The following is a 576,716-nucleotide window of genomic DNA, read 5'->3' on the forward strand; positions in this document are numbered from 1 at the left end:
GATTATTATTTAGAATATGAAAAGGACTTCTTTGATTATAAGGAGAAAAATGAGCCGCTTTGTATTAAAATGGACAAAAGATACAGAAAAAAGCAATTCTAAAAGAGGAAAAAAAAATGAATGCCCAATAAACAGAAGAAAAGCTACTTAACTACATTGCATTAAGAAAAAGCAAATGAAAAGTTGCCATTTCACAGCTGTCAAAATAATTAGAATTAAACTCTGACAGTACCAAGTGTTGGCGAGCACTGAGGAACAAAGGCAGATCATAAACACTCTCATGCATGTATTGACAGAAACAGTTTGAAGAGCACCTTAGTAAATAAAAATTTAAAGATGTGCCTACACTAAGACCCAGAACTTCCATTTCTAGGTATACATTGTGGGGAAATTTTCACATATGTACCCTGAGACTTATTTAAGAAAGTTAAACACTCTTTGCATTGTTTATACTTGCAAATTGGAGTCAACCTGCTGTGCCATCAACAGTGGATGGATTATAAACTGTTAGCAAGTTTAGACAATAGAATTATCATTCAGCAGTGATAAGAATTTAATTTATATCTGTCAACCTGAATCTATCTCACAAACTCCAATGATGGGTTTTAAAAGAGAAAAGTAAGGAAAAAAATGTGTATCTTTGGTAGCATTTCCATAAAGTTTTAAAACTTGCAAAAATTGTTTAGATTTTAGAGATCCATGCATACATAGAGAAAGCAAATTCATATAGCTGTAAATGCAAAACTGAAGAAAATGTTTATCTGTGTGGAGAGAGGTGGGGAGAACGAGTGAAGAAGAGCTTCACTTATATTTGTTACATTTTATTTTTTCAGTATGTGAAGGAAACATAGCTTTTTTGAGTATTTTTATTCATCATTGTATATCTAAATCCTTTGTAGTGATAATTCACTAGAAATAAAAATATTTTTTTGCCTTTATGTGGAAATTCTGCTTAAACACCCATTTACGAAAGTCATAAGAAGTCTTATCTACTGAAATAAAAGTAATATTGGCAATATACCAACTTGTTTTCAGGGATGAGTATGATGAAATAAAAGTGTAAAGAGGTAGTTTGGATATAAATACTTGTGAAAAAATCCGAGCCCCCTTTATGAAAACCACATCCCCCTTTCATATTCGTTTTTGTTTCCCTTAAACATATTTTATTTAGCTATCTTTCCATAAAATACAAGACAGTCTTTGAGAGAAAAAAAAATAAGCTTTTCTCCATTATCATATAATTTATCCATTATTATAGGACTTGAAATGTTGAAAACATTGTAGAAATAGTTAAAGGTTAGAGAATATATTCAGGTTGCTGTATATATTTTTTTCTTACTAGATTTTAACACATAAAAGTGTCAGCCTTTCCTTTAAAAAGTTAAAGAGAAAGTAATTAGGAGATACTTAATTGTCTGTTTCTTTAAGGACTGTATTGCTTGACTGAAACCTATTCTTGCTGCCAACACTTACTAAGATTGCTAGAAGGACATCTTGCTTCACAGTGTTGGCTCTTATTTGAGATAAAATAATGCGTCTAACTATGCTGACATCTGTAATTCATGGCTACTCATAAGTGTAGTTCATTGAAATCTCGCCAGTGCTCCAACCTTCGTCATTCCAGCAAACAAGATACATGCACTTTTATTTCTTTTTTAATCTAAATTATTTTGTTAACCATGTAGAGGTTTTGAGCAGTAGATTGTTCTCAATAAGCAGATAAAGATTCTGACTTGACATTATTCCTTTAAAGAGAAAATGCACATTTACTTTTCTTTTTTGAAACATGAGTATAAAAATAACAAAATGTTTCTGATAGTTTTTTTTTACTAAGTCCTCCTTAGTAAATGTCACATATTTGGTTGGACTGTTGTTTAAAAAAAAAAAAAAAAGTGACTAGCTCGTCTCTCCCGACCTACTAATGCAACTCCATCAGCCTCACTAAGTGAGTTTATAACCTGCTAACAAGGTGGAGAGCTTGAGCCCCGTTTTCTTGTCTTTTTTTTTTTTTTTTAAGATTTTATTTATTTATTTGACAGGCAGAGATCACAAATAGGCAGAGAGGCAGGCAGAGAGAGAGAGAGAGAGAGAGAGAGAGGAGGAAGCAGGCTCCCTACAGAGCAGAGAGCCCGGCGTGGGGCTGGATCCCAGGACCCTGGGATCATGACCTGAGCCGAAGGCAGAGGCTTTAACCCACTGAGCCGCCCAGGCTTCCCGAGCCCTGTTTTTTAAATCCTGGCTGTTCTTGTGTTACACTGACAAATTGCATGAGCAGTCGGTCAAGTCTGAATTAATTTGTCCTAGTATCCCTGAGTTTTTATTTGATTTAGATAGATACTTGAGAGGGGGAAAAAAATTCTGTTTGGAAAGTTTGAAACATTCCACACTTCAGGCTTGATTGCAAGGGCTTTGTGGTGTAGACTCTATAACATAATAATAGTTTTGTCATTTTTGTAATCTTACAAAAAAATCTTTTTTTTTTTTTGTAATTTCGTCTTTTCTATGCTGAAGGGGGGGATAAAAAGCCCTCTCAGCTTCTATTTCTTTGTTTTACATTTCACCTTCCTTCAAGACCAGTAAGTTCTGCCTTTAAAATACTTACCCTGTTGGGTGCCTGGGTGACTCAGTGGGTTAAGCCGCTGCCTTCGGCTCAGGTCATGATCTCAGGGTCCTGGGATCGAGTCCCACATCGGGCTCTCTGCTCAGCAGGGAGCCTGCTTCCTTCTCTCACTCTCTCTCTGCCTGCCTCTCTGCCTACTTGTGATCTCTGTCTGTCAAATAAATAAAATCTTTAAAAAAAAAAAAATACTTACCCTGTTTCTCTAAGACATGATCTTCCAGTTATTTTCTGAGGTTTAAAAGAGAACTCAGGGGGATAATTTTGGGATTATAGAGTGAGGAATTAACTTAAAAAAAAAAATCTCATGATAAATTATTAGAAATATTTTTTTTAACTCTCCAGAGATTATCTTAAAGACAATTCTCTATCTTGAAAGGTTCACTTTCGAGATGCAAATTAACACAATTATCTTAGTTGAAAACATATTTAAGAGGTATGTAATCAAAATAATAAATCAGTTAAATAAAGCTGGCATGTGCAATCACATTTGGTAAGTAAATAATATCTAATGAGAAACTTTAAGGAGTACGTTTAGCATACTTTTAAGAGTGGAGCATATTTTCGGTAGTTATTACTGCTCCTCAGTTCATGCTAAATCTTACTTTTCTAATCCAGGAATTAATAAAGTAATAAGTAAATGTGTAGGAAACTCAAATAAAAACAAAAGCATGAATAGATTAGAATTATCAAAGCCAATTTATGTTAATTCTGCATTAATAGTATAAAAATTGAATCTCTACTTTCATGGATTGGTTATTGAATTAATCAACTCCAGCTTAATTTTTAAATATAATCACTTTTTCTGGGCCTAATACAAGTTTTTTTTTTTCTATTGTATTTGTCATTGTTCCAACTCATTTATATATTTATAAATGAAATTAATCTTTATAAATCAATTCCCAGAAAAATATTTTGTATATGAAAAATAAAATTTATGGTTTGCTGAGGTTGCAGTTCCTTACTGCAAAAATAAACAACGGAAACAACAAAAAATCCAAAAAAGAGAAATAAAAACCCAAAGGCCAAATGAGTTCAGTCCATTGAGGAAGTAAAATTAGTTGTCTTAATTAGTAAATACTATGAAAGCATTTTTAACAATGGTATAATTTTTAATAGTTCACTTAGGCAGTTTTGCTCTGAGGTTCATTAAAATATTTTCAAGGAGAATTCCTGGGTGGCTCAGTCAGTCAAGCATCTGCCTTCATCTCAGGTCATGATCCCAAAATCCTGGGATTGAGCACTGAGTTGGGCACCCTGCTCAGCGGGAGTCTTTTTCTCCCTCTTCCTCTGCTCCTCTGTGCTCGTTCTCTCTCTCACACTCTCTCTTTTTCAAATAAATAAAATCTTAAAAAAATATATTTTCAAGGATGATACCTCCCTCTTTTGGTTCCAGTATTTCTAGTAAGATGATACTGCAAACTCTAAGGCAGAGGTTATGGTTCTAGAATTTGAGCTAAGCCTAGACTATCTTGAATGAATTTTTTATAGAAATAGGTGCAATACTTGCAAAAGAATTACTGGGAAATTACTAAGAGTGAAATGAAAAATCAAAAGAACGTCTAATAGCATTTAAGTTTCTAATTACTGAATTTAGGTTAAAAGCAAAATACTGCATTTTAGAAGAGAGGCGTCTTTGGCAGCAGGCCAGAGAATAGTATGCTGGGCTCTAGCAACCTGTCCCCAAGTAGAAAACATGCTAAGACAACTGTCCAGGGAATCAGAAAGGCTTTTATTTATTTACTTTTTAAGATTTATTTATTTATTTATTTGACAGGGATCACAAGTAGGCGGGGGAGGTGGGGAAGCAGGCTCCCTGCTGAGCAGAGAGCCAGATGCAGAGCTCAATCCCAGGACCCTGAGACCATGACCTGAGCGGAAGGCAGAGGCTTAACCCACTGAGCCGCACAGGCGCCCCCAGAAATGCTTTTAAAGGGAGGCAGCTGGGTGTGTGGACGACTCAGTTGGTTAAATAGCCAACTCTTAACTTTGGGTCAGGTCATGGTCTCGAGATGGAGGCCACATTGGGCTCTGTGCTCTCTGGAGAATTTGCTTGAGATTCTTTCCCTCTCCCTTAGTTCCTCCCCTTGCTTGTGCTCTCTCTCAAGTAAATAAAGCTTAAAAAAAAAAAGAGGTGGAGTAAGAATTCTCTATCCTTATCCATGGCCCACAGGAGGAAGAATAGCCATAGTGTCAGCAAATGAATCCAACTCTTATAATAAATAGTTTGCTATAATTAGCTTTTCTTTATTTAATGATATTTGTTCAAAGGGCCAAATATCTAGTACTATTAAAATAAATAGAAAATAATTGTTGGTATGGGGGATTAATTTTTTTAATTGTATAATTTCTAAATTTATATGCTAATGTATATAATTAGAAAATTAGGCATCAAGTTCCACTTGAAATGTTTGATGGCTGGGGAACAATGATGATTCCTGTTGATCTTTACATTGATATTATTCTAAACCATAATCTATTAGAGTACCCATTTGCCCTATATTTCTATAAAAGAAAGATATTAGTATAATACATATAAAAATTCAGCAACTCTACATGATTGCTGGGAGCTCAGTACGTATTTCCAGAGATAGCTTTCATAAGTAAACTAAGTTGCTTTCTGTCATTGTTTATAATAGGAAAATTAACTATTATTTGCCAAGATAAATTTTCAAGTTGGTAAAATCAACTAATTTCACTTTTCTTTTGCATGTGGGAAAAATGTAAGCTAGAAGAGTGTATGGACATGAGCAAATAGACCACTGAAGATAATATGACATTGAATATGATGTTGAAAGCTTTGTCAGGGCATTATTTATTAATGCCATTGATTCTTGTTATAGAAATAATCAGTAACACTTACTGAAAGTTTATTTTTTTATTTACTTGCCACAATACTTTATGTGTATTTACTCAAAACCGCCCTGTTGGATCGGTACAACCCCATTTTTTTCAAACATTGGAATGTGCTTAGACATTGGAATGTTCTTGATATCAGATACTGACCACATGGGGAACAGAGTCTGATCTCAGATTTCTGTGACTTCACTTAGCCCTCTGCATATGGCCCATTTATCTTGAACTTTGTTTATGCTCAAATCACATAAAACTCAGAGATTTTCTTTATTTTATTTTGATGAATCAATATATGGTTAGTCATGATTATAGTTTTTCTTCGTGGTACAAATAAAGAGCAAAAAAGCAAATGAGAGTAGTGCTTATTTCTCAAGAAATAAGAAGAGATACTTTAAGTTAGGTAGAGGATAAAAGAGTCACAAATCTAAATCAAGAGATAGCTTGAATAAACTAGGTGTTAATATTAGGCAAAAAAGCAATAATAACATAAAGCTAGAGAAGGAAGCTTTTCTGATGTGATAGTTTTATAGACTGGAAAGGACATAATTTTCTGAATTTGAGGGGAGGTGGGGCAAAGAGGGCACATTAGCAGGGTGGGAGCATGGAACAGGCAAAAGAAGCCTGGAATGGAAAAACTATGGCATAAATGTTCAACATTCACTCAACCATTGGCAAACGTTTCCCACTTAATGATGGTTTGATTTAGGGATTTTTGACTTTATGTGGAAGTGATATACATTCAGTAGAAATTGTGCTTTGAATTTTGAATTTTGGTATAGGCTAGAAATAGTTATACAATATTTTTATATGCTAGGCAGTGGCAGCGAGCTGCAGTTCCCAATCAGCCAGGTGATCATGAGGGTAAACAGCTGATAAATGTTCATCCATTCTGTACTTACACCAAAAAAAAAAAATCTCTTTTTCACTTTCAATATGGTATTCAGCAAACAACATATTAAATACTTTATTATAAAATTGGCCTTGTATTAGATAATTTTGCCCAACTTTTTACAAAAGTTTTACTTATTTATTTGAGAGAGACTGAGAGCACACACAATGTGTCCACATGTTGGGGGAGGGGAGAGGGAGAAGAAGAAGAAACGCCCTGCTGAGCAGGAGGCCGGATGATGAGGGGACCCTGGGAACATGACCTAAGCCCAAGACACATGCTTAACCGATTGATTGAGCAACACAGGCACCCTGAGTTTGTCCAACTTCATTTTATTTTTTTTAAAAGATTTTATTTATTTATTTGAGAGAGAGCAAGACAGCATGAGTGGATATAGGGGCAGAGAGAAAGGGAGAGGCAGACTCCCAGCTGAGCAGGAAACCCGATGTGGGACTCAATCCCAGAACCCTGGAATCATGACCTAAGCTGAAGGCAGACGCTTAACTGACTGAACCACCCAGGTGACCCAATGCCCAACTTTAATGTAAGTATTCTGAACACCTTTAAGGTAGATTAAACTAAGCTATGATGTTTATGAGGTTAGGTGTATTAAATATATTTTCGACTTAAAACATTTTTAAGTAAAATGGGTTTATCTGGATATCATCCCATAGTAAGTCATGGAAAGTCTGTTACCAAATACATTTTAGTCAAGTGATTTATGTCATGTGCTCACTGCTGTCCCAGTCTTGGTCCCTTCCTTTCCACATGGTTGAGGCCTTTTTGTCCCTGCACACAAAGCTATAGCTGGTCTACTTGTCATGAACCTTTCCATGAATCACGAAGGGGTATTTATTTTATTTTGCTGCTGTAACAAATCACCTCAAACCTAATAGCTTAACACAACACACAAAAAGTATTAAAGGTGTTGTCTTACAGTTCTTTGGGTCAGAAGCTTGACACACTGGGTTAAAAACAAGGGCTGCATTCTTCCCTAGAGGCTCTGGAAATGTGGGCTCTACTGGGCTCTACTGCAGTATCCATTTCTAGGTCTTTTGCAATATATAGCCTTTTTTTCTCTGTCTGCAAAGCCAGCGATGACAGGCTGAGTTCTTCTCACATTACATCACTCTAATCTCTTCTGTAGTCCTGTGTCCCTCTGATTCTCTTCTGCCTTCTACTTTTAAGGACTTCTATGATCACTTTAGCTTCATCCAGATATCCAGAAAATCCCCATTTCAAAGTCCAAGATTTAATCAAACTTGCAAAGCCCCCTTTACTCTATAGAGTAAATTCATGGGTTCTGGAAGGGTAGATAAAAAAAATTGTAAGATATCTTTGGAAAAGGTAGATATTATTCTGCCTAGTACAAAGCTTTTAAGACTTGCAGTTTAAATAATGATAACTCAGCAATGTCAAATGGTATGCTTGTTTAGTTTTAATGCTTGTTTTTGGTTCAATAAATTAAGTGGGGATCATTTTGACTATGTCTAGATTATATAATATTCTATAAACAGGGTAATTAGATCTTTTTAGTTAACTATTTGTGTGTAATTACCTTCTCATTTTTCTCAATCTTCTAAAGGTTAAAAAGTGAAAAATAAAATTTATTGAGTATCTATTCTGCAAAATGAAGTATTTTATATGTATTATTTTCAAGTGAGATGTTTTTGAATATCTAGCTAATTTTTGTAGTTGGATTATTGATTATATAAAATTACACCGATAGTTTAATAGATAAATAAATAAATAAATATCCTTTGTGGTGCTGAATAATTATTATATAATATGGAATGACTGTTCAAACTAGAAGACTACGTATTTATATATACAATATTTACCTGGTCATTTAATCTCAGTTCTGTTATTTTTAAACCCTGCATACACAATTAAATATTTAATTTTTCACTGACGTAACTTTTTTAGAGAATCATGTTGCACAACTTCAGTGAAGTCATTCTCCTAAAACACAGTATTGTTGCCTTCCAGCACATTTTTTGCTGACGGATGCTGAAGAGACTAAGGAATTCAGGGTTACACAGCAAGTTAAAGTGATCGGTTTCAAACTCTAATCTGTCTGACACGAAAGCTTATTTTTTTCACATGAAGTTCCCTGGGAAAAACAATTTGAGGTGGAGATTTGCATGTAGGAAGTTTTTGGGAATCAGCATCAGAGAGGTACCACAGGAAATTAGATTGAGAAGATATGAATTTTAATAAAAATCTCAAAAAAGGCTTCACCTGATCCCTTGGGAAGCTCTGGAACTATAACAGCCAAAAGGCGAAGTCTTTTATCCTCAGTTGTAGATTTAGTGGAGATGAGCTACTCCTTGTGAGAAGTTGTGACCTCAGAGAAGCACTCCACTGCCCAATTGTTGTCAACTGTCCGTATTTCCAGCAGCTAGAGGAATGAATACAGCAATTTCCAGGGAGAGGTCTGGGAAGATCACCGAAGTGTCCACTATACATCTGCTCTTTCCATGTGGGCTTATTAGAATTCCTTCCATTCATTGCCCTTGATTTTCTTCCCTCAGATGTGGTTTCTGGGCTTCAGAGTTATTCCTCCCAGGTGACACATGTGGAACATGTCATTTAAGAAAAAAACAATGGCTCTACAGTAGCTTGAAGGGAGGAGGAGGGTTAGAGAAGGGCACATCAAGTGAAGGGAATGGAGGAAATAAAATCAGGGCTGGGGGACAAGATTAAAGAAGTCAGAACTCAGGCAGAGCTAGAGACATACATAAGAACCACTCCTCAAATGTCCTTCTTGGGATTATGGTTTTGTGGAGTTTTTTTGTCTTCTTTTTTTTTTTCCCCCATAACCCCACCACCCTATCTTTGTCAAACTTTTTATTTTGCTCATGCATTGTTCCCCTATTGTCATTTGGTTTCTGTGTGTTCTTGTGTGTTCACCAAAGTTTGAGTATTATTCTCAATTCTTCGACAGATCATAGATCCCTGTTTTCTTTACGGTCAGTTATTAGAGTTTATTAGTTTTCTTTGGCAGGTCATGTTGACCGGAGATTTGTGATCTTCATTCCTGACATTGGTATCTATGCATATGAGTAAGTAGTCTCCTTTTTTGGGCCTTACATGTTCACTTAAGCAGGGACCATTCACCAGACAGCTCACTTTAGGTTTCTGAATGTGTTTGCTGGCAAAGTCCAGCTGTAGGGCCTAATACGTGGGTCATATTTTGGGTAACGCCATTGGTTAGTAACTAGTAACTAGTTATAGTTAATCTTGGGTTAGATTATCCCAAGTTAATCTTGGGATTGGTTGTGAGAGGTCAATTTCTTTGTATAAATATTAAAAAGTAGCGGCAAGCTGAAGAATCCAGTGGGTAAAATTCAAGCCAGGGGCCATGAAGGGAAATTGAAAGTTACTATATAGAGAAATAAGAGCCACAGACCAAACCTGGGGAAGTGAAAGTACAATCATGAATAAGGGACAGAAGAATGGGAAATAGTTCGGGGCAGAGTCAGTTTATCAGTATGTCTTGAAAGAGCAAAGATACTGGAAAAGACAGCTATAGACATTGCTAGTGTTTGCAGCCCTTTTTTTTTTTTTTTTTCACACCGAGAGGATGGTAGTGGTAGTACATGAGTGCATGGCTGGAGGAGGTTGTGATGTCCACTTATCATTTTTTTTTTTTTTTTGCAAATTGGGTCAGTTCTTAGTCAAAGTAACAAAGAGGATGATAGGACAAAAGCAGGACTAAGTTAGAAAAGGCTATATTTTTTTTTATTTGATGGTAGCAATTTCCATATTTACCAATGGGAAACCAATAATATTGAGAGAGTTTGTAAGTCACATTTTTTGCATGTATAGATGGTAGCATAGTGAGCTCTATTTTTATCAACAGAAATAAAAAAGCGGTAAATATTGGAAGAAGAGACATCATCACTTTCATATTTCTCAGCAAGTAACTTTCATTTTGCCCTGAAGCATATCTGGCATAACCTTTCACAGCTAACCAATGTCAAGACATTGTAAAAGGTACATTTAGATATAATCATATAAATATGCAAGTGGAGATTATAATAAGCACACAATCTCTTATGCCATAGCTACACAGTGTGTTAGTGTGGCTTTCCCCTGATTACATGCAAGTATTTTATTATGCTTTAATATACCTTTTATGAGAAATTTTGCATAAATCAATGTGTACATCTTTTTTCTCAAGCATTTATCAATTCTTTAGTAACATAGATACAACTTAAGTATTGAACCAAATGCAAAACTATTTAAATATTGTCAGAAAATTCTTGCTTAATATTTAATTACATATAAAGTTTAACAATTAAAGCCCCTGGAGCATTGTCTTAAAGAAAGAAAGCACTTAATGTTATTTGATAAGTTAAAAGTCTGATATGTAAGAGATACCAAATTGTTCTTTGGCTCATGAAATAGTGTCAGAGCTTGAGAGTTTTAATTTCCAAATATTTTCAGCAACAAAATTTATGCCTACCCTTAAGATTAGGTTGATCCAATTAAATTGCTATTATTCAACCACTTTTTCACTTAAATAAGCAGATAACATTACTGTTGCAAGTGAGTATTACAAACTATAATATTAAACTTCCAGGGGTGCCCAGATGGCTCCGTTATTCAAGCATCCAACTCTTGATTTAAGCTCAGGTCATGACCCTGGGGTCCTAAGATCAAGTCCCAAGTCAGGCTTTGCCCTCAGTGCCAAGTCTACTCAAGATTCTCTCTCCCTTTCCCGCCCCTCTGCCCCTCCCCCTCACTCTTCTGTGTGCTCTCTCTCTCAAAGAAGTAAATAAATAAAATCTGAAAAAAAAAAAAGCTTAAAGGCATCACACTAGAGGCAGATAAAAATATGAGGTTTGAGGAATCCCAAAATGTGGTAAAGGTGATATTATAGAACAGATAATAATGGTCAGGTGCCAGGTAATAATACAGGAAGACAGACACCTGACTCAGATGAGCCAGGAAAGAAATTCAATGAGTCAAGAAAGGAAAATTCAGAGGACACATAAAGATGACATAGAAAACCAGGAGGTGGTACAAGGGAGAAGGAGCTTTTTACACTGTGAGATGATGAGAGATCCAGGAATTCAACTACAGTTAGGAAAGTTATGTCAGCTAATAAATTAAAAAAAAAAAAAAAAAAAAAAAAAGCAAGAGGTATCTCCAAGGAAATGATTCTTCAGAAGAAATTCTGAGGGTAAGCAAGTGTGGGTAGATATTTCTAGGTAGAACTGAAAACAAATCTAGAAGTAAAATTGTCTACAGGGAGGTTATTACAGAAAATAAATGCAGATTTTTATGTATGGCTATGCATGGTATGAATAAAATTAGATAATTTATAAAGATCTTCTTTGAAGCGTGGAAATGTGCCAATAAATCACTCAGAAATGTTGAGAGATTGATGTATGTAAGATTTGTCTGTCTTAGTAGAGTTACCTGAACATTTTAATCCTCTATGCAATAAATATTGAATCACTAATTCAATTTATATTACACCCATTTAAAGCCTAACAGTAACTTAGTATTGGAAATAACTTCAGTAAACGTTTGCAGATTCAGTGTATTAAATATTTGTCTTGGAGTGCTTTAGAAATTAGAGAACTATGAAATTTTAGGGACACCTGGTTGGCTCAGTCGGTTAAGCATCCGACTCTCGATTTCAGCTCAGATGATGATTTCAGGGTCATGAGATCAAGCCCAGAGTTGGGTTCAGCTCTCAAGGGAGAAGTCTTCTTGAGATTAAATCTCTCCTTCTGCTCCTCCCCTCCATGCCCTCTTTCACTCCCTCTCTCTCTCTCTCTCTCTCTCAAAAGAAATATTTTTTTTTTAACGAGAACTGTGAAATTTTATATTTAAAACTAAGGATATGCCTTCTGATAATTTATTCTGAATAAGGTAAATGGAACCACAGCAAATGGGAAGCATTCATGGATTTTGATTTTGCATGTTTTTGAAAGAATGATAAATTGACAGATTAAGTTATATTTGATATCTAATTATACAGTGATTTATTTTAATGATTCAAAAACATAGATGCAAGTCACATGAATCTCAAACTTAATGACAATTTTATACAAATTATTAGCCATTTAAGACAGAATTATAATTTGAAATAATATTTTAGAAGATTAAGTTATAGTTGGATAAATTTTGTATGTATTTTGCATGTATACATGCATGTATAGTTCGTGTATTTTGGTCTAAGTCTTACTTTATTTTGCTTAGAAAGGTGCCATTTATCTGTAGAAGTGCAAACCAACCATCATCTTGCCAGGACCCAAAATGAGCCAAAAAGGCACTTTTCCTATATTCATTAACAACAAAAGACAGCTTCATCCAACTTAACATAGTTCCCGTGGACGAATCAAAGTAAGAAATCTAGAAAAAGAGGGGCGCCTGGGTGGCTCAGTGGGTTAAGCCGCTGCCTTCGGCTCAGGTCATGATCTCAGGGTCCTGGGATCGAGTCCCGCATCGGGCTCTCTGCTCAGCAGGGAGCCTGCTTCCTCCTCTCTCTCTCTCTGCCTGCCTCTCTGCCTACTTGTGATCTCTCTCTGTCAAATAAATAAATAAATCTTTAAAAAAAAAAAAAAGAAATCTAGAAAAAGAAAAAAAAATTTACTAAGAAACAATGTTACCAAGTGAAGTCAGACCAATATGTGTTCCCAGGCTTGTAGGGATTTCTCCCAGATAGATTTTTGTACACATTCAGGAAGTCCAGAAGACAGTAGAAAGGGCCCAGGGCTAAGTGGAGATCAGACACTTTAGGATATATCCTTGAGACTTCAAGGACTAGAAACATTCAAAAGCATTCATAAATGAGTATTGTCAATAATACAGAAATTCCTGTTTTCCCCCTCAAAATATAATTTTCCCTTCCCAAAATAACTGCCTTGATTAGTAAAGGCAGTTTTATTTTATAAAGGCCTCTGGCTACAGGGCTTAGTTTATTTTGCTCTTAGGTCTATTGTTAAACTAAATCAGTAACGTCAAGGTTAAAGGAGGAGGGGCTTTACAGTGTAACATACAAACACATGTGCACACACTTACATAAACATCTGTTTCTTCCTAACATTTAGCTTTCTCTAAGTTGGAAATTCTTTCTGCTATCTTACACTAGCACTCCCAGCTTATCCCCAGGGTCCGAAAAATACATACTTCATTTAAGAGTAATAATAAGGAAAATAAATCAGTACAGACTCTATACCATGATACAGGGAAACGAAAGGAAGAAAAGAAAGAAGGAAAAAAATGATAGGTAAGAAAACCCTCTAGAAAAATATTGATATGAGCAGAAAATAATCACAACTATCTTACTGTCATGAACCATTCACTCCCGCAGGCCTGCCAAAATCCTCGGAACAACAGATCAGATAAAATTTCAATACCTCAGAATGTTCAATGAGACAAAGCTAACACCTGAACCAGAAGAGAGATTAAGAATGATGTGGATATGAAACAGTTCCAAGAATGAAACCCAAAATGGGAACAAGCAAAAAGGCACTGGTAGAAGTAAGGAATGCAGAGAACCCAGTTAATAAAGTAGGCAAAGCAAACTGGAAGAAAAGTGGAACTGATAACATTATAGAGAATATATATATAGAGAGAGATATATATTATCAGAAAAAGTTATAAAGCATACAGCCTAGAACAGTGCCTAGTACTTAATAGCATCAAATATTTGCCTATCATTGCTGATGGCCAGTTGAACAAAGGAATAAACCTATACAAGATTGACGTTCTGGAAGAAAACATCTTCACAAATAGAAAAAAATAATAACATACAAAGATATACTTCAGGAGAAGTCCCCCAAATGAATGCAGACTTGAATTTACACTTTTATAGAGCCACTGTGTTCAAAAATTAAAATGAAAGGACCAGTACTAAAACTTACTGTATTACATTAAATGGATTTGAAATACTGAGAAAATAAAGGGTCTGGGCCAAAATTTTCAAATTGATTCTAAAGAAAATATTTCTGTTTGGTCTCAGATTTCTCACAAACAGTTCTAGAAAGTAGTAGGAAAATTTACCTACAAAATTATTATATATATATAAAGGGTGAACCCCCAAATGTATAACCAGCCAAATGTCATTTGGACACAAATCTATCAATATCAAACAAATTTTTTTTGAATATGCAAAGAACATTACTGGGGATGCTACAATGAAAGAATTGCAAGTTGCATACAAATAATTTAACCTTAGATTAAGAATAAAAATTTTGTATGAAATTCTGTATACCTCATTTAACAAAATAAGGCATAAATAAGGACAAGTCCAGACTGAGGAGTTAATAGATTTATTTTAAAATAATGAAGAAATCAAGGTCAAATATACTTAATGATTTATAAAGTGAATTTATTACAATAAATGTGTTTATTTTCAGCTTACCTATTTACCTATTTTAGTTTACCTTAGTTAAAAGTTTAGTTGAAGTCATGAGCAAGTCAGAAAAACAGAGAGATTTCAAGAACTTATTGTTCAAATAAGTGCTTTTGATAAACCAGAGCACTAAGCCCCCTTGTCTGTCTTACCTAGCTGCATTTACTCCATCTTTCACAGAGAGGAATTAGACATAGGACATCAAGATTCACATAAATATGGTTAATAAAATAAATTAGGATGGCAACTTTCTCATTAGAAACAGCAAAGTGGTTATCTGTTTATATTGCCATTGTTTTAGCACTTATATGAGCATTATGGTCAGTTCTGATTTTCATATCAAAGAAATGTCAGTTATTCAGACCAAACAGTCAAGTAGAAATAAAATATTATAAACCTGAATTGAGGAAGAAACAAATGCAACTTAATTGAAACTTGAACATATTTTTAAGAATTTTAAATAAAGTAAAATTAAATAGAATAAGGGAATGGTTTAAATACATTGAAAAAACTCGTGAGTGATACTTTTTATTGAGTGATATTTTTTATTGTTGTAAGAAGTATTTATTATTTAGATTTGAATCCTTACATTTTTCCTGCAGATAGACTTGTTTCAAATCACTTAAAAAAAAGTTACTTACATTTTCACTTGTTGATCAGTGTACTAATAATGAAACAAATGGAATTAGAGATATGACAGTCCTTTTAATTTAAAAAAAAAAGGAAAAAAAAGTTATCATAGTAGTATTGCTTAATATAGAGTTAGTGGAACTAAATATGCTAGAGTCAACAAACTTCAAATTCAAGGCTCAGTGATAGCCTTCATGAGGATCTGTAACCTGTTTAAGAGTTTGTTTTTCCTCTACTCATAAGTTCAGTAGAGATGATTGGAATACTTCATTATCAAGAGATCACCAAGGGTGCCTGGGTGGCTCAAGTCGATTAAGCATCCGCCTTTTGCTCAGGTCATGATCCCAGGGTCCTGAGATCGAGTCCCATATCGAGCTTACTTCATAAGAGCTTGTTATTTCTCTTATTGCCCTTTAGCTTTTGTGATGCATGGCTTTCATGTGCAGTGAGACCATTCCATCCATTCATACATGGATTCAACAAATATTTATTGACCTCCCATTGTGTGCTAGGCACACATGAATGTTACTTCCTTGGCAATTTTACATTACAGCAAAACATCAGGTTTTGATTTCATATCTCTCAGATGCAGACTGCATGACTTAAAATACTTAGCCTAGTTAGTTTACAGATTTGTAATTCCAGTCTTACCCTTTAATGCACAGAGAGCACATTTCTCCTGCTTTGAGTTCATATTGCCACTAGTAGACTGAACCACTTTTCCCATGCCGACAGATCATCTGGATTAGGAAATTCTTGAAACTGTGTTGACTACACATAAAACTAGCCTGTGGAATATTTCTCTTCAAGTATATATCCCCTTTTCTATGAACTCGTAAATAGGAGCTGTGGTTACAATAGTAGCTTAAATCTGGATTTTTAAAAAAAGTACAGGAGGTTGAGTTTAATTAGCTGAAAGTCAAATCTCAGTAATACTAAATACATGTGGTATTTCCTCTCAAACTGTTGCATAAAAATGTTCATGAAAATGATTTGTTGTTATTTAATTTGAAATGACTTTGAGGGGGATGAAATGAACTGTTATTGCTAACACTGACTTAAAATTATCTAAAATATTCCTTTTTGTATACGCTGACATTGGACTAGGCTGATTAGACCCCAAAGACACTCCTGATCTTCTTTAATGGAAGTCTGATTATGAAATAATGTCAGTGATACTGCAGAATGTTGTCAAAGGATAACTTGATCTTTTTCCTGTTAAAAGCTGAGACAAACTGAAATATTTATACTCAGAGCAAGAGGCATTAAGTTTGTAACCAAGTTCTCTTTCAATGACTATATCTAATACTGACTGTCAGATTATTGCTTGTGGTTGATTGGTTTATGTGTTATATCAGAAGCAGCTCAGTATACCTTTATATAAATTTAAGTTTATGCCCTTTGTGTTAGATTATATTTGATTCCAACATGTAAAGGGTATTTTCATCCATGACACTTATTCAGTGCAGTTAAATATGTAAAGGCTCATTTACATGTACAAATGAATATTTGGCAGTTGATCTTTATCTTTCACTAAATACACAAACAATAAAAGGGAATTTTTATGATGGCCTTACTGCAATGGTTCATTACAAAGACTCTTAAGAACTATGCTCTATATCATCGTTAAAAGTATATTTAAAGGAGGGGCGCCTGGGTGGCTCATTGGGTTAAGCCTCTGCCTTCGGTTCAGGTTATGATCTCAGGGTCCTGGGATTGAGCCCTGCATCGGGCTCTCTGCTCAGCAGGGGGTCTGATTCCGTTCCTCATTCTGGCTACCTCTCTGCCTCCTTGTGATCTCTGTCTGTCAAATAAGTAAACAAAATCTTTAAAAAAAAAAAAGTATGTGTAAAGGATATTCAAGTTATTATTTAACAGGGATTTTAATAATATAGTAGGAACATTGAAAAATGGGAAGTTCAGCAGTTACATTGTTAAGAGGATAAGTTATTAGCAAATAAAAGAAAGGAAAATCGATGGGAACCATAAATCTCAATGTAAATAATTTCTGGATTAAAGTCAATATTGGTAATATTGACTTAGGTCATGTGTATACTTATAATTCTACACCAGTCAAGTTATAGGTGTGAAATAAACTTTTGTTCACATGAGAGCTTGGGTGAATGAGTAAAAACAAAGCCCAGAATACATGCGTGGTGAACAGGTGCTTTATCTTTGGCACTTGATTGGTAACAGTGACATCATGTCTTCCTTAAGAAGAGAGTGGTGTGCTGGGGCACCTGGGTGGCTTAGTGGGTTAAAGCCTCTGCCTTCGGCTCAGGTCATGATCCCAGGATTCTGGGATGGAGCCCCGCATTGGGCTCTCTGCTTGGCGGAGAGCCTGCTTCCCCCTCTCTCTGCCTGCCTCTCTGCCTATTTGTGATCTCTGTCTGTCAAATAAATAAATTAAAAAAAAAAAAAAAAGACAGTGATACAGGGGAGTAATCACCAGATTTGCCTGACCTGCTTTTATTCTGCTATTTACTGGCTGTGTGATCTTGGATGATTATCTTAAACTCTTAAACCTCATACCCCTGTTTGTAAAATTGGGAGCATCCTAAAGAGTAAATGGGATTAGGTAGCTGATAAAGAATGAAGGCTGAAGAATCTGGAGAACCACTTTGAATCTTAGCCATGTATCTAGGTGTGTTGTGTAAATTTTAGTAAGTTATTTAAGTTCTCTAGCCTACGGTATAAATGAGAAAAAACATAAAGCCTACTTCTTAGAATTATTTTGAAGATTATAAGATAGCATATATCATGCATATAGCAGAGAGTCTAGAATATTAGTATAATAAAGCTTTCAGATAGAAAGTAAGGTAGCTAACTCTCTTTTGTATAAGGGAGGTCAGAGAAAGCTTTTTGCTAAATGACATTTGAACAGAGATTTAGAAAAATGGAGGGAGCAGAAATCTGTAGGAAGAGTGTTTTGAGCATCAAGGGGAATTGGCATGAAGGTCCAGGAACAGATCCAGGCTTAGTGTATTCAAAGTGAGGAGACAATGGGGTAGGTAGGAGCAGAGCGAGCAAATGGAAACGTGGGGGCAGGGAGAATGAGGACAGTAAAGGAGAGGTCCAGGCAACATGTGGACTCATAGATAGTGATGAAGATTACATTTCCTGAATGGTCAGGTTTGACAAGTTTTACAGGCACGACTGATTTCTGCATGAAAGACTGAGTGGGGGTAAGGAGTTAAGTGGTAAGACCTGTTAGGAGACTACTGCCCAAGTACACGCAGAGACTGACTTTGGCTGGACTGCAACAGTGGTGGTGAGTGAAGTTGGTGAGATGTGGCCAGTTTCTGGAACATTTTGAAGGTGATATTAATGATTTGCTGATTGATTTAAATGGGGTGCAAAAGAGAAATAAAGAATAAGTTTAAACATTGGTGCCTGCACTACTAGGAGAGTAAAGTTAACACTTATTAAGAGGAGAATGTTGTAGGTCAGATTGATAAGTAGGACATCAAGACTTTAATTTTCAATATATTTCCATTACCAAGTTCAAAGAATGGAGCAGTTATAAATGTTAAATGTATGTCAGTGGTTTAATGTAATCATCATTGTGTGAAATATCAATGATTTCAGTTAATTTTTTTTCAGAAATTCTCTTTTATGAATTTTAGTTCAACTTTATATGGAATCACAGTCTCAGTAGTTAAGATGTAAAGCTATTTCTAAATTTTTTAAAATATTTCCAAGCCAATTTTATGAACTGCTAAGGAGTAATTACACAGTTACGTTAAAAAAGAAAAAATTATGCGTAACTAGATTCATTGGCTTTTATATACTAATTATGGACCAGATGATATTTGAGTACCTATTTGGTAAAGACTAAAAGTGTGAGAGTTATGAAGCAATTTACAACTTCTTAAATGTCAGATAATTTTATTAGTTTTCATGTAATTAATATTCCATTGCTGATTTCAAAAGATAAATAGCATTATTCTTTTTGACGGTTATTTTAAAGATAGGCCTTTTTTTCATCTTACATTTCAGACTGGAATAACAAGGTTTGTAGTAAGTTTAAAGACTAATTACCAGGGTGGCAAAAATGTATTCTAAATTTGAAAAAAAAAAAAAAAAGGGTATTCTATAGTTTTCTTTACTGTCAAGCCAACAGTGATTAGCTGCAAGGCGACTGGGTGGCTCAGTCATTGGACGTCTGCCTTTGGCTTAGGTCATGATCCCAGGGTCCTGGGACTGAGCCCTGCATTGGGCTCCCTGCTCAGTGGGAGGCCTGCTGCTCCCCTTACTTGTGCATGTGCTCTCTCTCTTTCTCACTATCAAATAAATAAAAATTTTAAAAAATAAAAACAGTGATTAGCCATATCATATTGTATCAGTCATTTTGTTCTTTAGAGAGTAGTTTTCCCATCCAACTAAGCACTGATCTCATGGAGCAATTTGGGGGATTTAATGACATAATGCATACAAAGAACCTAATACCCTCCAGGATATAGAGAAAATAATCAGTAAAGAGCTTGCTTTTAGTGTTACTTATAATATTACTACTACTATTACTGTTGCTATGGCTGCTGCTGCTGCTGCTTCTTCTCCTCCTTCTTCTTCTTATATTATACTTTGAATACTGTTATATTTACAGCATTTTTAGTGACACAGACTCCTGCATGAACATCACAGTTTTAAGCACATTAACATGCCTTAATGGGGAGTACTTTTCAGCAGTTAAGATTAAAAAGATCCTGGGAGAGAAATAGAATCTTAGGACTATACTATCAAATAAAATACAATAAAGGCATTTTATTTTCAGGAGGGTCCTTTCATATTAAATAAAGCCTAAGAAGTTTGTGTTTCCTTGGGGCTGTATGTGATTAACGGTGGAAAAATTAAATGGTCTTTTACCTGAAAAAACTATTCATGGTCTTCAGGCCTTCTCAATTCTAAAGAAATCATCCAAAGACAATGTATGTACTTTTTAACTCTCTAAATTCTTTAATATAATAGTGTTTTTGATTGCACACAATTTTTGCAATAGCAGTTCTGAACAATAATAATGTAAAGTAAACTTAAAGAAAATAAATATTAGTATATTACCATTGAAGGGGATTGGCTCTTTTCTTGATTTTTTTTTTTTTTTAGAGGCCAGCAAGCAAATTCTGAATTACAGTAATACTTTGTTGACAAGCGATTAATCGTATTTAGAAACAATTGAAAGGACACTGAATTTAATTGTATTTTTCCTTTTAGGTTAATGGAACTGAAGAAGGTAATATGATTCAGCAAATTGATAAAGGAGATTAGTTGTCACAAGTGCATTTTTAAAAATAGGTAAACACAATATATCAATATTTATATATATACACATATATTCTATAAATATGCTTATTATTTTCTCAGGAGGCTGTAATAGCTTTTTTGGATGCTAAGAAGTGCCCGAAGTGAATTTTAACAGCCCAGTTATAAACTCCTAAAAGAACAGTTTATAATGGAAACATTGTGAGACGTTTAATATCAGTACTGAGATAGGTATTTTTGAGTCTGTATTTTTTTGAAAATAGTAACAGCAGTTCGAGTTTCTCCCAGAGGTATATTTTCTTTAGCTACATGTCTAAGTGTGTCTAATTACAGAAGTGCTCTTTGTGCCTATTCAATGTTGATACTAAACAATGTTTTCCATTACCACCATATTCTTATTTTAGAGCTTTTAAAAAGTACTCTACCCGATAAAATATCTGTGGAAATCGTATTTTGAGATTGAGAGTGAAATGTTTTCCATTGATAAAGGTTGAAAGGCAAAATATTTCTTCTTTTTAAATTAAAAATTCAAGAGGCAATTGACCTGTCACTTGAATAACTTTACAACAGATACCTACCTTCCACTTTATCTGACCAGAGAAAAATAATAACTGATACAGTATGTAATAGCTTACAGTTTACTAAGTACTTTTTAAATAAATTATTTAAGCCTGAGCAAAACCTTGTGAGATATTATTATCACTATTATTATTTATCAGTTGATGGATTGATGAAGGTTATTTGTTGCTAGTCAAACAGCTAGTAAATTACAGATACAAGACTTGGCTGAAACCCTTTGAGCATCAGAGTTCCGGTTCTTCAGAGTTGCATTAACATTTCCAAAATACTATGGGACTTTTCATTGACTGAGCAAGTGAATTCCATAAAATTATTTTAAAAATTAAAATGAGTATATATATGAATAAAGTATGAGCAATTTGTTTCTTTTTTTTAATCTTCATATTTTTATTTAAATTCCAGTTAGTTAAAGTACAGTATAATGTTAGTTTCAGGTATATATATAATTTAGTGATTCATCATTTACACCCAGAGCCCAGGGCCTATCACTACAGGTACTGTCCTTAATCCCATCACCCATTTAACCCATCCCCTCCACCCATCTTCCCTCCAGCAACCCTCAGTTTGTTTTCTGTAGTTAATCTGTTTCTTGGTTTTCCAATCTCCAAAACCTGCTGCCTGCCCCTTGTTCATTTGTTTCTTTCTCATCTGCTAGATAATGACTTAATTACCTAGTATTTGAGTTGAAATAAATCAGCACCTCAATCATATATAATTGAAACTTAAATTTTAAGTTTCAGGTAAATAAAAGCTGAATGTAGTAGTTGAGGCCTTTAAGGATTTGCAAGTGAACCAAGTCTTCTGAGTTTGTATCATGGGTCAGGTAGAAGATTAAGGACCTTGCAGACCCTTTTACATGCAAATCTACCATGATGATTCATTTTTCTTTTCAGAAGTGTAGAGGGGGAAAAAAAAAAGATTCTGGAAGCTATATTGATATAAATAGGCAGAGACCCAAAAAGTCTGCTCACTGAATTTTTAGTAAGCAGAGAGACATTTTACCCGGATTTTCTCTAAAGTGATTTTCTAGAAGTTATATTGGCAAATGAATTGAAACTGAAATCTGAAAATCCTCCTGCAGATTATTTTTAAAAGACTGAAGATCATTGAGAAAAGGATTTCCTCACAAGACTCAAAATATTGTTCAGTCTTATCACAAGGAAAATATTGTCACCTAAATTCATCTTAATATAATATACACTGGATAATAATTGATTTCCCCCAACACTTCTTTTTCTCATGAGATCATTTTTAGGGGCTTTTATTCTCATTTAGCGAGTCTGAAATATGGAATATTTTAAACACTAGTTTTCCATCTCAATGACTGCATTTTAGTTTGAATTTTTTAAATATATAAAATAAGTAAAAATATTTATGTTTTTCCCTTGACTTTTCAGGTTGGACATATTTAAAGTTTCAAAAAATCTGCTAAGTGAAAGTCAACACTACAAGTTGACATTATTTAAGAACTTGGATAGTCTCCTCACTAACCCCTTCTCTCCCAAGTCCCAAATACCAGACACAATACCCATTTTGCTCTTTGGTCTGGCCGTGCATATTTCATTTTGGCAACCCTTGGACCAAAGTGTGAAATGCAGGACCTTTGAGACTATTATTTTGTATTTAACATTAATTTTTTAAATACTTTGTTTTGATGAGGGAGGGGGCTTTTTTTTTTTTTTTTTACAGCTAATTAGGAGTCTGTAAATCTAATTTGATTACTAGTGAACAATTTTTTTGTTCATAGTTTCATTCCACTTCACTGGAATGTGGTCAATGTCCCATGATCTTTTTATTTTTTTAATTAAGTGACTTTATTTTGCATAATCTCAAAGAGAACATTGAGTTTAGCAATAATCACCAAGACCTGGCAGAATGACTTTTTTTTACATTGCCTTTGGCCACATAGCCAGTAGCAACAAACAGATGATCACAATTTTTTTCATATAACTAAAAGCCAAAAAGGAATGTGATTTGAGCTTTTGCAAAACCGTTTGTGTCTAAGAAACTCAGTAGTTTCATAATTTATGAGAATTGGATAAAAAATATTTTGGAATATCTTTCCATATGTATCCCTAGTAAAGTTTTGATCATAGCATAACTTTATTCATATTTTTAGCAGGTTTTGAACTAAGAAGTGTGTTATATATCATATTAACCATAGAATTTATTCAAAAACTACTTTGTCACTCTGTATTTTTTTCCTTTTCCCATAGAAGAGAGAATTTTTGTAGAGGTTTATTTTTTGTATACTTTATTAACTATAATGAATTTATTTTTTCAAATGCAATAATTTATTATAATTGTGTGAAGAATTTTTTTAATGGTTCAGGACACTCTCCTGCCCTAGAGTAAAAATTATAGTATACTCTTCTGCTTTCTCAATTACAATAAACAAATTCAGTGATGGACCTCTTAGTGGAAATGGGTCCTCTGTCTGTAATGAGCTATATAGAACATACGGCCTGGAACATCCCAAATGTTTACAGATGTTTGTGTTTCAAGAAACCACCTTATATTTCTTTATTTCAGGTTTGCCTAGCTCTTACTGAATGTTTTCTATATGATAGGCCAATTCACATATTTTTATCAACTTGATTTTTTTTCATTTTTTCTTCATCATGATAAGCATACTCTTTCATCTCCATTCCCTCCTTTCCCCATCCTTCTACTTGCCCCACGCCCCCCGCCCCCCGCCGTAACCATCAATTCTTTTCTCTAATTGTTTTAATTGTTCTCAAATTGATTTTATTTTACTTCTTATAACAAATGTTTGGGGTAAATATTATTATTCCTACTTGATATGTAAGACATTTGATTTGAAGGATAACAAGGCTAATGAAATTAACAAAGCAATTAATACTATTTTAAACCCAAGGTTTTTTTTTTTTTTTTACTTCAAACCAGTTCACTTTTCAACATAGTTCAAGATTATTTCCTTATTTGCTTTTTAAAACAGAAAAATAGTATATTAAAAACAAATAAATGGATTGATATAAACTGTCTAGCTTTCTGTAGTTACTTAATAGTAGTAAGGATAACATTTATGGAGTAGTTGCTATGTGCCGGACACTTTCATTTTGCCTTGTAAGGTTTTTTATTTTAATTAGAGGGAATTGATATTATACACTGTGCTATAAAGGAAGGGTATATATCTGTATAGATCTGTATAGTGTTATAATATAGAATGTAGATATATTTCAGGGAAAAATCTAGAAGCATTATAATCTGAGGCTACTTAATGCAGAGGCACGGAGTTCTACAGAGTCCTACAAACTCCTCTATGAGGCAGAAAGCTTGCCATTGTCATTGTCATTGATAAATAATTTCACATAAGCAAGGCCAAGTTTACTTATATTTGTGATTCCCTGATTTTTCTAAAAATACCAAAAAAATACATAATATATTCAAGGTTTCCATTCAAACTAAGTGAAACATTTTTATTTTCTCTCCTTTGTTGTTGAATGTTACATACCTTCAAATATCTAGAAGATGTAGCTATTCAAACATCCTACTCATCTGAAATTCTGTGGAAGATGGCTTTAATGAAATTTATTTTTAATTCCTTCCTAGCATTTTTAGTAGGATAAATGTATAGTTTGCAAATAAAAGGGTAAAATAATGACCAGGAATAATTTATAATACTTTCTAGTTTTAACATGTCAATATACAAATTTAAGCACAGTTGAATTTTAGATCGTTATTTATAGAGTTCCTTAAATTGGATGAATGGTTTTTAATTATTTTAAATATTATTTATCAAGAGTCTCTGTTGAAGTTAGAGAATGATTTTCCCAGGAGAAGTGAAAGAAACTATCCAGAAAGTATATTGTATATTTTATCTTGTGAATTAGTAGATGCCTCATAATTTAAACAACTCTTGCTACTCAAAAATTTTATAGCTTAACTCACTGAACCAGGATAATCTCACCTTTTTTATGTTGCTCGAAGTGTTTTATGTGAACATAGAAGTTGCTGATTATTTCAGTTTTTGTTTTATTCTAATATAGTATCTGTATTTAACAGTATCAAAATAAGTGTAAACACTGAAATATTTGGTATCATGGAATTATCATGGTGACAATATACTAAAAAGTGTAGAACCCTGGAACTTGAGAGGGAAGAGGATTTTTAGAAAACATTTAATCTGTACTAAAACCAGTAGAGGAGCAGAGAATTTAACTGTTTTTCCCAAGGTTAAAGAGTGAGTTAATGGAAAAACTAAAATATAATATTTCTTCCTATAATCCTAGTTCTTCACATTACAAATGTGTATCCTTAAAATCAGTGATACTTATGGTAACTTAGAATATGATATTATAGGAATATTTACACAAAGGAAGGAAATTTTCCAGGGAGTGATGCCTGGTGAAGAGTCCAGTCTTGTTAACTAAAGTCATGCATTAGAACTTTGAAAAGTTTTGAGTGGGTTGATAGGCTAAGGAAATGTTGAAAATTTACTTGGAATTATAGGTAGAAACTAAAACAAAACAAAACAAGAAAACAAAAAACAGTAGAACAGACCAATGAAACCAGGAGCTGGTTCTTTGAAAAAAGCAACAAAATTGATAAACTGTCCATACTCATCAAAACAAAACAAAACAAAGGAGAGAGAAAGAAAGGGAGAAAGAGAACTCAAATAAATAAAGTCCAGTGACAAAAGTCCAGGACCAAACAGCTTCACAGGTGAATTCTAACAAACATTTCAAAAGTTAATACCTGGGTGTGGTGAAAAAATAATGAATACTGTTTTTCTGAAAATAAATAAATTGAAAAAAAAAAAAAAAAGAGTTAATACCTGGGGCACCTGGGTGGCTCAGTGGGTTAAGCCTCTGCCTTCAGCTCAGGTCATGATCTCAGGGTCGTGGGATCGAGCCCTGCATCAGGTTCTCTGCTCAGTAGGGAGACTGCTTCCCCCCCTCACTCCCCCTACCCTCTGCTGCCTACCTCTCTGCCTACTTGTGATCTCTCTCTGTGTCAAATAAATAAAATCTTTTTAAAAAAAGTAGTTAATACCTTTATTTCTCAAACTATTCAAAAAAAATAGAAAAAGAAGAAAAACTTACAAACACATTCTCTGAGACCAGCATTACCCTGATTCAAAATCAGAAAAAGGCACCACAAAAATAGAACTGCAAGCCAATTATCTCTGATGAACATAGATGCAAAAATCCTCAAAAAATATTAGCAAACCACATCCAACCATCCATTAAAAAATCACTCACCTTTATAAAATGGGATTTACTCATGAGATGCAAGGTGGTTCCATATTTGGAAATCAATCACATCAATCAGAGAAAGGGTAATTACCATATGATTAGTTCAGTAAGTCAGAAAAAATACGTGACAAAGTACAACATCCATTCATGATAAAAACCCTCAACAAAGTAGAGTTAGCAGGAATATACTTCAACATAATAATGGCCATATATGAAAAACCCTCAGCTACCATCATGTTCAGTGGAGAAAAACTGAGAGCTTTTTCCCTGAGGTCAGGAACAAGACAAGGATGTTACTCTCAGCAACTTTTTCAACATAGATTTAGAAGTCCTAGCCACAGCAATCAGGCAGCAAAAGAAATAAAAGACATCTAAATTGGTAAGGAAGAAGTAAAATTTTCCTTATTTGTAGGTAACATATTAAATATAAAAAACCTAAAGACTCCACCCAAAACAAAAAAAGTACTAAAATGGATAAATGAATTCAGTAATGGCCCAGAATGGAAAAACAATATACTAAAATCGGTTGCATTTCTGTACATGAATAATGAAGCAGCAGAAAGAGAAATTTTTAAGAAATCTTATTTACAGTTGCACCAAAAATACTATAATACCTAGGAATAAACCTAACCAAAGAGATGAAAGACCCAGTACTCTGAAAAGTATAAAACTGATGAAAGAAAGTGAAAATGACACAAATAAATGGACATTCCAGGCTCATGGATTGGAAGAACAAATATTGTCAAAATATCTCTACTACCAAAGCAATCTACAGATATAATGCAATCCCTCTGAAAATACCAACAGCATTTTTCACAAAACTAGTACAAAGAATCCTAAAATTTGTGAAACTGCAAAGGAACCCTGAATATCCAACCCAGTCTTGAAGGAGAAAAAGCTACCTGAAGGTATCACATTTCTAGGTTTGAGTTATATTAAAAACCTGTAGCCATCAAAACAGTATGGTACTGGCAAAAAAAAAAAAAAAAAAAAAAAAAAAAATAGACACACAAATCAATGAAACAGAATAGCAAGCCCAGAAATAAACACAGTGTTATGGACAAAGGAGACAAAAATGGGCAATGAGGAAAAAGTCTCTTCAAGAAATGGTGTTAGGAAAACTGGACCTCTACATGCAAAAGAATGAAACTGGACCCTCTCTTACACATATGCAAAAATAAACTCAAAGCAAATTAGGACCTAAATGTGAGATCTGAAAGTATACAAATCCTAGGAGAGAGCACAGGCAATGATTTCTCTGACATCAGCTATAACAGTGGTTTTCTAGATATGATTCCTGAGGAGGGGAAACAAAAGCAAAAATAAAGTGTTGAGACTATATCAGACTTAAAAGCTTCTGCATAGCAAAGCAGCCAACCAACAAATCTAAAAGCCTACTGAATGGGGTTTCATATGACATATCTGATAAAGGGTAAGTATTCAAAAAATATAAAGAGCTTATAGAACTCAATACCAATAAAGGAAACAATCCAATTAAAAAATGAGCAGAAGAAGTGAACAGACATTTCCCAGAGACACCGTACAGATGGCCAACAGACACATGAAAACGTGCTCAGCATCATTTATCGTCAGGGAAATGCAAATCAAAACTACAATGAGATATCACTCCACACCTGACAGAATGACTAAAATAAAAAACTCAAGAAACAAGTGGTAGCAAGAGTGTGGAGAAAAAGGAACTTTCATGCACTGTCGGTGGGAAGGTAAACTGGTGTAGCCACTGTGCAAGACAGTGTAGAGGATGCACGGAAAGTTAAAAATAGAACTACCATATGTTCCAGTAGTCACACTACTGGTTATTTACCCCCAAAATGCAAAACCCTAATTCAAAGGGATACACACACACACACACACACACACACACACTGGAGTATTATTCAGCTATAAAAAAGAATGGAATCTTGCTCTTTGCAACAACAGGATAGATCTTGAGTGTATAATGGTCATTGAACTAAGTCAGAGAAAGACAAATACCCTGTGCTTTCACTTATATGTAGAATTTGAGAAAGAAAACAAATGAACAAAGAAGAGATAAAACCTGAAAACAGACTCCTAACTGTAGAGAATAAACTAATGTTTATCAGAGGGTAGGTGGGCAGAGGGGTTAAGAGTACGTTTATCTTGGGGCGCCTAGGTGGCTGAGCCTGTTAAGCGGCTGCCCTTGGCTCAGGTCATGATTCCAGGGTCCTGGGACTGAGCCCCGCATCTGGCTCTGTGCTTGGCAGAGAGTCTGCTTCTCCCCCTCCTTCTGCCTGCTGCTGTGCCTACTTGTGCTCTCTCTCTGTCAAATAAATAAATAAAACCTTTAAAAAAAGAGTACACTTGTCTTGATGAGTACTGAGTAATAGAGTTGTTGAATCACTATAATGTACACCTGGAAGTAGCATAATACTGTTTTTGTTACACATAAACATAAATACACTGGAATTAAAATTTTAAAAAAATTTCTTGGACTTTAGAAATGAACTAATTTAAACTCTTCAAGAAAGAATTTGAAACCAAGAGTAAGATTGTGGTCCTGATTCATAATGTAAGGAAATTTAAAATACATATTTTTAAACAGCAAATATTTCTACAAAGATAAGAGGCCCTGACTGAGAATGGAATTAAGTTCCTCTTATTTTCCAGAATTTCAGAACTTAACTAGATTTTATAAAACATAGCTGAGAAGAGACACCCTAGAATTTTTTTCTCTTAGATATAATGATATCGGAGCAAAATCCTATTTAAAAAATACATGACTATCATTTGACTCAATGTTAGTCATTAGTTTGATGCATTAAACTAAGCCTATTTTAATATTCACTGGAAAATACAAATTCTGAAAGGCATGCATTTACATGTAATCACTGTATGTATCATAAATTCATTATTTTATGTGCTTCTTTAATATCTTTACCTATTTAATATGCTTCTAGAAATCTGTTTTTACTTTTAAATTTATTCTTTTCTGATACTCTCCTGTAGTTTTTTGTTTTGTTTCAATATAGATCACATTAAAAAAATCTCAAAAATATGTTTTATTCATAATATTTACATTTTATGTAGTTAAAAATCATGTACACAGAGATAGGATTTTAATGAATAAGTTGCATAGGGAATAATGTCAAATGATTCAGCTTGTCAGTAATGTGAATTATCCTCACACATCCCTGAGGCTGGAGAATGTCATTTCACACCACGGCCAACCTATTAGAATTAAGTCGGAGAATATGTAGAGCTTTTATCTTCATTTACATGGGGCTTTATAAAAGTTCTGATAATATCATCCTACACAGATGTGTTTTTTTTTTCTTTTAGCATATCTTTCCTCTTTTACTAACAGAAGTAAAGAACTTTCATGTTGTAAGAGACATACAGGTAACAGAGGGAAATTCATTAATTACAGTTGTTAAGAAACTAGGGTTTGGATTAATTAAACTGCTTAACCAAAGTACCTCTCCTTATTATTGGCAGAGACAAGAGCAAACCCTTGTATCTTGAATCAAGGGAAGGGCTTTTTTTCCTGCACTATACCTCTACAGAAAATTAGTATGCCAAGTAACAGTGAAATGGCCTCCTTAACAACATGGGATTCTTTTCATGTTTCTTTATTTTTAATTGTTCAAGTAAGTTTTTACATCTTTCCAATATTACATGTTCCTTTCTGCTTTCAGAGGTTAAACTTTTCTTAACTCCCTTTCAGATTCCTTGTATTCGCTTATTTTTGGTCTGTTGTGGCCCAGTCGCTTACAGTGAGGGTTCACTTTCCAAGTTCTAGACATCTGGAAAGAATCCACAGTGGAACCAAGTTCATCTCCTTCATCTTTTTATGGTTAAATATTGACACTTCTCACTTTTTACTAGAATCTCTTTACTCATTCTTTATTTATAATTATCTATGAAATGTTATAACCCTATAATCATAAAATACATCATCTGTTAAAAACAGTGTAACTATTCTTGAAAATAAATAGGTATTTTTGAATATTGAATATTAGTATATATTTAGACTTTAAGTCCTAAGAGCAGATCTTTATTCTAAATGTTCTCAAATCTCTCCCATTAAAAACAAATTCCACTTTCATTTGCCTTGTTCATACCATTCTAGCTAATACCCTTTATTTTCACTACTCAAGTCTGATCCAGTCTTGTCCACATGTTGTGTCTCTTGCTGGGAGCACCCGTGACTTCCATCTCACTTTTTTCAGTGAGACATCTTGCATGAGCTGTCTGCAGGATTCATGATGGTTGGATACATCTTTAAACACTTTTTTCCACTTGGCTTCTATAATACCATATTTCTGGCCTCTCCTGCTTTGTCTCCTATCAGGATAATTTTCCTTTATTTGGAATAGCCTCAGATTTTTTACTAGACCCTTTTACCATTAGCTTTATTGACTCCTTCATATACCTCTTAAATTTGGTATACAATTCAGAGCTCTCTTCAGATCCAGGCTAATTTTTCCAATTAACTCATTGGCATTTTCTCTTGTATATTTTGAAGGTAATTCAAGGTCAGGACATGTAAAACTGAATTTAAGATTTTCCTCCTCAATTTAGTGCTCTGCTAGCGTGTTTCATCTCGTGAATGGCAATGCTATCCATCTCATTGTACCAGTTAGGAGCCTCTAAACCCACCTTCTCATTTAATAACCATCAGAAGGTGCCTGGGACCTATCCTGACTGCTTAAGTGACATAATTTTTTTTTTTTTAATTCTTTTAAGCATGTGAGGAAGATACTAATTTTGTCTGCGCACTATCCTCTCTATATCCAATTTGTTATTACGTCATTTTAGTTTTGTTTTGTAAGTAGCTCCTAGATCCATCTCTTCCTTTTATTCTTACTGACTTTTTTTTTTTTTTTTCCAAATCCAAACTACTGGCTTTTCACTTGCTTTATCCCCATAATTTCCCAGTACTCTTCATTGATTTTTACCTGTCTTCAGTCTATAGCCAGAGTGATGTTTTTCAAACAGGTGTCTCATTATTTCACCTGTATGACCACCTCTTTAAATCCTCTTAAGAGTGCCCTCTAAACCCTGGGAGATCTGTCACCCACCTGACTCTTCAGCCTCACTGGGTACCATGTTCATCTATTAAAACCATACCAAATTCCTTTGCTCCTTTCTCCTCAGGCATTCCTTGAGCTAGTTTTCCTCAGTATTTATTCCTCCTATTCCTTCAAAAATCAGTTTTTACTTGTGTCTTTCATAGGAAAGCCTGATCTGACTCCCTTTAGAAGTCAATGCCCCTATTGTAGTCTTCATTTTGTAGCATTATCCCACTTGCAATTTGAAATCTATTCCTGAGATTATTCTCACAGTATCTGTCTCCCCAATACATTGTTCACAAAACAGGCCTGTGTTTGTGTTTTGCATTTATCTTTTCTGATATTTTTATCACTAAAACTTAGTAATAGTGTCTGCTTTATAGCAGGAATTCAGTGTATATTTTTGAATAGATGAATGTTTATAGACTTCTGGTATTTCTTTATGCATATATATATATATATATATATCTCATTACACATGAATATACATCACATTATGCTCACATGTGATCTGCATATATAGATATCTTCCTTTGCACTTACCCCCATATATGAATGTAAACAAAATTGTGATAAAAAATACTACTTTTTGTTATATCAGAATGATTTATTTTTACTAAATTATTTCATTATTTTTTCTATAATAGTATTTAAATGGTCCCATATTGTTGCCCTATAGGAATGTGACAAGATGCATTAAATCAATGCCCTCTTACTTTACTGTTAGAGATGATAATTGGTTAATATCTTTGTATATTAAGGGGTGCCTGGGTGGCTCAGTAGATTGGGCCTCTGCTTTTGGCTCAGGTCATGAGCTCAGGGTCCTGGGATGGAGCCCTGCATCGGGCTCTCTGCTCAGCAGGGAGCCTGCTTCCCTGTCTCTCTCTGCCTGCCTCTCTGCCTACTTGTGATCTCTGTCTGTCAAATAAATAAATAAAATATTTTTAAAAATTATAAAAATATTTTTGCATATTAAGCTTTATTTATTTATTTATTTATTTTTAAAGATTTTGTTTATTCATTTGACAGAGATCACAAGTAGGCAGAGAGGCAGACAGAGAGAGAGGAGCAAGCAGGCCTCCCGTTGAGCGTAGAGCCCAATGCGGGGCTCGATCCCAGGACCCTGGGATCATTACCCTAGCCTAAGGCAGAGGCTTAACCCACTGAGCCACCCAGGTGCCCCTTAAGCTTTATTTATACTGTAATTATTTCCAGAGGAAAATAAGGTGGTAGAGTAGAATGATGAGATACTAGTATTTTCATCAGAAGAATAATTATCATTTGCCAAAAAATGTGCTAAGATCTACTTATGTATTATATTGTTTACTTTACAGTCACTCTGTAAGATGATTATTATGCTCCCCATTATACAGGAGCATAGTCTTAGACTCAGAGAATGAAGTCAGTTATGGAGATTATATAACAAGCAAGATTATATTCCAAACTGTTGGAAGACCAACAGCTTGAGCCCTAGACTATATGATTACACTAGACTTGATAATAGTAAACTGTACTCATTTATTTTGTTATTATTTTTTACTTTTGTGCAGTGAGTTGTTGTTTACAAAGTACTTGTATGCACATTTCATTTTTATAATTCCACCATCTAAATATAATCTGTTAACATTCATATATGTATTTCTTCCAGTATTTTTCATGTACTGGAATGTAATCTTTATATTTGGCCTAAACTGTGACCAGATTGTGTAGATCATTTTATTTTTTTGAGTTTTTATTTAAAAGTTTTTTTTAAGTTCATACTTCAATTCCAGTTACAAAACAGTGTAGTATTAGTTTCAGATGTACAATATAGTGATTCAACAGTTCCATACAACACCTGGTGCTCATCACAAGTGTACTCCTTAATCCCCATCACCTATTTAACCTAGGCCCCCACCACCCTCTTCCCCTCTGCCCTCTATAGTTAGGAATCTGTTTCTTGGTCTGCTTCCTTCTCTTTTTATTTTTCCTTTGCTTTTTGTTAGTATCCATTGAGTAATGAATGGATAAGGATGTGATATACACACACACATGCAAACACACACACTAGCATATTACTCAGCCATTTAAAAAAAGGAATGAAAACTTGCAATTTACAACAATGTGGTTGGAGGTAGATAGAGTACTAGCCCAGGCAAAATAAGAAAAAGACAAAATACCATATGATTTCACTCATGTGGAATTTTATGAACTGTACTTATTTAGACATCTTGATTTTATTGTCACATGCCCTCCAAAGAGTTTTATTAGCCTATACTACCATACATTGCTATCTGTGCCATCATTATTATTGCTTTGATTATTATTGTTACTAAGGGAAAATATTTTGGCATTTAAAAATATAGGAATTCATTTTTAATACCTTATCTTTTTGAATCCAAGTAAGGCTCAATGCATTTGTATTTATCTGTGCATTGTCTGATTTTACTTTTTATCATTTTTTATTGGTATACTTTTTTAAATATAATTGATTCATCAGAGCTCTTTCTATATTAAGGACATTAATTATGTACTTCATATATTGCAGATATTTTCCCATTTTGTTATTTAAATTTTAATTTTGTTTATGGGATATGTATGTGCATTTGTGCGTGTACTTTCAGTGATAGTCATTTTAACTCTTTTGTATAGCCAGATAATTCATAGCCATCATCTTTTACCATATTCAAGATTAGACTTTTGAAAACATCTTAATGATGGATAAAGGTTAAATAATTCTTGAAAGAAATGTGCTTAGAAATATAAATTATAAATATGGTTGGTTATATAACTGAATGTAGATGAAATCTATTTTAGCCGTGTCTTTCTGAATAAAAATGTCTTAGAGATAGGAATAGCAAAGGGTTTTAGAAATAGAATGAATGTACACATGAGACAAATTGGGAGCAAAATGATAAGAAAGTTACCCAGAACCAGACTTTATAAAAATATACAGCTCTATTATAAATTTTAAAATATGTTAAAAGCTTCTGCTGGAAGATGATTTTTTAAAAAGAGTATATATATTATTGGTGTAAACAGGCTTAGCATGATTAAAAGTTCATAAAAATTGATGAAAGAATATCTAAGAGATCTGAGTATGAATAGAGGTTTTATTAATTGTGGTACCACAGTTTTATTTATGGAAATCCAATGACTATTGCTATAATACACACACAAAAATGAAAACTTTAAAAAATAAAATGAAAAAAAAAATCAGTGAACTAAAAGAGAATTCTAAAATAAGTCAGAAATAACTTTCATTCCATGAAGCTGAAAGGATTTTCCAAATTTCCTACATATTCTCCCATAAGTATCAGCATCTTCTTGAACAAGATTTTCTGCTCAATACAGAACTTTTAGTTCCTCACTTGATCATATCCTCAACCTATCCATTATTCTTTCATTCACTGTAACTTCCCTGAAAACTCCAAGCATGGATCCACCCCATAATTTATGCTTTTCACTCCTTCATCCAGACTAGTAATAGTACTTGGAAAAATTGCATGTTACTTAAATAACTCCACAAAATGAGATGTGAAATGATTATTTCAAACAAATTAATCATTCAAGATGCCACTTAGCAGAAATAATAGCAGAAAGTTTACAATCTTCTAGAGGTTTCTCTCACTCTGTGCGTTTCCCAAGATCTCCAGGTTTAGACATTCCCAAAGTGGGTCAGTTCTCTTCAACCTAAGAGCTGTTTATTTTGTTTTGTTTGTTTGCTTGCTTGCTGGTTTTGTTTTGTTCTTAAGAAATGATGGTCACTGTCAAAATTTTCTTTCTGGTTTTACATATATAACCATCTTTCTCAACATCAACCAGATAGGACCAAGAAATGTGGTCTTGAGTAGACTCTAATCTTTTGGCTGAGTTCCTCATTTCCTTGTATCAGACCCAGGCAGTATTTTTCTTTATATCCCTAAAAATAAAACATTTTTGAGTTTTCCCAAAGTATTAAAAAAATACCTCTTTATAATCTGAACGATCTTCTAGTCCGGAGCCAACTTTGCTCTTAGGTCAATTCCTTGTCCTTTGCTTTTTCTCCTGGTGTAAAGGAGGCTGAATTCTTGGGTTGCATTTGCCAGACAAGGTGTGTCATCTAGCATCTGATTTGGTTCAACCATTGAATGTCATTGATAATACAGACTTTCACTGATAATGGGATAACACAGGAATGATGAAGGGGAATTTCAAAGCTATCTCTTTTTCTCCCTCCGGGCCAGCATCTCTAGCAGTGACTGTCTCCTCACAGGTTCCAACTTTCCTTGGCAGACCACCTAAAATTTCTTCTTCTACAGGTGACCCTTCTCCTGGGCTCTGGTCATACCACCTTCCTTTTTTGTCCCAGCAGATTGGAAGTAGTTGTGCCTTCCTGCTCTTGCTCATCTTGTGTTGCCCCCCAGCCCCCATTTAGAGTCACTTCTATTCCTAAAAGACACCAAGTTTTTTCTTGACATAGTTCCTTTGTCCTTTCTAGTGCCCATGGTGTAGAATGGCTTTTTTTTTTTTTCTTTTAACTTTTTGAATGGAGAGCTGCTTTTCCTTTAGTTCTTATCCCAAGTATCATGTCCTTGCTAAGTTGTACCAGGCTTCTGGTATTCTCTGTCACATGAAATCCTTTCATTCTTTGTCGCAGTCTGTATAACTTATATGATTATTGTTTGACTTGCATATTGACTTTCTTTTCCAACTAGATTATAACTCCATTATGGCTGAAACCTTGTCTGTCTTGATTATCTGTCTTTAACACCTAGAATGGCACATAGTAAACTTATAATACATATTTCTTGAATGGGTCAAAAGAACAAATGAATGAGTAAAATCTGATTATGGACATTAGGAAGCCCATTTTATTTCATTCTTATTGCAAGCCAATGTCATAATTACTATTATTATCCAGTTTAACAAGTGAGGACCCTGACATTTATAGAGATTAAGTAGCTTTGTCATGAGTTATTTCAGAAGTCATAAGATTATGTAACTTATTAAAAAGCTAATAAATGGTGGATTCTGTATTAAAGGACAGGTTTTTGTGATTCCCTAATCCATACTCTTCACCAGAATTAATTAATTTTTTTTAGAAAAATTATCTAAAATAAAGATACTGACAAGGCCATGTAAGAGAATTTTTCTTTTTTTCCCCATATTTAGTGTCTTAACTATCCACTTATCCCATAATGAGTACAATTACTAGTTTTGAGAAGCCAGAAATGGCATTGATTTAAAACGTGAAAATACATAATTTAGGCCTAGACACATTAGATATGAGATCTGAATGGTGATATCAAGTAACCTGTTGGAGCTTGGGACTTCAGATATGAATCTGGGAATGATCAAGTTCTCCCTAATGCTTTAGACTCAGAGCTGTATGAGATCATCCAGAGACCATCCAGGGAGAGAATGTGGGCTCAGAACACTCAACTGAAACTTCAGCGTTTAGTGGCTGAAGTGAGAAGGGGGAGTGAAAGGGAACTGAGAAGGAACAGCCAGCAAAGTAAAATGGAAAATAATGGAGGTGTTGATTCATGGACATGAATATGAAAGAGTGATTCAAGAAAATAGATTTTGATGAAGGCAAGATAAGATAAGAGCAGAGCATAGAACAACACTTTAGATGTACTGGAGTAGTTCTACTGAAGGGATGAGGTTGAGTGAGAATTGGGATAAGGTAATAGAAAAAGTCATCTGAGACCACTGCATTGGGAAGTTCTATTATACAACAAGGCTGTAGCTCTGTTTTCATCACTGGGATCATCAGTTTCTGGCACATAGTGCCTACCTACCAAATATAGATTTCACACAACATGACTGAATTGAATATTGAACTTAAATTGGATTTGAGGAATTATAGCAGAGTGAGCAGTTGAGTGTACATACTAATTTGCTCTTAGGGTGAATGAACAATGAAAAAAGTCCATTTGTGGATATGCCCTTTTAACATTTGGTTCCATCAGATTGGCAAATGTGTATGCCATAGCCTAGCAAACTTAGCATTCAGTAAAGAGAAGGCATGGACAGCGTTCTTGTTTCAGACATTTAAGGAGGAAGGAAGGTCATTGCATCTGAAATAAACAGTAGGTTAAAAGGAGATATCTGAGAATATGTATGATATATCTCTAAATGTCAGCATCCAACAGTTTCTAACCTACTCCCAGTCTTACGCTTGATCTACTATGTGTTTCCCTATAAGAGGAACGTAGATATTCAACTTTTCTAAACCAACTTTGCATAATTCACTAAATATGCCTTTGGTTAAAAAAAAAAAAAAAAAGAAATTCCTGTCGTTGAAAAGCCACCCACTTTTCTCTGACATAATAAAATATATGGATTTTCTGAATTACCTTCCTCAAAGGAATCTTTTACTTCTGTGGAAAAAAAAGAGGTTTCATTCTGCTAGCTGAAGAATTGTAATCATTAGGTAAGTTGGGCACAATTATAATGTAATCTTACTTTTACATAAGAGAAAACTGAAAAGCTTAATTGCTGGGCAAATTAACAAAGCTTAGATGAGTATCAGAGGTCCTGATTTTAGGTGTTTTATCCTTCCAGATACCATGACTCATATAGGGCTTAGTGGTTTCAATAACAATCCTTATCAAAGGATATTTGAAAAGAGCAAATCAGTGTAGTGGTTAGATAGATGGCAAAGCAGTCATATGTAAATAGTTTCCTGGGTCTTTACCTGGGAAGTTTACTTCTTTTTTGAAAACTAATGCATGCTATGGGAGGCTAATTAGTGTTCCTTAAGAGTTTTCCAAGAGGAGTCTTATTGGAGTTTATGTGAATTGGCAGAAAGCAGCATAAATTGATTTGATCACTAAAAGGCCTTGCATTTGAGGCTTCTTTTCAAGTGGAAAATGGTTCCCCAATGAAAACATATATCATAGGAGAATGAGAGGAAGAGAAGATAAAGAAAATTGAATGTTCGTCACTGATCAATTATTTAGAATCAATTATGGTTTGCTAGGGAAAGCATGCTGTGCCAAAGCCAAACCAAACTCAAGTAAGCATGAGAATTAATTACTTTCATGCTTGCATAAGGCTAGAGGAAGGAGGAGGTGGTATCTTTTGGCAGAAATGTACTGCTCTCTAGGAGCAGAAAATGATTATGACACAAGAGACCTTACTCTAGAGTACATGGCATTTTGTTATTTAAGGAAGATATTCTGAATTCAATTTATGAGAGAGGTATGTAAATACATGTAATTTCTTCTGAAAATAATGTATTAGAGTTCTTCAAAGAAACAGCACCAATGGGATAGATATGTGTGTGTATACATACACAAATATAGGTGTAAAATATATATTGTTATATATATATGAATATGCACATCCACAATCATAGAGAGAGGGAGGGGGATTTATTTTAAGGAATTGGCTTATGCAATTGAGTTATGGGCTCTGTCACATCTGATATCCAAAGGGCAAGCAGGTGGGCTTGAAATTTTGGCTGAAGTTGGTGTTACAGTCATGACTCCAAAGACTGAAAACTGAGGCAGAATTTCTCTGTTGTAAGCTGCTGAGCAGAATTCCTTCTTCTGTGTGGACCTCTATTTTTTCTTAAGGCCTTCAACTGATTGGATAAAGCCCACCCACAGTATGGAGGGTTATCTGCTTTATAAAGAGTGTATGATTTAAATGTTAGTCACATCTAAAAAAATACCTTCACAGCAGCACATAGACTAGTGTTTGGTCTAACTAGGCGTCATAGACTAACCATATTGACACAAAAAATTAACCATCACAGTTACTGTACCTATCACCCACCTCTATGCTATTGATAATAATCTCTCATATTTTGACAACTGTTTTTATGCACTGCCATGGTCATACATTTTATATTCTCATGATGGAATTTCAGGTTAAACAAGGCAGCAAATTTGACTCCAGTGACATAAATGAGAAAACAGAATCATTAAAAATACGTAATTTTTTAAAGTTTTATTCTTATCAAAGTGACATGTACTTATAAATAAAAATTTAAAGATCTTAAAGAATTAAATAATAGGCTTATTTAGAAAAAGTTAAATTTCCTGTTTTCCCTTCATTTGAATGCCTTCACTTCAGAGGCAGTCACTTCGACCTTCACTTCAGTTAATTCTTTGGTGTCTCTCCAGATCTCCAAATAACATGTTCATATTGTTACATCTTGGCTTTTCAATGTGAGACATTATCTCTTGACTTTCACTAGGGGAAGTGAGGACTTAATTCTTTCACCATACCTACACAGCACATATGCACACTGCCTGGCCCTCCGATCCTACCAATTATTCAGTGAATTTTTATGATCATGACCAAGTGAACCTATTTACATTAGCTATGTATTATATTATGAGTGCTTTTTTCTCCTTATACAACTTTTTATTTTCCCAAAAGTTAATTTTCTTTCTCTTTAATTTCTTTCTTCTTTTTGAAAAATATATAGTTCTTAAACTGTAGGTTGAAATCCATATCCAACGTCATGAAAATTTTTCTTAACAGCCAATAAAAGAAAAAATGAAAAACTATGTAAGAATATATATTCTTGGAATTAAAATTAGGCATTATTTGATGTGGGTGGGAGCATCATCTTTATCATTAAGTTAGAATATGATACTAATTTGAAATTGTAAGCAACTTACAGTTAGCTTGAAATATTTTCACCTACAGAAATAGGTAAATTGCAATAAAGCAATTTTAATGGTATGACTGATACCGTTTTATGTAAAATGATTAAAATCATATAAGAAATGAAATAGATGTACTTTTCTCGTATAATCTCTATATCTAGAGAGACGGGGTGGGTAAAATTAGTTCCTGCCGAAAAATATGAAGTATCTGTCTTATTGAAAATGATTCAAAAGTCTTTTACCCATATCTTAAAAAGGGGTGGGGCAGTGGTTCTTACTAGTTCAGTAGGATGTGTGTGCTGTGTATGTACATATTTGCTTTTTTTCTTGATGTAAATTCTTCTGCCTGTGGAATAACTCTTACTCACAGTTATCATATATAAGGGAATTAAAAATCCCCTCAGTATCTAAAAAGTCTCCCCCAGTGAGGCAGGATTTCCCTTTCACTGACATCGAGTGGAATCCTTTTGAGCTGAGAAAGATTGAAGAGTCTCTCTCATTTTTAGAGTGGGTTGGTTAACTAATAATGCTAGAAAGGGGCTATTATACCAGTTATTTGAAACATTTAAAATCTGGCCTAATGCAAGCGATTATGTTTGGAGTTAATGAAGCACTGATTCCCCTAACATAGTTGAGTAAAGGAAAGAAAGATCTTTTGCCAATAAAAATCTCATCAGGTGATGGCCTTGACAGAACATCCCACTATTCCTGTCAGCCAGAGCTGTCATAAACAAACCACTGATGAGACAATGACAATAATTAACACTGTGTTAATGGGATATGGAGCCTCACAGTTATTTTTTCAGCTACAGTGAACTGAATGAATGCCAAGCAGTGCACATGGCTTAACATCATAACATGTTTCTTTTTTATTTACTGTGGTGATGTTGGCTCTCTCGTGTTTTGGATATGCTTTCTTGGGCTCATGGGAGGGTGGCTGGGGAAACTGGATCCTAGAAACTCAACAACTGTGTTCACATTACCCTTAAAGGTTGAGAGTGAAGAAAGCGGCTTAATCTGGACTTTTTTTACATAAGACTGTGGCAGTTTGGCCCTGCACAATGGAAGATATTTTGATTCTGACTATAACTCAAGGGAAGAACACTCTTCTAAAAATCAGAAGTTTGAACCAAAAGATAAAATAATCAGAGGCAGTGGATTTTATTAGAAATGTTGTTCCTGGCAGAATCAGGTTACTAAGGTCGTGAGAAGTGCTGGCTGCTGCTGCTATAAGCAGTCATATTTAGTTCTAATTTTTGAAGTTGGAGGACATCATGGTTAGAACAGGGCAGCACAAGGAATTGGAAAATAGTCAAGGATAGCTTGACAAATCGTTCCCTGAAAAATCTCTCTTCACTATAAATTTCTAGACTAACCTGCTTACACTTTACTATATTTTCAAGTGTATATCTAAGAGTACTCTCCCTCTTGGAATTACTACTTTTCAATAAGATATTTATGGAACACATAAATACTTCCTTCAGCCACATTTCAGGCTTAATAAATTTCATCTTACACAAGGAACAAACATGGTATGTCTAGACAGAATTTTTTTTTTCCATTTTAGCTTCCCTGCTTGAACTCAAATCAAAGGAAAAAACTGTATTACATAAAATGCATTCACTTGTAGAAATGGAAATGTTTTGATCTCTATTAAATACTGGAAATTTTTTTTTAAAAAAAAGTTTGAATGTACTCTGAAAAGTGGGATTATTTTTATCATCCTGAATGACAAATCTTTCTTAACAGGCTTTCCAGCAATTAGTCTTGCTCTAATGCTATTTCTACACTGGCAAGATAAAATCTGTTACTTGCCAGATCTCTGGGGAATATGGTGCTTTCTCTATAGGCACCGGTATTTGTCCAAATGCCAGAATATATGCTTGTATTTGGCCAGTGCAGTGTTTCAGAAGAGGCCTGAAATACACAAAAATGTTATTGGATTGCTTAGACGATTTCTCTAAGGAATTGCTGTTTACCTTTTTCTGAGAGTCGCAAATTATTAAACATAGTGCAAGGATATCTGTGGGTTCTTCTGACTGTTTACTGAATATGCATTATATTTGAGATTACTGAGAGTCAGAAGGAAGTAAAATCATGGTCTTGACTCTAAGGCTAAGCTTAAGGATGTTTTTATCTTAGACTCCCTATTTAATAGAAGAGATTTACATGGTAATTCAAAGTGGATTTTTAGAAAAATATTTTTACACACACTTCAGTGTACAAATTTTTTTTTTTGAGTCTGTTAAATACTTGCGTAGGACTTCCCTTAAAATACTCTGAAAAGAAATTCTATTGTGTTTGCCAAAATTCATGGTGGCTTTTATAATAATCTAAAACTTTTGTTACTATTGTCTTTATATATCTCTTTTATCAAAGAGGAAAAACTGGCAGTCTGAGGATTGTTAATTTTTTTCATTTTATTATTTTCAAAGGGCTCAGAATAGTCTGTTCCCTATTCTGTCTCTTTTGAGAACTTGAAGAGAAATGGCTTTTTCAAAGAACACCCTGTTGAAGTAGATTTTCTTTGCCATTCTAGAAACACATAATTTGGATATCGTCCTGTAGTCTGTCTCAATTGGGGCGTGATCAACTTTAAGCTTTCTTTTTTCTTAAGCCAAGATCAAAGATCACTTTTTCATGGAAGCAAATATATAGGACAGTCACTGTACCTGATAATCAACTCACTTTCCCCCCCCTCAAACCTAATGCTTGACTGTAGAATTAGTTAAAGATTATAATGTGGTTCCATCTGGTTTCTAAAAGTTCATCTTTGTTTTTATCGTAGAAATACCTTTTTTTTCATAACTGAAGGTCCTATGACTAATCTTGTGTTAATAATAAATCATGATTCTGATTTTAACTAATGTCAGATAAATACTTCTAATTAATATTTATGTTGATAGCAATAAATAGAGCTTTGGCAATTCTTCGAGAACCGAATACTCAGGTGGAATGGTAATATTTTAAATAATTAGATCCATATCCAAAAACATTGTAGATATAGAATTATTCTTATTTATTTATTATAATAGATAATACTATATCATTTTGTATACTGAAGTGCTTTCAAGTATAATCTCTATATGTTCTCAGAAGTTTGAGACAAGTTTTTTTTTAGGAATGATAGTACTCCCATTTTGTCAGTGATACAATGAAGCTTAGAGAAGTTCAAATATTAATTCAGATTCTTATGTTTTACATGTTACAGAGCAAACTCATGGATTCATCTCTTGATTCCAAATTTTTTACTGATTTCACCAGACCCTTCTTCCATGTCCATCAGGTGTTACTGTGAGTAGGATTTCCAGATATGTAGAATTTGCAAGCATGTCTCATCTCAGATGACTTGCTGAAGGTTCGCTCAAGTAGATCTTCTTCCCAACCCTCAAATTGGGGCCACCATTGACAACCAACTTAAAACCTTAAATGGCTTTCACAATCATGACCTCCCATAGACAAATACCTTGCTTTATCTTTGTTCTTGCATTTTTGTCAGTCAAAGACTATGGGTTAGAATCAGAACTCACATTACGTTATAGCTGACTCCAGATAATAAACAACAACCACTGTTCACTTTTATTCCATTCCCATGGTGTGTTTTTAACCACCGTTCAGGCTACACCCTCATTCTGTCTTGTCAGAAATAAATTACTGCTAAGTCCCATACTTGTATAGATGATTTGCTTATTTGAGAACAACAAATATTACACACCGAGTCTAATATTTTACCTCCATACATGCCAGTTAGTTTTCCTTTTTATAAAAGTGGTTGTAGCTTCGCTGCACTGTTCATTTCCAAAATAATGTTCATTATAAAGTTGCTTTTCTATTTTCCTAATTATTCTTGTTGTGCTTGTGAGGACGTTTTCAAGGCCTCAGCTCATAGGAAGCAGAAGAGACTGTTTATGGTAAATGTGGTTTAGCATAATGTTTCACAGTGAGTACTATAAAACTTGGCATTTCTTCATTTTTACCATCTTTGATCTTTTCAGCCGGTCATTACCATTGATCAAAATCATTCAGGAGGATGAGATCAAAGTAGATATTTAGGTAGTTGCTGTAGGTGAGCATTTATGGTGGCTACGTCACATTTTCTCCAATGTGTAAAGCATTCTTTGAAGTGAATCCAATATTTATATCAATGTTAAGTGTTCATAGATTGCAGTAAAATTTGGCTATCTAAAATCAGACTTCTTGCACCTCCATTCATCTTGATCAAATATAAACACAAAAGAAGCCTCTCAGTTTTTTTTTTTTTTTTAAACAATGTCTAATTGTTGGGCCCTCTAGGAACAATTACTTTCCCTAGAAGAGATGGAAGATCCAAAGAGTACACTTGATGTAAGAAAGCACCCAAATAATGCTCTGCATAGCTGACAAGAATAAGTCAGTTTTTACATGAAAACTATAGAGCATAAGAGAGGCAACTTTAAGATGTAACCAAACAGATTTGAAAATGTGCAGTAAAAAGAGAGAATGCAGTCAGGGAAGTCCATTGGACCATGGTGGTAATGATGTAGGTCAACAGTAGTGATGGAAAGAGCGAATGAGCCTGTAATGCTGAAGAAAATGAAAATGAAGAAGCACAGTAGGAAAAGCAGCTCTGTTGATAGAAGGACACAGTGGTTCTGACTTACAAAACTTGTAGGAGCCATATATTAGACATGGTCATTGCCACCTTAAAAGGAGAAAAGAAGCAAACAGCCAAATAACCACAATGAAACCTGAAGATACACTGAGAATCTTTCCAGTGACTGGGTTATGCAAAGAGGAAAGAGGTGAATAAGCCCTGGTACTTCTTCATGCCCCAAATAACCCCCGTGTGGTTCAGCAGTCTGAGGCAGTGAACAGCTACAGCTCAGTGCAGGGATGGTTCTTGACCAATAACGTTGACATTTGTCACTTCAGCTTTTCCTGTAGTGTAGCCTAGGTACTAATGTTCATCTTCTGTCATCAAGAAAGCTTAAATCATGTCCCATGGCACTATGTGAACTCAAAAGGAAACCTGTAACTCTCCCTGAGATTTCCATGTCCCAGTCTGTGTCAGTAAAAGCAAAACAAAACACAAAACTCTCTCAGACATCTTGAAAAGTCCTTGCCCAGAATACTTTATTTCTTTAATATTTATATACAACAATTTTTAGAATAAGAAGCATGGGAATTAATAAGGCGGTTTCTCAGTCCAATTCAGAGTTAGGAATTCTCCCTTCTCTGAATCAGGCAGAAACAGGGCAACATATTCTTCTTCTGTCATTCAGTGAAAACCTGTATGTTTTCATTCTGATGTTGGGCTTTGGATTTTTATAACTCTATAAACTTGGGTGATATTTGCATAGCATAGCAGCCACTGCTATGGAAGGACTGTGTGTGGATTGAAACATATTGTTAACCAGAAACACTGTAAAACACAGTGCATGTAGCTGGTTCTGATTCTGTTTAAGTATGTTATCTGCTTGGACCTACATATCATCAGTATTGCTAAATACTATGCTATTTGAAGAAGCCCCATCAACAAACAAAAGCTCACAACAGCTTTTTTAATGCATGGTCACATAAAGCTGGGGTTCTTCCTGCTTTGACATGGGTGAGTTTGAGTATTGTTTTTGCTTTAAATCTCACTGCATAAGGTTATGCACTGCATAAGGTTAATGTCTATGAATCTGTAACTCATGGTAAACCAATATACTTTCTTTTTCTTGAAAATATATCTCCTAATAATTTAGATAAGTGGCCTGGAATATTTGTTCTATGTAAAGTTTTGATCATTTAATCACCATGCAAAGCTAGACCTCTGTGCCTTTTGTTTTCCTACAAGATACAAATTTGGATTTCTTTGCCACTAATTGCTTTTTTCAAATAAGTAAATCTTCAGTAACATTTAGAATAAACTTTGAGAGTTCTCAGGTAAGACTATGCCAGCAAAATAGGCTAGGAAGTTGAATGTACTTACATTTACTTATATTTAAAATGCATTATTTCCTAGTCAGTAAACTTTTTTGTGAAAAGAAGAAAATAGTATCATTATGTATAGGTAAGGTTAATATGCCCTACCATTCTCTGGTGATGTAGTCACATAATTACAGTCCAGGAAGGCAAACTTTAATTCACATATTCATGACTCACAATGGGAAAACTTATATTGAAGGCTGTTTTTCAAATGCATATTTTATAACAAAGAAATTGTATGTTATCGAAGTGATATATAGAGTAGCTTGTGTTGCTTATGTTGAAGTCATTTTCAGAGGAAGAACCATTTACCCTTCTTGCAGAAACCAGTAATTCTCAATAGGTTAAGCCTAGGTGTTCAAGGATTTTACTTAAATATTCACTGAGTTTGTTTTATTACCAGTTAAGTAATTCATATATTGGTTTCTTCTGGGTAACATAATGTGAAGAATAAATTAATTGAAAGTAGAATGATTTTAATAGGTCCAAGAATCTAAAATATTGCATTTTTGGTAGTGTACATATTTATACATATGGTAAAATACATATTTGCACATATGGGAAGATATTTACATGTGTTGCTCTCCAAATTCTTTTTGCTTATCTAGATTTTAGAATGCTAGAATTCTTAAATCTGATCACTATATGGAAGTATGGATGTCAACAATTGATAATAAGCTACTTAAAAAATTTGACCTAGATCTTTAATTATAAAATGGAACTTTTTTTCTTATATTTATTGCAGAAATCATTTCAAACTACTGAATAACAGATTTATCTTTTGAAAATAAGGCTAGTAACAAAATGAACCAAAATTCATTTTGAATTACAAAGATGAGATTTTTCTAATGTGCAAACAAGAAAAAGAGCAAAAAGTGGGATGGAAGTGAGTAAGAGATACTGGTGAAAATATTTCATCATTGTATTCATTACCATAAATCAAAGGCAATGTAAGATTTGCCTTTATGTTTGGAAGAACAAGCTTTTTATTGACTGTCTTTCATAATTAATAGCATTTACTCTTTAAATCAAATTAGTCCACTTTTCCTATTAAAGCCATACTGTAGGATCATTTTTTAAAGCACAAAATGACCTTGACAAAAATGAAGAATCGATAATATGTTGATTAGGAGTCTATTTGCTCTAATAGCAAATGTTTCCTTGTCGTTAGTTCCTGTTGCAACACTCTCAGAGGTTGTAGTTCATTACTATCTCCTGGCAGTGGTATTTTCTACATACAGAAAAAAGTTGACCCTACTGAGCAGAACACTGATGGATTGACTTAGTCGTATATATGGATTTTCTTAATACTTCTTTAATCAGCTCATTTTTGGATTCAGGATTGTGTTACAGGATATCCATCAATTGGGCAGGAAGAGAGAACAATATGCTGTTGAACCTAACATCCTTACAATTTCTTGAGTTAGTCTTAATCAATGAGGGGTAGGGGAACTATGCTTTATTGCAGAAAAAGAAAAGCTTAATGTGATTGAGGTTTCAGAAAATCAAAATATAAGCATTGATGGGGAAATGGATAGCAGGAAGAAAGTGCACATATATTAGGAAATTATATGGGTTTTCATGGTTTGATGTGTTGAAAAACAAAGCTAGATGGGGTTGTACATAAGCCACTGGGATCCTTGCTAAATTTAAGAAATTTTCCTATGAAATGTCATTTTTAATAAAAGACATCTCCTTTCTATACTAGTTTAAGCAAAGAACACAAATATTTAAAAACAACACATCCAGTAAATGGAAACCATTAATGATATATTCTTTATCAATAATATATGTGGACTAGCTGGTCTAAAATAAATCTAGTGTAAGAAAAAAAAAAAGTTTGCTTTGGGTAGCCAAGGGGAATAAAGGACAAATGAGATGCAATTAAGCAGAGAACAATTTAGTATAATTCTAATAGCAAAGTCTTTAATGATGCTTTGGTACAGATGAATTTGATTTAGAAATATCTCCCAAGTTAAGTTGTGGAAACCCATCTCTTCAGTCACTTAAATTTGGACAGGCCAAAGTTATTATGCTGAATGAGAAAATTGGAACCTAGGAAAGGAACTAAATGACCTAATTGATCTTCTTTTCTATCGCCGATTTTAGATACTAGTATGAATTAAATGAAAAAAGGTTAATTTTTTGCTGTTTAAGATAAAAAGAAATGAACTGAACTTATAAGTGCTTACTTTTTTTTTTTTTTTTAAATTCAGCATTAGACCGTGTCTGTAGTCTCCTTTCTCTTTTTGCCTGTATCATCAGACTGATTATTCTGACTTGTGAGGCCCTGAGGTGGTAGACACAATGTTTATGTTAAGTAAATCAGGTCAGAGAGCTGGCCTACAGTAGCTCTAGAATAAAATAGTAGACACAGGGTTTCTGGTCCTGATTTGGAAACAAGTAAGTAATTAGAAATTATGAAAACATTATCCTTGGCTGCTCCACAGCAAACGGTCGACCAGCAAGATGGGTAAATAAATGGTGAGGGGAAGGGAGAAAAGAGAAAGGCCCAAAGATGTTGTCTTAGCTGAATTAGCAACATAAATGTCTTGTGATCTTTAGATAGCAGTGCACAACCCTGCAGCAGGGGTTGACAGCCTTTTTTCTGTTATGGCCGAAGAGTGAATACTTAGTATTTGCAGGCCGAGATGCAAACTTAACAGTATTAAATAGATTATTATAGAACAGGAAAGAAAACAAATTTCCATATATTTTTATCAATAACATTAAAATAAAAGATTCATTGAATCCTTTTTTGGTAATACATGTTTACTAATGCAAAAAATGGATTTCTGTCCAAGGGCAATAACATTTTGCTTTATTGGGGTTCTAAGTTGGTGTTGTCATCAAATCAATTGCAAATGTAAAGGATATACAGAAACAAACCTATAGGCCGTGGTCTGCCAAGTCCTTTCTTAAAACACTTGACCTGGAGTCAAAAGGTTTTATCCTCCTGTCTGAGAGAATATCAGGGAAATTCTTATCCCAAGTACCCCCAAAGTATAGAATAAAGGTTTTCTGAGCAATCAAATTTAACTAATCACATATCCTCAAAGCCTATTTTTTAGTTGTAATTGTGATTCAGAACTACTTTTTGCCAGTGGAATTTGGAATTTCTGATAGGATTTGACCAAACTCATTTATTTTCAACCATTCTTCACTTTCTAAGTACAATAGCATCACCAAGTCAGCTTCCCTTGGTGAATTCACCCTGACAGGTGCCTCTTGATGCCCTGGTGAGATCTGAGGGATCTACTGATAAATGGTGTAAACTCAGTCTTTGGAAACAAAATGATAGTGTTAGCTTATATTCAAATATGTTCATTTCCTTACTGATTTAGTTCTATGTTTATTCAACAATTATGTGTTCAGTACATTCTATGTTCTACTCACCGGTAATTTTGAAGATACAGAAATATTGTATGAATATTTTTCATAGACATGCTACTTTTTTTAGCCATGTCCTCTAGTAGTGACAATTTCCAGATAAAGGCTGTAATCTTATAATCTTAATGAGTTTTAACTAGTAAATTCAACCTTATGGATGTAACAGTATTTTTTTTATATTAGTGTTTTTTAAGCACCAGAATAAAAATGAAGCAAATAAAAACAAATTTGTATGCATTAAAATTTCCAAATCAGTCAGTATCAAAAGTATAGATAAAAGTTTCTTGATAGACAGAAAATGGTCAGGTATTCTTCAGGGCTGTCAGACTATTGATACCCTATTCCTTGGGGAAGCACATTAATTTAGATTATAAATTTGCTGGGAGTTATTTCTCTTATGCTAATTTTCAGGCAATTTTACTTAAGATTCTTTTAATGGGGGGATTTTAAAATATAATCAAAGTTAAAAATCAACTCATTTTTCCAAATAAATTCAAGTATTTGCCTAATTCTCATTTCTATGATTAGTAGACTCTCTTGATATTATATATTTCTAATCCAATGATGCAATGAAAATATAGTTAGCATTCTTCAGTCATTTTATTTTTAACATGTACATTACTAAAGAATTAAAAGTATGAATGCCAAGTTTTCATGTATTTTGTCTGAAAGACACAAAATAGCCGTTTTACATTATCTCTCAGGTTACCTTCGCTCCTCCTTAGAACCTCATAAAGGTTGGAGTAGGATTGGAGAATACAGAGGTTGGGGAAAGAGAAAGTTGATTTGGCTTCTAAGTAGCAAGATATAATACAAATTCTCACCACAGAGTTATTCAAAGTACAGTGAAAAACAAAACAGATAAATCTGTGTAATTCCCCTACAAACTTAATTTTTTAAAAAGATTTTATTTATTTGAGAGAGAACACAAGCAGGAAGAGGGACACAAGGAGAGGGAAAAGCAGACTCTCCATTAAGCAGGGAGCAAGATGTGGGGCTTGATCCCAGAACCCTGAGATCCTGACCTGAGCTGAAAGTAGAGGCTTACCTGACTGAGCCACTAACGACGTGTCTTAAAAGGGAATTAATGTCCTATTGTTACTAAAGTTATTATTTTCATCACAAGAATACCTCTGATAGGTAATAAATGTATCAAGCTGAATATATACTAGTTTTATGTTGATTTTTCTTGAATTTAATTTTTCCCCAAACATAAATTTCCAAAGAATTAAGTATTTTCTCTAAATTAGGATCTAATTTATTCGAAGCTAAAACAAACTTCCTCTAAATTAAAGAGGTGAGTCCGAAAGAATGAAATGGCAAAAATCTCTCCATGGAACATCATTTTACCTAATGTAAATATTCATTCATTGGGGCACTTCCTTTCCTAAATGAATATACTTTGTAACATATTCAATCTTATAAATTCTATTGTGATATTTTACCTAAATAATAATATATCCCCCCTCTCAGTCTGTTGTAATAATTTTATGTAATGAAAATTGTGAAGATCTGTGAATGAAACCAGATCAAGGCATAGTGAGAGATACCTGTCACTCTTCGATGAATGAAAAGTAACCCCAAATTTCTTCTGTTTTGTTGTGGTGGTGGTGGTGGTTTTATGGAAGAAATGTCTTGTGACCTATAAATATGTATATTTGAAAGTCTCAGTTGTTCACAATTCATCTTCTTTGTGGTTCTTATCCAGAAATCCATAAAGTAACATCAGGATTAAGTGTATAAAATGGTTCAAAGACACATTGTTCCTTCATGATAACATTCTCGTATTAAGCCAGGAAAGCCAGGAAACGTGAATAACATTGAAAGAAAAAAGTTGAAAAAGCAAGTAAAAATTAATTCCTTTAAGCAATTATCTTTTTCCCAAGATTCTCTTTTTCCAAAATCCCCAAGAACTTTATTATCAAGTTATTACAACAGATTATTAATGTGAAAGTCATAAGAATGTGAGAGACTTCCATTTTCTGACATGGAGACAGGGAGGCATTTTGGTCTGCCACAATGGAAGAGAAGGAAGTTCTGACTAGCTTTTACTGTTTAGAATCACACTACTATTTCACCATAAATAGTGAAGTAGGCTTAGTAGGCAGAATGAGAAGTTCTGTTAGCCTATAGTTTTATGAATATATCATAGTTTACCCTGAAATGGGTGAGTAGTATTTCCTGTCTTGAAACAGCTGTGGTATATGCTTTGTCCCACTCAAATTACTGCCTGCGCCCCACCCTCCCCCTTAGGGTTTTTTGGTTATTTGTCAATCAGTACAACTTTGAGTTACAGTGCCCCCTCACTACATTGGAAGTGTTTCGCTCTTAAGGGCTTCGATGGGATGCCCTCATCTTTTCACTTTAACAAGGACCGCTGATGGATGCGGTCCATTTAAATGTACAACAGAGAGCTGAACTAGATAACGAACTTATTATTCCTCTCGGAGGATTATAGGTTAGTCCCAAAGGAGTGCAGTAAGCCAGAGCAAATCTATATCTACTGGCTAAACAATAGCCAGAAGGCTGACTAGAAATATTGATTTACTTTCTAGGCCATTTAGGCCTTAATGGCGGAGAAAAGCTGAAATGCTGTTTACTTTTCTGCCAGAATCGACCAAACAACCAGTCCATTTTTTACAGGTTTTTGATTGATTTCGCTTAGAGGAATTAGAGGTGATTTATTTTTAAGCTGAAAGCAACTCGTAAATATCTTCAACTGCACAGGTTCCCTGAGAGGAAATGTTAAGTGGAAATACTTACTGAGAGAGACTTTGTTGCAAATCAATGGGAACAGGTATCATGCCTCACTATGAGCAGTCAGATGTCAGACACCTTTCCAGAGCCCTGTCAGGACTATAATCTCATCCCTTCAGCTCCTCTCCTTTTGAAAGCTCTCAAGTTCACCAAGCTTGAATAAATTTAATCGCCTGCCTGAATTTCAGCCAGATGCACCCTGCTGACTTTCAAAGGGTCCTAGATGGGACAACATAATGGTGTACAAGGCTCGTATGGAGCATTTTCGATGTTTGATGGGTGAAAACAGTAATTTATCACACAAATGGCAATTTTCCATGATTCCTCAATCCCACACACAGAAAATGTGGAACTCCAACAAAGGAATGAAACAGACACACAAAAGAAGGCTCATCCCAAATGCTACCATGTTAGTCTGACTTTCAAAAACACATCAACTCTTAAATCAGTGATAATATGGAAAGATATACTTCAACAATTACAAGAAAAAATGATTTGTTATTTACTCTTCATGCTGGCAAGATGTGAAGAGGCTTTGATGAAAGGTCAGTTAGTGTTTTAAATGATCTTTCCAAGACTGTTTGCCTTCATGTTTAGAATGACTTAACAGAGGGGTGAAGGACAGCACTTGAAATTCTTTGTAAAAGCTGTTTATTCCATGTCGGCAAGTGAGGGAGAAGGGTGTTTGGCAAGCTTCTGATTTCATCTCTGCTCTTCTGTGTTGTCATCCCTGCAGCCACCATTTTGTAAATTTTAGGAAATGGTGCTGTTCAGGAACATTTTCCATGTTCTTTATTTTCTTCACCTTAAAGAAGAAAGAATTTTAAAAATCATATCATCAATAAAAATCACTTTGCAACTTTGCATTCATCAATCTACTTATTTTTATGTTTTGCAAAGATACACAATCATTTCTATTTCATATTATGTTTTCCTGGCAATAAAACTATAGTTGACTATTGTAGAAAATTTAGACAATACATAAAATCTTAAACATTGAAAAGAGCATCCATAATCCCATAAGCCTGCAGTAAACACTGTTGTCTTTTTGTTTTTCTTTTAATTTTTACTTTATTGTGTTATATTAGTCACCATATAGTACATCATTAATTTTTGATGTAGTGTTCCATGACTCACTGTTTGTGTGTAACACCCAGAGCTCCATGCAATGCATGCCCTTCTTAATACCCGTCACTGGGTATTTTTCCTTTCAGTCTTTTTCGTTCTCTCTCTCTCTCTCATTCTCACCTTTTTTTTTTTTTTTTTTTTTTTTTTTGCTTAGGTGTTTATGTATATTTGCTTAGTGTTAAACAACAATAACAAAAAATGGATCAACTGCATATTGTTTTACTTAACGCTATTTCAGAAACATTTTATGTAATCAGTAATAGAGTTTTCCTTCAAATCATGGTTCCACTGTTTCCTAACAATGGGAGCTTGAAAAGGACACTTCTCCAATCAACAATACTGACCTGTAAAATGGGAATACCAATAGAGCAACTCATTGTGATTTTTAAGAGGATAAAAATGTAAAAAAGAAGTAATAGGAATGGCGATCAATCATTTTAGTTTGTAATTCAGAAACTGTTTGCATGAGTCTTTCATATATTTTGCTCTCACAGTGCAATATCTAGCTCCCTATTTTCTGTCATGCCTATTAATTGTCATTAAAATGGCAAGCACTACTTATAGAAAGCATAAAATAGAAGATTCTTATGAGATAGACCTTTTAAATAAAATAAATGTAAAAATTAATTAATATTACTCTCTCTCTCTCTCTCTGTCTCTCTCCTTCCACTCCTCTTTGTCTTTTATTTCCCCCATCAAAATGTTTGATCACTTGGAAGAGGCCAGCCCTCCTAGGAGAGGAGCTGTACATGTATATGCTGATAAGCTTGAAAGACCATGTTTGCTGGAGTTCACCAGAGGGACAGTTAGCTACAGCTTTGCTGTAATTACTGTAGACTGAGGGCAGCAGTGATTTTGGGGCTGAGAATTTATACTTTCTTTCTCACTTATCTCTTACTTTTCACTAAAATCTGTGCAACTATTTCAGCAACTGGCAAATGGCTGTATCATGATTCCTGTGTCAAAAAATACCACATCCCAGGTGCCTGGGTGGCTCAGTGGGTTGGACCTCTGCCTTCAGCTCCAGTCATGATCTCAGGGTCATGGGATTGAGCCCCGCATCAGGGAGCCTGCTTCCCGCTTCCCTCAGCCTGCCTCTATACCTGCTTGTGATCTCTCGCTCTGTCAAATAAATAAATACAGTCTTAAAAAAATATACCACATCCCCACAGATCTTTCTTGACTAATGAGGTTACTTAATGAGAAGGGGATTATACTTGATAGAGAGTCACATGTTAGGGCAAAAGTTCACTATCAGCCTAGACCCCGTAAGCATAGAGGTGTGAGACAACTCATTTTTCCTTTCATGCTTGGAGTGTAAGTGGAGGTACTTGCTAGGAACAAGGATGAAGCTCAAAGGAAAAAAGTCACTTCTGAAAGTGAAATACATCAGTAAAGAAAACAATAGCATTATGGAGCTGAACTGGATTTGAAAATGCTAGCTTAAAACAATGGTTAAAAATGCAACACTGCATCATGATTAGAAGCTTCCAGGCCTAAAGCTCTAGTTCAGAGCAGAATCTCCCACATGCCATGTAGAACTGTATATTCAAAATAAATGGATAGTTCCCATCTTTAAGCACATTGAGAAGTCTCACAACTCTCACTCTTGGAAATTCACAGTCAATGTAACATTTTTAAAGGCTCTGTGATGTTTTACATCTTAGTTTTTCTAACCTCTCCCTGGCAATATTTCCAGTTTGATAAAAGATCAACAATCACACATTTTCATAAGAGATTACTGTCATAACTATTGTGAAACACTGTTTATACTCATTACTACTTCAAATTATGATAGTTGTTGACCCCACTACTAGATGTTTTTTAATGTCTTAAAAAAGAAATACTTGCATTAATATGCCAAAAATTTATTATTCTATTTTGATCATTGTACTTCCTTACAATTCATTTTCTTTAAAACCCTACACATTTTGTGTTATGTATTTAATAACATTATTCTGAGAAGGAACCTATGACTATCAAGAGGGTCTGTCACACACACAAAATGGTTAAAAGCCCTTGCTGTGAGTGAACTCATTAAACTCTGTCCAGCCTAGTAATCTTCCGAATTCTTTATTTAGGAATCCTTGTATTTTTTCCCACCAATAGCCATGTTTGAATGAGTCATCTGGGGAATACTATTTGGAAAATTTTGGCAGGACCTTTGCTCTGCTGACCTAATGCATTTGTCCTAGAACTTTGTCTATCACTGGCTACCTTAACAGGATCCATAAGCCCAAAGTTCACAGGTGTCCTCACCATCAGACCTTAATATCCTTGTTCACAGTGAATTTTCAAGATGATGATGATAAAGGCATCCTTCCCCAGTTTTTTTGTCCATGAGACCCTTTTCTCTTTCAGAACAGAGCTGGGTAGCTAGCCTTTTGTATGACACCCATGTGTGAAATACTGCGTCAGTACATTTTTAAGTGATTAATGGAAAACTTTGGATTGTTAAGTGTAGATAAAAAATGGTGTTTTTTGGTTAGAGAAAAAAGGTGAGGGAATGAGACAAAGATATTACCCCTGAGGTAGAAAACCATGAGACACTTTTCTTCCAAAGAAAACAGTTGGCTAATGGCAACTACTTGTTCATTCCTAGGGAGTTCTCCCTTGTCATGGGGTTTCTCATCATTGGCACTGTTGACATCTTGAGCTGGCTAGTTCTTTATGGGGGGAAGCTATGCCTTGTAGGATGGTTAGCAGCACTCCTGGCCTCTACTTGCTAGGCGCTAGTGGCAGCTGCTTATCCTCCTTGCCCACATTGTGACAACTAGAAGTGTCTCCAGATATTGCCAAATGTCCCCTTGCAGGACAAATGTCCCCATTTGAGAATCATTAGAATAAATGTTGAGCTTTTAAGAGGAAGGAATTTGCCAGTCTCTAGGAACAAGTCAGAGCCAAGATAAAAACTGGTTAATTTGCTGTATAATTTAAAAATATAGCTATGATGTTTTTAAAGAAAATTCTATGGGCCCTTTTAAATGCGAGGGAAATTTAATATGTCTCATATTTATGTTGTTATGACTTACTCTAGGCATCAGCAAACTTTTTTGGTATGAATCTAGATAGTAAATATTTTAGGTTTTATGGCTAGACTGACACAGCTACTTGAATCTACAATTATATGGTGAAAGCAGCCACTGAGGATCAGCCAGCCTTTAAGATTAACTGTGTTTTAATAAAACTTTATTTATGCAATAACATGGCAAGCCAAATTTGGCCAGCAACTGTCTTTGCCAACCTTTGCCTTAAATATTATTTATTAAATTTTGGTCTGGGATGAGGAAAGATGTTTTCTAAGAAAATGTGATTTTATGTATTTGATATGCATTTAATCAATTATTAATCCATACTAATTTTCAAAATTGGCATTGCCTTTTATCTGAGTTTGTTTACATAAATTAATGAATCAGCTTGGTCTCTTCCTCACAAATTTGTTAACATTTTGGTATCTTGTATCTGAAATTAACGTGGAAATGACTAAGTGGGTTTTTACAGAAATGCTAGGCAGTGCATACCTCATCTTTAAAAGCCTCTCAGTTCATGATTGATGATGACCAAAGACAGCCACAAAGTATAGTCAATCTTGGTTCTTATACACAAACTATATGGTTTATTAAAACATCAGTATGAATGCCAATTAACATGTCCTTTATAGATAGGCTATGTTAAATAATGCTGCTCAATAGCCATGCTCCACTTCTTTCTTAGAATTAGAACCCTGGCTTTAATTAAGGGTAATGGTATGTTAAACTGAAAGATTACGCTTCCCAGATTCTTCTGAGATTCCATGTGGCTATGTGACAAAGAGAGTGTATGTCCTATGAGACATATGCAAATATGTTGTGTGGGATATCCAGGAAGGATGCTTTTAAAAAATGTTGATTCAAGCCTGGGTGGCTCGGGGGTTAGAGCCTCTGCCTTCGCCTCAGGTCATGATCTTGGGGTCCTGGGATGGAGCCCTACATTGGGCTTTCTGCTCAGCAGGGAGCTGCTTCCTCCTCTCTCTCTGCCTGCTTCTCTGCCTACTTGTGATCTCTGTCTGTCAAATAAATAAATAAAGTCTTTTAAAAAAATGTTGATTCAAGAAGAGCCTCCTTGCTCCATCATTCTGCTAGCCTGGCACATTAATATATGAGGACTGAAGGAACAGGGACCACTTTGGACCATGAGCATAGAAATTACACACTGAGGATGGCAGAACAAAAGATAGGAATCTCAGTCCCTGACGGCAGCAGGAAGCCAACAGAGGACTCTGTACCTCCTGAGGCCATCTAAATGGAAAATGGGTAACCTCCCTTCGTCTTTAATGTGATTTTGGATTTGATATTATTCACTGTAAAATATGATCATAACTGATTAAATTAGTTACAAGATTCAAAATGATTCTAATACTTATTTGATGATCATATGGAACCCTGAGTTTCTACGTATTCTTCAGGAAGTGCTCTACCTCATACAGAAAATACCAAGGCATCGTTCCAAAGGAGAGGAGGTGAAGACACATGGAATGGTATTTAAAGACCCTTTGTTCTCAGACGATCTTTTCTGAAAGAGAGAGGAGCCATTATAAATAGGAACAGTTACTGAAAAAAGATGTTTCTATTGGATTGTATTTTTTATCACAGATCTTCATCTTTATTCTACTCCAAAACAAAAGGAAAAGGAAGTTATTCTTGCTTAGAACTATCAAAATATGACCAAATCGATGATCAGAAGAGGAATAACTTTTTTTTTTTGCCTGACCAGCATGTTGTTATCTTATTTTACATATTTTCAGTTTCCTAAAGGGTCCCCTCCTGGGTCTTCCTCACACTCCAATCTGCTGTCACTTTCCACTGTGCCCTCTTCCTGCTACACAGTCAGCCTCACTCAGACTCACCACCTTTGGCCTTCCAAGACTCAGTGTTGTCCCAACTAAGTCCTCATTTTAACCCCTAGGCATCTTCTGTATTCCTCTTTGATTTGCAGCTACAGGGAAAAACCCATAGCCATAAAACTCATATGGTTTATGGCATTTCATATTGTAAACTCTCCTCTTTTAAAATATATCTGTTGGGTCTTCTGAAATGCTTAATTTCCTAGGAGTTGCTATTCTGGCCTTTGATATTTCCTTAGTAAGTTTTTCTAACAGGTCATGCTTATCAGTAGGATGTATGGAAACACTCTTGTGAGCAGGATCAAACCTTTTCTTTCTATAAAGCCATGTATAATTTACGTTTTACAAACTTTGTGATGTGTGTGCATGAGTGCATGTGTGCACTTGTATGCAAGTACTAAAGCGATCATTGGGGGTGGATGAAGAAAAATGCAAAAGGAAAATATCTATGAGCAAATACATAGGCCTTTTCCTCTGTACTTTATATATGCCTCTTTGAATAACACTCTGTTAAAAATGCTACCTTTTGTGTATCTGTGCATAAGAACTCTTATTAATTGTGGATAAGAAATTTCTAGAAGGTATACTCTCACCCCACATTTCTAAGTTGCTGATTCATGCTGCATCCACATGCAGCCCCATGGTCCTTCTTGGCAGAAACATCCAGGCACTGCTACAACTTGTGAGCTGTGAAATCAGAGATCAAAACTCCTTGAGTCCTAAGAATAAATAGTCTTGTGAAATGAAGATGGAGAAGAAAGATGGCTGAATTTGAACCCACATGAAGCACAAACCTCAGGATCCAAAAAGGAATCACACTGACAGAATGAAAAGATTGCATTATTACCAGGAGTTTGCAAAATCAGTAATCAAAGCCATGGATCACTGAGTTTGGGTGCTTTTCTACTTTAAGCACAAATGGAAACTAAAACTGGCAAAAATTATCACCGTTCCTCTAAGACCTGTATAATTTAGGGAAAAGTTTGTGATTAGGACATGGCTAAAAACAGGAAGAAATTGTGTGGGTGCCCGCTTCCCGGGATGGCAGAGAGAGCATTCCTGAAAACTCTGTGTTGCTAAAAGGAGAATCTATTAGTTACACAGATCTAATAGAGTGATATACTAGATCACTCTACTTCTCTAATTCCCATTTTCTCATCTGGTGAATGTGCATATGAATTGTTCCTACATCAAGGGATAGTATATGAATTAAATAAAAATAGTACATGCAAAGTTTTTTATGTAATATCGGCCATATGAAAGCCATTCTGTGAATCATAATTACTAAAATGATTATCCTCAAGGCTGTATCTTGAGGTTTTCAGGACCTGGAACTAAAGTACAAATGGTGGCCCACACACTATATATCAAATATTTAAAAGCTTTAAATGCATCTAACGAGCTTGCTTATTGACATTAAATAAAATAGACTCTATCTGATTGCCTTGGTACCACAACAGAGAAAGCCAGGGTTTAACTCTTTGGAATTTCTCACCTGGAGGTGACAGCACAGAGGGAATGAGCCCCCTGCCTCAGCTCTCCCTAATGGCCTTTTCTCTTCTCTCTCCACCCCCAGCTCCCTCATGCACTTTAAAGAGCTTCACTTGCATCTACAGCACGGTCTGTGCTCATCTCCTGCACGTAGAGGCCCCTTGACCAACCTTAGACCTAAAGGTCCACGCCAGCATATTCTGTCATCAGAAGAGAGGATCGTCCGGGCTGTAGGAGTAGGCAGGGGCCTATTCGAGCAGAGAAGGAATTGTTACTTTAGAAGCAATTGCTTAAAGCCAACCGAGCTCACCAACTCCCGACATCAATCAGGACTCCTGCCACCCTCTTTCTTCTGTCCCTGAAAGTTTCTCAAGTACAGACTAGAAACAGAAAGTGGGGAAAAATAAATCTATCCTTTCTTTGAGGCACCTAGTGTTGGATTTCATTCTAGAATTTCTGGTGACAGTGGTGTGTGAACTGAATAGTTCGTTCAACAAAAATGACTTTGTACATAGTAAGGACTTTCAGATGATGAGAAGAAATGGAAGCTCTTTTTTATAAAGGGTTTCAATACAAATGCTCACTGAGTTCAGCATAATGAGATAAGAAAATGAAGCCAGAGGAATGAATTAGATATACAAATAACTTATTTAGAAAATGAAGAAATCCAGTGTAATGGGAAAAGTCTTAAAATGTGTATGTGACATAATTGTCTACAGTATTCTTTAAAAAGGATATTGGTAAAAACTATATATATATATATATATATATATACGTTAAAATTTTTTTCTTCAGATGACATTTTCCCCAGTCTCTATACCTTAGTTTATTTTTAATGAAAATTTCCTCCTATTCTTCCAAATTGGTTTTCCTAACAACTCACTTTTGTGCTTCACCAAAATGTGTAAATATTTATAATGGACAAGAACAAAAACATAGATTTTTCTCCCCCTTTTATTTCTATTTACATAATCACCTAGTAAAAGGAGGTCTAAATAAAAAACGTAGGCAAATGCTTTCCAGTGCATCATTTATTTAAAATAAGGGATCTTTATGGTCCCTTTGAGTTTTTAAGTTTTCAGTGCATATCTTACATATGCATTTCCCTAACTCTATGAGTGTTTTATACAGAAACTAGGTGGCTGAGGCATTTAATGTTAGTCTTTAATGAAAATAGTTAATGCTTTTAAAATAGATATCAGACATTTTTCCATCTTTTATAAAGATTGATTACATTATTCCCTAGGGTGTGTTTGACTTTTTGAATTACTGGAGCTCTCCTCTACCACTAATTTTTAAGTATAATTTTTATTTTGGAATAATTCTAAATTTACAGAAATTTTACAAAGATGGTATAGAGAATTTCTGTATACCTTTTATCTAGTTTCCCCTTAAGTTACTACCTTACATAGTTATAATACATTTATCAAACTAAGAAAGTGAATGTTCACAACTACAAAATTAACACCATTACATTTTTTAGTCTGTTTGTCTAAGCAGATGTATTAGAATGTTATCTTCTATTCCCCTAGAAATGACAGAACCTCCGAAGAGAATCAGTATTCGTAAAGAGGACAACTTTAATATTGGAGACTCATAAGCCAGAATTAAATTTATTTGTCTTTCATTATTTCCTGCTTTCAGTAGAAGTCTTTCTCCAGCAGTCACACAATTTACACAGTTTTTGCTGGACCAGCCTGGGTAAAGTCTGACTATCCCAAGAGTGACTGACTGAGTGACTCTAATATACTTCACCTGCATTGAAGAATCTTAGGGGATACTTAGTGGACCAGCAGATCCAAGTAATTTCCATTGAAGGGACACCTTCTGTGAATTCGAAAGATGGGAAGTTTTAGACCATCCTCAAAGAAGCACTCTGAGGGAGGAACTCTTCAGAGGGAAAATCCCAAGCCCCAGCTGTGAATTGAGCACACAGGCAAGAGAAGCACATCTCACCCTGGGAGTGGGGCTCTGGTTTTGGCAGATATCCCCAGGAGGGCACTAGGGATCGGGAGAAGGGCCCAGCCAAGGTAATGTGCGTGATTATCAATGGAGAATACAGTGCTTCATTGTTACCACAGGTAACTTGCAAGGGTCCTGGCTAGATATATTGTTTTGATATATGCCATTTTACTATGAATATCTTTTGCAGCTGTCTTTGTTAACCAAGTTTTAAGTACATATTATCAGTTTTATTAAAATCACTTAAGTGTTTTCATACCTGTCCTGGAAAGATAAGAATGTTCACTGAGGAGTCTTAGAATAGTAGACAAAAGCATGGGCCTCAAGAAAAGAAAGTCTATACTTTAAATCATAAAGCAAATCAAAAAAGTTTAACAAGACTACCATCAATGCAATTTTTCATTTTAAATTAAATCATGAGAATAAAACAATTTTCTTTTTTTCTTTCTCTCTTAAGAGCTTAGTACATTATAATAGATATGACATTGAATGATTGCTAAATTAATGAAACCATTGTTAGAGTTCTCTATGAGTTTAGAGATAGATTTATAGAAGGTACATTTGGCTGGCTGGCTGCTCAGCCCTATTTTTGTCCCTTTAGCCTTGAAACAGCCTAATCAGGAAACAATTTTGCACAATGGGTCAAAGGATAAAATCCCTAGAGACAGAACTCAGAACATCATGGCACAAAGTGTCTCAAATTTAGGGGTTCTCACGGTTCTGAACCCCCTATCCTATTATCTGGGTGCTGTAACATCACAACATGGACTGCACAACAGGGGTAGTCTGATGCTTAGACTTTGTCAGTATTGCCTCAAGTTTCAAAGGCCACATGCAGCTCTGTGCTATGTATGGATTTACTGGAAATTTTCTACATGGCTTTGCGAGTGACGAAGAAGCCCCGTACTCTCAAGCTATCTATAAAATGTCCAAGTTTGGCCATTTATAGAAAACCCACTTCTGCATCAAGGAACAAGATTACAATCTGGATGTTTGATCAGACTTGCCAATCTGCTTACATGGAAATATCTGGGTATTCCTTCATCACCTGAGAAAAATAGTGTTGGTAAAGTGGCTTTTCATAACCTAGCTTTACACAGGTTTAGTATTTAAATAAGCAACACACGTGCTGCTGAAGGGGCAGGGGAGGGGGGGCAGTCATGATTTTATAAGGCTTTTATAATTCTATTCCCTAAAGTTTAGAGCACTGTAACAGTGGTTTCATTAATTTGTGAATCATTCACTGTCATCTCTGCTATAAAGTACTGGACTTTTAATGGGTTTAGGGACAGAGGAAAATTATTCCTATGATTTAATTTAAAATGAAAAATTGCATAGTTAGTAACTTCGTTAATTTTTGGTAGGGGTAGGTGGTAAATTCTTCATCTGATATAAGGTTATTTTTGTGATAAGAGTAAGCATCTGTTTTCACTGTCTCTGTGACAAGAAGGATCGAAAATATATTTAAAATATTGCATGATAAATTAGGTCAGTTGTGAAATCGAAGAGAGTTTTGAGAAATGTAAAAGGTTACTGTGGTGGATTATCATAGCAGGGGACTTTGATGCCTTACGAAGAATCTTCTCAGGCTACTTCTGATTTCGGCCACAGCTGTCTTGGAAGTTCTGTGCCAGCTTGGGCTCACCTCATGCTGGCAGCTTCCTGTAAGTGCAGGCTGGGTGTCCCCCGGCTTCCTGCTTCTGGGCTTTGCTTTCTGAGCATACACTAGAGAGGCATGAGGGGGCCACTCCTACACTCCCATATCCTGGATGGTCTGTGTAACATTTCACTGCTGGTTTCCATATTTGTAGAAAACTAAAATTCTATCATGCTTGGAGCAAGTTTGAGCCAGCATTTCAACCCGGTCTCTGTGCTATCGGGTGTGACTCAAATCTGGTCACAAAGAAGTGAGGTACGGGATGCTTTATAATAAGATTGAGCTTTGATTATCCAGGGATAAAGAGAAGTAAGAATTTTCTAAGTGAGGAGTGAGAAAGAGAAACTTCTAGGGAGAGAGAGAGTATCATGTGAAGTTTCTGAGGCAATAGGTAGATGATTTGCCCTTTCCTCAGGGGACATTTGGCAGTGTCTGGAAACATTTTTGATTGTCACCAGGCAGGAGTACAACTGGCATATAGTAGGGAGAGGACCGAGATGCTGCTGAGCATCCTGCAAGGTACAACATAGTCCTCCACAGCAAAGAATTAGCTGACTGTGAAATAGCAGTAGTCCCAAGACCTGAGAAATCTTCCTCTAAGGCCACAAAAAGTGGTTTCATATAAGAATCAGAGAAGATTCCTATAACTAGCTCTTATTATCATAGTATTGTTAAAACATGCAGGCTTTATAGGATTTTATAGGCTAAATTTGATTATATACTAAATTCACATAAAGTCACTGAAGGAGTTTAATAAGGATGTGGGGTTGGCAAGACTTTATTTACATTTGGAAGAGATAATTATAATGTGAGTCTCAGTGGAGGCACATGCCAAAGGGAGTCACTAATACAGAACCAATTTTAAGAGACTTAAAGCACTCCACCGTACAGAGGTATAAAAGAGCCAATGGGTGGAGATTGGAAGAGTTTCCAAGAAGATTCTCTGAGGGAGATAGCCTGTCAGGTGCACCTCAGCTCTTCCAGTGAAGTTAATCACTGCTCACCCCAACTCACCCAAAAGTGGGAGAGGAAGTTTAAGAAATTCACTTAGAGATCTTTATATGTATCCGCTGCTTTGCAGCAAGCACATCATGTGTGAGTCCGGTCTGAGTGAGGTAGAGGGCAGGAAGCTGACTAACATGTCTGTTGGTAGTAGAGCAAAGACTGCCGTGTGTGGTCTCTGAGTTCATCAGACTAATATGTAGCCTGAAGGTTAGATGTGTGAGCTCTGCAGGGAGGAGAGGGATGACCATGAGCTGCTTTGGGATTGTTTGAGATCTTACAGAAAGAACAAAGTCATCTCAGCAGAAGGAAATGGAAGTTAGATGGGCAGCCATCCAGAGGATGTGGAGGTCAGAATGAGCTGTGGCAAAGCATTGACCATGCCAACGATTGCGGCAGAAGATTCCTCAGTGGTAGAGGTAAAAGGTGGAGGACTGTACAGGGAAGAATTTCTGAGAAAATGAAAGCAAGGGCTCAAGGGCAGTCAGTGTTAAAAATAGGACAAAACTAGAAAGTACTAGTTGGTTTTCTGCTGTGACACAAATCAAGTAAGATCTCTGTTTACCTCTTATCCTACTTGGTGTTCTAAATTGGAAGAGTCTGAGAACATGGATGATAAGATGGAGCAGGAAGAGAAGAAGTCCTAGATGAGAAATAAGGGAACAGCCTTCCCCTTTTCCTTATTATCCGCTTTCTTCTTTCATCAGGCCTGAGCTGGGACAGAAAGACATTTCAGTCTTAGGTTAGGAGTTTCGATAAAACTAACACTATAATTAATGAATTGAAACTTTATTTTAAGCAAAAAACTAATTCTGTAAGATAAATTTAAAGACAAATTTCAAGAATGATTTAGCGTGTAATAACAACACCTCAACCAGTTTAACTCAATATGACAGTAACTTTCACAAATTGAAACAATGAATGAAACAAGGCTCCTCTTTGGAGAACAGTTTGGGAGTGGAGCAACAGTGTTTGAAAAGGTATGTTTCAACATGATAGGTAGTGTTATGCCACAATAATAAACAACCCCAAAATAAGGGTGACTGAAAACCACAAAATATCTCTGTCATGTTCTGAGTTCTTTGCAGGGGCAGGGAAACATTGTTTACTGTGTTCAATCAAGAATCCGGTTTGAGGAGCACCTGGGCGACTCAGTCGGTTGAGTGTCCAACTTGTGATTTCGGCTCACATCATGATTTCAGGGTCCTCAGATCCAGGTCGACCTCCATGTGGGGTTCTGTGCTCAGAAGGGAGTCTGCTTGAGGTTCTCTCCCTCTGCCCCTCCCCTCTGCTCCCTTTTTCTCTTTCAAATAAGTAAGTCAGTCTTTAAAAAAAAAAAATTCCAAATTGATAGCAGAGCCATGTATTTGAACCTTGCTATTCAGTGTGAAAGAAGAGAATTGCAGAGGGGTTCACCTTGGCAATTAAATGTTCCACTCCTGAAATGACTCACATCATGTTTATTAACTAACATCTTGTTGGTCATAAGTAGCCGTGGTCAGGAGGCTCGTTGGTCAGAAGTTAACATAGGGTTTCATATTATTTTTTGGTGTGTAATATAGTGATTCGACGTGTGTAATATAGTGATTCGACACTTCCATACAACACCCTGTGCTCATCACAAGTGTGGTCTCTAACCCCTCGTCACCTGTTTCACCCATCCCTCCCTTTGGTAATCATCAGTTCTCTATAGCTAAGAGTCTGTTTCTTGGTTTCTCTCTCTCCCTTTTTCCCCTTTGCTCATTTTTTGGTCAAATGCCACATATGAGTGAAGTCATATGGTTTTTGTTTCCCTCTGACTTCATTTAGCAAATGGCAAGATTCCATTCTTTTTTATGGCTGAATAATATTCAGAGTTAGGACTATTCACCATTTGTGTGTTTTCTAAGAAAGTTAATGAGTACCTAAAACAATGTGAATATGTAAAGTGACAGATTAATACATATAAACATGATTTGTTTATATGATTATTTATATGCTTTGCTAATTGCTCTAGGAATTTCTCTAAGAAATCATCATCATCTGTAAATCCTCTCTTATAATGGTAAAAATATCACAAACCAAGTAAAAGCCAGTCCAAAGGATGCAGATATTTATTACTGCACTGCTTTGAGATGTGTTTGTTTAACTCATTTCTGCTTGCTACCACGAGTTATGATGTATCTGCATTACAGGCTATATAGTTAATTGTATGTTCCTTTACAATTTGTTTTTAAAGTATTTCTATTATTTTAACACAAGAAAGAATATAATTATGAAATTATATTCCTTTCTAGAGAATATCTTTGAGGAAAAACTTGAAGTTTAAATTTAATATTTAGATTTTAAATCTATCTTTAATAATAATTCATTATTTTAAAGTATGCCTAATAACACTATGAGATATCATGAAATCCCTTTTCAGTTTATATTATTTGTGGAATTGAGAGAAGGCTAGGATTTGGCTTTAGGTAAAATTCTTTGTATTATGATATAAAGGTTAGTCATTTTTTGCCTTGTATGAAGAAAAATGAGAGAGAAAAACAGTAGACATGGAAATAATACATTGCATTATATATATGAATGCTCCTCTTCCTAACAGCAAATTAGATTTCAATAAGTTATATGCCAATATATTTGGGATACAGCAATGTAAACTTGCTGGAGGCAGGAGTACGTACTGAAGGTTAAAATGCACTAAAGAAATGTAATCAACTCTAATTTTATGAATTCTTGTTAGAATAGTAAAATAAATATATGACTATAGCTCTAGATATTTTATTCTCAATCTATCATATCTATTAAATGATAAACTGTGCTTGTCTCTCAATTTAAATGAGAAAAATTATTTTATTTCCCATGGATTTCATGGAGATATATGAAAACACAAGTTGAAAATTGCTTTTGTTATCTAATGTGATACATGCTGATACCAAATAACTTTAAAAAAGAAATAAAAAATAATTTCCTTCAAGAGCTGTTATTTGTGATGCAGTCCACCTTAAGGATTTTTGTTAATCCTTGAGTTTGCAAATACATAGTCAGGAGTTGTAATCTGGGTTTATATAGATGTGGGCACTATCCGTAACTTTCAAGGAGACTGTAAAGCATCTGAATTTTTAGGCATGATCCTTTACATGTGAATCGTGTATATTTTAGGAAAGAAGGTTCATGATTCTTATCAAATTCTCAAAGTATCATGACCCCCTGAAAATTAAGAATTGCGGCTCTGTTTACCTCATGTAACTCATAAAGCTAATTAGAGACTAATTGTCTCAAGTGTCTAGATTTTGTGTGTGTGTATATGTGTGTGTGTTTTACAGGTTTATTTTTACAAAAGTGGGAGAAGAGACTTTTTAATGCTTCACTTGGATTTCTGCATACATGGTAAACAAGTGAGAACGTTGAAGCCATATTAAGTTGGAGATGATGGGAAATTCAAGTTGATTCCATTGTTAATAGAAATCTAATACACCATCTTTACCTGTGATTACAGGTCCTTGCTTTTGTATTATTTGCAGATGGTTAAAAATGTAATCATTAATGATCACGGGTATAGCTATGGTCCATGTTTTGCACTGGCATAGAGAAAAAGGTAAATATTTTGTCAAGTTCTCAGACTTCAATTCTCTTTCTGTGACACAGAATTTGAATTATACTTGTGGTTCTGGGCTGGCTCTTGCCACTCTGCTTCCATCCTAATTCATATTTTGGGTATCTCTCCAACAATGACTGAGTGAGGCGTGAAGCCGAGGATTGCAATGACAGAGACCATAGTCTTAGAAAACAGTCATACTGACCGATGCTCAGAACTCTTGAGTCCCATCTCATGTCTGGCATAACTTCCAGCAAATTAAGATTTGGCTTCCTCTTTCACTAGAAAAAAAATTCTGCAATACTTTTCTGTCCTAAAAATCAAAGCCCACAAGGGATCATTTTATTCCCATCATTTACTCTTCAAATATTGAGTGCTTAGGAGTCTAAAGCGCCATGAAAGAGATTACAGTGAAATTGGCAGGGAGAGCCCCTACCCTCAGGATGTTGACTGTCCAAGAGGAAACCCATCCATGTTCACAATATTTTAAAGTGGTAAGTTTCAAAAGAAAGATATAGATTTAATGTTTACAGCCAGTGTCATAAAGTGGTGTTAGGACTACCAAATATATTCATTTATGTGACACATTTGCAGATGGTGACCTTCTATATGATAATCTTGGTGCATTTCCTTAGAAAATTCTGTTTTTCTGAAGTCTGTTGCTCCACGACTTTTGGTTCTTGAGATTTATGCTCCCGTGCAGTCTGGTCCTGAGCTTCATTAGCACCTGATTTACCATGAGTGCAGATGGTTATTGGAAATAAAAAGTCAGCCATTTCCTATGATTAAATCTCTCCTGGGCTGCATCTCTCTCGTAGCTATTTCCTTACTATTGCGTATGATTCATTTGCAAGCAGAACAGTGATTATTATATGATTGTTAAATCTAAAGTGGAAAGGAAAGTAGATTATTAGAAAAAGTCTAGTAGCTTATTAATATATATTATGTGCTACAATGAAATGATTTTACTGAAGTATTAGCAAGATGATAGATTTATGGGTGATGAGAGAAAATTACTCTATTGTGACAATTGAATGTAAGGAAAAGAATTCAGAATTTTTCTTTTCTTTCTTTTTTTTTCTTTTTGTTTGCCTTTCTTTAAGGGGTTATTGCTTAAATCAATAATCCCTCAAAATGCGTCCTCATTGTCAACTTGCCTCTACTTTGGGCAATAATATTACTGTGAGTCTAGAAGGCAAAGAAGGGAACTATAGGGTTGTTAATGGCAAAATCTATATATTTTTTTGAACTGTGAGGAAAGCAAAAGTTTGTTTCCAATAGAAATATTTCACTAGTTTTATCTGATTGGAAATAATCATTACTTTTTCACATGAAACTTTTATGAAAGCAGTGAGTTTGGAAATTTCATCATACTTTAAGAATTTTGTATATTCTCCATATTATACTGAATTAGTAAAATTGATGACCACATATTAAAGAGCCAACAAATATAAGAGAAACGTGTTAATTTACTATTTCTATATTGATTTGCCGTACATATTCCTTTTCTGCAAAGTAAAAGACTGTTCAATTAAAAGACGAATACAAACCCCAATCACTAGAGCTTGTTTCTCTCTTACTCATTTCCATTATTATATTTATTTAGGTTACTTAGCTTCAACTCTGCAGGTTTGAATACAAGGATTGTGAAGAATGAAATTCAGCTATCCCTTTGGTGATATTTTTGTAACATGTTTTGCTTCCATTTCCTGAACATTCAAAAGAACATCCACAGACCAAAGAAATGTAAATTTTGCGTATGCACTGCAACTAACAGTATTTATCAACTAAATACCTGTCCCTGACATTCTAGGACAATCTTACAATGAGCTGACTTTCTGTCTCTTCTTGGCTCTTTGTCCTTCTATCATTTGGTTTTACGTATCTGCTTTCTACCACAGGGCCTTTGTGCTTGTAATCACCTGTGCCAGACATGTGCTTCCCTCCCCTTAATTATAACCTCTCATAAAGTAGCTTTACTTTTCATTCTGTCTCATATTACCATAGAAGCTTCACAATATTTGTTTAATTGAGAAATTCCTGTCTTTCCCACCACACTGTAGGGCAAGGACCATAAGCAGAGCTATGTGTTTTACTGCGTTTTGTCTATGTCACGCTTAGCATATTATAAGATATGTAATATCTTTTTGTGTCTTTTCTTCATTTCTACTTGGCAGCACACCAAACCTTGTGACTTAAAACAATAACAGTTTATAATTTCTTGTGTTTCTGTGGGTTGGCTAGGCAGCTCTTCAGCGGCAGGAAACCAGTGGATGAGCAGCGTTTAACTTGCATATTGGATCTTTCTCCTCACATCATTTTCCATCTTGGGCTTCTTCACAACCTGGAGTCCTTGGTACAGGGCTCCACAAGGGGGAAAGTGGCATTTACAAGCCCTTTAGGCCTAGCCTCTGGAACTTGACGCCGTCACTTCTGCTCCATTCTGTTGGTCACAGTAATTCCCTAAGGCCCAGGTTCAAGGGGATGGAGAAAGAGATTTACTTCTAGAGGGGAAAGTGGTACATTCCCACTGCATAGGGGCATACCTACGGGACTTGGAAGAATTTATGGCCATTAAATAATCTACCATTGTGTTCAGTAATATTTTAATTATTAATACAATTGTAATTTAATTTTGAAGTCCAGGAATCAGCTGATTAAATGTTTATATTTTGTTATCTTTGTTTTGAGTTTTTGTTTTATATATACTCTGCTCTAAGAATGAGAAGAGATGGAGAGAGTGGTTTGTTAATTCTAAGGGATAATAGGCAATCTCATCTCACGTTTAGACAAATAATGACTATAAGCAGTATGAGAATAGGAACTTTATTTTATTCACTCATGAACTTCCAGCAACTAAAACAGTGCTTGGCACATAAGAGATTTTCAACAAATATTTGTTGAATGAATGAGTAAACATAACTAATAGACATCCCTTTTTGGTTTTTTCTTTTGTGTTTGTAAGGAAGTTGCTTTTTGTTTTCATCTGTCTCAAATGATTAGGTTCTAAATTTTTAGGGAAATACTAAGTGGGGAGTAGAGTTCCTACTCACATATGTGATATCATGAATCCATAATAATGAACTCTGGCAAGATTTAGTGACACTAAAACATATTATATAATTATGAATAATCTTATGATTATTTTATGAATATTTGACCATTCACTAAAAAGTGCTTCCAAGAAATTTTCTTTTCATATCGATGGATACAAAATGACAATGAGATATTCTCTCTAATCTGTGTAATCTGTTCAGAATAGGAAACATCTCTAAATGAGTCATTAACCTAAATGGGTGACTATAAATATCCAATAATATTCAGAATGTAATGACTTCAACACTTAATATATATAGGTTCAGATTATAGTACTACTTTTGTGGACAAGGATATCATTTTGTTCTGCCTCAATTGAAAAATGCAGATGATTTTTATTTAAATTCTGGAAAACAATACAACATTTCCCCAAATATATTAATATAACAAAAAAAATGGTGATTTGTTGATTTGTTAATGGTAATATAAATTGAAAATAGTTTTATAAAATATTTCCAGCTGGATTTCATCTTTGTGTGTTTGTTATCTGTTTATATGCACATGATTTCAAAGAGGAGGAAAGAGTATATAGGCTAGGTATATTTTTAAAATAAAACAGTAGATAAGACTAGAGAAAAAAGAGAGGAAATGTTTCTGTCACATCTGTCTTAGAATTATCCAATGTGTACTTGAATATACCAGCACAATGATTAATGTCCAAATTACGTCTACTTCTGTCAATTAGTTTATGTACAAGTCAGCCTGAATATTTTATATGAATTATAGCATATTTACTATAAACAAAAGGAGATCATGAGATTTCAGGGAGTCATCTGTGTCCCTTAAGATATCAATCAGTGACAAAAAATGCAATCTAAATAAGAATGGATTTACTGACTCAGGTGTTAAGACTACATAATTCTTCAATTTGATTAAAAATACCAATATTTTCAATATAACTCAAATATCTGATTCCTATCCATTACATTTTTATACACAATAATTAATGTGTTTGTAACACCACTCCTCTGTAACACTGGAAAAAGAATTGTCCCATTTTTTTAAGTTGTAGTGTGAGAGAAGTTTCAAGGTGAACAGCATTTTCAAAATGCAGTTATACTTCTTGTCACAGAATTGGAAAAGGACTGCTGATGTGTGAAGAAAAACAAAAGGTAAAACACTTAATTAATTTTCAAAGAAGAGAAACAGGTTTTATTAGAAGTATTTTTTTAAAGTTGTGAAACCATGGTAGTCTTCACAGAATAAAGGTAAGGGAAATAATGTGTGAAGGAGCTAGAGAGGTGTAATTTTTTTCTTTATTTTTGCAAGTTTTACAAAATAAAGCACCTAAAATTTGGTGAAGAGAAACATTAAAATGCAGCAAGATATAATATGTTCTGATGAACATAATTACTAATTTAAAATTATAATACTGAGGACAGTAATAGAGAAGTATTAATTGGCCTTTTAGTGATGGAAAGTATATGTGTTTTCCAAAATATTTGTATAATATCTTTTTCTCATGTTGAACTACTTATGTTGTATTATGAAATTCTTTTATCTAGTGATTTGAGATGTCATTCACATTTTAATATGCCAAGCAAATGTCATTAAACAGAAGTATTTAATAATACAAACTTCTTATAGTTCTTAAGTGTACAAAATTACCAATCAATTTATATTCCAGCTGTAGAGTTTTCCATGAGTCAGGACAGAAAACAGGAACTGTCTTTACCAGAAGTCTGCTGAAATTTTTTGCATTTACTTAATTTCCCTGGAGCTAAGTAGGTACCTTTTACGTATCTGTTGAACTATATTAACACTATATTCCTATAACTAGTCCTTAAATAATTGATTGGTTTAGAACATTCAATAAAAGCAAATAGAACAGAGAAAAAAAGGAGGGTGACAGAGACAGAGAAAGAAGTGAAAGAGAAGGAAGGAAGGCACTTGGTAGATGATAGAAAGAGATGGGATGAGCAAGCAATTCTTTCACTGTCTGGCTCAACATACTCAATCCATATTATCCAGATAGTTGTCCCTGCTGCCTCTGAAGGCTCTTTGGACTTCTAGCAGTCCTGGCAGCGGGCAGTATTTTAAGCCCGTGATTATAGTCTCATCCTCTTTTTGGTAAATGCAAAAACATAATTGTATCATGGCACTCTGAAGTGATCAGGCTCTTACTCATTTGCTCACGTTTACCAAGAAATACTATATATATATGTAACTTAAAATACAGGGGAGGAGGTAATAACTCCTTTCAAGAGGTTAGAATATAGTTCTGTCATTCAAAACGTCATATTCGTAGACACCAAAATCCATGAAATCCAGATTAACTCCCAGATTGCTCAGTAATCATGGAATTAGAACAAAGCAAAAGGGATGGATTGACGAACTGTATTTAGGATCTTTGGAAAACCTGACCAATTTCCTTCTTTAAGGAAGTCGTGCTTTTCCCTTTTATTGAGTACATGCTTAAGGCAGCCTGTAAACTTTGTTTTAATGCTTACAACAATTAATATGAAATAATTTATTTTCCTGACTAGAAATTAAGAGTTGTGCAAGCAGAGGTTTATTTTATGTATAAATGTAATTCCAGTGCCTTTCATAGTACCATGCCTAGATTAGGCGCTCAAAATATTTAATAAATGAGTTCCTATCCCACCAGAGAGAAGAGCAGTCTAGCTTCCCTTGGTGTCCAGAGTTAGGCATGGAGACATGCTAATTATTAAATTTGTAGTTTTTTCCTATTTGTTTTTATTTATTTATTTAAAGATTTTATTTATTAAACAGAGCTAGAGAGAGAGAGAGAGAGAGAGAGAACACAAACAGGGAGGAGGGACAGAGAGAGAAGAAGCAGGCTCTCCCCTGAGCAGGGAGCCTGATGTGGGACTCGATCCCAGGACTCTGGGATCATGACCTGAGCAAAGGCAGAGACACTTAACTGACTGAGTCACCCAGGTGTCCCTCCTCTTTTTGTTTTTAAACATACTGAAGATAGTGTTCATGCAGTAGACACTTTCTGGTTATGAATAAAATAATCCACTTAAAGTATAGCTTTCTTTTATACTGAGGCATACAAAGCTTAATTACAGTTTCACTATCAGTTTTGGTTAGGCTCTACATATTCCTGTTTATTTTAGTGGGAAGTACTATAACATAAGTATTTCTGCAGTGATCTCAGAGATCCTGGTGTATTTCATCAATTCACATATCACCAGATGACTTCATTTCTAAGTTATTGGATGTATGGGAAGGGTGAAGGTAAGATTTGGGAACTTACTAGCTGCTTAATAGTTGTTCCAGGCTTCACTGACTGTAATAAAAGCATCAGATGCAAATGGAGACACTTCAAAAAGGGATGTTTCAGGATTTTTTTTCCAGGATTATTTCAAATATCTATACATGGAAATAATTCTTAGAAAATTCAGGGGAGGGAGCAGCAAGTCAGATGACAAAAGCAAATTCAGTTATAGTGGCCTGTCTAGGCAAAAGATAAGCACAAGTAATTATGCTGAATAGAAATTCTCCACCTTAACTCCTTTATTTGTTACCACAGAATTTCACATCTAGAAAAACAGTATTGTGTGACAAACAGATCTCCGCATTTAAATTTTCCAAATATTTCATTCATAATAACTTGAGTGACAATTCTCTTATAAACGAAAATGAGCTGTGCATCAACTGCAAGTAACAGAATACACAAAGTCAATCGAAGTTTATTTATAAATCTCACATGAGTAGAAATCCAGAGACGGACAGTTTCAGAGTTGGCTGATAAGGCAGTTAACTCTCTCAAGGATCTGGGTTAACATCTTGCTTTTTCCTTCATACTGGCAAGATGGCTGCTGCATCTCCAATGAGTATCTCCTTACTTGACAACATGCAAAAACAGGAAAGGAGGGGCAGAGCTTTCACTTTGTATGTGGCTCTTTACCAGAGTGGAAAATCTTTCATGGAAGCCCACAGTGTACTCCCCTCGGGTCCCTTCGGTCAGCTCTAGATTACATTGTTATCTTTATTTAGTTGGCTTATTTCAGGAGAGGGGAATAAAACTTCTTTTAAAATAGAAATATGAACAAAGGAGTCATCTAATGATGACCTATCTGACCTCTAACATGTCCCTTTTGGCTTAGAAAAAAAGTTTCAGGTGATGCTGCATTCATTATTAGATTTAATGAGAGACAGTATGGGGAAAAAGCTAGGATTTCTTGAGTTAGATTATGCTCCTTCCCATGTGATGTTGGGAGAATGAGTTCTTAGCCTCCCTGGGTTCATCTGTGACAGTGCCATGCTCAGTAACAGTAGCAATTATTGCTATCACAGATTTCGTTTACTCTTCCTAACAATTTTCTTAGGGAAACTTTTAATATTATGAAAGATTTAATAGTAAAGATCTAGTTATTACTGAAAGGTATTCTATTGTAAACATGCTTGGACATTGCTTAAACATTTTATAATTTTAGTTTTATATTTCATGTAATTATTATCACTGCTCTTTGGGAACTTACTGTGCATATATACTTCCTTAGTATGAACTTTGCAATGTGGCATCACTAGTGCTTTTCTACTTTTCCATCCTAAGTCTTCCGATTATTTCTAATAAAAAATAGAGAAAGCATTTGGGAAAGAAATAATTGATTTGCATTACTATAGAAAGTTCTTATGTACAAAACCACTTATATATAACCGCATATTCTTTCTTTTATAAAGGGAATTGAAAAATCATACTGAAATTTTTTGATCTTTCAGTGCATCCTTTTGTATGAGAAGTTTCTTATATAAGAGTAATTCTGGTTAAAAATTGTATTTTTAGAATATCCATCTTTTTTTTTTTTTTTTTACAAAGATGGAGTATGATATGATTCTTTCTGAAGTTTCTGTAGCTTGCTTCATTATCTCCTGGGGACTTACCAAGCATATCTTATGAAAGAGCATTAGATACAAGCATTTTTATATGTCATTTAAAAAAATTATATCTTTACCTGTTGTTTGGAGGGATGAAAAATGTTTGCTCTCTTTAGTATGAATATAAAATATCCCCACTGTAGTCATTACAGCTGTGTTTCTCCCTTATGAAGTAATATTATAAACATTATTCACTTGCTATGAAAGGCGTATCAATTGTTATTTAAACAACAACATGGGTTTCAAGGTATCAGTTAAATGTATAGTATCTGAGGATGTAGGATCTAGGGTCACTTCTGCCACTAGTATGTTCCTATGGATAGTAATTTCTGTAAAATTATAGCTTCAAGTTTCTATAAGCAAATGTAACTCTTTACATACTGAAATGTTTGATCCTGTGAGTTTTTTATAAACTGTAGTAAAAGTTGTCATTCATTCCAAAATCTCAAACTTTGAACCACCTTCTTCAGGACTGTTTATTAGTGTAGGTATAGTTGCCAATCAAACAAATAAATAAATTGCTCATTTCATTAGGTTGGGTATGGTGTTCATTCTTAACAAATGCCTATTACTGTAGTCCGTACAGATGACAGCTGACCGATTTCAGGAAGTGATAAACTGCAGGTGTCCCCAGACTTTAACCCTGTGTTAACCTAGCATTGTGGCCCTGATAAAGCCCTGCTGCCCTGACACCCTGCTGTACACCACCCTTACCCACCCCCCCATGAGAGTTTCTCCCTCCTGCCCGGGGGATCCACCCACACAATCCCCACTGGGACCCTACTACTCTGCTTGTGTTGTCTTCTTAAACATAATACCTCAGTACCCTTAGGAATAAATACCCTTATAACTAATGTTGTGTGTAATGCCTTCTGCTAATGAAACATAAATAAAAGTGAATTGATTCTATGACATAAATGACCCACTTTCAACACTGACCCTATTGCTATGAGCGAGGAATGCTGCATCTTTTATCATAGACATTGTTAGACAAGTTTACAATTCCTGTGCTATTTATTCCTAGCATGTTCCGTAGAATAGGGAGACGTGATTTAACCATTCAGGTGAGTGAGTTATTAGATACCTTGCTCTCCATGAGATAACAATTTTTGAACCAGATTTGAAGTAACTGTTGAAATACTTTCAGAGCAGGACAAAAGTGAAAGAAAGCTAATGAAAAAGATGAGATTTTTGAAACATCCTTAATGAGTAGAAGAGTGTATTGGTTTTAAATCCTTTTTAACTAAGCTACTTAAGACCTTGTGTGTTTACTTTCATTTGAAAAGCAGTGATCAAAAGGGTTTTATTTTCTAATCTGATGAGCATGTTATCCATATAATGTAGATGGAATAGCTTAATTCAAGGGTCTTGGAAAGGGGATTCAGGTGTCTAACAGGTGGCTTTTCAGTTTTATACATATTAAGATAAGTAGTAATATATTAGTAATTTTATATGTATTTATATATAATAAAAATAAAAGCAAGATATCTGCAAGAAAAAAGTTGACCTTTAAAAGTAATTTCACTGAATTATAACTTTCTGTGTGTTTGACTTTTGAGCTTTCTACAGCAAGATAAATGAGGCAGTTTGACCTCTCTCTGTATGTTGCATTGTCATTAGAAATGAGCTTAATATCTAATTAGGCTCTTTGTTACTTTTTTTGAGAAATGCACCATCAATTCATGTTCCGTTTGTTTGTTTTATGTTTGCTGCATTTACAGTACTTAGTGGACAAAAAACAAAAGACATATATACCAGGAAGAAAAATTCAAAGGAAAGTAGAAATTAAATTACCTATTTGAAAGTTCAGAACTTGGAGAACTAAATGTTACCTAAATTTTGTGATAACGAGAATGATTCTTTGCTTGAATAAATCTCTGATCGTTTACATTTCCCTGAGGATATGTAAAGGAGGCAAAGTTGCTATTAGTAAGAAAATCTTGATAAATGTGAGCTAATTTTTTTCTGAATTTTTACCCAAACATCTGGTAGCCAAGCACTTTAAATATTAAACTGAAACCTGTAGACTTACAATTAAATTCATTGAAATAGGGTTTAATGTATTAATGAATTAAAATTATAATAGTATGAATAACTTTTTGTGGGACGCTTGTCATCATACCTGCAATCACAAAAGCTAAGAATACAATAAATTTGACTTTGGCATGGCTATTCTGTAGTGTGTTAAATGTCCAGTTACCTTACTCTTAAAAAGTCCAAAGCTGTAGATAGGTTCTCTCTGACAAATTTGAGTTTGAATTATTTGGATCATTTTCTAATGTGAGCCATAAAAATAAATAGCATACATGTTTAAATGTGCTTTTTTGCATTTCTACAACCTAAAGACCAGTTGGGTTGAAAAAATAAAATTTAACAGCTCTTAATTTGTCATGTGGAATCTGATTCTATGTGTTTTTTATTACCTCCATATATTTATCTAAGTGAAACATAAAATGGTTGTAATAATGGAGAATTTAAAGCAGCTTTTGCACATGAGCAGTAATGCTAACTAATATGGTGAATAAAGGCTGAATGTAAATTCTCAGAATTTCTTTTTTTGTGATGTATTTACTAAAGCTGATATATTTTGGTTAGCTGATACAAGCTCCGCATCATCCTAATTAAGCTATGAAGAATTTTGACGGGTAGAGCGTTAAAAAATATAGGGAGTAATCACTTATGTGCACAAAGAAGTCTTGTGTATATATGTATTTGCGTGTGCAAATGTGTGTGTGTGTATTTAATTTTCAAACTGCAATACAGTATGCATTAGCTCCATGACAGAACATGTCATAATATAAATCCAAAGACCTTCTTTTGCTGGAGTAATGGTCTGGTATTCATTCCTACATGTACACTTAGAAATAACTTGGGGGCGCCTGGGTGGCTCAGTTGGATGGGTGACTGCCTTCAGCTCAGGTCATGATCCCGGAGTCCCCGGATCAAGTTCCCCATTGGGCTCCCAGCTCTATGGGGAGTCTGCTTCTCCCTCTAACCTTCTCCCCTCTCATGCTGTCTCTCTTTCTCTCAAATAAATAAATAAAATCTTAAAAAAAAAAAAAACAAACTTGGGTGTGGTAGAAATTAGTACAGTCTAATAATACAATTAGATTTCTATCAATGCTACCTCATTTATTCTCCTGGATTGAGCCTCTCTTCTCCATTTCCCTTACCACTTGGTTGAGGCCTTCAGTGATATTTCCTTTGTATTATTCCAATAGCCACATTCCTGTTCACACTCCTAGGAGTGTTCAACATTTTAGCTCTTTTACTCATTTCTGCTAAACTTATTGCTCATATAACAGAGCTGGCCATGTCACTTGACTGGTAATAAACTTCTGCCAACATCCTATTAATCTAGAATATCAAATCCAAACCCTTTTACTTGACATACACGTTCTAAAACAGACCTTTGTTAGCTCATACCCAACATTCTCTTAAGTCATTCTGCACTCCTGAAACTGCCTAGAACTTGTCTTCTTTGCCTCCTTTGACTTACAAATTCAAGTGTTGCCCGTCTCTTCTAAAACTCTTTGGACCCTCCCATGTAAAAGTAGTTGACGCAGGGGCATGGGTGGCTCAGTGGGTTGAAGCCTCTGCCTTTGGCTCAGGTCGTGGTTTCAGGGTCCTGGGATCGAGCCCCACATCAGGCTCTCTGCTCGGCAGGGAACCGCTTCCTCCTCTCTCCCTGCCTGCCTATCTGACTGCTTGTGATCTCTGCCTATCCAATAAATAAATAAAAATCTTAAAAAAAAAAAAAAGTAGTTGACTCACTAAAATGTTTTCCCTGTAACACTTGGCTCATATTTTTGTAGAGTGTTAACTTTTTAATGAACTTATATGCCCATCATCATATAATATTCTGAGCTCCTTGGAGACAAAGATAATTGTATCCATATTTATATTTTTAGAACTTATCACAGTAGGCATATGGAAGTTGATGACCTTGGTAAATATTTATTGAATGAATGAATGGATGAGTAAATGAATCCAGGAAAGTCTGGATAAAATGCTAGCACAAAAATGTTATTAGAAAACTTGCTGAATATAGAAAGACAATTCCAAACAACCATAAAACTTCTACTTATTGCTATTCTAATGTTGTCTCAAAACTACTGTATATCACTAATATTTCCCTCTCAGTATATAAATGACATATTTTCATCAGAGTGATGAGTCCATAGGAAAGTGTTTTTAATTTTTGTAACTTCAGCCAGCAAATAAATTTGTGAAATTACATATATTCTCTGAAGCAAATATTTGCATTAATTTAATATAAATTTGCATATAGGCTCAGGCCCACAGATCTTGATGTTAAATGTTTGCCCCTGTTCTATCTAATTAGCCATCATCTATTTTTAACTACTCAGATAAACAAACTCAGGTCATAACTCAAGGAAAATATTCTCTAGAAAAGAATGAGAGTTTAGGGTACTAATAACCTAGAAATAAGTTTTCAGATTACTGGCATGGGTATGGCAATTGATACAAGAAAGGTTAGTGAAACTTTTGTAAGGAAATAAGATCTTGTATGAGGCTGTATTGCTGAGTATATCTGGGTAGACGAGATTTCTTTTATGACCTGTAGTTTCGTATTACAGAACTCTATTCAACACAGTGTAATAACAAATACTATATTAGGTTCCATATTGTTTTCCATAACTAATAATAGGGCTGAATTAAGAAGTAAGGCCCTTGCCAAATGTGTTTTTAATTGTTGAGATGTTTTACATTGTAATGTGAAAAGCACATATCAGTATTTCTAAGTCAAGAAGAGTACTTTGAAAGGTATATTTGAATATGACAAAAATTTCTGTTTTACCTGTGTATGTGAAAACATGTATCTCCTTTTACCTGTATTTTTTTCTAATTGAGGGCATAAAACCTTGTTAAAATATGTATAATTAAAAACTGCATTTTTTCCATGAGAATGAATTTTTAAGTCCAGCATTGGTTAATATAAAAATCTGGTCAATCCTTGTAAAATTGCATTAAATGATCATAAATTTATTTATGTGGCACAAAGAAAGAGTTTTTGGGTCATGGGAGAAAATAAAGTTTGATACTGAAATATTTTAAACCATATTTTCTTTGTAACTCTTTTTATATTGATAAAATACTATTACTACTTCTTTAGTTTTTTTATCTTGTATCATAATTTCTCACTATGGTTCATAGAAAGGAGGACAGTATCTTAAATAATGAATAGTTATCCCAAATTTACTGAATTTGAGCTGTATGGAATAACCATGATTTTTCTTCTTTTTAATATGCTATTCAATCATACCAATTTCTAATGAATACATAACTACCTAGAAAAATTTAGCATAGTTATCTTAGTCTCATTTTTCTCATAAAAAGCCCCAATTGTTTTTTCTTTTTATGAGTACAGAGTGGCTGGTCTAAATCAAGTTGTCTAAGAACAAGCTAAGAATTATAAGCACGAAAATCATATTTTAAAATCTGAGCAACTGATATATAGAAAAGTCAAAAGTATACTTGAATCTGTCAGATCAACACATTCCTGGAACTCCCTCGGGGCAATCATACAATTTGACACCAACATTTAAGCTTTGAAAATTATGTGAACATCTATTACATTATGAATGTTATATGTCCTCAAACCTTCTTTATGACTTATAATACAAGATAGGACTACTCAATTAAAAAAAAATCCCTTCTGTTATTGATAATTGCCTAAGCTGCTTCTTCCTTTCCTTTTTCAGAATGAAGAACAAATTTTGGTATTTTGAGTTTGGCACATCTGAAACTTTCTCAGCCACCTGCAAGAAGCTGCATGAATCTGTAGAAATAGAAGTAAGAAACATGAATTATATTTTATAATACAATGAAATGGCTTGAGCTTGGTTATCAATATGTTTTTGACATCCCATGTAAGGAGCTATGCTTTAACAGCCTACATAGCTTTAACTCACAATTCTGAAATTTCATTTCTGTCACTTATTGGGGTTCTAGCACTCTCTGAATTATTAATATAAAGTTAAGTTTTGAGTATGAGTTATTTTAATACAGTGTTAAAAGATGAGATGTTGAAAATGGAGAAGTCTGGAAATCAGTGGAGAAGTTACTAGGCATAGTTTTGATAGAAAAATGTAAAATAAAGTATTTGAGGAGAAAGAAAAAAATTTGCAAGATACGTATTAAAAAATACTTACGTTCAGGTATCAATATTCTTATAACCTTTAAAACCCAGTTCACAGACATTGTGCTTACTTTCATGAATAAAAGTACTTTCCCATTTCATTCCCATTCATTAACTAGATTTTTCTCCGTTCCCGAGGTTGCCATTTCCCCATTACATGTATAGGAAGTGGAAAAGCCAAAAAAAGATAGCAAAGATAGCAAGGAAAGACACACTTTGAAAAGATTTGGAGCAAATAGGTCTACCAAAAAAATATAGATACAGTACAACTAAATTTTTTGGAGGTGGGTTATAATAGAAAATGACTTAGTTTTATTGAGAGACTTTAGGGGGTAAAGAAAAAGGAAACATTATATTGTGATGAGTGGCAAAGACAAACCAAAGGAAGAGAATTATGAAACCAGAACACCTAAATACTAGCTGATATGATTTGTGAAATACTGGCTTCAACTCTTTTTTAAAAAAAATAAATGCATAACTTGTCTACTGAGACCTTAATCATTAGTGGTATATATTCAGGTAATAAGTTTGCTAAACAAAAGTAGTTATGGACCCATGAGATCATAATGGTGTGGCAAAGTTTTTCATTATTCTAGCTTTCTAATTTATTGTTAAATGATGGCAAAAGTGGCACTATTTCAAAATATAATATTTTTGGACTCCTTTGGTGGATGAATTGAAGTATTAGAAGTAGAATTGATGATCATGGAATGGAAAACACCCTTCATCACTGTATCAGATCATAACCCCAAAAAGGAATATAATCACAAAAGATGAAGGATTTGGGCTCAACATGGACTTTCTGTGATTACTATTCATCAAGAGTTATATATATATATATATATATATATATGATTCTTGATTTTGGCTCAGGTCATGATTTAGGGTTGTGAAATCTAGCCCAAGGTCAGGCTTCATGGTGGGCGTGTATATACATTTTATATACATCTGTAGAGAATGATATATTTAGGTAGTTATATATGTGCATATATATTTATAAAAATAAAAATATTCCTTTATCTTAAAAATTACTTTAAAAATTTCTGAATATATAGTGGATTTTGATCCTTTCTTACCTTCAGAAACCTATGCTCAAAGACAATCCATAGCAGAAGGCAAAAAAATGAAAAAAAAACCAGTATGGCTTCTGATTGAATGTAGGGTAGATGTTCTGAAGCCTCCCATACCTCTCCTTACCTCATCCTACGGCTGAATACAGATTTAAAAAAAAAAAAAGTTGAACTAGGAAAAGTGGATGTTCCACGGTTAAGAAAACTTCGTATTGTCAAGATGTCAGTTATGTACTGTATGATACCAACATATGATGTTCTGGAAAAGGTAAAACTATAAGACAGTAAAAAGATCACTGGTGGCCAGGGGTTGTAGGGGGAGGGTGGGATGAATAAGCAGAGCAAAGAGGATTTTTTTTTTTAAAGATTTTATTTATTTATTTGACAGAGAGAGATCACAAGTAGGCAGAGAGGCAGGCAGAGAGAGAGGAGGAAGCAGGCTCCCTGTTGAGCAGAGAGCCCGATGCAGGACTCCATCCCAGGACCCTGAGATCATGACCTGAGCTGAAGGCAGAGGCTTAAACCACTGAGCCACCCAGGCGCCCAGCAAAGAGGATTTTAAGCTGTTACAATACTAGGTAAAACATGATGATGGTAGATAAATCTCATTATGCATTTGTTCAAACTCAGGGAATAAAAGGCAAGAGTGAACTCTAACATAAACCATGGACTTGAGGTGATTGTGATGTGTCAATGTCAGTTCATCCGTTGTAACAAAAGCACCATTCAGTTGGAGATGTTGATAAATGGGGAGGCTGTGCATGTCGGGGGGGAGGGGCAGGTGGTACGTGTGAAATCTCTGTGCCTTCCCTTCAATTCTGCAGGGAACCTTAAACTGCTCTAAAAAAATAAAGTCTAGATCTAGAGTGTAATATTATGCATGTCAAAAAATATTAAAAAATGGTTAAGGAAATATAACCAAGGACATTTAAATAAAAATAAAAGGACACTTTTTATGAAAATAAAAGTTATGGGGCACCTGGGTGGCTCAGTCCGTTAAGTGTATGATTCTTGATTTTGGCTCAGGTCATGATTTAGGGTTGTGAAATCTAGCCCAAGGTCAGGCTTCATGGTGGGCGTGGAGCCTGCTTAAGATTCTTTTTCTCCCTCTGCGCCTCCCCTTCTTCATGCACATATACATGCTGTCTCTCTCTTTAAAAAATAAAAAAAAAGTTATGATAAATTGAGTGGTTTTGTTTCACAGAGTTTTTTATATTTTATAGAAAAACTACTTAGAATGTTACTCCTAGAAATCTGGATAACTAGAATAAGTTATTCTTCTAGGGTCGTGCTTCTATAAGCCCTCAAAGTCTGGCTTTTCAGTTCTGCATATGCTGGCTTATTCTGGCGACCATTGCAATAGCATTTATACATCAGAACCAGCACTTTGCCTTCCCCACTTTACTCTTGTGTATCTCAAAAGTACTGTTATAATGCTGCATATTTATCTCAATTCTTAAACTTGAGAGGAGGTATGTGTGTTTGTGTATAGATGGTAATGTACAACCTGCTTCTCCACTCACTTCCCAATGAATCCAGTCTATCATATTAGCAAAATACGCCTTTTTACCCTCAAGGTTACTTTATAATTAAATATAACAAAAACAGCAATTTGGAAATTTGATTCTGTTTGTTCTTGCTGCTTACTTGGCCTAAAATTATACCAAATACGATTTGAAAATACAAAACAAAGGATAAAAGTACGAGAGTACCTCAAGTAGATACATGTTTTATTAGCAGCTTCTTCAAAACAGTCTGCTGTGTGACCCTTTATTTTACTTTCCTCTTCCACGTAGGAAACTTTTTCCAAAAGGAGTGAATATTTGGAATAAATCGAATATCATGGAATTATAGTTGATAATATTGCTAATGTTTTATCTATTATTAATTGTACCTAGTTTTTGGTGTAAGGAATGTGCATACATTATTTGATTTAATCCTTTTGCAAAATTCTATAATTAGAGAGATTCTAAAATATCTGCACTATAGAGATAAGCAGATGAGAATGTTATTTAATAATTTAGGAGTAACAAGAATTGTATTGCTGCTAAAATGCTTAAATCTAAGGAAACAAATAAATTGAAATTATATATACATATATAGTAATGTATATACATATATAATATGGTAAGATATATATGATATATATAAAAATAGACATAATATGCATACCTATATATGATGTGAAAGAGTGATTAACCAAGTTGAAGTTTTCAAAATTAAAAATTTTAGTTACCCTCTAACTTTTATAAAAGATAAAGAACTAAGAAAACAAAAAGTTTTAAAATTACAAGATAATATGTTAAAAGGAAAGTTTGTATTAAATTATTTGGCGCATTGATGTTCAGCTAAGAATCTCAGGTCAACATCTGAACTAAAGTTATAAAGTTTGTGGGCTTCTGATTTGTTCCATGTACCAGGCAAAATTCATGAGAGAATAAAATAGCCCATTCTCCAAAGTATTTTAGTTTTTTGGTTATCATTTAGACTGGGAGGGTGGGGGTGGTATATTTTAAGGTTTAGAATTTCCATTCTAAATTACTATGATTTTTTTTTAAGATTTTATTTATTTATTTGACAGCGAGAGAGCACAAGCAGGGAGAATAGTAGAGGGAGAGGGAGAAGCAGGCTCCCCACTGAGCAGGGAGCCCAAAGCAGGGCTCAATCCCAGGACTCCCGGATCATGACCTGAGTCTAAGGCAGATGCTTAACCATTTGGGTCACCCAGATGCCCCTAAAGTACTAGGATTTGTTCTAATGATTAATTCTATGAAACCAAAATGATCTCAGGAGTTAATAAATGGCAAAAAGCATCAGGGAAACAAAATAAATTAGGAGAATTCTACAGTTAGGATTGTTATTTCCCAGTAATCTGGAAAACACAAACCTTTTAAAGGCCATGGGAGCAGACTTTCATAGCTCAGTCTCTGCCCCACACACATATTTAGAGTACCTTCCTGGTCTTATCCATACCAAATCACTGTCTGGAGCTGAAGAAGTGAAACTGTGAATGGATGTTTTTTTAAACCACTTTATTGAGGCATGATTGACATACAAAGGGCTGTACATATTTAATGTATATAATTTGTTGAGTTTGAGGATAAGAACGTACCCATGAAACCATTACCGCAATCATTGCCATCCTTAGTTCTTCACATGCCCTGTGTGTGTGTGTGTGTGTGTGTGTTTGATAAAACCATTTAAGAGATCTATCCTCTCATCTAAAGCTTCCCAGATGATTTTTTTATTTTACTTTATTATTTTTTTTTTTTGGCCAGTGGAATTACAGAAACAATAATGAAAAGAGACGGTAAAAGTGTGGACCTCAACAAAGATGCTCAGTAAAAATAAAAGTTGAGCCCATTAAATCCAAAACATAAAAAATAACTTCTTATTGCAGAAAAGGATAAGAAACTTAGTAGGGATGGAGTACAGTGTTATTTTATTAATATTAAAACATCATAATTATTCTTAAGAGAGTGAGGAAGAAATGAAACTAGGAAAAAGGAGTGAATGTCCAAAAGGTGAATGTTCTCTTCTGTTTTTACGAGAAGTTATTTTTAGTAAGATAATTTCTGGTCAGAATTCTAATATCCTAGCAATAGTTTTTAGCTTTCACAGAATCTACTAAAAAAAGAAAGCATGTAAAAGTAAACTGGTTTTCTGCTAATACTTAAGACTAAAACTGGATGGCTTGAGCCAGCAATATTTTATTATTAACATGTTCAGCAATTGTGTGTGTGCATAAGTGGTACAGGCCTGAAATTTTTCTTTATTCTGGGTTTGCTTTCATCCTTCTCTTGCTCACCAATCAGCTTCTTTTCTGCTCTGAGAGCTATCTTGTGATTACCCAGAATCAACACTTCCATCACCACCACTGGACTACCAGCTAATAGTAAACTGACCTAGAAGGCATGTCCTGCACCCCTGTATCACACTATATTTTGTAGATACAACTTGTAAAATGCACAAAAAGCATCAAACTTACTCACGGGAAAATATAGGGTACCCCAGCCTTCAAATATCAGAAGAGACACTGTTAGACCATTTGTATGCACATGTGTATTTTAGTTTGTAGATTTGCTGCTGTTGTTTTCTGAAAACACATAATTTTGTCTTAGGAATTACATATGGATTTGCAGAAAGTCTAGAAAAGTGGGCTTATATAAGTTATTTTCTCCATGTTATTTTATATAGTGAATAAAGCAATGTTTTATGTTTGATTAAACAAAATTAGGTATAGTTTTTATCTGATCTGGGTATAGAATTAGACTCGCTATAGAAAAAATATTTATGGTAGATCATTAACTGTATCTCATCAAATTTATCCACACTTAGAGCTGTCCAAAGGTCTTCATAATTTTGAATTTTTCTGTCACATGGCTTGTTAACTGAATCTGAAACAATACACTCATTTTAAAAAGTTTGTCTTTAACACCTCTGTATAGTATGGTACAAAGTAGGCTTATAAACAAGGATTAAAATACCCTAGCAGAAGAAGTTAAACCACCTTCTTTCCTTTTAAGTAGATTTGTCTCTGGAATAAGATCTTCCATTTTAAAACTGAAAAGAATGGACAACAGCCTCACAGCATTACACTCTGCAAATAGCTCCCATAGTACTATATGTTAACGACCTTTTTTCTGCGTAATAAAAATATTCAGGATTTATTGACTAACCAAGGCTGTTAGCTTTTAGGCTTTTATATTCTTTTCCTCTGTAGCTACCTTTTTAAAAATCATAAATCTTCAAAGCGGATGAAAATACTATCTGACACAGTATTATAACTTGTTTATAGTTCATAGCCTTCACCCCAGCTTTTATTTCCATGCACTGGGTTGGTGCGCCAAAATTCCTGGTCTCCATCAGAGCTAGCTCCGAAATTTTCCAGACTAATGAACATAATGTTAAAGCAAACAGAGGAAGGTAACCTCGGGTCAAGAACTAGTGGAAACAAATCATTAATAAATAGCAATTTATGTAAGTACATTGTCCTGCTCGCCTAGGAACCTCAGGGTTCATCAGTCCTTCTTTGGGAACTTGAGAATTTTTTTTTTTTTTCATTTTCCCAAAAGCTGCTCACTCTGTTTCCTTGAAACTACACGTGATAAGACTCCGAAAAGTGAAAACATGAATAGTGTACACTGATGTCTTTCAGTTGTCACATGTAACTCCCCTAGTTCAATTAAAACAAAAAGCCTGTTTGCAACTGCTCTCCTTTGCTGCAGATGAACAAAGAAATACTCCTTCACTAATTCTGCAAGTAACTTGTCACAGTGGGGTTCTAAGGCCTAGTCAAATAATTGTCTTAGTGTACTACCTGCTGTGTTCAATATTGAGTGAAAATGGAAGCCAGGCCCTAACTCTAGCTTATTTCACAATTCTTCTGTTATTTAAATGATTTTAGTCAGTTTGGGGAAAGCCAGACCTTTATAAATTAACAGCAGGGAAATACCAAAGGTGTCAGATTGCATATTTATCATCTTTTTCGTGTAATACTTAAATATGTATTAAGAAGTGACTGACATAAATTAGGCAGATTTCAGAAGCCACAGGCCGTGGCTTGTAGAGGACCCCCTTCTGCTTGACATTTCATCCTTGTCAAAGATCAAATTATTTTAATTTAGGCTGCAAATTATAAGGAATGAAGACTTCTTTGTGGGAATTCCCTGTGGTAATCTGACTTTTGTTGTTACTGCTGCTTGTCAGTGTGCAAAAGATATAATATGCATGCAAATAAGGTTAAAAAATATGTACTATCTAATTATCCAGCCAGTACATTCCACTTGAAGACAGTGGGAGGCCTGACACACAGTATGTGTTTGATTCATTGAGGCCTGCAGGGTATTTACACAAGATTACTTTTAATTATGAAATTAATATCTGTTTATCTAGAATATATAGTGGTAAGTGAGTATACACATGAGCAGAATTCTTTAGTAAAAAGAAATCATCTTAATTTGATACATGAAAAGGAAGAAAAAAATCGCTTGTTTCTAGGGGGGAAGAAAAGGCATCATCCAGACCTCGGTTTCACCCCCTTTGAAACAAATTGAATGAAAACTTGGCACCTTCTCTAGAATTTGTTTCTAGCCCTGCCAAGTAGACTCAAGATGTGTTGCTTTATTTCACAGTTTTTATGTTTTAGTGAACAAGAGGCAGCATTCAATTCAGTACTAAGAGGCAAATGTGGAAAAAGAGCAGGGTTTTTTTTGTTGTTTTTTTATTTCATTTTGGTGGAGCGTTATCGCTTCTAGGTTCAGAAATCATCATTGCCATGAGAAAGAGAAAGATGAAGTCAGTATCAGTGCTTCGTTTTGTTTTGTTTCTGGAATAAGATATGGCAAATAAAACAGTCCCACTGCAAATATACTTCAGTCTAGGAAATGCATATCCCTACCAAAGTTCTCTGTAAAACAAAGTGTTATACATTCGCATCCCTTCTCCTATTAGCTTACGTACAACTGACAAAGAGAGAATGATATCTAGGTTACATTCATAATATCTAGGATACATTTATAATATAAGCACCACTTTGGAAACCTCAAAGCAAATGAATGAGTAATAATTCAAAAAACACAGTATGGCCTTGCACTCTTCACACATCTCCGTCAGTGGAAATGAGCAGAAAATTCAAAAAAATTAAAAAGTGGCCACTCAGAATATCAAAAAGCATTGTGTCTTAGCAAGTTTCATAGTCCTCATAATCAAAAGGGTGTTTTGTCACCAGGCAAACAAACAAACAAGAAGTCTGACTGATTAATTATTTTCATTTCTCAATCTATTGTTACAGCAGCTGTAGAGTAATGGTGGATTGGACATTGCCTCAGCTGTCCTTGGCATTTCTCTCACTCAGCCTCACTGGTCCTCCATATTGGTTTAGACAACAGTGCCTCTCATTGTCTGTAATGCTGTGCTTAGAACTTAATCTAGTACAAGAAACCATCCTTGGCCACTCAAGGATGGTTTCAAGTCTCTTGGAATGGTGTTTTTTACTTTACTTTTTTTTTCTCCAAAGTCTATTAAGCCACTTCTTCCTCTGCCCAAACAAGTAAAATCACGAATTATGAATTCTTTTTCCTCATTTTGCCCCAGTAGTGGCTTGCAGTGTATTCTAAGTAGGAGCCAGTCCTTAAAATTTCTGCTGGAACATTGACCAGACTTCCTAGACCCAACCTCTTTTGTAACACATAGGAGATTTGTAGTTGGTTATACAGACACTAATGCATGTCCTCCTAATGGTTTCCTATAAACAAAGATAGACTGATGATTTAATTTGATCATGTTTAAAGACATGTTTAAACAATAACTGATTAATGTTCGTGTTTACTTCATCTTTTATATTGACATTTAGAGTAATCATTTAAGTGTCCTCGAAAGGTTTACATAAATAATGACAAGATTTTGGACTTAATTCATTGAAAGATAGATAAATGCAAAATAGAAAATCATGGAAAAAGCCATCAAATATCTTACTGTTTCTGTTTGTTTGTTTGTTTGTTTCTTTTTCTTTTTACTAATCAGTGTGATGGAGTACAAATAGATTTAATAAACATCTCCCTGGAAGGAATTGCTATTTTGAATATACCAAGCATGCATGGTGGATCCAATCTTTGGGGAGAGTCTAAGAAAAGACGAAGCCATCGCCGCATAGAGAAAAAAGGGTCTGACAAAAGGACCACACTCACAGATGCGAAAGAATTGAAGTTTGCAAGTCAGGGTAAGTATTCTCACATTTAATTGTGTTAACTTGTTTCTTTATTTGCTTTCAAAGTCTACTTTAAAAGAGTTTTCCGTTGCACCATGGTCTATATATTTATGCAGTTATATTTTTCATAGTATCAGATATGTATGTGCGATTAAATTATATCATATTCTAAAATTGAATATAATGTGGCTATATTTTGGGGTTTTTTTCCCCCTTAATTCTCCCTTCTCAGATTTCATTCTGTTTATCCTCCTTCCCAAAGAAAACTGAATATGGGTGGGTATTTAGTGGATAACACTATATAATATATTGCACATTAGGTTCTGAAATGTGATCATCTTGGTCAGGGTGTTTGAGTTGTTGTAACAAGGGCCTTGTTAAGGCTTTTCTGATGTTGTGTTGCAAGATTTTTTATTCTTGGCTGGGACATCAAAGCTATCTTACATTAAGCTGTTGTTCTAAGTACTGTGTAGAATGACATGTTTAAATGCCCCATAAGATATTTTGGTTGTCTGCGGATATTCTTCCAGAAATTTTGTAACAGTAATGAGGAGACCTGGGAAACAGATCCAAAAATACTAGCAAAATGGGAGAGAATACCTATGGATCAGAATTTTTAATTGCATTGTAATGTAGGTCACACACTTGGGCATGACAATCAAGTATTATTGATAGATTTTTATAGATAAAGATATCAATGACTGTATTCTAACAGTCATGCCCCAATAATTTATGTATATTTCTTTTACTTTTCAGAATCTACCTAATTAATACTATTGATGACATTCAGATAGCCAAGAAAGCATCTTGGCCAGCTCAGTGTAGCCAAGAAAAAGTATGGAGAGGTTGACCCCCTTATGGGCCCAAGAAAATAAATAAATATACTTTAAAAAATAAATAAAATGTGAAGATGATTGATAGGCTTGATAGTGGTAGGAAACCGCTTTATCTTTCAGTATCTTCTGTGTCTTCAGGTATCTGATGCAAGTTCTCAAAGCTAACAGTTACTTCTGTCACATGGAATATAGTGATCATGAGGGTGACAAAGATAGACAGAAAAAGTATTAGTTATTATTCTCTTGAAAGAAGTGCTTATTACAACGTGTCAATGACAGGAGCTTTTGAAGCCCCTTAAATATATAGGTGATCTTAAAGAGGTAAATTCTAAAGAGTCATATAATTTAGTACAAGCAAATTTATACCAACTTAATTAAAATGCTTCATACTCAGAATGAATATAACTATAATGGAGAAAAATGGGTTTTTTAAAGGGGAAATATGTAGAAGAAAGAGTACGTTTGTGCCATATGGATTTTTAAATGAAGAGAATTACATATTATTATTTCCTAGGAGTTATTGACATTAATATTATATTTATGTTTAAATGTAAGGTTAATAGCTTTCTAAGAAGATTAGTAAAACATAGTAATATAGTCCATATAATTAAAAAAAGAGCTTTATACATATCTATAACAATTTCCAGTTTTTTATGTGGTAACTACTTGCTAATACCTGGCATGTCCTTTGCATGTTGATATTCTATATATAAATCTGACTTACTCTCCATGTTCAGCTGCCAGGTGTGTTCACCTGTTGAGGTATTGAAGTTGCTAGGACTTACAATTATGCTGAACAAGGAGGGTGTCTATACAACCCCTGTGGAGCTTTCTGCAGGCTTGCTTTTGCTAGCGTCACTCATGACTCTCTGTAGGCTTTTTTTCAGTAATAACACATTTTAAATAAAGCACAGACAGGTCAGCCAGAAGTGTCATACACTGTCATTGCCTATAACTGTATAAAAAGACCTCTCTTCCTGTTCTGTCTTCTTACTTAATGTTGTGGAACTAGTAGGACTAAGTCTCCAAAAATTTGGTAAAGGAGAAAGTGGGAACCTGTAGGGTTTGTGACAGGAATACACTTTTTCTCAATACAAAGTTAGGGAAAAAGAGTAGAAATCAGAGTTCGTGGAGGTCATTGTATGATCAGAAGTATGTTTATATCTGATTTGATTCAACTCTTTGTTCCCTCTTTTGAAGCGGATGGTGCTTGTAATTTGAGTGTAGTTTTATTTCAAGATAAGGACAATTTCATCACTAAAAATGACCTTATCAGCTGAATATTAAAAAATAGATTATAATATATTATGTACATAATATATATAATATATTAATATGTAATATAATATATTAACCAGTATTCCCTTTTTATTAATTTTATGTAGTTTTTTTTCATATTAAAGCATTTGGCCAAAGAATAACCAGAAGTATCTCAAAATGCTTCTAAGATTTGATTGCAAATTTATTCTCTTAACCCGTAAATGTTATACTTACTAGTCAAGAAGTGAAATTTACTACTTACAATACCTGCATAGATCCTCTTCCTAAATAGTACATATTTCTGTCATTTGATTCTGTCTTCAATATCTTGACATAAAAAGGATAGTATTAAATGTAAGAGTCAATCAGTACTTTAAATCTAAATATATTTTCAAATTTACATAAAATGATTATAGGTATTGACTTTAGAATGAATTATGAAAAATACAGTTCTTGTTCAACATGTTTCTTTAGCCCAGACTCATGTTAATATTTTTCACTCTTAGAAAATATGTAAATAAAGCAATAAAAGACTTTATAATACAATTTCCTTTTCAGGAGGTACTTTCTTAAAATATTAACAAACAACTTTTCTGATATGCCACTGCAAAAAATTTGAAGTTCAAACTAAATTTTTACCATAATAAAGTGGATGCTTATTTCCATAAACTTTAGAAAGCATTTGGTTGGGGACAGAGTCGGGGAAACATGCATAACTAGATTCTTATAATAAAGATAAATTATTTTATTTAGTAGAAGCATTTAAATTAAGAAATAAGTTTACAGGGTTTTTGTTTTTTTGTTTTTTGTAACTTAAATATATGTCATAGACCAAAGGTACGTGATCAGGTTTTAGAGCATTAAATCCTCATCTATATTACGCTGTACATAATCTGTGTTTGTATGTGTACTCTGGGTTTTTTTTTTTTTCAATTTATAATTTTAACCTCAATTTTATTTTTGAAATAAATCCATTTGAGCAAAAATAGGGTAAAAACCAAAACTGAATAATAATGCAGGAGGTATTTGAATAAGGCAAAGACTGTGAAGGGGGACAAGAAAGAGTAAAGTTTAGAAAGTAACACCAAGCTGATGTGACAGCTCTCAACACTTCCTCTCATACAGCCTTAACCTTGAACATTTATTGTGAACATGCCTTTTCTTCTTCATTCTCTTGCATACAATTTATTGTATATCAGCTCCCCAAGAACAAGCTTTTCTGTAGACTTTATGCTGCCCATGCTTCTCCCCATCCCAAATTGACGTTTGTGTCCTGTGCTAGGGAAGACTAAAACTTCTAAGGATTCTTCTTAGTAGCCAGAGAGATGATGCATCTGACTGACTATCAGGGAATCTCTCTACATCAAATGACTTTGTTATTATTTTGTCTTTTGAAAACTTGGAGGTAGTAAGAAGAGGAAAAGGCAGTCAAAGCCAGATTTATCAAAGAGAATAAATGAGCTGATATCTGCGAAAACTTGACAAAGCTTGAATTTCTTTTGCCTCTGAAGATAAATAACGTTATTGGCTCTTCTGTCTCTGTCTTTACAATGGGGATGGTAAATTCTGGAAGAGTTGAGATTCATCTCCCTGCTCTATACGTTGTATTACCTGGATAAGGATACAAATAGCACTTAAACAGTAAGACCCTGACTTTCTATGCCTTGTAGAAGTTGCACTTCTTTGAAAGTTGATTGTAAGAACATTTGTTATCCATTATTATCAATTTTTCTAGACATCTCTATGGGTTATTTGGGGTAATTTAGAAGGCAATGTTTTAAGTTCTCTAAATATAAACTGCAACATTCATTTTAGAACTGTAGATGATGTATTTGGCATTCAAACACCGGCAAGCAGAACAATTTCCAAGCATTTAAATTCAGTGATTAAATCAATTATATTTAGAAACAAGAAAATGATTTCATGCTGCATTATTATACCTGGATCTTAAAATTGTTGAAAAAAGATTATGGCACTTGAGATGTTACATTTCACAAAAATATATGTCATATACTAATACCATGATAGTTTTATTGGTTGAAAATAGATCCAAACATTTGCTATCCAGTAACCTTTAAGGAGATGTCTCGAATGAGTTCTTCAGTGTATGTTTTCAAGCTATCTCCTTTGAAAATTTCCAGCAGTGGCTAATGTAAATAATATCACATACTTAATAAAACTATCTAAATATCAAAGTTTCTGTTTGCAGTTAAATATTGAATCATACACCTGGATGTCTTAATGTGATAGTTCTCTATTTTTGCAAAAGGCATACTTTTTAAGTGTAAGACAGTTATAAAGAATTAAGGGATACAAAATGTATTTCTTTCTTTTTTTTTTTTTTAAAGATTTTTATTTATTTATTTGACAGAGAGAGATCACAAGTAGGCTTAGAGGCAGGCAGAGAGAGAGGAAGGGAAGCAGGCTCCCTGCTGAGCAGAGAGCCCGATGTGGGACTTGATCCCAGGACCCTGAGATCATGACCTGAGCCTAAGGCAGTGGCTTAACCCACTGAGCCACCCAGGTGCCCCAAAATGTATTTCTTATATGTAACAGTAGATAATGCATTTTTGAAATATAAGGCAATGTACTCTTGTCTTTGGCCTACCTGAAACAATCATGAAATTCATGGCATTATATTTGTCATGGCACTATAAGACTACAGAGAAACTGCTAGCCTCCTAAAAATTTGGAAATCGGAAACCATAACTATGCGTAAATTATTATTCATGGATGATTGAAACATCAGATGGCAGTCTTTAGAACTAGCATCACTGATCTTTTTCCCATGTTCAAAAGTCAGATTTTCAAAATCTGACAAGCAGGATTCTAGAAACAAAGTCTGACATGTAGTATAATTCTGGAACTTAGAGTAAAATTGGTAAGTCCACAAAATCATTTCGATATAAACAGACAAGTAATCATTTAAACAGTACAGTGGTATTTTCTAATACATAAATGAGATCATTGCCAATAAGGGTTTATTCTGGAAAATAGATTGAAATAGGAAAATGGAGAAAATACAAATAATAGGAGGTAGGAAAAGGCAGAACAAGGAGTAACTTGCTTCTACCTAATGAATCTGGAAAAACTTGAAACAAATTAGATTTTGTAGCAGTTGCATTTTGAAAAATATATGAGCTGGCAGTCAATCTAGTGAATGCAAAAGAAGGAAAGGGGATTTGTTTATTTGAGGTTTTAAATCAAAGCTCAGCTGTTACCTTCTCTGACTTCTGAGGCTGAATACCTTCTTTATTTTCAAATGCTAATGCTATTCTGATACCCGTCTACATTTCTAGCTATTGATTTTAATTGCAACTTCAGAGAAAGATGGAAAATATAAATGCTCTAATGGGTCATTTTCTCTACAATGTTGATGTCTAATATCAGTGATAAAAGGACCATCTTACTTGTTTCTGTGACATAGTATCCAATCCTGAGTCTTTTGAAAGTAATAGCAGGTCATCTACTCAGGCTAAGGTTGCATTATAATTCTAAGTAAATTTAACTTGTGCAGTGGTGGAAATAAAAAATATATTTCCAAGTTAAATAAATATTGACTGATTATATAAGCCTCAACTAATTAAATAATACTTGTAGAGTTTGCTTTCAGATTAGTGACATGAAGTTCCCATATGTGATGCCATTCTTAAAAGTTTCCCAAATATCAAGTTCTACAGTAACCTTGCCAGTTGACAATGGTAATTTAAAGCCCATGTAATAGATGTGCCCCAGGGAACTTAAAATAATTTTCTTATAATCAAGATATATGGCACTAAGGGTGAATTTTTAAAGAATAGTAAACATGAAAGTACTATCAAAAAGATATAAAACCTTCCACAAAAATTGTTAAACATGGGTCATGGTTCCTTTTTTTCCCCTGTTGGCATTAAAAATCATGTTTTCTTTTAAATCAAGATACAAAATAATAACCAAGAAAAACTAATCTCATTGAGAACGAAATTTCAATTGCACCATCTTATGGAATGACACCTTATGTAAGGACTTCAAGTCATACAGGAGAGATATTAGACCTGTATGTTGCGTTTCTTATAAGTATTTTTTTTTCTACTTCCTTTAATGGATATGAGGAAACCACAAAAATCTATCAACTGGTTCTCCTTGCATTCATTCCTTTAACTACCAAAGAGTGGCATGGGGTCCTGTTAGGGAGGAAAGAGACCTTTTTCTTGAAAAGAGCCAAATTCTACCACTTACTTAATTATCTTTGATCTGTATGAATTTGAGTTAACCAAAGCCAATCACCACTGGATTTCCATTGCCATGAATTTACATAGATCATCATTTTCTCCATTCTGGGTAATTATTCTTCTGGCTTAATAAAAATAGTTCTATTCTGCTTTTGGTGAACTGTGGATTTATAAACTTAAGGGTTTTTTTTTGGTGTCTATTTTAGGCAGTGTCTATTGGCTGCTGTACAATTAAAACTATTAATCAGAGTAAGGTAAAAATTGAGGCCTAAATGTTATAAGGTGACAGTCATTTGAAATAAGACTAATAATCTCCGTAGATAAACATGTCTAATTTAAATGAGCTCTAGGGAGTTTTTTTAGAAAGTTCAAATGCCTGATGAATGCTGCACTGTTATTCTAATTATATTGTAATATGGCATAAAATAACAATCTCATTTCATCCTTTTATTTACAAAGCTGCCCCCATTGTCATTATATTTTACCTGTTAAAGCTCTGAAAGATTGCTCCTCGTTGAGAGATTCATTAAAAGAGAATAATTATATTATATTTCACAGATTGGCTGAAAGAAAATGTATCTTTGAACAATTTCATTTCCCTGAACAGTTGTTCATTTCAAGGTGGAAGACAGGTCTATTAAGTACCTTCCCCCCCTTTTAAACATGTCAAAGCTAACCATTAATACTGAAATTAGTAATTTGGTTCTGATTTAATGAAAGAATCAGCTGCTATTTGTAGAACTCAGTTTCTATGGCTGAGAAAAACATAGTGTCTTCAAAATATTGAATAACAAAATATATTTAAGCATCTTTTTATGCACAATGACTTAAATTCATGTCTTTACTGTTAGTTAAGGCTCTTAGCCTTAGCATACTGACTTTTTTCCTTACTGATGATGCTTGAGAATATGTACTTCTCCATCCAAAAAACTACATAAGGCTTTTCTAAGTATGTGGCATTCAAATTTTCAGAGTATCTTGTTAGATGAATAGTAAGAGATAGAAAATCAACCAATATAATGAACATTCAGTTTTAAAATTTACTGCATGAAAGGCTCATGGGATTTGTGATTAAATGTCTTTTCAAAATGAAAAAGAGAGTCATGTACACAAAAATGTGACTTCAAAAAAAATTAGGTTTGACCCAGGTCACTTCGTATTTAAACATTTCGGTGTTGTGCGAAAAGCTGTTCATGGTCATATGCAAGTAAATACCTTAACTCTTAATCTTAACACTCTATAGTAAATAATTAAGCAGTAATGAAATAATATATTCATCATTGATGGTTTTGCCAAGCTTTGCATACTTGCTTATAAGCACTTTCTTCCCTGAGAGTCCTTACATGATAGTCTTCTTAACACTGCTCTGCCAGCCCACGAAAATAGAAGTACTGGGAGATCTAGTGCGCAGCGTGGGAAGCCAGGAAAGGAGTCAACCCATCTTTCACCCAGGATAAAAGTATAAAAAGTGTTATTTGATTTTTAAAAGACAGTAATTGTATCACATTTAAATGCCGATTTTAAACGTGTGTAGGATTTGAAGAGCTCTTAAGATACAAAATGCATTAACTGTATCATTTTAGAAGGGTGTAACTAAACTATGCTAATACATTAGCATTGCTGTTTTGAGTCAGAGGTTGAGGCTGAGGTTTTGCACATTTTGTAGTTAGCTGTTATTTCTAAATTCTTCATTAATGTGTTTTCTGGTGTTTTATTAATGAAACATTTCTTCTAAAGGAAGTCTATAAGGTCTTTATCTTGCCTTATTAAAATAGATCCGTTTAGATCTCTGTTGCATTTTTTGCTTTTCATTTTTGCTATTTGGCTTCCGAATATTTTACATGTTACCTTTGTAAACTTTTCATTCAGATATTCATATTCATACAGAAGTCAGCAATTAGAAAGGAACTGTAGTAGTTGATTTCATTCTTGAAGAAGGGAATGAGTATAGTATGGTAGATTTATGATAGAACCTAAAATTTAACTTTCTTTGCAAATCAAGAAACTATTCAGTTATTCAAGGTATTGCAAAATAAAATAAACACATTAGTTTAGGCAGAAAAGTTGAATTAAACTAAAAAGCAATCTGACACTTTAAATCTCTCATGAAGGTTTAATAAATCAAGGTATTTATTAGCGAGTACTCACAGAAAATGCCTTTATCAGGTGTTATGACACAGTCTGTGTGTGTAAGTGCACATGTGTCTGTGTGGTGTGTATATGTGTGCATATATACTGAATTCATTTATGGGGAAAGAATAATGGGCATGCAGATTACAAAATGATGCATGGTAGAAAAACATCAGTTGAACACAAATTATTTTGGAAGTTCTTGTCAGAAAACTAGGGAACCAAATAAAGCATCGTTTTAAGAGGAAAATAGGTTTTATTTTTGTTTTAATAGCAGAAGAGACAGTGATAGTATAAAATATTCTCTAAACATTTTCTGAGGGTAGTACAAAACATTATCTCAAGAGAAGAGGAGGATGAAAATAGGTAGAGGGGAATTTCCTTTTTTTTTTTTTTTTTTTTTTTTTTTTTGTTTTGGTCTTCCTTTCCTTTTCTTTTACTACATGTCATCCTTGGAGAATAATGCACTCTTCAGATTTCATCATTCCTGTTCCTCGGTATGAGAACTCCCACCCTAGAATGATCCTCCCCAGTAGCTAAACAACTTACTCCCTCGATTGGCCCCTATAGCAAATTTATACCTACTCATGGATCAGAAAACAGTAGCTTCTGAAGAAGTGTAAGACAATTTTCTGACACTGTAATTACTTTGCGTGTATGATAAATTTTTTTTGTGTTTTTAAAATTGAGATGACACTTGACATACAGTATTGTGTAAGTTAAAATTATACCACTTGTTGATTTGACACACTTATATAGTGCAGTATTATTACCACTGTTGAGTTAGCTAACACCTCTGTCACATTAAATAATTAAGATCCAATATTAGCAACTTTGATGGTTGTAGGACATACTATTTACTATGCTTTAGTGATTTTTCTTTCTCTGTCTTCCTATGATAAAAAAAAAAAGTTATATTCCATGAGAAGAAAAGAAACGAATTAATATCAGGGCAGTTGTTGGTCTTACACAGAATTCTCATCTTCATCTAGGCTGTCTTCTTTCTATTTTCTTTTCAAGTCAGCAGCCTCTGAAAGGAAAAACTTTTGACATAGACATTGAAAGCCAGTGATCTTCTGGAGGCTGGCCTTAGTTTCTAGCTTTCAATTCAATAAGTGCATGGCTATCACAAGTTCTTTGGTTAAAAAGGCAGGGGGGAGGATAAATTCATGAACTCAGACCAGTTAATAACTGGTCCAGTCTGTTTCCTAACCTTTATAAATGAAGATAATCATACCTGATTTTTTTTTTTTTTACCTTATAGAGTGACTTGCACATTTCAATATATTTCAAATAATTTACTATAGAAATGTAAGATGGCCTTATTATTACTTCATCAACTTAAAAATATGCACAAGACTATCCCTAGAATTAGTGTGAAGTACTTGTAACCTTTGGCCAGCATTTGTGAGAGAGGAAGCAAAGGTTAAGAGGTCATCCTCCACCTGTGGAACCAGTAACCTTTCTAAGAATGAATCATACCCCCACAAAATTATAAATAAATAGGATCTTTATTTCAGATCATGACCAGTGTTTCCTTTTCTGAAAAACTACATTACGAATAAGCAGTGGCATTTTCAATTCTTGAAATCTTTAAATGAGATCTGTTGAGAGATAAGATACTGACTGCATTCTGAGCCACCTTTGAGTTAAAAGTTATTTATCATACCTTCCCAAGAAAGACACAATTCCTCTTAGAATGTTTATACTAATAGAAGTTGATTAAAATACAGTTGACTCTTCACAGGTATTAGAATGAATGAAATATTTAACTGATGCTTTTCAGGTTAGTTTCTTCCTGTCTACTCATTTGTTACTTTTTCCTCCTGGTGAATCATGGAATACATTGTTTACTTTCTGCATTCCCTTTGCTTGTACATCTTTCATCTCTCTTTCTTACAAAGGTTGTAAAATTGTGGTGGCCCTAGTCCTGATTCTTGGGAGCTTCATAAGCCAATTGCCCCTGACCACTTCCCACTAATTTTGCATCAAAGACCAAGTCACCTTAGCAACCAGTCCAGATTGTGCTTGCCACTCTTAAATTTCTGTTTCCCTCTTGGCAGTATAGAGCATTACTTGTGATTCACCATGATGTTTATCAGAGCCCTTTCTAAAGTAGGCTGTCTTGGAAAGCACAAGCTGCCTAACAAATTAATGGCCTTGTGAGGTGCTGCCTGCTGGGGTGAAAATAAATTGTAGAGGAGCACAGGGGACAGGTAATGGGCCCTAGCGAGACTGCAAAACTCTATTCAAACTGGCACTGACTGTGTGCCAATAGACATGGCGTTAACTGTCAACAAGGTCTATGGCCCTTGAAGATAGACTCCATAAGAAGGGAAAGTTGAAGGAGTTTTATGATTTTGTTTCAAGTTGAGTGCATCCTGCTTTTGAACAACTCTTCTGAGGCGGCAAAGATGCAGACTTAATGGCAAGTAATTCACAATTCTCAGGGACGCCTTTGCATGGTTTCAAGACTGAATTTTTATTTTATTGTTCTTGCATGTGTTGTTTTATTGTTGATGGTAATGTTGATGCTACTACTTATAAATTAAAAAGGAAAAAATCTCACAGTTAAAGTATGGGATAACTAGCTTCTCATAAAATGTAGAAAATATAATCATTGTTCATATTCTTTTGCCATCAGAGAATAAGTTTCAGTTTCTCAAATGTCCTTGCCTGCCCCTCCTAGACAAGCTACAGTAGATTATGTGTTTGAGAATAATATGTCCCTTCAAGAAGTGATTCTCTATTGTTCTGTTTCTATTGTTGCCAGTGTCATATCTTAAATCTAGCACTATCTCTTTGTAAACTCTTTATATATATATATATATATATATATATATATATATATATATAAAATATGCATCTAATTCATAAATGATCAATGAATAAACACATCATGCTTTATTAACACTTTTTTTTTCCACTCAGCGATTTTTTTTATTTTAATTTAATTTTTTTTCAGTGTTCCAAAATTCATTTTTTATGTACCACACCCAGTGCTCCATGGAAAATGTGCCCAATTTTCTCGACTAACTGATGGTTTCTGTCTTCATTCAGAATTGTATGGGAAGGGCAAAACTTTAAAGATAGAACAAAATGTTGCCTAGCTCTTAAACTGAGTAAATTGATTACCCTCATTTTAAGAGTTTTTTTTTTTTTTTTTCCCTAAGGATAGTAGATAGGGGATTTTAAACCATTTCACAGTGTGCTATGTATATTTAATGGACAGATAACAAAGACCAATTATGTTAAGACTGAAATGTCAACATACACATCAGTCATTCATTCAGTAGCTTAGTATGTATGCAGCCAATCTGCCTGCGATTGCTTTCCTCACTCCCTCCACTCTAGTCCAATTGGCCTTTTTGTTGCTAATCAAATACACCAAGCATGATACAACCTCAGAGTCTTTCTGGTGATATTCCCTGTCTTTGGAATGTTTTTACCTCAAATCTTCACATAGTTTCACATGGCTTCTCCCTTGCTTCTTTCAGGTAACTGTAAAAAAAAATGCTTTCCTGGGAGAGACTTTCCCTGACCATTTTTCTAAAATACCATGAGTTCCCTCCCATCCCTTAATCCCTCTCACAAGCCCTACTTCTGAGTTCTATTGCTATGAATAAGTTCTGCTTTTTTTGAATTTTATATAAACAGAAAAATATAGCATATATTCATTTATATCTGGCTTCTTTAATTTCATATTCTCATTACTTCGTAGTATCCATTATATGAGTATACAGTTGTTGTGGTGGTGGTGGTGTTGTTGTTTTCTCCCTCATGGAGCTATTATAAATTCTACCACTGTGAACATTTTTGTACAGGTCCTTGGATGTGTATCTGTATTTCTTCTGGGTATAGACTGAGGAAGGAAAGTTTCTGGGTCATGGTATATATGTATGTCCAATTTCCTTAGATACTGCTTAAAAGTTGTACAGATTTACACTCCAACCAGTGGTATACCAGGCTTCTCCAGACATTCCATATCCTCAGCAACCTGTGGATGATGAGTCTTTTAAATTTAGCCATGCTAGTTTATTGTGTTTTAAATACACATGCTACTGAAGGCTAACATTGTGGCATACCATTTTATGTGACCAGGTTATTGGCTATCCTCTTTTTTGAAAAGTCAAAATACTTTGCCTTTTTATTTAAATTGGCTCTGCCCCTATCTATTCATCTAACTATCTGTATTTGAAAGAACTAGATTCTTTATTGGCTCTGGGGGTTGCAACTATATTTTCCTACTTTGGCTTGCCTATTTATTTTATTTACTGTTAATGGCATCTTTTGAAAATCACATCTTAATTTTATTCCAGTCCAGTGCATCAATTTATTTCTTTTTGATAATTTTTTTTAAATCTGTGTTTAGTTTTTCTTTTAAATTTAACATCTTTTTATTATTCGTAAGATGCTTTGTTTAACTTCAACTTTTGTTGTTCTTTTTTTAAAGATTTTATTTATTAGTTAGAGAGAGCGACAGAGTAGAAGCAGAGGGAATGGGAGATAGAGGAGAAGCAAACTCCCCACTGAGCAAGGAGCCTGGTGTGGGACTCCATTTCAGGACCCTGACCCTGAGATCATGACCTGAGCCAAAGGCAGACACTTAACTGCCTGAGCCACCCAGGCATCCTAACTTCAACTTTTAAATGAAATTGATTTCTGAGCGTGGTTTAAGATCCAGGCAAGGAATGTTATTTGTCAGATCATTCAATTAACACAGCACTGATTACTAAAAAAGTTCCTACCCCACTTATAACTGGTAACATAATCTCCATTCACATGTCCATTTGTGTGTTGATTTATTTCTGGATTCTCTATTCCACACAAAAGTTAGGTAAACTTTTTCTGTAATGTCAGGTAGTAAATATTTTAAGCTTTAGAGTCATAAGTTGTCTATTGTACCCATACTACTCTGTCACATTAGCACAAAAGTAATCAGAGACAATACCTAAATGGCTGTGTTCCAATAAAACTTTATTTACAAAAGCAGGCAGCAGGCCAGATTTGGCCCAAGGCTACAGTTTGCTGAAACAGTTCAACACTATTGGTCTATTTATCAATCCTTATTCTCATCCGCACTGTTCTAATTTATGTTTTATTCTTCAGAAACATATCCTTTACATTTTTCTGACACATTTTAGAATCAGCTTGTTCATTTCTTTCCTCTAAAAAAAAATAAATAAATAACTGCAGAGATTTTGATTGGAAATGAATCAGTGATTTAGGGAAAACTGACATCTTTATGGTTTGTGTTTTTCAGTTCAGAACATAGTATATCTTTGTATTTATTTAGGTCTTTCTTAATTTCTCATGATATTGGTTTAAAATTTTCTGTGAAGTGTCTTATGCCTAGATATTTGATATTTTTGCATGATATTCTAGATATTATATTTTCCAACATTTACTTTTTAATTGTCTTTTGTTGTCATACAGATACAAAACTTTCTAAAAACCAGTCATCAGTGGATTTTAAAAAGATGTAATCGTGTCATAGATAAGTGATGAAAGATTTATTTTTCTTTTCTATTCTTACACTGTGTCATCATTTTCCTTTTTCTTATTTCCCTAGTTAATATTTCCAATACAGTGCTGAATACAAGTGGTGATAGTGGACATTCGTAGGTAGGAGGGTAGATTTCAATATTTCAATATTTCACCGTTCATCTGATGTTTCCCATGTATTTCCATGTATTTTATAGATATACTTTAGCAGACTAAAGATTTCTTAAATTTACTTTCTTAAGTTTACCAAGTTTCTATTATAAATGAATGTTGAGTTTTACCAAATTCTCATTTTATATCTGTTGAGAGAACCATACAAATTTTCTTTTCCATTCTGTGAATGTGGTGAATTAGGTTGCTTAGTATTTATTTATTTATTTATTTATAAATTTTAAGGCAACTATGTGTTCCTTACATAAATCTAACTTGGCATTATATATTACCTTCCTTACACAGCACTGGATTGAATTTACTAATAGATTGAAATTAATAATAGATTTAGAATTTTTACATTGATGTTCATACGAAATGTCAGCAATTATTTTTCTTCCAGCATCATCAATAGGTTTGGTTAACAAGGTTAACTAAGGTTATTATGCTGGGTTCAAAATACTACAATCCTATGTTTTCTCTGAAGCCATTTACACTCAAGGTTTTCTTTTTGGGAAGGTTTAAAAAACCAGTTATTTAAAATATATGTTTAACACTGTGTGAAATGTCAGTTATTTAAAAAGTATATTTAACATGGTGTAAATTTCCATATTTTCTCTTGTTTCACTTTTGGGAAGCATTGTTTTTCTAGGAATGTATGTTATGCACATTTTCAAACCTCTTGCCATAAAATTCTTCCTGCTATCTTCTTATTCTCTCCTTAAAATCCATATTATATTTATTGTTACAGCTTTTTATTACTTCTCTCTGTACTGTTTTTCTTCCTCCTATTTTCTTTGGTTTTAGTTTGCTCTTTTTCTAACTTCTTGAGTTAGATACTTAGCTCATTGACTTTAGCTATTTTTTCTTTTTAAGTATGTGCATTGATGGTTTGCATTACCTTCTAAACTTGCCTTGCCTTTAGTGCAAGCCCTTGGGTACTGATACTGTTTTAGTAATGTTCTATTTTCTTATTGCAATTTGACTTATTTTTTGAACCATGAATTGCCAAGTACCACATTGCTTTATTTCTAATAGTTTGGATAACTTTTTGCTGTTTGTCATTGATTTCTAGCTAGAAATTTCTGTGGTCAGAAATGGCTGTAAGTAATTTCACTCTCTCAAAATGTGATAAGGCTTTCTTAATAGTCCAGCATGTGATCAATCAGTATTTATTGTCACTGTGCTCACCAAAGCCTTTTTAGCTATATTGATTTTGATCGGTTATGGATGAAGGTATTTTGTCATTATGATTGTGTCTTAACATATTTTTCTTTATACTTCTGTCGCTTTTTGTTATATAGCATTATGACAATGCTATGTTTTAGGTGCATATATGTTTCAGACATGCATACTTAGAATAGTTGTTTTTTGTTGGTATAATCCTTTTATCATTATGATATATCCCTCTTTATCTATAGTAAACTTTCTTGTTAAGACTACTTTATCTTATCTTAGTATAACAAGACTGCCTTTATTTGATTATCCTTGCATTATAAATCCTTTTCTATCCTTTATTATTATATCCTTTATTCTGTCCTTTATCTTTTATTATTGTTTTTTATATCATGTTAAGGTTTGTCTCTTAAAACCATTGTATGGGGCGCCTGGGTGGCTCAGTGGGTTAAGCCGCTGCCTTCTGCTCAGGTCATGATCTCAGGGTCCTGGGATCTAGCCCCGCATGGGGCTCTCTGCTCTGCAGCTCTGCAGGGAGCCTGCTTCCCTCTCTCTCTCTGCCTGCCTCTCCATCTACTTGTGATTTCTCTCTGTCAAATAAATAAATAAAATCTTTAAAAAAAAAATAAATTAAAAAAAAAAAACATTGTATGGTTAGGTTTGCTTTTCCATCAAGACTGACAGTATTCAAGACTGACTGAAGTATTTAGTCCATTCATATTTAATAAAATCATTGTTGTATCTACTGTCTTTTAATATTTTTAAAATTTTTTCTTATCTCTAAAAAATAAAAAATTAAAAAAAAAGAAATACTTAAAAAGTTTTTTTTTCTTATCTCTTGTTACTTTTCCTTTTATTTCATCTACTTTTGGATTAAAACACTATTTGAATTATTCCATTTTCCTCTTTCCTTAATTATACATTCTTTGGCAACATTGAGATCTTTGATTTATAGAAGTCTAAACTATATGAGTATTTTTTTTTACCATCACCGGACTTGTATTATAATTTTGTCACATTTAATTATTCTTATATAATAAAACATTTATTATCAATCTCTGTGTACTTTTATCAACGTATTTCCTGGAATTCAGTTTAGGTTGGATTCCTTGGACACTGTAAGAGAGAGTTTCATACAGTAAGTTTATTGGGGAAGAGTTTCAGAAGTGACACTGTCAAGGAATGAGGAAATCAAGTTTGGGAAAGTAGAGAAGCAGATCCACAAAGGCATTGCCGCTAAGGCCTCAAGGTGATCCTCCTGGACTTGGGACAACTCTAAAGAGTTGTCAAGATGAGTCAAGATGATTGGGTTTTTGCATATTTTCTTCTTATTTTCTCTTTCTTCCATCCCACTCCACCCCCTGCTGTGATGATGTACTCTTAAGAACACCTTTTTCTACTTACAAGTGTTTAATTTTGTATTAAAATTCAGTCACACCGATAGGACTTCCAGGCATTAAAATGATGAGTTGAGTGAAGGGAGGGGAGGAGAGGTCAGGTATATTTTTAGTATTTATTTAGTTTCAAACACTGTGCTAGGTGTTAGCTTTCCTATGAGATAGGCATATCCATCTTCATCATAAGGACTTCAGATTAAATTTAAGTTTAAAAGGAAATATATCAATTATGTAGGATATAAGATGCTAGAGCAATGAGGCCCCCAAATTATAGGATTCCTACAGATTAGAAGTTTATTTCTCTCTCACGTAACTATCCATAAATAGGCAGTTTAGGATTAGTAAGTGGCTCTGTCATCTTCAAGATGATGCTTCCATTTCTGAGTCCAAGATAGCTGCTCCCTCTGCTGCCACTGTGTTTGCATGCCAGACAGCAAAGTCAGGGAAAGGCAAGGTGACCTTTTCTTTTAATTGCATAATCCAGAAGAGATACCCATCATTTTGCTCATGTCCCTAAAATAGCAAAGATTTTAAATAGTATGGACGTTTATTTCTCTTTCATGCAATAGTCTGAAGTCATGCAACAGTCTGACACTCCACAGTGTCAGGAACCCCATTTCTTCTTGTTATTCCATTATCCTCCAGTGTTTGCCATCTTTTACATGGCAGAAGGTAGAAGAACCACCTGGGTTCACATGTCAGCCAACAGAACTAGAAGAAAGGAGGAGAGGGCACCTCTTTTCTTGTCGTGACTGTAATCCTAGAATGTTCTTAGTACTTCTGCTCTTATCCCATTGGCCAGAATTTGGTTACATGGTCAAAACTGGCTGCATAAGAAGCTAGAAACTGTGCCTAGCTAAAAGACTCTCTGTCCCAGGAAGCCATTGTAAGGATTTATGCAAGGCAGTGAAACAATCTAATTTTTCAGAAGTTAATGTGGATGCTAAAGAGAAGTAGATTCAGAAGAGTAGGCACAAGAGTAGAAGCAGAAAAACCTGAGAGATAAAGGCAGCTTGGTTTAGGGTGGTAGCAGCGGAGGTGGTGAGAAATAACTGATTCAAGATATATTTTGAAATCTGCTTTCACAAATCCTCAGCAGAATTTTCTGAGGTGTTTTTTGTGAACTGTGACAAAAAAGGAGGAATTGAGGATCTCTGGATGAATGGCTTCTTTAGGTCATTCAGGGTTCAGCTCGAATGCTGAAGTTGTCCTTGATCTACTGCTTTGTGGCAATCACACTCTCCCATCATTCTGGTTTTTCTTCCTAGAACATACTTCTAGCTGAACTTACCTTGTTTGGTCTTCTGTTTGCTTAATTATTTTCTGCTTCCTCCTACTAAAAGTTATGCTCCAGAGAGTAGAAATTTTGTCTGTCTTGTTCATTATTGTTGGCATATAGAACAATACTGGCACATAGTAGCCAATATTTATTTAATATTTTTTGAATGAATGAATAAGTTAAAATAGATAGTAGGTATTTCTGGAGATGAAAATAGAATTTAAAAAATTAAAGGGTATAATAAGAAAAATGATGGAAGTCAGAAATCCATACATTGAAAAAGAGTCTACAGTGTTATTTTAAAATAATTAAACATTGACCACTGTTGTTCTAATTTTGCACAATTGTTATTCTAAAGTTTACAGTCTATAATTGCCCTAGTAGGCAATTATAGTAGAAGGTCAGGTTACTTTAAAAGAAGAGACAATCAGGCTAATCTGAAACCTCCTGGTAGCCAGATAGATAGCAGCAACAATAAAAATAAAGTAAAATAAAAATAAAAATAAATAGAAAATTATAAATAATAAGCAGGCCCAGAGACTTAAAGGAGAAAGGGCTTGACTCAAGAATTTTAAAAATATACTGTCATTCAAATATGAAGAAATCTGGGAATATATCACCCATAGCTGTCTTATGGTATGAAAAGTTATTAGTGGAGTCACTGAGCATGATTAGAATGAAATACTTATGAAAAGAGTGATGTTCAGGCATTAAGGATAATTGGCAAGCACTAAAGTATATTAAACAAAATAAAGTGAACTTTTAATAGTTGTGGTTATGAAATCTAATGTGAGTATGAGAATTCTTGAAAGAAAAGCTACATGATGTAAAATAGTAATACTGTGGATCACCTAAATATCATACATATTATTTCCTGCCCCCATTGTGTATCATTACTGTCTGGCCTCCTCTGATGATCATACCAGTCATCTCTGCCAGCATGGTCTTAGCTTCTGGTCTCTCAGTTGACAAGAATTAACAGACCCTCCAGATACTGAAATGACTAAGTAGCAGCCAATGCTTAAGGTTCAAAGGGACTGTTACTGTATCTCTTGGTGGAAATATTTTTCTCCTTGGATCTCTAGTCCTGTAGAGCTTAAAGCTGCAGGGATGGGATGTATAAATTTCCCATATGGGTTGGTAGGAGTGATGGTAAATAAGAGAACTTGTACTTCCTTTCTTTGGTTTCCGGATCTGTGCATTCTCCTTACTGGGAACAAAGTAATGATTATTGATTTAGGTGTCTGAAGGGGGGCACCTCACCCTTGTTGTGCATCAGCTCCTGATTGGTACCTTGGCTGACTCCTTAAGAGGGATTTCACTCCTCTATCATTTCAGCATTTTCTTGGTGTTGTGGTAACTAACTGGACTAGAAAATTCTGTGATCATATACCTTCTCTACTTCCTTTGCTGAAAGAGTAATCTCTTGGCCAAAACAATATTGTGTAGTTTTCCCCTTATTAAATAATTGGATTATTCTATCTATCTGGTTATATTGTGGAGAAAGCTCTGGGGTAGGTGTTAATCTATGATACAGAGATCTTTAGATACTGTTCCCATTCCTTTAAATCCATGCACTAGGACTTTCTTTGAAACATGCTGTCCAGATATACGTAAGTCCTTGTATTTTTTCACCTTAGGCTACTCTTCTTTTCATATGAAGGAAGAGCAGACATGTTTTGCAGAGCTCTGCTCATTAGGAGAATTTTCTTTTGCTGCCATCCCTGAGAAGCCCTGTAATAGAATAGCACCCATTTTTGATGCACATAAACATAACAGGGCAAACCATTTATGAACTACGCTTAGATTTTTTTGCTTTTCCAATATCCAGTCATTAGAGTTGTAGGTGGGAGCTGAAGGAGAGTTGCCCATCCAACATTGGTGAGGATCAGGGCTGCCTTCTCATGCACATTTTGTGCTTCTCTCCCAACTCACATCTTACTTCCATCTTACAATGGATTTTTTAAGCGTACGGCTTGTCAGGTCCTTCTAAAAGCAATTAGGACAGGTTAGGAGAGTTAATAGACCCCCAACCTAAGACTCTACGTGTTGCTGACTCTATGTTCCACATGCATCTAAACTTATTTTGCTTCTCCTTTCTTAAAGGAATAGAAATGAATGCATCTTCATTTCAAAGGCTGTGCATCTCATACCATCTTATATGGCTCCAGAAAAAATACCACATCTAATATAGCAAATGCAGTTGGGGTTACTATTTGGCAAAGTTTACAGTTATCCAGTCATATGCCACAATCCATCCATTTTTTAGTAGCTGCTAGACTGGTGTTATAAATAGGATATACCATACACTATCCCCTCTGCCTTTTTTAAATCATTATGGGTGGCAAGTATGGATAGCTCTTAAACAGGACAAGAAGCCAATATGAAGAATCTGCCAATCACCAAGGATATACAATCTTGAGCGATCTTGAAAAAGTCCAGCTGGTCAATCTGTGAACTGCCATGAGCCAATTGCAGGCAAACCCTTTATTATCTGGCTCCCATATATCTTCATTTCACTGGGGGATTGTTGGAGCAATTTGTGTCTCAAGAGTCTCAGTTTTAGTTTTGACTCTGAATTCAAGAGTCCTTAAGAAGTTCTGGATGTTCTCCTTTATTTCATGCATAATCCACTTGAGTAAATGACCTAAGGTCCCTTTGGAAAGGGCTGGGAAATTGCTGCTTCATACTCTCATAGTATAACTGGGTCCTCTTCTTAGAGATCTGCTTTAGTCTTTAATCACGAGTCTTAAAAGTCTGAGAATCAGCTCAGGTCTAGAAACAGGGCAAAAGAAGGTGTCTTAGGATGGGAAGAGAGGGGAGAGATAAGGGAAACCTGCCCTTGAATTCCATTCTGAATTATTTTCATTATATAAGTTAAGCAACCTTCTTGGTGGATGCCCATCTATATTTCTATTTATTTGCTCTTTTTCTTAAAGTTTAGGTCCCATGTTTACTGCTTCTGTCTTCCTGTTCTTTGCAAGAATCACACTAATTTTTCTCCTGGACATTAAGTGCCACCTTTTGCTATTTGTTATTTAGAGATACTGTCATTCCCATTTTTATCACGGATCCCAGTTCTGTAATATCATCTCTTGTGCTGCCTACAGAAGTAGCTACTACTGAGCTTCTCACTAATACTGCTGTCCCTCCTCATAGAATACCCTTACTCTTTGGTAAGTGGAGTGTTCCATGGTCTGTCTTATAAATTATAGCTAGCTGGGTGTGTTTCTAGCCTTACATATATATTTTTTCTGAGGCATACTTAGTACACCGAGTCTTTTGATCCTTTTCTCCTTCATCTTCTATGGCAGTTCTGGAATTTCTGCCTCACTTAGCATGGGTAATAAATTTTCCAAGCTTCTTAGCAGTTATTAACACTATCTCTCGGGGTATATGGTGAAGTTTTAAATCCTATATCACAGAAGAGTGCTCCATATCAATTAACTACTGTATCAAAATGTATATTCTGTCATCTGTTGTTGAGGATCCTTAGCATCTACGCTAGGCATCATCTCCCGGCAGATCCTTTTTTTCTTTTTTAAGATTTTATTTATGTATTTATTTGAAAGAGAAAGAGAATGAGAGAGTGAGCATGAGAGGGGGAAGGTCAGAGGGAAAAGCAGACTCCCTGCTGATGAAGTCCCAGAACCTAAGTCAGGTTCGGTGGGGTGAGGTTCGGAGCTGATGACTAAAGAAAGAATTCTTAAGACATCTTTGGTGCAAAATGGTGGTTTATTAAAGCACGGGGACAGGACCCGTGGGCAGGAAGAGCTGTGGCTGCCCCGGGTTGTTAGGAGTGGTTGGTTATATACACAGGAGTTGGGTAGGTGAGGACAAAGGGGTGTTCAGAAGGGCTATTGGGGCAAAGAATACTATCAGGATATTGAAGGCTTAGTTGCTATCAAGTAAAGACAATTGGAAGTCTGGTGGAATGTTACATTCCTGCTATCAAGCATCCTTGTTAATGAGATTTAGGTTTAGAAGAAATTTAACTTTATTTACTTTTCCTTCTACTTCCACCTCCTTCGGTTTTTATGGAGGGGAGGGTAATATTAGGCTTGAGGAACTGAGTTCTGTGTCTTTGGAAATTGGGCTATTGATAAGGTAACTTCTTTGTTGTAATCTCAAGGACATTTGCAAACCAAGGGAGACTCCTGTTTTGCAGGATTGGGATCTCAGCAAGTTAACTATTTATCATTTTATGGCAGTCAAGGGTGCCTGAGGAATGCTACACCTATGGAGGGGAGCGGATGAAGGGGGGGGTGGTGCAAGGCGCCAGCTCTTGCTTTGTCCTCAGCCAGCCTCCTGCTCCCTCATCACTGCCAAGCAGGGAGCTGGATGCGGGACTCGATCCCAGGACTCTGCGATCATAACCTGAGCTCAAGGCAGAGGCTTATCCAACTGAACCCCCTCAGGAGCCCTCCCAGGAGATCCTTTAGCTACATCAGTGGTACCTCTTCTTACTTAATGGGCCCATAGCATCCCTGTCCTGGTTAACTGGTATTTGACTTTGAATATTTGTCTGATTGTTAGGGAAGCAATGGCAGTAAATACTGCCAAAAAGCAAAGATTATCTGTGAGAAATCTACCTCTTTTTAGGTTTCTCTAGGATCTTCAAGACTAGGTAGAGAGGGTACCATCTTATAAGTAGAGGGATTGGGTCATTTCTGCAGGCCCAGAGAAAATCTAGGAAATTTTACTTCTGAGTTGCATCTATCCAGATATCCACTTACCACTATTTTAACTCTCAGGGTTCTGATCTTAGAATAGGAGACCAGACTTCTCTGAAATCTGCTGCTTTTATCATTAAGTACCTGACCTGGTCTTTTGTTCTTCTTGTTCTCTAGCTGCAGAAGATTAGATTTCCTTAAATCTTACAAAAGAAGCCCTCTGGCTTCCACTTTTTGCGTAGAATTGGTGATTACTCAGTGTTGTATTTGCTTTCCAATAGAGCTATTTAAAAAAAAAGAACCTCAAATTGTATTGAAAATCTGTTATGTGGTAGCCCCTGAAAATACACAGTGACCAAAAGAGATAGTGCTCTGCTTCTACCTGATTATTTCCTTTAATCCTAACAACAATCCTCCAAGGGAAGTAATATTTTGCCAATTTTAAGCTGACAAAAACCCAGAGCATTTATCTCAAAGAGTAGAACATAACATCAAGACTGTTAGAGACCTACTTGTGGAACTGAGGGAAACATGTCCCATGTTTCTGCTGTTTTTGATAGACAAGACTTCATTCTACTCTAGCACAATCTTCCAACAGCTTTCGTACCTTAAGCTTCTGACCACATTTAATAGTCCCCAGGCCCTCTCTCATGACCCTAATGTAGCCCATACATTTCCCCTCCATGTAAGACTTATGGTTTCACATTTGTTTCTAGATGCACATGATACCTTTTTAACTGATGCTTGTTGCCTGCAGCTAATTCTGTACCATCACCTGGTCATACCACATGTTAAAGCAGATGCTTATGCCTCAATATTACTTCCCTTGTGGTTATAAGATTTGGCAAAGGTATTTGTTATTAAAAGAGAAATTATATTTAATTTGGCTATTCTTGTGAGCATATATTTTTGTACTTTAAATAGTATTTTAATATTAGATATAATTTAGAAGAAAGTATAGGTCATATAATTTAGTAAACATTAGTAAAGAAATCTAAGTTAATAATATGAAAGTTATTTTATCTAAATATCCTCATTGCATCAATATAAGTTGTGTTTGCTTAAATCTACCAACATTACTGTTACTCATATTAACTACTGATTTTGAGGTTTTTATCCACAGATTAGCTCACTTATAAGTTAGAATTCAATAAGATACATGGGAAAGATTTTTATTTTATTTGTACATATATTACCATTTCTTTATCCTAAGAAAGTTCTAGCTTTCTTTTCCTGTCTTTATATATAGCCGCCAACTGCTCATCTTTCATTTAAAACATCCTCCAGTCTTTAACCTTTACCGTTATTTGACTATTCAATTAATATTCCCAGTCATACATTAGAAATATGTTAAAACTAGAATTAAATGTCTTAAATGAAAGCTTATAACACCACATCATTTTCTATAGAAGACTTTAATTAATTGAAGTCTGAAAATATTAAATGACAAGTATTTTTTTATACTATCAAAAGTCTCCTATTTTAGAAATTAGAGGTATAGCTTGAGATAGTGATAATAGTTGTTGATATTAGATTCCTATTATACTTCAAACACAAAATTAAGCATATTACTCAATTATATATCTACTTTTCCACTAATATTACTGTAATAGTATAATGTACCAAGCAATGTGATAGATTCAAATAGAAAGAAGGTAGAAAAGAAAATTAAACTGCTAATATTGTAAGTATAGTCACTGCTATGATAGGGAAGTACCAGTGACAGAAATACATACTAGGAACACCAAGTCTTGTTGAGGACATTTTGCTTAACTTTTCATTTTTAACTTTAACATTTTTCTAACTTGCTTGTTAGAAAATACATGAGATCAAGTTGAGATTTGAAGAATGAGAATGAATTGGGTGTACAGAGAGAGCGGGGGGGGGGGGGGATATGCATATTTTTCCAGGTCTGGTAGGACAAGAGGACACACTGATATTCAGAGGCATCTTACTATGAAATCACAATGGGTTTAGCTAATCACTGACCTGAATACTTGGGTTTTGTTGCTTTCTTTCCTACCTAACAGTGAACACCATGAAGGCAAGGCATGTATCTGTTTTATTTCCTCTTGTATTCCCAGGTCTGAACTTGGTTTCTGGTACACCATGGTACCCTGATGCTTACTTGTGAAAAAAACAAATGGTCAACTAAAAAGCCTGAGGACAAACTGTGCATATCACAGGGAGATGCTAATGCTAATCATTACAAAACCAACCTATTTCAGTGGGGAAACTGACTCAACTTTTATAACTGTGCTCAAACTCACAAAGTGGGTATACAGTGAAGTAAAAGTAAGAACCAAAGCCAGTGTGGTTTCCAATATATATGATGACTCTTTTTTTTTTCTTTTCTTTTTCTTCACCCCACTCTGTTTCCCAGGAAATTTATGACAACTCTTGAAAGAAAAACCACAGGCCTAGTTCTGAAGGAGAGAAAGGATCAGGGAACATTTTATTCTGTTCTCTAATCTGTCAACTGAGCTATTCACACATTCTGAGATAAGACATCACTAATGAAGGCCCAGGTGTGAGCACAGAATAACCATTTAATGGCTAATATTCTACCAATGCCTATATTATTGTTACTAATATTGGCCAAAAACAAACAAAAAAAAAGTGTTCAAATCCCAGCTCAACTTTTGTAGCATTAATTAGCAACTCCTTCTTAGACATCAGCTGTTGAATCATTAATCCCTCCACTAACTTCTCTGCTTTTCCCCTAATATACTTTGTTTTATTACTGTCTTGCTTATTTCATTTTAGTTTTATACATTATTATTAAGCCTTTTGTCTATTCCAATCTATTTAACTTCATTATCTTGCTTTACTTACAATATCCATTTCCATCTGTCTATCTGTCTATCCATCTATCTATCTATCTATCTATCTATCATCTATTGAGACTCAGTGTCCCTGGGATGAAACTGAATGATTCCAAATAAGGTAACTGTTTATCAAGAATTTTAACTGTTTTAGAATTAATTTAAAAATCCTACTTAGAACTATCAATCAGCTGAAAGCAAGAGAGAGAGAGAAAGGGAAAGGGGGAGGAAGGAAAGAAGGAAGGAAGGGAGAAATTTATATTTCAGACCAACTAGATGAATAAATTTAATCTTCAAAATTAAGGTCTAAACTATGTCTCACCTATTTTTTAACCCTTGGAAGTTCATCTTTGCTAGTTTCGTGCAAACTGACATAAATCATTTAGGTAAAAGTTTTAACTATAGATCTTTGGAAAAACAGCCAAGCACCCTAGCAGTCTTAGTCATCTCATCTATTAAGAGTTGTTCAGACTGGGACAAATACTGTAGAATTTTCTGCTTCCTAATGTTTTTCTTATAAAACAAGAAACCTGAAAAGACCACAGTGATTACCATTGTAAGGTCCTTGGAAAATCAATCTGAAACCTAACTGCCATAGATTAGATCTCTATGAATATCATCAGAAATGAGGTAAGATGCGTACCTGGGTGGCCCAGTCAGTTGAACACCTGACTCTTGATTTTGGCTGAGGTTATCGTGTCAGTGTCATGGGATCAAGCCCTGTGTGGGGCTTTGTGCTGGGCGTGGAGCCTGTTTGAGATTCTCTCTCTCTCTCCTTTTATCTCTGCCTCTCTCTCCCACTCTCCCTTTTTCTAAATAAAACAAGACAAAAAAAGAAATGAGATTAAAAGATGACAATAACAATAAAAAACCTAACCCCCCCAAAAAAACAAATCAAAACTTCTCGAGTACATTAAGTTAACTAATAAATAATAATGTCTAACCAAAAAAGGAAAGAAGGAAGGAAGGGAGGAATGAAGGAAAGAAGGAAGGAAAAATCTCAAATGGTATTTTTATGAGTTATGTATGTAATTTCAATGGAAAGTCATAGATAAGATAGTAATAAACTGTAAACTTCAAAACTGGAGGCTGCCCCTATCATTGAAATAATTTTACATTACCCAAAATAGTCAGAATTAATAATATAAATCCCTTAATGGGTTTCATTAAGGTTAAAATAGGCCTACCATGTCATAAATGGACAATTTTTTTACTTTACTGAGAAGTTGAAAAATTTCACAAAATTTCAATTCAAATTCACAGAATATTGAAATAGACATTTTATTTTATTTTATTTTTTAAAGATTTTATTTATTTATTTGACAGACAGAAATCACAAGTAGGCAGAGAGAGAGAGAGGAAGAAGCAGGCTCCCCAATGAGCAGAGAGCCCAATTCAGGGCTCGATCCCAGGACCCTGAGACCATGACCTGAGCTGAAGGCAGAGGCTTTAACCCACTGAGCCACCCAAGTGCCCTGAAATATTATTACTCAGTTTAAAAATTGTAAATCAAGGGGCTCCTGGGTGGCTCAGTTGGTTAAGCAACTGCCTTCTGCTCAGGTCATGATCCTGGGGTCTGGGATCGAGTCCCACATGAGGCTCTCGGATCACCAGAGAGTCTATTTCTCCCACTGTCCTCTCTCTCTCTCATTCTCTCTCTCTTTCTCTCTCAAATAAAATCTTAAAAAAAATTGTCAATCAAATGACATTGATAAACTGTAAGCTCACTACTGGACACTAAACTGGCAGTGATTACTTACCAGGGGAAATAACTGTGATCTGAGCTTTGGCTAGCAATTGAAGACAAAGCAGTCTGCTTGGGCTCTAATGTAAAAAACTAAACTAGCAATTTCTTTTTCCAAAACTCATCTTATTACCTGGCCTTCTGAGGCAGAAAACCAAATATAAGTAAATGCTGTGAGGCTTAGCACAAAGTGGGACTGTAGAATGTTGTGTATTATGACAAGAAAATCTGGGAATGTTGCAGAAATCAAATTCTCTTAATGGTGCAATTAAAAAAATCTATAAAACACCACACTATAAAAATAAGCTGTCTTACATTAACTGGGTGTTATGATGCCAAATGTAGAATCTTGACAGCCTAGGTGGGTCTCAAAAAACAAACAAACAAACAAAAAACCAAAAACAAAAACCCTGAAATAAAAAGATAATGTATTTGAAAGGTAGCCATTTTAACTTGAACCAAATATATAAACCTTAACTTTCACACGAAGAATTAAAGATTGGTTTGTTATTTTTGAAAAAGAAGTTTGCAAACTACTCCTTTGCCCAAGCCTGTGTGTGTATGTGTGTGTGATGTTAGCTCTCCAAGAGGAAGTTGTGTAGACTAGCAGACAGGTCATATAAAAAACAAGACAAAATGAGAGTAAGAAACCTCTTTATCAAGCCAGGGCTTTATTAAAACATTAAATTATCTGTGTACCTGATAGATTTCCTCCTCTAATCCTTGATAGATTTTTTCAATCCTCAGATGGCTTTCATGTGGCAAAAGTAACGTTGTGAGCAAAGTGCATGAAATGTTTGCAGCAAGCCCTGAGCCACCACTATTGTAAAGGTTCCTGGGCCACGTCCCTCTTCATAACTACAGAAATGACTGAGTGTTTACCTGGAGCCAGTGCTCTAGCCTAAGTAACAATTGACCTTTGGAATTTCTATCCCTGTTCTGGATGACTTTCTCTGATGCTTGTAAGTTAACAGAAAGCGCTGCCATGATTCAGTGGATGTATTTGAACTGGAACACCAGCAGAGTGCAGCTGGTTCAAGACCAGGTTTGGGCGGAGCAAAGAAAAATCAAACAGCAAAGAAACAAATTAAGTGGGAAAGTAGACTATATTCTGTTAATAAATACAGTGGGTAGGTTATTCAATGAGATAGAAAGAGGCACAGTTTTTAAATGATCAATCATCAATAAGGAAAACTTAATTTCTCAGTTCAAGGCTAACTATCATTAGTATTGTGGAAGGGTGAATATGCTTTCATGGGAAACATTCTAAAATAAAGCTAAATATGGAGGGAGGAAATAATCATAACCACCAAGGCTAATTTCCTTAAAGGGCATATGGAATTTCTAAAATAAAAATGAAATACAATAATGTTTTCATTGTATTACATTATAAATAAACTTTGTCACTAAGAAAAACAATTGTCATTACTAACTAGAGTAAGGCATTTTTCTTTCTTGTTTTCATAATGTCTCTGAAAGAAATGATTCACTTGGTGTACCTCCCCTCCAAAAAAAAGGTGGGGATGAGGGGTATCTTGAAAATAAGAACTGGGATACATAAGAAAATTTATCTACAATTAATTTTAGATAGTTGGGTAAATAAGTATTTCCTTATTGCCTAGCAGCATAGCTACAATAACCAGGTTATCTAATTAGATCTTAGATTTCTCCTTCCATCCATAGTATAATAAGCTAATCTTTAGAATTTCCACAAAGTCCTTCTGCAAATAATTTTCATGGACACTGCTCCATTCAGTGCAGAGAACAAAGACCAAATATATAATTACCCTTATGGATCTTATATTATAATGAAGATTTTACATTAGGTATAAGATATATACAAAAATTTACAAATTCAGATCATCATATGGAGCTTCCCAATGTGAAGGAAATAAACAAGGTCATTAAGCATAACTGATGATTGACTTTCAGTTTAGAATGAGTGGTCAAGGACTGCATCCCAGAGAAAGCTACAACTATTTTGAGACTGAAGAATAAGGAAACACTTTTGTGACCACCCAATAAAAGTATATTTCAAGAAGAGAAGGAAGTTCAAACACAGACTCTCAAGTAGGCAAGCTTTATTTTTTTGTCTTTTTGAAAAAGAGCAAGAAACTTTGTGCGCCTACAACAAAATGAGCAGGGGGGAAGCAGGCTGTTTCCAGATGACAGTAGGAGACAATGGCAGGTTATTGGAAGGTTTTCAATATGATCTATTTAAACACTTTAATAGTTTAAGAATAAAATATAGTGCGGATGTACACAAATGTCAAAACAAGAAATACATCTAATGATTTATCGCAAAGTGATCACCTGTGTAAATATCAACCAAAAATTGAACATTGGCAGCACCCAAGAAAATTTACACCCTGTCTTCAATTGCAGTTCTCTGTCCACCATAGTAAACATTATCCTGGCTTGGACTGTAAATGTTTCTTGATTTTTCCATCTGATTTTAGCACCTAAGGATGCATTTCTAAGCAGTGTAATTTGTGTGTTAAAATAGAGCCATTTGCATTCCTTTTCTCAACCATTGGTGGAATTTGCATTCCTTTTCTCAACCATTGGTGGAATTTGCTCATTTTGTTGTTTTTGGCTTTAGTTTGCTTGTATTTATTGCTATATACAATCACAGAGACTGAGAGAATTAAACAGAATTGTAGTCCTTGTAAATCTGCTTAATTTTGGTTGACTCTCATTACTAGGATACTTCCATTTGAGGTCCCAACCCAAGACAAGGGATATTTCCCAGGTCATCTCCTTTGGTGGACCTAAACTCAGTCCTGTGAGTCTGACAACTGCACTCTTGACTTAATCAGCCATCCTTCATAGAATGAATGAAAGCCCACAGGGCAAAAGTAGTCCACATTCCTGGGGTAGCTCTATTCTTAGATAGTGGCACAGGTTTTTTTTACTATTATTAACTTTATATATCTTCAAATAGATGGATATATCCATTTACACACACACACACACACACACACACACACATACACACGTATCCTTTCCTGTGTATGTATGTGTTTATGTATATACATGTATATAGTGGCGGTTTTTTTGTAGGGTTGGCTCAGATTACCTAGTTCTTATTACAATACAGAGTGTCTCCCTAACTTATATTTTTAAAAGATTATTGACTGCCTGAAGAAGAATAGATTTAAGTGGTAAGACTTGAAGACAGGATGTGAATTAGGTCAGTGTTACTGTTGTCCTCACAATAGGTAAAGATATCTTTGGGTATAACTGTGAAGGGAGATTTTTTTTTTTTTTTTTCATCTTTTGGTAGAAATCTCAGGACTTGCTAATTGTTGGGATATGTAGGATTTGGGAAATAGGGGAGTTCAGGAGACTGATATTCAAAGGAAAATTATGCAGGAATCTCCAGGATCAGCTATTTCTATTTCATTGTTACTAGGTATCCTAGTCAAATGAGATTTTATTTTTTGTTTTTACTGTTTAATATTAGACTTTAAAATATATTCTCAGGGATGCCTGGGTGACTCAGTCGTTTAAGCAGTTAAACATCTGTCTTGGGCCTGGGTCACCATCCCAGATCCTGGAATCAAGTCCTGCATTGGCTTCTTGCTCAGCAGGGAGCCTGCTTCTCCCTCTGCCTGCCACTCCCCCTGCTTGGGCCCTCTTTCTATCTCTCTAGATCTAGCTCTCCCTCTCTCTCTGACAAATAAATAAATAAAATCTTTCAAAAAAAAAGAATTTTAAAAAATAAAATAAAATTCTCATTTTAGGTTTACAAAATACATTTATAAGATGATGCATGTGTTTAAACAACTAAAATGTCGAATACCACAGATAGATAGACTCAAGGAAAAGTGCAATCTTTTATTTTTAAAACCTTAGCTATTTAAATCCTGTCAACTGTATACAAATATATTGCAGGCTGTGTGTGCCATATGAGATTCTGATGCCTAATAGTGTAGGAAAGCTAAAATCCAATCAGATCTGCATCCCGTTAAAGGATTTCCTCAAGAAAACCCATCTGGCTCAAAACAAATGTCATCTTTGACTGATAAACCAATGTCTAATGAATTTCTCTGCTGAATGACTCATTGGGTTTAACAACCTTTTGCTCTAGTTGAAATGAGGTACCTTAAAGTTCGTTGTTAATGATAGAAATAAGACTGTTAAAAGCTAGGAAACTGAAAAAGAGTAGAGCCATAGGGGAGATGTTTTATGAATGATATGTTTGTTAAAACTGGATTCTGGATGTGTTTAATAAAGTCAGTATGCTTTAGATTATAATCCAGAATGACAACTCTTAAAAAAAAAAAAAATAAAAGAACAGTTTTCTAAAATAGGAAGAAAATAGGTAAGAGTCTGTTTCTTAGTTTGCCTGTCTTTCTTTTTTTCTCCTTTGCTTGATTGTTTTGTTTCTTTAATTCCACACGAGTGAAATCATATTATAATTGTCTTTTCTGATGGACTGATTATCACTTAGCATAATACTTTGTACCTCCATCTACTTCATTGCAAATAGCAAGATTTCATTGTTTTTTTTAAGACCGAGTAATATTCCATTATATCTAATATCTATCTCTCTCTCTCTCTATATATACATTTATACACACACACACACACACACCCCACATCTTTTTGTAGGTGGGTAAATGGTAAAATAGGTTATGGGGATTAAAGAGGGCACTTGTGCTAAGCACTAAGTGTTGTATGGAAGCACTGAATCACTATATTAAACACCTGAAACTAATACATTGTTAGTATGTTAAATAACTGGAATTTTAAAACTTTTAATAAAGAAATACAGAAATATAAGGTTAAGAGAATATTATAGACTTGACTGAACGTAGTCAGAGATGTATAGAATAATTAATTTCATCAGAAGGGTTTGTAATTATTAATTACTAATAAAAATAAGTGATCCTTTTCACACAGACATTTTAAATATAGAGTGATAGCCCGGTTGATTATAATAGTAACATTGTATATACTAACCCATGAATCATTAGCCTTTTAACTGATTAGTGGAGAAAGAAGTGAAATGGGAAGAAGGAAGTACACTTTACTGTTACATAGCAACATTTAAAACAATGGTGACATCTAAAATAGGAACAAACATTTGTTGAGTTAATTTTGCTAGGAAATATTTATATCACAGAGGATTTCAAATTATTGCTGGACTTTGGGAATTAGAGTTACTCTTTAGTTCTTGGTAGATTTCTTTCAGAAATCATAAAAGTACATTTCTACACTCTTCTACCAGTGTTTGAAAGTAGTTGTTATACTAATATAGTGACCATGTGTCCTGTATTATAGAAGACCATGCCATTTTCAAATGTGTTGTCCCTATAGTTCTAACTATAGGAACTTTTTCTTTTTTGGTATTTTATTTTCATTTTGTTTTCCTGTTGGCTCAGTAATCTTCACAAATATAATATAAATAATAGCTCGACAGACAGTACTTCTGGAATGAAGGAATGGAAGGCATGCCCCGTGGGAAAGTGTGACAAAATATAAAGGAGGTGACAGGCGTAAAAGCATGCCTAAAATGCCTGGTCAAAGAGCAGACAGTGAACAGACAATGATAGTGTCATATTTATAATTGAAGGCAAAACATGCTACCCAATAGTTCATTCACTATGATGTCTTCTTAATAAACAAAATGGCATATTTTATAAGCATATGATCATTCGTATATTCATTTACTAGATATGTGTACAGAACTCTGTGTACCAGGAGCTAGTCTACACACTGAGGAAATAGTGATGGTCAAGAGAAATAAGATTATTTCTTTCATGAAGCTCATAGAGGAAAATGACAACAAAGAAAGATACCTGATACCCTTGGAGAGATCCCCTCCCTCAAAGCTACTCATCTCCATTTGGAAAAATATCTAGAACCTCCCCAATCCAGAGGATAGGGGACTCTTCCTTATTAAACTCTTGAATTCCAGTAACAACCTTTGAAGCCTATGCTAGAGTTCTCACTTTGTGATTGCCTGATTTTCTCAATAGATGGATGAAAGCTAGTTCTGGGTCTTATTCAATGCTATATTCCCAAGGCCATTCCGTAATAGATTTTCAATAATCTTGGACTGATTGAATTAACAGACAGATGCCAAAGCATTTCCCAAGTGCCAATAAAACATATAACCTGTTTGTGAAGAAATTATGTAAAAAGAAAAATAAGCAGCATCAATTTGGTAAATTAAAATAAATGGATGTTGGTGCAATGAAGCAGTATTTTTATTAACACTTATAATCCTTAGATGAGGGTTCTTCTTACCTCTTAACTTTCTCATTTGCAATATTCCAACATTTCCAACTTCTCAATTTATTCATTAGGCATAGTAGGGCACTCTTCACATCACAGTGTCTATCACTGGGCCACCAGGGTCTGCATGCTTGATAATGTTGAGGATATCGATTAGCTATGTTCAACTCTCCATGGAATGTTTAGGAGTATAGTAAGCAGAATACCATACTCCACTCCGCTACTCAAGATTTCCACATCCTGATCTTCAGAATATACCCTTCTCTAGCAAGGAAGAATTAGGGTTATAGATGGAATTAAGGTTGCTAATCAGCTGATTTTAAAGAGATTATCTTGGGTTATCTGAGTGCCCAATATAATTCCAAATGTCCTTATAATTGGAGTTAGGAAGTAGAAGAAAGAAAATCAGAGATGATAGCCTGAGAAAGTTTGGCCCAACATTGCTGGCTTTGAAGGGGGCCCGAGCCAAGCAATGCAGATGGTGTCTAGAAACTGGAAAAGGCAGGGAATGGATTCTCCCTTAGGGCCTCCAGAAAGGAACTCAGCCTGCCAACACTTTGATTTTAGTTCAATGAGACCCATTTTGGACTTTTGCCCTCCAGAACTGAAAGATTTAAAAAAAAAAAAAATTGTGTTGTTTTAAGTCACCAAGTCTCAACTAAATTATTGCTGAAACAAATTGTTTTAGCAATAGAAACCTGATAAAGGGGAAGAGGGAAGACCAATCAGACTGTACAAAGTCATAGAGGAAGGTTGTAAAGACTCCACAAGAACAGCATAAGGACTTTGATATTTATTCAAAGTGCAGTAGGAAGCCATGGGAGGTTTTAAACTGAAGACTTTTTTAAAAGTAAACTCAGCCCGCTCTGTGGAGGATGGATTAGAAGCATGCCAGGAGGATATCACCTAGTAGAAGTATGCAGATAGAAAAAAGAAGGGAGCCCAGGAAGAGACACAGAAAAATTACTGGAAGGCCAAACCATATGTTACCATCAGCTATTTTGGGTGGTGACATGACAGATAATTAATGTGTTCTCTTTTTTTATTCTTTTTTTCTATTCTACAGTTTCTTTCTTGAGCATATTTTACGTAGTAATTTTTTTTTAAAAAATAACAATAAGTGGCCCTGTCACATGGAGAATAAATCAGCCACAGGTATAAAATAGTAGTTCCTATTCTGCGAATAAAGAAGACATTGGTTGACCGAAGATGGAATAAAACACAGAAACCATGGGAAGATTTCACAGTTTTACCTGTTTGCCTTCATCTTGGCAGGTACAAATAGAAGCTGGGAACTGAGATATTTTTATTCATGCACCTGCAAATTCAGGTAAACTGTTTTTCTTGACATGATTTCTGAGTTTTCTTACTTTTATGTGAGTGAATCTATACAAGAAGCCGTATTTCTATACTGTTCAATAGTTACTGTTTTGCTAAGCATAATGTATGTATTAAACTAATGTACATGTTCAACATATAGCAGTATCTTTAGTAAAATATAAAGAAAATTATTTTTTAACATATATTTAAGGGGCATGTCAATAGGTATCCAATGAAGGGTTTTTTTGTTCTTTTTCTTTTTCTCCCTCTCATCATAAGAATGATTTATACACAAGTATTTAAGTTTTCTCCATCTCTGCTTTGGCCATCCAGAAAGCCCAGAACACTGTGTGACTCATTTTTGATCAGGCGTTTTGTAGCTTGTAGAAATGGCCTAATGTGAAATGAGAAGTGGTCAAAACTGTGTGTATTTATCTTGTTTTTTCTTTAATGAAGTAGTAGCCAGTGTCAAAACCAGCACCTCTGTGAAACCTGATTTCAAAACCTGAAGCCTCTCATTTCAGAAAGGTTAGATGGCTTTCTTGGGATGGCAGCACTATTCATCCATAAGTAAGACCACTCAGGACCTGAATTAGAATGAGCCATTTAATAAAATGTACTCTCACCTGCTGGTTTTAGGATTGATATTCCCAAAGAGGGAATGGTATAGATCTGTCTAAAAATTGGTTTCCTATTTAGGGGTCCCAAAACACTGCTGAAATATGCTTTTTATTTTGTGACAATTTATATTAAAAAAAACAACAACAACAAATAACCAGGTTTGAATTGTAGTCAATCCAAGATATGAATATGAACAAATAGAGTTCAGCTGACACAGAATGGGAGTATTGCTGTGACACTTTTCACAGCTTGAATACACATGAATGCTGTGAGAAAGGCAGCCTGACCACATTCCTTTCTGAGTCAGTGCTGACGGTGCAGCGCCATTTTGAGAGGAAAGACCAGCAGGGGAGAGAAAAGAAAACGTAAATGAATCATGTCATATCCACCATAGATGAAAATGCAGTGAATGAGAACTTCTCAGAGACAGGCACTCTTGAATTTAAACACTGTAATTAATATCTTCCCAAAAGATATCACAATTATTTCTTTAAAACAAAAATACTAGACCAAAATAACTTTTCAAAAACAGAAAAAAGAAGTTGTCATAATTTCCACTGCCTTCTGTAGCACTGATAAGCATAACATTCAGACTTCAAAAGGGAGCACTTGTCCCTCAGAGATTATGCCTCTTTTGTGAAGAATTTGAAAAGGAGGTAAATAGTAGATGCTACTAACAATTTCCAGAAGTTACTCTATCTGAAACTCCTGAGATTAGCTCTTGCCTTTCTGTGCCAGTGTTTTCTTTGTTGTTTAAAATGACATTATGGTCTGCTGCTTAGAGAAGCAAAATGTTTAGGGCAACAAGATCTTTGTTGCCTACTTATAGGGTTTGTGATTTTTACTAGTAATGGCAGAATTTTCTGCTTACATTGAATAATTCACCTGGATATATTCCTGCTATTTAGTATTTCAAAATTTATAAAAATTTTCTGAGAATAAAATTTTTTAATTGGACCTTTTATCAGGGCCCCATAAAGTGATTACACTGAAATATTTTCTCTTTGAAATAAAAATATTAGAGAAAGAGCTTCAAGATTCCATTAGGCTTAGTTCTTTGAGTCTCCAAAACTATGGATTCCTTATAAAACTGATTGGATAATTCACTCTGAGGAACATTCAAGATTCCTGAACCAAACTAATACGGGATTACCAAGGAAAGGGCCAAAATCTAAGAATGTACACTTAAGGATGTACGTTTCACTTCTAGCTCATGGTTATTTGAGCTAAATAAATAAATTCTTTTCTATACCTGGGCCAGTAATAAGGAAATTTCTTGAATTTACAAGTTAGGAAATTGCTTAATGTTCCATTGCCCTATGTCTAACAATGAATGTTATTTGTCTACTTTTAGATAACATGTTATTTTGGCGCTTCCTCCCAGACTTTACAGTTTGTTTTTTTGTTTTTTGTGGTCATTTTACTTGGTCAGAATGTTACAGTCCATTCGAATGCCTATTAACCCCAAATTCTCTACTTTAGTCCATAGTACAAGGCTATTCCTATATGCTACCCCTGGGAATTATGTTCCTTCATCTTATCTGTGGTCAACTGGACTATTGTCCATAAAGATTTTCTCCTGAGGGGAGAAAATGTTATATTTCTTCATTTAACCTACTCTAGTGTGGCATGAAGACTGTCTTTGCCCAATAACATGTAAGCAGGAGTAGTTGGCATCTCTTTTGGGCAAAGGCTTTAAGATCTTGTGTGTAGTTGGCATGTCCCTTTTTCCCCTTGTGAAAAGAACTACCAGTGTTCCAGATAGATTGAAGAAATATGTAGCCAACTTTCAGCTCATCTCGGATAGGTGCATGAAGGAAAAATAAAACTATTTAATTGTAAGCCTCCAAGACTTTGGGTTGTTTGTCAAAAAGAAATAGCCCAACCTTCCTTGACTGAGCTCACCTTGTATAGGTATTCTGAGGCCAGAAGTAAAGTCTGAGGAATCATCTTCATACTAGATGTTTAAATTGCAGATTAAGTAAGTAATTAACTTTCAGTCAGTGTGTGGGATTCATTTTCATGTCTTTTACAAAAAAGAATAAGATACTTAATTTTCACTCTTATAGTTTCCAAAACACTTTCCTAGAATGCAGTGCACTGAAAATCTGAGGCTACTTGGAATAAGACAGACAACTTTTTACCCAGACTTGGGCTTGGAGATTGGACCAGGGCCTCCCTGTGTGTGTCTGTGAGCATGACCAAGGAGGTAGTTCCAGACCATCCACACTGGTAGTTCAGTGTTGGTTACGGTTTATGCCAAATTTATAAAAGTGCTGCATACATTTTGGACATGGATACAACATTTGGTTTTGTGCATTTCTTGAGTGTTACATACTGAGTTTATAGTTCACGTTAACCATCCTAGAGTAACAAACACAAAGGACAGAAAAATACAGCTGTGTTTTCCTTGACAGTAACCATATCAGGTAAGCAAATCTCATTGTCTCTCTGTAAGGCATTTGCTTAGAAGAAACTGAAAATCTGTTTTTCTAACCACACTACCCTTACAGAATTGCTTTCATTGGGTTTTCCTTAGCCATTTTCGTATTTATTTTTGCTTCATTTTATTTTCAAAGTATAATATTAGACATAGGAAGGGATTTTTTTAAAGTTAAAACTTAGACAGTGATTTCTTAATGGTTCTCTTTGTTATGGCATATTACTGTGACTTAGAATTTTGTAGGTGATTACTCTTTCAAATCACTTATAACAAAAATATTTACTGATTTGACATATTATTTGCCCATATTTATCATCACCAAAATGGCATGAAGTGTTTAACTTTTAAGAAGGATTTTAGTGTCACATGTAATATAAATGCATACTTATACAAAATACTTTTGTTCAAAAACTGCCCGTGTATGTGAAGTGTATTTAAGTATATTTGCATCCGTTTTTAAGCAACTTACTTTTATTGATAAATCTTGGCTGAATTTCCCTATTAAGAGTCAAGGGTTGTTGTATTTGTCCCATTATTAGTGTTCCTTTTGTTCCATTCTGAGAAAAAAAAAATGCTAAAAATTAAATGATGTTTCCAAGCATGAGTCTCTGTGGCAACATTTCAAAAAAATTTCCAAAATACCTACAATAAATATTGAGTTTAGTATTAAATTGATCAATTGCCTTCAAATCTATAGTCATTTTAAAAGTCTGATTCTATAATAAACAATGTGACTTGGGATAATTAGGAGAAATCTGTTCTTAGATTCTGAAGAACTATGCCAAAGAACAGCATGCGACAAACAGTATTCCAAAACTCTGTCGTCGTTACATCTTTTGGTATCACTGTATGTGCTAAAGGCTAAGGTTTGGCTGAGGCCCAGCCCATGTGGATGCTAACGCAGTCCTTACATTCAGGAGCAACAGTGCATATGGGTGTAGGCTGTTCTTTCTGGTAGCAGAACCAGACTGACCTACCATAACACATCAAGAAACCTCCTGTTTGGATGCGTCTGTCTGTGGGGAGGTTTCCAGCTGGTGTATTTGCTATACATTTGGATGCTCTCATGTAAACAATGAAAACATTGAGGGAATTGCCCATGGAGTCTGACTAACAACCAAAGGCTGACTTTGGCTGCTCTACAAGGACAAAATGATGAAGGTAGAGAGAGTAGTAAGAAGGGTGCGAATAAGGTGGATGCAGAAAAGGAAAACACAGAAAAGCAGGAAAAAAGTGGCAAAGAAGAAAATAGGAGAGGATAGTGGTTAAAAGTGCAGAGGACACTTTATTCCTGGGAATATAGGTTGGTCAAAGTAAGTAATAGCAATTATCAGTTAGGCCTAACTACTAAAATATATACTTCTAATCAATATCTGAATGAGCTCTTTTCAAATTAGGAATTTTAATTTGTATACAAACTCAATGTATAAAGTGTACCATAGGAGTGGCACTAAAATGTATAAGCCACACAATAGAAGCAGGTAAAAAAAACAACAATAGATAAATAAATATTAGTTCAACAACTTTTCACTGTGCATCTACTGAATGCCAACCATGGTGACAGACATTTAGAACAACTTAGAGGTTCCTATAGGTTTTCCTTTGAAAATTACCATTAAAAATGTCAGTAAAACCTCTTCGACCTCTGCCGCAGCAACATCTTCCTAGGAACAACGCCAAAGGCAAGGGAAGCAAGGGCAAAAATGAACTATTGGGATTTCATCAAGATCAAAAGCTTTTGCACAGCAAAGGAAACAGTTAACAAAATCAAAAGACAACTGACAGAATGGGAGAAGATATTTGCAAATGACATATCAGATAAAGGACTAGTGTCCAGAATCTATAAAGAACTTAGCAAACTCAACACCCAAAGAACAAATAATCCAACCAAGAAATGGGCAGAGGACATGAACAGACATTTCTGCAAAGAAGACATCCAGATGGCGAACAGACACATGAAAAAGTGCTCCATATCACTCGGCTTCAGGGAAATACAAATCAAAACCACAATGAGATATCACCTCACACCAGTCAGAATGGCTAAAATCAACAAGTCAGGAAATGACAGATGCTGGCGAGGATGCGGAGAAAGGGGAACCCTCCTACACTGTTGGTGGGAATGCAAGCTGGTGCAGCCACTCTGGAAAACAGCATGGAGGTTCCTCAAAATGTTGAAAATAGAACTGCCCTATGACCCAGCAATTGCACTATTGGGTATTTACCCTAAAGATACAAATGTAGTGATCCAAAGGGGCACATGCACCCGAATGTTTATAGCAGCAATGTCCACAATAGCCAAACTATGGAAAGAACCTAGATGTCCATCAACAGATGAATGGATCAAGAAGATGTGGTATATATACACAATGGAATACTATGCAGCCATCAAAAGAAATGAAATCTTGCCATTTGCAACAACATGGATGGAACTAGAGCGTATCATGCTTAGCTAAATAAGTCAAGCAGAGAAAGACAACTATCATATGATCTCCCTGATATGAGGAAGTGGTGATGCAACATGGAGGCTTAAGTGGGTAGGAGAAGAATAAATGAAACAAGATGGGATTGGGAGGGAGACAAACCATAAGTGACTCTTAATCTCACAAAACAAACTGAGGGTTGCTGGGGGGAGGGGGTTTGGGAGAAGGGGGTGGTATTATGGACATTGGGGAGGGTATGTGCTTTGGTGAGTGCTGTGAAGTGTGTAAACCTGGTGATTCACAGACCTGTACCCCTGGGGATAAAAATATATGTTTATAAAAAAATAAAAAATTTAAATAAAAAAAAAATGTCAGTAAAGGTGGCATCACAAACCCTACTTTGTTTGGTTCCATCTAACCTTGACAGATGAGAAATCCTGAAATGTGGAACTCAGGAAACAAAGCATCTAAAAAGAACAGGTGCCAGTATAGTCTTAACACCTATACTTTCCCTACTTTATTTTATTAGATATATTCAACATAACATACTCAAAACTTACCTTTTATTGTATGCCATATTTGAATTTTGGAGTCTGTAGATTGTGAGTAATACATTCTACTGTAATAAGTTAATAAAATCTGCTTTTATATACTCTTTTTCAAATAGCTTATTTCATTGACCATATTTTTTTTTTATTTCTATTCAAGTTAGTTAGCATTTAGTGTATTATTACTTCTGGGGAAAAATTTAGTGATTCATCATTGCATATAACACCCAGTACTCATTACATCAGGTGCCTGCCTTAATGCCCATCACCCAGTTATCCCATCCCGTTACCACTCCTCCAGCAGCCCTCAGTTTGTTTCCCATAATTAAGAGTCTCCTATAGTTTGCCTCCCTCTCTCTGTTTTTATCTTTTATTTTTCCTCCCCTTCCCCTATACTCATCTGTTTTGTTTCTTAAATTCCACATATAAATTGTAGGTCTTTCTTTGTCTCACTTTTTTTCACCTAGCATAATACTCTCTAGTTCCATCCATGTTGTTGCAAATGACAAGATTTCATTCTTTTTGAACGGCTGAGGAATATTCCTCTGTGTGTGTGTGTGTGTGTGTGTGTGTACGCACCACTTCTTCTTTATACATTCATCTGTTGGACATCTGGGCTCTTTCCATTTTTAGCTATTGTGGACATTGCTGCTGTAAACATTCGGGCGCATTTGCCCCTTCGAATCACTAGTTTTGCCTCCTCTGAATAAATACCTAGTACTGGAATTTTTGGGTCAAGGAGAAGTTCTATTTTTAACTTTTTGAGGAACTTCCATACTGTTTTCTGGAGTGGCTGCCCCAGTTTATATTCTCATCAACAGTGTAGGAGGGTACCCTTTCCTTTGCATTCTCACCAACATCTGTTATTTCTTTAGTTATTAATTTTAGTCACTCTGACCAGTGTGAGATGGTATCTTATTGTGGTTTTGATTTGTATTTCCCTGATGATGAGTGATGTTGAACATCTTTTTGTGTGTCTGATAACCATTTAAAGGTTTGCTTTGGAATAATGTCTTTTCATGTCTTCTGCCCATTTTTTGAATATTTTGTTTGTTTGTTTTTGGGGGTTGAGTAAATGTTTTATAGATTTTGGAAACTAGCCCCTTTAGCTGATACATCATTTGCAAATATCTTTTTCCATTCCATTAAGTTGCCTGTTAGTTTTGTTGGTTGTTTCCTTTGATGTGCAAAAGTTTTTAATCCTAATAAAGTCCCAATAGTTCAGTTCTGTTATTCACCATAATTACTTTGAGATTCATTGATATTGTAGCATGCATCAGTAGTATATTTTATTGGTGTATGCTAATTCTGCTGCATGGACATACGAAAGTTTATCCATTCACATGTTTACTTTTTAATTTTTTTTAAATTTGACTATGATTGACACACAGTGTCACATTAGTTTCAAGTACACAACTTAGCGATTTGACAAATTTATTATACTGTTCATAATAAGTGAAGCTTCTATCTCTATTACATCATTGCTATTACATCATTGACCGTACTCTATATTCTGTGCCTATTATTCTCATGACTTACTCACTCCATAAATGGAAGCCTGTATTTCCTGTCCCCCTTCACCTATTTTATTGACCACCACCCCCACCTCCTCCTTTCCGACAACCACCAGTTTGTTTTCTACATAGGTCTGAGTCAGCTTTTTTTGTTATTGTTTATTTATTTATTTATTTTTAGATTCACACATGACTGAAGTCATATAGTACTTGTCCTTCCCAGTCTGACTTATTTCACTTATTTCACTTAGCATGATGCCCTCTAAGTCTATCCATGTTGTCTCAGATGTTATGATTTCATCCACTCATATGAGGCTGCATAATATTCCTGTGTGTGTGCACGCACGTGCACCACATTTTCCTTATTCATTTGTCTACTGATGGACGTAAGTTTCTTTCATATCTTGACTATTGTAAACAGTGTTGCAGTAAATGTAAGGGTGCATATATCGTTTGAAATTAGTGTTTTCATTTTCTTTGGGTAAATACCCAGTAATGGAATTACAAAATCAAACAATATTTCTATTCTTTTTTTTTTTTTTTTTTTGAGGAACTTCCATACTGTTTTTTACAGTGGATATACCAATTTGCATTCCCACAAGCAGTGCCTGAGGGTTCCATTTCCTCCACATTCTCACCAACACTTATTTCTTATCATTTTGATTTTAGCTATTTTTACTGGTATAAGGTGATATCTCATTGTAGTTTTGATTAGCATTTCCCTGCTGATGAGTGATGTTGAGCATCAATTCAATGTGTCTTCTTTGTGAAAACATCTATTCATGTCTTCTGCTCATTTTTTAAAAAACTTTTTATTTCTTTTCAGCATAACAGTATTCATTGTTTTTGCACCACACCCAGTGCCCCATGCAATCCGTGCCCTAATACCCACCACCTGGTTCCCCCAACCGCTCTGCTCATTTTTGAATCTGATTGTTGGGGGCTTTTTTGGTGTTGAGTTTTATAGGTTCTTTATATATTTTGGATATTAGTCCTTTATCAGGTATATCAGTTGCAAATACCTTCTCCCATTCAATAGGTTGTCCTGTTGTTTTACTGGTGGTTTCCTTTGATGGTGCAAAAACTTTTTTATTTTAGTGTAGTCCCAATACTTTATTTTTGCTTTTGTTTCCCTTGCCTTAGGAGGCATATCTTTTTAAAATGTTGCTATAGCCAGTGTCAGAGAAATTACTGCTTGTGCTCTCTCCTGGGATTTTTTTTTAATGCTTTCAGGTCTCAATATTAGGTCCTTAATCCATTTTGAGCTTACTTATTTATTTGTTTATTTTGGTGTAGGGTTAGAAAGTGGTTAAATTTCGTTCCTTCATCCCAGCACCATTTACTGAAGAGACTGTCTTTTCCCCTTTTTGTATTCCTTCCTCCTTTGTCATAGATTAACTGACCATATAAATGTGGTGTATTTTTGCGGTATCTCTTCTGTTCCATTGATCTATATGTCTATTTTTATACCCCAAATTTATTTTTAATGGACAAAAATAACATATTTTAGACCATAGTCACAGAATTTTAATGCTAAAAGAGATAATAGAAATCACCTGATCCTAGTTTTCTCCCTCCCCTCACATGTCAAAAATAAACATGTTTTTAAATGTTCATATGTGTATATATCACTTTATATTAAAAGATGTGATGAATAGAAAAAATGTTCATATGTGTATATATCACTTTATATTAAAAGAAGATGAATATGGGCCTAAATGGCTAATGTGCTGATTGCAGGTGAAGGAAAATTTATGTTGTTGGTATCTTTTTGTCCATTAGCACATTTTTCTAACATTGTCCTAGGTTTTTGGCACATAATTTTATGATTCTAATAATAACTAAAATATGTTAAGTTATAGTATGCTTATGTATTTATAACTGCAATTATTGAAACATAGTCTGGAATCTCAGAAATTATCCAGACATTTGATGTTCACTGACCTTATGAACAGTTTTTACCAGAAAAATCTGAAAAAAAAGTGTCTTATTAAACTTATTTAAAGGACTGCAAACATGAGCATTTAGGGCAATGACTTTTTCATGTATAAACATTCACCCAATTCTCAATTCAGACATCTTTCCCTGTTTTGAAGATCAGTAGTTATCATAGGATATCCTGAAATCCAGTTCCAAATCCCAATTGCTCACATATACTTTAATGTAAGACATAAGTGCTCGAGTAATACTTTCCCATTATTCTTTCATCTTTTAAGAGCTAGATCCCAAGTCCGTATCATCACCATGCCAGCACGTGAAGGTATACTGCTTCCTAAATTTGCCCTTGTACTCTGCCTTTTCAAAGTATTATGCTTGGTACTTAGTAAAGTACGCTTTTTGGATAGATAGGAAGTAATACTGCAGAGCTCTGGGAAAAGCTGGCTCACAGGTGTTGTGTGTTATATAAGATAGATTTCATGAAGAGCTTCCCACAGTGGTTGTAGAGAATGCTTGGCTGTACACTGGCACTAATTATAAATAATGATTTCTGACATTGCAAACTTTGTGGGTCAGTAGACAAGGAGGTCTCCAACATCTAATTGCTGTCACCTTCTAAAGGGAATTTTTAAAAAGCAGCAAAAACCTATACTAGTCCATTGATGCGTACAATTACTAGTAATACAGAAAAGGAAGTTTCAAACATAACTCTCCTTTTTAAGTTTTTTTAAACACAAAGAAGATGTGATATTTAGGGACTTGAAGCTGCTCCAGAAATTCTGATAAAGATTAGGGCTGTTAAGGTCAAAGATTTCTCAAACATGCTAAATGTGAATTTATCTCATAAATGTGTTCTTTGTTTCTCTAAATTATTTATGTAACATCTTCCCACATATATAAATGTACCTTCCAAAAATATGTATCATAATTGATTTCCAAAATAAAAATTATTTAATATTTGTCCTTTGGCACATACTCATGTCTCCTTAATATACAATATGAATTTTAAGATGCAGTGTGGTACAACCATCAGTGAGCACAGCCAACTGATATGTCATCCACAAAGTGGTCTTGAGACTTTCTAGTCTGAAAATAACATTTCCCTGGTCCCTGCTAACCCATTGTATATTTAATTTTAGTCCTTGTTCTTTTTCAGTCTGTTGTACTTTGAATGCCTACAAGAAAGATGAATGGGATGAGCGACTTAAACACCCAGTAGAAAAGACTGAAATATTTGCTTACCACACCCCTCCCGCTAGTTTATTCTGTTAGCACTTTTTAGCCCCTCTGTTATAGCAGTAATTGTGGTCCACTCAACCAGTGACTGGCCTCCTGACAAGCAAGTGAGTTTCATGTCTTGTTCAATTTTGTAGCACCTGTCAACAGAAGGACATTTTAGACCTCATTTAGGGCAAGGTATACATATATGGGTGACTCAATGAAATACATATATTAGGAACCAGGATTAAATCAGGTTATTTTTGATTCAGTGTAAAACAATAATGGCCAATGTGTGTGCAGAATTAGAAAGTGTGGCTCAGTAATGTTTAGAGGCAGAACTTTCCACTTTATTTTTTCAAAATAATAAACATAAAAAATATACATATTCTGTTTCTTCATCTGTAAAATGGAGATTATAATAGTAATTGCTTCAACTGCTTTAGTTGTATCAAATGAGATAATCAAGAAAGAGCTGAGCAAAGTAGTCAGCATGTAATATTCTCCAAATGTTAATGATTACTATTTTTATAATATTGAAAAGCACCAAAGAAAAATTGTGAACAATTCATACTAAGATGATCTGGACATAGGGACGCCTGGGTGGCTCAGTTGGTTAAGCAGCTGCCTTCGGCTCAGGTCATGATCCCAGCATCCTGGGATCGAGTCCCACATCGGGCTCCTTGCCCTGCAGGGAGCCTGCCTCTCCCTCTGACTCTGCCTACCACTCTGCCTGTGCTCTCTCTCTCTCTATCTCTGACAAATAAATAAATAAAATCTTTAAAAAAAAATGCTCTGGACATAAACCTAATAATTTAGTGTGTATTTTCCAGTAAGGTCTCTAAATATGTTTGTGATGTATGTGTGTGTGTATGTATGTATGTGTATATATATAATTTTTTTTGGAAAGAAATACTTTCCAAAAAAAGTAGAATGTCAAGAAATGTTACCTATTGGGGCCACCTGGGGGGCTCGTCAGTTAAGCAGCTGCCCTCAGCTCAAAGTCATGATCCCAGAGTCCTGGGATGGAGCATGTGGAGCTCCCTGCTCCATGTGGAGCCTGCTTCTCCCTCTCCCTCTGCCTGCTGTTCCACCGCTTGTATTCTCTCTCTCTTTGTCAAATAAAAATAAAATCTTAAAAAAAAAGAAATATTACCTAGTAAAGATGTTCCTTTGATGGGAGTAGAAGGTATATAAGAAAACAGGTAGTTCTACAATTCAACAGAATGATGAATAGGTTTATTTGTCTTTTTTATGGGGAATGGGGTGCTCTGTGGTATCCTGGATCCAAAAAAAAAAAAAAAATTCTGTCACTAAATTGGCTATAATTCTTAGTAGGGATAGATTACATGTAACAGTGCTAAGTTAAAAAAATAAAGTTTCAACTATTCAGTTTGCAGCAATATGAATTTTATACCATCCGATTTTTGAATATTAAAATATTTAAAAAGAACAAAATTTCAAAACATCTTATATTTATATTCATAAAAAGTAAGTTACTTTTTATTAAATAGCCACATAGTATAGTATATAGTCACATAGTATAAAATATATGACTAAATGACAACTTATTTTGTTACTTAAAATTTACATTGTCTTAAAATTTAATTAACCTCATTATCATTATGAACTAGTTTTGGAGATGTGTCTCCAAACTTCTGGAATTTTCTAATCTGTTACCGACAGGACATCATTGACATTTTAGATTTGTTAAGTGCTATTAAGAATTGCTAGTTCATGGATTCCTTTCACACATTGAGGTCCTTCATCCATTTTGAGTCTATTTTTGTGTGTGGTGTAAGGAAATGGTCCAATTTCATTTTTCTGCATGTGGCTGTCCAATTTTCCCAGCACCATTTATTGAAGAGGCTGTCTTTTTTCCATTGGACATTCTTTCCTGCTTTGTCAAAGATTAGTTGACCATAGAGTTGAGGGTCTATTTCTGGGCTCTCTATTCTGTTCCATTGATCTATGTGTCTGTTTTTGTGCCAGTACCATGCTGTCTTGATGATGACAGCTTTGTAATAGAGCTTGAAGTCCGGAATTGTGATGCCACCAACGTTGGCTTTCTTTTTCAATATCCCTTTGGCTATTCGAGGTCTTTTCTGGTTCCATATAAATTTTAGAATTATTTGTTCCATTTCTTTGAAAAAGATGGATGGGACTTTGATAGGAATTGCATTAAATGTGTAGATTGCTTTAGGTAGCATAGACATTTTCACAATATTTATTCTTCCAATCCAGGAGCATGGAACATTTTTCCATTTCTTTGTGTCTTCCTCAGTTTCTTTCATGAATACTTTATAGTTTTCTGAGTATAGATTCTGTGTCTCTTTGGTTAGGTTTATTCCTAGGTATCTTATGGTTTTGGGTGCAATTGTAAATGGGATTGACTCCTTAATTTCTCTTTCTTCTGTCTTGCTGTTGGTGTAGAGAAATGCAACTGATTTCTGTGCATTGATTTTATATCCTGACACTTTACTGAATTCCTGTATAAGTTCTAGCAGTTTTGGAGTGGAGTCTTTTGGGTTTTCCACATATAGTATCATATCATCTGCGAAGAGTGATAATTTGACTTCTTCTTTGCTGATTTGGACGCCTTTAATTTCCTTTTGTTGTCTGATTGCTGAGGCTAGGACCTCTAGTACTATGTTGAATAGCAGTGGTGATAATGGGCATCCCTGCCGTGTTCCTGACCTTAGCGGAAAAACTTTCAAAATCCTTGAGGAGAACACAGGCAGCAACCTCTTCGACCTCAGCCGCAGCAACATCTTCCTAGGAACAACGCAAAAGGCAAGGGAAGCAAGGGCAAAAATGAACTATTGGGATTTCATCAAGATCAAAAGCTTTTGCACAGCAAAGGAAACAGTTAACAAAATCAAAAGACAACTGACAGAATGGGAGAAGATATTTGCAAACGACATATCAGATAAAGGACTAGTGTCCAGAATCTATAAAGAACTTAGCAAACTCAACACCCAAAGAACAAATAATCCAATCAAAAAATGGGCAGAGGACATGAACAGACATTTCTGCAAAGAAGACATGCAGATTGCCAACAGACACATGAAAAAGTGCTCCATATCACTCGGCTTCAGGGAAATACAATTCAAAACCACAACGAGATATCACCTCACACCAGTCAGAATGGCTAAAATCAACAAGTCAGGAAATGACAGATGCTGGCGAGGATGCGGAGAAAGGGGAACCCTCCTACACTGTTGGTGGGAATGCAAGCTGGTGCAGCCACTCTGGAAAACAGCATGGAGGTTCCTCAAAATGTTGAAAATAGAACTGCCCTATGACCCAGCAATTGCACTATTGGGTATTTACCCTAAAGATACAAACGTAGTGATCCAAAGGGGCACGTGCACCCGAATGTTTATAGCAGCAATGTCCACAATAGCCAAACTATGGAAAGAACCTAGATGTCCATCAACAGATGAATGGATCAAGAAGATGTGGTATATATACACAATGGAATACTATGCAGCCATCAAAAGAAATGAAATCTTGCCATTTGCAACAACATGGATGGAACTAGAGCGTATCATGCTTAGCTAAATAAGTCAAGCAGAGAAAGACAACTATCATATGATCTCCCTGATATGAGGAAGTGGTGATGCAACATGGGGGCTTAAGTGGGTAGGAGAAGAATAAATGAAAGAAGATGGGATTGGGAGGGAGACAAACCATAAGTGACTCTTAATCTCACAAAACAAACTGAGGGTTGCTGGGGGGAGGGGGTTTAGGAGAAGGGGGTGGGATTATGGACATTGGGGAGGGTATGTGCTTTGGTGAGTGCTGTGAAGTGTGTAAGCCTGGTGATTCACAGACCTGTACCCCTCTGGATAAAAATATATGTTTATAAAAAATTAAAAATTAAAAATTAAAAAAAAAGAAGAGCATATTAAAAAAAAAAAAAGAATTGCTAGTTCATTTTTGTTAAGAGACATTCATTTCAGCTGTTTCTTGTCTTCTGTCAAATGTCTAAAGCAGAGAAAGCCTGGCCATTGCAGCAGGCGGGACCCTGTGTAAAGTGAAAATATTAAAATTCCCACATGTGGATGCCATTTGACTCATTCTGTACAATTAATTGTTTGCTAAATGTTGCTTTCCTCTCTGAATAAAAAGCAATTTGAGGGGAAACTGTGGAAAGACTAAAGTGTAAGCCTTGGTTTAGCTGAAGAAATAGGTTCATTTTGAAATATGACCTAGGACCTTGTGTTCTACCCATCCCTGGCAAAAAAAAAAAAAAAAATGCTCATAATTAAATATTACTTAACTAAGTTTTCTTACAAAGACTTTTTATTGAGTGGCAGTACTACGTCAGGGCCTGTGGCAGGAGTGGACCACAAAGGTGTGTGAGATATGGTACCTGCCTCAAGATTTAAAAAGACAAACAGATTTAAAAACACCAGCAAAACTATAATCCAATATAGATAAACATAGAAGTTAAGTATAATCAAAGTAATGGTAACATAAAACGTGTTGATTACTTCTTTTTTTTTTTTTTAAAGATTTTATTTATTTATTTGAGAGAGAGAATGAGCATGAGAATTGGGAGGGTCAGAGGGAGAAGCAGACTCCCCACTGAGCAGGGAGCCCAGTATGGAACCTGATCCCGGGACTCCAGGATCATGACCTGAGCCGAAGGCAGTCGCTCAACCAGCTGAGCTACCCAGGCGTCCCCATGTTGATTACTTCTGCCCAGTGTTGATAGAGGGATGCTTCAGAGGGGTGATGTTTCATCTGAATTTTAAACAATGGAGAGGAATTTATCTAGGCCAGTGGAGAAAGCCATTTGAAGTAGAGGAAACTGCATTTGTCATACACAAACACACACACACACACACGGGTAGAAACAGTATCAAGGTAGAAACTATTAGTCTGAGGTCATGAGCAAAGGTATCAACTGATAAAGACAATGAAAGGCAGGTAGAAACAAGTCAGCTCATAGTCTTTTATGCCATGCCAACAAACTGAATTTTGGATAAGTAGGAATCACTGAAGATTTTTTGTAAGTGACTTGAGTTTTGCATTTTAGTAGGAAAATTCTGATCAGGTCTATAGATGTAGAATGAGCTGTTGTTAAGAGGAAACGTTAAGATAAAATTTGGAGGGTGTTTCCAAACAACTAATCATTGCATATCACCTACAGGGACTCTTCTGGACACAGTGACAAAGTCCAAAGGAAGAACTTGAAGATGGGACTGTAGCTCTTCTAGAGCAAGGAGGTAGTCACTAACCACATAGGCAGTCTAACCTCAAATCCTGGACTCGTACTGAAACCAAGCATGCAAGCCATGATAGTCTCATATTAGCCAAAGCCCCTCCCAAGTTCATTACTCAAGTTTATCCAGAATGGACATAACTGCTGAAGTCTAGCACAGTCTTACACAAACCAGTGTTATATAAGTATGCTTCCAATAATTTAAATCATACTGAAAAATAATTCTGAAAGTAAATATTTTAAAATAATTTATTCTAGGTATTATCATATTGATGCTCTGTGGGTGCATTGAGAAATCACTAACACTTTTTTTTAAAGATTTTATTTCCTTATTTAAGAGAGTAAAAGACTGAGTGAGAGAGAGAGAGCATAGGCAGTGGAAGAGGCAGAGGGAGGGGGAGAAGCAGACTCCCCACTGATCAGAGAGGCTGACATGGGGCTCCATCCCAGGACTCTGGGATCACAAGAAATTTCTAATATTTTTGAACACACACACACACACACTCACCTCAATATGAATAGAAGAAAGTGAGAGCAGGAAGGAAAGAAAAGATGAAATTAGAGCTACTTACTAGTCACAACTGAGGGATATCAAATCTATATAGTTTTTGAACATGCCTTTTCAAACCAAAAGAAATGAGCTTAGTCAGTGGATATATCCTTAGCATTTGTATATAGATTTGTCATTCAATTAAAGTCTATTCTCTGAACCATATCACATGAAGACCCGGCATTAAACTATGCTAACCGGACATAAGATCCTAAATCATCTTCAAACCTCGCACTCCAGCCTTACTGTCATTATAGCAATATGATAACCTGGAGAGCCCACAGTGCTCGATATAAATATATTGGCTATGAGTATTTAAAGCAATCTATCTGAATCCATAAACTACCTGTCATGTCAGCTTCGTGCCTTTACTGTATTGTTAAATCTGAAGTGATGCCAACACATCATTACATGTCCTGTTGAGGAAAATTGTGGCACTTCTTATGGATTTAGAACTCATAGTGGGACAAACATATTGGGTTATAATACCTTCATTTCCTGGTTGTGTTACTGATAGCCTGACTATTCTCAGAAATATCCTTTCATTCAACTATTCCAATTACCACCCCCCCACAAATAATTTCCCTCAATTATATAATCTACAAGCTTTCTATCCTTCTTTCCTTTTTAAATCTTTGAGTATTTAGAAGGGATTTGCATCTGGAATTTATCTTTCATGTAACAATGCTAGGGCAGCTTCTGCAAAATAAGTCAAGTTGTTAAATAGTTAAAAGTCAACAGTGTACATTATGAACATCTCCTGGTTCTTATGGGATTGATTTTGTTATATGAAGACAGTAATGGGTCAGCCAGCAAATGTTTTTAGTCATGGATGACATCTGGCTCAAACAACAAAAGCCTAGTGACAGTGACAAAAAGTGGAGTTAAAGAGGTTCTAATGGGACTGTATGATGTAATTGTCAAACAGTTGAGTGCATAACTTCTTAAATGACATATTTCAACAGAAAGATGATTAGAAAATATGTTTTTCTGATCTAAGTCTTCAAAGATTTTATTTATTCATTTGTGAGAAAAAGCAAGAGAGAGAAAGAACAGGGGCAGGGGCAGAGGGAGAGAGAGGAAATCTCAAGCAGACTGTGCCAAGTGCAGAGCCTAGCTAAGTGCAGAGCCCAACTCGGGACTCAGTCTCATGACCCTGAGATCATAACCTGAACTAAATTGAGTCAGACACTTAGGCAACTGAGCCACCCAGGCACCCCTCTGATCTAAATCTTTAAATGTTCTTTCGTAGTTTATACAGATTTAGAAAACACATTTTTGTATCATCCGAAATATTTCTTTCAACTTAAAGTTTTGCATGTACTGAAATGATAATGCCTAGCATATTATAGAATTTTTCACAATTAAACAACTTTAGTATTGAGAATCTGTGAACAAATAACGTTTCCAAACTGATCAGGTTACTGAAAGGTTACTTTCACATATATCTTTTCAATTTCTTTAAATTGACTATGAATTCAGCTAATTCTACAAATAAGCATATTATCATTTTATGTTGTTTATGAGAAATAGTACATAAATGACATATTTGACTATAAGTTATTTGGTATGTGGTCTTGTTGCTGCCCTTTAAATCAGATCAGATTCAATCACATGCACATATAGTACTGTATGCTTATTTACTTATTTTAAATCAAAGTATCAGGGAAAGTAGAGGGCAAAAAACAGATATCTATGTATATAGCTAACACACTGAACAAATAAGGTTGTAGGCATGATCTCTCAATAACCAAAATAGACAAGAGCACAAGAATACCTCTTCTGCTTTCTCTACCCTCATTAGCAAACTGTTGAGATTTTATTCCAAATAAGAAACATAATATTGTTAGATTTTAGAAAATCGTACTTTGCCTTTACCTCTGCCCCCTTGGCACCAGCACATACACAAAAGGATCCTGGTGAAACCAATTTATTAGGAGCTATTTTCTTTCACCCTTAAAAGTCCCAACCAAAAGCTTTTATGTTTGGGGCATTTAAGCCAAGAATACCTTTTTTGTAGTGCTCCCTTTCAAAGCACTCAGGCCATGTGCTTTGCCATTATTTTAGAATGGTAATGCTTTCTTTTAAAATGATGCTTCCTTTGCCCCTCAAAGGCACCATTGTCTGCCTGGTTTCCTCAGTTTGGTTGCTTTTAGTCTCTGATAAATTAGTAATGGAACAGAATAGGAGGCTTTGCGGTTCCTGTGCCCTGTTATTAAATTGCGGTTCTGTGCTAAAATGTATACACCGCAGCCTCTGTAATGACAGGTAACTGTTTGACTCATTGGACCAGACTCAGTAGGATCACAGAGCTACAAGGATCTTCACATTCTTTGGTCTGCTCAACTCATGTTTTCAGGGAAGACTGAGGCCTTGGCAATTAAAAGACTTACGAAAGAACATGAAACTGCAAGTAATATTGTTTGGATCACAGAACATTCTGTTTCCCATGTTATTTCTCTTTGAATAGAATTTCTGATATCTATATAGTAAAGAAAATGAATTTAAATTTGGCCACAAACATTTTTTGAAAAGGTCTGCAAGTCCTATTAAAATATTTTAAATGATTTGAATCAGTATTTAAAACATTTTTGGTCAGTTATCAATTTGTAAATGATTTCTTACATCCCTATAGGGCTCTATGCATTTCCAAACTTGTCCCTACAAGCTTTTACCTCCAAGTTTGTACCCATATTATATCAGATAGTGTACCATCAGTTCTCTAAAGCAGTGAAGGAAAATTTTATTTCTGATTTACCTAATCTGAACACCAGTAGCTATGAGTTTCAACTCTATTTTTAAAAATCACTTTCCACTTCATATTTTACTTGTTGACTTACTTGTGTTGTCCCTTCTATTAAGTACTAAAACCTTTTGAAGGTAAGGAACCTTCTTTTTGTTTGTTTGGTTGGTTGGTTTTAGAAAGAGAGAGAGGAAGAGGGCAGGGATGACCAGAGGAAGAATGAGAGAAAATCTTAAATAGGACCTATGCCCACTATGGAGCCCCACTTGGGGCTCAATCTCACAACCCTGAGAATATGACAAGCTGAAATCAAGAGTCGGATGCTTAACCAACTAAACCACCCAGAGAACCCCAAGCAAGGAAACTTCCCAAGCTTCTTTCAAGACCCCACAAGTTCTAGCACATGGCTTCACAGAAATAGGCCTTCAGTATATCTATTTAGCTAATAAATAAATGAATTTCTCTTTAACAAATAAAAGAGTTCACATACAAAATTTTTTTTCTCAAGGTCATATAGGACATTAGAAGAGTTAGGACTAAAATATTGTATTTATTTAATTGCCTGTTTATGTAACACCAGACTACTTGAGCAATGCCGTAGAATGCCTGTATTACCGACTAAGCCCTTCTGAGAGGAATAGCTTTGCCCTAACCCTTCCTGAAGAGGCAGTGTTTTGCAACTCCCATCCCCCTGTCTTTCCCAAACCAGAGCTGACAGGTTGAAAGGGTGGGCGGGGTGCCAACACAAATGACACGGGGCAGAACATAGGCTGACCAGTGACTTTGAAGCAGAAAAGCATGACCTATAAAGGGGTGGGAGAGACTACAATAGGTCCGCAGAATACCAGCTAATGCAGAGGAACCCGGTGAGGAAGGAGAAGGAGAGGAGAAAGTAGCATATGTGCAGGAAAAAGTGGAAATGCCACAAGAGACAGAGGATGAAGCCTGTAAGAGAGAGAAACAGGGAGAACAGCCAGAAGCTAGCGCTGCATCATTTTTGATAGCTTTACTTTTCTGTTTCCACTTCTAGCCACCTTGAAAATGAAACCCCCTTCTCATGAGGTAAATTGAGGAATATCCTTCTCTTCTAACAATAATAATAACAAAAATAAAAAACAAATAAAAATAAAATAAATAATAAAATAGGAACAGGCATAGGAATCCATGCCCTCTGACTCAGAAAGGTGAGTGTATTTTCACAACTCGACAGTACCTACTTATTAATTCTCTATTTTATGGAGGGTTACAGGACTTTTAGCACAGATCATTAAGTATTTGCCACCTATTTAAAGATGTATTATAGAATCTTCCCTGGCTAGTTGATTTTAAGATTTATTTTAGATTCAAATTGTGTTACAGTATTTCTCAGTACTGTAAACCAAATCACCCTAACAAATCAAATAAAGAAGACAAATGGATGCATCTCGATAGGAGGTTTCTAAACTCATGAACTGCATTTCAGCACTGGTTGTTTTCAACCATGCCTAGTTTTCCTCTGACCTAGCTAACACCTCGACCTGGATTGTTCCCATGCTGCCAGAATATGAAGTTGCATTTTGAGAAAATATATTTGATTTTTGTGAGACTCGGAGATGGAGTTGGAGAAATGGTGAATTCAGAAAAAGCTCCTAAAAGAATATAGTCTTCAGAAATATACATGAACTATTTATTGTCCACAGCCATGAGATGTACACTAGTTACACTGTCACTTCTAACTTGGGACCAAAGAAGTTGATTCTTATTGAGTCTTTGAACCAGCCAGGGTGGTTTTAAAATATGCCTGGAAATTCTTTGATATTGCTGCCCTTATGAGGTGGAGCCCAGTTCCCCTCCTCTTGAGAAGGGGTGGATTCAGTGGCTAACTTCTAATATGGTGCTAGTGGTGGTATGTGATTGTAGAAAACAGGTCATAAAAGCATTACAGCTACCTCCTTTCTCTCCTATCCCTCACTCTGCCACTCCACTCAGATAGCCCTGTAGAGGGATCCGCATGGCAAGGAACAAAGAAATCTCCCAAGTGGCCAGTGAGGGACCAAAGCCTCCAGCCAATAGCCACTGCAGAAGCAGGTCATCCCCTGGTTAAACCTTAAGATACTCGGTAATCTCATAAAGACTCTAAGCCACTAGCATCCTTTGAAGGGACTCCCAGAGTCCTGACCCACAGAAACTGGGAGCCAATACATATTTGCTATTTTAAGCCATTAAATTTAAAGGTCATTTGCTAGCCATAATACACTATCCTGACATCATACACAGACACCATCGAAGTGAAAGTTACTTAATGTTCTAATATTCAAATTGGTTTTTAATAACTCCTTGTTTATCATGTTAGACATAAAATAACTTATTCTTAAAATGTTCAGTGTGTATTCTAAATATGTTATGCTTTGTAGAGGCTAAATGGATTAAATTGTTCAATCAACAGAAGATTTACATGTTTTCTTAAAGGAAAAGCAAAATTAACTTTTTCCAAAACTGATTAGTAATGTTAGGAATCCCCAAAGATTCTACATTCTCTAACATATTTTTTATTCATTTCTTAAATTGCGCTCGTTTCAATTTTAAATTTTAAAAGAAACCAAATGGAAGAAGAATTTCTTACACGTTTCTACATTGTTATTCTAAGAATTCTTTGGGCACCTCTTCATGCTGAATTCTAAATCAATAACTTTGCATATGCTTGAAGTATCTCTCTGTATTTATGTACATATATATGAATACTAAAATGCATATGTTGTTTTTCATTCCATTTTTATTTTATTTATTTATTTATTGCTGTTGTAGATTAATTGCTCCCCAGAAGCAGCTGCCTGTGGGTGGTGGGTAAATTCACTGCTTATCTCACAGAATCTTTTTAAGATGACTTATAAAGCACTTTATAATCTGGTGATGTGAAAGAAATATTTGGAGTGTGTGTGTGTGAATGTGTAAGGTAGATGTTTAAAATCTCAAAGACAGATAATTCTGCTCAGTGCTTAGATCAGTGGGCTAGAAGCTATCAGACCTGACTTTTCTCTAAAGTTGGGTAATATGTGGCTGGCACCCCTGCTTTTCTTCTTTAGCCCTAGCATTACAGACTTAATGGTTTCAATATTACCATATACCCTCGTGAATCATTTTCTGATTATCTTATTGTAGCCTTAGTAGGAGAATGGTTCTGAAATACCTTGCTGAGAGGGAATCACAAAATGGAGCATCAGCCCAGAGCCTCCACCATTTATCCTATGTTATGGTTATTTATTATTGTATGACAAGTCACTTAAAACTTAGTGGCTCAAAACAGCGACCGTTTCTTACAAACATGGTTCTGTAGGTTTGTCATCTGACAGCTAATTCTTGGGCCCATGTGGTATGACTGGCGTTGCTTGGTGGTGGTCATCTTGGTACCTTATCATGGAGGGCTGAAAGCGTGGGCTGATCTGAATCCATCTCGTTCTCCATGTGGTTACAAGAAACAGGAGAAGAAAGCTGCCTGTCTCTTTTAAGGGCTAGCCCAGAAATTCCTAAGTATGACTTCTGCCATTGTCTTTTTGTTAAAACTGTGATAGAACAATTAAGTTCTAAGACTTAGTAGAAAAATCATCAGAAAAAGCGTGACATCTCTAATCTGCCACACCCTAAAAAGTACACAAAGATACACACTCATATACAAGTATGGCTCATATATCACAGATATCACTAGAGAGAAACTAAAATTATCCATCATCTATATTTCAAATGAAATACAAGGTAATGTTCACATGACAAAGAAATTAAAACAAAAACCTTCAGTTACACTGAAGCTTGTCAGTTTGCTTAAGTATAAATGTGTTTTAATGCCAATAGTGATCATTAATATCAAGGAAATTGATTAGACAAAACAGTCATTTTAAATTATGAAGCTGTATTAAAATGAACAGTCGTGTCCATTTAGTTAAGCCAATGTATATTCCTTTGTGTATTAAAAAGCAATTGAACCATTAAAATAATTGGAGAGTAAAAACATATAGGGATATAAATTGATACAGTGGAATGTTGTCATTTTATTTTGAGTCCTGTTGGATAAATAGGGGTGGATATATTTTGGTACATTGGTATTTAGAATCTCAATAGAAATACTTAAAAGGTCAAATACACAGAAGCCTCTTTACCTGTAGCAGCAAAATGACATCATCTGTAGCCTTTATAGCTACAAACATTTTTCAAAGACAGCAATTTATGGATGCTCTTCTAAGAATTAGTCGATGTATTAGCTCTCTTTAAGATATACAACTGCAGCAGCAAGCCACATATATTTTATTTGGCCTCGCTAATATTCTCTGGGTTCTAGGAGCTATGGATTTTTCAGATATTTGGCTGAAACTCAAAATGAAAAATTATTTTAAAAAATAGAAAAGCATTTCATTCTTCAAAAATGCTAAAAATATATGATGCAAAATGTCATAGTTTGGCTGTAATAGCAAAATTCTTAGAATCAATCAGTCAAAAATAACTGTGTTATTTAGGCGCAATTTGAAGGCATACAAACTAAAAACAGTATTTTAAAACCATCTATAAGAGCTTGATGGCTTCTTTATACACTGATAGCTATTTGCCTTGTAAAAATAACAATTGAATGAGCACAGAGAATAGACTACCATAGAAAAAGGTTGCCTTTTATGTAGCACATGCACTCAATAACATTTACCTATTTAGTCTGGGCCAAGGGCAAGAGGGTACTTCAATAACAACCCAGGCTCCCCTCTTTAACCACCATTTCCACTTTATAATCCCCTCGCAGTAAAAGCAAGAAGCAAACTAAAATTCACGTAAACACCTCAGATTGGGAGATGTTTTATGTATGCTTACCTTGCCAGAATAAAAATGAACTTGGGAAAAAGTACTTGGCCCAATCATTTTTTAATTTTTTATTCATTCATTATTCAGAATATATTTATTAAGAGCCTCCTGTATGTGAGATACTTTTTTCAATCCTGGGCATAGGGATTAATATACATATAGCTCTTGCCTTCAATATACTGATGGTCTAAAGGGAAAGATAGATACAAACAGGTAGTTACACTGGAGTTTGAGAAACACAATCACGGTGGTAAAGATGGCTTCCATAGGTGAAACAGCTAATTCAATCTTGGAAAAATGGGGAGATATTTCCCAAAAGAAGTCCCAGAAAGACATTTGGGAATTCGGTGGGCCAAGAAAAGATGTGGAAGGCAGAGTAGAAAGAAAAGAAAATGAAAATGTCAGGAGATTAGAAAAAAGAAGTGTTAGTTGGAGCAATTAGCACGGTGTGGGGAGGGTAGCAGAGGCGTATGGAGATTTAAGTGGTAAGATGAGTAACATCTGAACTGACACTACTAAGCAAAAAAAAAAAAAAAAGAAAAGAAAAATTTTTTTTTTAAAAGAGAATGCAAGAGAAAGGGAAGCATTCCAAACAGAGAAGTGTTTCTAAAGCCAGAAAGTATACGCTAACGAGGAGGACCAGAGGGGTAAACGTAAACCAGATCACGAAGCCCTTCGTGTGGAAATGAAAAACATTATGTAATGCTTAGTAGACTTCCTTTGAAGGTTTTTACTTTTTTTTTTTTTCTTCAAAGGTTTTTAAACTTGACATGATACTTGGTTGTAGAATGATCTCCGACTTGGAAAAAAAATGGATTGGAGACAGAAGGATTAAGAGAGTGCTGCATAAATTCAAGTAGGGGATGGGAAACTGAAAAAAGGAGACTTTCTAGCTCTTACTAGAAGTCTCCTCAGAGTTCTCCCAGGTTCTGCCCAGTCCTTATCACAAAGCCAATGCCAAATATGTTTCAGCAAAACCCTACTTCTGATTTTCCGTTTTAGTTACTTGCTACTACTGTATGATAAGCAATCCCAAATTTCAGTGGCTTAAAACAAGAACAGTCTTCCCCCCACCCCCTTTAAGATTCTGTGCATTTACTGAGCCACTTGACAATTCTGCTGCTGGTAGATACGTTGGCTAATGCTACAATATCTCCTTGTACAAAGGGGCCTAAAGGGCTGTGATTACCAAGATAAATCACCCACACAGTTCACCCATGCTGGCTTACTTGGACACCTTGGCGTCTCTTTGCATCTAGTTTCAGAGACTCCTGCTCTCCATGTGTGTCCTCTTTAATGGCCACTCTAGAAAACTAGCCAGTGTTCCAAAAAGAAACTCAGAGTTCCCAAAAGGGCAAAACAGTAACTACTCACCTTTTTAAAGATTTAGACCCTGTTAATTGATAATTCCTGTTGCTCACAAAAGTTGAGCCTATACTCTGATTGAGATCCTTAATTATGATTAGATTTCAAGAACATTTTTCTTAGGGTCCCTGCCTGGAGAAGGAAGCAACCGGAGGATCCTTAGATGCCTCACAACCAGACCATTGAGGTCCTTAGAATCAGTTTTTCATTTTGCTTCCGGAATTTATTTATTTATTTTTATTTATTTATTTTTTAAGATTTTATTTGTTTATTTGACAGACAGAGATCACAAGTAGGCAGCGAGGCAGGCAGAGAGAGAGAGAGGAGGAAGCAGGCTCCCCAATGAGCAGAGAGCCCGATGTGTGGCTCGATCCCAGGACCTTGAGACCATGACCTGAGGTGAAGGCAGAGGCTTTAACCCACAGAGCCACCCAGGTGCCCCTAGCTTCCGGTATTTAATGTAGAGACCAGTACCAACCTGAGAGCATGTGATATGGCTATTTCAGAGATATTTCTGATAAAATACATGAATACTAAAAAGTCAGTCTTTTCATGCTCCACTCCTTCACCTGGATATAGGATCTGACACCACACAATAAAGATTGTAAACCTGTAATAGTACTGTTTTGTAAGGTTGCCAGAAAACATTTATTTTATCAATAATTAATTGAGTCTAATTTATTGCCATCTGCTAAATAGCAGGAAAAAAAACACTATATAGTCCTATCTGTTTTAAAATAAGCTTTTATGTAATGCTCAGTCATTCTACGATAAAATGCGTAGCTTCTCAGAGTTTTTAGTCAGCTGGCCCCCTCCTCAGATTTGTGTCATCTTACTGTGTGATGGGGAGTATGGTCTAAGCCACCTCATTATGGGAGTGGAAAATTTAACTTGTTGAATAAGATATCCTCTGGGACCCTTGGTTCCTGGGACCATAACCCTTGTCTAGTTAATTGCTGCTTACCCAGTTTGTTCTGTGCTGTACCATGATTCAGTTTAATGTGACTTGACTGGCAAGAGCTAGTTTGTTCAGAATTCTGTGTCTGTCATTCCATATCCACTGAGTGTTTTATCTTAATCTGCTTGAACTGTTCTTTCCAATAGCTCCATGGCAGGTCCCTGACTCTGAGCCCTGGAGACTTCCAAGCCATTCCACCAGGCACAGTGAGAACATCTGAGTTCCACACATGCTAGGGGTCAAAGATACAGCTAAAAAATGTAAACTCTTTCTGCCCAATGCCATCGGACTATTGAGTTTCTTTAGCTAGGCTGAAAATTCCACTGCTCTATTATCTGGGGAGTTCTAGAGGGCTCCCTCTGCCTTCAATAGACTCTTCCCTAACCTAAGGCCAAAGATGATAAATCCATTTTATTAATTATTCACCACAGAATGCAGGACTTATTCAAGGTCTTCTGTATTGTATAAAGTACATTTCACTAAGCTTGATTTCATTCAAAGAGTTTGTTCTTAAGCTGTTTAATTAGGAAGCTTTACGTAGAGAATGTATTTCTGCTTTGTATTCCTTTTTTTTTTTTTAAGATTTTATTTATTTATTCGACAGAGAGAAATCACAAGTAGGCAGAGAAGCAGGCAGAGAGAGAGAGGGAAGCAGGCTCCCTGCTGAGCAGAGTGCCCGATGTGGGACTTGATCCCAGGACCCTGAGATCATGACCCGAGCCGAAGGCAGCGGCTTAACCCACTGAGCCACCCAGGTGCCCCATTCTGCTTTGTATTCTTAAGGGCATTTAATGTCTGTTGCTTTCAAAAAGGAATGTAGAATGTAAACTTTTGGAATATTACATGTTTGATTGAAAAAAAAATCATACTAACAGAAATATTAAATTCTGGTACATAAAATTTTAAATATACCACCATATTATTATATCCCTTTTAAAGTATCAAAATTATATTCTATATTTCATCCTAAGTATAAAATGTAACAATATAAAATATGTTTTGTTTTTTCCCTATACCCAGTTTAAGGAAGAAGATCTTACTTAATCTTATTTTACATTTGTATACTATATTTGCATGTGTATGCTGTGTATTAAATTATTATTGGATTAATTAAATCTAAATATAATATCTATTTTTAAATCCCTGGTGGAACAAATCAAATCAGTCACTGAAAAGGCAAAAACATCAGCTCAACTCTAGGTGTTTTTGAATGGATGTGTCCAAAACTTCTATCCCTCATCAATCACCATAGGGTATATGATATCTAAAGTGTATAAAGGAAAAGTATTATATTTGCTTGGAATGATTCATATCAGCACTTGGATACTTCTGCATAAAAACATGATAGGGGCTATCTATACATTATTAAAACTACTGCTTGAAAAGCAAAAAATCTAGCTTAAGCACCAATGACAAGAAAATATTTATATGTGATTTTATTTTTTATTTATTTTATTTTTAAAAAAATTTTCCCTGAAATGACAGATTTTTGCTAGTATCATAGTTGTGTTAATTATTTTGGCATTGTGCGTCCCAACATGTTGAAGAAGAGAATGAAAGTAATTGCATGCATAATTTAAAGCAGTTGAAACATGGGTAAGAGCATCTAGCAATTGTTCCGTTCTCTTAGTTAATTTTCGTATATTCTGCATGTGTAAATACAGCCATTCTGAAGAGGCTGTGTCATTTGTTTAGTTAATTTGATCAAGGAAGCCACTACCTATACTTAGTGAATAAAGTTTAGGTTTTCAGAAAAATTTTTAATGGTTTTCTTGATTTTTTAGTTAAATGTATAATTGTATAATTTCTTCTATGTTAGCAAGATCTTAATGAGCAACAAACAATCTTCTTTCATGGTCGTAAAGCAAGTTTTAATCATAACCTTACTCAAATGAAATGTTAACATTTTGGTTGGTAGCAAGTTCCACTAAAAATGAAACGTTACTATAACTTCTTGTATTAAGTGACCACACTTAAGCAAAAGAGTTCTAAAATTAACTGAAATTATCTACTTACCTGAACTTTAATGAGCCAAAGTTTCATACTTAATTACATTGGTCAAAAATTCCTAACTTAACTGATATAATAGAAATGGAATCTAGAGAGGCTGCCCTATTTTATTAGTTGTAGTAATGCCTATTGTTTTAATGATGAAAAATGTCTGAGTTCTTATAAGATCTTGAATATCATGAAAACAACAGCCTCATCTAACTCTGAGCCCATTGGCTTATGTTGCTGGATGATCACCAGCAGGGTTTAATTTTAAACTTGCTAACACAAAATAGTAACTGGAAAGCAATTTGTTTCACTTTTTTTTTTCTTAGTAAAATTATGATGGAAAACTGTTCACCTGGGAAAATCCAAATTCATATCATAAACATAATGCTGCTTATAAGGAGTACTAATGATATACTTTATGAATTTTAATTTCTGTTTGGAAGTCAGCAAGTGTGCATTCTATAAATGTAAACCATCTGTTGGCACCTTCTAAAAGACTAGATTTCAGTCCATCCCAACATGAATTATTTATTTTGATGGATTTCTTTCCTAAGCAGATTCAAGGTTGTGTATATATGAGTGTGAGTGTGTGTGTGTGTTAATCTGTTTTTAATCTGCAATAAAGTTTCAAAGTCAGGGCATGAATAATTGCAAACCTAGAAGATAAAAGTGCTCAACAATTTGAAATGTGTTCATTTTCCATAATAAGTTGCTTGTGAATTTAAGAAACACCACTTAACATTAGATGAAAGGTGAAAGAAGTGGCAAACAGCACAATGAGAAATTTTTATAATATTAATGTTTTAATGTTTCACTGACAGTATCAGAAATTCCCATTACTTACCAAAAAAGAGAAACCCATAGCTAATCCATTGGTGACTGCACCTGCTCCATAGTTATAAGGGAAATGCAATGGCAGAAATGAACATTTTAATATATTCACTTCACTAGAAGATCATTTACTGTTTTTTTGAACAAATGCAAAAAATCTCATTAGGGTTGACTTAACAGGCCTTATTACATTGCCAGTATTGGCATTTTTTGTTTTTAATTTAGCCTTTGTTTTTATTTTACATTATTTTTTCTTTTCAGTATAACAATATTTATTGTTTTTGCACCACACCCTGTGCTTCATGCAATACATGCCCTCCCTAAATAATTTTTGTTGATCAATATATAAAATGGTTCTCATGAGTCAGAAATTACTGCACATAGTTGCACTTTCCTCTTTTGAGTTTATATTTAACTTTTTGTCTTTCAACGAAGCATTTTTATTAGATAGGATGGGGACAGCCAATGCACATTAATGAATCTATACTTCAGGTAGGAAAGAAATTGGTGTCCGAGGGATTTTTTAAACCATGTTCAACAGGCAATGGTGTAGATTTTTTTAAAAAAAGAAGGAAGTTGTGTTGTAGGACAGTTGCTTCAAACTAACCTGAACAAATTTCATAGACAAATACCTCAGATGTTTACATTACAAATTAGGACAAGATTTGAACAAGGCTTTAAGAATCAAAATTTTTCTGATTGAAAATAAATGCCTCCCAGTAATAATTTAAAAGCCACTGATTTTCCTAGGGCTATCACATATTTCTAAAAGAGCGGGCCCTGGTTGAAGCAAGATACTCACCCTAGAGCTACAGATTCTCTTTTTGTTCCTTTATATGGTCATTATTCCATTTTGTAACATGAGCAAATTAAATCAACTGTGAAAAGTCTGTTCCTCTGCACCAAAGACCAAGTTCCTGCTGTACATAGACTTGATTGTGCTTATGTGTATTTCCATAACACTTGTTGCCATTGGAGAGCTACAGCTGCAGTCACCATCTCTGGGCTGTTCCCTCCCATCCCTTTCACCCTCCAGCAATTTTTGTTCTCTTCCATTCAGGCAAATTTGCACTGATTAAATGTTCTTGGATTATACAAGGAAGCCATAGGACAAAGTGGCAGTGAATGCCCCTTGCATTTCACTCTAATTTCAACTGCCTATAAATTTTATCTGGGGTCTTTGAAAATGTATTATTCCTCTAGGCAACAAATCCAAAGTACTATTTAATTCAGAAGAGTGATTGATTCTTGACTGTGGAAAAAAAAACTTAATGCTCCAACAAAAAGAACCTGTATTCCTCTTTTTATCCAAACTACCCTCCCCAAGGATAATCCTCCCTACCCCAACACACACACAAATTCTTCTTATTCTAGGCGCCCATTAAAAATCAAGTGCAACCAAATATATTGAGTAAATCATATCACAAAATCCTATTGGTTTATAAAAAAAAAAAGTAAATGTTTAACGGAATTTATATTAAGCCTTTCCACAATCAAAGGAAAGTTTTCTTACTGTTCTATCTCAACTTTTGCTCATCATATTCCTTTACGTCATGTGTTTATTCTGTTCAGAAACCCTTCCACATAAGGAATGTCATTATTTTGTATTGACATCTTTTAACGTCTGTTTACAGAGTTCATAATAAATATCATATCTCTTTTTTTGTTAACAGTGAAAATCATGAGTGCAGTTACTGCTCAGGTAACCTACAGCCTAGAGCCAGGGAGTTATTCCTCTTAATTAGAAGGGACACATGTAGACAAAGCAGAGAGAAGGTACTTACTTGCTCCTGGCCTTTGTTCATCCTTCACTTTTTTCTTAATGTTTTTCATTATGCTACTTTATCTTGTTCCATTCTACCTTCAATTTTGTATCAGTCCACTTCTTCTCTCTTCACTATGACTGTTTTAATAAGACCATCAATCTCTCTCAAACTACTGTAATAACCTCCAGTTTAGCCTGACAACACCCATTTCAGCCATATTCCATTTGCTGACAAAACAAAAGCCAGAGCAATCTTTTAAAACACATAAAGCAGATTATTTCATTCTCCAACTTAAAATATTTTTTATAAAATACAAAAATGTTGCACTTCACATATCTATACATATAAATTTCAAAATAACAAAATGAAATTTAGAAAGTACTAGAATGGAATTAAATATAAAATACCATAGACTGAATTTTAGACTACCAGCTTCAGTGGTGTGTAGAGAAAAAATTATCTAGCTCTAATATAAAAGTACTAGGGAAAAAGAAAGATTAAAAATTAATGAGCTAAAAAATCAACTCACAAAGCTAGGGAAATAAATAGGAGGCATCTGCATGGCTCAGTCGGTTAAACATCTGATTTGGGCTCAGATCATGGTCTCAGGGTCCTCGCTCAGCAGGGAGTCTGCTTGTCCTTTTCCCTCTTGCCCTCCCTTTGCTCATGCACTCTCTCTCTCTCAAATAAATAAATAAAATCTATAGAAGAAAACAAAGCTAGGGAAGTAGAGCAAATACAAAAACTATGAAAGGAGAAATAATAAGAAATGAAAGAGTAAAATAATAGCAAAGATTCAGTAGATGAGCATATAAAGCAACCTGCTTCTTTGGAAATCTAATAAAATGGACAAAATGTTAAAGATTTAAATAGAATGATTGAGGAATAAGAAGAATCATGAGAGACCATTATGATAAAGATACTGAAATAAGAGAATTTCTGGAATACACAGTTGTTCGACAGCCTCTGAAAGGTCAAGGGAAGAGGAACTGACTTATACGTGCATTATGTCTCACACTTCGGAGGCCCTCGGCAATCTCTGTCGACACAGTTCAACATGGTCAAAACTTGGATGCAGTTTACAGAAGAGTGAATGGCAGTTGAGAATGTGTAGCAAATAAAGGGCAAGTAACTGCTAAAAGCTTAGCTGTGAAGAGAAGAGCCCGGAAACAAAACAAAACAAAACAAACTGGGAAGATAGTACGATGAAGATGAAGGGCTTTTCACAAACTACAGTGAAAGAATCACAGGGAGAAAGAAGTTCATCAGCTAGGCGTAGGTCTTGTGCCTGAAAATCTTTGTCAAAGACATTATTATGTCTCTCTGTTTCTCACTCTACCGTTGTAACAGCATGGAGGTCTCCAAATAAGGTCTGGATATGCTTCCTGTTTTACTGTTCTGTGAAATTATTTCAAGAAGTCTTTATATTTTTTTCTTTTTTCTCACTTAATTAAGGGCCAAGGGAGATGCTTTGAGTAGAATGAAATGTCTTTAATTGAATTCTGCGTCTTGGTCTTTATCATCATGAGTATACACGTATTGACTGTGCTGATTGCATTATGTGTAGTAGCAATAGGAGGGTGATGAATATTAAAATATTTTAATCATTAAAACACCCCTAATTAAATTATTTTATTTTTTCCAAGGCTTAATATGAGAATGTTTTCATTTTTGTTGCAGCGTTTACATCTATCTTTTCCAAGTTTGTTGATTGCAAATAATTCTTAGCCAGCAATGCGGAGTAGTTTTAAGAGAAGGCTAACTTAATTGGTCTGCACCACACCTAAACTTCATCACATTGTCCTCCACATCTGTCTTTTCTGTTGTAACCTTCGTTCCTGGTGTAACTCATTCTTTACTTGAAAAAGTTTTGAATTTTTCATGTCAAGTTTATATAATGAATCAAATATGGGATTCCTTTGGCTCCCCTGTCAAGTAGAAAAGAAAAGCCCTGTTATTTACCCTTATAGATGCTAAGAAACATTTTTCATTCTGGGGAAATCATCAGTATTTCTAAATACCTACGGTAGATAGAATATTTTATGAGGTATTAGGGAAAAGTTTGGGATGGGGTAAAAAAGGAGACTCTGTTTTTCTGTATTCTCTATTTTATTCCATTATCCTATTCTTTTAGGTTCTATTTTTTATTTCTTATCTTTTAGAATAAACTTGCTAACACACCATTGTGTTTGCCTTGGAGGAAAAGGAAAACAAAGAAAAAACACGGTTTTGGATATTTAGAAAAGGTTTTAAAATATCTAAAAGTAGTTTTACCTAGTAATAAATATATTAAGTACTGTGTGTGAGTGTGCGCACGCACGTGCGGGGGGGGGGGCAGAAACCAAGAGAGAGGGGGAGAGAGAGGGAAAGAGATGAAAAAACATGGAGAACACAAGGTTATTTACCTTATAGATGCTAAGAAACATTTTTCATTCTGGGGAAATCATCAGTATTTCTAAATACACAAGGTTCTTTTTAAAATTTCTTTATAAGGGGTCACCTGGGTGGATCAGTTGGTTAAGCATCTAACTCATGGTTTTGGCTCAGGTCATGATCTCAGGGTCATGATCTCAGTGTGGTCAGACAGTGCCTTGGGTGGGCTCTGTGCTCATTGCTTAGTCTGCTTGAGATTTTCTGTGCCTCACCCCTCTACCCCTGCCCCATCCATGTGCTCATATGTGGTCTCTCTGTCTCAATAAATTTCTAAAAAAAAAAAAAAAAAAAGTTCTCAGAGAGCCTGGGTGGCTCACTTGGTTAAGCAACTAACTCTTGATTTCAGCCCACATCATGATCTCAGGGTCATGGGACTGAGCCCTTTGTGAGGCTCTGTGCTCAGCAGGGAGTCTGCTTCTCCCATTCTCCCTCTGTCCCTCCCCCACCCCCTGCCTCTTTCTGTCTTAAGGATAGCCATAAGTAACTCAAGAACTTTATACCCATAGCCCTCGCTAGCTACACTTTGTTGTCTAAGCATAAAATGTCTTTTTTTTTTCTTTATATAACCCTATTACATTGGTCAGAACTAATACTGAGCAAGCATTAATTCTTAAACCAAAGTCACATATCTGTACAGTATTTGAGAGAACAGTGGGCCATGGAAGCAACCTAACACAAGATGCTGGCTAACGGAAGTGTCCACTTCAGTAGGTGGCTGCAGACCCAATTGGATCTTTTCTTCTGTGGAATCTAAAAGGGAGGAGGAAGAGGAATGGCAGACAAAGGAGAGCAAGAGAAGTTGAGTCCTGAGTATGATAGCATCAGATTGCCTCCATTGAGTACACTCTGAGAGAAAACAGGAAGTGAGGGTTATTTTAAGTTATAACTCAAAACAAAAAAATATTTTATGGAAGGTGTTTAAAAATGTTGTCCTCGTCACAGTATGCAAAACTCTTGTCCTGACAAGGAAAAAAACATTGGTTTCCAGAAAGACCCAGACCTCAGAGCATTAAGGATAGAGACATAAAGAGCTATAGCTATTTTGGTAGCTAATAATCTGTTATTAAGAGTAGGTAATAGGAGCCCTCAAGGAAATGGTAGACAATTAGGTCTCAATAGCCTGGGGCCAGACCCAGAGAAGGGCACAGGGAACTGGGGCTAGAGAACCAGAGAAGGGCACAGACCCCAAAGTGAGGGAACTGATCTCTGTGCCATCCTTCTTAAAGTTGCTCCCTGTTCCTTAGCAAAACAAACAAACAAACAAACAAAAACATACTGCTGGATTTCAGAAGCAAAATTCTTTAGAATCTTTAGAATTCTTTAAAATTATAATTTGTTGTATAGCTTTATAATGAATTGTATGTCCTTTTTAGCACAGAAGATGGATTTAGGCATTTTCAGTACAATCCAACAGGCAGTTTGGCATGGTCTTTAAGAAAGTGGTCACAGTCTCAAAAACAGACACATAGACCAGTGGAACAGAGTGGATAGCACAGATATGGACCTGCAAATCTATGGTCAAATAATCTTCAACAAAGCAGGAAAAAATATCCAGTAGAAAAAAGACAGTCTCTTCAATAAATGGTGCTGGGAAAATTGGATAGCTATGTATAGAAGAATAAAATTTGACCATTCTCTTACACCATACACAAAGATAAACTCAAAATAGATAAAAGGCCTCAACATGAGGCAGAATCTATCAAAATCCTAGAGGAGAACATAGGCAGTAACCTCTTCAACATCAGCCACAGCATCTTTCAAGACATGTCTCCAAAGGCAAAGGAAACAAAAGCGAAAATGAACTTTTGGAACTTCATCAAGACCAAAAGCTTCTGCACAGCAAAGGAAACAGTCAACAAAACAAAAAGGCCACCCACGGAATAGGAGAAGATACTCGCAAATGACACTACAGACAAAGGGCTGATATCCAAGATCTATAAAGAACTCCTCAAACTCAACACACACAAAACAGATAATCATGTCAAAAAATGGGCAGAAGACATGAACAGACATCTCTCCAAAGAAGACATACAAATGGCTAACAGACACATGAAAAAATGTTCATCATCATTAGCCATCAGGGAGATTTAAATCAAAACCACATTGAGATACCACCTTTACACCAGTTAGAATGGCCAAAATCAACAAGACAGCAAACAGCAAGTGTTGGAGAGGATGTGGAGAAAGGGGAACCCTCTTGCACTGTTGGTGGGAATGCAAGTTGGTGCAGCCACTTTGGAAAATAGTGTGGAGATTCCTTAAGAAGTTAAAAATAGAGCTACCCTATGACCCTGCAATTACACTAGTGGATATTTACCCCAGAGATACAGATGTAGTGTCAAGAAGGGCAATCTGTACCCCAATGTTCATAGCATCAATGGCCACAGTCTCCCAACTGTGTAAAGAACCCAAATGCCTTTTAATGGAGAAATGGATAAAGAAGATATGGTCCATATATACACTGGAGTATTATGCCTCCATCAGAAAGGATGAATACCCAGCTTTTGCATCAACATGGAGGGGACTGGAAGAGATTATGCTGAATGAAATAAGTCAAGCAGAGAGAGCCAATTATCATATGGTTTCACTTACTTGTGGAGCATAAGGAATAACATGGAGGACATTGGGAGATGGAGAGGAGAAGTGAGTTGGGGGAAATCAGAGGGGGAGACAAACTGAGAGAGACTGTGGACTCTGGGAAAGAAACTGAGGGTTTTGCAGGGGAGGGTACTGGGGATTGGGTGAGCCTGGTGGTGGGTATTAAGGAGGGCACATATTTCATGGAGCACAATGAATGCTGGAACACCGAAAAGAAATAAAATAAAATGAAAAAAAAAATTAAAAACAGAGCTACCTTATGACCCTGCAATTGCACTATGACCCTGCAATTGCACTAAATATTTGGTATTTACCCCAAATATACAGATGCAGTGAAAAAAGGGGCCATCTGTACCCCAATGTTTATAGCAGCAATGGCCACGGTCACCAAACTATGGAAAGAGCCAAGGTGCCCTTCAATAGACGAATGGATAAAGAAGATATGGTCCATATATACAATGGAATATTATGCCTCCATCAGAAAGGATGAATACCCGGCTTTTGCATCAACATGGAGGGGACTGGAGGAGATTATGCTGAGTGAAATAAGTCAAGTAGAGAGAGTCAATTTTCATTGGTTTCACTTACTTGTGGAGCATAAGGAATAACATGGAGGACATTAGGAGAAGGAAAGGATAAGTGAATTGGGGGAAGTCAGAGGGGGAGATGAACCATGAGAGACTGTGGATGGTGAGAAACAAACAGGGTTTTGAAGGGAAGGGAGTTAGGGGGGTTAGGTGAGCCTGGTTCTGGGTATTAAGGAGAGCACGGATTGGACTATGGAGCAGTGGGTGTGGTGCATAAACAGTGAATCTTTGAACAGTGAAAAAATAAAATTTTTTGAAAAGTGGCAACAGAAACTACATTATCTGCTTTTGAATTTTGGCTCTTACACTTATGGGCTCTGTGATGCTGGGCAAAGTACTTCACATTTCTTTTCTTTCTTTCTTTTTTTCTTTTTTTTTAACAAATAATGTATTAGTTGTTTCAAGAGTACAGGTCTGTGAATCATTAGTCTTACACAATTCACAGCACTCATCATAGCACATACCCTCCCCAATGTCCATAACCCAGCCACCCTATCCCTCTCCCTACCACCCAGCCATCCTCAGTTTGTTTCCTGAGATTAAGAGTCCCTTATGTTTTGTCTCCCTCCCTGGTCCAGTCTTGTTTCATTTTTCCCTCCCTTCCCCCCACAACCTCCCACCCTGCCTCTCAAATTCCTCTTATCAGACAGGTCATATGATAATTCTCTTTCTTTGATTGATTTATTTCGCTTAGCATAACACCCTCTAGTTCTGTGCACATCATTGCAAATGGCAAGATTGCAGTTTTTGATAGCTGCATAATATTCCAGTGTGTGTGTGTGTGTGTGTGTGTGTGTGTGTGTGTGTGTGTGTATGACATCTTCTTTATCCATTCATCTGTTGATGGATATCTAGGTTCTTTCCATAGTTTGGCTTTTGTGAACATTGCTGCTATAAACATTTGGGTGCATGTGCCCCTTTGGATCACTACATTTGTATCTTTAGGGTAAATACCCTGTATTGCTGGGTCATAGGGTAGTTCTATTTTCAACTTTTTGAGGAACCTCCATACTGTCTTCCAGAGTGGCTGCACCAGCTTTCATTCCCACCAATAATGTAGGAGGTTTCCCCTTTCTCCACATCCTCGCCAGCATCTGTCATTTCCTGACTTGTTGATTTTAGCCATTCTGACTGGTGTGAGGTGATATCTCATTGTGGTTTTAATTTGTATTTCCCTGATGCCGAGTGATATGGAGCACTTTTTCATGTGTCTGTTGGCCATCTGGATGTCTTCTTTGCAGAAATGTCTGTTTATGTCTTCTGCCCATTTCTTGATTGGGCTATTTTGTTCTTTGGCTGTTGAGTTTGATAAATTCTTTATAGATTTGATACTAGCCCTTTATGTAATATGTTATTTGCAGATATGTTCTCCCATTCTGTTGGTTGTCTTTTGGTTTTGTTGACTGTTTCCTTTGCTGTGCAATAACTTTTGATTTTGATGAAGTCCCAATAGTTCATTTTTGCCCTTGCTTCTCTTGCCTTTGGCAATGTTTCTAGGAAGAAGTTGCTGCCGCTGAGGTTGAAAGAGTCACTTCCTGTGTTCTTCTTAAGGATTTTGATGGATTCCTGTCTCACATTGAGGTCTTTTATCCATTCTGAGTCTATTTTTGTTTGTGATGTAAGGAAATATTCCAGTTTCATTCTTCTGAATATGGCTGTCCAATGTTCTCAACACCATTTGTTGAAGAGACTTTCTTTTTCCCTCTGGACCTTCTTTCCTGCTTTGTCAAAGATTAGTTGACCATAGAGTTGAGGGTCCATTTCTGGGCTCTCTATTCTGTTCCATTGATCTATGTGTCTGTTTTTGTGCCAGTACCATACTGTCTTGATGATGACAGCTTTGTAATAGAGCTTGAAGTCTGGCATTGTGCTGCCACCAACTTTGGTTTTCTTTTCAACACTCCTCTGGCTATTCAGGGTCTTTTCTGGTTCCATATAAATTTTAGGATTATTTGTTAAATTTATTTGAAAAAAAAAGTTGTTGGTGTTTTGTTTTTTTTTTTTTTTTAAAGATTTTATTTATTTATTTGACAGAGAGAAATTACAAGTACACTGAGAGGCAGGCAGAGAGAGAGAGAGAGAAGGAAGCAGGCTCCCTGCTGAGCAGAGAGCCCGATGCGGGACTCGATCCCAGGACCCTGAGATCATGACCTGAGCCGAAGGCAGCGGCTCCACCCACTGAGCCACCCAGGCGCCCCAGTTGTTGGTGTTTTGATAGGGATTGCATTAATCCTGTAGATTGCTTTAGGAAGCAGACATTTTCCACAATATTTGTTCTTTTAATCCATGAGCATGGAACATTTTTCCATTTCTTTGTGTCTTCCTCACTTTTGTTCATGAGTACTTTAGTTTTCTGAGTACAGATTCTTTGCCTCTTTGGTTAGGTTTATTCCTAGGTATCTTATGGTTTGGGGTGCAATTGTAAATGGGATCTACTTCTTAATTTCTCTTTTTTCTGTCTTGTTTTTGGTGTATAGAAATGCAACTGATTTTTGTGCATTGATCTTATATCCTGACACTTTACTGAATTCCTGTATGAGTTCTAGCAGTTTTGGAGTGGATTTTATTGGGTTTTCCACATAAAGTATCATATCATTTGCAAAGAGTGAGAATTTGACTTCTTTCCTGATTTGGATGCCTTTAGTTTCTTTTTGTTGTCTGATTGCTGAGGGTAGGACTTCTAGTACTATGTTGAATAGCAGTGGTGATAGTGGACAGCCCTGCTGTGTTGGTACTTAACATTTCTGTCTCTCAGTCTCCTCATCTGTAAAATGGGACGACTTTTTAAATGCATAACATAAAGCTACCATCAAGGTTATATGTGACACACTTAGAGCAGCCTCTGGCAAATGATCACCATCTAATAAACATTAACCTTTACACTTAGATTTAATTTCTTTCTTATAAATGGATAGATGCATTTTAAAAAATCATGCAGTGTTACACATAGATCCCTGGGCTAATTGAAGCCTTCATGAGCATTGTAAATAAACCAGTTAAGAAATTTTTGTTAAATGTCTCTTTTTATGTAGAAAACCAATATATAACCATAATGCTTATTCTTATTTACAAGAAGATGTAATTGACAAATCAGTCTGTTTTCACTTTGATCTAGCCAACACAGTCTCTTCACTGAATACATGTTAAATGGAAGGTAAAATTATTATAATTTTTGTTGGTAAACTTGTCCCTTTGTTAAAAAAACTTTGGAGGCTCTTACTCATTATACCATTGGTCTTGCCAAGGGAACCACAATGTTTGGAAGTTGGAGGCCTCTAGGAAGGCTCCTCATATTTGGGGCAGCACCTACTTCTATGATTCCCATTTCCCCAACTTACCTAGCTTACCCAACTTCCTTCTTTTAGTTTATGAGGTCTTTTACCCAACAGGAATGTAATTAAACATGCATTTTTTTTTGTTTCAGCTTCATCAATTCCAGTCAAATTTCAATTTTCTTTACCTGACATTTCCCCTAAATAATCATATAATCATAATTAGAGGTCAGAGATTTACCAAACTCTTCACTAGGATCCTTATTATAGCAGATAGCCATTTCCTTTATTATGCCCAAAGGTTATCACAGTGTGTGTGAATGTGTGTACATGTGTGTGAGTGTCTGTGTGTGTGTTTATTTCTCTAATTTAAGTAAATTTGAGGTTTAATTCATTTCAAATTTGGGGAAGACTCTTCTATGACATCTCAGTCTTTTCCTCTTTTCTCTCAGAAATTACTTTCTACATGCTTCTCTCCTCAGATGAGATATAAAGAGTAAGGGCAATAAGAATCATGAGTATTAAGAGGGGCTGGTATTTTAGTGACATGGTGCTGGATTTTATGAAAAAATGAATTTTGAGAAAACTGTTAACAAGAACAATGGTGGAAGATAAATTCCTTCTTGTTCTTTCCTCTAGTTTTTTTATTTTTAACATCCTTCTCATTATTCAAAGCCTTAGCCATGTTCCTTCTCCTCTTTATGCCTTCTCCAATCATTCTCATTTTGCCAGAAATCACTTTATTCTCTTTATATGACAATAAGCACATGGAAAGTACCTCCTGCCTGTACACAGAATCACTCATAATACCTTATGCGTTTAGAAGAAAAATACCAATAACAGAAAATTAGGTTTAGCAGTCTTCAACTTCTTCATTTCACAATTAAAGAATAAAGAGAGAGGATAGCAAAAATGGGGCCAGAATTAGTCATTATGATCCATTTAGTTTCAAATTTTCACAGTACTTATAGAAATAAAAAGGACAAAATGAGGATCATTTTGAAGGAAGAATTGATAGGAATATCATGGAATAGTTGAGAAAGAGGCTTTAGTCAAAGGCAGTTGTAGTCTCAGCTTTATTGGGAAAATTGTGGTAATATTAAGAGGGGGGATTTTTATTTATCAGCTACAGTGTGTTAAGGAAATAATCCAACTTAAATATTTTATCTCTGAATGCAGTATTTGAATGGTAGTGTGCTTTGATATACTAATGCTTCAAAAAACATAACTGAATATATATGTTTTGGAAACTGAAATGCTATACCAGGGTCTAAAATGAGTTAGGAATTTAATATTAAAAGCTAATAATCAGCATCCGTATGGTCCTAGGAATTTAAAAATGTCCCCCTATTGCTTGTTTCTCACCACCAATTTCTGTCACTTATTCAGCTTCTTTGATTTGCCTGCCCCTTGAAGGAACTCAAAGTTCTTAGCAGTGGGCTTCAAGACTTTGGAATCGCATTTACATGATACTCCATTAAGTGCCAATTTCTGTTTCCCACATTTGGTTGGCACTGGGTATAGCTTTGGCAACACCAGAGCAATAAGCAAATGTCCCCATAAGTCTGTCCTTTTCCAGTTTAGTATTTTATTTCTTTCTTGTCTCTCTGGTCTAAAAAAAAAGGTAAGTTCCCCTAAAAATAGGCTTAATATATTTGCTTATGGGCTTTCTCATTTTTTTACACTTAATATCTGAAACCACTTTAAAAAAATTCTTCTATTATTACAATTCTCTCTCCCTCTCTCTCATCCCCTCTTCCCATCTCCACTTTTCATACTGTCACCTCCGTTAAGACATGTGCATAACTCCCTATTTACATAAAGTCCAAATTCTAAACACATGCAGTATTTCAGGTGCTCTCAGAAAGATTTAAACACTTAAAAAAAAAAAAAACTTTCATATATTTGGATGCGGTTCTTGTATATTACTGCTACTGACACGTCTATTGAATTTAGAAGCACTAACATCATCTTCACTTAATATTGACTTGGAAGTTATGAAGGGTATGGTTGAATTTAAGGACTGTGACCTTTCTCTGAGGTCACCAATTAAATTTTATGACTTATCTTATGAAAAGCTGGAGTCAAAAAAGGGACAGAATAACTTTTTCTCCCTTCAGGTTGTAATATAATTTATGAACAACCGTCAGGATTTGCTCAAAGTGTTTCCACAATGTAAGATATTGCTTTGAAGGGCCTGGGTGGCATTACTGGATAAATTCTGACCTAGATTCCTGAGAGAAGCAGGCCTCACGGCTCTCTGCTCCTTCTCAGACAAACAGTAATCTGATTCTCAAGCACAGAAAGCTGTCACGATTTGTGACCTTTACTGTGAGTGATATAAGCTAAGCCAAAGTAGAGACAGAATTATCTCTTACCTTGCAGAAAGTCACTCTTGAGGTCACCTTCAGGACAATATAAGGACAGTTGCCCTACTGGTTTTTTGCCCTGTTGGGCCTTTCTGTTTGGCTGATTTATCCATCCTAGCATACACCCTGCTCCAGTAATTCAAAAAGAACTCATCCCACAGTGGATGAGATCAAGACTGGTAACCATCGGAGACTGGTTTCTCTGAAGGAAAATTATGTCAGCCTGCAGGCAGGTCAGGGACTGATGGGATCAAATGAAATCTGCTTGGGTTTTCTCATTCATTGGGCATCATATGCCTAATAAATATGGACTAAAGAATGTCAGTCTGCTTCACATTGGCCTTTTTATATAGATGTGCTGAAATATATAAATTACTGCAGGTCAGTAACTTGATGCAATTTGTCCTGTTATATCAACTAGTTATTTTATAAATGTTATTTCTAAAAGTAATTTATTACAAGGAATTTTCTTTACACTTTATTATTTAATCACTAGTTGGCAGTCATTTTATCCTATTGGTAAAATTGTTCTTGTTTTTAATAATTTCCCCTGGACTCTGCATATATCATCTATCTAATGCTCACCTCCTTTCTGTTCTTGTATCCATGTAAGTATTCTTATGGTATAACGATAAGTTGCTTGGAGTTCAGGTAAATCAATTTTACTTGTTCTATTTCCTTTTCTTTCCTACCTTTGGGCAAAAGCCAACCATTTCAAACAAAATATTTTCAGATTCAATTACATTTTTAAAGGCCTTTAATTTGCACTATTTCTTGTTAAGTATGTATAAGCTGCTTAAAAGTGAGCTTATTTTTTAAGGACAATTTTAAGACACACATAAGTGCTATAGGATATTACTTATATGTCATTTTTCATAAGTTATATGAGTTGGGTTTAGGAACCTAACAGCCACACATTTAATTTAGTATGTTAGGGGCGCCTGGGTGGCTCGGTGGATTAAGCCGCTGCCTTCGGCTCGGGTCATGATCTCAGTGTCCTGGGATCGAGCCCCACATCGGGCTCTTTGCTCAGCGGGAGCCTGCTTCTCTCTCTCTCTCTCTCTCTCTCTGCCTGACTCTCCGCCCACTTGTGATCTCTCTCTCTGTCAAATAAATAAATAAAATCTTAAAAAAAATAATAATAATTTAGTATGTTAGGAATTATGTAACCCTTATTCATGTGGTCAGTGTAGTCAGAATTTTCATAACCTTTACAGAATTATGGATTGCCATGGAAGAAAATGCTAAGATGAAAATCTTAGGTAGGAGAAAATGTTTAATTTTAAACTACAAAATGAAATAAAGCTACTGATTATTTTTATGTCATGAAATCCTATCTGATATACAGTATGCATAGGTATTATTAGTGTTATGATTTATAACAATAATAATAATTATTTAAATGACCGAGCTAGGTTAGAAGATCCTCCATATATTTAATTAATGCTTTGAAAGACTAAGTCAGAACACAGTGAAATCACTTCCAGACCATTTCTTGATGGTGCTTCAGTTTCTACCACTAGTAGGCATTTATTAGTGGAATCAAAAAAGAGGATAAAGGTCACATCAACATTTAGGGCCATAATGATGACTATAGCTACTTGAAGGAGAGTTGGGGAGACTCTCTCAAAAAGGATGATGAAATGATTAACTCACAGATTCTGCAAATTCAGTAAGGGGCACAAGCAAAAATTTTCAGAGACCTTTGTGGCTTATTAAGTTGTTGTTTTTTAATTCCTCTTTCTGTGACTCTTTCTACACTGTGACCATTTACCAAAAATGTCAGCTAGCATTTTAAGAGTTAATTACTCGGTGACTGAAAGACAGCAATGGAGAGCAAGATGTCAGAGCAGAGAGGAAACCTCTTCTAGCCATGCGGTTTTTTTTTTTTTTTTCTCTCTTTGCTATAAGCAAATAGGAGACCCAAATGGCAGAAGCTAAGCTCTTTCACCAAGGAGTTTTCTTTTGGGGAGGGAACAAAAGGTAAGGGGGCACTTTCTGACATTTCTGCTTGAGGGGATAGAAAGAGGGAGGTAGTTTATTTTCCCTTACGAATCATGTTATGCCACAGTGACAGTTCTGACGATAAGGAAGCACAAAGGTTTCTTCGGAGAATCCTGAATGGCATGGGCCAAAATAACATCATTTTGTCATGTATCATTTAATGATGCCTTAATCACTCTAAAATAATAACTTTTAAAATAATTACATGGTTCTTTAAACATTGACACTTCTTACTATTTTGGGTGAAAATTCTGTGATTTTTTCGCAAGTACTAGATCGATAACAAAGAAAATTTCTTTTAAATGGAAGCGAGGCTTTGGAGGACTGCTTTGGTGTTCTTTTATACTGTGGGATCTAGGATGTTCAAATGAATTAATAAGGAGAGTTAATTATGAAATCTCTGTAGCAGAAACATGTTTTCTGGTTAATGGGCAATATATTGGCAATATGTACTTGCTGAAGGCAGGTTTAGGACCTATGTGTACCTGTCCTGTTGCCTCTTCACTTATGTACTATGTCCTCCCTCTTCTTTTGCTGTAAACAAAACTTATTATAAAGTAACCAGTAGGGTAACAGGATCAGATTATTTTTAAATTATAGCTACGTGTCCGCATTTAAACCAAAAATATGTTCTGCAGGGTCTCTACCTAGTAATATGGTAAAGGACACATATCTCTATAGATTTATCTTTAAACTCTAATCCCATATGAACCCCCTATGCCAACTAAAATCCAATCTCATAATAATCAGGGCCCCTGAAGGGATTGTCTTCTCACCAGAGACCCTAAATTAGCATTATTTTGGAAATCATAGCCTACATTAATAGGCTTCAGTGGAAGTCTTTGGCATTTAATGAAAGAATCATGTTGCTTTAAATCTGGAAAATCCCTTTAGGCTTCCCAAACCATGGAATATTTTGCATTGTTCAGATAAAAGTCCCTATCCTAAATAGAACCAATTCTGTGGGTCATTTTCAACATTTAAACTCAGCCAAGCCTAAGTAGTATATAAGAACTTTATCATGTTTCTCATTGTTTCTTTTATGGTGCTTATCACAATTGACAGGGTTTCTTATTTTTATGATTCACATGTCTTGCGTTTGAAGGAATGAGATTGTGGTTGCTTTTGATGGTTCTTTATGTTTTTTATAGTTATGAAAACTTACTGAATGAACTAACAATTGTCTGAATAAGGAAAAAGCAATATTCCCAAAGTCTACAAATCATCTTACGTGAAAATTTCACCAAGAAACAAATATAAGCATATTCTCAATGCATGGGGTAATGCAGATGTCTTGCTTTTGATTCTTTGAATTGGTTTCATATATGTTCATTTTTTTTTGTTCTGAAAATAACCTAAGAAGTATTTTCTCGGCCCAGCCTAGCATGTTGAATCAGATACTTAAGAAATAATGTAATTCTAGAAGACCAAATTAATCATACAGTTTTGAAGTTTTTATGCTAGGGTGTTTGGAAGGGACTCTCTCTTCAGAGAGTCCATGAACCCTCTGATACAGCAGACAAAACTTTTGTGTGTTGGGGTAGCGGAATTTCATGGGATTTGGGAACACAATAATAATTAAAAATCACATACAGAACTATGCTTGCATAATCTAAGATTCCCAATTTATATTTTACTCCCTTGAGCCCACAGAAAGTCTGGGGCAAATCTATATTGTGAAGATTCTCCTAGCCCACACCAGGCTGAATGGGTGTCAGGGAAATGTGGATTCCCGTGTAGATGCAGAGATTCACTGACCTTTTGACCCCTTAGCACATCATTTAACATAGTCACCCTCCTTTCTTCATTCTTAAAATGAAAATGCTAATTATCTACCTGGGAAGATCAGAAGACATAATGAATGAGTAAACACATAATAAAATTATGACATGCCATAGAAATGTAAGGAATTACTGTGACTGCATTGCTTGAGATTTTGGTATTAAAATGTACAGTCTTACAGAAAATTACACAAGGCAGTTTGCCATGTAAAGATACAACAGTAGTGAGCTATTTTAGAAAACACTTTTTAAATTCCATTTTCTTAAATTTTCAAATTTATCATACCTATGAGCTTTAAACTTTGCCGAATACACTTTCACATTTAAAAAAAAAAAAAAAAACTTTTTGAAATCAGCAATAATGTTCCTAGAGCTGTAAAAACATGATGTTCCAACTGCACTTTTTTTTTTTTTATAAGCTTTGTACCCTTTCCTTGGTTTTATTGCCAAAACAACCCATGGAAACAAAAGATGCAGAAAAGATATGAAAGGAAGTAGCGACTGCTGAGCAGTTATCCTGTAGATGAATAATAGACAAGTGCATAAACAGATGCAAGCCTAACACGGATGCAAAATGAATGAGAGGAAACAAACAGCAAAAGCAGTTAGAAAGTTCGGTTTGGGGAGTGGGCATTCATCTGTCTCCCTTGGAAGATGCTCTATTGCTGACAAAACAAAATCCTTCCTCACTGTAATATAATCATTGCTTTATACGTCTCTATCTCCTTTTGACAAGTTAGGGGAAAAAAGAAAGAAAAAAATTTTAAGACTTAAGACAAAGCATGCTAACTTTCTTAGGGCTGTATTCTTATGATACTTCAACAAACTTCTAAAAATTAAACTGGGTATATGTAGATATAATATATAGTATGTCAACTAATATTTTCTTTGCATAGTACTCATCTACTGCTTTGATATATGTTCTTACTAGTAATTATGTGTCTTGATTAACTGAATTCACCCATTTTATGTTTAATTTTTCATAAATGTAAATAATTCTGATTTTATTCAGACTAATAATAGCTACATTAATCATTTCTTGAATACCTACTATGTGCACTTCTCTAGGATTTTCTCCTTCTCATCTCCTGCAAGCTCTCTGAATAGCATAATAGTTCAGAAGTTATGAAGCTTATTATCAAACCTGAATTTAGATATGCCCATTTCCATGAGATTTTCAAGATTTACAAAAAAAGATACAGATGCAATACAATTGAAAATCTTTAAAGTAGGAATAGAGAGACCAAAATGAAAGATGAAATGATAGATTGCTGTGAAGGGGGGAAAGCTTTGTTAATTCCCACCATAATGTGATGAATCCAATTCCATAAACTGTGGTGTTGTATCATTGTAAAGTTACTTAAGTTACTTTGGGGACTTCTCTTCAGCTACTCATCTGGGCGGACCATGGGTGTGGCTACCACCTTTGCATCTTACTGTGTCTTGACTGAGTTTGGCACATGAAGAAACTTCTATCCTTTGGTTCAAATATCAGCATGTATGGTACAAGTCCTTTGGCTTACAAGGACTTCCTAGTCAGTAGTAGTAATGTTAAAAATGTTCCCACCCATGTCTAATCCAGGGAGATTGGACAAGGAAGCTTTGGAGGAATGAGGACCATCCCATCACTGTCCAGACACCCAACATAGAGAATGCTGCCTATAACTTTGCTGTCTGAATTCAAGTCCACCCCCTATTTCTCCAATCCCCCAGGAGAAAAAAACTTCAACCCTTTGTTCTGTATTATTTTGACAGGGCTTATTTGCAATAGCATTGCCAGTTTCATTTTTATTAAATCAGAAAATGCACTCCAAGAAAAGTTTTATAGGTAAGCCACAATTTAGCCCTGGGATTTCTGGAAAACAAGGCAAAAATAATACAGTTTTTATTATGCTTATTTCTGATAAAAGGAAGTTCATAGGTTTAAGAGAAACTTTTTTTTTTCTTTTACCAGACCTCTGAGAGACATTTATGATATGGTTGTACACAGAGGATACTAATCAATGTAATAGATACATTCAAAAGTGTTAACATCAAAATTATTTTGTTAGGTTTCAGTGACATATGTAGTAATAAAGATAGCCTTTAATATAAACTCTGTTAGAGACCACAGAATTCTTCATTATGTTTTGTGTTTTAATTGATTTTGAATGATTAAGATTCACTAAACTCTACAAAGAAAACTTTATCAAGATAAATGTGTATATGAACTTTAAAAACCTTATTTTTTATATCATCTTAACAAGGTGAACTTAAAATGGTGATCTTTGTTCCCAATTATAATATTTGTTGCCACATTAAAAAGGCATTTAATAATGGCTTATTTCATATCTCAGGTAACCACACGGAGGATTCCTCCCTACAAACAATCTTGTTGCTATCAGGCCTATTTATGACTTTCATTCAAAATATCTTAGGTAAAGTGCATGAACCCTATATGGATTAAAATTCCAGTGGATTTTTAGGATTTTATTTGTGTATTTATTTATTTACTTATTTGGAGAAAGAGAACACGAGTGGAGTGGGAGGGTCAAAGGGAGAGGAAGAGAGAGAAGCTAAAGCAGGCCCCATACTCAGTGCAGCACCCTTGGGGCTCGATCTCATGACCCTGACACCACGACTGAAGCCAAAATTAATAGTTCGATGCTTAACCAACTGAACCACCCAGGAACCCCTCAAATGGAATTTTTAAAAATTACCTTGAATAATTATAAAATAGGAGAAAAATTGAAGGATACATTTTTTATACTTACTCAAGACAACATTTTCTCATATTCATGGTTATTTGGTGGCTACACAAGCACATTAGTGGTTTAAACATACTATCTTAAAGAATAAGTGCCTCATTGGGACACCTGGGTCTCAGGGTCCTGAGATCAAGCCCCAGTCGGGCTCCATGCTCAGTGGGGAGTCCGCTTGTCCCTCTTCTTCTCCCTCTGCCTCTCCTCCTGCTCACTGGCTCACAAGCTCGCTCTCTCTGTATCTATCTAAAATAAATAAACCAATAAAATCTTAAGAACAACAAAAAGTAAGTGCTTTGTTTATTAGCACTTTCACAGGTACCCACTTGAAGGAAAACAACAAAAAGACAATACTCAAACCAGAAAATCAAAAATAGTGGGAAGGAAGGAAAGTAGGAAGGAAGAAAGAAGAAAAGCATGAATAAATTGAGCACACTGTTCATGTCCATGTTCTTTATTCCAGGGAAGTCAATTTCAAATTATTTTTGTTTATGTATGTTATATAAATAAATAAACATATGTATATTATATACATATATATATACATATATATATATATAACATTTACATATTTGAAACAGAGCAACAGGTTATTATGAGTGATTAATGTAAGAAAGTGTTAGGCAAGTATAATGCTAGACTGTAGGATGTGCCCTGTGGCTTTAAAAATGAACATTATTTACAAGAAGAAAATAAATGTAAGAAATCTCAGAAAGATGTTTCTCTGTACTTCTAGGGTTAGCACACCAGATTGATTTATTGTTTTTCTATCATATTGCCAAAAAATTAAGAAAATGGAAGAGAAATATTACACTAAGACTTAGGAAAAGAAAAGAGAAAAGAAACCAGTAGGGGGGAAAACCCACTTAATGTTAAATTCTGAAAATGTTTAATATTCTACATGCTTATTTTTACTAAAAATTTTTTCATTTAATTTTAATTTTTGAGATTTGGCCAAGCTAGTATTGCTGGTGCAAGAATTGAATTTAGGCTTGAGGTGCCTGGGTGGCTCAGTGGGTTAAAGCCTCTGCCTTCGGCTCAGGTCATGATCCCAGGGTCCTGGGATTGAGCCCTGCATCGGGCTTTCGCTGCTCTGCAGGGAGCCTGCTTCCTCCTCTCTTTCTGCCTGCCTCTCTGCCTACTTGTGATCTCTGTCTGTCAAATAAATAAATAAAATATTAAAAAAAAAAAAAAGAATTGAATTGGCTTAAGTGTTTCAAGTCGTTGGTTGACATGTCTTTTGGTAGCTATGTCAGGAAAGAGAAATTTGGAATTGTTTCTTTCTTATGTAATTAATAGTTGGGAAAAGTTTAATTACTTTGATTTTTAGTAAATTTTATTAACTTAATTTTGTTTTTGTCTGATGAACATTTTCTATCATTTCTGAATCACTTGGCTAAAATTATAGGACTATGTTTTATCTACCAGCTCTATAAAATTCGCTTCTTGATAATAATTAAACACCCAAAGTTGTCCTTTCATCTAAACATATGTGTTTTTCCTTTTTTCTTCTTTAATGTCATTATGATAAGTTATATGTTATGAAAGACACTGCTATTTAAAGAGTCTCTGTTTCCCCCTAGTTTTGCTACTATTTGCTCAGTTTGGGGGGGCAGAAATAATAATTTATTATTCCTGTTCTTTCATAATTGAGTACTTTCTTCATTTTTCTAAGAAAACTGCTCCATTTTCCTTACTTATTTGGGAAATGATCAGCTGCCTTTTCTGTTGGTAGTTACTTATTCTGATTCTTCATTAGGTAGTAACAGTTATAATTCACTTTAAATGGTGAATAGGAAGTATTAGTTGTTCTTTCAAATAATCTATAATTTGTGAAGTCTGAAGTCTATAACTGCAAAATAGGAATATTACTCTTTAAATTCTATGTTAAAAGGAGGATCAAGATGCATATTTTGCAGTAACAAAAAATATCAGGTAAGTAAATGAGGTTGTTTTTTATGTATTCCTTTTCAAATAGTCTGAATTAGTAGTATCGTAAAGTGTACATGTGCGCATGTGAGTGTGTATGTGTGTGTGTATGTGTGTGTGTGTTGGGTGCAGTATGTGGATCCACATACGTGTGCACATGCAAGAAGTAAACATGCCAGAAATGGGATTTTCTATTTATACCTCTCACTTATATTGCCACAAAACTATATAGCTTCATAAAACAGCCAAATTAGCTTAAGGAAGCTAAATATTAATACATTGTCTTTTCAGTATGCAAGGATAGATTGGGTTTTTAGAGGAGAAGTTGAAGCAGAGTTAGATAAAACAAATTAGTTGGCTTAACTGTTTCGTGGTGCTTTACTTCACATGTTTCCTTATTATGCTTTTAGCAACTAGCATATATAATATTCTGCCATGATTTTTAGTTATAAAATTTTACTTGGAAAAGTATGAGCCACTAATTTTCCAAAAGGAATAATCTGATAGTGGCATTGTTCTTCACCAGTGCTCATGAAACCTTTGATAAAATTGATATTCTCTCCTACATTCTGAAATAGGGTCTCATTTCTGAAGCTCTTCTCTGTTGTACAGCATGACAGTTTAGTTTCTTAATATCAAATTCTTTTGCCTGTTCCAAGCAAAACAGATGGTTAAGATAATTATAATGGAAATGGCATGCTGAGAAAACTGTGGAGAGACCATTCTTTTATATTCCTTTTTTCCTCTTTCTAAATGCAGTGGGACAGTGAACAAAATATTTAAGTCAAAAAACAGGGGCTCTAACCTTGACTCAGATGGCCTGTGTCTCTCAGATCAAGTCAGCTGACTTCTGTGGGACTCAGTTTCTTCTGCAAAATCAAGAGGAGGGGCTTGTTTCCCCTGGTGGTCCCTAAGTACTCAGCCAGAATGTCAGCATCCACCTGGCCAAGAACTCCTGGAAGAAGAGGAGGAGGAAAGGGCTTGAGCCCAAGAAGACATGGTTCCTTCCAAATCACACCCAAGCTACTTTTTTGTTGACCAAAAGAATTTTTATGCAAAAAGCATTTCAAATGAGTTTAAAACACAGAGCAGAAATGAATCTGAAATGCCTAACGTATGCTTTTTCAGCACTTTCTAGCAATTATGACAATTTAGGTGGTTATGTAAATTACACAATTCTTGTAAAATGACATAATTATGAAATGTTGGGGGCAGAAACAGAAATGGATTACATTGCTTTAAAGTGAATACTGCAGTGATATAAGATTGAGCATACACTCTCTCCATCACCTTTTCTGAGTCCCTTTGGATTTTACTGTTGCTGGTGGAAAACTGTTAATAGGAAGTAACTTTCCACAGTTATAAGTGTTGGTAAAAACTGAATAGAGTGGTATAATATAACGAGGATATTGGATTGATTTTTATTGTTTGGATCAGATTATTATATCTATGCTTGCATAGTAATCCATTCACATGAAGCTATTTTCAAAAATATCTTTATTCCTAGAAACTTATTTGGCATTTAGAACATTTATACCAGTGGAAAAAGATATTTACAATAAGCATTTCACTTAGCATTGTGTGGTTCATGTTTGTAAGAAAAGTCTAATTTAACGGGGGAAATATTGCTAAGATAGGCCCAAACAGTTTAAGAACAATAAAATACATACGTGTATTCGCAGATTTCAGAAATCACAGTTACTTTTGGAGAACAGTGTATGATATTTCTTTTCCTTTTATATCTGTAGCTAATACTTTACCTTCATTTCCTAGTTGGCCATGACAGGAGTATATATTCTATGCTTAAGGGGGGTGGCAGATAGAAGATTATTATTTTTTTTATTTGGGGTGCTGAATTTCTAAGTCCATCACAAGGTTTCCTAGTTATTCTCCACATTGGCTATTCTATCTCAAGGAGAAGTAGAGTGACAAACACAGAGGCAGAGATTCGTAGCTCACAAGGGCTGTTACTTGCCTGGCAAGGTGTACCATGACGGTACTAGGCATTTTGGGTTTCTCGAGCTTTAAATAGGCACAGCTGACACCCTGGACTTCACAGTTAAAAGTGCCCTTGCCAGGCCTTCCCTCCATTGTGATGTGGGGAATGACAAAGAGAAACTTTATTTCCAGCTTTCGTTCCCTTGCTGAGAGGTAGAAGTGGGGTGGCAGGCACTTTTCTCTCCATCAGCTTGCGGATGCGCCCTGCTCACCCTCCCCGTACTCTGGTTGCTGTCTCTTCGCCTTTAGTTCTTAATAATGTAGATAATGTAGATAATTTTCCTGCCCTCTTCCAACCTCACTGTAGCTTTTGCTTAGTATTCTTAGATAATGATCATCATCTTTAGGCAGTTTATAGAGTGGCATAGAACATTCATTTCAGTGAATACAAATGCATTCCTACTTTATTACCTTCATCTCGGGGATTCAGGAACTGTTCCTCTAAGAATAGTTAACTTTGAGCAGTGTGGACCTCTGCTGGGGGAAGGTAGTCCCACCCTCTCACACTTGCTAGGAAAACAAAAGAAGAAAGTGAGAGCATTTACCCTACTAAATTTGGAACTCAGAGTGCTAAAAAATGAGACTGGGGGCTCAAAGGGATATCAGAAAGAAAATTTTGCGACCCAATTTATGTGAAAGAGGAAACCACATTAGACTGAATTCCTGCTTTACAAAACAGCAAATGTGAACATCCTCCTTGGCTAAGATATAAAGTACGAAGAAAAAAGAAAGGCACAGAGAGACTTACACAGTTCTGTACTCAAGAGTCTCTTCAGATAGTTCCACTTGTCACTGGCTAACCAGTCGAGGGTGGAGAATTGTCTGAAAAAAATCATTTCCCTACTACTTCCTTTTTATGTCCTTTTTTCTTTTTTCTTTGCCAGCATATAGCTTAAGGCAAGTCTTTTTTCATACACAGGCTTGCACTGTCTTCAGTGTCCTTCATGTACACCCCCCCGTCTTCCTACTCTAGCCAAGACACCTCAAGAAATCACTCTTCCTTTTTGCAACCATTAAGGCACATTATAAAGCATGAATAATAAGCTTGAGTTGTCTTTGTGTAGCAAGGACAAAATGCTATTTTAAAGTGGCTAGCAGATTCTTCCTGGTGCTCTGGTTATAATCTAGATCTTAAAATTGTTGGAGTTTGGAAGCTGATCTCTTAGGGCTTCTAAAGAACTTTGATTCATAAGACAGAGTCTGGAATTTATCCTTGAAGCAGACACACTCATAATTCTGGGAGTTCCCACTTTAATTAAAGTGCTTTTTAGTCTTAGAAATACCTCTTTGTGGCTTTGAGATAAACTGTGAACTAGTAAAATAATCACACAATTTACAGTAAATACTAGTTTTCTTAATGTATTTTGGCTGCTTCCTTAGCAGAATTATGCCCTTAAAGAAGCTATTTTTGTTTTTTGGGGTTTTTTTGGTTGTTGTTGTTGTTTATTTATTTATTTTTTTTATTTTTAAGTTAGGAAGGTGAGTTGGTCCTGTCTTAGTGCATGCTCCATGCCAGCTAAGGTAAGATGGAATCACAGATACTAGGAAAGCATCTGGTCTACTTTAAAGATTATCTTTCCTTTGTGTCCAGGGTCCAGATTACCCTATATGGCAAGATGGGGACTTTCTCCTGTAACAAATGTATAGTCATACTGTCAATTATCCCAAGTCCACAAAATAATAAGAAGTTAGCCTTGGACTGCTGAGGGGAAGAACTCTTTTTTTTTCTCCCAAGCTTGTTCTGGACTTTGAAGGGAAGGAATTTTGAGCAGTCATTTGTCTGCTGAGGGCACATGACTAATAAAACTCCCAAGCACTGAAGCATTCAGCATAAAAGGAGGTCAACAGGTAGGGAGGTCCCTGGAAAGGCAAGACTGATAAGGAAATATATAATATCCACTTTAATCTTTTCCTTTTCTTTTCTTTTCTTTTTTTTTTTTTTTTAAGATTTTGTTTATTTGTTTGACAGAGATAACAAGTAGACAGAGAGAGGCAGGCAGGGAGAGAGGGAAGCATGCTCCTGCTGAGCAGAGGGCCCAATGCGGGGCTCTGGGCTTGATGCTGGGCTCCATCCAAGGACCCTGAAATCATGACCTGAGCTGAAGGCAGAGGCTTAACCTGCTGAGCCACGCAGGTGCCCCTAATCTTTTATTTTTCTTTAATTCCCTTCTCTTCCCTTTTCTTTAATTCCCTCCACATATTTTATCATATGTGGGAGGTAATCCAAGGAAAGGCAGAAGGGTGCAAAAAGAGTACTGCAGTCTGAGTAAGTGTTCCAGAGCTAGCTGGAGTGGACCAGCAGGAGAGCTGGGGTGGTCGTTTACAGGAAGTAAGCATCTGGCAGATTTCCATGGCATGAAAACAATCCTAGGACATCTTAGATTAGAAACATTAATAAAAAATTCAATAAAACTCCATCAACTTTTCTCAAATTCATAGGATTGAGCATAGGCTGAATTGAACATTATAAGACAGACTTGATAGATTTGGGATATTTGACTGATACTGATATGCTTCCAACACTCTATACTATTTTACTTAGAAATGTCCAAATTGCACATGAGCTAGGCTTTTCGGTTTCCTCTTTCAAAACCAGTACACGTGATTATCTTTAATCAGAACCACAATATTCTGAACCTTCAGGCATTGTCAGGGAATATAATGTAGTAATTAGTTTTAAGCAGATTCTTCCTGGATAGCAGAAAATTACCTTCCATTTCATACCAACATACTCTGTGTTTGTGTGTGTATGCAAACACACACACTTATATATACATGCATAGCAAAATTTAATTGATATGTATAGTATGCCAAACTATTCAGCAGAATTTATTTGGTGAATTTCTGATATAATCACTTTTTCAATATGCTAATTAAGTACTTTTTTATTGAATATGTTTTTTTTATAGGACATTATCAGGAAATAGAGCATTACCTGAATAGTCATTCAAAAGTAAATTCCTACTTAATTCAATTTGTCGACTAAAAATGAACAACAGACACTGTAGACGGTTGTCCTGAAGGAGGATTAAGGCATAGGATTGAAGATATAAATAATTATATAATTGCTGTAAAGACATTTGTAATAGACCTACATGTTGGGGATATATCTCATCTGGTAGGAGAGAAAGGGAAACTGCCCTGAGGTTTTTGGACTTAGCAGTAATTATGGAAAGGGTCATGTTACAGATAGAATAGTATGTGTGAGTTACACTGTATACAGGAGATTGGTTCTTTATAGGAACTGAAACAAAGAAAGTATACATCAAAGAGAATGAAAAGAGAGGATACTAGTGAGGATGATCTACTGATGTAACAAATTTATTCTGAAGTTTAAGTTAACATTTAAAAATACTTGTGAGTCTGTGTTGCTATAATAAAATGTGGCAAAGTTGTTAATGTTACAGCAATTCTCAGGTTATACCAATTTTTCACTTGAAATCATTTTGTTACTGCTCTGTCTTAACTTGATGTCATTCATTTCTACTCCTTTTTCTTAATTTATGGGGGACTTTTGACTTTACAGATTACATCACATAATAATTCTTCAATTAATGACTTTTTACCATAACAGCTTTTGAAAATATATACTTTTTTCAGACGAGAGTTCCGTTTTTCCTGGGGAAATGACCTTTTCCCAAAACATTGACCAAATAACTAGACCAGGAGAAGCATTATGCTGACATTAGCATTTTAGGCGAACATGCATTTATCAATTTATGGGAAGTCACATTTTTTAATAACTCATATGAAATAAATTTGAATTGTGTGAATTTGCCAAGTGGAGAATTGGAGAGGAAGTCTCTTTTTACCACACTTCAATCTGGTCTTCCAATTTCAAGGTAGTCTTATATTAGGTAATTTGTTTTGTCCTAGTAATGTTTTCTGGCTCTTGGATCTATGACTTTATTTATTTATTTATTAACATTTAGTGAAGTTTCAGTGCAGGTTTACAGTAAAATTGAGAGGCAGATCCAGAGACAAAAGGTTGGTTTATAAAATAAAACCTACACTCACATATCATGATTGTTCAAAGTCCATAGCTTACATTAAGGTTCATCTTTGTATTGTATATTCTGTGAGTTCAGACAAGTGTAGAATGGCATGTATTCACCATTATAATATTGTACAGATATTTTTATGGACATTTTTACTGTCCCCATAGTTTCTCCTCTTCTATAATATCATAGTAGTCAGAATCCTATGGTATGTAGCCATTCCAAATTGTCTTCTTTTACCTTGTAATATCCATTTAAGTTTCTCATGTCATTTCATGGCTTATATATTTTCAGCATAAATAATTATCAATTGTCTGGAGGTACGACAGTTTGTTTATCCATTCACACACTGAAGGACATCTTGGTGGTTTCCAAGTTTTGGCAGTTATGAATAAGGCTGCTGTAAGCATCCATGTGCAGACATAGCTTTTCAGCTCCTTTGGATAAATGCCAAGGAGCATTATTGATGCATTGTATGGTTGTAAGAGTATGTTCAATTTTATAGGAATCAGTCAAACTGTCTTTAAAGTGGCTGTACCATTTCGCCTTCCCACCAGCAATGAATTAGAGTTATTGTTCCACTTTCTTATCAGCAATTTATGTTGTCATTGTTTCAGATTTTGGCTATTTTAGTAAGTGTGTGGTGGTATCTCATTGTTTTAATTTTCATTTGCCTGATGACATAAGATGTGGAGCATCTTCTCATAGGCTTATTTATCATCTGTATATTATTTTGTTGAGGTGTTCATTACAGTCTTTAGCCAAGGGGCTCCTGGGTGGCTCAGTTGGTTGAGTGTCTGACTCTTGATTTTGGCTCAGGTCATGATCTTGGGGACCTGAGACTGAGCCCCACGTTGAGCTCCCCACTAAGCTGGGAGTTTGTTTAAGGATTCTGCCTCTCCCTCTGCCCCTCCCCCCAATAAATGAATAAATAAATCTTTAAAAGGAAAGATCTTTGGCCTATTTCTTAATCAGTTTTTTTTTTCTTATTATTGAGTTTTAAGAGTTTTTGATGCATTTTGGAAAATGGTCCTTTAACAGATGTGTCTTTTGCTAATATATTCTCCCGGTCTGTGGTTGTCTTCTAGTTCTCTTGGTATTGTCTTTTGCAGAGCAAAAGTTTTTTGTTTTATTTAAATCCAGCTTTTCAATACTTATTTTATGGATCATGTCTTTGTGGTTTTGTCTAAAAAGGCACCACCACTCACAGGTCATCTAGGCTTTCTCCTATGGTATCTTCTAGTTGTTTTATAGGTGTGCAGTTCACATTTAGGTTTATGATTCATTCTGAGTTAGTTTTTGTGAAGAGTATATGATCTCTATTTTTTGTTGTTGTAGATGTCCAGTTCTTCCAGCACTATTTATTAAAAAGACATCTGCTCCATTTTATTGTATTTCCTCCACTGTCGAGGATCAGTTGACTATATTTATGGGGGGGATTGTCTATCGTTGGGCTCTCTTTCTCTTCCACTGTTATGTTTATTTGTTTATTCCTTCACTAATATCACTGCCTTAATGTATATTTATAATAAGTCCCAGTTAACTAACTGCCTTAGTTAATGTATATTTATAATAAGTCCCAGATAACATCAGTTATCTAACTTTTTTCTTCTCCTTCAATGTCGTCTTAGCTATTCTGAGTCAATATCCATAAGATAACTTGTTGGGAATTTTATTGGAATTTCATTGTATCTATAAATCAATTCAGGAAGAATTAATACCTTGACAATACTGAATCTTCCTATCTGTGAACATAGAATATCTCTCATTTACTTAGTTGTTCTTTGGTTTTGTTCCTCAGAATTTTGTGGTTTTCCTCATATGGATTATGTAGCTGTTTTGGTAGATTTATACCTAAGTATTATAAATTCTGTTGTGTTTTAATTTCATATTCCACTTGTTAGTAAATAGGAAAGCAACTTACTCTTGTGTATTAACATTGTGTCCTGCACCTTTGGTATAATTGCTTATTGGTTCCAGGAGGTTTGGAGGGTTTGTTTGTTTGTTTTCATCAAGTCTTTCAGATTTTCTCCATAGAGAAAATTTCTACATTTCTTCATGTCATCTGAAAACAAAGACAGTTACATGTCTTCCTTTCCTTTCTGCATACCATTTATTTTCCTTTTCCTGTCTTATTGCATTAGTAAAGACTTTCAATATGATGTCGACAGGCCATGGTAAAAGTAGACATCCTTATCTTGTACCTGTTCTTAGAAAGTTTTGAGTTTCCTACCATTAAATTTGATGTTAGCTGTAGGTTTTGCGCAGGTAGTCTTTATCAAGTTGAAGAAGTTCCCTTCCATTCTTAGTGTACTGAGCATTCTTATCAAGAATGGGTGTTGGATTTTATCAAATGCTTTTTCTGCATCTATTGATATGATCATGTGATTTTCTTTTTTTTTTTTTTGTCTGTTGATATTACAGAATACATTAATTGATTTTCAAATGTTAAACCTGCCTTGCATAACTGGGATAAATCCTACTTGATCATAATGTATATTTTTTCATAATTTTTTTTTTTTTTTGTAATCTAAGTTCATGAGAGATCATGGTCTATAGTTTTCTTGCATTATCTTTGTCTAGTTTTGATAGTAGAGCAATGCTGGCCTCAGAATAGGTTAGGAAGTATTCTCTGCTTCTGTCTTCTGAAAGAAATTATAGAAAAATGGTATAATTTTTCTCTTAAATATTTGGTAAAATTCACTGCTGAACTAATCCAGACCTTTCTGTATTGGAAGATTATTAATTGTAGATTCAATATATATATTAGATATAGTCCTCATCAGATTTTATCTTGTGTGCATTTTGACAGATCGTGTCTGTAAAGGAAATGGTCCATTTCAGCTATGTTATCAAATCTGTTAGCACAGTGTTGTTTATAGTTTTTCTTTATTATACTTTTTAATTTCTATGGCATCTATAAGATACCACTTTTTCGTTTTCTGATATTAGTAATGTGCATTCTCCTTCTTTTCTTAGTTAGCCTGGCTAGAAGTTTATCTATTTTATTGATATTTTCAAAGAAATGGGTGATGATTTCACTAATTTTTCTCTGATGATTTGCTGTTTTCAATTTCACTGATTTTTTACTTCAACACTTATTAGTTGTTTCCTTCTGCTTACTTCTTTTTCTAGTTTCTTTTTTTTTTTTTTAAGATTTTATTTATTTATCAGAGAGAGAGGGGGAGAGAGCGAGCACAGGCAGACAGAATGGCAGGCAGAGGCAGAGGTTAGAAGCAGGCTCCCTGCCGAGCAAGGAGCCCGATGTGGGACTCGATCCCAGGATGCCAGGATCATGACCCGAGCCGAAGGCAGCTGCTCAACCAACTGAGCCACCCAGGCATCCTTTTTCTAGTTTCTTAAAGTAGAACATTTTACTACTGATTTTAGATTTTTCTTCTTTTGTAATATATGCATTCAGCGCTACAAATACCCTTCTAAAAACCATTTTTGCTGAATTCCACAAATTATATTTACATTTTACTTCAGTTCTTCTTTGACCTATGTGTTATTTAAAAATATGCATATTGTTTAATCTCCATGTGTTTTGGAATTTTCCAGTTATCATCCTGTGATTAATTTCTAGTTTAATTCTGTTATGATCTGAGAGCAGACATTGCATGATTAAGATTTTTTTTTTACTTTTTAAGGTATGTTTTTATTGCCCGGACTGTCATCTGTTTTAGTGAATGTGAGCTTGAGAAAAATATATATTCTGCCTTTGTTCAGTGAAGTACTCTATTGATGTCAAATATATCCAGTTGATTGATGGTATCATTGATTTCAATTATGTTGATTCTGATTTTCTGCCTGCTGTATCTGTCCATTTCTGAGAGAGTAGTGTTGAAGTCTCCAATCATGATAGTGGATTCATGTCTTTCCCCTTATTGTTTTATCAGTTGTTTCATGTAGTTTGATACTTTCTTAGGTACCTATGAGTTAAGGATTATTTTGCCTTAGAAAATTGTTCCTTTTATCATTATGTAGTATATTTTTATCCCTGAAAACTTCCCTTGCTTTTTGAAGTACGTTCTGTCTGATATTAATATAACTGCTCTTGGATTCTTTTATTTAGTTAGCATGACATATTTTTCTCCTCTACTTAATTTTAATTTATGTATCTTTATATTTGAAGTGGATTTTCTATAGACAATGCATAGCTGGGTTGTGGATTTTGAGCCTGACCATTTCTGTCCTTTAGTTAGTGCATGTAGACCTTTGACATTCAAAGTGATTAATGATTTAGTTGGATTAATATTTACCATATTCTTTGTTTTTTTATATTTTGTCCTTTTCCTTCAATCCTATTTTAGTCTTCCACTCTTTTTCCATCTTCAGTAGGTTTAAGTGAGCATTTTTTTAAATTGAGCCTTGTATATGATTCTTTTTTCTCTCCTTTCTTAACATATCAGATATTCTTCTTCTTTTACTTTTTTTAGTGGTTGCTGAAAGTCCACATTCAAATGACACCCTTCCACTTCATGGGAAGTGTGTGTACCTTATAATAGCAAGATCATTTTAATTCCTTCCCCCCATCCTTTGTATCATCGATGTCCATTAATTTCACTTATATAAGTGTGTGTGTTCAAATTGTTGCTAGCATTAATTTGAATAAACTTTTCTGTTAGATTAACTAAGAATAAGAATAAAAGTTTTTCTTTTATATTTACTTACTGCTTTTTTGATGGGGGCTTCCTTTCCTTATGTAGATCTGATTTTCTGACCTGTATTATTTTCCTTTTCTCTAAAGGACTTCTTTTAACATTTCTTACAAGGGAAATGTACTGGCAAGGAATTCCCTCAAATTTTGTTTGTTTAAGAAAATCTTTATTTCCCCTTTATTTCTGAAGAGTAATTTTTCAGGGTACAGGATCCTAGCTTGGTGTTTTCTTTGTTTTGTTGTTTTTTTCTGCGTATGTTAAGTATTTCATTCACTCTTTTTGCTGGCAGGTTTCTGAGGAAAAGTCAGTTATAATTCTTGTATTTATCCTCCACAGGTAAGATTTATTTTTCCCTCTGCCTTCGTTCAGGACTTTTTCTTTGTCTCTGATTTTCTATAATTTAAAAATTATATCCCTTGGTATAGGTTCGTTGATATTTATCCTGCTTCGTGTTCTCTGAGCTTCCTGGATCTTTGATATGGTGTCTGACATTAATTGGGAAAATTCTCAGTCTTCAAATATTTCTTATGTTCCTTTCTCCCTTTCTTCTCCTTCTGATATTACCCACTTAAGTTACATTGTCTGTAGTTGCCTTGTAGTTGCTCTGTAGTCCTTGTATATTGTTCTGTGTTTTTCAATCTTTGCTCAGAAAGTCTTTTCTCAACCATATTTGGTCTACTAATAAGCTCATAAAGGGCATTCTTCATACTGCTACAGTTTTTGATTTTTTTTAAATCTCTAGCATTTTTTTCTGTTCTTTATTGAGATTTTCATTTTTCTACTAACATTCGTGGTTCTTGCATACTGTCTTCATTAGAGTACTGACATATTAGTCATAGTTGTTTTAAGTTCCTGATATGATAATTTCAACATCTCTGATATTCAGATGTTTACTCTGTCTCTTCAAATTTTGTTTTCTGCTTTTTTCTGTGCTTTGTAATTTTTTTTTTTTCTTGATAGCAAGACATGGTATACCAAGTAAAAGAACTGGTACAAATAAGATTTTCGTATTATGGTGGTGAGGGGTAGGAGGAAGGGAGCATTCTATAGTCCTATAATTAGGTCTTAGAGTGAGCCTATGCCTTTAGACTGAACTTCAGTAGTATTTCTTAGTTTATTGTTTTGTTTTGTTTTTTCATTTCTCTTTAGGTGAATTAGAATGGCCAGAATGAGCTGAAATGGGGTATTTCCCTTCCTCAGCTCAGTTAGGCTCTGATAATACCATGGCAGGTTAAGCTGTGGTTAATTCTCTTCCCCTGAAGGCAGGCCTTGTTAGAAAGGACAGAATATCCTGGTATATTTTTAAATGGTTCCCTCACCCCATCCCCATGCAGGTAGCCTGAGGGGATTTTTTCCCCTCTGATTCTTACTGTGGTATTCTGGTCAAGCACCTAGAGGTAAATCTCACAGTACTGTGGTGGTCCCCTCTGACTGTCTCCTCTTGAAGCTCTGAGACTTGCCTGCACTGAGTGTCCAACAGTTCAGGAGTTATTTCAGTCTTTCCTATCCCAGCAGTGGTTACAACATTTTTTGCTCATAAATTGAAACTGCCTGGATAAGCCTGGACTCCCTGTGTTTGCCTGTGTTTCTTTCCAGTCTTAAAGGTCATTGTTTGACCTGTGTTTCCTCTTTCATGCATCCAAGAAGTGTTATTGATTTTTCAGTGTGTTCAGGTTTTTACTTCTTAGGACAGAGTGCTGACTTCCAAGCTCCTCACATTTGAAACCAAACATCTCCAACCACTATGACTATTTTAATTTCAGTTTTAGTATAGGAAACGTATGAGCCCATATGATTATAAATACACACACACACACACATACATACAGATATATATACACACATACATACACACACACACACATATGAAAAAAACTAATGCAGCAAGAGTGAACTTTTCAAGAATACACTCTCTTTTATACTTACTCCACCAACCATCTCTCTTTATAAAGTTGTTTTGTTTTTCTTGGCAAAGAAAATCTCAGTTCATTGCATTTTATATGCAAACTATATTTATTTACTTCTGAATTATCATTAATTACATATAAACTATTTTTCTATTACTTTATTTTTCCTAGTTAAGAAAATTATTTGGTTATCTTGGCTTGGGATAGAATACATCATAATTTATCACACTACAATTAATTCCTATTTTTTAAAACAACTTTTCATTTAGAGACCATTTTTACTGGAATGAATGACAATCATTGAACAAAAGATAGCATTTTGTAGTTCCTTATAAAGAAATATTCCCTAAAAGTTAACCTAAAGAATCATCTTACATGGCTTAATTTTCTTGCCTTTCAATTATGGTGTACATTCTGTAGAATAAAAGGAATGAATGAGATGTATATACATACATGCATATATGTATACGTATCTTTATATATGTATATATCAGTAATGATGAAAAATTTTATAACCAAGCAAAATAATATAGAATGATTAAAACTGGAGAATATCTTTAGTAAATAATCAAATTTGTTTTTTATAGAAGATAATTAAATGTATGGTGTAATATAAAATGTATTCTTTCCCTATATTCTAGATTATCTCTATGGCTTGTCTCAAATCTTAATTATTATACTAAAATGTTTATGTGCATCTATATACATATAAAATTGAATTATATATGTATTTACATATACATGACACATATATAGGTATATGTAATTTTAGTACCATTTTATCATATTCTTAATGAAATTTTAATTGTCAAATTTAATAAGGAATCCTAAATGCATTTATTTTTAATTCATTGTCATCATTCACAGGAAAATATTTTAAAACACACACACAAGCGCAAAAAAAGAAAAAAAGAAAGAAAAACTGATGCCAAGTAGTTTTAAACTTTAGTCTTGCATGTTGATGGTAAGAGTAATGACTTTTGAAACAGAAGAGAAGTTTTTAAAAAAATTTAACATATTTTGTACAGTGACACAAGTTGAGTGTTCATTTGTCTGTTATGATTTCTCTGATTGCTACAAAGGGCAAAAATCACCTGCCAGTTTCACATTTTCTCACATCCACTGTTATGGGCAGCACTCTCTGGATGGCCATCATCATGATGCACCCAGTGTAGGATTATTGTGTGTGTGTATGTGTGTATTTGTGCACATGCATGCTATCAACATAGCCCCAAAGATATTTTCAGACTATTCATACTAAACATAGTGTGTTTTCTTTTTTTTTTTTAATTTTTTTAAGATTTTATTTATTTGACAGAGGAAGACACAGTGAGAAAGGGAACACAAGCAGAGGGAGAGGGAGAAGCAGGCTTCCTGATGAGCAGGGAGCCTGATGTGGGGCTCTATCCTAGGAATCTGGGATCATGACCAGAGCCAAAGGCACATGCTTAACAGACTGAACCACCCAGGCATCCCCAGTATGGTGTGTTTTCAAATTAGGGTCTTTGGTTTTACAAAAACAAAAAAGAGGTGAAACTTCTGATTACAATACATGGGCCACCTTAGAAGGTTGTAGTATTAAAATAACAATAATATAAAATAGTTTTTGCACTAATTTAGAGCATGTTACAATAGGAATTGGTCTATGTGCCAGAGGATGTCCAGCAACAAGTTAGTCTTTGTCCTTCATTGTTATCAGCCTCTATCTTTCGTTCCTTCAAATCGAGGAAATACTCAGTAACATGTGCTGCAGTTGTTTTTATCCTGTGGTCTACAAGGCAGACAGGCATCATTTGTAAAATAAAATAAAAATAAATTACAAAAAACCATGTTGTCACAGAATTAGTGTGCCACAGAAGCTGATGACATAATAACCTTGTCTTCAAAGCCAGAAATTCTCTATTATGCTTAATTTGAGTTCTCTGAGCCTAAAGAATGAGAGTGATTAAATTACTCTGTACTGTAGCTAGTTCAACATAAAAAATGGCTTAATAAATTTTGTCTTAGTTGGTCATATTCTTGGGATATACATGTTAACAGCAGCAAATGAACTTTGTGAAACTATTTTATTTACTATTTCCTGATGGCACACATCGTCATCCATAATTATGAAAACCCATGTGATTTTGTATGTAAAAGGTGAGAGAGTAGATCAAACTTTAATAGGGCTTCAAGTTTTTAAGTGTCCCGTTATTTTTTCTGCTGCTTTGTTTTAATAAATGATGGACATATGTTACATAGTTATATGTGAAACATATATGTAATTTTATACCTTTGTTCCATGCTTTTAGTGTTTGCATATTTTTTCTTATATATTTTAACATAAAGGATTGGACTGATAAGCAAGTTTGCTACTCGCCCCCCATGCTGCTTCCTTCCTTCTCTCCTCCTTCTTGAGTAATTTTATCAAGGTAGAGCCCAACAAGCCTTAGTTATTCCATATTTGAAATGATGGAGTACAATTTTCTGCTTTCCCTACAATACAATGGCCTAACTTTATTCTCTAAAGTCAGTCTGGTTTATGTTTATGACGTTTATTTCCTGATGAACTGACCTTAGAAAATCCTTTTTGACGTTTATTTCCTGATGAACTGACCTTAGAAAATCCTTTTTGGTTACATTTATTGTGGTCTATTTTTATTTGAATTGGCTAGTTTTATTTGGCTATTTGCTCAAAGATTTCTCTAGTAGCTTGCACATTGGGAAATGTTTTGAAACTCAAACACTTAGTCACTATGATTGTTTGAATAAAAATTTAAGAAGAGAGAACTTTTGAAACTGTGACTTTAGTTTCAATTTCCAGTGTGGTATGCATGAGGATGGGGTAACTATATATATATACTTAAGACCTTACAAAGTGGCATTTTCTGGACAGCTATAGTTCATCGGATTTATAAAGGAAGAACAGTAGAGTCCAAAGTAGAATGGACCAAGAGTTTGGCAATTTATAATATAACCCTGGACTTCTCACTAAAGAACTGTGGGCCCTTAGACAAGTTACATAAACTTCCTAGACCTCAACTTTCTTATCTTTAACATTAAAGTTTTTAACCACAGGACCTATTAGTTACTAGCTTTAAAAATTCATGATTCCAGGTAAATGTTAAAAATGGTAGAAATGCCTCATCAAAAAAAGGAATCATAGACTGATTACAATGGCATATTATATTTTTCACATATGATTCCCTTCGTGTATTATAAGTAAAATGTTGGATATTGATAAATAGTTCCTAATTATCTGGAAAATTTAGCCAACATAGATTTGGTGAACTATGTGGTTCAATTTGATATGGGCTTGACATCATAAGGTAAGTATAAAAATGTTTTCCTTACCATTTGCCCTATGGAGTCCCTTTAAGATTTTTGTTCAAGAAAAATAATCATGAGGCCAAAAATTTAAGTGAAATTACAGAATGCTAATTAAAATAGTTAAATGTGTAATTGCTTTAATTTAAAAAATTGAAACTAAAAAACATCTTTTCTCTTTATCAGTTTTGTTGTAATTCACATTTCAAAGATAAATGATCTGCATGCCTTTAAAAAGTCTTATAGTCAGAAAGGGAGAAAATATCTATTTTGCTTACATATAATCCTCTTAACATGCACATGCCAGATGGTGTTTCATATCAGGTCAGAAATAATGAAGGAATCTGGCTTTAAATCTAAGAATCTGGGGGAAAATGAGTAACTAGGGATTATGTATTTGTAATAGCATTTTTCCCTGAAATTCAACCATTTGTAATAATTTTTGATACGCTTCTGTCTCTGTGTGTGGATTTATTTTTACTTATTTCATTTCTATTGTACCTTATTGGGATTCTGAAAGGTTATTTATGATGAAATTAGATATTTTCTCAATCTTTGGATCTCTGTAGTCAAGTAATAATATGACCTTCATATATTTCAGACTGCAAGTTAGTAACTAGTCTAGAAAATAGAAAGTCAACAACTCATGGGGTGAGAAAAATAAATAGATATTCTATTAAGTATGGAGGACAGTAATATTTTTCTAATTCACTTTAAAGAAACTAATTATAACATTAAATAGTCTGAATTCTTTGGCTGAAAAGAAATAAATTCACTTTATGTAAAAACAGCACATTTCATAAACATAAACCAGACTGACTTTAGAGAATAAAGTTAGGCCATTGTATTGTAGGGAAAGCAGAAAATTGTACTCTTATATAATTTATTCCTTGTTATTATTCTCTTGATTTCTCTTTCTCTTAATAGATCATGTGATAATCTATGTCATTTGCTTACTTGATCCAAACTAATTTATTACACTATTCTACTAGTCACTCTGTCTTGAATGTCTTTATATAATAATTATTTGGTTCTGTGGCCTTGACTGCTTCCATGCTTTAAAAAAGAGGACAAACACTTCAAGTAATACATGTGGCTGAGTTACGTAAATCCAGCACCCAACTCCCAGCCAAAAAAAAAGGAAAGAAAAATTGAAGTTTTACTTTCAGCATGACAACACAAGTTCTGTAGATCCACTCCCTAGTGAAACTGGACAAAATTGTCCAAAAAAAAAAAAAAAAAAAGTTTCTAGGAATGGTTCTAGGGAAACATTCAGAATCTCTGAAATAGTGCTAAGGAAGGCACACATTGGTTGTATAATGAAAAAATTAGGTAACTTTCCAGGAAACTTGCTGAAACTATCATGCCCTCCCTCATTGATTGAACATTCAACTCCTAGATTGGAGTTGTCATGTCACTCAGAGAAAAGTGTACCATTACTTGCACCCCTAACTCCAGAGCTGTATGTAACTCACATATTTTCCAATAGGAAAAAATAGACTGTAACATAGAGAGCTTCATATTTCTTTCCATATGAACTGATTACATTTGCAAAAGAATGTGGAGAAGTTCAAAATGAATGATGGCCTCAAAAAACAGTGTTGGTTATGCTTAATGGCAATTTGTAGGAGATAGGTAGATTCATTGAAGACATACTCAAAGCTGCAAATTGGCTACTTTGCTGGAGAGAACCAGGCATACGTGTAGCTGGGAAGTATATAGCTGGGGTGAGAACAAATCTCAGACATGGACTTCAGGAACTATACCTTCAAACGATCCCAAATTTGGTTGTCTCAGTCTGTCAAAAATCTATGCCCCAGAGCATTGTTGAAAATAAGTAGTGGACCTGACTGTAGTTAAGGGTAGGAGACAGAGAAAGCTCTGCAAAATTCACTGTCATCTCGGAGTGGTTATGGGCTTATCAAAGACTGTGTTGTCTGAGAAGCATCAGACGCTTCTTGCTACAGAGGGTGGGAGTGAGGGATTGATAACTAAGGTAAAAAAGACTTCACTAAAATAATGGAAAGCACACAAACAAATAAGAATAACCAGCCCTTACAGTGGGGGAGGTACACAGAGTATTTAAAAATATGTAATCTAAAAAAAAAAAAATATATATATATATATATATATATATATATATATATATATATGAAGTGTTAAGTTTCCAATTAAAAAAATACTAGAACTAGGAAAAAAAAAAACAGAATATGGTCTATACACAAGGAGTAAAAAGTGGACAATAGAATTTGCCTGTGATCACAGCCAGATGTGGGATTCAACAAAGTCTTAAAAGTAACCATTATAAATATGTTCAAAGAAGTAAAGAAACAATGACTAAAGAAGTAAAGGAAGACATGATGGCAGTGTTATATCATATATAGACAGTATCAACACAATATCAAAAAGGAAATCAAAATTATAAAAAAGAACCAAATTTAAGTCCTGATGTTGAAAAGTACAATGACCAAAGTAAAAAAGTCAGTAGATGTGAAATAAATCAGTGATTTGAAAATAAATTGATGAAGATTATACAATCTAAAGAATTAAGAGAAAGCCAAATAAAGAAAAATGAGAGAAATGCAGAGAAATATGAGACACTATCAAGTGCACCAAGATACGGTGCGTACCATAATGGGAGTACCATAAAGAGAGGAGAGAAAAGATTAGAAAAACCGTTTTAAAGATGATGTCTAAAAACTCCCCATATTCATTGAAAACATTAATCTGAACATCCAGGAAGCTCAACAAACTCCAAGTACAAGGAGATTCACAATCAGACATATCACAGAAGAAATGTTGACAGTCAAAGACAAGGAGAAAAATCATGCAAGCAGCAAGACAGAATAAACACTCTAATTTACAAGAGAATTCAAATAAGGTTAATGGGTGCCTCCCCTTCAGAAACATAGAAGGCTGGAATGAAGTGGGATAAATACTAAAAATGCTCAAAGAAAAAAATGTCAACCAAGAGCACCATACTGATCAAAACTATATTTCATGAGTAAAGACAAAATAAACATACTCCCAAATAAGGAAAACCATGAGAATTTGTGGCTTACAAACCCACTTTACATGAAATACTAAAGGAAAATATTCAGGCTAACAGCAGTTGACCCTAGGCAGTAACTAGAATCCATATGAAATTACAAGGAACAGTGGTAGAGATAATAATGTAGCTGTTCTGATTTCCTCTCCTTTCTTTTCTTGGCTTCTTTAAATATGTAAAATTATATAAAGTAATAATTATAAATGCAGTGTTAAAGTGTTTTTAACATTTATAGATATAATAATTATAAAAATATAACAAAGGTTAGAAAACAGAATAGTTGTAGTAATAACATTTCTATATCTTACTGGAATTAAGTTAGTGTAAATCCAAAGCTAATTCTGATAAATTAAGATGTATTTAATAGGCTTTAGACCAAACACTGACATAGCTCACAAAAATATAGTGAAAAGATCATTAGAGTAATTAAATCATTAAAGTAATTAAAATACTACATTAGGAAAATATTGAGTCACCCAAAAAAGCATCAAAGAAGTACCAAAACATTGAAGCACCTGGGTGGCTCAGTCAGTTAAAGTGTTAGATTCTTGATTTCGGCTCAGGTCATGACCTCAGGGTTGTGGGATCGAGTCCTTCCATTGGTTTCTGAACTGGGCATGGAGGCTGTTTTTTTCTTTCTCTCCTCTTCCTCTGCCCCTCCCCCACAAAAAAGTAGACTTACAGAAAATAGACATACAGAAAAGAAAAAACAAAATGATAAACATATATTCAACTGTATAAAAAAAAGTCATGAAATGTGAGTGAATAAAACAACCCAATCAAAAGGCAGAGATTGTAAGAATGGAACAAGCAAAACAAAGTAAGATCCAACTACATGTTCTCTATAGGAGACACACTTTATTTTATTTTATTTTTTATTTGTCAGAGAGAGAGAGAGAGCGCACAGAGTGGCAGGCAGAGTCAGAGGGAGAGGCAGGCTCCCTGCGGGGCAAGGAGCCCAATGTGGGACTCGATCCCAGGACGCTGGGATCATGACCTGAGCCGAAGGCAGCTGCTTAACCAACTGAGCCACCCAGGCGTCTCGGAGACACACTTTAGATTCAAAGATAAGAATAGATTGAAAGTAAGAGTCTGAGAAAGGTATTTTATACAAATAACAATCACAAGAAAGCTGAAGTGGCTGTACTAATGTCACACCAAAAATAGACTTTAAAACAAAAAAATGATACCAGAAGTAAAGAGGGACCCTTTATAATAAGGTGTTAACCCATCTATAACATGTAAGTATTACAAACATGTATGTGCTAACATATATACCAAAGTACATGAAGCAAAAACTAACAGAGATGAAGGGAGAAATTAGATAATTCACTAGTAGAGTCTTCTGTATCTCAATTTCAATAATAGTAGAACTAGATTGAAGATCAAAAAGGAAATAGAAAATCTGAACAGCACTATAAACCATTATATAACATCAGTACAAATACCTACTTAACAGACATCTATAGAACATCTATATAGTATCGTTATAGAACTACATCCAATAACAGTATATTATACATTCTTCTCAAAAACACATGGAACATTCTCCATTATAAACCACATACTAGACCATAAAATAAACCTTGGTAAGTTTTAAAAGATAGAAATAATACAAAGTTTTTAAAAAAAAAAAAAAAAAGCAAAATGAAAGAATACAAAATATATTCTATAACTACAATGGAACAAAATTAGAAATCAATAACAAAAGACATTTGAAATCTCACTAATATATAAATTAAACAACACACTTCAAAATAACCAATGGTTTAGAAGAAATCAAAAGGGAAATTTAGATGAATGAAATTTAGATAAATGAGAATAAAAATACAAAATTTATGGGATGTGATGTCTAGAAAGAAATTTATAGCATTGAATACATTTTTTTTTTTTTATAAAAGAAGAAGATGTCACATCAACAAGATAACCTTCCATCTTAAGATGATGGGAAAAAGAAGAGCATCCTAAACTTAAAGCAAGCAAAAGAAGGAAGAAAGTAGATAGAGCAGAAATTAGTGAAATAGAGTATAAACAATAGAGAATGAGAAAAAGAATAATTAAACAGAGGATAGAAAAACAAGAGCAAAAACAAAACTTGGTTCTTTTAAAAATCAACGAAATTAATCAACCTTTATCCAGATTGACCAAGAAAGAGAGAATACCCACATTACTAGAATCAGAAATGAAAGAGGGAATACTACTATTGATCTTACAGGGGAGCGGGGGAAAGCTTTAGGAGACTATTATGAAAGAGTGTATGCCAACAAATCAGATTAATTAGATAAAATAGATAAGTTCCCAAAAAGACATAAACTACTGAAATAATAAATAAATAAATAAATAAACAAATCTGAATTGATATGCAAAGGAATTAAAGCAGTAATCAAAATCTGCCTATAAAGAAAATTGAAGGCCCAGAAGGCTTCACTGGTGAATTCTTTCCAACAGCTGATAAAAAATTATTATCAGTTATTCACAAACTCCTCCAAAAGATAAGAGGGAATATTTTATAACTCCTTCTATGAGGGCAATATTACCATGACACCAGAATAATACAATAACAAGAAAAAAAAACTGCAAACTAATACCTTTTATGAATACAGATGCAAAAATCCTAACAAAATACTAGCAAACCAATTTGAGCAACATACAAAATAAACTATACACCATGACTAACTGGTATTTATCTCAAGAATGTGAGTTAGTTTAACATCTAAAAATCAATTAAAGTAATACATCTTATCAAGACTAAGAACCCAGAATTAGATCTTCTCAAGAGACATAAAAATGTATTCAGCAAACTCCATCATTTTTTCAAGATAAAAACATTCAACAAAGTAGGAAAAAAATCCTCAAGCTGATAAAGGATGTCTGTGAAAAACCCACAGGTAATATCATACTTAATGGTGAAAGACTGGGTGCTTTTCCCCTAAGTTCAGAAGGCAAGGATATCCATTCCTTGTACTGGAGCATCTGGCAAGAACAATTAGGAAAGAAAAATAGATAAAAGACTCCCAGATTGGAAGGAAGAACTAACACTATATCCACTTTCATGATCTTGCATATTGAAATCTTAAGGAATCTAATAAAATACTATTAAAATTGATAACTGATTTCAGCATGCTTTTAAGATAAATACAAGATCAATATATTAAAACCAGTTGTATTTCTGCACACTTGCAGTTAATAATCAGAAATGAAATTTAAAAATATTTTCATTATAATAGAAAATAATACAATACTAGAAAAATAAAATTCAAAACTCATACTCTGAAAACTACAGAACATTGTTAAAAGAAATTAAAGATCTAAATAAATACACATCTCATGTACATGGATTAGAAAACTTCAAACTGTTAAAATAGTAGCACTCCTCAAATTTATCTACAGATTCAACATAATCTCTGTCAGATTCTCAGCTGACTTCTTGGTGGAAATTGATATGCTGATTTTAAAATTTGTATGGAATTGTACAAGATCTAGGATGGCCAAAGCAGTCAAGTAAAAGATGATTAAAACTGGAAAACTTGCACTTCACAATTGCAAACCTTAGTACAGAGCACTAGTAATCAAGATACTATGGCATTCAGATAAGGATAGATCAATACAATAGAAATGAGAGTGGAGAAATAAACCCTTGTGTCTATGTTCAGCTGATTTTGACAAGACTGCCAAGACAATTTAATGGGGAAATGATAGTAATTTCAACAAATAGTGAGGGAACAATTGGACAGCCACATACAAAAAATGATGTTAGATCCTTACCTCATACTACATGTCAAAATTAACCTGAATCAAAGGCTGAATGTAAGACCTAAAACCATAACAGTTTTAGAAGAAAACATAGTGGTAAATTTTGTTTCCTTGGTTCAGCAGTGGATTCTTATATATGGTACCAATAACATGAGCAACAAAATAAATACATAAACTGGAATTCATCAGAATTAAAAATTTGTACTTCAGAGAGCACTATCAAGAAAATGAAAAGCCAACACAGAGATGAGAGAAAATAATTATCAGTCATATATCTCATAAGGGACTTGTATGTACAACATACAACAAATTCTTACATCTCAATAATAAAAGATAAATAACCTAATTCAAAAATGGACAAAGGTCCTGAATAGATACTTCTCCAGAGAAGATACACAAATGGCCAATAAGCACATACACAGGTGCTCAGAATCATTACTCATCAAGGAAATGCAAATCAAAACCACAATGAAACATATTTGATGCACTATGATAGTTGGAATCAAAAAGTCAGATAATGGGGCACCCGGGTGGCTCAGTGGGTTAAGCCTGTGCCTAAAGCTCGGGTCATGATCCCAGGGTCCTGGGATTGAGTCCCGCATCGGGTTTTCTGCTCAGCGGGGAGCCTGCTTCCTCCTTTCTCTCTGCCTCTCTGCCTACTTGTGATCTCTACCTGTCAAATAAATAAATAAAATCTTTAAAAAAAAAGCCAGATAATCACAAGTGTTGATGAGGTTGTGGAGAAATATAATCCCCTATCTATATTTTCCAAGTTGGATTTTGAAATGGTGCTGCCACTTTGGACAACAGTCTAGCAATTCCTCAAATGGTTAGGCTTAGAGATAGCATATGACCCAGCAATTCTATTTTTAGGTAAATGTCCAAGACAATGAATGCAAAATGCAAAGGGCAAAGAAAGCATATGTCCACACAAAGACTTCTACATTAATGTTTATAAAACATTATTTATAATAGCAAAAAAATGGAAACAACCAAGATGTCCATCAATGAATGAATAAATGAAATATAATCTACTATAATCATGTAATGGAATATCATTCAGCCATAAAAAGGAATAAAGTTTTTATCTGTACTACAACATAGATGAAACTTAAAACATTATACTAAGTGAACCAAGCAAGTCACAAAAGACCACATGTTATACAATTCTATTTATATGCAATATCAAGAACAGGTAAATCTATAGATGGAAAGTAGATTAGTAGCTACTAGGAAAATAATGGGACTGGGAGTTGGGAAATAATAAATGGACGATATCTAAATGATAGGACAAATCTTTCTGAGACAATAAAAGTATGTGGTTTAGGTGCACATATCTTGAATATACTGAAAAACTTTGAATTGTACACTTTAAGTGTGTGAATTGTGTAATATGTGAATTACATTACAATAAACCTGCCAAAAAAAAAAGTCTCTGTCCCACGAATAGTGGTTTAACTTCTTATTAAAAGGATGTAAAGTAGTATTTCCGTCTAGAAAGCCCATAAATGGACAAAAGTATGATTAACTTCCCCTTCTCTTCCTTCAAGCCATTTCTTATTCATTATGAGCAAGAGCTACTTCCAAAGCAGATCAGGTCTTTATTTCCATTAGCATTGGCCTTTGGTCCCTTCACAGCACAAAAAAATCTTTTGTTGGCAGACATCTTAGACCACCAACAAATTCACCTATGAAGTTAAGCAAATATCACTGTGCTTTTACTGTTTTTTCTTAGAGTGATATTTTTATTTAACTATCAAGTGCTTTTGCAAGATGGTTTTAGCACTGAGCCTCACTCACAGAGCAATCTTTTTTTTTTTTTCCACAGAGCAATCTTGATGAAGATTTATAACTTTGTCAATCTGTGACCTTGTAAATATAACTCTAAGTGTCACAACTAATTTAGGCTAGATATTAAATTTATTATTTGTTTGGAAAAGATTTTAAATTCTGTCAACATTTCCTTTAAATAAAGCAATACATTTGTTTTTCTGTTATCTATTTGGAACACATTAACATTAGAATACCTCATATTAAATGCTTATTCTTTTTGCTTAAATTCTTTTGGAAAGCTAGAGTCCTAAGAACATGAAGCTATGTCTGGCAGGTGTTATCTGTGTGTTTATATGAATCTATCCTACCAAATAAAAATTAGTTTATTTCAAAGCCAAATGAAATCTATTATTTGCTTATTAGTAGAGGTCTTAATAGTAAACAGATTAAACCCTCAAGTTAGGGTATCTTGTGGAAGGTTGACTTAAAAAGGGACTTATGACAGGATGTGGGCAGGAACGTGGAGTCATATGCAGTAGAGTTGTCACCAGCCATACTTCTGTAGATGAAGAAAGAAAAAGAAAAAAGGAAAATGAAAAAAAGAGAATTGTAGTGAATCAGTTGCCTTGAAAGATATATAGCTTTCTGTCAAGAGCCTAGCAATATTGTGGGGAATTCACAGAGAGGAACATTTCATAGAAGTATATATGTGGAAGGATGATGCTGTCATTGTTTTGCTCACATCTCTTGTGCTTTAACTTGTTTTGAGATCTCTTCTGTTGTTTTCCATTTATGTTCTAAATAGTTATTTGGAATTCCCAATGTAACTGTTCACCATAAACTTTTATATAAATCTGATATGATCAATCATTGACAGTGGTCAGAAAAGTTTGTAATACTTTAGTATGTCAGTTCAGATTAACCACAAAGAATATTGTTGATGATTGCTTTTCTTAAAGGTTAATGAAAATGGTAAAAGGTGAAATTATAAGAATTGTGCTAGAGTACTAGCTTCAGAGATGTGGCATCTAGAAAAAAACCCCATGTGTCAAGGAAGCACACAAAAAAATCTAAGCATTAAATTCAATTAAAGACAGAGAAAATTAGTTGACAGTTACAATTATTAAAATTATTACTGGAAAAGATAATATTATTTATAAATAAAACGTTGAATTGTTTTCACATTTTAAAATTTAATATCCAAATACCACTTTAGATTTATCAATTTTATCTTTCCAAAGAACCAGCTCCTGGTTTCACTTATCCAGACTCAACAAGAAAAAAGAGAGAGGACTCAAATTAACAACATGAGAAATAACAATCAATACCATGGAAACACAGAGGATTATAAGACAATATGAAAAATTATGTGCCAGTGAATTGAACAACCTTAACATGGATAAATTTCAAAAAAACATATAACCTTCCAAAATGAATTAGGAAGAAATAGAAAATTTGAACAGACTGATAACTAGCAATGAAATTAAATCACTAATCAAAAAACTCCCAAGCAACGAAAGTCCAGTACCAGATTACTTCACAGGTGAATTCTACCAAACTTCAAAGAAAAGCTAATGCTATTCTTCTCAAACTATTCCAGAAAAATGGAAGAGGAAAAAAGTTTCCAAATTCATTTTATGAGGCCATTACCCTTATACCAAAACCAAATACAGACACACACAAAATAGAAAACTACCATCCAATATTTCTGTTGAACATAGATGGAAAAATCTTCAAAATACTAGCAAACCAAATTCAAGAATACATTAAAAAAAATCATTCACCACCATCAAATGGGATTTATTTTCAGGATGCAAGGGTGGTTCGGTATTCACAAATCATTCAATGTGATATATCACATTAACATGAGAAAGGATAAAAACCATATGATCATGTCAATAGATGCAGAAAATGCACTTGAAAGAGTACAACATATATTCTTGACAAAAACTCTCAACAAAGTAGGTTTCGAGGAAGCATGCCTCAGCATAATAAAGGTTATATGTGAAAAACACACAGCTAACATACCCAATGAAGATGAACTAAGAGCTTTTCCTCTTAAGATCAGGAACAAAACAAGATGTCCACTCTAACCAACTGTATTCAACATAATAATGAAAGTCCTAACCACAGCTGTCATAAAGGAAAAAGAAATAAGACTTCCAAATTGGTAAGAAAGATTTGCAGATGACATGATACTCTATAGAAATTCCAAAAGACACCACTAAAAAAACTACTAGAATAGACAAATGAATTCAGTAAATTTGCAGGATACGATATTGATGTACAGAAATTGCTTGCATTTCTATACACGGTTAATGAAGTAGCAGAAAGAGAAATTATGAAAAGAATTCCATTTATAATTGCCACAAAAATAATGAAATACTCAGGATTAAATTTAACCAAGGAGGTGAAATACCTATACTCCAAAAACTAAAACATTGATGAAAGAAATTCATGACGCAAACAAATAGATAAATATTTCATGCTTATAGTTTGGATGAATCAGTATTGTTAAAACATTTACACTACCCAAAAGCAATCTCCAGATTTAATGCAATTCCTATCAAATCACCAACAACATTCTTCAAATAACTACATCAGCTAATCCTAAAATTTTGTGGAACCACAAAAGATCTTGCATCACCAAAACTATCTCAACAAAAGAGAACAAAGCTGGAGACATCACAATCCCAGTTTTCAAGATATACCACGAATCTCCAGTAATCAGATCAGTATGGTACTGACACAAAAATAGGTCAATGGAATATAGATCAATGGAACAGAATAGACACCCCAGAAATAAATTCATACATATAAGGTCAATTAAATTACAACAAAGGAGGCTAGAGTATACAATGGAGTAAAGATGGCGTCTTCAACAAATAGTGCTGATAGTGAACAGCTACATGCAAAAAAAATGATACTGGACCACTTCCTTACACAAAATACTAAATAAACAAACAAACTCAGAATGGATTAGGGATCTAGATGTGACACCTGAAACCATAAAATTTCTAGAAGAGAACATATGAAACTATTGGGACTACAGCTAAGTAAAAAGCTTTTGTACAGTCAAGGAATCTGCCAACTAAACAAAAACGCAGCCCACTTCATAGAAGAAGTTATTGGCAAATGATATATCCAATAAGGAGTTAATATCCAAAAACATAAAGAACTTATATAACTCAACACTACAAAACTAATCATAATCCTATTAAAAGTGGGCCAAGGTTGGGTCACCTGGGTGGAGCAGTCAGTTAAGCTTCCACCTCTTGGTTTCGTCTCTGGTCATGATCTTAGGATCCTGAGATCAAACCCTGTGCGGGGATCTGTGCTCTGTGTGGAGTCTACTTAGGACTCTCCCTTCCTCTCCTATGACCTCTTCCCCCTAAAATAAATAAATAAATAAGTCTTTAAGAAAAAACAGGCAGAGGACCTGAATAGATAGCTTTCCAAAGAAGACATACAGATGGCCAACAGATACTTAAAAAGATCCTCAACATCACTAATCATCAAGGAAATGCAAATCAAAGCCACATTATAACCTTACATCTGTCAAAATGGCTGAAATAAAAAAGACAAGAAATAATGAGTGTTGGTGAGTATGCGGAGAAAAAGGAAACCTCATGCACTATTGGTGCAAATATTTACAAATATATACAAATTGGTTTATAAACATTGTGGAAAGCAGTATGGAGGTTCCTCAAGAAATTAAAAATAGAAATACCACGTGATGTAGCGCTTTCACTACTGGATATTTGCACTAAGAAAACACAAACACTAATTCAGAAAGATATATGCCCCCTTATGTTTATTGCAGCATTACTTACACTAGACAAGATACAGAAGCAACTCAAGTGTCCATCCATAGATGAATAGATGAAGATGTGGTTTATATACATGCAGTAGAATATCACTTAGCATAAAATGAATGTAATCTTGCCATTTGCAACAACATGGGTAGATCTAGGGGATATAATCCTAAGTGAAATAAGTCAGTCAGAGAAGGACACAGAAGCAAAGCAAAGAACAAAGGAAAAGGGGGACAAGCAAAGAAACGGACTCTTAAATATGAACAAACTGTGGTTGCAGGGGGTGGAGGACATCCATGAAATACATAAAGGATGTTAAGAGTACACTTACCTTGATGAGCACCAAAAAATGTACAGAATTTTTCAATCATTATATTGTATACCTGAAACCAATATAATACTTCATGTTAATTATACTTCAATTTAAAAAAAAGGTTTCCTATGCAAACACCATAGTCTGAAAATAAGGCATCATCATGCCTATTATCCAGCCCCACAAGAACTTGTGCTAATGAAGAACATGCGTCCACCTTGAATTTTTTATACATTTTTATATTTAGGAGAAATGTATTGATTATATAATATTCAATGTCATTCCAAAGTGACAAAATCTTATAAATTAAAAAAAGGCATTTTAGTATCTTTACGCATATTTTTAAAATATATAATGCACTTTGGATCTCTAAGGGACCTTCAGAACCCTCTAGCCCTTTCTCTTGTCATTTGTTGTACAGGTTGGAATGTAAAAAAAAAAAAGTGACTTTATCAATCCATTCAAGTTCTCATTCAGTGAACAAATGAAATAGGTTAGAGGTTCAGAAGAATTTTTTTAAAAAAATACATTTTTGTGTGGTTTTATTATTAAATACAAAATATAAAACTGATTAAATAAATAAAAAATATATAGTGTCGAAAAGGAACAAAATATCATTCATACCTCCATATTTCAGGGATAACCATGTCCAGCACATACTTCAAGACAGAGATCTTTCACTTTATTTTCTGCACCTGCACATCTCCCTCCCCCAACCCCTTCCACACATATCCATTGACCAAAGTGTTAACTTACCATATGTATTTTCATAGCCACATTTTCCTTCTATAATTTGAGTTTATAATGCTATTTTAAACCAGATTTATTATTCATGGTATAGCAATATACTAGTGTGGCCTTAAGAAGTCCAAAAAACTTGAGCATGACTGAGATTTACATATTTTACCAGTGTTATTTTACTTCCTCTGAAATACATCCCTTACCTTTGGCTTCTGATTAGGTTAACAAGTTTAAGAAAGAAATTATATCAAACTTTCTTCCCTTATCATTTTTTTCTTATCATGGCCTTATTTTTCATTTCCTTCAGAGTATTCATTATAATTTGCAATTTTATGTCTTTGTGGGTTTTTTTGGGTATATCTTAGTTTCTGTTTTAAATCTGTTATCCTTATTAGACAACAAACTCCAGGAAGGCAAGAATGATATCTACCATTTCAGCCCTTTAAAGTCCTAGCACAGGCTTGACACAGAGTAAGAGCTTGGTTATTATTGGTAAGTAAATCTGCACATCAGTATGCTTAAAGAAATAATATCCAGGCCATATGTACACAGTGGCACACATATAGAGGGAAACAAGCTTAAAAATGTGTAAACAAATATGTTTGAAAATGCTTGACTTGTGTGAATAACATGAATGCCTTTCAAGTCTTTTTTTTTTCATATCTATATTATTTCAGTACACAAAAATAACATTGGTAGTAATCTTATTAAGTAAGAGCTTGAATTCAAAATCAGAATTCCTCCTTGCAAATCCAAAAGGCATCATTAATTAATTAATTAATTAATTAAACCAGTTAGTTACCTCTGTGTCTCCTCTGTAAAATGGAGATAATACCAGTACCCACCTTATAGGATTAAATGAGATAAAACATATAAAACAGTTGTATATTAACTGTATTTATCAAATGTTAAAAATATTAGTGATAATTATTATTGTTATTATTATGATCCTTATTATTCTGGGCTCATCTGCACAAATAGACTGAGAATATTTGAGAGAAAGGGAATTTTTATATAAGAGATGGAAGAGGAAAAATGACTAATATATATTACTGCGCTGGGCCCCTGCACTTTGTGAGATACTTTTAACATATTACCCCTATTTTACCCTTGAGGGAAATGTGGCTCAAAACCTTAATTTTCTCCCAGGTTTGTCATTAACTACCTTGTGCATGCATACCAGTACTGCAGGTATCTCTCTTGTGACATTGCTTGTATTTGCCCTAACTTGAAATAGTCTTGTTTACCCTGTATGAAAAATCTCACTACATCCCTCAGCCATCAAGCAAGTGTCCATGTCTTCCTCAATATCCTTCTCAAATGCTATCTCTAATTATAGTCATCAGTTTCATGTTTTCTCTTACCATTGGCCATCATGATAATGGTAGGTCTTTTAGATCAACTTCTCCATTTCACCATGAACTCCTTTGACTTGCTTACCAGCATCCTGGCAAGCAGACAGTGCTTCTTAAATTTTGAGTGGGAGGAAGAACAAAGGAATGTGAGAGGGTGGGAGACATAAATGGAAGCCAAGATGGTACTACAGGACTCTGAAATCCAGGAAGCCATCAGTGGAATTTCCTCTCAGTTCAGTGCCATATTTCCTTAAATGTAATGATTCGAAGTTAATTTAAGTGAGGACAAAGCAGTTCATGAACTTAATCCTCTCTCGATATCTTTTTTAAAGATTTTATTTATTTGCCAGAGAACACAAGTAGGCAGAAAGGCAGGCAGAGAGAGAGAGGAAGGGAAGGACCCAGAGAGGATCCCAGGAGCCTGAGATCATGACCTGACCAAAGGCAGAGGCTTTCACCCACTGAACCATCCAGGTGCCCCTCTCTCTTGATATTTTTAAATTGTGTTCCCTTCTTACAGAAAGATCAGGTACCACATCTGAACCTTTATTATTTGTTTTGTTGAAATTATGTGATAGAAGAGAGCAAAATGCAAAGAAACAATTTTTTTAGGAAAAAAAATTTCTAACTAATAGAGTAAAATATGTCTGCAGAAAAGGAAAGAATATGGAAAACTAAAACAACTAAAATGAGAAATACGTATATACACTATTACCCAGAAATAGCTGCCATGTAACATTTCTGTATATTTTTCTTCCTATATATTTTTTTTATTTGTGTTGCAGTGTACAACTAAAACACATGGTTCTTCAAAATCTATTTCCAAAACATGAAGTTGTAACAAACTTCCCTGAAAACATGAATGTGAAATGGCACATGAAATGTGATGTTATAAATCAACGAACAACCCAAAAATAAGAGCAAGACATATTCAAGAAAGTGAACACTTGTATTTACTGTCAGAAATGAAGACAAGGGGCGCCTGGGTGGCTCAGTGGGTTAAGCCGCTGCCTTCGGCTCGGGTCATGATCTCAGGGTCCTGGGATCGAGTCCCGCATCGGGCTCTCTGCTCAGCAGGGAGCCTGCTTCCCTCTCTCTCTCTGCCTGTCTCTCCGACTACTTGTGATTTCTGTCAAATAAATAAATAAAATCTTAAAAAAAAAAAAAAAGAAAGAAAAGAAATGAAGACAAGAATGGCAACAGAGAGAGTTGGGGAGGCCGACAGGGAGAAGGTGTGGGGTCGTACAGGCCCTGTCAAAGATTCAGGGTTTTATCCTAAGGGTACTCTGAAAGAGTAAGTGTTCTTAAGCAGAGAAGTGATGTGTTCAGATCTGCATTTGGGGGAGACAGAGTAGATATGGGGCAGACATTTCGGAAGCTATTACAATCACTTTGGATTAGGAGGGTGGTATCAGATGAACAAAAGCAAGTAAGTATGAGGAAGGGAAGGGAATAGAAGGGAAGGAGGAGAGAAACATATGACATCACTATATTAATAACCGGGGAAATGCAAATTAAACAATGAGAAATCATTGTTTTCTTCTATTTTACTGGACATGGAAAAGTTCATTCCTATCAATTATTGGCTATAATGTGAGGAATACTATATTCCTCATACCCTTATGGTAAGCATATAAACTGTATGGCCACTGCCACAGTTTCCTGAATGCTGGCAGAAGGTACTTGATTTCTGAGTTAGAGATGAAGTCTAGTTTATTACTCATAACAGTAGCAGTAACCAGAATATCAACCTTTTTGTACTGGCTCCCCAAACTCCAGTTCCCACAGGACAACACAAAGACGGCCAGAGATTGCCTGTGCAGTGTATTGTAATTGCAGGAGAACTTTACTGAGGTTGGAGGAGATATTATCTCTTGTAATAGGGTAAGCCTGTCTCCCTAATGCTCCAGAAGGAGACGTTATTTTTCAAGACTTCTCACTATTCATCTTTGAAAAGATCATGCAGAAAAAGGACAAAGCCTTACTTGCCACATGTACAAAAATGTGGCAAATCCATGGAAAATAGCCTTCCAGTACAACTTGGGAGTATAATCTGGCAGTGTCTTTTAAAACTATGTTCTTCAACCCTGAGAAACATTCATAGAAGAAGCTCTGAATAAAAAATATTCATTGCACTATTGTAATAGAAAAAAAGAGAAAGCCTGACTTGAAATAGAAGAAAGTCTAATAGTGGAATGTTCATGCTGTGGTATTTTATGCATTAATTAAAATGAAACAAATCTATATATACAGAAATAGCTCCCCAGAACATGTCTTTGTCTGAATAAACCAGATTACAGAGTATGTTACTTTTTTGTTTTGTTTTGTTTTTGTTAAAAACTGCCATACAAACCAATCTGTAGGTTTAAAATTGAACTCATATATATGTGAGTACATATAAGAATAGTCAAGATATTTGGTGAATATACACCAAATCCATAATTAATTTTACCTCTGGCTAGAGAAAGAAGACGAATAGATTGGGAGCTGTGGTGAAAGTTGCCAATTTTTATAAAGTACATATTCTTGTATAACTTGTTTAATTTCTGAAAGTTAACTGGAAATTCTTGGCTATTGATAGATTCAGGAAAGGAGAAAGGAAATGTGAAAGGTGACTTAAGTTATCTGGCTTAATCAATTGTATGAATGGTATTGAAATTTGGAAGGATTGAAAACCTTAGAAAAGGAATAGGTATTTTGGGGAGAGTGGAAATGAGGAGTGAACTTCAGAAGTGTTGGATTTGAATTACTTCTGAGTCATCCAAATTCAAATGCTGGATGAACAATTTGTTGTTAGGGCCTGAATTTTTGAAGACATGAGATTAAAATGTGTAGGTCGGCTGCAAAATAGTGGTCATGGAAGCCATGTAGGTGAATGAAAATTTCTAAAGAGAATATAGTGGAAAGAGAACCCAAGACAGAGCCCCACGACATTCCATCCTTTCATTGTTAAATAGGGAGAGGAGAGAGTTAAAAGAAGACCAAGAATTAGTGTCCAGGGATGTAGGAATAAGTGAAACCAAATGAAACATAGGTGTGAGTGTCACAAAAGCAAGGGCTAAGGAAAGAGACTGCATGAAGTCACAGTGATCACACTGGTCGAATGCTGCTGACATATCTAGTAGAATAATGAAGTCCTTTGATTTTAGCAACAAGAAGGGACATGACTTACAAAATAAATTGTGAATTTTAATAAAATGTTGACAAAAGTAGCCAGAATTTAATGGCTTGGGTGGTGAGTAGGAGGGGAACAAGGTAAGAAACTTGAGAAGATGTTTGGTTGAGAAAGAGGAGAACAAGAGTGAAGGTGTCCATTGTAGGGGAATAGGCCATCCACAGGGTTTCTTCTAAGGAGAAAATCCTGAGCGGCTTAAAATTCAAACAGGAAGGATCCAATGAAGAGGGAGAGTGCATAAAAAAATCAGAAAAAGGTGAGCATATAAATCAGGAGGAGATGGGCTTGCTTTATGAAGATAAAGACCCACGAATCTGTTCTAGCAGGAAGCAGAAGAAAGGGGAGAGGGTGGGTGCTGATTTGTGTAGGCTCTAAGACGGTAGAATGTTGGAGTCAGGCCCATCGCTGACTCTGCTTTCTCTGCAGTAGGTGGCATGGGCATATATTGAAGGTGATTTGAAGAAAGAGGCATAACCCTTGTGTAGCCTGCTTTGTTGGTTATGTGAAGCTTCATGTTGTGGAGACTACTGGATGGAGGGTCTCCATCATCCTCACCCTAGCAAACTGATTGATCCTGAAAACTGAATGTATGTTGGGACTTTGAATTGAGCCAAGTCACTCTAAAACTCTGTAATGATTCTTGCAACGTATTAAAACTCTGTTATTTTCCTGGCAATAATATGTAAAGACATAATTTTAAGCTGAAGAATTATCCTTCTCCACATTATGCACATGAATACGTGTCTAGTTAATACTGAAAAGACAGAGCAGTGATCTTTTTGGAGTGCTGTCTGCTAATCAGTCTTGTAGAATTGGCTGGCTGCCCTTGAACCTGAAAAGAATTCCTGTTTGCCTTTATGTTGAGTTAAAGAGTCGGGCATTTGCCCCCAGTAATGGAGGCATTGCTACTTCTTGCTTGGCCATTGCACCACCAGATGTATCATATAAATACACTAATGGATACTGGTGGACTAGGAACATAGGAGATAATCTGATGCAGGCAGATGCTAGCAGTCAAGATTACTCAAGCTGTATTGAAATTTCCTTTGCACCTGGCACTGGAGGTGTTAGCCATGCCAGTTCAATCCCCCCAACACAGATGTTCTTGTTGTACCACTTTGTATGTATAACATTTAGGTTTCTGTTCAGCTTTGCCATAGTACACATAAATACTGTAATCCAAAGACCACCCATTTATTAGTGCACCTGCATCTTCAACCAGATTTCTTTCATTCTTTTCGATGAATGTGCAACATTTTTTTAAATGAGACAGTCATAGGGTGAATAACCTTTTGTATCTGTCAGATTGCTTAACAGAATGATGATGATGATGATGATAAAAATAATACCAGATCCAAAAAGAAATGCAAAACAAAACAAAACAGTGTTACTAAAACAGAGATAAACTGAGCTTTGTTTAAGCAAATGATACATTATTAACTTCTATTTTAAGCTTTTCTTTATTTCTTATTAGTGAGGAAGATAGATTATATAAATAGATTATTTTTCTCAAAGCTATGGTCTCATTTTTCTCTTCAAATGGGATTTTGATAGAGCTTACCTCTTAAGAAGCAGGTTTTCCTGTATGTGAACCTCTGAAACCCCCATTTTAAATTAATAGGAGTGGAGCTTTGTGCAGCTGAAGACTGGATATGACCTCCTGAATATGGGATAAAAAAAAAACCGCTTTGGAGGGAGGGAAGATCATTACTCTAGAGAATAGCCTTGTGTAGTTGCTGTCCTACTGAAGTGGGGAAAGGGCATCAGAATGTTTTGATCTTGTTTTTATAGTTGCAAGCAGTGTCTGTATCTTTCCAAATACCTAATTTTGAAATATATCACTCTATGAAAAGGAATTTCAGTGCTACTTAATTTTGGTTTGGGGGAGATGGAACTGCCTTTCATTATTCATTTGAAACAAATAAATGTTTAAACATGGCAACATTTTAAAAATTGATGAGTGGTGATGGTTTTTAAAGGTTTTTTTTTTTTTTCATCAGAAGTAATAGTTTTCCAGGTTTATACTCATGTCCTGTTTGTTTTCCACTCTGCTTATAGCCACAGTTGTATACTGTTTGAGAGTTACACATGTGCCCCCCCAGGGAAGAGAGAGCATGCTGTTCTATCAGTATCACTTGGTGATTTAGTAATCTGTTGTGTAGCATATCTAGGCTACTAAGAAACCAGCTAATCGAGGGAGGGAGCAGAAAGAAGAAGAGAATACAAAAGAAAGAATGAAGATTCAAGAGGGCAAATGCAAAAAAAATAAAAACTAGCCATATCCAGATGGCTGTGAATGTCCTTTTGTTTATTTCTGACAATTCTTGGAGCACTAGGATAGGACTGAGCAAACACAAGCAGTGAATTCCGTGATTATGTAGACAATGTAGCTAGCTGCTGAGACTACCTAGTAGTCTACTCCTGTATTCCAAAATTAAATGCATAAGGCTGGAATGCAGAGAAATGAAGAAACAAACAAATAAAAGCCAGTTTCGTAAGATATTCTAAAATTAATGCAATTATTTGAATGCTTCATTTTGAGAACTTTTTTTTTAAGGCTTTATTTATTTATTTGACTGAGAGGGTTAGAGAGCACAAGTAGAAGGAGCAGTAGAGGGAGAAGGAGAGGAAGAATCAGGCTCTCCACTGGATAGGGAGCCCCGTGCGGGGCTCATTCCTAGGATCCTGAGATCATGACCTGAGATCATTCCCAGGACCCTAAGATCATGACCTGAGCCAGAGGCAGATGCTTAACCATCTGAGCCACCCCAGCGCCCCTTCAAGAGTTTAAACTCTTGTGTTCAGTACAGAAATACTAGCATTTGTATATAAATAGGCACAAAAGTCCATAACTGAAGAGGAAGAGGTAAGGAGAAAATTTATAAAGAGGGAGAAATTGGGACTGTCTGGCAATCCCTGACATCCCAAAGAAATGGGTGAGAGTTATTTGAAATAGAAGTTGAACTCCTGTCATTTATTCCGGCCTCCTACTGAAAATTTGAGGGTTAGATAGAATATACTTTTTTATCTTAGACTACTCAACGTTCTCTTCAAGTTTTTAAGGAGTTCTAATGCTGAACTCCCATCACAGTTCAAGAATCGAGAACACCAGTACTCACTAATCCTGTTCCATCCTTGGAATTCTCTTCTAGTATAACATAATGTCATTATTATTTATGATGTTAGCAAGCAACTATTGAGTGCCTGTCCTATACCAAGCACAGTGCTAAGAATGTTGACAATATTCTCACTAGGTATTTTTATTTCATTTTATAGGCAAAGGGACAGGTGCTTGCAAAGATTAAATATTTTTTCAAGATCGCACAATTAACAACTTAAGGAGTAACAATCTGGACCCAGACTCCTGTTATAAAGCTTGCATATTTAATCACCACAGAACTTTACAGAGAAGAGTATAGAGTAGAGCTTTACAAAATGTTGTAGAAATATTCAAGGGTCACATGAGAAATTTTGTTGATAAGTCCTATTGAGTTTTTTTTGAGGTTGTTAATTTTAAAAAATCTATGTTGCTTTGAAGATAGAGCATTGGAATCCATTTCTTTCTTTTGTTCCACATTTATGCCCTCACCCTCACTGTGCTCGTGTCCTAGTTCTTAAGTACAATAAGGGACTGGAACTAAAAAAGTTTGCTGTTTCAGGATAAATATCATAGTTTTACTTTGACATGGATATCAGCCAGAATTTCTAGTTGCAAACAACAGAATCATGCCTTGCTTATGTAAGAAAAAAAAAAGAAATATATATATAATATTAGTAGCCCCAGGTTATCTTCAGAAGACAGGGGATCAGGCTTAAAAGCCACTCAGCCAGAAGCCACACACAAAGTAATCACCAGACTTATCCATAGGGAACTTCACTGTCACTGCTTCTGTGCAGGAGTATAATACTTTAACATAGAGGTATTAGAGATAGGATACTACCTCTGGGACTTCTGACACTACTCCTTCAGAGAACAGAGTATCTTCCTGCCATCCTGGCCAGAAGCATTTCTTGTCGTACCTCCTCCTTCAAGCCTCTCATTTCCAAACTGAAGTCTCACATCTGTGGCACCTGTTTGGCAAGGCATAGGTCACATGCCGGTGGATCACATTCTGATGGGTCACATTCTGATGCATCAGACACTGATGGATCCCGTGCTGATAGTTCACATGCTGAGCCCAAAGGAGGCAGAGGGAGTGAGCTTCTGCCTTCCACTGAAGTAGAATTTGTATTTACTTTCATGAAACATTCCTTAAAAAGTGTTGGGCAGAATTTGCAAGGATGGGGATAGAGCTGGAGAGATTATGCTAAGCAAAATAAGTCAGTCAGGGAAAGACAAATACCATATGATTTCATTCATATGTGGAACTTAAGAAACAAAACAGATGAGCAAAAGAAACATTCTCAACTATAGAGAACAAACTGGTTACCAAGGGGGAGGTGGGCGTGAGGGGTGGGGGAATAGGTGATGGGAATTGAGGAGGGCACTTGTTTTGAAGAGTACCAGGTGATGTACGGAAATGTTGAATCACTATATTGTACATGTGAAACTAATATTATACTGTATGTTAACTGGAATTTAAAAAGAAAAAAAAAACTAAAAAAAATCCCACTCCCAATGAAACAAAGGATAAAGGTTTTCAACACCTAATAATAGAAACAATATAACAAGGAGAAAAGTTAATTAAAAGTTATTTGCAACATCTATAACCTCTATCTCATTTGTATTCCAATATTCATGTTATCTGTATATCTGTCTTTCTCTTAATTGAATATTTGCTAGTAACCTATATACATTGTATTTTTATTACTATTTGCTAGTAACTTATATACATTGTACTTTATTACTATTGTTGTACATAGTAAAACTTATCAGAGATCCTCTTCACTCCCCTCCTACAAATATAGTTGAAACATTAATTAAGTTTCATTGCATATAAGGTCCACTTATATCTTAGAGTTTGCCAAGCTTTAGCAGTATCATATTATTTGATCTTTGTGATAATCCAGTGAAGCAAACAGAATATATGACATTCTTTTCACTTTACAGATAAAAAAACTAGATTTTGGAGAGATCATAAGATTTCTGAACACCAAAACTCTGATTATGTTCTCCAGGACTATAGAAAATATTTCAGTGGGGAGCCAAAAGCCCTTCACCTAAGTCCAAACTCTCTAACGTGGTTTATTAAATCACATATTTATGTACCTGCTTACCCTTTGAGAATGCCTTCCCTTTCCTTCATATCCATGAAATTCTGTGCTCAGCCAAATTGAACAATTTCTGGGTCATTTTAAGCATCCAGATTTATCTCACCTTTCACTGTTCCTTTGCACATACTTTTCTATTGGAAACCACTGTCACCTACCTGTTGACCTGGCTGAGACTCATTCTTTAGGTTGTTGCTGACACATTGCTGTTCTTATCAGAAAAAAAAAAAAAAAGTAGGAGGAAGCTTTTGGAGGTGATATATATGTTTATGGAATATATTGTTGTGATGGTTCCATGGGTTAGCTCCAAATTCTTCAAATTCTGGACATTAAATATATACAGCTTTTTGCACATCAATCATACCTCAGTAAAGTTGTTCTAAAAAAGAAAAGAGAAAAAAGAAAGAGTTGACAGATTTTAAAAAGTTAGCAGCAGTTTAAAATTTTATGATGCAATATGGTATAAGTCAAACAATTCTGTGGACCAGATTCAGCCATCTGGCCAAAAAACTGATGACTTTTGCTCTCTGAAGAGATTATATGAGATTCCAAAGAAAGATAAAGATTTTAGGGGTCAAGAAAGAGAGAAGAGAGGTTTTGCTGGCCCAGGCAGAGGAAAAGGTTACTGTGGTGGATCCCAAGAATAGTGTGGAACCACAAATGGCTCCCTGGAAGAGTCCCAAGGAGATGGTATGACATCCTCAAATGGAAATGCTGTGAAGGTATCTTCCATCTCCAATGGAAGAGCTGGGAGGCAGCCCTAGGACAAGTCTCAGCAAGGTTCCCTCAGTCCCACAGGTGCATGGCATCAGAAGGCCAGCTTATATAATACGAATAATAATGGCAATATAACACACTAAGAATGAGAGGCTGTTTTCACATTCTCCTGGCTATTTGACAAACTTCAGAGAGGAAATTGGCCTTTAAAACATGTGAGATAGAATTTACTGATAAGATAGAGAAATGGGAACGTGGAGGCAGAATTAAGCTGATTAGCAGGAAATTAAAATTATGAAATTTTTATAGAACATCTACTGTTGTGGATATACACACACATACACATATGATAAAAGCTTATTCAAGTGCTTAAAGCTTTTCCCAAATAAAAATTCCTCAATTTCAAAGAATTATATGCACATAACTACCAGAGATAAAAAATGGAAACAATTCATAGTAATATATTTCTTTTGTCCTTGACTTAATTCACCTGGGCATATGTTCCCCTCCCATACCCATGACCCTGCTATTAACATTCTTTTTTTGTAAAGAAAATAATTGCTGTCCTAATGGTGTAATGTTTGTCTTAGCTGTTTCATGTTCCAGAAACACTCTAAACTTCCTTTTAGCCAGTTGACTAAGAACTTGAACCTTTTAGTTTTCACGGGCAAAGAGCCAATGAAGATTTTTATGAAACAATTTAAGTCATGTTAACTCCTCACCAAATCATAAGCCTTGTATTTTCTCAGCTGTTTTATATTTCCCAATTTAAAATCTATGTGGAAAGTCAGTCTTATGTAATGGATAAAAGTATAATCAGTGACTTAACCAAAGTCCTCCGGCTAATCATTTTCCTCATTCGTATTTATCTAGATAGACACACATACAGACAAACTTAGAAGGTTCAGTTTACCAATGCTACATGTAGAACTGTGTGGAAGAGCTACAGTAAATCAGAACAGTTGAAACTTTGGGTCACATCAGAGTTGAACCTGGCTGCATATATTAAGCCTCAGTATACATGTTTTCCATGTATTATAACTCCACCTACTCTAATAGAATAAATGAAACAAGATGGGATTGGGAGGGAGACAAACCATAAGTGACTTTTTATCTCACAAAACAAACTGAGGGTTGCTGGGGGGAGGGGGTTTGGGAGAAGAGGGTGGGATTATGGACATTGGGGAGGGTATGTGCTTTGGTGAGTGCTGTGAAGTGTGTAAACCTGGTGATTCACAGACCTGTACCCCTGGGGATAAAAATATATGTTTATAAAAAATAAAAATTAAAAAAAAAAAAAGAAAGTATTGAAATTTGTGAACAAGGTCACTGTCCTTGTTTTAATGTATGTGATTTGATATGATGTATAGCAATGATTTCTATAAATTTTAATTAGTTGAAAAAACATTAATGGATGATATGTTTAAGTACAATTCATCAACATATTTTCCTCCTATTTAGGAATATCCTTGTCAATTAGTGTGATTTCCAATTTTATATTTTTTCAAAGAGATGACACTAGGGAGCTCAGTTGAAATGATGGAGGGATAAATATCCAACATTTACCAGGGTGAGGAGAAAATAAGGATGACACTTAAGTAACTTTGATCAGTGTTATTTGACAAGAAGCTTCAATTTGTCTAAATACTTCAGATTGTCAATTGACACATCAAGTTCTTCTTTGTCTCACACCTACTGAAGTAGATGGAAGGCTGGACATTCTTCCAGTGGTCACTATAGTATACCTCCTGGGAACCTAAATGAAGCTTTGTGAAGCACTGTGATCTCATTTATCCCATGGAAAGAAATGTCTTCACATTTCCTATAGCTTCTTGATATTTTCCAGGGTCTCAGTGTATGTGAATGCTAAGGACATGCTCTGTAAACTTTAAGGAGATGCCATTTATTTCACTAGAATGTGAATTGTCAACCTACAGTTATTTAATATACAATCTGGCCAGCTGCATGCATTGGCCAGATCCTCTAGGATGACAAGCTTTTCATTTTGTTACTATATCCTAGCTAATTCCTATTTCAATGTTTTAATGCTAAATATTCCTGCATTTACATATGAACTTTCTCTGAATCATTGCTACTTTCTTTGAGTCATTGCTACTTTCGATATGTATCCATTATCAGGAGAGAGAAGTAAAAGAATGAGGCCAAATCAAAATACATTTTTCCATCTCTAAGAGCTTTTGTTGATTTTGTAGGTTATTTTATTTGCTCCTCACTTCAGTTTGTTATTGACTCATCCATTTATCATCACAGGAGAAAATCTTATTACTGTTTTTGTGTATGTCCTTCAACATGGGTGCAGAGAAACTTCAGCCTGTAGAAAGAATAAGTGTTGCAACTTTTGGGGGGGGAGGCTAATGTTCTTTTTGATACAAATCCCCAAGCAGAGATTATTCGCACATCTGTTGATTTTTTTTCACGTTGCACACATTTGCACCTTTTTTTTAAAATGTTGACTGAATCACTTAATTGTAGAGGAGCGTTCATTTTAATGTAAATTTTACAGTATTACATGAGTGAATGTATGAAAATAGCTTGGAACAGTTTAAATTGGGCAGAATTCTGCTTTGATCATAATGTGCCTCTTCAGCATTAAAATAAACTTGCAACATATGCTGAAAAACGTGTAATAAGTAAGTGCCTCTTACATGGTGACTTATCTGGAAAAAATAAATCATCAATTTAATAGAACTCAAAATTCATAAAATACTTCTAACAACTAACAATGTGATGGCCTGATTAGTATCTTATGAAAATAAGTAACCTGCAGTACATGTTAAATAATCAGAAATATCTGATTTAAAGAATTTTTAAATATTAAAATGCTATCAAATTGTAATTATTTTTGGAAATATTTGAGAATAAAACATTTAGTAGGTAGTTATATAATACTTTATTTTTATAAATGTAATCCTAACTTCTTTACGCTATTGTACAGATAACAAAGAATGGGGCAAATTGATGTTCATTTTTACAGCAACCAGTAGAAATGAAATTATCAACATTCTAGAATCAGGGTGAAAATAGAGAATAATTAATAATGACAAAGGAGTTTTCAACAAGCAGAATGGCTAGATAACAACAGTTTTGTCTCTAAAATTTACCTTGATGAGATATTATCAATTAATGGCAGTCGTCCAAAGAATCTTCCTTTGGTATCCTTGAGAGGCAAGGAGGAACTGTGATATGAGCAGAACTATAGACACTCACTGAATAACTGTGAACAAATAATTTATATTCTCTGACTTTTTTTCCCCATCTATAAAATGATATCAATAAGAAATGCTTTGGGTTGCAAGTTTTAAAAAATAAAACATCTAACAATGTCTTAAGCACAGTTCTTAAGTACTATGAATGTAGTAAGTCATGGGAAAAAATTTAGAAAACTAAATAGAGACAAACTAATATAAGAAATCATTCCCTATAAAAGTAATCTATCAACGTTTACCCTTAATCAGAAGAAATACATTTGTCAATTTAAGAAATTATCTCTGAGGTCATGAGCCATTTTTTCCCCCAACTAGTACTCATTGTAAAACAAATTCAAAGGTGAGTCTATCCTTTGGCAACACTTGAAGAAGGCTATCAGGAAAGCTTCAAGTGTACTTAATACAGTACATTATTACTAATTCAACATTTGTTTATTGATTGTTTGTTCTATGCCAGGTTGTGCATTTGAGGATCTAAGAAACAAACCAACAACAAACTATAAAGTGACACAGTATACGATTCTTACCCTTAAAGATTTTAAGTGAATTTGAAAATAGTGTTCAGATATACAGACATGTTTCTCCAAGCAGTCCTCTCTGTAGAGTTTCATGATATCATGCACATCCTAAATCAGACTCATCATGTTTTTACTTCCCAACTTATTCTCTCCCAACTTAACCCCCCCACCACCATTTTCTCCATATTGATTGGAGACATTGTCATGGGTCATACTTCTAACATTCCCCACCTCCTAGGTTCTGGTACTGCCAGTTCTGCCTCATATACAACCTTCCTTCTTCTACACATGGCCTCAGCCTTACCTACCTCTTTGTCATCTCTTATCTGGATTATTTCAGTGCTTCTTTCGAAATAATCACCTTGCTTCCTAACCTCATTTCCTCATAAGCCAGATTCCACATGACTCTCTAGATGTTCTTTTTGAAATGCAGTCTCATCACATCTCTACTTCACTTGGAAATCTTAACTGGCCCCCAGTCAGCTACAAGGACAATTCAAGCAAACTAGCAAAGGTTATAAGCCCTTCATGACTGAGTCCTCATTATCTCACTTAATCACAACCCCTCCTTCTTATATTTATAAACCAGAAAAATTGAGATTTTTATAATCCACTGGATATAGCATGTGATTTAAATATCATTTTATTTTCATACATGTTTCTCATTTGGGGAGAGTTTCACTCACCCCAACATCAGATAACTAAAACTGACCTTCAGTATCATCAATTCCAGAAAGACTTTCCGTAAACTCTTACTACCCCAATTTTCCCCACCCCCAGTCATCATCCATAGAGCCAAACACTCCATTTTTCAGTTTACACTTTGAATATGTCTATTGTAGCACGAATTATACTATAGGACATTTTTTCTTGTAGGTCAGATCTCTTAAGGATAATGTGCTCTTTGAGAATAGGAACCATAATTTCATTCATAATACCTGGCATATATTGATCTACTGAGCATCTATTTTGTGCTCCATGTAACTGTGTTGTGTGAAGTAAATGAATAAATGAACAAGTGGAAGTTAGGTAATATTATAAAACAATATGTATGATATAAGAAAATAAATATGGAGATCAAATTTAAGCCAGGAAAGTAATAATTCTTGCCAGAAATCCCTAGTCATGATGAAACAGAATGAGATAATTAGAAATTCATAATAGCTGTGTCAAAATGGGGGTAACTTTTGTGAGTGGTGTGGAGGAGAAAGCTGACTTGGACTAAAATACTGATAATGTTCAAGCTCAACAGTAAGGAGTCTCATAGTAGACCATTAGACAATGAAATGACCTAAGTGCAAAGTGACATGTGTCATTTCTTTAACTGCTAGGTCTTACACTCTGGGAGCCACACTTTGTGAAACTTTGTTTCTGTGATCCCCATGTAAGTTGAGTGCCAAAAAGGTGATAATGATACTGTGTTTTTGTAACATTTAGCTATGGGTTGATGACATTAGAGAAAGCAGTATGGAAGAGATAATACCTGAGCCTTAAAGGACTGACAGAATTTAAATAGGAGAGGACAAAAATGCTTCCATGCTTGAGGGCAACGGTCAGCAGAGTAGGGGTAATCAAGTCTACTGAAGGGAACAGAAAAGAGTAGTTTGGACAATCTGAGAATATGCATGAAAGAGTATTGGAAATAAAGTTAAGATTATGAGTTGCTAAATGCCAAGTTTCTTGCTCATTAAGGAATACAAATCAATTAAAAGTGGCAGTGAAGGAGAATGACACTACCAAAGTATACTGAGGACAATGAATCTGGCAGTATTTGGAACCAGAATTCATGTCACTCAGGTGTCATTTAGATGCAAGGGAGAGAAAACCAGTTCAACTGGCTAAACTGGTCTTTATTTTATATGTTTAAATTTAAAGTGATTTTAAAAGAGACAGAGTGGATTTATTTGCTCATGTAATGGAAAAGTCCATGACTATGGAAATGGTGAATCCAAGTGCTCAATTTACAAACCAAAATGACTCCTCCCATGTGGTAGCAAGATGCCCTCTGGAAGTTCCAGACTTATGCCCACTTCTGAATGTATGGTAAATGAGAACCTCTCCTTTCTAGCGATTATATTAAGAGTCTCTGTTGAGTTTGCTCATCACTATATATATATATATATATATATATATATATATATATATATATATATATATAGCACACATGCATACGTACATAGTCAACACCAAGCCTAGCAACAGACATATATGATTTTTAAAATTTTTTTATTTTTTATAAACATATAATATATTTTTATTTATTTATTTATTTATTTGACAGAGAGAAATCACAAGTAGATGGAGAGGCAGGCAGAGAGAGAGAGGGAAGCAGGCTCCCTGCCGAGCAGAGAGCCCGATGCGGGACTCGATCCCAGAAACCTGAGATCATGACCTGAGCCGAAGGCAGCGGCTTAACCACTGAGCCACCCAGGCGCCCAACATATAATATATTTTTATCCCCAGGGGTACAGGTCTGTGAATCGCCAGGTTTACACATTCACATCACTCACCATAGCACATACCCTCCCCAATGTCCATAACCCCACTCCCCTTCTCCCACTGCCCTCCCCCCAGCAACCCTCAGTTTGTTTTGTGAGATTATGAGTCACTTACGGTTTGTCTCCCTCCCAATCCCATCTTGTCTCATTTATTCTTCTCCTACCCCCTTAACCCCCCATGTTGCATCTCCACTTCCTCATATCAGGGAGATCATATGATAGTTGTCTTTCTCTGCTTGACTTATTTCGCTAAGCATGATATGCTCTAGTTCCATTCACGTTGTCACAAATGGCAAGATTTCATTTCTTTTGATGGCTGCATAGTATTCCATTGTGTATATAAACTACATCTTCTTGATCCATTCATCTGTTGATGGACATCTAGGTTCTTTCCATAATTTGGCTATTGTGGATATTGCTGCTATAAACATTCAGGTGCACGTGCCCCTTCGGATCACTACCTTTGTATCTTTAGGGTTAATACCCAGTAGTGCAATTGCTGGGTCATAGGGCAGTTTTATTTTCAACATTTTGAAACCTCCATGCTGTTTTCCAGAGTGGTTGCACCAGCTTGCATTTCCACCAATAGTGTAGGAGAGTTCCCCTTTCTCCGCATCCTCGCATCCTCGCCAGCATCTGTCATTTCCTGACTTGTTAATTTTAGCCTTCTGACTGGTGTGAGGTGATATCTCATTGTGGTTTTGATTTGTATTTCCCTGATGCCGAGTGATATGGAGCACTTTTTCATGTGTCTGTTGGCCATCTGGATGTCTTCTTTGCAGAAATGTCTGTTCATGTCCTCTGCCCATTTCTTGATTGGATTATTTGTTCTTTGGGTGTTGAGTTTGCTAAGTTCTTTATAGATTTTGGACACTAGCCCTTTATCTGATATGTCATTTTTAAATATCTTCTCCCATTATGTCAGCTGTCTTTTAGTTTTGTTAACTGTTTCCTTTGCTGTGCAAAAGCTTTTGATCTTGATAAAATCCCAATAGTTCCTTTTTGCCCTTGCTTCCCTTGCCTTTGGCGATGTTCCTAGGAAGATGTTGCTGTGGCTGAGGTCGAAGAGGTTGCTGCCTGTGTTCTCCTCAAGGATTTTGATGGATTCCTTTCTCACATTGAGGTCCTTCATCCATTTTGAGTCTATTTTTGTGTGTGGTATAAGGAAATGGTCCAATTTCATTTTTCTGCATGTGGCTGTCCAATTTTCCCAGCACCATTTATTGAAGAGGCTGTCTTTTTTCCATTGGACATTCTTTCCTGCTTTGTCGAAGATTAGTTGACCATAGAGTTGAGGGTCTATTTCTGGGCTATCTATTCTGTTCCATTGATCTATGTGTCTGTTTTTGTGCCAGTACCATTGATTATGACAGCTTTGTAATAGAGCTTGAAGTCCAGAATTGTGATGCCACCAACTTTGGCTTTCTTTTTCAATATCCCTTTGGCTATTCGAGGTCTTTTCTGGTTCCATATAAATTTTAGGATTATTTGTTCCATTTATTTGAAAAAGATGGATGGTACTTTGATAGGAATTGCATTAAATGTGTAGATTGCTTTAGGTAGCATAGACATTTTCACAATATTTATTCTTCCAATCCAGGAGCGTGGAACATTTTTCCATTTCTTTGTGTCTTTCTCAGTTTCTTTCATGAGTACTTTATAGTTTTCTGAGTAAAGATTCTTAGCCTCTTTGGTTAGGTTTATTCCTAGGTATCTTCTGGTTTTGGGTGCAATTGTAAATGGGATTGACTCCTTAATTTCTCTTTGTTCTGTCTTGTTGTTGGTGTAGAGAAATGCAACTGATTTCTGTGCATTGATTTTTATATCCTGACACTTTACTGAATTCCTGTACAAGTTCTAGCAGTTTTGGAGTGGAGTCTTTTGGGTTTTCCACATATAGTACCATATCATCTGTGAAGAGTGATAGTTTGACTTCTTCTTTGCCAATTTCCTTTTGTTGTCTGATTGCTGAGGCTAGGACTTCTAGTACTATGTTGAATAGCAGTGGTGATACTGGACATCCCTGCCATGTTCCTGACCTTAGCAGAACAGGTTTCAGTTTTTCTCCATTGAGAATGATATTTGCGGTGGGTTTTTCATAGATGGCTTTGATGATATTGAGGTATGTGCCCTCTATCCCTGCACTTTGAAGAGTTTTGATCAGGAAGGGATGCTGTACTTTGTCAAATGCTTTTTCATCATCTGTTGAGAGTATCATATGGTTCTTGTTCTTTCTTTTATTGATATGTTCTATCACATTGATTCATTTGCAGATGTTGAACCAACCTTGCAACCCTGGAATAAATCCCACTTGGTCGTGGTGAATAATCTTTTTAATGTACTGTTGAATCCTATTGGCTAGTATTTTGGTGAGAATTTTCACATCTGTGTTCATCAAGGATATTGGTCTGTAGTTCTCTTTTTTGATGGGATCCTTGTCTGGTTTGGGGATCAAGGTGATGCTGGCCTCATAAAATGAATTTGGAAGTTTTCCTTCCATTTCTATTTTTTGGAACAGTTTCAGGAGAATATGAATTATTTCTTCTTTAAATGTTTGGTAGAGGGGCGCCTGGGTGGCTCAGTGGGTTGAGCCGCTGCCTTCGGCTCAGGTCATGATCTCAGGGTCTTGGGATCGAGTCCCACATCGGGCTCTCTGTTCAGCAGGGAGTCTGCTTCCCTCTCTCTCTCTCTCTCTGCCTGCCTCTCTGTGATCTCTCTCTGTCAAATGAATAAATAAAATCTTTAAAAAAAAAAAAAAATGTTTGGTAGAATTCCCCCGGGAAGCCATCTGGTCCTGGGCTTTTGTTTGTTTGGAGATTTTTGTTGACTGTTTCAATCTCCTTACTGGTTATGGGTCTGTTCAGGCTATCAATTTCTTCCTGGTTCAGTTGTGGTAGTTTATATGTCTCTAGGAATGCATCCATTTCTTCCAGATTGTCAAATTTGTTGGTGTAGAGTTGCTCATAGTTCTTATAATTGTCTGTTTTTCTTTGGTGTTATGATCTCTCCTTTTTCATTCTAGATTTTATTAATTTGGGTCCTTTCTCTTTTCTTTTTAAGTCTGACCAGGGGTTTATTAATCTTATTAATTCTTTCAAAGAACCCCCTCCTAGTTTCATTGATTTGTTCTATTGTTTTTTTTTTGTTGTTGTTCTATTTCATTGATTTCTGCTCTGATCTTTATGATTTCTCTTCTCCTGCTGGGCTCAGGGTTTCTTTCTTGTTCTTTCTCTAGCTCCTTTAGGTGTAGGGTTAGGTTGTGTACCTGAGACCTTTCTTGTTTCTTGAGAAAGGCTTGTATCGCTATATATTTTCCTCTTAGGACTGCCTTTGTTGTGTCCCAAAGATTTTGAACCATTGTGTTTTCATTATCATTTGTTTCCATGAATTTTTTCAATTCTTCTTTAATTTCCTGGTTGACCCATTCATTCTTTAGAAGGATTCTGTTTAGTCTCCATGTATTTGGGTTCTTTCCAAATTTCCTCTTGTGATTGGGTTCTAGCTTCAGAGCATTGTGGTCTGAAAACATGCAGGGAATGATCCCAATCTTTTGATACCGGTTGAGACCTGATTTAGGACCGAGGATATGATCTATTCTGGAGAATGTTCCATGTGCACTAGAGAAGAATGTGTATTCTGTTGCTTTGGGATGAAATATTCTGAATATATCTGTGATATCCATCTGGTCCAGTGTGTCATGTAAGGCCTTTATTTGCTTGGATGATCTGTCCATTTCAGTGAGGGGAGTGTTAAAGTCCCCTACTCTTATTGTATTATTGTTGATGTGTTTCTTTGATTCTGTTATTAATTGGATTATATAGTTGGCTGCTCCCACGTTGGGGACATAGATATTTAAAATTGTTAGATCTTGTGCTCGCTTCGGCAGCACATATACTAAAATTGGAACGATACAGAGAAGATTAGCATGGCCCATGCACAAGGATGACACATAAAATTGTTAGATCTTCTTGTTGGACAGATCCTTTGAGTATGATATAGTGTCCTTCCTCATCTCTTATAATAGTCTTTGGCTTAAAATCTAGTTGATCTGATATAAGGATTGCCACTCCTGCTTTCTCGACATATATGATTATAATATTTTTCTTTTTTGTTTTGACACTTTGGTTGGTGTTATTTTTGAGATTATTATAAGAATGTGGTAAATAGGGGCGCCTGCATGGCTCAGTGGGTTAAGCCTTTGCCTTTGCCTCAGGTCATGATCTCAGGGTCCTGGGATCGAGCTCTGCATCGGGCTCTGTGCTCAGCAGGGAGCCTGCTTCACCCTCTCTCTCTGCCTGCCTCTCTGCCTCCTTGTGATCTCTCTTTCTCTCTGTCAAATAAAAAAATTTTTTTTAAATGTGGTAAATAGCAGATGTCTATTTTGGTGATATCACTATTGAGGGTTCTAAGATACCATTACTTTGTCACCAACACTACTTTTATTTTGGAAATCATAAAGGAATGGCATAGCAAAATAATTATATTAATTTAATAGCCTAATAAAGAACTTTATTACCACAGGCTGCCACTGATCGAGTTCTAGTTGAGCTTTGTTCTTCTTACCATTTCAATCCCACTGAATTTTGGTTCTACTATGTCTTGCACCTAGAACATCTGAGCATCTTCTCTTCATCCCTGTTCCTTATGGAAATCAGAGCAGTGTGTGTTTTATTTCTGTCCATAGGTTCACAATGAGCCTAATCCTGTCCCAAGAAGCCTGCAGAATGCTGACCTAATTTCTCTATGCCCCTTCAGTTCAATGATGTAAATGCTCTTTGCTTCACCCTGTGGAAATTTGGGTTCAGAAGGCTAACATAAATGTTGTAGGTAACGTTATTTCTGTCTTGTGCCAACCTGCCCCAAATTGTGGAAGACTAACATGTTAGCTTTCAAGAAAGGTGAAATCTCAGGTGTTTCACCTCTTGACAATGATGTACATTTCCCTAATAAAATCTTCTTTTCTCACTCATGTTCTCCCTAGACTCCTGCTTTCTAATTCTTTCTTACTGTTCTCATTTCCTGGCTTCCAAATCTCTTCTTTTTTATTGATAATCCATGCAGAACAGATTCTTTTTACTTACAACTCAAATTAGCATTCTTTATGAATCTGTTTAGTCCTAAATGCTAGTTTCAATTATTTCTTGAGGAAAAAGGAAAGAACTGAATAGATGTAGAATTGGGCTGTGAAACGCTACTAATAATTCATTTCTTTGACCCTATCCCTGTACACTTTGAGCCCAAGGATAAATTTATCATAAGTTCGAAATGAGTTCATAGACTCCTTCTCCTTGGGCACCTTGGTTTGTTTCAAACCTGGGGACATAAATTAGGTGGCCTGCGTCGGAGACAAGTTGTGTTTCCTTTCATAGCATTTGCTAAGTAATACATACCTTTCCACTGGTTCAAGGCATACCTGTGAACTTGTTGAACAGAACCACCGATAACCTTCTTTGAAATGTGTATCTCAGCTATCTAACTACTATTTGAGAAACAAGACCTTTCTAATAATATTTTTTCAATGAACTTGATACTCAGTTTGCATTTTTACCTGACTGAAATTTAAAAAAAAAAAATTAATGGAAAGATTCTGCACAAGAGCTTTAAACTATGTGGCAAAAGTGGCGATCAGTCTAAACACATTAAAATTCTATTTTCCTTTACAAGTGTTTGCTGCAGATGACCCCCACTGATCTTAAATATATTTCTGTATCTGTAACTGAATAGAGGTTTTCCGTACAGCATGTTCTAATGGCACTCTGGCCTTTAGCCAACAAGGCACTGAATAAGGCTATTTTTAAAATACAGAAACTGGGAACAGCTGCAGCAATCAAATTTGATAAAAACAGAGAGGAACTTTGCTTTTTTTTTTTTTTTTTTTTACGGTTTGTCCAAGTTTAGACTTCTTTCATAGAACTGCTTTTGTTCTGCTGTATGAAGGGCTACAAGACCAATACAGTGAAGCCCTTTTAAACAAATAACTTTTAAAAGAATACAACTAAATAGAATAATTTTTCTTTGTACCAAGAGTATCAATGCAAAAGTGTTTTAAACTATTTTTAAAAGAATATATCTCTTATAAGAAGAGGTAGGAAAAGAATGAATTATATTAACAAAGTTTGGACTGTAAAAGAGGTTTTTGGCTTTCCCTACCCACAAAACAACTCCTTGAAAGGGGAGATACAGTCCTTAGTTTTCCAATGTTGAAAATCTGCAAGTTTGCATTTGAACTTCTCCTATGTACTCAAGTGTTGTTAGGGACAAAGGTACTCTGAATGTTCCATTTCTGCTTTTCATGTAACTATTAGTCATGAATGTTGCTGTATTTTCTAAAAGTTGGATTAGTATCAGTGCAGTTCTTTACAAAGATAAAATGACATGCGTCTTAAAATGTAAAGGAAAACTTTCTCACAGAGACCTTTTGTACGTATCTGAATCCCTTAACGTGTCCATATACAAGGGCTTATTCTTTATTTATTTTTTTAAATTCAAGCTCTTTGGAAACTTGTCAGTACATGATTAATAAGCATCATGAGGTGAATAGATACTGAAAATCTCCTATACAGTAGTTGATTGCAAATTTTCTCTTCTAAGTGATTCCATGTGTTGAAAGGATTTCTTTGCTAACTTTGTAATTGACATGACAAAGGTTATTGCATTTCTTACAAGTATTTACAAATGAGATTCATTTTAAAGTCCCATCCAAATAAAACTACTTAGGTCAACGTTAATTCAATTTAGTAATCCAAGACATAATATCATTCTTTTCCTGTAGCCATAAAGTTATAAAATAAGATTATCTTATAAGGCAGAAGAAAGAGAAAAGAGATTATCTTATAAGGCAGAAGAAAATAAAAATAGAAAAATCTAGGTATACACTAAGCTGTACTAACTTGTCAACAGGTAGCCTCTTAGATATGATGGTCCGTTTGTCTGTAGTCTATTATAAGCTTGAAAAAATGAAAGAACAAATTAAGCAGAATCTTCTGTGACTTGAATCATCCTTTACTAGAGGCCCTGATGAGTCATGAGTGGCTCTTCTTTGATGGGAAGGCGATGATCCTATTAAGTGTGTTGTTAGAACTTGAGACCATAAGAGTTCCCGTCCCAGTTCTGCTCTCATGTCCTATTGTCAGCTGAGAGGGAGTCCTCAGTCCTGCATAACAGCAAAATTCCTTGAACACACATACTGTTCTAACCAGTGCCTGTGGCATTCCTGTTGTGCAAAGCCCTGAAGCCAGAAGGTTTTCAAGGATTCTCTGGCAGCACATCAGATTGAAGGAGATAATCCTATATTTTACCAATACCAAAAAGTTCCAAATGAAGGTTACTGGGATTTAATTTTATTTAGTCATGTGTAACCTCTTTTCTGAAGACATACTGCCAGGAGTCTAAGATGTCTTTCTGAGCGGTACGGTTTTATGCAAATGATTGGAAAAAGCACAGTAACCCCAGTATACTGGAATATTTCAATAACTTGTTAAGAGTATGATATTTATATGTAACCGGGATAAACTAGATGTAAAAACAAGCTCTGTTATATGGTAAATAACTGTGCTGCATTACTGTGTTTCGTCCTTATTTTAATTTTCACTTAGGTTTTAAGTGAGGGCAAATGCATTACCACATTCTTAAAATTTTATTGTTTTTCACAAGTGTTTCTCATATTTCGTTGAAACTAAAGGACAGAGAACATAGTATTAGATTTTATAATATATGTCAAGAAAATAACATTTTCATAGTGTTTCTGGAAACTGAATGTGAAGACTACATAGTCATATGTAAAATCATGTTGGCACTGCCTTCTAATAAGTTGAGTTTGAATTGGGGTGGTTTCTTTTCAGTTGCTGCTGTTTAATTCTTGGAAGAATGGCAGTTGGTCATCTCCCTGGTGACTTCACCCTTTTAGCATGCATCAGTGTTGGGGCGCAGGACGCCCCTCCAGAAGCTATTCAGAATTTGCTGACATCGGCTATCATTCATGAGCACTTGCTTTGTTTAGTGATGGTGCTGATATGAGGAGACACATGAAGTAGCTCGGTTTATGGAAGAGGGCAGAGGAGGCATGGTGCTGTGAAAACAGCCCCCCCCCACACACACACACTAATGGCCCATTCACACAGAAAACAAGCCACAGCCTTCAGTCCTTCCACAAAGCTTCACAAGAACAAACTAACTCAAGAACCCAGAAGCCGCAGCAGTGTTCAGAATCATTGCTAGCTTGTGCTCCCACCCTCTCTGCTTACATTTACTCATAATATACATTGTCAGCTACAGCAGTACATTGCTATGAGAAGTCTTTAAGCTGATTCTCTGTGGGCCTTGTGAATGAAATGCTTAGTTTCTTGGGTTGTGTGCCCCCCTCCCCGGGGTGAAGATCTCTTTTCAAGTATGTCATGTAACAAAGCAATTTGCCCTCCCTGAATCACTTTGGTCCCAATAAGGGAGTTTGTTGACAATATGCCACACTGTGATTTCTGGTCTTTACTTTTTTTGGATCCATTTAGGGAAGTTCAGAATTTTAGAATGAAAATACATAAAGTTATAGTCAGCTCTGGCTGGTTGTTTTCAAAAACCAGATGGCTTTAAAAGAGATGATCAAATCCATTCTTTAAAAGTCATTTTTAAAAGCAGGCATGTGATTCTACTATATATATATATATATATATATATATATATATTTCTGTATGTGTACCTTAACCCCTTATTTTTCAGAGTTTTTAAAGGGAATGGGGTATTTCATACTGCTAGATTTTCTAAAAACTCTAGTTAATCCATTTATGTACCAGACTGTAATTTTTGAAGTTTTTTTTTTTTTTCATTTTAACCACTTTGGATGGAAACTATTCCAAAACGCATTTTGCATTTTATAGACTTCTTACAAGATTCTTCAGAGTATAATTCACACATGACCTGGAATAATCATTGTGAGTTTTTTATACTGTATTTTAATTCAGTGACAACATCTAAAATGATTTACTGGTAGGATTATTGATGATACTATTTATGTTGTTGTTATTGTTTTCCTTTTCCATCTCTGGTAACATTTAATGGTCCTTACTACTGTCCGCATGTACAGTAACATGGAATTTGGAGTCAAGTATACCTAAATCAAATACCAGATTTGTGAAGGCTTGGACAAGTAACATAGTTTTCTCATCAATAAAATGAAGAGGGGCGCCTGGGTGGCTCAGTGGGTTGAGCCTCTGCCTTCGGCTCAGGTCATGATCTCGGGGTCCTGGGATCGAGTCCCGCATTGGGCTCTCTGCTCAGTGGGGAGCCTGCTTCCTCCTCTCTCTCTCTCTCTGCCTGCCTCTCTGCCTACTTGTGATCTCTCTCTGTCAAATAAATAAATAAAATCTTAAAAAAAAATAAAATGAAATGAAGAGAATAATATCAGTTTCTAAGGATTATTGGGAGTCTTCAATGAAAAAAAAAATTCCTGTTCATTCCTGAGCAGAGAGCCTGCCCATAGTAGGTATAGGGTATATGCGTTAACTCTCCCCATTACCCTGATAGACCTCTAATTGCATGGTATATAACCTTAGGTGCTGAAAATCTTCTTGAATGCTTAGATACTTGTGCTGTGAAACAAAGTCCGTATTAATAAACTGTTGCTTTAGTTCTCTTTATTCACCCCCATTTTCTTATTTGCATTTTCTTTTTTTTTTTTTAAGATTTTATTTATTTATTTGAGAGAGAGACAGTGAGAGAGAGCATGAGCGAGGAGAAGGTCAGAGAGTGAAGCAGACTCCCCATGGAGCTGGGAGCCCGAAGCAGGACTCGATCCTGGGACTCCGGGATCATGACCTGAGCCGAAGGCAGTCGTCCAACCAACTGAGCCACGCAGGCGTCCATGCATTTTCTAATTTATGGAGGTCAGGGAGAACAGCCAGTTGTGCATGTGAGGAACCATCTGAATAATCAGTGGGACAATAGATGGACATGTTGAGGAAAAATCCTCAAGCGTTCACTTGGATGGATGAATTTCATATATATCGTGGCTTTTTAAAAGTTTATTCTGGAATCTTCAGGCATGTCTCATATAGATGCTAGCTAAAGGAAGCATCACTAGAAGGCATAAAACGTACCCACACTCAGAAGGTGCAACTCTATAGATATTTTGGGCTCACCCTGGCCAAATAAGGACTTAATCGATGCTGATATGATTAGCAGTTTATGGTGATTACAGAATGTCCATGCTGAGTCAGTGAGTGTACCCCAGGACCTGGCCTCCATCCACGTTGCAGCATGTGGCTGGACACCAGGCATGAAGGAGTATGCCCTGCCCTGCCCCTTCTTCCCTTCCCTTCCCTTCAGTACACATTATATTCTACGAAATGCTGAAATGCTACAACCCACATTAAGTCTGTGTTTGTAAGGCGTCCTCTTCTGTTCCCTCACATATGGCAGTCTGAAACAATTACATAATGAGACATATTATCAGGGCATAACTGTCAAAAATGAAGAGCCTGAGCTGTGTATAAATATTACCCACTTATTAGCTGTGCTGCTCCTGTGTTCTCCAACCCTGGGTTTTAGATTTTATAAAACTCTAAACCTTAACCCTGGGTTTTAGATTTTATTTTCATACCCCCTGATTGCCTGCATAACAAAATGATGCAGCACTAACAGTGTTCAGAAAACAATTTATAATGTCAAAGGCAAATTAAACTTTAAAGTAGTGTTTCTTATCCTATTTGTGATATAGTCTGGTGAAATCTACTGACTGTTCAGAGCATGTTTTCCAAAATTCATAAAAATAAAATATATAGGATAATGAAGGACACCAAATATATTGAAATACTGTCAAAGAGTCCCTGGCCCTGTGTGAAGAATGTTGCCCTAATATGATTCCATTTCTGATTATTTCATTAAGTTTCTTCCCTCTGAAGGACTTCTTCTGGACTTTATATTTTAAATATGAAAATATCAAATTTGGCAGATTCTCTTGCTTCTGTTACCCCCATAGAGCCATTTGGAAAGACATGTTAACTCTTTCAAATATGTACTCTTCTTCCCCTGAACAAAAGCAGTCTCTTCCTCAGGATCGATATACCCTTCGGATTACCAGGATGTCAGGGGGTGTCAAAACTCAGTGGATGACTCTCACAGGTGGAGCTAATTCTCACCTGGATCTCTGCGTCTCATCCTAATTTGTGCATTCCTGTATAGTACTCCTCCCCCCACCCACACACACGTTCAAAAAGTCCAAACTGGATATAATGACTGCACATAATGTTGAACATTAAGGTGCTCATTTCTTTTATAATAATAAGTAGTTGGAGACTTCAGTACTTTGTGATTAACAACAAATTGTTGATGAGGAACTTCACAGTACACAGAGGTGTTGTGATCCTATGGTTGAGAACAACTGTTTTACTCACGGATACATACCCTGACGAAGGAAGGACATTATGCCATTCAGGTCACTGTGACACCATTTCACCTTTATCTTGACACTACTAACGTGAAAATTTCAACGGTCTAATTAATTGCTTCTCTTAAGCAGAGGTTGGCACTATTCTCTAAAGGTCCAGATACTGTTTGTCTTGGGCTCTGTGGGCTATATGGTCTTCGTTGCAACCACTTCGTTGCAACCACTCCACCATAGTGGTATGAAAACAGACATAGACAAAATCTAAATGGAAGAGTGTGGCTGTGCTCCCATCGAAACTAAATTATGAACACTAAAATTTAAATTTCGTATATTCTTCAGATGTCGCAGTCTATTATTCTTTTAAAATTATTTCCATTTTGTAAATGTGTAAAAGCCATTCTTAACCAGCAACCCATACGAAAACAAAGCAGCTGGCCAGACTTGTTCCATGGGCTGTAGTTTGCTACTTCAATTCTTATGTATGAAATCTGTAGCCAGGTAGCAAACCAATTAAGCAGGTTCATCAGATTGGTTATGACATCCCAATGGGACCTGCATGTACAATAATTTTAGCTAGAATATGAAATGAGGAAGTCTTTGATGTTTTTAGATGATACTACATATAGAAACAAAATGTGAAATTATATAGATGGAAACTACCTTTGTCTGAAATCAATCAAGATCCATCTCTCAAAGGCAATAAGTAAGAAGCATCAGTTTTACACAGACAGTGCAGACTATTATATTTAAAAATGTGGAAGTGTTATGGAAGCAAATCTGTACAGCACAAATTTAGTGTTTCTTTTTCTTTCTCTTTTTTTTTTTTTTCTGAACACCTAATTTAAGGAAATGGTATTAATTTATCTTTACTGCAGTTAGCAAATATTCCACTCTTTCTGTGTAGTTCTTTGTATTAAGAACATGAAAATTTGAAATCCTGTCTTCTAAATCTGTAAGAAATATCTTCATTACTGATTACTAATGATAGAGATTGATTTTCAGGGCATTTTTTTGCAGGGAGAAAAACAAAGACAAATTAAAAGAAAGAAAAAAATCAGAAGGAGGGTGGTAGACAGCAGCAATATGGTGTGGGTATAGACAATCCCTGTGATTCATGGAAAAGTTAGGGCTCACAGATTAACTGTCGTGAGAAAGTGTTTTATTTCTTGTAGAATTGTTCCCATCAACCAGATCATTACAAGATTAGCACAAAATTTCCCCTAGTTAAGAATCCAGCAGTTGCAAAATATGTAATACTTCATATGAACTTCAATGTTGTTGTTGTTATTGTTGTTTTATAAATATCACCAGACACACATCTGGGGTTTTAGTGCTTGCCACAGTGTAGTTTTCTGGTTGACATATATCTAAGAAATGCGTATATTAACACCCAGGCTATAGAGCCAAGTACATTTTAGTGCGGGCTACAGCTGAAAGAATATGTTTCCATTCCTTGTCCATCTGTTCTTGGCAACATAAATTTAAACTAGAAACACAGAATAAGTTTCATGAGAAATAAGTCTAAATAGGGTTTAGAACAGCAAGGTGAATGCTCTAAGTTATTATGACTTGTTAATACTTGATTTTGTAGTTAGAATGTTGTGTTGAGTTGGAGAAATCTCACCCTGCAGCTATAGCTTCAAGTTTAAAAAAAAAAATATTTGTGGGTTGTTTTTTGTTTGTTTGTTTGTCTATCAGTTCATTTAAAAAAAATACTGTGGCTTGGTCACACTATCTGTTTTAAGGGCTTATATTTGCCAATGATCATGAGCCCAATGAACTTTGAGATTTCAGAGTGCTTATTTGCTATACACTTGAACTACACTAAAAATGCATCATCTATGTTTGTGAGCCCCATGCTGAAATGGATTCATTAGTGGGGAATGAGGGTTTTCCAAATGGAGTCCACAAAACACACACGTGCTTGTTTTTCTGCAAGTCCGTCTTCAGCTATGACCAGCTATTATATTAATATCTTGTAAAATCATCGTGTATCACCCACTCTGTGCTAAAATTTCCCTTTTTTCTGCTAGTAAAATAATACTAAGCTGTTTATCTGCATTTGAAAATACATGGGAATACATGAGAATACTAAAATATGATAAGGTCATATGTGTGCATCTGGAATTTTGCCTCCCTCTCAAGGGTCCGGCTATCTGAGCTAAATTGGTAAGCTGTGTCAGGGCTGTGTGTCAGAGCTGGGGTCTGTGGGATTCCTCTGATTCGAGGGCAACCTCTGCTTCTCACTGAGCAAAAGTCTTCAGGTTGGGAAGGGACCTTGAAGCTCACACAATCCAGCCTCTTTCCCTATATAAGAAGCATTTATATAATTTTGAAGTCTCTTTTTCTTATATGGTTGATTTATCAAATATAACATAGTGGTTATGTGTCAAGGTTGTGGGTTCAGATTTTGGCTTTGTGACTTCCTAGGTGTGTTAATATGAATAAATTAGCTTCTCCAGTGTTCAGTTTCTCTGTCTGTAAAAGAGAATAATCATGTTTACCTTCACTTGGTTTTAAAGGGAAGCAAATGAGATGATAAAGTGATTAGTCCAGTGATAGGAACTACTTAGTAAACATTCATTAAGCAAAAGCCATTACTATTAGTGTCTTTCTCCTGTCCTCTGTTAGAAAAAATAATTGCACTGGGCTAATTTTCTAGGTGGCTCCCAAATAGTATTTTAGTAGTATATTTCTTATCATCAGAAAAATATCTCATGAAACTAATACTGTTTATTGAACTTCCACACAAAGTTACCTATGACTGTGGACGAGTCACTTGATGACTTAGAGACTCAGTGTTCTTATCTCTAAAATGAGAAACTTTAATTCCATGAGCTCTAGGGTCTTTTGTTCGAGTAATTTAACAAAATCATGTTTGACAGCATATCCTCATACTTTATTTATAGCGTTGAAATGTGTATTTGCTGCCAAATGTATAAACGTTCCATATATACATGTGGAATAACATTAAGTTTGTTGATGTTAAAAACTACTGGTATATTTTTTGGCATTATTTGGCTCCGAATTCATTCTTCCCATTTTGTTTTAGATCAAGCTGACAGCCGATCTTTTCCCGCAGCACCTCGAGGTTTAGTTAAACTGAGAGCTTTAGACGTAGGCCATCTTTTTCATTACTTTCAGAATCCAAGGCAAGCTTTCTTTGTCAAGTAGCTTTCATTTTTCATCTTTGTAATATCTAATGGCATTAAATTGTACACATATGGATCTCTACTGTAACCTACAAGGCTTCTGCTTTCTTTCAGATCTGAGTGATCAGCTGCTGGAGGTGGTTGGCTTAGAAGGAGCCATGGAGATGGGACAAATCTATACCGGACTGAAGAGTGCTGGGCGGCGGCTGGCACAGTGCTCCTCTGTGGTCATCAGGTAGTTTTTTCTCTATAATTGAGAAAGGGGGTTGACATGGTTTAAGTGCAACCTAAGGAAAAGATAATAGCATCTGTCTTATTTGTGTCTCAAATTACCAGTAATTAATACTGATATATTTCCACATAATGGGAATTGGCAGATTTTACAAAGTTTTGGTTAACTATTACTTACCAGGTTTGAAATTTGATGTTCTCTTCGTTTGACCATGGATACAAATCTAACATACAAACTTCATCCCCTGTAAAATGGTTCTCACACAGTTCAGTTTGCTGAAGCATAGAAGGATCTACCAGGTACATTGCCCAATAGAAACACTGTTGAGGCACCATTAACTTAAATTCTTTCATAGACTAAAGTGCACCGTTGTTTCTATAAAATTAAATAATCCATTTATTGTGAAGTAAGATTGTATATGTGTATTCAATTTAAACCTTTTTAAGAAACATTTTTCCAAGAATAAATGAAACAAGATGGGAACGGGAGGGAGACAAATCCTAAAAAACTCTTAATCTCACAAAACAAACTGAGAGTTGCGGGGTAGGGGGGTTAGGGAGGGGGTAGTGGGGTTATGGACATTGCGGAGGGTATGTGCTATGGTGAGTGCTGTGAAGTGTGTAAACCTGGCGATTCACAGACCTGTACCCCTGGGGCTAATAATAAATTATATGTTTATAAAAAAATAAAAAATTATAAAAAAAGAAACATTTTTCCAGAATTTTACCTTTAGGGGAAAAAAGTCTGCTTTGATCCAACAGTGAAACCATTGGGTTTATAGCACAGATATAATTGGTATTACTTGTGTGAAAATGTTGATACTGGACAGTCTGAGACATCAAACACCTTTCCTTCAGGTTTGCAATGTTTTCATGAAAACGAGGGGGCTCTTTTGGCTATAGGAATTCCAATTATATCATTAAACATAAGCCCCCCAAAATAAATAAAAATAATTTTAAAATTATAAAAACATAAACCCTGTATTTTTCTTTTGGCATTCGTAATGTTTTTTTAATCATCGCATTTACGTGGAAGCTCTTAATATTCCTGTGATCAAGGTACGCTTCAGGGTACTCATTCATAGTCAAGAATTGAAGTCCCTTTCAGAAGAGATCAATTTAGAGCCAGCTCTTACCATATTTGCATTCTCAGGTCTCATCATCTTATATCTTACATATAGTCTGTTGTGTAAAGTTTTTCAGTGTTATACTTAAAATGAAATATTTTCCCCCAGGACTAGCAAGTCTCTGCCAATGCAGATTGATGGGGAACCGTGGATGCAGACCCCGTGCACAGTGAGTACAGAGTAGTTGAAAGGCTATGTCACTTCATTTTTGCTTTCCAAATATCATGTACTTCTATCACTAACTAATCACATACTCCTGTAACTAACTAACCACAATAACTAAGCTTTTGATCTATCACCAAGTACCTTTTCCTTTTTATTTATTGATGTGACAGAGCTATTGTTTTCAGGTTTGGGGCATCATATGCCCTTGGCAATGATTTAACCTTTGAATATTTGTGTTAGTCTAAGTGCAGCTTTTAGATATCATAGATCAATTATAAACTCTGGAACTAATCAAAATTTTAAAAATGCTTTAAATCTTTCTTGTACTTGTTTCAGATCTCCTTAAGAGAAAATTTTTTATGGGCCTTCAGACATGAGTCTCCCTGAATCATTATCCATCTGTTCTTTTACCTCCATTTGGGGATTTGAGGGCATCCCTCTTTGTAGAAAACTCCCCCATCCTTGTTTTCTCCAGAATAAGATATTATTTAAGTCAGACATTTAGACGCCCCCCACAAAATTCCAATTTCCATTTGTAGAGTGAATCATTTGATTTACATATTAAAAGTTCACCTTGGCTGCTTTGTGGAAAATGGATTATACTGAGTAGCCCCTGGGACAGAGTCTCACAGAGGAGTCTGGACTTGAGCACAGATAGTGACAGAGAAGAGGATAAATTTGAGCTGCTTTCTGGAATGGGACAAGAAGAATTTGCTATTGAGTTCTCTCGGGGCTGAGAGAAGGAGATGAATCCAGGTTAGCTCGTACATGTAAATGATGACGCATTTACTGCGTAGTTACGATTGGGAAGGCAACCAGTTAGGGAATGAACAGGGGGTCTTAATCTTAAACTGGTATGAGCATTGTGCTAAGTGCTGGTGTTATACGTTTAAGTTTGTTTTGTTTTAAGTTGAGATATAGTTGACATTCAAGATTGTATTGGTATATTAAATAGTCACATATATATTAAATAATGGACCTCATCATTTTTCAGATGGAGAAAACAGAGGCTTTGGAAGGTTCCATAACTTACTCAAGGTCAGATATGTAGCAGAAATGGAACTCAAACCCAGGACTCTTTAAGGCCCCTTCTCTTGACCCGTAATTTAAACAGATTTAGCTCCAGATTCCAACCAGTGCACTGTAGCATGAAAAAGGGAACTTTTAATTTTACCTTTCCAGTGGTTTTACTCTAAAGTTATTGGCTTCCTCTTTGTGTATATCAGACAGATATCACCTTTTGTTTATTCCTAGCATATTCTTTTCAGTATATTCCTAGTATATGGTTTTAGCTCTTTGAACCCCAAGTTTGCAAATCTGTTAATTCTCTAATAATCATGTAAAACAGACTTGTTTTAAAGATCTGTTGATTGGCTACTTCCTGTGCTTTCTGCTATCTTTGTGGGGGGTTCCAAATAGCTTTAAAAAGATTCCTGTTCTCTCTTTTCCAGCGTGTAGATACTCACATCTTTGTTATTCTTCATGCTCCCAGTGACACTTCTGAGTTCATGTTTATACTCACACCGGTGTTGAAAGTGTTGTTACTGTTGCTACAAGTGGTGGTGGTGATGGTGGAGGTGGTGGTGGTGGTGGTGGTGGTGTGTTAAGGCACTGGTGATGTGTGCTGGTGCCGGTGGTTGGGATGAACTGGTGGAGTTGCTATTGATGGTCGTGGTGATGCTGGTGATGGTGTTGTTGTTGTTGTTGGTGGTGGTGGTGGTGACGCTGGTGATGGTGGTGTTGGTGGTGGTGGGGGCAGATAGTGGTCTGATAATGGTGGGGGCTAGTGGCAGTATTGTCTTTAATGAAAGGTGAGTTTTCATCAGCTTGGTTGACAAGAGGAAAAATAAAAAACACCTTCCACAAAGACTCTGTATTTTTTGGATTCTTCTCAGGATGAAAGGAAGTTTCTTCCTTTGTCCATGTTTTAAATCCAGAAGGATTTAGTGGTAATAATAATATCATCTAACATGTAGTAAGCTTTTAGTTTGTGCCATGTACAGTTTGAGACACTTGACCTGTATTGACACATTTAGTTTTCACAAAAACCCTATGATTAGTTTCACTTTATGGATAATGCAGCTGAAGCAGACAAAGGTCAAATAGTTTGCCTGATTCCACACAGATGAAAAGTGGTGGCGTAGAAATTAAAATGCAAGTAGTCTGGCTCCACAGTCTTACTCCCCACTGTGGATCTCAACCTGTGAAGGCCTGGTGCCTCTGCTGGAGTGTGATTTCTGATAAATCACTTACTGTCTTTTCCAGCTTTAAAAAGTCTATGTCTATGAAAATCTACTGTTTTAGAATGATTTTCAGTTTATTTTACACAAGTACTTCTAAAGATACTTTTGTTAACTTAACTTTCAATTAGTAACAGGATACTTAATTTGCCTGTTAATTATCATGATCTATGCAATTGTTAAATTAGTAATAATATATATAACTTATGTTTAATTTTCTTTCCTTCAGTTCTCTTATTCTTTTAAAACATTTATTCCAGTCTATGGTGGGCCAAGAGCTGTACTAGACTATGGCTCATTATTGTCATTTCACATTCTGGCAAACTCTGCTTTTCCTAGAACCACATGGAGTTCTGAACTTTAAATTTTACTTTAAATGAAGAGAGTGTTTAGTCTTCATAGCATTGCAGTGGTTTAGCCAAAGAGTATGTTTGTTTCAATTGAATTAACAAGACGTTTTTTCATATAGAATATCAGAATCTATAGCTGAATTTAAATATCCATTAGCTGATATCTAATTTATGAAGGAATTGCTTTAGATATAATGTTAGAGCATAGCAGAAGTTCTGTTTTTCTTTAAGTAGAATATATGAAATTGAAAGGCACATGATAAATGGTCTTGATTCTTATATCAAATGTATTTTTTTAAAAATCAAAGTAATATAAGTTCTGGAGATCAATAGTGGTGATGGTTGCACAGCAAAGTAAATGAGCTTAATGCTATTAAGCTGTATGCTTTAAAAATGGTGAAAATGTTAAATTTTCTGTTATGTATATTTTACCACAATAAAAAGTAAATTAAAAAAAAAAGAACTAAGATAATATCTACCTAGAAATTTCAGCAATCCAGAGTTGAAATATCAGGAAAAGCAAAACCAAGAGCTTAAAACTTTGAATATATACTTAATCAATGGAAATATGTCACGTACTCCTGTGTTCACAGTTTCATAATAGACATTGAATTAACAGAGAATGGACTTTGGCCGTATAACCATTGGCCATGTTAACAAACGTATCAGTCTAAAGAGACAATTCCAGAAGACTTTATATTAAAATAGTTCAATAGATTTTTCAGGCTGGACTCCAGAGCCTAATTATTGTCCCCTTTTTGTCTTCTTGCTCCACAGTGCTTCTTTGTAAGCATGTCAAACATACTGATTCTTTTATCAATATGTCTCTATCATGGGGAAGAAAAAAAAAAAAGCAGCTTGAGGAGGAGGGAAGAGATATGGGAAGTCATAAACTAGGTTGGATTTCATTTTATATCCATTCATTACAAGTGATGGGTGCCCAGTAAAGTTCTGTGATGTTAGGAGATGCCTTACTAAGCCACCTATATACCTAAAATGGACTCATCACCTGCCTCGCACCCTCATCCCCCCAAACATATGCTGACTTCTTATATTCCAAAATACTTGCTCCTCCCTTTACCATCCTGAGTTAGTGAAACTGTTATGTACCCAGTGTTTCCTAAGCTAGGAATCTGAGAGCCGTTCTAAACTTCTCTCCATACCCTCAAATTCAAATACCATGTCCCCCTACCAATACGACATTTTTCTGAAATTTTTTCCTTTCTTCAATCCCCATGACCTCTGTCCTTGATTTGGCCTATTTCATTTCTCTCACACTCCTGGCAATAATCACATCAATATTTCCCCATCTCCATTTTTTTTTACCATTTAAATCCTTTCTTTACCTTTCTACCAGAATGATCATGATAAAATACTAAGCTCACTATGATACTGTTCTACTTAAAATAGCTTAATTTCTTTCTGACAAAATATAATTTGACTCAAGCTTCCTATTTCACCAGTATCACCCCCTACTTCCTTTTACTCTCCTCACACACTTCCCTTATGTCCAAATAAGCTTTTCTTCTTCTTTAGTTGATTTATACAACTTAGCTTGAGACTCGTTTCATGTTGCCCCTCCTCTATAAAGCTCTTCCAGAACATTACCACTTCCTCCACCCCATCGACCCCAGCTAGTCTAAAAGCCCAGCCTTAGTGCTTCCTAGCCTTATGTAAGCACTTACAATATTACACTGAAATTATCAATGTTATCTGCTAGCTTCTTGATAGATTTAAGCTTATTGGGGTCATGCACCATGATTTTGATCATCTTTCTGTCCCTGGAGCATAGCACAGTGCCTTACACATAATTACACTGCCAATGCCAAATGCATTTTGAGTTTGTGAATTTCTTAAATACTTCTTGAGGTAGTATAACAATTTTAAAAAATGCTTTCTACTAAACCTTCTTTCACTGAACATAATGTAGGTTGGCTAGCAATTCATTCACATATTTTCCATATATAAATACATGTAAAAGTTATTTTGAGTTATCTTTATTCATTTCATTCTCAAAGCAAAGAATTTTAATGTATCAAAGAAGGAATACATTCTTAACCTTCGAAACTTTAATCTTCCTGTTTTTTGGTATGGTACAGTTACATTTCTTTGGGCCATTTCTCTCTGTATTATCAAATTTACACATTTTATAGACTGCATTCTGTTACTACTTTGAAATATTAATAGACATATACTTGTTATTACTTGTGATACTTTTATGAAAGTAATGGCTAAGAGGTTGTAGTGGAATATTGCTCTAGGTGTTTCATCTATGATTAAGATGAAGGAAATTCTTGAAACTTTCTTCTGTGGGGTACAGGTTGGGAAGGAAGTCATGAACAGATCATAAGCTAGATGGTGAAATGACCACAGATAATATATAAAGATTCCTCAAAAAGGTAGCCGGAGTCAAGGCAACTTCTAGAAACTGTTTACCTGTGCTTTTGTCTCTCTTTGCTTTTTTAATTCACTTCTTAGCACCCTGAACCCACTTGCCCAATCTGTTTCCAAAGTGGAATATGTTGAACATACAACTCAGCCATGACCTGGGACTCAGCCAATTCCTGCCAAGCATGGTTGTCTAGCTGCCCTAGGCTCGATCCCTGCTTTTTCTGGGGCAGACACTTGGTCATCTAGTGCCCTAAGAGCAATTGTCTCCTCCTGTTCCATTTCTACTGTGTAGGCCATTCTATGAGATGCTGTTTTCTGACTTGGATGCCAATTTTTTCCCCTGGCAGTAATACCTACTTGACTCAGACGCTGGCTACTTGCCTAGCCTTTGCTTTTACCCTCGCTTAAGAAGACTGGATCTTTTTCCTATTGCTCTAGATGCTGCAGTTATCTGTAGTTTATCTTAATTTTGACTTGTTTTTACAATGAGAATATATCCAGCACAACTTTAAAATGCAAAGTCTTTAGAAAGAGAAAGTGTTCTGTTGTCCATTAAAGTTTTATTGGTGTGTTTGTTGTTTTAATTATTAAAAATAATCATAATTGGGGCGCCTGGGTGGCTCAGTGGGTTAAGCCGCTGCCTTGGGTTCAGGTCATGATCTCAGGGTCCTGGGATCAAGCCCCACATCGGGCTTTCTGCTCAGCAGGTAGCCTGCTTCCCTTCCTCTCTCTCTGCCTGCCTCTCTGCCTACTTGTGATCTCTCACTGTCAAATAAATAAATAAAATATTTTAAAAATAAAAATAAAAATAATCATAATTTAAAAGTATTATTTATTTATTTATTTTAAAGATTTTATTTATTTATTTGACAGACAGAGATCACAAGTAGGCAGAGAGGCAGGTAGAGAGAGAGAGGAAGGGAAGCAGGCTCTCCACTGAGCCTGAGAGCCCGATGCGGGGCTCAATCCCAGGACCCTGGGATCATAACCTGAGCCAAAGGCAGAGGCTTTTTAACCCACTGATCCACCCAGGTGCCCCTAAAAGTATTATTTAATCTGAAATCATTAGTTAAATAAAAATTAATCTCAGACCAAAGTTTTAGTTTATAAAACTTTCACTAGATGAAGGCTGATAGAATCTTCAAGACATTTGAATGTCCCAGTTACGTGTGGAGGAAACTGTGGTAATGATGCCTAACATTTCTTGAGTGCTTACCACGAACCAGGTTTTGTTCTGTATGTTTATTTATTAATTATTTAGTCTTCATAAAAGTCCTAAGAAGTCAGTAAGGTTATTACAATCCCCATATTATACATTAAAAGCAAACACAGATGATTCAGATAAATTAAGCAAGTTTTCCAAAGCCACACGGTAAGATGTAGAGCAGGCCACTAGACTCTAATGCCTTTTTTCTTGATTATGATGTTTTGCTGCCTCACTCAGTCACTCTTTCGGTCCTTAATGTAGCTCTAATATTAGTAATCAATTACAACTCTGTCATTCATAACAGAATTCAGATTGTTTTCAGCTTATTTACATTTTTCTCTTTAACATCTTATTTTTTGCTTCCCGGTATGGCTAAGGCCATCCATCACATTGCTGCCAGAATTACTACTGAACAACAATGATCATTTTACTCCTGGATGTCAAAGTTCAGTGACTCCTTTTTCACACAGAATAAAGTTTAAAATCCTTGCAATGGCATTAAATAATTTTCCCGAGGCTGACATGCTTCATAGGGACCACTTTCTAGGAGCTTTCCACTCATACCTATTAATTTTGTGCCTAAAATATCCACTTCCTGTTTTGTGTTTCAGTAATAAACTCATTCTTCGAGCCTCCAAACAGGGTACAAACAAATCTGTGGTTTCTTCCAGCAATTCGGTAGAACCTGTGGTTGGCATTTCTTTCATTTGAACCTATGTTTATTATTTTGATATATTTATTTTTCCCTTTTATTCAGATTACCTGAAGTAATTTTCCTGTCCTATTGGGATATATGTATTTTTATAATTTACTACAAAATCTTTCTGAAAAGCAATGAGATATAAATACATATAAACTAAAAATAAAATAAAATTCCTTCTTTCAAAGCCAAGCTTAGCAGCAATTTCCTCATGAAGCCTTTTTAACTCCCCATCTGTCTGAAATATTTGCCTTATCCTTTGTACTTCTGTGGCTGTCTGTTGATATCTTCTTAATGCCATCGCAATGCACAGTCTTGTATTTCGGCTATACATATACGTATCCAGCTCTTCTGACTTAATTGTAAGCATTTTAAGATTCATCCTTAATTCCCCTTCATATCTCGCATAGTGTCTTTTACATAATGTGGTTTCTGATGAGATACCCTCAGTCATTTGAATCATTGCTTCACAATATGTAATGCATCATTTTCTCAGGCTGCATTCAATTTTTTCCTTTGTCTTTAGTTTTCAGTAGTTTGATTTTGATGAGTGTGTGCATGGATTTCTTTGGGCTCATTCTGTTTTAGTTCCTCTGAGTTTCACAAATCTTTAGGTTTATGACTTTGCCAAAGTTTTCAGCCATTACTTTCTTCAGATATTAATTTAAGCCCCATACTCTCTCCTTTCCTTCTCAAATTCTGATGATCTGTTTTAGATACTTTATGTATTATCTTATAGATCTCTGAGTCTGATATATTTTTTCTTTCTTTTTTGTTCTTTCTGTTTGTACCAGATAAAGTTTATTCATCTATATTCAAGTTCACTTTTCCTCTTTCATCTCTGTTCTGTTCTTGAGCCCATCCAACTAATTTTTGTTTTACTTAAGTCATTGTATTTTTCAGTTGTTAAATTTCTAACTGGTTCCTTTTTTTGATACCCTCTATTTCTCAGCCGGTAGTTTCTATCTTTCCTTTCATTTCAGGAGTACCTGTCTTTACTTTTTGGAGCACAGGTTAGTAGCTGCTGTAAGGTCCTGTGTGGCAACTCTTAACACTTGGATCATCCCAGGGTTTGCATCATTGGCTGTCTTTCCCCTTGTGAGTTTTTGAGATTTTCCCAGGTCATCATATGTTGAGAAATTCTGAGTTGTATGCTGAACATTTTAAATATTATGTTACGAAACTCTGGGTTTTGTTCAATTCTTAGGGGGAATGTTGGTTTGTCATTGTTGTTGCTATTTTAGTAGGTCATTGATCCAGTTAGGTTCAGGTCACAAATCCTGAGCTGCTTCCTGTGAGTTTCTAATGTCAGTTCAACTTTCAAAGTCTTCACAATGTTATTCAGATTTATTCTACATGTACAAAACTCATAGGCTGGTGTGGAACCTGGGTGGCAGTCCACCCCCTATTTTGGTTCTTTAAGCTGGCAGTACGCTTCTTAAGGACAAATCTATGCATACACAGCTCAAGAGTAAACTAGGGAGATTGTATGCAAATTTAAGGAATAGATTTTTTTGTGTTCTCCTTCTCCTCCAAGATCTCTGGCTAGGAAATGTGAGAGGGAAGAAAAAAAAAAAAGAAAACTCATCACTAGTTCAGTGGCACTTTATGCCAGGGTTTCCTTCTCCAGCCTACCTGCTATCATTTGCTTTCGGGATCCTCAGATACTTGCTCTAGTCTATGTGGGATTTGTAGTTGCCATTAGTGGGAGATACAGGATGGAGTTTGCTTGCTGCTTGACCAGAACTGAACTGTCACCAACTCTCCTTAGGTGTTATTGTGTATGGCTATTTTGAGATCTGGCTGAATTGTCCCCACCAAGTTGGCATATTATTAGTCAGAAGTACTTATCTGCCAGCTTGGAGACTTCACAGCAAAATCCCCATTTCTTACCCCCACCCCCGAAAAAAGCTAAATAAGTCTAAGAAATGCACTAAACTTTGAATCTTACATTTTATTTGTTGAGAAAACATCGTAAATTATTTTTCCATTCTCATGTCCTGCATTTAGGTAGTTAAGACAGCATTTACCTTGTTTGATTGAAAATAATGGATCAAAAAGGCACAGTTTTTCTACTCACCTGTAAGGGTAGAGTTTTCAGTGTTTCTCTAAGCTAGTACTGAGGTGGATGGCTACATGAGAAACGTTTTTTAGATTACTTTGTAGGAGAACATATATTAAGACTGTTGCAGATGAGCTATATGGCTGTATGGGGGGCTTATATATGGAGGTGTGGTAAGGTCACCGAGCAGAGTTCTAAGACCGCTTCTGTCCCTAACTTGTTTTTCTACTCCCAAACTGGTCATCAGTTGATTAACCCCGTTTGCCTAAGGAAAATAAGTTCAGAGAGGAGGAAATACAACATCTCTAAAGCTTTCTGTAATGCATAGTGTTGAGTCAAGGAGCCCAAGTGTCAAACAGGCAGCGAGCCAATGAGACTCCCTGCACTTTGACTTTCTCTAGCAGCCGTAACCACAGCAAACAGCGTAGAACATTTGTGTTGAGAAGCAAAGCAAACCCTTTTAAGAAAAGATTGTTTTAATGGCCCTCTCAGCCCACTTGTAAAGTTGAACACCATGACCATATTTTCTACTTGGGAATACCATTTAAATGAGCATTTCACATTATATTATATTAGTGGATACAATAGTACGGAATGGAATGCTTTTCTCCATAGTTTATGTGCCTAAACATCTCTTGATTGCTAGAGAAACAACAAATATGGGTAAAGGCAAATTGTGCATGGAGTGTTTCTTGACAAGGAGCTACTAAAACTTAGCAATAAACCATATATAAGGATACCTACGAAGAAAATGGGGCAAATTTAGGAAGTAGGAAAATAGCTAAAATGTGCTTATCATTATGGTAGGTGGATCCCTTTAGACCTACTACCTAAATTAACTGATCATACATCTAGGAACTAAAAACAGGTCAGAAGTTAAATAACCTTACCATTCTTTTATTATAGACTCACAACCATTTTATTAAAACTTCTGTATATTAGCTTTTTATCTGAAATCTATTGTAAGTTTAATATTTTAAGCTATTTTGAATAAGCTAACATCTACAACTGAAATAGTCAACTTTTCTAGCACTGAGGCAGAAATTTAGTGTAGTCTAGGGTTAAGAATATTTTTCACTTCCTAAAAGCAGTGTTTTATGGGGTTTCCATGAGGAGGGAGGGAAAAAACTGCTTAGGAAGATAACCATGTGAAATAACTATATTCCAAAGGATAGAAAACAAAAATAAAGGCCAGAGTCCAGAGTTTCATATTTGTTATATCAGTGACCTCTGGACTTCTGAGAATTACTTAATCTTCTTGAAACTATTTCCTTATTTAAAACTAGCTACCTACAAATCTCAAGGTTGTATTGAAAGGTTGTTGAGAATTATTACACGCCACATTTTCCAACACTAAAAGTATTATTTGATGGTGTACAGTAAGTATTGTTATTTTTAATAATGCACTTGAATTTTCTTCTTTTTTTATTATTCAGACTAGCTTCCCTGTGATCTTGAGTCATAAAAAGTAAAAAGTTAAACCGATGTAATTTTCTGGTGGGACAAAATTGAAATCTTTTTGAGATTTGGCCATAGCATTACAGAAAATGTAGCAGTGACATTTTTGGTTTTCCCATAATCATTTACAGATAAACTCATATTGGAAAAGGGTATTTCACCATAACATTTAACATCTTTAATTATTACCTTAAAGGAAAATTATATTAAAACTCATCCAAATAGAATAGCATTGTGAAAGTTATCTGCTAAATCTGCTACCTAACTCTTGAATCTCTCAAGACTCTTGCATTAAATTGATTAACTTTAAATAGTACTAAAAAATATTAAATGCACCAGATTGATTTTTTAGAAATTATTCTTGTTTTGAAAATTTAATAAAATATTTTCTCATTAGAAATTATACAGCTATTGTAACTTGGTACGTACTTGATGACTTTGTAAACACACTATCTTTAAGGAATCTTAAACTGCTTTAATGGCTTACTTTAGAAGGGGATGGACGAAGATAGAGAGAGGATAGATCAACCAAGCAAGAGACTATTAACTATAGAGAACAAACAGATATACCAAAGGGGGTGGGTAGGGGGAGGGGTGAAATAGGTGATGGAGATTAAGAGTACACATATTGTGATGAGCACTGACTCATGTACAGAATTGCTGAATGACTATATTGTACACAGGAAACTAAGCTAACACTGTATGTTAACTATACTGGAATTAAAATTTAAAAAATTTTTTAAAAATGTTTCTTTCTTCCACTGACTCTATCCCCTGTTCATGCACATGCATGGACTCTCTCTTTCTCTCTCTCTCTCTCTCTCTCTCTCTCTCTCTCAAATAAATAAATAATAAAGTCAATAATTTTTAACCGAGGCCAAAAGGGAAAAAAAAAATAAGAGAGGCAGATGGGCAAAACAGACAAGGGAACATGGGAACATGTATAGTTTTAGTGATGGAGGAAAAGAGTAACCCGTAAATTATCAGTAGGAAAATGTTTAACAGGTATATGTAGATAATGAATATTTCCTTGATGTGCCTGCAAATTGCATTTTGCGTAATATTTAAATACAGAAGAGGGAAAAATGTTAAGGAAGGAAATAGCACCATTTGCTATTTAATGAGTCGAAATGTAGATACTCTGAAAAATAGAAAATTAACAGTATTCTGCCTTCATAAAATATATTTGAGTAAGCAGACTGCTGTTCTAGTAGCTATATTTTTTAAGGTGTGAGTGATAGTGAGATACCAAATGCAGTTAAATAAAACATAAACTAAAAGCTTCTTTTACTTAAGACTTCATTGGTAAAAGCTTTTGCATAAATTTGCATTTCCAAGCCTTTTTTTTTTTTTTCAAAGACTGGAATGTTAATGTTTAGTTGGGCATTATTTTTTGTGTTCCCCTGTTACTTATGCATTAATTAGTTTTGTTTACCTGTGCATAATTTTTCCTAATTTCACAACAGTTGTTGTTTTTGTAATTGACAATGCAATTTACTGCATGTGTGCATTCTGGCCCCCAAACAAGAACGTTAAGGTGAAAAGCACCAATCTCTTCATTTCAGATTGTTAAAAAAAAAGGATTGGTTGTGACTAATTTCCAATTAATTTGCAGTGGTTATGGGGAACAAAACAATTGCACCTACTAATTAAATTTTAAAATATTCCAAAGTGTCATCTTTAGGTGTCTGTGGAATATATAATTTCCATTTTGGTTCATTGCTGGATCTGTAACACCCATGAGCTTGACAGCTCTATTAATTTAAAGGCTCAGTAATACCTATTAGTACAAAACATGAAAAAAAAATACCATTAATCATTTATTTTAATTTTGCAGCTCTGTCATTTTCTCAGTATGTTTTAAAATTATGATGACACCATAATGTGCACAAATCGACCTGGATGAAGGGGAAACAGATGACACTACTTAGGGGAGATGCTGAAGTACATTATTAGAGCTTAATTAATGCCAAACTGATTAGATTTTATTGCATTTTGTGCTAAAATATTTTAAAGAATTTTTTCTTACCATATTATATTTTAAAAGTTATCCCAAACATTATGTTTACAATTGGACTTACCTTTTTTGTACTTCTTGTCTTGAGTACACTCAACCTAAATGCTGTGAAATAAACCTAAATTGTTCTTTCATTTTGCATGTTGAAATCTGAATTAATCTAGTTATTGGTTTAAATTTAGAAAAGTTTATTTCACTTCAGTCGATAGTATCTCTCATATTGGTATGCTTTGATAATAACTCCTAACCCAAATTGGCCACAATGTCCAAAAATATAAAAGATCAAAAATTGAAATAAGAAATATACTAAATATGCAAGACCTTATGCATTTCTACTGATGTGATCCAGGATTGTTAGACATGCTGAAAATGATCAAATTGTATGCACTTAGACTTTTGTCATTAGATTTTAAGAGAACGAGTAGTTATTTTATTTATATCTACATCTAGTTAAAAATTGAAAATCCTCCTTTAGACAGGGTTTTTACTAGTATCTCCTAATTGCTAGGCGTCATCAAACTAATTATATAGATTTGATTTCTTTCCTTCCAGAGCACTTAGAGGTCTCTCTTCTGGTAGATACAAACTATGGAATCACAAGGCCTAACTTTTCTCCCACATTTGCCTTGGGATCATATCTTATCTGGCTATTCATTTCTTTTGACTTTATGTATTAGAATTAGAAAATATGGCTAATATAATCTAAGTTTTTCCTCAAAAGGCAACATACTATAGTGTTAAAAGTTCTAAGAGTAAGAGTTCTTATCCACTAATAGAGAACAGGGTCCAGTGTTTCATAGAGATATTCTCTGGATGGCTTAACAATTTCAAACAGAAATTTGAATTTAAAAAATTCATAATAAAAATACACTGATTATAATACTATTTGTTTTATTTTCTTGAATATTCAGAACATAATTATACATATTTTATTTGAGAAGACTTAGGAAATTTAAAAAATCTTAACATATTACATTGACTTATATACATGACAGTTCCACAAGGTGAATTAAATAGATCTTATGAAAGATGATTTTCAATAAAAGATGATTATCAGTAAATCAGTAAGCTAAGAATACAACTATTTCATCTAAGCCATATCAGGAATATCAGTAACTCGTTTTTTCATTCAACAAATGTTTATTGAATTTCTTCTCTATGAAGGTACTAATATTTTATCCTACTGTTACAATGGAGAGAAAACAAAATAAACAATGGTTTCTGAACTCATTGTGGATATAAATTACTCAAGAGAATCACACAAAATTTCAGTAATGATGCAAAGTCTGTGAGTGAAAGTTTTGTGGTACTATGAGCTGGGATATTGTGATATCATGAGTGGGTATAAAAGTGGGACTCAACTTTGGAGGTCTAAGAAGACTTTCAAAGGAACTCAGAATAGGCGTGTGAACTAAAGGATGGGGAGCATAGAACTAAACATAAAAGGAGGGAAGAGTGTCCTATGCAGAGGGAGCTGCACGAGGTAGGAGAGAGCATGTGTACAAGGATCTGAAAGAAGACCTGATGGATGTGGGTGGAACAGAAGGAAATGGGGGCAGTCAGAGCTGCAGGACCTTAATGCCCACCGGAAGGATGGTTAACTTTAGCTTAAGAGTCAGTGGAACTATAAATAGAGTTTAAGCAAGAGAGCGATGTGATCAGCGATGCACGGTGATAAGGTCATTATGGGTAGAAAATGGGTTGGTAGGGAAGGCAATAACCACTGAGGAGACTTCTGCAATTGTTTAGACACTAGCATGGTGGAAGCAGAAAGACTAAAGTTAGGAGGTACAGAAATTATTTGAGGAATAAAACTGATCAGAATTAGTAATAGTCTGGTTATGGGTATTAAGGAGAAGACACCACTGATAATCCAGATTTCTGGCTTGAACAACTGAGCAAATGATGGAACAATTCATTCAAATAAGAGAATCTGGAAAATAATCAGGTTATTTCCTCCCTACTCCAATTTATGCTCCCTAATCAATGTCCTAGGCACATTGTTAAGAATGTTAATTACCATTACACTGCGGGATGGCAATTTTTTTTTTTTTAAGATTTAATTTATTTGATAGAGAGAGAGATCACAAGTAGGCAGAGAGGCAGGCGGGGGTGGGGAGGGGAAGCAGGCTCCCTGCTGAGCAGAGAGCCCGATGCAGGGCTTGATCCCAGGACCCTGAGATCATGACCCGAGCTGAAGGCAGAAGTTTTAACCCACTGAGCCACCCAGGTGCCCCAGCATATTTTTATGGATGTCAGAATGTTTGTTGGATTACCATGAAGTAGTTTAACATTGGTGAGAAGCTCTTTTAGATCAATGCCATGATGCTCTAGATAGCCAAGGGCACAGCTGAGTGTAGGAATTGGGTCATTAAAGAGCTATGTTCTCACATATTGTCAGTATGAGCTTAATGGTCTCTCCTGGCTTAAAAGAAAAAAAAAAAATAGATACTTTCTGTGGGTTATTAAATGTCTCACATGGATTTTTTTTCCTGGTATTTTTTTTGCATGGAAATGGAGCCTGGAATATCACTGGAATCCTACCAGGTGCTTCTGGCCTCCTCAGAGAGAAGGCAGATGGCCATAATATGCCATCTTATAATGCCACCCAAGGAATCCCAAAAGCATTGTTGTTTCAGATAGAAGAGGGATGAAAAAAATGTATTTTCCATGGAGCTATACATAATTACACTAAAAATAACAGGTTATATTTATAAGCACATAAATGAAATGTAGAGCCTCATTTGGTACTGGCATTGGTCCTATAAAGCAAGTGTATTGTTAGCCTCCTTTAATAAATAGATACTGAGGCTCAAAAATGTGAGATCCTAGGGCACGTGGGTGACTCATTCAGCTAAGCATTCCACTTTTGATTTCAGCTCAGGTCATCATCTCAGGGTTGTGAGTTTGAACCCTGCGTCGGGTTCTGCTATGCTGTGGGCATGGGGCCTGCTTCAGATTCTCTCTCTCCCTCTGTCTCTAACCCTCCTGACTTTCCTCTTTCTCTCTCTCACTTTCTCCCCCCCACCCACGTTTTAAAAAAAAAAAAAATCAGATCCATTTGCTAGTGGCTAAGCTGGCACTCAAACTCTTGCCTCCTGTCCCAAGTTCATGATTTTAACACTAAACTGTGTGAAAAGGCCACATAGGAAAGGGCTTACAAAATACTATTTTTAAGAAAGTATGGTCATGAGTTGTGAATATTATGAATATTCTTTGGCTGTAGTCGAGGAGGGGAATTTTTTTGTGTTGTTTGTTCTGTTTTTATTTTTATTTTTTGTTTGTTTGTTGTTTTGTTTTTTCCATATGACCAAAGAATTGGAGAGGGCCTGGGAAAAGTAAAAGTTACTAGGTTAAGGTCTTGGATATCATTTCTCTGTAGAGACATGGAAATTATAAAAAGATTTTTTAAAATGTTGTTGACCCTCCCTGGCAACCAACATATAACCATAAAATATTTTGGAGAGGAGAGCCAAATTTATATCTTGAAAGAGATTTCAAATCCAGGTGTAAGTATTTCCTTCCCAATGTAGCCAAAGAGCCTGTGACTTGCAGGAAAAAGTTTCTCTTTTCTCATTACCATACATATTTAAAATTGCTGTGAATTTCATCAGTAAACCTCTTAAACCATTTTTTAAAGATTTTATTGTAAATCTACACAATAATTTATCTGAATTTGTTGTTAGATCAAAGACTTAAACATTAAACTTGGATATTACTATCATTCCAGAAAATAATGACTAGAATCATAAAGAAGCTGGCACAGGGGTTTTAGAAAATTGTTATGTTTCCATTGCGTTGCTTTTTGGCAGTTATGGACCTGAAAAATTTAGCATGCTCTTTATTCCCGCTATCATATGGCTCAGCTACGTGCATGAATTCAAAATGGTTTCCATTATTGGAAGGAGACCATCTTATTCCAGAACCAAGCTAGGTAACTTTGAATGTTCCAGATAATTCCAAAATTAAGCTCTCCCCACAGATATTGTATGGCATTTATTTTTGCTCTTAAAACTCCATTCATTTCTAAGTTAGCTGAATAAATCCAGTGATAATAAACTTTTAAAGGAAGAAGCAGGAAAAGAACATTTTCTTGGTTAGATACAGGGAGAAAATTTTAAAAGGAGAATACTACCTGCTGAGATACTTTCTAAGAATCACAGTATTATTAAGCCTACCCCGGTACAAAGCAATAAAAAGATTGTACATTTGAGCCAAACATAATCAGGTGGTATATTATCAAAACTGGGAAAGTTCACATATATAATTCAGAACTTTGCAAAATGATTTCTGAATGGTAGCACTCAGCATATCAAAGATATGCCATATGAAATTATTTCCACTTTTATCCATCTCCTAGCTATGGTCCCATTAAATCGTGACTTTAAATTAAAAATTCTTTCTTCTACTTTGTGCCTCATAATTCTAGATGTGATTATATTTGACTGTAATTATATCAGGGGTCAGCAAGTTATGGCCTTTGGGCAAAATCTGGATAGCTGCCTGTTTCTGTATAGCAAAAGGATTACGTGGTTTTTTTTTTTTTAATTACATTTTTAAATGGTTGCAAAAGCAAAATAAGGATAGCATTTCATAATTTAAAATTATATAAATTTCAAATTTTAGTTTTCAAACATAAAGTTTTACTGGAATGTAGTCACACCTCTTTACAGGTAGCTGATGGACACTTCTGTGCTACAATAGCAGAGATGAGTAGTTACAGAGACCCCGTGGCCCACAAAACCTAACATATTTACCATCTAGCAGAAGATGCTTTACCGGAAGTGCTTCCCAAGCCCTAATTACATGAGCACCACCTAAACATCCTATAGCATATAACTCTCAAATATAATTACTTCTAGATTTAGAATTAGTATAAAAGTTCTGTAGCTTGTATCACTGATATGTAAACCCTTGTGATAATCTGGGCCATGACTAGTCTAGATACATGCCCATTTGAAGGTCTTGCCTTACTCCATGGAAGAGGAATAGGCCACACTGAGGAGTGGGAATGTGTATTTCTGGTGCTTCTCTCTACTTTTTCTGCTATCTCTCAGGCTACTTGTACTCATATTCCTTCCTAGGATATCATACTCCTGCTTCACCCTTCAATGTCAGCATTCTTCAGTTACGCAGCCTAATATCTGATACTTGTATTTGCCACACTGTCCTTCAGTAATCTATTCTTGATGGGTGACATTATTATAGGTTCACCCCACCCAAATCTATCTCAAGACCTGTTCTCCTTTCTGAACTCCAGACCTACATATCCTAAAGGTAGTGAACACCACCTTCAGAATATAACACTCAGCACAGAGTTCGCTAACTTCTGGGTTTCCACCCCTGCCAAAAATGCATCTCATTCTATTAAAAAGTATCACTACACACTTAGCAAACAAGGCTAAAAACACAGAAGTCACACACGAGTTTTTTCATTATCCAGTACTCCACACATTCAATCATGTCCTATAGGTTGTGCCTCCTTGATATTTCTCAAGTGTACCCCCTACTCCATTCCCATTGCCACTGCCACAATTAAAATCCATTTTAATTCTTTCTTAGATTATTATATTAGCCCCCCCCATTTAATCTCCCTGCCTCTTGTATGGCACCCAGCCCCTAGCTATGCGTCCAGAGTGATATTGCTAAGACTCAGGTTTAAAATATCCTGTCTTTCCATCATGATCTCAATGGCATTGTTTTGTGCTCCCTCTGCACCCTGAGAATATCTCTGTGATACAGTGCATATCACATTCTGCCACTGCGTATGCTGTCATTTGAATATAAACACCTTAATTATGTTAATAAAAATGTCTGTTCAACTTGGAAGCCCAAGCACTAAACTGAAGTAAGCTGGTACCTAGTACATTAAAAACAGAGTTAATTAAAGTTGGATAAAAAATTATTTCTTAGCCCTAGGTTTTGGGGGTGATTATAAGAAGGTGCTGGCCAGTCTGTCAGTTTGTCAATGGACTCTTATTGGCCTTATACCTTAGGAAGAGAAATAAAGTGACAAGTATAAATTACAGGGCTTCTTAAATTTAAAGGTGCATACAAATCACCTGGGGGATCTTGCTCCAAAGTAGAAGCTGATTCAAAAGGTCTGGGTTGGGATTGGGGAGTCTGCGTTTCTAACAATGAGGTCAGTTCTCCTGGTTTGTAGATCGTGTTTGAAGAACCAGAACACTAGAATGCAAGACAATTATCTGCAGAGGGATTTTTGTTACTGTCATTAATTATTTAAATGTTTGCACCAAAATAATACATGCACACTAAAAAAAAAAAAAGCAGAATGTTTAGAATTATAAAAAAAATAATAACTAAGATTCTGTCCCATCATTTCTTTGTCACCAGGTCTGTTCTTTGAACTATTTGGTTTTTTCCTGTCATTTACTCTATAGCTATAAAAAATATGCTTTGATCTTTTTTTTCATCTGTTACTTTTAGGTATATTCTGTTTACTTCATGCACAGAAAAGTGGCTTTTAACACTTACATTACTCCATTTAGCTCTCTTACTAACAGTGAATATGTACTGAGTGACTTCTTTTTGTGCCAGGTAACATTCTAAGCATTTTGTGTGCACTGTTTCATTTAGTCCTAATAAGAAACCCCTGAAACAGACACTATTTCAAAGTCTCTATATTATTAATGAGGGAAATAAATGGTAGTTATTTGGCCAAAGTCTCCAGATAGGGAATTGTAGACCCAGGCAGTCTGATTTTTAACAATTATGCTGTTATGCTTCTGAAAAAAGTAATGATTTTATTTAAATCAAAACAAAATATACAATCATTGAGATTATGAAAATGTCAACTGCAGAACCAAATGCTGACACACAGTTACATTTTCTTTTCTGTGAAGATTTTGGAATCTCTTCCCCCCCCCTCTTTTTTTAAGTCATCATTATGGTAATTCTCATTTTTAAAAATAGATATCAATTTACCTATTGTCCCCACTCTTGTTCTTTGCTATTTATTTATTTATTTACTTATTTTTAGAGAGTGGAGGAGGAGTGGAGAGGCAGAGAGGCAGAAAGAGAATCTTAACCAGGCTCCATGCCCGTGCAAAGCCTGACACAGGGCTCAATCTCACAACCGTGAGATCATGACCTGAACGAAATCAGGAGTCAGGACTCTTAACTGATTGGCTTCTTTCACCTTGTAATATATATTTAAGGTTCCTTCATGTCTTTTCATGGCATAATAGCTCATTTCTTAATTAGCATTGAAGAATATTCCATTGTTTGGAACTACCATAGTTGATGTATCCACACACCTGCTGAAGGAAGCAACGTGGTTGCTTCCATGTTTTGGCAATTCTTCAAAAAGCAGTGATAAAGATCTATGTACAGGTTTCTGTGCAAACATGTTTTCAAATCATTTGATTAATATCAAGGAGTGTGATCTGTGGATCCTATTATAACAGTATGTTTAGTTTTATAAGAAACTACCGAGGTGTCTTCCAAAGTGACTGTACCATTTTATCTTCCCACCAGTAATATATAAGAGTTCCTGCTGTTTCACCTCCTTTCAGCATTTGGTGTTGGCAGTGTGATCCTCTGTTTTGTGAATCTCTTTCTTAGCTCACCCATTGTTTTGCTAGAGAACACCCTCAAAAGTATTTCAAAGGGCATATAGATGGTAAATTTTCTCAATCATTTAACGACTGAAAACTTCTTCATTGAACCTTTGCCTTTAATCAATACATTAATTCAATATAGAATTCTGTGATAAAATTAACTTTTCCTCTGGGGCTTGGAGGTGTATCTCCATTTCCTTCTAGCACTAATTTTTTTTTGAGAAATCTGATGCCATGAGACTTTTGTTTTTTGGTAAGTTGCCAGGTTTTCCTCTCAGAGAGCATCTAGAATATTCTTTTTATTCCTGTGCTTTGAAATTTCATAATAATACCTGATTTGAACTGTACAGGACAGGAATCAAACTTTCATTAGCAGAAAAAAGGAGAAGGTTCTCTAGGGCCATAGCTGGCACAGGGTACAGAGGTGGGAGTTCAGGAGGAATGCTGGCAGGGTTGGAGAGTCAGTTCTCAAACCCAGTTCTTGCACTCACCAACATGAACTATGTAACACAGGTTACAGAACCCATACTGTTGTCATATATTGAAAACTAAGGATATTGACACAGACCTCCAAAGGTTGAGGGATGATAAAATTAAGTAATGTAAAAATGATTAAAAAAAATTATGCTTTTACTTGCAGGTCTGAGAACTCCTTGAAAAGAGAACATATCCACCTCTGTTTTAATCATATTAGAATGCTTTTCTGCTCTTTGCTTTCCTTTAATTTATTGAGGTGAATTGACATACAACATTATATTAGTTTTGGGTATACAACATAGTGATTGGACGTGTATATATATGGCAAAATGGTCACCACGATATCTAGTTAATAATCTGTCTCCGTACAAAGTTAATACAGTGTTATGGACTATACTCCCAGCGCTGCACATTACATCCCTTTGAGTTATTTATTTTATACTTGAGGTCTTGTACTTAATCTTCACGCATTTTGCTACCCACCCACGCCCTCTCCAATCTGGTAACCACGGATCTATTCTCTCTATATATGAGTCCTGGGTTTGTTTTATTTTGTTTGTTTTGGTTTTTAAATTTTACTTATAGGGGAAATCATATGGTATTTGTCTTCTCTAACTTATTTCACTTAGCACAATACTCTCAAGGCTCGCCTGTGTTGTCGCAAATGTAAAATTTCATTCTTTTATCCTCAGGAGTCTCCCGCTGAGTGTGTGTGTGTGTGTGTGTGTGTGTGTGTGTGTGTGTGCGCGCGCGCGCGCATCCATTTATCAGTGGACCCTTAGGTTGTTCCCATATCTTGCCTATTGTAAGTGGTATTGCTGTGAACATGGGGCTGCATATATGTTTTCAATTAGTGCTTTCATTTTCTTCAGATAGATACCCAGTATTGGAATTGCTGGATCATATGGTAGTTCTATTTTTAATTTCTTGAGGAGCTGCCATCCTGCTTCTCAGAGTGGCTGCCCCAGTTTACAGTCCCACCAATAGTACACGAGGGTTCCCTTTTCCACATCCTCACCAACCTTTGTTCTTTTTTGCCTTTTGATAATAGCCATTCTGACAGGTGTGAGGTGATATCTCCTTGTGGTTTTTGCTTTAATTTCCCTGATAACTAGTGTTATTGAGCATCCTTTCTATCAGCCTGTTGACCAACTGTATATCTTCTTTGGAAAAATGTCTATTCAGATTTTTTAATCAGGTTGGTTTTTGTTACTGAGTTTCGTAAGTTTTTTAATGTATTTTGACATTGGCCCCTTATCAGATGTTTGATTAGCAAGTACCTTCTCCCATTCAGTGGGTTGCCTTGTTGTTTTGTTGATGGTTTCCTTTGCTGGGCAGAAGTTTTTTAGTTTGATGTCATCCGTCTGTCTCTTTTATTTTGCTTTTGTTTCCCTTGCCTTTGAAGTCATATCCAAAAATCATTGCTAAAATGATTGTCAGGGAGCTTACTACTTAAGTTTTCTTCTAGGCATTTTGTGGTTTCAGAGTTTACATTCATGTTTTTAATCTATTTCATGTTTATTTTTGTATGTGGTATAAGATAATAATAATTGTATATGGCTCAGTTTTATTCTTTTGCATATGGTTGTCTGGTTTTCCCAACAGCATGTATTGAACAGACTGTCCTTTCCCCATTGTGTATTCTTGTGTCAGTTTTTCTACCAATACCACAGTGTTTCGTGTACTTTAGCTTTGTAATTTACTCTGAAACCAGGGAACATAAGTTCCTCTGGCTTTTTTCTTATTTCTCAAGTTTGTTGTTGTTGTTGTTGTTGTTTTTAATTTCTTGAGGAACTGCCATCCTGCTTCTCAGAGTGACTGCCCCAGTTTACAATCCCACCAATAGTTCATTTGTGGTCTTTTGTGGTACCATGCACATTTTAGATTTGTTCTAATACTGTGAAAAATGCCATGGTATATTGTTAGGGACTGCATTGAATCTGCAGATTGCTTTAGGTAGTGTGGACATTTTAACAATATTAAATCCTCCAGTGCATAAGCATGCAATATCTTTTTAATTATTGTGTTTTCTTCAATTTCATTCCTTAGTGTCTTACAGTTTTTAGTGTTCTGGTCTTTTACCCAACTGGTTAAATTTATTCCTAGATATTTTACTCTTTCTGATACAATTATAAATGGGATTATTTTCTTGATTTCTTCTTTTGATAGTTATAAAATCAACAAAATTTTTATTATTAATTTTGTATCCTGCAACTTTACTGAATTCATTTCTTTAGTACTAACAGATTTTTGTTGTTGTTGTTGGAATCTTGAGGGTTTTCTGCATATAGTATCATGTTATCTGCAAATAGTGACAATTTTACCTTTTTTCTCAATTTAGATGCTTTTTTTTCTTTTTCTTGCCTAATTGCTCTGCTTAAGACTTCTAATACTTTGTTGAATAAAAATGAGAATAGTAGGCATCCTTGTCTTGTTCTTGATCTTAGAGGAAAGATTTTCAGCTTCTTGCCATTTGGTATGATTTTAGCTATGAGATTGTCATATGTCCTCTAGTATGTTGAGGTATGTTTCCTCTATACCCAGTTGGTTGAGAGATTTTATTATAAATTAATCTTTAATTTTGTCAAATGCCTTTCTGCATCTATTGAAATAATCACATGTTAATCATTTTGTTCATGTGATGTATCATATTGATTCATTTGTAGATGTTGAACCATTCTTGCACATTTGGATCTTTCTTGATCTTGGCTGTATGACCTTCTCAATGTAGTTTTGAGTTTTGTTTGCTAATATTTCACTGAGGATCTTTTGCCTCTGTGTTCATCAGGGATATATGCTTGTAATTTGTGTGTGTTTGATGTCTTTGTCTGGTTTTGATATCAGGGTGATGGTAGCCTTACAAAATGAAATTGGAAGCATACCCTTCTATAGAGTTTCTGGAAGAGTTTAGGAAACATCGTTATTAAGTCTTTTAATATTGGTAGAATTCACCAGAGAAGACACTTGGTCCTGGACTGTTGTTTCTTGTGAAGTTCTTAATTATCGATTCAGTCTCCTTACTAGTGATCAATCTATTCAGATTTTCTGTTTCTTCTTGAATCAGTTTGGGAGATTGTAAATGTCTAAAATTTATTTCTTCTAGGCTGTCCAGTTTGTTGGTATCTAATTATCCAAAGTAGTTGCTCATGATTCTTTGTATTTCTGTGGTAACAGTTATAACTTCTCTTTTATTTCTGATTTTTTTTTAATTTGAGCTCTCTTTTTTTTTTTTCTTGGAGAGTCTAGCTAAAGTTTTGTGAATTTTGTTTATCTTGTCAAAGAAGTGGCTCTTGTTTTCATTGATTTTTTTTTTCTGTTGCCCTTTTAGTCTCTGTTTAATTTATTTCCAATCTGATCTTTATTATTTTCTTCCTTCTAACTTCAGGCTTCATTTGTTCTTTACTAATTCCTTCGGTGTAAAGGTAAATTGTTTATATGAGATTTTTCTTGTGTTTTGAGGTAGGCCTACCTACATTGCTATGAACTTCCCTCTTAGAACCATGTTTGCTGCATCCCATAGTTTTAGTTATGCCGTATTTCTGTTTTTATTTGCCTCTAAGAATTTTTTTTATTTCTACTTTGATTTCTTCTATGACTCAATAGTTGTTCAGTAACATGTTTAATCTCCATGCAGAACGAGTCTTTTTTCCAGTCTTCTTTTTATGATTGATATTATGATCTGAGAAGATGCTTGATATGATTTCATACTTTCTGAATTTATTGAGACTAATTTCTTTTTTTTAAGATTTTATTTATTTATTTGCCAGAGACAGAGGGAGAGAGAGCGAGCGAGCACAGGCCTACAAAGAGGCAGGCAGAGGGAGAAGCAGGCTCCCTGCCGAGCAAGGAGCCCGATGTGGGACTCGATCCCAGGACGCTGGGATCATGACCTGAGCCGAAGGCAGCTGCTTAACCAACTGAGCCACCCAGGTGTCCCTATTGAGACTAATTTTATAGCCTAACATGTGACCTATTCTGGAGGATGTTCTGTGTGAACTTAAGAAGAATATGTATTCTGCTAATATTGGACTATCCTATATATATATAAAGATATTAAAGATATTAATATAATGTATTAAGTGCATCTGGTCTATTGTGTCATTTAAGACCAAAGTCTCCTGATTTTCTGACTGACTGATCGATCCATTGACGTAAATGGAGTATTAAAATCTCCTACAATTATTGTATTGCTATCAATTTCTCTTTTTAGGTCTGTTAATATTTGCGTTATATATTTAGGTGTTTCTATGTTGTATGCATATACTTTTATAAATGTTATATCTTCTTGATGGATTGACCTCTATATCATTATGCAGTTTGCTACAGTCTTTGTTTTAAAGTCTGTTTTGTCTGATATGAGTGTAGTTAAACAACCATCTTTCCCATTTGTATGGGAGATATTTTTCCATTTCTTCACTTTCCGTGTGTGTGTCTTTACTTCTGAATTGAGTCTCTTGTTGGCAGTATATAAGTGTCTCTCGATTTTTGTTTGTTTTTTAATCCATCCAGCCATTCTGTATCTTTTTATTGGAGAATTTAGTCAATTTACATTTAAAGTAATTATTGATGGGTGTGTACTTACTGCCATTTTGTACAGTATAGTACAAAACTGGCTGTTTTTGTAGGTCCTGCCTGTTTCTTTCTTCTCTTTCTCTCTTTCCTTGTGATTTGGTGACTTTAATGTTATGTTTAGGTTCCTTTCTCATTTATTTTGTGTATTTACTATGTCTTTGTTTTGTGGTTACCATGAGATTTACATATATATCATCTTTTGTATATAATGGTTTATTTTTAAGTTGATAGCAACTTAAATTTGAACACATTTGAAAACCACATTTTAACCCCACCCACATTTTATTTTTGATGTCACTTTTTACATCTTTTTATTTTGTACAACTAATTAGTGTAGTTTTAGTTAATTTTACTACTTACATCTTTTAGCCTTCTGAGTCACTTTATAACTAATTAATCCACTATGTACTTACTTTTTCCAGTGACAATTTTACTTTTGCATGTTTTCCTGTTATTAAGTAGTACCATTTCCTTTCAGCTTAAAGAAGTTTCTTTAATATTTCTTGTAAGGCCAGTTTAATAGTGATAAACTCCTTTAGTTTTTGCTTTCTGGAAAACTCTTTATCTTTCTTGCAAATCTGAATGGTAACCTTGTTGAGTAGAGTATTCTTGGTTGGAAGGTTTTTCCTTTTATCACTTTGAATGTCCTGCCACCTTCTTCTGACTTGCAAAGTTTCTGCTGAGAAATCTGCTCATAGTCTTACAGAATTTCCCTTGTATATAACAAATTTTCTCTCTCCCTCTCTTTCTCTCTCCTCTCTCTCTGGTTTTAAGATTTTCTATTTAACTTTTGGCATTTTAGTCTTAATGTGTCTTAGCTTGGCTCTTTTGGGGTTCATTTTACAAAGAACTTTCTGTTCTTCTAGGACCTGATGTATGTTTCCTTCTTTAGGTTAGGGAAGATTTCAGCCATTTTTTTTTCAAGTAAATTTCTGCCGACTTCTCTTGGGACCACTATAATGCAAATTTTATTCCACTTGGCAAGGTCCTGTAGGTCCTTTCAGCTATCTTCATTTTTTAAAATTCTCTTTTCTTTTTGTTGCTGAGTGAGTTTCATTTCTTTATCTTCAGTTTGCTGATCTGTTCTGCCACTTGACTCAGTTACTGTCAAGCTCCTCAAATTTGCTTTTCTTCCATTTGTTAGTTTTTTCCCATATGTTTTTATCTCTTTATTGAAGGTTTCATATGTTTATCCTTTCTTCTTTCAAGTTCTGTCAGCATCATTCCTTTGAATTCTTTACCAAGTAGATTACTTATCTTTGTATCATTAAGGTGTTTTCCTGAGGATTTGTCTTGTTCTTTCATTTGAAACATGTTTCTCTGTTTTCTCATTTTGTTCAACTTTCTATGTTTTAGGTGAAACAGCTACCTTTCTCAGTCTTGAGGAAATGGCCTTGTATAGGTGATGATCCTTCTCATTTAACCTTGCCCTACCTTTTGGTTGTCTCTTGAACCTTTTTATTGTCTAAACCACATAATTTGTTCTTGATATGTCTCTATTTTTAAGTATGTGCCAAGACCTGTCAATAATCCATTTAGGATCTATTTTCAGGTAACAGCTTTTAAAGGATGGAAATGTTTACAGTCTATGGGGTCATATGTATAATCATTGCTATTCTGTAGACCAGGAGATCTGGAGGCGTCCCCTGGACAACTGTTGCAAAAACTAGGGCGTCAGATGAGACTACAAGCTTCTTTCTGGAAAGTTTTGTGGAGCTATAGGAAGGTCAAAGGGGTGCTCAGGGATGGTGCTTTCCACTTACATTCCCTGGGAGTGCTTCTTAGCCCCTAGATATGTGGGAAACCTAAAGCCTGTCCCTCAAGCTGAAATTTTAAACTAAGTAAATAAGCCCTTTTCGCAGAAAGACTGGGGTTATATTTCAGGCTGCTGTCTGTGCCCTAGGGGTGGTGGACTGCCAAGAACTGTCTTTTCAATTGTTACAGTCTTATGGAGCTCTGGAATGCCAGGTCTCTTAGCCATCAGGAGATCAAGGGGTGATCCCAAAAATGTGAATTGCATGTGCCCACTTTTTCAGCAAGGCAGTTGGAGAATGTGTTGTCTATTCATGCATACCAGCGTTAGGCTGAGAAAGGAAGAGTGCTGGGATCCTTCACATTTAGCCCCAGCCAGAGGCCAGGGAAATGTTGCAATCCCCCCTACTCCCGAACTTTAGCTAATAAGTGGGAGGACTCTGTGACCATTCATGTTTTCCTGCCCCAGTCAGGGAGAGGGAGAGCATTGCAATGGCCCATGCCCTCCTGCCTCAGTAAGTACCACAACCACTGTCCTTGTCTATCTCAGGAAGGCAACAGGAAGGTGCCACATGCAAGCTCATCCACCTGTGCTAGTAGGATGTGTGGAGAGAGCTGTCTCCAGAGAGCATCTCAACTGTCCCCTGGCCCTCCATCTGATGCCCCCAGATTAGCAAATGAATCTGAATCTATGTGAGGGAACTTTTCCTGGAGAAGTGCTTGTCTGGTGAAATCCCTCCCCACTGTGTGTTGCTGTGCCAGAGTGGGGCTTTTCCTACCCACCTCAATCTGGTTCTTTTATCCTTTGTTTTGGAGAGCAGATCATCTAGTTTTCAGATAATTTTCAGAGGAAAATGATCCATATGTAGTGACAAATCTTGTATGTCTATGGAAGAAGGTGATTCAGAATCTTCCTACACTGCCATCCTGGATGCCCCTCTAACCAGAAAGCTTAGTATGCCCTTTGGTGGATAGCTGGGGCCTCCAGGGACTGGATATTAAAGAAGGTGCTCAGATGACCTGAGGTAAAGAAACACTATGCCTTATAATAAAGGGTAGTGAGAATATTCGGTGTTAAGGAATGGGGAATTAGGAAAGAAAAATCCAACGGGTCATGTGAAACTTGCCCAGAGAATGGGTCAGGAAAGGCTTTCCTCTCTTACCTCAATTTTAGTTTGGCTAAAGAAAGTTCTTTACAGAGAACACAAATGTTTAATGGGAATAAACACTATTCACTGCTATGAGATATAAACCCCCTATTGTATCATGTTTATGAAGTTATACTTAATCTTGCACATCAACAATAATACTTTTATGGGAATAGAGTTTTGTTAAGGGCAACTCAAAGAGATGAAACAGGTAGCATCTGAATTACTTACGTAAAATACTTAGCATAAGGCACCACACACAGTAAGAGCCAAATCTTACTGTTTTTTATCTTATTATTACTCTCAATATTATAATTATGAAGTTACACTATGTAACACTGATAATACGGTAGAGACAAGAAAACTGTTTTGTAATCCTTGATTTGGTTTCCATGTGCATCTTTATTTTGTACTGAATACTTATAAAATAAAAATGCAATCAAATTTTTTCATGTTTAGATTTTTAAGTGTGTCCAATCTTAATATGTAATAGGAATATAGAAGTAGAAATAGTCATGCAACTGTAGACATGCCTCTCTTGTTCTACCATGGCTTTGCAAAAGAATAGGCAATATGAATAAATGAAGAGTTTTTATAGAAGGACACTATTATATTACTGACAGTATTTATCTTGCATTTTTAAAACAATGAGAAGGAAGGAATAAAGCAATGTTCTTCTACCTTCATGCAGCTATCCCAGCTTTTGGAAGCCCCATCATTGCTTATAAGTGCTCACAATTCTCTCTCAATTACAAATATCAGATTCTCTTCCAAACTAATCAAAATCAAATTGCAAATTGATTATAGCCAGTGATTGATAAAGATTTGGTGTATTGAAAACAGCTGAGAAACAACTGCCTGACTGTTGAAAGATGGAAGCAATCAAAAATTGCTGAAAATTCTACTCATGTCTTCAGATTGCTGAAACTTAGTATATTCTAAAGTCTTTAGAGATAAAATTTGCTCCTTATTCATTGTTGTTTTTCTGGTAGATACCATGTTCTCAAAGTAAGTAAGTAAGTAAATAAATAAATAAAGTATGAAATGTAGGTATGTCTGGGGCTCAGTCATTTGAACATTTGACTCTTGATTTTGGCTCAGGTCATGATCTCAGGACCATGGGATCGAGGCACAGTTTGGGCTCTGCACTTAGCATGGAGTCTGCTTGAGTCTCTCTCTCTCTCTCTCAAATAAATAAATAAAATCTTTAAAGTAAAAAGTGTGGAATATATATAAAATAGGCATCTGAATTATTATTCCAGTCTTGGAAAGACCCTCTTAAGCAGTTTCCTGCACATGGGCAGTCTGAACCCAAACTTAAGTCTCTACAGCTTTCCGGAGCCTATATTGAACTTTCTGTAACCATACCATCATCAACTCACTTAAACTGGAATTATTCTCTTTGTTAATAGAGTACTTTTTGCTTCTGCTCAAATATACAAGGACATTTAATTATCCAATGAGAGTACCTATGCAAAGAGCCCAAATACATAATAGGCATTTCATGAATGCCAGTTTCCTTCATGTTATCTCTCCTAGAAAATACAGCCAGTTGGTTTTCATTTCCATAAACAATAGATAATAAATATATAGATTTAACTTTTGTGGAAATAATGTTAGATTAAAGAAAGAGTTGTATACTTAGAGCACAGGTATGATCAAACAACCAAAAGGACAGGTTTTAAATAATTTTAAAAATAAGATTGTCCGTCATCTGGCTTAGAATCTGAAACTAGAACTCCATAATAATCAGTAACATGGGTTAAGGATCCATCCCACTGTATCAAGAGCACTGAACAAAGAAATAACAACATGTTTTTTTTTCAAAAAAGAATTGCCAGTATAAAGATAGCCATGATCAAAAAAATTTCAAATGCCAAAATAACACAAAGAATGAACAAAATCTCATAGCCAATGACTTGTGGTACTATGGTTACACTTCATCATAAACTAGTACTAAGCTTATATATGTAACTAGAATGATATATTTCTCCCAAAGTCTTAAGAATAATTTGCTATTAATTAACCTAGTTTCCAAAATGTCCTAATACTATTGTACCCTCCAAAGAATTTAGTCCAGCAACTATGGCTCAGAAATGTGTATCTCCTTACTTTAGCTGCTAATGTTCTATTTGATTCTAAGGTTATCATATAAGTAATATGTGGAAACTGCTTTCCCAGGATTTCATTTTAACATTGTATTTTTGTGTAAAAAGCTCACTTTTATTTTCAGCATTAAGAAAATAGTGCCTTTCCGCTTAACCTCCTATTTCAGTTTCTATGGTAGGTTGAACATGCCTGTTAAAGATTTTTTTTTAATTTAATTTTATTTTTATTTATTTGACAGAGATCACAAGTAGGCAGAGAGGCAGACAGAGAGAGAGGGAGAAGCAGGCTCCCTGCTGAGCAAAGAACCTGATGTGGGGCTTGATCCCAGGACCCTGGGATCATGACCTGAGCCGAAGACAGAGGCTTTAACCCACTGAGCCACCCGACACCCCGAACATGTCTGTTAAATTTCTTTTTCCTACTTGACAAGAATTTCTCGGGAGCACAGATTGTGCATTATTCATTAAAAGTTCCTGGTACAGTGTCTGAAGCATAGTAGGGGTGCAATAAATTTTATGAAATGAATGAATGAATGGATGATGCTGTATTAGACAGCATATGAAGCTAGGATTCAGGGGGATTTAAAAATCAATGGCATCATCTAAAACTGTTAAGAGACAAAATCTAGTAGAGATCTCTTTTAATCTATAAAAATGTGTACATTCTGGGATCTTAACTATCTGGCTATCAATTCCACAGTTTGTAAGATAACAAAAATAAAATCATACATTCGGAGAGCTTGGGGCTGGCTTAGCCTACTGGCCTTTTACAGGTGCAATTTATTTTTACAGTAAAAAGAAGAACACTGAATCTTCCCAGAATAACCTGACTCCAACAGACTTAAATAAAGTTGTTCATTTTCCCAGGTTTTTGACATACTTCGGTCTTTCTAGATTGTGAAGTGAATCTCCATTTCCCAAAAGCCCCAGTGCCGATTTTAATGATCCTGTCCACGTGACATACATTTTTTTTTTTGTTTTATTGCTATTAGTGAATGACAAGTGAAGGATATTCATTTTAACTTGAAAATGTCAGGGATGCACTTTAAGAGATATATTTTTGCAGCTTTTAATGAGGTGGTGTTTCTTTTTGAAAGAAATACTCATCTCTGATGCGGGTGCTGTGCAGGTGACAACTGATATTTAATAAGCGATGGTTCTTGTATTAGTAGCAGTTCTCTAAAGAAAATGTCTCAGATTGCTTTTGAAAAACTCTTAGCGTCACTAGCCCAAAGGCAAGATGTGACCTTTTTATTACATAATGAGAATCATTTATTATCTTACAATGTATCTTAAAGTCACAGACAAAATGCCACTTTGATAATTGCTTTCAATTAGCTTAGAGCATAGCATATATTCATAAAATGTCTTCTCTAATTTAGACTTGAATTAGAGAAAATTGCAGACATAATCTACTTTAAGGTTGTCTCATTTAAGGTGATTCGTAGTTTTATATCAAAGAAATCAAAATGAGTAGCTTCGGAACAGTCTCAAAGTGTTTTAAGCAGGCTTTTCAATATTTGATTCTATTCTATTACCAATTAATTAACAAATTAGAAAGCTAGTTCATCATTTCTGACCTTTTGTGCACGTTAACTTTTGACTTTCATTCCTAATGATTGTTTTGAAATTAAACCTTGCAGTTCATGTGGAAAGAGAGAAACAAGCTGATTAACAAGATAAATAAGGCTCCACTTGATCCCCAGTACATCTTGATGTTGGACTCTAACTGGGATTCTGAATACTGTCACGGTGCATCCTTTCCCGCTTTAAGTAGTCAGTGAATCATACTAGATAATTGTGTGGCCGAAACAAAGAGTTTGGGGCCATTACTACAAGTGAGATTAGAGGTAACATGATATTTAAAATGTGGTTTCAGTCAATTTTTATTTTTTGTTAATATCCTGAGCATTGGAATAACGGTTTAAAGTAATAAAAACTCTGAAACTGCATTTTACGCTCGTGGTGTTCCAGTAGTTCATGGAATATTATTAACCTTAACAGAGGTTCTTTGAAATCGGTATTATATCTGGAGATTACCCTCTCTCTCTTTCTTTCCCTAGATAAAAATTACACACAAGAACCAAGCCCCAATGCTGATGGGTCCGCCTCCAAAAACTGGATTGTTCTGCTCCCTCGTCAAAAGAACAAGAAACCGAAGCAAGGAGTAAACCTGTCTCATTTTATTCTTCGAGATCTAATTAGCATAATTGGGCCGTGGAAACTTATGCTGGAAATCTTTGAACCATTTTAGTTCTCTTGCTCATGCAAAATCATTGAATTGGTTTAACAGTTTTTGTTACTGAGCTAATGTAAAATTCAGCTATTAGAAAATTTGTCTCCGTTTTTATAGGCATCTTTGCATGAAGAAGGCAGAAGTTTACATGAAGTGGTACTGCATATTTTTGTTGCATGCATTCCCATAGATTTTTATGTACCTCACTCATTCCTCCCCCAGTTTCCATTTACTAACCTGTGAGAGAAATCTGTAAACCCTAAAGGAAATACCATGGAAAAAGTGATTCTCTGTGTGATTCCAATTACTGATAAGCGCTAATCAGTAATGCTATGATAATCACAACTGCAGATTGCAATACTTTTGCCTTTAAGAATCAGTGTCTCAATGACCTTTGAACTATGACTTGAGAAGAAACTTCTAATCGGAACATTTTATTAAATACTTGTCTATGATACGTCGCTGTATCTAAATAGTTTTTCTTCAACATCTTGATGCTTCTGAGTGGAATTTCAGGTATACAGTTTTCTTGTGCAAAAAAAAAAAAAAAAAAAACAGAAAATCATTTTTATTTTGTTTCCTTTTGGTTTTAACTCCAGAAATTAGTGAAAACAGAAATAAGTTACTTGGCAGTAAAGTGTGGTAACATGGCAAGCCTTATTCCTTTCTGCATGCGGATCTAGAAGAAAATTCATAACCACACCAGTAACCAAATAGCTGTTTTAAACTATGTGCCTAATATTACTATCTCCCACCAAAGATTCAGAAAAAGATGCCTGAGAGAAATGGGTTCATGTATAATTAACTAGCATTGTGGAAAAAATTTATGGTTCTTATGATTAATTTTTTGATGACTTAAACTCTGAAAAGAGAGTGAATTACCCATTAATTATAATTAAAGTTCTCACCTGATGCAGACAATAGACCATACAACATAATCAAAGCTCAATTCAATGATTTCTTGCCTTTTTGGTCATTTATAAATATAGGTATCCATAATTTTTAATGGATCAGTTAAGTGCACTTGAGAAAGTAAATGATTGTATCAATTTTGTTCTAGTATAAATGGATACCTGTGAGGACTATTAAGCTCACTGAAGCAAACCATGCACGCACTTCGTCCTCGCCCATCGGCATAGGCCACTCCCATCTCTGTGGCATTTCAGATGTTCATTTGGAAATGATGGCCCAGATCATTGTTTACGATATTCATGGTATGGTTGTAGTCTCTGTTTAAAGAAATTATGGAATATGTGCTTTTCTTTGTGTTTCATTAAATCTATGATATAAAATGAAATTCTATTCTGAGCAGTTGGGGTATTGTTCACTCATACCGACCTGCATCTCATCATTGCATGTTTTATGTTTTTTAAACATGCCACAAGGAAAACAAGTGCTTGAAATGCATGATTTATTAGTTTTTCTCTCCACTCTGCATTAAAGTACTAATGATTTATCAGTTCTGTTTTTCTATTGATTCATTCATCTTTGAACAACAAATAGCATTTAGTGATTCTGTTGAACACACTCCTGTGCATGGATTTATGGATTTCAAGTGAAATTGCTATAATTTTTGTTCTTTGGTTTGAAAACTCAACTGAATGCTGTTGTATCAAATAGCTACTCTCAAGCAATGTACTATAATGGAAGATTATGTATAAAACGTATTATTTTAGTGTTCCAGGAACATTAGATGGTAAATATCAATCAACAAAAAGTTTAATTGCTTTGAAAATAAAAGCTTTTGAATAAAATTAAGACATAATTTAGCATTCCCAGGAAAATTATCATTACAATTGCAAATGTGGCACAGCAATCACTTGCCCTAGTATAAAAAAAAAAAAAAAGTTATTTGGCAGAGCCGTAATCTGGAGCAAAAGAAATCTCTAAACAGTAACAAATGCATTACTGACATAATGTTACATAACACACACATTGATTTTTGTGTATCTATGGTTACAGGTAATAAATATTTTTACATAAATTGACACAATTTTCTACAATGGGCAGGCAGGCCTTGTATCAAAACATATTCTGAAGCCACAAATTATTTTATGTGCAGTACACATACGATTATGTCTTGGCTACCTTTTATAGTATGTAGTGGGAAGGCAGCAACAGTTTGTGAGTCATTCTTCACAATCTGTGCAGTGGAAAGCTGCTGATGAGACAGTGGAATGGGACGAATCAAACAACCTGCCTATCAGACTTCCAGAGTTGAAATCAAGGGATGCAGCTTTCCTTCCGGGTAGCTCCTTAACTCTAATTAGTGATAATAGTAGTTACATTTTCAGTCAGAATTCATTGGTACAAATAACAAATGTTCTAATAGGAATCAAATGTTACTGTCTTCAACTCATTTTCTAAAGCTACTGACATGCTTGCCCTGCAAGTACACTACTCCTGGGGTTTGGAAAGTAGTTTAAAAAAAAAAAATGACTTTGATAGTTATAAAATCAGAGAAGATATTCTTTCCATTTTTATGACAGCTTCAAGTGAGGAATATATATTTTAAGGAAAATTCTAAACAGAAAGCTCTATGGTATATTAAAATACTGAATAACGAATGTTAGCTTTTCAAGATGGGATTTTTTCTTCTCTGTGTGTGAGTGCTGGATTGTTGCATCAACTTCTTTTAAGTAGAGTAGACATAGAGTACAAAGGTTTAAGTAGATGAAACCCCAAAGAGAAAAAACTAACACTGGACTTGCTGGGAGTCAGAGGAACAGAGGGAGAGAGATACACATTTTGCTAAACAGTGCAATACACCGAGTTGATAAACAGACATTCCAGGAGAACCCTGGACATCGAGGCTTCCAGTGGGAATGGGGAGGTCTATGTGGATCCAGGAATTTTAAAGGACATCAGTGTATTTTTCCGCATACATGTGTATACCATGTGTATTCAATTCAAAAAGTGCTGGTCAATGTATTTGTGGAGAAAGAAGGTATCTTGTAGAAGGTAGAGAAAACAAACTCTTTCAAACAGTTTTCATATTTAAGCTGTATCTGTGATTATAGCCATAACAAAGCAGAAGGCTCAGATGCTTAGTGTAGTCTACTGCAGGTAGAAATTTAAATCTGATGAATTGTGAATATGTTTCTGCATATTGTTCTTTTTTAGGGGGATGGGAAATCATTGCAGTTTTCCGGGGAGAATCTGTGTTGAATTTCAGACTGTATTCTACTTGAATGAGACAGAACTTTTAAAAGACTCCATTCCTTTTTGTGTCAGTTTATTGTTTATTGATTATAAAAAGGGAAATGTACCTTTCATGGCACATAGAACCCACAAACAATGATTCAAATACAGTATGTATATTCTAAACTAAACAGTGAAGCCCTTGTAATATATGTTAAGGGTGTAAAGTTTAAATAAATAAATAAATAAACAAAACCCGCAGAAGAACTTTTATTTTGTGACAGGCAGAAATCACCCCCTTTAGACTCCCGACTAAACTGCATTCAGTTTAAATAAAAATCTAATAAACTTACACCGAAGGATTCTATACATCCTTATTGTGTTTAAAAACAGAGAATTCATTTAATTATAGTATCTCATTAATTTTTTTGGAAAGTGTTATATACAATATCATGCTTTTTGAAATAAAAACGTTAATCTCTCAGTTAAGTGTCATTCCTTCCTGCTGTTTTGGCCAGATTTTATCTGAAAATGAACTTTTTTTTTTTTAAAGATTTTATTTATTTTTGACAGAGATCACAAGTAGGTAGAGAGGCAGGCAGAGAGAGAGGAAGGGAAGCAGGCTCCCTGCCAAACAGAGAGCCCGATGTGGGGCTCAATCCCAGGACCCTGGGATCATGACCTGAGCCAAAGGCAGAGGCTTTAACCCACTGAGCCACCCAGGCACCCCTGCAAATCCCTGCCAAACAGAGAGCCCGATGCGGGGCTCAATCCCAGGACCCTGGGATCATGACCTGAGCCAAAGGCAGAGGCTTTAACCCACTGAGCCACCCAGGCACCCCTGCAAATGAACTTTTGAAGCAGTTGCCATCAGTCTACCTCACTGGATCTCTGCTGGCGGATACCAGGCCAGCCACTTCGTCTTCCGTCAGGGAGGAAGGAGTCTGGGCATTTGGGGACTGAATTCTGTCATTAAGAACAGAACCATCCATTTTGTGCTGCTTTGGCCCCGGGTTGCTGCTATGAACATTATTCCAGAAATTTCAGAGATCCCAGGAACACCGCAGACGGACTGATAGACTTGTGGAGATTGAAAGATTAGGTCAGGGGTTCTGTGAGGACTTCAATGGAATTTTCTGCAGGAAACCCAATTCCAATTTCATTTTGTGTAACAGACTTCAGCAGATCTCTCCTGGGCACTGACTGGGGGCCAGATATTTTATGAAGGGGTTACCGCAGTTAAAGGGCAGCAGTTCTTTGGGTTCCTTCTACTTGAGGTCAAGATTGGCTACTCAAGGAGTTTGGCAGTGGCCCCCAGACCTGGGACTGTACTCTGTGACTCTGCCATGTCACTGACCAGGCTGCTGCTTCCTGCTTCCATTCACCGAGTTTTGCAGCGGGCCCATGCCAGTAAAATAACAGAAGATTTAGCTTAAGAATATTTCAAGGTAAATTTGTTTCTGGGAGCTGTAAGAAGGTTCTGAAGACAGAGGGGCCAACTTTAATCCTAGCTGCACATTTGACAGAATATAGTTCAGAGGAGAGTCACTGATTCTCTCTAAGCCTCAGTCTTCTCATCTGTACAATAGGCAGAAAGTCAGGGTTGTGGTGAGAATTAAGTGGAGATAATTTCCTAACTCATTTTCTATCAGCAAACATTCAGAACATCTTTTCCAGCTGCAACAGAAACGTAGTAGCAGGACAAGCAAGAGCCGCACAGGAGAATCTCCTTGGTCCCCACTTCGGGCCCTCTTCCACAATACCAATGATAGTTTCCTAGAAATAGATGATATTCCTCATCACATCACCCTGTTCTACATGACTAAAGTCCAAAATTCTCAGGCAGACAAGGGCTTTCATGAGCTGGATCTTCTTAACTTTTCCTCTGTCCGCTTTCCTCCTCACCCCAGGTGTGATATTCGTTCCAGCCACACCTTTCTACTTGCATTACACCAGGTATGCCATGTTTTCTTCACAGCTCTGCACTTGAGCAAATTTTGTACTCACTGGCACATTCCCTTTCTCAAGGGGTGGTTCACTTCTGTTTGGGAGGATATCTGCACCCACTTTTGTCCAGATGGCATGAGAATGGTTCTGGAGAGTATGTGCTATGCCTCTGGTAACACTCTGATACCTATGCTAAAGTTTTTCATTCTGTATTTTAAACAGTTACTTGTCTGATCGTCTCATTAAACTGGTGAGTCATTTGAAAGCCAGCCCTGGGTTCTAGTCCCTGCTGTTCCCCTGGAGCCATCCCTATAAGATATCCAATAATCTTTGAATAGATAAATACAGGCTGCCAAAATCCTCAAGTTCCCATAAAACATAAATTACTTCTTCCAGAAGAAATTCTATAAAAGCAGTCTATTCAAAAAATCATTAAAAATGACCTTTTTTTTTTAACAATTTTATTTTATTATCCCTTGTAAACTTTGGCTGGATAAACTCACAGTTCATTCTTGTGTCCTTCTCGTCTCTTGTCACCTTCCCTTATACAGTAGTACATTTCCAACTTTTGGTTGATTCAGTAACGAGAATGGCATGCGCTTTAACTCACAGGTGGTTCTCATTGGGCCAGCCCAGGGTCCTCGTGCCTGGGGGGCTGGGAGTCGTGAATAGCTGACTTCTATTCTCCAAGGAAGGCTGGGGAGACAGTATGTAGGTAAGTGGCCCCCAAAAGATGTTTACACGCTGGTCTTTGGAACCTTTGAATATGTTTTGTCACCTAGCCACAGGGAATTAAGGTTACAGACAGAATTAAGGATGCTAATCAGCTGAGTTCAGGCTGAAGAGTAGCCTGGATTATGCAGGTGTGCTCCATGTAATCTCAAGGGTCCTTGAACGTGGGGGAGAGAGGAAGACTGAGTCAGAGAGTGATTTGAAGACGGGAACATTGTTTCATTTGAAGATGGCCGAAGGAGACCACCAGCCACAGAAAGCAGGGGCTCCTGCAGAAGGTAAGGAAAAGGATTTTCCTCCAGAGCTTCCAGAAGGAACAAAAAGCTTTAATTTTAACCTACTGAGACCTATTTTGAACTTCTGAACTGCGGTACTAAGATAATAAATTTGTGTTTTTTAAGCCACTAAATTAGTGGTAATTTGTTACAGCAGCAGTTGGAAACTAATATAGGGAAGTAGGGAAGCAGAATACCACTGTTCAGGGCTGTTGCTGAAACATCGATGCATTCTAAAACAGAGTAAGAGTGCTGTTGCTTAATCTTGAATGCATTTGAATTGCTTAATCTTCCTTTAAATGCATTTGAATTTCGAGAATCCAGTCCACATGCCTCACCTTTGACCCGTGTAGATAAACTGATGAGAGGTGGAGAAAGGGAGAGAGATTTTATTTCCTAGTTCGTTCTTTTTAGATTGATAGCACTCTAATAAGGGAAAAGAGGAAAAAAATAAAAGCTCCTGTTGTGATGACGTTTATTTTGCTAAGATAACAATCTCAGTAATTTATTTTTTTCAGATTATGTATGTAATCCTGGTTTTAGTTATTTGGATGTTTCTTGTATTCATGCATTTTACTCTTCTTGGGCCACTTAGGACACTTTCTACTTGAGTCTGTAGGAATAAGAAAATACTAAAAGGTGACTGCAAATGAGAGGTTTAGAGTACCCCTCTTAAGTTAAATTATTTATGTATGTCTGCCCCACATTTTCCTGCATTCATTTCACAAGTCCAGCTTCCACTGGAGCAACAGCTGAGCAGAGTCAGCTGCTAATGAAGCCGCCCCTCCATGCAGGGTCAGAGACCTGCTTTGGTGTTTGGATCGCTATCCCCGTCTGAAACTTTTCGAGAGGTGTCCACTTGGCAAATGCTAATGAGTTTAAACTGGCTTTTGTGTAAATTACTAGGTGTTTGGAGGGGAAAATTAAAGTACTTTGCAAATGTTTGACAGCATAAGGATTTTCTGGGCCTCTTAGCTTATTCATAGATGAGAATTTTCTGAGCCCTAGGGAGGTTGCCAGCCCCATGAAAACTTAGCTTGTCTTTAGCTTGAGACCTTTAACGCAAGTCCTTTTCCTCTTCCAGAACCTTCTATTGTAAGTTTAAGGTATCCTTAGAGATTCTATTGCCATTCACACAAGAGGGAGAAATTAATCAATTCAGTGGTATTTTCATTCGAGTCTAGTCCCAAAGATTCTGTCTAGACTTCACTCTCCCAGGCTTCTTTGAACTGTCTCATATAGGCTTCAGCTTCTGGACTTCTTGGTCTCCGCATTTTCCAATTTGAACAGGAATCCTAAGTCAGTTTAGCTGGAGTCTCCTATGCTCCATATCTGATCATCTTCAATCACTATCTGACCAGGCTTCTCAGCCTCCACCATCCGCAGGTGATAACTGTGTTCCTGGTCCCCGATGTTTCGCCTAATAATTTTCCATCCACTGAGCCCCTACACTGTACCTTAGCTATTAATTCTCACTTGCCCAGGCTGTGTTTGGAGTTGAAACGAATCTCTCTCTCCTGTCAAATTCTGTTTCAGGGGTCCCTATACCTGTCTGATAGCCACCCCTCCCCCACTTGAATCAAGTCTTTCTCACCATGCCTTAACCAGTCTCATTCAAGAATTTAACACTAGTTTCTGGTATAATGGAAAATCAGCATAAAGGTAGCCTATTATCAGAAGTTAAGGACTGTTTCAAAATTCCAGTCCTATAAGAGAATATTTGCAAGGGAATTTACCTTCTATTACAACTGACAAAAGTTAAAAAACAAAAAATAATTTTTAAAAAACCAGAATGTAGTAGTAGTTACTATGGCCCATGTGAAGCTTTAAAAAAAAAAAAAAAAAATTGATACTGCGATTCCATAGCCTAGTTGGTAAGAGAACCATATTGTCCCAGATCCTATTTGAGTTCACCCGCAGCCATGGAAAGTTTACTGCACACAGAGCGCTCTTCTGAGAAAACTCTTGCAAGGAAGCAAACATTCTGGGGTATGCCTAGGTTGAACGCTGATATGTGGCAGAGTGATACCCCCAGCCCAACCCTCAGCCAGTTTGGGATTGGAGTCTATTAAGAAATACCTCGGTCTCCCTCATTTGTACAGGTTTGACAATTCAGAGCTATGGTCCACTGAATTTTTTTAGAGGCTTTCTAGTGGGACCATGCTTCAGTAGCCCGTCCTTTTATGTGGTCTTTTTTGTCTTGTCTCCTGGCGTCTTCCAAATAAAATAGCAACAGCCAGATCCTTGTCCCAGGCACTGTTTTTGAGGAAGTCTTGTTTTGTGGAAGCCGTGTCCGAACCCAAATAGAGTACTGATGTCCCACCGAAGCCTGTTATTCTTTCCAGGAGACCTGTGTCAAAGAGAAGGTTGCAGATCAAATGCCTAAAGAGGCCAAGAGGATATTAAAGACAGACTGAGACTCATAACAAATTTTAAGAATTTATTTGAACAAAAATTGATTAAAGTTGAGTTGCAGCCAATCGAGCGGATAGATAGGAGCTTTGAGGAACCGTACAAAATGAAAGCCTTCTACGGGCAGAAGAGACTAGGGACAAGGAGGAAATTATATGAGATGTAAAAGCAGATTGGTTATTGCACGGTTACTTCACTTTGGGAGGATGGCAGGGGTCTATCAGGCAATTACCTAACTAGCGCTCATCAGCCGATTGCTGAGTGACAGATGTAAGATTCCATTTCAGGGAAGGCTGAAACTCTAAGTCTGATTTTAGTGATGTGGGGCTTGGCCTAAGTGACTCCGTTTTGGGGCGGATAACTCATGTGAGTCATTTCAGCTGAGATTAAATATGCCAAAACACTGAGACAGAAATACTGGGTATCTCTTACTGATTCCTTTAACAAATTGACTATGTTTATTGACTGCTTAGGAGTTCAGGAAACATCTGTGAATAACACAAAGTCCATTGTCTTCGTGTGGACTGTATATTAGTTTCTAACAACCATTAAACTCTTTCTGGAAACCATTTAAAGTGGCAGTATCTGTTGTAATTAAAAATTTTTATGAGATTATTTATACTTGGGAGGCTTACAAGCAAGTATTTTTATAGCAGGAGTAACTTTCATATTAGTATTAGGTTTGGGTTGTTTTGTTTTGTTTTGTTTTACCCGTTGCTCTCTATTTACTCGGTTTCCCTAATCAACTTTCACATAGGACTTGTACCACTTCACAATGAAAGGAAAAGGCCAAGTCTGTGTGGTAGATGATTTATTTTTATATCATGATGTGGCTGGGTATTGTTTTGTTTTGTTTTTTATTGGAGCTGAGGATAATCTTTTCAGAGACAGCTAAAAACAAGGAACTGAATATAGGCTTGACTCTTCACAAAGTACTTCTCACCATTCACTGCCTACGTGCTTCTTAAGGGAGGGTTGGTACCAATCTGCCAGGGAGTATTTTCAGGGACCCTCACATTTAACTAAGGATTGTGGGGAAAAATAAACTTAATGCAAAAACCAACACAAATCCATATACGTGCTAAAATGGAACAAAATATTAAAGTGAAACCACAGGTTTGCGTTGGGTCACTTAAAAAGTCCCCCAAGCTTCCTGGCTTATGCAGTCAGAACTCTGAAAAATGCTTTGCAGAAAACCGTGCTTCATACTCTGATCTTGACCACAGCCTGGACCTCATTTCCAAGCTGCAGACCTGTACCTAAGGCACACTGACCCCTCAATCTGGATGTTCATGGGCAGCACACATGGAATGTTCTTGACTCGACCCATCTGCATTCTCACATGACAACCTGCCTCCATGTCTGTTACTTGCTTTCACTTAATGGAAGCATGACCCCCTCTTTCTAAGCTCATTGGTAACCAAGTCCTTTCTATTCAATCTTTTTCTTTAATTTTCACTTACCTTCTATTTTTATCCCTACTGCTATTGTCCCATTTTTGGCCTTTTATCTCTCATTTGAACTTTTTCAGTAACCTATCTGCTTTTAGTTTAGTCTACTTTCACTTGATTCTACACACGATGGTAGGATCTTCTAAAACACAGGCATTATTAATATACAACTAACAGAGAAATTATAATGTATACTCAATAAAGTGAATTATTTTTCCTATGGGTAGGAATAGCTTCAAAATTCTTTCATGAGCATGTGTCCTTCCTCTCTAGCATTAAAGTAAGCTATTTTGACTGAGGAAAGGATGAGAATAATAGAAGTTCACTTAACAACAGTATCTTAGCAAAAACCCCAGTTCAGGGGCTCCTGGGTGGCTCAGTCAGCTAAGTGTCCAGGCTCTTGCTCTCAGCTCATGTCTTGATCTCAGGATCATGAGTTCAAGCTGCGTGTTGGGTCCCCGGCTAGGCATGGAGCCTACTTGAAAACATAAACAAAATCCTATGGTCCAGAGTTGAGTTAAGCGTGTGGTAGTGCTGCATGGACCTAAACCACCAAACTGATAGAGAAAGGTGTTGAATGATAGCTGACCTAGAAGACTTTCAGCCCAACTTGGAGCTCTCCAAGGATTTCCAAGGTCCTCAGATTTCGTTTATCCTCTAAGATCCTTGCAATTTTAGAAAAATACATGGGTTTGAATATCTCATTGTTTAGTAGAGAACTTGATGCATTCAAAGCTTGTTTCACTGCATCCAGTCATTAAACAAATTGTTACTTATAATGGAGTTGGTGTAAGAAATACTGGATAAAATAGTAGTTTGAAGCACTAAGCATCTATATAGATCTGCAGATGGGCTAAATAATATTTTCAAAATATTTATACATGCTTGTAACATTTCTATGCTCCCTAGTTACTACATGCTGTGAGCTCTATTTTCACATCCGGGAAGAATTAGTTAGGTTTTGGCTTATAATATTTTAGATTACCTTAACATATATACTTCTAAATATCTGGCATTTCTTTTAAAGTTGTTTTATCATAGATTTTTTTTTTTTCTCAGTATGTATGTTCTACCTTTTAGACCTTTTCTGGAAAAAGAGACAAGTTCTGTCTCTCATTTATTCACACATACGTACATGTTGCCTCACACATAATTTGGCAAAATAAATTTAAGAATAGGTGAGTCCTTTACAGCCTATCCTAAATTCAAGACATTAAAATTTGTATTGAAAATAACTTAAAATATTGAACAATGGCCCTTCGATGTTTACTGTAGCCTTCTTTTAAGAAAACATTTAGGCAAAATAGAGGTTCCTTTAATAAAAAGTTAAAAAAAAAATAAAAATAAAAAAATAAATGATATGATAAAACTGAAAAAAAAAAAATAGAGGTTCCTTTTGATCACATAGTTGAAAGGTCAGAGGTGACTCTTAAATAAAAAAAAAAGTTTAGCTACTTGATAAATGCATAAATTAGGTTTCTCCTTGATTCTTTCTTTTCAAATAACTTCCATGTTTGCTGTCAATCACTTAGTATTAAAATTTGATAACATGGAAACTTGGAAATTCAAGAATAAACTCTGAGGTATTTGTTCTTAAACTGGTTTTAGCTTTTCTCCTCGTTTATAAGTGCTCCTAAACTGAGAACCCCTGTCAAGTTTGGAGAAGGAAGAGTAGGCACTTGAAAATGCCTTCTTAGTTCTGCTTTCTAGAACTCCATCTCCCACTGATTTCTTCTCCCTGCCCCACTTCCAGTGGTTTCTAATTGGTATTTTTTGGAAAGCATAATAGCCTCTGGTTTTCTAACTATTTATAAACTATTGGAATTTCCATTTCATTTTAGAACTTTACTTTTTCAAATTTGAAAAAGAAATTTAAATTTATATATCCCATTTTAATTTTTAAATTAGTCTTTTTTGTGTCTTGGGAATGGATATTTCATAAATCTGAATATGGTCCTCATTGTCTGTGTATTTTTATCTGCACAGAAGTATTTTCTATGTGTTTAATTTGTATAAATAGTTCCAGTAACACTTTGTACATTTTATAATCAAAAAATATTTAGAGCTGTAAGAACCTCTCGTTTTTTTTCATTGTGCCAGTAAGAGTCAAGGTCTTCAGCCACATTCTCACAGTTAACTAAGAGTAGAACACCCACATATTCCAGAACTACTGATCTCTGTAAATAGTTCAAATTGGCCAAAAAACAACAACAAAAAAATTGTAGTACTTTTATTTTGTTGTATAATTCAGATTTGACTATAGCTATTTTATTTTAAAAGTATGTATATAATAAAAGCATTATCTACAAAATATTTATTAGAAAATGCCTTAATTTTAGTGGCATTTTGCATAATTATGTTTTATTAGGCAAATATTAGAGTCCTTGTCCTTTTCCTGAACAAACAATGCCTGATGATAATAGAGATAATTGAGGAGCGGTGTTGACCGGAATTGGCAACTTTTTTTTTTCAGGATTTTAATATACATCTTGGATGAAATGTAGAACCCCAAGTCACATTGGTAATTAAAAATTCTAATTGAAATAACTAAAAATAACAATAACAATCTAATCATGCATATACGTACATTGATCGGGATATTATTTCTTATTTTAAAAGATTAGGCTTCCAGATTCCCTCAAAATTTTCTGTTTTAAAACCTTGTTTTAGAAACATCACAGCATGATGTAATGCTATCTAGCCAGAAAGGTCGGTCTGGGAAAAAAGGCTGTAGTTCTAACACCATATATTTTTAAGTAGAGAACATACTGTGCTTCCTTTATTTTAATCAAAAATAATTTTGAAACTGATTTGAAGTCTTTTTTAGCAATAAAATAGCTATTTAGTTCAATGCTTCAGAGTAAATAACTCAGATACATTTTGTAATAGATTGACTCACTTTTAGCTATCCTCTACCAACACAGATGGATTTTAAGTTAATGTCATTTACAAGGCTGGTCTTCCACATTTCGTTTTGCATGGAAATGACAGAGAAGCACGTTCTTCTGTGACTCCATTTTCGTGCTTGCATGGTCACTCCCTACTGTACCTCCCTTCTGCTGATGGTGTCTGGACCACTTACTAGTGTCTTTGAAAGGGGTTAGGAGTCCTATTCTGGCAGAGAATGCAGGGAGCATGTGTCTAATTTTTGGCCTTATCTACTCAGAAGCCAAATACAGTTATATGATATTTTTACAACTGATGGCTCATGTTTTCATCTTTCCAGTTAGCACAGAAACCAATTCCTATCTCCTTCTGGTAAAACAATCACCAGGGTCCTATAGTATAAGAGGTGGGAGGAGGCTAAGGGGTGGTGCAGAGAGGCCAAGAGGAGTCTTGACATAGAAAATCATGCTGTTCTAGTTGCAACCACTAGGTGACACCATTGAAGGTTGTCAACAAAGTAGTGAAGCCCGCACTGTTGTAGATCCCTGAGATTGCTGCTGGAGTGACTCCACCCCAAGCATAGCTTTTCCGAGTTAGATTTCTCTTCCTTTCCTCAAGATGTTTGGCCTTTTCCCCCAATAATACAACACCATGCTCTACTTGGTCTCTTGGGATGGGCTTTTTCCTTCAGGTGGTTCACGTGGTGCTCAAACCAACCTTCCTTCATTACTCTTGACACCTTTGTCTTAAGTCTAAACACCAGTTTAGATCTACCTTTCCTCACGGATACTTGGTTTTAGGTCAGGTTTCTTTTCCCTGCTAGTAGATCTTTGTGGAACCCTTCTGTTCTACTTTGGTCTTTTCACCTTTAAATCTCAGGGAACTCAGGGTTGAGATTTCTGTCTCCTCTCCTCCAATTATATCCATTGTTTCTTATTTCCTGGGAGCACTGAGAAAGAACAAGAGCCCCAAGAAATCAATCAGGATGAAGTCACCTGAGGTTATGTCAAACCCTTTTGCAGGTTTTCTGCCCTCCTCTACCTTTTACATAATTTGTGTCTACTTACCTGTGCTTCTGGAGAAAAAATAAATACATACATGATACAAACATAACATCCTGCCTGATGAAGCACCTTTTATGCCAAGATGTGAATACCGGGCTGGCCTTGATCAAAATTGCAAATTTAGTAAGATTACCTTCCTTCGATGCTTTTTATCTTTTTCCAGGGACCCCATAACTATCAATGGTTGCCTTCTATAGGTTGCCTTCTTCCAAAAATGCTTAATATTTCCTCCTGACACAGATCTTACTTAGAGATCAAGATATTGATAATGTAATCCATTCTTGGAAGGAAGACCTAATCAGATCTTTGACATTTAGGGATTTAGTTTTGACAAGGTGCTTGCTTTGGGTAACAGACTTGGGTAGCAGAAAGCTCACTGGGTTTATAATCACCCTGACTCAATTCCAAAACCCTGAGAAAAAGAAAATTATGAGAGAAGGAAGAGAACGAACAGAATAAGTATGCAGTGATGAATGAGGAAAGAAGTAAAAGCTGGACTAGGGCTTATGGTTATTTGGACTCTACTGCTTGGAAACTGAAATGGATGATGTGGTTTTATATTTAATGGGTGTATGCCATGAACTTGAGCAGTATAAATAGTGAATTTTTTAAAAAGGTATGCATAGTGAAACTTTAAGGGAAATTCCAGGAAAAAAGTACTGCAACCTCAACCTTTTTAAGAAAGTAAATCTGTTACATAACAAATAAACCAGATGTCATCCAAAGCAGATGCCAATGAAAGATTTTACTACGGAATTCAGTAGAAGGAAGCATGCTCTATGATCATTTTCCTCTATGGAAAAGAAGCCAACTAGATACTTGGGATACAAGCCATTGAAGTCTGAAGTGAAATCCACAAGTAGAAGCAATCTAAAGAGAAGGGAAACTTTTGAAGTACTAAAATAAAATGCTTCAGAAGTAAGAATAATTATTTGCATATCAGAGAAGACTGTAATGCTTTAAATGAAAGATATTTCGGGAGTTCAATTTTTCCATAATTCTAACTTGGTTTGGAGTAGGTGTTCTAATGCATCATCGGTTATAAAAACAGTGTTTGGTTTTCATTTCTTCTTTGTAAAGAGTAGCTTCTTATATTTTTGACATAAATATAGATAGATCCATCTGAAACCACATACCTATACACACATTTGTGCACATGTATACACAAACACACCTCTAGATTTCCAACTTCCCTGTGATTGTTTATTTGTTGCCTTGGTGATAATACATCGCATTTCATAGGTACACGTGGTCATTAATTTATACTGAGATAAGATTGCTTATTAAGTGTTCAGCAGGTCTAAGAAAAAAATATCTCCAGATTCCTAGCTGCTTATTCAATTTGCTTTAACATTTAATCAAAAGGATTATTTGTAAAGTTTTTAAAGCCATTTGTTAATGGCCCAATCTATTTCTTTTTTCAGAAATGTAATTCTTTAGAAAGTAACTCAGAGTAAATAAATCACCAGTCTTGGGTTTTGGTCACCCAAGTGTTAAAGTTAGCAAACACCTCAATCTGTATTTGATTTCTGTGCTTTTCCTGTTATTTATCAAGTGTCTCCTTCTGTGCCATAAATAATTTAGAATTCAGAGTGAACTATGCCATTAAGTGCTAGAAAGATCCAAATCACGTTTATTTTATTTGTTAATGTTTCTCTCACATAATCAAAATCTAAAACCATTCCACTTGCCCTCTAATAAACAAAAATCTTCCTAAAACGTTCTTGTAAGCTTTCTTCCAGCCAGAGGCAGAGGAATAAATTAAATAACCAGTATAATTCATTACAGAACACTTTTTATATATATTATTACTAGTGACAATTATAATCTTGCTATAGGCAATTCATATAAGAAAATCTATATTTACTATGACTGAAACAAATCACATTATGAAAACTCAATATGGGTTGATTTGGAAAGGGTTGTATTGATATGTTAATCAACAATAACATCTAAAATGTGAATAAAAATTCATGTGTATTTTTTAAAATTTATATGCATTTTGAGTCAACATATATGCAACCAAACTAAAACCCTTGAGAGAGTAAAACTATGATTTTAATTGGTTATTTCTTACAACAGTGTCTTGGGAATAATTTTAAGTGGTTATTCCATGTGGTAAAAATGACACAGTGGATTTTTCAATGGGAAGCATTTTACTATTTTGTTGTAGTGATTGCTTTATGCCAAGAAGCAGGCATTCTGTGGTGCCTGGGTGACTCAGTCAAACATCTGACTCTTGATGTAGGCCCAGGTCAGGATCTCGGGGTCCTGGGCTTGAGTCCTGGGGCTCTGTACTCAGTGGACAGTCTGTTGAGGATTTTCTTTCCCCCTCCCCTTGCCCTCCACTCATGCGTTCTCGTTCTCTCTCACTCTCTCACTCTCTCTCTCAAATAAATCTTAAAGAAATTTCAAATGATTTTGTTTTACTTACATGACCTTGAAATAACGTACTGAGAGTGATATAAAGATATAACAAAATCTAGATGATACCCTCATTTTAGTGATTGAGGTAATTTGAAGTTTAAACACTTTTCACTTTCCCAAAGTTAAAGTAGATTTCAGCAAGTCAGGAACGAAAACCTCAGGGTTCTGGTAATGCATTTGGTCTTTCTACTTTGCTGCCTCTTATAGAGGGTGTGTGAAATTCTAAAAGCACTCTGAGAAAGTACAGCACAGACAAGTGGAAGATGTCAGTAAATGATGAAAAATGCACTGTACTTCAAAAGAGTTAACCTAGAAGTCATTTCAAGTGTATGTCCCATACACTTGAAACAAAAATATGAGAAATTCTTGAATTTTGCTTTGTTCAAATTAGAAATTAAACAAGAGCATTAAAAAAAAAAAATGAGCTGGGACTTGTTTACTCCTTTACATACATGGGTCTGTATTTGTTTTTTGTTTTCCTCTTTGCTCTATCTGTAACAAGAAATAATTAGCAGCATGACTCTGCTTGCTTGCTGTTTTATTAAACGTAGGTAATTACTACATGGTAGGGCTCATGTGAGGTAATTGCTAAGGCTATAGGGCTGAGATTGTGGATGCAAGAAATTAATATGATACCTGGCACAAAATAAGATTTCAATAAACTTGTTTTTAGTTAGTGCTAAGTGACTGGATTTACTGAATCGTTATGTTCTAATATTGCCTGGTGCACTTATTATCTTCTACATGAAACGTCTTTTCTTGTTCGTATCCATAAACTTTTCAGCTACTGTATCTTCCTAGTTTAACAAGGATCACATCATTAATAAAGGGAAAGAGCCTACTCTAATATTTCTCAGCCACTTTTGTGCTAAGCCAAGCAATATTGTAGGTGTTCCATATATTCACAGTCGTGAATTCTTGGGAAAACTAGAAGGTTATTAACTACCCCCCGCCATTGTCTAAGCATGGACACTCAGTTCAGAGAGACTGACTTGACTAAAAGTCCTAGCAATATGAGAAAAGCTGAATTCAAACTTGGCTGTATGTGTTTTAAAGTCTGTCAGTTTTCCAATCTGTCAGGCAACCTCAAAATCTACCAGACCAGGCAATGTTAAGTTAAAAAAACAAAAAAACAAACAAAAAAAAACTATTTTACTTACTCTTTCTGGTACAAAAACAAATTTTGTATAAACTACATAGTATTCCATCCCTATGTGTCAACTTCAGTGAACAGCAGGCTGAGGATCAATTTCTAACTGCTGATCCCAGATCTGCTGGATTACAAAATGTGAGTTGGGTCTTGGGCATTCCATGGGCTACTTCCTTTCCCCCAATCAGGAGCCAAATGCGAACATGGCAGACGCGCGCACACCCACCCACCTGCCTTATTCTCATTTTGAGAGACGAGAGCTTTCCTTCTATGACAAGAATCGTGCCTAGATCTGCAACATAGGACCTCTCCCCGGGGCCCTTTTAAGGATGACTAAAGAATGCATGGCAGCCTTCAGGAGACTTCTCAGACTTTACATAAGCCCTGCTCAGATAAGTCCCAACAGCCAAATGTTGAAATCCTTTCATAAAGAAATTTTTTCAACTTTCACAGGAGCTGATGAATTGCTTTCCTTTAGCAATCCATGCCAGGTAATATGCGAAGCGCTTTGTGTACATTATGTGATCCAACAGTTAGAATAACTGGATGTAACAAATGCTATTCCTTCTCTCTGTTTTCAAATGAATTGACTCAAAGGTAATGCAAGAGAGTTAGTGGAAGGTCCAGGATTACAACTAAACTAGTAGGGACACCTGGACATTCTACCTTACAAAGCTTGCCGTGGTCAGAGGCGAGCCTAGCATCATCACCTTGATCAGTCTCCACAAGAAGCTCAAGGAGTATTTGCCCCCTTCCATGTTCTCCAAACCTTCGCAACAAGGGAACAGGGAGTCAGGTGCACTGAACATAGGCATCTGTGATAGGCCCTGATTACTTCATTAAAACTGTTAGGTCAAGACCATCTCAGTAGTCAAGGTCTCTGTGAGCCATAACAGCTACTTTGTTTCATGAAAGAAACCGTTGGCATTTTTGTTCCCATTTATTAATGTGCTGTCTTTTGAAACCATGTTGTTCGTGGAGATTTTTATTCCTTTTGTTTTACATAAACTTTACACCTTAAAATTTCCTATATGTACTGTCAGAAACTTTCCAAATGATGATCTAAAAGCCTTTTTGAAGTTTAGTTATGAGGCATGTTGTTTAGGAAATTTTGGGCTCATTCTATTAGTGCTCAGATGGTTGTAATGGAGACAGCTGCTGGGGAGATTTGGCAGGTATACAAATGAAGTTAGAAACGTGCATGTTTATCACTTAAGAAGCCGCACACACCTACTGTTCTCCTTCGCCAAAAGATAACAATTCCACATTTTATAGGCAATTGTCTTTCCTTTTTTGTCCCAGAGGCTCACCAAAATTCAATAGGTTTATTTTAGTGAAAACCACCTTGCTGCACTAAGCATCTTGCCTAAGCAAAATTCCTTAAAATAAAATGAGCAGGAGCCATTACCGCACAGTGAACAAAGCCAAAATGATCACGAGCCCATTTCTTTCCAAATGAGCTCATTACTATTAATTTCTCCTGTCCTTAGAGAATATTGGGAAAAGCAAGTTCATCAGGAGAGCGAAATAAATGTAAAAACAAACTTGGTAAAAATATCTCTCACCTTCAAGATTGCATCCTAAGTAAGGCAATCCCATAGGACACTAACTCTCCGCGGCATAGGCTCTGAAGAGAGATTTCTGAGGATTACTTGTGCGTGATTCTGGAGCATACATGGATGTTTTGACAATGGCATCAAACAGAAGCTCAATGTTTGTAGAACCATTCAGTAAGTATACATAATGCAACAGATTTCATTCTCAAGGAATCTGAGTTTTCCTCCTTGGAAATAGACTCTGTAATTAGAAGGACTGTAATATATATATACATATATATGGACTGTAATATAATACAGAGACCAAATGTTTAAGGTAAGTTAAAACACTTAAAGACTTGCCTTCTGTAGGCCAAATTCTGGGACTGTACCTACCATTCCCTGATGAGGGGGGCTTTCTAAGAAGTCTGCATGATGGGACATGTGGCTGGAGTGCAAGGCAATAGGTGGGAAGAGAGAGGTGAATCAAGTATGTCATCCTTTGATTACCCCCTCACACTTGTCTTTTGAACTCCAGCTCTGCCAGCTGTTAGCTATTCGACACTGTAATTCTACTCAATTCCTAATACCCTTAGTTCTTTAATCTATAAGGGAGGATCATAATAATTGCTACATTATCAGGAACAAAATACTAACTGTAAGTAGCGTAGGACAGTACCTGTGTCTAATCAGATATAGACTATGTTGGCTATTAACTTTGCGAATTTGTACAGCATTTCCTGTCTTCTCTAGGTTCCCTCCCAAATGGAGAATAGCTTGAGAGACATAGAGATGTACTTCTCTCCCTTTAAAAAGACTAAGCAGGACCAGGTGGGGTTTGGAGCCACAAAGTGGGTGAGGGGGGCAGGCTGTCCACCCAAGTTTTTGAAGAAGATACATATTCTTCTTCTTTGAGTTAAATATTCCATGCTTTCTCAACATCCTGGGATGGTGAAGTACCTAATCCATGATCAGGAAAATGAATAAGGTGGATTTTTTTGTCCTAGCTTTGTCTGAGACTTAACTTGAAGAAGCAGAGGGGTTTTCCTGACTCACACATGTTCCAACCTATTTCACTAAGGTGGAAGAACAAATAGCAGTTTGGAGCTATTCATACCATTTTAAAATTTCATACTTCTGTAAGTCTACCACAATAGGAAGCCAGTGAAATGGGGCATTGGGGTGTCCTGTTATTGAGTAACACACAACACTTCAATTCCCATTATTTTTCTTTCCTTTCTCCCCACTTCCTCCCACCCCTATTCCTAACCTCTTCCCTCACCCTCCTCCCTTTCTTCCATCATCTGTCTGTATATACATCTATATTCAAACGATTATTTCTTCCCCAGCAGAGAGAATCTTATCATTATCAAAACTTCTTTTTGCCCTTTTTTTCTGGCGAGTTAGACTTCGTAACAGGCCAAAGAAGCCACACACCCAAAGCTAGAATGTTCGTCGTTAGCTGTGTCTGAGTAATGCTGCCAATTATTGGAGAAGGCAAACACATCTTCCAAAGACATGGCTGCTACTCTTGGTTAAAACTAATAGAAAATGAAAAGTAAGAAAATATTACTTCATTTAAAAACTAGTTATGCTCAAGTAGTAAGATGTCCATTGATGACACATAAGTGTTAAAATCCAAGGTAGAAAATCCCATCAATTGAACATTTGACTCAGAGTGCTTTAGATAATAGGTTAAATGTTTATATACCTAGACCGCACTATTTACAGATTTCATTTTTTTAAAAACATTTTATTTATTTATTTGACAGACAGAGATCACAAGTAGGCAGAGAGGCAGGCAGAGAGAGAGGAGGGGGAGCAGGCTCCCCACTGAGCAGAGAGCCCGATGCGGGACTCGATCCCAGGACCCTGGGACCATGACCTGAGCCAAAGGCAGAGGCTTAACCCACTGAGCCACCCAGGTGCCCCGTCTAGTTACAGATTTTCAAAGCAAATCTAGGATGCTTCCTCTGCCTCTCCCTCCACTCACTCATGCTCTCTCTTGCTCTTAATAAAATCTTAAAAGAGAGAGAGAAAAGATTCTCAAAGCAAATCCAGTGCCCTAAACCAAAGATGAGGTGATACTTAAAATATATGTATATTTATCTTTATTTTGTAAGACTGAAAACTTAAAATTCACAAGTGACCTTCTTAGTCATCTTGACAGTGACTGAATTACCAATAGTATCAAATGTTAAGCTTGAAATACAAACTTCCATCCTGTGCTGCACACTTCCCTAACATCTATGGCATTTCTCTGAAGAAGGCCATGAAGAACACCTTGCTGAAAAAGGCTTTATTCCTCATCAACCAAAAAAATAGTGGGACTTCTGAATAATTAATGCAAAGATACCAATTCATACACCCTAATGCTCTCTTTCAACATGAATGCAATAATAGTTAAAAGATCAGCCTTGTTGGTTTTCCTTTAGGCTCAAACATTTTACCTCTGGAAACTATCCCAGCAGTAGCCAAAAACCATAGCTTGAAGGGGAATATCAGAGAAGATCATGTAATAATCAGAACTCACTTTTTTTTAAAGGATCGTGCCACATATGTAGGTCTTTATACTTCATTTTGCTTATGTTTTCTCCTTGGGCATCAAACATGTACATAAAATGGGATTCATTTCACAGAAATGGATTTCAAAGTCCAGACGTTTAATTTTTTAACAATTTAATTCATTGCCACACCATTAGACTTTTTTCTTCCTAAGTGTATTTCAAAGGGCAGTCGTTGTTCCTCAGCTATAAACAGAGCTTTTGCCCAACTTCCTGGGTAAACCACACTCCAGTCCAAATAATACTTGTACCTGATTCAAGATAATCAAACTACAAATACTCCATTATAAATAATAGAAGAAGGCTGAACAATGCTGAGGAAATGTTCTGTATCATTATCTTTATTGGAGGCCTTTCGGGTTCAATACAAAATGATAAGAGGAAGTGGGGAGAAAAATAAGAGGAGTCCTAGACAGGAGGTCCGAGTAGAGTAGTATGTGCAAGAGGAGGACATGTCACACGTGGCTTTCAAGCTTTTGACCACAGAGCAGAGAGTCAAGAAATATATTTTACTTCATCTAGTCACACAAGTGGGAGCACATGTACACCTGTGCCTGTGAAGAGGCAGAACTGAAATAGAATTTTCATGAAATGACATCAGGAGTACGTGGGATCTATTCTGGGATTTTCTAACCCATCCTGATGGATGTCATCTCCTGTCATCCTATTCTTCACGTGTGTTAGGACAATTTTGTGCTCCAAATACTAACTGTAATCTTTGCTGTCTATCCAGATGATAGTATGTGCCTCAGCTGCATTGGGTATTTCTTGGATTCTGGGTTGGGGCTTCTCAATCACCTCTCCTTGGGACTAGATGGAAATGCCATCAACTGGTCTGAGAAACATAGAAAAAATTTATAAGGTAACACATTTTTGGAGTAATCTTTGAGGATTAGGGAACAGGAACCATTGGGAAAATACTGTCCTCTTTTATTTTTCTTCTGAGGCACGTATCTCCTAATGTTCTAGAACCACACTAGAGGGATCTGGCCCTGGATGCCCGTGGTGATGATCAGAATAACACCCTTGTGGTTTGTTCTTCATCTCCCATCTCACTACTCTTAGTCCTTGACTACTACTACTTGGGATCAAATTATAAATAAACCACTTGCACATATACTCAAACCTGAATTGACATGTTTTTTGGTGTGGGAGAGTGGGGAAAGAGACCTGCTGACATCCTATTACTTGATTAAAACATTGATGGTCATGGATTGGTTTCATGATTCATTAATATTAATTTGAAAAACAGGATCTAGCCTTTGGGAAACTAGAGAACCCAAGTGAAAAGAATGACTCCTAGGTGATGGTAGAGGTAAATAATTCTCACATAATTAGAGAACCTTGAGAAATACCCAATGATCAATGATGAATGCTGTTCAAGAGTTCAATTCTAACCTAATAGAAAAATATTGTCTATCTCTGCGGTATATTTTAACCCTTCTATCTCATGCCTCTGGTGATCTCATGGAAATATAGAATGTATATAATACATTTAAATTCAATTGGTCAAATATCTGTTGAGTTTTTACAATGATAAATGCTGCAATATTTGCAGAAGACAGTCAAAACACGTCTAACACCTTTCAGTGTTAAGAAATTACAGTAATGTAGGCATAGCTGATGCTTTCAAACTTTATTGTTAGGGGGAATTAGGAGTTTAGAAGGGAAATAGAGAACTTAGAAATGCATGTTTAGGATTAGATAAGATATTTAAATAAAATTAGGTGACTGGAATAAAAATTCATCAAAAAAGAAATATGCAGGAAAAAAAGATAAAAACAAAAAAACAGACTAACCAGTGCAGAAACAGCTGAGAAGAACATCAGTAACACAAATTTTAGCATCAGATTCTTATACACAAATACCTAGGGAGTGAGCAACAAGTTAAACATGAGATGTTATCATAAGTAACTATGCACATCCACATCGTTGTTACAGGGCTTCCCTGATTACTAAGAAGGTGTGCTGGTCATGCAGATCTCCCTGTTAACTGTATAATCTTGTCCTTATTGCCATACACTCAATCTGATGCTTAGTTCTTTTCTGTGGACCTGCAGAAATCATTTCAACATATTCTGAAGAATAATCTGTCAGTTATGTGTGTTACAGATGAAGGAGTCTTATTTCATTAGTATTCCAAAAGAGTTCCAGTAGCATCTGACAAACTCTTCATTTGCCAGGCTGAATTTAAGTCAAAAATAGATTTAAAAACACTTAAAGAGGGCACTATTTTAAGAAGTCTTATCTCTCGTTGGTCAAAGAGTACAAACTTCCAGTTATAAGATGAATTCTGGGGATCTACTGTACAGAATGGTGATTATACCACTAGCACACTATTATGTATTTCAAAGTTGCTAAAAGACTAAATCCTAATTGTTCTCACCGCAAAAAAGAAAGAATAATTACTTGATGTGAGGAAGTTGTCAGCTAACACCATGGTGTAGAACTGCTTGTCAATATGTCAGTGTATCAAATCAACACATTATTCACCTGAAGTTTACATAGTGTTATATATGTCCATTATATTTCCAGGAAGCTAAAAAAAAAAAAAGGAAAGGAAATTGTATCTCTGGTCCAGAAACATTATATCCAAGGGCTCTAAATAAATTTTCTAGAGCCTCTATTATTGTATTGGAAACACGATGAAGATCGGTGAAAAGGCTAAAAGGTGAGAATTGTGTATAAAGAGTTGGGAAATGAAGGGACATCCATCCCTACCTACATTTCAGAACACTTAAAATAATCTGTGAACATGCAAAAGGGAAAATAATAATAAAAAGCACCACCTGTACTTGTCCCCGATTAGGCATGGGGCTTACTAGTGCCTCGGCCAGTGCAGTACCATGCCGCAAATGCCAGTTAAAGATTTACTGAACAATATGTGCTACTGTAGGCATTGGCATCTTACGAGGAAAATCTATAAATGGAGCACATGTACTGATGGACAAAGAAAGTACTGAAAAGTCCAAAGACCACACCATGTGAGAATTACTGAATCTGAATGTATTAAGCTTCAAAGAAAAGAAGAAGATAGTCACATATATGGAAGTGAAATTAAAAGCAATCATCCGACAGCAAGAGAGGTCCATAGAGGAACATTACAACGGGAAAAGATAAGGAACTTTGAGACTTAACTCAACAACAGCAAAAACATCTGAGGCATTTGTTAGATACTGCACAATGTGTTAGATATGAGGACACAAACGCACATGAAAGACAACAACAATTCTCAAAGCTTATTTTCAATCAAGTAGAAGAAACCGATATTTACAAGGTTAAAAATCAATAACAGGTGGTAAAGCAGTAAAGTATACTAAGGGAGTACAGAAAGTATAGTGACTAATTCATTTCAGTATGTTCAATTTGTTAATGAGTTACCTTGAGAAGTACTGAGATCCTGGGCAGAGAGGGCATTCAAGCCAAATATGAGCTGGACTGAAATACATTTAGACATGTACAGTAAACATAATTGCTTAAAAGCTGAGTGCATTTGAGACAGCAGGGTCTTAAGTTCATTGGATTTCTAAGAACATGTTTGCTTCATGCATTTCATTCTTAAAACCCCCCAAACCACAAAAAAAACAAAAAAAACATGTACTCAATAGCGATGAAAGAAACTACGGTCTTGTTCATATTTAGGCCTGGGTTGTCAGTTTATGATTCATAGTCTAAATTTGGGGTTGGGAGACTATGGCTCATTGGTCAAATCCAACTAGCTGCCTGTTTTTGGTTTTTGGTTTTTTGGGTTTTTGTTTTGTTTTGTTTTGTAAATAAAGTTGTATTGAACACAAACATGCTCAATAATTTGCATATTGTATATGGCTGATTGCATACTACAAGAGCACATTTGAAGAGTTGTGGAAGACAGGCCCAAGATCTAAAATATTTACTGTTGTGCTCTTGATGGAACAAGTTTGCTGAATGATAGATCTAGAAAACCACTGTTGCTCTTGTGGAAGAGGGATTGTTGGAGTAGGTCATTATGCTCTTTATATGGTACTTGTAAATTATTGTGTATTCCATTTTGAGAAATTTGTTTTTTACTAATGTAGATTATTATATTCTTATCTGTTAACAAATAACCCTGAGAGTGATGAAATTCTCAGTGTAATCGATTCAGTTCAGGTGGGTCATGTATGCTTTGCCTTCCAACCTAAAAAATTACATTATAAATCTGTAGATTACTTGACTTTGCCACTATTTCCACTCAAAAATACATTTAAATGGATTAGAAAACAGTGGAGGTAACATTGCTATAGCAACAGGACCTATATGATGAGGTAATGTTTGTTAGATATTTAATGTTAAATTAATGAGAATTATGCAACCATTACTCCTCTTGGAGTGCCAGTAATCGATGTTTTATTATCATGTGAGTAAAGAGATTCTATCTTCTATTTTACTCTTATGCTGATTGATCTGGCCAAGCTTCCTGAAGAATTAAATGCAGAGGTGTATTTTGAATGCAGAGAAGAAAGTCTGAATTGGAAACTTTTTTTTTTTTTAGCATAAATAGCTAAGTTAGAATGACTTTTTAAAAATGATATTAGAAAAGTCCATTTATCTAGGACTCAGCATTCACAGGAATCCTCTCAAACATAAGATGTTTTTGCTAGAAATGTGAGATTAGGATGTCTGGTGGACAGCTGCAGTTGGCCAGCCTCCCCAGTGGCCCCCTGATCATCCTTGTCTGATGGTGTTCACACCCCTGTGTTGTGCCCTCCTCGTTGAGTAGGGCTGACTTGTGTAATCAACAGAATACTGCAGAAATGATAGAATGGAATGTGGTATCTAAGGCTAGTAAGAAAAGACATTGAGACTTCCATCTTGCTCTCTGGGACTGCTCACTCCTGGGGGGAAGCCAGTTGTAATTATAGAAAGATACCCAAGCAGCCCTATGGAAAAGCAGTGTGGCAAGAAAATGAGGCCTCTTGGCAAGAGCTGGCAAAAACTTGCCAGCTAAGGTGAGTTGGAAGGAGATCTGTCAGCTCCGATCAGGTTTTTAGATAATTCCAGATATTTTTGACTAGAACCTCATGAAAGACATCAAGTCAGAACCAATTATGCTGCTCCCAGATCCCTGCAAAACAGAAACTAAAATACCGATATTATTGGTGATATTACCATTTTAAGTCACTGTTTGGAGAGACATGGTTATACATAGCAGATGATTAATACAGCAACCGTACCCCATCTTGAACAGTTGTGGAGCCCAGCCTCACTGAGAGAATCTGTCCACATTAATCACCCTTTTGGTCCCTTGGAACAGAAAGTCCCAAATCAAAGGCTTTACAGGAACATCATGCAACATAGACAGAGGCCGTCTTCAGCATAGATTCAGCCCAACCAAAGTGCCTGGCTCAATGCCTGGGATATGCGACGGGAAATGTTTCGAAGTAGGAGACCGGCAAAGAGGACTGGCTCTACTCATTCGAAGTCATGTGACATTGGGCCTGACACATAACCACTAAACATCACTTCTTTAAAACTGAAATGAGTCTTTGCCTTTTTCCAAGTGTTGTGAGAGTCGAATAAGGGAATGTGTATAATGATATGTGTGAAAATAGCCCCATCAGTAATGGATAATCCTTATACCTGATGTAAAAGGAAACAACTCCTGCTTGTTTATTTATAAATATCCATATGACTGTCCTTTTTGGTTGGTCTGAATTATTGGACATATGTGTAGCTCAAAAAATAATCTTCCATTCCTTGATGCATCCCACCATGGGAGTACCTGAATTTATTCAACCATAGCTTCAACTCTGAAGCCACAGAAAGGACGCCTTTCTTCCCTGTACTGATTATCCTCTTGTTTGTCCTCCTAACCACTTTGGTGGTGGCCTGCCATATTTATCCAGTCTGAGAAGATTCTGTACTTCCTGTTCTTACTCATCTGTGCTCTGTGCTATGAACCACCCACGTTAAACACCCCTAAAGGATAAAGGAACACTCTCTTTTAGTATATATTGCTCCTATCAACATGAATACAAAAGAAACATAACTCTTTGCAACATCAACTCAACTACTTTATTACTTTATATAATATAATTAATAATATAGATACCACTAATATTTATTCTCTGCACCAGGTGCTGGAAATAGAGGTGTGAGTAAAGTAAATTCCCTACTTTTACAGGGCTTTTAGTTCATAGTGACTGAATACAGGTCATAAATGAACTGTATAATTGCATAGTATAATAGAGGATCCATTGAAAAATAAAAGGGAAGGATAATAAGGGGTACCTGGAGGGTGCAGTTTTAAAAAGAGTTGCCAAAAGACTTCATAGAGGAGTGATATTCAAGCAAAGATGTGGTGGAAGTAAAAGGTGACCTGGGGTCCTCAAAGGAAGAGCATTGTCATCAAAGGAAATAGCCAGCATACAGACCACCTTGAAGAAACCACCTTGGTTTGTTTGGAAAGAGAAAGGAGGTCAGTGTGACTGGAATAAAATGAAGAAAGGGGGATTGTAACAGGTGAGGCCAGCATTTTTAACAGGAGTCCGGATCTTTTCCAGCAACTTGGCTTGTACGTGGAGTGACATGGGGAGTCACTGAGGGATCGTGAGCTGTGAGTTGATCTCATCTGATGTATGAGCTACACGCTAACATTTTTGATAAAAATAGAGTGGAGGGGTTATGCCAGATGGTGGGTGACTTGTGAGGGAGGCTTGAGCATTAATTCGGGTAAGTAGACTAGCACTAGAGTGGTAAAGACATTTTTAAAAATGGGTGGTATAAAATGGTCAGATTCCAGATATATTTTGAAGGTAGAGCTGGAAGGGCTTACTGAATGATTGAATTAGGGTAGAAGAGAAAGAGGGTGCTTAGAGACTGTGGCATGAGCAGCTGAAAGAACAGCATTGCCTTCAAGTGATAAGAAAGATGGTTGGAAAAATCTGCCTTGGGAAGATTCAAAATAAAGAGTTCATTTTGGGGGCACCTGGGTGGTTCAGTGGGTTAAAGCCTCTGCCTTCGGCTCGGGTCATGATCCCAGGGTCCTGGGATCGAGCCCCACATCGGGCTCTCTGCTCCGCGGAGAGCCTGCTTCCTCCTCTCTCTCTCTTTGCCTGCCTCTCTGCCTACTTGTGATCTGTCAAATAAATAAATTTAAAAAATCTTTAAAAAAAAGTTCATTTTGTAATTTGTTAACTTTAAGGGGCATATTAGACTGTAAGATAATCAGGTGAAAATGTCAAGTAGATAGTTGTTCAAGGTGGAAGTTTAGGAATAAGGTCTGGGCTTGTAATTTGTCAAGATTTAAATGATTTTTAAAGTTGAGATTTTATTTTTAATAAGTGTGGCATAAAAGGTAAAAGATCCAAAATTGAGCCCTAAACATTCCAATTTAAGAAATAGGCGGGTAGAGAGATAGCAGCAAAGAAGCTTGACAATGAGCAACTTACCACTCAGAAGAAAAAGCATGCTACAGTGGCAGCCTGGAAGCCAAGTGAAGACAGTGTTCTCAGGATGAGAGACCCACTGGTTGTCAAATGCTTTTGTTAGGTCAGTAGATGAGGACTAAGAAAATCAAGGCAGAGACCATTGGTGACATCAAAAACAATAATTTCAGTGAAGTTGGAAGCATGGAAACCTCAATGTGGTATGTTCAAGGTAGAATGAAGGAAAATAATCGGTAGAGTGTTAGGACAATTGAGAAGTTTTTCTTTAAAAACAAAATCTGGTGTAGTAACTGCAAAAAGGAGAGAGATCCAAGGAGAACTGCTGCAGGGTGGGAGATCCTTGAGAATTTTTTCTTTAAATGTATTTTATTTATTTTAGGAAGAGAGAGAGAGAAAGGGGGAAGGGAGGACAGAGGGAGAGGCAGAGAATCTCAAGCAGACTCCCCACTGAACATGGAGCCTGATGCAGGACTCAGTCCCGCAAGCCTGAGATCATAACCTGAGCCAAAACCAGGAGTCAGACGTTCAACTGAATAAGCCAACCAGGCTCCCCAACTTGAGAATTTTTTTTTTGTTTCTGAGAAAATCTCAGTAAAGAAGGGGGAAAAAATGATGGAGCCAAGAGAGATTTGTGGAAGCAGTGAGCCTGAGTGGTTTAGAAACTGGCCCACAAATGGAAGAGTTGGTCCCTGCACGGACATAGGTGCTGAGAGGTGGGTGGGTGTATTTGTTGGAATTCTCTGAAATCTTATTGCTTCAGCTTTCGCACAAAAGTAGTATGGTAGGTCATGGACCGAGAATTAGCATGAAAGCCTAGGTGTTGAAGATTTGAAAAGAGAAAAGATGATTTGAAATAGTCATCAAGGAAAAGGGGAGAGAAACTATTCTGGGCAAACAATGTGAATCCCAGACATCGTTAAAATCTTGCTTGATCTTTGTGGTTATATTTAAAGCGATGTGTGTTTTCCTCCAATACGTTCAGCTGCACCGTCTGCACAGGAGTGGAACGGGAGACAAGCTAGGTATAAATAGGATGCACGTAGGCATTGCCAAGACAGTAGAGTAAAATGAGTGAAAGGCGGGGGAGTTAGGGGTAGGGATCAGGAGTGATTATAATGACTGAACATGGAGTTCAAGCAGAATACAGAGGGTAACAGAAATAGGAGGATGGGTGTGAGGGTAATATGAGATGGTAGAGTCAATGGATTGTAGTACCTGTTAGTTAGAGTATTGGAGTTGGGATTTTAGACCAAGTAAACTGGACATTTGGGATGTAGTTGTTGGAAGTAAGGATGCTTGTGAATGAAATTCAGAGGAACTACAGTTATCAGTAATGATAAATTGTAGGTGTGACCTTAAGAATAAGTAGGCGACAGAGGCATTAGAAGAAGATCAAAGAACTATAGGCAAAAGTATTACAAGAATCATCTAGGTACAGGTTGAAATTCTTTAGAATTCTGGCAGGAGTAGTGCTGGAGAGTGACCATGAGCCAGGAGGCAGACTTCTCAAGGAGAGAAAGAAACGTAAGAGCCAGCAGCCAACTGCAGGAAGCATGGATACTGGCAAGGATAGTCTCAGGACATGGAGTCTGAAGAGTCAACACTGGATACTTTTTAGAGAGTAGAGAACAGGAATGGCTGCTGTCCCTAATGTGGAGCAGGAAAGCCTACTGCACTTCTGGAGAGGAACACGTGGTGTGTTATGCAGCAGACCTGTGTCACATGAGGTGACAGCTTTTTTTTAGGGAAGCTGTCATCTTTAGGGAAGAGGCAGAATTGAACATAGAGCAAGGACGTAAAGAACATGAGCGTGAATTTCGCTTGTGACTGACTGCAAATGCAACAGTCCAATGCGTTCATCTTCCATGCTTTCGTAACTGTATTACGTAACAAGAAAATTGTTGTGGAGGAAAAAGAACCTGGATGCTTACAGATGTTACTGAACCCGACCACAGTTCGGTTGTATTAATGATTCACCTGCAACTATGCACTAGTAATGTAGGTGATGGATTCAGGGGCACTGGTTTAGAACAGCTTCTGGGCTTTGTGAACCGCTTTTACTTTTGTAGCTCCAAGATGTCTTTACAATAGAGTAAAGCTTGTGTTCCATTAGCCTAGACTGATGGGCAGTCAAAGCAATAGTATGAGATTTTTGAGAACAAGACAGTAGTTCTGGTATCAAATGTATATTTGGTAAGTTGTCAAAAATATATCCAAAGCAAGCAGTGAGAAGATAAAGTAGAAAGAACCCTCTGCTAGACTTGAGTTCTAGTGTTACTCCCCCACTTTCTAGTCAAACCTGTCGGGCTTTGATTATTTTCTATATATAAACTGAGAGGGTCAGGACTAGAGAAGTCTTAATGTCCTGGCTCTAAAATTCTAGTATGTTAATCTAGTGACAAGATAAATAATAAATATTGTTATATACTAACTTTCCTTTATACTTTGCATTAAGGTACTTAAAAACTACATTTGTTTGTGTAGTTGAAAATTGAAAAATCCAATAAGTAAGAGTAAATAAACACTGTTTCGGCTTTTGAAAGCAAATGAAACAAAGAAATGAAAGCCTATACCATACCAAAAAATGGTAAAATTTATTATCTTTCACCAATCCCAGGCAAAGAATGGTTTTCTTTCAGGTATTTCTTTTTCCCAATCATTTTCAAGATATTTAATAATTAACAGTATAACAGATTTCCTAATATTTAGTCAGAATAAATCCTAGGAAAGAATGATAGAAGAAATAATGGATGATATAAATGAAAGAAAAAAAAATGCTATAATGCTAAATGAAGTAAAAAACAAAACCCAAAAATTGTTTCTGGAAAAAAAATGTGGTTATATCATTTTATTATTCATCCACATCATGTGGCAGGTATGAAATAAGCTCTGTTCTTGAGATTTTTTAGTCCATCACATTCAAAAGCCTTCTTTAAAATTAACTCATATTTGTTTCCATTACATATTTTTCAATGTAAGTGAAGAAATACAGGAAGAGCCAAGTTTATAGTAGAACACATAAAAAATAAATGACATTTATGTCCATCTATAACTCAGAGTAGATGCTAAAGAATAAAAATATTAATATCATGACCAAATATTATCCACTGCTGTTACTATGACTTCCAATACTATGTTGAATAAATGTGCTGTGAGTAGATGGATATCTTTGTCTTGTTCCTGATGTTAGAGGAAAAGCTCTTAGCTTTTCACCATAAAATGTGATGTTAGCTATAAGCTGGTCATCATGGCCTTAATTATTTTGACTTACATATCCTCTATACCAACTTTGCTGTGAGTTCTTATCATAAAAGGGTATTAAATTTTATTAAACATTTTTCCCCATCTTTTGAGATCATGTGTGTTCTATCCTTCATTTTGTTAATACGGTGTCTCACCCTGATTTTTCAGATCTTGACCATGCTTTGCATCCCTGAAATAAATCCCACTTGATTGTAGTGTGTGCTCCTTTTGATGTACTGTTGGATTCAGTTTGCTAATATTTTATTGAAGATTTTGTAGCTATGTTTGTCAGGGATATTGGTACTTAGTTTTCTTTTCTTATAATGTCCTTGTTTGGTTCCCCCCAATTTTAATGACTTTATTTATTAATTTTTAAAGATTTTATTTATTTATTTATTTTTAATTTTTTATTTTTTATAAACATATATTTTTATCCCCAGGGGTACAGCAGACAGAGATCACAAGTAGGCAGAGAGGTAGGCAGAGACAGAGAGAGAGAAGAAGGCTCCCTGCCGAGCAGAGAGCCTGATGCAGGGCTCAATCCCAGGACCCTGGGATCATGACCTGAGCGGAAGGCAGAGGCTTTAACCCATTGAGCCACCCAGGTGTCCCCAATTTTAATGACTTTAAAAAGCAATGAACGTTGTTTATCTCTCACAGTTCATATGAATCATGAATTCAAGAGCAGCTTAGGTTAGGCAGTTCTTGCTTAAGGTTTCTCGTGATATTGTGAGGTGATGTTGCTTAAGCTTGAAATCATCTGAATGCTCAGCTGAAGCAGAAGTACCCAATTCCACAGTAGCTCACCTAAGTGACTGGAAAGTTGATGCTGCTGTTTTTGAGAGCTGCCTCCACATAACCCTTTCTCAGGACGGCTTGAGTGTCCTCACAATATGGCAATTGGCTTACCTATGAGTGACAAAAGAGCTAGGGGCAGACAAAAGCTATTCTTTTTAGGGCCCCCAACCTTGATTTTTATCACACTCTATTCATTAAAAATGGGTCACAATCCAGCCTGCATTCAAGGGAAGGGAAATTAGGCTCCTCCTATTAAAGAAAGAAATGCCAGGGGCGCCTGGGTGGCTCAGTGGGTTAAGCCGCTGCCTTCGGCTCAGGTCATGATCTCAGGGTCCTGGGATCGAGTCCCGAATCGGGCTTTCTGCTTAGCAGGGAGCCTGCTTCCCTCTCTCTCTTTCTCTGCCTGCCTCTTCATCTACTTGTGATTTCTCTCTGTCAAATAAATACGTAAAATCTTTAAAAGAAAGAAAGAAAGAAATGCCAGTGAATTTTCAGAGAAATCACCAAAGACCCAATGGAAAATTAAGGTTTGCTTATTTCTTAATTAAGACTCATTATTTCAGTTTGATGCCTAGTAAATTCACTAAACATAACTGACTTCCTTAGTAAGCTGATTTTTTCCATCCTCCCACTTTTCCTCCCTCCCTTTCCTTTTCCTTTTTTTCATTCTTTCCTCTCTCTTTCTTTCTTTCATTTCTTCCTTCTCTTTCTTTCTCTCTCTCTCTATTTCTTTCTCTTTATTCTTTTAAAATTTGCTATTTTACTCAACGGATCACCTCAGTTTTCTACTTTGGAATCTAGTAGACATAGCTGAAGTATTTGTTCCAAGGTCACCCAACAAAATATGGAACTCAGTCTAAGTTTTCCAAGTGACAGATTCACTCCCATTATTTTCAGTTATTTTGAAAAAAAAAAAAAAAACATTAATGACAGGAGCTTTACTTTTATTCCAAGGTTTGTGATCATGAATTTAAGATTCAGGGAAGTGCGTTTCTAGTGAATATGAGACAGATACCAAGGTGGAGGGGGGGTTATGAAAACGTGAAGTGACAAGGTCATAGAGAGAATTTTGTTACCCATATAATATAAGTCTGGGTGCATGATGTGGTAAAATGAATTGAGGACTAGATAATGCACTTCAGACCTTTCAGATAGCAGGAGCAAAAGTCATTTTTTCTTTTATTTCTTATTTATTTTAATTAATAATGCATGATGATGATCTCAGCAGTTTAGCACAGCAAGTTCCAATTCTCTCATTTTCTATCTGCAGAACAGAGATGTGACTCTGCTGTCAATATAGGTTGTGGCATTTGTTACATAATAACAACAAAAATCATATTTAGTGTGGCTAACTTTTTGAACCTCTCTACAATAAAAGGATACAGTGTTGTCTTATGCAAAGAGATGAAGTCATGTCATGTCTTTTTTGAGTTAAGGGGATAAAGCTACATAGTGGGCAGAGACAAGGGTTAAGAAAGTCATTCTCTGAATATAATGAAACAGAGCAAGAAAAATAATACCACTTTAGAGTTTCATAGAATATCATAGCTGAGCTATATTAAAGAAGTATAAAATATAGCCTTCCTTCAATACTATTTACTACTAACATATTTTATATTTAATTTCCAGTGAATTACATTTTGAAAGTAAAATGTTAGTCAAGAATAGCAAAAGTTTTCAAAATTATAAATATCTTTGCCACTCTCAAGCTAGATGTATGCTATATTCTCCATCTGAATTTCAGTGCTCATAGATCAAAGACTAACATCAAGAGAACTTTCTCTGACATTGAAGGTCAGAAACTTCAGAAATAGTGCTAATAGAATAAGAACACAAAGGTGCTATCCAAGAATGTCTGTGTTTACTGTACATTCAGACAGCTAAATAATTTTCTCAAAGTTTAGTTATACACTGGACAGTCTCATTTCAGCTTGCATTGGAAGAATTTTTAGTGGTTTCTTAGGAAAAGAAACTTCCATGTCAGCTGCCAGAAAGCAACATGATGGCCACTGTTTGTTCTATGCAATTACAAAAATAGCAACAGCCTGTGAGCATGAAAACTGTGCCAACTTGTGTTTCAGGGTAACGCATTCTAGTATAAGATAGTTTCAGGTAACAGTTGTGTGACTTAGAGAAAAGAAATTACCAACTGATAATTGATTTTCAGACTCACCCCAAGACTCACCCTCCCTTGTAGGACTCTAGGTTTTAAAGAAATTTAGAGAAATTGAAAAGTTTTGTTTAAATCTTTCTAAAGAATAAAATAAGAGTAGCTTTCTTGAGTAGAGGGCTCTGCAGATGATTGATAGGAGTGTGTCACTGAGTTTAAATTTAAACACTTGCCAGAAGACAAATTGTAGTGCAAAAGTCTATGGAAGTAAATATTATCTGAATTAAATGACAATTTATTCACCCAGAAAATTATTACAGTGTACAAAAACAAAAATTTTGAGGTTTTAGGTAATTCCTAAACCCTAGGACATAAATTCCATTTTTTTCTTTTTTCTCTTCTATTTTTCTTCTAAAATGGAAGAATGAAAAACCTAAGAATAGGTGACATAAGACAGACAATAGAAGCCCAACCTGAGTTTTGTCAGACTCGGTCAGAGCTTGGTCCATTGCTAACAAGAAACACTGCCATCAGTGTGTGTGTGTGTGTGTGTGTGCGCGCGTGTGTGTATGTAGAGAACAGAATCAGCTAATGAAATCAAGCTTTCCTTGATGAATCTAGGTTTCTAATTGAAATCTTTTCATGATTTGGCTGTATATGGAGGCATGCTAGAATCTGTCAATGTAGCCCATGGGGAAGTGGGCAGGAAACAGGCTGTCAGGTTTTGTGCCATTTCAGATGGAGTGGAGAATGGAGATGCTGTTTGATACTGCAATTCAAGAAGTATCAAAGAAGGCTTGGGGTCAAAGTCAACCTGAAAGCTCCTTTCTTTCATCTAAAAGATAGGTCAAATCATACTATTCCTCCCATTTTTTTTTTCTTAAGAAAGAGAAAATATAGAAGAGAGCAAAGAAAACATTCAAAGTGAAGACATAGGCAGACAAAGAGAAAAAAATCTTATACTTGTCAAAGGCAAAGGACAGGAGAACTTCAAGCAGACTGCACAGTGAAGGAGCAGATGGGGTGGCTGATTCCAATAGTGTCCAGAGCAGCTAGAACCATAGAAATACAGGTGACAGTGTCTGAGCAATTGCAGAAATAAAATGTCGTGGAACATTGGCACTGAGAGCAACATACGTGGATTGACCAAGTACAATACTAGGGGACAAAATAAAAGAAAGATGCAGATAGACGATCAATCAATCCTGTTCATATAGAAAATCTTCCTCAGGATGTTGATTTTACTGCGATAAGAGAGTGAAAGAAGGAAAGGTATGGTATTTTTGTTGTTTTTCTTTTTAATCCTCTTTTCTAAGGGGTTAATATTTGGTGTTTTGGGAATCCAGACAGAAGATCTTTTACCTATGAGATGGCAACTCTCCATCATCTGGATGTCATTTGGTGGGGGGAGTGCAGGCAGAGGGAGGGGACCGAATTATGTGAGGCTGTTGAGCATAGGGGGTAGACCCGAATGGCAATGCTTTAAATCTTTGCTTAGATGAGGAAGGGAAGAGGTTTTGCAGGCTTAACACCATTTTTTCAGCCCCTGGCTGTTCTCAGGAGGCCAGAAGAGGGGTGGAAGGAGGACACTTGTAAAGTGTGACTCCTAAACATAGGCCCTTGAGAGTAGCAGCAAATTTCTTTGTGGCTAAGTGTGCTATGAGTGAGATTCATATTTGAGCCTCTCAGAAGCATCATCATCACTTGACAGAAATGGGAAAAGAAGGCAGCCTTTGGTTGAGCACTGGAAGGAGAAAAGCAATGATGGGATTTCACGTGGCATGAGAAGGTGTTCTAAGCACCTTGTAATCCTCAAGCATTCTTCTGTGGAGCGACAGAGAGATCCAAACCTCTCATAACTGGGAATCAGAGTCAACTTAATTTGCTTTTAAATAATAATAATGATGTGATACTTCTTGCTTTTGAGTGTTGAGGAGAAAATACTTACCCCAAATTATGTTTAGTGTGCTGTAAGAGTTTCCTGAGCATGGCATGGGTTTCATTTGTAGATGAAAACTATCTTAACACTTTGAAGATTCGAAGTCAACAGATACACTGAAGCTTCTCTTCTAAGGAGGGAAGAAGTGTAAAAAACAGTAAAAGAATGGAAGTGTACCAGAAATAAAACAGATTTCTGTGATCTGCACTAGAATAAAGAATAACTACAATTATTCATTCTCTGTCCCTTAGATCATCAAAGAGAACATGGTGATGGTGAAGTGCACAGGAGATCACATTACCCCCCAGGGAGCTAGATAGCCCTCAAAAATATTTCCATGAGATACATACCTGTCTTTTTACTGTTTTTATTACCTTCTGTTAACTCTTAACTCCATTTTCTCAAAATGTTAAACTTTATTTTTCACATAGCAAGTTTATCTCAGTCTTTCATTATTTTTTAAATCTTCTATTTGTCTTTTAAATTATGCTTTATTCTAACGTACTAAATGCATACTCTTATAATTTTCCTAATTTTAGTCTCTGGTTTTAATTTTTGGCCATATCTTTCTCACTTCAAAATTTTTCTTCAGTTTTAATTCAAGGTTTCCCTTTTTTTAATACCCATATTCCTCTTCTTAAAGTTTTATATCTTTATTTACTTTATGACTTATCTTGATAATAGCTGAACAGAGCGACCACAGTGTGGAAGAGGATGACATCTTTGATCTTCCTATTCTGATGTATGTCACCTATATTCCCCGTGCTTTGTTTATTTATTCTTTTAAATAACTAGTATTAATGCAATGATATAGGGGTCTAAATATTACATCTGCATAATTAATTGTCCCAGTGACATTTATTCAGTAGTCTTGTCCCTATGATCTCTGATACTATCTCTGTTATGTATCGCATTTCTGTACATACGTCAGTCAACTTCAGATCTCACTATTGTACTTTATTGATTATTTTTACTGATATATATATGACTACATAAATCACATGTATTATATAATTATATATATTACTTATATATGTATATATTATACAGTTATTTTCCAATACATACATGTTGTAATAGCCATAAGGAAAATTAAGAGAAGTTAGGACTGTGATTACATGCAAGAGGGAGGAAAGAAATGAGTCAGAGATGGACACACAAAGGAGTTCAAAACTACTAATATTTCTTAGGCTCAGTAGCATGTACATATATGTTTATTAATAGCTATGGAATTATTTTGAATTATTATGTTGAATATTGAATATTATATTGAATATTATTTTTAATTATTTTCTTTTAATACATACACTTTATTTTTCAACTGCAAATAAATGACTGCAAATATTTTATTTAAATTTACTGATCTGTAAAATTCACATAGAATGCAAGGTAGAGACATAACAAGGGGAAAGTAAAGTTCTATTTTGTTCACTTTTGAGTTGCAGATAGCTCGAAAATATCCAAGTGTGGATATACATTCATTTCTGGAGCTCAAGGTGGTAGTTCATCCTGTAGATAGAATATTGAATATCTTCAGCATGTAATTTATACATAAGTCAGGGAATGAAATGGTACTGAGAAAAAGAAGATAGCTCCAGACTGTACTCTGTGGAGAACTTTCCTTCAGAAATATAGGAGAAGGATCTAACCAAAGATAGCAGAATAGCTTGCAATGAAATAGGAAAAGGTTGTTTCAAGGAAGCCCAGAAAGGATAATCTTTCAAGTAGAAGCCAAAATCTTAGTAAATTACGCTGAGAGTCCAAGAAAGTCATGTTTAAAGCAGTGTTTGTTTTCTCTTCTATGAGGAGGTCCCTGTAGCACTGACGGGAGCAGAGAAGAGGTGGGAGCAGCCGGAAGAACTGAGGAGTAAATAGAGAATTCTACTCTAAGAAATTCCTCACAAAACTTCACTCTTATCTCCTCAAGTAAAGTAAAACCCACATCAGAATTGATAAATAGTAGCCAGACAAGCAATACTAACTTTAAACAGTAAACTGGGAGACGGAAAAAGTATAGGACATCATACAAGTAACAGGCATGGATGTTATCCCTCCCTGTCAGTTCGACTGGGCTAAGGAATGCCCAGGTACCTGATAAAACATTACTTCTCAGGCTTTTGTATTCAGACTAAATTATAACACTGTTTTTCCTCATTCTCCAGCTTCCAGATGGCAGATCTTGGGACTTCTCATCCTCCATAATGACATGACCCAATTCCTATACTCTCCCATATAAATACACACACACACACACACACACACACACAAATATAGTCTTACTGGTTCTGTTCCTCTGTAGAACCCTGACCAACACATGCTGATATCTGCATAAACAGTGCTGAGCAATACCACAAAATGTGGACTAAACAACCCAAGGGGGCACATCCTTTTTTCTTTTCTTTTTTTTTTTTCCTAAAGATTTTGTTTATTATTTATTTGACAGACAGAGATCACAAGTAGGCAGAGAGGCAGGCAGGGAGAGAGGGAGAAGCAGGCTCCCCGCTGAGCAGAGAGCCTGATGCAGGGCTCGATCCCAGGACCCTGGGATCATGACCTGAGCCAAAAGCAGAGGCTTTAACCCACTGAGCCACCCAGGTGCCCCCTTTTTTTCTTCTTACGACAATGAAGCAAAGGGAATGACATCTAGAAAGAATGATGTAAAGTGGGGAAGAAAGAAGAAAACTCTGATAGGAAGACATCAGGACTATACATTGCATAAGAAAAATATCTTGAGTCACATGGCTACAAAATACATCTCATTAAGGTACACTTAATGGAGGCTAATAAAACTTAAGCCTCAGGTTATCTTCTCTGACATTGTTACTCCCTCCCCTTTTTTAAAGATTTAGTTTATTTATTTGACATAACACAAATAAGTGGAGAGGCAGGCTGATGGAAAAGGAGAAGGAGAAGCAGATTCCCTGTTGAGCAAGGAGCCTAATGGTGGGGTTTGATCTCAGGATCCTGGGATCATGATCTGAGTCAAAGGCAGACACTTAACCAACTGAGCCACCCAGGAGCCTCTACATGTGTGCTTTTTAAGTCATTACACCTAATGTTGTATTCATAAATTTTTTTTATTCTTTAACAAAGGCCCTACAGCTTGTATAAATTCACTGAACCTCAATATACCTTTGCCTAAAACTAGGAAGAGTAAAACCTTGGTAGTGTGCATAAAAAATTCATAAAGGAAAAAGCAGAGACTCTGCTACAAATGACACCACCACCTCCACAAAAGGTGCTACTTCCTACCCCACAAAAATGTATATAGACCATTTATCCAGCCTTCACACCATATCTCCGGGAGAAAATAAAGCAAAGCTGGCTTTGATACTGTAGAAAGAGAGCTTAGTTAGTCTCACAATTATCTAAGCAAATGAAGTGTCTAGACGGGGACAACCAAAATGGGAAAGAAAAAGAAATAACCAACACAGCAATTAAACAAACACAATATGGCAAAACAACTTAAGATATTAAAGCATGAAAAAGAAAGAAAAAGAGCTCATCCAATAGGAGATTATAACTTGAACAAAAGGCAATTATTCACAATTGCTTCACATTGTAGAACAAATTAAGAAATGTTATTTCTGTAAAATAAGAACTCCAAGATCAAATGTAAGATAAAAAGTAGTTTGAAAATAATTGCAACTGTAAGAGGAAGTGAGGATTAAATTATCATAATAGAATTAATATATTAATTAGAAAGAAAGAACAAAAATGATACAACTAAAAATAAAATTGCTGACATAGAGGAAGTATTTGAAATAATCACAGTAGTTACAGAAGGGCTTAAAGAAACAGAATGAAACAATTGGACATGGATGATAGAGCAAGATAAGCTAACATAAATATAATTTTTGTTCTTGGAGTAGAAAAACCTAACACTAGAGCAGAAGATTATTTTAAAATTCAGTATGAGAGAACTTACCCAAAATAAATAATTAAATCTGCAAATCTAAAGAAAACCCTATATTCCAGGAAATTTTGATCTAGAAACCTCAAGAACAAACTATATGCTGAGATGGATAGTTAAGTGTTGTTTTAAAGAAGTCTTTTTGGGGGGCATCTAGAATTCAAATCATCTACAACAGGGAAATACTAGGCTTACATCAAAGTGCTCCTCAGCAGCTTTCAAAGCCAGAATACACCGTTTCCATAATGTTCTTAGGAAAGTATGACCCAGTAATGTTACGGCCAGCCAAATCAGTCCAAGTATAAAAGCACCAGGGAGCTGGGCGGCTCAGTCATTAAGCATCTGCCTTCGTCTCATGGCATGATTCCAGGGTCCTGGGATCAAGCCCTACATCGGGCTCCCTGCTCTGTGGGAAGCCTGCTTCTCCCTCTCCCACACCCCCTGCTTGTGTTCCCTCGCTTTCTCTCTCTCTGTCAAATAAATAAATAAAATCTTAAAAAAAAATAAAGGCAATTTGAGGACTGTATCCTCAAACATGAAATGTATCAGGAACAACACGATCTACGCATCTTCCTTGGGAGGAATAATGTTTGACAAATTCAGCAAAGTATGAGGAAGATAAAACTGAGGAACACAAAAGAAGCCCAAGATGATTAGTGGTAAACATTAAACAGGTGGAACAAAACCAGCTGGAAGCAGCAGTGGGAATTATTCCTTTTATAGAAATGTCATAAGTTTGCAAAAGTTTATACAGTATAAAATATTCATAGTCAAATTGAAATAAGATTTTTCATTTTATTTAAAATACAACATGTAATATTCCATTTTATAAAAATATTTCTATCAATTTTGATCATTTTATAAAAATATTTCTATCAATGCAGTTGTTTACATGTATAGGATATATGCATTTTCTTTGTGTTAAGACAATTCCAGGGGACTGTTATTTGAAGATTTTTTAAAAATCTTTCCCTTTATAGTATCTCTGCAAAATTTGAAAATCGGTATAATTCATACTTATCACTTTGCAGAAACAAAGTGATTTTAAAAAAACATAATAAAACCCTATAGCAATAATTTTTTAATGTTAACTAGCATTAATTAAGGATGGTAGATATGAGAATTATTCTTCTTTGTGTTTTTTCAGATGAATTATAATTCCCCCCTACTATCAAAATATTATAAAATGTATACAGAAGTAAAGTTGTAAGGGAGAGAGTAAATACAGAAAACTATTTGAAAATGTTTGAAGCAATGGGACCTAGAAAAGGCTGTAATTGGAAGGAAATGTAGATTAACAATGGGGTTTTCATTAAAATAGAGGAAACTAGAACATTTTTCTATGCTGATATGAAAGATCCTGTATAGCCAGAAAATTTGATGCTGCAGGTGATAGAGATAACTAAGTGAAGGACCATAGTTCTTTGAAGAGGTTGTAAAGGGTGGAACCCAGAGGACTAGCTGAGTGATTGTCCTTGGACACAAAAGAGGTCTAGTCATTCATCGTAAGAAAAGAGAAGAACGAAAAATCTGGGCCCCAATGAAAGCAGGTCATGTTTAGAGTCAGAAAATGGAAGCAGTTTGATTCTGGTTTTTAAATTTTGTTAATGAACTTTGTCACGAAGTTCTTACCTGAGCATAAAGTAGACAGAAAGACTCTTGGCATTGGTTAAATAATGTGAGTTAGTATAACAAAACAAATCCAACGTTCTCAGCAGCTGAACATGATAAATATATTTTAATGATGTGTACAAAATCAGTGTGAGTATTCCTGATAGGCAAGTCTCTTCTTCACTGCCACTTAGGACTCATTTTTCTTTCCAGCTTGTAACTTTAGCATCTTCTGGATCCTCATAGAGCTTTTCCATTCAGCCAGAAGATCAGGTAAGAGAAGCACTGTATGTAGGAGATTTTTTTTTAATGGCCAGGTCTGAAAGTGATGGATATACCTTCTGCCTGTGTTCTGTTGGCCAGAATTCAGGAACATGATTACCTCCAACTAAAAGGTTGCTGGAGAATATAGTCAGCTTATGATTCTAGGAGAAAGAGAAAATGATTTGGGGGGAAGCTAACCAATTTCTGCCTCAACAGTGGTATGAAGTAATTTCAGGTGGTGGGACAATCAGGCTGTCTGAGATGTAATATGATTGTTGGGCCAACTGAGTGCCATAAAAAGAAAATCTTAAATTATTTTTGAAATTTTAATTAAAGAACACATAGCAAGAAGTTCTGGTCTCAGTTGGGTGACTTCCTGTATGGTTATTAATTAGTTCAGATACAGAATAGGGGGGTAGGATGTCTCATCCTACCATTTTCCCAAATGAGTAAGTTCAAGGGACAGTAAAATAACCAATTGAGAGTATTTATAAAAGAGAAATGTTATCTATGGACCATAGAAACGAGACTGATCTCGGAAGCAGGTGGATATTGAAAAAGTAATGGAGTTAAACACTATAGATTTCAAAGAAGTCAAAGATGTATAGGAGTACACATATTTGATAGAAACACTATAAAAATGAAATTATCTTAGAGTAGATTGCTTTAAATATCTATTTTAAAACTTTCTGGTAATAACAGGGTTTATGCATATTTTCATAAAAAACAATGGCAGCAATAGAATGGATAAAAGTTCATTGGAAAAGAGAACAAAAAAATGAAAGCCTGGGGCATAGGATTTGTACTTACAAAAATTATAAAGAAGTGTTGAAGGAGGAAAACGATCAGCTGTAAGTTCTAGCCTTTGATGAGTAAGTTGGGTAAGAAAAAAAATGGATGACAACTTGAATAGTGGAAAATGTATTTTACCCTCAGGGATGAATCTCAGAAAATGAGGTTAAGTAATGGGTTCTAAGTAATGATGTAAAGTAAGGAATTCTAAGTAGCCCACATAGATCCTGTGGTAAGTGAGAAAGGAAACAACTTCAAGTTAGGAAAAGGAAGAAATTACCCCGGTTGATATCTGGGTTTCACCTAAAGCCAGAAGAAGAGGGTATTTCAAGAGGAGGTTAAAGATACTGAGGTGATTTCTGACCTAAGTGGGTGATCTAGGAGTTGTTGTGAGTTTGTGAAGGAGGGTGTGTGGGTGCTAAGGTCCGTGGCTGTCAGGGGTGGTGTGGAGATGACACTAGAAGGACAATCTGGAGCACTTACATGGTGGTGACTGAGGTGAGAAGAACTAGAACGTACGATGCACTTGCAGGCTTGCAGCAAAGCAGTACTCTCAGTATTATTCTGAATTCTTCTCTCAGGAACCTGCCCCTAGAAAGGAGGGAAGGAACACGGGAAATAAAAGAAATGTGACAGATGTGAGAATATTTGACAGAAAGAATGAAGGTGATTGGTGATTAATTAGAAGAGATAAGAGAAAAGAAGTAAACGAGGGTGATTTCTTCATTGCCAGTTCAAGCATCAAAATAGCTAGTAGTGTTACCACCCAATACAGGGAATATTGCCTGGGGAGTATAGACGTCATAGTCTCTTTTTTATTTTGAAAGAGGAAAAGGATAATGTAGTTATTCAAATGAAGATGGAGATATTGTGCTAACTAACTGCAGAGAAGTTCAGGAGAGATGTCTGGGCTGTAGATACAAAAGAGTATCAATACAGAAGGTTGTATAGAGGAGGAGGCAAAAAAGACTGAGAAGCAGCATCCAGAGACCTAAAAGTAAAATGGACTTTATTATAAGAGCCATAAAACAAGAAGTACAGATAAATCAGTAGGGTGAGAAAAATGTCAACAGATAAATAATATATACCATTTATATCATAATATAAATATAAATAAGCATTATGAAGCACACACATTTCCTTTCTGTAGATGTCCAGAATTTTCTGAAATGAGACCCTACTACATTTTTAGATTTTCTGAAAAATCATTCTTTTTTTTTAATTTTTAATTTTTTTATAAACATATAATGTATTTTTAGCCCCAGGGGTACAGGTCTGTGAATTGCCAGGTTTACATACTTCACAGCACTCACCATAGCACATACCCTCCCCAATGTCCATAACCCTACCCCCACCAAGCCCCCTACCCGCCAGCAACCCTCAGTTTGTTTTGTGAGATTAAGATCTGAAAATCATTCTATTATACTCAGATATATACTGGTTCCACCACTATATGCATAATCTATCTTGAAAATATTATTATTGTCAGATATAGCAGTTTAAGTACTATTATCAGATATTTTGAAAACTATAGTAAGTTAAGAACTAATATACCAGCCTCTGAAAAATGTCATTTTCAGAATAGATACTAGTTCAACTTTTTAGAGTATTCTCTAAATACTCACCAATAGTGGAGCAATAATTTATAAAGTAAAATACCCATCACAGATGATCATTTTGTAATGTAGCTTCTGTAAGAAATAGAGTATTACGGGGTGCCTGGGTGGCTCAGTGGGTTAAAGCCTCTGCCTTCGGCTCAGGTCATGATCCCAGGGTCCTGGGATGGAGCCCTACATTGGGCTCTCTGCCCAGCAGGGAGCCTCCTTCCTTTCCCTTCTCTCTGCTTGCCTCTCTGCCTACTTGTGATTTCTGTCTGTCAAATAAATAAATAAAATCTTTAAAAAAAATTTTAAAATAGCGTATACATGGGAATATAGTATATAATATTTTGGGCTAGTAATACAAATTTCCATTTACTAATAGAAAATAATTACAAAAGTAATAAATGTAACTTAAGTGACTGTATTATTTCAAAAGCTAAAAAAAGTACCACAGTAATAAAAATATAACTCATTCACTAAAAAGATTTAACAAAACTACTGTTGATCCTGTGATGTCCTCAAATAATTTACAATAATTAGAGTTTACCAAAGAGAAGCTGAAGTTGAAACAACAGGAAATCCTTTGACAATTTAGGAAATGCCTCTCTCAAGCCTGACAGCTTTATTAACATGACTTTTGTGTTCCAACAAAAATAACAACACGAATGCATATTCATTATTTGCCCCATACTGTAATGATGTTTGGATGCAGCAGATTCAAAATTTGTTTTACAATAAAGGGTTTGATGCCAGGGTTTGATGTGTCTACTTTCAACATTTCCCCCCCCACTTTTTTTCTTTATCTCTTAAATCGGCTTTAGATGTATAATATATTTTATATATTATAATATAGTTGTCTCCCTGCTGAAATGTGATAGAGCGATCTGATTGTGTGGATTACAAGAAGTCCCAGATACTAGCTTTTTAAGACTCTTTTTCTAGATCAGTTTTAATTTTTCAACCACAGAAATCTACATTATCACACTTTCACTGTTCTTATTTTGACAAAGATCATTAGGCAGTCAATAAAGAATTGGAAGGTCAGTGAGGCAATGTGAAAAATAAAAAGTCACAAGCGGACAACCATAAAAATATTTGTAAAGCTTTCTCAAGTTTGCTCATTGGTTCAACAAACTTAGCTACAATAGAACTATGTGAGAGAGCCAAGTAGTACACTCTGTCAGACTTACAAACTCAAATCAGTGGCCAGGGATTTCTACAAAATCAATCTCTTTCTAAATGGGCAGTCCTTTATATTTATCCTATAGAGCTAATCATTTCTTTGTAAATAATAAAAACAATACCAGAGGGAATATTTGTAACTAGGATAGTTGATTAAGGATTCCCTTGACTGCTATAATTAACCAAACTTTATTAATTTGAAAAATAAAGGTTTTTTAATTTAAATTCAACTGGCCAACATATAGTACATCATTAGTTTTTGATGTAGTGTTCAATGACTGATTAGCTGCGTAACATCTAGTGCTCATCAGATCAGATCATGTGCCATCCTTAATGCCTATCACCCAGTGACTCCCTCCACAGCCCCTTCCCTTCTTCAACCCTGAGTTTGTTTCTCAAAGTCAAGAGTCTCCCATGCTTTGTCTCCCTCTTTGATATCTTCCCATTCCATTTGGCCTCCCTTCCCCTATGGGCCTCTGAGCTATTCCTTATGTTCCATATATGAGTGAAAAATGTATTTTTATATGACTGGTCAGGGAATCATAGCATAATGGTCAAGAACTTGAACACTGGAACAAAATTGAATAGCTTTGAATTCTGGCTCTGCCAATGTCTGTGTGACTTAGATGAACTTACTTAGCCTTTCTGTGCCTCGTCTGTAAAATGGAAATAATAATGACCTCTTTCATGTATGGTTGAGTAAGGATTAAATTACTTAAAATATATAAAGAATTTAGAACAGTCCCCTTGTGCATTTCCCTGTGTGTGCCTCTGTTTCCTGCCTTTCTCCATTATCACGGCTCCATCCCTTCTGCAGCATCCATGATCTCTTTCTCCCCTAAGCCCTGTCTCCGCATTTTGTACCTTCTTCAGTGTGGTCTCTATTCTCCCCTTAGTTGTCCGGTTTGTTTTGTCAGTCTTCAGCTCGATTTGTGGGGTATTTGGGATGATTGGATAGTTACCTAGTTGTGTTCCTGGGACAAGACAAGCATAGGCTCTTCATACTCTGAAAACATCTTCCTCTTCTCCCTCCAAATCCAAATTATCAATTGCCAGATTGTTATGTATGTTAACTAACTGGAACTTAAATAAAAACTTGAATTTAGGATGGAGCCTGGCATGAATTCAACTCTACCTGAATATTCATGACACTAAATATTAGCTAAAATAAAAATTTTCTCTCTGTATTGGAAAGACAACCTTACTTCCTCTTGAATGTGAACAAATAATTTGTTGGGCAAAGTTGTACCATCATCTGTTGAAGAACTTCAGTAAAATGAATTTTAGAGTATAAATAACCAGAGTCTGGGGAACATGACTGATAGGTCTATTCAACAAGCATTTATTAGGGGCCTACTATATGCCCTGTGGCTCCTGCTTTCTAAGGTAGAGAGAATGAGCAAGTCTGTTCTCAGTGTATTGCTCTATCATATTTGCAATCAGAGGACAGATAGATGACAGACAGATAGGAAGCATTAGGAAGGAACTGGTGGCACGATGCCTGTATGCAACATGGGCTACCAAGTAGAGAGTAGACCCACTGAATCTCCTCTATGAAGGCAGGTTAGTTTCACAGAGAGCGTCAGACCTGAATAGATCCTGAAGCCTGACCAAAAACCCACCCTATTTCAGTGATTAAACATCTTAGGTATCAAGGAGCATTATAAACACCTGCCTTTTAAAATAAAATTTATAATGGATCTTGATCTAGAAGTCTCTCTTGCAGATTAGGTGAAGGCATGGCATTCATACCAGGTCGAGACGCTTCTCTCCTCTTTAGTTCTCTTTAAGATAAGTCACAGAGAAATACAGAACATAAATGATTTGTGTCATAAAACTCATTATCTCACCCCTTCTTACATTTATTCATAGATAAAACGCCACAAGTACTATTCTCAAGGATAAAAGGATGAATGTGTGAAGCTACAGGAATACTCAAATAACAAAATGTGTTTAATTGATAGAATCCCATTAATGAATACTTCAGGGTAGGTGGAGTCATAGACAGTTGTAGTCACATACAACTTTTTCTATAGTGTAGGTTAATATTCAAATCCTTGGTTATGTCATGTTTGGCTTGGCAGTGGAAGGGCATTCTAAGGGAGAGAACCCAGTCTGCTTATGGAGTAGATGGATCCCAATCTCATACTCATCTCATGGCAGAAATGCTATGTTTTACTTGTAGCGCTGCCAACATGTAAAGTGAGAAGTAGCTGAAGTGACTTACAGTCATCTGCAGACACATAGGGACACTGTTTTGTTTGTTTTGTGGACCAAGAACAGCAGAGGAAGCATGGCGCCTCAGAGTTAGTAGTGACTCACCTGGATTTACTACTCTACTCCTCAACTAGAAAGCATCCAAACCCTGGAAAGATCAAATGCCTGAACAAAATCATACATCTATCTGGTATGAAAATCAAGGCTAGAATCCAGATTTTTTTGAATTTCAGTCAAGTTTTATTTTCATTGCATCTTCTTGGTAATTATAAGTGACATATAGTAGAACCTTCATATGCTGGTAAAGTATTTTCTGAGACCATCTAAAATTCAAGAATATGTCACTAAATATCTATTTTGTTCTTTCAAATACAATAGAGTATAACTGGGAAATACTAATGATACCTTCAGGGTACTAAGCATCTATAACACGGGACCATAGTTTGTTTATACAGCTATGAAAATAAATGTCTCTGAAGCATATTTCCTTCCAACATTATACATTTCATACTATGAGTTAATTGCTTTTTCATATTTTACTGAAGTTTTTTTCTTTCAGAGTACGAACAAAATTTGGACTATTTAGAACATTGCTGAATCAGATTCACAAATCACTTTTTCTTGTCTTCACATAGAACTTATGGTGGGCTTGACAACTTCAAATTTCCAAGCTGCTGTATAATTTGACAATCCATAATTTATCTAAAATGTTAATTTCTGGATAAAAACATTAATACTTTTAAATAGAGACCAGTAGCAACAGGATTTCTTTCCAAAGTCATTTTTTTTTCATAAAGAAACCAAGTTTTGTCACACAAAAGTAGAATTTTTTTATACTGTAAATGTGAAATGAGAATACAAAGCCACAGTGAAATTTGAGTGTGTGGCGGTCATCTTACTCACTAGCAAAAGCTCATTCCTACCCACTACCCTTGTGCTATTCATCAGTCATGTTCACAATTAGCAAAACTACATATTGCTATATAATAAGACATACAATATCTTTCAAAAATAATCTAAATCAGTCTGTTAAATCTCATGTTGAGAATATCCTATAACCTTATCATATTCATCCTGTAGTCTACACCTCAGAAAGTGCAGTTTTCCCCATTTCCCAGGTAAAAATGAAGTTGGCATTAAGTCTGATGTTATAGCCTGTCCCTCTATACCTTTCTTAATCTGTATATATACAGAATAGACATTTTAGGACTTGCAAAAGTTTCCAAATCAAGCATAGCACATTACATAACAAAAATCTTTCTTCTGCCTTTTTCAACTAAAGAACTTTTAGTTGTTAGATTAAGTCTCTGAAGAAAGCCTTTAATGATGTATTCAAAGTATTTTTTGAATGATGCAACAAATTTTCAGCAAGTTCATTCCAAGAGGAGAGAGCTTATTTCTGTGATCACCTCCAAAAATTTTCCTTTTACAGTTATTCTCTCTGTTGTTGGGGCTTTGATCCTTTTCTGAAATAGGCTTTTTTATCTCTGGGTTACAGTCTTCAATGCAATTGTCTCAGGTTCATGCTGATCTTCACGGTTCTTTATTCTACTTCTCACTGGTTGGTAGTGATCTCTTTGTACTGAAAATATTCCTCTTTCCAATAGACCAGTCCTCCTATCCTATATCAATACAATTTAATCTATGATTATATTGGTCTTTTGAACTTTGGAGAATTTATAGATTTGGTAGTACATGGAGTACATTGTATAGATAGCCTTTCTTTGAGTTCATAAGTTATATACAATCTTCTTAAATTTACAGGACTCAAGCTAAATCCCATAACAAAAATGAACTTATGAACCAATTGTAGTAAAAAAAAAAAATGCTTCTTACAGTTTACATTCTATATTGGCTCCAATATTTCATATATGTTTGGAAATGAAGTCCCAAATTTAAAATATATAAATAAACATTAACATTTTGTATTTTCATGGGATCACACCCTTTCATTTATGTTCCACCAAGACAGCTCTCTAATGTCTTGATATTTCTTCTGAAAAAATTCAAAGCTCCTTATGATTTCTTTATATATCAAAAGGCAGAATTTTAAAGCCTTGAGTTACATGCAAAAGAGTGACAGCAATTTGAAAAAAGAAAAAAGAATTTGCTTTTCAAATCTCATTGGGAAAAAAAAATTGACTTCATATAACCTAAAAGTTTGAAAAAAAATCTATCTTATAGTTTGAAATAAGAGTGTAAAGTCTATTTATAGAAAGAATAGTTTTTTGATTTAAGATTGAAATGTGTTATAATTAAGATATACTTTCTTGGTAATTCTTCCAAAAATGGACTTATGGCATGTGATCTAAATAAAGCTGAAGAGATCATTTTCTGGGGCATTTGCTGAAGTTTTCAAAAGCAGAGCTGGTGTTTTGAGGTTGCAGATGGTATTATGTTACCCTAGAATGTTGTGGCTCTCTCAACTAGAAAATCATTGCCTGTAAATAAGAGGAAACTATAAGACAATGCAGATTAGAAATGGAAGAGAGAGATCTTATTTCAACATGCCTGATCATTCCTAGACATTTCCTTTATGAAAGTTAACATATTCCATTTATTGCTTAAGCAAAAATAAACAGATTAAGATTTATTTCTCATGGAAAATCAACAGCAAGAAAGAGGACAACAAATAAATATAACAATTAATCCCATAGAAAGGGATATCATATAAGAAATAAAAGAGAACTTAAGAATTACAGTGTTTTCAAAATGTTTTAAGAAGTTATTGCAACTATAAGAATTAAAAAGAGAAAACTGGACCATAGGAAAGAATCAATGTACAAATAGGAAACAGTTAACATTGCCAAGGTAGAAATTTACTAGAATAAAATTGTAAAATAAATATATAAAAAATAAATCACACTATATAAGGTTAATCAAATTTCTAGAATATAAAACAGAAAAAAATTGAAGGTATCAACTTAAAAAAACATAAAACATATCTTTAGAAACTCAAGCATCTCATCCTCAAAGAATGAGAAGGGGAAAAAAATGAAAATGGAGAAACTATGGGAGAAAAAGAGAGAGGGATAGAGAAAGCCTGAAGATCATTTCCCCAAGTCAAAGAAAGACTTAGGTCTTAAAAGGGAAAGAAAATACCGAAGAAAAATTGGAATAGAGGAAAAACATGTATACAGAGACTTTACTCTTGAGGTACACGGTGAAAAGCATAAGGATAAGAAGGGAGTTCTAAAATCCTCTTTAAAATGAATAGCATATGATCCCTTCAAAAAATAAGTAAGTAAAATTGGTTGACTTTTTGGCACAACCAGGAAGTCAGGTGGAAGTTGCAAAAAAAGGTCTTCGTGTTTTAGAGTAGAAATTTATAGGTCTATATAAGTCAATTTATAAGTCTATACATGAAATTTATTTTTTGAATAGGTTACATAGACAAAAAAAGGTTTTTCAGACATCCATGAAATCTATATCCTCACCATCTTTTTTTATACATTTGTGGAGACCCTAGTCCATAAGAAGTAAGAAAAGGAAAAGTGTGACGTCTTAGCCTGTGTTCCCTAAGAACTTAGGCAAATTTGCCTTGAGGCAAAAGTTCTTGTACCACTAATGGTTTTTGGAGAACAATTTCAAGAAGACAGGAGTGAGGCAGGGAAGAAAAATGACCTATCCACGTCTGCATTACTGAGCTGGCCACCACTCAGGGCCAAGTGTAACTGGTTGTTCAGTCTCCGAGAGTTATCTTCAACAAGTCTGGTCTGGGAGGGAAATGGAGTAAGTATTTAACCAATGATCCATATGTTATATTCCCAGAGGGAGTTAACACACCCAACCTTTCTGTTTTCACATTCTTGGGAATTGATGGTGTTTCATATGAAGAAGGAAACATTGGAACCTGAAAGATGGGGGGGAGTGGTGGGAGCATTAATCAAAACTGGAGATGGGTGAGCAAAACTGGATCTAAAGGACTCTGTCAGTATGCCTAATGTAAGTGGTATAATATTAAGAAGAGGTAAAATTAATGTCATTTGCAGAATGTATGATTGCCTATTTACAAATCTAAAGCACATCAGACTCTGATATATGGTTAATTCTAAGAAGAAGATGGCGATTGATGGGGACCAAACGAGGATTTTTATGTTTCATTTCAAATATGTAGGGATTTCTTTTTTTTTCTATAAGGAATGATTTTGAGGGTTCGGCTGCAACCTCTCGGGACCATGGGCCCGACCCAGGCGGCTCCCCTGAAGACTCCCCCAACCACTAGAAGCAAATTTGCCTGGGGTTTCCGGCCAATTCTCACGGGCTTTCTGCCCATATTGATACTGATTTGGGCAGAAAGCTAGTGAGAATTGGCCGACATTGTACAGCAATTTGGACTGCACATGCACCCAGTGTTTGGAGCACTTTCTCACTAGGTATGACCTTCTGGGACCATGGGCCAGGCCCAGGCAACTCCCCTGAGTTCCCCTGATGAGGTGAGCTCCCTGGGGGTGGGGTGGGGTGAGAGGGCCGAGTTGCAGAAGATGGTCAGGCTGAATGTCAGGCTCCAGGTTTGGGGGGGGGGGGCAGTGAAGGTAGGGGTAGCTTCAGGAGGTGCGTGCAGTTTCCTCCTGCTCTGAGGGTTTTGTGCAGCTCCAAACAGCTGGATTCCTCCTAGGTGGCAGGCGGAGTCCTGGGGTATGGCTTAGGGGTCCCCAATCTGGAGGGCTTGGGGGCCAGGCCTCTGGGTATGGAAGTCTGCATACCCAACCTAGAGTTAGGGTTAAAGCCTAGGGGCATGGCAAGCCAGATCTGCCAGTTCTGAGGCGGGCTCCCCAGGAGGCTGAGTAGAGGGTGGGGTTGGCCAGCAAACCACCCCCCCCTCAAAAGGAATTATTTCACTATATATTCATCAGTGATTATGAAAAAAAAAAATACGTCTTTTCAAAAGAGCACAGTCTTAGGGGCACTGCCCACAATTTCCTGAGTTGTACCTCTAAGAGCCCCATGAGGAGGAAAGTCCCCCTTGTTTTCCATAAAGAGGGAGGAAGGAAAGTAACCATTTTAAAGATCAACCAAGGTAAAGGAGTCCATCTCAAAATATGCCCAGACTTTCCAAGTTTCCATATCAATGGTCCACCTTCAAAGTAAACTACTTTCTCAGAACCTGTTTAAGCCTGGTAGAATAGCTCCGGCCACAACTCTGGCCACAGTAGTCTTCGTGTCTCACATAAAGGGAGAAAAGAAAAAAAAATTTTCTGACAATCTCTTCTGAAAGCCATATCCCAGGAATTAGGTCCCCTAAAAACATGAGCTTTAAAAAAAACTATCATATGAATGCTTTGCCTCCCAATGTCTACTGTACAATTAACAGAACCCAATATAAAAACTGAGATGTAAAAGACACAACTGTATTTAAAAAGGAGTTTCTATGGAAACCCAAAGATAAAAACAAAAACACTAGAAGAATCTTTTGACATCTATAGCAAACATTAAGCACAGCCTAACTCCTATCCCAACAAATACAAAACCTCATAGTAAAGGCCTATGTACCTCAGTTTTTATTACTGGATACATCTTGACTGGTTTTAAACAAAAAGTTACAAGACATGCTAATAATCTGGAGAAAACAGTTTGGAGAGACAGAATAAGCATTAGAACCAGATACAGATACGACAGAGGTTTTAGAATTACCAGATGAAGAATTTAAAACAGTTATGATTCATATGCTAAAGCCTCTAGTGGAAAAAAATGGGCAATATACAAGAACAGATGGGTAATGTAAGCAGAGAGGTAGACACTAGCAAAGAATCAAACTGGAACTATAGAAATCAAAATTGCTATAAGAGAAATGTAGAAGGTCTTTGATGGCCTGATTAGTAGGATGAACCCAGCAGAGGAATGAGTCAGTGAGCTTGAAGATACGTCAATAGAGAGTTTTCAAACTGAAAAATCAAGGGACAAAAAGAACAAAGCAATAGAACAGAAGGTGTGAAAACTGTGGGACAATTACAAAAGGTATAATGTAGACACAGTGGAAATATCAGGACAAAAAGGTAGAAAAAAACATTCAAAACAATAATGGCTGAACATTTTCCAAACTTAATGACAAACAACATCCACACATCTAGGAAGCCTAAAAAATACCAAGCAAGATAAAAACCAAAAGATTTACATCTAAGCATGTCATATTTAAAATAGAGAAACCAAAGACAAACAGAAAATCTTGCTAGAACCCAGAGTGGGGGGAATACTGCTTTCCCTACAGAGATACAGGGTAAGAATTACATCAAACTCCTCAGAAAAAAATGCAAGCAAAAATAGAACAAGAGTGAATTCTTAAAAGTGTTGGAAGAAAAAAAAAAATAAAAAGGTCTGGTTAAGTTTGGGTTGTAGTTAGACCTTCATCTGGATTTTGACTGAGAACCTGGAAGATCTCTGCTTCCTTAGCCCTGAAATACTGGAGGATTAATTTCTACCATTTTGAGGTTTTAAGCTTATTTAGTCTTCTGTTCCTTGGAGGTTCAAAAGAAGGCTCAGATCTGGGGACAGAGATTCCTGTGAGTTTAAAGCAATCCCTCTAGCAGAACTTTGTTTCTTAAGCCCAACAAAACTATCTAATATTTTGTTCTACTTTTAAAATGTCTCCATCCCAGTCTCCGGCATCCCATATCACCCCAGACATCAGCAAATATCCTAGAATGAAAGTTGGCCATGTATTTGGGATTCCTCAAATATCAATTCATAATTAAAACTGCACAATTGTTAAAAGCTCTGCTGGTTTCCCTTTTCCCCAGCAGTGAATCTCTATCGAAACTAAACTCATCTCCATATTTGGCAAATGCTCCCAGGGAGAAAATAGCTAGAGGTCTGGAGCTCTCCAGAAGGGCCCTTTCATTTCCAAAATTTTGTTTCACCTCCTCTTCACTAATCCAGAGTACTCTGGTGTTCTGAAAATGATGATTTTATTCATACTATCTATCTTTTTAAAATTTTTAGTTATTATGGCAGGACTGCTGGCCTATCACAATGTTTTACATCCAACACCGAAGTCATCCTTTTAAAATCCTATTAAAATATATTTTTTCAATCTAGTTTAATGGCTGGAATAGCAGTATAAATTTCTTCTTTATTACTACAATTAGTACACATACACTGAGTGTACATACCTGAAAGTGTTTCACAGATACCGGTATATGATCATCAGTGTTTGAAGATCACAGTTTATGAAAAGTATCTTACACTGCTCCAAAAGCCACCCTTGTTTGATTTCTTATGATGTTAAGAAATCTGCTGCAGGTGAAATCAAGCTTTTCACTGGTCCTTGCTGAGAAATATTTATATGTAAAATCCAACTTTTATAGGATGTCTATATCCACATAAATTTGCAACTATCCTTAAATAAAGGTTTAGCAATAATCTGCGTTGGAGTTTGTAAAAAATAAAATGATGATCTATAGGAGCAGTAAACAAAAGATCATCTTCCTTTGGCTGAGAATCCTTTTACTTAGTTAAGGAAGTACCAATATATTAAATTAATTTTCCTCTTGTTGAGTTCTTGAACTTCACAACTAATAGCCTCGTAAAGGAAGCACATTATATTTTACTATTCAAGTCAAATAAGTTATCATGGGCTTTATTGTCCATGAAATGCACCTAAAGTGGCTATTGTATTTTCCAGGGACTCCTCTGCATATCTGCCAGATGCTCCCATTACCAAGATTTTTTGAATATTCACTCCTTTATGGTGGCATCATATTTCTCAAACTTCAGTAGTTTTTTGATCTCTTGTCTTATTTTACTTTCTTGGAGCTATTCTGTCAAGCTTTTTGTGCTGTTTGAAAAGCACTCAGCTATCTGAACATCTGGAAATAAAACTTTGCAATTAACAGTCACATTTTCATCACTGGAAGTCTGTTAGTTTGTGAACATCTTCGTGCCTTTCTACTGGGTATGTTGAGAAACTGCACCATCTGGGTCTAATGAAACAGAAATGAAAACTGAGCGTCAGAATACTCGTGGCATGGTCGCCCCAAGCATTCCTGTACCTTATTTCACCTATGTGTTTGTTTCACCTTTCTTGGGCTGAGTGCATTTTCACTCCGTATTGCTGAACTGCCATTGATACACAGAGAAAACCAGGGTCCTTTCAACAATATTTTGAAATTTAAATGCTTTGATAGAGCTAGGGGTCTTTACGTGAGTCTGAATTTTAATAAAACATCACGTTTCTTTTGTGTATCTAGTCTTGTTTTGACTTCAGTTAAATACAGTGATTTAGGGATCTCATACTTTCTCTTGGCTGTCATACAAAAAAAATTTAATTTATCAGACTTTAGGCTCTATCTCAAATTCTGACTCTCTTAGTAGAGAAATATAGAACATATTTCTCTATTTTTCTGTTACTTTGTTTTGAAATCTTATGGCGGCAAAATATAAATGGCACTTAACTCCTTTAAATGATTAGAAATTTGCTCATTTTAGGCTGATTTTTAGGTGAATCATTTAAGTATAAACTGTGTTTTGCACTTGGAGTTTTAGGTCAATAAATGAAATTAGATTGTAATTGAATCCATACATTTTCAAACTGAGCTAAGTGGATTCTCGGTAATTTCAGAGTCCCTTTGGGTAGGTTTTTGATAGAAACAAGAGTATGGGAATGTGGAAAATGTAAGTAAGTAGGGCTCCTATTGGCCTTACCACCATGATCAGAAAAGTTTGATTTTCATCTGTTTTACATGTTAATCTTCTTTGTAAGATTTGATTTGAATAAACTTTCTTGTGACCTTAAAAAAGAATTAGTCATTGACATTATCAATGACTCACTCTAGAGATTAAAGAAAAAAGACCTAGAGATGATGGTTCTTTTGGGGGAGCTAATTCACGTCTAATTCATGAGAGATTTAGGAGAGTTTTTCCTAACTTTAAATTTTCCTTCAAATGGACCAACTAGGGAACTGAAGAGAGCACACAAATATCCAAAGAAATACAGGAAAGCACGAAATTTATAATATCACTTAAATTAATAAGGAATTTTCAGGGACAATACAATACACAGTTTTTGAAGAAAAGATTGGTTGATGAGTGTAGACAACTATAGTTTCAGTTTTAGAAGGGTGTGTGTGTGTATTTTCCTTAGAACTAGCTAGATAATTACATATGTAGTGAGATAGGTAGGATAGCCAGTAGACATATTTATGGCCCTTTTTTTTTCTCAGAATAGTTGTAAGAATCCCTAATGTGTTCAACAAGCATTTTGCCAATTAAAAAAAAGTGTTATAGTCAGTATCAATGATCCAATATGATACTAGCTATTCTAACTTGGAATAAAGATCTCAAAGCCATAAAGGCAACTGATCAGTGGAACTATAGAAAAGGCAATAATAATCGATTACTGGAATTCTACCTTTGGTGTTATAAAAATTATGTAAGAGATGGAAAGGATTATCAGATTTTTAAAATCACTATCATGCCAGTTTTTATCATTGGGTATGGATAAAGTAATGGACCTTTCCTCCTTTATTCCTTAAAACCTGACAAATTTTTAGCAAATCAATTGGTATCCACTATTCTTAAAAGGAAGAAGAGAACTATAAATTAGAAATCTATCTGGTATAGTAAAATGGGCCACAAATGATGGTTATTCCTGTGTATATTTCATTTCACAAAACTTATTAATATTAGGAAATAAAATATGCAATTTGGGTTCAAATGTTCATTTATTACATGAAATCTGGAAATGATAGTGATTTTATCAGTCATTAACCATTCATCTGTCTTATAACACCTCATAATCAAATAGACAAGATGATCTATAGATTACATTTTGTAATTTTGTAATAGCCCCTTGAGGTTGTTATGGATTTAGAGAGACAGCTAGATTATCCAATTACATCTGCACAAATTTTCTTGTGTTTTTGTACTAACTGCACAATTCTTTCGCATCTCTCATCTTCAGCTATCTGTACTTTAAGGTATACATAGATGGAGTGATTAAGAATTACAATAAGTCTAACAAATATATCGTTAATCAAATCTGTATGTTCTTCAAACCAGTTCTCTTCTGTATGCGAAATGATCTGAGGACATCTTAATTTACCAGTACATCTGACTTCAATTTCAATATTTAAAATTTTTCAATTGAGATTAAAAAACACAATATAAAATTCACTCTTCTAACCATTTTCAAGTGTACGGTTCAGTAATGTTAACTATATTCAATTGTTGTGTAACAGATCTCTAGAAACTTTTCATCTTGTAAAACTAAAACTCTGTATTCTTTGAGCAATGAGTCTCAATTTCCCCTCCCCACCCAGCTCCTGGAAACCACCATTCTACTTTATATTTTCATGATTTTGATTACTCTAGGAATAGAAGTGGAAGCATATAGTATTTGTTCTGTTGTAAGGGTTGGTTCACTTAATTCAGCATAGCGGCTACAAGATTAATCAATATTATAGCATTGACAGGATTTCTTTATTTTTTAAGGCTGAATAATATTCCATTGTGTGTATATACTACATTTTCTGTATTTATCTGTTAGCAGATATTTGGGCTTCTTCTGTTTCTTGACTATCATGAATACTGCAATAAACATGAGTGTACATCCTGCTGACAATTTTGGATACATATATACCCAGAAGTGGGATTGCAGGATAATGCAGTAGTTTGTTTGTTTTGTTTTGTTTTGTTTTAGTTTTTCTGAGGACCCTCCATAATGGTTTCCATAGCATCTGTACCATTTTGCATTCCACCAACAGTGCACTGCAGTTCCAATTTCTCTATATGCTCATCAACACTTTTTTTTTAATGGCCATAATTTGTGGAAATGACACCTCATTGTGGTTTTGATTTGCATTTCTGTAGTGGTTAGAGATGTTGAGCACCTTTTCATGTGGTTGATGACCATTTGTACATCTGTTTTGGAGAAGTGTCTGTTCTGCTCCATTGCTTAATCAGATTACTTATTTTTGTTGTTGAGTTGTGTCAATAACAATTTGTCATAATTTTTATTTGCTTTTACAACATTAATGTTTACCTACAAAACAGGGAAAATAGCTATTTTATCTGTAATATTATAACAGGTGGGACCTGTAGCTGATGATCTTATATGATAAAATCTCAGCACCTTTTCTTTCTTTTTTTTTTTTTTTTAAGATTTTATGTATTTATTTGACAGAGAGAAATCACAAGTAGATGGAGAGGTAGGCAGAAAGAGAGAGAGGGAAGCAGGCTCCCTACTGAGCAGAAAGCCCGATGCGGGACTCGATCCCAGGACCCTGAGATCATGACCTGAGCCGAAGGCAGCGGCTTAACCCACTGAGCCACCCAGGCGCCCCCTCAGCACCTTTTCTAAAAACTTTACCATCATAATTAGTGAACACAATGTTCATTAAGATTATTATTAATTTGTGTTCTCCAGGTTCCAGTCAGTAAAAATTCCCCATAAGTTGCTTCCTTTCATGAGTCTGTGGTGACAGACATATCTTGGAAAATGAGAATCAAGTACATAACTGTATTAATATTCATATGGTCACAGTCAGAGCTCCTAACATATTATCCATTTTGAGGACATAGATAGCTCCTGGATGTGTGTTTATTGGGATGCCTATCCTGCTCACTTCTTGGCTCTTGTAATAAGGTTTCAGCAGAATGTCTCACTCCAAGTGCATCAGAGTCAAAGCTAAGGAAGTGATTATTCTTCTCCAAGCCTTTCTCAGGCATCCGAATTATATTAGTTTTTCCCTTCTGTTGTAACATGTAATATTCCTTGACCCCTTCTGCCTAAGTAACAATCTCACCTTTCTTTCATTTATCAATAATTTTTACCTAAACCTTTCCTGCTGAGATAGGGTCAGACACTGGTCAAGTCCATATTGTTGGTAGCATGTTGAAACATACTAGGACTTCTTCTTTTATTCCATTCCCAGTCATAGGGCACCAGACTGGAAAGTTTACAGAAATGGGAGTATCACATTTACTAGGCAGTAAAACATTTGCTACCATCAACTCCAACTTGGCAAGGAATGGGGAAGAAATAATCACTCCCATTAATTCATTTGGAATACCTTCAGTTAGGTTCTGATTAATAGACTACCTTTCTTGGGGGCACCTAGGTGTCTCACTCCATTAAACATCTGCCTTCAGCTCAGGTCATGATCCCAGTGTCCTGGGATCAAGCCCTCCGTTGGACTGCCTGCTCCCTGGAAAGTTCACTTCTCCCTCTACCCTTGACCCTGCTTGTACTTGTATTCTCTCTGTCTCTCTTAGATAAATAAATAAAATCTTATTTTTTTTTAATAGACGTACTTTCTTATTTTGGAATATCACCAGTGTCTGGGACAGTGGCTGCAGTCTAGGGACTATGCGTCTGATATTAAAAAAAAAAGTGATTTGTGCATGAGAAGGCTTGTATGTAAACTTTTGTACCATCTTTCACACTGTACTTCCCAATCTTAACACAAAAATATAACAATTTACCTAATGGAGCCACCTCATTAGTTCTCTTGATAGTCAATTGCAAAATAGTAGGCTGGAAGTTTGTAGGTTTACCCTTTAATGATTTGTTACCCTCCATCATTTTAAACAAGTGTTTTAATTGACCATGCAGGTTATTAACCCACTAGCTTAAGAGTGATAAGGAATATGAAAAGTCAGTTGTGAGTGCTGTTGTTTCTGTGTGCATTGTTGCACTAGGTGAGTGGAGAAGTGAAGGCTCTGATCTAAGGACTTGTAACTAGGAGGAGCAAACTTGTACAGTAGTTTTTGTTTGTCATGGTTATTGTTACCTCAGTATTTTGGTAGTGTTAGCAGTACTGGTTACATTTACTGCGTATGGCAATCCAAACCCAGACTATGGGCCATGTCCTGTCAGTGTCCATCTAAGCACCTCCCTCTCCTGCCAGCAATAGGAAAGAGCCAAAGAAATGTATGTGCCAACTACTTGCTGGCAAGGGTAAACTGCACATTTTGCTTTTTCTGTTTTGTTAAAAGTTTGACTTTGGTAGGGGCCATGAGTATATTGTCACCATTTGTCATTGAATGTCTATGATTCCTCTATGTCCATTCATGTCATGGACCTAAGTTGTCACTTCAAGAGATCAAACTAGAGCATTAGCTTCTTGATTCCAATTGCCTTCAGCTCCTGGCATAGGGGTTTTTTTGATAAGCATCCAGGATGCCTTACTTTGATTTTATCTCAGAATTTCCATAGAGATTTTTTAAGAGCAGTATCTTATATAAGGATCATTACATGATCCATTTGGTCCATAGAACATATTGTAAGCCCAAGAGTCATTATACCCAAAGAGTAGGGCTTTTGTTTTTCATTCTTCTACTATTGCAGGCAACATCCTGTAATTTAGCTATTCCATGAGGGTTTTACTACTTGCTAGATTCAGAGTAGCTGTTTTCCACACTGAGTCTTTGACCTCACTTTTGGAATTGCCCTCTGTAAAGCATACAAAATGTCTGACCTCTTCGGCTGCTTGGTCTGAAGCATGCCTATTCGGCAATAGTAGCTGGCAAGTCCCTGGCAGCTCTATAGTAGATCATAGGAAGAAAGAGACTAATTTGCTTAAGAATGACTCTTTCTTGTAAATCTCTGGCAGGATGTTCTTCAATATATCATTTCTATTTAATCTCAGGAGGGAATTCTTGGGCATCACCGTTGTTTTTGGAATGCTCTTCTGGAACCACCCATGGTGATAGGTATTTCGAGTCTTAATGTAGTCCTAATAAGCCTTTACTTACTTTGACTGTCTGCGTAGGTAATCAATAAGAAGCCAGTAACTGACTTTCAAAAGCAGTGTACCAGAGAGCCACATCTGATAATTATCTAAATCAAAGGCTGAAAGTCACCATTAAGTAGTAGTACGTTTGAGATTTTGTAAGAGACTCTACTTGCCATGAGTGTAGGTGGCCAAAATTTCTAATATCATTCTGACATTAGGACATGTGGTATGAGAATAGCTTGAGTTCACAGCCTTCTGTAATTCTAAGAAGTCTTATTTTTGTTCAGGGCCCCAGATAAATAGGGTCTTTTAAAAAATATTTTAAGGATTCTAGTCAATAGTATTGCAAAGTGAGGGATACAATCTCTCCCCAAATCAAGAAATTTCAGTAGGTATTGTTCACACTGAGAGATAGACAGTGAAAACAATTTACTTTTAGTGGTCTATGATAAGACACAGGTTGCTTCAGTCCTTATAATTCTCAAAACCTTAACAGGTAATATGGGGTTCTGCATTTTTATAGGGTTGATTACCATAGTAAATTTGCTTTAAGCTTAATCCTCAGTTTCAAAAATAATTGTGTCATCAGTATAGTGTATTATAATATTACCAGTTGTATTAGATCTAAGTCCCACCTTATTAGATTGCTAATATAAGGGAAGGTTCAAATATCCTTATAACAATATAGTAAATACATACTAGAGACAGTTGCATATAAATTTAAATCACTGTTAATTCTTTGTAGCAACTGATATTGAGAAAAACACATTAACCAGATCAATTACAGAATACCAGTCGCCATTATATTTTGTTCTATCAGTTGAATAATATATCACAAAACTGAGACTATTGGGAATACTGTTGTACTGAGTCTCATAATTTTCTGTCTGCCTCTAAATTCCATCAGCCTTCCTCATTGGGCTATTGAACAATGAGTATGTGAGCACTAATAGATTTGAGTCTAACATTTCCTTATTTAAGGCATAATTTCTTGTTGTCTTCCAGGTATCTGATATTGTTTCAGATTTACCATTTGAGATGTCTCAAGTAACTCTAAAGGCTTCAATTTGGCTTGTCTAATTAACATTTGACAAATTTCTACCTGATTGAGAAGATGAATGTCCATTCAAATATTAGATTCATACTAATTATGTGTTGAAGTAATGGTAGTTGCCACCAGGATAATTTTTTTCACACATTCCAGAATTTAACTAGACATTAATTTTTATCCTGCCGCAGTAGTATCTCCATATCTAGCCAACTAATTCTGTCTCCCCCAAGAGGATTAATAGCAGGTCTAGACATTACTGGATGCTGTGCTCCTTTATCCAATAGATCTAAAAAAGTTTGTTTTCAACTCCCTAGTCTTTTCATCCAATATTGGGATATCTTGCTGGAGACTGAGAGAAGAGACCCTGAATTTCATGTCAATTTTATCCTATGGCAAACGTAATGTTAAAAGGCAGGGTTTTTTTGTTTTTTTTTTTGCATCCAATACTAGAGACTCATCAGAACTGTTTTTTGTAATTGGTTTAAGCTCAGATAAACTGAGCATATCTGCCTTGAGGTTGTTTGATATTCTAGAAAGTTTGAGAGAGGTAGTTATAAGTTTCTGAATTTCCTATAAAGTTTGAACAGGTTTTTGATAAGCATACTGTCAATTTTCTCATTTTACATACATTTATAATTAACCATCTTAAGACTCCCATGTGATCAGACCCTGACAAGTTGCCCTCTTTTATTATCTTGAGGTCCCACATGAGAAAGCTGGGATAAAAGATCTGTGACTTTTTGTTTTATATCACCCTTGATCCCAATACCAAAGTCATTTGCAATGCTTTGCTAGTGGGACTCTTTTTATTAAAATATCACCATAAACTGAATTAAAGATAGGCATTCCATTAAGAAGTTTGTGTGTATATGAGTGGAGAGTCTCTAGCAGGGATCTTTGGGCCTGAGACTTTCTTGCCCCAGTGAGTGATACCAGGCAGCCCGGGCTGCTTAAATCCCAACTCTTTCCATCCCCTCAGGCAGTATCAGCAAGGAGCAGTGAGGGCCCAGGAGCAGTAGTCCACTAGCCCAAGCAGACCAAAATAAAACCACAAAATGGAGCTATCATTGGAAGAGTAGGCTAGGCCAAAATGAGACTAAGACCTGTGTGCAAAAGCTAAACAGAGTCACTGACTAACGAAATAAAAGATTTACATTGGAACCAGAATTTCTTAATATGACAAATTAAACTTCCAAGATACAATAAAAAATCTCCCATCATACTAAAAACTAGGAAAATCAAGACTTGAATGAAAAAATAATAACCAACTGATGGTAACATGGAGATAAGTCAGATGTTAGAATTACTAAAGATCCTATTTTAAAGTAGTTGCCATAAAAACACTTCAACATCAATTATAAAATTTCTTAAAAAATAGAAAATTCAGGAAATAGAAGTTATAAAAAAATAGGCAGTGGAAGCAAATGCAAAATAAAGAACGAAAAAATTTAATAACAAATAAAAAATACTTGCTGGATTTGTTTAACAGTAGTCTGGAGATGATAGAAATTAGAACCAATGAACTTAAGGATAGAATACACCTGATCTGAATAATAGACAAAAAATAGGGAAAGAAATATATATAACAATATTAAATAAAATTTAAAAGTACACATATGTATTAGATGTACATACATGGACAGACACGTATATGTATATATATATGTATGTGTGTGTGTGTGTGTGTGTGTATAATAGAGCCCCATTTACCTGTGCAATAACAAACAGTCCACATTATTATCACTGAAGTCCTAGAAGGAAAGGAAACAGTGAAACTGAAAGAGTATTCAAAGAAACAAGGTATGAAAATTTTCCAAACTTGCCAAAAGATATGAACCTACAGATTTAAGAAGTCAAGTGAATCTCAAAAGAAAAACAAAAACAAAAAACAAATCTACACCAATGCACATTGTAATTAATTTTTTAAAACAACCAGAAAGAAGCAACACATTACCTACAAGGGAAACATTAATTCAAATGATTTCTCGTCTATAATCATATAGGCCAGAAGTCAGTGGCACAAATTTTTTCAAATGCTAAGAGAAAAGAGCTGTCAACTGTTAATTCTATATCCAGCAAAATGATCCTTTGGGAATTACAAGTAAATGAAAACATTCTCAGATGAACGAGAACAATAGAAATTTTTCACTAGCGACCTATCTTTGAAGATTGTCTAAAGAAAGTCCTTCAAACAAATGAAATGATAAAAAAGAAAATCTTGAAGCATTGGGACTGAAGAAAGTACAATAGAAAGAACAAAAATATGAATGCATGTAATAGACTATCCTTTTCTTATGAATCCTATAAATTACACTGAGTTATTGAAACAAGAATTGTAAAGTTATCTCATATTCTCCATAGTGATATTTGAAGTACAGAAAGTAAAGGAACCTAAAAGGAAGTGAAGATTCCACACTTCATTCTAAGTGGTAAATGCTTATCATAGTAGACATGTTAAATAACATTTGTAAGTTGTAATCCCTGGAATAACATTTGTATATTGTAATATCTGGAATAACGATAAAAGCTCTACAAAGAAAACACTAAAAAGCAAAAGAAGTAACTAAAAATAAATCAAGATGAAATACTAAAAAATGTTCAAGTAACCCACAGAAAGTAAGGAAAAGAGAAGCAGAGAAATGAGAACCAGAAAATGGTTCTGAAAACCAGAATAAAATGATAGAATTAAGATCTAACATACTAATAATTATCTTAAGTGTCAATAATTACCGGGGTGCCTGGGTGGCTCAGTGGTTTAAGCCACTGCCTTCATCTCGGAACATGATCTCGGGGTCCTGGGATCGAGTCCTGCATCGGGCTCTCTGCTCGGCGGAGAGCCTGCTTCCCTCTCACTATCTCTGCCTGCCTCTCTGCCTGCTTGTGATCTGTCAAATAAATAAATAAAATCTTTAAAAAAATAAAAAATAAAAAAATTTCAATAATTATCTGAAATGTCAACCAAAAGACAGAGTTTGATGGGAATTATTTTTTTAAAAGGCCTGAATACATGTTGTTTACAAGAAACTGATTTCAAATGTAAAGGCACAGGCAGGTTAAAAGTAAAAGCATGGAAGAAAACATACTGGGCAAACATTTATCCAAAACAATGAGAAATGAATATATAAGTAGCCAGTGACACAGAGGTCAGAAAAAAGAAAATTACTTAAGACAAATAGTGACAAGATATATCAGTTTTAAAAATAAATTTAAAACATAGGAAGACCAATGATCCCAAATGTATGGGCACCAAGCAACCATGTCTCTAAATACATGAAACAAAAACTAATAAAGCTGAAAGGAGAAGTAGCCAAATCCATGATCATCGTTGAGGACTCCTCTCAGCAACTGATAGAATTACTAGATAGGAAATCAGTAAGGTTAGTGAAGAAAGGAATTATAGAAGCAGTCAGAAATATCTATCTATCTATCTATCTATCTATCTATCTATCTATCTATCTATCTGTATGGTTTAACATCCCAGCCAACAATAGCCTAATAGACACTTTTTTTTTCAAGCACCAATGACAAGTTCATCAAGGTAGGCCATATCCTAAGCCATAAAACAAACCTTTAGAAGTTTAAAATAATTGAAATTATACAGAGTGTGTTCTCTGACTAAATGATATTTAGCTACAAAGCAATACCAGAAATGTAGCAGGAGAAATCGGTAAGCATGCGGAAATCAAACAACAAACTCCTATTTTAAAAAAGCATGAGTGAAAGAAGAATTTAAACAAAATATATATAATTGAATGAAAATAAAAATATAAACAGGAAAATATGTGAGATGCAGCCACATCTATATACCCACAACAACTATAGAAAAATATCTATAGACAGAAGCCTACATTAGGAATGAGGAAAGGTCTCAAATCAATTTAGGTTCCCCCATGAAGAACTTGGGAGGGAAAACAACAAAACAACAAAGCAACCCCAAAGAGAGTATAAAGAAGAAGAAAAAAATAAAGAGCAGAGATCAGTGAAATAAAAAATATAACAATAGACTAGATCAATTAAATAAAAGTTGGTTCTTCAAAAGAAATCAATAAAATCGACAAACCTCTCAAGCAAGATTGACAACAATAATAACAAGAGACAAATCACCAATATCAGGAATGAAATAAGTTAAATCACCACATTTCCTGTAGTCATTAAAAAAAATAATAAGGGAATATGACAAAAAATTTTATGGTCCTAAACTTGGCAACCTAGAAAAAATAGATCAATCCCTCCAAAACTAAAAACTTTTATGTAAACTGAACTAAGGTAAATAGATCTTCTGAGTAAGTCCTGTAACTATTCAATAAATCGAATCCATATTTCTTAAGCTCCCAAATGGAAATCTCCAGCTGGTTTCACTGGAAAATTGTACCAAACATTTAAAGAAAAATTAACACCAATTTTTACAAATTTTACACTATCTATTTCAGAAATAGAAGAGGAAGGGACACTTCCCAGCTCTTTTTATCATGCCAGAATCACTGTGGTACTAAAGTCAGACAGCACAAAAAAATTACAGACCAATATTTCTCAAGAATTTATGCACAAAAATTCTGAACAAAAGTATTAGTGAGCCCAATCCAGTAGTGTATTAAAAGAACTATCTACCATGACCAACTGGTATTTATTTCAAGTATAAAAGACTGGGTAAATATTTAACATGTCAGTACAATTCGTCATATCAGTAGGTTAAAAAATAAATCATATGATGGTATCAATTGGCCCAGAAGAAGAAATTACAAAATTCAACACCATTTCAGGTTCAAAATTTTCAGCAAATGAGGAATAGAGGATAATCACCTCAGTTTAATAAAGAGCTTTCTTAAGATCATCTTTATTCAACGTCACAATGGTGAAAGAGTGGGTCAGGAAGAATACTAGAATATCTACTCTCAACACTCAAATTCAACATTATAGGAAGTTTTAGTTACTAACAATAGGGTCTAAAAGAAAATGGAAGGCATACAGTTTGGAAATTAAAATAAATAAATAAATAAATAAATGAAACCGCTCTATTTGCTGCAAAATGGCTGCAGCAATCCCAAACTTCATATTTGTATACCACACGGTCCAGTGCAGGTGGGGTCTCTCTTTACCTTTCAATTACTTTCAATTATTGAGTTGTATAGTTGTGATCAGGGAGATGTCTTGCACTGCTGGCTTAGGCCTAAGTTACTGTCCTTTCCTGGACATTTACTCTGGGGAAGATACGGAAATGAATCGGATGTATTTGAGCCAGTCAGGACCCACACTAGAGCTAAGTACATACCAGTGCCAGTCAACTACATTACTAATGTTGATGGGTCTTTGGGAAAAAGAGAGAACTATGCAGCACTCCTATTCAGAAGTAAATCCACCTATGAAAATCACATTTTCAGGTAATGGTAAATACTATAAAGAGTATTCAAAGGTAATGTGACACTGACTATAGGTAGAACTGGTGCAGATTTAGATAAAAAAGTGAAGGTAATATGGGAACAGAGTCCTGCTTGCATCATGAGAAGGAATGGGTCTTATGAAGAACTTGGGAAGGAGCAATCTAGACAGACCAGTTATGGTCTGGTTGCTTATTTCGTTCATCTCCTGTGCAAATCTGTGAGGTCAACAAGGTCAGCAACCTTGCTGGCTAACTCCCTGCTGTAAACCTGGTAGAGCCTCATAAAGATAAGAAGCTCAGAAACATTTCTTTCTTTTTTTTTCTTTTTTTAATTAAATTTTTTATTTTTTATAAACATATATTTTTATCCGCAGGGGCACAGGTCTGTGAATCACCAGGTTTACACACTTCACAGCACTCACCAAAGCACATACCCTCCCCAATGTACATAACACCACCCCCCTTCTGCCAACCCACCTCCCCCAAGCAACCCTCAGTTTGTTTTGTGAGATTAAGAGTCACTTATGGTTTGTCTCCCTCCCAATCCCATCTTGTTTCATTGACTCTTCTCCTACCCACTTAAGCCCCCATGTTGCATCACCACTTCCTCATATCAGGGAGATCATACGATAGTTGTCTTTCTCCAATTGACTTATTTCGCTAAGCATGATACGCTCTAGTTCCAACCATGTCGCAAATGGCAAGATGTCATTTCTTTTGATGGCTGCATAGTATTCCATTGTGTATATATACCACATCGTCTTGATCCATCCATCTGTTCATGGACATCTAGGTTCTTTCCATAGTTTAGCTATTGTCGACATTGCTGCTATAAACATTCGAGTGCACGTGCCCCTTCAGATCACTACGTTTGTATCTTTAGGGTAAATACCCAGTAGTACAATTGCTGGGTCATAGGGCAGTTCTATTTTCAACATTTTAAGGAACGTCCATGCTGTTTTCCAGAGTGGTTGCACCAGCTTGCATTCCCACCAACAGTGTAGGAGGGTTCCCCTTTCTCCGCATCCTCGCCAGCATCTGTCATTTCCTGTCTTGTTGATTTTAGTCATTCTGAATGCTGTGAGGTGATATCTCATTGTGGTTTTGATTTGTATTTGTTGCTAAGTGATATGGAGCACTTTTTCATGTGTCTGTTGGCCATCTGGATGTCTTCTTTGCAGAAATGTCTGTTCATGTCCTCTGCCCATTTCTTTTTTTTTTTTAATTTTTTATTTTTTATAAACATATATTTTTATCCCCAGGGATACAGGTCTGTGAATCACCAGGTTTACACACTTCACAGCACTCACCATAGCACATACCCTCCCCAATGTCCATAATCCCACCCCCATCTCCCAACCCCCCTCCCCCCAGCAACCCTCAGTTTGTTTTGTGAGATTAAGAGTCACTTATGGTTTGTCTCCCTCCCAATTCCATCTTGTTTCATTGATTCTTCTTCTACCCACTTAAGCCCCCATGTTGCATCACCACTTCCTCATATCAGGGAAATCATATGATAGTTGTCTTTCTCCAATTGACTTATTTCGCTAAGCATGATATGCTCTAGTTCCATCCATATTGTTGCAAATGGCAAGATTTCATTTCTTTTGATGGCTGCATAGTATTCCATTGTGTATATATACCACATCTTCTTGATCCATTCATCTGTTCATACATCTACTTTCTTTCCATAGTTTGGCTATTGTGGACATTGCTGCTATTAACATTCGGGTGCACGTGCCCCTTCGGATCACTACATTTGTGTCTTTAGGGTAAATAACCAGTAGTGCAATTGCTGGGTCATAGGGCAGTTCTATTTTCAATATTTTGAGGGACCTCCATGCTGTTTTCCAGAGTGGCTGCAACAGCTTGCATTCCCACCAACAGTGTAGGAGGGTTCCCCTTTCTCCGCATCCTCGCCACCATCTGTCATTTCCTGACTTGTTGATTTTAGCCATTCTGACTGGTGTGAGATGATATCTCATTGTGGTTTTGATTTGTATTTCCCTGATGCCGAGTGATATGGAGCACTTTTTCATGTGTCTGTTGGCCATCTGGATGTCTTCTTTGCAGAAATGTCTGTCCATGTCTTCTGCCCATTTCTTGATTGGATTATTTGTTCTTTGGGTATTGAGTTTGATAAGTTCTTTATAGATTTTGGACACTAGTCCTTTATCTGATATGTCATTTTCAAATATCTCCTCCCATTCTGTCAGTTGTCTTTTGGTTTTGTTAACTGTTTCCTTTGCTGTGCAAAAGCTTTTGATCTTGATGAAATCCCAATGGTTCATTTTTGCCCTTGCTTCCTTTGCCTTTGGCAATGTTCCTAGGAAGATGTTGCTGTGGCTGAGGTCAAAGAGGTTGCTGCCCGTGTTCTCCTCAAGGATTTTGATGGATTCCTTTCTCACATTGAGGTCGTTCATCCATTTTGAGTCTATTTTTGTGTGTGGTGTAAGGAAATGGTCCAATTTCATTTTTCTGCATGTGGCTGTCCAATTTTCCCAACACCATTTATTGAAGAGGCTGTCCTTTTTCCATTGGACATTCTTTCCTGCTTTGTAGAAGATTAGTTGACCATAGAGTTGAGGGTCTATTTCTGGGCTCTCTATTCTGTTCCATTGATCTATGTGTCTGTTTTTGTGCCAGTACCATGCTGTCTTGATGATGATGGCTTTGTAATAGAGCTTGAATTCCGGAATTGTGATGCCACCAACTTTGGCTTTCTTTTTCAATATCCCTTTGGCTAATTGAGGTCTTTTCTGATTCCATATAAATTTTAGAATTATTTGTTCTATTTCTTTGAAAAAGATGGATGATACTTTGATAGGAATTGCATTAAATATGTAGATTGCTTTAGGTAGCATAGACATTTTCACAATATTTATTCTTCCAATCCAGGAGCGTGGAACATTTTTCCATTTCTTTGTGTCTTCCTCAATTTCTTTCATGAGTACTTTATAGTTTTCTAAGTGTAGATTTTTAGCCTCTTTGGTTAGGTTTATTCCTAGGTATCTTATATTTTGGGGTGCAATTGTAAATGGGATGGACTCCTTAATTTCTCTTTCTTCTGTCTTGTTGTTGGTGTAGAGAAATGCAGCTGATTTCTGTGCATTGGTTTTATATCCTGACACTTTACTGAATTCCTGTACAAGTTCTAGCAGTTTTGGAGTGGAGTTTTTGGTTTTCCACATATAGTATCATATCATCTGCGAAGAGTGATAATTTGACTTCTTCTTTGCCGATTTGGATGTCTTTAATTTCCTTTTGTTGTCTGATTGCTGAGGCTAGGACTTCTAGTACTATGTTGAATAGCAGTGGTGATAATGGACATCCCTGCCGTGTTCCTGACCTTAGCGGAAAAGCTTTCAGTTTTTCTCCATTGAGAATGATATTTGCGGTGGGTTTTTCATAGATGGCTTTGATGATATTGAGGTTTGTGCCCTCTATCCCTACACGTTGAAGAGTTTTGATCAGGAAGGGATGCTGTACTTTGTCAAATGCTTTTTCAGCATCTGTTGAGAGTATCATATGTTTCTTGTTCTTTCTTTTATTAATGTGTTGTATCGCATTGATTGATTTGCGGATGTTGAACCAACCTTGCAGCCCTGGAATAAATCCCACTTGGTCGTGGTGAATAATCCTTTTAATGTACTGTTGAATCCTATTGTCTAGTATTTTGGTGAGAATTTTCGCATCTGTGTTGATCAAGGATATTGGTCTATAGCACTCTTATTTGATGGGATCCTTGTCTGGTTTGGGGATCAAGATAATGCTGGCCTCAGAAAGTGAGTTTGGAAGCTTTCCTTCCATTTCTATTTTTTGGAACAGTTTCAGGAGAATAGGAATTAGTTCTTTTTTAAATGTTTGGTAGAATTCCCCCGGGAAGCCATCTGGTCCTGGGCTTTGTTTGTTTGGAGTTTTTTAATGACTGTTTCAATCTCTTTACTGGTTATGGGTCTGTTCAGGCTTTCTATTTCTTCCTGGTTCATTTGTGGTAGTTTATATGTTTCTAGGAATGCATCCATTTCTTCCAGATTGTCAAATTTGTTGGCGTAGAGTTGCTCATAGTATGTTCTTATAATAGTTTTTATTCTTTGGTGTTAGTTGTGATCTCTCCTCTTCATGATTTTATTTATTTGGGTCCTTTATCTTTTCTTTTTGATAAGTCTGGCCAGGGTTTTATCAATCTTATTAATTCTTTCAAAGAACCAGCTCCTAGTTTCGTTGATTTGTTCTATTGTTTTTTTGGTTTCTATTTTATTGATTTCTGCTTTGATCTTTATGATTTCTTTTCTCCTGCTGGGCAAAGGGTTTCTTTCTTGCTCTTTCTCCAGCTCCTTTAGGTGTAGGGTTAGGTTGTGTACCTAAGATCTTTCTTGTTTCTTGAGAAAGGCTTGAACCGCTATGTATTTTCCTCTCAGGACTACCTTTGTTGTGTCCCACAGATTTTGAACCATTGTATTTTCATTATCATTTGTTTCCATGATTTTTTTCAATTCTTCTTTAATTTTCCAGTTGACCCATTCATTTTTTAGAAGGATGCTGTTTTGTCTCCATGTATTTGGGTTCTTTTCAAACTTACTCTTGTGGTTGAGTTCTAGCTTCAGAGTATAGTGGTCTGAAAATATGCAGGGAATGATCCCAATCTTTTGATACCGGTTGAGTCCTGATTTAGGACTGAGGATGCGATCTATTCTGGAGAATGATCCATGTGCACTAGAGAAGAATGTGTATTCTGTTGCTTTAGGATGAAATGTTCTGAATATATCTGTGATGTCCATCTGGTCCAGTGTGTCATTTAAGGCCTTTATTTCCTTGTTGATCTTTTGCTTGGATGATCTGTCCATTTCAGTGAGAGGAGTGTTAAAGTCCCCTACTATTATTGTATTATTGTTGATGGTTTCTTTGATTTTGTTATTAATTGGTTTATATAGTTGGCTGCTCCCACGTTGGGGGCATAGATATTTAAAATTGTTAGATCTTCTTGTTGGACAGACCCTTTGAGTATGCTATAGTGCCCTTCCTCATCTCTTATTATAGTCTTTGGCTTAAAATCTAATTGATCTGATATAAGGATTGCCACTCCTGCTTTCTTCTGATGTCCATTAGCATGGTAAATTCTTTTCCACCCCCTCACTTTAAGTCTGGAGGTGTCTTCAGGCTTAAAATGAGTTTCTTGGAGGCAACATATAGATGGGTTTTGTTTTTTTATCCATTCTGATACCCTGTGTCTTTTGACAGGGGCATTTAGCCCATTAACATTCAGGGTAACTATTGAGAGATATGAATTTAGTGCCATTGTATTGCCTGTAAGGTGACTGTTACTGTGTATTGTCTCTGTTTCTTTCTGACCTACCACTTGTAGGCTCTCTCTTCGCTTAGAGGACCCCTTTCAATATTTCCTGTAGAGCTGGTTTGGTGTTTGCGAATTCTTTCAGTTTTGGTTTGTCCTGGAAGCTTTTAATCTCTCCTTCTATTTTCAATGATAGCCTAGCTGGATATAGTATTCTTGGCTGCATGTTTTTCTCGTTTAGTGCTCTGAAAATATCATGCCAGCTCTTTCTGGCCTGCCAGGTCTCTGTGGATAAGTCAGCTGCCAATCTAATATTTTTACCATTGTATGTTACAGACTTCTTTTCCTGAGCTGCTTTCAGGATATTCTCTTTGTCACTAAGACTTGTAAATTTTACTCTTAGGTGACGGGGTGTGGGCCTATTCTTATTGATTTTGAGGGACATTCTCTTAACCTCCTGAATTTTGATGCTCGTTCCCTTTGCCATATTGGGGAAATTCTCCCCAATAATTCTCTCCAGTATATCTTCTGCTCCCCTCTCTCTTTCTTCTTCTTCTGGAATCCCAATTATTCTAATGTTGTTTCATCTTATGATGTCACTTATCTCTCGAATTTTCCCCTTGTGGTCCAGTAGCTGCTTGTCCCTCTTTTGCTCAGCTTCTTTATTCTCTGTCATTTGGTCTTCTATATCACTAATTCTTTCTTCTGCCTCATTTATCCTAGTAGTGAGAGCCTCCATGTTTGATTGCACCTCATTAATAGCTTTTTTGATTTCAACTTGGTTAGATTTTAGTTCTTTTATTTCTCCAGAAAGGGCTTTTATCTCTCCGAAGAGGGTTTCTCTAATATCTTCCATGCCTTTTTCGAGCCCGGCTAGAACCTTGAGAATCGTCATTCTGAGCTCTAAATCTGACATATTACCAATGTCTGTATTGATTAGGTCCCAGTCTTTGGTACTGCCTTTTGTTCTTTTTTTTGTGGTGAATTTTTCCGCCTTGTCATTTTGTCCAGATAAGAGTATATGAAGGAGCAAGTCTAATAATAAAAGGGTGGCACCAGCCCCAGGAAAATATACTTTAACCAAATCAGAAGAGATCGAAAATCGTGAGGGGGGAGAAAGGGGATAAAAAGAGGTTCAAAAAGAAAGAAAGAAAGAAAAAAAAAAAAGAAAAGAATTAAAACAAGAAAACGAATAAAGAAAAGTATAAAAAAGAAAAAATATATATATTAAAATAATTAACATTAAAAAAGAAAAGGGTAAAAGTTAAAAAAATTTTAGCAGAAAAAGAGAAAAAAAACGAAGAAGAAAAAAATTAAATTAACTGCAAGACTAAAAAATCACAGGGAGAAAGCCATGAGTTTCGTGCTTTGCTTTCTCCTCCTCTGGAATTCTGCTGCTCTCCTTGGTATTGAAACTGTACTCCTTGGTAGGTGAACTTGGTCTTGGCTGGATTTCTTGATGATCTTCTCGGGGAGGGGCCTGGTGTAGTGATTCTCAAGTGTCTTTGCCCCAGGCGGAATTGCACCGCCCTTACCAGGGGCCCAGGCTGAGTAATCCACTCGGGTTTGCTTTCAAGAGCTTTTGTTCCCTGAGCGCTTTCTGTAGAGTTCCGGAGGATGGGAATAGAAATGGCAGCCTCCTGGTCTCTGGCCCGGAGGAGCCAAGAACCCGGGGCCCCACTCCTCAGTGCGCCCTCAGAGAACAGTGCCCAGTAACTCCCGTCTGCCTGACCTCTGGCCACGCTCCGAGCTCACCAAGCCTGCGACCGGTTCAAGGTAACCTTGAGCTGTGATCTTACTGTCGGCTCTATCTCTGTAGCCGGCTTCCCCGTTCCAATACCTGCAAGCTCTTTGACACTCAGACACCCCCGATCCTTCTATGACCCTGCGGGACCCGAGCCCCGCTGACCCCGCGTGGGCTTCGCCCTGGTTTAGCCTCTGGAGCGATGTCCCTCATCGGAACAGACTTTTAAAATTCCTGATTTTGTGCTCCGTTGCTCCGCCGCTTGCCGGGAGCCGGATCCTCCCCCCGGGGTCATCTTCCCGTTGCTTTGGATTCACGTCTCCACCAGTCCTACCTTTCAGAAAGTGGTTGTTTTTCTGTTTCCAGAATTGCTGTTCTTTTTCTCTTCGATTTGCTGATGGATATGCAGGTGTTTGCAATCTTTAGATAAGCTATCCAGCTGATCTCCTGCTAGCTGAAGTAGTCTCAGCCTGCTACTTCTCCGCCATCTTGACTCCTCCAGCTCAGAAACATTTCTGAATGAAGAACGAAGAGGATGGAAATCCCAAGCACAAATCCTCCTCTATGAAATGCTTTGAAACTGTCCTTGTAGGAATGCAAGAGAGAAAAGCTGTTTAGGCCACCAGGACCCATGGACAAATGCGTGGCACATGTAGGAAAGTATACCAATCTCACATGAGACAGATGGGAAGTAATGTAAAAGGAAGCAAGTTCACAGAATTTGGGTTGTGTGTACATAATAGCTAAGCTGTTGAAATGATACTAAGTAAACCAGATTATATTCTAGTAATAATATTTGGTCATTAAGAGTTAACACTATCCTAGGACTTTATATTTATGTAATGCTTGCATAAACTTTTGAGATAGGTATTATTGTCCCATATTATAGGCAGTAACTGAGATGCAGAGAGCTAAGAAATTATCCAAGTTCATTTAGGTAATAGGATGTGTTGCTGAGTAGAACTTAACTCTTAGGCACTACTCTATGCTACCCCTCCATGGTACTTTGGAAATAAAAGGGTTTTAGAGTTTTCAAAAGAGCAGGAATGGAAAACATTTAAACTAATATACAGAATACTTCAAATTCTGATTCAGCATCTTTAGGGAATAATTGAGCTCCTTTTCCCAAATGTCATCTATTAGCTCTTGAACTATATTCTCCAGGAATTCAATTATAAAAAAAAAAAAAAAAAAAAAAAGAAGGCACAAGAACTTCAGTTTTTTGTATATATTTTCATTGTGTTCTTTCCACAAATTCCTTTTTATCTGGAGTCTGAGTTAGATATTTAGTATTTTCCTCTGACAGTTTTTTCTTTTTGCTTTTAGATACTTTTCACTCACAGTCTATAATGCCTACTCCTTGGGGAATTTTCTTACATTGTCTTCTGTTTATTTCAATTTTGTTGAACTCTTAAAACTTCTGAACATATTTGATTTATACTATAAATACATAATTCTACTTATAAATATTATATTTAGGTTGAGAAAACCCCCAAAATTGTTTAAAAACATGTTCTTTACAAATACTTTAGTAATTCATTACTTCATATATGGAGAAAGTACATTGTCAAATAATATTTATGTACTTAATTCAGGAGAACTAATTTCTACAGTAGTCCAAATTGGTTCTCCACTTCTCCTCACCAAAAACACTCAAACCTTTATTCCCTTCACCTTGATTTAATAGAAGAGTTGATCTCCATGAATGCATCTCAAGAATATATCTTAAAGCATTTTAAAAGTGCTTTTTAATTTTATATTTTTATTTATAATCTAGTCTCATAATTTTCTACTATAAAAAAGTAAATTATTCAGTAAGACATTTTTTAGTGTCTCCTTTCAATGTCACTCTCTAATGTGGCCTGACCTAGCCATAATTTTCTTTGAGGAGGTTAATATTTAGGTACTAATTTTTGATGTTCTGCAAATACCATATTGATTGCACACTAGAATGTTTAATCAGCTTTTCTAAGCACAAATGCTCTTTATCTTTTCATATTCTGTAAGATGTTTTATCTGTAATTAAAGAGTCAGCTATACTGAAAATCATTGTACTTTGCTCTTTCCAGTATTATTGCATAATTATTGATTGTCGGGCTGCTTTTAATTCTCTTTTGTTACTAGAGACTACATCATTTAAAAATATTTATTTTATTAAAAATCCCGAAAAGGGTTACATTATATCCGTTAAGTATTTTTTTCCTAATTCCACCTGATATTTTTATACCAATGCTTATCAAAAAACAAATTATATAGAAAATTTGTAGCCTGTAAGTAATGTCACTAATGACTAAGCACATTTAAATGGAGAATGGGTTGAGAGATTTTAGGAGCCTCATTCCTACTCTCCATTTTTTTAAAAAAAAATTTTGTACCAAAGTGGACCAAGAGCTATGAAAATAATTTTGCAAAGATTTATTGGGCACACACTTTAATGAAATCCATCGTTAAATGACTACTGAAGATATTTCGTGACTTTTTTCCTTAGATGAAGGAATTGACTTGCCACCCCAGAACATATGGGTATATCAGAAAAATGACATGCTTTCTCAAAGGATAAATTAACCTGCATGACTAACAATCCATTTGGGGAAACTCAAGCAAATCCTGTTTGGATATTTATTCTTTTTGCATATCTTTGTTCTAGCACATTGATTCATAAGCCTGAGCAGAGTTAAAATAGATATAAGGACACATTAAGCTTCTCTGAGTCAGTTATTCCATATACCCTTAACTTTAATTATATTGGTTTGCCCTTCTCCAGTGTCTGCTAAATACTATAGTATGCAAAACTATTCTTGGTACTATTGACAAATATGTCAAACCTTGTATTCATCAAAACTGATCTGAGTGTTCTGCACCTTGGTATGTACAGTCAGATTTAGTCCTTGAGGTCAGTTTCATGAAATTCTGTGGGAGTCAAAGGACAAGGGCAGAAGCATCTGAATCTCAAAGAGAAAAATCATTTGGTGTGTCCTGTCTATTTGAGTCCAGCTCTTGTGATCCCAAGAAACATAAATTCATTCACGTTAGTCCAAGAAAAATGGAATTTATTATCAAGGGGTGTATCTATCTGAGTACAATAAGGAGAAAGAAGTCAAGCATCTTGAACAGGAAAATTTTAGGATAAAGAATTATAAAGTTATGAGTGGGGAGTAACTATAAGGATAAAAAGAGAACTCTGTAGGTGACCATGGGCCTGTGGGAAAGTATGCATTGAAGGACAGGGTTGGAAGAGAGGATTCTAAAGTGCTCCTTAGATTTTGTTGGAGACGGTGTGGCTGCAAAACCTTGAAAATTTGCCTGTTTATGTGTCTGGCAAGCAAGATCTAATGCCATAGTTGACTGATGTTGGTAAGTAGGTATGTACAGAGGAAGTGGGGAGAAGATTTCTCTGGAAAAATAGAACCTGCAGTGTGCACTCAGAGGTGGAGTTGGGATACTACCTTCCAGGTGCACAGATGAGCTGAGTAGGGCAGGTGCATAGAGCCTGAGGCTTGATGTTCAGTAGGAAGGTCCATGCAAAGTAGTCGCCAGTAGACCATAGCTTCCAGGTGGTTGAAGGACAATGTTTTTTGGGGGCATAACTGGGGTAAAGTTCCAGTGGATGTCCTTATACACCCAGTACTGACAGAATGTTCAGCAGAAACAAAAAAAGAAAATACACAATAAAATGCAGCAGCCCAGAATCAGAAGTCTTCTTCCTTCCTCCATGTCTCTCCTATACCCCTCTATTGTCACAACATGTTCACTGTAATACAAAAATGCCCGAAGTCCAATCCAGTACTGCAGGGCAAGTATTGAAGGGTGAATTTGGAGCTGAGCAGCAGGAAAATGACAGTTGGCACAGATGAGAATAAAATGAACTTTTAACTGACACTAGATAATCATAAAGAATAAAATCTGCACTTGGGGACCAGTCCTCCTTTCTTTCCTTCTCCTGACTGTGTCTTTTTTCAAGCTATCTCTCATTAAGTCTGTCCTTCTCTCCTCATCTTGGATTACTTCTTTATCATTTTAATTTGTATATGGCCGTCCCAGTCTATGTAACTGTACTCTGTGTAAGACATTTCAGCTTCAACGTCTCATAGTTCTTTCAGGACTTAATGTACCAAGTCCTTGAAAGAAGGAATCTATGTAGCACAGTTCATTGTTGTGTGCAGACCTCATTAAATATGTAGATGAACTGTCCTTGAGGCCACTCCTAGTCTGACGGGTTTTGTACCTGGGGGTAGTGTCATATGGTATAAAACATGGGTCCTAGGGAAGACTCTTCAGCAGGAGCCATGAACAGACACTTACCCTGCAAGTGGTGGGACTGTAGACTCTGACACACGATGACTGATAATATTTGTATTAGATTTGGGCGATATATATATATATATGTGTATATATATATATATATATATCGACAAAATTTTTCAAGGAAGCAGTCAGTTGTATCTAAGCAGTTTTATATTTTATGCCTTCTAGATATTTTATACATTGTTCTATAAGCTCCATTTGTCTAAACCGAGAACAGTTTCTCTTTTTGCTAGACCACCTTCAATTTTTTCATAAAATTCTTTCTTTTTGAACTTAGAAACAAATGGAAATCAAAATGGATTTTAAAAACATAACTTCTAGTGGAAGAATTCTGATTTTTTTTTAAACTCTTCTGCATTGCTCAAGATCATTAGAGTTTATTACAGAAGAAAGCCCAACTCAAATCAGTTTAAATAAAAAAAGGAAATTCATTATCTCATGTATCTGAAAAATACTGCTAAATTCCCACTCTTAGATAGTGGTACCCATTTTTCTCAACTCCTTTCTCTGTTATAGCTTCATTCTCTGTAGTTTCTATATGATGGCCTTCACTACAAACTTACATCATTTTTAACAGGTGTCAGAGTAGTTGCAGACAATGGTCACTGCCCATAGGAATAGTGGTCAACAGTAGAAGCTTAGGAGGACAAATGTCCAGTAGTCCATATAAAAGCAGAAGTATAAAAATTTTTTTGCTCACTTGCTTTTCTGTGGATTTCTTTGGGTTTTATATAGATACCATCTTTTTAACTGAAAGGGAAGTTAATTTACAAATAAATAAATACTCACTGCATACAACATTTCAATAGATTGGATATACTCTTTATACAATCTTAATTGGGTTGGAAACTGCTAGTTTACTTACTGCCACTTTGCCATCTATTCGCAAATACCTTGCACCAGTGGCTTTCAACCAAGGTAATTTTGCCCCTCAAGGGGCATTTGGCAATGTATGGAGACATGTTTAGTTGTCACAACTGGGTGGAGAGTGCTACTAGCATCTAGTAATAGACTAAAATTCTATTAAACATCCTACAATGAAAACAACAGCCTACAACAGATGATTTCTGGCTCAAAATGTCAAGTGTGCTGAAGTCGAGAAGACTTACTCTATGTAATCATGCCAGCTACTCTCTCTCCCTCCTCCCCCATGCCTCCCTCTCTACAATACAAACCTTAGACTTCCTGTCAACCCAGTGTTTCAGGTAGCCAGTATTAATAGGGAATACTGTCAGCATTCTAAATGAAACCCATTGGCTGTCTACAACTTGTCGAAGAAAAAGTAATTTTATTAGTCTAGACTTTTTTCATTGCATGTGACACAGACTCAATTTCATCGCCTATAATCAACAACAAAGATTATTAATGTAAGACACTATGTCTCCTAGAACTCAAGAATGGAATTGTGCTTGGGTCAGAGGAACCAAAAAAATGGGATGCAAATGCCCATGGACATCCTCTGCATCTCTCAGTTTTGCTCTCCTCCCCATGTCTGTTTTAAGTTTTTGCCTTCAAGTCAGATCAGCCAAAAAACCCTCACAGTTCATATCTTACAGTTGTATTAAAAAGAGACAAACCTTGTATTGTGAGGACCAATGATAAAAATTCTGAGCCAGGATTCTGAACAGCCAGACCTAAGTCAGATGCTCAGCTTTGGACTGATGGACTGTAAAAGCAGTGGAAGAGATGCTATCCTTGCCCTGCAACTCTATGTATGAGGGTAAAAGGAATTTTCAAAAGAAGGGAGTATTAGATGACCATTATAGTCATGTGGAAGGAAATCACACATCTGGATGAATTACACATCTGCTTTCTCATCCCTGTAGGCTGGCCCTTCACTAAAAAACTACCTGATCATCCTGAGTAAAAATACTCCTTACAAAGCCTGGGTAATTACTCTCCTCAGTATATCACCTCTTTTTACCATCTCTCCCCACATACAAAAGAATTAGAAGTGTGAAAATATTCTGTGAATTCAAATTAATTGGAGAAGGCCTTTTTGAACCACTATAAAACCTGAATACTTGACTGTTTTTACAAAATGTAGTTAATCATTTTTTTCTATTTTTCTTTTCTTTTTTTATCTTTATTTTTTATTTTTTTAAATAAACATATAATGTATTTTTATCCCCAGGGTATAGGTCTGTGAACCGCCAGGTTTACACACTTCATAGCACTCATCATAGCACATACCCTCCCCAATGTCCATAACCCCACCACCAACCCCGGCAACCCTTAGTTTGTTTTGTGACATTAAGAGTCTCTTATGGTTTGTCTCCCTCCCGATCCCATCTTGTTTCATTTATTCTTCTCCTGCCCCCCAACCTCCCACGTAGCATCTCCACTTCCTCATATCAGGGAGATCATATGATAGTTGTCTTTCTCTGATTGACTTATTTTGCTAAGCATGGTACCGGTTGAGTCCTGATTTAGGACTGAGGATGTGATCTATTCTGGAGAATGTTCCATGTGCACTAGAGAAGAATGTGTTCTGTTGCTTTGGAATGAAATATTCTGAATATATCTGTGATGTCCATCTGGTCCAGTGTGTCATTTAAGGCCTTTATTTCCTTGTTGATCTTTTGCTTGGATGATCTGTCCATTTCAGTGAGGGGAGTGTTAAAGTCCCCTATTATTATATTATTGTTGATGTGTTTCTTTGATTTTGTTATTAATTGGTTTATATATTTGGCTGCTCCCACGTTAGGGGCATAGATACTCAAAATTGTTAGATCTTCTTGTTGGACAGACCCTTTGAGTATGCTATAGTGTCCTTCCTCAGCTCTTATTATAGTCTTTGGCTTAAAATCTAATTGATCTGATATAAGGATTGCCACCCCAGCTTTCTTCTGATGTCCATTAGCATGGTAAATTGTTTTCCACCCTCCCTCCCCTTTAAGTCTGGAGGTGTCTTCAGGTCTAAAATGAGTTTCTTGTAGGCAACATATTGATGGGTTTTGTTTTTATATACATTCTGATTCCCTGTGTCTTTTGACAGGGGCATTTAGCCCATTAACATTCAGGGTGACTACTGAGAGATATGAATTTAGTGCCATTGTATTGCCTGTAAGTTGACTGTTACTGTATTTTGTCTCTGTTCCTTTCTGATCTACTACTTTTAGGCTCTCTCTTTTCTTAGAGGACCCCTTTCAATATTTCCTGTAGATCTGGTTTGGTGTTTGCAAATTCTTTCAGTTTTTGTTTGTCCTGGAAGCTTTTTATCTCTCCTTCTATTTTCAATGATAGCCTAGCTGGATATAGTATTCTTGGCTGCATGTTTTTCTCGTTTAGGCTCTGAATATATCATGCCAGTTCTTTCTGGCCTGCCAGGTCTCTGTGGATAAGTCCACTGCCAATCTAATATTTTTACCATTGTATGTTACAGACTTCTTTTCCTGGGCTGCTTTAAGGATTTTCTCTTTGTCACTTAAACTTGTAAATTTTACTATTAGGTGATGGGGTGTGGACCTATTCTTATTGATTTTGAGGGGGGTCCTCTGCATCTCTTGAATTTTGATGTTTGTTCCCTTTGCCATATTAGGGAAATTCTCTCCAATAATTCTCTCCAATATACCTTCTGTTCCCCTCTCTCTTTCTTCTTCTTCTGGAATCCCAATTATTCTAATGTTGTTTCGTCTTATGGTATCACTTATCTCTCAAATTCTCCCCTCGTGGTCCAGTAGCTGCTTGTCCCTCTTTTGCTCAGCTTCTTTATTCTCTGTCATTTGGTCTTCTATATCACTAATTCTTTCTTCTGCCTCATTTATCCTAGAAGTAAGAGCCTCCATTTTTTTTTTGCACCTCATTAATAGCTTTTTTTTATTTCAACTTGGTTAGATTTTAGTTCTTTTATTTCTCCAGAAAGGGCTTTTATCTCTCTGGAAAGGGTTTCTCTAATATCTTCCATGCCTTTTTCAAGCCCTGCTAGAACCTTGAGAATCGTCATTCTGAACTCTAGATCTGACATATTACCAATGTCTGCATTGATTAGGTCTCTAGCCTTTGGTACTGCCTCTTGTTCTTTTTTTTTTGTGGTGAGTTTTTCTGCCTTGTCATTTTGTCCAGATAAGAGTATATGAAGGAGCAAATAAAATACTAAAAGGATGGCAAAGACCCCAGGAAAATGCACTTTAACCAAATCAGAAGAGACCCCAAATCTGGGAGGGAGAAAGGGGATAAAAAGAAGTTCAGAAAAAAAAAAATTTAAAAAAGAAAACAAAGAAAAAAATATATATGATAAACTAGTTAAAAAACGTTAAAAAAGAAAGGGGTAAAAGTTAAAAAAATTTTAGCAGACAAAAAAAAATTTTTTTAAAAATTAAATTAACCACAAGACTAAGGAATCATGGGGAGAAAGCCATGAGTTCCGTGCTTTGCTTTCTCCTCCACTGGAATTCTGCTGCTCTCCTTGGTAGGTGAACTTTGTCTTGGTTGGATTTCTTGTTGATCTTCTGGGTGGGGGCCTGTTGTAGTGATTCTCAAGTGTCTTTGTCCCAGGTGGAATTGCACCGCCCTTACCAGGGACCAGGCTGAGTAATCCACTCCCCTTCGCTTTCGGGAGCTTTTGTCCCTTGAGTGCTTTCCATAGAGTTCTGGAGGACGGGAATGAAAATGGCGGCCTTCCGGTCTCCGGCCCAGATGAGCCGAGAGCTCGGGGCCCCACTCCTCAGTGTGCCCTCCGAGACAAGTGCTCAATTACTCCCATGTCCTGACCTCCGTCCGCGCTCCAAGCTCACCGAGCCTGCGCCGGTTCAAGGTAACCCCTAGCTGGGAGCTCACTCCTCGGCTCTGTTTCTGTAGCCAGCTTCCCTGTTCTAATACCTGCAAGCTCTGCAATACTCAGATACCCCCGATCCTTCTGTGACCCTGCGGGACCTAGGGCCATGCTGGCCCCACGTGGGCTTCACCCCAGTTTAGCCTCTGGAGATGTCCCTCAGCAGAACAGACTTTTAAAAGTCCTGATTTTGTGCTCCGTTGCTCCTCTGCTTGCCAAAAGCTGGCCCCTCCCCGCGCATTCTATCTTCCCGTCGCTTTGGATTCACTTCTTTGCCAGTCCTACCTTTCAGAAAGTGATTGTTTTTCTGTTTCTAGAATTGCTGTTCTTCTTCTCTTTGGTCTCCTGTTGGATTTGTAGGTATTTGCAATGGTTTGATAAGCTATCTAGCTGATCTCCTGCTACCTGATGAAGCCTCAGCCTGCTACTTCTCCACCATCTTGACTCCTCCAGTTAATCATTTTTTTTTTTTAGCACAACAGAATCTTAACCAAGTTACTTCAGTGTTTTTCTCTAGTGGGTAGAAAATAATCTGAAGCGTGTATGGCAAAAATACCCACCTAAACTGAATACCCATCTAAGACAAAAATTATATGGTTTATAATGAAGGTATAATTCAGATGACTGGAAAATTTATCAGAAATTTACTGCAGCTTATTCTCTGAAGTATTTTCCTCTGTAACATAATGTATAATGCTCATTTGTTTAACAAGCCCCCTTTTTTTCCTTTGGAGAATAAAAATAAAGTTCGATCTAGCTATATTTGTCCAACTTGTCACAAAACCAGAAACAGAACTTCATTAGCAACTATGGAGGAACTTTCTTCCCAATATAGAATTTTATAAGTTGATATAAGCTTGGCTGATATATGAAAAAATGAAAAATGATATGGCAAAAATTCCCCTAGCTATATCAATTTCACATATAAAGAAGAAACATCTCAGACAAGTATCATGTGCTATATGCATTAATTGACCCAGGCATCTACTAAGCCTGATGGAACTACCGAAGGTAAAATACTTAAATCATTATCTTGATAATAATTGTCTTAATGATAATAATTATCATATAATTTTATTATAAAAGAAACAAAACCCCAAATCTAAATCCTAATACTGTTTTATATAGTAAACAAGCAACAAGTCCGTTCAGGGAGGGACACTTGGTAAGGGGGTAGACAAGAGTGAGTAAGTAGGTTGGGGCTGAAGGAAGGTGGGCAAATATCCATGTAACCTCTGGGAAGTTTGTCAAAAACTGACTTAGAAACTAGAAATGTGACATTTATTGCATAAAGGATCCTTATTTCTAGACTAGTCTAGAGGATCCAATCTTTCCACATTGATAAAGCTTTCCCCAACCAGATTTCTTGGTATGACAATGCTGCCAGACAGAGCCTTGTTCATATTTGAAGACATGTTTATTATACTTGCTTTTAAGTATATTCAAATAAATAGCTACTGAATCATAGTTTAAAATAAGAAATAAATGATAAAGTATCCCAGGAAAATACACATGTAACTAATTAATATACTATTTTAGGGCAGGTATATAAATTAAATGCCCAATTTAATAATTGCAGTGAGCTGGATATCTGCTCTCTGGGCTCCCTGGAGAGACACATGAATTAGACCGAGTGATTCAGAGCATTCTGTTCAGCCATTCATGGTGAATGATTAATAGCTGGGTATGTGAATCAAGCCATATCACTTCAAGTTTTCCTTAGACCTCCTTTAATGTTAGTAGGGAGAGAGTTCAGATTTTATGTAGTTGCTGTAATAGTAGGATCTGAGTGGGAGCTACTGATAACCACAGCTTTTTCTGTATGGAGAGAGGCCAAATAAGGAAGAAGCCAATACGAAGGAAAGAAGAACCAAAAGATGAAGAAAGAGAATCATTCTGACCTCATCTGAGCCATTAGAACTAACCATACCTGAAATGTTTGCTGGCCTTTTATTTTATTGTAAATGAAAGTAAATTCCCTTCTGTTACTTGTGCTACTTCCAGTTGAACTTCCATCAGGCCTAAATCCTACTGAAGACAACAGTGGGCAATTAAGATGGTCAAACTTGGCCTTCGACAAAAATCTATTCAATGTGATGTAGTCAGTTACTTAATACATGGCTAAAAGCAACTTGAGGGAAATAATATTTTCCTATTGTGTCTACTTCATGTTACATTTATTCTCTCAGCAAATAATTTTTGGTTGCCTACGATGTCTCTAGTACTCAGTGTTAGTACTGGAGATGCACTGAACATAATTTTCTCATCTTGCTTAGTGAACTATTATAGTTGTTAAATAAATTTTGTAGTCTTGAATGCTGCCACAGATACCCCCTAGGGTGATCATTCCACCCTCAAATTCCAGGAATTTTAGTTACTAAAGGCCTACACTTCAGTCCCTCTCTAAAACCTGCCTTTGGTTTAAAAAGGCTGCCTTTTTTATAGTTAGAGCCCTTCTAGCAGCTGTGCTATTCGCCTCAACCACAGCTATTCTGAATGGCCTCCTGGCTTCCAGAGTTCCTTCTTGGAGCAGCTGAGTCTTCTGTTGTAATCTCATCACACCTCAGCCTTGCCCTTGGCCTAGTGGAGCTAGTCTCACCCCTCACAGGGTGAGAATAAACTTATCAAAATAAAGTTCCCGTTAAAAATCTCAGAATCTCGGGGCACCTGGGTGGCTCAGTGGGTTAAAGCCTCTGCTTTCAGCTCAGGTCATGATCCCAGGGTCTTGGGAACAAGCCCCACATCAGGCTCTCTGCTTGGCAGGGAGCCTGCTTCCTCCTCTCTCTCTGCCTGCCTCTCTGCCTGCTTGTGGTCTCCATCTGTCAAATAAATAAATAAAATCTTAAAAAAAAAAATCTCAGAATCTCAAGAGTGCTTCCCAGGGGTTCTGACCCACAGTAACCACTCAATTTATAATTATTAGAAATTTTATTTTATATAAAATACTTTAAATTTTAAAAATTTAATTCTATTCTGGGATTACCCAGAGTAGTTTGGATGAAACAAAAATATAAATGTGAAAGCTAACTTGTATAATTTTTGTGAGGAAATATGGCAGTTGTTATAAATTTGAGGTACAAAGGATTTCTTAACAAGACTCCAAATCACTAACACTAAAATAATTGTTTTTCTTTTATTACATTATATCTGTTCATCTAGAGATACTATAAAAAAAGTGAAAATAGAAGCCAAACTGGAAATATTTCAAGTCCCATTAATAGTAAAGGATTACTACCCACAATAGGAACACCTTTACATTAATACTTATAAAAAGTCAAACAACATACAAGGAAGTACAAAAGTAGAACATCAGCCTCTTCATTGAATTTGATGATAAATTACCATATAAAAAGTGTTCAACCTGTCCAGTACTCAGGAAAACACATATTAAAACCAGGACTTGATACTAGCTTTCCCAGCTATTTAGCAAAATTAAAGAAGTCTGCAAATTACTCATTTAATAAAGATATACCACAGTGAAAATTCTAATAAAAAGCTAGTGGGAACATTTGTCATAATATGATCACTCTGGAAAACAATTTGGCAGTATTTTACAAAGATCTAGCAATCCCGTTGCTTCACACTGCAGATCTTTTGACATGTGTAATAGGAGCTATATTGTTCATAGAAGTTGTTCACACTAGAAAACCAGGCACAGACATAAATGTCTGTGAACAGGAAAAGAGGAAATAAATAATGATAATCACTCCATGAAAGGCTATACAGCAGAGAAAAAGAATGAGCTTGAGCTGCCCAAAACAACATGAACCAACTCTAGAAACTTGTTCAGTGGGAGAAAAAAAAATCAAATTATAGTGTATGATATTTTTCTAAAGACTAAAAACAAGTACAACTAAACATATCATGAAGACATACATACATACATATGTATGTGGTAAAACTTTAAAGAAGGCAGGGTAATAACAAATGGAAAACTCTGAGTAGCACTAACTTTTGATCTAATGGCACAGGGTTTGAATAGTGGAAAGGAGAGAGGTAGATTCATCAGTATTGGTTAATTCTAGTTTTAGAGCTGGGATTTGGGACTCATAGTGCTTGTTTTATTATTTGCTTTACATTTTATATATCTGCCATATGTATACTCTTTTGTGAGTATTAATATTCTATAATGTCTTTCAAAAGACAATTGCCCACACAATATGGATATGAATTCAAATAACCAACAACAAAATGTTACAAGAACATCAGGGAAACATGACTAAACAATGTCATTGTTAATTTTTTAGGTGTGTATTGTATTACGGTTATTTTTTTAGAGCTATCTCCTAGAGATATATATTAAAATATTGACATGTTAAATGATATAAATGATTAAATGATAGAATGACTGGGATTTGCACCAGATTAATCTAGGTGGTACTATGGTGAAGCAAAACATGCGTTAAATCATTGTTGAAGTAGATATTAGAAACACAAAGATTTATCATATTATTCTAATTTAGAATATGTTGGGAATCTTCATAATAGAAAAACAGCAAGCAAGAAAAGAAAAGTCTTTCCTAGTAAAATTTTTATTGATTCTAACTCTTTGATTCTTTCAAGTGACTATTATTCTGTGTTAAAAAAAAAAAAATTCTGCCTTGGGGTGCCTGAGTCTCAGTCTGCTGAGTGTCAGACTTTTGGGTTCCACTCAGTTGAGACCCTGAGTTGAGATCTCAGGGTCATGGGATTGAGCCCCCACTCAGCTTGGAATCTGCTTATCCCTCTCCCTCTGTTCCTCCCCCTTGCCTGCACTTGCTCGTTTTTCTTGTCCTCTCCCAAATAAATAAAATAAATAGACAGACAAATAAATAAAATCTTTTAGATAAAATGCTACCTTTACAGAAAAGACAGAACTGGTTTCCTTTCCTAACCTCCCTTTTTGTTAAACCAATCAATTCAACATAAAACTGCCTAAAATGTCCTAGTTTATGTCAATACTTAATGTCATCATAGTCTACTGAATGTCTTCTGATAAAAAGTCTTTTTGCTAGGGGGTAGAGATTATCTTTTTAAAAATCATTTTGGTTATTTCACCCTATATTTTCATTGGCATGCCCTTTTTATGATCTTCACAAACTCTGAAATCTCTAATGGGTCTCTTTTTTTATTCCCTCTTTCATTACCCTCCCCCACACTCCATCTACAAAGACTACCATACATTAGAATTTCTGTTGCCATGCTCCAAGTCTTCTTGCTATCTTCAGTAACTAGTGAAAAAGTCATTCCTTCTTAATCTGAAGTATAGTCATCTTTCAGGGACCCTCATCAACAATTAAACTTACCCTGGCCATTCTAGACTATAATGAACATATTCCGAAACACTTTTTTCCCTTGTCATTGATAATGCCATACTCACATAAATTTACTTCTAATTCATTGGCCTTTGATGCTTGGTATTCTTTTCCAACTTTTTTTTTCAGATTATTATTATTTTTTTAATCCAGTATAGATAACATACAGTGTTCTATTAGATTCAGGTGTACAATATAGTGATTCAACAATTCTATACATTATTCAGTGCTCATAAAGGTAACTGTACCCTTAATCTCTTACACCTATAGGTAAGTCTATTTTTTGGTTTGTCTCTTTTTCCCCCATTTCTTCACTTGTTTTGTTTCTTCAATTCCACATATGAGTGAAATCATATGGTATTTGTCTTCCTCTGACTGGTTTATTTTGCTTACTTTCTAGATCCATTCATTCTATTGTAAATGGCAAGATTTCATTCCATCTTAGGGCTGAATAATATTCCATTTGTGTTATGCATGTGTGCACACCACTTCTTTATCCATTCATCTATTGATGGACACTTGGACTGTTTCCATAGTTTGGCTATTATAATTAATGCTACAATAAACAAAGGGGTGCATATATCACTTCTTTGGGTAAATACCCAGTAGTACAATTACTGGCTCAAAGGGTAGATCTATTTTTAATTTTGGAGGGTACCTAGACACTGTCCTCCATAGTGGCTATACCAGTTTGCATTTCTACCAACAGTGCACAAGTGTTCCTTTTTCTCTGTATCCTCACCAATGTTTTCTTTTGTTTTTGATTTTAGGCATTCTGACAGGTGTGAGGTGATAATATCATTATGGATTTGATTTGCCTTTCCCTGATGATGAATGATACTGAGTATCTTCTCATATCTGTTGGCCATTTGGATGTCTTCTTTGAAGAAATACCCCTTCATGTATTTTCCTCATTTTTAACTGGATTATTTGGGGGGGGGCACTGAATTGTATAAGTTCTTTATATATTTTGGATACTAACCCTTTATCAGATATATCATTTGCTACTATCTTCTCCCATTCAGTAGGTTGTCTTTTAGTCTTAATGGTTATTTCTTTGCTTTGTTTAATTTTTTTTTTTATGTCATCCCAATAGTTTATTTTGTTTTTGTTTCTCTTGCCTGAGGACACATATCTAGAAGGATACAACCAATGTCAGAGAACGTTACGACCAATGTCAGAGAAATTACTGCCTGTGCACTCTTCTAGGATTTTTATGGTTTCAGGTCTCACATTTAGGTCCTTAATCCATTTGAGTTTATTTTTGTATATGGTATAAGGAAGTGGTCTAGTTTCATTCTTTTGTTCTGACTTCTTTTTTATTTGACTTCAAAAGGTTTGAACCCACAGGATTCTCTCCTGCCCCATTTATTTTATCTGCAAAGAAACTTCATCCTGTCCCATGTTTATTATCTAAACACCAATGATTCCAAAATCTATATCTCCAGCTCTGACCTCTCTCTGTTGAAGCCAGAAAGCTGAACTATTAATTATTCTCTTTATATTATTCAAAGTTTGTTCAAAAAATATTAACTACTCTAAGCATTTCATACAGGAAATAACTTAATTTGAAGAAGTCTGGGGAAGCCGCAACTAGGGACTAATCAGGATAGGCAGGAAACTCAGAAACTACAATTAATAGTCTCAGTTACCTGCCGTACTGAAATGGGTGACCCTCAGGAGGACGTCTGGAAGGCACAAGGGAAAAGTCCTTTATGTGTCATCTCCAATGCCCACACAGCTACCTGCAGCCCCCGACAAAAGAAATGCCCTTTCCTTCTTACTCATCTTCCATATCTCCCATAGGAATGCTTACTGGCAAAACCAAAACCAGTAATTGTTCACAAGTGAGTTGGAGAAATGCGGATTCCATGTTTTCAGTCACTGCAGTACGCGAGACAATTTTAAAAAGTGGAGATAGTTTTGAGAAAATATACAACAGTAAGACACAACCAAACTTCTTACCTATCAGTCTTGCTGATTTGGTGAATAATAGTACAATGGATCCAGTTGTTCAAGCCAAATTCTAGAGTTTACCATTGATTTTCTTTATTTGCTCACCCAATTCATAAGCAAGTTCTATGAATCAGTCTTTAAAAGTATACTGTGTCACCCTTTATGCCATCTCCACTGATATCTTCCTTGGCGAGGCCTCCATCCTCTCTCACCTGGATAACAGCTGATTGCAGTAGTCTACTTATTTGTAGCCCATCTTCCACTCTTGTCTACCTACAACACATGTAGCCGAAGTGACTTTTAAGAATGTGAAAGCCCTTAAGATCTTTTTCTAAGTTTCCTATCCCACCTAGACTGAAACTTCCTCTCTGGGACATTTATCCTCCAGTTATTATGTTTACCTCAATCATTATGCTTCTGTCACACTATCATTAATTTTCCTCAAATTACTCAGTTTATTACACTAACCTGCAATGTTATTTCCCCGATATTCGTGTGGCATATCATTTTGTCATTTATATCTCAGCTTAATACTCAACTGAGAGAGACTTTATTTCTCAATCTATAATAGCAATTGGAAACTCATTTTGATTCTTTACATGCCATGTGCTGCTATTGAAATTTGTCTTCTTTTAATTGTATATTGTTCATTTCATCCTCCAGCATTAAGTGTCGTACAAGCATGGATCTTATCCACTTTGTTCACTACCAAGGCATAGTGCCTAGAACAATGTGTGAGAATAAAAATTACTTGATACTATGAACAACTGTACACCAACGATGTAGACAACTTAGAAAAATGGAAAAATTCTTAGAAATATAAAACTTACCAAAACTGAATCAGGAAGAAATAGAAAATTTGAATAGACCAATGATAGGTAAGAAAATTGAATAACTAATAAAAAATCTCCCAAAGAAGGAACGCTCAGCACCAGATCGCTTCACTGGTAAATTTTAACAGACATTTAAAGAGGAATTAACACCAATCCTTCTCACACTCTTCTAAAAAATTGAAAAGGAGAGAACACTCCTAAACTCATTTAAAACATAAGCATTATCCTGATATCAAAGTCAGAAAACAAGTATTAGAAAGGAGAACTACAGGCCAATATCCTGAGTATAAATGCAAAAATTATCAATAAAATACTAGCAAACCAAATTCAGCACACTGAAAGGATCATTCACCATGATCAAATGGGATTTACCCCTGGGATACAAGGAAGATTCAACATACGTAAATCAATCAATGTGATACATAAGCTTAACGGAATGAAAGAAAAGAATCCTATCACCTTGGTAGATGAAGAAAAAGCATTTGACTAAATTCAGCCTTTATTCAAAATAACAAATGCTGGTATGAATATGGAGAAAAGGGAACCATTGCAAAGTTGGTGGAATTGTAAATTGGTACAACGATTATGGAAAATAATATGGAGGATCATCAAAAAACAAAAAGTAGAAATACCACATGATCTAGCAATTCCATTTCTGAGAATATATCCAAAGGATATGAAATATTATGTGAAAGAGACATTTTGCAGACCCATGTTCACAGCAGCATTATTTATAAGACACACACACACACAGAGGAATTTTTATTCAGCCATAAAAAATGAATTCCTACAATTTGCAACAACATGGATGGACCTTGATGGGATTATACTAACCAAAATAATTCAGACAGGGATGCCTGGGTGGCTCAGCCACTGCCTTTGGCTCAGGTCATGATCCCAGGGTCCTGAGATCGAGTCCTGCGTCGGGCTCTTTGCTGGGCAGGGAGTCTGCTTCTCTCTCCACCTCTGCCTGCCACTCTGCCCACTTGTGTGCTCACTCTCACTGTCTCCCTTTCTCTCTCTCTGACAAGTAAATAAATAAATAAAATCTTTTAAAACATTAAAAAATAATAAAATAATAATAAAATAAGTAAGAGAAAGTCAATGTATAATCTCACAGCAGAATCCTTAAAACAGAAAGAGGAAAAAAAAGAAAAAAGAAACTCAGGAGAAGAGATAGAACTTCTGGTTACCAGAGGTGGAGAGTGGGGAGAGGGAAATGGAGGAAGGTGATGAAAACTTTCACTTACAATATAAGTGTGTACCAGGGCTGTAAGGTAGGACGTGATGATTACAGCTGACACTGCTGTGTGATGTACAGGGAAGTTGCTAAGAAAATGAACCTTAAGAGTTCTTAGCACAAGGAGAAAATTTTTTTTTCTCTTCCTTCTTTCTTTTTATTCTGTTTATATGAGAAGACAGATGTTCTTTGAACCTGTTGTGATAGTCATTTCACAATATATGCAAATCAAACCAAACTGTACACCTTAACCTTACACAGTGATATATGTCTTTTTTCAGTAAAACTGGAAAAAATTGCTTAATAAAAATGTGTTAAATGACTGACCACTCAAGCATATGGTGTGATAATGACATTGATGTTTCTTACATCATTACATTGTACTGAGTACAATAGTTTTAATGCCGTAATTGGCCAGTGACTCTTTCTAAGTAACCATGCCTTGCTGAATGTCTCTGCTAAAGAGTCCTTCGACTGTTGTCTCATTCCTCAGCATACCTCATTTCTTTGCATAAGTACTGGCAAATATTTTCAGCTAAATGAATTAACCGAATACTATTATATGGATTATATAAGATGATATAGTTTTATTTCTGTTATTATTTTATAAAAGTAAAATATTGTGGGGAAAATACTAAATCCAAATGGCTAATTGTCATTAGCATGCCATTAATTGTTATTGATCTCGAGATAAAGATTTGTTAGGAAAGTCAATGGAATGTTATTTTGTCTTCCGTTAAAATTTTCCACGTTAGAGGCGCCTAAGTAATGCAATTGGTTAAGTGTGTGACTCTTGTTTTCTGCTCAGGTTTTGATCTCAGAGTTGTGAGATCAAGTCCTGAGTCTAGCTACATGCTCAGTGAGGAGGATGTTGGGATTCTCTTTCCCTCTCCCTCTATCCGACCCCACCTGCGTGCACGCGTGTGCATGCGCTCACTCGCTCTCTCTCTCTCTCTATATATATATATCTCTCTCAAATCAATAAATGAATCTTTAAAAAAATAAATTCAGACACTTGAAAACACTAATGGAAAAACTAAAAGAAAGTATAAATCTTAAAACTTCATTAACAGTTGAGTCAGAGATCTGGCAGTTGTGGTGTTGATATGTTAACAAATGTTTTTTAAAAAGTGACTGGCATGAGGATGCCTGGGTGGGTCAGGTCAGGATCGTAGGGTTCCCGGATGGAACCTTATACTGGTCTCCCTTTCTCCCTCTCCATCTCCCCCTCCCCCAACACTCTTGCTTGGTCTCTCTCACTCTCTCAAATAAATAATCTTGGGGTGCTTGGGTGGCTTAGTGGTTAAGTGTCTGCCTTGGGCTCAGGTCACGATCCCAGGGTCCTGGGATTGAGCCCCACATTGGGCTCCTTGCTCAGTGGGGAGCCTGCTTCTCCCTCCCCCTCTGTCATTCTTTCTGATTGTGTTCTCTCTGTCTCTCTCTCTCATCAGATGGATAAATAAAATCTTAAAAAAAAAGGACTATTTCTTTACATAAATAAATAATCTTAAAAAAAAAAAAAAGGTGGTATAATTGAGGTAGGAACTGAATGATCACTTTAGACCAAGGTGGTGGAAGCAGGGGTATTGACAAGCAATCAAATTATGCATATGTTTTGAAAACAGCACTGAAAGAATTTGCTTTTAGATGGATTTGGAGTGTGCATGAAGGAAAGTAATCAGGATTTGGGGCTTGAATGGGAAGACCGTATGGAGAAGCTGATGCAGGGGTAGGTAGAGGGCAGGTATATCTGGAGCTCGGTGTTACGCTTAAGACATGTTAAGTTTGAGATGCTTATTGGACTTCTAAGTGAAAATATCAAATAGGCCAGTGACAGAGATCTGAAGTTTGGGGGAACATTCTGAAACAGAGATGCATAAATCAGGTACATAGAGAAGCAGATAGACAGATGGACAAATTATAATACTATTACATATAATGTGTTCCCCTATTTGTAGTCCAACATTTAAAGGTCAGAGAGTTGAGAAGAAAGCAAATGAGACACTGCAGTAAGAAAGGCCAAAAAGAAAAACTTGTCCACAGTAATAATTGTGAAATTCCAGAAAACAAAGAGTTTCAAAGAAAAATAAACCTCACTATCAAATAATGCTAATAAATCACCTAAGATGGGGGGCAAATACAAACAGGTAGGTCAAACATGGTTGAGAGAACTTGAAGTCCTCCCTGAGAGTTTCTATCTGGTTCTGGAATAGAAAGCAAAGCCATCTGCTGAGTGAGGAGGGAGGTTTTAGGGTTTCACTATCAATTTCCAATCATATGCCTTTCACTTATCAGGTACTCAATACTTGTTCACTTTGTAACTGACAGAAAAAGAAAGAATAGATAGGGTTGGAAACCCTACTCTAGTCCCTACCCGGTTAAGTCAGTCACACCCACTACTCTTGAGTTTTTCTCCTTAGTAAATTTAAGCTAGTAATAGTTACTTAGTAGATGGAAACAAACTCTCATCAATAGAATTTGTGGTAAAGAAATTAGGAAATGAGGGGCGCCTGGGTGGCTCAGTGGGTTAAGCCTATGCCTTTAGCTCAGGTTATGATCTCAGGGTCCTGGGATGGAGCCCCACATCCTGCTCTCTGCTCAGTGGGGAGCCTGCTTCCTCCTCTCTCTCTGCCTGCCTCTCTGCCTACTTGTGCGCACTCTCTCTCTCTCTGTCAAATAAATAAATAAATAAAATCTTAAAAAAAAAAAGAAATTAGGAAATGAGTCTTGAATACTTTGTGCCTTTGTTTCAAATATGATTTATCTAACTTTAAGCTTACATAATTTAATATTTCATTTTAGTAAATTTTTCCCTGAAAACTTGATAGTCCGCTCTCTGGAGCTGAAACAGGTGGCTCCAGGCAGGCATCACTGTGTGTCTACTCCACAATTTTAGTAAAGATTAAATAAAATAATATATGAGGGAGAGTTAAATTTGTTCAAAGTGATATAAATGTCAAGCGTTATTATTTTAAGGTGCTCAGAGGAAGAAAAGCAAAAGATACAGTTCCTGTTTCATTTGTGTTAGAATTTACCATGGACCCTCAATCAGAGAGTGATTAACAAGTTAATTAACAAGTTAAATTTCCACATAGGTGAGACAGAAAAGACTGATGATAAAAATGAACATTTTTAACATTTTTTTCACTCAAGGACCAAAAGGTTGATCAATTTAGTCTCTGTCTTATAAGTGGCCAGCTACAATACAAGCTACAATACTTCTAAAAGATTGCTTTAAGTTATGAGTCAGTTTTACTTAATTATGTATTTGTTTATTTATTTTATTTTATTTTATTTTATTTTATTTTATTTTATTTTATTTTAATTAAGGAGGCTCCATGCCCAACATGGGGCTTGAACTCACCACCCCAACATTGAGAGTTACATGCTCTACTGACTGAGCCAGCCAGGTACCCCATGAGTCTGTTATTTTTTAGAATATTAAGTACATGCAATATTAAGGCTCTTTTAAATTTGGTAATAAGTAATATGGTGAAAAAGAATGAATTAGCAATACTTCAAAGTGGCATCTTTTGGCTGTGCATAGATAGTAACCCATTTTGGTGAACACCCTGTATATAACTGTCAGTTTATGGTTCATATGTTATTGGTTATTTAATACATTTAATACACAAATACTTTAGTTTTGTAGTTTCTAAATGGATTTACAAACCATAAGACACTGTTTTTAAAGTGGAATATTTATCGGTAGTTTAACTTCTCATAAAATGTACCTTTAAAAAATTCCTATGAAGAGATTGAAGGTTCTTAGAGTACCTGACTTTGATACACAGATTGTAGCTAGAAGACGTGGTAAGCACTGTACCATAAACTTTTCAAGCAGGACTAAAGAGAACCTTAAAAATACCTCGTTATTTTCCCTCTTCATCTTTTTACCCCACCCCACAAGTTGGAGAGAGAGAAATGTAGAGAAAAAGAAGAGGAACTCAGGGTCGTATTCATGTAAAAAATGTGACTAATATGCAAATGATTGGGTAAAAGAATATGTTTTTTCCAAAGCAAATTCTATTTATTTACCCTATTTTTAAGCCCAGTCTTTTTTTTTTTTTTTTTTTTAAATTAGGTTAGTAATTCCTTGACCTAGCAATCACTTTTGTTATTGATGTTGGGGTTTATTTTTCTCTGTCAGTGTGCTTCCCTGTCAGGTTCAGAATCAGTCTGGTGATTTCTCACTGTCTATAAAGTTTTTTCAATGCAATGGTTAAGGGGCACTGGGTGGCTCAGTGGGTTAAGCCTCTGCCTTCAGCTCAGGTCATGATCTCATGGTCCTGGGATGGAGTCCCTCCTCCCCACGCCTACTTGTGATCTTTCTCTCTCTGTCAAATAAATAAAGAAAATCTTATAAATGAAATGGTAAAATGCCTTGTACCTCTATCCACTTAAAAAACAAACAAGCAAAAAAAAAAAAAAAAACTCAAGGAAAGAAACAATAACTCAGTAATTTCTCAGAAATTAAAAAAAGAAAATGAAAATGTTTACCCTCTTTCAAAAGTCAGGGTGCCCTTACAAGTAGAGCCTGATAACAATCATATTTGTGGTGCTCCAAATCCAATGTTATATTTAAAACTTTCTCTAGAGTTCTAAAAGAAAACCCATTTTGTGTTGTTTCCAGCATGAAGAAAATGCTGTCTCAAAACTTCTTAGGGGACGCCTGGGTGGCTCAGTTTGTTAAGCAGCTGCCTTCGGCTCAGGTCATGATCCCAGCGTCCTGGGATCGAGTCCCACATCGGGCTCCTTGCTTGGCGGGGAGCCTGCTTCTCCCTCTGCCTCTGCCTGCCACTCTGTCTGCCTGTGCTTGCTCTCGCTTCTCTCTCTATGACAAATAAATAAATAAAATCTTTAAAAAAAAAAAAAAAGAGTCGGATGCTTAACTGACTCTTCTAAAAATATTTATAAAAAAAAAAAAAAACAAAACTTCTTAGCAAAATGTGCAAGGAATTGATGTTAATCATATCAAAAATTCAATCATCCGTGAGAGAATTTTCACCCATGTAACTCAAAGGCAGTGTTAACGAAAAGTCTTGCTACCTGCTGTGTCACAGGCACATCTCCATACTATAGAAATTATGTTGTCAGAGGTCATAACAGGGTCAGTGTTCAGGATTACATTGGTATACCTTATTGGAGGATAGTTACTTTCCTACCATTTTATAATATACAAATTTTTTTAAGTTTAGTTTATATTCTTTTCAGTAATGCTTTTTTGTATTGACCTCACTATACCATTTTTATGATTTGGGGGAACATTTTCTTCTCAATTTTATTTTTATTTTACTATATAAATTGGTGTGAAAGACAAATCTTAGGAGATTATACTAATTGAAACAAAATAACAACCTATCATCCCAGGACCCTGGGACCATGACCTGAGACGAAGGCAGATACTTAACCAACTGAGCCACCCAGTCACCCCTTAACCTTTCTTTTTGTGCCAAAGACTAAGTTCTCAGAATGATCTTTTGAAATTCATGAAACCAAAGATTTAGGCTTATAAACAGAACCAATTATGTTGAAATGTTACTTAAATATTTTCTGAATGTTACATGACTTTAACACACATTAAATAACAAGATCTAACAATATGTAAAGTAACTACCAAAGCAGTGATAAGCATAAACAATAATTTGTGATATCACCAACTATAATGTGGTTTTAAAATATCCCTGATTTTAGGCACCTGGGTGGCTCAATGGTTAAGGGCCTGCCTTTGGCTCAGGTCATAATCCCAGCATCCTGGGATCAACTCCATGGGGCTCCCTGCTCAGCAGGAAGTTTCCTTCTTCCTCTGCCCCTCCTTCTGCTTGTGTGTACATGCCTACAATCTCTCATAAATAAATAAATAATTTTCTAAAAGTTCAAACAATCTCTGATTTCTATTAATGTTTAAATTATAGGTAGTGCTACTACTACTGTTGTCTACTTTCATAATTGGAAGAAATGCTAAATTTTGGTAGGAGGTTAATGAAAATGAAGATGTCATCTTCCCCATACAAGTTTACAGTCCTTGAAATCTATTTATGGACGCTGGGATTGGTGGATGGGAGCTTATGAACCATTGATGCAGAATTTTATTAAAAAGTGCCTTTCCATGTAGTAACTGCAATATAGAGTATCTTACACTAAATCATTTAGTCTTTTGGTTTCCTTTTATAGCAGATGCAGCTTTGATTTCTTCCCTTTTGGATTTTTTCCTCTTCCCAATTTTTTAGCTAGTAAACTATTTGACTCAACTGGAAAACTGAATGCTAGTTGAGAGGCCAGTTGGAAAGGAAGCAAAGTGTCTCATTTTCTTCACTGTCTTAGCCTGAACAGCACATAATAGTTAGGGGAGGAGACTGTAGCTTGGATTCCCTACTGTGTACCAGTTACATGTCTGCTTAACTTTTCATTTTACAAAGTTCTGCAATTTCTCCAGACTAGCTGTGCCATGAATTTTTGCTTAAAAAAAAAAAAAAAAAGATGCAATCCTTACATTCAAGTATGAATAAACACCTTGTTAAAGGAATACGAAAAATAAGGCTCCCGTTTCATTTAGTTTGATGAGATGTTTTGAAGATAGTATATAAGGAAGAAAACTAAGATGCTAAGAATTTAAATCATTTGATTCTAAATCACAATTATCATGCAGTTAAAACTCAATCTGATTTTCTGAAATTCAATCTAGGGACTCATGCTTATATTATGTAAAAGATTTGCTAAAATATTTCCTCAAATTATAAACATTTCAGTGAAATTGTGTATTTTCTTCCTTCTCCAACAAATGATCACTACTTATTATCTATATGGTATCAAAAGCCTAATATATCATGATTTCCATTTGTCTAGAAAGAACAAAATTATAATGATTAGTCAAAATGATTCCATAAGAGGGACGCCTGGGTGGCTCAGTTGGTTAAGCAGCTGCCTTCGGCTCAGGTCATGATCCCGGCGTCCTGGGATTGAGTCCCACATCGGGCTCCTTGCTCCACGGGGAGCCTGCTTCTCCCTCTGACTCTGCCTGCCACTCTGTCTGCATGTGCTCGCTCTCTCTCTCTGACTAAATAAATTAAAAAAAAAAAAAAGATTCCATAAGAGACTCCATTCTATTCCTTAATTATATATAACTTATCTACTCTGGCTGCTTCTAAGGGAAGCATGGTATTGTTTATAATTTTGTCTGTACTGGAGAAGTCCCCCATAAAAGAACCTGTTTTTCTACAGACTTGAAATGTGTTCATTCACTTGGATGTGTTTCATACAATTAATATTACAACATGTTGGAACTGAAAACATAATATGAAAAATAAGATAGGAAAGTGAAATAAAATAATGGAGTAGTAGAAAAAGTAAAGACTAAATTCAGGATCAACAGTTCAAGATATAGACTCTCCTAATATCTGATTGTGTAGTGATTCCAAGGTTTGAAACAGCACGTACTGCTTATTCATGGAATTGAGACCTTCCCATAAAAATAGCCTCAACAAGTAGTTTTTGGAAACCTAGACTAAAGACAGAGTATCAGCTGATTGGTGATATGAAAAAGAAATGTGAAATGATATTGCCTTTGAAAAGCTTGAGAATATTTATGACTCATGTACTCGGCAATAATTGTGGCAGACCTACTATGTGACTCTTCTTAATGCTGAGAATACAGAGCAATGGGTAAAATAGATAACATCACTTCTCCCCGAGCCTACATTCTAGTAACACAGACTAACAATAAACAGGCAATAAACATAATATTAGCTATTGGTAAGAACTACGAAGAGGAAAATAAGTAAACCAGGATATGGGATAGAAAGTAAGGTGCAATGTTATTTTAGATAATATTGCCAGTGAAGGTCTCTGGGAAATGGTTCTTGAGTGGAGACTTAAATGAGAAAAACCATGGGAATATCTGGGAGAAACAAGTTCACAGATGTCTTAAAATCTATCCATGAATTCAAGACTGAAGGAGCAGCAGGTCAAGGGCCTTGAAAATCCACTGTGTTTAGTGGGTCAATGATTAGCCAGAAGGCCATTTGGCTTGAGCCAAGAAAGAGAACAGAAATTTGGGAAATGAGGTAAGGACAACGCTTGAGGACATTGGGTTTTATTCTAAGTGTGATGGACACAATTAGAGGCTTCTGAGCAGGGAGTAGTTTTGGTCATTTTTTCCGCAAATATTTGTGCGAGGTATCATACTTGGCAAAACAAATAAGGCATAAATCCTTCCCACCAATTAATGGAGCATGAAGTAGGCAGACCACTGAGCAAGTGAATGCTGTGGAGTATTCCAGTGCCATAATGGAAATATGCACCAGCTACAGACTGCAGACCAAGAACTAGAGAAAAAATTGAGTGAAGAGGAAGCCCAGGATGACAACTGTGATTGTCCAATAGGAAATGTTGGAAGGAGAAAGTAGGCTGTGTGCCCACACTAATTAATCAGTGGGGAAGAAGATAAAAGTCTAGAAGATAGATCGAGAGTGGAGACACAGAGAAAGAAGAGGCCAGGGACCCATGTCATCGGAAAGATACTTTTGGGAAGAATCATTCAAGTGCTTGAAGCACACACAACCCAAATAGAATGAAGGTGGAAAGAAATGAGAGGGACATTGCACTTAGGGTCATTTAGTCATTCATTCAATTTTTAAAGTATTGCTTACATAGCAGTCACTGAAATAAGTCACTAAAAATTTGAAGTTATAGCACCCTCCTGGCCTTTATGAAATTGTGAAGAACACCAATGCTAATAAAGACTCAAAAAATGACAGAAGTTTTTAAAAAATTAATTTCTATAGAAGAATAGGGCATGGTACTATGACATAATGTGGACATTGATCTAGTGTTGGAAGTCAAAAAAAGATTTCTGAGAAAACAGTGATTTGGTTTTACTTCATGTAGTTCATAGTTGAGACTAAAAGAAAGTCAAAGTTGCTCCAGTGGTTTTTAAGGGAGCCCTTATTTTGTGCTGGAAATTGTAAGAATAGCTAATATTGGCTAGTCTCAAGGTAGTGAGTTATCTCAATTGATTATTCACAGTCAGTCACAGATCAAATTCCTATTTTATACTTTCCCCCCTTGTCACCACTGCACTTGATGAATAGCCTTAAAAAAAAAAAAGTTAATGTATATATCATTCAATTCATGAAAATTTGTTTGCTTTTTGGGATTTTAAATCTATACGGTATTGAAAAGGAATTTCATTTCACATAATCTTAAATCACAATGAGAGGCAGGAGATTAGGTAACTTAAGAGATCAATATTAGTAATCTAATTACTAAAGTCATATCATAGGCTATCACAGCCCCCACAAAGAAGTAGAAGGGCATTTGAGTGATTCAGAGCAGAGCTGAAATCCTAGAACATGTAACAGTGGCAAAGTTAGAAAAGCTTCCGAAAAGAACAATCGTGCTACCATCAGGGCTGCTCTAACTTTGGAGACACACAAAAATGTGATTGATTCCCCTGCCCCCACCCCACCCATGGGAACTCTGGGAGTCCACCCGTGTCTTTCAGTAGCAGTTACATCTTCTTTAAATAGGTTAATATCTCTTTGCACCAGTCTTGTGAGAATCCAATGGGGTACTGTATACAATGTGCCTTGCTTAGCTCCTGGTTGTGCAGGAGGTGATCGATATATGACAGCTGTATTAACACTGTTGATTGATGGTGATAAGGAGGGGGAAGACAGAAACAATAGCAGGATGTGGGTATTCGCTCACTGTGCCAGTTTATGGAGAACTGAAAGACATAAGTCCTGACATCAAAAGGTTTATCAACTACCTAATACAGGATATATATTAAAATAGCAATATGAATTGCATTATGCTTTGAAAAAAAAAATGAGGACTGAAAATAAGGACCTGGGAAGATGAGTGGAGGGCCTTATTGCTCAAAATCTATGAACTCGGGGAAAGATTCAGGATGTCATGGATCTTAATACCTTTCTCAAAGGCTGTATTTGTTTCCTAGGGTTTCCATAACAGATGATCACACATGGTATGGCTTAAAACAAGGGAAATTCGGTGTCTCATAGTTCTGGGTGCTAGAAGTCTAAAGTCAAAGGTATGGGCACACAGGCAGGAGAAGCATAGCCATGCTTCTTCTAAAACACGAAGCGACATCCTTCCTTGCCTCTTCTGAGCTTCTGACAGTTTGTCAGCTGCCCTTGGCATCCCTTCACTTGTCCATGCATCCCCCCAATCTGAACTTCCCCTCTTCACGTGGTTTTCTCCCTGTGTGTCTCTGCCTCTTTGTCGTCCTAGGCTACTTTCTTATCAAACCACCAGTCATACTGGATTAGGGACCTATCCCACTACAGTATGACCTGATCTTAACTAATTACAATTGAAAAATCCCTATTTACAATAAGGTCATCTGCTGAGGCACTGGGGATTAGGATTTCGACATAGCTTTCTTTCTTTCCTTCTTTTTTTAAGTGGAGGGTATCACACAATTTAGCTCATAACTTATCAACTCTGTTGATCTAAGGATTATTTTTTCCTCATGGAACTGTAGGTTCAATTTTCTAACAAAAATCAAAAGAATGGTCAGGATTTTTTTTTAGCTAAAAGTACCTGCAACCCAACTTAAAAAGAAAAATTTTTGCAGGGAAGCTCACAAAATTAAAGAGTTCCTGAATCAAAGGGCAGCTCTGAGGCTCTCCCACTCTGCCCCTCACCTTTGCTTCTCTCTAGCTACCTGTTATGTCCCCTCAGGCAATCCTTGCCTCACCAGCTATGGTTACCAGAAGCTCCAGAATCATCATTTAAGTGAAGAATTAGAGAACCATCCCACCTCCTTTGGCAAAAGAAAAAAAACCTACAGAAGGACTCTGAGTGACCCTTTTGGGGATCTGGGCAAATGACTGTGGCTGTTATAAGGTGCTGTGAGCATGGCCGAGCCTGGTCATGAGCCCAACCCTTTTGACCAATGAGGTAAGATCTGTTTCTAAAACAAGAGACTTTTTTTTCCTGAGGATACACTTAATTAGATTTCTAGGACTTCCATAACAAAATCCATGGGCTTAAACAATAGATATTTGTTTTCTTGTGGACTTACAATCTAGAAGTTCAAGATCAAGGTGCCATCAGAGTTGGTTTCTTCTGAGGTCTCCCTGCTTGCCTTGGGAAATGCTAACTTGGACTCTTCTCCATTTCCTCACCTGTCAGTCCAAATCTCCTCTTCTTGTGAGGACATCAGTCAGACTAGATTAGGAGCTACCCATATGACCTCATTTTACTTTAGTCCCCTCTTTATAGGCCCTCTCTCCAAATACATTTCTATTCTGAGGTACTGAGGGTTAGAATTTTAACTGAGGACTTGTGAGGAAATGTAATTCAGCACTTAACACTAGATAACGTCTGATAAGAGCCAACAAGCATTTCCCTGGTAACTACTGTCTCCTGTGTGGCAGGCTCTCTACAAGCTATGTCATAGAAACTTCCCTAGAATCCTAAAAGGTTGATACAATCATTGTCTGAAATTGCCCAGATGAAATTAAAGCTTAGGAAAGCTGATATTTTGACTGAAGTAATCCAAGAAAGCTGACATTCAAATCCAAGTTTGCCTGGCTCCAAATTCTACTTGCTCAACAACTACTTCATAATTACAGAATTGGTTTTGAAATTCTCACTTTGGAGTTTTGTATTTGTTTTATTTCTTGTAAAAAATGGGCGGTGATGCTGAAAACAGAACAAATGTTTTTAAAGAACACACTTCTCAAAGGACAAATTTAAATTCTAGAGTATTTTGCATTACAGACTTTTGGGGACCTTAAAAAATCTTCACTTTGTCTCTTAACAGTATTGGTTCATAGCTGCAGATGTGACAGATTAGGGGAAAATTGATCAAATTATTTCTTAAAACATGAAAAGTTTGAAGAACATGTTCAACTGATGCTGCGGAGAAAACTTATTTTAAATGTTAGCTTCTCTTTGTCTATACACTGTTCTTTGGAGAGCGGCAAAAGTGGCAAAAAGTTAAGCCTGGTCTTTTGACCCATGAACAGCCAGAGATCCTTTTAGTTCAGTGGCCCCAGTAAAGTGGCCTTATACTACCAAGGCCAAAATTCGGTGCCTTGTATCACAGTTGAAGCATTTCTTATTGTTGATACTTGTATTTCCCAAGTAGAACTACAGGAAGCCTTTTTGAAAGAGTAATTTTAGAATCCCATCACAAAAATAAACTACACATTAATAATATACAGTAATAAAAAACACATAAAGGATTGCTGTTTTGGAGTGCACTGACACTAATTTTTCAGGGGCCAGAGAGAAGTCTGTGGCTGGCTATTACACCAAGCGGATCCTTTATGGAGTATAAAGGGGAGAAAGAGGGCCACATTCACTTATTTGCTTGTTGATGATGTATGCTCCAGATCAATAGCTGAAACCTCATATAACGCAAAAATACAAAGCAATTTTATTTCATAATAGGTTGTGGAAAGTGACCACACTTTGCATTTCCTGACTTTGTGGTAGTTTGGGGCTTTCAGTGGCTCCATCGATATTAAAAAAAAAAAAAAAGGGAGCCTAGTGATCTTCACCTTCATAGTACTGCAAAAATATGTGGAAAAACTACAATCATGAAACAGCAGACAAATCTATACAATAGTTCAAGTTTCAGTCCCAAGTCCATCTCCATATAGACTCTTAAATCATTTCAAAGTACTTAGAACTTCTAAACATTGTGTAGGCTGAACCATTAGCGCTTGAAAGTTGTTCTCTAAAAATTAATGGTGCCGCATTATTTTGAGCAGGAGGAATATTCTTTTTTTTTTTTTAAATATAATTTTTTATTTTTTATAAACATATATTTTTATCCCCAGGGGCACAGGTCTGTGAATATTCTTATAAATTCAGTTTGTTAAGCTAATTTCACAGAGTTTGTCATTTAATTGAGGAGCATACTTTAATAGTATCAAACAAACTTCAGTTACTGAGGAAAATCAGGTTCAGAGCTAAGAACTAACCACATTGTCAGCTCAACCTTTTGTTAAGAATGAGATTGAGATAGTCAAAATATGTCTGATTCTCTCTTTTCCCCCCAGCCTTAAAATTGGCAAATAAAATAGTTGTATATTTAAAGTGTATAATATGGTGATTCGACGTGGGTATATATTATGATGCATTAGGAAGGAATTCCTGTTGAATTAACATAGCCATCACCTGACATACCTACCCATTTTATCCCTTGAGAGAACTTTTAAGTTCTACTTTCTTAGCAAATTTCAATCATACAAGACAATGTTAGTAACTATAGTCCCATGTTCTATGTTAGGTACTGAGATCTTATTCATCTTATAATGGAAAATTTGCATCCTTTTCCCAACCTTTCCCTGTTACCTCCAACGCCTATCCCTAACCCCTGGCAACTACCATTCTGCCCTGTGTTTCACTTCTTTTTGTTTTGATTTGTTTTTTGCTTTTGAGTTTTAGGAGTTCATTGTATATCAGATACATGTGCGAACATTTCCTTCCATCCTGTAGGTTTCTTGTCCATTTGGTTGATGGTTTTCTTTGCTGTGAGGAAGCTTTTCAATTGGATGCAGGTTTATTTTCCATCACCTTTGCTTTTGTTGCCAAATACAAAAAATCATTGTCAAGACCAATGTCAAGGAGCTAACCTAATTTTCTTCTAGGAATTTCATAGATTTAAGTCTTACGTTCTAGTCTTTAATCAAACACTGAACTGATTTTTGTGTATGGAGTAAAGTGGGTGTCCAGTTTTGCTCTTTTGCTCATTGCTGTCCAATTTTCCCAGTAGCATTTATTGAAGAGTCTGTCCTTTTCCTATTGTATATGTTTGTCTTATTTTTTGAAAATTAATTAACCATATAAAGATGCATTAACTTCTGGACTCTCTCTTTTGTTCCATTGATCTGTGTGTCTGTTTTTGTGAAGATACCATCCTATTTTGATCATTGTATCTTTGAATATACTTTGAAATCAGGAAATGTAATGCCTCTAACTTTGTTCTTCTCATTATTGCCTTGGTATTCGAGATCTTTAGTGGTTCCTATCATTCTGAACGTCGTAACAGTCAAAGATTTTGATTAAGCCGAAAGGGGTGCCAGCCAGGATGGCATTATAGGAGATAGATAGATAAAAAGATAGATATAAATAAATAAATAAGATGTTGGAAGTTAGTAAGATACTAGTAAAATAGTAAGACACTTGATATTTAATATTAAGATTAAAATATCAACATAGATTTTTATTATAAACCAATATAAGATAATTCGTATTTGATTTTTATTTTACTGATATAATAACTAAGACAACAGAAGAAATTCTGGACTCTCCCAGAAGTACAGAATTAATAGAAGGGAACAAAATGCCAGCACTCTGCATAGAACTGCACAAAGCATAACATTTCAAGGGCCTTGAAATGATTATATTTTATAATCTTTATGTTTGACTGCTTACTAATGACATAATCTTTTAAACAGGAAGAAAAGGAAGAGAACTCTCCTTTTGGGCTCTGTTATTTGGTCTCTGGCTAAAACAGAGTTTTTACCTCTAAGTGGCCAAGAAAGTCCTAGTTACATTGTTATCCTGACTTGAAAGCAGCATTTAGCATTGCTACTTACAAGAGAAAAATGGAAGAGATTTGGATCATCATTGTTCAAACTGGGCTAGTGACAAAAAAATTGAGGCCTACATAACCAAGGTGATACATACTTATTTTATTTTTTGGTGTTACATGTTAGAAGAGTGACACGTTTATTGTTCACCCCAAGTAAACCTTAGAATCTACTGAAAGTTAATATGACCTAGTTGAACTTTCTATATGACCTTTAGCCTACAACACGCATAAGCAATGAAAGGTCTTGTTTCCATCTGTTCTAGGTTGCTTCGTGATTTCATTTCAGAAAGGCTTAAAATATATTTAAATGTCTGATGTATATAACCCTATATTATTTTGATTAATATGTTGGCAGTTTTACAAAATGTTTGTTTTTCATTACCAAAAGGAACACATTCATATTAAAAATTAAATAGTTGCATTTTTTTTTTAACTCTGGCTGCTTATTAAGCTAGAATTAGCCATAAAAAACATTTTTGGCCCTCCTACAACAGAAGAAAGAATTATCTAAGCTATACTATTAAAAAAATCTATTTAGGCAGTCAACAAGTATGTCAGATATCAACCAAATATGATTTAGAGATTCAAATCCATAAAAGGAAAATATTCTTTGGACTTTAGTAGAATCTACCAGGTTTCAAAGAATCAGAGAAGAGTGACAGGCTGGCACAAGGACAAGAGAAAGATCAACAATGGCCTGGGGTAGTGGAGTTTGAAGGCTGGTCAAGGCTTAATGCATATGCCTGTTTCCTGACCCAGACTGTCTCTAACCTCTGTTTTCCCCTGTTCTGTTTGCTCTTTGTGAACATTCCTGTGCAGGTTCTATGCCAATTCACCTTTGCAATTATGATTTTATTAGTCTCATTTTAAGTATATTCTTTATTATAATTCCATTTTTCTTTTCCCCCAGGACCAGTTTCCTCCTATCAAATACACAGGCATTAATCATTTGCCACAATTTTTAGGGATAAGTGATAAGAATTCAATTCTTGTCCTTAGGGACCTCACAACCTAACAACCATCTAGTAAAACTGTTAAGGGAAAGCTAGCCCACAAATAAACTTTTACAATGTCATATTTTCAACTTTTTTATTCCTGAATTCCTCTAAATAAATTACTTAATCCTCACAGTTCCCTCCCCCATGAGTCAGAATTTTTAGCCCCCATTCATAGATAAGTAGCATGTCTTCATTTTTAAATCTGTTGCCAAATCCATTAAATAAAGAGGTATAAGATAACAAAAATGAATGCATTATCTTAGAAATTATATTCTTTGACTTCTTAGTGAGATCAATACTGCTTACTCCATTTTTGATAAGACTCCAATATCTTTTAAAGAAATCAAACACACACTTTGGCAGTGATCCTACACCAAAACAAGACTGAACTAAACTCAAAAGAAAATACTTGAATTTTATATATGTAGGAAAAAAGCATTGCAAATATAGTGTTTACAATTGAATTGCTTTTGTGAAATTGAACTACTTACTTAATAATGGTGTCCAGTATTTTCTCACCTAATGTAGTACGAAAACTAGAATATGCCTAGTATTCAGAATTATATTCAGAAGACCCTTTTTACTGCATGAATAAATATGTCTTGGTCTAGCTGCCAGGGTCATGACAATAGCGTTGTCTTTTCAGAAAACCTTCAATTCATAGTGAAGTGCTCCAAGAAAGAGATCTACTCTACATATTTTTGTCACCTTTGGCCTCTTACCAGAGGTGGCTGGAGACTCAAGCCAATCTGGACACTCCTAAGAATGGGCAATTTTGAACCCAGAAATATGGAAAAGGGAAGTGTAGAGGTTTGAATCATATCAATGACAGTACTTTGCTAGGCAGCCCGTTGCTGTCTACTACTGTAGAGGCCACTTGAAGCTATCATGATCATAAAGCTTTTTAAGTATCAATTGTTCACTTCTTCCAGGAAGTCAAAATTGATTACGTCATCTTGCCAGTACACTGGTATCTCTGAGCTAGCAAGAAGTAATTGCTTTGAGAATATAATAAAATAGTAAACTCTTAGAGCTGAAAGTGATCTTAGTTAGTTTATTCATATCTTTCAAGATGAGAAAACTGAAGCATAGAAAAAATACTTTGTCCAAATTTATGAAATATATATTTTAAGTTAACATTTCCTCAGTACAGTGTGATGACATGAAAACTGATAGGTTTCAGCTTTTAAAGAATATTATCCACAAACTGACTTAATTTGTTATTTGAATTGAAAAATTGACCTCATATGACATGATAAAATATTACTTCTTTGATTTAGGTTACTAGAAATGGCATTTGAAAATGACATTTGGTCATATGTCTGCGTTTTCAATGATACAGACTTTGTTGAAAAGTTGCCATATTGTTTTTGAGGTTCATTAGGCATAGTTCCTTATATCTGATATTGACAAAATTGCTAAGATAGTAAGTGAAAAAAGGCAAAAGACATGACTGTGCTATTTATTTTATGAGCATAAAAGGAAAATATGTTTCTTTATTAAGTTGACTATTTCTGATAAGAGGAATTGACTCCAGTAAGAAGTTTGAGGAGCTAAGGTGAGATTCATAAGAAAGAAACTTACTTACATTAATCTGTATTTCCTTTTGTAAATTTTGTAATACATGTAGCAAATACCAAATACGTATTACCAAATCTTAAAGAAAATGAAGTTCATCAATAAAAATAGCTAAGAAATAGCTAAGAAAATTGTAGGAAAATGATGAGAATAATAAGAGGGGGTATGTATTATTAAATGTTCAAAAATTGATAAAGCTACTATAATTAAAACAGCATATTCCAAATAAATAGAAAATAAATAAAATAAATTTTAAAAACCTTCATATTCCCATTAGGCAAGTAGACAACTAGCTAGGAAAAATTTAGAAATAAATCTAGGTAAAGATGGGAATTTAATATATGTTTTCAAATAAGCATATCAATAAACTTTGTTGGGACAATCAGTTACCAGTTGTAAGAAAACAACACACCTGAAAGTGAATTCAAGTAAATTGAATACTTAAGATGCACCAACAAATAAATGATAAAAGTACAAGAAAAAAAAATTCCTCTTATAATACCTTAGATGTGTGAAACAGCTTCCTTTGAATGACAGAAAACTCAGAAATTATGAAGTGAAAAACTGACAGATTTAATGATAAAATTAAACTATGTGACAAAATACACCATGAACACATCTATTAAAAAGCAGTAAAAAACTAAAGAATGTAGAAAAATAATTGAACTATAAGCAGAACTTAATGGAAGTAAAACAGAAGTACAATAGAGGCTCAACCAAGATCAACAAATTTATTCTTTGAAAAAAACTGATGAAAAGTACAATCTTAGAATAAGACTGATGAAGACAAAAAAAAGTTTGAAAACAGAACATTATCAGGGACATAGTACAGGATAAAATTAGTGCACAAATGTAAGAAAATACTTCATTAGTATTAAAAGTATACAAAAAAGTAGAAAATCCCTAGAAAAAGAAATCTTACCAGAATTGACTCAAAAAGCATGAAACAAAACATTGAATACTCCTATATCCATTAATTTTTTTAAAAACCAATCATTTTTTTAAAAGATTGTATTTATTTTTAAGATTTATTTATTTATTTATTTATTTGACAGAGATCACAAGTAGGCAGAGAGAGGGGGGAAGCAGGCTCCCCACTGAGCAGAGAGCCCAATGTGGGACTAGATCCCAGGACTCTAGGATAATGACCTGTGCTGAAGGCAAAGCCTTAACTCACTGAGGTGCCCCAGAAGATTGTATTTATTTATTTGCCAGAGAGAGAGAGAAAGAGAAAGAGATCACAAGCAGGGAGACCAATAGGCTGGGAGAAGCAGGTCCTCACTGAGCAGGGAGCACAATGTGGGACTGGATCCCAGGACCCCAGGACCATGACCTGAGCCGAAGGCAGATGCTTAACTGACTGAGCCACCCAGGCATCCCCAAAAAATCAATTATTAATTGAAATTTTCTCACAAAGGAGACACCAGTCCCAATTGGGTTTTTAGGCAAATTCTACCAAATATTTCTGAAAAAGATAATTCAGAACATTTGTAGGTTTACCCAGAATGAGAAGAAAAGCTCCTTAAATTCTGCTAAGACTATATTGTCAGATGGCAGTTATGAAAAAGAAAAACAGAAACAAAAAAAATAACTATCATACATATATGTTGCAATATCCCAAATAAATATTAGCAAACTAAATCTAACAGTCTATTAAAGATGATAATAGATAAATAGCAAGTTAGTTTACCCTGGGGATAAAAGAGTATCAGCACTGAAAGAGTTCCGAATTTTATTTGCACATTAAGAGATAAAGGAGGAATGAAAATAATATCATCTCACTAGGTGCAAAAAAAAAAAAAAAAAAAAAAAAAAAAAGGAAAAGAAAAAGCTGCTGGAACATTCAAAAACCATGATGAAAATCCTTAGTGAACTTGAAATAGGAGAGAACTCTAACTCTCCAAGGGTATGTCTGAAAAACACAGCAATCATCTGATTCAATGATAAAAAGTGAGGAACGGGGCGCCTGGTGGCTCAGTGGGTTAAGCCTCCACCTTTGGCTCACATCATGATCCCAGGGTCTTGGGATGGAGCCCCGCATCCAGCTCTCTGCGCAGCAGGGAGCCTGTTTCCCCCTCCCCATCTGCCTGCCATTTTGGCTACTTGTGATCTCTTTCTCTGTCAAATAAATAAATTTAAAAATCTTAAAAAAAAAAAAGTGAGCGATTAGACTAGAGCAGCTATAATCCTGTGGCCTGATAGAGTCTGTTCAGACAGATGCCAAGAGAACCCATTACACACACTTCTTCCTGACTCCGAGATTCTGCGGGTAGCTTGAAATTAGCCACAGTAGACCTACTGGCATTATGGAGATTGTCAGATACTATAAAAATCACGGAGGGGTTTGGTCAAGGGCGATTGAGTAGGAGGGAGCTGGTTTGTCAAACACTATTGAAGACAGGACCTACCTAGATTAAAGAAGAAAAAGAAAGAAATGAGATAGCAGTTGGGAGGTAAGAAGTAATACAGACATTACATAAAATGTAATTACTTAAAATTACTTAGAAAATAAAACCAATACATGGACCATCTATTATAACTAAAAGAAGAATTCAGCATTTTTTGAATTTGCGAGTAATTACTGAAAAGAAATGAACTACAGACACAAATATCAACACAAACTAAACTTTAGAAATTTATCATTGAAAAAGGTGAGATACAGCAAAATACAAACGGTAGAATTCTGTGTTTATAGAGTTCAAAAACAAGCAAAATTCTGCACCATATTGCCTAGGAATACATACATATGTGGTAAAATGATATTTTATAAAAAGCAAAGAATGAAAAAATAAGATAAAATGATGATCTATTTGGAGTGGGAGCAGGTATGAGAATGTGATTAGGAAAGAGCACACAGAGTTCTTTCATAAGAAAAATAAATGGAAAAAATAGAAAAATAGACAGGTGGAGAATACTCACAACAAATAGAACAGATCTATTATTAAGATATAAATATACATACTGTACATTTTACTCTTATTCAACAAGTCCACTTACAGAATTATGTTCTATGGCAAAAAGAGTGTTAGTATGTGCTGTGTGTGTGTATGTGTGAGTGAGTGAGTGTTCACTGTACTATTATAACAGAAAAAAAAAAACCCTACATGTCTATTAATAAAGAATTCATTAAATAAAATAGAGGCACATTCTGCAAGCTATTGAAAATAATGAGGTAGCATTACTTTTGTTGATCTGGAACAATGTCTGTGATACAAAGTTATAAAATATATGGCATGATGCCAGTTAATGGGTAAAGAATGAGTAAAGAATGGCATGTGGGAGTTGGAAATCCTGGTAGACATGAAACAGTACAATGATGACCTTTGTGGCTTGGGGTAGAGGAAAAGTTAGGGAATTTTCACTTCTTGATATCTTATCCCCCACATTGGTTATCATTATGGAAAGTTGTTCACTAGTAATAATATATATAAACTTGGGCTAACAAAAATAACAACTAGTGACTTCTCAAATAAGTGAGGGTGTGCTTGTGGGTTGTGAGGGCTCTGAAGTAAGTATTTGAAGCATGGTTTGCTTAAGTGTTAGAGGAAGATAGGTGCGTTAGGGCCTGGAGTTACTGAAATGTAACCATCTTCATTCCAATATTTTTTCTGTTTTATGAATATAAATAATAAATAAATAATAAAATGCTAGGCATTTTATTTAATTATTTTTGTATTTATTGAACACAATATTTTTGTATTTATTTAAGCATTTTATTTTTAATTAAATTAATTATTTTTGTATTAATTATTTTATTTATAATTAAATTAATTATTTTGTTATTCTAACTGAAGACAAATGCCAAAGCTAACTGTAACCAGGAAACAAAGTCCATTTAAAGAATCCTAAAAATCCTTTTTTGATATTTCAAGACCTCAGAAGATATAGGAAGATAAATCAGAAATTAAAAAGTGTGTGTGTATTAGGAATTACATGTGGGCATATTTATATATCTCTGTATCAGTTTATATATATTTATATATAATGCATGATATAAATTAAAATGTATACATAAAATTTATTTCATTATATATATGAGGTTTCAAATTAGAGATTCATTTAAAAAGTTTGTAAAAAAGAGCATTGCATGGGTCATGTTGTCACAAAAGATGGCCATAATTAGAATCTAGGAGAACTTGGAAAGAAGAATGTTAAGTTCCATAGACAGATTGCCTAGTTTGGAGAACGCAGGAAAATGTTAGTAATGGGTGTATTAGGACATATATCTGCAAAGTAGAAATTCTTCAAGGAAATAAGTGCCAACTATGCCAGCCAGCGGATTCTCAGGGGGAAAACCCAGGCAGGCAGGCCTATATGTACACCGTTCTCCTCTGCAGCCAAGATGAAGAAACCCATGGGATAGCCTGATACTTCCCGAGTCCCCGAGATTCCCTTCTCCTTGCTTACCCTACCTCAGTGAAGTGGTGTGTCCACATCAAATGATATCCAGTGCAAAGTCTGATCGTGGAAGGAACCCCGCTCAGACCTTGTTTGTTCATAATGTCTCCTGCTTACACTAAATTCCGTGATGTAGATGGACCTCATCTACTTGTAGGCTTCACAATTCCATTTGAAAGTGCTTTCTTATAATTAATCTTTTATTGACAGTTTTGTTCTTATTCTTGTCTGTGGTCTTCCAGCTACTAAATTTATAATACAAAGGTCTTGTACTCTAGGAGTAGGGAGGGATTCATAAAAATGTGGATATCTCTCTATCGATGACATTCACCATTATCACACTGGAGTCAGTCCCAGGTAAAAGCAGTAGGAGACACCAGAGTCTCCAGGAAATTGTCTACCTTGCGTATCAGGCCTAGAGTGTGTCTTTATCCTGCCACTAATGTACAGTTGTATTAGGTAATGCAACTTTCTCCTGGTTGTTGAGTCATATTTCTCTCTGAAGAGCCCAAATAGAAACTCATTTAAAAATGCAGGAGGTTGGAAGGTAACCATAGATTTTAAACCCACAGCTGTAGTAATTTATCCTTCCAGGAAAGATATACTAGTTAGGGTGCTATTATAAATGGACAACTCTGAGGGGAGGGAGCCATTGGAATCTGAATAACTCTGAAACCAAGTAATAACTTCACAAATAGGAATTTCAGAGGGGAAAGATTTATGGATCATAGAGGAGTAAGGTGAACTAGAGATTCTGGAGAGAGTACAGAATTTTACATGCAGAGATAAATGCTGGGGTGACATACTACGTGAAATCAGTGATTCTGGTTTGGTTTGGTTTTTGGATTTTTTCCTTTCCTCTGCTACTCCTTTGTTTGGCACTGTGGCTTCTTTCCTGCCTTTGGAGTTTTGGAGTCCCCAAGGGTTCACTCCTCCTCTCTCTAGCTCTTCTCCCTGTTCAGAAACTAAGGCTACTGAGGTGAGTCATTTGTCCCAGGCCACTTGAAAACATCACATCTAGTCCCAAACACTCCATTATATTCCCTACAAATTATAAAGAGAGTCAGGATCTGGTATTGAAGGGACACTGAAAGTCCTTCTATACACAAACCTTCTGCTACACCCTCAATAACTGGGGGCTAAATAGACACCTAAAGCCTGCCCATGATAGGACATTTCACAATCTTTTAGGACTTGTTCCTTGTGGGGTGCTTGGGTGGCTCAGTCGGTTAAGCGTCTGCCTTCGGCTCAGGTCATGACCCCAGTGTCCTGGGATCGAGCCCCACATCAGGATCCTTGCTCAATGGGAAGTCTGCTTCTCCCTCTCTCTCTGTCCCTCCCATCTCTGTACCTCTTCCCCTCTCCTACTGCACCCCCCCCCCAACTCATGCTCTCTGTCTCTCTCCCTCAAATAAATAAACTCTTTAAAAAAGAGAGAGAGAGAGAGAGAGAGTTCTTCCTTGTATTGGGCAGAATTTGGCTATCTGGAGCTTTTTTGTACATATTTTATTTGACCTGTGGGGTCCATAAAAAAAGGAGTATAACATCCCTTCCACATGACAACACTTCAGATGTCTGGAAATAATGACTAACTCCTTTCCTATACTGCAGGCTTTTCTTGGGTAAGTGTTTAACCATTCTTCATGGGAAGTCGGTTTGCGGTAAATATCCTGACTTGCAGAATAATGGTGGCAGATTCTTCCCATCCCTGTATGCACAGGCTTTTGCAGCTCATCACCAGAGGGTGAGAGTTTCTCTGCTTCTTTGAATCTGAGTTTGTCTTGCAGCCTGCTTTGACCCATAGAATGTGATGGAAGTTATGAGAGTTTCGCGTGAAACCCTCACAATGCCCTGTTGCTTACACTCTCGCTCTCTTAAAATCTGACTCACGCCTGTGAAAAAACCTGGATTTGTTTCCCCAAGGATGAGAATGGCTCAGTTGTCAACCACTGCTTATTCTCAGACCCACAAAGGAGATAGGTACTCAGGCCCAGTATAGCTACCAGATGACTGTAGTTGCATGAATAACCCAGATAAGACAGAGACAAGAACTGCCTAGCTGAGCCCAGCTCAAACTGCTGACCTCCAGAGTCATGAGCAAATGAAACGATTATCGTTTGCAACCACAGTTTTGGTGTGGTTTGTTACCCAGCAATATATAGCTGATATAGTAAATTGTCCATTACCCATTTAATTACTCCATCCTTGGAGTATCTATCCCTTTGAAAGTATGATAACCCAATACACAATGCAGTATTTCCATTTACAATTTGACTAAATTTGAATGGATCAAAATTAGCCTTTCCTACATTATTCATAATTCATTTCTATTGCCAAGGTATTAAAATTGCTCTAAATTTTCTAGTATTCCATGTTCTTCTCTCTATGACAACATTCTATTTGTACAAAAATACTATAGGCTACAAAATACTAAAGGATATTTAAGACAGTGCATTTCCTTAAAAATAGTCATAATTTCTCAAGAAGTTTTTTATTGTTTCTTTGATAAATTACTCCCTTCTCTTTTCTCATCTCTTTCTGGAAAATCCATCAGTTGGATGTGGATCACGTAGCCTCAATCCTCTAAGTTATTTTTTTCTTTATTTTTTATTTCTTTGCTTCTTTGTTCTAATGTATGAGATTCCCTCTTTTTGATTTAGATTCACTGTCATATTTTTTATTGAAGTAGAGTTGGCATATAGTGTTGTGCTGGTTTCAGGTGTACACAGTGATGATTGGTGTCTCTACGCTATGCTGTGCTCACCTCGGTATGCTCAATGCGCATCTGGCCCCATACAACGTTATTACAGTAAGAGTGACTATGTTCTCTGTGCTCTACTTTTCATCTCTCTAATTTATTGTTTTAACTGGAAGTTTGTATTTCTCAGTGCCCTTCACATATTTTACCCATTCCCCTAAACCTCTCCCCTCTGTTAACTACCAATTCTCTGTATTATTGATTCTGTTTGTTTTTTGGTTTTTTTTCATTTGTTTTTTGTTTTTGTTTTTAAATTCTTCCTAAGTGAAATCTTATGATATTTGTCTTTCTCAATCTGACTTACTTAGGTCCATCCATGTGGTCACACATGACACAATCTCATTCTTTTTTATGGCCAAGTAATATCCCATTACATTTATTTATTTGTTTGCTTATATCTCACTTCGTCTTTATCCCATCATCTATCAATGTGTCAGTGGACACTTAGGTTGCTTCCACATCTTGGTTATTGTAAACAATGCTGCAGTAAATACAGGGGAGTATATATCGTATTGAATTACTGTTTCTGTATTCACTGCCATAGTTTTAATTTTAGGAAATTTCTCTATTTTGTCATTGTTTCTTTGTAATAGCATTCTGTTCCCCATTTAGAGATGTAATAAATCTATCTCTCTGTTGACATTAAATGTCAGTTTCCTATTTCCTATGTTGGGTCTATTTTTCCTAGTTTCCTGTTTTGAGTTTTGTTTTGTTTTTAATTTTATTTTTGTTTGGTGTCTTTTTCTCTCATGTCAGAAATCTTCTTCAAATAGTTGGTGACCATTAGCCAACAAATCACATCTAATAATGAGATGTTAAAAAGCTAATAGGAGCTGTGGTGGTGGGAGTTGAGATTGGAATGGAGAGACAGGAAGAACAAAGGAGGTTTGAGTACTTAAGTTGGGTCATGGGGACCCTCCTATGTCAATAAATTGCGGATTTTTTTTTTCCTTTCTACTTTTTCTAGACAACTATTAGTTTCTCAAGAGAGGTCTCCTTAGGCTTTCTGGCTGGCATTCTGGGAGTAAGGAAAAGAAGCATAAAGGATTCACTGTCCTGACTAGATCTTGGTCTCCTTGCTTTTTGTTCCATTCCCCTCTCCAGCTCCGAAGTGGGCTGGGTGTCCCTGAGCCCTGAGCAACTCTGGCGCTGTTTCTTTAGAGTAAACTTCCAGTTCCCACTGATAGAGAGCCATTGATGGGACACAGGGCTGTGAGAAAGTTGGGGATCTGACCGTAGGAAGGAGGCAATTGCCCATTATATGTGCAAAATTTAAACCAGTATTCGTATCTTTACTTCCAGGGCTCCCAACTCAACTTCCTTATAAACTGGTGCCTTCAAGCCCTGAGTCTCCTTGACATTTTGCAATTTGAAGTTTGGATTGGTCCCTTTCTCATCCAGGTCCCCCTCTGCAAGCGCTTTACACTTAGCCTTCCCAACTAAGCTAAGTGAGTCACCACCACTCCATGTGCTTCCCATTTTTAGATTTGACCCATCAATCTCTTTCCTCCAGTTCTCTGCAACTTCTTACGTCCATACATTTTTAATTTCTTATGTTGACATGTCTTTGGAATTCTTTTTTTTTTTTAATGATTTATTTACTTGTGAGAGAGAGCGCACATGCCCAAGTGGAGGGAACAGCAGGCAGAGGGAAAAGCAGACTTGAGTTTAAATTAAGATATTTTAAACCCTAGAGGTTGTCTGTTACCTCTCCTAAAAAAAAAAAAAAAAAAAAAATCTAAAAAAAATTAAGATAAATTTTATTTTTAAGAAGGTATATAAACTCAGCAGGTTTTAGATACCACTTAAAAAAAAACTAGAGCTCCCAGACTTTGGTGGCCATTTTGTTATAGAACTAAAATATTCCTGAATTAAACTACTGAAGAATGTCCTCATCTTGGTTTTTCATTCTGCAGGGATCAGGGTGGACGAACTGTATCCCCTGCCAGTCACCCGTTTCATTGATGGTCACACAACCACGTCCATTCACTCACATATCACCTGTGGCTGCCTCAGTGGTACAAACACTGCTGCTTACACTAGAATTGAGTTGTTACAAACACATTTACTATCTGGCTTTCTACAGAAAACATTTGCTAACAACTACATTAGCTGGCTAAGCTGTAGGAACAAGATTTGTGCCCATTTTGTTAAAAAATGAGTAAGTGGAGAATCAGATGTAAAGATTAGCAACATTTTATCTTTACTTCCAAATTAAGAAGATTATTAAAATTATGTTGCCCCTTAAGTATAACAGACAAGCAAAAACAATGTTCTATTGATCTATTGATCATGTTTGAAACATATCAAAGTCAAAATCTCTTGTAACAAAAGTCGTACTGTCGTCCTTCTAATTACATAAAGGACCCAAGTGTCTGGGAAACTGATTAAATTCTTTCACTTTAATCATGGTGGACACAGCACTACCCAGGGAATAAAAGACACTTGATTTTGAGTCTCATGTGTACTATTAACATATTCTATGGCCTTGGGCAAGTCACAATCCCACTCGATTTAAGTTTCCTTGTCCATAAAGACAGGATTAAATTGCGTGGTCTTGCATTGACTGTGTTTCTGTAAGGTTGTGTAAAGAGGTCAGCTAACAGCTTTGTCCTTTGCACATGTTGTTATTAGGCTGTTCCACTGGTTTTAATATTTAAAAGAAAAAGCATCAGGCACTAAAATGAGGAATACAGAGCTGTGGCTATATTATGATTCCTCTATTTTTATACTTTATTTGGATTGCCTTAGAAAAATCATTTATGCAATTCCATGCTCCAGTTTCCTTTTTACTAAAACAGCAATAATAGTGTTTGTGTCTTTAGTATATCAAGATATACTATTCTTTTTGGAAAAGCTATTTGGAAAGACTCGGGAGGGAAAAGGTACATAAATATTAAATTCTTGTTTTTAAATTAATTTTAGGTTATTATAATATTTCAAAAAAATACTTAACCTTGCCCTTTAAAATATTGCATACACAATGCAAATTAAATGCTAAATTTTACAGAGTCCTTACTCATGTGTGAAAAAATTAGATATTCTGCATCGTAGACAACTCTTCTGAAATAATGTCACCATGTAATATCACTGTTAGCTTTCCCAGCTGAGAAATGCTGTTTTCATGAATAGTGATAAGAAAGGAATTTGAATGGAATTTTACATTCTCATGCCTTGTTACATAAAATTGTCACTCAGGACTATAAATTTTATCCCTTTTATACCAAATATAAACTATCAATTTCAAATGTGTAGCATAGATTTAGATGCATTTCTTCCTATTTAATTTTTAAATGTCAGGTAAACTGTGTTAGGTAAAGGGAACTCTGAATATGATTAGTTAGTATTAGACACATTTAATCAAAACCATGACCTCTTCCTATTATATATGATATTAAAAACATTAATGTTTATGCACTATGTAGCAACTGGAAATGTTTGCCTTAGTAATCTAACTTTTTAAAGAATAAAAATTATAAAAGTTCTGTACCTCACATATCACCTGTGGCTGCCTCAGTGGTACAAACACTGCTGCTTCAAACAGTAAAATTACTTCTGTTTAAATATTCTTTCTTAGTGTTTTAAACTTAGAGTAGTAATTATAATACTCAAATTTTATCTTGCTATTTCAGTAGGGAATATAATTTCATATTAAATTAGTCATAAATACTTTGTGGGAGATAGTACATTAATAAGAAATACTCTCAATAAATATACCATTCAGTTATTCTTATACAGATCTCTTTATCTCTGGACAATATAATGGTCAGGAAAATGTAGAGCTGTTGTTGAAGATCCTGTCATTGTTTGCTGAATCAAAATTATTTAATATTTATGAAGTATCTATAAAGTTCACTGGAAACCCACAAAGCCTGATCTTTGTCTGAAGGGGTGTATGCTAACATAACCAACCTTTATAAAGAGCTACTAATGAAAGATCTGGTGCAACAAAGGCAAATATTTTATCAAAACGGAATTCTTCTATGATATCTTTGTTCTTTTAGCTTTCTCACTTCCTATCACTGTTCCATCGAAGCGGATAAATGGTGTATATTGTTTCACAATCACAATTTAGGTTCATATCTCTGGTCTTGCTTCTAGAATAATGGTATATGTTACCTGTATCCCAGCGTACTAACATTTCATTTACAAAGACTCTGCAGGTTGTCTGTAGCTGGAGCTTCAAGTTTGTGAAGCTCACCAGGTTAGCTTTCATAGTCATTTTCTCTTCTACTGTTCTTCTGCATTTTTTTTTCTGTTTAGTCTTGTTTTTTTATTTTCCATCTGAATTTGTACTTTGACTTTTTACATAGTATTTCTTTTCTGATTTTTCTGAGCACTGCAGCCACCATGACATTCTTCTCTTAACTAATGAGCAAGCTCGGCGAGAACTGAGACTGCCTTCCTACCTGCTGATGAAATTTTCACTGGCCGGAGAGAATTCTGTAGTTCTCAAAGCCAGCTCCGTATGACCCATCGGATGCTTTCCGTCATGCACAATGCTATAAATCCATGGCAACACATCCTATAGCCCACTCTAAGCAGCTAGACCCTAAACATGCTATTGATTTCAGGACAATGGATTCTTGTGAAGCTTACATGAGATCACTATCATTCATGTTGCTCAGACAACTTCTTAGAATTTGGATGCAACCTTTAAAAATCAAAAATGTTTTCATTTCTCTAGCCCAGATGGTCCTAGAGGGCATAACTCACGTGCACTAGCAGAGGAGCCCACATAACTGAAGCAGAGTGAAAAAAGTGCAAGAGAGAAATATATGTGATGGAACAGGTGCAGTTTGTTCAGAGTGGGCAGCTTTTTGATTGGCTCCCAGTGTTAACCACCTGCTGGTATTCACCCTCAAGTATGGGCTGGACCGAATGACTTGCTTCTAGTAAAGACAATATAGCAAAATCATGTGCTATTACTTCCAAGATTAGGTTACAGAAGACTCAGATTCCAAATTTGCTTGCCTTCTAGACCTTACATTGAGAATGCTAGCAGGCTTTTGAGATGATGATGAGATATGATGTTGGGTCAGGCTTGCTCTAATGCTGGGGGCCAGATGAGGAAGTGGATGGACCATGGTGAAAGTGGAGAAGGCTCCGTGACTCTCCTAGATTAAGATATTGGGATATTTTATGTTTTAATTGTTTGTTCCTTGAATTCATTCCATATCTCCTGTGAACACCAAAAAAAGAAAAAATTAGTCTTAACTGAGGTTAAAGAGCTATTTATAGATCTTCATTTTATACGAAAATGATCAGGTGACATAGTTTTCAACAGAAGCTTATAACAATTTGTAACACTACAAATTTTGGCTCTTCTTTTTTTTTTTTTTTTTTAAAGATTTTATTTATTTACCTGAGAGAGAGAGTGAAACAGAGAGAGAGAGAGAGAGAGAGAGAGAGAGCTTGAGCAGTGGGGAAGGGCAGAAGGAGAGGGAGACACAGACTCTCCACTGAGCAGGGAGCCCAAATGGGGCTTGATCCAAGACCCTGAGATCATGACTGTAGCCAAAGTCAACTGATTAATAGACTGAGCCACCTGAGCTCCCCAAATATTGGCTCTTAATTTATGAGTGATAAATAGCCAATTCTCCTAGACTCAGAGCAAGTTATCCATTTTATAAATATCCTATTTTCCTAATAAGTGGGTCTTCTGCTATCCTTTTCATATAGGTTCTATGCATTCTAACCATCAGCGTACCAGAGAGCAAAAAAGAAGAAAAAGGTAAACATGAAAACAAAATGCCTATAATCACAAATTCAGAATTCTTCATGCTTTGCTTGTCTTTGGGTTAACAAGATTTGTAGAGCAGGGAATACTTGGCTTGGAAGAGAAGAATGATATGACAAGACCTTGGCATTAATATTGCATGTGGATAAAGGGTAGAGGGGCCCACAATAAATACAAATACCCGATAATGAGCGATGCTTAAGACTTGGGAGAAATTCACACCGAAGTGGGAATTTGTTCATTGTTGCTGGGTTTGAAGGGACATCAATCATGAAAAGTATTGGCATTTTGGGGGACAAAGAACCATGCTAGAAACTTAGAATATTAGATACAATGCCTGTCTTCAAAGAGTTTATAGTGTACTATAGAAAGGCAAATTTACTACATAATTAAGACATAATTTTCTAGGTGTTATGGTTGAGTAATACCCATGGTGTGCTGGGGGGATCTAAAAAGAGACTCTAGCTTGGACTAAGGTAAGGGTTTTAAGTACATCTGGGAAAGCTAGTCCTGGGTTCTGTATGTAAAGAGTTGTTGAGGAAAGAAACAGTTAGCATGGAACTTTACACTGAGGGGTACTACATGCACAGCCACTGAGGTTTGTGCTGTGTATGAAGATCTGAAAGCAGCCTATAACAAAAGTAGGAGAGACAGGGCCTGATCAAAGATGGGTTTCTTATGCCAAACCAAAGAGCTTAAAGTTTATTCTGAAGGTCCAAAGACATGTAAGGGGTGGTCTGTGGACCAGACCCAGCAGCATATGTGCTGGGTTTCAACAACACCATGCTTACAAAAGAAATTTGAGTTAGCATTAAAAATCAGAATCAGATAGATCCTAAGATCCTAGTCTGCAAATGAGAAAACTGATGCACCGGGTGGTCAAGATTGCACAACTGGTTAACAGGCAAAGCCAGAATTTCAATCCAGCTACACTGGCTGCAGAGTTGTTGTACCTGATCACCACATTAGGATCAAGCTATCTCAGATTTGAAAGGCATGGCCTGGGATGTCCAGGAAGAGCAGGGAGAAACTGGCCATGGCACATCAAAGAGAAACTAGTGCCTGTGATGTGATCAACATCAGTCAGTTTTCCACTTGCCTCTTTGTTCTGTGAGTTATAATGAAAGAAAGTTAAATTGGGAAGAGACTGGAGAGAGTATTACATATTGCGGTTTTAAAAATCTTTTTGAATGCTGCAAGTTTGTCTTGTGCAAAGTTATTGTTCAACTCCCAGGACAAAATTTATGCAATAGATGTAACAGAATTTTCTAAGATGCTTTAAGTCAGATAGCCTCCACTTCCTCTTGCTCTGTAGTTTTCAGAGTATAGGTCTTTTGCTTTTTTGGTTGGGCTTATTTCTAGGTATCTTGTTGATTTATTTCTAGGTATCTTATTTCTAGGTAAATGGGATTGATTCCTAAATTTCTTTTTCTCCCCCTTTATTATTGATGTATAGAAACACAACAGATTTCTGCACGCTGATTTTGTATCCTGTGACTTCACTGAATTCATTTATCAGTTCTAGCAGTTTTTTGATGGAATCTTCAGGTTTTTCCATATAGAGCATCGTGTCATCTGCAAACAGTGAAAGTTTTACTTCTTCCTTGCCAATTTGGATGCCTTTTATTTCTTTTTGTTGTGTGATCGCTGTGGCTAGGACTTCCGGTACTATGTTCAGTAACAGTGGCGAGAGTGGACATTGGAGTAGAATATTATTTTTATTCTCAAAGTATTTTTTTATTAAATGTAAGAGTATTTTTCATGTAGATATATTTATTTTGTATCTACTTTTTATATTTATACATTGGTTTTAAATTATAACATTTCAGGTTCTTTGGTTTCCCAATAAATAATCATAACCTAAGTCTATAATTTCTCAGTTTTCTATTTCTATAAAAAGCTGCCAGACTCTCTTCATGTTTTCAAGCATCAAAAAGTTTACACTGAAGTGTAGACCAGAGGATATATATGAACTACAACCTTAAAGAATTATCCAGTGTATCTTTGCTCATGTCCAAATGTCCAGCACTGGTGATGAATGACTCTTTTAAGGGAATTAAAGAAATTCTGTAACTCCCATTTGATGTTATTTTTCAAATGTATGTTCTTTACCTATAGGAAATTTTCTGCTCATGGTGCAGAGTAGGCTTTTAATTTTTCCCTTATTCTTTAATAACTTTCTTAAGGATATAAGATACACAGCAAGCTGGACACAAATGGAATGGAAAGAAGAGAAATCAGTCCCCACCTGTGCCCTGCATAGTGTTTAGCGTAGTGTCTGGGACACAGTTGGTTCTGCATCAGCTTTAAATAAAAGCCACCTCTGAAAGTCCTAGAACAAAATAATACAACTTCATAAATTGACTTGGATTGCTGAGTCTAAAATTAAAAGGCACTTCTAACACTCTCACCTTTACCTCTGGGAGCAAGAGAGAAATGTCATTAATGAAAGGCGATCAGTGATAAGAAAGGCAAATAAAAACTCCATTATCAGTTTACAGTGACAACAGACTACTACCACATTTTCCTCAGCCACATCTTCCAGAACAAATAACAACATGGAACAGTTCTTAGGTACAAAACTAGAAAATTACAACCGATGGCAGATACCAGTTTCTGCTCTCACTCTAGAAAGTGTTTGTGTTCGTTTCTTCTTAAGTTTTATGAGGAAAACTCTATTACTGGCTCCCTCTTTGGGCCTCTTTCTTAAAGTGGGGGAGAATTAATGTCAGTACTGGGTTCATTGGACTTTGTGTCACGTAACATATTTAATTCATTTCCTTTTCTTGCAGCAACATAAATTACTACTACTTCCATTATTATAGGAAATACAGATAAATGACTGGCTCTTCAGTCTTAAAAAAGAGAGAGAGAGAGAGAGAAGAAACAGGGGTTGGAGCCAAGAGGTATTTAAAAAGAATAAAGTCAAATCTGACTTTCAGCATGTTTTACTGTGGCCCAGTCCTTCAGACAATTAATGCTCAGGCTTCAAGATCATGATTTATTTTGAGATGTCAGTTTTAAGATCGTGAAGGAAAAATGTTTAAGGCAATGATAATGTCCCACTTTAAAGTTCCTGTGTTTCTGCTTAAATGGTTATAATAACACATGCTATAGAAATCTTCTATATTTATTTTAGAATTACTGCTATGTGCATGGGCATTATTCTTGGTAGGACGGGCATCTTCATATCTAGGGCATCCCACTATGATGACTGATTATGTTCCAGCTGGTCTTTCTCTACTTAGGAATGAGATTTTTTACTAGAGTAAATTTAATCAGACAATCTTGTTAAATGTGGCACTGGTCCCAATCAGTTAAAAATTTTAAGAAAAAAAAAATCAGAAAAAAAGACAAAAGCTCAAGTCTTTAATGTCATGAACTTCTCCTGTGTGAGTTCTGAAGCTGGGCAGTCTTAGAATCATATCTCGAATCTATCACTTACTGGCTCTGTAAGTTTCAGAGAGCGGTAGAAGCCCTAAATCTTGGGATTTAGGGATTTTTTTTTTAGAATCTAAATCTTGGTTTCTATGAGTTGGAGAATAGTGTTAACAGCTACATCTTGGGTTCATCCTAAGGGTAAAATGAGAAACTGTATGCATGCATTTAGCCAAGTGTCCCCACACGGGAAGTAGGCAATAAATGTTTCCTTTTATTGTCACTACTATGTTTTCAACCAGATTCAAAGAATGACTTACAAACCGAACACCTGCATCATTATCACTTGAGGTACTTATTAAAATAAAAATCCTAGGTGTCTCTTAGCACCATTTCCTAATCTCTAGGCTTGAGGCCCAGGAGTCTGTATTTTTCAGAAGAGCCCCAAGTGTTTCTTTTGCAAAGACATTAAAGTTGTGACATTAAAGTTTGAAAAACATTACTTAATCCTGGAATTTTCTTTTCTTTTTTTTTTTAAATACAGTTTTCTCACCATATAGCAGTAGTTTAAAATGACTCTCTAGTGATTCCATCTTTTTATCTCATCTATATGCTATATTACAGGGAAGAACACATTGCTAGGTTTGTATTTAAAATGCCCACTCCTCACCTCCCCACTCCCCATCCCCAAAACTCAGGCCCATTGAAAAGGGCTTCCGGCTTTCCCCAAGTCTCCTTTATCTCTTTTCTCCCAGCACTGGATCACTTGAATCTCTCTAAAACCTTCCTTAGGCACACTCCTTTTCAAAAGTTTTGAGTTGTTAATTATTCTCTAAATGGTAAATTCTAAGCCTCTGCATGTAGAAATTAAAATCCTTGAAAATATGGCCCGTACTTCTCTTTCTAGCCATATCTCCATCTTGTCCCTGACACAGTATATATTCCACTGAAAGAGAAAAACTCACCATTTCAAGGAACTAAATTTGCCTGCTTCAGTGCCCTTCCTTCAGTCAACAAAGGACTAAATTTCTTCCCGTTGAAATCATGTCCACCAAGATCCAGCCTGAACACCACTTCCTCCCAAGAGCTTTTCCTAATCTCTCCAGCTGGAAGAGATTACCTTCTTGAAGCCCTTGGTTAATAACACTCTCCTAACCCTTGGATTTTTCTTTTTTGTGTGTTATGTCCCCTATTAGGGTTTTTTTCCTTTATTTCTTACAGACAAAAACACATCATCTCCTCCTCTTCATCCCTCATGATTCTTGGCATAGCTGTGGTCTTAAGATGGCTATCCTAAAGTAACCACTGAATGAATGAATGACATTAATATGTCATTTGCCATAATGGTTTTCTAGAGACACTCAGCTTATGAAATTTTCATCTTTGGGACTTTTCATTACTCTTGGACTACAAAGCCCTTCTTGCTTGATTGAATGTACATGGGCCTAAGAAATCATCCATCCAGGGGCACTTGGGTGGCTTGGTCGGTTGAACGTCTGACTCAGTTTTGGCTCAGGTCATGATAGGTTTGTGAGCTCCGTGTCGGGCCCTATGCTCAGCGGGAGTCTGCTTCTCCCTCTCCCTCTGTCCCTCCCCTGGCTTATGTATGCTCTTTCTCTCAAATAAATCTAAACAAAACAAAACAAAACAAAACAACAACAACAAAAAAAAAGGAAAAGTAAAGAAAAAAAGAAAAAGAAAAGAGAGAAAGAAAGAAGGAAGAGAAAGGAAATCATCCATCTAACTACTCCTGTGGCTGAAATATCGGAGAGGTACAATAACTTGCCCAAATCATGCTGTTAAGGATGACACTGAGTCCAGTGGTAAGTTGGACAATTCTTTGTTTTGTCAGGAATTATCATGTTTGTTTTTCACTTTTGTATGAATATTCCATACAGCCTTGTGGAAGTTTATTCCGTTGCTTCAATAATGCTGTAATCATTAGCAATCACACATTTTTATTGGTAGACAGCGAGAAGCATTGACCTATGTGCTCTGCAGTCCGTTGACTGTGTTTCAGCTTACGTTGAGTTCTGCTTTAGGATGCATTTCAGCTGGGCTTAGCCCCAGACTGGCAGTGGGGCTCAGGCTTGCTTCATGCCTCTTCTTTGGGGGGCAGGCGAGCTAATGGGGCAGCAGCTACCTGAAGCATTTCTTTCTTGGTATATCACTGGACCTCAGGAAATAGACTGAATTGCTACACTGTCATGTATGCCCACATTCCACTGGCCAAAGACAGTCATCTGGCAAAACCCAATACAAATGCTTCTGGTGAGGGGAACTCCATAGTGACAGGGCAAAATGCATGGACGTACAGAAAAAATAGGAAGAATGAGGAACAGTTATCTACCTACCACATGTGTCTTTACAATTAGTTTTTATTATGTTTACATTTGTCATTCATATCTGAAATAGGAATGCATATTAAAATATTTCATTTCTATAGACATGGTTAGATGCACTCCTTATAACAAATGGAACTTGAAAAGAAAAGAAGTGAAAATTTACCACTATTGAAATGTAGTTTTTCTATCTCCATGAAACTGGAAAAATATGTGTATTTAATTTTGTCTTCATACTTGACAAAATTATCATAAGACTGGCCTATATTAATCATTTGATATTACTCATAATTCTGCTGGTATGAGAAATTACAGTGATTTTACTCATGTTAGCAATTTAAATGAGTAAAACTATAATTAAAAATATTAAGGGATTTTCTCTATAAGGGATGTGCACCACCAAACAGAAGAATGAAAAGGTATAATTTTTAATTTGCAGTGATAAAATTCATGTGAAAATTGCTCAAGATAGAAATTTTTTACAATTACTTGATGCATGTGGTCTAAAATCAGTTTCAATAAACCTTTAAAGGAAACTTCATGGAGCATGTTTACATAAATACACTGCAGAATAATTTATACATTTAAATTGACTTCCATGTGGAAATGACGTCATTGAAAAAATATTCAATACTTATTAATTATACCAAATCTTTGCCTCCCTGAGTACTTGTCAATGATTATCTATAGTCTAAGCAAAATATTATATAAGAACAGTTTGTTGGGCTTCATGTATGTACTTATATATCTGAAAGACAGAGAGTATGTACTTATGTATCTGATGGACAGAGAGAGTGAGAGCACAAGCAAGAGGACCGTCAGGCAGGGAGAGAAGCAGGCTCCCTGCTGAGCAGGGAGGTCAGGGCGGGACTCGATCCCACGATCCTAAGATCATGACCTGAGCCAAAAGCTTAACCAACTGAGCGACCCAGGTGCACCTGTTAGGCTATATTATGCAATCTTTTTTTTTTTTTTTTTAAGATTTTATTTATTTATTTGAGAGAGACAGTGAGAGAGAGCATGAGCGAGGAGAAGGTCAGAGGGAGAGGCAGACTCCCCATGGAGCTGGGAGCCCGATGCGGAACTCGATCCCGGGACGGATCATGACCTGAGCCTAAGGCAGTCGTCCAACCAATTGAGCCACCCAGGCGTCCCTGTATTATGCAATCTTATTTTAAAAAGTTTACTACCGGGGCGCCTGGGTGGCTCAGTGGGTTAAGCCGCTGCCTTCGGCTCGGGTCATGATCTCAGGGTCCTGGGATCGAGTCCCGCGTCGGGCTCTCTGCTCAGCAGGGAGCCTGCTTCCTCCTCTCTCTCTCTCTGCCTGCCTCTCTGCCTACTTGTGATCTCTCTCTGTCAGGTAAATAAATAAAATCTTAAAAAAAAAAAAAAAGTTTACTACCTTGCTCTGATACTTAATAAGATCTATAAATATGCATTTAGCTATACATTTTCTTAACAATCCTGGGACAGTCACACCTTTAAATTCCTTTCTGGTGCCTTGTGTGCAAGATAGAACAGTTTTAGAAAGCTCAAAATAATGAAAATTTAGGGGCTTAATGAACTGTTCCATTTTTTTCTTCTTAGAAATTAATATGCAACTAGTAACTTATATAATAGTCATACTTGAGAGGCTGGGTCTGAAAATTCAACATGAAGATCTGTTTAAGAAGTATTATTGCCATAAATTTAAGGAGCCAATACTGAATTCTCTTTATCTCTCAGTTATTTTGTATCTGTTTGGGTGGCCTACCAAGAATCCTTAGCCCAGCTTTAGTATGAATTTCATGTGGAAAGGAGCCTCCTGTTTGGCCTTTGTTTTTCTTTTGCCACATACAGTTTAATAACTGCTGGTTCTTTGTGTTTTTTTCCAGGAGTTCTGAGGAGTGTGTCCCATCAGATGTGTTTTTTGTTCCCACTTGCCACAAATAGAGAACAGGTAAGAAAAATACCCCAGGAAAATGAGCCCCCACACTATCATCCTATGGAGTCCTGCATGGGCTCTCTGCTCAGTGGGGAGCCTGCTTCCCTCTCTCTCTCTCTCTCTCTCTCTCTGCCTGCCTAATTGTGATCTCTGTCTCTCTGTCAAATAAATAAATAAAATCTTCAAAAAAAATAAGTCATTTACTTCTATATGATAACTCACTGTTGTATTGTTCAGTTTTTAACTAGGGTTCAGATATAGATCAGGCAAGAGCCATGCTCAAGTTACCTGAAACTGTAGTCAACTTTGACAATGTTGGTGCTTTCAGAAGTTCTCTGGCTTTCATTACCATCATTTATTCATATTCATAAGGAAAAATGTTTGAGTTTTTCTGCACAAAGAATACTGGACTGCTAATTAATACTACCTTTACTGAAGTATGTATGTGAAGATAAGAAAAAGGATGTCTCACTCTGGTTCTTAATTTCATCTTTTATAAAATGAAGAATTAGAACTGTATTGGCTACAAGGGTACCTCTGATAAGAGGATATTGTAGTGAGAAGAATTGTGTGTAGCCCTTATTTGTGACCAGTTGGCAGATCATATTTGTGAGGGTCTTGAGTGAAGAGCGTGAGACAGGATAATTTATTGGTAGACATTAATTTGTGTTTCATTTTCATTGCCATGGAAGGATTAGAAAAAAAAAGAGCTATTTTCATTTTGGTATCTCTATTTCACTCCCATCCTCATTCCAGAAAGTAGCTAGAGTTTGTGCTTCCTTTGTTACCTAAAGATAAACTTCCCTCCCAGGGTTTCTTTCTGAAGTCTCAGTTTATTGAAGAATTATGCTGGAGGCTAGAGAGAGGAATGGAGGAAGACACAGAGGAGCAGAAGCAACCAAAGTAGAAAAAGATTGTCTCGAATAGGAAGGTGATGAACAGTTCTTGGACCCATGATTAACAGGGGTCCACACGTCCATCCTTGCTGAAACCCCAAGAGTATGGAAGAACCTGGGGGAGTTTGGTTTAGAACATGGGTCTTCTAAGGAGGTAGGTCTTGAAGTACTTGACAAAGCTACTTTTGACTGCAACTACCTACCTTTAAGAAGATGTAGGCTTATATATTAAGTATGCCCTCAGGTTTCTGTTTGACTAAAGAGCTGAGGCCTTCCCCCATTTTCCAGTCATCCTGTGAAACTCCCCAAAAGGCAGGTAGATGTTGCCAAAATGACTAAAGTTGGATCTCTTACCAACCAAGCAAGAAGAAGCTTAGAGTCAGAGTCCATCAGATTTAATGACAAGAAAGATAATGTGACATTTATTGTTAGCGAATTTAGGAACTAAAAATTATAATGGCAGCATAATACTGCAGTAAAAAGATTCTTTGAAAATGAACTATAAACATAATCTGAATAATTAAATTAGAATTATTTTCCTTCCCTCTAAGCATCAAAAAGCAAAGTTCAAACTATAGAGAGAGGGAGGGAGAAAACAGTGTTGTAGTTTGTTAGAATAAATCACTGCACATATAAATTTTCTAGGATTTTTTAATGTGCAGAAAAATGTAAAGTTCTCCAGATTTTTACTTACCCAGAAGGTAAAAATTTTTAAATCAATTTATTTTTTTATTTTTTATTTTTAGCCCTTATGAGTGTACATCACTATACATTCAGGAGATTTGCCTTTACAAAGCTTAGTTACTTCAAGAAAGAGTCCAGTGAACCTGTCACTGTGATATAGTGGTGGGAAACACACTCCACTGTGTGTCAAGTGTCCTGACTCGACTCCCAGTTTCTGACCTTAACCCTGTGGACTTGATTAAATCATTTAATTTCTCTGATTCTCAGTGGTATCATCTGCAAATTACAACAATTGTAATGAGAGATGCCAAAGCATTAGCTAACTTGAATTTTTTATTATGATTTTTCAAATACTTTATTTTCCTGGCTTTAGCCACATACCTTGAGAACTTCCGTCTTCACTGCCATTCATCAGTCAAGATCAACAGTGAAAAAAGCTCCTGATTTTTGTATCAGCTAACAATTTCAGAATTCCCTTTTCTGATTGTTTTCAGAGTCTATTTGAGTTCCCCAACAAAATGAGTATCAATACTATGACTTTAAACTCACACCAATATTCAAAGAAAGGCAACATTACCCACATTTTTTTAATTCACAAAATGCCCTCCAAATGGTTATAGTTGTTTGAAAGAAAACCCACACTTGAAGGCTCTCTTATATTAAAATTCTTCAACAAAAACATGTTGCCAGCATTGATGACATCTAAAGAGGATGAAATCTAAAAGCACGTTAGGCAATGGCAGTGTCTTGAAATAAGCATCATCCTCTGTTTATATGTTGTATTTATTTCACTAAATATAAGGAATGTATGTTTGCCTTAATTAGGATTTTTTCTTTTTTCTTTCTGAAACTTCAGTAAGGTTTTATGAATTGTAGAAAGTACTCGGCTAAGGCCAAAAAGAATATGTATTTACATTATTTGTTCTTCTTCAAAATCAGAAAGAATGATACCATAATTATATCAATGTTTACCAAAAGAGACTTCATTTTTCTGCATATGTACATTTTTTTTTCAAAGACTTTATGTATGTATTTACTTGAGAGAGAGTGAATGAGAGAGCATGTGAGGGGAGAGGGTGGGAGGGAGAAACAGACTCCCCGCTGAGCAGGGAGCCTGTTGCAGACTCAGTCCCAGAACCCCAGGAGGATGACTGAGCCGAAGGCAGGTGCTTAACCAATTGAGCCACCAGGTGCCCCTGTGCATGTATACGTTTAACTGAACAGAAAATTATAGTTCAGACATGTAGGGAGACTGAGCTAGAATTTCTGAACTAATTTATTAGAAGGTGAAAAGTAGTAATTCAAGCATATTTTGTTTACTCAACCCATTGAATATTTTCCTTTTATTTCTTTTTTCATTTTTCTTTATTTTTAATTTTTACTTAATCTCTAGAAGTAGTAAATGACAAAAATAAATGTGGTTATATTAATCAAATTTGTAACAACACTATTAGAAAAACTGAAAACAATGTGTATAGCTTTCAAGACTCCAAGTGTGAAAAACAAACAACATACCAAAGTATACAGAAAGATATGGTAAGCAAAAAAAAAAAAAATACAAAAACAAACCCCACCCAGTATTTGTGGGAATGTCAATTTCAATTGGATTTCTAGAGACGATCTAGATCTCAGAAGAGCTGACTTAAAAAAATAAAACACACCAGAGAAGCTGCAAAATCATGTATATATTTTTAATTTCTTATTTGAATATAGTTGACATATGCATTACGTTAGTTTCCGGTGTGTACCATAGTGATTTAGCGTCTCTGCACGTTCTGCTATGCTCACCACAAGGGTAGCTCCCATCTGTAATCATACATGGTATTAAAATATAAATGACTGCATTCCTTGTGCTGTACTTTTTATTCCCCTGACTGGAAACCTCCATCTCCCATTCCCCTTCCCATTTTGTCCATCCTTCCACCTCCCTTCCCTCTGGCAGCCATCATTTTGATCTCTGTGTTTATAGGTTCGATTCTACTCTTTGGTTTGTTTATTTGTTGTTTTGTTTTCTAGATTCTACATATGAGTGAAATCATATGGTTATTTGTCTTTCTCAGTCTGACTTATTCACTTAGCATCACACCCTCTATGCTCATACATGTCGTCACAAATGGCATGATCTCATCCTTTTTTGGTCTGTGTCCTATTCCAATGCGTGCGCACGCATGCGTGCACGTGGGTGTGTGCGCGCGCGCGTGTGTGTGTGTGTGTATGACATCTTCCTTATCTATTCATCTATCAATGAATACTTAGGTTGCTTCGCTCTCTTGGCTATTATAACTAATGTCTCAAGAAACATAAGGGTGCATGTATATTTTCACACTAGTATTTTTCATTTTCTTGGGGGTAGATAGCCAGTAGTGGAATTACTGAATCATGTAGTATTTCTATTTTTAATTTTTTGAGGAACCTCTGTACTGTTTTCACAGTGACTGTACCAATTTACATTGCCACCAGCAGTACAAGAGGGTTCTTTTTTTTTTTTTTCTCTGCATTCTTGCCAACACAAGTTATTTCTTTTTTCTTTTATTCTTTTAGCCATTCCGACAGGTATAAGGTGATATCTCATTGTGGTTTCGGTGTGCATTTCCCTGATGATTATCTTTTCATGTGTCTATTGGTCATCTGTGTGTTCTATTGGAAAATATATTTTCAGGGAGAGCCTGGGTGGCTCAGTTGATTAAGTATCTGCCTTTGGCTTAGGTCAAGTTCCCAGAGTACTACAACTGAGCTCCACATAGGGCTCCCAGCTCAGGGAGTCTGCTTCTCCCTCTACCCCTCTCCTCTGCTTGTGATAGCTCTCTCTCTCTCTCTGTGTGTGTGTGTCAAATAAATAAAATCTTGAAAAAAAAAAAAGAAAATATCTTTTTGGGTCTTCTGCCCATTTTTTAATCAGATTGTTTAAATTTTTGGTGTTGAGTAGTGTAGATTCTGTATATATTTTGGATATTAGCCTCTTATGATATATCATTTGTACAGTGATATATATTAATACATAAAATAGATAATACATAATAATATATATTATATGTAATAATAAATAACATATATATTTACAAATATCTTCTTTCATTTAGTAAGTTACCTTTTTTGTTTTGTTGATGCTTTCCTTCGCTGTGTGAATCTTTTTATTTTGATGTAGTCCCAACAGTTTATTTTTCCTTTTTTTCCCCTTTCCTTAGGATACATATCTGGAAAAATGTTGATGTGGATGATGTCAGGAAAAATTACTACCTGTGCTCTCTTCTAGGACTTTTATGGTGTCATATCTCACATTTAGGTCTTTAAAACATTTTGAGTTCATTTTTGTGTGTGGTGTATGAAAGTGGTCCAGTCGTTCTTTTGCATGCTGCTGCCTAGTGTATTGGAGAGACTGTCTTTTACCTATTGTATATCCTTGCCTCTTCTGTCATAGATTAAATGATCATAGAAGCATGGTTTTATTTTTGGGCTGATCTATAGATCTTTGTGCCCATTTTGGTGCCAGTACCATGCGGCTTTAATTGCTACAGCTTTGTAGTTTATCTTGAAATCTGGAATTGCGATACATCTAGCTTTGTTCTTTTCTCAAACTTGCTTTGCCTACCCACAGTCTTTTGTGCATCCATACAAATTTTAGTATTTTTTGTTCTAGTTCTGTGGCTGCTATTATTGTTGTGATAGGAATTGTATTGAGTCTGTAGATCGCTTTGGGTAGCGTAAACATTTTAACATTATTAATTCTTCTAGCCCTTTTAGCATGGAATGTCTTTCCACTTCTTTGTGCCATCTTCACTTTCTTCCAGCAGTGTTTTTTAGTTTTCAGAGTAGAGGTCTTTCACCTCCTTGACTATGTTTATTCCTAGGTACTTTATTATTTTTAGTACAAGGGTAGATGCAAGAGTTTCCTTAATTTCTCTTACTGCTACTTTGCTCTTAGTGTATAGAAACACTACTGGTTTCTGGGTATTAATTTTGTATCCAAATTCATTTATTAATTCTAATAGATTTTTGTTGAAGTCTTTATGCTTTCTATGCATAGTAGTACAAATAGTGACAGTTTAACTTCATCCTTACCGGTATGGATGCCTCTTACTTCTTTTTCTTGTCCAATTGCAGTGGCTAGGACTTCCAGTATTGTGTTAACTAAAAGTGGAGAGCGTGGACATGGTTTTTTTTTTTCTTGATCTTAGAGGAAAAGCTCTTAGTTTTTCCTTGGTGTATAATGTTTGCTGCAGATTTTTCTATATGGTTTTTATTATGTTGAGGTATGTTCTCCCTATTCCCATATCATTGAGAGTTTTTATCATGAACAGATGTTGAATTTTGCTAAATGCTTTCCCTGCATCTATTGAAATGATCACATAATTTTTATTTTTTGTTTTGTTGATGTAGTGTATCACATGGTCATTTAAGTTTGAATATATTCTTTAAAAATGTTTTTTACTCCATATTTTATATGTATGGTTCCATATTTTACATATATTTATTTGTAAATTTCTTTTTCCTTTTTTGGGGAGCAAATTCCTCTGCCTCCCTATTTTGCTTGACATACTGTGTTTGTTCATATAAATTAGGCAAAACAGCTTCTTTGTGTAAACTTGAAGGAATGGATTGTTTCTCTTGCTATTCTCTTTTGTCATTGTCTCTGTCTTTTGTTGTTTGGAAGTTGTTCAGTCAGCCTTCAGTTCTTCTTAGGAGGAATTTCTCTCTAAATAGGTATAATATTGTGTTCTGTGGAGGTGGTAAGCACAGGATCTTTCTACATCACCATCTTGGACTAGAACCCTATTTATGATTTTCCTTAAGAAATACCCTTTAATTTCTTTTCAGTGTTCCAAAATTCATTGTTTATGCACCACGCCCACTGAAAAGAAATAAAATAAAACAAAATGGGGGGGGGGGAGAAATACCCTTTAGTAGAGGCATCTGTTAAACATGTCCCTATTGCTCACCAAAGACCCACAATGTCAAAGTGCCAGCTTTTTTTCGAATTTTAAGATTTGGGATGTTTTCTGGAAATCAGTTCAGTAACTGTAAATTATAATAGGCATACATATTTTGTTCACATTAGCCTTTATGAGTGGGAATTGCTTCCAACACTTTAATGAGACTAAAATAAAGGCATTGACTTAAACTCTGAATACTCAGATTTGTCCATAGGATTTGAGGGTAGGTAAGAAAGCAAAAAAGTTAGTAATTCTGTCTTATAGTTAGAAAAGCTAAAGCAGAGACATCATTAAATGAGTTTCACAGAGTTAGAGAGTAGACAATGTCAAGTCTAGAACCTAAAGAATCTTAAGCCATTATCTTTCAGTCTATGAAAATTAAGTCAGAATGATTAATCCTGGGCACCTGGGTGGCCCTGTCAATTAAGTGTCTGCCTTTGGCTCAGGTCATGATTCCAGGGTTCTGGGATCGAGTCCCACATCAGGCTCTTGGCTCAGAGAGGAGTCTGCTTTGCCCTCTACTCTCCCCCCTTGCTTGTGATCTCTCTCTCTCTCAAATAAATGGATAAAATCTCTTACAAAAATAATTCTCTCAGGAAATAAATAATACCATGGTGGGATGCAGCCTGTCTTATGAAGTGTCTATGAAATTTTTACATCACCAGAGAAGTCATCCTTGGTTTCCTTAACCCACAGAAAATAAGCTAAGCAGTCAGTAGGAAAATATCATACGAATAGACAAATATGTTCTAAATACTTTCCTTTGCCCCATATTTTAAAAAGTAATTTTATATTTACATACACACAGAAATTGAATAAACTTCTATTTAAAATTTTCAACTCTTCTTTTTAGAAAATGCCAGTCTATAGGACTTCATTTGGAAAGGAAATCTTTTGTAATAGTACATAAATCACCTCCTGACAATATTAATAGGCATTTCCTAATTCCATATAATGTATTCATTTTATCAAACAGGAAATGCAAATTCCCATTCTTTGCTATTCTCCCATTAAAGATATGCCACTTCATTGAATTAGAGACTTTTGTTGAACACAAGCCAACCATTAAAATGAGATTATGAATAAGAAACACACATATTCATCCTACCACTTTCATTCGTAAAAGTTCATGAGAGCTCTAGCTGCCATCTTGCTCCCCCGCCTGTGTGCACCTAATCTCAGCTGGTCCACCTGAGACTCCCTAAGCACGAACCCTATTCCCCCACGCAGTCCCATTTCTGCTCCAACAAGATGAAAGAAACTATCATGAACCAAGTGAAATTTACCAAACTGCAAGCACAAGTGTGCCCTGGTGGGAAAGGGACTGTTTGAAGAAAGTTGATGGCTCATAGAATGGCTATAGCAGATGATTAAAAAACAAAACAAAACAAAAAAACCCTTCAGTTCTCCCTAAAGAAGTCAGGGATAAATAATATCTCTAGTGTTGAAGAAGTAAATATGTTCACAAACCAAGGAACAGTGATCCATTCTGACAACCCCACAGTTCAGATATCGCTGGCAGAGAACACTTTCTCCATCATAGACCACGCTGAGACAAAGCCGCTGACAGACATGCTTCCCAGTATCTTAAACCAAGTTGGTGCAGACAGTCTGACTAGCTGAAGAAGACTGGCTGAAGCTCTGCCTACACAGTCTGTGGGAGGAAAAGCCCCATTTGGTACCAGAGAGGATAATGATGATGATGAAGTTCCACATTTTGTGGAGAATTTTGATGAAGCTTCCAAGAATGAGGCAAACTGAATTGAGTCAACTTTTGAAGAAGGGAAAACTTGAAGAAGTTACTGGGAAACTGCTATCTTATATTATGACTGCCTTATAAATTTTGTTCATGGATCTGATAAAATCTAGATCTCTAATATTTTTAAACCCAGACCCCTTGGACACTGCAGCTCTTTTCAGTTTTTGCTTACACACAATTCATTCTTTGCAGCTAATTAAACTGAGGAAGCCTGGGAATAAAGTTTGAAACAAGGTTAATAAAGTTCTTTGCCTGGGGAAAAAAAAGTGTGGGAGACTAGGAGAGAATAATGAAACATCTAAGTAGTTCTGTCCTAACACAAGAGGGGATGCATCACTTTTCAGAGCCCCACACTTACATGGGCCTTCATTTGTATTTTTCTCCCCAAATATTATTTTATCTTGTAAATATTAAGGACTGGCTTACATATAAATGTTTCAGTTCTTCTTGATAATGGTCATTTATTGGAGATTCTTCTTTAGAACCAATAATACGTACAGCATATTAGTTGGAACTTACACTTAGCATTTCTTTTCCAAATCCCAATTTTTTTCTTCCTACTTCCCTGCCTGTCCCCCCTTTTTTTAGTAATAGCTAAATTGATAATACAAATTAAGAAAGGATTTGTGTTTGTGGAGATTAGTGAAAGAATGGTGAGAAAGATTTTTTTTTAATTTTTTTTATTTATTCATTTGAAAGAGTGAGCGAGCAAGAGCATGAGCCGGAGGGAGAGTTAGAGGGAAAGGGAGAAGCAGACACCCCGCTGAGCAAGGAGCCCAAGGCAAAGCTCCATCCCAGGACCCTGGGATCATGACCTGGGCTGAGGGCAGATGCTTAACCCACTGAGCCACCCAGGCGCCCCAAGAAAGATAATTTTTTAATGATAGAGTTTTTATTTATATTGTAGGACTTCCTTAGTGTTCAAGTTTCGTATTTCTTCATACACTCTAGTCTCCCTATTGACTGCTGTCGCTCCGTATAATTGGAATTGTGAGCTGGATTCCCAAAAAAGGTTGCAATAAAAAGGGAGAAGTGGAAAAGTTATAAAGAAATAAAAATAAGTGTTGGTTTTATTATTTATTATGTACCCACTATTATTAAGTATATCATTAAGCGGTCATTTAAGCCAACAATAACCTTGTAAGCTGCGTGCTATTTTTTTTTAAAGATTTTCTTTATTTATTTGATAGAGATCACAAGTAGGCAGAGAGGCAGGCAGAGAGAGAGGGCGAAGCAGGCTGCCTTCTGAGCAGAGAGCCCGATGCGGGGCTCGATTCCAGGACCCTGAGATCATAACCCACTGAGTCACCCAGGCGCCCCATGAATGCTATTTTTAATCTACATTTCAAAAGTGTCAAAACAGTGCTTAGATTAAACAACCTGCCTAGGATCACACACAGCTATTAAGTGACAGAAGCAAGCTCTGGAATCAGGCAGCCTAGCCCCAGGAATGTATCCTTTCTTAATGTCTTCTTCCCCTCCCATTTTCTCTCAGCTGAATCCAGCGTTATCTTTTTTTATTATTATTTGTCTTACTAGGCAAGAAGCAGCTTGTTTCCATTCAGAAAAATTTCAGCTGTGATATCAAATTTTTTAAAATAATCAAATGTATATAATCTGAGAGAAAGTGAATGTGACAAGCATTGATCTGTTTGACAAAAGATAATTTCTTTTATCCTTTTATCAACACTGTGATGTAGATATTTTATTTTCCCCATTTCACAAAATAAATGAAGACCCAGGAAAGTAAAGTAACTTACCACACGTCACCCATCTGTTAAGCAGAGAAGGCATGATTTGTACCCATGCAGTCTGGCTCCAGAATCTTTGTTCCTTACAGGGGCTGACTTCTCCATTAAGCATACAGACAGTGCCAAGGGCTCACCATATTTTAGGGGGTCACAAAAATGTTTCAATTTGAATTTCTTCAAAAATCAGAAGTAAAAAGTTAACATAGTAACATTGATTATATAATAAATATGAATGTAATAATATTGAATACATGATGATTTCTTATGCCAACAGACTTAAAAATAACAATAAAATTATATATGTATGTGTATATACATATATATAGAAATAAAAATTTTTTCTTCAGTGTAGGAAGTAGCCCATGAAAGCAAAAGCATTTAGGGCCTGCAGATGTCAAACTACAGCCATGTTCTTAACTGCTGTGCTATGCTGCCTCTCATTAATAAATAAAGTTCACAGATACACATTCTTCAGTTTAGTTGTGGAAATAATTTTCTTCTGTAGTTACCTACTTATTATTTATTATCCTTTTTCCCAGTGAATGGCATTCCATCATTTCTTCCCAACCAAAAGGGATTAAGTTTACTGCTAAACCGCATACCTAGAATCATAAGAGAAAGTGCTTGTAGACAATAAAATGTAGCTGAGGTCAATTTCACAAAACATAAGACTGAAATCAAATAAGTTGTTTCACTGAGCCTCATTAATTCAATGGAGAGCCATATTTGGGGGTGGGGGTTGGGGATTGATGACATAGATCTGAAAATACTCTGAAGGTTAAAAGGTAGTTTAAACGTTGTATCCTTACCTGTACTGATATCAAGCCTTGTTACAGTCTACATTTACTTTATTTTTTTGTGAATATTCATGTTTTATTGGAGAAATAGTGCTATGTAACATTCCAGAATTCCATAGCCTTTAAGTGTTATATAATATGCAGTGCATTGAGGTATGTATTTCTTTTCTGTGCTCTGAAAAATAATGAGGGTTTAAAATAAGAGAGGGGCCCATACTTTGGTTCGGGGATTGACATTAGGATAGTGGTTTTCCACTTCTGGCTCACAGTCGAATGCCTACACAGTAAACTCTTTTCACAAGTTATTATGGTCTGCATATTTATGTCCTTCCCAAATTCATATGTTGAAACCCTATCCACCAATATGATGGTATTAGGAAGTCAGGCCTTTGGGAAATAAATAGAATTAGATGAAGTCATGAGGGTAAAGCCCTCATGAATAGGATTAACATCCTTGTAAAAGTTGCAAGAATACTGCCTGTGTCCACCCTCTGCTGTGTGAGAATACAAGAGAAGTAGGCAATTTGTGATCCAGAAGAGGGACATGACCATGTTGGTGCCCTAATCCTGGACTTGTAGTCTTAATGTTTATAAATCAGCCAGGGAATGTTTGTTTTAGCAGCTTGAAGAGACTAAGGCACCCCCACACACATATACATACATATATAATGCATAGGCAGTATGAGACCGTAGTAAATAATTCTTAGAACTTTTTCAACTATATGCTCTTTGTATTTTAAAAATGTTTCATTACAATGTATTCTTCCTTTATAAAAGAATTTTAGAGTTAAAGGTATTTCCCCTTTCTCCACTGATATCTACCCGCCTGCACCCATGCCTTTTCTGATATTCTTTGGGTTCTTATCTGGCAAAATAAAGACTGTTAACTTTATGTTAACACTTACATAGTTTTGTTTTTGTTTTAATTTTACCAATCCCCAATCGGACCAAACTGATGAACTACTCAAGAACCCCCAACTCTTTATAACAGATGCTCTGGTATTCCACATGACAAACAATTTCTCTTTTTTCCTGAATGAGCTCATTAAGGCTCTAGGTGCCAGAGAGACTGATAGCTTTAGGGCACTACAGAAAAAAACAAACAAACAAACAAACAAAACTCAAAAAACCCAAAAATGGAACAAAAATGGAAATGCAAGTATCATTTCATCAATACTAATCAATAGCAATTTTCTCCTATTCCTATTGTAACCATTTCTTAGTAAAGAATGTCTTTTATGTCCACATGGTGATATTAAATCAATAGAATTAGTAGCCCTTGGGGTCGACTCCTACTGCTGCTTTGTTGCTTTGTTTTTGCTCAGAAAATTAACACGAGTATTTCACCCACTTGAATCCATAGAGCTTTAGTCCTATACAATGTTCTCCCAGGGAAAAATAGTAGGTGTTCAAACACTTTTGATAAGTTTACTCGGTCTCAACCCCAAGCCCTCACCATCCCCAACTCTAGGTGGCCCTAAACCACCTCCACTGAAATTTAGTTCACTGGGAACCTTCTCATATTAAAGGCTCTGGTAAGTGCCAACGGGATATTTGTTTTATTTTAGTTTAAATTAACTTAATTGCATTCAACTCAGCATTTCTTAAACTTACCCCAGCACAGCACCCCCCTGCCCCACAACACCTATTAGTGTTCCAAGATAACATCCTTCCCTCAGGACAAACTTTGAGAACTGTGTTCACTTTATTGTGTAATCACAGTCATCAAGACTACACTTAGAAAGTACTTGAAACCAGACTTGCACAATTCTTCAGCATCCATTCATTCATTTGTCTTGAGGTGAATGGGAGTTGAATGACCTGAGGTTTATGTCTCTGTTTCTCTGCTTACTGGTTCTATGACTTGTGGGTGAATCCTTTCCCTTTTTTGAGTATCGGTTTCCTTGACTTTATTTTAATTAATTTATTTATTTATTTATTTATTTAAATTGTTTCACAGAGATGCCCATTTTATTGAAGAAACTTTATCAGACTTTATAAAGTTGCCCCACATTTCTGAATGTGAATCTTTATGTGAATCAAGCTTTATAATTGTTATTGGAAATAATGCTTCAGATTTAATGTCTACTTTGCCACATATACCTAAGCAGTTTTGAGACTTGACTTGTTAGGCAGATTCATTTTATTCAGGGGGGCTTGGTTAACCTGCATCATTAGCATACGTGTGAAATTAGAAGTACTTAGGGACCGCACTGTCTTCAGCTTTTTCTCACCAAGGCTAACCTCCAGGAGGTGTAGGTTAGCAGGAGGCTTGCTCTCATAGTGTATCCCTTTCTGTGGATTTTCCTAACCCAGTAAACAGATTTTTTTCAGCAGAGGGAAATGGAAGGTATAAAAGTAGGTGGGTAGCTTGTTCAGTGATTGAACCTAAAAATCAAGTGTGTATTTGGAAAAGCATACTTTGTAAGAACAGCAGATTGTCAAAGGTTGCATGATGGGACAGTTCCAGGAAATCATAAAGGCTCTCAAGCGATCTCAAAATAATCAAGTTCAGGGTTTCCTTGACTTTAAAAAGGGCCACTAATACTGCTAGTGCTAGTGCTGTTCTCAAGACCTCATGAGAAAATCAAGCAATATATAAAGTGCTCAGTGCCCAGAGCAGAGCTCAGTGTTTCTTCCCACTCATCCCTCACCCTCCTATGTTTCACAAATGAGAACAGTTAAAAATGAACAACAACAACAACAACAACAAATTCTAATTAAAAACAAAACAAAACATTTTTCCCATTCAAGTTTTTATAATTCTGAGGAAATTGTCTACTTTACTCATCTTGGGTTAGTGGGCTACCTGTGATTTCCGTGACTACTGAAAAAATAATTTTACATGAGACTAATTGCAAAGCAGATCAATTTTTAGAATAAACGTCCTCGAAAATGTCTCTTTAATTTCCATTTAATTGGAACAGATTCATTTGCCGTCCTTATTCATGCAAAACTCCCATTGACATCACTTAGTTCCAAACTAAATTAAGTAATGTAAATGATAAAAGCAGAATCACTGCACAGAAGCAAGAATATTGGGCTCCTTCTGTGGCTCCACACAATTGCAGAATCTAGCAGAAGGGGACTCGGTGACAGAACAAAGCCTCTGAGGCAAGACAGTAAGCGAAAGCATAAACAAGAAAAAGTGGAATTTGAGGTCCCTGTCATGGACATTCGGAGACAGGATTTATAGAAGAGAGTGAAAGATTCCATTTCACCTTGAACATGCTTCTAATTAACTGTATTCATTCAAGGGGTACATGGTGCATGCTTAGTTTGAGCCAAGTCCAGTTTTAGGCAGGCTTGTAAACAATCCTTAAGACCACTGGGATCCACCCTACTTTCTAGAGCTTACAACTTGTGGTAGGCAGAGGAGGAGAGAGGAGGGGTCAGGAAGGAAACAAAAACTAGGACACATATGTACACAAGTTGGAAAATCTTTTTTTTTTTTTTTTAAAGATTTTATTTATTTGACAGACAGAGATCACAAGTAGGTAGAGAGGCAGGCAGATAGAGAGTGAGAGAAGGAAGCAGGCTCCCTGCTGAGCAGAGAGCCCGATGTGGGACTCGATCCCAGGACCCTGAGATCATGACCTGAGCCGAAGGCAGCGGCTTAACCCACTGAGCCACCCAGGCGCCCCACAAGTTGGAAAATCTTATACAAGCTGAATCCTATGATGAAAATAAGACAGATTAATTTGCTAGAGAGAGTGAGTAGGAGAACCATGGGAGCATGTCATGAAAGGTCCTTCCAAAGGGGTGTTTTGTTGCTCTTGTATCTCTACTTTTAGTTTATGCTTCCCATTTGGTTGGGGGTGCTGTATGATCTGTGCACTTCTCATGTAAGACACTGCCTGGTACACTGTGGTAATGAATACTGAATAGAGAATTTAATAGTAGGAAATACATTCGAACTTCAGCATAAGGGATTTAGTTATTATTAGACATATCCCAACCCTGGAGTATTAAATCTCTAAATGGTATTGTTCCTCTAAGTTCTCGATTTCCTTTGTGTCTTAGTCTGCTCAGGCTGCTGTTATAAAATACTATAGGAGAGGTGTCTGACACTTATTTTCTCACAGTTCTTAATATTGGAAATACGATATCATGGTGCCAGCATGGTCGTGTTCTGGGGCTCTCTCTTCATAGCCTGGCTTTTTCCTATGTGCCAACATGGCTTGCTTGTGTAGGGGGAAGGGGGGCATGGGGAGGGGAGAGCGTGGAAAGGAGGGACATTTGGGGAGGGAAGGCAGGAAGGAGGGAAGAAGAGAGGGACTGAGGGAGGGAAGGGAGAGAAATGGGGGGTGTGTGTGAGAGAAATCTCTTTCTATTCTTTTAAAGCCCCTAATCTGTCTTGAGGCCCCACTCTCGTGATCTAATTTAACCCAAATTACTTCCCAGAGGCCTCCTCTCCCAATGCTATCACATTCCAGGTAGGGCTTCAACATAGGCGTTTTGAGGGGGATGCAAATATTTAGCCTGGAACATTGGTTTAACAGCTTTAAAAATAGGATGTTTTTACTAAATCTTTCAAGACATCACTCAACTATGTGTAGGAATACAGCCATAAATAAGATAAAGCCCTTGTTGCCGTAGAGCCTTAAGTCTAATTTTGGAAGCCATTTTGAATACATTCGAATGGCAAATAAATCTGTTGACTCTGATAGATTGGATATTTTTAAGAGAAAAATGTCCTTATGAGGCACCTGGGTGACTCAGTAGGTTAAGCATCTGCCGTAGGCTCCGGTCATCATTTTAGGGCTCTGGGATTGCGCGGGGAGCTTGCTTCTCCCTTGCCCCTTCCCCCCACCCTCCTCCCTGCCCATTCTCTCTCTCTCAAATAAATAAATAAATAAAATCTTAAAAAAAAAAAAAGTCTTATAGAGACCTTTAAATGGTCCCCAAATGATGACAGCCTCCTGATATTCACTGCTTTGTGCCATCCCTCTCTCACATTGGATTGGTCTTTGTGACCAATAGCATAGAGCAGAAGTGATCGTTTGTGACTTGCAAGGCTAGGACATAAAAAACTGAAGCCTCCATCTCGAGCTTTCTGTCTTTTGGGTTATTTGCACTTGGGAAGCCATGTCATCAGCAGCCCTACGGAGAAACCCTTGTGGTGAAAAACTAAGCTCTATAGCCTGTAGTCACAAGGATCTGGGACTGCCAACCACCACATGAGCAAGCTTAGAAGCAGATTTCCCTCCAGATGACTGCAGCTCTAGCCCACAGCTTGACTACAGTCTCAAAAGAGACCCTAAGCCAGAAACACCCAACTGAGCTGTTTCTAGATTCTTGATTGAGAGATACTGTGAGATAATAATCGTCGGTCGATTTTCGCTATTAAATTTGGAGGGTGTTTGTTACACAGTATAGATAAGTAATGAGTCTTTCAGGGCAGTTAGTTTGAGAAACAATGGTGTGGAGTGTTCTTGACGATTTTATTAGATAATGAAGGCTTAAGTAAGTTAACAAATTCTTATTAAGTATGGCTGGATGTGTTGGAGAATAAGACTTGTTATGGTGCTGATATCAAACTAGGTGAGCTACCTACCGATGCTTCTTCCTGCTGTAAGATTACATCATCCAGAATCAAGCACTGGTATCTTCAATTGTGTCACAAATGATTCCAATAACAACAATATATAAATAACTATAACAAATGTTATGGCTTTTTCCTCTATTTTAACTGATAACATTTATTATTTTAAGAATTCTGAGTGGATTTTGGGGGTGTGTGTGAGAATGTGTGTATGTTCCAACTCTAAATGCTAAATTGTTTTTAGGTCTCCTCCATACACACACCTGAGGCAATGGGGTTTTGCTTCCTGAATGCCTTTCTGATAATGGCTTCCTTCATGGACTCAAATGACACCCATCTTTCCTAACAAAGGTTAGGCTTTCGTTCATGATTAACTTTTTTTCTGGGTGGACTGTGTTGCCCTGAAATATATTTGATAAACTAATAAGCATTGATAATATTTGACAGAATGGAAACAGGGTGTAACTTCAATTTAGAATATAAAAGTGAACCAGGAATAAAAACCTGAGTTTTATTTAGAGTGTGTCATACAGATACAAAGAAGATTTGTAGCTTTCTTTGATGTGCTTACATGAAATGCCTGTAGTCAAACGGCTATTTTTAAACTTGAGAAGGAATTCAGGACAAAAGGAACATTTTAAATATAAAAGGGAATTCAGAAACATCACAAAGAAGTGAAATCACTATTACGAAGTTCAAAGACACATTGTTCTTCAAATACCAAGAATCTGACTTAAGTATCATTGGTGACCCTCATTCAAGGAAGACTTTCTAGGTTTTAAGGAAGTTACAGACATGAGGCTATTCTTTTGCCTCCTTTTTAGAAACTGTTCTGTTTTGGGCATCTATTCTATTTTACTTTCTTGAGATTACTTTCTCTGTTGTGCTTTCTTGTCAATTCTCTCTCTCCTTCAACTACCATGCTAGACTTTTTGAACCCTATAATGAGATCATAGAGGCAAGAAGACTGGCCTCTTGTGTCAGGCGTCAAGCGAGCCAACCACCAGAGACCAGGGGAGGTTCTGCTGTGTCAGTCCCTCACCTGAGGAGGATAATTATTAGAGACCAAGAATTGGTCCTCACATAGATGGGAAGGTAGAAAATTGTTTTAAACGTGGGTAGGAAGTCAGGCTGAGTGTTCCCAGGTGTCAAGGACATTTCTAAAAGTCATCCAGAAGGTCACAGTAATATAAATAATGGCATCAACTGAGAGTTGAGATGTGTTGTCTGACATCAGAGTAAAGTTCCAACAGATAAGAAACGTGACTTTTATGGAGTACCAACTCTGCAGTTTAAATACATCAGCTCGTTTCTCCCCCACAGCAATTTTGGAAAATAGATTTTATATCCATTATATAGATGTGGAAACTGAGACCTAGAAAGATAAGGTGATTTGCCTTGTGTTGGAGCCAATAATTCAAATCCATGACCCTCTGAGACCAACCCTCTTTCTATTATACTGTTTTTTTTCTCCTGTACTGTGGTTGATTAAAAGTAAGAAAGTCAGGGGTTGCTTTCAAAAGGGTTCTAGGGCATCGAGTACAAACCCTTCATTTAATAAATTTTTTAAAAGGTCATATTTGTACAAGCTATGATTCTGAATTATATATTTCAGATACTTTGCTTTTGGCCCCATAAATATCACTGCTTTAGAAATCACAAAGAATGTTGTTATTGTTGTTTCTAAATGAGATAAACCTACAAATGTGAGAAATATATTCAGTTGAGTGTAGCTTTTAATTTTCTTTTCTTTTTTTTTTTTAATGACATATAATGTATTATTTATTTCAGGGGTACCAGTCTGTGATTAATCAGTCTTACACAATTCACAGCACTCACCATAACACATACCCTCCCCAATGTCCATCACCCAGTCACCCCATCTGTCCCACCCTCTCCCCTCCAGCAACCCTCAGTTTGTTTTCTGAGATTAAGAGTTTCTTATGGTTTGTCTCCTTCTCTGGTTTCATCTTGTTTCATTTTTAGAGCAAATTTTAATCTAAAAGCCATTTCTACTCAGGTAGTCAGCCCTTGCCAATTGCCCAACAGATTTTTGTTTTCAGAAAGTCATTGCTCATAACATTGCTTAAATATTTGAAATTTGTTTATATTTGTAGAGCAAGGCAGTTCAGGAGCATGCTATCCATTTACTGGATATCCATTCATCCTCCAGCAAGCATTTGACACCTTCTCTGTGTCAATGACTAAGGACACAATTGTAATCAAGATCCTAAGGAGTTTATCAAACGAAAGGCAGTAAGAAATATTTATACATAATTTGGAGCTATGGAAAAATGTCACCTTTGAGAGCCACGAAGGAGGAATTCTCCTAATTCTCCTTTGGGGATCATAATTGGATAAAACAAACTCTTTCCAGGAAGACTTTCTAGAGGAGGTTACCTTGGGAAGCCAGCCTGGAAATACTATTCCTCCCAATGTCTAATACACATAAAAGGTTAGCTTGTTAGGTATTTTGAGTGTTCTCAAGTTGTGTCCCAGAGGAATAAAAGTCAATTTCTAAAATGGACCTTTAGAACCCTTTTTGTCTTTGTTAACTAATCCATCTTTTACATTTGGGGAAAGTATAGCAACCATATCTCCATTTCTTGTTGTGGTCCAGAAAACAACTGTAAGAGTAGAGATTGGTGAACTTTGTTGCTGTTTTATTCTTTTGAATTTAATTTACTTATTTTATTTTATTTATTTTTGCTGTTTGTTTGAAAGTTACCAATGCCATGCTTTTGGTTTTTAAAAATGTAAGGTGTCATCTTTCTAAAGGAAAGTTTAGGATTTGTATTTTGTTCTTTGCTTATAAGCATAATTATTCCAAATTATGTATCATTTAAAAGTTATGATCCCTGACTACCTACATATATTGACCTTCTACAAATGGAAACTTCTTCGGTTCTTACAAAACTAATTCTAATCTAAACTACTAATTCATTCATTCTTTCAATGGTGTAAAAAACTTGACTGTAATACATGCATATTGTAACCAACCCCTATAAGTACTAGGAGAAAAATTCAGTTACCTTTTACTTCACATTAATCAGATCTACTAGAGGTACATGTGACTAAAAATAAAAATGGTTGTATCCTTTTTGATGATCAAAAAAAAAATCAACATGTTTAGATAAATATAGTATCTATAGAAAGAAAAAAGAAGCATAGATATATATTGTACATACTCAGTGGGGGTGATATTGCCCCCAAGTGTTGAAAATGCATTCTTGGAGGAATAGCTGTTAAGTATTATAATAGTTTGTGACTCTCCAAAGAAATACAGGACATGAACAGATACACAGTATATTTCTGATATTAAAATTTAAGTTAGGGATAAAAAATGCCCGAAAAGTTTCCTTAAGGGGCAGTAATGAAACAATGTTGAGAAACTATGGTGTCTGTGTGTGTGTGTATGTGTGTGTGTGTGTGTGTGTGTGTGTGTGTATTTTGTATGTGTATATATGTATACCTTTATGTGCTTTATTTTCAGTTTTGAACAAAAAGAGGATATATTACTCTCTTTATTCTGTCTCATGCTTTTTTCACTTGACGTGCTAAGCCACTTGGGAATCAGGGTTGACACATGCAAATGCTCACAGGGCTCAGCTGGGTAACATTAACAAGAAAAAAATGAATTGGGGAAGAATGTGGACCATAGTAAAATTGAGAGCCCATGCTCCTTTACCCCTTAAGGAGTAACAATGTTCAGTTCCAGCTACTGTAGCCATGAATGAATTTGGGCTCAGTGTTATTACATGCTCTCATTTGTCATGCAGTACTAGAAATCTGAATTTTAAAAGTTGACAGTGATTTCCCCATGAGGGTCAACATTTTGTGGGTCAAGCCAAACATGTCCTTGCTAATAAACATGCATGCCTCCCTTTGGATTTTAGTAGAAGTCCAATCCAGGTTTCTCAAGAAAGATTCAGAAACCAATTATAACAAAATGCCCTGCCACCAGATTTGTATGTGATGTGTTTGCTGGGCCCCAGCTCAGGCATACTGAATTAGAAACTCTATGTATCCACCCAGGAATCCAAATTTTTAACATGGAGTTTCTTATGCAATCTTAAGTTTGTGAACCAAGGACATTGCATACTTTTTAACAGCGACACAACCAAAATTGAACTTCAAAACATGAAACTATAATACTTTTTAAAAATCCTCCCCTTATCTATACTACATCTTCTTTAGACACGCATCAATCAATTGATGGACACTCGGCTGCTTTCATAGTTGGACTATTTTACATAATGCTGCTGTAAACATAAGGGTGCATGTATCCCTTTGAATTAGTTTTCTTGTATTCTTTGGGTAAATACCCATAGTGCCATTGCTGAATCATAAGGTAGTTTATATTTTTTTAAACTTTTTGAGCAACCCCCATGCTGTTTTCCACAGTGGCCACACCAGTTTGCATTCCCACCAGTCAAGCACCAGGGCTGCTTTTTCTCCAAATCTTCCCCAGTACTTGTTTCTTGTGTTGTCGAGTTTAGCTATTCTGACAGGTGTGAGGTGATAGCTCGTTGTGGTTTTGATTTGCATCTCCCTGATGATCAGTGATGAGCATCTTTTCATGTGTCAGTTGGCCATCCGAAAGTCTTTTTAGGAGAAATGTCTGTTCATGTTTCTGGCCATTTTTAATTGGATTATTTGTTTACTGGGTGTTGAGTCTTTAAGTTCTTTATATATTTTGGATAGTAACCCTTCACTGTATATGTCATTAGCAAATATCTTCTCCCATTCCACATGTTGTGTTTTAGTTTTGTTCATTGTTTCATTCATTGTGGAGAAGCTTTTTAAACAGTGGACTATTAGCCATAAAAAAGGATGAAATTTTGCTATTTGTAATGACGCAGATAGAGCTAAAGAGTATAACGCTAAGTAATATAAGTCAGAGAAAGGCAAATACCATATGATTTCACTCATGTGGAATTTAAGAAACAAACAAGTATAGAAAAATAAACGAGAGAGAGACAAGTCAAGAAACACTCTTAATTATAGAGAATAAGCCGATTGTTACCAGAGGGGAGGGCTGAGGGAGACTGGATTGAGCCGGTGATGGAATTAGAGTGCACTTGTGAAGAGCAGCGGGTATAGAAGTGTTGTTACCGTCCTGCACACCTGAAACTAAACTCTCAGGAGGGAAAATAAAAACTTCAAAACAGAAACCATTCTCTTATTGATGGGAATTGAAATTGCTTCTAAAATTTTCCCTCTCTAAATAATACTTCAGCAAACATTCTTATGCACATTGCTTTTAGTTTTATAGGGTAGATTCCAAATCAGATTATGGGGTCCAATTTTAGGATCCAGTAGATACTCTAAAATTACTTTAAAAATGTTGCATAAAGTCACATTCTGACCAGCAATATATGTGAGTGCCCTTATCCCAATACTGACATCCCTGGGTAGTAAAAAAAAAATTAACATTCTTTCTTATTTATTTTTTTAAAGATTTTATTTATTTATTTGACAGGGAGAGAGAGAGGACAAGTGGGGGAGTGGCAGGCAGAGGGAGAAGCAGACTCCTCTCTAAGCAAGGAGCCTGATGTGGGGCCAATATTCTTTATTTTTTAAATGCATAATATTCTCACTTCTTGTATAATTAAGATTTTTTAAATCATGTGTTTGCCTTTCCTCTTCTTGGGAAGTTTGCAGATAGCCCCAGGCTGATAATGGCAGGTTTGATAGTTAGACCCAAGACCTTCAGTTTCTTTGATACCTTCCCTTCTTCCTAGGCTCCACCCTCCCATCAAATCCCTGCTTGTTCTTCTCACAAGGCGCCCACTAAGCTATTAATTATCTTTCACCATTTTGGCAGGTCTCTAAGTTTTCTTTTGGAATTATAGTCATCTGTTTATTTCCTTTGCACATTTGGCTACTTAGTAGTTGATTTTTTTTTTCTTACCTATTTGATGTAGCTTTGTGCAAACTAGGCCATAAACAATTTGCTTTATATATTTTTAAGAAACAAATGATAAAAGTTACTATTTTACTTAATAATCAACCCAATTTGAACAAATTTTATTTAATTTTAATCATATTAATAATTTAAAACAAGAAATATAATTTTTCTTTTTTTGCTGCTTTTAGAAACTCATCATTTAACATCATGCATTTTCAGTATAATGCTATAATAAGTTAACTGCAGAAAAGCCACTAAAGAATGTTATTTTATTTTATTAAATAACAGCAAAGGAACTGTAAAGATTTAAGTAGCTTATATGAAAGTTAAAATCTTTCCAAACTTGGATATGAATTTTTTTTTTTCTAAGGTAGGGGCTTTCTCTCAAGAGCTTCTATTTCAAAACCCAAATGGGATTTCAAAATACGAGTAAATAAATGTCAAAGCCTCTTGGCCTCTTCTCTGCCATTCTTTGCCTGAAATCCTGCCAAAATGAAATTTTCCATTCAAGGACTGGCATTTACTAAGCTGATTTTTCTTAAAGACTCACTTTCAAAAGTAGTGGAAATTCTGAGCAACTTTTGACGTTCCTCTCTGTGGATAGAACAGCTTCCTCTCTATAGACATTTTCCACAATGGCAACTTTTTCTGAAAAACGAATTTTTCAGTCCTTGAAATATGTTAGGCATCTAGATCTATTGTTTTTTTTTTTTTTTTCCCCAGTGCCAAACCCAGAAGATAAACAGCAGCCAAACTAAAAGCTAGTGTTTCACTAGGTATCATAGCACAAAAAGGAAAGAGAAAGGGCAGAAGAAAAGTGGGAGAAAGGAGCATGGTCCAATAGTTCACTTGCTAGAGGGGCACATTTAGCTCAGAAAAATTGTGCTGTCTCAACAAAACTGAGCTGTAGCGAGACTGACTGTCTGCTTATTCACATAACATCATTTTCAATTACTCTTCAGATCAAATACTTAAGAGCTGAGTGCGTTTAAAGAATCCAAAGGCGTAACTATGTAGCCCCCCCCCCCCCACTCCCGCCCCTCCGCCGCCCTCACTACAGAGTAAAATCGGAGGATTAGGGCGCAGCTTCTTTTTGCCAGTCTAGCGCTGGTGGGGAGAAGGGGGAGTGCTTTGCGGAGCCTGTGAAAGAGTGAGGACTTGGGAAGTGGAAACTAAAACTGTCAGCCAGAAAAATCCTGCAGTATTCCTAAATGAAAGTTCAAAAAGTTAACAAGGAAACTGTGGGATGAATGAAAGGTAAAATCGAAAACTACAGGAAGCTGGTTGAGAAAACTGAAATCTGCAATCGAACTTTGCACTTCTAAAAGCAATGGCTTGACGCCCAAGTTAGTAGTCTGTCCTTAGACTTTCTCCCCGCTCCTTTTCGCAGCTTTTCGCGTAGTAAGTGCACCCTGAGATTGTCACCCCGTGAGCCTTTAATTTCTGAGTTCCTTTCCTCCTGTTCTCAGACCTAAGCCTCCTTTTCCTCCAATAGTATTTGCAGAGACGAATTATAGCGGAGATGGAGGGGTAGAAAAAAGTTTTTTGGTTTGGGAAACTTGGGCCTTTGTTGTGTCATTTCCCCTGCCCCTGCACGCCCCCAACCACGTGACCAGGAAAGACCGGAATTTTGTGAATGGAGCCGAAAGGTGGCTGCAGGGGCGGGAGAAGCTCCGCCCCTTCCCTTGAAGCGGCCAATCTCCTAGCGGAGCGCTGCGGGGTCAGCAATACACAACAATGGGCTGGGAACAGACGATACATTATTGGCTGAGGCGAGCACCTCGCGGGGGCCTCCCCTGAAGCTCCGCCCCCTCCCGGTTGCCCTGGATACCCGTCAGGCTCTGGCCGCTGAGAAGGTCTTTGGAAACTGTTGCTCATGTTACCCAGGCTGGTTTATCCTGGGAATGCTGGGCGGCAGGACACCCTTGCTAATGGCTCCCCGCCTGACTGCACCCTCGATGTACCCCAGAGCCTTGGAGACCCAGGCTGTGCCCGGAACCCTTCCGTGGCCAAGGTTAAAGTGCAGTTCCCGCCCAAAATGCCTGTAGGTGCTCGCGTTTGCACGGGCTGCTCGTACTCACTAGTTTCGGAATGCACCGTGGGTGTCCTTGCTGCTCACAATTACTGGGTGTTTCCCAGTTAATACTTTTTCTGTTGTTGTTTATTTAAATATATATATATATATATATATGTATATATATATATATATATATATATATATATATATTTTTTTTTTTTTTACATAGATCTTTACCCTCCTAGTTCCCTCCTTGGGTCTGGAATGGAGTCTTGTGGGCTCACACTCTCCTGTAAATGAGTCTCCATCACGTTCCATTTAAGGAAGGAAACTTTCAAATAGAAATTGAGAACTGCAGCACGTTTCCCTACGGGCGGAACAGCTGCCGGAAACGTCCTTTGGTCTTCAGCTCTGATCGCCATCAGGATCACAAGAGAATTTCAACACCACTAAGTGCCTGGTCCCATCCTCACGGCCTCCCATCTACTGTCGGGCCGAGGCTGCTTCCAAAGCGACTTTTTTTTTTTTTTTTTTACAGCTCCAAGCCTCATAGGCGCGTCAGGGCAAGTGGTTTCAGAGTTGCAGCCCACACTTTTTAACATCCCAATCATTGTCCTTGAAACTCGAGCCCCTTCACCGCTCGCCCCCAGCTCCGGGCTCTGGCGGTTTAAAAGCTGGAGAGGAAGTGAAAGCGTCAAGTACAGTAAGTGACACCCTCCACCTCCGTGTGTACATAACAAAAGCTCAGGAAATGTGCGGGTCCCTAGGATATCCGAGCCACCCCATTCCCCACCCCCCGGTCCTCCCCCCACCTCCAGTGGGCTGGATGCATCTTGTCCCCGTGCACGTGTAGGATACATTTGCTTTTTATACTTTTCCTCACCTAGATTGGTCTGTGGTCCTGCTAAAATTCCCTCCCAACACAACCGCTCCTAACAAGCAATTCCTCAGTGCTTTCACTCATTATTTTACTGTCCCATGAATGATAGGGTCTTGTTTTACTTGAGGGTGGCCGTTAAAAAGTGGCGCTGGGTGTTAAAAAACGGGCAAAGAATTTGGGCCAAAAGCTTAGTGGAAACAAGTCTAAGGACCGAGGTGGGCGCCTTATCAGGTTAAAAGTGTGTGTGGTGGGGTGCGGTGCTGGAGATGTTGAGGGAGAGGATTCGGGGGAGTAAGGAGGCATGGGCTTGGTGGGTCGCACTTCAGAGTATATACCCGAACCGAACAAAAGTGATTGAGGCAATCAGCCCAATAGTGGACGAAACGCACCGGTAAGGAATACTAGCGACTCGATACACATGGCTTCAGTGTCCCTTCAGGGACAATAAGCAGCGCGTTAGGAAGGCAGTTGATTTCCTCCGTAGCGTTTGCAGGCTGTGGATACTGCGCAGCCCACGGAGCATCCGCTGGGAAGAGGGGCGCGAGAGATCCACGAGAAGGGGCAGCAAGCCGCCTGATTGACAGCTCGAAATCTGATCTTGTGAAAGAGACGCGGAGCCAATGGGAGGCAGCGATCCATCAGTTTGGATTGGAGGCCCCTGGAGGAGAAGTAGAGGAAAAACCACCGAATTGAGCTCTGTCAGAGGCGCTTTCGGCTTCCAAAGGGGAAGTGCTGGGCAATAATTAATGTTTTTATTAAATTTGGAGGGAATTTTTTGCAGCCGTTCGCCTAGCGTGGCCTTCAGGTGGGTCTTTCCAACAACTTTTTATGTCTCTCCAGATAATTGCATGGTTGTGGGTTGCAAAAACTATCCTTACGAAAGAGGTGTCTCCGTCTCTTTAGTCCCGTTAGGTGCAAAGCAAGTCTCGTTGATCGCCATTGCTAGTTTTGCACACGTTTGCGAATCAGAGCTGCCCGGGGTACACCGACCGCGCAGGGAAACATCGAGAGTGTAAATAAATACATCGCCTCTTGTTCGGATTTTTGCTACTGCCGAAAATATGTAAATTGTGAACTCTCTTGGCTCTCTTTGGATCCAGGTGAAGGAGGCGGTGTAGGGAGGGTTATTTTTGTGAATGGGACTGTTGGAGGGTAATTAGCTATGCAAATTCAAGAGCTTCATTCATGACTTTTTTTTTTTTTTTTTTTTTTTTTTTTTTAAGCCTAAAAGCCATCTTGTTCCCCTCTAGGTTGATAGAAGTCCAGATCCCGAGGAAATCTCCAGCTAAATGCTCAAAATATAAAACACTCAGCTGAGATTTGCGAAGAGAAGCAGAATGGATGGATTTTATGACCAGCAAGTGCCTTACATGGTCACCAATGTGAGTGATCAGTTCGAAAGTTGCTGTTTATAAACTTGACTCCAAGGGGGGGGAGGGGGGAGGAGGGAGAGAATGAGAAGGGAGGGGGTAAGGGGGCTGGGATTGCAGATACTTTATCTGCTTTGTTGCCACTGTAGGGCGACTCTGCTTCTAGAAGCCCAATCTTCAAAATGAGCTTACCTTTCAGTGATTTGGATAAGGCATAGTTCTGTTTTTAAGACCCCCCCCCCTTTCTTTTTCTGATTAAAGTGCCCAAGATGAATCGAAGAGGAGACGGAGGGCAGCAGCAGCTGCTGCACTCAAAGTTTTTGGCTGGGTTTGTCTGCCACATTGAAAAGAATGAAGTTGAGACAAATGCTGACACTTTTTGTTTACATGGGGTGTTTTTGTTTCTTTTTTAATCGTCTCATTTTTATCCTCAGGCTTTTTTTTTTTTTTTTTAATTTCACCACTCTATTTTTATTTTTTGTTTTGGGGGGTGGTATGAGAGAGAATAAAATTCACGGTATTTTAGTCTAGCTTTGATCCAGCTAAAAACGACTTTAAGTGTGATTGCTTAATGTTGTTTTGATGCTGAGATGCCATGAATATATGACTGATAAGTAGTAGTGTGTTAGCTTGGCGCTGGGAAGCAACTCTCCCTGGTTGCTGAATTCTCAGCCTAAGCTTTCACCGTCAAGTGAACGCTGAAAATGAGTATTAGAATGGATACTATGGACTTTTATTCTTTTATTTAGGGAAAGGATCCCACAGACTTATATATGCATGTGTCTTTTGTGTGTGTGACTTCTGAGGTTTACATTTTTTTAAAGGATTTTATCTTTCCCTTTGTAGAATCAGCGTGGGAGAAATTGTAACGAGAAACCAACAAATGTCAGGAAAAGAAAATTCATTAACAGAGATCTGGCTCATGATTCCGAAGGTGAGGTTTGATCTTTACCTATCCTCTCCATCCTCATCAAGGAGAGGAGCACTTCAGTCTTAGCTTAAAAATAAGAATCTTTCAAATCACTGCCTTTAACTGAGACTTTTACTTGGAGCAATTAACATAATGTGACAGTTTGCACTGGAGGATATTTTATGGCCCTGTCACAAACTAATGAAGGAAATAAAAACTTAACAGTGACATCCTTCTTTTAATCATTCTTTTGTGTTTAAGTACTCTTGTCCATATGGCACATAACTAATCCCATACACCGAGGTAACAATCTAAAAATATCCAACACCGTGGGGCAAAGTAAGCAGCTAGGTATACTACTTAATTTCTTCTTTCCACTTTATTAGAAGTTAAAAGCTGTGTATCATTGTTTGATAGCCCATTCCCCTTACACTAAAACCATTTACTGTTAGCAAACTTTTCTGGGATGATTTTGATGACTACATGGTAAGGTCATAATATTTTGTTTATGGGCCTTCAAGTTGTCACTGAATCATAATTAAGGCCTAATTTATAATTAGTATACCTGTTTGGGAGATTAGGTTACAGATTTTTTTTTTTTCTATGCACTGTTTGTTAGGAGGTCAATTTATTATAAAGTATTCCAACTATATGGGAGCATTCATAATGAACTTAATTACTTAGATTTAATGATCAAAGTTCAGTTTGGCATTTTGATTAGGCATGTTGAATTCTGAAACCTAACTCAAATTTTCATACATATTGGATACCCTCTCCCTCCCATTATGACAGAATACACAGTTTTGGGCTTGATAATAAACAGGTGCTAGGGAATTATCTCACTTTGACTTTTGTAAATCTATTAATGTAGAAATTTTCCTCTAAGATCTTGTATTTAAAAGTTGTCCCTTTTAGTTTGGAGGCTTTGAAACTCAAAGCATACAGTGCTTTAAGAATTATACCGTGTACTGTTCCCATCTTTTATATAAGGTTCAGAAGATAAAAAGAAAGTGATTGTCAGTCTTTCTACTCTTTCCTCTGCAAGAGTTGACTCTATTTAAGAAGGTTTTACACGATAGGCACACCTTCACCTGAGCCTTTTTGAGTCCTAGAATATGAATATTTGATGTCCCTAATCTTATTTTTTAAGTTATTTGTTAAAAGGGGGGGAAATATTGCCTTCATTATTTAATTCACTAAAAGAATTTCATAGAGAAGTATTGCTTAATAGCCATTAAAATGGCAGGATTACTGAGGTATTTAAGTCATGAATCCTATTTTCTTTTTATATTGACTCCTTTCTCCAAATTAAATTGATACTTAATACCAATTTCATGACACACGTTTCCATTTAATGGAGTCTAAAGGTTTTTCAAATCTTTTGTTTATGTCTCTGACTTGTTTTTTAGAACTCTTTCAAGATCTAAGTCAATTACAGGAAACATGGCTTGCAGAAGGTAAGGCAAAAAAATTGCTTTAAAAGGAGGGGAGAAGCAACTCTAGAAGGGGAAAAAAAAGTCCTGAACTTGCTGTCTTAATGTTCAGCCCAATTAATTGAGCTCTAAAAGAGCCACCTCATGTGTCATGCATACATTAGAGTCTCTGATGAGTTTGTCTTTGGGGAATCTGGGGCTGCACTACCCAGTGTCATCACAAATTACCAGGAGAAATTGCTTCCAGCTCACAATCACATCTGCTTTTGGCAAGAACTAATGCACCAAGACTTCAAGTTCTAAGCCTCTGTTCAGATTTTAATTGCAATTGATCAGGTTTATATTATTGTACCTCGAGAGACCTCCTAGAGCCAGAACCCGGCTTGCTGTTTCTTTTAGAGCAGCGCATATCATTATTTGGTGTTCTGGTGGAGGACTTTTCTGATGGCAGAAATTAGTTTCTCTGGGTTCATCAGGACGGGATGCTTCAAGATTTAAGTGCAAGTGTCTTCTTCCCACCTTGTTCACAACACAGAACGTTAGGTGTGTATCCAGTACTTAGGAAATCTATGGCTTTAAAAAAATCTTTGGGGGATTTGAGGATTTAAAGAAATGTTTTCTATTTGTTACTGTTATGTGATATTTGCTGAAACTGATTTTTGCTTTTGTGTCACTTTTATTAGGATTTATTTACTATAGCAAGGTGAAATGTAAAGTCATTACTCTTATTTTTAATTACTTTTTAGTAAAATTTTGTGTTGTAATCTATTGTTATCTTTTATTGGGTAAAACTTTATTTTATAGGAACAATGAGATACTGCTTCAATACAGCTTAATACAACTTGAGAAATGGCTAATATTGAGGGACTTTTGTTGGTGTCCATACTTTGAGAGTTTTTCTTTTTGGATTTGTCATAAATGTGAAATATTAATTTTGTCCTATGATGTGTTTTATGGGAAACACAAAGAGAAAATTCCATCTATTTAAGCTTTGAGTATAATTTGTATTTCTCTCTGTATGTTATCTGGCAAACATGCAATTTTTGGAACAGATTTTTAAGGTTGTTAAAAGAAGAGAGTCTCTTTAAATGGAACCCAAGTGTGGCTGTTGCTACTTGGAGCCAGACTGCAACGTTTTATCGGTGGTCTTGCTTGCAGTTCATCAAGTTGCTGTTAGCATGTAAAATAAGTTTCTTTGTTTTGCTGATATTCTAGTTCTCCAAAAAGCTTTTGCAGTCTGTATAGATCTTTTAAGTTAAATAGCTCTTCTAGTAGCCCTTTGAAAGGGTGGTTTCATTTGCATGTTCATAAAAGGTAAGTATTAATGACAGTTTTAGTTATATTTAAAGGTCATTTTGCTTGTCTCTGTAAATGAAACTTACTGCAATAGATTACTTACTCTTGCAACATAAACCATACAGTCAAACCTAACTTTTTCAAGAAAAATTTGCACAGAGGTCATTGTGTTAACTTTGATCAGGTAGTTTTGCCAAGTTGGAGGTTGTGAGGACATTACATTTATGAGGAAACGTGTTCGCTTATCTAAAATAATTTGAAGTATCTATTTTAATTGTTCTCAAAGGTTTGTTGGTTCTTAGATGTTTAAGTCTCATTGATTCCAAGTCAGTGCACTTGCTGGCAGATTTTGCCTGTGCATAGCAACTCTGTTTCTGGGATTTTAAAATGCGGATATTGTGACAGACTCTTACCATTCTGTAATCAGTTTTAGTACAGTCTTTGACTTGTTTTATTTATTTGTCGCTCGGTAAGTGATTTGAATAACTTATCCAAGTTAATCTTTTAAAACTCTGCACTGAATATATTCTTACCCATGATTATTAGTATACCTGTAGATCAGATTTGAAGACTTAACTTTATATAAAATAAACCTAAAAAATGACTGATGTATTTGGAGGAACATGGACCTTTACTTAGAAAATAATTCATAAGCTTAAATAAGTTAAGGAATTAATCCTTGGGGTGTTTTATTGAATACCCAGGTGGGCGACTGTTTACAAACTATGGATAAAACTGCATTTTACAATAATATAAACAGTTTTCTGATTAGTTTACATTAATTTATCCTATCATGATATAAGTAAAATATTATTAATAGGACTTTTAAAATCTAAGAATGGGCAGTTTTGTTTTTTTTTACTATTTGTTAATAGTTTGCATTTTTTATTTTTAGCAATTCTGTATCATTATATTATTTGTTTTAGCATTTTAACTTATCTCCTATCTTGAACTAAGAAGAGATTTTAAAATTATAGTGGGTTATAAGGACAACTAGAGTTGTCCTTCTGGACATGCAGAAATGAAAACATTGCCAAGTTGGCAGATGAGGGACTGTTTATATATTTCTTTTCGTAATGCTTGGTAGCCAAAAAAGTGACCATGGAATTTTAAGGCGTCTTGACCCTTTTAAAAAAGATCACTGGCAATTAACCAAGTTTCTCTCATGAGTTAGAATCCCACTGGGAAGTTAAAGAGGTCTAAAAATCTTATTAGACATGAGAGTCAGTTTGTGTCATATGAAAATCATGTTTTTAAAAAGTGTTCAAATCTATGAATACTTGGGAAATGATATATCCCAAGATGTTTGTTTTTTCCTGGAAGAATTTTTATAAATTAGATTCAAAGCACAACACATGGATTAGTCATACGTAAATTATTATGGATTATGAAATGGGTTTTACATCTAAAGACAAATTGGGGTAGATAAGGCAGGACTATTTGAGGGTGAGGGTTGGAGCCAGTATTTTCAATTTGCTAAAGTCCTGTAATTTGGGGGGATGCATGGAAGTATATTTTTTAATTTCTAAATGGAGATAAAAAATATAGTTGTAAAGGATATAACTTTGTATTAGTATCACTTTTTAAGTACTAACACTGCAATTTAAATGTTTTTAACATATCTATCACACTTAAATACATTCACACCTCATCCTGAAGAAAATTGAAAAGATAATGTTTTCAGTGACCACAGTAGCACTTAAAAAGTATCTATTTTAAGTTTTGCCATAGCTCCTTTATATTATAATTTTACTATGTACAATTCTTTATTGATTCTTTGTCTTTGGAGTTAGATTGCTACTGATGGAAAGGCAATTTCAATTATTTGATCCCATGAAATAATGAGTTCATACATCAATCCTATCAGCATGACTGTAACGTCTTATTCTTAACAACCTGTTTTAAGTGCTGCTTTAGTAGACGGTGTCCTAGAAATTCATAGCCAAAATGGACCCTTTTGTGTGTGAGGGAGAGAAACAGAAGGATATAAAACTGAGTTTAAAAGTATTGCATTCTCAAATTGCTTATGAGAGCTTACCTGCTAACACAGCTTGAAGAGAAATAATAAATTTCATATGTATGTAATATAAATGCATAGCAAGTTTTGAACATTGTTTTTGGTGTGGATCTAGGTGTTCTTGAGGTTCCCTTTCATCAGTGATATTAAGGGAAAGAGACAACAGTGATTCGCTGTCACAGGGTAGGATGTTTTTCAGTGATGTTATATAGTAAGTCAAGTTTCCTGCTGCCCCCATACTTGAGTCAGAGTTTTATCTCCAAGAACAATCTTTCTACACCAAAGGTTATTACTTCATGCAGATAAGGCTCTTTTTTCCTGTTGTTTTGTGTGACCTTCAAATAATAGGTTGGCTTAACAGTAGAGATGTCATTGTATCCTCTCTATTTACTTCAGTAGCTGATACTAAATTTATTCTTGTGAAGTTCCCTTCAATGATGTGTGCTGTTCGGTCTCGCTATCCATGTCCTCCACAATACACAGTAGTCCTAATGTGCTCATTTTATTTTTCAAACAATTATACTGTTACTCGTTAAAATGGAACATAAATTGTATATGTGCTCATTAATTTTTTTTGATGTGATAACGGTAAGAGCTAAAGACTTTAAAAACTACATTATTTTATGTGGTTTACATGAGAAAGGAAATGAGAATTAAGCATTAAATTACAGAAGTCCATACTTTTTCTTAGTATTGAGCAAGAATCATTTAGCATGTAGGGGGGAGGGGCGCTACTATTCCTCTTTCTGTTGTACCAGGAAATACTCTAAAATATGAAAAGAAGACTTCTTATTTGGACTTGATTAAAAGATAGCGGGTAGAGTAAATGTATATTTTAAAACATTTATTGGAATTATATAAATGTCTTTTCATCGAGGATCTACTTGCAAAATTAAAAAAAAAAAAGTTTGTTAAAAATAGAACTCGGATGTGATATAGCTTAGATATACTTTTTCCAGAGGGCCCTAATAAGTATTAATGAATACTGCTTTTCTGGTTCAGTTACAAGAAATGGTCATTTCTTGAATCTCATAATATATCTTTATTTCCTTTCACGTGTATACAAAAGCTTGAAATTAAAATAATAATAATAATAAAGTCAGACCTCCATAGTATTAGGAAATAGAAACAACAGCTCTGAGGCTATAGTTGGTTCCAAGTCGCTATAGGTCAGTGTAGAGTTAGGAATGGAAGCTGATCCGAGACTGAAGACAACTGAAACTTACTGTTTTTTTTCTTTTAGAGCATCAAGGATTAAAGATGTTTCTGTCCTGGGGAAATAGCCCCCCCTTTTTTCATATCTTTAAATACGTTTATACTACTGTATTAATTAATGCTTATACACTGGTACAATTATTTTTAATTTTAAAAGCGGATGTGGTATAAAACCAGGCTTAGTGGCTTCATGATTATTTTGTTCCATGGCCTGAAGCTTCAGTTCAGGATTAAATAGAATACCACCAAGCAAAGGTTGATTTTCCTGTTGTTTTACTTTTATTTAAAATAAAATGCAAGTTTATTCATAGAAACTCGTTGCTAATTATTTGATTCAAAGTGAAATGCTACAAAGTTTAGCAATAATCTGTTATAACCTCAGGATAAAGAAAATCTGAATAATAGGCAAAGAAAAAACAAGACATTTCTTTAATGATTTTTTTCCTCCCCACCTTCCTCCACTCTTAGTCCCTTCCTTTCCTTTTTTCCTTCTTTTTTGGTTTTATAATGTATGTTTTTGTGAAAAGTTTCTCCATAATATCTCTGGTTATATATCTGTATATAGAGAGATAGGTAGATAGGGCTGTCTAACTATATGTAGTATTAATTTTGTAAACTTGTCATTTATTTAAATGTATATGTTGAGGGATCTGAGCTGCGTTTCAGACTGAGCAATAAAATTGGTGTGTTTATTGCAAGTTCAAGTTGACTTGCTTTAGTTCTCTGGAAGGGTGTGACATGAAAAGATTGCGGTTGGGCCACATGGCTCATGCTGGACTGTGTTTTTGTGAATGGAGGCAGAACTCCAGTTCTGCCTGCTTGTCTGGAGGAATTGCTGAGGAGATCAGCTGTCTCATTCACAGGCAGAAAGAATGACTCATACATCTTCCGCCTTGTTTGGCTCCAGGTCATTGTTACAGTGGATAGAACTGGTTTTAATTAAATATTAACCCCTTTTATACTTGACATTTGTTCCATTTGTAATTTTTCCACTTTTTTCCTGGCTTTAAAAGAGAACTCCACAGTCCCCTCGTTTGTAAGGAACGGGAACTTTTTACTTGCCTGCAGCCAGCCTTGGACACACTTAAAACTCTCACCCTCTCTTAAGTAATTAGTGTTTCATATGAAAGTTTTAGCATAAAATAAAGGAACTCTATTTAAAAATCGCCCCCACCCCCGGAAATGTTCGTTAAGAAAGTATGCTGAAACTGAAAATGAGGGTTAGTGATTCTGTGGCATCCAGATCCTGATTAGTATTTTCATGAGCTTGTTTCTTGTAATATGGATTGCTATGCACTAAAAGAGAGAGAGAAAAAAAAAAAACCAACAAAACGAAACATAACACAACTCTGGATCATAATCTAGGTAAAGCAAAGAGCGGAGAGGGCAGATACTACCCTTTCAAAGCCCGAGTCCCGAGACTTGATGGCAACTTGTCTGTTTCTGTGCAGTGAACTGATAGGGCCGGTCCAGCTCTTACCAATAAAAGCCACATGCTTCATCTTCCTGAAAGCCTTTTATTGGTCTTGGGTCTGTACTTTCCCCCGTGTCCTTTCTTACTCTTCCCCCTCCTCTTTAATTACATAGTCTGGGGAAGCATTTTCTTTCCCCAAAGGTGATTATTCCAAGCCTCGTTTATAGATAGCAGTGAAAATAGTGCTTTTTAAAGGTTGGCCTCTATGGTTAATTTTCCACTTTGGAGTTGGTATGGCTTGCCACAAATTTTCAGGCGGCTGTAGTTTGCTACTTCACAGAATTCCTGTGAACTGAGGAGAAAAGGAAACGTATGATATGAGTGTGGCAATACTTTGTCATATTTTCCCTGCCCAGATCCAACGTGTGTTTTTTGTTAACTGCTTTCCTTTTACTCGAACTTGAAATTAGAAGTGTACTTAAGCCTTTGTCTATTTAAGTAGCATGCTGCTTCATTGGGTCTATTCCGTTTTTTTCAGATTAGCTTCTGTGAAAATGTGAGTCATATGTTTTTTGTTAAAATGCTGTAATATGTTCAGGCATAAGTGTGAAGTATTTATTCAGTATGTTAAGGAGTTAGAACAGAAATAGCAATTCTTACAGCAATTCTTATTCTTTTTACAAATTGTTATGGACCTCTTTTCTTTATGTTTGTGAGGTATAACTTCCAGCTTCTTCTAAAATTTGGCTCCCCCTATGCTTATCCCAACACATACCACATATCCATCAGTGATTTTTATGTCTTTCTTAGAGTGAAACATATCACAGAGTTGCAATTTTGTCTTATGATAGTAAGGAAAAAATAATGTCTGGCCTTTAGGACGCTCATACCAGCACATTTAGTTACAAATATATTTTTGTTACTCAGCAGCTATTTTTATCTATTCCTGTAAAGGGATATTACATTTTTATTAGATTCTTGTAAATGTTGGCTTTTTAAAAGTGTAGTAATTGCTGTGGTTGATAATTTTGCATCTCAATAGTTATGTCTGTTTAGCTGTTAATTTAGAAGGAAAACCAAAACATGTGGGTATGATGGAAAAAATGTGTAGGATTTAGTTCTGTCTACCTGCTGTTATTTATTAAATAGATATTGAAAACATTTTTGTATTTTTTTGCTGTGAAGACTTATTTTAAAGGATGTTTCTCCACTTAGATGAATCTGTGGGAAAAAGGAGCTTGCTGTACTGTCAAAAATGTTTATAGTTAAGAGAATACTAATCTACACATTTACCTGTTATTTTTATCCCTTTCTGATATAATTCAGGAGAATTGAAGATTTTAACCTTGCATTGTATGACTGAAGTAGTTTTGTGTGTATGAATTGAAAGAAATGGGTGAGAGGTGAAGGTTCGGAAAAAATAAGTAACATTTAGGATTTAATTTAATTGTAACAGGAAACCCATATTACCACTATTAAACTGATGAATAAAATACAGTTCAAATAGGTTAAAATAGTGTACACACTTTACACCGATAGGAAGTCATAAAACCATGACTTGAAGTATCCATGGCTTTCATTATCCACGGTAGCAGACAGAAGTAGAATATGAAGAGGGAAAAAAATCTCTTCTTCCATTATGTGCTGATCATTTATAACTTGGAAAAAAGTTCCTAATTTTTTTGGTGACAGAGGATGGAATTTGTCTTTAATAAACTGATGTGTTGGTGTACAGAGAATGTTAGGAAATAATTTAATGTCAGACTGTATGTATTTTAATAATTGGCGAGATTATCATTGGTTCTGCTCTTCATAACATGACATTAGTTTTATTCAGCCAAGTATTTCTACTTTTATTTTATTATTATTTTTTTGAATTTCTGCTTTTAAAAATGTGATTAAATAAGCTGGTACTAAAGAATAATCTTATCTATGTTGTATTTCTTTTTTATATACATTTTTAAATGTAGAATTTCTTTTTAAAGAGAATTTTTTTAACTCATTCACCTACCAACCTGTAACTTTTGCCACAGAGAACGATTATGTTCATAAACATTCCCCATTCACAGCAGGCTCTTTTTAAAAAATTAATTGACATCTATTTTAATATGACTTGACTGGATGAAACATTTCAGTATTAGATATTACGAGTAAAGTAATACTAGTATCTAGTAATACTAGTAATACTAGTAATCAGATCATAACCAAAGTTAAATAGGGTAACTCTTCTATTTTTACCAAATTAAAAGGAACTAACTTCTATTTTAGGTCATTTGTGTGTGTGTGAGTGTGTATACTTGTGTGTGCATGTGAAAGCTTGTTTTCGTAATATCTTGTCAATTTGGAATAGGTTATTTTGATGTCTGAATCAACTGTGACAAAATATTTTAGAAGTGGAAAAGTGTACTTGTGTTTTGATTACTGCCGAATGCATTAAGTCCTTGCTCTCCAGTAGTTTTTTCTTTACTAAAAATAGGGAAGTTATTTGACACAAAGATTGACAAAATAGTGATATTCTTTTCATGAGTGTTGTGTAGTTGCCAGGAAAATATTTTGCGTGAAACGATGGAATTTATTATTTATAATTTTATTGTTATGACATAATCACTAAAATATATTTTATTCTTCTGTATGACCATAATCAGTGGATATGCTTTCACTAAAAAACTTTGTAGCATATCTCAGCCAAATTTAGGTCAAACATTTTTAGTTATGGTCGTCTCATTTTCAATTGACTGAACATACTAGAGGCAGGCATTTCTGTCAAAGCAGAGGGATGTGTGTAACTGCACATCCTTTGAAAGAATGCTCTAGTTAGTATAGTGGCTGCTGCAGCACGAGCCCTGGGTGAATTGAAATACTTCTTACTCCATTCTTGCAAAGAAGCCCCGCAGCTAACAGAAACCCAGTAACTTCTAATATTTTGTATGTTTCTTTTATTTCCATCTGGCAGGTGATGTTCAGAAGGACCACGACTGCCACAATTACATTTCTGACACTTGTGTTTTCTAGTTGACATCAGTGGTTGCTTCTCTTTCCCCTCCCAAGTATTGCCCTCAATCCCATTTTAAATAGGAGCTCATTGGCAAATAATCATAGGTTTGATCTGAGCCGAAAAAGATCTTGCTTGACATTCCTTATGCCTTAGCACTTTCTCTCTTAATTTTTTTTTAATTTTTTTTTTTTTTTTTTCCCTTCAGCTCAGGTACCTGACAATGATGAGCAGTTTGTGCCAGACTATCAGGCTGAAAGTTGTAAGTATAGTATGACTCATCTCTTGATTTTTTTCTTTCTTGTTTCCTTTTTTCATTCTTTCTCTTTGGTTGGTTTCTACCTCCCGTGTCCGTTCTCACATTATGTTGGTACCTTGTTAGCATATAGTCATGAGGTGATTCTGTCAGGTTGGGACACCAGCAGAATCCCTGTATGATCTAAGTGGAGCTCCAAATAGGAAAACTGTCTGTGATTAAAAGGTGGTCCGATTATCTATATTTGGTTAATACCTTTGGAGGAGAAATAGGGTATGATCCAATGAATGTGCAAGTGTTCACCTCCAGCTTTTCGCTGTGTGTGAGAAAAAGTCTGAATGCTGATGCGAGGAAATCAGTAGTTAAGATCCATGTGAGGCTCTGTATTGAATGCTTATAAAAATTTGTTGGCTTGTATTATTTTACATTCATGAACTTTCACCTACTTTGATGTGATTTTTTAGCTTCATTTTCTGCCTCCTGGCTACAGTAACACAAACGGAAGGAGCCCGTGGCTTCTCTTAGGATCCCTTCAGTGTTTCTTTCCCTGAGCCTTGCTCCAGGGCCTGTCAGAGAATGCGTGAGTGGTGATTCATGGGACAGTGGCCTCCCGGTAATCCCTGAGTGAGGATTATGCCTGTACAAACATGGCGGCCTCGGGCTTTCCTCCTCAGGTTTATGCTCTGCTGGTCTACCAACTAACTGCAGCTGTTGACATGACGTGTAAATATGAAAAAAAAAAAAAGGTTATCAATGCCATCTTGAAGAAAGTGACCTAATAACGTTTTCATTCTCTTAGTACCTTTTAGAGCTCTGATTTGATTCCCTTTTCCAGACCATTGACAGTTTCACAGGAGGCAGTATCAGCAGCAACTAGAGATGCTTACTGCCTTACAGCTTATCAAACCCATAATCTCACACTTAATCTCACACGTCTAATACCAAAACCTATGCGACTTCGAGGAGCAGATGTCTGTGAGCAATGTTTTCCACTTTTATGTTTGGTATTTTTTATTTCTCAGGCATCAAGGGTTATAAGAAGTTACATCCAGATTCCCTCCTATGTTTTGCTTCAGCTTCATTAAAATTTTTTTGTTCCATTGTGGTAAAATATACATGACAGAAAATTTACCATTGTAACCATTTGTTAAGTGTGCGGTTCAGTGGCGCTCACACTGTTGTGTAAACATCGACACTGCCCACCTCCAGAACTTTCTCATCATCTCATTTTGACCTCTGTACTTCCTAAAAAAAACTCCTCACTGTCCCACTGGTATCTGCTGTTCTGTCAGTTTGATTTTTGATCTAAGAAGAGAATTTTGTGTGCTCTTTGATGTCTGCATATAGTTATTATGCAATTTCAAGACACCTGTTCAGCAATGATATAGACCTTACGTAGAGACCCTTAGAAATTTCCAGAAAGATGACAGCGAAGGATGATGGCTAGGCAAGGCCTTCCTTTTTTTTTAAAACGCGGAGAGGGAATGGTCACATTTCCAGAATTTCTCTTTCTGTGGGATTTTCTAAAAGCTAAACCTGTCATCTGAGTGGGAGAATTATTCTCATCGAGTCATTTTACATCTGAAGAAATTGGTAATGATTCCAATGGTATACCAAATGCCAGGGTAAAAATCATTACCAGAAAGAAATTTTTGTTCCTTTCCTTTTTTGACCTCTTTTCAGTTTTTCATATTCTTGACTCTTTTGTCTCCTTGAACTCTCCTCTTGGTCCACAGTGGGATGATTTTTCCCTTTCTTTTTTTTAACTACTTTGATTCTTTCTTCTCCCTCCACTCATCTTCCTTCCCTTCTCTTTTCCTAGGGTTCTGTCCCCAAGCTTTGCTCTTATCTCACATGAGCCATTCCTGCATAATCCCACAGAACTATCTGTCATGGTGGAAATAATGGGTTTCTGACCATTCGGTGTAGTAGCCACTAACCACATTGCTCACTGAGCACAGGAACTGTGGTTGATGGGACCAAAGAGATGAATTTTTTTTTTTTTAAGATTTTTATTTTATTTATTTATTTATTTGACAGAGAGAAATCACAAGTAGATGGAGAGGCAGGCAGAGAGAGAGAGAGAGGGAAGCAGGCTCCCTGCCGAGCAGAGAGCCCGATGCGGGCCTCGATCCCAGGACCCTGAGATCATGACCTGAGCTGAAGGCAGCGGCTTAACCCACTGAGCCACCCAGGCGCCCGAATTTTTGTTTTATTCAATTTCTATGATCTTAAATTTAAAGAGGGGCTATTGGTTGCTGTCGTGGTCAGCACACTTCTGTATAATGATGTCTCTTATATTGTTATCTCTACCTGGGTGTCCGCCTGCCCCTATCTGTTGGGCATCTTCCCCTGATCTACCACGTGGTCCTTGTGCCAAGACAGAAAAGCCCAATACCTCAGGACTCAACCCTCAGCCCTCAGGTAACCGTCAGCATAAAACAGTCTTACACATGATGCTCCGTGGACAGTTCCCACGCAGCTAGGCCAATGTGGAATTTATTACTATTTTTTTTTCCTGATCAGTGTCTCTTTTGCACTTCTCTTGCCTTTCCAAGTTGATGCATCATGTAGGCTAAAAATCCTTTATCTGTACTTCTTCCCAGTTCTTTACCAGAGACCTCCACTTGCTTACCAAGTTGTTAATTCTACCTTTTAAAAATAACTTAATTTTGGCATTAATGCACAGCTGTCTGTCCTTGCTAATTTTCTCCTTAAACTTCCTTCAGAACAAAGTCCCTCAGAGCATCACGCTACCATCTGGGCCTTGACTTGGTGTTTCAGTTTTCACTCTTGCGTTCCCAGTGCCTGGTTCCTCCCTGTCCTCTGACCTGGAGCCCTTACCATGTTTCCGTTCTTCAAACGGATGCAGCTGTTTTAGGTCTCTCCACCTAAATGAACCCGTCGTTCATTTTGCTTTGTAAACTTCTCCTTGTGCTTTGTGGCCTTGGTAGAGCTCCTACTGCAGACCTAGCTTAGACTTCACCACATTGAAGTCTTTCTTTTTTTCTTTTTAAAAAAAATTTCATTCATTTATTTATTTATCTATCTATCTATCTGTTTATTTATTTATTAAAAAGATTATATTTATTTATTTGACAGAGAGAGATCACAAGTAGGCAGAGAGGCAGGCAGAGAGAGAAGGGGAAGCAGACTCCCGGCTGAGCGGGGCTCAATCCCAGGTTCCTGAGATCATGACCTGAGCCGAAGGTAGAGGCTTAACCCACTGAGTCACCCAGGTGCCCCATTGAAGTCTTTCTTGACCTTTTCTTACCACCCTTACCTGCAGAGTTAGCCTCTAGAGTATCTCGGGCCTTGTGCTTACTGTAACACTTTACATACATGCATTTCTTCAGTAAGACTGTAAACCTCTGGGGGATTAGGAGCACGTCCTGCCGAGCATGTTATAGAAGCATAGTAAGTAAAATTGGGATCCCAGAAATGTGATCAGCTTCTTAGGGCTCTTTTACTCCTAAGTGTTTTCAAAGCCCTAATTCTCTTCTTAAGGTGGAAAATATATGATCATGCCTTAACACACTAGATGTAGTCTCATTCTGGATAAACATGCTAAAACCATGAACATTTAACCAAATGTTTTCAGAATGCTGAGGTTTTTCCTCAGTAGTGAATATTTGCAGTTTAACAAATATGACTCCGGGATTGGTGAATAAAACACCTAATCTTAAAGGAAACCTCCAAACAAAGGTAAACACAAATCTGAAATAGTCTAGTAAAAAGAAAATGGAGGTGTGGTTTATTTCACGTTACCACTGACATAAAGGACTATTGTTCGAAGATGGTGAACAGCTAGTTTCAGTGTTCATTGAGAACAGCACAAAGGGAGATGATGCAAAAAAGAGAAATAGAGTATATGGATTAAATTCTGAGGATTTCTGGATGGAGGAGGTTATCAAATATTGGAACTGAAAGTGTAGATTGTCTGCTGAATGCCTTTTACAAATGTTTGATTCTTCTCTGGGAATGCTTCGTGGAGCAGAGGGATCTCCTGTCCAGGAATAGAGAGAAGCCCAGCCCCCTGTGTGGTCCCGCTACAGATTCTATGGGGCTGGTTTTTCAAACACAAACAAGCAGATTTCCTGACATCCCTCAATCAAATAAAATGCCTCTCATTTTATTGCTTGAGTCCTTCGGTAAATGTGAGTTAGGAGAATGAACTGTCAAAGTCCGTTCCATCCTGGATTATGGATCATACATTTGACTGTCTTAAGGTAAATCTATGCAGAAGAGGAGAGAACGGAGCCTTTAAAATTGTGAGAAATGAGATTAAACCATAGCACTTGAGGATTCTCTAAAAATCTTCCCAAACATTCTTTATTTTTATTTACACAATATGTCAACTGGAAATCTGGAATCTAAAGACCTGTAGCTTGCTGCTGACCCTTGAGGGGTGCTGACTTTTGAAGCACCTATATAGGGGCATTGGAGGCAGATGAAAACAAATCAAAAACTCCCTACAGGCCCGTCCTAGGAAGTGAGTGGAGGCTAAGAGAAAAAGCTTACTTGGCTCTAATAAATTGTGTATTTCTTAGAAACAAACCTTTTCAGAACTCAGGACACTCTGCCGAAAAAAGCAGAATTACTTTAAGATAGCTTTTGTCCAGAGGAAGTAGAAATTGGTCTTTTCAGAAAAGAGAATTTAAAGAGTATTTAAAACATAAATTAGCCTTATCTTTACAAAGTAGACACAAATTTATCTATTAACTGAATTTTTGTAAATTATATGTTTATTAATAATCTTGTATTTTAAATCACATGCTTTAAATGTAGTTATAGCTCTCATCTTTTGAAATCTATTACCTCTCATTTTTTTCATTACAGTAATATGTTATCATTTTTCCAACTCGTTTGTTTCTGTTTGGTAACATGAGTTCTCATTGTTTTCTCTACAGTGATTCACAGGATAGATGATGTTCACTTTACCTTTTACCTCTTTCCAGAACATTGCCAGGGGTATAAACAGGGTTATGCAAAAATTCCCAGCAGGATAGTTCTTTGTAACTCTGTTCCTTTCTCTTGTACTCAAGAAAGAACAGTGGAATGCAGGTCAGTTAGAATAGTGTCATTAAGAGAATAACAATAGCTTTGACTCTGATATGTTTATATAGCAGAAAGTAAACATTAAAAGTTTGTAAGTTTGTATACTTGAATTGAAATTCATAATACAGTACTAGTGACCCAACTGAAAAGAATCAGGGCAAACCGGTGTGTGGGATCTCAACTGCTAAAGCTCCTGTTACACAGGTGAGTCTCTGTTCAAGTAAATAAAAGTCATAGCTATGTTTCATTTTCTTAGGAATTAAAAAAAAAATACATAGTAATACTCGGGTTCCTTTTACACTTACATTGGGAAGAGATGGGGGGGAACTTTAACAGATAATGATGACAGATTTGCTTTTTAAGACACAGGGAAGTCAGGGAAGTCTCTCTGCAGACCCTGACTAAATGATTTCTTTTATATTAACCTGTCCTTGTCGTGCATTGGGAAGTTCCATTGGTGCTTTGTGTTTCTTACTTCCCTGCTTTTCTACTAAGCCACCTTCTTGCATTGTGTTTTTTTCTACACACTTAATGAGTACTGGATAAAAGTTGGCTTTTTATTATAAATTTTGAACTCTTTCTTGCTCCTGATTAAATTTTTGAATATGGCTGCCCAGGAAGTCTTTGTCTTTCCTTCTTAGAGCTTTTACCAAAAGGTGAGCATACATTCAAAGAAGAAGTCCATTTCTGGGATTTGAGAACATAAGTTTGTTACTGTGTTTTGTTTTCTTCAAAAAAAATAATAATCATAAAAGGGAGCACCTGGGTGGCTCAGTGGGTTAAAGCCTCTGCCTTCGGCTCAGGTCATGGTCCCAGGGTCTTGGGATCCAGCCCTGCGGGCAGGCGGGCTCTCTGCTCAGCAGGGAGCCTGCTTCCCTTCCTCTCTCTCTGCCTCCTGCTCTGCTTACTTGCAATCTCTGTCTGTCAAATACATGAATAAAATCTTAAAATATATATATAAAAAGAATAAAACATAAAAGGACCCATGTTTAAACATGCCACTGTACAGACCACAACTGCCCACTTAAGGATGAATAGCCTCATGCCTTCCTCATCTTAAATGGTATCACTTGAGATCTAAGCTATAACCAGCTCTCGAAGGTTCTGTTTCTTTTGTGTTTGGTTTTTGTTTCAGTTGTTTTGGGTTTATTTGTTTGTCTTAAGCTTTTTTTTAAAAAAATATTTTATCAAAGCGTTATTTTCCTCAGAGTGGGGGAAAAACACAAATAAGATTGTTCAACCCAGCCCTATTCTCTACAGCAACCTTTTTTTTTTTTTTTTTTAATGCCTTTCATTTGTCCCACATGCTAAATAATATCCTTACACTACAACTTCTTGATTTATCAGTTTTAGATTTTTGTCTGGCACCCCATTTAGGAAAATAAGCACTTGAGATGTGTTTTAATTATTTTACTAAAAGTAATCAGCTATGTAATTCTACACGAGTCCAATAATCTTAATTCACTTTTGAATGTGAACAAGCATCATTTGGGAAGCTTGTTCAAATGCACCTTCATGTTCCTATCCTAGGAGAGTTGGACTTTCAGGTCTAAAATTGGGCCCTCAAATTTCTAATGAGCTGTTAGATGATTCTGATACAGGCTTTCTATGCAACACAAAGTTAGATATGTTGCTTATCTTGTCATTTAATGATTTGTGGAACACTGACAGCGGTATCAGTCTTTTGCAAGTAAGTTGTAGGATGAACTCTCCTGTTCATACAGGTATACAATTCATTAAGTGATAGTGTTTTTTGAAAATTTTTATGGAAGTAATACACTGTCATTTTGTTATTTAAGTATACTAGGGAATTAAAAAATGAAGTCTATTTACTAGTGATATTGTTAAAATAGTTTAATTTTGGTCATCTTTGCTAGAGTTATTTGTACTATCTAGTTCCAAAAACTATTTTTTACTTATTTGCTCTTTCATGACCTTGAGAAAGTGCTCACCGTTAGATCCCTGTCATACTAGAATCAGTTCTGGCTTAGAAGGAACCCTGTCCTTGCTAGTGAAGGAGAACCAAGCATTGGTGGCCCCACCGTGTTCTAGATGCATCCACTGGGGGATTCTCATCATCTAATGGTCTGTTCTTTCACTGTTAGTGCGTTCTCTCTCATGTATGCTGGGCCCAGTCTCTCTGCTGGAGAGAGTCCAGTGGCCATCTCTTCAGCAAAGCAGACATTCTGGTTGGTGCTTGATTGTTTCACAAAGAACATATTTTTCCAATGAAAACAGAAACCCAGTGGAAAAAAAGCTACCTTTTACAAGAAATTTTGTTTTGGATAATATCCGGGAAAGCTATCAAGTTCCACAGAAGGAAAAAAAAAAAAACTAAATCATTCACCTTGGGCATGACAGTTAACCTTTATTTACTTATCTGTAAAATGGCAAGGAAATGAGTAATCTTTCGGGCCCAGAACACATTATGATTCTATGGCACTTCTTCCTTATGCAAGGATAAAACAAAAAGAAAGATAATACCTGAATATGGTGAATGTTTGTGGAATATGAAAAGGTATATTTTAGAAAAACTGCAATTAATGGGGAAATATGTGTAATTAGAAATTACTGTAAGTGACTAAATATTTATAGCTAGAAAATTGCATCAGTTTTAGTCAAGTCTGTTCAGGTAGATCCTTTCCAAAATTTTTAGTTTTATCAGTGCATTCTTCCTAAGGTAGATAGTTAAGATTTAATGCCAAAGTGAAAACCAAAAAATAAAGCAATGCCTTTAACCCCCTCCACAAAACTGGAGTTTGTGGTTATATTATTGCTAAAAGCTGAAATTGTATATTTCACAAGTTTTTAGCTTTTTCTTTCCTGTTTTATTTATCCTCTTAAATTTTTCCTTTAGTTTAACACATTGTCCTAGAAATTGACTTCAGAAACATGATAAAAGAAAGTATGCCAACAAATCCTTTCCACTTACCCTGCCTATAATTAGTAACAAATTATTTTGAGGCAAGTGATCTGTGCCATCTTTGGTTAACTTTTGCTTAAACTTAAATAAGTGTATCGCTGTGCAGTTACTGGAATTATTAGGTTGAAAGCCCAGCAGCATTTGTTGGAAAGTTTAGATAAGGGGTTATACTGGGAAGTTATTTGCAGAACCAAATATTATATTCTTTGTTCCAGTGTTTTTAATATATATACCTATTCTTATGTCTAGTGGTGATTACAAAAGCAAACACAACATTTGATAGTATTTGCAAATAAGGCCAAAGCAATCATGAAAATGACTCTATTTCTGAACCACCATTTCATAGGACATGTAAATTTTATGGAATCAGATATAAAGAAGTAATCTGAGCTTAAGTAGTACATGTAAACCTGTATGTCCTAACTGTGTGTTTAGTGTTTTTATGGTTTTTTATTTTTATCATTTTGCCACTTTTCCCCATTTATAACGTTAAACATCTACTTAAGATGCACAGTGCACATTTGCTTCTGTTACTGAATTTTCTCTTAACGAGAGTTTGTTCTATGTCGCAGTAAGTAAAAAATGGTTGGTTTCATGTGGTTGCCTTATTTTTCTTTCTTTTTTTTCTTTTTGGTGCCAAAACCCAGGAACGAACCAGCTGTGGTTGCTTTTTTAAAATCTAATGAATTACACCCCAACAAGCATTACTTGGCACTTGACAGTAGCTGAGGGTAATGTTAACTCAAAAACCCAATTACTGACGATATATCAGAAATGGCTAGATTAGAAATCCTGTTTCTACAATGTCTGATTAAATTTCAAGATAGAAAAAGTGCCATTGTGTAATGATTGTATATGCATTCTTGGACTCTTATTTAAATCTCAGGTTTAGCAAAGAAGTTCAGTTTGCTGTAGATGGCACATTGTTAAACCATCCAGAGGCTTGTTTCATAGTTGCTCCTAGTTTTTTACTTTACAGCCCTGTTGGAGGAGATTTTTAGATCCCTAAAAGAGACTTGAATTGTAATTGCTCCTTTATTTGTGTCTTACTATAAAGAAGTCTTATATTTCTGTTTGCAAAATTGGAATGATTGTATTCTTAGAGATGTGGGCCACATTTGTTATTTTGATTTTTATGACTTAAAATATGAATCATAAATCTTAAGAGTGTAAAAGCTTTCATTTTACTTAGAGATTTTACATATGTCCATAGATGTATATTTTTACTGAGGGTGCTAAGTAGGTTGACAGGACTCTAAAAGTTTATCCATTTAACTAATGTGTTTTGGTCTATCCTATGCCGTCTTCTGTCTAGGCACTGATAATTACAGTGATGGACAAACAAGAAAAATACATCTGCTCTCAGGGAACTTAGATTCTGAACTGCATGCAACTGATAAAGTCTTATTCATCCCGTGTCAAGGGATGCGGAATCATATAGGGCTCAGTGGGTGTGTGTAGTCATGGGATACTCAGATGCTGATCTATTGCATTCTGAAGAAAATGTGCTTGGTTTTATTTATTTATTTATTTATTTTTAATGTTCATTTCTACAAGAAGCACCCTGTTCAAAGGAATGGCCACTGGATCTTCCAGTGGATTACTGTCATTTTCTATGTTCGCACCTCTTTAGGCCATGCTTCAATTCCTGTGATTAGGGACTCAGGAGGTTATCTTATGTCTTGATAAATCATGTTCTCTGGCGGCAATTACATGTGCAAAATGTTGACCTACTCTGCTTTTTGAGATCATACTCATTCTTGAAGGTTCTGTTCTTTCATGAATCATTTCATTTATGAATGTCATTTTTTCTTTGCTTATCTTAGAATTAATGAATTCTCTGCTCATAAAAGCTTTCTGTACATCTCAGTGTCAATATTATTCAAGTGTTCTTGTAGAGGATCGCTCATGTCCTATACAACTGTGTATAATTCTTTGTGGATATTCAGTGGATTGAATGAATAGCTTCTCAGGTCTTATAAAAGTGTTTTAGACCTATTCGCACACAGGTAGCTTAGTTGTCTGAAATAAAATCCAACAATTCTGCTTGTATTTTCCCATGTTGCGTTTTGTTTTGAGGGATAATGGAAAGCCATTTGCATTTATGTAACATTATCAGTGATCAGTCTCTGTTACCAGATTCGGGCTCTCTAATATTATTTGATATTCCTATCTCACAATACATTTCTCAGTAATCTCTATTAAACACAAATGCTCTGAAATAACTTACTATTTTTCCCCATTTTTTATTGAGAAATATAGGGAATAAAATAATCAGCTAACTAAGGCCTCAGATGATTGAAATGATAAAAGTCGGATCCCCAGCTCCTACTTGCATGGTCTGGGGACATCATCTCCCTTCCCCAAGGGCCAGAACTCAATCCACTTGTAAAGGTTTCAAAACTGTTAATACTCTCCCCCCTTCCCCCTTAAGTAGGCTCCATGGCCAACATAGAGCCCAACTCCAGGCTCAAACTCATGAGCCTGAGAACAAGATATGAACTGAGGTCAAGAGTCAGATGCTTAACTTTCTCAGCCACACTGGCGCCCTGAGAGATGAAAACATTTGACCTCTCCTTTAGCACCAACTGTTACTGCTCTTAAAAAAACAATCCCCTCCCCCGCCAAAAAAACCTTCATCACTAACAGAATGTTTTTCATATAGGACATGATTATTATTTGAAAATTATTCTTAGTAAGGCACGATAGATTGAGAGGGACCCAGAGAACCTTCCCACAGGGGTTTGTTCTGAGAAAGGTGTTCTGTGAACTCATTTGAGCTAATAGCTATGGTTGAAGGAAGTTGGGAGGACCTGGTACTTGGAACTGTTCCATTTCTCATCTAGGCTCTAGTGCTTGCTTTGCCCTGCCTGGAAGATTTCCTCTTATCCAGAATTTGAGAGAGATTTATGATATATCCTTTATTTGCTTATTGTATATGTACAGTTTTTGTCTGAAAATATCTGTATGTTTTGCTAACGGTGGGAGAAGAACCTTGAGGCAGATGATGGAGTAGTAGCAGCAGCAGAAGTATTAGTACTAGTCAGAGTAGTAGGGTTCATGGAATTCCCAAAGTGGTAGTAAATATTCACGAGAATCCCAGAGCTGCAGCTTGAAGAGACATCATAGATTAATGATCTCCGTGCTCTTGTTTTAAAAATGAACTGAAATCCAAGAAAGGTTATTTGGTTCTGACGTTAGAGCAAGAACGATTGTATGCCCTTACTTGTATGTTGGGAAAATAGCAAGTAAGAATTATACAAACCTAGATTCTTTAATTTATTGGTGACCTTTCTTTTTTTCCATCAAATACTCTATAACACTGGAGTGAGAAATATTTTTCTCAACCATTTTCTTGTTAAAGAAGGCACTTTAAGCTTAGCTACCTCAGTAACACAAATATATTTTAAGAGGGAATGAATTCAATGTAGTATATCTTGATGCCAGTTTTTTGTTTATTTACTTTATCAGTTTTAATGTATTTGTGTCTAATTCACAGTTTACGATCATTCAGGTCTTTCTCTTGTGATCAAGGTCTGTAAGCCAATCCAAATTCTGGACAAAATTTTAATCAGAAAGAAATATATTCTTTCCCTTTGCCCACTTTTCCCCCTGAACCTTTTAGTCCTGATATTTAAGGCCCAAACATACGATCTTCATCTGAGATTTTCTGTGAGCCACCAAGTAGCAGCCAAAGTTCTGTCAAATACTATTCGGGTTCTTGGACTTGGTTAAACATGGCTCGTTCCTATCACGATGTATGGATAGTCTTGAAGTGTTAACTACAACATGTTAGCTTTTCCTCTGAAATGGCAGTCATGCTGTGAAGTGAACTTTGACTGCCGGTTTGAGGCTGTTTTTCTCCATCCTCATGGACACAACAGCCTTATTATGTTGATTTGATTTCACTCTGGTTCTTGGCACTGGGGCTAGAATGTCAGGTGACACAGTTGTCTCAGCTCACGGGTCTGCTGGGAAAGCCAAGAAACTGGATGTCATTGCTCTGTGTTTCTGGATGTTATGCCATCCTGAGCCTCTCCACGTTGTTTTTTTCCTCTAGGATAATCAAACCTTGTACTCCTTTCTGAAAGCTTTCCTTATATTCACTGTTTTATTGCAGATTAAAGGCTGGTGCATTAGAAGGTTATCAGTTAATCAATAAACTTCAGTCATCTCATCTTGTGATAAAGCTGTCTCATTGATCAAAGTGAAAATTTAGGCCCTTGGCTTTTAAATGGCAATTTCTGAAGGTTTGGGCAATGTGCTTATGGAATGTGTAGACCTATCTGTTTATGTGTATTTAGAGGTCATCATATGAATTTAGGCGTGTGTAATACATACATAGGGAGACCCACACATACAAACTTATGTATTTTATTTAAAACATTGCATTCTTACTTTTCTTGAATTTTTTGTCGTTTTATTCATCATCAACCTCCCACCCCCATCCTTTCTCTCTAAATGTACAAAACCTTATTTTTTTTTTTTCTTTTTTGGTTAGGACTGGTATAAAGTACCTCCTAAACCATTCATGCAAAATTGCAATAATTGTGTGCATAGTAAAATGCATACAGTTGCTGTGATTATGAAATCAAAAAATACACTCTTATTTTTATATTAATCGTATAGTTAAGCGGATACCAGTTTTAGAATCTGAAGATCTGGCATATTTATTTGGGTAAAATGCAGCATGTTCTTTTGGTTAAGAACCAGAAAGGTTTTTTTCCTCATAACGAAAAATAAGTTGAGACAACAAACATTCATAATGCCAGGTATTGTGCTAGATCCTGTGGGATGAAAGATAAAGCCAAGGGTAGCGGTGATCTCAATCTCTCTCCCTCTTTTCTTGCTTTTTCTTTCTTTCCTCTTCCTTCCTTCCTTCCTTCCTTCCTTCCTTCCTCCCCCTCCTTCCTTCCTTCTTTCTTTTTTTGTTTAACAGTTTAGAATTCATAGATCATTTTCACATCCCTCCTCTTCCTTGCTTTTCACAATGGCCCTGGGATGTAGGTAGAGCAGACAAAGGTCATACAGGTTTAATGCGATAACCAAAGTCTTGTAAGTAGTGGATGGCAGAAACAAGACTCATCTTGTCACATTTGCTCTTGTACATAGAATAGCGCATAGCAAAATGTGGGAACCACTCATCTATTGAAATGCTATGACTCTATAAATGAAAAAATTCATATAAATATTTTTGCCAAGGGCATGTGCACATGTATCAATTTATATGTTTGTATGATATAAATTAAGGAAAAAAATAACCCTCCAAAATGTTTATTTATAAATTTCTTCTGATTTATACCATAATGTACAAAATAACACGTATATGGAAAGCAAGGGTGGAGTAGACAGCTCTTAGTTCCCTATTACTCTATGAAAATCTTCATCCTCATGCTTTGAATTGTAGAAGTGTGGTTAACTTCTCTGTATACATAAGCCTTCAGTTTCAGGAATCCTGAATGTTTGCTTAACAAAATAATAGTGCTCTCAAGAGAGAATTTTTAAATTTTGGTTGGGACATTATTTATCTATAGGCATCATATAATTAGGTCAGAAACCTATGCTACTATTATGCTGAACTTAATTGGATATCACATGTAGCATTTGGTCTGACAGTACTTCTTAAACATATCTTCAAGCTCTTACATGGTATTAATACTATGAACACTAATGTCACGTAATATGAAGTGATGGGATTCTCTCAGAGGACGGAGTACAAAGTGCTACATATGAGCAAAATCTTGGACCTTGGACAGTGGAGGTCAAATCTCTGCTATTTAATAGTAGAAGCAATTTTACCTCATTGTGCCTCAGTTCCTTTCTGCCTGAGACAAGGATAATAATTTTACTTTCCTCTAGGATAACTTGAATATCAGATGAGTATTACACAGACACAAACACACATGCATTGTGTGTTTATATGAAATATATTAGGTATATGTTTAGACATAAAAGGCAGTGGTATAAGCTTTTATTCTATCTATATATGCACAAATATATATAAAATACACAAATGATTCATATTATAATTTTTATGATGAAATGCATTCATTTTGATCGATACTTTTCTGTGTTTTGTTTTCTTTGTTTTTGCCATAACTCAGAAATGTTATCTGTACCTGCCAACTTCTAGGCTGTTTCTATATACATACTGTAAAATAATTGCAAGAACAACTTGACCTTTTACTGTTGATCACACTGTGCAGTTCTGTACCTATCCATGGTGACACTGTCAGAAGACACTCAGAGTGTTTATTCAAACCTACTGTTGCTTTGACCATAGGGATTTAAAAGCAGGAAGCTGAGCTGAAGACATTTGATACTTGGAATCCTGGCCTGGTTAAAGGATCAGTTAACATCTTATGTTTAAGATTATGGGTTATGAATTCTGGTTGATCGAGGACACTCTAATTTGTGGGTCTAGCAAAATTGCCTGCATCTTCAATGTTTTTGTTGATTTTGAAGTTGATGTATTCATGGAAAGGGAAAAAAGTGTTGATTTTTCAATTAAGATGCAACCTTTACAATGCAAAGCAATAATAATTATAGTGTTCACTCAGCCTGAAGAAAAAAATTTCACTAGTTAAATAGCAATAATCAAGATGAGAACTGTATTGGAAGGGTGCTAATTTTATGATCATCTCTTATTTAAATAATAAAAATTAATCCACGGGACCCTTGCTGTAACACCACTTGTGATGAAATGATATTTGGCTTTAGAGGTGGCCTTCTGGAAGCCCATCTAAAAGTAATGGGCTGATTAAATTGTGAATGACCTAAGATCATCCTTATAAAATAGCTTAGAATCCACTGAATCAAGTATTAGGCAGTGGTTGGGCTTCTACCAGACTGGATATGTTTGACCCACAGCATTTCACAGGGATTAGCGTACTCATTCTTCTTGGATAACAAATTTTTATATTTTCAGTTTCCAAGGAAAATCCAAAGCCACAGGGGGGAAAAAAATCAAATTTGGGAGTTTCAACAGTTGACCTCTGCATAGTAAATTTAAGAAAAGTAGATTCTAGCTGTACTTAGAATTCCTGACATTTGAGGTTGTTCAGCACTGAAGAAAAGATCTGGAAGTAGCTCTAACCTCAGAAGGTGACCTATTTGGAGCCCAGCTTGTGTAGGTTCACTTCCTAGTTCCACGTCACTATTTTTGTGATCTTGGACTAATTACCTAACTTTGTTGAGCCTCTTAAGTAAAAGTTAGGGAAAGTGGATGGGTTGATGTAATGATTAAAGGAGTTATTATATGTCAGAATTTTGGCAAACAGATGAGTATTTGATCACTCAGTAGTTCTATAGAAATAAGACATTGTCAGCATATGCTTAATATATACATTGTTTTTAGGGCAGAGGATTTCATAAGCTACAGGTTTCAAAAGAGTAACACCAACAATACAGTTAAAAAGAAGTCAAAATGATTGTATTTGATTGATGTAGCCGTGACAAAGTTTGATTTGGGATGTTATTTCCTCTATCTATCAAATGCTAATAGGGTATCTAACACAGATAGCTGTCATGAATAAATTGTTCTCCAAAAGGTAAACATTAGTCTTCTTTCTATTTTGCTCCATTACCAACCCAAAAGGAGGAAACATCACAGTTGTGGCAGCATATACATTACAAATTTGTGAAAGACCCCATTCTTTCCTAATTCGTACGGTAGGTTATCTATGCCTGGTTCTCTCTGGGAAACCCACGTGACTAGTCATAACTCACAGGGAAAAAAAAAGTGGTTTGACAGATCAAACTAATTTTAAGCCATGTTTTTGAGTCATTCCATTTTAGAAATTGTCTAAATTACTTGCGTGGTGAAAATGCCAGGATAAAGATAGACAAATAATTAAATATTTATTAATTTAGAATATAGTTTATATGCCTTAAAGAAAAAAACCCTCCCCCGAACAAATGATTCCTGACTTCAGAAAACATGCTGAGAAGTTCAACATACTGGGGATAGATAAGATGCATTATAGTGAGCAATTAACATAGCAGCTACGAGTGTAGCTTCTCAAGTCACTGTCCCCTGTCTCCTGTTTTCTAGGTGGATGACCTAGGTGAGTCACTGTATCTCTGAATACTTCCCTTTCCTCATCTTACTGAGAGGCTCACAGTAATAAGGTGCCATCCATGTGAAACAAGGACAAAATAAATCAGGACATTCAAAGTTATTAACACCATTGTTATTACAATATTAACAATAAAAAACATTTGACTACAAATTAAATGAATGTTATAGACAGTAAATTCTATAGGTGTTTTTTTGTTTGTTTGTTTATTTGTTTGTTTTGAAGAGGTCAACATAGATTGGAATAGTTGAGAAGGGCTTCGTGAACTGGAAACCCAGACTCCTGAACTGTTAGAGACGAAATGGACCTAGATATTTTCCACCCAGTATCTTTGTATTTGGTGGATTAGAATAGCTCCTCTTTGTACAGTGCTTACTTTCTGGTGGATACTTTTCTAAGCCCTTCACAACAGCCCTCTTTAGTAGAAGCTGGCATATGCTTTTGGGGGGTTGAAAAAATTGAGGCCCCAGAGTAGTTAAATGGATTGTGTCTTGTCACACAGCAACCAAGTTGCAGCTCTGACTGGAATTTACACTCCTAACCATAACCCTTCACTGTTGCGGATAAAGCTGAGTGCCACAAATATGGTGTTCAGGGCTAAACAGTTTGCCCAAGGTGACAAGAAGTTAGTACCTGAGTAGTTAGTCATAGAAGTGACTAACTTCTTATTCTAACTTCTAACTTCTTCTAATCCATCCTGGTACCTAATTTTCAATATATCCATGCTTGCCACATCTCAATCGACTCTTCCCTATTTGTGTGATTTATATAGTAATGAAGGGAGGGCCTCTTAGGCCGGATAAAGTCCAGGTGTTAATTGCTGCAAAATAGGCAAGTGCATTCTCTGTCCCTTGAGAGAATGGTGGCGGTGTTGGGAGAGGGAGATGTACGTTGGCTAGTAGTGGAGATGAAGTTTGATAGGTCAGAGAAAGTCAAATTTTATGGGTCAGCAAAACTGATGAGATGTATTTGGGGTTTATCCCAAGAACAAATGAGCATGCCTGGAAATTCCTGAGCATGAAACTTGATGTCCCATTATTGAAGAGGAGAAAGTAGAGGGAAAAACAACAACAACAACAACAACAACAAAGGGGGATAATAGGTTTTTAGGGGGCAGATATGTTTCATCATTTAGGCACACTGTAGTTAATTGTATTTAAAACAAATAACATATAATGCACATATATCAGAAATTTTGTAATTATGTTAGTGTAGTCTAATGTGGTAATTCAGACAAATGTTCACTGGCCAAGAATTTATGCATGCATTGTAAGGGAAGACTCCTTTTAAATCATGCTTTATCTGATTTAATTTTTACCCCTGTGCACACCCTCAATTTACAAAGCTTCTATTAACTTCAAAGGGCAAGGAAGAGAATGCAAACCAGGCCTATTATGTTTGTGATCACACAGTCGTTTTGCAGGTGGCATCCATGTGTTTCTCCAAAGTTCATTTCTATTTGCACACATGGAAGGAGAGCAGAAAGACTCTTTCATCTTCATATTTTTCTCGTTTCTTGGAACTATCAATTACAAAGGAGGACTGCATAAATCATCTTTGTGTGTCTAAGTGCTAATATAAGCTGTTGCATAGATCATCTGGCTACGGTATTTGACACACCTACTGGTTACCTTATACACGGAGTTAGCTGCAGACTCATGGGCAGAGCTCTGTGTTCTAAAGAGTTAGAATGTATTTTAGAATATGAAAGTAAAAGGAAATGTTAAAAAAAAAAACCCATTCTGTGCGTGAGTTTCCTACATTGTGTTGTGTTGGTAAGCCATGATGGGGCTTGGAAGAATGCTGTCATTGTTTATCATCCTCTTTGATCACTAAATTATAGAAAAATGATTCTTGTGTAACCGGTGACCTGTAGCAGGCCTTGTAATATCTGTTCATTCGCATGGGCATGCTGGTAACATCTGAGAGTCTCAAAAGGTTACATTTAAATAGTGCTTTATGTTGACAGAGCAGTAAATACAGTTTTGACCGTTTAGAAGAAAGCAGTTCAACAGGAGACAAAGTTGAGAGTTTGGATATGCCACGTCACTGAAGAATAGAGATCCATTTATATATACCTTACATCTAAAGTTTAAAAACCCACCAGGATTAGTGACTATAATATTTACGGAGGTGAAATTGATGTAAAAATCAAATCAAATGTAGACTTTCCATCCTAGTTAGAGTGTCTGTATATTATGAATAATGTTAAAGACATGCATCGTGCAAGACTGTGTAGGATTTGAAATGTATTTTGATGTTACCACAAAATGCTCTCCCAGATACAGGAGTAAAACGTTTTTAATCTTCAAATATTATTGCCTACGTGCTGCGATTTTTCTATTTCCGATAACACCTGTATGACACTGTTACCTCGTTATGCTCTTTATTTTATGTTTAGTGTGGTAATCTAATTTCCCCTTATTTGCAGTTAGCAACTCCAAGTTAAAAAAATATACATTGGAATGTTGCCATGACACTATTGTTACGGAGCCAAATTTGGTAACTGGTGAGTTGTCTTGATTCCCATCAGACAGGGCTTGGTTCCTGAAGGATCACAATGATCTTCTTATGAGGAGTTTTCCCCTGTTACGTAGCCTCAAGAAAGCACTTGTGGGCTAGTGCTGTAGAGAGGCTCTAGAGTCAAAAAACCAGAAACAAGCATCTTTTGAACTACTAGCTAGGAAGTTACATCAATAGCTCTATAAAGTATAATAAAAATTGAAGGATCATTTTCTACACATTTAGGAAGCCTTTCTGGATTAGTGTAAATTGAGTGAAAGTGAAGAAGGTGTCCTTAGTTACAAGTCTATATAATTAAAGAATGGCATCAAACTTGATTTTGTATTTTGAGCTACTCTAATAATTATATATTTCTAAATCCACACCAACTAAGTCAAATATAATTGTAACTTTATATAAATCTGTTTTAATATAAATTGGGCTTCAGGATAGAGAAATCAGACTTAACAAGTTGTATATCCATGATTAAAGTGCTCCTCCGTAACTGTTCGTCCTAAAGTTTGTGAAGGGGGACAAGAACAATCTCTTCAGCTTCTTAATGAAATGCTCTTATCTGATTTGATTCATTTGTGACTTGTTACTCCCAACGGTTATGCCAGTTAAAAATTAGAGATGTGTTCCACTAGGAAAAAAAGATAACATTTAATCTAATGTATAACACCTTTGTAAAAAGAAGCTTATATTCAAAGGAAGCAATCTATTAAGAAATGAGAATGTTAAGTGATCTCAAACATTACTTCCCTAATGCTGATATCATTCTAAAACTCTGTTCCAGTGACTGTTTCTTGGGATTATATCCTTTATCCATGGACATGTGATCTGTGTGTACAGTGATCATTCACATTTGCTTCGTGCAAAACACATTGTATGGTGGAGCTTATATATTATCTCTTGACTGTTTATTTTATGGCTGTGGGTAAGCCCATCCATAACTCTCTGGGTTGATTTTCTTTATTACCATTCAGTTGTTTGTTTCTTGATTTATTGGTGAAGGCTGGGCTTGTGTCAGTAGAGACTTTTTATAGTTCATTATCCTGATATCACTGTTGAGCTGTAGATGTTTTTAAGTTAATATTGTTAAGAAATGGCACAAAGGGCTTGACGGGTATCTGGAGGTGATCATGGTGTTGTCACAGTTGAGGAAGACAATGCTGGTACTTAGCAGTGAGTCTTTGTAGGAAAGTCTCATGGACTTTCTATAAGGAAGTTTGGCCAACATCAATATTACCTGATGTATGAAGAATGAAGTGCACTTTTCTAAATAATTCTGATGGATTTTTTTTTCCTTGCACATTGACCTATTTTAAGACTATTTTGAGGTTAGTAATGTGGCTCTTAAGTCATAGTCTTTATTATTATATATATATATAAAATTATAAAATTATATATATTATATATATATCAGATTAATAAGCTCCCACCCCAAAGGAAATAAGAGATATAATTAATATATTATATATTTATATATAAAATACAAATATTATAAATAATAATATATATCTATATTATTTATATATTATCAATAGCATTAGTTATTTATTATCTATATATTAGTCATATATTATAAATATAGTCATATATTATCAATATATTAATATATTCATATATTAAGCAGGCAGAGAGGCAGGCAGAGAGAGAGGAGGAAGCAGGCTCCCTGCTGAGCAGAGAGCCCGATGCGGGGCTCAATCCCAGGACCCTGAGATCATGACCTGAGCTGAAGGCAGTGGCTTAACCCACTGAGCCACCCAGGCGCCCCTAAGTGAACATTTTTAAAGATGGGCAAAACTGGGTAGAAGCTTTTTTTGTACAAATGGTGACTACTCATGGAAATTGCTCTAATATACATTGAATTTCATATTACAAATCCAAATCCAAAATCCAAGAATTTATTTTGGGGAAGAAAATAAAAAAAAAATGTGTGCCAAATTCATAGTTGGCTCAAATAAACTCTTTGTAAGATTTACTGTAACTAGTATTAACAGCTTTAACAATTGAGGCCAGGTGACAGATAATTTCTTTTTAAGAACGTGTTTATTGTCAGGAAAATTGCGAAGTTTCCTTTGTAATTATTCTATCATTGTTGTTTTGGCAGCTTGTAAAGTTTTATTGGCATTTACTGAAAAGGTACTTTTTTTTTTTTTTTTTTGTGCTAGCCAGCTGGCTTTCTTTTTTTGGGCAAACTTTTCTATCTCTGGTGTTCAGAACATATTTTCAACTTTGATTGTCTACCAGTGGGATCTTTTTGAACAGGGAGCCAAGTGGCTAATAATAACTGAATTGATCTCAATCATGTCTTCAGTAGCGTGACATCAGAAGGCTGCAGGTGGATTTCAGCATCGGGATGTGGCTTCCTCCTTATCCACTGTGTTATTTTGGTTCTGAAGCACTCAGGTGATCCATTTCAGACCATGCACATTATAGGCTCTTTTCACATATGGCCTGGTAGAAAAGTGTGTTGGAATTATGAATGAAAAGTGAGTACTCACTAACTTGAAAAGAAAATAGTTTTCCGAGCAGTGTAGGTTCACCAAATGAAAAATGATAAGATCCTTTTTGGGAGTACATATTCAAACGAGAAGAGCACAAACATTTGGAGAGGTGGAGTGGTAATAGAATTGTATCAGATTTGTGCGGGATGCGTGCAGGTTTAGAGTGTCAGTTGGCTCGGTGGTGGTATTCACTCTCGAGGCTGTGTACCATTTTTCTTACCTCTGGGTTATTTAAAGACTTTTTCAGATCATGCTGATGCATGTGAGATGAAGTCTAAATTTAGAATTCTCTTGCTTTAATTCTGAAGAACACAGGAATAAATTCATTCAAGCAAGTATTTGCATCACTAATTACTTACTCCATTGCTTTTAAAATGATACTGGGCACAATAGTTATACTTTATTTCATAAAAATCTGACTTGTTTGAATACTTGTTCTTAGCGAGTGAAACTTACAAACCCTAGAAACTGCTGGTCTTTTTAGTAATTATTATTCCAAAGTGATGACAGGCGTATTAGTAGTTGTCAGTCTTCTTTGGCAATGAAATATTATCTTCATTTTGTCTTTTCATGTTACTATGGTCTGTGGAGTAATGAGTGTAAAATTTTAGGTCGGAGCTTCTGTGTTTGTGATTGAATAAAAAGGGAAAATTAAAGATCACATTTATCACTTCTTACTTCTTAGTAAAATATCTCGGATGTTTCCATCCACGTGGATTCTCTTCTCTGTCTTGTATCATCGGTCTTCCTTTTTTTTTTTTTTTTTGGTATCAGATTTCAAATAGTAATAATATATTCCCCCCCCTTTTGTTTTTTCTTGAACTACTTTTTAGAGATGTAGATTGATAGTCTACAGAGGGTGGCACTCGGGGGTTTGTTCGGGAGGGGGCAGAGGATGGAGGACAGAGGATGCCCACATTTTACATGTTCGTCCTGTGGGAAGGACCCATTTTCACAGTCACATGGTAGTGAGGACAAAGCACTCTTGGTGGCTGGGTTTTGTGCAGGGCCCGTCGGTCAGAACCACCTCAGAACCTCTTCATGCTAGACCGAGAAACACCAGTAGTAATGGGCTCTTCCAGCCTCTCCTCAGCTAGGAAGAGTAAGTGCTGTCCAGTCTTTTCCAAATAATATTCTCTATTATTAGAAAGGAATTACAGAATGACCAGGCAGGGAAGTAATATGTATTTTTGTAACTTTGTAGGGCTTCAAGAGCATCCATATTAAAGCAAAGTAAACCGTTTCTGCACAAGAGGTGTTGCATGTTCATCAAGGTCATAACTAGGTCGTTTATTAAGTAGAGCAGTTTTCGAGAGGCATGGATTTTGGGGGGGGGGCATCTTGCTTCAGAACTTGATTTCATTTTATTTGATCTGTTTCTCAGATAGCTGCAGCTTGTTCAGGGTTCAGTCCTGCCAGTTGGATATGAAGTGCTGTATGTTTGGGCTCACTGTACAGAATCGGTTTCCAAAAAAATAGTGTCGTGCTGCTTTCCATCTACTGGACCAGTAGGGGTAGGAAGATCTGATTTGAAGCCAGTGCAAAATGCAGACTGATTAGATTTGGATTGTTCATACATTAGGCCTCCCTTTCCCTGTTCTTACCCTTTTCCAGATGGAAGGACCAGTTTCCTCCCGGGGCACTTTCTTCAGGCAATTAGACTGAAGAGGAGGCTCATTGAGGCAGCTACTGCTGCAGTATTGTTAGAATAGGATGGGGCTTTAAAATTTAGACGAGTGAATCAGTATACTCTGTACTCTATTTTTCAATTAGTGGTGCCTACGATGCTTTTGAAATTAGGAATAGAACTTTGTCTTTTGATTCTGCTTTTTGTTTTATTAATATAATAACATCACTTGCAGCTGCTAGAAAGTCGGTGGTCCACGAAACAACTTTTAAAGCATCGAGCGTTTTTAGAATGCTGGCATATCGGATGTACAACTTTCTAATGTGCATTATGTACCCTCCCTTCTTGAATATAGTGGATCACACCTGATTTTGCCTTTTCAAGGTGATTAAGGCTCATGAGTCTAAATTTCAGTGACCACGATTTGCTAAAATGCAGTAATGCCCTCAGTTCTTAATGAAGTGTATAGAGTTCTGTGTGGACTCAGAATGTTATGCCCTTTGAATTCTCCTATCAAATCTTTACATTTTCCTCTTCTCTCTGACATTAGTAAGCAGGGACTTACACCCAGACATTAAATTTTAAAGCTGCAAGGAAAGATTGCTTCATCTAATGCCTTCATATTATAGGTAGGAATGGAAGCCTTGGAAGTTTATCTGTGAGCACACAGCTAATTACAGATGAGGTAGGAACTAGTGGATATTACAGTTGACTCTTGAACAACATAGGAGTTAGGAGTGCTGAGCCTGCTCACAGTGGAAAATTCCTGTATAACTTTGATTCCCTCCCCCCCAACTTAACAACTAATAGTCTCCTTTGATTGGAAACCTTATGCTATTTGTCAATTAACACATATTTTCTTTCTTTTTTTTTTTTTTTTATAAAGGTTTATTTATTTGTCAGAGGGGGCAGGGAGGGACAGAGGGAAAAGCAAGCTCCCTGCTGAGCAAGGAGTCGGATGCTGTAGATGGAGTAATTGATTCCAGGACCCCAGGATCATGACCTGAGCCAAAGGCAGACATTTAACTGACTGAGGCACCCAGGCGTTCCAGCATATACTTTCTGTGTTTTAGGTACTATATACAATTTTCTTAAAGTTAGAGAGAAGTAAATATTATTAAGAAAATTATAAGTGAAAACACATTTATACTTCTGTATTGGTCAAAAAATCCACATATAAGTGAACCTGCACAGTTCAAACCCATGTTGTTCAAGGGTCAACTGTGTTTGGTTCCTAATCCAGTGCTCGTCCCACCAGGCCCGCCCTGTTTGATTTTTCCTTCTCTTGGACAACCTCTTCCTCAGAGATCTTCTCCGAATATAATTACTTTGCTCTTGGTGTGTAGTTGATGGGCACAAAAAACAGGATGACATAGAAGAAGTTGGGAAATAATAGTACGACGGCTGGAAGTCGTGTTCCGGCAACATCACTCTATTTCCTTGAGTCTTGCTTTATTCTCTGTGAAAAGAAGTGGTTGAACCAATAGTGGTAGTAACTAATGTTTACTGAGTATTTGCCATGTTCCACATACCGTTCTAAGTTCTCATATGTGTTACTCCGCGTAATTCTGACACAGACCCCAAGAGGGAGGTCTCATATTACATAGGGAGACTGAATCACATAAGCAATTACTCAGTTTACCAGAAGTCGTTCAGCATGTCCGGAACAAAGCCAAGCGTCAGGCTTCACACCCTTAGCCTCTCTGTTCTTTTGTTTCTGAATGATCTGTGTGCTCTCTTCTCCATGTTACGGGTTTGAGTGATGACAGCGCTGATAGCTTACAGTATTGAGTACTTCCTGTTTTACTTTACAGTGTCTCATTTAATCATATCAGCAACTCCATGAGGCTGGTACTGTTAGTATCTCTTTTTTTTGTTTTGTTTTGTTTTTTTTTTTTTTTAAATAAATGAAGTTAACTGGCTTGCCTCTTCTAGCTGGTAAGCAGCTGTGGAAAATTTGAAACCTGGCAGGTCTAAGTGTCTCTTAGCTCTGCCACTATGCCTTATTGCTGGAGAATGAGTACTTGAGTATATAAGACACAGAATAATGTGAGTTTTATAATATTTTTGTTGTTTAGAGGTGATGTGTGTGTGTGTGTGTGTGTGTGTTTGTGTGTGTGTATGTAAGCGCGTACATTAATGGTTTCTTACCTATGTGTTCTCTAAAAAGTAGGGGCCTGGCATGCCAAGGATATAAGGGAGAGTGAAGTGAATTTTGTGCAAGAGATAATGGGGTGCAGAGTGGTGGGTATGGTGGATCCTGCAGCAAATAGGAAAAGGCAGATCCTGGCTAAAGGGGCAGCTGATCGTGGGCTCAGCTAAGTCCTGCCCTCCTTTTCAGGCTGGAAAGTGGACTTAGTGTTGCTGGATATTGTGTTTTTTTCCAAGAGAAGCTAGAAGTTTGGATTTTTAAATCAGAAAGATTTTGAAGGTGATTTTATAAGATCACAACAAGAAATTATTTGAAACCATTCCATGAGCCAAATGGAAACTTGGGCAACCACTGGTTTGGATCATCAGGACTGGTAGATAAATGACTTTCAGATGAGTAGGAGTTGGCCCTACATCTCCATATCAGTGCTGTTTTTTGAAGAGAAGCAGCACAGCCCAAACTGGGAACAATTGTCCATTCTATTCTACCTATTCAGATGGCATAATGGCACTCGGTAATATAAAGAAAGTTGAATTATTAAGTGTACTTTTAAGAAATGACTGTCTTGTGAGGCTGTAACATCATCAGAAGACTTCGCCCTGTAGATTATGAGGATTCCTGGTATCTGCCTTCAGCACCAGTTTTCAAGGCTGTGGACTCCTGATTCTGGATGGGGCTGTGGGGTGCAGCATTATCTCTCAGACTTTGTCGAAGTCCATCTCTTCTATTCAGAAGTACCCCTGGCGGATCCGTTCAGGAGTGTCTGCAGTAGAGTGTGTAGTTGCTGAGACTGATAGGAGTTTGGTACTGGGAAAAAAAAAATAGTCTGGGGGCGGCTGGGTGGCTCAGTTGGTTAAGCATCAGGTCATGAAGCTCAGGTCATGATCCCAGGGTCCTGGGATCAAGCCCCACATGGGGCTCCCTTCTCAGTAGGGAGCCTACTTCCCCCTTTCCCCTCTGTCCCCTGGCTCTTGCTCTCTCTCTGTCTCCCCATCTCAAATAAGTAAATAAAATCTTTAAATTAAAAAATAGAAGGAAACATAGTTTGGTACCTTTTGAGAAATGCATGGTTTCTTCAAGCTCAGTCCTGGTTTTCAACCTGCTCAGAAGTTTCCTTGCAGGTGCTACGTATTTACTTGCAGGAGCAAGGTAGGACATAGTCATGACTGTCTGCCTTCTAATAAATGTAGCTCCTCTGTAATCATTTTGCCCAACTGAGTTCTACTTGTGATTTCTTTTGTACCATGGTTTCTGAGTATAAACCCTAGTTTAGTCCCTAAAACTGGATCATACCTAATGTCATCTATAATTCAGAAACTCTTAGATTCGTAACAAGGGTAAGAGTTTCCCTTATTTTGCCTTATTTTGTGATTACTACTAAGCCACATCTTATATATTGCCAGAATAACGTCAAAGGGCAAACTAGGTTTGGGATCTCGGCCAACTGGTAATATTCCTTTGAAACCATTATATCATCTTTTTTTTTTTTTGAGAAAAAATTTTAAAAGATTTTATTTATTTATTTGACAGAAAGAGATCACAAGTAGGCAGAGAGGCAGGCAGAGAGAGAGAGGAGGAAACAGGCTCCCCGCCGAGCAGAGACCCAGATGTGGGGCTCGATCCAAGGACCCTGGGATCATGACCTGAGCCGAAGGCAGAGGCTTTAACTCACTGAGCCACCCAGGTGCCCCTCTTTTTTCTTTCTCTCTCTTTCTTTCTTTCTTTCTTTCTTTCTTTCTTTCTTTCTTTCTTTCTTTCTTTCTTTCTTTTTTAAATAACTACCCCACTTAAGGAATATTATTTAAGAAAAAATAAATATCACCTTGCTGCATGATGGTCTAAATTCCTGTCTTGGAAATATTATAGTTAATGTATTTCCAGAAGCTGCAAATAATGGAAAATCATGAAAACTCGAATCAGGGTCTCTATCCTTAAATGTGTTTCAGTTTGCATTTTGATAGCAGTTTAGAAATGTTATCGCTTGTTTTGTCACGGACATAATTCACATCTTTCTTCAGGCACTGTAAACAAGAGAAATGGTTTAATGGCCCCATAAAGGCACTCTGCTGATATCTGAGATTAGGCCCTTTAGTAATGGATGTTGGTGCGTGTATGTGAGAGTGGTCTGTGTGCACAGTGGGGGCAGGGAGCCACTGGAAGAGGTAAATGTACTGGAAAAGATTCTTTGAGAGGCTCTGAGGCAGCAGAAGTACCTTCTGTTTTTCTGTGTGTCTTGGAAGATGGATTTACAGAACATGTGACACTATTGTCTTTATTTGTATACAGGCCTTCCCCTTTGCTTCTGGAATTTAACTGAATACTAATTGAGGTCATTGCCATCCATTTATCACCTGAAATTGAAATGATATTAACTTAAAGTGACTGCTTTTCATCTAGTGAGTGTATTCCCAACTACATATATTTGTGTAAACTCCTGTATGCATTTTTCATGCCATGATGGTATCTGGCCTTAAATAATCTAATTTATGTATACTGTTTATGTTTTTCCACTTTTACAGCGTTGTTATTGTGTTTGTTTTTATTTGCTGCTATGGCCAAGTGAAAGTGGTTTTTTTTTGTTGTTTTTTTAAGCATTTTCGTGTCTATAAAATGATTTGTTTGGACTTTTTTAGTTATATTTTGTAGACGAGTGTAAAAAATTATATGTTATACATAACCAGGTCTATGTAAATGCCTTAAAATCCTTCAAAGAACATCAATTTGTGTTGTGTTGGAGGCTCAGAATCACATCATTTTCATCATCTTGTTCATGTAGACCCCTGTAAATTGGCTACCTTAGGCTGCACACTTGGTTTTGAGAGTCAGTATAAACAAAGGGTCAGTAAAGCAAACTCCATTGACCTTTGTTAACCAATTTACCTAAACCTTATCAGTAGCAAGTATCACTGTTCTACCCACTCACTTTGATGTTTTCCTCTCCTTTTTCATTATAGACCATAATCTCGCATGATCGAGAACAGGTGTCAGCAAACTTTTTTTTTTTCTGTGAAGGGCCATACAGTAAATTTTTTTTAGAAGGTGCATTTATTTCTTAGAGAAAGAGAGAGACAATGTGTGTGTATGTGTGTTCGTGTGCGCCCATGCAAGCGGTAGAGGGGCAGAGGAAGAAGGAGAATCCTGAAGCAGACTCTCCACTGAGCGAGGAGCCTGAAACAGAGCTCTATCCCAGGACCTTGGGATCCTGACCTGAGCCGAAATCAAGAGTCAGATGCCTAATCGACTGAGCTACGCATGTGCCCTGAGACAATAAACCTTTTAGGCTTCACAGGTCGTGGAGTCTCTGTCTCCATTATAAGTCCAAGTAGCCCTAGACGCCACCTTAGTCAAAGGGTGGGACAGTATTCCAATAAAACCTCATTTACCATGACCCGTGGGAAGCCAGATTGGACTCACATGCTGTTATTTGCCAGCCCCTGTTCTGGAACATCATAAAGTTAACTATTCTAAAGCAGACTTTTTGAGCAGATCGGAAATCTCAACACCAAAATCCGGAGACTCTCATAAAGGTGCCCTATTCCTAGGTTGTTTTTGTTAAAGAACTACAGATTTGAAAATGGTTTTTAAAAAGCTACAGATCTGATTCAAAGAGGTAGTTCTTTTTAGTAAAGAAGTATTTAAAAATGATGGGTTTCTCTCCCAGAGTAATTGTTTTGTACTCGCAGAAATCGGTCCTCTATTTCACTCTCATGATAAGGATTGAGAGGAAAAGCAGAGTGAAAGGTCAGAGTCAAGAAAACTTATTACTGTAATTATATTCACTGTCCACATATGGAAGAGGACCCATCATTTGTGACATTTTGGTTATCAGACTCGATGGGGAAGCTTTAGATTCTGGATGGCAGCATTTTTCCTTAGTGGAATATGAATGGTGTGAACTTTTAAATGGTTTCGGTCACAGTAATAAATTGAAAGAAAGCAGCATGCCTAGGAGTAGGCATGAAATGCTCTGAGAAGTGTTTTGGATACAGGTGGCACGGATATATTATTAAGGTCATATATATAGAAACATGCATCTTCTACACTCATGAATGAATCAAACTTAAAGGAGACTGCCTAATACTGTGTAATATCTTTATGAGAGAAAACACTTTAAAAAATGAAATAAAGCTCTGATTCGGCTTCTTTGAGTTCTTGAAGGTTAAACTCTGTCTTTACTGTTCATCCTTACTCTATAGCTTTACATTCTGTCCCTCTCTCACCACCTGAGATAGTATCTGGGCTGTAGTAAATGAATTAATTAGTGAAAGAATGAATGGATAAACATCTGATAGGAGGTTATAATGGTGCTTCTACGTGAAGGAAACAATAATTGTGTTTATTCAAAATAAGTTTGATTGATGTGCTCAAGAGTTCAAGAGCTGTCACCAGAAGTCTAGGGCTCTTTATTCTTAACCTGTTTTGAGTTAGTCCTAGGTCTTGGGATAGATATTAAGCTTAGCTTTTATATGCCTCTTGAAAAAAAATTTCTCAGAAGTGGGAGGTATAATAAAGGTCCTTCTTGTCTTGACTGATGAGAATCAAATACAGTAGGTGAAGAGTCCTTGAAAACTGTAAATTTGAGGGTTTTTTAAAAAACGTCATGGCTAGTATTTTCTACTGTGATTCTAAATTCAACCACAGTTCAGTAAGTCACCACCTATAGTTAAGCATCTTATCTTTCTTAAATGTATCAAAAGGCAACATCATCTTCACTCTAGAAATAGAAATAGAAATGCAATGTATAGATTAAATTGTTTATTTTCTGGACTAACATGAACCAGTCCATTAAAACAAACATAATCTGTTTTTAGTTTATGATATAAAAATGTTCCAATATCATGATTGTTTAGGAAATTATTCTCATATGAGTAAATTTTTAAATTCATTACCTTCATCCATATTTTAAGGTGTTCAAATGTACTTTGAACCAAAGACATGGTTATATATCAGTATTGTTGCACTCTGGAAAGGTGGAGGGCATTTCTGTGCTCCAGTAAAATGAGGACCAGATTTTGCCTCTGTTCTAGAATGAAGACAGGGAGAAAGGAAAAAAAAAAAAAATAAAGGAAAGCAAGATGATGCCTCGAAGTTCATGATTCTAAAATGAAAACAATTATTAATTTAACCGATACCTTATGATGAATACCATAACCCCAAGTAAACTTTTAAATTAAGAAGTGGTTAAGTTTATTTTGGAAGTGCACTTTTAAAAGTCCTGGCATTTTGGAGCTCTTAAATTTAACCATTAGGAGAACTCAGTCATCATTAGTCAGCCTTAAGATGTGGTTTTAAAGGTCAAGCCTCCATCAAAGAAAAAATGCAAGATGCGGCTCTTGCGTATTCTTTCTGCTTCTCCTCTTAAAGATCGGGTTGTCCAGAGGAGCTGGGGGTCATAGAAATTTGCATGGAAACACATCTGAGGAATGCCTGCGGAAGACTGTAGATTTCGTAGATACATTTTCTGAACTGCCTGAAGTCAGTGATAAAGATATAAAGGAATATTATTTGCACTGTCACTTCTCTGTAAATGCAATGAAGGAGTTAACTCACTGGATTGGACAAACTGGTAGAAGTAAAGGTTCACTTTAATTAAAACTACCAACAACGCAGACGCACGTCGTTCTCTGTTTCAGACGCAGCAAGGACCGTACAGTAAGCGAAATGAAATGTACCTAGCAGCCTCGGCAGCAGGCTGGAGCCGTGTTCAGTGAAAGTAATTTAATTAGTGTTGATCATGACTCCAGATGATGGTGATTTGATAAGGAATAATTTAGTACTTAACAGCCTTTTACATGCACCAACTCCATGTGGGAAGGTAAAGCAAATTGCACAAAATGAATGTGCTGCTTTCACTTGTGCCTGTGCCAGTGAGCTGGAAAACTGCCTGTTAGCAGACGCTCAGCCTCCCAGCGCAGTGAAGAAATACCCAGCCCGTTCCCGGCTCAGCCTGCTCTGGTGGGAGTCTCTGCATTACCCTTATTTCAGAATAAATAAGAGAAGTCCGTTTTGGGATAGAGAATCTCTAGGAAGCAGGAGAGTGAAAAGGGGGGAAATAAAGTTGCATGTGGTTCTTGTGCAAAATGTTGGAGATCTTCAGGTTGGCTTCCTTTTTCCTTCCACAGCAATTAAAAATTTCAAGCCAACTCAAATTCACTGGATTACTTATTTGTCTTACAATTAGGAAAAAAAAATCACAGTTCCAAGCACCCGTGATGATTAAGAGGCCCACACACGTTGTATGTGTTAGAGACACATTAATGTTGTGGAGTTATGTTAGTAGGGGAGCCCAAAACTTCTGGATTTGGAGAACCTAGGAAAATCCTCAAGTGTGGTCATGTACTGAATAGAAAGGCATTGTTAGATCTTTTTAATATATATATTTTTAAGTCTTTGCAAGTACTGGGTCTATTTAGGTTCAGCACACAAGGAATCGAGGTATGGGTAATCATCTCAGTGGATTTTGAAATGAGCCCAGTTATGAGAATCACCTAGAAATTTTTGTAAAGGCAGAATCCTGATCTATATCCCAACCTTAGTGACTTGTCATTTCTGCACGTGGTGTGTAAGTTTGCTTAGGGCTGCCATAACAAGCTGAGTGGCTTAAAAAACAGACATTTGCTATCTCACAGTTCTAGAGGCTTGAGGTGTAGACGAGGGTATTGGTAGTTCAGAGTGCTCTGAGAGAGAAGCCCTTCCACGGATCTCTCTGGGCTTCTGGTGGTTTGCTGGCAGTCTTTGGCATTCCTTGGCTCTTAGAAGCATCGCGTCATCTCCGCCTTCACTTTCATGTGGTGGTGGTCTGTGTGAGGGTCGCTCTATCCTAATGCCTTTTTATAAGGACATGAGTCATACTGGATTAGATTCCACCCGAACTGACCTCATCTTAACTAATCTTCTCAAGAAGGTTACATACTAAGATGTGCCAGGGTTAGGACTTCACCATGAATTTTGGAGGGGGCATAAGTCAAACTCTAATGTCTGGGGTCTGGAAATCCCTGTTTTTTTTCCCCAGAGTACTTGGTTAAATTTGAAGATGGGTCAGATTTGAGCTTGCTAAAGTTTAGAGTTCAACTTGGCTTCTGATAGCATTGTGGGAATCCTTACATCCGTTCATCTGAAGTCAAGTTAGGAAACTCATGGAGCCACTCTGAGAGCAGGAGCGCTCCAGACAGTGTCCCCACTATGATAGGTCCTGCCCTTTCTTCTAAGTTGGTGTCAGTAGACATTGTGATAGGAGGCTATCGTTTGGCTAGCAACCATTCGTGATGGCACTCTAGACTTGTCATTCCTCCCCTGACTCATCTGGAATCATTTATCCTGTGAAATCAAAACTGAAACACACTTCCAAGGACCCATTCTCAGATGTCCCTGCTGGAACAGGAAGCCAGCTGTATTAAAATATTCTAAGTTGTGTAGCATTGCTTGGTGCCCTTCCTATTTTTAACCTTTTAGTTGAGATATGCATTCTTTATAATGTAAAATTGTAACTGCACAATTTGGTGAATGTTACATATGTATACATAGTAGTACCACTTAAACAAGGTATAAACTATTCCCAGTACTGTAGCAGATTGCTGGTGCCCTTTCTCAGTAATTAAAACTCCCATCCACTGTCACTCAGTTTGGTCTATTCTTGAAATTCAAATGCTACATACTCTTTTGTGCTTGACTTCTTTTACTCAACTTCACATCTGTATGTTTCTTTGTGTGTCAGTAATTTTTTCTTTGTTATTCCTGCATAGTATTTCTTTGTGTGAAAATGCCATGAGTTATTTACCCATTTTCCTGCTAATGAACATTTGACTTTTTCCAGTTTTTACTATTTTGAAGAAAGCTGCTATGAACATTCTTAGACATGTCTTTTGGTGAACATATGCAGTCCCTTCTCTTGGACATATCCCTAAGAGTGAAATTACTGGATCATGGAATCCATTTATGTTGCTGCCGTAGTGGATCCTGCCAAAAAGTTTGCCAAGGTGTTGATAATCAATTTATATTCTCAGCAGCATATGTAAAAGTTCCTGTTGACTCTAGGTCTTCTTCAAAGCTTGGTAATGTCAGCCTTTTGCAGCTAAGCCATTCTAGTGTATGTGTAAGTGTGTGTGTGTGTGTGTGCGTGTATATGTGTGTGTGTGTGTGTGTGTGTGTGTGTGACAATTATGTGATTTTATTTGCATTTTCCTGAGAAGTAAAGTACCTTTTTACATAGGCTTTTTTGTCATTTGTTTGTTTTACCATTTGTACGTCTTCTGTTAAGAACTGTCTGTTCAGGGCTTTTGCCCATTTTAATTGGATTTTTTTTGTCTTATTAATTTGTAATGATGCTCATTATGCTGAATGTGAGCTTTTTGTCAGATTTTTCTATACAAAACATTTTGGAGTCTGAGGCTTATGTTGTAGTCCTTTAATAGTGTTTTTGATGAAGAGGAGTTCTGAATTTTAATGAAGCATACTTTGTAGGTTATTCTCTCTTATGGTTAGTGCTTTTAGAGTCCTGTTCATTAACCCTATTCTCCCTCATGGTCCCAGAGACTTTTAAACTATACTGCTATTGGATATAGTAGTCTCTGATAAATCTGGTATTTTGATAAAGGTGATAAACTTTTTATTATACTACATATTTATTCATTCCTCAGGTCTCATTTATTTTTATTCATGTGTGTTAGATCCGATTTCTCAGGTATAATGATTTGGTGCTACCCTGAATGACAAATGGAATTCCTGGTGTGTTGCTACTGCTTTTTCTTAGGAAAGTGTATTACCCACTATGTAATCCAAAGTGCTAAACTTGGGCATTCACATTTTACTGTATATGTTCAAAGAAGTAGTAAGTAGTTGAAAACTATTGGTTAAGAAAGCAACACATGTGTGGTCACTGATTTCATCACACATGTCTATCATTCTAAGAAGTAGCACACACATTCATACACAGAGAATTTTCTTACGGTACTTTTAATCTTTTGTGGATTTTTTTCACATTTTAAAAAGTTTTATTGTGCAGATTTGGGACTTAGTCAAAAGGAAAGAGAATGAACTCTGACCTACCCATCAGTCAGCATTTAACACTTATCAATATTTTTCTAATTTGATTTCTCTCTCATACATTACTGTTTCTAAAGAAAAATTCTAAAGAAAATCCCGGGTATCTTAGTATTTCCTGAAAATACTTTATGAATCTTTAACTTTAAATCTTTTTTGTGTATAATTGCCATTCCATTATCACATCCAACAAAATGAACAGTAATTTCTTCAATATCTAGTATCTAGTCCATATTTAGTTGTCTTGTCACCAAGTTGTCTTTTTATAGTTGTTGTTTTTTCAAGCTAGAATCCTAACAAGTCCTCATGTTTTTAAATCTCTTCTGTCTGAGTGGTTAATAAATTATAACTTTCTGACCTGGTAAAGTTAATGAAGTGAGTACCCTTGACATATGAAAACACATGTAATTTCTCCTCTGTTTCTTGTCCTCTACTTTCTACTTTAGGCATGTCAAACTCAAGTATACAAAAAAATACTTTGAAATAGACCACCCAGTGGAATTATTTTACTACTATTTGTGAAGTTTTTCTTAGACAACTAATTTAGGTGAAATTCATTTATTTCTTTGGTAAATGTGTATTCTACAATGTTTCAGATGGCTCTTGAGTACCATAGAACATTTCTGTCTAAATTATGTACATATCCAAACAAATAGCATATATTTGCCCATAGCTTGTAACTCTTGATATCAGATTATGTTAAATTATACATCATGTTCAAACTAGTAAGGTTTATAATGCTGTCATGTCACAATCAAGATTGAGTGGCACCATAAATTATGAAGTTTCTCTTGTCATATCTTCCTTTATAGAAAACAGAAAGAATTTTTGTGTTTTAATTCGTTCTTATAGGAGTTAGAATAAATTTCCACAATGTGTGTTCTCCTAGTGTTTATTCCTTGATTAATCATTATTATGCATATTGTACATGAAAATAAAATCCATTTTCATGTGAACTTTATCTTTTTACTAATTTTCCATTTATACTAAAACTTCTAATAGAATCTCTAATAGGAAAAAGAATAAAAACATACATAGTATTATTTTTTATTGGCTTTAAAGCTGTTTATTCCCAAACATGCATATTTCCTCTAGCCTTCATATTTTACACGGTGTTTATATTACAGTAAGCATTAATAATATAAGTATAACCATTAAGTCACATGAAAAAGGATAAAACATCATTTGACATAGAAAAATTGTTTTATGGTGGATTACATTTGACAAGTAATTTTCACATACTTGTCACATTGTATATTATAATTCTGGTAAGTAGATAGGCAAGTACACTTATCTTTATTTTATAAATGAACATTGGCCTCAAAGATGTTGAGTTTTTGTCCAAATTATCATCAGTTACCACTGGACCTGCATTTGGATTTTCTTTCTTACAGTTCAGTTGTTATTCCATAAAACAATTATTATTCATGGGCCTGAGATATTTTCCTTTCAGTAATGCTGAAAATTATGTTCCAGTCCTCACTTAATTCGTGGGTAATCAGTTGAGCCTTTTCTTGTTTATCACTGGAAATTTTTTCGAAATGTTTTTTAAACTTTCTGAAAACTGAGGTTCTAGTATTGTTAATATCAGTTAAACAAATTATAAGTGACTCCCTTTAAGTAATGAGCATTCAAGCACACATTTTTGTTAAGCAGCGAAAGCAGAAAGAATATATATAAAGGGATTCTCTAGAGTCTTTTCTTCTGTGAAATTCATTAAATGTGATTTTTCTTTTTCAATATGAAACGGTGGTGACATTTTAACCAAGAGAATTCGAACAGGCTACTTAATTCCTAACAACGTTTCATTTGTGTGGATATTTTTGTCTTGTTTTCTAGTGGCTTTTCATGGCCTACCACTGAAAATCAAGAAGGAACCCCACAGTCCATGTTCAGAACTCGGCTCTGCCTGCAGTCAGGAGCAGCCCTTTAAATTCAGCTATGGAGAGAAGTGCCTGTATAATGTCAGGTAAATCCATCAGGTGTACAGAGAGGGCGGTGCTTCTTACTAATACAGAAAATCCAGAATAATATCAATTCCCATGTTCTATTTCATATGAGTTACACCTTCAGGACCTAACAAGCTAATTAGCTGATGTGTTTCCCAAACTCTGAAGAACCGCACACCATCCTATCAGACACTTTTAGGATCATTTGAAAGCAATAATTTTCTTCCAAATTGTTAGTTGCTCTTCTACTATAGTGATGCACCCTGGGTTTGAAAAGAGGGTCTTACTTGGCATGAACAGCTATTGAAAGTTCTTGTTAGAATAAATGCATTACGCACTTTAGACAGAGTCTGTAGGAAAAAAATGAAACATTTGGCAGGTCTGAGCAGTACATTAGTTATCTGACAGGCTTTGCAGATGATCTATAAGTTGTGTTCATGGAGAATTGCAATCAAGTTAGAATTTTATAAGGCTTAGTACAGGCTATTATCTATTAAAAAGCCAGTTGTTCCTTTTGATGATAATAAAGGGTGGAGCAATAAAATTACTTTGTTCATTTGTTAGAAGATTTGATAACATATATGTTCATTAAAAACCCTTCACAGTAAATTGCGTTCTGTTACTTTTCACACTGGCCCTCTAATTGCAGGAGGAGAAGTTGGCTCTGTATATTGGGTATCATTATTCTCAATTACAGTAAAAACTTAGTTCTTAAAAGGAGCTCGTTTGGAAACTTAGGAACATGATTACAAATATTTGCAGTTTTAGAAGTTCCGTAGATTGAAGTTCGTAATACATTATGATCCAAAGGAGTGTTCTATTTTCTCATATATTTACAGCATGTAGTGTTATATCCAAGATGTACAAGATTCAAGAGACTTAGATTTGTGCAATCCCATGGCAGCTGACCAGCGTCGGGATATATTCTATTGCTATTTGTTGTTGCAGACTTGTCTTCTATGTCTACTTTTCTAGGAGGATCACCACAGCCTGATAGAATGAGCCAGCTCACTTGAAACTACAAAGCTTTTATTTAAAAAGATCTCTTGTAGAAGCCATTAAAGCATACTGAGTTCAGTTAAAATCATATTGATCAATCTAAGTTTTATTTGTAGTGTTTTTAATTTTTGCATTTTTCTAAGTACTGTGTATTCACGGACTAATTATTTAACATACTGAAAAATTTCAAGTTAATGAACAGATAGATAAGGGCTTGTCATTGCATCTAGCATTGATCAGAAGTGTGACTGTGAAATTGCTCCTGCTTTGTATGACTTATCTGGCATTCATAAATTAATAGTAGATGAATCACCTGAATAATTTAAGATCCTTTTTGGGGACCAGTAATTTTTACAGTGGTATATGGATTAAATCCTGATACTTCCATTTCTATATGAACAATGTAACTCAATACAGTATTTCATGGAGGGGAAAAAAAAAAGTAGTGTCCTAGGACAGAAGACAATGTCATTTTTTTCTTTTTATATGGGAATAAGACAGGCAGATTATTTTGTAGAAGAAGTGTTTTCTCATTCAGAAATATTGGTAGAGGAAATAGGTAGAACCAAACATCATATGAGTACTGTTGACTTTACTTTGAAGCCAATGGTTGACTTAACCCAGCACGTACTCCCACAGTTCTGTGAAGTATTTTTGTGCTTGGATGTGATTCTGTGGTATAGATGTAGCAGCTGAATTAATTATTTTATAAGTTAATCCAAAAAGAATGTTTCTTTTTTAAAAAGGAAAAACTATGTATTGATAATTGCTTTTTATTTTAAAAGAAAATGTGTTATTTTAACCTAGAAATACCTTTCTTATTTAGAAATTTAAGTAAAATTTATTCCCAGGAAAACATTTTTTAGATTGTAAAAATTAGTTAACTCATATCCCCAAGAGAAAATGCAGCAAAGGAAATCAACTTAAATCCATAGTGTATATAAAAACAAACTTACTCATTTTATACCTTGGTAATTGTGTTTAGAAATTAGACAATGACAATAGGATTTTCTTTTTAAGAACCTCATTTTGTACCTATTCTTATAATCCAAGAAAATTTAACTCTATCAGAAGCATTTTAATTGGCCCCATTTCTCTTTATTATCTCATGTGAGGAAGTTAATGCCAGGCATCATTTATTTTATATAAAAAAATGAAAATAAGGCAAAAGTATGGCCTCCTTAAAAATTATATCACAAATAAAGGCGAGCCAGGAATGGTCTCTTTCTTTTGAATTTCAGGTTAATGTTTTGTTCTAAAATCTTATGTGATATGGAGCGATGATCATATCAGAAATATTTAATGATTTAGAAAAGATGTATCCAACTTGTTCAAGGAGACATATCAAAAATGGATACATCAATAATTATTTCCATAGTTCCACTGCTCTCATTGACAGTGATTTTCTGTATGCTAAGTTGTTTGTATAGGTATTAAAACACCTGATTTTTAATTAATGCTGATATAGAGTTATATGTTAATTATCCTCTTTTCTTTGTAAGTGGTGGGTGATTCTGAAGATCATGTTTTAGGATTATAAAAATCCAATACATTGAAAATTCTCACTTCCTTATGACTTGAGCTTAGAATATTTTTTGCTTTTCTTGGGTTGGAAGAAAAATTGTTTCATCGTTCCAAAGAAACAGATGTTCTCTTCTCTTTTGTTCCTCGGGTAGTGCCTATGATCAGAAGCCACAAGTGGGAATGAGGCCCTCCAACCCCCCAACACCGTCCAGCACCCCAGTGTCCCCACTACACCATGCATCTCCAAACTCCACTCACACTCCGAAGCCGGACCGCGCCTTCCCAGCTCACCTCCCTCCTTCGCAGCCCATACAAGATAGCAGCTACCCCATGGACCACAGGTAAACTGCAAATACTGTGTTTTTTGTATTTTTGTTTTTTTTTTTTTTAATGTTTTTAGCATCTTGGAAGAAATGTCTATTACTCATTCCTAAGACCTGTGGTAGATTTAAGGTGAGCATTTTAATTTTGTACATCTTTGCAAAATATTTTTAGAAAGAGCTTGCCCTATCTGTATTTACAAGTAATTTGTGGAGAAGGTCATTTATAAACATTTAAATTGGTTGCTAAAGTGGAAACTTAATCTATATACCGACATTTGAACATTTCCCTTTCGCTTTGCCTGAATTAAATTGCCTCACTTAAACTTTAAATCAGATCATCCCATTTTTATGAGCATATGTGTGTACTTGTTCTATAAAGTTAGGAGACTAATTTTAGTAGGTGGCTTATGGAATTAGGTTCTTTACCTTAGATTGAATGGTTTAGCTGTACATAGTTTTGCAGAATAGAAGTTATTTGATTAAAACTATTTTTCTATCCTTTCCAAGTGATGAATATTTAATGTCAGTGGATACATGACCCTGGACACTGAGAATATAAAGTTAAGAGTCAGAGGCTGAATTTTTATTACATAGAAGGAAGACAAGAGCCAGAATGCGGAGCTAGGGAGTATGCTTTACAATATTTAAGTAAAATATTGGAGTTCCTTTGGCACTTTTAATAATACAGCTTAAAACACAGGTGGAAGGTATATGGCACCCTTCCTTTCCCTCGTGCCTCGCAAGTATATGGAGCCAGTGGTGTGCGGGGAAATGTTTAATAATGGGCTCTGTGGGAGAAAAGCCAGAAGACGTCATCTGTGGCATTTGATACGTCTATGATGTAAATACTGACTCTGGGTGGTGGTTGGGAGGGCTCTGAAGGTGGAGTCAGAAAGAGATGTGTAGTAGCACACCTTTATTTAATATTTCTATCAAATAGATAAAACGGATGTAAGCTCTAGAACATAATTAGTAGTAACAGGTAGTAAAATAATTTGCAAGGGATGAGTTTTTTTGTCCCCCCCCCCCCAAGGGACGAGTTTTAAGCATGTATGGCCTCTGTTTTTAATATAATATTTAGAAAGTTATAAATTGATGTCATTTCATTCTCAATCATCCCATGTTTAACATTAGGGGTTTCACCATATTTCTGAAAATTTAACAAATAAGCCAGTGCAAACTGGCTCTGAACACACCATTATAAAAATAACTCAGCCAAAGGAATCCTCTGGATCAGCAGAGGAAACCAGAAGATGTGTCACTGGCAACTTTCTGAAAATACGGGAAGACTCAGATCTGCTTTTTATGGGTTATTTAATGTGATTCAATCTCAAATTCAGTGAAATCTCTTTGGGTATGATGGATAAGATTACAGCGTTCTTTACAATGTGAAACTAAGCCGCATCTTCGCTACCTTTGTTTCCATCACTGAGTCCTTTTGTGCTTTGGTTATGAAATGCCTCCTGTGATCTTTCCCTCCTCACTCCGAGGACTGGAGACCTTGTCAGAGTGTGATGGTATGTGCATCTGTGTAAACAGTTTTGTAAATACAGATGAAAGAGATCTTCTTGCAGGGTGGGCCCTTAAACAGACACACATTGTGCCAGACTGAAAGGGAGGAAGAGCACAAGCAAGAAAGGCAAGTTTTCTGTTGCCCGCTTGCGGGGACTTCCGCGGGTGCCCCGCGCATGAGGCTCGCCCCCTTGCAGCGAGTGCCAGCATCACGGTGTGGTCGTCGGCCCATCGTGTGGCGCAGTGACCTCTTCGGGAAGGTGACTGCTGAACAAGCACAATGCCTGGGTTTAGGTGACCTAACGTGAAAGGCTCTAGCCAAATCCATTTTAGTTTCTCTACTTGAAGTCAAATATTGGAGACTGAGAACAGCCGGCCCGGAACTATAAGAGGGAAGCTCGGGGTCTTTTCCCGCTGCCCCCCACTGAGTTTTGAGGACAGTACCAGCTGGCCCATCCCGGGAAAATCTCTGAAGCCGTATGTTTCTGAGGAGGATTTCTTGGAGGGTTCCAGCCAACAAATGACAGTCCTTCGGTTATAAATGGCAAATTTGCTCTGGGAACAGATCCTTTCTCCAAATAGCCCCCTCCAGCCCGGGCACCCCGCCTCACTCTGGGAATGCTTTATGGCCAACTGGGCTGCACCCTGCTTCCTTTCCTCAGGCTCATTCTGTTCCTTGGGCCAGCCCTTTGGCACTTGTTCCTGAACCTACTGTGCAGAAGCCCTGTCTCTCTCTCTCAGCGTTTCCCGCCACTTATGCACTGTTTTTCTGTATCCAAGAATCATCAGCGTGCTCTCCTTATGCATTAACTCTCTTCGCAAAGCCCCTTGAGTCACTTTACCTTTATCGTCGCCCAGGGCCTCCTAAGAACAGCAAGAGACACTTGTAGCTTCCTGGGAAGCCTGCGTGTTGAATATATATGTGGTCCTCAGCAGGTACCAACTAGAATGGGGTCGACTCGTAGAAACAAATGGCTTGATTCCTTACAAAGCTTTTAGTATAAGTATTATTAACTTCCTTTTAAGACTTTAACAAGTGAGCTGGTTTCTTATTTTAACTTCAAGTTACAATTTTCTGATTCACTCCTTGACAGTTCTTAATGATAATTTCTGTTTCTTTTTTTGGCTAATGAAATAAGCAAGAGAAGGGAAGTGAATGCAGTTCCAGTCAGCCTGTTTTGCAATATCCGAATTTCCAAGTTTATTTTCTGCAGGTGTAGGTGGAATTTCAGTGCTTTTCTGTGACAGCCAGTAAACTTAGAGTTAAATCATGGGATGGAGAGGAAGGAGTGTTTGTGGAAATGCTAAAGCGATTGCTTTATCATTCTTTAGCTTTTACCTTGTTTTCCGTTTTGTATTATTACAATTAAATGTTAACTTTCCAAATTAAAGTCTCAGGAATGCTTTTAGTGTTGGTGGGTTGGTTAATAGGTTTATATTTGGTCATAGAAATGTTAGGTAGTTTATTTTTAAGCACTCTTGGGGTGTTTTAGAGTACTGTTAAATCTTTAATTAATCCACATCTTTGTGGTGGGTCAATGATATTATAGATGAGAAACACAGAACCGAATGATTATGTGATTAGCCAATCATTTCACAGCATAACCAAGACGGAAGGAAGATAGGGACTCACTGTCAGCCTTCTATGGAGGGCTCAGAACTCCCTCAGTACCCCGCAGCACAATCTGTCCCAAATCTATTCAGCACATACTTCTCTCCATCTGTATATTTGACAATATATATATTTTTATTTTTAAATTTTTAAATTTTTAAAATTTTATTATGTTGTGTCCCGACATCATTAGTTTTGGATATAGTGTTCCATGATTCTTTGTTTGTGTGTAACACCCAGTGCTCCATGCAATACACTTATTTTTACCATTCTGGTATTTTGTTTGAAGCTATCAGAAGCGTATGTGTTCATGCTGCTGTTTGACAGCAAAGAGGTGGTCTTTAAAAACCAGCTCAGATTTTAGCCTCTATGATATTTTCCTGCTTTATTTCTCAGTGTTCTTTAGAACACTGTTGAAGATTTAAGAGTCCTGCCCATTTGAGACGAGGGTCATTCCTCTTGCTTCCTCAGTAATTGATTGGTAAGGGAAGGAAAACCAGTTAAGTAGGTTGATTTTTTGGTATGTTTGTTGATTAGTGTGGTAGCAGTTAAGAGATAGAGGATGTACTTTGGAATCAGATTCTGGTTTTCCTGGTATGTATTTTTTGTTATATAAATACTAGAGACCCTCTTAATATAGAAATTTGGTAGATGATCCAGTTTGTTTATAATTGGGCATTTTAGCTGTCAGTGGGTTTGTTTCCTCAAAATAATACTCTCCTGTTCCTACCCAAAGCACACCTTTAATTCACTGTGATGTTCCAAAATGGTGCTGCAAGGGACAGTTTATCAAGGAACACAAGTCATATTGTGATAAAAAAATACGGCTCAGTGGGTTAAAGCCTCTGCCTTCTGCTCAGGTCATGATCTCAGGGTCCTGGGATTGAGCCCCGCATTGGGCTCTCTGCTCAGCAGGGAGCCTGCTTCCTCCTCTCTCTCTGCCTGCTTCTCTGCCTACTTGTGATCTCTGTCAAATAAACAAATAAAATCTTAAAAAACAAAAAAACACAATGTTACTGACCTAGGAAGGAGAAATCTAGTCCTTATTAAAAATTTGCCCTTCGGGGGCACCTGGGTGGCTCAGTTGGTTAAGCATCTGCCTTTGGCTTGGGTCATGATCCTGGAGTCCTGGGATGGAGCCCGAATCAGGCTCTTTGCTCAGCAGGATCTGCTTCCCCCTCTGCCTCTTCCCCTGCTCATTCTCTTTCTCTCCCTCTCTTGTTCTTCCCTACCCCCAAGAAAAATAAATAAATAAATAATCTTTAAAAAAAATATTTGCACTTCGGGTCAGTTGGTATCATGCCCATTAACAAAGCAGTTGAAACTGTAGCAATATTTTAAGGAGTGTTCCTCATTACCCTTTTATTTAAAACATGCTCTCTTATTTCCCAGATTTCGCCGCCAGCTATCTGAACCCTGTAATTCTTTTCCTCCTTTGCCGACAATGCCAAGGGAAGGACGTCCTATGTACCAACGGCAGATGTCTGAGCCAAACATCCCCTTCCCACCTCAAGGCTTTAAGCAGGAGTACCACGACCCGGTGTACGAACACAACACCATGGTTGGTGGTGCAGCCAGCCAAAGCTTCCCTCCTCCTCTGATGATTAAACAGGAACCCAGAGACTTTGCATACGATTCAGGTAGGCCCATACTTTACGTTACATTTAAGACATCTTTTTGCTAGTCTGTCACTCTGATTAGTGTTGGCGTCAGATTGGGTAGCTCATGACCATTTGGTGTGGCATCTCTCTGATTTTATCCCTTCTTTGAGTCTTTCTACGTGAAGTTGGACTATCAAACCATTTTGGCTTGAGCTGATGGTTGATGTAGTGCCTAGAAATGAAACCAGTCCAGAGAAAAGTGTAATTTGTAAAATTAGGCACACTCTTAGTCCAAGAGAGTAACATTGTAACTCTTTTCTTCATTCTGGCTTTTTTTCCAATTCACTACTAGAGCAATAATAATAGCAGTACTTCCAGAAAGTAATATTCTTTTGTATTCGCTCATTCATTGCTTATAACTGTTTGTTATTTTCCTTTACTGATGGCAGTAAAGGTGGTCCAAAAAGCAAGGATTCTTACATATTAGAAGAAGAAGAGCAAAAATACAATATCTGGGTTTCAAAATGGTTTATTCATAGAGCTTAGCTTTGGTCTCACTGTACCAGAAAGACCCCACATCATATCAAGATGGAGAAAGGGGGTCTTCTGAAAGGAAGGAAATGTAAATTGGTTACGAATATTATCACCAACTTTGGTCAGGCTTGAGAAGAATTATTTAATTCATCTCATTTTCACCCATTATAATCTCAACATCAGGATGTCTGCTTTTCAGACCTCTCAGGAATTTTGAAAGAAAGTATGAAATAAAAGCTAATATTTAAATGAAGGGCACCATGTTCTTACAGAACATTATTAACATTATTATAACTGGTGAAAAGATGGTTGTGGACTTGGAAATACTTGAAAACAATGTAATTTCCTCTTGTTGAGATGCAACGTTATGGTTGTTCTTTGTGAGGAACTGTTGCTTCTCTAGGAATAACTGCTGAGTTTTTCTATCTGTTCTACCTGAGGAAAGAAAATTGTCTCTCATTTGTGCTCTTAACTTGCATAAAGTCACCTGTTTTGTTAAAAATTTCTCTTGAAGTTCAGCAAAAGGGGAACCCTATAGCTCAGAGTCTCCCTTTGGCCATCCTTCTTCTTTGGGCAAGAGGTTCAAAGGATTGTCCAAGAAATTGCCTACTCAGAGGTCATGTCTCCACCTTTGGAAAGAGCACCAGCTACCAAGGACCCATGAATTCCCTGCCTGAGGGGCCCTAAGTCCACTTCCAGAGCCCAAGCAGTCACATCCCAGGCTCAGTATTGTGAAGGCAGAACATACTGCCCCTGTGTCCGCTCTGAGGTTCAAGGAAATAGCCACTGAGTAGCTGTTTGTAGCTGAATGAGGATGGAGTTTGGATGCACCCATGGGCCTGCCTGAGCTGCCCATACTAGGTGGTGCAATGTGGGGTTATGGGATAGGAAAAGAGACAGGAAGTGACGTGAGCCGGGGTCTCAAAGACTAGAATAGAAGCTGATCCCCTGCCATCCTATTCCAGGGCTAATCTGATAGATTTCCTCAAATTCTAAAGTCTATGTGGCCTTCCAGTTCTTGCGAATGGTATATTTCCAAGGCACGGGAGGATGAAACATTTATTTATCTGTTTGTTGGTTGGTTTACAATTTTAAAAATTTAAACATATGGCATATGAGGGCCTTTATTTGAATGCTTGCCTCTCATGCTCTGTAATTTGGAGACTAAATGTACCTGAAATGTACCATAGTGGTTTCAGTTTAGAATTTTGTATATTTTTTCATAGTTTCCATCCATCATTAAGAACCCTGTTATATAATGGATTTTACTCTAGATGGGATTCATTTTTCTCTGAAATTTCAAATCTTTCCCCCCCAAACCATATTTTATTTGCTGCACAGTTTTTTGAAGTCACCATGACTTCAAGAAACTTTACATAGAAAATACATATAAAATAGCCCAAATTATTTGTTCAAAAGGACTTATAGAGTACAGCATTTAGAGAGTATCTATGTATTCTAGAAATGTTTTTATGTGTATCATCTAGCAAGATTGACATTGAAACCATTTTCTTGATTCTGTGGTTAGCTCCATATAAATCTCTTTTCCTCATATTTATGTTACGCGTAAAATTATGTATAACATGGTGTGGAGAGTGTGTGACTCTTCTTGAGAAGATACATTATTGGTGGACCGTACGTGGTATGAACTTCAGAGTCTGTCAGTGTCCAACCCTCCAAAGCACAGATGTAGGCGAAAAACATAGTCCATGGCTTAGCTCAGGCTGCTCTAATGACTGGGAAGCCTCAACCAATGACTGGGAAGCTTCAACCACACACATTTATTTCTCACCGTTCTGCATGCTGACAAGTCCCAAGGTCAGGGTGCTGGCAGATTTAATTCCTGGGAAGGACCCTCTTCCTGGTTTGCAGATGGCCACCTTCTCACTGTGTCCTTATGTGACAGAGAGAGAGTAAGTGTGTTCTGATCCTTCTTCCTCTTCTGATAAGGGCACTGATTATCTCATGAGAGCTCCCCTCATAATCTAATCCAACCCTTATTACTTCTCAGAGGCCCCATCTCCAAATACGATCACACTGGGCATTAGGACATCTACGGTGAATTGTGGGGGACATAATCGTTCTGTCCAGTATCCTATTTTAAAGGGAACTAGGGCATGTCTTCTGTTAAGTGTACCATAATACCTTGCAAATGGCGTGTAGAATAGTTGTTTAACATTTGAGAAACTTAATTTATATTCCGTTCTTCCCTCTAAATTCTATTGCAGATTGTTAAAGAAGTTGTATGGCACCTTTGAATTCTAATTTCAGTATTGCCAATAGGATATAGTTCTGGCTTGTTTGAATAGTTAAATCGTAAATTTGTGTCTTTTGGTTGTGGTCTAAAAAACCTTCAGTAACAGTGTGTTACCAGGGCCTGTGAAAAATTAATATGCATGTATCAAAATGTATTTCCCTGGCCACAAAGTTGCTGCCTTTGAGTTGATGAGTCTGCATATGTCATACATTCATAGATCGCTGTCAACAAGTATGAGCTGCAGATAAATTTTGTTTTGTGGTCATTAGTTCTTTCATCCTTGCCGAGAGCACATTAAATAATCTTTTTAGGGAACCTAATGTATTTATCGCTGGATCATTGATTTCTTGGTTCACTTACTGATGTTGAGCAAATGGTACATTAGAAACTAGTTTTTGTGATTTAAAAACAATGCAAAAACGTTTCATAGTTTACCTAGCATCTGTGATCCAAAGGTTTTCCTTTCAGAAGGCCTCTAGAACTCTTTATTGCTTAATTCAATATAACATAAATGTTGTGAAAATAAAAGAAGCTTTGTAAGTGAAAAGGCAGCATGATTATGCTCTAATAAAGCCTGACATTAATTATGACATGGGAAATGGAAGGTCTATTAGTTATAATTATAATTACAGGAATGCAATTTCAACTGCCGAGTATTTAAGCTAAAAAAAATGCAAAATATTATGTTAATAGAGTAGAAATTTTTATTCAGGAAAAGAGAAGAAAACCTGGGTCAGAGGACACTGAGAAGATTAAAAAAATGGTATTTAGGGCCAAGTTGGTGACCCAGTACAGTGTGGTGATGATTATATTAGGATATTAAGTTCTAGATAATCACATCTTTTTATTGTTTTCTTTCTCATCTTCTCTAGACTAAGAGTACTGCACAAAGCAGCACACAGGTTTCTTTTAGTTGGGTGCCAGCTCCTGAATCCAATGGGATTTTCTCTTCCTTGATCAAATGGCCAAGTGACTATATTAATTGAACATGCATTGATGGCTTGCATGGAATTTCCTTATGCAGAGCCCTGCTTGCATAGAATTATATTTACTTTCCCATTTTCATGTATGTACATGAGGTTTTGCAGATTTGCAGTGCCCAAGGAGGCAAATATTTTATATATTCAGAGCAACATATTTTTGTGTTCATTGATTGGTTGGTCTTTTGTGTCTTTCTTTCTTCTTATTCCTCTTTTTTTTTTTTTTTCTTGAGGGGGATGGTTTACATGGTAGTATTTTTAGGGTTGTGGTGGGAACATGAAAACATGAAACTCAAGTTTGGCTTAAGAAAATATCAGCATATGTTGTCCGCACCCTGTGACCAGGTCATATCACCCTGGAAATTATGTTAAGGAATGGAAGGCACACTGAATATTTGAGGGAGAGAGAAATGTTACCAATATATAGTAACTGAAAAGAAGAATAAGTTATAGCTATCCATTAGAGAAATATTATGTCGGCATTTGAGGTCAGGTTTAAAAAAAAATTAATGAGGGGCACCTGACTGGCTTAGTCAGTAAAACTTGTGACTGTTGATCTCAGGGTTGTGAGTTTGAGCCCAATGTTGGATATAGAGATTACTTAAAAATAAACCTTTTAAAAAATTTAATGAAATGAAACCTGAGTAAAAAAAGTTTTTAACTGTATGTATGACTGTAAATACATACTGTACTGTAATGTGCATACATACATACTGTAATATATGACTCGTGTAAAATAAGACCCAATGCAGCAATCCTGTGGCTCTATAGGGTGATGAAATCCTAGGAAGTTTCTATTTTGTCTGTAAAGGGCTTTGCATTTTAATAATGCTTAGGTACTACTTTTCTAATAAGCCAGAATAAGTATTATATTTTAAAATATCAACCTATTTGGTGTATTAGAAGTGTCCAGATTAAGCACATCAGTCCTTTAAGTGAAAAGAGTGCTAAGAAAAGGATGATATTATAGTCCCACATGTTGCAAACCTAACTGACTTGCTATTAGTTTGTACCCAAGAATGCTTTAGAGGAGGGAGCAGAATTAATATGGTACTTACTGGATCTCCTGTTCCTCCCTGCATGGTGTTTGTAATCCACAGTTAGTGCTTTGTTCCTCTGCATTTGGAGATACACTGAAAATCTCAACCTAAGAGTGGCTGGGCTGAGTAGTACTTGAATAAGATATTTTTAGTCCTCGGGGTCTATTCTGTCACTTGACTTAGTTTAAAAGATGCCTCCCAGCCAGGGGATGGAGCAGTTTAAGAACTGGGGAGAGAGAGGGAGGGAAAGCAGAGCTTTTCAAGGACAGGAAGAAAGTTGCTTAAATCAGAAAATGGCAGACAAGCCTTGGGCTTCAGGAGAGGAGGAAGTAGAGGGAGAGGGTGGTGGAGAAAGCGGACATCATGGATCTCCTGAAGAAAGGCTTCTGTGTTTATTCTTGGTGTTTTGTAGGGCTACTCTGCTGGTATTGATAAGGCCTTCCTTCAGTTTGGAGGTGTGTGACATGTATGTGGTGGCCAAGGTTGTGAACGCTGATTTTAAATTGGGAAATTGACACAAAGCGTTGTTTCACAGGATTAGAAATTTTTAAAACTAATGCTCTTAGAGATCATCTAGTTCACATTCCTTCCCTGCACCGCCATTGTACAGATAAAATGCCTGAGGCTTGGGGTTGCCTGGGTGGCTCAATGGGTTAAAGCCTCTGCCTTCAGCTCAGGTCATGATCTCGGGGTCCTGGGATCCAGCCCTGCATCAGGCACTCTGCTCAGTAGGGAACCTGTTTCCTCTAATAAACAATGAATTCTGGAACACTGAAAAGAAATTAAAAAAATAAATAAAAATTAAAAAAAAATGCCTGAGGCTCATTCCTATTAACTTATCTCCAGGTATACAGATATTTAGTGAAATAGTCAAAACTGGAACCCAGATTTTCTTGGTTTAGTATACTGCTCACCACTGTCTTTCTACAAAGTTGTCCTAAGTACTTTAATCCACCATTTATTACTATATTATTGATCCTATACTCTATTTTGGACTAAGTTTTCCTGTGCTTTGTCCAAATTATCCCTGCGAGCAATAAAAGGTCTGCCCTGAGACCTGAGGTGTGCTTTTCCTTTACGTTAGATGATTCTCAAATTTTATTCCAGTTATGAGACAGTTAAGACAGTTAAGACAGGAAAATATGGGACCTCCAGTGACATTTAGGATTGAAATGCATTCTGTTTCCTTAAAAAAAAAAAAAAATAATAACATAAACATGGTCAATAGTTGAGATTGTCAAGAAAGTGACTTACCCTAATAGGTCTTCTGGAAAAGGCTTAGTAATAATTAGAAGGGAAAGGTAGCTAATTAACAGCTCTCATCAAGCTCTAAAATGCTTGGATTGTATATGAAATTTGAGTTTATCTGAGCCTTCTTATTGGGCCTCACCTATTCTTTGTTAAAATGTTTGGTAGCTCAGGGTGCCTGCCGGGCTCAGTCAGTAGAACATGTAGCTCTTCTTGATCTCGGGGTCCAGCCCCATGTCTGGTATAGAGATTACTTAAAAATAAAATCTTAAAAAAAATTTTTTGATAGCTCTCAAAGGCTTAGAATTTAACTAGAGCAGCTGAAACTAGAACATAGTCTTTGTTTGTAAGACTAAGACTTACTAGATTAAGTCTAGTAAGGGAGTCCTCTCGTACTCCCCCAGCTGGAAGGTATTTCTCTGGCCTGAATTCCCGGATCAAGGCCCCACCTTCTACCTACAGTGGAGTCTTCCGCACCCAGCGCATCAACCTCTACCAGCAGGACTCCCCACCAGAGGCTCTACGCTGGATGCCGAAGCCCTGGGAGCGGGTGGGGCCGCCTTCTCCAGAGGAGAAGGGGTCCTGAGGAGCCGACGGGCAGAGGAGCCTGGGTCCTGAGGAGACAAGGAGCCTGGGTTGCCCCCACCCCGCTGAGGGAGTTCCCCTTGCCCCCTACCCCCCGGGGCTTGTATATAGATTATAAATCTATAAGGGGGGAAGGGGTGGGTGGGGAGGGTTCCCCTCCACCCCCCTCCCTTGGTCCCCTCTCCCTGGGGCCGTTTGTTAAAAAAGAATAATAAAAGGATTAAAAAAATTTTCTGAAATAAAATAAATTAGAAGAATTTTCTAAAAAAAAAATTAGAAAATGAGTAGAGCAGTCATTTTCAATCTTGTATCAGCTGAATCCATTTTTCACCAGAAAGCTTATGAGGAACTGCATTATATAAAACAGATATGAGGAAGCTTACATTTGGGAGAAGATGGTAGGACTTTTCCATCCTCCATTTTTAAACCCATTCTTCACCCAAGCAACCTTCCCAAGTTTCCCCATGTCCTTCTTGTCACCTTAGGACTTCGATAAAAGCCAAGAGACAAACCTTTATACCTTGAAAGAAAGATTTTCTGTTTTTTTAGCATGTAGAAAAATCATACATAGGCAGAGAAGTAATGAAATAAATACTGAAGACTTATTTACTTCATGTTAAGTACGTGAAAACTAAGACTATGTTCTAGTTTCAGCTGTCAGAGCTGATAAATTTATCTGGTACTCCTAGAGGCCCAAGCTGGCCCTTTAAACAAGAGAGTTAAATATAAATACTCTTGGGTTTCTAAAATGGCAAGGGAGGAAAATTTTTCCATTGTCATTTTTGTTCTGTGTTTTTGCTGTGTTGGTGGCTACTCATCTTAGTCAAATCATAGGAAAAGTAGTTGAGTAATTTTTAATGCTGTTTCTAGTAAACCTTGCTCAGGATTCGCCTTGCAAAATTTATAGTAAGGTTTTAAAGCGGAAGTTACAGGTTGGAATCAGTGGAGAACAGAGCAAGATGAACATAATTATTTTCTGCAGCTACATAGAAATATAAATAAATAGTGCTTTGTGAGTTTGGAAAAGATTCTTCAGGACCTCTATCGATTGATTGCACTTACACAGAATTTCAAAAAAGTGAACACAAGGGAACAAAATTCAGAAGACCACAATTACCTAGTAGTTTATCTAGAAACTATTACGACAGTGAGTGTTACTACTACTACCAGAGTAGTATCTCAGAAATGTTGTCATCAGCGTTTACTATTTTTAAAATGATTTTTATTATTTATTTATAAGAAGAGATACATATTTTAGAGAAATTGACCTCATGTATATTTTCTAGTAAATTTTCTCACATCTTTTCTGAACAATTGAGTTACACATAAGTAAACAACCAAACATATTGTTCAAGAAACAAGGAATGCAGTGATTACAAAAGGAAACTGTTGAAAAATGCTAATGGAAGTCAGATGGAACAGAGGGAGTAAGAGCTCCTGATACTTATTTATTTTTTTAAAAGATTTTATTTATTTATTTAACAGAGAGAGAGGCAGTGAGAGAGGGAACACAAGCAGGGGAGTGGCAGAGAGCCTAATGGGGGACTTGATCTCAGGACCCTGGGATCATGACCTGAGCTGAAGGCACATGCCTAATGACTGAGCCACCCAGGCACTCCTCCTGATACTTATTTCAAACACCCAGGTTTGGGACACCTGGGTGGCTTAGTGGGTTAAGCCTCTGCTTTCACCTCGGGTCATGATCTCGGGGTCCTGGGATCGGGCCCCACATCGGGCTCTCTGCTTGGCAGGGAGCCTGTTTCCCCACCTCTCTCTGCCTGCCTCTCTGCCTACTTGTGATGTCTCTGTCAAATAAATAAATAAAATCTTTAAAAACAAAACAAAACACCCAGGCTTTCCATAAACTAGCAGGCTTCTTCATCTCCAAAGTGGAAAGTCCTATGGCCAATAATTATAATTTTAAAATCTCAAATATGAAATATTATATTTGAAAATATTCAGCTTAATTTCATCTTTTATTTACATATCTATAGAACCACCTCAAAGAGAAGAAGAAAATGTTAAAGCCTCGAATAAAGACCGTTACTTAGGAATTAATAATTCAATGCATGTTCACCCTTCAGTAGGCTTGCCTCTGTTCCATATTTTCTCTGGCTGGGAGATTATAGAATTCTTTATTATTGGCTATTTCGGGCATTTCAATTTTGAATTCTAAAATATGTCGGTAACTTTATGTATTCTCTGCTCATTTATTAATTAGTTATTAGAAATTAGAAGATACATATTAAATTGTCATGATGCCACAGTAGACAGTCCTTCACAGGTTTAAAGCCGAAGACTTGGCATCTTTTACATTTCTCCTCGTCCCTTCTTCAACAGGCATGGTAAAGATTTTGTGAGAAATTGTTTGGAGATGTATACAGAGATTGTGACTATAACTCTTTTCCCTGTGTGGCTTTACGTCCCTGGAAGAGAGAAGTGGTTTCTTCCCTCTAGAGTCAAGGACCGAGTTGCAGATGGCTGATAAAACCTATTATGTGTTTAACACTGTTTGGTATACGACAGACTCTTCACAAATTATCCCCATAATTGTTCATAAATAGCTTTTTTCCTTTGAAAAACTCTAGGTATTTTTAAGCATTACCATCTTTAGTAATTTCCAGTGCAGCGATGATTATGGTTTCATGAACTTTGGCTTTTTGTACCTGATATTTAACACTCCCAAAGGCCAAGCCTTGGCCTTGTTCCATTAGTAAGCATCATTTGCTTATGGCTACATTTTCTCCTGAAACATGGTGGCTCATATATATATATATATTTTTTTTTTTTTTTAATTTTTTTCCATCCTAACTTTAAAACTATTGCTTCAAGAAATTCAACTGGAGAATCACTTGGGAATTTAAAGGAATGAGCTATTGATCCTTTGGAAAATGCCAACATTCTGGCTGTTTCTCTAACATCCAAAGAGGATTTTCATTTCCTCAGCCAGTGCTTTGTGGACTAGTGGATCACTTAATTTCCGATTTTTAGATGCTTCACTTGTGAAAAGTGACGGTGATGTCTTCTAATTGATTTTGTTATTCCAGTAGAGATCTGGGATTGGCTTCTCAACCTGACTTTGCTTTTTATTGCCCCCCGTGCCTCCTAGGGGTTCTCCTCATTTTTCTGAGTTAAAATAGCAAATCTCCCAAAACAGTACTCTGGTGTACTCTACCACTTTTTCTAAGAAATACTTAAATATGCTCTCAATCTGCAGTTACAGTAAGTGGCACTGGCTAGTGATTTGATTTGAGAATTGAGACTATGGTCTGGATTTACTCTTTATGCATTAACACAGGTCAAATGGACAGGGACTGCATTTTAAGTCCGTAATGGAAGGCTGAAGGCTGTCTTAAACCAATCATATCAGTTTTACCCATGACTGATTGATCCCTGGGGGCAGAGCCCTGGAAGCATTTGTCTTCCATGAATGGACTCTATAGAGCCTGGAGTTTCATTCATAAAATGGAGACTGAAAGGAAACACACAGGCGCACACACACATACACACACTCTGACTCTCTGGAATGTCCATTTATACAGAGCTGAAGGGTGTCGTGTTCCATCAGCTGCTGCTTTTGCCAGTTGGCTGGAAGTAATGATTAATGCTCATTGGTTCTGCCTGCATGTAACCCAACACTATTTATGGCTTTGCAGTGTTCCTAATGTATAGTGAATGAGAAGACAACATTCTCAAATCAGAAACATAAACAGGAACTGGTGGGTCTGAATTCCATTCAAATATGTCATTTCAGCCACACAGTGTTTGTCTAACTTGGATTTTACAGGCAGGAAAGGGGGAAGGGAGGGATAATCTGCTTGTGACTTGTACTAGAATCAAAAAGGGGAATTAAAAAGGGGAGGGGGGGCGGACATTTATAGTGTGGGGTTTTTAGTTTCTTTTTACAGAAAATCACCAGGATGCTTTGGCCCAGAACAGCTTATTGCAAGTGGACAAACATACAGCTGTCTTATATGGGCAAATATGATTGGAAATTAAATGTTTTAAGAATGCATATTTGGATCTCTGTGTGTGTGTGTGTGTGCGCGCGCACATGTGCATGTATGTGTGTTTCATGAATGTGAAAGAGAGAGGTAAGGTAAATAATATATATATTTTTAGAAAGTATTTGAATGTAGATTTTTAAGTATAGAATGTGGTTACAGAATTTCTTTTTACTTATAGGATTTGTACATTTCAGTGAGTTAACTAATAGTTTAGAGGAAAAGGAAGATTTTTTATTTCCATAAAATATTTTTACCTATCACATGAATAACTTAATTGAAACCCTTTCAAGGAATTTTTATCACATTAAATAGAAGATTATAGTTTTTTCCATGTGTATGTAAGAGAATTTTTTCAGTTAATTGCTTCGAATACTATCTGGAAACATTTACAAGGAGTGATATTTGGAGATAAATGTGAAAAGCCACCAAAACAAAACCGAGAGAATGACAAGTTTGTGTCATTGTCATTTATTGACCATTTTCTTAAATTTCAAGAAGAATCTTGGAATATTCCATCCTGGGGACGCTTTGTTTCAGTGTGTGGGCCTTCACTGTGCACTGCTTCACGCGTCTGTTTTTGTTATTCTTAGCAATAAAAAACAAAACCACCCACTTTGTATGACACTGGGAACATCACACTGAATTCTGGGCCCGGTGACTCTTTATTCTCTTTGTCCAATCAAGCATGTTTTGTTGTACCTTTTATCCTTCGTCTCCTCATTTATAAAAAAGGGCATGTAATTCCTTTACCTTTCTGTTTTTGTAAGGCTTAGATATGATTATGTTTGTAAAATTACTCATGTCTATAGTAGTAGGGGTCCAGGCAAGACTAAGGGATTTCTGCCTGTTTGATTTTTATCTTGACTCCTACTGGAGATTTCCTGAAAGACTGCTAGTCCTTGAATAAGGTGCCATTATGATTTCTAATGTTTACAAGTACTGTGTATGGGAGGCTAGAGAATAAGGCAAAGTGAGAGAGATTCTTCAGTGAAGAGTGTCCTATTGCGTAAGACCAACAAGATACTGTACTGTTAGGCTGAAGATGGAGTGAAGCCATCACACAGAACTCCATACTAGTATTATTTATGTTCAAAGCGAGTAGAATAAATATATGAATATTGCTGTGATACAAGAGGAGATGAAAGGGAGAGGACACAGCAATTCATGATGTGTTTGGTTCACATCATGTAGATTCCAGAAGGGGAACAATTCAGTATTGAAACTCAGCATCAAAACATCCCCCTCTTCAGAATTCCCTTGTGACCCCATGCTAGCAGCTAATGGCATCTTTTCTTATATTTTCTTTTAAGCTTTGGTAAACTGTTACAGTAATATCTAGTAAACAGTCAAAGTTACAGTTGTCCTTATAGTTAGTTTGTCTCACCTCAATTTTATTTTTGACTCTAACTTAGTATAACCTCACTGGCTTGTAAAACTTATAAAATTGTCAGCCTGCTAGATCATATAAGTTAAACCTGAATCTGGTCATTATTTGTGTAGGATACTCTTTCCCCCAAAACCCACATGCTTACAAGAGAAGTTTGTGGTCTTAGAGCAATACCATTCTATGCTGTTACTTCATGTTACATAGCCTTTATGTTTTTAAAAGTAACCTGAATGTAGATAAAAGTACTACTTTTTTTTTTTTTTTTTGCTATTTGCTATTTTGCAAACACTACACTATAAAGACTGACATGGTACTCTTTCTGTCCTCAGAGTCTATCAACAATAGATGCTGTATCTCTGAGCTATAGTGGAAGAGAATATCTCTGTAGATTTTAGATTATTTATATTCGCAGTTTACCAAAAATCCTAATGAAAAAGATCCCACCGAAGAGTGAATGAGGTCATACTAAATTCATCCATCTCAAGATTTCTTCCAACTCCAACTTTTTTCTTTTTTTTATTGGAGGCTCAGTGACTAAGATGTTATTACATCCATGTAGAGCTTTTGTAACTGATGACAAACAGGTCTTAAAAAACTTCATTTTTGTGCCATCCCACTTGCCTTCTTTCTCAAGTGAATTAGACATACTCTGGGCCTTATTTTTAGAGTTAATTACTTTTAGATTTGTTCTATCATAGAGAGATAACATGGGCGTAAAAAAAATTCCTTCCCCTTAGCATCTTTTTCAGGAAACTTTATAAAATATAATTTTCTTAATTAGCTATGTGATATCTATCTCCTTGCTCAAAGTTTGCAAAATCAAGTATTTCCAGGCTCGCACACTATTTGATGATGAACAATTTCAGTAAAGTGTAGAGATGTGACATAGGGTCGTGGCAAATATTTTGTCTCTGATCTGACCTAGTCCAGCTTTTGGCAAACCGTGCCCTGAAGGGGACCGTTCTTTCTGTGCCACTGGGCAGCAGTACGCAAACCTGCCCCTCGGAACAGGGTGTAGCTCGATCAAGTGTGCAAGATCAAAACCCCCCTTTGTGGTCAAAGCTTTCGTAAAGCTCCCCAAATCAGTGCTGTATTTCCCCATATGGCGTTAGGATGCAAGAGACAGAAGAATTAACTTTTTAGTTTCATACCTGAATATCTTAAGTTAAAGGCAGTTTTCAAAGTGTTACTAAAGTGAAGACTAATCAAGTCAGATAATTCGGGGTGTTAGTTTACTGTTCTTCTTAACTGCCCCTACCTTAACTAGCACATTAAAATGACAACAGTGCTTTGCTGCTTTGAATTTTTGTAGCCTATTAGATCAGCTAATCATCCCCCTAGTTCATGTGTGACAAATTACGGGCAGTTTAGTTTCTGCAAGCTGACTGGGCCCATGCTGGTCACATTGTAGTGCTTTTTGATCCATAAGTTTCAAAATAGTACAAAATCCTTTGTCTTAAATTTACATAATTCAAATTATGGATTGGATTTAAAATGTTTTATTTTTTTTTATTTGAGAGAGCCAGGGGGAACATGAGTGGCAGAGAGATGGGAACAGGCTGGCTCCCCACTGAGCACAGGACTCAGTGGGGGCTTGAGGTGGGTCTCCACATGGGGTTACACGCCGAGTTCCATTCCAGGACCCGGGGTCATGACCTGAGCCAAAGTCAGACACTTAACCTAGTGAGCCACCGAGGCGCCCCTGAATTTAAAACTTTTTAAACCAAAGCCATTTAGCAGCAAATATCGGGGCATAACATTGTAAATAGAAGCTCATGAGAAGTACCTCCAAATATTTTGAAAATGTAATGGAGATTCTCGCTTAAACCTGATAAATTGTGAATTTATAATGAATTTTAAATCGATAAGTTTTAAATACCACAGGTTCAGCCTTTTTTTTTTTTTTTTTTTTTTTGGTTCAGCCTTTTCAGTAAGTGGTTTAAGAACATCAGATTAAGATATAAAAATAGGGGCACCTGGGTGGCTCAGTGGGTTAAGCCTCTGCCTCCGGCTCAGGTCAGGATCTCAGGATCCTGGGATCCAGCCCCGTATTGGGCTCTCTGCTTAGCGGGGAACCTGCTTCACTCTCTCTCTCTGCCTGCTCCTCTGCCTACTTGTGATTTCTCCTTCTGTCAAATAAATAAAATCTTAAAAGATATAAAAATAAAGACATAACTATGTTTAGTTTTAAGTACCTGTGGTTTACTTATTTTAAACACTCATGAGGGACACTTAAAAATGGTTTCTGTTATTCGGCAATGCACCTGGGTGGCTCAGTGGGTTAAAGCCTCTCTGCCTTTGGCTTAGGTCATGATCTCAGGGTCCTGGATCGAGCCCAGCATTGGGCTCTCTGCTCAGTGGGGAGCCTGCTTCCTTCTCTCTCTCTCTGCCTGCCTCTCTCTGCCTACTTGAGCTCTCTGTCTGTCGAATAAATAAATAAAAATCTTAAAAAGAAAAGTTTCTGTTATTAACGATAAGTACCAGATATTGAATCCTCACTGTTGGCATTAAGTGAAATGTTGTCCTTACGGTCCCTCTCCCCAACCCTTTGAAGGATATCACATATTATTCCCATTTTACAGATGTGGAAGTTGAGAGTTGAAGATATTATAGAACTATCAAAAATTTCATACTCCCATGAAATACCAGAACCGATGTTCAAAACCAGGTCTGTTAGAAGGCGAGGAGCCCGTTTGTAATCGTAATGCTGTGCTCATGACCCTCACATTGTGAGCTACGGACACATAATAGAACAGTATAAACACGCTGTCAGAGTAACATTTGTGCAAAGGTTAAAGTGCAGTTTGTTATTGTTGCTGAATTTTGTGAGCTTTATTCCATGAAATAATATGAATGCATGTGTGTGCAAAGCCTCCCTTCCTGCCACAGAACATTTGACTTTGAAGTCACCGCTTAGCTAGTTTGGTTCTTAGTTGAGCATTTAGCAAAAGTTAAAATGTACTGCCAAACTTCATTGGTTGGATTTTTTATTAGATAAGGTAGAAATGAAAGCAGCAGGCAATTTAATTAGCAGTAATTTTTCTGGGCAAGTCATTACTTTGATGAACTTCAGAGCAATGTTTATGGCTCCTAATTAACCATGTTAGTCATTTGATTGAATAATCACTTTGGAAATGTTTCTACAATTTGATTAGAGTCTGACCCACTCTGATAGTCATAAATTAACTGATACCACTTTAGGATAACATGACTTTAGTTACTTTAGGGGAATAAACTCCCCTTAGCTATATTTTTTCAGGCTCCTCTGGACTGTATAAAGGATACCAATTTTAAGGGTAGACTGGATTTAAACAATGCTAGCTAAGTGTCTCAATTTCAAGAGCTAGATGTTAATTTTATTTACTCTGGAGTATCGTAAATAGTATTAAGAATGGTAAAAACACGATTATATGTATTTTTTCCCTAAATTGCCATTCATGGCTTTGCTTAGAAGTTAGATCACAGGTTTGGTTTCTGGAACTGTAATGGAGGTTCTGGCTTTAGCCCATTATAAATCATTATTTTATTATGAATTTTAAATCATTATACTTTAAATGCCATATTGAAAAATAGAACTTATGAAAAATATTACAGAATTAGCACAAGCAATAACAAATCATCAGGGTCAGTAGATACATGGGAATTAGTGAAATGGTCATCAAATTCGATCTTTGATGTCAAATGTCCAGGATCATGCTTATTTTCTATTATGTTAGCGTACGGCTGTAAGATGTTCCTTCAACTTTGCCTGGTGGGTTTCTTAGAAATGCTTGAATTTCCTCTTCTCCTCTTTTTCTCCTCCTCTGGGGAGGAAAGACTACATTTAGTCACACTTATATAATAGAGTTTAATCTCTATGTTATTCTCTAGCCGCCTCCAGAGCCAGCCAGCTGTTTTTAGAGCCATATTCCAGCTGGGCAGCAGTCAGTAAAAGTATTTTGTGGCAGGGTGTCAACATTGGTACAACGAAATTCTTACCTCTAAACAGCTGCTAAGCTGATGGCAGAGTCATTAACACTGTCCCTACTAGGCCCAGCTGCTTGCAGGGTCCTATGCCTGGCAATAAATCAACATAACATTAGAAATGAATTTGAAGTACCACTGGTTAAAAAGTATGGATAAAATGGATTGCTAGGTCTTTGGTAACCCAGAAGTTCAACTGCCCTGCAACCCCATTTTAAGCTTCCTGATACCAGGAAACAAGATAAACTCTGTCTTTTGTAGGGTCAGAATTATATACCAGATCATATGTAATATAAAGAAGGCATGGTGTTCTAAAATGTTTGATAATGAGTTTTATATTGTTTTCGACTCATAAGCTATTGATTTTTACATACTTTTAAGTGTTAGAGCTATTATGAAGCGCCATTAAGCTATTTTTGACTTAAAACCACGTAAACTTTTTTTCTTTGAAAAATTATCTCCTATTTTGGTTGACATTAATATCGGGCAAATTTTTTAAAAATCAGATACACTTTAAACATGGAACATTCCAGACCAAGGAAGAATGGCCTTTAGGCCAAATAAATAGTGCTAATTATCTGTTACAACATGAAAGTCTGTGGATGGTTAGTTAAGAAGACATGAGGGTCTTCAGCTCCCAGTTTGTTTCAGTGTTCTTTGTTACTTGTTCAGAAATCATATATTTGCTACAAGTGATAGAATGGAGGACATACGCTTATATTAAATAGGACATTTGCCATCTGTATTTTTTTAAATTAACATATAATGTATTATTTATTTTAGGGGTGCAGGTCTGTGAATCATCAGTCTTCCCCAATTCACAGCACTCACCATAGCACACGCCCTCCCCAGTGCCCATCCCCCAGCCGCCCTGACCCTCCCCCTGCTCCCCTCCAGCAGCCCTCAGTTTGTTTCCTGAGATTAAGAGTCTCTTATGATGTGTCTCCCTCCCCACCCCACCCTGTTTCATTTTTCCCTCCCTTCTCGCCACGAACCCCTGCCCTGCCTTTCTTTTATAAGTTTATTTTTGTATATGTTTAAAGTTTCAAAAACTTGAGTATACAGACAGAAGATAGAATTAATTCAGTCACATAGAATTTTACCTTCCTATAGAGTCTGTGTATATATTCTGTACAGGGTTGGGCCCCCGTTCATGGGACCTAAAAGATAATATTTGGGGAACATTCTGAAAGAAAGAGAGAAAGAAACCGCTCCTACGAAATGCGCAGGGCATCGGGAGGGATTGCTGCAAGTGGAAGGCCCTTCCTGCGGTTTTAGTGGCTTTAGCAGAAATCAGGCTCTGGTCATGTGAGTGACATTCTATTCAGAATCCAAGAACTTGAGCCTATAATCGACTTTAGATGACATCTGATCCGACACTTTATTTTATATAAGCTTAGATACAGAATGGCTCACCTAAAGTCATTTAGGTTTATTAGTAATAAGTTAAGGACTCAAATTTTAATCTTTTGTCTCCTCATCTGTGTGTCTGCCCTTTTCCCTTTATCTAAGGTACTATACACGTTAAATACACAGCCATCACTGTGACTCACGTTTAACCATTAACCAGGTTTATTTTCTCAGTGATGAGTTAACTTGGTCAGGTAGGCAAAGACTTACTCCTAACGTCATCATGGTGTTTGCCATGAAATTGTTGCATTTCTGTTTTATAGTCCCATTTGTTTTGATTATGACCTGTGTGTTTAACAAAATAAAAAGGCAATCATACTTTTTTCTGGGGATGAAAAATAGCAATAACCTTAAAAGTCTAGAGTAATTTTAAGAGATGTGGCAGTTTTGTCTTTTCGTAATAATTTCTACCAGTGTTCATGAGATAAACCATGACTGAATCTTTGTTGATCTTTGCTTTGAACACCAAGGATATACAAACTTATCCCATAATTGCCCCCAAATATAGCTTTACTCATGACACCATTTGTTTCAAGGTCACTCTCACATTCATGTGGGGTTACAGGAGAACCATCTTTCAGTAAGTATGGGTAAAACTTTGAATTTACAAGCCCGTTGGAGAGAATCTGTGTCTGCCCTGATATGCTTCTCATTTTTCCCTTTCTTTTCTTTCTTTCTTTTTTTTAAAGATTTATTTGTTTATTTATTTTAGAAAATGAGAGAATGTGCTATAGCTGGGAGAGGGGCCGAGGGGGAGAATGTCAAGCAGACTCCGTGCTGAGCTTGGAACCCAACGCAGGGCTCGATCTTACAACCTTGGGATCATGACCTCAGCTGAAATCAAAGTCAGACACTTAACTGACTGAGCCAGCCAGATGCCCCTTGTTTTTCCATTTCCTGTGTGGGTCCTGCCAGAAATGTTAACTATAGTTGGAAGCTCCCCTTATGGAGACTCATGTCAGTTTTTCTTATTTTCCTGCCTGCACTCTTGTCTATTGGTAACAGCACATTTTTCAGCTCCAAACTTCTCTGACTGATGTTGTTTCTTCTTTCAGAAGTGCCTAGCTGCCACTCCATTTATATGAGGCAAGAAGGCTTCCTGGCTCATCCCAGCAGAACAGAAGTTAAGTTTTCTGTTCTTGATATTTCTTGTAACTATGGTCAACATTATCATACATACCAAAGATCCAGTAATTTGATTAATCATTATGTTTTATGGGAAAAATCACTGTTGTTCCCTAAACCACTGTTTTAAAACTTTATCTTTTAAAAGGAAGATGTTTCAGGTCATGCTATCTTGAATTTGGTTGTTAACATGAGTCATGTGTGTATAAACAACTGAAAAGTGGATTTCTTTGTGTGTGTGTGTGTGTGTGTGCCAACAACCACATCCTTTTAAAATAGAACACGTGCTTTATAGATTAGCCTACCTCACTACTCTCTATTGAAATGAATCTTCGAGGAATTTTAGTTTTGCTTTAAGAACTAAGTCTGTGTTTTAAAATAGAGTAGATTTAAATATATTTGCCTTTATATATCCTGGATTTTTCATTTTTAGACAAATAATTGTTAAGAATGGGATTTCACAATCTAAGAGGCCTACAGGAGTTTTTATTGTGGATGTGTTCATGGTAACCATGGTGGGAAAGCTTTGGTCTAATGGACTTTGATACCTGCAAAGTAATGGATAAAAAGAATCTTCTCTAGATAAATTACCTATTAAGGTGTTTCTGGAAATATGTGCATGGTTCATTACGTAAGTGTTCTGTGTCTTCGGTAGGATGACATAGGTGCATCTTTTTAGGTTAGGTCTAATACTGGTTGTTTCATATGAGTGATACTGATAGAAGTAAATGCTGATATTTGAAGAAAAGTATAAAAGCTGGTAAATCCAGAATATTTGGGGCCAAAAATTTAGCAGAAATCCACTGTAATTATTGTCACTGCTATTGGGAATATTATGTGCTCACTGTAGAGAACAGTACATCTAGGAAAGAAAACTGTGACTAAAGAATATGAACTTTCTTACTGGTGTTTAAGCAGTTCAGTGAAGGTCATAGTCAAGGATATATGTGGGAGAAAAAGAGTGTAAAAACTGTTGATTTATTTTGCATTTTTCCTGTGGACTTAGTTTTGTTACAGGATAAAAAGGAAAGTTAAAAAGAAAATGTAAAACTGTTTTGGCTGTTGAAGATGAAAACATGAGGCTAGCCTAGCTAAATATTTCTCCAGGGAAGTAAGAGGTAAACTGAAAGTGTTTCAGTTTTATCAGGGTACTGTGCAAGGTAAATATAAGTAACTCATCTTGATTTTCCTCCTGTCTCATGAATAACAAAACTTGGAAGAAAATGAAAAAGGAGATGATACATTGTAATTTCTATATTTGCCAGCATTTACCTGCTCTGTGCTTGGGGTAGTAATAATACCCATATCTAATGTCATCTATCAATATGTGCCAGATGCTGTTCTCAACTTGGGTATATTAAATCAGTTAATCCTCACAACAATCCCTTTAAGATAGGTGATTTATTATCATTCCCATTTTACAGGCGAGGAAACAGAGACACAGAGGCTACATATTGTGCCTAAGGTCACAGAGCTGAAAAATGGCAGAGTCCTTTTCTACCCCAATTTTTGTGTTAATGGCTATATTTTAAGTTGCTTGTGAGCTTCATTTGTATCACGAATAAATGTATCCTATTTTCTCCTACAGGCTGTATGTTTGAGAAGGGCCCCAGGCAGTTTTATGATGACACCTGTGTTGTCCCAGAGAAATTTGATGGTAGGTTTCTCATTGTGCTGCAGGTTCGATATCTTTTTTTAGGAGGGAGTGGAGAGATCACCCTCGACTCTTCTGAAAACAGTTGACATTCCTGCTTGAAGGTTTCTTTCTTTCTTTCTTCCTTTCTTTCTTTTTTTAAAGATTTTTATTTATTTGATAGAGAGAGACACAGCAAGAGAGGGAACACAAGCAGGGGGAGTGGAAGAGGGAGAAGCAGGCTTCCCACTGAGCAGGGAGCCTGATGCAGAGCTCGATCCCAGGACCCCTGGATCATGACCTGAGCGGAAGCCAGATGCTTAATAACTCAGCCACCCAGGCACCCCCCAACTTGAAGATTTCTATGCACATCACTTATAATGCATTCAACTCTTGCTGAACTTTACCTGTTATAAATTCTCCCTTCCTTCCCTTATTCAGAAGCTTTTTTTTTGTCCTGTGAGAGATCTCATTTTTATTTATTTTATTTTTTTAAGATTTTATTTATTTATTGGCAGAGAGAGAGTGAGAGAAGGAACACAAGCAGGGGGAGAGGGAAAAGCAGGCTCCCCGCTGAGCAGGGAGCCCCATGTGGGGCTCGATCCCAGGACCTTGGCATTATGACCTGAGCCAAAGGCAGACGCTTAACAGCTGAGCCACCCAGGGGCCCCAAGATCTCATTTTTAAAGACAGAACCAGAGAGTATCGTTCTTGCTGAGCTTGTGTAGAGTATGAGGTGTCTTTCCATTGCCCTGCTGAGCACACGCAGCTTATTCGAGATTTATTGAAAGCTGATCCCGTAATTAACAAAGCAGAACAGAAAGCATGCAAGTGTGGATACACGGATGACTAATGCAGCCTCTCTTTTATTATTTGAGAAAAGATGCATTATGGAACACAGGAACAACATAGCTGCCCATTTAGTTAGTGATCGTTAGTCCTTCTTTTGGAGTTTTTCCTTTTTTTTTCCCCTGGGAAGATGTTCATTACTAATGTGCAGTTACTTTGTAATTGCTTAAGATGGAGTTAGGAAAGCATTAGCTTTTTAATATTTCTCACTTTTGCAGTGAAAAGGTCCCAGGTTTTAAAAATGAGTGTCAAGTTAGATAGATTTTTTTTTTCTCTTGACTAAAGTGGCAGAAGTCAGCATCTATGAGGAAGCTTCGGGGAAAGTGAACAGTTAATTGATGTAGTGGTTCTTCAGAGTGGTCTCCCTATCTCCTGCTTTGATCGTCTAACAGGAAATGAGCAGGGACCCTCTGATGAGCTGATTGCACGAACTTTGGGGATCATGGCTGTAATGACTTCGTAGCTGTCAGAAGTTTTTAATTGTCATTATTTTTTTTTAAGGTACTTACTTATTTATTTATTTATTTATTTATTTATTTGACAGACAGAGATCACAAGTAGGCAGAGGCAAGCGGGGGGGGGGGGGGGAGCAGGCTTCCTGCTGAGCCGAGAGCCTGATGCGGGCCTCCATCTCAGGACCCTGAGCCGAAGGCAGAGGCTTTAACCCACTGAGCCACTGAGGTGCCCTTAATTGTCATTATTTAAACAGCAAAGTACATGCTCACATTGCTTCTCCACCTTTCATTAGTTTCTTGAAGACTCTTCTGTTCCTGAGGCTTTTGCTACTCTAGTCCTTCTCTGAAAGAATGATAATTTGGGGAATATCTGTTACCTGAGCCTTCCTTTAAATGGCTAAATTCATTTAAGGTCACAGGGTTAAGCTCCAGGCGGAGTCACTTTTTTGGCCTTATTCCAAATAGATGTTAGTTTTAAGCTCGGAGCGCCAGTGTGGTTTGTGACGTGATCACCCAAGCGTCACAAGTCTTAAAATACAGCCTTTTCTCTTAAGACAAAGCATAAAGCCTTCTCTCTGTGGAGTGACCTCCATCAGTTTTTTGTTTTGTTTTGTTTTTCATTTTCAATGAGCTTAACATTTTAAGCCATCTTGATTACCAGGGTGAACATATAAGGAAGTAAAATCAGCTCGTAACTACCAATAGGGTTATGATATAATCTGACAGACCTAAGTCACACTAATGTTTAGGGAAGCAATCTGTCTTGATTATTTATTCCCTTTGACTTTGAAATATTCTTCAGTTTCGTACTAAGAGACTTGTTTTTTGGAAGATAATATTAGTTTTTTATTTTATGAGGAATAGAGACCAAGGGAAAAGAGAAGCAAAGTGTTATTTTTTCATTGACAAGGCTGGTAGAGTCCATCATATTTACAGGCAGAAGTAATCTAGAAATTATAAAATTTGACAGAGTTTCCCTCACTCTGCATAATTGCTCAGTTACCCCCATGTAGAAATTTGTTAAGTCTCAGAAGGAAAAACTAAGATAAATAAAACTGTCATCGACATCAATATGAAGAGACACTTCTGTGTTATCTAGCATAGACCAAAATGACATGATGATTTCTAGCAGCTAGTGACTGAATAATTTTATTTTGGTTGTGGTTTTTAAAGTATTCTTTCTGTAATTATTTTAAGAGGTATATGTATGTTAACCAAAGGAAAGGCTTAAGAAAGCCTCTGATTTGGTTTGTTTTATAATTCACACTTACTGTGAATAGATTGGCTTGATTATATTCTCTCTGAATTGTTTCTAGAGTGGAGAAGAAAAATTCGTGCCATAACAATGATATGTGTGTAGGGCCCTAGACATTTTATCCCCAGTATGACCAATTCCACATATTTTGGGGGATGGTTGGCTGGAAGTAGATTTAAATAATCAGGAGTTATAACTGAGGTTTTGTTTGTTTGGTAAAAAGAAGATAAGCAGATTTATACCAGAAGAATTACAACAGTAACACCCTTATTGCTATAATCTACTTAATAGGTTTTTATACTATGTATAAATAACAAATAAATGTAACACAAACCAGCCTTTCTTGATTAAAAATATAGATTTACAGAAAACTCCTGTATATGTGTTTTTAGATTGCACTTGAGAAAAAGACTTGCAAGCTAAATTCACGTGACTAAAATGCAAATAAGAGATAAAGAAAAATGAATTTTTATTCCTGCCAGTTAAGGAAGTGGTAGTACCAGTATGAAGGTGTGGGGAAAAGATGGTATAATAATCCAATATGCCCTGAATTATTATGAGATTTTACTAATTTATATAAAGTATAAATTACTTAACTCAGAGTTTAAGAATAAATTTCCTTTGAGATGGGACACCTAGGTGGCTCTGTGAGTTGAGTCCAACTCTTGATTCTGGCTCAGGTTGTGATCTCAGGGTCATGGGATCAAGTCCCACACCTTTCCCTCTGCCTCTCCCCCTGCTCTTTTTCTCTCTCATATAAATAAATAAATTGGTGAAAATAAGTAAATGAATAAATAAAAGAGTAAATTTGCTTTGAAATATTTGCATTAAAATTTGCAATTTTTTTCATGTGGCATTGCAAATTATAGTGCAGAATTTGTACAAATAAAATGCCCAGAGCTTCGAATTGATTACTTCCTCTTTTATGTTTCTTAGAGCAGGGAATAAAGTCATTAACAATAAAAACAAGAGGAAGTGGGATTGGATGATATGGTTTTTAGATAAATGATTGTGAAAACAAAGAGATAGTTGTATAAAATTTTAATAAGAAAATGACATTCGTGGATTTACTCTACACCTGTTTGCATTTATTTTGACCCTTACATGTTACATATAGTTGTTTGTAAGTTTGTACAGGTTCTTGGTTTACATAAAATCGTTTAAATGTTTTAAACGATTAAAACATTTAAAGTGGTGATGTGATATTTCACAGAAACCCATAAAGTGGTTGTGGTTTAACCATTTTCATGATTGGTTTAATGTAAATTTTAGAGAAATGTCATAATATTGCTAATAATAGAGACTTCGACATTTTTTTCATGTAGGAGACATCAAACAGGAGCCAGGAATGTATCGGGAAGGACCCACATACCAGCGGCGGGGATCCCTCCAGCTCTGGCAGTTTTTGGTGGCTCTTCTGGATGATCCTTCAAATTCTCATTTCATTGCCTGGACTGGGCGAGGCATGGAATTTAAACTGATTGAGCCTGAAGAGGTGGGTTGAGTAGATTTTTATTGGGAAAATTAGATATATTACAAGATAACAAAACAGTTATTGATGAATATGCTGAAAATGTTTTTTTTTTTAAATTTTAAAACATTAGAGAAACCTTCTGAATTAGAAGGTATGCAAAGTTAAAAAAAAGAGTCTTCATTTAAAAGAAGAAAAGAATATGACCCCTATGTACATGCAAATGGGGTATTTTCCTGAAGAACTTCTCAGTTCAATTTTCATTCTCTCCAGGTCTAGCTTGAGGATGAAAACTACTGTTATTATCACAGCATAACCCACCAATAGCATTTTGGATCTCTATAGAAAGGTGACTTTATATAAAATGTTTGAATCTTACTAAAGTTGCTTTCTTGGCTACTATTAAAATTGACTTTAGTTTACATTAGTCAAGAAAGCAATGGATGACTTTTTCTTTTTTTAAGATTTTATTTATTAATTTGTCAGAGAAAGAGTACATATAAGTAGGGGAGTGGCAGGCAGTGGAAGAAGCAGACCCCCTCACTCCCCGAGCAAGGAGTCTGATGCAGGACTCAATCCTAGGACCCTGGGACCATGACCTGAGCTGAAGGCAGATGCTTGACCCACTAAGCCAAGCCAAGTCATCCAGGCACCCCTGGATGGATTAACATGCCTATGCCCGCTTATATTGGCTGTAGGGTCTAAATGCCTCAAAAACATGTAAAATCTAGGAAGATATCCAGCTATTTTTGAACCCAAAGTGATTAGTTTAGATTAGTATAGACTGGACATCTACAATCTAGGCTAATGGGCCCATACATCATAAAGTTCCTGCCCTCTGAACATTTCATTCATAATCAGATAACATGTCCTTGTTTGATATCCAGAAAATAAGTCCTCTTTCTTATTAATCTGATTCAAATTTGTATTAAAAGAAGTTGGACGTAAGAAGAGCTAGTTAGCATAGTTTTGTCTACTTCAGATTCTATCAGTACACTAGTAGTCTAGAGGGTTAGCTTTGCATTTCCATTGCCCTAACCAAACACCCAGGCACAGAGGGCTCAATATCAGAATTTGAAAATATCTGTATCTAGAATTGTCTAAGGCTTAATTTGTCAAAGGAAATTCATTTTTATGTAGATGTACTTAAATGATGTAAGTGAAAGACGCATAAAAATGTGAAGCACTAACAAAGGGAGACTGGAAACACTTACTGTAAAGTAACTTGAAAGCCTTTTAAGATGATGGCAGTGTGTGCTCTCCGCCATGTTCATAATCACTGCAAGAGTTGTTCAGCCTAGAACTGAGGACCTTCAGTGGGAATTTATGTCAGTCATTCCCCTTTACCTATGGCTAAAATGAAGTGAGCAGAAACAGGACTTTTTGTTTTTGCCATATATTTGTTAAGATGGAAATAGTATGAAATTATGTTGGTCATTATTGATCTCGGAAGAATAAAATCCTTATGAACGTAATTAACTTCTTTATTTAGCAATTGTTGACTTTCATGATGATCAGGTTGAATAAGTAGAAAAGAAGACTTGAACGGATGTCCATTAACTTCATCAGATTCTGAATTTCTGTGATTTTTAAATGCTGGAAAGACATGCCGTTATATCTTGAAATGACATGCCGTATGTCATTCAGAATGACAAACATTTAGATTCCTTTTCTGTGGAAGACCTAGAAAGTAAAAAAGGGCCAGGTGATTCAGAGTTAGTAGACCATTTCCAAAGAGTGACTAATTCAGTGATCGTTCAGTGAGTACTAAGCCTTCTAAGGCTTTTGTTCAAAATGAAACATCACATTTCTAATGCCGCTGTACTCTCCGTTGGAATGGCTTCCATTAGGCAATGGCTGTGCCATTTAAATTTATTCTTTGGAAAGTCTTTGTGAAGTTTCTTCACCCTCTGTGGCCCACTGTCACCCTTCTTGTTGTACCGCATAGGAGCTCTTTGAGGGTCTCTGTCAGCACGGCTCCTGGAAGGTGCTCAGAAGCCAACATTATAGGAGATAACTCGTTGGCTCATTTCTTTTTATTTCATTTTGCAATTTAAAATGATATTGTGTGAGACTGTCGTCCCCTGCTGATTATCTTATCTGCTCAGTGTGTTTGGGTAACATTAGCCAGCACGTGCTCTTTAACATCTCTCTTTTTGAGATATTTGAGATAATGAAATGTTATTTTCAAATTAATCATGGATCCTAGGGAATTGTCTCAGGGAACAATTAACATAGCAAAGCATCTCTATGACTCAGAGAAAAAGTCTTTCAAAGATATTCAGACTTGATGAGCTAGAAGAATTACCAGGAAGTCTGATAACCAGGACCTGATTGTGGTCTCCAGGTTTATGTTGGGTATTCAAACATGATTTTTAAAAATCAGTTAATGCTTGAACTGTTACATTTTCCAACCTAATTTATTTGACAATGAGAGTGATTTTTTTAAAAAGATTTTATTTATTCATGTATTTGAGAGAGAGTTGGGGGGGGGGGCGAGGAGCAGAGGGAGAAGGACAAGCAGACTCCATGCTGAGCCAGAGCCCAAAATAGGATTTGATCCCATGACCTTGAGATCATGACCTGAGTTGCAACCAAGAGTTTGACTCTTAACTGCTTAATCGACTGAGCCACCCAAGTGCCCCAAGAGAGATTTTTATAGTGCCAGGTACCTTTTCAGTTTCCTCACTAATTGTTTTAAGTTTTTACTTGAAGGGATATCTGGAAGTCACTGGAAGTGTTCCACCACCTCACCCATTCCATGCTGAGCATGTTGCCTTGGCTTTTAGCAGTGCGGGAGAGAGCAGTGATGGGTGGCTCACACATGAGGGCTGAATGGGCTTTCTCAGTTGGTAGGTGTCTACCAACTGGAAATTAGTTGTATCATCTGTTGACTTTAAGTTTCAATCTTTTTTATTATTGTGGTAATAGCATTTAACATGGGATCTGCCCTCTTCTCAAATTTTTAGGTGTCCAAGACAGTATTGTTAACTGTGGGCATGTATGGTAGAGTACATCTCTAGAACTTACCTTGCATAACCTGTCTGCATCTCACAGGCATTTTGTTGTGTCCCACTTCCCTTTATGATGCAGGTGACATCGAATGAACCCAAACAGCTCTAAGAATATATTCTGTTCTTTAAAAATATCTAATACCCACTTGTGCTTAGAATTAACTGGCATCCTAAAAGTCAGACTGCTTATGGTCTCAAAAAAAATCATCGTTTTCTCCCTAGAGACTTCACCACTGGGTTGTCTTTTTTTTTTTTTTTTTTAATATTTGTTTATTGATTTTTACGAGAGAGAGAGCATACACAAGCAGGGGGAGAGGCAGAGGGAGAAGCAGACTCTCCGCTGAGCAGGGAGCCCCATGCAGGGCTTGATCCCAACACCCTGGGGTCATGACCTCAGCGGAAGGCAGATGCTTAACATCTGAGCAACCCAGGCACCCTCCACAGGGTTGTCTTAAAGTTGGTTGCAAGTATTTTACTTTCTAGGTGTACCCTAGTAAATTTCTAGAGGAGAATCATTTATAAATGAAAAGGTATTCAGGAGCGCCTGGGTGGCTCAGTAGGTTAAAGCCTCTGCCTTTGGCTCTGGTCATGATATCGGGGTCCTGGGATCAAGCCCCTGTCAGGCTCTCCGCTCAGCAGGGAGCCTGCTTCCTCCCCCCCCCCTCTCTGCCTGCCTCTCTGCATCCTTGTGATCTCTGTCTGTCAAATAAATAAATAAAATCTTTAAAAAAAAAAAAAAGGTATCAGAAACTGGTGTTTAATTTAAGGTAATATTAGGAGTTTATTTCCATGGCTCTTCCAGGTTAGCGTGCTGTTCAGTTGCCTAATCTGCTAAAGATTTGCTGATGCCCATTGTTAGGTTCTTCAAAAGACATTTTGTTTCGATAGTATGGCTTTCATTTCTTATTGCCACCCTCCCATTGCACTACTGCTTCAAACACTTACATTAAAATGAATTTTATCTCTGGAAAATTCAGAGCTGCCTGCTGCGGTGACAGGATGCGTAGTCATGTTCCTGTTACGTCACATCTCTGCTGTACTGATGCATGGGGGCTAAATTACACTGTATCCTCATTCAGGAAATACAAATTAGGGAGGAAGAAAAGAGCAAGGATCAGTATTTTTGACAGAAAAAAAAAAAACCCAGGGAAAGGTAATTGTTAATAAAGTGGAGAGCGACAGAACGCTCTCTCTGAAAGCAATCTATTTTAGGCTATGTGAGACAGCAACAACCTGGAATTTCAGAGAAATGAAGGAGAACACTAACCCTATTAGATCATGTTTTTCTTGGGGTTGCCTAGGTATGCATGACAGCTGCAGTTTCTGCTCAGACAAACAAAATATGGAAATTCCTGAGAACCTGAATTTAGCTGGGGTGGCGAAAGTAGGCTACTCGGTTCAGTGTGAGGCTTCAGTCAGCCCTGGCTTGGGGGAGGGGGCACGTATAATCGAGGAGGGAGGTTTCCTTGAAAAATGCCGCTGTGCCAGCTAAGTTACTCCTCCAAACCCACCTCCCCAGAAGCTCTGAGATTTTTCACCAAACCACAAAGTGGACATTCTGCTTTAGAGATTTTTGTTTGTGGACTCGTGTTCTTGGTGACCTTTTCCACTTCCTTCTTATTTTTAGTATCCAATTACTGTTCTCTAAATGAATGCTTAATTCCCCAGTTCAGTATTGGTTACAGTTTTATTCTGATGCTGCTTCGGGCAATAAAAATTATTTGCAGTTCAGATTATGAATTTGTATACTGTTTTCTCTGGTACACATACAGTGCCACTTGTTCATTCTTTGGTCTCAAACAGGATATTTTTTTCTCTAGTTTATCATAATCTCAGAAAACATCTTTACAAAGAGATTGCTAAGCTGTTCTTGGTCTATAGGTTTTATCAGAAAAACTAAGAGGGAGAAAAGAGGCAGTATATCTCAGAATGGGAAACTTGCCTCATTTTGGTGAATTGCAGCCTGTTCATTCCCATTGTAAACACATCCCTTATTTCCATTTAATTTTGTATCCAAAACAATAGTGACAAAGAATTCTATTGTGAAGTTTCAGAATGATCACTGCACGCCCAGTTTAAAAGCAAACCAGGACACAGGAAAATTCAGACCACGATAGCTTTTGCGTCTTTACTTCTGTCTTTAATTTGGATGTGTTTGGAAGATTTGGAAGTAATGGATTAATTCACTAATGTTTTATGAAATATCTTGATAAGGTAATACTTAACACTACAATGTCGTTCTGTATTGGTGGCAGGTGGCCCGGCGTTGGGGCATTCAGAAAAACAGGCCAGCTATGAACTATGATAAACTTAGCCGTTCGCTTCGCTATTATTACGAGAAAGGAATCATGCAAAAGGTGAGCAGCTACAACAGCATTAAAATTCATTGAAATGTTGCACATTAATCTGCATGCCATACTTTAAAAGCCACATATCATTGCATTGCTGAAGCAAGGTTTTCACTCATTTTAACATATGCTTAGCTCTTGGTTTTGGTATGAGAAGCCTTTCTAGTTATAAATTCATGGGTATTATAGACCCAGGTAATAATACCTTACAGAAACCAGTAGACTTTCTGGAAGTCCCAACTTTACCGTATTTGGTAAAAAAGTGTTTCAGTACTAATAGTTCCACATTTTCCCAAAGTTGTCAATAGTCTGCTGCATTCTCCACAATTACATAATTTTGAAATGCTTTTGTTTATGGATTCCAAAACTAACTGAATTCTTACTTTCACCCTCCTTGTTCTGATTCTTAAAACATTCAGAACATTCCTTGTTCTGCAAAATCTTTTCTTCTTGTCTGAAGTCTTGCCTGGTTTTACTGGTTGACAGCTTAGCTACCTAAAAACCATTTGCCAAAATCACAATTTGATATTATTTCATTGGTGAACGAAGTTACGTTACATGTATTTTATTTCACAAGGGCTTCTCTTAATATTTGAAGGTGGCTTTTAAAAAAGTTAAGATAAAACAAATGGAATACACATAGAACAAAATATAAAATTCTCGAAGAAGGTAATGAATAAAGAAAAAATATCGGATATCTGTTATTGTTACTCCTTCAGTGTTGACTGTGTGTTCATTCCAGCTGTCTAGACTGTGAACTAAGTTTATGATTTATCACTTATGAACATTACTGTTTGAGTTTACTTCTTTTGTTCATCGGGCGGACACAAACATAGGTATATATTGCAGATGGTGGCCTATTTTTATACCACTAGAGTTATGCCAAGAAAAACTAGACCAGTAGCTATATGAAACGTACTAGAATGGAGGAAACAGCATCTTGGAGTTTTTAGACAAACAGAATCCGTGCTCTGGAGCTTTCAGGCTCAGGAGTTAGAATGCCCAAGATTCTTGAGAAGGCTGAGTTCATTACTCATTTCCTATTTCCCGGAATCTCACCTTCAAGGCATAACCCTTACCTACCTGCCTCATTGTCTTCTCCACCTCCTCCCCAGGGTCATTTTTTAATTCCTCCCTTCCTCCTCACCCACCTTTCCCATTTGCAGCCAAATCCTTTCCAATGTGTTCCATTCCTTCCATTTCCGTCACCATCTAGCTGATTTGGGACCTGTGGAGTGGGCTGGTGCCCTAGGTGCTCAGTTCCCCGAGGCAGTGGGGAGGGGGAGGGGGAGGAGGTTGGGGGGGTAGCTGTCAAAGAAAGTGCAGGCAGGATTGAGGTTTGCATGCCACCTTCTCAGTGGTGGGTCACCGTTTGGACAGCTTCCTCTCTTGCTAAATGGTGTTGTTCTTCATAAAGCTGTTGTTGTTATAAAAAAATAAAATAAAATAAGGTAAAACAGACTATTTGCAACTATTTCTGTATCAGCTAATATAGACTAGAAAAATGTATGCGACAGAGCTTTTGGGGTGTCGCTGCATCATAAAGAAAGCATAGGTTGTTTCATGGTGAAACACACGAAATTGAAATCTACTTCTAACTAGCACAAAAAAAGGAAGGCTTTTTACAATCTTTACAGACATATTTACTCCCTGTCTTCATACGTGTCGAGCCATTTTACTTGCTGCCCTTTGACACACCTGTGACTCCCTCATAGCCTCACTGATGGATAACGTTCCCTCTGTATAGTGTCTTGCCTTGTGATTTTACCTGACATTGGTACCATTCTAATGGTAAAGCAAATTCTGAGTCCCTCAGAGGAAAAGTATGCTGTCCTTAAAAAAAATAAAAAAGTTAAAAAATAAAAGCAACCTATGATGTACAATTTTATATTTCAGTGTGTAGGGGAAATGTTTATATGTCCACACTTGTTTATAAACTTAAATTATGTATGTATGTGGTATATATTCGGGACAATTAAATGGAAGGATTAGAAATTGAAATAAAAATAATCAAATGGACATGTAGAAAAACCCTGCTTATTTCAGTAGTTCTGAAAGAGATAAATGATGGAGTTTGGCTTTTAGACTGTGGATGTGTGACCTTCTCTTTCAAAACTTAGAAATACCTAGAGAAATCTATGCACATATTTTAACAGTAGTTATTTGTGGATGATATAATGAGAAATCATTATTTCTTTTGATTTAATGTATAATTTTTAACTTTCTGCCAGTTTTTTATGTTACTTCCGAGGTTTAAAAAGTTAACATAATTTAAATATCTAATCTTTCAAAGCACAGTTCAAAAGATACTTGCTTGTTTTTTTTTTTTTTTAAATTTTATTTATTTATTTGACAGAGCGAAATCACAAGTAGTCAGACAGGCAAGCAGAGAGAGAGGGGGGGGGAAGCAGGCTTCCTGCCGAGCAGAGAGCCCGATATGGGACTTGATCCCAGGACCCTGAGATCATGACCTGAGCTGAAGGCAGAGGCTTAATCCACTGAGCCACCTAGGCGCCCCGAGATACTTGCTTGTTAAATTCTGATTCATTTCTCCTGTAAAATTCGCGTTTTATCTATCTCAGCATTGTGGTTTGGGTATATTTAATGTACAGCATTTTCTAGATTGTAATTGTATTACTAATAATGAAAGACATTATCTCCCTTGGTAATTATCAGCCCTTGTTCTAAACTCCATGACATTTAACATAGTTCAATAAATAGAGTAGTAGTTCCAAAATTTTTTTTTGTAAGAAAAATAGTAGGAAGCTGTGAGTTAAGACAGACTCCTTAAGAGATTTTATAATCTTGACTGGATGCTGTACATTTTAATTCCCCACAGTGATTTATGAAATCATTTCTAATTATAACCAATAGAAACAGGTTGGATAAAAAAAAGCTACCAGTAGCCCAAAGCAAATACCTCTTTTTCTGCAGCTCCAAACAAAACAAAGCAGATTATTAAATGCTCTAAAGTATGCAAGCCATTTATTTTTTTTTTCTCAAAATGCTTTGAAAAAAGAAAAAAAGGGAAACTAGGATTTTATGTCTTAGCTTTGTTTCTGATATTGCATGTTTTTACTTTTGTGGCAGTTTCTCCTTCATGAACTTAATTTCCTTTTTATAAGGGCCTAAAGTAAATAAATTTACACCAGCTTCTCTGTTTGCCTTGCAATGTACTGGAGACTTCCATCTCAGTTTTACAGGAGGCTTTCCAAAGGAGCCGTTCCCACTTCTGTTTCCTAAAAAAGGGAAACTGAGGACTGATTTAAGAAACATGTCTAAGTGTTCACTGTTTTCAAACCTAGGAATATTTAGATTATTTGGGGTCTCTAAATTGGTTCCTCTTACAAGGTAAAACATCCAGGACGAAACAGTGTTCTAAATCTTGAGTCCAGAAGAGTAGCACTCTTTGGTGGTTGATTCTTATTTTCCAAACATGTACAGATAGTTTATAAACCAAGAACTTAATATTCTTCTTCTACACAAAGCAACTAGCAGTCCCCCCCCCTTTTTTTTATACATAGGAACTGAGAGGCATTGAATAATTTTCACCTTTCTAAAATTACTAATCTCTGCATATATGTGAAGATTTACCTCAATGTCAGTACAAAGAATTGTGTTCATACACACACCCTCTGCCACTCTCCACCCCCAACCCACCCCTGCTTTTTTGAGAGCCTCAGTTTTATCTATTAATGGACGGGGGTTTGCATATTTGTTTCACTCAATTGTTTATAATTTCCTAGAGAAACATTAGTCTTCAAAATTTAAGGTTGGGACATGTCATTCCCTACAAATTATGCTACTTCTCCTTTATTTCAGGCAGCTGTCACATTTCTTTTTCTCATTTCCTCCCTATGTATTGTATATTTTAAATTCCATTCACTTTTTTACACCTCTTACTTCAATTTGACACTTTACACACATCCTTAACTTCTGTCTAATGCATCTTGCCTTCATTTTTAAAAGTGATGTATCCAGGATAATGCTGTCCTCTTGATCCATCTTTCATTTAAATAAGGCTATGTATCTTTTGTTTTTTTAGATGAGAATACACAATGTAAAAAAAAAGGGGGGGGGAACAACCAGTTCACCCTGTGAACCAGTGAGTCATAGTCTGACCTTCTTAGGAACCCAGGACATTTTTCTTTTAAGATTTGGAAGTTTAGGTTTTCTACAGTTTCAGAAATGTAATATTAAGAGGGAGACACTCACCTTAAAGGTCCAGTTTTTTTTTTATAATATTACAATTTAAAGCAAAAAGGAAAAAAATTCAATGTGAGATGCCTGCATGAAATCACTGACCCCCCCCCACACACACACACACATAAATACCAGTGTAAATTTACCTTTATAGTAAAACGGAGCAAACTACTAAGCTTTCTAGCTGTGCCTGGAATTAATATAATTATTACTCAAGGTCAATCATTACTCAAGGTCACATTTCCTTCTATTGAACTGAAGTTTATTCCACAAAGTAAGGGCTTTTTTTTATGGATATCTGCTAACACTTGGCTGCTTTCTGACCTATTAAACCATGTTTTTGTTCTTTTCTTTCCCCGTTCTTTCCCATATGGGGATGATGAAAATTGTGGTTCTTCTGAAGTTAATTGACATAAAAACTTATGTCTGTGTCAGTGTACCACATAGCGATTATGTTTGTATATATCATGACATGATCACCCGGGTGCGCTTAGTTAACATTCCTCACCATACATAAGGATGGGTTTTTCTCTTCCCTGTTTTCATCAGGTGGCCGGAGAGAGATATGTCTACAAATTTGTGTGCGATCCGGAAGCTCTCTTCTCCATGGCCTTCCCAGATAATCAGCGCCCACTGCTGAAGACGGACATGGAACGTCACATCAATGAGGAGGACACGGTGCCTCTGTCTCACTTTGACGAGAGCATGGCCTACATGCCCGAAGGGGGCTGCTGCAACCCCCACCCCTACAACGAAGGCTATGTGTATTAACGCAAGGGACAGTCACGCAGGGCCTCTTCTCGCTTCTCCTCTTTCTGCAGGTTGCGGAGAATCTCTCGAGTTCTCTTCAATCTTTGTTTGATTTTTGTTGTTTGTATTTTATTTTTAAATAATAATACACGAAAAGGGGCTTTCCTGTTGCATTATTCTATGGTCTGTCATGGACTGCGCACTTTATTTGAGGGCGGGAGGGAGTAATCTAAACATTTATTCTGTGTAACAGGAAGATAATGGGTGAATGGGTCGGGGAACATGGGGATTACTTTTTACTTAGGCTTGGGATGGGGTCTTACAGGTTTTACGTATGATGAAGCTATATCATGTTTATTTGATTTCATAACAACGTAAGAAAATGTTCATTTTCTCTGGGTATCTATGGTACAGTTAATTCACATTGTGTAAATATCCACTTGGAGACTATTTGCCTTGGGCATTTCCCCTTATCACTTCTGAGTCTCTGCAAGGTGTACAAAAAACAAACAAAAACAAAAAAACTAAAAAACAAACAAAAAAAAAACAAAAAAAAACCTACTGTAAATGGCAATTTAATTGTTAGAAATGACTGGTTTTGCACCTGTTGTAAAAAGGTATTTAGAGATCGCATTTGCTGTTTTTTGTTTTGTTTTGCTTTCTCTCTGACTCACAGAGGATAACCATAAAATGGGTCTTTCTCTCTGCAGTTGAGTGATCACCATGACTGTAAATGAGGGGCACAAATTTTGGACTCTGGCTCCAAACTGAGTCACAGGCCAGTAGCATTCCGTGTACCTGGTGCCACCTTGCTGTTCAGATACAAATCATACTGTCATTTAAGTATTTTGAAGCCCATTTCAGTTAAATAATGATATGTCATGGTCCTTTGAGATCTTCATTTAAATGTTAAATCTGGGATCACAATGAAGCAAAAAAAAAATCTCACTTCCTTCAGTACATAAACATTATTTAATCGATAAGAATTAACTGTACTAAATCACATATTACGCTGTTCTAGATACAGCAAGCACTCCTTAAGAAAAATATCCAATACACTAAATAGGTACTATAGTAATTTTTAGACATGGTACCCGTTGATATGCATTTAAACCTTTTACTGCTGTGTTATGTTGATAACATATATAAATATTAGATAATGCTAGTGCTTCTGCTGCTGTCTTTTCTGTAATATTCTCTTTCATGCTGAATTTACTATGACCATTTATAAGCAATGCAGTTAACTACAGATAGCATTTCAGGACAAAATAGATGACTCAAACCATTTATTGCTTAAAAAATAGCTTACGCCATGCTATGCTCTAAGCAGCTTTAATGCACATTGACAAATGAAGAGTAAGCTTCAGCTTGCTAAGGGAAACTGTGGAAACTTTTGTAACTTTTGGTGAAATAGAAAATTATTTACAAATTGTCAAAGACTCCAAGGAAGTTGCTGTATGACATAGTGCTGGCACTGATATTCATCTTGTTTTGGACACTTGTGTAAATGTGTTTGGATTGTTTGAAAGAAGACTTAAAGATGTAAAGTTTCAAAGATTTTTGTTTTGTTTGTGTTTGGCATTTGGAGAAAATATTGAAAGCAAGATAAGTTGTTTCATTCACCTAGGACAAAAAAAAAAAAAAAAAGTGAATGGTGTTATGATATCTTTGAATAGCTTGCTAAACCATTCAAAAAAGAAGCCCGAATTTTGCTCAATCCATCAATATCCCAGAGGAACAACATGTTTTAAGCACCTAGAGTGAAATGTTAAAGAAGAAAAAATCCTAAACACAAAGCCAGAATGAACATATTAAAGCATTTCTTGACGAGCACAGGAAAGATTGTCGAAAGATGATTTCCTGGCTACCCGTTTTCCTGCGAGGCACAGATCACAGCTCGTGTATCTAAATTGAACAGTTATTGGGAAACCCACATGCATAATCAACACTACTCACATTTAATCCTACAAAAAGGCCTATTTTTAATTTCAGCATATGTATGTAACCTGTGATTTCAATGATTGTTTCTGCATATACATTATATATCATTTGGCCCATTATGGGCTAATAAGTATGCCTTAAAAATGAGAACTTTTCCCCACCACAATGTTCATGTGGCCATTTATAGCACTTAGAGTAAAAACAAATTTTAAAATATTCAACTAAAGATTTATTGGAAAGAGTATTACCATGTTGGGAGGAATTGAAGGAGAAATTAAAAGTGGGTCTTTAAAATACCATCTAAATAAAGTTGTATTGAGGATTCTTTTCCCCCCCTCTTTTTCTTTTTTTCCTTTTTCTTTTTTCTTTTTAAAATTCTTGTTCTAATTTCCCATTGGGGAAGAATTCTGCCATGACTTATCTTAAGGGATTAGAGGAAGAACTGGTATTAATTATATATTTAAGGACAAACTTTTTCTGCTTAAGGTAGTGACTCACAAAACAAAATGAGTAATTGGCCAACATTAAGGATATTTCCAGTACAGAAGGGTTCAAAACATTGCATTATAAACTCTTCCGAAATGTATTCTAAGGTTTTTCTTTTTTTTTTTTTTTAAAGTTCTGTTTTTATTCTTCTTTTTGTTCACTTGTGGTTTTATTTTCAGATAGATTAATAAATCTGGCAGCTGATTTCTGCAAGATTCTCGTGTTTTGAATTCCTAATTGAATTGGCTACTCAAACATAGAAAGCTAATTAAAAATATAATATTTTCCTTCAGTTTGATAAAATAAACTAAAAGAAACCTCTCCCCTAATGTTTGCTGCCTCTTGATGATGACATGCTTTACTCAAGAGACTGATTCCAACAAAGAATCAAAGATTATATCCCAAATAACTAATGAAAAATGACTTCATAAGTTATGTCTATGAAGAATGCTGAAAAATAAAAATCCACAAAGCTAACAGTGTAGAGCAGTTCTCTCAAATCCTAGAAGGATCTTTGAGGTCATTTATTTGAACCTCCTTTGTACAGATTGTTTTAACTTCTTGTAGCTGCTATAACAAAGCTAATAGTCTGAAGCTACACAAATGTATCCTTTTATAGTCCTGAAGATCAGAAATCCAAAATGAGTCTGAAAGTGCTAAAATCAGTGTGTGTAGGGCTTATTCCTTTCCAAGGCTCCAAGGGAGAATCCCATTCAATCCCATTCTAACTTCTTCCACTTATAGAGGCTGCTGACATTTCTGGCTCCCCGCCCCCTGCTCCGGGCTTCATCACTCCAACCTCTGTTTCTGTGGTCACATTCTTTTGTCTGCTAAAGTCAAATCTTCCTCTCCCTACCTCTTCTAAGGACATTTGTGATTGCCTTTAAGGTCCCCCTGGGATAATCTCTCCCTCTCAAGATCTTTAACTTGATCATATGTTCAAAATCAGTCTCATTCACAGATTGCCAGGATCAGGACATGGCTGGTGGGGGGGCGGGGGGTTGGCGGGGTGGGGGGCACGTGAGGAGGGTGCTGTTATTCAGTCTGTCCTGTAGTTAAAGACAGGAGTGAAAACACGGATTGGTTTCCACTTGGGCAAAAAAAGTTCTATTGATGGAGGTAGGATTTGAAGTTACTGAAGAACAATTTTGTTTGCCATTGTAATAGTTTTACTTCCCAGAAATGGCACTGAAAGCATTCTTTTAAAGTTCACCTGTTCAACTACAGCATCCGGTAATCACATCAAGCTTTTACATTATCTCATAGCCCCTCATGTAAATATTATGTAATGAGAGAAAAAAAGTAAGGTATGATAATTACAGAGTACTAGCACAGTTAATTCTGTTGTCCAAGCCAGAGTTATATTTTTTAAATAAATTTCTTTTTGTGCTAGTATGACTTCTTACTGTATGATCTTAACATCTGCAAAAGATCATTATTTTTTAGGTAACAATTATAGAGTATGTCAAAACAATTCTAAAATATGAGTCAACTTTATATGACAAGAACAGAAATCTTTTACCCACTCTTATAGCATTTAACTAGGTCATGGGAGTTTCTAAAATGAGTTTCTTGGTCTATCAGCCAACACTTTCCAGAGCTTATAATGACAAAACATTAGAGAGAAGGTCATTTGAATGTTTTGTACTGGGCATCTTAAAAGAGAAAAAGTAAAATTTAAAATAAGCGTGTGAGCTACTTTCCAGTTGTACTTTGACATGAAGAAGGGGAAATAGACTTGTTAAAAAAAATACAGGAAAGAAAGAAGGAAATTGGGTCAAAATAATAAAAGGAAATTTTAAAAAGCCTATTGAACATATTAAGCAGTTGTGATAAAAATTTCATAATAGCCAAGATTCCAGAAGATAATCAGTGTTGGACATGGTACTGAGGAATTTGGCCTAATACTCAGAACTGAACTAGTATTTTCACGTTTTGACTTTAGTGGTTTTTTTTTTTTTTCTTTTTAACATATGGCTCATTTGGAGAGATTTGTTTATTAAAAAAAAATTATAGATGTGCCTGGGTGGCTCAGTGGGTTAAAACCTCTGCCTTCAGCTCAGGGGATCGAACCCCGCTCGGGTTAGGGTTAGAGCCTGCTTCCCTTCCTCTCTCTCTCTGCCTGCCTCTCTGCCTACTTGTGATCTCTCTGTCAAATAAATAAATAAAATCTTTTAAAAAATCATAGAAAAATGTAGTTTAAGAATAGAGTGGACACCTTTATAGAAGTAATGATTTTAGAATGTTAAATGGTATATAAAATAGATATGGTTTAGGAATCCATATGTAGGGTAGGATTTTTGTTTTTGTTTTTGTTTTTATTCCACATGTAGACTCCAGTATTCTTATTTACTTCCATTCAAAAGTGATATTTATATTTCTATGGGGAATACATTTTTAATTCACGTGGGTGTATTGAAATTATAGTTTGAGAAAACAGGCTATGAAATTTGTGATTATAGCAAATTAAATATGCTCAAAATTTAAATCTAAAATAAAAGTTTAGAAACTGAAAGTATTATCATTGATCACTCTGGATGGTGGCAATATCTCAACTGATAAAGGTTGCCTAACTTTTTGACTTGCTTCTAACCACGTGAATCATTTTAATCATTTGATGTATGACCAAGGCACTTGAGTAACCTGCTGCCCTTCCCCCACTTCCAATGTACCATTCTCTGCCTTAAGGTAGGTCCCAGGACACCTGATAAATGTTTGTCTAGTTTTATGTTCTAATCTCTTTTAATACATTGTTTCACTTAATCCTTTCAGCAAATGGGAAGAAATCTAGAGAAGGGAGCTATCTATATCACTTCAGTGACTGCCACGTACCAGATAGCACGCATGCTTCTGTCACTCATTGGCTTTGTGGAGGAGAAGCTGAGGCTCGTGGCAAAACAAAAATGTCCTTGTGTCAAGATGTCATGTGGTCACAGGCAAATTCATAAACTCTACTTTTTTTTTTTTCTGTAACATGGACCTAACTACTTTCTTGATCTAAATTTCTACTGACTTAAAAATGTATGTAACAATGATTCACATTTTGCTGAAACACAGTCTTACTTAAAACATTTCTTTAACCATTTTTGAATAGTCTTTATAGAAAAATCTGACAAAGAAATCAAGTGCTATTTAAAAACAGCTAACATCAAACTATGATTTTTTTTTCCCAAGTCTTTAAGCATTTAGAAATCAAAATGATTGAAGTACCACTTTGTTGGTGGTGGTGGTTTTGTTTTTGTTTTTCCCCTACTGAAGAAGGATATAGCTTAATGCTACCAAAAGAGACAGATGTACTGATAAAATTTGTCAGAAAGTTGTAAACACTGCCCCCATGATTTATGCTATTAGACAGGACTTCTGAAAGTAATACATTTTTCAGAAAACTTTTAAGGCACAGTAAATTTGAATTTACATGATTCAGAAGAAGCAACAGATTTTTAAATTAGAAAGTGGGACTAAAATCATAGAAACTATTTGATGAGGAAATCTTGATTTTTTTTTAAATGTTATTACTGCAAAGGGGACTGTGACATCTTATATACATTTTAATTTTTTAAATAGCTAGTAAAAATACTTGTCCTATAGTGTAACATGAGTTTAACTGGAGAAAGAAAAATGTGGGGGGAAAATGAGAGAGAAAAAAATGCAGGTGGCACTGCTTTTTAAATTACAATTTAAAATGCTAGCCTAATTTTACTACTGCAGAAGTATTTTGCTTTATACTTAATCATAAATATTAATTTTTTGTTTTAAAAAATGTGGTATAATATATATCACATAAAACTTAACATTTTAATCATTTTTAAGCATATGATTCAGTAACATTAATTACATGCAGAATGTTTTGCGACCATCACCACTATTTCTAAAACATCTAGATTCTTTTATTAAAATATCATTAAAAATATCACAGGACATACTTTGTTATATATAAGAATTAAAAAGGTAAAAAATGCAGCTTTTTTTGCTCTCTAATAATTCACATTACTTGCAGTTTCTTCATTAGTAGGTTGTTCTTGGTTTTACCGTGTAGTTTAATGGCTTTATTAAAGAAAGAAAGAAACATTATGCATAAACACTATGTCTACAAAGCCCCGATTATTGTTGCAGGGAGAGAAGTTCATTTAGATAACCAGCTTATTGGCTGTTTTGAAAATAACTGCGTTATGTAGGTGTATGTTAACAAATAAAAAACGTACCTTTACACAATCCATGTCAAGCAGTGAACTGCTGTTTTGCATTCGTGTTTTTTAAATTTGAAGTGACAGATTTGATTAACATCATAAAAACACAAGCATACTAAAGGTTTGCTTAAACACTTGAGTGGTAATTTCAGATATATATATATATATACATATATACACATATGTATATATATTTAAATTCATAAACCTACTGGATTAAATAATAATATTTAATTAATTAAACGAGGCTGTCAAGATAAAACGGGCATCTCTCTACCACTCTCTCACCATATTCTTAAGTCTAAATACTAAGAACTTTCTAAATGAAAAGAAATTGAATATTTTTCTCTGACTTGGCAGATCTCATATAGATTCCTCTCAAAATCTATTCCTTGCGTTATGGTACTCAAAAACATATATTAAGGTGGCTTGTTTAGAATCATTCACTTATGGAGTAAATTTTTGCTTCATTATTGAAAGGGTAGCATGTGAAGAGATAATCTATTATTATATTTAATTTTTTCTTAGATATATACCAGACATAAATGTGATACATTCCAATTTTGTTTGTTGATTTTTACTTGTTTCATGAATAGCTTGTAAATAGTAAATGTTACAAATAACACACAAAATTGCCATTCTAATTATTTTGCATGCTTACTCCTGAAATTCAGTATCAAGGAAATTATGAAATGGAATCAACTGAAAAATGACTTCTTCCGCACAATTTGCTGTTATTTCCACAAAAAAAGTTGTGATTATGTAGAAGCCCTGAGGCAGTATTTCTAAAACCAAAGCAAGGAGAAAAATGAAAATAAATGTTTGGATAATTTAGATCCCAAAGGAAAAGTACACTGCACACTGATTTATTCATTGAGTGAATATTAATTCATTCATATTAGAACAGACTTGAGATTATTCATTCCAATTTGCTCTATGTTGGGAAATCCATTGATTTAATCTCTCAAAATCCCCTGATATGAATCTTCCACAAATTGGTATTAAACACTGCTATAAAATAAGTTGATTGTGTACTTTCTGCAAATTAAATGCCCTATTCCATAGGTAGACCATATGGAACATACAACAGATTTATAAAAAGTGATCTCTGCACTCAAACTAAAGAAGACTAACCAATGTAAATCTAACACACACAGAGAGAATGATATGATGTAGTGTATCAGTTAAGCTGAAATAATCTATTGTTTAATGGACAGACTCTATGTGAAAGAAATATGGTAAAGAAGTGGCCTTAAGAATGTTAGTGACAGTGGAAGGAGGGGTGCTTTTCTTTTTAAATATAATTAGTGTGTAAATTCAATCCTGCCTATTACCATAAAATGAAGCATTTAATTTGTCACTAAGCGTAATGTGGCCCATAAAGCAGGAGGATGGTCAAAATTTACAAATCGAGACAGGACAGACTGCCTACTGTAACTTCTCAACTTCTTTTATCCTGAACATCTTGATTAAAAATGTTTATTAAATGCCCACTCGCTGTGTATGTGTACACACTGGGATCTGTCACCGTGTCTAAAAGGGTCATAGTATTAGTTACAGTTGATGGTTTGATGGTTCCAAGCAATGATAACCAACTGATGAGGTGCTTTTCAAACCCAAGAGGCCCCATTTTGCACTTGCTGTAGGTTTCCTTGTTACCCACCCTGACAAATGTCTCCTGTCCCCAACCTACCACTGATGCTTTAAAAGGCCAATAGACATGAATAAAGAGTCTTCTAACACAAAGTTATTTCCGGTCTTTGATGCATTCCCTCAAGTTGCAGTGGGAGTAACTGCTTTATAGCAGAGAACTCATAGGTGGATACCTAAGAATCCCTGAGATACTGGGTTATTCCCCATTTGCCTGAAACAATTTACTTATTGAATCAGCATATTATTTAACAGTGCCCACTTTTCACTCTCAAACTCTGGAAAATAACTTCGCTCTTTTCCTATAGATAAGAAGGCCTGATTAGAACGCTCCTTTTGGGTTGCCTCGCACGATGACTTTTTGTGATTGAATCATCACACTGTCCATCCCAGACAGATATACTTGAGGTAATCTTTCCTGGACCCCATAAAATTAACCCCCTTCCCCTCTATATCTGTGTTGACTCATAATATTTATCAAAACATTAATTTTTTTTATATTCCAGTATCTTCTATTTTATCAGTCCAGGAATGTAGACGTTTACAAGCATTCAGGACATAGGCATCTATATAAGTATCTGTGGGGCTGAGCTGGACAGATTTTAAGGTTTATGAACTTTAGATATGTCCTCATAAAAATGAATGCGCTGTGGCTCTACCTGTTTTAAGTGGAAAGGAGCTTATTAGAAGGATAGTTAAATGTCAAAACCAATAGATATGATAAAGCACTTAGGTTTTTAAAAAAAAAAAAAAAACAACCCTAGTAGCAAGAAATAACGATAAATCTTTTCAGATCACCCTTACTGAGATCAATTATTACAAAAACTATCTTCCCATGTGAACACCACTTTATTTAAGATTCAGAGCCCAGGAGAGAAAACTCAAGAGTTGGCCCTTGGTTTCTGTCTTTACTCCTTGCCTGTAAAAGGGTGTGGAGTCTTTCTTCTGGCTCCATCAAACCCTTGTGCAATTGATAAGAAGTAATTCCCTCAAGTCATCTACCATAAAAAAAAACAGAATTGCCTGCTGGGTGTCCAGGGTTTCACAGCCCCTAAAAATAATATTATCGTTCACCTTCTGCGTGGGAAAACTGCTGAATATAATGTCCCTTTTGTTCTTCTCTTTCCTTCAAGAGCTCTTTGATTCCTACAGGACCTTAAAGGCTGCTCATGTGGTATACATAGGCATAAAAGCTGTGATTAGAAAGAAATGGGGATGCTTACCAAGTTCTTGAAAAGTATAATCTAAGGGGAATAATGATGAGAACAAAATAATACAGATACAGGGCTGGTAGTCTATGGTTTGGCTAGGCTACCATAACAGAATAGCACAGACAGGGTACTTGAAGCAGCAGAAGTTTTGTGTCAAGTTCTGGAGACTGGAGACTGGGAGTTTAAAATCAAGGTGATAGTAGGGTTGGTACTTTCCAAAGGGCAGACCTATTCCAGGATACTCTCCTTGGCTTATGGTTTGCCTTTTCCCCCTGTATCTCTTCACATTGTCTTCCCTCTGCTTCTGCCCCTTGGTCCAATTTCTTCTTTTCAGAAAGATGTCAGTCATATTCAATTAGGGCTCACCTTCATGACCTCAACTTAATTCACATCTGTGAAAACCATATCTCCAAATGAGATCACATTCCAAAGAACTGCAGTTAGCACACCACTTACCTCTTTTTTGGGGGGGAGGATTCAATTCAGTACATAGCAAATATTCAAGTTATGATCAAGTGAAATGGAAAAAATCCATTAGAATGAAATAATTCTCATACGTTGAGTATGAGATTCAGACTTAAGAGTTAAATGACAACTCTTTCTTATTTTACATGAATGATATGGGTAAAGACAATTGCATAAATATAACCAAGGCATTGCCCTTTATTCTCAAAGATGTTTGAAATAAATTATATTCTCTTCATAGTGTTCTTGTACCTCCCCCAGTTACCACCTTCCTCGAAAGATGTTATAGGAAAATGGGACTAAAGGGATTGCTCACATAATAAATTGAATGAAAATCTAATCTGAAAATGTAGGGATAATAAATGGGAAAAACAAGCAATGGAAAAGCAAAAAAAGAAAAATGTTGCTGTAAAAGAACTGGTATGTTCTTGCTGTTCTCTGCTGTTTAGGACTTAGAAACTATGTGCCAGGAGAAAAATCTATAAACAAAAAACACTATAGACTTTTCTGAGCTGAAATGAGAAGTTAGATGAGGAAATTTGCATTGAGCACTACTTATCATTTAAGCACCATTGAGCAATAAGCAGCATGGGTTTACACAGAACAAATCATGCCAAACAAATCTGATTGCTTTTTTTTTTTATTGAATTACAAGATTAGTGGATGAATGCAATGTGGCAAATGTAATACATTTGGATTTTAGCAAAACATTTGATACAGCATCTCATGAACTCAAAAATGAATTCAAATAGTCAGGAATATTAACACCGATGTAAGGAGTAGAAATTAAATGAAGGATTGCAAAGAAAAAGAAGTAATAATCAACCGTGATATGGCAGCTTGGGAACACATCATTATAAGGTGCTACAATGATCACAAGATTTATTCAGTACATATTAACATTCACACAGCTTTCTCAGGCTCGATAAAAAGAAACGGAATAAATGATACAGCATGCACCGCATGATTTCAGACAATGTATACAATCGATGCAGATTTAGGGGAAGGAGAAAATAGATTTGACCTCAAATACTTTTGTTGCTTTTGAAATCAGTTATTTATGTCCCTGGATCATTTAATTCACTTAGTGTTCTAAGATTCTGTCACGATCCTGTCATTTGATCTTTTTTCTGTGTCTCAGGACGAGCCAGTGCTTCGTCACCTAAACTGCCTGGCTTTAAACAAAAGAACCACCAAGAAACTAGCGCAGACTCTCTTGGTCATCTGACTCTTCAGCGTTCAGGAGTCTTGAATTCTCCCATGGTGTGTGGACCTCAAGATAGAAACTGCCCTCAAGGTGCAAGTTAACTACGACACCTAATTAAATCAATAGAAAGGACTAGAAGCATTGCAGTGAAATTCACAGCTGATACTGAGTTAGGAAGTATTGCTAAAAGCAGGGAGGCCAGTAAGATGACCGTGGGGCTCTGCCCCAGCTGAGAAATGCTTATGGCAAATGCAAAGCACACAGGTGAGTAGGCAAGGGGAAAAGTCAGCAGTAAGGCTGGAAGTTGCAGCAAAGCGACAGGGAACAGCAACACACACGTGAGTTTACCACGTCAGCTCTCCCCCAAGAGCTGTAACGTGCTGTTGGATCTAATATGTAGGTTTGAAAAAGATTAATCAGTTTCTGAATACAGTGCTAAAGTTCCTTCTGGAAGACTGAATGTATCCCCTTTGGAAACATGGTTTTCTAGGATAATAAGAAGGTACAGAGGGAAATCATAGTCTAGCCACCAGAAAAATGGCTATCAAGTGGTCAGGATAGGCTCATGGTGAAGGATCAGGATGTGTACAATATTGTTCAAAGGGGAAGGGATGATCACATTTGTCCGCAGACGTGTAACATCTGTTAAGGGAAGTAGCAGAAGCGAATAAATACTTTTATAAAGGGCAGGAAAACACCTAACTGGAAAAAAAAAAAAAAGATAATAAATAAATGCATGGCCCCATTAGTAAAAATGAAGATCCTGAGAGGGGGAGACACTCTATGTCTGAGAATAGTCTTCAAATTTCACCCTTTGATAAAAGAACTGATTTAAGAATATGCTGTAAAATTAGAAATGCAACGGCTTTTTCAACAAGGTGTTGTCAGGAATATCAGAATCCTTGTGACAAACAGATTAAATAATCTCTTTGAATAAAAATTTATATTCTAATATACCCACCCACTTTTCATTTATCCATTGAAAACTTCACTATTGAATCTGCATGTTTCTCTCTCTCACCCTCCCTCCCTTGTCTGTCTGTCATTCTTTCCTTTCTCTTCTTTCTCTCTTTTTGTTTGTTCCTTCCTCTCTCCCCTCCTCACTCCCTCCTTCTCTCTCTCCCTTTCTTTCATTTTCTTCCTCCCTCCCTCCCACTCACTCTTTCTTTTCTTTCTTTCTTTCTTTCTTTCTTTCTTTCTTTCTTTCTTTCTTTCTTTCTTTCTTTCCTTCTTTCTTTCCTTCCTTCCTTCCTTCCTTCCTTCCTTCCTTCCTTCCTTCCTTCCTTCTTTTTTTCTTTCTTTCTTCTTTCCTTTTCAATATAATTAACCTGCATGTTTTTAGGTATTTTGTGTGGTCCAGTGCTCTCCACCAGAGCAGTGTTGGAGATTTGGACCACACAGTTCCTGAACAAGACTCTCAAGAACTGTAGGATGTGTAGCATCTGGAACCCCCAAGGTACCACATGACAGTGAGACCTCCAGTAACCATGACAGCCAAACACCAACACACACACACACACACAACACACACATTTCCAAGTGTCTCTAATGTAACCCCCACCCCCCAAAAGCTCAAAAATAATTAAGCACACTCACCATAACTAGCTCAATGGTTAAGGTTTCCACATTCAGGTTTATTGCTATACTTGCTGGGGAACTCACAGGTGCTTGTCATTGTTCAAGGATCCAATATCTGAAGAGCCTTGTGCCAGCCAGTTTATTCCAGATTGTGTTAAGTGGCTTACACAGTTTTTTTCTCTCTACATGCCCACTGTGGGTCAGCTGCAGTCCTGTTTCAGAATTCCTACGAATGGTGGAGTCGCAAGCTAGAACTTTGACAGTTGTTACAGCATAGAGACAAAGAACGTGGTAACCATCAGCTGGTTCTTGGAGCTTCTGCTCTGAACTTACACTAGAACTTCCGTTAATAGTCACTGGCCAAAGGATGTCACTTAGCCATTCTTGAGTTCCAGAAAGTGGAAATATATAACCTGTCTGCATGGAGGGATGTTTAATAAGAGTAAACAAACTATCATTGCTCCTTACTATTCTTCTTGAATTTCAAGGAAAATAATGAAATTTATCATAAAGTTTCCCACAGTGGAAGTGACACCTTTAAAGGAGATGAAAGTTACTATACTGATATTCATAGTAAGAAATGAGGGAAAACATGGAACAGAGCTGCTTTGTTTTCCAGAGACAGTAGATTAAAATCACTGTTACTAGAAACTATCTCACTGGCTTTCCTGTTATTGTTACTGAGGTATTTGTTTTGCTGTGTTTATAAAACATGTAATTTGTAATTCAGCACACTTATTGAACCAGCTCTGGAGATGACAAAAAAATGAAGAAGACACAGCTCTTTCTCTTGAGGAACTCATAGTCTAGGAAGTAAGAAAGAAACAGATCACTGACTATAATTCAGTATGTGAAATTTTGTATTATAAATATCTAATAAGTATTTGAGTACAGTTATGAGAGCAGTTAATCTTTCCTGAATGTGAATATGGAGACATCTTTATAGATGAAATGATGTATGACCCAAGCACATAAATCTGGTGGACAATTTCAGGTAGATAATAGGGAATGGCTGGTGAGAGAAAAAGAGACAGAAAGAAAGAAAACGTGGGACTGTCTGAATCTTCTGGGAAACATTCTTAAGACATGCACTTCAGTCTCCCAGCTCCCAGCGACACACCAAAAGAGCTGGGGCATGCTCTTTTCACACAAAGCTTCCAAGGTGATTATACCCTCCCCGTGGATGAACACCACAACCATTCCATGTTTTCACCTACTGAAACTAGGTTCTTTAACAGGAGGGTAGGATCACTTGTGTTGCTGTGTGTTTTGTTTGTTTGTTTTTTAAATAGATCTGGATTGGGTCCTGAAATCCTAACTTCCTATGATTCTGCTATAGGTGATCTGTTGACCTTACATAGGATGGAAAATAGGAGGAAGTATGCCTGGGGTTGAGGTTATGAGAGAGGCTGAAACCAGAGTGCAACATTCTTCTCTGGCAGGATGAAGGGTTCAGGGTGCCTATAAATTGGGGCCACTCTTTTGCCTACAATGACATGTGTTAAAATTCATAGACTATAAGCCAAAAGAAAAAAGTCAACTTTGCTGTATGCTAATTGAAATCATAAAATAAAATAAGAATCCAGTGATTCTTAATATAAAGCACATTTTAGAAAGTCAGCTTTGAGTCATCAAAGACTATTAAGCAGAAGCGTGAAGAGTGATATTTTTGTTTTAAAAATGTTCTTTTGTAGATACATGTAGGCTATATTGGGGCGTATTAGGAGTGGAGGCAGGGTGATCAATTAGGATGCAATTAGTTGACACAAGAGATGGAAAAGGACTGTAATTAGACCCTGGAGCCTCATTTTCTAGGAACTGTGAGTTCCTCTGGGAAAAGCTAAGAGAAGGGCCCTAGGTTTGTGTTCCTCCTTGTCCCCCATTCAATGTTATTGTCTGTTTTTCTATGTTAAATGTACAGGGAAATTGCGGAGAATACAAAGTTCTCATCTTCATTTCTGCTCTCAAGGATATTAAAATATGACATTCCTAAAGACAAAAAGAAATAAGCCAAGAAAAGGTGGATGGGAAGGTTCTGTGTACACGTTTGGTCTAGAATAAAAACAGCTGTACCCTGGTGTGGAGAGACTGCTTTTAAACAGGGAGATCTGTATATCCAGAGATTTGTATATCCCGAAACAAGCTAACAGATGGTCTTTGAAATTCTGCCCCCAGATCAGCTCAATAGTAGCATCCTGGCTCATTTATAAATTACAGAAGAGACTAGATGGCCAGGTCTATTTTGAAGTTACTCAGTGTTGCAACTTATTGTAGAATACTGCACGGGCTTGAAGAATGGGTGGGGTGGAGGTTTGCCTTCATTCTGTATCCATCATGATCTATCAAACTGTTCTAATAGAAGATTCCAGAGTTGAGGTGTAGGGCTTCCAGCTTGAGAAAAATAACGCATTTTATGCGTTATTGAATAGACTCTCTTTGAGTATATTTGGAGCTGACCCTTCATACCTTATTTGAGTAGAGTTTGAAGATATCTAGTGCTAGCTAGTTAGTGAATCAATCTGGCCTCTGTGACCCATGACCCAAGTATAGGTCATAAAAAGATTGGAAATAGGATATTAAAAGAGCAAAATTTTTTTAAATTTAATTTTATTTTTTTCAGTGTTCCAAGATTCATTGTTTATGCACCACACCCAGTGCTTCATGCAATACGTGCCCCAATAATAGCATAGTATAATAACTAGGGTATTAGAATAACTGGCATTGAGAAAAAAGAGAATAGCTAAAAACTTTTGATGCCATTGGAAACCAGATAGGGGGTCTGATGGTACTGCAGCATGAATAGGAGTGGATGGGGGCTGGACGAGGAACAGAACAGCCAAAATAAAGTGAGTAACTGTCCAGGGCCCATCATCAGGGTGAGCAGTTGCCAGTGGAACAGGAAGGATCATAATGGGACCTAAAGTTTGATACAGCCAGAGTCAATGCATGTACACATGTAGGCTACACATGGGAAAACTGGAAGGAACCTTCTTGTCACGCCCCAGATACTTCAGAACAGAATGGGCAATTTTTCCTCTGCATGGAGCCAGAATGTTATGATAAATATTTTGCTAGTATTTATAGATATTTAGATCTAGGATGGCATGAGTGAGACTTAGAGACAAACCTTGTTGTAACCGTTGGCTACATTCTCTGTTTTTAAGAGTTATCACTCTGTCCTGCCTTTTTGGTTACATCTGTCAGTTCCCCTCTGTCCTGTTTTTTTGGTTATACCTCTCAGTTCTCTGATTCTGATCTGGTGCCCATCCTTGGCCTTTTTCTAGTCTCACTTTATGTATTCTCTCTGGAGTATCTCTTTGCAGCCTATGGTTCCAATCACTACTTAACTCTGATTCATTTTAAACCTTTAATTCTTAACCCCAGCTCTAAATCCTCATTTCAGACTTATTGCTGGATATCTCAAACTGGATATTCTACAAGTCTTTCTTTCTTTCTTTCTTTCTTTCTTTCTTTCTTTCTTTCTTTCTTTCTTTCTTTCTTTTTTAAGATTTTATTTATTTATCTGACAGGCAGAGATTACAAGTAGGCAGAGAGGCAGGCAGAGGGGTGCAGGAGGGGCAGGGGAATCAGCCTGCCTGCTGAGCAGAGAGCCTGATGCGGGGCTCGATCCCAGGACCCTGGGATCAGGACCTGAGCTGAAGGCAGAGCTTTAACCCACTGAGCCACCCAGGCACCCCAAGTCTTTCAAATTTAATGTGTTCTAAACAAAGCTCAATAATTACAATCTAACTCAATAATTATGATCCAACACAGCCTTTGTTCCCTTTGTACACACATTTACTCTGAAAAATCTAAAACTTACCTTCAGATGTATTTTCCTGATCATTTTATCAATACTCTGTATTAGTATGTCCCAACTAATTGAAATAATAAGTTGTTTAAATTTGACCTTCTATAAAATATGCTTATAAAACATCAAGCAAACATTGAATAATCATGTTCTAATTCTAGTTTGATAAACACAGCACGAGGACGATGGGGCAATGGAATTCCAAATATCTTATGTGTATAAACATGAAGAAGACCAGGGTTATAAATGAGCTAAGCAGTCTAGAGCGATTCACTACCTCTGCATGTGGCTCAAGGAAGGCATTAAACCAATCTGTTACTATCCTCTGCACCTATCATCTTGAAGCAGAGGATAAAAGCCACATACAGAATCGTCCTGCACTGTGTTGACTGGGTGTTTTAGACCGGGCATGCTCTTCTTTACCTTGCCCAGTATAATCAACTGCAGAGCCCATGCTGTGCCCAATGTTTCCTGCTTTGGGAGAACTTAGTCATTTTGTTTCTGGTGTAAGAGATACCCCAACTTTGCCTATGGGCTGGAGGAAGGCTAAGGGAGAGTTTTTTTTATGTTCCTTGTTTCACCACTATGCTTAGGACAAAGGGTTTTTGAGTTGACCAGTAGTGATGGGTTATAGAAAAAAAAATATAAATTATACACACTTCTGAGAGAATCTGGCTCTCTCACTGAGTTTAGTAAGGTACTGGGTTGAATCCTTGGCATGAAAGGCACAGAGGCTAGACATAAGGAAGTTCTGTATTTGACAGGGAAGCAGTCATGAGGGAGATAGTCTTATCAATGTATAATATTATTGAAGATTATTAATGTAGAAGACATTGCATCAAGACTGATTTGGGACCAGAAAACAGTCTTTTGGGCTCCATATATTTTGTTTATAGTTTCTCTTAAGAACATTTCTAATTTTTTCTTTAAGCTCCATTTTCCTTATGTCTGCAGAGTAAGAAATCTATCTAATCCCAATTTTTGTTACCTAATATAGAGTAATTAGAGTAACAGAGAATAACCAGATTATAACTTGATTTGTTTACCTGGACAATTGTCTGTATTCCTAAGTACTACTGTACATTTGATTTTTAAAAGTTACATAATACTTAATTGTACAGATGTTATATGGTTTATTTAACTATTTTTCCAATTTTGACATTTATTTGTTTCTATTTTATTTTCTTGCATTACTATAAATTTCAGACAGACTATCTTTGTATTTTTATTTTCTCATTTTTTGAGAATGTGTTAAGTTCCTAGGAGTGAAAGGGCTAGGTCACAGGAAATGCAATTGTGCCATTATTTTAACTTTTGCTGAAGTTAACAACAAAAATCATGTCAAGGTCATTTTAGAGAAAATAACAAAGCCATATTCCTGAATAAAAGGTAACCATGCAAAAACAAATCAATGAAATTTTTTCAGTTAAGGTAAGTGACTGAAAGTTCAGGGTGGTTTATTGAATATTCAGGTAATTGACTTATTTCTACCTACAGGAAGATGTAAATATACTCTGGCTTAGGAGGAACTTGGGTGAAAACCTTGAAACATTGTTTCTTTTCTACTTCTGAAGGAATTTTTTAAAATTGAGAGAGAGACAGAGATAGTGACAGAGAGTACAAGTCTGGGGGAGAGGAAGAAGAAGGTTCCCTGCTGAGTAAGGAGCGTGATTCAAGACTTGATCCCAGGACCCCGGGATTACGACCTGAGCTGAAGGCAGATGCTTAACAGATTGAGCCACCCAGATGCCCCTGAATTTCTTTTTTCTTAGAGTGAATAACACCTTATGTCCATAGAATCATAGAATCCCAAAGTCCATGCAGACCACACAGGTTTAGCTGTCGGCATCAGAAGGAGATAAACACAGTGGTGTAGCTATATACAGCAGGAGATGGAGGGGACACCAACTGTATGTTTGAACCTCCAGGAGGCAACACAGAGAAGAAATGAGAAAAAGAAATAGAAGAAGGTGATAAGACATTGGAGATACAGAAAATAAATAGTCTACTACAGAATATAGAGATACAGAAGGTATAGGATCAAAATTAGTGTGTAATAAAAAGAGGACCCTAACTATCCAACATTGGAAAGTTTGTTAAATACAAAGAGACTATCAATGTTGAATATGGACTATACATTATACAGTAGTACACTGTTGATGTAAAATTTTCTGATTTTTATAATTGTGCTGCAATACACAGAAAAATGCCTTTGTACTTAAGGAAATGAATGCTGAGAAGGGGAAAGGCATGATTTTTGCAACATACTTTGAAATGGTTTAGAAACATAAGTATGTACACACACACACACACACACACACACACACACACACACACACAATGCTAATTTAAAAAATGTTACCCAGTGTTAACAGTTAGTGCATCTGGGTAAGGAAATAGGGAGTTCTTTATAATATTGCTTCAACCTTTATGAGATTTGAAGTTATTTCCAAATAAAAAGTTGAAAGAAAAAGAAAAACAATATTACATTCCCTTGACTAAAATTATTCAAGGTTGAATTTGTGACCCCAAATGGACAAGTTATAATTCTTCTTGCAAGTTTCCTATTATGATGCAGTATCAAAGACTCTCTTTGGGGGTCACAGTTCTGGAAGACAGAAGTTTGGAGCTTCTTTTGAAGTCCTAAAACATTTTTATTTGCCAAACTCCTGTCCTGCTCCATGGGATTTTAGTAAGGCAGAATTAGATCCTAGACTCATCTTCCTGTCCTCAGTGTTTAACCCAAGGGTTAGCATGAGACCTAAGCCAGGTCAGAGTATTCTCCCAATCTTCTTAGCAAGTGATACTATGGATGAGTACCTCTTGCCTTTGGAATTTCAGTGCTGCAATAATGTAAATTAAGAATTGCTTGGGTCCATAATCCTAGGTCTCAGAAAGTCGGGTTATTTACAGCAGGAGATAAGGAGATCAACGTATAAAATAAAGCAGAAATGAGGGAAAAAACTTAAAAATCTTGAAAGTATTTTTAACTTCCTGGACCCAATGTCTGAAACCTAAAGATTCCAGCACATACTTACCTGTTATAATAAATTATAATAAGCCAATAAATTCCCTCTACTTTAGCTTAAATTAGTTTATATTCTGGAGTTGTTGGGTCGGATATTCCATATTAACCATTTATGTCAAGTTGGTTAATTATGTTGTTCAACTCTTCCACGCTCTAACTGATTTATCTGCTTGTCCTATCAACTGCCGAGAGTTGTTTCAAAGTCTTTCAATGTAAGGGTGCCTTCCTGGCTCAGTCCATTGAGCGATGACTCTTGGTTTCAGCTCAGACCATGATCTCAGGGTTATGAGATGGAAACTAGTGCCTGGCTCTGCACTGAACAGGGAGTCTGCTTGAAGTTCTCCCCCTACTTCTCTGGCCCTCCTCCACTCACATGCAAGTGTGTGTACTCTCTCAAATAAATCTTTCAATAAAATTATGAAACTATTTTTCCTATGGTTCTGTTAAAATTTTCATTATTTATTTTGAGGCTATGTTATAAGGTTCTGCAAACTTAAAACTATCATAGTTTCCGGGGTGCCTGGGTGGCTCAGTGGGTTAAAGCCTCTGCCTTTGGCTCAGGTCATGATCCTAGGGTCCTGGGATCAAGCCCCAATTCTGGCTCTCTGCTGCGCAGGGAGCCTACTTCCCTTCCTCTCTCTGCCTGCCTCTCTGACTACTTGTAATCTCTGTCTGTCAAATAAATAAATAAAATCTTGAAAAAAAACTATTATAGTTTCCTAGTAGATTTACCCTTCTATCAATATGAAATGTCTCTTTGATCTTTTGTTTTGTTTTGTTTTTTGTTTTTAAAAAACCATTTTTACTCTATGTGCTTTTGACAAAAAAAAAAAAAAAAGGCAATTTAAAACCCTTTAAATGATGCATCTACTGCCATATAGTATGTGGCATCATACTGTTAAGAGTAGCATCAAATCCCATATCAGGTCAGTTATTAACTTTTCATTTATTTTATTTTATTTATTTTTTTTAATTTTTAATTTTTTATAAACATATAATATATTTTTATCCCCAGGGGTACAGGTCTGCAAATTGCCATGTTTACACACTTCACAGCACTCACCAAAGCACATACCCTCCCCAATGTCCATAACTCCACCCCCCTCTCCCAACCCCCCTCCCCCCAGCAACCTTCAGATTGTTTTGTGAGATTAAGAGTCACTTATGGTTTGGCTCCCTCCCAATCCCATCTTGTTTCATTTATTCTTCTCCTACCCACTTAAGCGCCCATGTTGCATTTCCACTTCCTCATATCAGGTAGATCATATGATAGTTGTCTTTCTCCAATTGACTTATTTCTCAAAGCATGATACCCTTTAGTTCCATCCACGTTATCGCAAACGGCAAGATTTCATTTCTTTTGATGGCTGCATAGTATTCCATTGTGTATATATACCACATCTTCTTGATCCATTCATCTGTTGATGGACATCTAGGTTCTTTCCATAGTTTGGCTATTGTAGACATTGCTGCTATAAACATTCGGGTGCACGTGCCCCTTCGGATCACTACCTTTGTATCTTTAGGGTAAATACCCAGTAGTGCAATTGCTGGGTCATAGGGCAGTTCTATTTTCAACATTTTGGGGAACCTCCATACTGTTTTCCAGAGTGGTTGCACCAGCTTGCATTCCCACCAACAGTGTAGGAGGGTGCCCCTTTCTCCGCATCCTCACCAGCATCTGTCATTTCCTGACTTGTTAATTTTAGCCATTCTGACTGGTGTGAGGTGATACCTCACTGTGGTTTTGATTTGTATTTCCCTGATGCTGAGTGATATGGAGCACTTTTTCATGTGTCTGTTGGCCATCTGGATGTCTTCTTTGCAGAAATATCTGTTCATGTCTTCTGCCCATTTCTTGATTAGATTATTTGTTTTTTGAGTGTTGAGTTTGCTAAGTTCTTTATAGATTTTGGACACAGGCCCTTTATCTGATATGTTGTTTGCAAATATCTTCTCCCATTCTGTCAGTTGTCTTTGGTTTTGTTAACTATTTCCTTTGCTGTGCAAAAGCTTTTGATCTTGACGAAATCCCAATAGTTCATTTTTGCCCTTGCTTCCCTTGCCTTTGGCGATCTTCCTAGGAAGATATTGCTGTGGCTGAGGTCGAAGAGGTTGCTGCCTGTGTTCTCCTCAAGGATTTTGAAGGATTCCTTTCTCACATTGAGGTCCTTCATCCATTTTGAGTCTATTTTCGTGTGTGGTGTAAGGAAATAGTCCAATTTCATTTTTCTGCATGTGGCCGTCCAATTTTCCCAACACCATTTATTGAAGAGTCTGTCCTTTTTCCATTGGACATTCTTTCCTGCATTGTCAAAGATTAGTTGACCATAGAGTTGAGGGTCTATTTCTGGGCTCTCTATTCTGTTCCATTGATCTATGTGTCTGTTTTTGTGCCAGTACCATGCTGTCTTGATGATGACAGCTTTGTAATAGAGCTTGAAGTCCGGAACTGTGATGCCACCAACTTTGGCTTTCTTTTTCAATATCCCTTTGGCTTTCCGAGGTCTTTTCTAGTTCCATATAAATTTTAGGATTATTTGTTCCATTTCTTTGAAAAAGATGGATGGTACTTTGATAGGAATTGCATTAAATGTGTAGGTGCTTTAGGTAGCATAGACATTTTCACAATATTTATTCTTCCAATCCAGGAGCATGGAACATTTTTCCATTTCTTTATGATTTCCTCAATTTCTTTCATGAGTACTTTATAGTTTTCTGAGTATAGATTCTCAGCCTCTTTGGTTAGGTTTATTCCTAGGTATCATAGTTTTGGGTGCAATTGTAAATGGTATTGACTCCTTAATTTCTCTTTCTTCTGTCTTGTTGTTGGTGTAGAGAAATGCAACTGATTTCTGTGCATTGATTTTATATCCTGACACTTTACTGAATTCCTGTACAAGTTCTAGCAGTTTTGGAGTGGAGTCTTTTGGGTTTTCCACATAGAGTATCATATCATCTGCAAAGAGCGATAGTTTGACTTCTTCTTTGCTGATTTGGATGCCTTTAGTTTCCTTAGGTTGTCTGACTGCTGAGGCTAGGACTTCTAGTACTATGTTGAATAGCAGTGGTGATAATGGACAGCCCTGCCATGTTCCTGACCTTAGCAGAAAAACTTTCAGTTTTTCTCCATTGAGAATGATATTTGCGGTGGGTTATTCATAGATGGCTTTGATGATATTAAGGTATGTGCCCACTACCCCTGTACTTTGAAGAGTTTTGATCAGGAAGGGATGCTGTACTTTGTCAAATGCTTTTTCAGCATCTGTTGAGAGTATCATATGGTTCTTGTTCTTTCTTTTATTAATGTGTTGTATCACATTGATTGATTTGCGGATGTTGAACCAACCTTGCAGCCCTGGAATAAATCCCACTTGGTCGTGGTGAATAATCCTTTTAATGTACTGTTGAATCCTATTGGCTAGTATTTTAATGAGAATTGTCTCATCTGTGTTCATCAAGGATATTGGTCTGTAGTTCTCTTTTTTGATGGGATCCTTGTCTGGTTTTGGGATCAAGGTGATGCTGGCCTCATAAAATGAGTTTGGAAGTTTTCCTTCCATTTCTGTTTTTTGGAACATTTTCAGGAGAATAGGAATTATTTATTCTTTAAATGTTTGGTAGAATTCCCCCGGGAAGCCGTCTGGCCCTGGGTTTTTGTTTGTTTGGAGATTTTTGATGACTGTTTCTATCTCCTTACTGGTTATGGGTCTGTTCAGGCTTTCTATTTCTTCCTGGTTCAGTTGTGGTAGTTTATATGTTTCTAGGAATGCATCCATTTCTTCCAGATTGTCAAATTTGTTGGCGTGGAGTTGCTCATAGTATGTTCTGATAATTGTCTGTATTTCTTTGGTGTTAGTTGTGATCTCTCCTCTTTCATTCATGATTTTATTAGTTTGGGTCCTTTCCCTTTTCTTTTTGATAAGTCTGGCCAGGGGTTTATCAATCTTATTAATTCTTTCAAAGAACCAGCTCCTAGTTTTGTTGATTTGTTCTATTGTTTTTTTGGTTTCTATTTCATTTATTTCTGCTCTGATCTTCATAATTTCTCTTCTCCTGCTGGGTTTAGGGTTTCTTTCTTGTTTTTCTCCAGCTCCTTTAGGTGTAGGGTTAGGTTGAGTACCTGAGACCTTTCTTGTTTCATGAGAAAGGCTTGAACCACTATGTATTTTCCTCTCAGGACTGCCTTTGTTGTGTCCCACAGATTTTGAACCGTTGTGTTTTCTTTATCATTTGTTTCCGTGAATTTTTTCAATTCTTCTTTAATATCCCGGTTGACCCATTCATTCTTTAGCAGGATGCTGTTTAGTCTCCATTTATTTGGGTTCTTTCCAAATTTCCTCTTGGGATTGACTTCTAGCTTCAGAGCATTGTGGTCTGAAAATATGCAGGGAATGATCCCAATCTTTTGATACCATTTGAGGCCTGATTTAGGACCAAGGTTGTGATCTATTCTGAAGAATGTTCCATGTGCACTAGAGAAGAATGTGTATTCTGTTGCTTTAGGATGAAATGTTCTGAATATATCTGTGATGTCCATCTGGTCCAGTGTGTCGTGTAAGGCCTTTATTTCCTTGTTGATCTTTTGCTTGGATGATCTGTCCATTTCAGTGAGGGGAGTGTTAAAGTCCCCTACTATTATTGTATTATTGTTGATGTGTTTCTTTGATTTTGTTATTAATTGGTTTAGATAGTTGGCTGCTCCCACGTTGGGGGCATAGATATTTAAAATTGTTAGATCTTCTTGTTGGACAGACCCTTTGAGTATGCTATAGTGTCCTTCCTCGTCTCTTATTATAGTCTTTGACTTAAAATCTAATTGATCTGATATAAGGATTGCCACTCCTGCTTTCTTATGATGTCCATTAGCATGGTAAATTCTTTTTCACCCCCTCACTTTAAATCTGGAGGTGTCTTCGGGTTTAAAATGAGTTTCTTGTAGGCAACATATAGATGGATTTTGTTTTTTTATCCATTCTGATACCCTGTGTCTTTTGATTGGGGTATTTAGCCCATTAACATTCAGGATAACTATTGAGAGGTATGAATTTAATGCCATTGTATTGCTTGTAAGTTGACTGTTACTGTATATTGTCTCTGTTCCTTTCTGATCTACTACTTTTAGTCTCTCTCTTTTCTTAGAGGACCCCTTTCAATATTTCCTGTAGCTCTGGTTTGGTGTTTGCGAATTCTTTCAGTTTTGGTTTGTCCTGGAAGCTTTTTATCTCTCCTTCTATTTTCAATGATAGCCTAGCTGGATATAGTATTCTTGGCTGCATGTTTTTCTAATTTAGTGCTCTGAATATATCATGCCAGCTCTTTCTGGCCTGCCAGGTCTCTGTGGATAAGTCCACTGGCAATCTAATTTTTTTTTTTTTAAGATTTTTTATTTTTATTTGTCTGAGAGAGAGACGGAGAGCGAACATAGGGAGACAGAGTGGTAGGCAGAGACAGAGGGAGAAGCAGGCTCCCTGCCAAGCAAGGAGCCCGATGTGGGACTCGATCCCAGGATGCTGGGATCATGACCTGAGCCGAAGGCAGCTGCTTAACGAACTGAGCCACCCAGGTGCCCCGCCAATCTACTATTTTTACCATTATATGTTACAGACTTCTTTTCCTGGGATGATTTTAGGATTTTCTTTTTGTCACTAAGACTTGTAAATTTTACTACTAGGTGAAAGGGTGTGGGCCTATTCTTATTGATTTTGAGGGGGCGTTCTCTGAACCTCCTGAATTTTGATGCTCGTTCCCTTTGCCATATTGGGGCAATTCTCCCCAATAATTCTCTCCAGTATACCTTCTGCTCTCCTCTCTCTTTCTTCTTCTTCTGGAATCCCAATTATTCTAATGTTGTTTCGTCTTATGGTGTCACTTATCTCTTGAATTCTCCCCTCGTGGTCCAGTAACTGTTTGTCCCTCTTTTGCTCAGCTTCTTTATTCTCTGTCATTTGGTCTTCTATATCGCTAATTTTTTGTCCTGCCTCATTTATCCTAGCAGTGAAAGCCTCCATTTTTTATTGCACCTCATTAATAGCTTTTTTGATTTCAACTTGGTTAGATTTGAGTTCTTTTATTTCTCCAGAAAGGGCTTTTATATCTCCAGAAAGGGTTTCTCTCATATCTTCCATGCCTTTTTTGAGCCCAGCTAGAACCTTGAGAATTGTCATTCTGAGCTCTAGATCTGACATTACCAATGTCTGTATGATTAGGTCCCTAGCCTTTAGTACTGCCTCTTGTTCTATTTTTTTGTGGTGAATTTTTCTGCCTTGTCATTTTGTCCAGATAAGAGTATATGAAGGAGCAAGTAAAATACTAAAAGGGTAGCAAAAACTCCATGAAAATATGCTTTAACCAAATCAGAAGAGATCCCAAATCGTGAGGGGGGAGAAAGGGGGCAAAAAGAGGTTCAGAAAGAAAAAAGAAAAAAAGAAAAGAAACAATTAAAAAAGATAACAAATAAAGAAAAAATATAAAAAAGAAAAAATATATATATATTAGATAAACTAGTTGAAAAACGTTAAAAAAAGAAAAGGGTAAACGTTAAAAAAAAATTAGCAGAAGAAGAGAGGAAAAAAAAATTTAAAAAGAAAAAAAATTAAATTAACTGGAAGACTAAAGGATCATGGGGAGAAAGCCGTGAGTTCCGAGGTTTGCTTTCTCCTCATCTGGAATTCCGCTGCTCTCCTTGGTATTGAAACTGCACTCCTTTGTAGGTGAACTTGGTCTTGGCTGGATTTCTTGTTGATCTTCTGGGGGAAGGGCCTGGTGTAGTGATTCTCAAGTGTCTTTGCCCCAGGCGTAATTGCACCGCGCTTACCAGGGGCTGGGCTGAGTAATCCGCTCGGGTTCGCTTTCGGGAGCTTTAGTCCCGTGAGCGCTTTCCGTAGAGTTCTGGAGGACGGGAATGAAAATGGCGGCCTCCCAGTCTCCAGCCTGGAGGAGCCGAGAGCCCGGGGCCCCACTCCTCAGTGCACCCTCAGAGAATAGCACCTAATTACTTCCGTCTCCCTGGCCTCTGGGTGTGCTCCGAGCTCACCGAGCCCGCGACCGGTTCAAGGTAACCCTGAGCTGAGAGCTCACTCCTTGGCTCTGTCTCTGTAGCCGGCTTCCCCGTTCTAATACCTGCAAGCTCTGCAACACTCAGACACCCCCGATCCTTCTGTGGCCCTGCAGGACCTGAGGCCACACTGACCCTGCGTGGGCTTCACCCCGTTTAGCATCTGAGCGATGTCCCTCAGCTGAAGAGACTTTTAAAAGTCCTGATTTTGTGCTTCATTGCTCCTCTGCTTCCTGGGAGCCGGCCCCTCCCTCCGTGGTCTATCTTCCCATTGCTTTGGATTCACTTCTCTGCCAGTCCCACTTTTCAGAAAGTGGTTGATTTTCTGTTTCTATAATTGCTATTCTTCTCTTCGATCTCCCATTGGATTTGTAGGTGTTTGCAATCTTTACATAAGCTATCTAGCTGATGTCCTGCTAGCTGAAGTAGTCTCAGCCTGCTACTTCTCCGCCATCTTGACTCTTCTCCTCTCTTTGATCTTTAATAAGGTGTCTTGCATTAGAGTCTGCTTTGTGTGATATTAACATAGTTTTAAAATCTTTCTTTTAGTGTTGTCCAGTAATTCTTTTATTATTCTTTTTAACTTTATGAATTTTAATATTAAAAGTATGTCAATTATAAGTAATATTTATTTGAGTTTAGTTTCTTTAAAGTATTTTAATCTTCATTTTTAATTATAATTTTAATTCATTTGCTTGATGTATTTATTTATATATTGGTGTTTAAGTCTACCTACTTTCAATGTTTCCTATTTCTTCTACATGTTCATGTACCTTGTTTTCCCAAGTCTTTGTCTATTTTTCTTCTTTGTGTTTACTTAAGTTTGATTTTGTGTGTGTATGTTTACTAAACTTGACATTCATTAGCTTGTTAGTTACACATTCTTAGACTATTTTTTACTATTACAATATTCCTTGAAATGTTAACATCTACCCTAGACATTATCACACTCCTTTTTGGCTGATTAAAGTCATATATAAATTAATGTTTTACCATTTTTGAGACACTCCAGTGACCTTTAAGCACTAGGTTTTTTAAACTGAAAATACTTTATTTCTTTTATACCGTCAGTATCCATTGAGGTTTGCCTATTGCTATTCCACATATATTTGCTTTTCCAAATATTTTTCCTACATCTTTGTGTTTCCCTATTTTATCAGTTTCATCCACCTGAAGAACTCCCTTTAGAAGACGTTGAGTAAAACATATGGGTGATGAGGGTATCTGATCAGAGAGGAATATAGCACTCTTTCATAGATGCAGATGAGGGATAACTTATATGTCTAATATAAATCAGACAAATGTCTAAGTCTTTGTCTAATTCCTTCCAGTTGAGAATCTGCAGCGTCCATGTGACTGTCAGGGTAAGCGTGCTCTTAGACCTCGCCTCACTTTCGACTCTACGGTATTCTCCTGTCTTAGAATTTTGATCTCAGTTCCTAACACTCACTGCTTATTAAATTTCTAGATCTTTATTTTGGGTTCATAGAATGAGACACACGTTGCTTTCTTTCTGGCAATCTACTTGACTTCTCCATGGCCAAAATGGCCTCATAGGGACAAGATTAACCGCAGATTAATCTGGTTAAACTCAAACTCATGAGTCTGGAAGTTTTAGGAAATGATGTTTATTAGTTGATCTATGTTGAAAAAAATTTACCCCCTTAATAATATGTACATCTCAAAACCATGTAAAGTACAAAACATTTTTATTTCTGTTTTATGCTGAACAACATATACTAAACTATGTTGCTGAAGTATAAAATCAAGACTCTTTAAAATGTTTTTGATATTGAACTTCAAATCTATTAATGTATACACATTGTAGATAACGATGAAAAACTACTGACAATAGTTCAATGTGTTTTAGCTGCACTATTCAGCCACAACAATCCTTTGAGTAAAAAAGCACTTCATGTTCTCAGCATAAGTTCTTTGTTACTGAGAATGTGCTTTTTCTGCATCTGAACAGCCTGAATTGAATTTTATTTTGATTTTTGTACCTGCTTCAAAGATTGTTGGCACACAGATAAAGCTTCATGAAAAAACATGGAGGTTGTAAATGCCACGAAGATGTTATTTTTCTACTGTGGAAATAGATGTCTGTAAATGACAGATGATTATTGACTCATTGGTGGAAAAATGCACAAAAAGTATCAAGAACTAACTGACATCTCAACTCATACATGTCTTACATTAAGCAAAGAAATCTCAAATAGTACATACTTTTCAACTGGAGCTCTTAACAATGGAATTGATAGTGTCACCACACCCATGCTTCTCTCCATTCTGAGTCCGAGACTGGTCTCATAAATATGTCCCTTACCAACTCTGACTCCCTCCCACATACTTTAACTGAAAACAGGTAAAATGATACTTTATAAAGCATTATACTCGAAAGAAAAAAAAAAAACCTGTCCTCTTAACAAGTTTATCTAATGGAGGAAAATCCAATGCAACTTGCTGCAAAATACACTTTTATCTCACTTAGTTCATCAGAGATGAGAAACAGCCACCTTTTGCCTAATCAAAAGCTTAAATCTGTTCACAGGCTTTACAGCCCAGCACTGTACTATTGTATATTGATTGTGCCGGAGGGCACCTCCTTGTGGAGAACAATTGATTTTTCTTTGTTAGCAAAGCGATTTTAATAGTCTTTCTACAGGCTGTCATGTTTCCAGGCCCCAGAAACAAGATGCACCTGTTACTAGAACTTAGTGATCAATCGCTCAACCCACGGAAAATGTGCCTGTCTGCTACGCTAAAACACCTCCACAGCAATTACTCAGAAGGTGACTTTAACTCGTTTTGATAAATATGCTTCCTGGGAGTCTCAGATGGGTTATCTTAAGCAATTTTACCTCCGAGCCTGAAGTTAGGTGTTTTGTTAAATTGCCATTAAGACAGCGTGGTTATAAGAACAGATTTTTGCTGTTTCATGTTACTTTTATAGTTTCGTGCCAAACTTCCTTGCCAAAGGAACTAGCCCAAAGTAAAGGTCACTGCTTTGAAGAGTGAGTGATGATAATAACTATATTTGTATTGCCCTTGATATTTGAAGACGGCTCTTCTGGCTAATTGTGTGGCATGACTAAAAAGTCAAAGGTAGGATCAGTAGCTTAAATCTGGCACAATTGCCGTCTGTTCTCCTTGACCAGTGGTGACTACTGTTTCCTTAATATTATACAAAGTGTCCCTTATTTATTTTTTTTCTTCTTTGTGAATCTGGCTGACAAGCTTTCTTTATGAGTGTATGGAGGCCTTTCTGTGATCTCTAGTCATGCTAAGCTCTTCCCATCTCCTAGCAAGTTTTTAAAAATATGTCGGCACTTTAGGCTTGTAGCTGCCCTTTACAGCCATAGTATTAGCTGCTGCTGCCGAGGTGATAGTATGTACTAATCTTTCAGTCAATTTCTTCAAGGCAGCACTGGTTACAGGTCATGCCTCATAGATGAGGAAATCTGAGAGAGACTTACGAGAGGTTAAGTAACATCGCCCAGTGATACATGTACATAAGTGACAAAAATCAGTATTTGAACATAGTCAATCCTCTTAACGATGGTATTCTGCCATCTCTGTCTCTCAGCATTACGGTGTCACGTGGGTTCCAGAAGATGCAGAGCCCTTGCGGGACCCTGGCCACATAAAAATCCTTTTCGCCTCTAGGGGACAGAAGCCTCTTCGTCAACTCGGCAGACATTTTTGGGAGGTCTGCTACGCGTCAAACAGCATGATCGACTTTGGGGTTTGAGTAGAAATGGAGAAAAACACAATCTCTATTTCAAGAAATTTGTCATAAAGTGGGTGGAGGAAATTAGCGCAAAGGGGCTTAGCAGGGGAAAACACTCTCTCAGCCAGGGTGGAGAAATGTTTCCTGGAAGATACTGCTTCTGCATAAGGCCTGGAAACAAAAATGGGGTTGTTAGTGGGTTTAATTGTGTGTCTCCTGCCCCTCCCCCCAAATGTATATGTTTAAGTAACTAATTCCCAGTGCCTCAGAATGTGGCCTTCTTTGAAAATAGGGTTCTTGCAGATGTAGCCAAGTTCAGATGAGGTCTTTGGGGTGTGCCCTCAACCAATATGATTGGTGTCTTTATAGAAAGAGGGAAACTTGGACACAGCACAGGGAGAATGCCGTGTAGAGACTGGATTTGTGCTGCCACAGCTGAGGATTGTGAAAGATCGCCCGCTAGGAGAGAGGCTCCAACAGATTCTCCCTGACCACCCGCAGGAAAATAACAGCCCTTTCACGTACCCTTCTGGAAATGCGCTAAACTCGGTTTTGGACTTGTAGCTTCCAGGACTGTGAGATAATACTGTTCTGTTGTGTAAGCCCCCCCAGTCTGTGGTACTTCATTGGGGCAGCTCTGGGAAACTAATATGAGGGCTCTGACAAAATAATAGGAAGAGATAAAGAGATGCTTTGTGTGTTTGTTTTGGTTGTAAGTGAAGGAAAAAGGAATGCAAAATTTGAGGGTTAGGAAATATTTGTGTGAGGAAGCAGTGGGGGTCCTCTAGATGTATTTTGAGTGAATAGAGTGGCTTCAGGAAAACTGGTCATATAAGTAGAAAGACAAAGGGCAGGTTTAGCTCGCCCTGAAAGTTTTTGCAGGTGAGAAAGAAGGTGCCTGATTTGAGAAGAGTATTGAAAATTGGGCTTTCTTTAAAGATGGGACCAACTCTAACCGTTATATTTGCAGATGTGGGAAGAGGCCCCAGTCATTTAGCCTGAGTGATTAGAACTAGTAATAATGTTACAATGTGTCAGATCAAGGAAGAAACATTTCAGAAATGCTCTTTCTTTCCATCTGTTCAGGCCTCTCTGGTAGGTAGAAAAAAAATTCTAGAGGGTGAATCAGCCAACTTCAATGTAAGGGTCAGCTCTGCAAAAAATTCTATAACCAGTCAGGAAATTTCTCCCTGTTTCTCTCACTTTCTCTCTCCCCTCCTCCTCCTCCTTCTCTCTCTCTCTCTCTCTTATTTTCCTTTCTTTCTCTCCTTTCTTTGAGAGAAAGTGATGGTTACATTCCTTTTGGCTCTCACCCAAGTCTCTTTGAGGAATGTGGTGAGTTTACTTTCACTTTAGATTGTTTGTTTCATCTGCATGTCTTTCTCCCTGCCTTTATACTGCATTAACACAAATCAGCTTTTGAATCACATTGAACTCTTAAGAGTCTGCCCACCCAGTGCTAATCCTCTCATCATTTGAAGTGTTCGTAGAATTTATGTGGCGTCCGCAGAAACACAGATGCTATAGGTATAAATAAATGTGTTGCCATCACAGCTGTGTATGGGAAATAGGGGCCGCAAATGGGGGGGAAAAAAAGTCACAGATTTAAAGAAAAAAAATAAAAAGGTGGCTTAGAAGTAAAATGGAAAGAGGAGCTGGGCCAGAACAGGTGTCAGAAAAGATCAGGGCAAATGTAAGCTAGCCGCGTACAGGCAATGAACAGGTGCAGGCAAAGAGGTGCAAAAATTAATGATTTATGATGGAAAACTCACATCCAGTGTCTGTTTCGAGCTCTGTCACCAAAGGGACTAGTCTCACTAAGTGAAACAAATCAGTGCTGATTACGAACATCTATCAGTTTCATAATGGTTAAGAATCAAAGAAGAGAAAGACATAGTTTGGACTTAAATGCCGTTTTTATATGACATGTTTTCATGGCTGAGCAATCATTTGCCGCAGCAGTTAAAAGAAGGCAGGGATTGGCCAACTATAGCCTGTGGGTCAAATCTGGCTGATTCCAGTTTTTGGAATAAGCTTTTATTGGAACACAGCCATGTCCGTTTGTATACATACTGTCCATGGCTGCTTTTACATTACAATGATAGAGTTAAATTGTTGCAACAGGGACCATAAAACTCTCGAAACAGAGAGTATTTACTACCTGAACTATTACAGACAAAAAAAAAAAAAAAAAGTTTTTTAAAATGCATCTTAGAAAACTCAGCACTGGAAATCCTATTGCTTGGATTAAAATAGCTCCTTTTCTGTGTACTGATTTGGAGGTCTTGGACTACACATGGCCAGTGTTCAAACTCAAGTTTTTCTCATGTATCAAATGGGCCTAATACTAAATCTCCACTAGCATCATTGCCAGGAAAAATGAAATGTGTGAAGCATTATCAGTAGTGCTGTTCCTACTTTTCAGATCTAAATAACCTATTGTGCTGTTCCTTCTCTGTTGGTGTCCTGAAGAGACTACTGCTGTTTCTGTTACCGTGCTGAGACGGTCCTGGATACATTTGTGACCGCCCAGCACAGCAGTTCCTCACCATTCCAGAGCTTCACAGATAGTTTGAACAATTTAGTCTAGAATGCCTTCTGTCACCGTTTTTGTTTTTGTTTTTTTAAATCAAAACAAGTATTTTTATTTATTAAAAAAAAAAAGGATTTGTTAAGGGGCACCTGGGTGGCTCGGATGGTTAAGTGTCTGCCTTTGGCTCAGGTCATGATCTTGGGGTCTCGGGATTGAGTCCTGCATTGGACTCACTGCTCAGTGGGGATCCTGCTTTTCCCTCTTCTCCCTGCTTATGGTCTCTCTTGCTATCTCTCTCTCTCTCTCTCTCTCAATCTCTCAAAGTCTTTGAAAAAAATATTTATTTATTTAAGAGAAAGAGAAAACACAAGCTTGGGGAAGGGCAGGGGGATAGGGGGAGAGAATCCTTAAGCAGACTCCCTCTGAGTGCAGAGTCCAACACGATCTCAATCCCAGGACCCCAAGACTACATTCTGAAGAGAAATCAACAGTCAGATGCTTAACTAACTGATTGTGCAGGCATCCCAAAATTATTCATTTAATTTAGGTTTTGTCTTTTTATTAGCATATAATGTATTACTTGCCCCAGGGGTACAGGGCTGTGAATCATCAGTCTTACATAATTCACAGCAGTCACCATAGCACATACCCTCTCCAATGTCAATCACCCAGCCACCTTATCCCTCCCCCCTGCTCAGCAGCCCTCTGTTTCCTCAAATTAAGAGTCTCTTATGGTTTGTCTCCCTCCCTGGTCCCATTTTGTTTAATTTTTTTCCCTCCTTGTCCCCTTGGACCCCCCCCCTGCCTTGCTTCTCAAATTCCTCATATCAGAGAGATGATATGATAATTGTTTTTCTCTGATTGACTTATTTCGCTTAGCCTAATGCCTTCTAGTTCCATTCCCATTTTTGCAAATGGCAAGGTTTTCTTTTTCATTGTTTGTTTTTTTGGTAGCTACATAGTATTCCATTATATATACATATAATATCTTCTTTATCCATTTGTCTCTTGATGGACATGTAGGTTCTTCTATAGCTTGGCTATTGTAGACATTGCTGCTAAACATTTGGGTGCACATGCCTCTTCGGATCACTACATCTGTATCTTTAGGGCAAATACCCAGTAGTGCCATTGCTGGGTTGTAAGGTAGCTCTATCTTCAACTTTTTGAGGAACCTCCATGCTGTTTTCCAGAGTGGCTGCACCAGCTTGCATTCCCACCAACAGTGTAGGAGGGCTCCCCTTTCTCCGCATCCTCTCCAACATCTGTCATTTCCTGACTTGTTGATTTTAGCCATTTTGACTGGTGTGAGGTGATATCTCATTGTGGTTTTAATTTGTATTTCCCTGATGCTGAGTGATGTGGAGCACTTTTTCATGAGTCTGTTGGTCATCTGGATGTCTTCTTTGCAGAAATGTCTGTTCATGTCCTCTGACCATTTCTTTTTTTTTTTTTTTTTTATTCATCAGAGAGAGAGAGAGGGAGAGAGAGCGAGCACAGGCAGACAGAATGGCAGGTAGAGGCAGAGGGAGAAGCAGGCTCCCTGCCGAGCAAGGAGCCCGATGTGGGACTCGATCCCAGGACGCTGGGATCATGACCTGAGCCGAAGGCAGCTGCTTAACCAACTGAGCCACCCAGGCGCCCCGACCATTTCTTAATTGGATTATTTGTTCTTTGGGTGTTGAGTTTGATAAGTTCTTTATAGATTTTGGATACTTGCCTTTTATCTGATAGGTCATTTATGAATATCTTCTCCCATTCTGTTGGTTGTCTTTTGGTTTTGTTGACTGTTTCCTCTGCTGTACAAAAGCTTTTGATCTTGATGAAATCCCAATAGTTCATTTTTGCCCTTGCATCCCTGCCTTTGGCGATGTTCCTAGGAAGAAGTTGCTGTGGCTGAGGTCGAAGAGGTTGCTGCCTGTGTTCTCCTCAAGGATTTTGATGGATTCTTATCTCCCATTGAGGTCTTTCATCCATTTTGAGTCTATTTTTGAGTGTGGTATAAGGAAATGGTCCAGTTTCATTTCTCTGCATGTGGCTGTCCAATTTTCCCGACACCATTTGTTGAAGAGACTGTCTTTTTTTCCATTGGACATTCTTTCCTGCTTTGTCAAAGATTAGTTGACTATAGAGTTGAGGGTCTATTTTTGGGCTTTCTATTCCATTGATCTATGTGTCTGTTTTTGTGCCAGTACCATACTGTCTTGATGATGACAGCTTTATAATAGAGTTTGAAGTCTGGTATTGTGATGCCACCAACTTTGGTTTTCTTTTCCAACATTCCTCTGACTATTCAGAGTCTTTTCTGGTTCCATATAAATTTTAGGATTGTTTGCTTCATTTCTTTGAAAAAAAAAAAAAAGATGGTATTTTGGCAGGGATTGCATTAAATGAGTAGATTGCTATAGGTGGCATAGACATTTTCACAATATTTGTTCTTCCAGTTCATAAGCATGGAATGTTTTCCCTTTCTTTCTATCTTCCTCAATTTCTTTCATGAGTACTTTATAGTTTTCTGACAGCTTGTTTGCCTCATTGGTTAGGTTTATTCTAAGGTTTCTTATGGTTTTGGGTGCAATTATATATGGGATCAACTCCTTAATTTCTCTTTCTTCTGTCTTGCTGTTGGTATATAGAAATGCAACTGATTTCTGTGCATTGTTTTAATATCCTGACACTTTACTAAATTCCTGTATGAGTTCTAGCAGTTTTGGAGTGGAGTCTTTTGGGTTTTCCACATAAAGTATCATATCATCTGCAAAGAGTGAGAGATTGACTTCCTCTTTGCCAATTCAGATGCCTTTTATTTCCTTTTGTTGTCTGATTGCTGAGGCTAGGACTTCCGGTACTATGTTGAATAGCAGTGGTGATAGTGGACAGCCCTGCCATGTTCCTGATCCTAGGGGAAAAGCACTCAGTATTTTCCCATTGATAATGATATTCACTGTGGATTTTTCATAGATGGCTTTGATCATATTGAGCTCTATACCCTCTATCCCTACACTCTGAAGAGTTTTGTTCAAGAAAATATGCTGTACTTAGTCAAATGCTTTTTCAGCATCTATTGAGAGTATCTTATGGCTCTTGTTCTTTCTTTGATTAATATATAGTATCTCATTGATTGATATGCAGATGTTGAACCAACCTTGCAGCCCGGGAATAAATCCCACTTGGTCGTGGTGAATAATCCTTTTAATGTACTGTTGGATCCTTTTGGCTAGTAATTTGGTGAGAATTTCTGCATCTGGGGCGCCTGAGTGGCTCCATGAGTTAAACTTCTGCCTTCTGCTCAGGTCATGATCTCAGGGTCCTGGGATTGAGCCTCGCATCTGGCTCTTTGCTCAACAGGGAGCCTACTTTTCTCTCTCTCTCTGCCTGCTGCTCTGTCTACTTGTGATTTCTCTGTCAAATAAATAAATAAAAATCTTAAAAAAAAAAAGAATTTCTGCATTTATGTTCATCAAGGATATTGGTCTGTAATTCTCCTTTTTGATGGGGTCCTTTTCTGGTTTGGGGATCAAAGTAATACTTGCCTCATAAAAAGAGTTTTGAAGTCTTCCTTCCATTTCTATTTTTTGGAACAGTTTCAGGAGAATAGGTATTAATTCTTCTTTAAATGTTTGGTAGAGGGGCGCCTGGGTGGCTCAGTGGGTTAAGCCTCTGCCTTCGGCTCAGGTCATGATCTCAGGGTCCTGGGATCGAGCCCTGCATCGGGCTCTCTGCTTGGTGGGGAGCCTGCTTCCTCCTCCTCTCTCTCTCTGCCTGCCTCTCTGCCTACTCGTGATCTCTCTCTGTCTATCAAATAAATAAATAAAATCTTAAAAAAAAAATGTTCGGTAGAATTCCCCTGGGAAGCTGTCTGGTCCTGAGCTCTTGTTTGTTGGGAGGTTTTTGATGACTGCTTCAATGTCCTTACTGGTTTGGGTCTGTTCAGGTTTTCTATTTCTTCCTGGTTCAGGTTTAGTAATTTATAGGTCTCTAGGAATGCATCCATTTCTTCCAGATTGTCAAATTTGCTGGTTTATTGTTGCCCATAATATGTTAGAATTTTTTATATTTCGGGAGCCTGGGTGGCTCAATAGGTTAAAGCCTTTGCCTTCAGCTCAGGTCATGATCCCAGGGTCCTGGGATTGAGCCCCACATCAGGCTCTCTACTCAGTAGGGAGCCTGCTTCCTCCTCTCTCAGTCTGCCTCTCTGCCTACTTGTGATCCCTGTCTGTCAAATAAATAAATAAAATCTTAAAAAGGAAAAAAAAATAGTTTGTATTTCTTTGGTGTTGGTTGTGATCTCTCCTCTTTCATTCATGATTTTATTAATTTGGATCTTTCTCTTTTCTTTTTGATAAGTCTGGCCAGGAGTTTATCAATCTTATTAATTCTTTCAAAGAACCAACTCCTAGGTTCATTTATTTGTTCTACTGTTTTTTTTTTTTTTTTTGGTTTCTTTTTCATTGATTTTTGCTCTAATCTTTTTTATTTCCCTTCTCCTGCTGGGTTAAGGCTTTATTTGCTGTTATTTCTCCAGATCCTTTAGTTGTAGTGTTAGATTGTGTATTTAAGATCTTTCTTATTTCTTGAGAAAGGCTTGTAATGCTATATACTTTCATTTCAGGACTGCTATTACTGCATCCTAAAGATTTTGAACAGTTGTGCTTTCATTTTCATTTGTTTCCATACATTTTTTAAAATTCTTCTTTAATTTCCTGACTTACCCCTGAGCTGCTTCCAGGATTTTCTCTTTGTCATTGAGACTTGTAAGTTTTACTATTAGATGGTGGGATGTGGGCCTATTTTTACTGATTTTGAGGGAGGTTGTCTGTGCCTCCTGGATTTTGATGTTTGTACCCTTCACCAAATTAGGGAAATTCTTTGCTTAATTAGCTCCAATATAGCTTCTGTGCCCTTCACCAAATTAGGGAAATTCTTTGCTTAATTAGCTCCAATATAGCTTCTGTGCCCCCCTTCTTCTTCTGGGATCCCGATTATTCTAATATTATTTTGTGTTATGGTATCACTTATCTCTCAGATTCTCCCCTCGTGGTCCAGCAGTTGTTCATCTGTCTTTTTCTCAGCTTCTTTATTCTCCATCATTTGGTCTCCTATATCACTAGTTCTCTCTTCTGCCTCATTTATCTTAGCAGTAAAAGCCTACATTTTAAAAAATATATTTTATTTATTTATTTGAGAGAGAGAGAATGAGAGAAAGAGCATGAGAGAAGCAGACTCCCTGCTGAGCAGGGAGCCCGATGTAGGACTCGATCCTGGGACTCCAGGATCATGACCTGGGTTGAAGGCAGTCGCTTAACCAACTGAGCCACCCAGGTATCCAAGAGCCTCTGTTTTTAATTGTACCTTGTTAATAGCTTTTTTGATTTCAACTTGGTTAGATTTTAGTTCTTTAATTTCTACAGAAAGGGATTTTATTTCTCCAGAAAGGGATTCTCTAGTATCATCCATGCCTTTTTTGAGCCTAGCTAGCACCTTGATAATCATCCTTCTGAACTCTAGATCTGATATTTTACTGATGTCTGTCTTGATTGGTCCCTAACCATCAGTACTGCATTTTGTTCTTTCTTTTGAGGTGAGTTTTTCTGCCTTGTCATTTTATCCAGATAATAATAGATGAATGAGAGAACAAAATACTAATAGGGTAGCAACAACCCTAGAAAAATATATACTAACCAAATCAGAAGAGACCCAAAACTGGGGGGTGGGGGGGTATAGAAGAAAGGGGGAAAAAAAAGAAAAAAATATATATATATATTAGACTGGTGAATAGAACAGAGCCACCCACCTGATTTTGGGTGTATTTTGGTCTATTAGAAGAAACTACCTCCCAAAATTTTAAAGAAAGGAAAATATATATATATATATATATATATATATATATATATATATGGTAAACATGATGAAGGAATGGAATATGACTGTAATGATAAAAATTTAAAAAGATTCTTAAAAAGGAATTGATAAGTTGGTTGAAAAAAGAATTTTTAAAAAAAGGAAATAATTTGATCAGGCTGGAACAAAGTCATGAGCATGATTTAGAGTATATTTTTATTAGAAACACTGTATCCCAAAATTTTAAAGGAAAAAAACCCTATATGTATACAAAAAACAAGGTTAAATACAATTAAGGGATAAAATATGACTATAACAATGAAAGTTTAAAAAGATTTTTAAAAAGGTATTGATAAGATAAAATAGTTAAAAATGTTAAAATAGGAAAGAAGAAAAAAAATAGAATAAGAAAAAAAATTTTAAAAATTTACCTTTGAACAACTAAAGGGTCATAGGAAAAACCCCATGAATTCTAGGTGTTGCTTTCCCCTATCTCTGTAGTTCTGCAGTTGTCATTGATTGGTAAACTTGGTCTTGGCTGGATCTTCTTGCTAATCTTCTGAGGGAGGAGCTTGTTTCAGTGATTCTTAAATGTTTTTGCCTGAGGTGGAATTACACTGCCCTTGCCAGGGGCCAGGCTAAGTAATCTTCTTGGGTTCACTCTTGGGAACTTTTTTCCCCTGAACGTTTTCTGTACAGCTTGGGAGGAGGAGAATGAAGATGGTGGCCTCCCAATCTCCAGCCTGGAGGAGTCAAGAGTGTACCTCCTAGTGCACCCTCGGAGTCTCCCTGGTCTCCGGCTGCACTCTGAGCTCACCCAGCCCATGACTGGTCATTCCTATATCTGATGAATAGCCCTGTTTGGAATTTCCAAACCCTGCAGATTCCTGCAGCCTGCTCTTGCCCTGCCCCCCCCACCCCCCCAAGGAAGAAGGAAGGAGTGTCTCCAGATCTGCCACTTATGGGCTCCTTGCTCAAAAAGCCATGGCCTGACTATGCCTTGGATCATGGTTTAAAGTAACCCTGAGCTGAAAGCCCCCTACTTGGTTCCATATTTGCAGCCAGCTTCCCCCACTCTGATACCTGGGGGCTCTGACACACTCAGGCACCCCCAGTCTTTCTGTGACCTCGTGAGTCCTGAAACAACACTGTCCCTGCAAGGGCTCCACCTTGGGCTTAGCCTCTGGAGCAATGTCCCTCAGTGGAGCAGACTTCTAAAAGTTAGGATTTTGTGCTCAGCTGCTCTACTGCTTGCTGGGAGCTGGCCCCTCCCCCTCCCGTCTAACCTCCCATCTGTGGCATTGGATTCACTTCTCTGCATGTCCTACCTTCCAGAAAGTGGTCACTTTTCTGTTTCTAGAATTGTTGCTCTGCTCTTCGATCTCCTGTTGAGTTTTAGGTGTTCAGAACGGTTTAGTAACTATCTAGTTGAACTTCTGGGATGCAATGATATTGCCATTTTGTTTTAAAATTTGTTAGAGGCATACCAAAATAATGCAAGTCATGCTCTAGGGTGTTAAAGTTTTTCAGAGAAATTGTCCTTTTGGCTTTTAAAAAATTTATTATTTTTTTAGTTTTTCTTTGAGTATAGTTGACACATAGTGTTACTATGTTACTATGTTACTATTGATTTCAAGTATGTAACATAATGATTCAACAAAGAATGAAACTGAACTGTTTTCTAACACTATATGCAAAAATTAACTCAAAACGTCCTTTTGATTTTGACTCAGAGTCCTCTCTCTCCATTCGGACCCACCTAGAAATTCATGGTACTAAGCTAGTGACAGTTTGGCACGAGAGTATGCTCAGAATAATTTTTCCCTTCTTCAAATAAGCATGTAGTATGTAAGCAAGTTGGTTATTGATAGCTCTCTCTTCCCTTGGGATGACTTCATGTCACAGAAGCTTCCCACTTCTCCAGCAAGTAGCCTTTAGTTCTTTTTGTCGTTTTCACAGATGTTACCAGAATATCTGATCTCTAACACATGACACAGTGAGGGCTAACACTGGTGACTCCTCTGTCCCCTCCTTATTATTTTATTATTTAAATTCTTTTTACATTTTCTGTTTTTATTGAGAAACAGTTGACATCTGATTTAAGGTATACAGCATGATGGTTTGATTTACATATACCGTGAAACAATAAGCCCGATAGGTTTAGCAAGCATCCATCTGCTCATATAGAAACAGTAAGAAGAAAAGAAAGAAGAAAAAATAGTTGTTGTTGTTTTTTTTCTCCTTGTGATGAGAACACCTAGGTTTTATTCTCAACAACTTTGCTATATACCATATAGCGTTGTTAAGTACTGCTGTCATGTTGTACATTACATCCCTAGGACTTACTTATACCTGGAATTTTGTACCTTTTGACCACCTTCCTCAAATCCCCCCCCCTCTCTCTGATAATTACAAATCTTCTTTTTCTATGAGTTTGCTTTTTGTATTTGTTTTAGGGTCTACACATTTGTGAGATCATACACTGTTTTTCAGTGTTTTTCACTTAGCATAATGCTTTCAAGTCCATCTGTGTTGTTGCAAATGATTGGATTTCCTCATTTTTTATGGCTGAATAATATTGCATTGTATACATTTACCATAAACTTCTTTGCCCATTTATCCATTGATGGATACTTAGGTTGTTTCCAGGTTTTGGCTATTGTAAATCACGCTGCTATAAACATGAGGTGTAGATTTCTCTTTGGCAATATATTTCATTTCTTTGGATATATTCCTAGAAATGGAATTGCTGGACAATATGGTTTTTCTATTTGGAATTTTTTTGAGAGTCCTACATACTGTTTTCCATAGTGGCTATACCAATTTACAATTCCACTGACAGTGCAGAAGGATTCCTTTTTGTCCATATTCGTGTCAGTATTTGTTATTTTTTGTCTTTTTGATGATGGCCATTCTAAAATGCATGTGGTGATATCTCACTATGTGGATTTTTAATTAAAGTATAATTAATCTATAATGTTATTTTAGTTTCATGTGTACACCATTATCTTGTGGTTTAATTTGTATTTCCCTAATGACTAGTGACATTGATCATCTTTTCATATGCCTGTTGGTCTTTTGTATATCTTCTTTGGAAAAATATCTATCCAGTTCCTTTAACTTTTAAAAATTGGGTTGTTGTTATTTTTGAGTTGTAGGAGTTCTTTTCATATTTGGGATATTAATGCCTTAACAAATATTTTTTCCACTCCCTAGTTTGTTTTTTCATTTTGTTGATGGTTTATTTTGCTGTGCAGAAGCTTTTTTGTTTGATATATTCCCACTTGCTTATTTTTTATTTGATTGCTTATGCTTTAGGTGTTGTATCTAAAAATCATTACCAAGATCCATGTTAAGGAGCTTTATTCCTATGTTTTCTTCTAGAATTTTCATGGTTTCATGACTTGCATTTAAGTTTTTAATTCAAGTTAATTTTTGTGGTTGGTTTAAGACATGTGTCCAGTTTTATTCTTTTAAGATCCAGTTACTCCAACACCATTACTGAAGAGACTGTTTACTCCATTGAGTATTCTTAGCTACCTTGTTAAATATTGGTTAATTATTTATGATTAGGTTTGTTTCCAGGCTCTTCATTCAGTTTCATTGATCTGTTTGTATGCTTTTGTGCCAGTACCATACTGTTTTAAATACTATAACTTTATAATAGGGCTTGAAATCAGGGAGTATGATGCTTCCTGCTTTGCTCTTATTTCTCAGGATTTCTTTGACTATTTGAGATCTTTTGTGGTTCCATATAAATTTTAGGAATATTTTTTCTTCCTCTGTAAAAAATACCTTTAGAATCCTGAGAGGGATCACATTGGATCTATAATTGGCTTTTAGTAGTATTTGCATCTTAACGATACTGATTCTAATCCAAGAACTCAGGATACCTTTCCATTTATTTGTGTCCTCTTCAATTTCTTTTATCAATGTCTTTAAGTTTTCAGAGTAGAGATCTTTCACCTCCTTTGTTAAATTAATTCCTAAGTATTTCATTGTATTTTTAATGCTATTGTAAATATAATTGATTTCTATTTTAGAAAAATTTTTGATAGTATGTAAAAACACTATTGATATTATTGAATAGAAATACTGCCATAGGTTAATTTTGTGTTCTTCAACTTTACTGAATTCATTGATTAGATCTAATAGTTTTTTGGTTGAGTATTTAGAATTTTTTATATATAAAACCAAGTCATCTGCAGATAGAGACAATTTTACTTCTTACTTTTCAATTCTGCTCTGATCCTTTTATTTCTTTTTCTTGCCCAATTGTTCTGCTAGGATTTCCATTACGTTGAATAGGAGTAGTGAGAGTGGGTACCCTTTTCTAGTTCTGGATATTAGAGGATAAAAACTTTCAACCTTTTACAACTGAGTATGGTGTTTACTGTATACTTGTCATATATGGCCTTTATTTTGTTGAGATATGCTTCTTTTATGCCTAACTTGTTAAGAGGTGTCTTTTTTTTTTTTTTTTTTTTTTTGGTTAATCATGAAGGGATATTGAGTTTTGTCCCTTCTAACTATTTAATCCTTAAAAAGCTTTTAAGGTATTGCCATTATTCAACTTATACATTGAAAAAACTAAATCTTACTAGGAAGATTAAATAAATTCACTGAGGTCATACATAGGGCTAGAAGGAGGCTTTGAAATAAAAACTTTTCCATTCCAAAGCCTATTCTTTTTAATGTCATCCTGTATTATTTCTTAATGTCAGTAGTTGTTATGGGTTTGAACTGTGTCTAACGTGGAAATGGGTGTGTTGAAATCCTAACCTCCAGTACCTCCAAATATGATTTTATCTGTAATTGGGATCATTGTAGATGTAATTTTTTTTTAAAGATTTTATTTATTTATTTGAGTGAGAATGAGTGAGAGAGAGCATGAGAGAGGAGAAGGTCAGAAGGAGAAGCAGACTCCCCAAGGAGCTGCAAGCCCGATGTGGGGCTTGATCCTGGAAGTCCGGGATCATGATCTGAGCTGAAGGCAGTTGCTCAACCAACTGAGCCACCCAGGTGCCCCATTGTAGATGTAATTTAAGATGAGATCCTACTGGAATAGGGTGAGGCCCTAATCCAGTATACCTGGTGTCCTTATAAGAAGATGGCCATCGGAAGAAAGAAATACACAGGAGAACCCCAGGTGACTAAGAAGGCAGAGATTGGACTTCAGCACTTTCAAGCCGAAGGATGCCAAAGTTTGCAAGCAAACCACTAGAAGCTAGAAAGAGCTAAAGAGAGATTCCCCTATGGTTTTCAGAAGAAAAATGGTCATTCCAATATCTTGATTTTGGACTTCTGGCCTTCAGAATCTTAAGACAATAAATTTCTATTGTTTTAAGCCATTTAGTTTGTGGTATTTTTTTTCTTTTGACAATCCTAGGAAACTATAATAGTAATATAGATTACTCTATATCACATTATTCTATATTTCTATAGAAACTCCAAGAAGTTTCTATAGGCCATGAATAGAGAATGTAAAATGTAATATAGACCAAGAGGACAAGAGACTCTCAACCAAAACAACCTTCAAAGTAGAAAGAAAAAAAAAAAGAGGAAAAGGAAAACAACAAGAGACAATTTGGTTAAAAAGTCACATTTCTGATGATATCTGATTTTAATAGGACATTCCTGAAGAATGCAAATAGGGAAGTAAAACCAAAGTAAATGAACGCGGTTCCCTCATTATTAACAAGGTTAACATTTGCTGGTTAGTGGTGGTGACCCAAAAGAAGGTGGTTACAGATAATTAAAGACCAAAACTAAATGAATACAGATTAGATTTAATGTAAATTTCTCAAAATTAAAATGACATCAAATGTGGCATTATAGAAATGGCAACCAAAGAAGAAAATAAAACTAGAATAATTGTTTAGATCAACAACCATAAATTGATGAAAAACAGCTAAAATTGTTTTCTATTGGAAGAGTATATTTTTAAAAAAGAAAGAAAAAAAAGAAATAGTATATTTTTGTTCCCTATCCCATCTCAGCTGAACTGAGCTGTCTCTTTTCCCATTCTTGGAAAATAACATTAGGGTGTTCCTACTCTGCAACAGACTCAAACCAATTACTGTTTGTTTCCAAATAATAGACACATTCTAATATGTAGACACTTTCTTTTTTAAAATTTTATTTATTTTGCTGCGCCTGGGTGGCTCAGTGGGTTAAGCCTCTTCGGCTTGGGTCATGATCTCAGGGTCCTGGGATGGAGCCCCGCATAAGGCTCTCTGCTCAGCGGGGAGCCTGCTTACCCCTCTCTCTCTCTGCCTGCCTCTCTGCCTACTTGTGATCTCTGTCAAATAAATAAATAAAAAATCTTCAAAAAATTATTTATTTATTTATTTTTTAAAATTAGCATATAATGTATTATCTGTTTCAGGGATACAGGTCTGTGATTCATCAGGCTTACAATTCACAGCACTCACCACAACACATACTCTCCCCAATGTCCATCACTCATCCACCCCATCCCTCCCACTGCCTTCTTCTCCAGCAACCTTCAGTTTGTTTCCTGAGGTTAAGAGTCTCTTAGGGTTTGTCTCAACAATTCCTAAAAGTGTTAATCCACTCAAAACCTTGTACTTTTTAAAAATTAATCTGAAAATGTCAGTCTCCTTTTGGAAATTAGAGTTGTGTATGCAAGAAATATCTGAAATATCAAGTATGCAAATGCTTTATATCTAAAACCATGGTCCTTTTTCTTTTTGCTTTGTAGCTGCTTGGATCGCCCTTCATCCAGCCTTGTCTACCTCACCAATCCTGCACTTCCTTTAAGGTGAGTTTAAAAACCATCTTCTTTATGAAGTCTGCCAAGTTGCCTGTCCCTTAGCCCATGTTGCTAACCTTTCCTTGGTGGTAACAGTCCACTTTTTAAATAGTATTTATTACATTATCTGGCATATTTGTGTGCTTACATATAGATTATGAGCCTCTTGTGAGCAGGGCCATGCCTAACTAATATTGACATTTCCAACATCTAGTACAATCTGACATATAATATAGTTATAATGTTCCTGGCATCTAGTAATCAATAGTACAAGCAATAGTTGCAATATCCCTAACATCTAGTACAATCTGACATATAATAATGAATGAATGAACAAATGTAATTTGAGAAAAAAAAACTGTTAGAGAAAATGCAAAAGAATTCATTAGTGACATTTAGAGATCAGGAGTGTTCAGGGTGGTATGGCCATAGACCATTAGTAATATTCAGGTCTAGAGATGGTAGATTATAGTAATATAGAGATAAATTATATAAATAAATAAATAAATATATAAATATACAGATAGGCTCAAGACTCAGACAGAGATAATATCAGTGAGGAGGCAGACATGATGCTTGCTTATTCTGCTTCTATCTTGTGTTGAAAGGAGAATCCTCTTAAAAATGTAGCCAAAATCATGGTTAAGAGAATTTGAAATTGAGGATCAGTGAAGTGGCTAGGAAAGGCACTAGAATTCTCTCAGTGCATACAAGTCTCTGAGTCTAGATGAAGAACATGCTAAGGTTTTTTTTTTTTTTTTAACTATTATAAAAATATTACTGTGTCACTAAGGTATTCTGATTCTTTCTCCATGTCAGTCAAGAATCCCTTTCACCTCTTTCATTGCTAAAATTTCAGTCAGACATTATCATGTACTTTAAATAATACAGTGGCTTAATTTTTATCCTATTTTCTGCCTCAAGTTTTCTTCTTCATTTGGCTCACTGGCTTGTTTGTATCATTCCTGCATTCAGAATCTTAAGTTGTTCTCTGCATGCCCACAGACTGAAGTTTATTTTCTTCAATCTAGTCTTCAATGGCCTCTCTAAACTCATTCAAATCATCACTCCCATATCATTTCCCATCATCCCCAAGAAAATCCTTATTTCATTTCATCATTTGGAATAGATGTAATTTACTAAATGTATCATGGAATATAACTTAATTATTTTATTTTTGAATGAATATTTTTGACGTTACTTGTTGTTACCTGCCAAGGAAGAACCCAAGCCTCTCACTATTTTCCATCCCTTGTATCATCCCCTTATATTTCTGGCAGTCCTTTAAAAAAGATTCTCCTATTATTGTAGCTCCAGTAAAGTCTCTAATATTGCCCAAGAATCTGTCCTTCTGATAAGAAGGGCTTAGTAATTAGGGTAGTCCTAGTTTTAACTGTGTACACTGCTCTAGGTACAGCTTACCTCAGCTTTGAGGGGGACCAAAAGTATATTTATCTCCTATGTAACTATCAAGTTCATATCACTTAATTTATAACATCATGTGGCACTTACAAAATCTGCTTTCTAGTTAAATAATCCATTTGGCTGGATTATCTATTGTAAACTCAGTATCATAGCCTTTCCCTTTATCACAGAGAAGAGGCTAGAACTATATATCCTAGAATTGCCTTCATTGTGTGACCCTGGGTTAGAGTTCCTTCACTTCAAACCCTTGCATGAGATTTGGTGTGTGAACAGAACTAGCTGTTATTCTTCTCAGACAGAAGCAGCCAGAGCTATAAGGACATATGCTGTTCACTGGGCAGCTCTAGGTTGAGACCTTAGTTCTGATTCTTTCTTCCAGAACAAAATACCATAGACTGGCTGGCTTAAACACCAGCATTTATTTCTTACAGTTCTAGAGACTGGAAAGTCCAAGATTAGAGTGCCAGCATGGATGGGTTCTGGAAAGAAATCTTTTCCTGCCTTGTAGACACGAGGTTTTTTGCTCTGTCCCTACATGGCAGTTGTGGGACCTGGGTGGGAGCACAGGGTGAGAGTAAGCTTTTGCCTCACCCTCATGACCTCATCTAAACCTAATTATCTCCCATGGGCCCCATCTTTAAACACCATCACACTTGGGGTTAAGGCTTCAACATATGAATTTGGTGGGTGGGGGGAGCACTATCAGTCCACAGCAGTTGAGATATTGGGCAGAAGTAACCCAGAGATGGTTGAAAATTGCATCACCTTCTCATATGGTTTCTGAGAACCATTCACTTGGTGCTTTGGGATGAGACTGAAGACAGCAGTTTTGCTGAACTCTGGAGGATATGCTAACTTTTAATAATTTAGAATTAGGGTGCTCTATTGGTGACAGCTTGTTCTGGTGATTTTAGAGCTTCTTCTGCTTCTTCTGTCACAGCTGCCAGCCAACCCACCCCCCCCCCTTTTTTTTCCCACTTCCTTATGCTTTTCTAAGCAGGTTAATCTGTGCTTACTGTTGGGTAAGACAATCAAAATAGACTTAACCCTGAAAACATTTGATACTTTGGTTCAGATCACTCAACATGGTGGTTACATGTGTTAGTTTTGAAAACACATAAATGAGACTCAGCTACAGTGCTTTATGCTATGGGTATACTGTGCCTTAAATATATTCTACTCAACACAGCACCACATTTCACAATCAGTACGTTGGGATATGTCAGTGACACACTAGATTCTTCTCTTGCCTTGGAAATCTATGAGAGCATGCATTATTTCCTTCTTTTGTTATGGCAGAATAATATCCCACTGTATGTATGTATATGTGTATGTATGTTTACATATGTATATATACACCACATCTTCTTTATCCATTCATATGTTGTTGGACACTTAGGATGTTTCCATGTTGTGGCTCTTATAAGTAATACAGCTATGAACATAGGGTACAGTTACCTCTCTGACATCGTATTTTTGTTTCCTTTGGATATATTCCCAGAAGTGAAATTGCTGGATCACAAGGTTGTTCTATTTGTAATTTTTCAAGGAACCTCTGTACTGTTTTCTAAAGTGGCTGTGCCAGTTTAAAATCCTACTAAAAGTATACCAGGGTTTCCTTTTCTCCATATCCTAACCAGCATTCATATGTCTTGTGTTTTGATGAGAACTGTTGTAACAGATGTGAAGTGATGTCTTGTTGTGGTCTTGATTTGCATTTCCCTAATGATGAGTGATGTTGAGCCCTTTTCATGTACCTGTTGGCCATTCATATGTCTTTTTTGGTAAAATGTCTATTCAGGTCCTTTGTCCATTTTTAAATTGGGTTGTTATTATTATTTGCAATTTAGTTGTAGGAGTACTTTATTTTGGATATTAATCATTTATCAGATATTTGATTTGCAAATATTTTCCCATTCCATAAGTTGCCTTTTCATTTTGTTGCTGATTTCCTTTGTTGTACAGAAGTTTAGTTTATTTAAGTTGCCCTATATTTTTGCTTTTGTTGCTTGTTCTTTAGGTACCTTATTTAAAAAAAAATAATTACCAAGACCCACGTTAAGGAGCTTTATTCCTATGGTTTCTTCTAGTAGTTTTGTGATTTCCAGTCTTACATTTAAATCTTTAATCCATTTTGACTTAATTTTTATGACTGATATAAGGTAGGGATCTGGATTCATTCTTTTACATGTGGCTATCTAGTTTTCCCATCATTATTTATTGAAAAGGGTCTTTTTTTTTCATGGAGTTTTCTCAGCTTCCTTGTCAAATATTAGTTGGCCTTATATACATGGATATTTCTGAGCTCTTGCAAGTCTTTCATTTTTTAAAATGAATCATAAACAACCTATGTTTTCTGGATTATTTTTCTCATATTAAGAACTTCTATTTAACAACCCTCAAAAATTATGCTTTTCTTAGAAATTAATCCTTGTCATGGTAAAATCTGTGTGGAATAAAATAAGGCAATTATAAGATAAATTCAAGGAACTGTTTTTTTTTCCCCTGCTTATAGTAATTGCATCATTGCTATCAAATACTATTTGCTGAGACCCTTGTATATTGAAAGACATAAATAACACCCTTCTCTACCTTCTTCTGCAATATATGTTGGAGTACGACTACCTTTAACTTTATAATTAATGATTCTTACACCAACTATGAAGGTTGTAAGTTTCCAGGTTAATTTTTTTTCCACCCGCATAGCACAAGGACTTTCCCTGTTATCCCCAGAAATTTAGCAGCTAAATATCTCTGGAAGTTTCTGGTTCCCTTTCGAGCATAACTGCAATTCAGTCTCTGGTTCCACAACTGGAAATCATGGTTCCATAGCGTTGCCTTAGAAAGTCTGGCAGTAGGCCATAAAAGTAAGCCAGTGGGTAAGAATCAAGTGAAATGGGCCAAGGTGGTGGGGTTTACCAGACTCTAAAGCTCTTTGGTTTTGGAATGGTGGAATACATTTTGGTTTTAATTTTCTAATTTGTGGTTCTAAATGTCTCAAGATTTAGTCAAGGATTAAGCTTGTGGTTTAACTTCCTTTTTCCTGGGGGTATGAACTGTTTGAGTTGAGCCACCAACCCATACCCTGCAAATGAAACATATTTGCATTTCTCATGTGTGTAAGCCTAGTAAATGTTGATTGCTTCCAGCTCACTGACAGGACACCAGTGTGTTTTCCATTTTGTTACCAAATAATAAAACCTCAAACAGAGGCACAGTCTCTGGGCTTAACAGGAAGCATGACTCACACCTCTAAACAAGAGAGAAGAGAAACAGCATCTATGCACTTAACTGGTTTAAAATGCTTATTAGCATCAACTTTGTAACATACATTAGAAACAGTGGTCTTTGAAACACAGTCTTTCCCCTTAAGTGTGGTTAAGGTCTCAAGGGCAATCTTATTTCAACAGAGGAATGTGTGAAATAATACATACCATGTCCTACTGGCCCTAGCAAAGGATTTACTCATTATGCATTTACCTTTCTGCATCTTGGCTCTGGTATCAGCAATTTTTTGCTGTTGTTGAAATGCAAATTAAAAACATCAACACACTTTGGCTTTAGCAATAAAGGTGATACTTGGCTTTACTTCAGGTTAGTGGACCTTAGGCAATATATGATAACTGGGATTGAACTCTGTATTTCTTTTATTTTCTTCATTTGTTTTTTGTTTGTTTAGTCATGGTAGGGAAATGGCAGCAGTAGTGTTAGGATACATATCTTTAACCGCAGGATCTGGAATTAATAGATCTAATTCTTACCCAACTATTGAGCAAAAGTACTAGGTGATGTGGGAAACAGAGATAGAAAAAAAATTGTTAGATTTCCTTACTATCTACAGCCCATTGACAAGTCCTTGAAATAGGCAAAGTGACCTTCCTCTAGGGACATAACTGCCTCAATGTTGACAACTTTCTAAGGGCAAAGGCAATCTTAGCCTGACCCCCAGGACCTTAAGTCTACTTTAACATATAAAAGTTCCTTTGGAGACTTCCTTTATCTTTACTCCCCATGATACATGTTAGCAATCATCCCCCAAGCATGTGACCCACTGATATATATCTGAAGGGTCTCATGACTCAGGTTTTATTAGACAGTAATAAATGACATTTTCCCAACAATAGCTAGGCCCCTAAAGGTCCTAGAAACCTTGCTTTTAAATTCCATATAGACTTTTGCTATCCTTAACTCCCTCCTGACTTGAAAGTATATAATGGGCCATTCCTCATGACCCTAGTGCAGCTTTTTCTGCCCATTGGATCTTGTCCCTGTGCTTTAATAAAACCACCTTTTTGCACCAAAGATATCTCAAGAATTCTTTCTCAGCTGTTGGCTTTGAACTGGGAAGTCCTTTCCTACATCATGAGGCTTTGCTTATTAGACACAATTAGATCACAGCCTTATCTCTGACCCAACCACCAATCACTATGCTTGGTGTTGGGGCTTAGGTCTGGAACCCTGACTGTCTGAACCTGTCCAAGAGTGAAGGCACTTCACTGGATGGACTAGGCCATTACCCAGTCCTCTGCCCCATTCCCTGGATGTAACTGCCAATGTCTACCAAGCCAGAGTGCTACAGTATGGTCCTGGCCTGGTGCTTGCAGGGGGAAATCCAGTGTCCACTACGATGTGGAACCCAGTCCTGGCCTGAGATTGAGGAGATTTATGTTGGAGAGTTAGCTTTAGCCAAATTGTCTTTGTGATTTTGCCAAGTCTCCTGACGTGATCCTTCAGTTGTATGTTAATTTCTTTTACAGAAGATGTTTTCTACAAGACTACTCCTGGGCTTTTTGTTTTTGTTTTGTTTTCAGAAAATTCATATTTAGTTCATGCAACCTCATTCCAACACCAAAAATAATTTAGTCGTTTTAAATGCCATATGGAACAAATAAGTGTTTTGAAACAAATCAGAATTAATTCCCTGTAAAAAATCATCAGCACTGGTTATTCTGATTAAATATGTAAGGCCAGCAAAGGCCAAGGCTTTTGGCAGGCCTATAAAGGAAAAATGAGAGGAATTAGAAAGCAGGAGACTAAAGTCACTTTGTGAATTAGAAAGTGATGGCAGAATTGTTATTTTTATAACTTCCCAGAATAATAATAAAAAAAAAAATTGTGGACTTGCAGCTGAAAATTGGCTGGTGATCATAGCCTGGCAAAGTGAGCAAGGGCACATGGACAGTGTATTTGAGGGAGGAGATCATCCAGATTCTAACTTACATTAGCACACATTGGAAACAACCCACATTGGAAGGAAACCTCACCAGCCGGTTCAATTCAATTCAAGGAACAAATATTGATTCAGCAAGCATTGGGTCCCAGGCTTAGCGCTGAAGAGATAACAAAAAGGAGGAAGAGATTGAGTCTGTCATCAAGGAGCTTACTGTGTTGAAGAAATGAGGTAATCACCAAATGTTTAAAAATAATTTAAGAACACAAGCAATTAGGAGAGAATGATTATATTTCGTGGATGTCATTGGTGATATCTACTACATATAAGGAAACTAACCTATGTCAGATAGAAAATCTGGGAGTTTACATTCTAAAAAAGCAAACAAAAATGAAAAATGCAACTTAAACTTTTTAATTTTGAATTTGCTGATACAATCATGGAAAGACCGAAAGATTTACATATCTTGCTCAAAGTTATTCTGTTCCCAAGTGGCAGACCCAACATATAAGTTGAGGTTTTCTGTGATTCTAAGATACATCCTTTGCTCCATGCCAAGTGACCTTTTTAGGATCTTAGACCAGGTTAGCAGTTTGAGTATATTAAGCAAATATCCAAGTCAGACAGAAATGAAGGAAAACTAAGGTCTTCAATCCAGAAAGATATATGTTGCAGAATCAATCTCTAACTAAATTTTAATAATACAAGAACAAGAGATCTGTGATTGAATCTGAGATTGAAAACAAAATACAAAAAAAAAAAACTAAAGCAAATAAACATAGAATATACATTTTAAAATATATGCTATAAATAACATATAAGGTATAATTGCACATTAAATATAATATACACATTTACTCTTTTTAGATTGTATGTGTGTGTGTGTGTTTTGTTTCTCTTGTCCTACTCCAGAAGGGAAGAAATTGATCCATTCCTACATCAAGATAGAGAGAGAGATCATTCAGTATTTATTTCACAAATGATCGTTGACTGCCAGCTTTGTGTTAGTTATCAGAGAGATTAGCTTACTAAGACATAGTTTCTATCTTCAAGGAGTTTGTAATCAAGTAGGAAAAATGAATCATTTTTATTTATTTATTTATTTTTAAACAAGATTTTATTTATTTATTTGACAGACAGAGATCACAAGTAGGCAGAGAGACAGGCAGAGAGAGAGAGAGTGAGAAGAGGAAGCAAGCTGCCTGCCGAGCAGAGATCCTGATGTGGGGCTCCATCCCAGGACCCTGGGATCATGACCAGAGCCGAAGGCAGAGGCTTTAACCTACTGAGCCACCCAGGCGCCCTGGAAAAATGAATTTATAATCAATTACAATACAAGCAAGGTGTCATACAACAACTACGTATGTGTACAAGTGGGAGCAAAGGGAGGTGTGGAATGGGAAGATTCACAGATGGTGAAATTGAGGATGAAAGAATTTCCCAAGCTGATCAGAGCAGGTGGAAGAGAATTCCAGGCAGGAGAAATTGCTTTAACCACACAGAGAAAGAACATGTCATCTTGGCTTAATTTAGACATGCTTTGGATTGAGGTGAGATTTAGTTTGGTCTGTTTTCTATATGTCCATGATCTCCAAAATTTTTACTGTGAAAATTGTCAGTAAACTTTTCTGTGTATGAACATCCAAGATGTATATATTTCTGTAGTTATCACTACCATCCAAATCTGCAAATATAGGTAAAACTCACCTTATGACTAATTAAAAAATCAGTAACAACAATCACTATAATTATATTAAGTGTTACTATTTATTGGTCAAGGAATTTTCTTCCAAACTCTTGTGTTTTTTAAAATTTAATTTCTATAATTCTTTCAGCAACCCTATATAATAGGTGTTATATTAGCTCTTTCTTATTGTTGATGAGGAAGTCTAGGTACAAACTGGTGTTTTAACTTTCCTATCCACACTCCACTGATCATCTTGCACACAGTAACTCTCTGCAGTAACTGGTAGCAGAGGCTAGGCATGGTTGTTACAAATTGAGCATTTGTTGAACATCCTGAAAAATACTAGAGGTCCTTGAAAATGTGTGCATGTTTGTGTGTGTGTTTAAAATTGTCAAGAGTCAACGTTAAATATCATGGAAGATTTGTTCCTTCCTGCCTTTGATTTTTCACAAAATTGTTTTTGTTTGCAGTTTTGGGATTAAACAGATAATCCATCTGGACCTCTGTTTTCTCTTTACTAAATTACACCTTTATCTATGCTGATTGGACTACTCTGTCGTTTTTCTGATATTTTTCAAAATAACATTTTTTTCAAATTATAAATTTGTGACATTTCCAATGTAGGCAGTTTGGGGTAGAAGAAAAATATGATGAAAATATTATATGTGCAGATTTCACCAACCCAAGAAAACACTAGTAAGATTTTGGTGTATATCCTTTACCAGTTGCAGGATATCCATCATGGGTTCTAGACATGTTTAGTCCTTCCCTAAGTCCTCCCTCCATCTCCCCAATCCTTCTACATCAGCACATTTTTCTCCTTTGTACATGGTAATTTAGTTTACTTTTAGCCAGCTTTAGATAGGGTAATTAAGCCAGATTTCATTTAAGACTACTTACTGATTTCTAGATAAGAGGAAATTTCCAGCTCTTTGCAAGAAAATTTCTCATAATGTCCTTTGAAAGCCAACATATTTATGAGAGTGCTTTGCAATAAATCCCTTTCTTTTATATCTTCTAAATTAAGCCTACATTGTGTTTTGAAATCTTTAAAAGTTATTAAAACAATTATTATTTTACCCATTTCACTTTGCAAAGATGACTGCCTACAAGAAAGAGAAACTAGTTTATGCAGACATTTAAGTGGAATAAAATGCACTCCACTCATAAAAAAGTATATGAAGTATACTCTTATAAAAAAGTATATGAAGCCACAGTCCAGGGATTTATATTGGAGACAGGGAGACCACCAAAACAGTATTTATAGGTCAAAGAGATGAGAAATATATCTTCTGATGTGTTTGTAAATGTCAAGACTAAAAGCACTTCAGCAGTGGGTCTCCATCTGGGAGAAGACAGAGACCAGAGGAATGCAGAGAGGGAAACTAGAGATGACAGCTCAATTACTGGGAGTCCTGAATACCACGTAAAGAATATAAGGTTTTAAATCTAGTCACAGTAGACAAACCTGGGTTTAAATCCCAATTTATCAATTTACTCAGTGGCAATTTATCTGGGATAGTAATAATAGGTAAAACTTGTTGCTTAGAATTACACACGTAGTAAATGGCACAGTCAGGTTTAAATCTCAGCATCCTAACCTCAAACACCATATACCTGGCAATTACACCGTAAGAATTCTCCAAATGAAGGAGAATAGTGAGCATACAACCAGGAGTATGAATTCTGGAGTTTGAATCCTTAGATGAACCATTGCCAATGCGTTGTCTGTGAAGTCTTCACAGTGTTGATGGTGGTTCCTGAGATCCTTTCAAGGTGTCTGCAAAGTCAGAAATCTTTTAATGATAGTAGTAGGAAGTTATTCACTTATTTTCACTGTGTTGACAACTGCATTCTTGTTTAAAAAGACATGATAGGTAACCATTTCTACTGTTTTTGTATAACTAAAGATCTTGGCACAAAACAGTACTAAGAGTCATTGCATTCTTTATTCCCATTCATTCCCAGAAGGGTGAAAAAGCCATATCAAAATTAATCTTATTAAATCTCAGTCTTTGTGTTCATATATCTTTAATAGTCTGTGAGAAAAGAGAAGTACTCCTAAGGAATATCTGCCACATATCAAGATCTGGTATTTATTTCAAAAGCACTTGTGTGATTCTTCCAGTTGCAAGCTGAACTAGCTATCTTTTCTAGGAGCACAGTTCTACTTGAGGGAATGGAGGATAGACAATAGTAGTGGACTATTCAGAATTGGTCACCAGACAGATTTTCTTAAAAATAAGAAAAATGAGCTTATCACTTCGAGGAAAACAACTGATTATGGTTGTCGTCAGTGACAAAATTGAAGTGCTCAAGAGATCACTAAAATTTTAGAAAACTTGTATCTATCACTTTCTAATATTTAGAGATTTTTTATAAGATTCATTTTTATAAAATTTTATAAGATTTAAGAAGATTTTTATAATTTTTTATGATTCATCAATATGTGAAATATTGTATAATAACTTGGGTCAGTATCTGGAAGATCTGAAACCAAAAAATTATTATTTTCCAATGGTCTTTGCACGATGTTGCATGATATTTTGTAAAAACTTCTACTTTTGGATTTTGCTATGCTATCAAAGGAGAATACTCACAATTACCTGCAAAGATTATTAAATACTCCTCCATTATTCAATTGCATAATAGTATGAAGCAGGATTGTTTTGATTTACCTCAACCAATACAATAGATTACATCAGATCTGAATGTAGGAGCAGATAGGAGAAATCAGTTGTCCTTTATTGATAGGAGAACTGATAGGAGAAATCAGTTGTCCTTTATTGTCATACATTAATAAGATTCACAAACATTTCAAACAAGATCACTGTTCTCACCGAGTCTTTGTCTTTGAAAAATAGTTAAATTTCATATAAATATGTTTGTTATTTACAAAAGAATAAAAAAATTGAGAATAAAATAGGGAAACCTTCAGTTCCATGAGTAGGAATAAAGATCCAGAGAAGGGTTCTCATAAAAGAGCAGACAAAATCTAGAAGAAGGCTGAGGGACCATGTGAAAGTATAGAAAGATGGCATACTGGGTGAATGCCAACCTTTTAAAAGTGATGACTCTAAAAATTATGTTGCATTTTTTTTATGATAAAGAAAATAGAAGAAACAGATTGGGGAGCAGTGGGAGGGAAAATGTTGATTCTAGTTTTGGACATTTTAATTTGGAGCTTAACAGATAATATTAACTTATATTAATATTAACTGATCTTGATTTGGAAGTTGGAAAGAGGTATCTCTACCCGAGGGAGCTGACTAGGTAAGCAGTAGGATTTTGATAGGTATTAGCAATTCTATGTATAAATTAATGGGATGGGAAAAATTAACTAGGGAAAACATGTATAAAGATTAAGAAAACTGAGGACCAATCTCAGGACAGGTGGGGCAAGTCAAGTGCAAAAAAACAAAAAAATACACAACACAAAGAATAAATTATCAGGCAGTGAAAGAAGAGTATGTTTTAGAGGGTATGCGATGAGACTTTCAAAGCATCCATTTTAAATATTGCAGAAACAAAATTAGATGAAAATTGAAGAGAGTCCATTAGCTTAGGCCAGTGGTTGATTTACGATGGTCTAATCCAATACAGTGGTTCTCAAACTTCAGCAGGCATCAGAATGACCTAATGGGCTTATTAAAACAAAGACTATTAGGTACAGCCCCAGGTTTTCAGGATGCCTATGGAAGGACCCCAAAATGTACATTTCCAACATATTCAAAGATGGTATTGAAACTCTTGATCCAAGTACCATATGATTTTATATGGAATTTAAAACATTTATTATTCTTTTGAATTACTTATTTTTAAAAATTGAGCTATGGTTGAATCACAATGTTACCTTAGTTACAGGTGTACAATATAATGATTTTGAAAACTCTATATATTATGCTATACTCGCCACAAGTTTAGCTACCACCATACAATACTATTGCAATACCATTGGTTATATTGTCTATTTTGTGCCTTTCATCCCTGTGTCTTATTTATTCCATAAATGGAAGCCTGTATCTCCCACTCCCCATCACCCATTATATCCAATCCCCCAACCCCCTTCCCCCTTCCTCTGGCAATCGTCAGTTTGTTCTCTGTATTTACGAGTCTGTTTCTGCTCTTTGTGTTTGTTTATTGTAAATTGTACATGTAAGTGAAGTCATATGGCATTTGTCTTTCTCTGTCTACCTCATTTCACTTACCACAATACCCTCTAGGTCCATGAATGTTGTCACAGATATCACAGATGGTAAGATCTCATTTTTTTATGGCTTGGCAATATTCAATTTATATATATCTTCCTTATCCATTCATCTATTGACAGGTACATGGGTTTCTTCTATGTCTTGGCTATTATAAAAAATGGTGCAACAAACATCAGAGTGCATATACCAAATACCATATTTTTGAAGGGCATTGGTTTAGGCACTTCTCTAGTTTGGAGTTATCTCCAATGGAAATCACCACCACAGAAGGATAGTGGGGGTGGAGGACTAG

The 576,716-nt window shown here is 36.1% G+C and overlaps 2 protein-coding genes, 2 long non-coding RNA genes and 1 pseudogene across 10 annotated transcripts; 4 read left to right on the forward strand and 1 right to left on the reverse strand.

Moving 5' to 3' along the window:
• The first annotated feature begins 6,766 nt into the window (after positions 1-6,766).
• Positions 6,767-274,162, forward strand: LOC309845276 (diacylglycerol kinase beta-like). Its single transcript, XM_082693029.1, has 6 exons — positions 6,767-6,906; positions 81,534-81,624; positions 90,565-90,760; positions 236,837-236,957; positions 238,189-238,249; positions 270,371-274,162. Exons 2-6 carry the CDS (start codon positions 81,535-81,537, stop codon positions 270,476-270,478), a joined length of 576 nt encoding a protein of 191 aa, XP_082549155.1. The 5' UTR covers positions 6,767-6,906; position 81,534; the 3' UTR covers positions 270,479-274,162.
• Positions 274,163-276,545: 2,383 nt separating this feature from the next.
• Positions 276,546-333,958, forward strand: LOC309845278. Its single transcript, XR_014301178.1, has 3 exons — positions 276,546-276,641; positions 313,361-313,420; positions 333,882-333,958. It is a non-coding gene; the product is annotated as an uncharacterized lncRNA (long non-coding RNA).
• Positions 333,959-410,196: 76,238 nt separating this feature from the next.
• Positions 410,197-410,706, forward strand: LOC309845071 (transcription factor BTF3 pseudogene; annotated as a pseudogene). Its single transcript has one exon. The product of its transcript is annotated as a transcription factor BTF3 pseudogene (transcript).
• An 8,349-nt stretch (positions 410,707-419,055) lies between these two features.
• On the forward strand, positions 419,056-521,071 carry ETV1 (ETS variant transcription factor 1). 6 transcript variants are annotated; one of them, XM_082693022.1, is made up of 14 exons: positions 427,955-428,410; positions 428,509-428,705; positions 428,856-428,987; positions 429,822-429,909; positions 431,295-431,342; positions 440,461-440,514; positions 476,237-476,366; positions 479,022-479,210; positions 483,709-483,956; positions 502,384-502,450; positions 504,040-504,110; positions 507,971-508,140; positions 513,386-513,487; positions 518,231-521,071. In XM_082693022.1, the coding sequence occupies exons 3-14, from the start codon at positions 428,943-428,945 to the stop codon at positions 518,450-518,452; spliced, it is 1,434 nt and encodes a 477-aa protein (XP_082549148.1). In that variant the 5' UTR covers positions 427,955-428,410; positions 428,509-428,705; positions 428,856-428,942; the 3' UTR covers positions 518,453-521,071. The 6 variants fall into 6 exon arrangements, with proteins under 6 accessions (XP_082549150.1, XP_082549148.1, XP_082549149.1 ...); XM_082693024.1 differs by lacking the exons at positions 427,955-428,410; positions 428,509-428,705 and adding an exon at positions 419,056-419,148; XM_082693023.1 differs by lacking the exon at positions 428,509-428,705.
• LOC309845277 lies at positions 509,583-514,756 on the reverse strand. The gene is made up of 3 exons (XR_014301177.1): positions 514,630-514,756; positions 512,076-512,193; positions 509,583-509,799 (listed from the first exon to the last, which is right to left on the reverse strand). It is a non-coding gene; the product is annotated as an uncharacterized lncRNA (long non-coding RNA).
• Positions 521,072-576,716: the final 55,645 nt, after the last annotated feature.

The sequence above is a fragment of the Mustela nivalis genome (genome assembly GCF_964662115.1).
Source record: "Mustela nivalis genome assembly, chromosome: 12".
Classification (NCBI taxonomy): domain Eukaryota; kingdom Metazoa; phylum Chordata; class Mammalia; order Carnivora; family Mustelidae; genus Mustela; species Mustela nivalis.

Bases quoted from the DNA above. Each gene is read 5' to 3' on its own strand.
- ETV1 (XM_082693021.1), top strand. From the start codon at position 429,245: ATGAATCGAAGAGGAGACGGAGGGCAGCAGCAGCTGCTGCACTCAAAG. The intron at 429,910-431,294 runs GTGAGGTTTGAT...CTTGTTTTTTAG, and splicing joins TCTGGCTCATGATTCCGAAG to AACTCTTTCAAGATCTAAGT. The intron at 440,515-476,236 runs GTAAGTATAGTA...CTTGTTTTCTAG, and splicing joins AGACTATCAGGCTGAAAGTT to TGGCTTTTCATGGCCTACCA.
- LOC309845276 (XM_082693029.1), top strand. From the start codon at position 81,535: ATGAAGAACAAATTTTGGTATTTTGAGTTTGGCACATCTGAAACTTTC. The intron at 236,958-238,188 runs GTAGTTTTTTCT...ATTTTCCCCCAG, and splicing joins TGCTCCTCTGTGGTCATCAG to GACTAGCAAGTCTCTGCCAA. The intron at 238,250-270,370 runs GTGAGTACAGAG...TTCTTTCCCTAG, and splicing joins GGATGCAGACCCCGTGCACA to ATAAAAATTACACACAAGAA.